This window comes from Bos mutus, chromosome 26 (genome assembly GCF_027580195.1).
Source record: "Bos mutus isolate GX-2022 chromosome 26, NWIPB_WYAK_1.1, whole genome shotgun sequence".
NCBI classification, from domain to species: domain Eukaryota; kingdom Metazoa; phylum Chordata; class Mammalia; order Artiodactyla; family Bovidae; genus Bos; species Bos mutus.
In genome coordinates, this window is record NC_091642.1 from 32,657,522 (window position 1) to 33,072,837 (window position 415,316).

The 415,316-nt window shown below is 48.2% G+C and overlaps 17 protein-coding genes and 2 non-coding genes across 45 annotated transcripts; 9 read left to right on the top strand and 10 right to left on the bottom strand.

Annotated features, from left to right (window-relative positions):
• The first annotated feature begins 51,727 nt into the window (after positions 1 to 51,727).
• SFRP5 (secreted frizzled related protein 5) lies at positions 51,728 to 56,617 on the top strand. Its single transcript, XM_005901180.2, has 3 exons — positions 51,728 to 52,349; positions 54,010 to 54,087; positions 55,549 to 56,617. Exons 1-3 carry the CDS (start codon positions 51,827 to 51,829, stop codon positions 55,893 to 55,895), a joined length of 948 nt encoding a protein of 315 aa, XP_005901242.2. The 5' UTR covers positions 51,728 to 51,826; the 3' UTR covers positions 55,896 to 56,617.
• Positions 56,618 to 63,012: 6,395 nt separating this feature from the next.
• On the bottom strand, positions 63,013 to 85,654 carry ZFYVE27 (zinc finger FYVE-type containing 27). Of its 7 annotated transcripts, none has more exons than XM_070363862.1 (13): positions 85,551 to 85,654; positions 83,786 to 83,983; positions 79,405 to 79,475; positions 77,473 to 77,659; positions 74,599 to 74,694; positions 73,468 to 73,580; positions 72,655 to 72,794; positions 72,002 to 72,073; positions 70,813 to 70,833; positions 70,516 to 70,660; positions 66,012 to 66,058; positions 65,639 to 65,720; positions 63,013 to 64,589 (listed from the first exon to the last, which is right to left on the bottom strand). In XM_070363862.1, the coding sequence occupies exons 2-13, from the start codon at positions 83,980 to 83,982 to the stop codon at positions 64,525 to 64,527; spliced, it is 1,236 nt and encodes a 411-aa protein (XP_070219963.1). In that variant the 5' UTR covers position 83,983; positions 85,551 to 85,654; the 3' UTR covers positions 63,013 to 64,524. The 7 variants fall into 7 exon arrangements, with proteins under 7 accessions (XP_070219963.1, XP_070219962.1, XP_070219961.1 ...); XM_070363861.1 differs by having other exon boundaries at positions 85,440 to 85,647; XM_070363860.1 differs by having other exon boundaries at positions 85,444 to 85,646.
• A 13,049-nt stretch (positions 85,655 to 98,703) lies between these two features.
• MARVELD1 (MARVEL domain containing 1) lies at positions 98,704 to 103,635 on the bottom strand. Its single transcript, XM_070363303.1, has 2 exons — positions 100,844 to 103,635; positions 98,704 to 99,271 (listed from the first exon to the last, which is right to left on the bottom strand). The coding sequence occupies exon 1, from the start codon at positions 103,410 to 103,412 to the stop codon at positions 102,462 to 102,464; it is 951 nt and encodes a 316-aa protein (XP_070219404.1). The 5' UTR covers positions 103,413 to 103,635; the 3' UTR covers positions 98,704 to 99,271; positions 100,844 to 102,461.
• A 12,242-nt stretch (positions 103,636 to 115,877) lies between these two features.
• Positions 115,878 to 124,148, top strand: AVPI1 (arginine vasopressin induced 1). Of its 7 annotated transcripts, none has more exons than XM_014479933.2 (3): positions 115,878 to 116,029; positions 122,342 to 122,636; positions 123,586 to 124,148. In XM_014479933.2, the coding sequence occupies exons 2-3, from the start codon at positions 122,350 to 122,352 to the stop codon at positions 123,731 to 123,733; spliced, it is 435 nt and encodes a 144-aa protein (XP_014335419.1). In that variant the 5' UTR covers positions 115,878 to 116,029; positions 122,342 to 122,349; the 3' UTR covers positions 123,734 to 124,148. The 7 variants fall into 7 exon arrangements, with proteins under 7 accessions (XP_014335419.1, XP_014335418.1, XP_014335417.1 ...); XM_014479932.2 differs by having other exon boundaries at positions 115,880 to 116,029; positions 122,239 to 122,636; XM_014479931.2 differs by having other exon boundaries at positions 115,885 to 116,029; positions 122,191 to 122,636.
• A 919-nt stretch (positions 124,149 to 125,067) lies between these two features.
• Positions 125,068 to 152,017, bottom strand: PI4K2A (phosphatidylinositol 4-kinase type 2 alpha). The gene is made up of 9 exons (XM_070363618.1): positions 151,515 to 152,017; positions 143,902 to 144,102; positions 139,297 to 139,428; positions 138,771 to 138,924; positions 135,276 to 135,337; positions 133,248 to 133,347; positions 132,357 to 132,490; positions 131,814 to 131,873; positions 125,068 to 127,489 (listed from the first exon to the last, which is right to left on the bottom strand). Exons 1-9 carry the CDS (start codon positions 151,947 to 151,949, stop codon positions 127,328 to 127,330), a joined length of 1,440 nt encoding a protein of 479 aa, XP_070219719.1. The 5' UTR covers positions 151,950 to 152,017; the 3' UTR covers positions 125,068 to 127,327.
• A 10,949-nt stretch (positions 152,018 to 162,966) lies between these two features.
• On the top strand, positions 162,967 to 176,131 carry MORN4 (MORN repeat containing 4). 2 transcript variants are annotated; one of them, XM_014479937.2, is made up of 6 exons: positions 162,967 to 163,093; positions 165,426 to 165,557; positions 170,753 to 170,846; positions 173,964 to 174,078; positions 174,499 to 174,608; positions 174,835 to 176,131. In XM_014479937.2, the coding sequence occupies exons 3-6, from the start codon at positions 170,780 to 170,782 to the stop codon at positions 174,981 to 174,983; spliced, it is 441 nt and encodes a 146-aa protein (XP_014335423.1). In that variant the 5' UTR covers positions 162,967 to 163,093; positions 165,426 to 165,557; positions 170,753 to 170,779; the 3' UTR covers positions 174,984 to 176,131. The 2 variants fall into 2 exon arrangements, with proteins under 2 accessions (XP_014335423.1, XP_005901232.1); XM_005901170.3 differs by having other exon boundaries at positions 162,990 to 163,125.
• A 147-nt stretch (positions 176,132 to 176,278) lies between these two features.
• Positions 176,279 to 199,545, bottom strand: HOGA1 (4-hydroxy-2-oxoglutarate aldolase 1). 3 transcript variants are annotated; one of them, XM_070363405.1, is made up of 8 exons: positions 198,958 to 199,154; positions 191,240 to 191,411; positions 188,357 to 188,485; positions 188,038 to 188,165; positions 187,431 to 187,565; positions 187,064 to 187,160; positions 185,275 to 185,408; positions 176,279 to 178,388 (listed from the first exon to the last, which is right to left on the bottom strand). In XM_070363405.1, exons 1-8 carry the CDS (start codon positions 199,006 to 199,008, stop codon positions 178,239 to 178,241), a joined length of 996 nt encoding a protein of 331 aa, XP_070219506.1. In that variant the 5' UTR covers positions 199,009 to 199,154; the 3' UTR covers positions 176,279 to 178,238. The 3 variants fall into 3 exon arrangements, with proteins under 3 accessions (XP_070219506.1, XP_070219507.1, XP_005901233.2); XM_070363406.1 differs by having other exon boundaries at positions 191,302 to 191,411; positions 198,958 to 199,096; XM_005901171.3 differs by lacking the exon at positions 191,240 to 191,411 and having other exon boundaries at positions 198,958 to 199,545.
• C26H10orf62 (chromosome 26 C10orf62 homolog) lies at positions 191,420 to 195,229 on the bottom strand. The gene has a single exon (XM_070363407.1). The coding sequence runs from the start codon at positions 195,132 to 195,134 to the stop codon at positions 194,424 to 194,426; it is 711 nt and encodes a 236-aa protein (XP_070219508.1). The 5' UTR covers positions 195,135 to 195,229; the 3' UTR covers positions 191,420 to 194,423.
• A 400-nt stretch (positions 199,546 to 199,945) lies between the features above and the next one.
• On the bottom strand, positions 199,946 to 208,879 carry ANKRD2 (ankyrin repeat domain 2). The gene is made up of 9 exons (XM_005901169.3): positions 208,722 to 208,879; positions 205,058 to 205,159; positions 203,658 to 203,816; positions 203,441 to 203,548; positions 202,855 to 202,953; positions 202,386 to 202,484; positions 201,488 to 201,586; positions 201,279 to 201,377; positions 199,946 to 200,244 (listed from the first exon to the last, which is right to left on the bottom strand). Exons 1-9 carry the CDS (start codon positions 208,794 to 208,796, stop codon positions 200,095 to 200,097), a joined length of 990 nt encoding a protein of 329 aa, XP_005901231.2. The 5' UTR covers positions 208,797 to 208,879; the 3' UTR covers positions 199,946 to 200,094.
• Positions 208,880 to 210,630: 1,751 nt separating this feature from the next.
• Positions 210,631 to 261,992, bottom strand: UBTD1 (ubiquitin domain containing 1). Of its 2 annotated transcripts, XM_070363393.1 has the most exons (4): positions 261,326 to 261,992; positions 256,314 to 256,352; positions 213,003 to 213,230; positions 210,631 to 211,694 (listed from the first exon to the last, which is right to left on the bottom strand). In XM_070363393.1, exons 3-4 carry the CDS (start codon positions 213,175 to 213,177, stop codon positions 211,309 to 211,311), a joined length of 561 nt encoding a protein of 186 aa, XP_070219494.1. In that variant the 5' UTR covers positions 213,178 to 213,230; positions 256,314 to 256,352; positions 261,326 to 261,992; the 3' UTR covers positions 210,631 to 211,308. The 2 variants fall into 2 exon arrangements, with proteins under 2 accessions (XP_070219494.1, XP_005901230.1); XM_005901168.3 differs by lacking the exon at positions 256,314 to 256,352 and having other exon boundaries at positions 261,326 to 261,989.
• A 219-nt stretch (positions 261,993 to 262,211) lies between these two features.
• MMS19 (MMS19 homolog, cytosolic iron-sulfur assembly component) lies at positions 262,212 to 297,810 on the top strand. 3 transcript variants are annotated; one of them, XM_005901163.2, is made up of 31 exons: positions 262,212 to 262,368; positions 275,941 to 275,989; positions 278,311 to 278,411; positions 279,189 to 279,274; positions 279,661 to 279,735; positions 280,149 to 280,218; positions 280,600 to 280,728; positions 280,815 to 280,876; positions 286,977 to 287,063; positions 287,468 to 287,542; positions 287,953 to 288,030; positions 288,689 to 288,827; positions 289,071 to 289,225; positions 289,489 to 289,567; positions 289,974 to 290,099; positions 290,315 to 290,396; positions 290,707 to 290,807; positions 290,924 to 291,073; positions 292,326 to 292,481; positions 293,510 to 293,609; positions 294,107 to 294,209; positions 294,358 to 294,426; positions 294,653 to 294,779; positions 295,493 to 295,593; positions 295,717 to 295,773; positions 295,920 to 296,106; positions 296,435 to 296,517; positions 296,646 to 296,810; positions 296,893 to 296,952; positions 297,242 to 297,342; positions 297,423 to 297,810. In XM_005901163.2, the coding sequence occupies exons 1-31, from the start codon at positions 262,257 to 262,259 to the stop codon at positions 297,448 to 297,450; spliced, it is 3,093 nt and encodes a 1,030-aa protein (XP_005901225.2). In that variant the 5' UTR covers positions 262,212 to 262,256; the 3' UTR covers positions 297,451 to 297,810. The 3 variants fall into 3 exon arrangements, with proteins under 3 accessions (XP_005901225.2, XP_014335415.2, XP_070219484.1); XM_014479929.2 differs by having other exon boundaries at positions 290,710 to 290,807; XM_070363383.1 differs by lacking the exons at positions 262,212 to 262,368; positions 275,941 to 275,989; positions 278,311 to 278,411; ... (5 more) ...; positions 286,977 to 287,063; positions 288,689 to 288,827 and having other exon boundaries at positions 287,489 to 287,542.
• LOC138985873 (small nucleolar RNA SNORA28) lies at positions 291,398 to 291,519 on the top strand. Its single transcript, XR_011462835.1, has one exon. It is a non-coding gene; the product is annotated as a small nucleolar RNA SNORA28 (small nucleolar RNA).
• Positions 297,811 to 297,993: 183 nt separating the features above from the next.
• On the bottom strand, positions 297,994 to 307,265 carry ZDHHC16 (zinc finger DHHC-type palmitoyltransferase 16). 6 transcript variants are annotated; one of them, XM_070363386.1, is made up of 12 exons: positions 307,106 to 307,265; positions 305,573 to 305,662; positions 303,224 to 303,471; positions 302,857 to 303,051; positions 302,617 to 302,705; positions 302,196 to 302,224; positions 301,453 to 301,586; positions 301,267 to 301,314; positions 300,348 to 300,433; positions 299,561 to 299,684; positions 299,304 to 299,374; positions 297,997 to 298,607 (listed from the first exon to the last, which is right to left on the bottom strand). In XM_070363386.1, the coding sequence occupies exons 3-12, from the start codon at positions 303,464 to 303,466 to the stop codon at positions 298,493 to 298,495; spliced, it is 1,134 nt and encodes a 377-aa protein (XP_070219487.1). In that variant the 5' UTR covers positions 303,467 to 303,471; positions 305,573 to 305,662; positions 307,106 to 307,265; the 3' UTR covers positions 297,997 to 298,492. The 6 variants fall into 6 exon arrangements, with proteins under 6 accessions (XP_070219489.1, XP_070219491.1, XP_070219487.1 ...); XM_070363385.1 differs by having other exon boundaries at positions 305,573 to 305,686; positions 307,106 to 307,262; XM_070363384.1 differs by lacking the exon at positions 305,573 to 305,662 and having other exon boundaries at positions 298,000 to 298,607; positions 307,106 to 307,263.
• A 106-nt stretch (positions 307,266 to 307,371) lies between these two features.
• Positions 307,372 to 314,147, top strand: EXOSC1 (exosome component 1). 4 transcript variants are annotated; one of them, XM_005901160.3, is made up of 8 exons: positions 307,372 to 307,518; positions 307,626 to 307,741; positions 310,195 to 310,269; positions 311,720 to 311,808; positions 312,610 to 312,643; positions 313,156 to 313,206; positions 313,336 to 313,420; positions 313,747 to 314,147. In XM_005901160.3, the coding sequence occupies exons 1-8, from the start codon at positions 307,488 to 307,490 to the stop codon at positions 313,851 to 313,853; spliced, it is 588 nt and encodes a 195-aa protein (XP_005901222.1). In that variant the 5' UTR covers positions 307,372 to 307,487; the 3' UTR covers positions 313,854 to 314,147. The 4 variants fall into 4 exon arrangements, with proteins under 4 accessions (XP_005901222.1, XP_014335421.1, XP_070219493.1 ...); XM_070363391.1 differs by having other exon boundaries at positions 307,379 to 307,518; positions 312,610 to 312,650; XM_014479935.2 differs by lacking the exon at positions 310,195 to 310,269.
• A 1,698-nt stretch (positions 314,148 to 315,845) lies between these two features.
• Positions 315,846 to 322,412, bottom strand: PGAM1 (phosphoglycerate mutase 1). Its single transcript, XM_005901159.3, has 4 exons — positions 322,183 to 322,412; positions 318,513 to 318,787; positions 317,831 to 318,011; positions 315,846 to 316,930 (listed from the first exon to the last, which is right to left on the bottom strand). The coding sequence occupies exons 1-4, from the start codon at positions 322,319 to 322,321 to the stop codon at positions 316,761 to 316,763; spliced, it is 765 nt and encodes a 254-aa protein (XP_005901221.1). The 5' UTR covers positions 322,322 to 322,412; the 3' UTR covers positions 315,846 to 316,760.
• Positions 322,413 to 338,772: 16,360 nt separating this feature from the next.
• RRP12 (ribosomal RNA processing 12 homolog) lies at positions 338,773 to 367,593 on the top strand. Its single transcript, XM_070363312.1, has 34 exons — positions 338,773 to 339,002; positions 339,509 to 339,744; positions 341,270 to 341,353; positions 342,670 to 342,746; positions 343,242 to 343,347; positions 343,552 to 343,668; positions 344,736 to 344,874; positions 344,963 to 345,090; positions 346,033 to 346,131; positions 346,746 to 346,837; positions 348,707 to 348,818; positions 349,048 to 349,145; positions 350,449 to 350,563; positions 351,605 to 351,747; positions 351,962 to 352,083; positions 352,997 to 353,061; positions 353,149 to 353,311; positions 353,719 to 353,873; positions 354,166 to 354,233; positions 354,784 to 354,877; positions 355,682 to 355,840; positions 355,977 to 356,057; positions 356,228 to 356,333; positions 356,600 to 356,707; positions 357,214 to 357,371; positions 358,330 to 358,421; positions 358,603 to 358,764; positions 358,884 to 359,056; positions 359,292 to 359,420; positions 364,111 to 364,160; positions 364,877 to 364,946; positions 366,364 to 366,431; positions 366,723 to 366,805; positions 367,075 to 367,593. Exons 1-34 carry the CDS (start codon positions 338,864 to 338,866, stop codon positions 367,175 to 367,177), a joined length of 3,894 nt encoding a protein of 1,297 aa, XP_070219413.1. The 5' UTR covers positions 338,773 to 338,863; the 3' UTR covers positions 367,178 to 367,593.
• Positions 367,594 to 392,305: 24,712 nt separating this feature from the next.
• On the top strand, positions 392,306 to 395,770 carry FRAT2 (FRAT regulator of WNT signaling pathway 2). Its single transcript, XM_070363970.1, has one exon. It carries the CDS (start codon positions 392,819 to 392,821, stop codon positions 393,506 to 393,508), a length of 690 nt encoding a protein of 229 aa, XP_070220071.1. The 5' UTR covers positions 392,306 to 392,818; the 3' UTR covers positions 393,509 to 395,770.
• A 7,846-nt stretch (positions 395,771 to 403,616) lies between these two features.
• Positions 403,617 to 406,186, bottom strand: FRAT1 (FRAT regulator of WNT signaling pathway 1). Its single transcript, XM_070363990.1, has one exon. It carries the CDS (start codon positions 406,007 to 406,009, stop codon positions 405,182 to 405,184), a length of 828 nt encoding a protein of 275 aa, XP_070220091.1. The 5' UTR covers positions 406,010 to 406,186; the 3' UTR covers positions 403,617 to 405,181.
• Positions 406,187 to 413,454: 7,268 nt separating this feature from the next.
• LOC138985878 (small Cajal body-specific RNA 11) lies at positions 413,455 to 413,587 on the top strand. The gene has a single exon (XR_011462839.1). It is a non-coding gene; the product is annotated as a small Cajal body-specific RNA 11 (non-coding RNA).
• Positions 413,588 to 415,316: the final 1,729 nt, after the last annotated feature.

The following is a 415,316-nucleotide window of genomic DNA, read 5'->3' on the forward strand; positions in this document are numbered from 1 at the left end:
AGTGTGGGGGGCATGGGGGTGGACACCCACCTCCCTCCTCCCCTCCAGGTTATTTATAAAGTGTTTTGGGATGAGTCAGGCACAGAGCTGCCCAGCACCAGCAGAGAACCGCTCCCCCGGAACTGCTATAAACATCCCGGGCTCTGGAATCCCACCCAGAACCTTAACAACTCCTCACAGGAAGGCTGGGGCTGGAAGCTGGGGCCAGCAGGGATCTGTCATGACGCCCCTGCTAGTGGTCTGAGCCCCCAGCAGGAACATGAACCCAGATAGGCTAGTCTTATGGGGACAGATGGGGAACCCTAGGTGGGGGGAGGAGGGCCTCAGCCAGGGACCCTCCTGGCACAGACCACATGCCCCTGTCCAGCCAGTGAGACACCCTCTGCCCCTTCCCAAACCAGACTAACAGACAGACAAGCCCACAAAGACAGCTCCCACCCGCGCGGCCCCAGGCGCTAGCTGTCCCACCTCCATTCCTGTGTGTAAGTCTCTCCACCTCCGCCAACAGACCGGCTATTTATAACTCTGGAAAGGGAGCCCGAGCCGCCAACCCTCTCCCTGGTTCCTGCGCCTGGCAGCACTCTAATTACTTCCTCAGTTGGGTGCTGCCTGCCATGGGTACCCTGGCCGGGGCTGCCATAAATAACTGCCCCTGCCTTACACCCAGCTTCCCGTGAGGCTGGCCCACGTACCCCCGCAGAGAGCGTGATCAGCCAGGGCCTGACCCCCGAGAATGCATGACCTTTATGACCCTGAGCTGAGGACACAGAGGGTCTTTGGAACCCACCCTCTTCTCTGCGGCCTCAGCCACAACCCTGGAGGGGCCACTTGTGTGCCTGGCACACTCTGAGGGAAAGGGGATGGCAACAGATGAATAAGCGCTGTCCGCCCTCAAGGGAGGCGAACACATAAACAACTCATTATGCAAGAGAGAGGAATGAAATAAGTGCTAAATTAAGATACAAGCTGTGCCCAGGGCCTTCAGGCCCTCCATCTTTCTTCCCTACTTTATTTTTCTTATTATAAAAGCAATTCATATTCCTTTAAAAAAAATTGTAAATGGAGTTAGCAAAAGGAAATGTATAATATATTCATCATCCAGCCACCCAAGGACAGCTTTGCACACCTGAGGCCCAGACTTTTTTAAAACAGGACAAGGTGTGTCTCAGGGACCCTCAGCCTGGCACCAAGACAGTCGCTGGAGCAATCAAAATTTACAAGAAACTAATAGAAAGATTTCAAAGCAGGAGCATACAGACAGTATGACATGTTTATATAAAAAAGAAAATTCAAAGTCTATATAAATGCCTTGAAAACATTTGGAAGGATACAAACCAAAGGGTTAACCGTGGTCAGCCAGAGGGAAAGGAGTAAGATGGGGGTGAACAGAAAAAACTTTTTTTTTCTTCTGGAAATTATTTGAATTATAATAAGGATATATTTTTCTTAAAATTTTTTTTATAATTTGAATTACTTAAAAACATCTTTAAATTGCTCAATAAATAACTTCCAAATTCTCTATAGTGTTGTATCACTTTTGCATTTAGAATAATATAATCTTAAAGCCAAAGAGACGTGCAGCTGCTATGAAAAGTTCGGCAGTTTCTCAAAAGTTAAACATAGAGTTACCATAAAACCCAGTGATTCCACTCCTTGGTATGTGCTCAAAATAATGTAAAACAGGTATTCAAGAAAATACTTGCTCACCAATGTTCGTGACAGTACTATCCACAACAGCCAAAAGGTGGGAAGAATGCAAACATGTCATCAATGGACAAACTTCCATCCGTACAATGGAACACCGTTGCTGTTCAGTTGCTAGGTTGTATCCAGCTCTTTGTGACCCCATGGACTGCAGCACATCAGGCTTCCCTGTCCTTCACTGTCTCAAAAAGTTTTCTCAAATTCATGTCCATTGAGTCAGTGATGCTATCTAGCCCTCTCATCCTCTGTCATCCCCTTCTCCTCCTGCCTTCTATCTTCACCAGCATCGGGGTCTTTTCCCAATGAGTCGGCTCTTCGTATCCGGTGGCCAGAGTACTGGAGCTTCCGCTTCAACATCAGTCCTTCCAATGATTATTCAGAGTTGATTTCCATTAGGATTGACTGGTATCATCTCCTTGCAGTCCAAAAGACTGTCAAGAGTCTTCTCCAGCACCACAATTCAAAAGCAACAATGGGATATTATTCAGCCATAAAAAGGGGTTAAGTACTGATTCACTCCACAACTTTATGTTGTAATGTTAAAACGTTATGTTGGACCTGCCTGGTGGAGCAGTAGATGGTAATCTGCCTGCCAATGCAAGAGACACAGGTTTGATCCCTGGTCTGGGAGGATTCCACATGCCCCGGAGCAACTAAGCCCGTGCACCACAGCTACTGAGCCCAAGCTCTAGGGCCCGAGAACTGCAACTTCTGAGCCCGAATGCTACACCTACTGAAGCCCGAACACCTAGAGCCAGTGCTCTGCAACAAGAGAAACCGCTGCACTGAGAAGTCCACGCACGGCAATGAAGAGTAGCCTTCACTCACCACAACTAGAGAAAGCCCATGCAGAGCAATGAAGACCCAGCAGAGCCAAAAAAAAAAAGACTGTTAAGTGAACGCAGCCACACACTAAGGAATGAAATAACTAGAGCGTGCAAATCCAGAGAAACAGAGCGCAGATTTGTGGTTGACACGGGATGCGGGAGGGAGGAGATGGGAGGTGTTTACGTAAGGCGCAAGAGCGCTTCCAGGGTGAGGAACAAGTTGTGAAACTAGAGAAAGATGGCGGCTGCACAACTCTGCGATGCACTAAACGCCCCTGAACTGTATGCTTTAAATTGGTTGTGTTATGAATTTCCCCTCACTTAAAAAAACAAAGACCAATGAAACACTAAAAATACTAGGTCTCACTCAGCCCTGATATCTTCCCCACCCCAGTCCCTGCCCCTCACCACCAGCAGCACCTTTGAAGATCTGAAGGAGAATGCTTCTTTCTGCCCCACGGCAGGGCAGAGCCACAGGCTCTAAGGCCAGGAAGAGACTGAGAGGGTCTAAGGGGAGAACAGGTATCGCTGAGTGAAAGAGGGGAGAGCAGGGTCCGGGTGATGTGGCAGGGGGAGAGAAGAGACAAGCAGCAACTCTGTGTCTCAGGGCAGCACCTTCCTCAGCGCTGCCTCACTCTCACAGAGCCTCCTGACAATCACAATGTCAATACTTTTATCCCATTCTTTAGATAAGGAGACCAAGATTCTGTGTGACTTGGGAGCAGGACTGAAACCCCTTGAGTTCAAAGACTGGGCACTGAGGAGGCAGTTAGTGAAGCCTAGAGTAGCTCCCCAGGGAGCCCCTCACCACTGCTGCCGAGAGCTGCTCCCTCCTGCTGGCTAGTTCCCACTCCTCACTGCTGACCCAGGGGAGGAGAATGGGAAGGTGGAAGAGAGAGGATGAGGGAGGTGCAGGATGCCCTGCCTGGAGTGGAAGGTGGAGGGGCTTGTCCTACCTCTACGCCCTCCTTCTATTCCTCAAAGTCTAGAAGAACCCTCTGGCCGACTTAGGCCTTCCCCAAGCCTCACCTCATGGCTTCAGTTCAGTTCAGTTCTATTGCTCAGTCGTGTCCAACTCTTTGTGACCCCATAAACCACAGCACACCAGGCCTCCCTGTCTATCACCAACTCCCAGAGTCCACCCAAACCCATGTATATCGAGTCGGTGATGCCATCCAACCATCTCATCCTCTGTCGTCCCCTTCTGCTCCTGCCCTCAATCTTTCCCAGCATCAGGGTCTTTTCAAATGAGTCAGTTCTTTGCATCAAAAAATTGAAGTTTCAGCTTCAACATCAGTCCTTCCAATGAACACCCAGGACTGATCTTTAGGATGGACTGGTTGGATCTCCTTGCAGTCCAAGGGACTTTCAAGAGTCTACTCCAACACCACAGTTCAAAAGCATCAATTCTTTGGCGCTCAACTTTCTTTGTAGTCCAAGTCTCACATGCATACATGACTACTGGAAAAACCATAGCCTTGATGAGATGGACCTTTGTTGGCAAAGTAATGTCTCTGCTTTTTAATATGCTGTCTAGGTTGGTCATAACTTTCCTTCCAAGGAGTGAGCATCTTTTAATTTCATGGCTGCAATCACCACATGGCTAGGGTCATGTTTGAGACTTGGGCTCTGGTCTAGCCTGCATGGGTCCAAACTTTGATCCGTGGTTTAACAGCCCTGCGATGTTGTGCTTCCACTTCCTTAAATGTTAAATGGAGATGATGATATCGGGGTCAACCAAAGAAGAGTCACAAATGAGAAAAGGCTTAAAAAGGATTTAGCACAGCAGCTGCTCGACATCTTGCTTTTCTTTTTAGCCAAGCGTCTGTTGGCGTTACCAAAGCTCTGGGGTTGGTGGGACTGAGGCTTAGTCTGGGTCTGCCTCTCCTGCAGCTGAAGAAAGCCCCTTGTTACCATGGGCTCCAGTAGCTGCCGCAGACTCAGGTCTAAGAAGTGCTGGTCCAGGCACCACTGCACTGATGTTTCTGCCCCCAGCTGCTCCTGCTCCCACTGCACTGCCCGCCTCGGAGCCGCTGTGTGGTATTTCCTTTTTCCCCTTGAGAATCAAATAGTTTCAGCACATCCGCTGTGCTCTTTATGAGGATTCAGATAGTCCAATTTCTAATAATTAAGGTCCAGTGATACCTGCATGTTTTACCGTGCACAACGCATTTTGCCAGATATCACCCCACTTGGTTCTTACCAGAAACAGTGAGGCAAGGATCACAGTTTCCTGTATTATCAATGTAGATTTTCGTTTGTTTAGTCATTATAAGATACCGATCACCCAGGTAATACTCTTCATTCTGAAATCTACTTTGATATTAACATAGCCAGCCATTCCTGCTTTCTTTCCACTAGTGTCAGCATGGTACATCTTTCTCCATCCTTTTCCATTGAGCATATTTATGTCTTTATATTTAAAGTGTGTTTATTGGAAATAATCAGCAAAATGAAAATGCAGCCCATGGGTTAGGAGAATATATTTGTAAATCATGTATCTGGTAAGAGATTAATATCCAAAATAAACAACAATCTCTAAACAATGTTTAGATCGTTTGCATTTAATGTGATTATTCATACGGTTAGACTTGAGTCTATCATCTTGCTATTTGTTCTTTATTGGTTTCATCTATTTTTCACTCCCTTTGTCCATCTTCTTTCAGATTGGATATTTTTGATGATTCTATTTTAACTCCTCTGCTAGCTTACTAACTCTAAGCCCTTGCTATTTGAGTGGCTGCTTTATCGTTTATAGGATACATCTTGACCTTACCACAGCCTACCTTCAAGTGATCTCATACCACTGCACAAGGAGTTAGAATAGTATATTTCCATCTCTCCCCTCCTGACATCCTTCCCCTACCCTGGGCTGTGACACAGAAACTCTCACAAGCCGGTAAACTGAGAATCACTGAGCTCACTGGGGTCACTGGACGTTGTGGCTTAATGTCCAGTATCTTGAAAACCATCATTTCATGTATTGGGTCTGTTTGTTCTTTGTTTCAGACAAAAGGGCAAATTCAATCCCTGTTACTCCATCTCAGATGGAAAAAAGTCCTCAGTGTGTCTATGAAGACACCAGGACTCAGGTGCTAAGCCTCTGTCCAAGGTGAAGCAGCCACTAAGGGGCCCAGTGGGGATCCAGTCAGATCTCTGGCCACCCAGCCTGGCATTCTCCACCCCGCTTTCCTGCTCCTGAGAAAGCAGGAAGAGCTGGCAGGAGAGGAGAGCAGAGGACAGCAGAGTTTGCCACCGCTGCAGAAAAGCTGCTCACAGCACTGCCACCAGCTTTAGAAGCCAACGTGATGATTATTTTGCATAGAGTTACCCATTAAATAGCAACTTTCAGCATCTTCCAAGCTTCACCTTAAATGCTCCCTCTGCATCTTCAGAGGCCTCCAGGCCCTGTTCCTGTGTGTTTACCATCTGTCTGCCAAGGATGCTGGGACTGGCTCCCCACAGTCACTCAGTGATCCACAATACAATGTGACTGGCTGAACAGTCCCCCATTATCCTTCCATATTTTCTGTTGAGCCCAAAGACCTAATTGGTGGAATTACAGCAACTCTTATATGTGTATGTGTTAGTGTGTGTGTGTGTGTGTGTGTGTATGTTGATCTGGAGACAAGAAGGGGGGGCTGATCCCCTCTTTTTATCACCCTGTTGACTTTAGCTCCAGGGATCTATTTGGCTTAAAGAAGAGGGACTGGGAGAGAGGAATCTTCCTTTAAAATCACATGGAATGCCTGGCTCTGACCAGACTCTGCTCAGACTCTGATGGGAGAGAAGAAACCAGAAGAGCCAGCACTCCTCCGCTGAGACAGAGAAGAGCTGGGGAATCAGTCCTTTCCCAAGCCCTCGCCTCACCCCACCTCAAGCCAACCCCAGAAATGCTTTGAGAAACGAGTCTGAAAGCAGCAACACTGCCTTCCCTTCCTGCCAGCTGCCTGTCACATATCCATTCCATTCATGGTACTGCCAGCCCACAGCAGTGGGACCCGGGCAAGTGGTTAACACAGCCGAGACTCGGGTTCCTCATTTGTAAACTGAGCCTGAGAATATCGACCTCCCAGGGTTGATTGTTAAATACAAACATGATGTATCTGGCATGGACTGGGAACTGGGTTTTCTTTCTAGTCTCCTCATATTCCATCCGCTTTGTTCTAAATGTTCTTGTATTACCCTTAGAGGTCTGTGTCAAGACTGGTGGTCTGTTACTCACAAAGAAAACCCATGAAAGGAAAACCAGTAAACAGCACCCACCCTGTACCATCTAGATTAGAGCTTCTCGCACTTCACTGCACATGAGATTCCCCTGGGGAGACTTTAAAAACCTTAAGAGCAGGCTGCACCCAAAATCAATTATATCAGAATCTCTGAGGACCAGACATCAGGATTCTATAAAGATAACAGGGGTTTGCAATGTACAGTCAACATTGAGAATGGGTACCCTTGTCCGAGAGACAAGAACGCTCTTGATGCTGTACTCTCCCTCCCTCTCCCGTGATTCAGGCACGTCTCAGGGGCTTCCTGGGGTGCAGTGAGCAAGACTGGAGGACAGGGGCCAGGGGAAGGTGCGTGAGACAACATTTAAGGAGCTCCCATTCTCAGGCTCCTGCAAGAGCAGGGTGGCCTCTTCTTACATGTTGTTCCCTAGACACCTCACTCTTAGGGAGGCACTCACTCTTGGGGGCACCACCCTCCACTTGTGAGACCCAAGAACAAGGTCTCCTTACTCCCTCCCCGCAGCCTAGCCCCACCCCAGCCACCCCAGCCTACACCTCCCACCCCTACAGCTGAAGGCTCCAAAGGGAAAGGTAGTCCAGGGACCCCTCCTACCCTCCCCCAACTCAAGGAAGCATCTCTCTTTGAACACATCGCCAAATCCTTCTCCTTTCCTGCACAGAGCTATGGTTCCAGCCCCCTGGCCAGAGCCCAGCACCTGTCAGGCCACCTGGCTGAGAAGATGAAGGGGAAACAAGGTGTCCTTTACCTGCCAACCAGCCACTGTCCCTCTCCCTAGAGCCGGCCCCCTGCCCAGCTGACAGTTCAAAGAGTCAGGGAAATGACAAGGCACAGCAAAAGCCAGCATGACCTTTCTTCCAGGTGTAGGGGCAGAGGCAGGAAAGCTGGAGATGTTCCTCATGCCTTTAGCCTGGTGGGGGCCTCAGCTGTGCCAAGAAGGAGTGAGGGTGTTCAGAATAAACTCCATCGGAGCTGGACGGTGAAGTGGGGTTCCCAGCTGTGCCCTAGAAAACACAATTTGTCTGACCCTGCTACTCTCTAAGCCACAGCCTCCTCTTCCTTGCAGTTCTCAAATTTGAGCAACCTCAACAATTACCTGGGGTGGGTGGGGCACGGTTCCCAGGTGGCACTAGTGGTAAAGAACTCTCCCTCCAACGCAGGGTATGTAAGATACGTGGGTTCAACCCCTGGGTCGAGAAGATCCCCTGGAGAAGGGCACAGCAATCCACTGTAGTATTCTTGCCTGGAGAATGCCATGGACAGAGGAACCTGGCGGGCTACAGTCCATACAGTTGCAAAGAGTTGGACATGACTGATGCGACTTAGCATGCACAACAATCACCTGGAGAATTTTCCTCCAGCTTCTGCTCAGTAGGTCCACGTTTTGAAGCAGCACCCCTTGGTAATTCTGATACAGATGGTCCATCCTTTAGAACCACGTACGTGGGTCTTAGTGCCAACACCTCAGCATCTCATCTCCCTCTCATGTCCCCACCCCCTAACACACGCTACACATCCTTTCCCAGAAAGTATCTGATGAACTCACTCACCCTGAGGAGTAGGAGAAAAAGAAGACTTAGAGGGGGATACACTCTAACAGGAGATCAAGACCCACTGCCTCCTCTAGGAGGCCTGCACTAATTCTCCCCATCGAAATCAGCCTAATGTCTATGGGACCAGGCAGGGAAGTCCTGAGCAGAGGACCAGGCGCAGTGCTGTAGGGAGAGGTGGTGCAGGGAACAGGCACGAGTGTGCCACCTGGAAGGGCGCGTGGGGAGCAGCCACTTAGCACACTCGCTGCAGGAAGGCGAGCCATGGTTATCAGGCCTTCTGGCTTGTCAAAAGAAGCCAGAAATCCAATTGTTATGGACAGTTTCCAATTTTCAAACCATGGGGGCCAAAGCAAGCACATCTGAGGGCCAAATCTGGATGCAAAGGGGCCATCCATTTGCAGCTGGTCTGGACAGTGAGCTCCTTGGGTTGAGAGACTTTCTGTTCATCCTTATGCCCTTGGTGCCAGCTCACTGCCTGGCACACCCAGGGTGTTCCAGCAGATGCTGTTACATGGGAAAATAAGTGAAGGCATGATGGGGCCAGCAGGTGCAAGGGGACTGCTTGCCCTACCACACCTAAGGCCAGGCTTGCCAAGCAACAGTAGCAGGGCCTTCTGAGAGCCCCACCCCCACTCCCTTGCAGAGGAGGCCAAAGCTGATGTCTAACTCACGCACGCCTGGTAGTGGCCACTTCCAGCATCCCCGATGTCCCATGCACATCCCCTGTAGTGTAGACCTGTCTTGGGTCCCCCCCTAAAGCCCCCAGCCTCTCCTGCCTCCTGCCAATACGTGGACCCAGCCCTCCAGGCCCTACTTCACAGAGCCCCCAGCTTGTCCCCACTTTGGGCCATTGCTCAGAAATCTTTGCCCAGGGCCCATGCCCAGCTCCTCTGAGAGCAAAGGCAAGAGTGGGCACAGCCTCACAGCTGCCCCTGGGGAAAAGGAAGAGGGAGGAAAGGTCCATCAGGAGGCCCCTGGAGGTATCCATGTGTCCTGGACAGCCCCTGACCAAGGAGGCACATCTGAGGGCTCTCAAGAGATGAAACCACATTGTCACGGGTGATGTGCCAAAAGGGAAGCGCTCTGCCCATCAGGAAGAGTGGCTGACAGCTGCCTAAAACTGATTAGAAAAAGGAAAACAGAAGTGAAGTTATCGTAGGAACTATGTGGGGTCCAGGGTACACAATGCCACTTCATAGGAAGTTCAAGAACAGTTACTCAGTGATGTGAGGATCAGCTGGGTTGCTGGAGCAGCAGGTGGGGAGCAGGTAGGGTGGATACTGACGGGGAGGGGGTGGGAAGTGTTCGGTATCTTGATCTGGATGGTGCTGACACCAAGGTGCGCATACAGAAAAGCACATGCACTACACAGTACATTGAAAGATTTGTGGACTTTGTATAAATTTCACTCCAACAACAAAGTTTAAAAATAGCAATGGAAGCAAAGAAGGGAAAGACCTCTCACAGACACCCATAAATCAAGAAGCTAGAGGCCTGACACTAGTTCTTTGGGATAGCTTAAAAAGAGACAAGAAGGCAAATGAGGTGTGAGAACCTTGCTCCCAAATGAGCCATGGAACTGATTTCTAACAAACTTAGTCAGCCAGCAGGTGGCCAAGTTCAAGTGCAAATACATAATTGAAAATGTGCTCATGGAAGAAGCCTTGAAGGCAAGAACTGCAGCTTTAGAGCATCACAGCCTTCTCCCTTTCACGTCCTTTGGCTTCAGTTGGCCCAGTTCATCCTCACCACAAACCTGGGGGTGGCTGTTAGGCCTCTCACTTCAAGTGGAATAAACACAGGCCCAGGGAAGTTCAAGGACTTGCCCAAGGCCCTTGGCAAGGCCAAGTCAAGGCCAGGCCAAGACTCAAATCTCAGCAGGAGTCGTCAGGTCTGTGACCTTGCTTCTGCACATGCCTCTCCTAGACCATCCAGCATTTGAAAGCAGTGCAGACGTGTGGATTTCTTGTCTGTGTGCATGCCTGTTCAGTCGCTCCAGTTGTGTCTACTCTTTGCAACCCTGTGCACCGTAGCAAGCCAGGCTCCTCTGTTCCTGGGGCTCTCCAGACAAGAATGCTGGAGTGGGTTGCCATTCCCTCCTCCAGGGGATCTTCCCGACCCATGGATCAAACCCAGGTCTCCTACGTTGCAGGCAGAATCTTTACTGCTGAACCACTAGGGAAGCCCATCCTTTGTCTGTCCAGTCCAGTTCAGTCACTTAGTCGTGTCTGACTCTTTGTGACCCCATGAATCACAGCACACCAGGCCTTCCTGTCCATCAACTCCCAGAGTCTACCCAAACCCATGTTCATTGAGCCAGTGATACCGTCCAACCATTTCATCCTCTGTTGTCCCCTTCTCCTCCTGCCCTCAATCTTTCCCAGCATCAGAGTCTTTTCACATGAGTCAGCTCTTCGCATCAGGTGGCCAAAGGATTGGAGTTTCAGCTTCAACATCAGTCCTTCCAATGAACACCCAGGACTGGTCTCCTTTAGGATGGACTGGTTGGATCTCCTTGCAGTCCAAGGGACTCTCAACAGTCTTCTCCAACACCACAGTTCAAAAGCATCAATTCTTCAGCGCTCAGCTTTCTTTATAGTCCAACTTTCACATCCATACATGACTACTGGAAAAACCATAGCCTTGACTAGATGGACTTTTGTTGACAAAGTAATGTCTCTGCTTTTTAATATGCCATCTAGGTTGGTCATAACTTCCCTTCCAAGGAGTAAGTGCCTTTTAATTTCATGGCTGCAATCACCATCTGCAGTGATTTTGGAGCCCCTCCCCAAAAAAAGTCTGACACTGTTTCCACTCTTTCCCCATCTATTTCCCATGAATTGACAGGACCAGATGCCATGATCTTAGTTTTCTGAATGTTGAGCTTTAAGCCAACTTTTTCACTCTCCTCTTTCACTTTCATCAAGAGGCTCTTTAGTTTTTCACTTTCTGCCATAAGGGTGGTGTCATCTGCATATCTGAGGTTATTGATATTTCTCCCGGCAATCTTGATTCCAGCTTGTGCTTCCTCCAGACCAGCGTTTCTCATGATGTACTCTGCATATAAGTTAAATAAGCAGGGTGACAATATACAGTCTTGACGTACTCCTTTTCCTATTTGGAACCAGTCTGTTGTTCCATGTCCAGTGCTAACTCTTGCTTCCTGACCTGCATACACGTTTCTCAAGAGGCAGGTCAAGTGGTCTGGTATTCCCATCTCTTGAAGAATTTTCCACAGTTTATTGTGATCCTCACAGTCAAAGACTTTGGCATAGTCAATAAAGCAGACATAGATGTTTTTTTGGAACTCTCTTGCTTTTTTGATAATCCAGCAGATGTTGGCAATTTGATCTCTGGTTCCTCTGCCTTTTCTAAAACCAGCTTGAACATCTGGAAGTTCATGATTCATGTATTGCTGAAGCCTGGCTTGGAGAATTTTGAGCATTACTTTACTAGCGTGTGAGATGAGTGCAATTGTGCGGTAGTTTGAGCATTCTTTGAGATTGCCTTTCTTTGGGATTGGAATGAAAACTGACCTTTTCCAGTCCTGTGGCCACTGCTGAGTTTTCCAAATTTGCTGGCATATTGAGTGCAGCACTTTCACAGCATCATCTTTCAGGATTTGAAATAGCTCCACTGGAACTCTATCACCTCCACTAGCTTTGTTCGTGTGATGCTTCCTAAGGCCCACTTGACTTTACATTCCAGGATGTCTGGCTCAAGGTAAGTGCTCACACCATTGTGATTATCTTGGTCGTGAAAATCTTTTTTGTACAGTTCTTTGTATTCTTGCCATCTCTTCTTAATATCTTCTGCTTCTGTTAAGTCCCTACCATTTCTGTCCTTTATTGAGCCCATCTTTGCATGAAATGTTCCCTTGGTATCTCTAATATTCTTGAAGAGATCTCTAGTCTTTCCCATTCTGTTGTTTTCCTCTATTTCTTTGCATTGATCACTGAGGAAGGCTTTCTTATCTATCCTTGCTATACTTTGGAACTCTGCATTCAGATGGGAATATATTTCCTTTTCTCTTTTGCTTTTCACTTCTCTTCTTTTCACAGCTATTTGTAAGGCCTCCTCAGACAGCCATTTTGCTTTTTTGCATTTCTTTTTCTTGGGGATGGTCTTGATCCCTGTCTCCTGTACAATGTCACGAACCTCTGTCCATAGTTCATCAGGCACTCTGTCTATCAGATCTAGTCCCTTAAATCTATCTCTCACTTCCACTGTATAATCATAAGGGATTTGATTTAGGTCATACCTGAATGGTCTAGTGGTTTTCCCCACTTTCTTCAATTTAAGTTTGAATTTGGCAATAAGGAGTTCATGATCTGAGCCACAGTCAGCTCCCAGTCTTGTTTTTGCTGATTTTATACAATAGCCAATTAGAGACCGTCATTTTACCCAAATTTGGTTTGGGGAATAATTGCATGGGGGCATTAATTAACCATCAGCCTTTTCTCTAGAAAAATCTCTGTTCTCAAGAGCCAACAGTCTCGAGATGCATCAAGGTGAGAGTTGGCCCTGCCTTGCTCAGGCCTGGCAAAGAGTACAACTCAATGAGATTTGTTGAAAGGGGATATCTTTTCCCTTTGACAGATTTTATAGTAAACCCCAAAGAGGGTATCAACAGCTACACAAGAAGGTGTGACAATACAGGGGGCGTTCCATCTTTATCCAGAAACTAAGGACTCCTCAGACAGGCAAGGTGGGTGGACCAGACAGCTTACGCCCGTAGACTGATGGTGACACAGGAAATTAGAAAGATTGCGGGGGGGATACTGTTAGTGCTACCCTAAAGCCATCTCCCCCTCCTCCTCACCACAGACTTTGGTTTTGTTCTAGCTCCAGAAGATGAATCATGATAAGGCTAAAACCAACACAGTAACTTCATTTGCTTTTCCTAAATTTTAAAATTAGTTTCCTTTGTAGTCAGGATACAGTTCTAACCAACATGACATAAAGACAAGTTTGCTGAAAGGACTTTTGCTTCCTGACAAAAGAGATAGAAATTCCCCTTAATAGAAGAAACTACCCCTTCCTCCTCCTTCCTGCCTTGAATGTGCTTGTGTGAGGATATGATGGCTGGAGTTGTGGCAGCCATCTTGCCTTCAAAAGGTAATAAGCTTAAGAAAAGCTGGCACAGCAAATACGGCTGAGCAGAGAGAGATCAATAGAGTTTGGGTCCTTGTTGACATTTTTGAGCTGCTCATCAATTCAGGATCAAACTTCATATGGAGATAATTCAGTGTCATAATGGTTTAAGCCACAGTCTATTTGGGTCTTTTGTTACATATATCCTATCTGACACAAAGGGCAGAGGCAGATAGACACCACCTGCAGAATTCAAATTATATGGATGAAACCAGATAAGAAGCAGGAGCAGACCAGTTAAAGACCTGGAGGGCAGCAAGAAGCAGAGCTCAATGGCATCACCCGGCCAAGGAATGATTTCTCGGTATTTCCTGGGCAATCAGGCCTATCATCAAAAGGAGTCTGAGCCTGCTACACGGGCCCACGGCTTTGATGGTATTCCAGGTGTCTCTCATCAGTGATTACCCAAAGCTAGTGCACAAAGAACTGTTGCCTTTCACAGCCACAGAGTTACAGGGATCTGGGGTTTTGACATATTGTAACCTTGGACAGAGGAAAGGGGCTGACCTTCTCTCTTTTTAATTCAGTCCAATAACTAAAAAAGAGCTAGACTCATTGCAACTGTAGTCTATGCATTAACTAATAGGGCTATGGACATTCTTTGTATTCTTTCCTAGTGGTAAGTTATTGTAAACTTTTTCTCCTATATTGACCTGTTAAAGTGAGCAAGTAAGTTGCAAAATCCACATGAATTAAAGATCAGACATGAAGCTTCAGATCCATTTCTCACTGTGGCAGCCTCAAACAGTGTTCACACGCCTCTGTTGTCAGGGGTGCTCTGGGGGAGAAGTTGGAGGCTCATGGCAACTGTGAGCCAGTTCATCAGCAGAGGGTCTTTATCCTCAGAGCAGTCGAGTGGAACGGGTCAGAAGGGGTACCCCATAATCTGCCAGAAAAAGGAGTCCAAATTCATGGCCAGAAAAAAGCCATGGACCTGGAGACCAGTTCAGGATCTGTGTGAAGGGGAAAAGTCCAGGCGCAGGGGTAGAGCTGAACCAGAATCTTGGAGAACAAAGCCATCGTACGAGCAAAAAGAAACAGAAGCAGCCCTGAAGAAAGAGCCACTTTGCTGGCAAGTTTCTTCTTTGTGCCCACCTGCAGCAGGGGAGTTAGACCTGTGCTTGAGGACAGGTGGAAGGAGCAAGGCTGCGACCAGGGTTCTGACCAGTGACTCATCACCGTGGCTTTCGTTTGGGAGTGTGCCACACACCCTGCTAAGTGTTTTTTCAAATCCTCACAAAGCCCCATGATTTAGGCCTAGAATCATCCCCTCGAACAGGTGAGGAACTAAGGCCGAGAGAGGCCAAGTCTTTCCTGGTCTCCAAAGTCCCCCTGCTGGTGAGTGGCAAAGGCAAGTTTCAAAGCCCAAGTTCAGAATCACTTCTGTAACCTCAAATCTACCCACTCACCACCTCCCGCCTCCTTCTGCCTGAATTCCTCCCGTACCTGACGACTCCCACTGATCCCACCCTGCCCTCCTACCTTGTAGGGCCTCTAACAGCCTGCTTGCTGCTGAGTTACTTATCGCTGCCATGTGGTGAGCGAATGACCCCTGAGCATGCTCCCTATTACCCCAGGAGCCCGGTAAGCTCTTTAGGGACCATAACAACTGGGAATGCTGCTAGCTACAAGTAACAGAATGTTCAACTAAATTAGCTCCCATAATAAGGTCACTTATGGTCTCATTGGAGAAGGCAATGGCACCCCACTCCAGTACTCTTGCCTGGAAAATCCCATGGACGGAGGAGCCTGGTAGGCTGCAGTCCATGGGGTTGCAAAGAGTTGGACACGACTGAGCGACTTCCCTTTCACTTTTCACTTTCATGCATTGGAGAAGGAAATGGCAACCCACTCCATTGTTCTTGCCTGGAGAATCCCAGGGACGGGAGAGCCTGGTGGGCTGCCGTCTCTGGGGTCACACAGAGTCGGACACGACTGAAGCGACTTAGCAGCAGTAGTATGATCTCATACAAAGTTAGCCTGGTAGTCCAGTGGTTAGCCAATGAAAGAGACACAGCTTTCAATCTCTTGTCCAGAAAGATTCCACCTGCGTGCCACAACTACCGCAGTCTGTACTCTAGAGTCCACAGGCCACAACTGCTGAAGCCCACATGTTCTAAGCACCCTTGCTCTGCAACAAGAGAAGCCACCATCGTGAGAAACCTGCACAGGCAGCTAAAGAATAGCCCCCGCTCGCCACAACTAAAGAACACCCTTGCACAGCTATGAAGATCCAGCACAGCCAAAGTAAATAATAATATTAATTATTTTTAATAATTACTAATAATTAATATCTAAATAATAATATTGATTATTTTTTAAGTGTTAACCTGGGGACTTCTCTGGTGGTCCAGTGGTTAAGACTCGGAACTTCCAATACAGGGCTCACAGGTTCAACCCCTGGTCTGGGAACTAAGATCCTACATGCTACGTGGCCAAAAAAAAAATTATTGAACTGAATAAAAATGAAAATACACTGTTAGGTAGTTAGAATAGGAAACAGAAGTCCAAAATGGCGGTGGCTAAAAGACAAGGAAGGGAAAAGCCCGCAAAAATAGAACAAAGGAAGGTCAAAGGAAGGTCCGAGGACTGGAATGAGGACCTCAGGTAGAACAAACAGCACTCCTGGCTAGCCCAATTTACATAGGGCAGGCCCAGGGGGAGGAAAAACATAAAAGAGGAGCCAAAGCTCTTGCTCTCTCTCTCTCTCTCTCTCTCTCTCTCTCTCCCCCCCCCTCCCCCCCACATGCTGGCATGCTCCCCCACTCTCTTCTCTTCGTGTTTTTGGGTTGGCATGCCCTCACGCCTCGAGGATGGATTTTCCTGCTATTTTCTAAATAAAATAGAGCTGTAACACGGAGCTGTAACACTGATTTGTCTAAGAGCTATAACACGGTCTGTCCAAGACCCGAGAGCAGTGACGTGCCGAGGGCTTTAATGTCCATCACTCCAAATCTTTATTGTGATGAGACAGAACCGAGGAGAATACACTCGCCGGACAACACCATATCAACTTTAAAAAATATTTTGAAACATGTACATTATCATATGTGAAACGAATCACCAGTCTAGGTTTAATGCATGATACAGGATGCTCGGGGTTGGTGCACTGGGATGACCCAGAGGGATGGGATGGGGAGGGAGATGGGAGGGGGGTTCAGGATGGGGAACACATGTATACCTGTGGTGGATTCATGTCAATGTATGGCAAAACCAATACACTGTAAAGTAATTGGCCTCCAATTAAAATAAATAAATTTATATATAAAAAAAAGAGTTAGCCTAGAGGCAAGTGTCTTCCAGATCACGTTAATTTAGTATCTCAACAAAATCAGGGCTTTGGGTCAGATTCCCTGGAATTCTCTTGACTTTACCCACATGATCATAAGAGGCCTGCAACAGTGACAGACAGCTTATGCTCACACCATACCAACCAAAGACAGGAAGGGATCCTTGTACCCTTGTCTGGAGAACCATCAACATGTTCCCTGGTGCTCCCCTGTGATACTGTGACTTACAGCAAGAAAGAGGTATTTGTTCTTCACCCCTGTCCCTAGCACAGAGCTCCTGATACCCTTGGAATTTCCTAAGTGATAAGAGCCATAAAGATGAAAGGAGATTCTTTTGTTATTCATAACAAGGCCCTTTCAACCACACCTGAATTTATGTTAAAATGTGGAAAATCCCTGGATAACCAGCCACAGGATGGGGCTAGTTGCCAAGGGGAAGCAATCATGTGATTAGAGCAGTGGAACGTTCAGCCTCTCAACTTAGCTTCCTAGGAGGGGAAGGGCTGAGGATTGAGTTCAAGCAGTGGCTGATGATGTAATCAATCATGTCTATGTGATGAAGCCTCCATAAAAAAAAAAAAGGAGGCCCTAATTCAAGAGGCTCAGAGAACTTCTAGGGGCTCAGTGAACATGTAGCGGTGCTGGGAGGGAGGCACACCAGGAGGGGGTCCCTTCCCCCACACCTTGCTCTATTTTCTCTTCCAGCTGACTGTTCCTGAGTTGTGTCCTTTTTATAATAAACTGGCTATATCGTAAGTAAACTTTTCCTGAGTTCTGTGAGCCATTCTAGGTGATTCATTGAAGGCAAGGAGAGATCATGGGGATCTTCAATTTATAGCCAGTAGCTTACAAGTGTAACAGGAGAGAAGGGCAGGACACAACTTTTGAAAGAATGACGTAGCCCAAGGACACAACATAAACTGATTAGCATCAAACGGGCCCAAGATGGCAGACAAGACTAAACTTTGATCCTGAATCAGCAAGTGAAATGACACAGCCAGAGGTGCCATGACAGTTCCAGTTCAGTTCAGCCGCTCAGTCGTGTCCGACTCTTTGTGACCCCACGAACTGCAGCACGCCAGGCCTCCCTGTCCATCACCAACTCCCAGGGTCTACCCAAACCCATGTTCATTGAGTCAGTGATGCCATCCAACCATCTCATCCTCTGTCGTCCCCTTCTCCTCCTGCCCTCAATCTTTCCCAGCATCAGGGTCTTTTCAAATGAGTCAGCTCTTCACATCAGGTGGCCAAAGGATTGGAATTTCAGCTTCAACATCAGTCCTTCCAATGAACACCCAGGGCCAATCTCCTTCAGAATGGACTGGTTGGATCTCCTTGCAGTCCAAGAGACTCTCAAGAGTCTTCTCCAACTGCTACTGCTACTGCTGCTAAGTCGCTTCAGTCGTGTCCGACTCTGTGCGACCCCATAGACGGCAGCCCACGAGGCGCCCCCGTCCCTGGGATTCTCCAGGCAAGAACAATGGAGTGGGTTGCCATTTCCTTCTCCAAAGCATGAAAGTGAAAAGTGAAAGGGAAGTTGCTGAGTCTCGTCCGACTCTTGGTGACCCCATGGACTGCAGCCCACCAGGCTCCTCTGTCCATGGGATTTTCCAGGCAAGAGTGCTGGAGTGGGGTGCCATTGCACCACAGTTCAAAAGCATCAATTCTTCGGCGCTCAGCTTTCTTTACAGTTCAACTCTCACATTCATACATGACCACTGGAAAAACCATAGCCTTGACTAGACGGACCTTTGTTGACAAAGTAATGTCTCTGCTCTTTAATATGCTGTCTAGTTTGGTCATAACTTTCCTTCCAAGGAGTAAGCGTCTTTTAATTTCATGGCTGCAATCACCATCTGCAGTGATTTTGGAGCCCCCCAAAATAAAGTCAGCCACTGTTTCCACCCTTTCCCCATCTATTTGCCATGAAGTGACGGGACCAGATGCCATGATCTTAGTTTTCTGAATGTTGAGCTTTAAGCCAACTTTTTCACTCTCCTCTTTCACTTTCATCAAGAGGCTTTTTAGTTCTTCACTTTCTGCCATAAGGGTGGCGTCATCTGCATATCTGAGGTTATTGATATTTCTCCCGGCAATCTTGATTCCAGCTTGTGCTTCCTCCAGAATGCAGAGTTCCAAAGAATAGCAAGGAGAGATAAGAAAGCCTTCCTCAGCCATCAGTGCAAAGAAATAGAGGAAAACAATAGACGGGAAAGACTAGAGATCTCTTCAAGAAAATCAGAGATACCAAGGGAACATTTCATGCAAAGATGGGCTCAATAAAGGACAGAAATGGTAGGGCCTTAACAGAAGCAGAAGATATTAAGAAGAGGTGGAAAGAATACACAGAAGAACTATACAAAAAAAGATCTTCACAACCCAGATAATCATGATGGTGTGATCACTCACACTCACCTAGAGCCAGACATCCTGGAATGTGAAGTCAAGTGGGCCTTAGGAAGCATCACTACAAACAAAGCTAGTGGAGGTGATGGAATCCCAGTTGAGCTATTTCAAATCCTAAAAGATGATGCTGTGAAAGTGCCACACTCAACATGCCAGCAAATTTGGAAAACTCAGCAGTGGCCACAGGACTGGAAAAGGTCAGTTTTCATTCCAATCCCAAAGAAAGGCAATGCCAAAGAATGCTCAAACTACTGCACAATTGCACTCATCTCACATGCTAGTAAAGTAATGCTCAAAATTCTCCAAGCCAGGCTTCAGCAATACATGAATCATGAACTTCCAGATGTTCAAGCTGGTTTTAAAAAAGGCAGAGGAACCAGAGATCAAATTGCCAACATCTGCTGGATTATCAAAAAAGCAAGAGAGTTCCAGAAAAACATCTATTTCTGCTTTATTGACTATGCCAAAGCCTTTGACTGTGTGGATCACAATAAACTGTGGAAAATTCTTCAAGAGATGGGAATACCAGACCACCTGACCTGCCTCTTGAGAAACCTATATGCAGGTCAGGAATTAACAGTTAGAACTGGACATGGAACAACAGACTGGTTCCAAATAGGAAGAGGAGTACGTCAAGGCTGTATATTGTCACCCTGTTTATTTAACTTATATGCAGAGTACATCATGAGAAACGCTGGTCTGGAGGAAGCACAAGCTGGAATCAAGATTGCCGGAAGAAATATCAATAACCTCAGATATGCAGATGACACCACCCTTATGACAGTTCCAAGGCACTGTTAAAAGACCAAGGAGTGGGCGGTGGCCCAAATCCTGGAAATCTCCACCCCTTCCCCAAACTAGTTGGAATAGTCCTCCCACTCATAAGCATATGAAATTACCCAGCCTATAAAATCTAACCATGCCAAATTTCAGAATGGCATTTGCCCTCTGCAATGGCCTGCACTCTGTGGAGTGTGCTTCTCTCTGTATCTGAATAAATCCAATTCTTACCTATCACTTCATCTCTCACTGAATTCTTTCTGCAATGAGACATCAAGAATCTGAGTTTCATTTGGTCCTGAAACCAGGTACTGTGGATTTTGGCTGGGTTTGAGTCTCAGCCATGTGGGTCAAGTCCCAAGCAGGATTTTGGCTGGTTTCGAGTCCCAACAGGTGGGTTCAAGTCCCACCCTGAGGTAAATGGTTTCAGAAGTACAGGTAATAACTGGACAAGAAGTTGATGTCTGAAGTTGGGGTATCAGGGGAGAGGGATGGTCTCATGGGACTGAGCCCTTAACCTGTGGAATCTGCCACTCACTCCAAGTAGATAGTATCAGAACTGGACTGAACTGGACGACACCCAGCTGGTGTCACAGCATCACTTGTTGTAGGAGAAGCCCTCGCTTGTTGAGTGACCAGAAGCATCGGAAGTGTTAAGAGAGTTTCTCCCTTTACATTCCCCTCCACACACTTTCAGCTTCCCACGTGGCACAGTGGTAAAGAATCCACCTGCCAACACAGGAGATATAAGAGATGTGGGTTCGATCCCTGAGTTGGGAAGATATCCTGGAGGAGGGCATGGCAACCCACTCCAGTATTCTTGCCTGGAGAATCCCATGGACAGAAGAGCCTGGCAGGCTACAGCCCATGGGGTTGCAAAGACACAACTGAAATGACTCAGCAAGGATACACACACACACCTCCTGATGTCTTAGTGGCCAGAATTGTATCCCACACCCACACCTAAGACAACCACTAGCATTAATAATTTATTGGGTTGGCCAAAAAGTTCATTCAGGTTTTTCATAAGATGGTACAGGAAAATCCGAACAAACTTTATGGCTACCTTAATATACTAACCAACATTTCTCTGGGCTGCTTCCTGGGTGCCTGGCATCCCGTGTGTTCAGCACCAGAGGTTCTGATACAGGCATGATGAATACCTGGCAAGACAGTCCTCAGCATAATGAAGAATGCAGGCTCTAGGGTCATAGCCTGGCTCTACCACTTGCTGTTGTATAAGTTAGGGAGATCCCTCGGTTTCCCCTTCTGTAAAACGGGGATCGTAATAGAGCTCCGGCTTTGGTGTTCTAGTTGCTCTTGGATTCAAATCCAGCTTCTGCCACAAACTAGTCATGCAACCTTAGAAAAGTTTCTTGGCCTCTCTGGACCTATACTTCCCCTTCTGTGAAATTGGATAAATAGACAGCCTTATCAGGATATTAGGAAGAAAAAATGCAGATAAAATTCAGAGCACACCATCATTCAAGAGAGCATGTAGGAAAACAGAGCATTTAGAGATCACAGTAAAGACTGGCCCGAAACTCCAAGGATCTAGATATGATGGCAGCCCTCATATGTCTGAAAAGATATGTCTGGGAGAGGCATCCAGCTTGATTGGTGTGATCCAGAGGGTAGAAATCCCAGGGAAGGAGACAAAGCTTCAAGGGAGAAAACTTCACCCTCTCTACCAGGAATATCAGCCTTGAGGGTATTGACTTGAGCCTGGCAGCACCAGGCAGAGGCCAGCTGAGCCAAGGTCCCAATATCTCTGGGTGCTAAATGCATGAGGTCCAATAAAGGAAATCTAGCCCCAGCTCCCCAAAATGTTACGGAGATCTCCTCCAACAGAGTAGTCCTCAAACTTCTACAAGCCTAAGAACCTGGCAGTCCAATGGTTAAGATTCTGAGCTGCCACTGCAGGGGATGCAGATTTAATCCCTGGTCCAGGAACTAAGCTCCTACATGGTCTTAGTCAAAAGCATAGCATGGTCCAAAAAAAACCCAAAGAATCCTTTGGGGAAGCATGTCAATAAAACTGACCCCAGGCTCCACCCAGAGATTCAAATTTAAATTTAGTAGTTTTGAGGAGATTCCACATTTTTGGCAAAATGATGAGAGCTCCAAGGACCAGACTTGAGGACTCCTGGTCTAAACTCCCACTGCTGCTGTCTCAGAGTCCCAAGGTTGGGGCTGAGCCCGCAGGTAAAAGTCACCATACATAAAGAGCCACTTTGTGCTGAGAAAGACGGGCACAGGGAATCTGGCACCTTGATGGTGCTCAGAGAGAAAACAAAACAAGTGTTAATGGATTCTGGTCCTAATTCCGGAGGTGTGGCACGCCGGCACCTCAGAGGAGAGAAGTTATTCAATGTGATCACTAGAAAGGTAGGGATGAGACGGTGTGTCAAATGCTCTCCAAAAGGCACCCAGCCATCAGCCCTTGGCTGGAGACTTGAGGGACACCATGACCAAGGAACAGCTTCCTAGGTGTCTCAGTGGTAAAGAATCCACCTGCCAACGCAGGACACACAGGTCTAATCCCTGGGTTGGGGAAGATCCCCTGGAGGAGGAAATGGCAACCTGCTCCAGTATTCTTGGCTGGAAACCCATGGACAGAGGAGGCTGGTGGGCTACAGTCCATGGGGTTGCCAAGAGTCAGACATGACTGAGCACGCACATGCACACCATGACCAATGAAGAGTGGCAGGGCCCAGCTTCGGGGGGCACCACTCATCTTCAAGTCTTTGTGAATGGCTCCCCTGGAGTTGCTCACTGGGGGCAGAGGGGGCCTGAAAACAAGGCTACAAATGCACAGTCCAAACCCTTTGGCACAGGGTTCAAAGTCCTTCAGTCGCCCCAACCCAACCTGCAGGTGCCTTTTCCTCTGAGTGACTTCTTCTGGAATTGCTTTATTTGTAAAAAACAAAACACTGGGGATTCTGTTCTCTAGTCCTGCCCCTGTGTGCTCTGGCAAATCCCACTCGCATTCAAGACCCCAGCCAGTATCTTTTCTCATGTGAAACCTTTCCCAGTGCCACAGACACAGCAGTCTCTCCTCCCACATCTGGGCCCCCCTGCACACTCTGTATTCTACAGCAGAGCTGAATACGTGCCCATGTAGCCTCACAAGGGCAGGGGCTCTGTCTGTTTTGCTCCCTGGTGCTTCCCAAATGCCTAGGACGGTGCTCGGCATGTACAAGATGCAGTGTAAATATTTGTTGAATGAATGAATGAACTTTGCAAGACAGAAGCTGCCAACCACTTGCACCACGTGAGCCAGCCAATGGCACCTGCACCAGTGTTCATGGAGGACACAGAGCCCCAGGAGCCCCTCTGTGTTATGCAAAGGTGAGGCACACAGACAGGCATTGCCCAGAACTTCCCACAGCCAGACAAAGACCACTGCTCCCAGTCTCCCTTGGAATGCAGAGTGAGTATTGAGGAGCAGGGGGCTACATTTTCAAAGGGCCCCAAAAGTCTCCTGCTCAAGCCCTGCACCCTCAAAGGTGGCTGTTTGAGAAATTCTCCAGTGAAGAGGTTTGATGGTAGCTGAGAGCAACTTAATGGAAATCACACCACAGTCTCCAAAGGGTAGGGGCCTGTCCAAGCCCTGTATCTGGTCCTAATCCTGGCTCCTGAAGTCAAAAAAAGAGGACATAGCCTGCGGCTGAAGCTGACCCCCTCTTAGCACCCAGCCTCTCAGGCACTGAGTGAACGTGAACTGAAAGAATCAGAACTTCAGGAGCTCAGGACCTCCCTGGCAGTCCAGTGGCTGAGACTCTGAGCTCGCAGTACACAGGGCTCAGGTTCAAGTCCTGGTCAGGGAACGAAACCCCACATACTGCAACTGAGGATTCAACGCCACAACTAAAGATCCCGCATGCTGCAATGAAGACAAATAAATAACTTTTTTTAAAAAGAAAAAGAACTTTTGGAGGTCAAGAATGAGCCGCAGTCTGCCTGAGAAGCAGGTCACAGCATCCCTGAGCAGTCAGGTGAGGACTCACAGGACCGTCTGGAACTGGAGCCAACAGTTAAAACCCTTAGAGCCGGGGCCTGCGAGTGGATGGCTCACCCTCTCCGTCCATCTTCCATGAAGCACTTCAAGGCACAATGGAGCCCACTGGACTGAGCAGCACCACGGAATCTTGGATACTTTGGAAGGCCTCACTAGGGACATGCCAGAAAATGGATTTTTTCCCATGATTAATTGAAAAAATAAGAGCTGTGATTGCATTTTGTGAAGCTGATAATTTAGGACCCATTCAAACCATTGTTTTGAATTATTTAGGTACACAACATGTATTTAGTTAAAATGAGAAGAAACTGACTCTCTCTTATAAAACTTGAATACCTTTCTTTAGGTTCAAAACAATGAATTTATTACATGCATTTATTAGAGGCAATTTTCTAAACCAGACAGCTTCCTGGGAAGCATAGACACCATTTAAAATTTAGATGCTAAAATAAATCACTTGTTCCTGATAAACAGCACTGTGCAGACATTAATCAGCTTCAGGGTCGCAACTGATGGGGGCTGGTTACTCCAGTGACCTGCAGAGGCCAGAACTCAGGGTAGGGGGGTGACTTGCTGGGGGTACCACTGGGACAAACTTCTGGGGGGAAAAAATGCAGAAGTAGGTCAGCAGGAGTAAGGGGGGATTTGATTTTGTTTTATTTCCACTGAGCACATCTCTTCAGTCTGAACCAAACCAGTTAATTTAGGCCAGGGGTCAGCAAACTTTTTCTGGAAAGGGCCAGACAGTAAATATTTTAGGCTGTGCGAGCCAGAAAGCAAAACTGAACAACTGCCAGCTAAAGGGCTACACGGTCTTTTTCACATTTACATTTAAAACTGTGAAGTCTATTCTTAGCTCTCGGATTGTGTAAGACCAGGTGGTGGGCTAGATTTGGTCTGTGGGCCACCGTCTGCCAAGTCCCAATTTAAATCAGGCAGTTACTGAAGTGTGGTAACTGGAATTCCCAGGCCCTAGATGTATGACTTACAAAAGTGATGTTTTGGTGCCTTTAGTGACAATTTCATAGCTAACTCCTTAGAACAATTCTAAATAAGATAATGATACTACCTGATGTTTGCAGAGCACTTTACAATGTCTTCCCCATCTATGTAAATGCCACCATCACCAGGAATCATTCCTAATTCTAACCCTGCCTTTCCTTCCTACAATCAGCAAGTTCTGATGATTCCTAAACATATCTCAAAACCAACCACTGAACTCCAACAGATGCTTACACACCATGTTCATAGAAGCATCCTTCACAATGGACAAAATGTGGAAATAACCTACATACTTATCAACAGATGAATGAATGAACAAAACACATAATATCCATAGAATGGAGCATTATTTAATTGTAAAAAGGAACGAGGTTCTAATACAAGCTACAATGTGGATGAACCTTGAAGGCATTCGAACTGAAATAAGCCAGAAGCAATATGACAAATACTGTATGATTCTACTTCTATGAATTATCCCAGAATAGTCACATGCATAGAGACAGAAGGTGGAACAGAGATTACCAGAGACTGGGTGGAGGAGGAATGAGGAGTTATTATTTAATGGGTACAGAGTTTCTGTTTGGGATGAGAAAGTTATGGAAATGGATGGTGATGATGGCTGCACAACATTGGGAATGAATATAATGCCACAGAATTGTACTTGAAAATGATTAAAATAATAAAAATTTGTTAAGAATATTTTACCACAATTTTCTAAATTAAAAAAAAAACAAAACCATAAACACCCACCAGTGTCATAGCCTCTGCCACCACCTTAACCCAAACGACCATGATTTCTGGCTTCTTGACTAGCCTCCCAATGTCCCCTCTTGTCCCCTACGCGGCCTTCTCCACAGAACCACAGAAATCAGGTCACCACTCTTACGTAAAACTCTTCAGTGATGTCTACCCATGCTCTTGGACGTGTGGGTAACAGACAAGCCACGTCAGCACCTCTGGAGTGCTCGTGTGAGATACAGAATCTCAGGCCTGGCCCAGACCATCCTATGCTGGTGGGTGATGGTGCCTGATGCAGAAGCACTGGGGCAGCCAACCATGCCCCACCCCAAGCCCCAGCTCTCCTTCCTGCCTCCTCTCTCCAGCCAGAGAAACTTCTTCCTCTACCTGACTCCCTTGTTTAGCCTCCCTTGCAGCTAGCACCATTCTGATTCATCAGAGGAAGCAGAATCTGCCTTGTATAGATAGATGTGTTTGCCTGGAGTGGCTGCAGACACCTACACCCCGTGGGGGCAGTTTGCAGAACATCAGCCCAACACCATCAGGCAATCACTGAACTAGGGTTAACAGCCAACTGGGTTCCCATTACCTTGAGAGTAAAACTCAGGCTCCCTGCCAGTGCCCACAGCGGCCCTCCCCTAGCGGCTCCTGCCTGACCCTCAGCTCCATCTCATACCTCTCTCCCCTCTGCTTATGATGGTCCAGCCACCAGCCAGACCTCCGTGGTGACTCCTCATGGGGAATGTTCTTTATATGGTTGGCTCTTTACATCAACAGGCTCCAGCTGCTCAGATGGTCCCTCTTTACCAACCCATCTGAGGTCAAGTGAGTCCCATCACCTGTCTTATTCATGGCACCACGCACTATGAGAAATCACCATATTTGTTCATTCATTGACAGGTTTATTGGGTATTTCCTTACCCTCCCCGCCTACCCTATTTAGATCCCATGAGTGGGACCGAGGAAGGACCTCAACTGTTCTTACTGGTTCCTAGAGGATCTCTGGTCCCTAGAAAAGTGACCAGCTCCAGATAGGGGCTTGATAAATCATTGCTGATTGAATAAGGGATGAACATACAAATACTGGTCACATGCCTTATCCAATTAGTTCTGACCACTCACTACTCTATGACATAATCAGGATAAAAGTATCTAAAAAAAAATCCATCTTGCTGGTGAGCAAAAGGAAATCCCAAGTGGCAAAGTGGTTCCCAGCTAATAAGCAGCAGCAGGTCCAGTGTGTAACCCACGGAGGGGACACAGCGGGATCCAGTCCCAGCCTCTGCCTCACCTGCTGTGTGACCTTGAACTGACCACTGAGGCCCTCACCCTGTGGTTTCCTCTTTGAAAACAAAACCGACAGCACTTCCATCCTAAGAGCAGAGGATTAAAGGAAACAGTTCAGATAGCGCCTGGCCTGATGCCTGGCACACAGGAAGCACTAACAACACTAAAGCACTAAAAATAGTTATACTCCTTGCTAGTTCATATTCATTATTCATGGCCATCTATAACGATAGTGCCGGAATTATTATGTTAGCTCACGGATACTGAACGCCACAATCAGGACCGCGCTGGCTCGAGTCCTGACCTCATACCCCGCTCGTTGGTCTCCAGCCCCCATGGCCCCCAGCACAGTCCTCACCCCCTCTCCACACCCCAGGAGCAGGAGCTTTGGAGGGGTGAGAGGTGTCCGAGCCACGGCTCTGTTGGCCTCCCCTGTCTGCCTTCAGAACCCAGCCCGGCCTGCCCGCTCCCTTCAACCCCACACCTTCCCCTGCAACAAGCAACTGGGGCCCTGAGTTGCTGGCAACTCATAGGAGCCCTTCATGAGCCCTTCCCTGCCAGTGGCCTGGGTGGCTCCGACTCCCAGCACAGATTCTGAGATGAGGCTGCAGGTGACACCCTAAGGCTGCATACAGGCCTGTGTCTCCATCTCTGTCTGCCCAGGGGCAGGTGGTTCTCTGAGCTCCAGACCGGCAATGGGCACAGCTGGGGGTTCTGCCTGCTGTGTGGCCTCAGCTGGTCCACTCCCCACTCCCTCCAGGGAGCGTCTCTCTTCACCATGGGGTGATGGAGCACATGAGGTTTGGCTGACTCTGGAACCTCAGACAAGCTGCTTAAAATCCAGAAGCTGTATTGTGTGCACCAGAATCTCCTGCGAGGAACAAAGACAGAGGCAGGGCTCCACCCAGAAGAACAAGGGCCACCACTTACTGAGTGCCCAAAGTATGCCAGGCACGCTTCTCCACGTTCTATCCACATTGTCTCATTTAAGCCTGATGGCAACCTTGTGAGGCATGAACTATTATTATTTCCATTGCGCAGATGAGGACCAAACAAGGCAAAGAGGTCTCAGGCATAGTCACACAGTTAAGTAAGTGTGAGACTCTGGTTTGAATCCAGGCAGTGTGACCCTGGAGCCCACAGTTCCTCCCCCTAGCTCCATCAGAACCCACTGGGCTGAGTACCCCATGACCCACCTGGCTGCCACCCCTGGAGGGACCCCAAGCAGTCAGGGACAGAGAGCCCGAGGGAGAAGAGGCAGCACCCCTGGGCTTGATCAGGCCTGCCAGACGCAGCATCTGCTGCCCCAAAGGCCAGACAGGCCCCCTTATGAGGTCCCGCCAATGGATACGGGGGCCATTAATGAGGCCATCATGACAGACGGAGGCCAGCATGCCAGCTTCTCCGGAGATGGCTCTCCCTCCAGAGGCGCAGTGAAGGGCCATGGGAGGGGCAGTGGGCCCCACTGGGACCAGGTGTTCTGGGCTCCTGCCATGCCTTGGAAGGTTCTGTCCTGGCTCCTTCCTTCCTCTGTCCTTTCTCCTCCTCTGCCCACCTGGAGGCCAGTGACCTTGGCTCTAGCTATGTAAGGATTCCTTCTTGTCCCAACACTGGGAGAATGAAAAGAGCAGCTATTTTCATCCCCATCCTCTCCTTTCCACTTGCTTGTGTGACACATGAAGTTACTGAGGCCCAAGCATCATAGAATCACTGGCTCACAGGTGTCACTCTCTTAGAATCGTCTCGTCCAAGGGTTTTCAACAGGGAGTAGCATTGATCCTAACAGGCAGTTAGAAAGAGTGGGGTTGTTTTGGTCATCACAATGCCTGGGGCTACTACTGGCACTTAACAGGCATGGCCCAGAGAGGTTCAATGTCCTGCATCGCATTAAAACAGTTCTGCACAGTGAAGAATCGCGCCACCCGAAAAGCCAATAGTGCCCAGACCATCGCCACCAATTTCTATAGAAGAGGACACTGAAGTTCAAGAAGGAAAAGTGATTCATTCACAGTCACTGTGGGAGAAACTGCCAGTTGCCTACCAGATCTGCTTTTCCTTATTTCCTTAGAAAAAGAAACTTACAAGTAGCCAAGAGAATCTCACCCAGCTCAGAGATTCCATGTCCTCACTTCCCCAGCAGCTCTGTGTGAGCCACATGCAAGGTTTTGTCCAAAGGATTAAGCAGGTGTGTTATACAGGACCCCCAAGAAGCCCCTTTGAATGTGTGCCCTTTCCTGCCCTTCCTTCTCCTGCCGCCTGAGATGCAGATGGAGCCTCAGCAGCATCCTTGCCCCACAAGGGGATGTAGTAAGAATCAAGGAGCAGTAGCATGAACCGTGTCTGAGGCCTGGACAAATGTGAAGTCTCCACCCTGGCCCTGAACCACCTGCCTTCAGATGTCTGATACATGAGAGAGAGAGATAAATTCTTTTTAAAGCTATTGTTATTTGGGTGATTTTTCTAGTAGTTGCCACTAAATCGATACAGTCACGTAACTGGTTCAGATTAACATTCATCAAACATTTTTCGAGCATCTACATGTGACAAGCAGCAAGTTGGGCATCTTCACAGACATTATCTTCCAAAATAATCTTAGGGGATCTGATTCTTAATCCCAGGTTGCAAATAAGCATTTAAAAAAAAAAAAGCAAAGACCTAAAAGAGGAAGTAACTTCCTTATCTGTGGCAAAGAATGAGCAAGTGGCAAAGCCAAGACTGAAACCAAATCTCCTGACTCCTCAACTACTGAGACTTCTGCTTGTGATGAGAGGAAAACTGTAACTTCATGGCAATGGCATCACCCATCCTTCATGACTAGGACAGCTGTGTGTCTGGCCGGCGTAGGGCTCTTTGTGACGAAAATAAGCCCAGGAAGGCCGTAAAGTCTCCTGCCATGAATAAGGCCGCCGTTGCTCTTTCTCACATAGCAAGGTCACAGTCACTCATTCTTCATGTGAACTCCTGGTCAGGGTGGACAAGGCAATTCAGGCCAGTTCTCTACTGAGGATAGTGAAAAGAAGGTGAGCCAAAAAAAACTGGAAAAACATCTTCTTGAAAACAACAAAGATGACAAAGTACTGAGGAATTGCTGGGCTACGATCTGGGAGAAGACAAGAATCCAGGGACAAGCCCAGCCCACGAAGCTGCTCAAATGTCCAGAGAACATTTGCTTACTCGGGAGAAACGGGTCCTGGAGTGGGAGCTGGGGTCTGAGTGTCCACACAGGGCTGGAGAAAAAGAAGAGAAAACCCCGAGCATGTCACAGGTGGGAACGCTGAGACCCACACCCTCACAGCAGTGGAACTACACACCCTGGGTAGGGTGCAGAGAAGACATAAACCAGCCCTCACACAGACTTGTACCCTGGTTTCTTACCAAAAATATCAAGCCTTGAAATTGAATTATGGTGATCCCAGTATAGTAGCATCCCCAAGCATTCACGCAAAGCAAACAAAAATACTTTCTACATTTTGAATCCAAGGTGTCTAGATAGTATTCAAACATCCATGAGAAAAACCGAGGAAACAATAGACAGAAACGAGCCCTTCAAGGACGTTTTCATGTATTGGTTGGTCTGTTTCAGAGAAGGCTGGACTCTTCTGTGTTCCAGGCGACACCTGTCAGTCACTTGTGGTAATTCGATTGCCAGGGGCTGCCTTAGAAAGGAGCATGTGACACAAAAGGATAAATAAATTGTGGTACATATTCATACAGCGGAATAGTATTAAGTGAGAAAAAGAAATGAGTTATCAAACCACAAAAAGACACAGTGGAAACAAATGCCTTATCACTAAGTGAAAGAAATCAATTTGAAAATGCTGTATAACTCCATGACTTTCTGGAAAAGCAAAACTATGAATAAAAAGATCGGTGGTAGCCAGGGATTACAAAGGAGGGAAGGATAAACAGGAAAAGGATTTTAGGTCAAACTCTTCACCTGAATGGTGGATACATGTTGTTATACATTTGTCCAAACCCAGAGAACCACAACTCCAAGGGTGAACTCTAAACTATGGACTTTTGAGCAACCGTGTCAATGCAGCTTCATCAACTATTAAAAAAAAAAGTACCACTGTGCTGTGGGTTGTCCATAGTTGAGGAGACTGTGCATGCGTGGGGCAGGGGTATACAGGAACTTTCTACTCTGCTCAAATTTGCTGTAAACCTAAAACTGCTCTAAAAAATAAACCCTATCGAAAATCAAATGTTTTAAAATGATACACCAGAAGAAAGAGCTCCTTTCTCTTCTCAACAAGACCTTGTGAGATGTGAAGCAGCATTCAGTGATATGCTGTGCAGAGAAGAACACTTGGCTTGCTGCAGCGGTGCACCAAGGGCGGGGCAGGCGTGGTCCACCGCAGTGCAGGCAAAACGTGAGTGCAATGGCAGAGGCTCAAAACCAGTGAAACAAACCAAAAGTCAGTCTCCACTTTGTTATCATTAAGCAGCAGTCTTAAACTGTATCAGCGATAAAATATCCTTCCCTCAAAAAAATCACTTGTTGATCTAATTTCTAAACTAGTGTCATGGTTACTGTTGGTCTTTAATACACGTTAACTTCCAATTAGCACATTTTCATTCCTTATCCTTTAATAAACATCGTATTCCATGTGGCAGTTAATTAAAATATCCAATTATCTGGACAGCCTTTGATACACACAGACTTATCTACACATGTGGTATTTTTTTTAATTAATAGACTTTATTTTTCAGAGTGGTTTTAGGCTTACAGAAAAATTGAGTGCACAGAGTTACCCCTAGTATTAACATCTTGCATAAGTGTGGTACATTTGTTATAACTGACAAACCAGTATTAATAGACTATTAGTAACTAAAATCCACCATTTACATTAGGGTTCACTCTTTGCATTGTACTTTCTATGGATTTTGACAAAAATACAATGTATCCACCATTTCACATTATATAAAATGGATTCACTGTCCTAAAAAATCCACTGTGCTCTGTCTATTCATCTGTCCCTAAAGCCCTGAAAACTCCTGATCTTTTTTCTGTCTCCATAGTTTTCCTTTTCCAGAATGTCATAATGTTGGAATCATACAGTAGGTAGCCTTCTTAAATCAGCTCCTTTCCCTTGTCAATCTGCATTTAAAGTTCCTCCATGTCTTTTCATGGCTTGATAGCTCATTTCTTTTTCTTATTGAATAACATTCCATTGAGACATCACTTTGCCAGCAAAGGTCTGTATAATCAAAACTATAGCTTTTCCAGTAGTCATGTATGGAATGTGAGAGTTGGACCATAAAGACAGCTGAGAGTCGAAGAATTGATGCTTTTGAGCCCTGGTGCTAAAGAAGACTCTTGAGAGTCCCTTGGACTGCAAGGAGATCAAACCAGTCGATTCTAAAGGAAATCAACCCTGAATATTCATTGGAAAGACTGATGCTGAAGCTGAAACTCTAATACTCTGGCCACCTGAAGAGCTGTCTCATTGGAAAAGACCCTGATGCTAGGAAAGATTGAAGGCAAAAGGAGAAGGGGGTGGCAGAGTATGAGATGGTTCAATAACTCAATGCACATGAATTTGAGCAAACTGCAGGGGATAGTGGAGGACAGAGATGCCTGGCGTGCTGCAGTTCACGGGATTATATAGAGTTGGACACAACTGAGCGAATGAACAGCAACAAATATTCCATTGCATGGATATACCACCATGTGTCCATTCACTTTATTTGCTTCCTGCTTGTTTGTTTCTGGGGTAAGTTCCTAACTGTTCCAATTCATTCAAGCACACTTCAGGTGCAATTTGTGTCCCCAAGCCCCAAGATACGGCACATTCCTACATTTAAACAGTAAATTCAGAATAAAAAATGATAGCCCACTGGGTGTGAAAACAAACAAACAAAAAAAAATGCAGGACTTGAGTTCCTTCAGTTCTGTCATTCTATGGGACCACTTGGAGGCTTGTTTTGTGTTTAAAATCAAAAACTGTGTTGCAGTGTGAAGTAACAAGTAGAAAGCTTTTGTTTGGTGAGCAATTTTTGTTTATATGTGAAATATTTTACTGAATTTGAATACCCTCAAAACTGAAATTTCTTCTCTGTTTGCTTGTTTCAAAACTAAAGAACAAATTAAGAAATAATCATCACTGATCATTGCATGATTACTAATCAAAATAATTTCAGCACATTAATAATTCTAAATAAAGATGGCCTTGGAAGTCTAAGATTTCCGCCACCTAGTTCACATGGCCTGAATAGTATCCTCACCTTGAATGTGGGTGGAACAAGTGAATATAATGGAATATTATAGTCAGTTGACTTTAAGTTAATCAAAAGTGATATTATCTTGGGTGGGTGTGACCTAATCAGGTGAGTCCCTTTAAAGAAGGTGATACAGCAGAAAGGTCTCTCCTACAGGCCTTGACGATGTGGCCTCGATGAATTCCACAGCTACAAGAAAACTAGTTCTGCCAAAAGCCACATGTGTTTGGAAGAGGATCCCAAGCCTCAGATGACCCCACTCCCAGCAGACACTGTGACTGCAGCTTTGTGAGACCCTGGGCAGAGGATCCCACTAATCCACGCCTGGACTCCTGACCCATAGAAACTGAGATGATGAATGGGTGTAAGTTGTTTTAAGCAGCTAAGTTTGTGGATATTTATCACCACAGCAACAGAAAACTAATACACGTGCCTAAGGCCCCCAGTTGGCCAGAGACAGAGTTGGATGAACACAGCCCAGTCCGCATGCTTTGTAGGAATCCCCTTCAGTCCTCGGAGACGCCAAAACAGAGACGTTATGTGTCTCAGTCAAGGTCACACAGTCGGCAAGTGACCAAGTCTGGCTGGATGCCAGGCCTGACCAACTCCAGGGCATCTAAGGACCGGCTCCGTGGATAAGTCTGCAGGTGGTCAGCTCCTATGGTGACATGTGGTGCTTTCTGGTGATGATGGGACCCCAAAGCTAGAAAGCGCCTGTAAAAGAAGCAGTTCCCACTCCCAGACTCTGCTGTACCTCAACCCCACCTGGTCACCTAGCTAAGTCATGGAGCCAGGCCCCAGGCATGGCCTCTCCCGTGCTCAGTCTCTCAGTCGTGTCCGACTCTTTGCGACACCATGGACTATAGCCCGCCAGGCTCCTCTGTCCATGGAATTCTCCAGGCAAGATTACTGGAGTGGGTAGCCATTCCCTTCTCCAGGGGATCTTCCTGATCCAGGGATCGAACCTGGTTCTCCTGCATTGTGGGCAGATTCTTTACCATCTAAGTCACCAGCCCTCTGTTTATGTCCTTTATATCACGTTTGTGATTACTCCACTTGCACATCTGCCTGTCTCAGCCTCCCTACTCGAACGTCAGCCCAGTGAGGATCCCCATGTGACAAGGGCTCCCAGTGCACAGAGTAGGCACTGAACGACGTTCACCAAACAGATTATGGAGTGAGAAATGATGACTTCTGTTTCTCCTCTGGATCCCTTTCTCTTCCTTTCACATGGCCCCATCCAGAGCCCTAGGTCTTCACAGACAGCTCCCTTCAGAAGGGATGAAGCCCCAACCCTTGCCAGTTCCACTCCAAGTCACCCACTCCACCCCACGTGGAGCTTCTGGGACGAACACCCCCTGCTAGGCAGCCTGGGGTCTCCCAGTTTCCCAGACACAGCACTTGCTCCCTCTGCTGGCTAAAGTGAGCAAGTGCATGGCGGTCCCTCCACACTGGAGATGCTGGAAGGCAGGAGTAAGAGGCTCAGGTGGGCTCCCAGCCAGGAGGGGTGGGGGAGTTGAGGGGAATCAGTAGCCTGGCCTAAGTCTTGCCACAGTGAGAGGGCACTGCCCTGAGGCTTGCAGCTCTGGAGCACACTCTGGCCTTAGCCTTACCCACAGGGCTGGCAAAGCCTCAAACGCCTCAGATGCTCTGTCTCCGCCAAGCAAGGCCAGGATAGGGACCCCAGACCAGCAAGCAGGACAGGCTTCCACCAGGAGAGCACATTATTCAGAGGGAAGGCAGCCCTCTAGCAGTCCAGCCCCGAGAGCTACCGAGTCCTACCCCATGACAATAACAGCTAGCAAGGCACACCTGCTGCGTCACACACCTCATCTATCCTTGCTGGCTGGGTACTCGCCACATAGACTGGAGGTGTAGTGGAGGTGGTGCAGTCAGAATCTGAACCCAGGTCAGTGTGACTCTAAAAGGCCCTGCTTGTTACATGCCCTGTCTAGGTGCCTCGTGTTGTTCAGTTGCTCAGTCGCGTCCGACTCTTTGTGACCCCATGGACTGCAGGACGCCAGGCTTCCCTGTCCATCACCAACTCCAGGAACTTGCTCAAACCCTTGTCCATTGAATCAATCCATTGATGGTTAGATGCCACCCAACCGTCTCGTCCTCTGCCATCCCCTTCTCCTCCTGCCTTCAATCTTTCCCAGCATCAGGGTCTTTTCCAATGAGCCAGCTATTCGCATCAGGTGGCCAAAGTATTAGAGCTTCAGCTTCAGTATCAAGTCCTTCCAATGAATATTCAGGGTTTTTTCCTTTAGGATTGATTGGTTTGATCTCCTTGCAGTCCAAGGAACTCTCAAGAGTTTTCTCCAACACCACAGTTCAAAAGCATCAATTCTACATCCAAGGAGGACTTCTTACCTAAGATGGGTCACATGTGGCTTCAAAGCTAAGGCTGGCTTGGGTGTGGCTGAAGCTGGGAGGTGCCTGGGATGGGAAATGTCCTCCTAGGACCAGATAGCACCATGGACACCTCCTGGCTGGGTAACCTTACACAAATCACTTAACCTCTCAGAACCACTGTATTCTCATCCATGAAAGATGCAGAATTCCTATGGTTGTGGGGATTAGAGACCATGTGTGTCAAGTTCCCAGCACAAAGCACCCAAGAATAAAAGAGCTGTTATTGCTTGTCTCTCTCTGATATTCCTCCCTTCCCTTGAGCATGGGCTGGCCTTCGTGACTTGCCTCTAACAAATGGAATAAAAGGGGAATGATGATGCAACTGCAGAGAGCAGGTGATGAAAAGCACTCCATTTCCTCCATGTTTGCTTCTGGATCTCTCAATCCAGAGAAGCCAGATGCCAGGTCCTAAGGACACTCAAGCCACCCACGTGGCCTCCAGCCAGCAGCCACATGAGTGAACATGGAAGCAAGTCCTCCAGCCCCAGTCAAGCCTTCAGATAACGGCAGGCAGGCCTGGTCAACGTCTTGACTGCAACCTCATGAGACATCCTGAGTCAGAGCTACTCAGCTGAGCGGCTAAATTTCCCACCCACAGAAACTGTGGAGATAATGCTTGCTGTTTTAAGTTTGATATTTATTAGAATAAAAACACAACTAAGACCCTTTGTAATCAGCATCCTTGGACCAGCATTTGCTTTGGGGTTGAGTTGCCCTGGTCTCCTCCCCATCACTGTAGTCACAATCTGCATTGAGGAGGGTCCAAACCCTGTGGAACTGGCCGTGGAAGAAAGAATAATAACTAATATTTATTGAGCATTTACCATCTGCCAGGCATTGGGCTAATAAGCACTTCACATTTATCTTCCTAACAAAAGTCCCAAGAGGGAAACACCGTCATCCTTGTCTTACAGATGGGAAAACAGACGTGCCAAAAGGTTGAGCACCCACCCAAGATTACACAGAGAGCAGCAGAGCCGGGGTGCGAATCCAGCGCCACGATTCCAGCCCCCGGAAGCAGTGCTTGGCCACCTGAAGGGCGCGGTGGCTCCAAGGCCCATTTCCCTCTCCCGTCTCACCCCCAGCCCCCACCACCGCCACCGCCCACGCGCTTTCCTGTGAGCGTGACTAACATGGCTTCCGGACAAATCCCACCCAAATCCCGCCAGGGTTCTGGGACAAACCCCACCGAGCCTGTTGTCCCTTCACCAAGGCAGTGCCTCTTCCCACTCCCACCCTTCAGCTGCCCCAGCGCAAGTCACCCAGCACATTCATGGTGAAAGGTCCCTCCCTCCAGGTCATCCAGTCCAGCCCCCTAGCATTCGTTCAGATGCAGAGACAGTCCCAGAGAGATGCGATGGCTTATCTAAAGACAGACGCAGCCGAGGGAGCACAGAGGCCGGAGCCCAATCTCCTGGCTCCTCTCAACCCAGGTGCACCCTCAGGCTGGCTTTCAGGGCCACCGCCCCCCACCGCCTACCCAGGTACCCAGTGTAGGCTCCACCCACCCACCCAGATACTGGGGATTGAAACTCGATGCCAAACTTCCCAGCATCCTCCACTAGCCCCAGCCCCAGAGGAAGACAGGAGGAGGGGGCTTATCTCCACCTGTGAGGTTGTGGTGTTCACCCCACCCCCACCCTCCCTGCCAGGCAGCCTTGATTAATGGGCTGGTGCTATCTTATCTCCCAGCTGCAGCAGTTAGGGATTAATGGGTGATGGCAGGGCCCTGAGAGGACACGTCCTGCCCCCAGATCAACCCAAGAGTTCTGCAGGAGGGCGGGGAGCGGAAGGAAAGGGGACCGCCATCTTGCTCGTCCACCCAAACTGGCTGGGTCCCTGGGCAATGTGCAGAGCACCCAGGACAGGGCCTGGCAATCAATAGGGACTTAATCAATGGTAGCCCCTGTTACATCCTGCTGTTGTAAACTCTTGGGGGCCATGCCTGCCCTGGGGTTGAGCTGCCAAAGTCTCCACCAACGTTGGCACAGCCTATGGATTAATGAGAAACTCACCTCCCCACTCCAGCCTCAGGTGTCTTATCTGTAAAATGGGAACAGGTTTGGGGTTAGAAACCAGGTTATAGGTCCGACATTATTTAGAATGACCGGGAGTGGGTTGAGGGATTTATTTATCCATCTGTAAGGCTTCAGAAAACCCCTTCAAACTCAGCCTCAATTTTCTCATTTGTAAAAGGGGTATGATAATATCTGCATTGCCCACCATGTGGTGTTGTTAACATGTAACAACTTATGGAAAACACTGCCAGGACTGTTGCATGTCACAATGAGTGCAGGTTTCCAGAGGCAGTCAGACACCAAACTCTGACCAAGAGGTTCATGCTGATACCGGTTGCTACTGACAGACTCAACCCCAAATCCAGGCTCAGCTTTGGGAGAGAAAGGTTGTTTGGAGTCACAGGCCCTCCAACTAGGACTAAGGGAGGTGGACCAGATGTTCTGCTAGCCCAGGTCGGTTTGGGGTTACTTAGTCTGTTGCCCAAGTGCAACTGTTAGCAGCACCCCCTTTCACTCTCCAAGCATCCCCCCTTGCAGAATCAGTCATGTGGTCCCTAGGCTGAAGGAAGGAGATTCTCCCCTCCCTCAAGGAAAGACAGACCCCATCTAACACTCAGCTGTGGCCAGCATAACTCCACTGGTTACGCTGAAGTCAGGCAGCTGACTCCACCAGGGCCACGCAGGGGCAAACTCAGAAGTCCTGGGGCTCAAAGGACTGCCCCCAACCTCCTCCCTAGATTTCTCAAGAAACACATGATCACTTCCTAGGGAGAAGGAAGTATATGAAGATGAGTGAGGGATGGGGGTGGGAAGAAGGGACTTTCAGATGAACAGACATAATAAGGGAAGAATGGATGAATGAAATGAGAGAAAGGAAAGAAAAACAGATGGATGGATAACGGGGAGAGTGGATGAATGAAGAAAGGAAGGATGGAAAGATATTGAAAGAGAGGGATAAAAAAAATGGATGGACGGACAAGGGGAGAGATGAAAAGAGATGAACATCAGAGCCCTTTGATGGCCCCCAGCCCTTTGACAGAGTACAGCAAACAGGGAGCCCAGCAGAAGGTTTTCTTTCCAGAAGGACATACAGATTGATCCTTTGGGGTCCCAAGAAAATAATCTTCCCTCCCCGACTCCAAAGACATTCCTAGGACAATTCCTTCCAATTCACTCCCTGCCTCTTCCCACTGCCCCTGCCACAAAGGGCAAAGGGCAGCACAGCCAGAAAGCTATCTGCTATCAGCCCCGTTCACCCCAACCCTGTTTACTCTGGGTCTGCAATTAACAGAGTCGCCTTCCGAGATCAATTAATAGTGGGGGGCTTGAAAAGGCACTGGGAGCCCCGACAGGTCTGGTTACCCATTGATAAGCGATGGGGAGCTGATGGCAGCTACTCCTCCTTAATCCTTTTCTGAGGTGTCCCATTGGCCACCCTGCCCTGACTCCCACACCCAGGTCCCAGGCAGCTCTTAGCTCAGGAAGGCTGATGTGGGATGATGGCACTGAAAGCCCTGCCTCAAGGTACGCAGGGGCAGCTGGGGTCCTGGATCTGCCTTCACCTGGGCAGCAGCCCCCAGGATCAGGGTCAAAACACTGGGTGGTCTAGGGGTGAAGATCACGGGTGCTGGGAAGGGACCAGACCCAAGTTTATAGACCAGCCTCTTCTCACTTACCAGCTGTGTGGCTTTTGGCAATGATTTAATCCCTCTGAGTCCCAGTCTTGCCCTCCTAAAAATAGGGACGATGGCAAGTCAGACCCACGTCAAATGATGCTGTGAGGATGGAACAAGTTAACTTACAAAACACACCAAGCATGTCAGGCATCAGCCACAGCTTTGGGCTCCTTTAGGGAACCTGGGGCACCTTCTCAGCCTCTTCATCCTCCAGGCTCCTTCCCCTCTCCCCTAGGGTCCGCTTAGATGCCAGCAGACAATAGGAGGTTCTGTTTCTTCACTGGCCCAGAGAGGGTGCAGAGGTTCCTGGATGTCCAGTACAGAAGCCACCAGCCACACAGGGCTATTTACATTTAAATTAACTAAAATTAATATTATTCAACCAATGGTGGCTCGGTGGTAAAGAATCCATTTGCCAGTGCAGGAGACGTGCGTTTGATCCTTGAGTCAGGAGGATCCCCTGGAGAAGGAAATGGCAACCCACTCCAATATTCTTGCCTGGAGAATCCCACGGACAGAGGAACCTGGCAGGCTACAATCCATGGGGTCTCACAACAGTCAGACACAACTGAGCAACTAAGCAACAGTAGAAAGGACTACAGTACTGAGTCATGCTGCTGCTGCTGCTAAGTCACTTCAGTCGCTACAACATGGATAAACCTCAAAAACATTTTGCTCAGTGAAAGAAGCCAGGCAAGAAAGTGCATATACTGCATGACCAGATTCCTGTGAGATGTCCAGAACACGCAAATCCATAGAGATATAAGCAGCTTGATAGTTTCCAGGAGCTGTGGGCAGGTGGGAGAATGGGGAGAAACTGCTTAATGTGGACCTAAGAGTTGCCTTTTGGGGTGACAAACATTTTTAGAACTAGATAGAAATGGTGGTGTCTAACATCATGAATGGACTCAATGCCACTGAAGTATTCACTTTGAAATGGTTAATTTCATGCTATGTGATTTCATCTCACTAAAAATAATAATGATGATTTAGAATTCAGTCCCTTAGTAGCAGGAGCCGCATTTTAAGTGCCCAGTAACCACATGTGGATTGTTGTCAGCCGCTAAGTCACGTCCAACTCCTTGGACTGCAGTACACCAGGCCTCCTGTTCTTCACCACCTCCCAGAGTTTGCTCAAACTCACGTCCATTGAGTCAGTGATGCCGCAGCTCCCAAATTAGAGGACCCAGATACAGAACGTGTCCATAACCGCAGAGAGTTTTTAAAACAAGCTTGACCTTCAGGTAATCAAATAAAATTAGTGGTAAAACCTCTTCCATACATTATCTCATCTGACTCTCACCAGGATGGCATTTTCGTTTACAACATGGGGAAGCTGAGACCCAGGAAAGAGGGAATTTGCCCAGGAGAGGCGGGCCAAGGACCTGTGCTGAGGTCTGTTAGCCTCTGAGGTCCTTTCCGCCCTCCAGAGTCAGCCCCGGGAAGTGACAATCAGACTCCCTGGCCGTCTGGCTGTCCTGCTAACCTTCCTGCTTTCTGCTGAAGGGCCTTGGCACCTGTTTAAAGCAGGCAAGGGTGTGAAAGTGTACAGTCTGGAAGCTGAAGGGTGTCTGGTTCCTGCTTGCAAAAGCTGTGGGGAAGAGGACATTGCCAAGTGATTTGGAATTCTAACAAAAATTCCAGGAAGCTAGAGGCTGAGTGAGTGGAGGGGAAAGAATGCACCTTCCCATGACCCCAGGTTGCCTGGCCACGTAACTAGGTCCAGAGGTCACTGGCCACTTTGTCTCTAGTGGACCTTCAGCTGTCTTCAGAGCCCTTCAGGGTGGGCTGAAAAGGCCTGAAAGTTTTCCTGCCTTAATCTGGCATAATCCAGATTGTGTGTGTTAGTCGCTCAGTTGTGTCCAACTCTTTGCGACCCCATGGATTGTAGCCCGCCAGGCTCCTTTGTCCATGGGATTCTCCAGGCAAGAATACTGGAGTGGGTTGCCATTTCCTTCATCCAGATTGGGGCAGTGGAAAAGCATGGAAGGCTGGAGAGTCAGAACTTTGTTCAATTCTAGCTCTATCGCTTACTGCCTGGATGACCTTGAGTAAAATGCTTAACCTCTCAGAGCCTCAGTTTCTTTATCTGCAAAATGACTAACTGTTCTGAAGATGTGATTTGTTATCTCAAGATGACAGATGTGACTCCCAAACACCCTCTAAAGATGAATTATCTTCACCAGGACCCAAGCGGTTCTCAACCACTATCGTTTTAAGGATCTCACCTGAAGTATGAAGCTCAGGGAAGTCTTAAGATTAAAATCCTCATCAGTAATATTACTAATAATAGCAATGGTGCTGGCATGAGCCAGACTCACTGAAGGGTGATTATGAAATCGCAGACAGAGGGATGGGCTGGCTGCCCTGCCTGTACTCAAAATATGTGTTAGAGTCAGATCATCTGGAATCCTCCCAGCTGTGCGACCCTGGGCAAGTTCCTCAGTCATCTCTGACTTCTCATCTGTAAACCTGAATGATAATAACATCTACCTCTCAGCCTTATTGAGAGGTTTAAATGAGATGAGAAAGCACTTAGCAACATTCCTGGACATACAAAAGTCTGCAAACACCATTTATTAATCAGACCTGGGTGCTGCAGAAGGTAAGAAGGTATGCATACTTGGCGTTCTCTGTCATGTCTGACTCTCTGTGACTCTATGGACTGTAGCCCACCAGGCTCCTTTGTCCATGGGATTGCCATGCCCTCCTGAAGAGGATCTTCCTGACCCAGGGATCAAACCCATGTCTCCTGGATCTCTTTCATTGCAGGCAAATTCTTTACCACTGAGCCACCAGGGAAGCCCAAGAAGGACATGAACCCAACTAATTACATCCCCAAGCAGAGAAGGCAGATTGTGTGGAGCTTCCAGAAGGGAAGAGTTCTCATTTTAGCCTCAAGGAGGCCCATGAGCCTTGGAAAGTGGCTAGTCCATGAACAGGAAGAGGAATGGAAGTGATGAGCCGGCATGACCTCCTCCACGGCCAGTATTTCCCATCTGGGTCCCCACATCACTGCATCAGAACCACGTGGGAGTGACACGTGATGAACTAGAGTCTGCAGGTGGCCCAGCAGTCTGAATAGGTATTTTAACCAGCTTCACACTGCAAATTTGGGAACCTCTCTGCCCTCCTGGCTGTGGGGTGTGCCCTGTGACAGCCCACGTCAGCCAGCCTAGTCAAGGTAGATCCAGGGGGCACCGACAATTCATAGGCATGGGAAGTTAACCCCAGACCTCATCTGCCCATCAAAATACTTCTAACAACTAAACAGAAACAAAAACCGTGGGACAAATGTAGGGGTGAGGAGTAATGTGTGGCACAGTGCAGACACTGACCGACGTCAGGAGATGACCAATGGATCAGGGTAGTGAAAGTGTTAGTCACTCAGTCGTATCTGACTCTTTGTGAGCCCATGGACAGTAGCCCACCAGGCTCCTCTGCCCATGAAATTCTCCAGGCAAGATTACTGGAATGCATTGCCATTTCCTTCTCCAGGGGATCTTCCTGACCCAGGGATCAAACCTGAGTCTCCTGTGTTGCAGGCAGATTCTTTACCATCTGAGCCACCAGAGATTCATTTTTGACCAATGATTCAGGGTAACCACCGACCAATCAGAACAGAAGTGTGAGCAATCAGAACACTCAGAACAGCCAAATAGGGCCCGACTGGCTGCACATGGCCCTGGAGAGAGTCCACACTGGTCAGGGGCCACTGTGGGAGACAGGAATGCTTGGGGCAGGGCTCTGGGCCCCACCACAGCCCTCACCACACAAGCCCCCCTTCTCACCTGTCTTATCTGCTGAGTTCCCACAAGCCACATCATTTGAAAATAGGATCGCCTTACTTTAAAAACACCACTGGCGAAAAGCACTGATCTATGAGTGCTTCTTCACAGGGGCCCTGTTGGCCTTTGGGGCAGAACAAGTCCTGGTCCCACAGGGCTGGACTGGATGAGGCATGCTTGGTCCCTGCCCAGTAAACGCTAGCAGCAGCCCCTAGTGGTCCTGATGACCAAATGAGGTGCAGGGAGTGGGGGGCAGGGGCTGGCCTATCCATCCAACTGAGAAGCACTTCTCCAACAACTGAGAGTCAAGACGTGGAGCAACCAGCCTAAAGCCATGGCACAGCAGGTGAGGCCAAGCCAAATCTCAGACAAACCTCATCAGGGCCTCAATTTCCCAGCAGTGGGCAGGAGGGAAGTAAGGGCCCTTTTCAGAGAGCCTTTTGTGGGGCACCCATGCCTTGAACCCCTGATAGCTGGAAGAACAAGCACCAGGTAGCCCCACTGTGGCCTGAACCCTCAGCGTCCGAGCACAGAAGACCCATTCTGGGGCCAGGCAAAGAAGCTGCGACCACCTCGGTGGCCCTCGGGGCAAGTGCCCAGCAGTTCCCAGGCCAGGGCCCCAGCTCCCTCCCAGCCAAGGACAATCACTCCATTGGCTAGGGTGGGGGAGAGGAGATTCACTGGCCCTGCCCAGCTTCTCCCCACCCGAACCCTCTCCTTAATGAGGCCATTGTCTGCCCAGGGTTCCCCCAACAGCTGGCTCCCACCCCTACCACTTCTGCCCTGGGTTTCCCCTCCACGGCCTGCCCTCCAGGACCTTCTAAGGGCTTCCTGACTTCCTTCCCTGCACCAACAGCACAAAGGTCCCTGGGGCCTCTCTGACCCATAGTTCCCCTTACAGGGCCGCACTTCCCTCTCCCAGCCTCTGTTTTTTAAATAATCAAAGATGCATGGACTGCCAATTCTTCTGTTTGGCGTGAGAGAGGGAGTTCCATCCTGTGAGTGTGCGATTCCAGCCAAAAGCAAAGAAATCTGCTCTTATATTCACGGGCAAATGAACCATCCTATGTTGATTTGTGGAAACATGGAGAATAACTTATGGAGCTTTAATAGCACCTTCCCAGACCCTGGGTGGTCAGGAGCCAGCGGAATAGAGAATAGCTATCAGCTGAAACATTTTGTAAATCTAGGGTTCCCAGGGCCCCCTGCAGCCACAGCCGGGGCTGAGAGAGTAGGGGCCCTGCACTGACTGCCTCCTGTGATTGCACAAAACTCTTTCAGCACTTACACTAGAGCACTTTTAAGAATCTTCAGGTACTTCTCGTTTAATCTTACCAGCCAATCTGCAAAAGGAAAGTCCCCATTTTGCAGATGGGGAAACTGAGGCATGAGGAGTTGTATCTTACCCAAGTTCCCAAATAAGCAGTTGAGACAAAAGCCTAATTGTAGGTGCCTTTGATTCTGTGTCCACTGCTCATTTTCTCCCCCACAGAGCAGCTTTGGGGCACCTCTCCACCCTGCACCAGGAACCCACTCTAGCTGTGATTAGAGGCTATCAGCTGGCTGTCCCTCTAGACCTCACACTTCCTGAGGGCAGTGGCCCAGCCAACGGGGCCAAACCACTGAAGCCCCGTTACTTGAGTCCCACCGAAGTATCTGCTCCAGCTCCAGGGCCCCCCTCCCCTGTAAAGCTGTTTGGGTCAGGGCTGGACAGGGTAGACCTGCTCCCAGCCCTTCTCAGATGCAAGCCACAAGTCACAGAGGAAATTCCTGGGTTCAAGTCCTGGCTTTGCTCTTTGGCTATGTGACTCTGGGCAAGTTGCTGAACTTCTCTAGGTCTCAAATTTCTCGTATTATATGGGGAAGATAATGTCTCCCTCCCAGTGCGGGTGGAATAATTAAATGAGGCAATGGATGGGAAAGCACAGAATATAATGCCAGGGACCTAGGATGCACTAAACAAGTGTTCAAGAGAGTAGGGGGAAGGGGGAGGTCTGCACAAGCTTAAAGGACTTGTCCATCACCCCCAGTCCCGTAGCAAGCATCTGATACCTCTCAGCTTACTCACTCAGTCCTCAATGGCTCTCCCCACAGTCACCCTACAGCCCTCCTGATCATTGCTGGGCCTCCCAAGAATTCCAAAAGAGCCCAAGAAAGGTTAAAGGAAGGTGGCTCCCACCTGAACCCACTTGGCTCCAAAGACTCCTTTCTTCTACTTCCTTCCACCAAGTATTCATTCATCCAATCAGTCATTCATTCATGCAGCATGTATCGAGCATCTCTTACATGATTAGCAGTGGGCTGGGAGCCAGAGAAATGGAGATGGACAAGACAAGTCTTGCCCTTGTGGAACCCTCAGCCTGCTGGGAAGCCAGAAACTGAAAAAAAAAAAAAAAAAAACCGACCTAGAGAGATGATGGCCAGGAGATGAGGATCGCATAAGGAGGTCTGGGGTTCTGTGAGTTCTCCCAGCCAAGAGGCCTGGACTACCTGGAGCCTTGACAGGGATCCTATAAGGCACTAGAGTTGTCATCTTCATTGTATAGATGAGGAAACTGAAGCACAGACAGGTTAAATAACTTGCCCAAGGTCAAGGAGCATTGCTGAAATTAGAATCCAGTCCCGCTCCAGAGTTCATGGTCTTTTTTTATTATTATTTAATATTTGGCTGTGCCTCCCAGCATGCAGGATCTTAGTTCCCTGATCAGGGACCTAACCTGTGCCCGTTGCAGTGGAAGCATGGAGTCTTAACCATTGGACCACCAGGGACGTCCCCAGAGTTCGTGGTCTTAACCCAAACATGTGGGTGCCTCTCTGAGATGCTTCTAGCTGAGTTGCCCACTAGCCACAGCCTCAGGGCTCCCAGGTGTGCTGGGGACCCAGGGTGAAGAGGGGACTGTTACTTGTCCTTCTCTCCATCCCAGCCCTGTCCAAAGAATATCAGCCATGCCCACCTTCCACCTTACTTCCTGCTGTACCTCAGACAGGCATTCTTAGAGCTAGACCAAGACCCAGGCCGGGGACAAGTCTGGCCTCTCCTATTTTTGCAGAACCACATGAGATCCAGGACAAATGGAAAACCTGTTGGTGTCCAAGCTCCTGGCAGGGAAGACTAGGTCACCTCCCTGGCCTCTCTACTCAGTGGCAGTAAACCCAGGCCCTCCAAGACAAGGCCCCCACTGCCCCGAGATCCTGAGCAGGCCTTCCTGAACTGCTGCCCAGAGACAGGTTGTGCAGCAGGAAGGGGGGCGCGGCTACGGGCCTGTGGGATATATGTTGACTTTGAAGTTGACAAAACTAAAATGCTGGAAAGAAAAACAGTGCTGTCAGTGTGATAGGAGAGCACTGGACTGGGAGTCAGGAAGGTCAAGTTCTAGTTTCCTCTTACAGAAAGTGGTGGGGGGTGGGAGGATGCTGGGGGACAGTAGTCATGGGTTCCCCCTGGCACTAACAGTTCTCTTCATTTCACAGACCACTCACCCTGGGCTTTTTGCTGAGCACTCAGCAGCAGTTGCTGTGAAGACAGGTATCCCAGCAGGGGAACGCTGAGACTGCAAAAGGCAGGTAATTCCAGGAGGCTCTGGAATAAAGACGAGATTCAGTCTCACATCCTCAGGCATCACATTCCCCCAGGGGGGAAGGCAAGCTTGTGCTGGCAAGACCTCCACACAGCCAGGGACAGGGACTTCCCTGGTGGTGTAGCAGCTAAGACGCTGCACTCCCAATACAGGGGGCCCGGGTTTTGTCCTAGGTCAGGGAACTAGATCCCATATGCCCCAACTAAGACCTAAGCAGCCAAATAAATAAATAAAAATAAATATTAAAAAAAAAAAGCTGGGGACAGAAGAGGTCCCACCTTGGGCCAAGAACAAAGTCAGCCTCATCTCCATCATCATCCCAAAGCCCTTCGTTTTCATTATTCTCAAGATGGCCCCGTGGAGAATGCAGGACAGAGACTGCATTCCTCACTTCACAGATGAGGAAACTGAGATTCAGGGTGTGGGAGGACTTGCTATTAAGCTGAAAACACACAACTGAGATCTCCCAGCTCCACGCATGGCGCACTCCCCCACTGGGACACGCTGCCACCCCCAGAGCCCTTGTAGGGGCATGAACGTGGCAGATCTCTCGCTGTGGCTCTGTTCTAGGGCTCATCACACAACTACTATACGCCGGGCGCTCTGCTACGTGCTTCTCTCATCTGGTATCCAGTACATCTTCACCACCACCCAGTAAATAAATGTTACTAACCACATTTTGCAAATAAACAAATTCAGGTCCAAAGTCCAACAGACATATGTCCAAAGACACACAGCTAGGATGTGGCTGGAATTCACCACCAGTCAGTCTGACTCAAAGCCCTGACTCCTCCCACTACGCTTCACTGCTTTCACGAGTCCACATTCTCCACATGGGCCAGGATAGACACTCTTTCCATGTACACCTGGCCCACAGCAGGTGCTAGCTAAATGTTAGTTCATGAAATCATTTTTCCCATGACTAAAGATTAAAAGGAACAAAGGAGGCTATTTCAAACAGATAAAAATTACAGTCCAACCAGAACACATAATAATCACAAAACTTTATGCTGCTAACAATGCAGCTTCAAAGTGTAAAAAGCAAAACTGAATCAAATGAGACAAAAAAGAAAAATTAACAAACCCACAAAGTAGATTTTATACACCTCTATCAGAAATGAACAGAGGAAATAAGCCAGTGGTTCTTAAATTTTTTGATCTCAGGACCTCTTTACACCCTTAAAAATTGAAATTTTAAATTAAAGAACTTTTGTTTATATAGATTTATACCTATTAGTATCTACCATGGTTAAAATGAAAACTGAAAAAAAATAATTCATTTCAAACAACCATAGTACATCCATTATGTTAACAGAAATAGCAAATTATGTGAAAAATAATTATATTTTACAAAACAAAAAAAATAGTGAAAAGACTGGCACTGTTTTGCACTTTCGCAGTCTCATTCATGTCTAGGTTAATAGAAGACAGTCATATATCACCTGTATTCAATCTGTTGTTACATGTTGTTTGGGTTGACATATGGAGAAAATCTAGCTTTACATAGAAATGTAAAAAAGAGAGTATTTTAATAGCCTTTGAGATATTATGGCTATCAAATTGATACTGCCAAAATATTGACATGTGGCAATTCTTTCAATGTTGGTTGTAATGTAGAATCTGAATCCACATCAATAAACTTTTCTTACTCAACAAAATAAAATCCTTAAAATTCATTGGTCTGTCTTGCACTTTGAGTAGATCTTCAAATTACGTACAATTTTGGCCTTGTAGACTCCCTAAAAGGCACTTGGGGACCCTCAAGGGAACCCTGACCACAAGGAGAACCACTGAAGTAGGCACTGAAAAGGCAGGAAAATAGGGACTTCCCTGGCGGTCCAGTGGTTAAGAATCTATGATCCCAATCCCAGGGATCCTGGGTCCGGGGAATAAGCTCTTGAACAAGCTCCCACATGCTGCAACTAAGACCCCATGCAGCCAAAAAGAAAAGAAGAAAAAATGTAGGTTTTGATAACATTAACTAGCCAGGTGTTTGTTGGCCCCACAGCTTGAGGGATCTTAGCAAGGAGTCCTAACCATTGGACCACCAGAGAATTCCCCATAATTAGCAAGTCCAATCGAAGAGTTATCTGTGTAGAACTTTGCTCACAACAAACCATGAGTACACATTGTTTTGAACAAGCAGGTTCCTCCATCAGCTGGGGGAAACGTGTGCCTGGACAGACAGCAGACGCTCCCGGATGGACAGATGTCCAGCATGCCAAGTGTTTCGCCCAGCTGCCCTGGCCCTGGAGCAGGCTTATCAAGAAGGGAGACCATGTCAGAGCACAGCCCCCTTCTTTCTCTGGCACCAGGGCCAGAGTAATCCGCCGGCCTGGCCAAAGAGGGAGAGCTTCCCTGAATGGCTGCCCCAGGGTCAGCCCCCACCCGGGTTTGGTTCTTATGAAGGGCTTCCCACCTCAGTTTCATCACGGGCCCCATATCCAGAAGCCTCAGGGGCCCTCAAGGCAGAATTGTCAGGTAAAGCCTACCCATCTTCCTCTTCCAGGAGGTTTCCAGCCTCGCCCCTCTGCCCTTCAGAGGCCCTGGAGCTGCCAGGTACAGACGCCCCCGGCTCTCAGACCATGTGTAGTTCTTATGTAAGCAACCCAGAAACAATGCTTCACTCTGTCCAGGCCAGGCACTGGGATGCCAACAAACAGCACAGGAGACCAGCTGCCCAGGGAGCCAGCACCTTGTTCAACCACCTGGGAGCCCCAACACTCTTGCCAGTGCCCAAAACCAGACTTTCCCCAGAGTAGAGAAGCTCTGCCAAGCCCAGAGCAGGGGGTGAGTGGTAAGCTGGAGTGCAGGGAGCAGAACTACTGCTCAGAATCCCAAGCCGGAGCCAGGGCCAAGGTGTCCGAGGGAGCTTTCAGAGCACACACCACAGTTATATCCTAAAATCACACATCCCTTGGCGAGCTAACATTCCTGGATGCCTGTTATGTGCTGGCATTGTGCAGGAGGCTTTCTTTCCATGCACCACTTTGTTTGCCCCTCACAACATCTGCTGAAGAGGTTCTATTTCAAAACAAGGAAATGAAGGGTCAGAATAGCTAAGTATGTGCCCAAGGTCGTCACTCATAGAGTGTGCACTCAGATGGGAACCTGGCTCTTTCTGTCTGCAGAGTCCAAGACCTTGCACCACTACTCCACTACACTGTCTGACCCTGCAGGGAACGGCCCTTCACCTTCTGAGTGGTCATCCCAGAACCTCTCATGCCGGAGTTGGGAGAGGGAGAAATGGGAGGAAAGTGTGTTCCTGGACATCAAAACAACAGAGGGCTGTTCCACCCGAGGGCTGTTCCACCCGAGGGATCTGCCTAATTTTCCTTTGCCTCCTCAGCCATGTCTTGTGTCTTTTTCTCAAAACTAGATCAGATGAGGCAGGCCCGATGTCTTTTGTATCTCTGTATCCCCGTCTGTGGGATACACATCTCAAGCTTTGCACACAGTAAGTGGTGTGTGAGTGTCATCTGACTATTAAGAGAAGTGGTCCTTACTGCTCTCCACTAGCACTGCAAGGATAGATCCGTGGGAAGATGGGAGCCTTGGAGACATTCAGGAGAATGGGGTGGGAGGATTTGAGGGCAAGAGTGTAGGGAGCAAGTGCCCCAGAACTTTTTCCCCTAGCTCAGAGCACCCCAAACCCTGCTACAAGACTCCTCCCCAGGGTACCCTCCCCAACAAAGGCTGGGGAGTCAGGTTTTCAGTTAGGTTCTCAGGAAGGAGCCTACCATCCCACCCCACCTCTGAGCCTCTTAACCAAAGCTCCTCCCACAGAAAGCCAATGGAAGGCAGGATCCAGATGGACCGTTAACATTGGGTCCCTGAAACCCTGCCCCTTCTCTGATGCCTCCCTGGATATCCTCCTCAATTCCTTCCTTCTCTAGGCTCCCAGAGGAGATACACTCTCCTCCCTCAGCATTTCCTACTCTAGGCTGAAATTTATCTTAGAGCTGAATAGTTCCCTGGTCTTTGGAACCAAACATCTGGATTCAAATCATGGCTCCTTCATCTGTTAGCAAGGTGACCAAGGGCCAGTTACTTCACTTCTCTGAGTCTCCCTCCCCACCCCACTCCCACCCCTCTACAGACACACAGATTCACTAAGCCTACAGACTCAGAATCCAGAACCCCTGGTCATGACCTGGCTCTGACTCTTGGAATCAGATCTGGATTCAGGTCCTGGCTCCAATCCCTACTTAATCTTTTTAGGTCAGTGCCTTTATCTGTAAAGCACAGATAGTAGTAGTACCTACCCATCTTATGCCATTATTGTGAGAATTAAATGAGGTAGTTTATGTAATGTGGTCAGAAAGACTTGACACATGGGAAGCACCCAATAAGTATTAGCCATCACTGGAAATAGTTGATAAGGTTATGAAGTGCTGTGCAGTGTCTGAGGCACTAAGTAAGTGCTCACTAAACAGCAGGTATGGTTATCTTGGCCCCCACTAAGCTGGGATGTCCGGGAGGTGGGCTCTGGATCACATCCACCTCTGATTCCCCAGCAGTCAGCACAGCTGCCCGGAGCCAGGCAGGAACTCCACAAATGCGTGAGCCCTGGGGGTGAAGCACTCGCCCGGCTGGACCAGGAGGGTGTGAGCAGCCAGAAGACTCCTGCCGGGAAAGGGGAGAACCCAGGTGTCAGGAAAGAGAAAACAGAGCAGAGGGGTACAGGCCGAGACGGAGAGATAACCAAGTGAAGTGAGTGAGAAAAGGAACAGGAGAGGCTGTGTCGGAGAGAGATAAGGAGACGGCTAGAGACGAGGAAAAAGCCTAGGGAGGTGAAGGAGTCCTGGCGAGAGGCGCAAGGCGAGGCTGGAGCACTGGCGGGGGAGCAGGCGAGCGGGAGAGGGGCGCACGAGCGGGCGGGACTCTGGGCGGGACGCGCGGGCCCCAGGGCAGGAGGGGCCGAGGGGGCGCCACTCTGCCTCCCCGCCTTGGGGCGGGGGCCGGGCGGCCGGAGATTGGCTGCGGCGCGCGGCGAGGCCGGGGCTGGAGCCCCAAGGTGGGAGGCGCCAGGATCACTCGGTGCGCCCGGGAGCGGAGCGAGGCTGCCGTCCACTTGGGCGACCTCAGCGGCAACGGAGTGTCGGGGGCCTGCGCAGCCATGCGGGCGGCGGCCGGGGGCGCGCGGGCGGCCGTGCTGGCTCTGCTGCTGGGGGCGCTGCACGGGGCGCCGGCGCGGGGCGAGGAGTACGACTACTACGGCTGGCAGACCGAGCCGTTGCACGGGCGCTCGTACTCCAAGCCGCCCCAGTGCCTCGACATCCCCGCCGACCTGCCGCTCTGCCACACGGTGGGCTACAAGCGCATGCGGCTGCCCAACCTGCTGGAGCACGAGAGCCTGGCCGAGGTGAAGCAGCAGGCGAGCAGCTGGCTGCCGCTGCTGGCCAAGCGCTGCCACTCGGACACGCAGGTCTTCCTCTGCTCGCTCTTCGCGCCCGTCTGCCTCGACCGGCCCATCTACCCTTGCCGCTCGCTGTGCGAGGCTGTGCGCGCCGGCTGCGCGCCGCTCATGGAGGCCTATGGCTTCCCCTGGCCCGAGATGCTGCACTGTCACAAGTTCCCCCTGGACAACGACCTCTGCATCGCTGTGCAGTTCGGGCACCTGCCCGCCACCGCGCCTCCAGGTAGCGCTCCCGCCCCCGCCCCCTGCGCTCCGACTGCCCCTGGGTACCCGTGAGCCGGACCCCAATGGATGCCACAGCCCTCTAGAGGTGCCACCTCCTCTAGACACACACACACTCAGAGTCTTTGCTCAGCCCTGCATGTCCCCCCGAAGCCTTCCAGCCTTCCCCTCCCGCCATGGCCTGCCAGAGTAGTGCCTCCTTGCGGCTCTGGACGTTCAAACTGGTTCTCTCCCATTCCAACTGCCCCTGAAACCTCTCCTGGCTTTCCCTCGCAGCTTCCACCTTCCTAAGCTTCTGGAATCCCAGGGGTGTGGGGGCAGTGCTGTCACTTCATCCTGAGGCCTCCAATAAATGCCTTATCACCCCTCTCAGCCCACAGATACCCAGGGTTGCTAAAGATGCCTTTGGCCTCAGCAGCCCTGGACCCCTACCTGTGTTGGGATTTGGGGAGGGGCGGAGGCTAGGGGAAATGATGTAGCCAAAGACTGGGGGCCAAACGCAACTCTGGGCTATGGTTTCCACCCTGCCCCTATTTTCTGCACCTGGGAACCCTATATTCTCCCACTCTTTCCCCAGTGCCCCAGGCAGTCAGACCCCTGGGTAAGGCTCAGAGCAGAATGGTGAGCAGGGTGCCAGGCTCTGCCCCTAACAAGGAGACCTTGGGCGAGTTGAGCCTCTGTCTCCTCATTGTTAAATAGGAAGCAATCTCAGGTTCCCCAAACTTCTAGACTCTTAAGTGCCACCTTCCTCCCCACCCCCATCCCATTACCCCTCATTCCTCTCTGGTCTCAGCCTCCCCTTCACTGTGCACCCCCCTCATTCTTCTCCCCACTGTCTGCTAACCTCCTTTCAGACAGAGTAAGCCCCTGTTGGACACCAGATAGGAGAATAAACAGTGGCACCAGGAAAGGAAGCTTCGCCTGGGTGGCTGATATGAGAATCCAGGAAGCCCCTGGCTCTGGGACTCTCCCAAGGGGCAGCACTGCCCCAGTTTTCACCTGACCCGGCCCCCCAAAAGCAACTGAACCCCACCACACCCCACCCACCGCTCAGAGCTAACCTCACCCATGCTATCCCAATCCTATGCACCCACATGGGACCTGAGAGTCGAGGTTGGGTGGGGGTCTTGTGACCAGAGAGTGGTGAGAGAAGGCAAACTCCCTATTCTTGGGTTAGAAATGGGACCAGGAAAGGAGAGACACCGCTCAAGAAGAAACAGCACAGTCCCCAGCAGGGATCCTGGCAGGGCTCTTTTATTCTGGTTTTCTTGGAGCTCAAACTTGGAAGGCAGGGAAATCCCATTCTTAGAGTCCCACCTGGCTCTGCCCTCCCACTCCCACCCTCTTTGAGCCCCTCGCCCTGCCATGATGGGGCGGCCTGCCAGGAGGCAGACACACAGAGACAGGCCAGGCGCACATGATGGCCGCAGCTGCCAGGGTCATGGGGCAGCCGTGCCTACCTGGTCAGTTTCGTCCCTTCACAACCTCGTCTCTGGAATCTCACAACCACTCAGTGAGCATGATCATTACCATCATCCTGATTCCTGATGGGGAAGTGGAGGCTTGGGAGGCGGAGGTGGCTGGTCAGTGGGGGAGCCTGAACCCTAAGTTTGGCTCTTTGGCCTCTGATCCCCTCACTCTATCCCTGCTTCTCTCTTCAGTGACCAAGATCTGTGCCCAGTGTGAGATGGAGCACAGTGCTGACGGACTCATGGAGCAGATGTGTTCCAGCGACTTCGGTGAGTGTAGAGCCCATGTGGCCACTGCCCTCTCCCCAGAGAAATACACTTTTTTTCTTTTTGGCATCCCAGGGACTTCAGAAGCCACTCCCCAAGGCCATGGTCCATCCCTAGCCAGGGCTCTTGCAGCCTTTCCTTGACACTGCCTACAGAAGGGCCTCCAGGGCTGGATTCTCTTTGTGGGAGGCAGGCTTGGTCCAGAGATGGATGGGGGCAGCAGAGGGGAGAGATGGGCTCCAGGGCGGAAGTGCAGCCCCCTGGCCCCCGGGCACCTCTGCCTAGTACCTGATGCATCTCTGGCTGGGGGTGCTGTGGTCCCCGGCCCCACAGCTTCATCCTGGAGCCTCCTCATTCCTGGGGCAGTCAGGACCTGGCTCCCATGCAGACCACACAGCCCGGCCTGTGGTCTTTGCCCGGTTGGTTCCCGTTTTGTGCCTTAACCTCATTGTCTCTAAAAAAGAGAAAGCAACAAAACCCTTCCTGTAGCAGGTCTTTTATGTTGTTAGTCTGTTTGGGAAGAGAACATTATTACTGCAAGGTGTGTGTATGTCCAAGAGAGAAAAAGAGCGGGTGGGAGAGAAAGAAGATTTTTATAACAATGTCTCTCCCTGGGTGGCCAAAGCTACTCTCTGGCTTCTCCCAGAGATGGGGATCCAGAGGCCCAAAGAAGGAGGATGCTACCCTACGTGACCACGCCCTGCTCTATTAGGCTCTTTAATCACCTCGCCCACTAGCCACACACTCCACAAACATCCTACAAACTCCTACACATACCGCAGACATCCTCTTATACACAAAAACGTGCAGCAGCACCACACTACACGGTCACACACACACATAGAGGTGACTGCAGCGCTTCCCGACCCTGCATGTCACACTGGGGAAAGCAGCACGTGCTGCAGAGCAGCCCCTCCCCGGAGCTGGCATTTACCAGCCCACCACTGCTCCAAACACCCTCCACACACATGCACACACACACAGCCAGAAATCCTATTTGGAAGCATCCATCCCCAGAGATCACGAAGTCCAGCCTTCCTGCATCACAAGGACCCCCTCCACCAAACGCTCCCTCCAAGTGGTTATCTCCACCCCCAATATTTTCCCTTCCCTGGGGAGCCCACGCCCAAGTTCACTCCCCAAGGAGAGCTCTCCACCCTGCACCTGGTATCATGGAAAGGCACAGCCCAGATCTCAGTTCAAGCCAGGCTCTAGAATTCAGGCCCATCACCACCTCTCCAAACCTCATTTCCCCACCACACCCATTCATGTCAGGATGAAAGCCGATAATGTCTGCACAAGTCCAGCACCTGGTGGGAGCTTCGTAAGTATACATGCGGAAGCTCCATGTCTCCAAGGCCCAGGCCTGGAGCTTCAGGCAGAGCACCAAGCATGGGGTCACCAGCATCCTAAGCAAGCCTGATGGCTCTCATGGCTGACCCCCTGTCCACCCCCCACACACAGTGGTCAAAATGCGCATCAAGGAGATCAAGATAGAGAATGGGGACCGGAAGTTGATTGGAGCCCAGAAAAAGAAGAAGCTGCTCAAGTCGGGCCCCCTGAAGCGCAAGGACACCAAGAGGCTCGTGCTGCACATGAAGAACAGTGCTGGCTGCCCCTGCCCACAGCTGGACAGCCTGGCTGGCAGCTTCCTGGTCATGGGCCGCAAAGTAGACGGACAGCTGCTGCTCATGGCCGTCTACCGCTGGGACAAGAAGAACAAGGAGATGAAGTTCGCAGTCAAGTTCATGTTCTCCTACCCCTGCTCCCTTTACTACCCCTTCTTCTATGGGGCAGCAGAGCCCCACTGAAGGGCTCTTCTCTGCCCCACCCAGCCATGCCCTGTCCTCGGTCCCCATCCCTGGGGCACTCTCTCCTCTGCCCACCTGGCCTCCCCCTCCCCAGGCTGACCTAGCCCTTGCCACAGGGTGGTTCACGCAGAGCTGTGCAGGTACAGGCACTAAGGGATGGACACGGAGCCAGGCTGTCCTTGACTGAGGGGTTCTGGGGTTCTTGGAGGTTTGCTCCCAGAGAACCAGGCCTTTCTCAGTTCAGGGGAAGCCCCAGGCTCTCAGAAAGTAAGCAGAGAGAAGAAAGCAAGGGAACGGCGCAGGGGCTCGGAGCAGCCTGAGGTGGCGGCTTCCAGGGGAGCCCGTAGTGTCAGCCCGTCTGTTGCAGTGGGGCCTCACCCGGGAGAGGGAAGTCTTGACATTGGGCTACTTGGGGGACAGTTCCCGGACCCCATGCCCCTTCATGTGTCCTCATCATAGCCCCCAGAGGAAAGAGTCATGGTGCCCTCCAGCCACACTTTCCCACCTCCCCCATCTCTGCCTGTCTCCTTCCCCACTGGACTGGGGAGAAGCCCAGCCCAGCCCCCTCCCAGAAGCTCGCTCCTCAGCCTCCGCGTGTCCCTATATCCTGATGACCATAAATTATTGCTTCTGCTGCGAGGCCATAGGTACTAGACTGATGCAGGTAGGATTTGATTTTCTATTTTTTTTTAAGTTTTTAATTAAATCAAAGAAAACAAACAGTTGATTTTGAGCAGGTGATTTCTTTGTCAGCCAGTTCCAGGAGGGAGGGCGAGGGGCCATTCAGAAGGGACTTTGAGAAAGAGGCCTTTTTGTAACCCACGGTCTGTCCACACAGACATACTTGGAATGCCTAAAAAGAGCAATTCCCATGTTTTTGCAGGATCCACTGAGAACACACAGCAAGGGTCACCCTTCTTATCCCCACAATGAGCCTAAGCGAGCGATGGGGATGACTATCCTTTTGTCTCAGAGGAAGGACAGAGATGCCAAGTTCCCCAGCCTTCTCCCACACTCAGAAGGTTCCCGTGGTCCTGCAGCACCTCCCTGACATGGGCAGTGCCCGCTCCAAGGAGCCCCCAAGAGGCTGGGCCACAGGGAACTACTATGAAGGGCCAGAGGCCTAAACTTGTCACTCCCACCCCTTAAGAGCTCAGACACCCCTGGACACTGGACGTGTAGCAGATGGTGGCGTGAACAGGTGCTACTCCAAGCTGGTCCTTGGAGCATCAGTGTTGCCTGAGCTGGTGAGAACTGCAGCAGCTCAGGCCTTTAACACTTTGAAGCATTTGGGGAGCTTTTACAAAATACTAGGCCCTAAGCTAAAGCAATTAAACCTGAACCTCTGGAGGGTGCTCCAAAATCAGCATTTCCAGGTGCCCCCTGGGTGGTGTGCAGCCAGGGCTGAGAACTTCCATCCAGATAAGCCAACAGCTGAGGCTGGAGGAGGGCAAAGGGCTGAGCTTCTTCAGGCTGGAGCAGTCCTGTTCCTGCTTGCAGGGAGAGGACCAGCTCTAACGCTTCCAGGGGCTTCTTCGGTGAGCTCAGGGCAAAGGGAGGCTGCTACCTTGAGCTGGATGAAGCAGCAAGGGGAGAAGCCTTGAAATGGAGGCGACAGGCTACTGTCACTCAAATGTCCAGAACATGGGAGGGATGATGCCAGGAAAGCATCCTGGGGTACCATCAGCAGATGCTGAGGGACAGGGCAGATGTACCGAGCAGGGGGGCCGCAGACACCCCTAGACTGCTTTCCCCACCAACTGGGGTTCAGCTGGGATGCCAAGTCCAATCAAGACCTGCTGCTCCTCCTAAACAATGGAGCCACGTTCTCTCTCGAGATGAGGAAAAACCCTGGCTTGCTCCCGCAGCTCTCAGAGAAGCGAGAAACGAAGAGGCCAGTGCCAGCTAACAGGTGGTCTGACAGCCGGCCATAAATCACCTCCCTGGCAGTCAGGTGGCCCCACCACAGGTCAGGAGCGGCAGAGGCCCGCTTGTTTCTCCTTCCTCTGAGGACACCGCTGCCACCCACCCTCGCCCAAAGCCTGCCCAGCCCACCTGGCTCCCTGAATCCACCCCTTGTCTCCCAGCCTCCTACCCCAACCAAATATTTATGGACACTTCTATGGTCAACCAGGACCAGGAATTATTTTTCCACTGAATACACAGGGCTTGGGCTGCCTCTGGCCGGAGCACAATACTGACCTCTGTCAGGTGCTGGCAGCCCGTGAGAGGGAGCGGGCGAGGAGGGGCTCCCTGAGCCCATCCTGGGAGGCCCCAGTAAGGCGCTCCTCACCCTACAAAGGCAGCAGGCTCCGCTCTACCTCACCTCTGTCCCCAACACCTGCTGTCAGAGCCCCCAGGACTCTCTTTCCTGGGACCAGACACCCAAGAGGCCCAGCAAGGCCTGAGCCCTTGCTCATTCTGTCCAGCCACAGAACACTCCCTCCTGGCCAGCCTGAGACAGGCGGCAGGGCCGCCCCGCGAGCATCTGCACTGCGTGTCAGTGACTGGGGGGAGCAGAAACCCCCAGAGACAGCGGGGCTTCCCCATGCAAGGGGGTCTGGAGCTGGGAGGTCCACATCCCAGGCTCGTTCTGTCTTCCTGCTCTGCCTGGGGTGGGGGGGATGGGAGGGGTACCTCCTCCTCCCAACTTCTCAGCCACATTCCAGGGAGCAAGGCAGGGAAGGGCTAAGAGCAAAAGCTGCCCGTGAGCTGCCTCTGGCCCTTTTGATCAGGAAAACAGTAATTTCCCAACAAGTCCCACCTGGTAGTTTTCCACTTCTTGCTCACCAGCCAACATTCAAGTCACATGGCGAGCCCCAGTTGCAAGGGAGCAAGGAAGTCAAGTGTTTCAGTTGAGGACAAAAGGAGCGTTCTGATAGTGAACAGAAGGGATTCAGGGAAGGCCTCCAACACTCAGGATCGGGTGAGAGAGGCGGCAGAGCCCAGTCTGGGTTCCAATGCTGTGACCTAACGACCGTGTGACACTGGGACCACCGCCCAGCCGGAAAATGGAGTCATCGTGTCTACTTCACAGGGTGGCTGAGCGTTAAGTGGAGAAATGCGTGAAAAAATACCTGGAAACAAGGCCCAGCATTTAGAAAATGTTCATTAAATAGTCATTAGTATTTTTATTAACCAAAGGCTTTGACCTAGCACAGTGCTTACGCAAAATAAGTGCTTATTAAAGTTCTAATTGATTTGTTAACCAACTAAGAAATGCTTCTGGCAGGAAGGCAGGAAAGGCAGGAACATCTAAAGGCCATAACTGTTACTTCTAGAAGGGGGAGAGTCTACATTTGGGGTTTTGTATCCCAGAAAACACATACCCAGGTATGTAGGGCAGTAGAGGGGAGAGACATATAATACCACAGTAGCACTCAATATATCAAGCCCATTAATATATAAATAACCAAGTACTTAGGCATTCTTACTTAAACGTCCCAGTGTAGGTACTATTATCATCCCTATTTGTTATTTTTTAATTAATTGTTTAATTTGGCTGCACTGAGCAGCATGCAAAATCTCTAGTTCCTTGACGAGGCACTGAACGTGTGCCCTCTGTGGTGGGCAAGTGCAGATCCTAACCACTGGACTGCCAGGGAATTCCCCGTCCCCACATTCATGATGAGGCTCGGTGGCAAAGGACCCACTTGCAACGCAGGAGACCTGGGTTCGATCACTGGGTCGGGAAGATCCCCTGGAGGAAGAAACGGCAACCCACTCCAGTATTCTTGTCTGGGAAATCCCATGGACAGAGGAGCCTGGTGGGCCACAGTCCACAGGGTCACAAAGGAGTCAGACGCGACTTAGCAACTAAACAACAACAATTTTAATGATGAGGAGGCTGAGGTTCAGTGAAGTTAATGAACTTACTGATGGACACACAGCTGTACTTAGCAGTGTGATGAGGATTTGACCCCCACGCTCTAACCCTGGGAACTACTGCCTACAAGGGGCAAAGCTGAAGACAGGTGGGCATGATCGGTGTGGAGGCAGCTGTGCTTCTGCCACCCTGCCTCACAGGAAGATTTCGGGGGGCCCCTGCTCAGATCCCACCCCAAGGGCCCTGCGAGCAGCAGAGAAGCCAGTCTTGAACACCCCCCTCACTCCTCCTCCCCTCTCAACCCCGTCAGCATCCAGCCTCTTGGGTCCCACAAAGGAAGCTCTCATCCCACAAGTGTTCAGTTGGCTGTAATCCTGGCTAAAGTTCACTCCTTGGGAAATCCAATGTGGGGGGTGGTTGTTGCTGGAATGTGTGTGGCTGGGACCCAGTGTCCCAGCCCAGACAGCAGGCTCTGCTGGGGCCAGGGGGATCCGGAGTCCCCAGCCCCCAGCTGTGCCCGAGAATGGAATGTGCTGCTCTGGGTGTTGAAAACGACTCAGCCAGGGAGGTGGGGCAGTGCTGGGAGCTGGGGGAGCTCCTGCCACAAGACTGCCTCTGTTCCCCTGGAGGCTGAGCCCACTTCGCTAGGGCTGGTGGTGGGCAGGCCCCTTCCATTAGCTCAGCGTCTCAGAAACTCCTGGAGTGTGTGGGGGCAAGGCAGAACAGAGGGTAGGTGACAGCCAGGACTGCTATGGTGACCCAGTTTTTCTCTGGTGCCTAGAAGCACCTGTGACACAGTTCACACCAGGGCTCCATGGTTCACTAGCTATGTGACCTTGGGCAGGTTATTTCACTCCACTTACTCACTGGTTAAGTTAATAACAGAACCTAGCTTTGGGGACTCTCATGAGGTTTAAATGAGATGACACACTCCACACACTGCCCACTACAAGTGCTCAATAAACACAGGTACTATGATCGTAGAGCCACCAGCTGCAGGAGAGATGCTGGAGCCAGGGCCCCTTGATGCCTCGAAGGGTCCATGGAGACAAAGCGATGATACTGGTGCTTCTCTTGGCTTCAGCTCTGAGGGCCAAGTGACCAATGACCACAAATCCGGAAGACCCCAGAAACCAGGGCCAGTTCAAGGTCTGCCAAGGATCACTGGAGACTGCTCCCCACCATGAGCAGCCCACAAAAAATGATGGACAGAATCCTCAACCCAAGTCAGGCTGTGGGAGCTGGCTGTCCATCCAGGTCTGCCCAGCAGGCCCCAGGGCCATCCTAGACCTGGCTCCCGTCCCCTCACTGGGTCCCCGAGAACAAACCAGAAGACATCTTTAAAGCCAGGCATCCAGGTCTACAACAGACAATCTGCCTTCTAGGCTATGCCGCCTTCGGTGCTGTCTACGCTGCAGACCCCAGAGAGCTGGAAGGCGCCACCCACTCCTCGTAAAGCCCTCCACGGCTCCATCCCCCATTTCCCAGTGGCACCCGCACTCTAAAGCTGTCCACTGCTGGCCTGCTCTGAGGCCCTCACATGCACCTCAAGGGGACAAGAAGGTACCCTCCCTTCTTCACTGACCCCAGATGAAAACCTTGTTTCTCACGCCCCTGAATCCTACGTCCTGAGAGCTCCTCAAGCTATAGTCTGTACTCCACCAACATTAGACTTGTTTTCATTTTCCCAACATAAAATATTGACTCTGCTTTTTCAAACTACAGTCTAGCCTCATTCTTTCCTGAATAATAATCTATAATTATTCTCTGGTTTTAAAAAAATCGCTGTTCTAAGCCATGCGGGGCAGAGTTGTTTTGCTATTCCTGAAGACTGCCAGGAAGAGAGAAATAAGTTAGCGTTTATTGAGCATTTACTATGTGCCAGGCACCTAACTTCCCACCTAAAGTGGACTGTCTTATTTAATCCTCACAGCAACCATATGAGATAAGACCACTCTCCACCCACTTTACAGATGAGGAAAGCAGCACAGACAGGCTTGGGGCAAGCCCCTCCCTGTAGCAACTCACTCCAGCGTGGGTGCAGTCAATGTAGAATAGGCCAAGTGTGGAGCTGGCCCATCACAGCACCTGCCTTTACTGCCGCTGGGATGCTCCCTGGCTAGTGCACACTGCTCCGGCTCTGAGCAAAGCCCTCTGGCTTCATCCTCCAATGTGGTGGGAACCGCATGCTCATGCGGATGCAGTGTGGCTCCCGCAGTGAGGGGCTGGACTGGATTAACTCCAAGTATCCCTCCAAGTGACCAACCGGGCCACATGCCCTCCACGAGAAGAACTTCCTTCCTGGGCCTGTGCTACCACTCTGTGCTCTTTTGCTCAAAGACCCTATTTTCCACTCCTCCAGCATTTCCTCTGGACTACCAAGCTGCTGAAGCCACTTTGGTACTAAGTACTGTGAACATGCTCTTCTGTAAAAACTGCCAGAGCAAGGTTCTGGCTGCTTCCCTGCCTCCTGGGGCTCCTTGGGAGCTGCTGGGGCTCTGCCATACCAGGGGGAGGGCCCAGACCGAGGCCTCAGTGCAAGGACTCCCCAGGCATCGCCATCCAAGGTGCACGTGCACGGGGTCATGAGGATGTGGCTGCAACCTGACCTCGACCCCAAGGCAGAGTCCCTCTGCCCCCTCCTTTACTGCCTCAGGCCTACGGTCTGAAGACACCACTCTGCAAGATTCCACGCCAAACCTTTTGCAGCCACCACTTAACTTCCCTGGGCCTCAATTTCTTCCTCTGTAAAATGGGAAGAAAAACAGAACCTACCTCATAGGGCCATCTTAAGGATTAAATGAAATAATGTGTATGAAGTGCCTCTCGTGGTGCCTGGTGCCCAGCAAACAAACACCCCCCTACCAACCCCCTACCCCTAGAGCACTGCTCCCACTTCCCATCTCACAGCCAATCCTCTTTCTGGCTGGTTCTCAGCCTCCCCCAGAGCTGATCCTTTCCTGCTTTCTCAGAGGGATTAGCTAAAATCTTTCCATTCTAAAGCCTGTGTGGCTTAGCATTTACTGAGTCCTGGTCCTAACCCCAAGCCCTGGCCCTCACAATGTGGTCACAAGACGGCACCTCAAGTCAATCCGACAGGCATCTCGCTGAGCACCTCCTGCGCAAGGCACAGCTTTCCTCCAACCCCAGCTCACACACGACCTCAGCCTCCGTGGCCCCTCCGCCCCGTCCTGAAGACACAGCCCAGGCCTGCAAACCTGGCCAGCACTGGGGGGCACCTGGCTCTCTAGCCTCAGGGAGAGGGGGCAGGCAAGGACCAGAACGAAAACATAGGAAGCTTGAGGCCTTTTTATTGACAATTCTCCATATACAAAGACATCCTTGTAGTTCCTCTCCAGTGTAAATAAAGCATGAGCACTTAACTCATATCTCAACAGGACCAAGGAGCTTGAGGAAGGGGGTCTACCAAGGCCTGCCTGGCTCCCCAGGGATTTGCCCCTCTGGGCATGGGGCAGGCCCCTGGCTCCTAGACTGGCTGGCCGGGAAAGAAAGCTGGCCTAGGATGAGCCCTGACTCCCAGCCTGCCTCCTCACATCCCAGCTGAGAGTATAGAAACGTCTCCACCTCCCAGGCTCTGAGTCCCAGGCAGCCCATGAGTCCAGGGGAGAACCCTAGGGCAGGAGAGGGCCCCCATCTTCCTGATCCCATTCCCTGTGCCCCATGTTCCCGGGAATCATGCAATAAATAAATAAATACTTCAAAAAGGCAAGGAAGCTCCTGGGGAAGGAAGGGGTGCCTGAGCCCGCTCATGGCTTAGGGAGAGACACTGAGCCCTTAAGAGTCCAGGGTGAAGACAAAACTGTTGCAGACGGGATGGGCACTCCAGGTGGCCTTATCCCGTAACTGAGGCTGCCCTACTACAGATCAGCCCTGGAATCTGAGACCAGCCTAGCGAGACCCCACACTTCCCAGGCCCCCAGAGGTCAAGGGCTTCAGGACCTCTGCTGAGCTTACCTGGCCTCACACTCACTCCAAGGGACGAGGGGCCAGTGAGGGAAGCGGTAGCTCTAGGCCAGAGGAGGGTGGCCAAGGCTCTGAAAATGGGGAGCAGGAATGACTGAGTGCCCAGCATCTTCCCGGCAGAGCTGAAAACACTAGGATAACATGTGGGCTGAGACTGTAAGCCAGGGTCTCTGCGAGGTGGGGCTGAGGCCTCTGAGCTGCTGCGGCTCCCCGTGTTTTGCTCTGCTTAACACTGAAGGGTTCTGCCAGGCCCTCCTCTGAGAGAATCTGGGAACTCTGACCTTGCTTCTAGAAGTACTTTTGGTCTTGACAGCCCTGGCCATGCCCTCTGGCGGGGAAACGAAGAGCTCCTGAGGCCTGCAGGAATACTCCAACAGCAGAACTGGGACACGGTGCACGCCCTTCTGCAGGCTCTGGGCAGGCAAGGGCCTGGCCTAGCACCCAGCGGGGCAAGAAGCGCTTTTCCCAACCTCTGACCTCCAGCCTCAGAGAACTCCAGGCATGCAGGGATGCCAGAAGACCAGTCCAGATCAGGCCTGGCTCACTGCTGCCCTCTAACTTCTATTTCCCACCCAGCCCTGAGTTCCCTAACACCCAGAACAGAGCAGGGCAAACATGCCAGTCCTGGTGGAGGAGCAACCACTACTGGCCATCCGCAGGAGTGAAGGACTGCTCCAGAACCCGGATGCAGACAGCGGGGGCAGGGAGGCAAGGCCTACCTAGCATTCAGACCACATATGCCCAAGGCTAAGGGTGGGGAGAGCGGGGTCTACTGCTGGCCCCGGGGACAGGCGGCCTCTTGGACCCTGGCCCCTCTTCTCACTTGCTCAAGGTCTGGTTACACGAGGCACACACAAACACAGTCTCTCTCTGGGCTTCAGGGGCTGAAAAGGAGGAAGAACTTGGTGAGATGCTTCCTCATGCCCTCTGGCTCATTGCCCCTCCAACTGGAACCACCTCCCCATCCCACTCCACCCCACCCCAAGCCCCACACAGACCACCCTCCCCCCGCCTACAAGCTCACTGTCCCAGCTCACGCACTCGCCCTCAGAAACTTCTCTTTCCACGGGACCTGGGGGTTCCGAGAGTGACCATGCCAACAGCAAGCCTCTCCCAGATATTCTATGCGTTAGACATTATTTTGGCACCAAAAGAATAACTTTTAAAATGCTTTTTAAAATAAAATACCAGGATAAAATTTTCCAAAATGTTTTAACAGTGGTTATTATCTCTGGGTGGTAAGATTACAAGATTATTTTTCTCTTCCTTCTTCTTCTGTATAGTAATTTCCAAATCTTCTAGAATAAGCATATGTTACTAGCATGACCAGAAGAATGAAAAAATAAACACATTCAATTTAACATTGTAACATATTACAAAGCAGTCTGTAATACATGCTCCCTTTTTTTTAAGCACATGCATATGAATTTATCCCATGTGTGATGGCATTAATGACCCAGACGGGTCCACACCTAACAATTCTTTCTGAAATAGATTAGGAATGTCTTCCTTTCTTTGGTTTTTTCTTTTGTTTACAATGAGTATGTATGGCTTTTATAGAAGGAAAAGAAATTAGTCTCTTTCTCATTGCCTTGATAATGTTTTTAATAAAATAAAAAGCATGAGACTGAGGACTGTGGTCTCCCTGGGGAAGGCAGGCGTGGAGCTGGGGAGCCGGGTGAGGCTGATCACGTTCTATCTTCTAATTGCAGTGAAGTGGTCACTGGTATTCACTACTGGACTTCATAATTCAGATACATTATATACATATGCTCTTGTCCATGCAGCAAATATTTCCATTTTTCCTTCCTTAATGGGAGATGGAGGAAACCCCGAGTTCCCTGGACCTCTCACTGACCCTGGCTCCTTCCCACATGCAGCACCCCTCTTAGAAGAGGGAGGCAGACCTCGACCCCCAGCCTGCACCACTCACCTGTGGCCCCCATGGAGGACCTGGGCACCTTGAAGGAGCAGCACCGAGAGCAGAAGATGTTTCCACAGTTACTGCAGTTCCGCTGCGGATGAGAGCCAAGGTCAGTCTCCGATCCCCACCCCCAGACACTGGGGACAACTCTACGAGTAGGGCAGTGCCTGAGCAGGGCAGGACTAAGACCAGAAGGGACATCCCACAGGAAGGCTGGTGAAGGCGTGGACACAAGGGAGGGGAAACCTGCTCCTTCGAGTAACCGTCCGACCAGACCCCAGGCCTAACGTGGCCCAACGAGTCAGACTTCATCTGTGACACGGCACTACTCCCCTACAACTCATCCCGAGTCCCCAGCAAAAGCACCCTCGAGGAGACTTACCCTCTTCTTCAGCACTGAGAAGGTGGCCGAGCAGCCTGTACAGCTCCCTGAGAAACAGAGGCAGCAGCTCAGCTCTGACCCAGTCCAAACGTCTCAACTCTCACCTGCTCCTGGGTCTTCTTCACGGGGACACTACGGGCACCAACCCAGCCCAGCTCCTTGGCTGGCAGCAAAGAGCAAAGTCCACAGCCAGAGGAGAGGTTCAAACCACGCAGGAAAAACCAATGTCCCAGACTACACACAGCTGCCGCCCCTGCTCCCACCCGGGGTTTAGAGACCTCCACCCCCACCTGCAGGTCCAGCCCAAATAGAAGAGCATCCAGCAGAACCTCCCCCTGAAATGACACCAAGGTGGGAGGGACCTGACAACAGGCATCGCTCCGATGATCTCAGATGAAACCCGCCTGACACGATCCCTTCCAAAGTATCTTCTTACAAACACTCTGCCCACAGCTAGAGGGAGAAACACCTCCTGAACACCAGACTCCTGCTTCCTGTCATCTGAAGATTCTAGGACAGAAGTTCAGAACCAAGTGCCAACCAAGACTTGCAGGGCAAGAGGTAAAGTTCAGAACCAGGTGCCAACCAAGAAGCCTTGCAGGACAAGAGGTGAAGTTCAGAACCAGGTGCCAACCAAGAAGACTCACAGGGCAAGAGGTGCAGGCACGTGTGTGGTGGGCAGGCCAGGGTGGATACCACCAGGGGAAGAGATCCTGCCTAAGCGACCAGATACAACAGGACCACAAGGTTTCAGATCAGGTTTTAAGCAGAAGAAGCAACAGCAACTTAGAAAACAGCTGGGAGGAGGCAACGGGGGTGCAAGAAGAGATGAAGATGGGGAAGAGAGGACTGCCCTTTCTTTTCCCCTTTCCTGGCCATATCGCACAGTATGCAGGATCCTAGCTCCCTGTTTAGGAACTGAACCCGTGCGCCGCAGTGGAAGTGTGGAGGCCTAACCACTGGACCGCCAGGGAACTCCCCCAATCATGCCTTCAGATACTACATCAGGGCAAAGGGACTTAACAGAAGCTGTGCTCGCTGCCCACCCATGCTTGCAGGAAAATTAAAGAAGGGAAAGGTGGGCTGCGACAATGACACAGTCTGATGAAGGGCATACACGCAGCCAAAAGAAAAAACCCAAAAGGATGGAGGGGAGGAAAGGCCACGCTGGGCCATTATGACTTCCAACAAGCTCCTGAAGCAGAAACTGATGAGAACAAGCTCCTGATGAGAACAAGGAAGTCCCAAGGGCGCCGCCAGAAATACTGACCACAATTCAGCACAGAAATCTCCATGCAGATGGGGGTCACTGAGCCAGGGGAGAAAAGGCTGGGGTCCAGATGAGGCAGGAGGGTGTTCACAACAGGGGACCAGAGAGCCCAGCCAAAGGCTGTGGGAGGGAAGGGAGCTGGGCTGGGTCCTGGAAAAACCCGGAAGGAGACAAGACTACTGAAGGACATTTCTACAACTTGGGGCCTGCAGGCCTCCGATGATCCGATCAAAGCAATTACTAGGTTCAGGGTACATGGCCAGGCCTCCAGGACCACCTGTCTGGCCAGGCACAGAGCACCAGGCCTCATCCTCACACAAAGGCCCAAAGAGATTCGGGCTGTCCAGCCAGAGTCCCCCATAGCTCTCACTAAATGGGGACACACTGCCTGCATTGGAGGACAGGGACCTAGCTCGAGCAGGGAGAAAGCTGACACCAGTGGGTGTAAGGCAGATGCTGTTGCTGTCAGTCAGCCCACGACCCAGGCAGAGCAAAGGACACAGAAGAGCTCGGCACACCGCCAGCGGGTGGCGCCACCCCAGCAAACAGGCTGCTCTGGGACTCTGCTCCCAACACTAAAAATCAGGGCAAGGCAGCCCACCTCTGCCTCCCCTCAGCAAGCAGCGTGGGCTGGGAGGAAAGAGTTGGGTCACAGACTGGCACTCTGGCCCCTCTCAACTGTAAGGAGTACCAGGGCCAAGCACCCCAAGGCAGTCACGTGGGCTAACAAAACAGCCACGCACCACACAGGGCTGGGGCCAGGGCCAGTTCTGCATGCTGACACCAGCTCAGGCAGGCATGTGGAGAGCACCCCTATTCCTTGCCAAGACCTACCAATTCTTCCTGCCTGTTTTTAGCAGAGGTCCTGATTCATCATGTGAGATGCCCCAGGGGCAGAGAGAGCAGAGGAGCCTGAGACCATTGCCAGGGCGACGGGCACAGAGCCTCCAGGACAGAGTGGGCTCTTCCCAGTAGGACTCCCCCACTTGGAGGCCACGGAGAGGCTCATGAGCAGCCTGCCCTCCTCACTCCTCCCGTGGACCCCCCTCCCTCCACTGGCAGCCAAAACAGAACGGCCCCCAGAGCAGCTCACTCACCCAGCCCTTCAGGACACAGACCCCAGAACAGAGCTGCTATACCTGCCCTCACAGCCAAGAGCCCGACGATGCCTCAAGGGAGGGACAGCAAGCAGTCCTAAGAGTGGAGGGCTAAGTGGGGCTTAGGAGAATAACTGTCTTCTGGCTTCGCCATCCTCGTGGGAACCTGACAACACTTCACCCATCTCGGTAGGGATTATCTGAACCAAAAGCCAAATACAGAAATGGGATAGGCATAAAACTGGGGCACTTCAGACACCAGGGCAAAGGGAAGATGGTGAGCTAGAAAGAAGTGAGTGAGATCAGATAAGGTGGATCTGAGTTACAGCTCAACCGCGTGCTGGCTGAAGACTGGCCAAGTCACTCTTTTCAACCTCAGGTTCCTCACCTGTAAAATGGGAGCATCTAAGGGGCTTTATTTAAAACTCACAGATATAAAAGTATGGTTTGCCAGAACAAGAGCATTAAGTCTGGTGTAATGTCATCTGGGACTTCTGAAGCCTGGCTGCTTCTAAGGACTAAGTGAGACGGCGTATGTGAAAGTGCACTGGACACAGAGCGATCGGCAGCAGTCAGCAACCATCACAAATGAAAGGAAGGGATCCTGAATGCCTGGAGGCATTCGCAGAGCAGAAAGAAACAGGGTGTCCCAGGATGTCTAACGCTCAGGAGTCAACTGCCCTGGTCGCTGCAGGAGCAGGAAGGCAGGCCCTGGAGCGCCCAGGTCAAATACCTCACGATAAACCCCACGGGCTTCCTCGGAACTCTCTCCCACCAGACCTCATGGCACAGCCAGCCCATCCTCCTCCCTGTCTGCTGACAACAGGCAGAAGCAAGGCTCTGCTTCAGGACCAGGGAGACCCGAGTCTCCAGTCGTCCAGGCTCCAGCTATAACTTCATCTGGCTTGGCTCACGCTCTTCTGATCAGAGCCAGGCTTCCAAGCTTGTTAGTCAGCTCAGTGTGTCTGACTCTTTGCAACTTCATGGACCAGAGCCCTCTGGGCTCCTCTGTCCATAGGATTTCCCAGGCAAGAATCTTGGAGTGGGTTGCCACTTCCTTCTCCAGGGGACTCTCCTGATCCAGGGATCAAATCTGGGTCTCCTGCATCGCAGGCAGATTCTTTACCATCTGAGCCATCAGAGAAGTCCCTCCAAGCTTCGAGGACAATCAAGTCCACCTTTCTCCAAGGTCACATTCTTGGATCCACCCCTCAGTCAGTATAATGAGGACTGGCCAATCTATGGACTTGGCTGGGGAGAAGGGAAGCCGGGGCTCTATCATCCCCAGAAGACAGTGTTTCCTTCCATTTGCTTCCAATCAGACTGGAAAGATCCAGACAAGTGCCTAGGCACCTGAGGGAAAGACCAGGGCCTCCCGTGATAAAAGCAGCCCTTATGAAGCACTCACTATGAACCAGCCAGCAATGTGCCAGCACTTCATAAGCATTATCTCTCTTGAGACCCACAGCAACCCTGTGAGATAAGAACTTGTACTATTTCCTTTTGTCATTGTTTAGTCGTTCAGTCGCGTCTTCAGTCACGTCCGACTCTTTGCGACCCTATGGACTACAGCACGCCAGACTTCCCCATCCTTCACCATCTCCCAGAGTTTGCTAACATTCGTGTCCACTGAGTTGGTGATGCCATCCAACCATCTCATTCTCTGCCGCCCCCTTCTTTTGCCTTCAACCTTTTCCAGCATCAGGGTCTTTTCTAATAAGTCAGCTCTTTTCATCAGGTGGTCAAAGTATTGGAGCTTCAGCAACAGTCCCCTTTTACAGAAGGAAAACTGAGGCACGGGGAAGTGAAATAATTTGCTTAAGGTCACCTGGCAGCAATGGGGTTACCTAGACACTCAGACCCCTCACTCAGCCGCACGCTCCACCGCCTGCCATGGCTCCACCTGCCTCAGGACCACACTGCCCCGTGGTCCCAGAGGAGCGCTTCCAGAACTGAACTCATCTTCCCACAAGAAGTAATGAGGAGAGACGCCAGAAGGAACCCGTGCTCCCTCCCTCGCAGCCCCGCTGTGCCTGTGCTACCTCCCTAGGGTGCCATGGACACAGCTCTCCTCCTCAGAACGCCGCACCTCTGCCCCATGGCCAGGACACCTCCAACCCGCCCTCCCCCGGCATACCATAGTTGTTGGTCGGGTACCGCTTGCGGAGCCGCTCAGTGAGCCGCGACACCTTGCTGCGCAGCACCTCGTTCTTGCTCAGGAAGCCGTTGTCCTGCAGGACCAGCTCGTCCTCTGCCGGGCACGGGGCCCCCTCGTCATCCTCCTGCGGGAACAGCTCCTTCCAGTCCTGTCCCCTCCTGACAGAGCTCTGGGACCTGCATGCGTGGCGAACCCCACGAGGCGTGGCGAGCTCGGCTCAGCCACCCTTCCTCAACCCCCTCAGCCCCTGCCCACCTCACCAAGGCTCCTACTTACCAGCACCACCAAGTGGGTCTCCTGCCTCCCAAGGTGCGGGGGAGAAGAAAAGAAAACAGAGAGAAGATAGCAAGAAGGAAGGTGCCGGGAGGGGTTCCCCAAGCGAAAGGAAGCACGGGAGTGCTACCACACTGACTCTGAGCACGTACTGAAGGGCGAAGTTAACAGAGACCCCGTTAAGGATCCCAACATCAATCAGCCGGGGAGAAGCTGTGTACTCAAGAGTCACAACTTAAGAGTCCACAGTCGTACATTCAGGTTTTGGAGAAATCTCAGCAGTGGAAAATGGAAACGCCCATGCGGATGAGGCTACAGTAACAGCCAGCTGGGTGAAAACCGTAGGCCTGGAGGAAACGTCCAAGACCTCCATTTCCTGCATCCCCCACTTCACAAGAGTCATAAAGAGTGAATTCCTCCTATTTAAAAAAAGCCATAGAGCAAACATGACAATAAATGGCGAATGCCACCAGGACTCCGTGACCAGGGATGACAGGAATCGGTGCGGATTATGTGACTTCTCTGAAGCAGACAGTCTCTCCTCAGCTACACTGACCACTGCAGACTCAGGGCTCCCAGAGCTGCTGAGTTTTTAGAAAAACTGAAAAATTCAGAGTTTTTACTATAGTCTCTCCAATTTTTAAATATCGGCTAAAAAATTAAAGCTTTGCGTGCCAAATAAAACACTTCTGCAAACTACCAGTGTGAACCATTGTCCTAAAACCAGGCAGACTGTTGAACTTTCTCCAACCCAGCACTTGGCCATGCAACTGCTTTCTTCAGCCTCCCATTCTCACCCCTCAAAGGGACATCTGACGGACCTCATCCTTCAGAAGAGACCGGGGCAATGCCCTCCTCCAACTCTGCCTGCCCCACATCAAAGGCGCCAGGCCCACAGTCTCCAGCCAAGGCAGTAAACGGCCCACCTCCCCTAGCAGGGCGCTTCCCAGAGGCCTGCAGAGCCACCCCCGCCCTGGGCACCCAGGACAGACGCCAAGGTCAGCAAGAGGACGGGCAGACGTTCGGTGGCAGCCTTTCAACCAGTGGGTCTGAGCGCAGGGCACATTTCACCTTCTCACTTGGACGTAAGAGAACTCTCAAAGCCCAGACTTGGAATGTGAGAAGCCACACGGCGCCAGGACCACCCAACTTCTGAGCTGGTCAGCTGGGGGTGCCGGGGAAGACCACCCACCTCAATTGCATCCTTAAACTCCTCGTCAGGCTCGGCCTCCTCCGCCTCCTCCACACTGCCCGGCGTGAGGTCCTGGGAAGAGACACCCTTCAACAGTCAGAGCAGTGACAGCCCTGCCCCCGGGGAGAGGCCACCTCCCCAGAGCCAGCATCTAGGTTTCTCAAAACAGCGGTTCACGCCTCAGAGGAAATGGCACAGCTGCCGGCAAGAAGGAAGTCAGGGGAAAGAGAGCAGTCTCCAACCGAGCAGGACAGAGAGAGGCACCAAGGCCACGAAAGGACCGACAGTGGCTGCAGAACATGGTGCTTGAGAGCAGAGCTCTGGAACCATAGGGCGGGGTCTGGCTCCCGACCCCGCCGACTGCGGACAACCACTCTGTGCCTCAGCCTTCTCTTCTACGAGGAGAATAATCTCATTCTCAGAAATATCCTGCACCTCATGGGTCTATAAAGTACTTGAACAGCAGAGTAAACACTCAATAAAGCATAGCATAGCCCTTATTACCACAGTTATTACTATTAAGCACTTCAGAGGAGGCGGGCCTGGGAAGGAAGAGGCCAGCCCAGGAGCTATACAGTATGAACAGGCTGGTAATAGGGAGGCCAGGCAGCCTGCCCACACCAGACTCTGCCCGGGCAGTTAGGGGTGCTCACCTCTGTGGGCGTGGGTGCAGGAGTGCAGTCCACCAGAGCGCCCTTCCCCCCAGCATCTGATGGTGGCGGGCTCTCAAAGGCACTCTCTTCCTGCTTGGGGTTCATCCGCCGCTGCAGAGATGCCCTATATTCAGACACCACTGCCCAGGGTGAGGAGAATGGGGCGGAAGACAGAAACAGGATGGAATGAGTGGTGTTCTGGGGATACCCACCACTGCACCTGGCTGCCTCCTCCAGCACCCACGCTCTGCTGCAGGAAACGGTCACCATCCTAAGCCTGAACAAGTTACCTAACCTAAGCCTCATAAACAAGACAGATATACCAACACCTACCCCAGGAGATTGTTAAAGAGAGATTAAATGCAGTTAAGTGCCCGATAAATCATGGCTTCTATAATTAATTTCCAACCACAGGGAAGAAAACAAGCATAGCAATCACCCAAACATATGTACAGGCCCAGGCATCTGCGACTCAAGGCCTCTCCAGACCACCTCACTGCTTCGGAAACCAGACGGCAGACGGGTACTCTGGGATTACACAGAGACAAGGCAGTGATTCCTGGGGGACTGCACCCTGGAGGTGGGTGGCAACACTGGGAAAATCTCCCTCCCTCGTCTCCCAGAAGCCACCGTATCACGTGGGCAGCGATTCATCTGCCTGGGGAAGGGAAAGGGACCCCTAGTAGCAGCCTCCCCTGGGTCCCACCTCCCTCTCCAAGGCAGGACTCTGGGGTGGTGCTGCCCCCTGGTGGCAGGCACAGCAAACACATGATCAGCCCGGACCCCATCTCTGCCCGGTTCTCCTGGGCTTACCTCGGAAGAACTCCACATTCCCCAGAAAGAGTGTGCTGTTTAAAAGGGCAAGGACCCAGCACAGAGGCAGAAGATACAGCATGCAAACCGTGCCCAGGAGAGCCCCATAGAACCTGGACCGACAGAGAGGAACCACAGGATCAGAAATTCATAAGATCAGAAGCAAACTGGTTTAGGGCATACCCACAGGAGAGTCTGGGCAAAAAGTAGCTCTGGGAACAGTTAATATGCTGACAAGATCTGCTAATCAAACAAGGGGAACATAAAGTGGGGAGAAAGGGTTTACAACCACCAACAGGTCACAAGTGACACCTAGAGGCCGCAGTGGTGGCTGAGGATAGGGCCACCTAAGTGGGTTTAACACACATCACTCCTCAGGATCTAGACTCTGAAGTCTGGAACAAGACAGATTTGGAGCCGGTACCATGGAGAGCACTGAGCACAGTGTCTGGCACCAGGAGAGGCTAAACAAGCACGAGTCGCTGTGAGTATCACACACGAATGTGAGTATCACACACGAAGAGCCTCAAAAACATTCATTTCACTTGATCCAATAGTTCCATCCTAGAATTTATTTTAAGGAAAAAAGTTTCAAAAGACTAAAGTTAAACCCATAAAATGTGCACTACAGGGTTAGTAATTAAAAGTAGAAACTGACTAAATACACAACAGGATGTATAATATATAATTTCATAAATTACAGTATAATCACTATCTATATTGGTGTGGTATTACAAGTAATTCCTAAAGCTATGTAGCAACATGGAAAACCAATTATATAGTACAATAAGTGTGAAAAAAAAAAAGGAGTCTCACCTACACTCTGAGCTATAGACACCACGTGCCTATGACAAACTCTAGCAGGCAATCCAAACATGAGATCGGCTGCTATACCAGGGTGGGAGATTACATGGTGAGTTATTTTTCTATTATTAAAATATTTTGAGCATAGTGCGCAAAGAAGGTGTTAAACCAAAGCAGGGCGTTAAAGCCCACAAGCCTACGTGCTGATCTGCACACAAGAGCCTAGAGGGCTCTTTTCCCCTGAGCTAGGGCGACAGGGGGCTCTTAGGCAGCTGTCTTTGCCTGGGGCCCTCAGGGCAGGGGCGGTGGGAACAGAGGGGCACTCACTGTGAGGACACAGCGGGGTTCTCCCAGTGCAGCACGCGGTAGGCGGCTTCGCAGGTGCCGCACAGGCGGCTCAGGAGGGCCTCCAGCTGGATCAAGCTGCAGACACAACACAGGGGCTTGTGCACGCTGTGTACCCTGCCTCACCCGCCTATGTGGCCTAACAGAGCTCCAGGGCAGCAGGGCCCAGGACTTCGCAGGCACAGCTACCTAGGTTCAGCCAGTCCCTTCAAACCCCTTGGAAGGGTCAGGGAATTCGGGGAAACTTCATACATCTCAGGCCCCTTCTTGGAAAACTTGCTGAGGTTCCGGCTTTGGTCTCTTCCTAGCTGTTGGTGTTGGGCCAGTTACTTAACTTTTTCAAGGATGCAGTTTTCCTCTATACCATGAGGAGCAGGGTGCCACCTCCCAGATGCACTGGAGCTGTGAAGACGGATGCCAGGATGCACAGCAATGTGTTTCCACCCAGGGTTTCAGGTAGACTGACCTGAAGAGTGTTTTGAAATGGATCCCCCACCCCATCAAAAGCAAAGAGAGCATGTTTGTGCAATGAGCACCCAGATCTTGGTTTCTGAAGGGCTCCTTGGAGAAATGGCTGATTCTAGAGCAAGGCAGGGAATGTGGAAGATGAATTTGAACATTCTACTGTATCACAGGGTTTCCCTCATACCTCAGTTGGTAAAAAATCTGCCTGCAACACAGGAAACCCAGGTTCGATCCCTGGGTCGGGAAGACCCTGTAGAAGGAAATGGCAACCCACTCCAGTATTCTTACCTGGAGAATCCTAGAGACAGAGGAGCCTGGCAGGCTACAGTTTATGGGGTCGCAAGAGTAGGACATTACTTAGCAACTAAACCACCACTGTATCATAAAATATAAAAAGTGAAAGTTGCTCAGTCATATCCGACTCTTATCAACCCCATAGACTATACAGTCCATGGAATTCTCCTGGATAGAATACTGGAATGGGTAGCCTTTCCCTTCTCCAGGGGATCTTCCCAACACAGGAATCGAACCCAGGTCTCCCTCATTGCAGGCAGATTCTTTACCAGCTGAGCCACAAGGGAAGCCCAAGAATACTGGAGTGGGTAGTCTATCCCTTCTCCAACAGATCTTCCCGACCCAGGAATCGAACCAGGGTCTCCTACATTACAGGTGGATTCTTTACCAATTGAGCTATCAGGAAAGCCCAAACTGAGGACAAAATGAGATCAAAATTAATAATCACAGTAAGGGATTATAACCCATTGAATAAAATTTTAAAATCCTGCATTCATATAGATAATCAGAAGGAAAAGCTCTTTCTTACAGAATGTCAGGTAATAATGACACTTAGGAGATCACCTGTGCAGCCATCACAGTGATAAACTGATAAAAGCAAGACCCAACATGGGTTTCAATGCAGTGGGTGAGTGTCTGACGAGGAACAAGTTACCCAAAGAAGTCTCAAAGTACCCCACTCAGATTACTAACTCTAGAGGCTAAAATAAATAGTCACTTTACAGTGGAGAAACTTTCACCAAACTAATCAAAGTTAGTATCCCCCATAACAGTGACATCATGTACCTCTTGATATGATACAATGACAACGTCACATTTCTGCCAAAGATGCAAAACCTGAATCCAATCGTGAAGAACCAAACTACCCAAAGAGAAGGCAAGTTCTACAAAATAATAAACTTGTTCTATTTTAAAATGTCAAGGTCATGAGAAACAAAGACTAAGGAACTATTCCAGGTCACAGGAGACTAAAATCTAAATGTCACGTAAGAGTCTGGACTGGAGCCCAGATCAGGAGAAATTTATATAAAAGACCTTATTAGTACAACTGGCAAAATTTGATCATGAACAGTTATTAGATAATGGCACTAATGCTAATGTTATCAATGTTAAATTCCCAAAATCTGATTACAGGACTGTGGAGATAGAAGAGAATGTCCTTGTTCTTAGAAAATATATACTGAAGTGTTTGGGGCAAACAGACAAGATGTCTGTGATTTACTTTCAAATGGTTCAGGAAGAAAAAAATTACGTCTTAGTGTAGGGAGACAGATGAAGCCAATGTGGCAGAACATTAATAAGTGATCTACTGGGTAAAGGTCGATGAGAGCTCTTTGCACCATTCCTAGGACTCTTCCGTAAGTTTAAAATCATTTCAAAGGAAAAAGGTTTTTTGAAAAACTGCAGATATGCAGCACCCCCGCCCCCACAGGTAACTGACTCAGAATTTCTTCAGAGGAGCCCAGCCCTCCACTTGTTTATAATTTTTTTTGAGCTCCACAGATGTCTCTGCTGCCCAGGAAGAGATGAGAACCCCTGCTGTGTGTCACGGGAGCCACTGAAGCTGCTACAGCTGTTGTCTGCCAACAGTCTGAAGGTGCTTCCTCAGGAGCTCCAGCTCTGTCACATTTAGGAAGTTCCTCCTAAATGTGTAAACCACAGTGCAGTGACGATGACTAATATTTAACTGAACACTTGCTGGGTACCAGACGCCCAGTTAGTCTTCACAACCACCTAGGACGTAGGCCTATACTTATCTCATTTAACAGACAACAAACCTGAGTGACCTGCCCAGAGTCACACTGGAGGAGCTGGGATTTGAACCCGGGCAGTGGCTCATGCGTGCATGTGCTCAGTCAAGACCCTAAACTGTGGAATCAGCTAGATCTGGCTTCCCATCCCAGCTTGGTCACTTGCCTTTTTCCTCCTTCATCAATGGAGGTCAACCATAGTAGCCATCTCCCAGAACTCTGACAAAGACCAAAGGAAATAACATCCACGTTTTGCCTTAAACAATGTCCGGTGCCCAGCAAACACTCAGTGTGGTGGGACTGGTACTGTCACCATCCCTTACCTCCCGGCCCCTTCCATACTCACAAGCTCTTCACCTCAGCTACGGCCTCGGGGCGAGACAGGCGAACTCTCTGCAGGTCCTCCTGCCTCACGCTGTGGTACTTCCTCCTCATCAGCTCAGACTCGGACAGCCGTGCCCGGCAGCCCTCCTGAAGGTAGCCCAGTAGGGCAGGCACTGAAATCATCAGGGCGCCCACTGAGTACCAGGCACCTGTGGGAGCAACAACACTGCAGATAAGCAAACAGCAGTGCCAGGAGCCGCCACCCACCCAGATGTCCACGTGCTCGCTCCCTCACCTCCTCCAGGCCTCTCCCCAAAAGAGCCCGCCCCAGATCACCTGGTATGAAACAGCATCTCCCCACTCACCCCCCAGCCTCTTAACCCAGCTTTAGTTTTCCTCACAGAACTAACCACCACAAGGCAGACTACAGGCATGGCTGTTGGCCTCTCTGTGAAGGTAGGCCCCAAGGGCTAGGACTTTCCCCATCTGGTCACTGCCGTAGCCCCAGACCCTTTCAAAAATATTAAAAACCCCTCTACTAGTACACAGCACACAGCAGGTAGCTCGTGCCCGGGATCTGGCCATGGGGAGCTCCCGATGTCTGACATTCTGACCTTTGGGTCACAGGGGCTGACTGGAAGCCTTCCACTGGCATTTAGGACACCACTGACCACTTTGGATCGAGAAATGTTGAGGCAAAAATAAAATCCAAGGAAGAAACTTCTTCCATGTTAACATGGAAGCAAGCTAACAGAGCAGTGGGTACAAAGTAATTAAGTATCTGTCACCTGAACTAATTTTTCTGTGGAAATATATTCAGAAAAATCTAACAGCTTAAGAAGGATATCTGAGTTTCAGTGAGGTGGAAAAGCGTCCTACTAAGACGCTTAAGACACAGAAGATGAGGTCTTATGTGAAATGGGTTTATTCTTCAGCTCACTGAAACCACAGGAAGCAAAGGAGACACTTGAGAAATGGGAATTCAATAGAACAAAGGCATGAAGATAGGACCCAGCTCCTCAGAACATTCCATCCCAGGCCCTTTACTCACTTCCCTTGATGGGCTTGGCTTTTTCTGCAGCCATCTGCCAGTTCTAACCAAAAGGGCTGGGTCACAGCATGCCTTTTCATAAAAGGTCCCCAGGAGACATCACTACCCAGGACCCCTCCAGCTACCTACCTGTCCACACACCGACCTCAAAGGCTGCAGGCTACAAACCCCTCACTGCTGTTGGCTGCCTGGCAGACCCCACCAGGCTCACTTGCTGAGCCAGAGAAAATCAACAGGCAAAAATGCCTCATCAGTTCACCTTCCTAGTACCTTCACCCCAGGTCATGTCCTCAGCTGACCCCGGAAACCAAACTGGGAAAAGGTCAATGCATTTAGTCCAGAGGAAACAATAATAATAGCTATAATGTACTGGCTGCTTATTTTAACTGTGTTAAGTGTTACACATAGATTATCTCGTACTTCACAACTACCCTCTGAGGAAAGCACTTCTATTATCCCCCTTCAGAGAAAATGAAATTTCATCCCTCAGTCATGTCCGACTCTTTGTGACCCCATGGACTATAGCCTGCCAGGCTCCTCCGTTCATGAAATTCACCAGGCAAGAATAATACTGGAATGGGTTGCCATTTCCTTCTCCAGGGACTGAATCCAGGTCTCCTGCATTGCAGGCAGATTCTTTACTATTTGAGCCACAGGGAAACCCCATTCAGAGATGAGGATGATTAGGCCTTAAGAGACAGATTAAAGAACTTCTGATGTCACACCAGTGGCCCAGTCAGGATTCTAGCCCCAGGTGGGTCTCTCAGGAGCCTGTGTCCTGACACTGAGCAGACACGGAGAGAGGCTGATCCCACAGTGGAACAAGGAGCTCCCTCATACAGGGCCAATTCTCAGAATTCCTCTCCACCTTCATTCACAAAAAGCCCTGGAAGCAGTTCTTACCCTCGTTCAAGGTGAGGAACAAGACGTTGAGGCCCAGGCAGGTCAGCAAGGAACACAATGGCGTCTGCCACCTGCAACACAAGGCTGTATATTGTCACCCTGTTTATTTAACTTATGTGCAGAGTACATCATGCAAAATGCCAGGCTGGATGAAGCACAAGCTGGAATCAAGATTGCTGGGAGAAATATCAATAACCTCAGATACGCAGATGACACCACCCTTATGGCAAAAAGCGGAGAAGAACTAAAGAGCCTCTTGATGAAAGTGAAAGAAGAGAGTGAAAAAGCTGGATTAAAACTCAACATTCAAAAAACTAAGATCAGGGCACCCGGTCCCCATTACTTCATGGCAAATAGATGGGGAAACAATGAAAACAGTGACAGACTTTATTTTCTTGGGCTCCAAAATCACTGCAGATGGTGACTGCAGCCATGAAATTAAAAGACGCTTGCTCCTTGGAAGAAAAGCTATGACCAACCTAGACAGCATATTAATAAGCAGAGACATTACTTTGCTGACAAAGGACGGTCTACTCAAACCTATGGTTTTTTCCAGTAGTCATGTATGGATGTGAGAGTTGGACCATAAAGAAGGCTGAGCGCTGAAGAATTGATGCTTCTGAACCATGGTGTTGGAGAAGACTCTTGAGAGTTCCTTGGACTGCAAGATCAAACCAGTCCATCCTAAAGGAAATCAGTCCTGGATATTCATTGGAAGGACTGATGCTGAAGCTCCAATCCTTTGGTCACCTAATGCAAAGAACTGACTCCTTAGAAAAGACCCTGATGCTGGGAAAGATTGAAGGCAGGAGGAGAAGGGGATGATAGAAAATGAGATGGTTGGATGGCATCACCGACTTTATGGACATGAGCAAGCTCTGGGAGTTGGCGATGGACAGGGAAGCCTGGCGTGCTGCAATCCATGGGGTTGCAAAGAGTCAGACACGACTGAACTGAACTGAACCTGCAATACAGAGAGTCCTGGTCACTGAAGGCAGCTGCCCCTCCAGCCAGGTCTTCCCAACCAGGAGCAAGAGGAGGCCCGGGAGCTCAGAGGTAACTCAGACAGTCAGGAAGAAATGAAAAGTGGGCCTCTCACTTGGACAGGCGACCGGGAGAGAGACCTGAGGTCACACCCCAGGCCCCAGGGTGAGAAAAGGTAGCCTCTGGAAACCGAAAGAGGAGGAAGAATTTATAAAATTATCTCTTAATGTTATAACTCTGTTTAACCTGTGTTGTGTAAGGTTTTATTCTCTTTAAGAGGTGTCAATGACATTCTTCTTTAAAGGTTTCCTTTATTCTTTGTATTTACTGAGATAGAGTTGGTATGCAATATATTCTTTTTTTAATTTTAAAGGAACATACACCTCCTGCATAAGATTCATCTAACATGAAAATTGAGTGAACAAATGTGAAGGATTTCTTTGACCTTATCTGCCATTTTCTCTTCTTTCTGTGAGTTTTAAACATACATTAATTCCAAAGGAATGAAAATTATAAAGATTTCAATATATAAAAAATGAAGACAAACTAGGATTAGCATTCTCTCAGCAAACATGCCCGAAGTGAACTGGAACTCTCAGAACCAAACACAGACCCGGCTTCCACCACCACCAAACGGCAACACAGAAGCCCCCAAAGACAGAGGAAAGAAAATCAGAGTGAGGGTACTGAGTTCAAGCAAATGCCGCTGGCTTAGTCCTTGATAAAGCACATTTAATAGGATAAAGGGAGCACAGATGTAATAACAAAGCCACTGACACCTACATTCTAAAGAGCAGTATCAGTGTATATAAGGTGAGCCCTCAGAGGAGAAAGGCAAATATAAGAATCAACAGCTAAGTTGCAATGTATTCAGAACTTCAATGCATGTTCTTTTGCTCTAATTGGGGTATTTCACAGTTACAAAATGAGGTTAACTAATTTATGAGCTGCTTTTATTTTTTAATGAGAGTTATGAGTAAGGGAGTGAAATAACCTTTCTCTTCGTCTTAAAATTGCAAACACTCCAACTTACACCACCCTAATTAGACCTCAGACCCATCTACTTGCTCTACCAGAGCAAAAGCAAATTAAAAGTCAGGTCTAAGGCCAATCCCATCTCAGAAATAAAAACATTACACAGCCACTGAGGTCACTTTCATTTAAAGCCTTTTTTTTTTTTTAATTAAAAAACAAAAAAGATTTCTTTTGGCCACGCCCGAGCAACACGTGATTTCTTAATTCCTCCACCCCCAGGGATTGAACCCATGCCTTCTGCAGAAGTGCAGAGTCTTAACCACTGGACCACGAGGGAATTCCCCGCTTCTTCCATTCTATCTGATGTCTTTATTGACACTCTGTTCATGGAGACCCACTTACTGGAGTAGCCGATCCCAGAAGAGAGAAGTCTTAAAAATCAACTGCGGCTCCAGGCTTCAGACCTCAAAGAAGCTCAAGATTAGGTCCTTCTTCAAAGTCAAATCCTCTTTACTGAGAAAGAACAACCAAACACACAAACGAACCTGACAGCCACTTTCACAGACCAGTGCTCCATCTCCCAGCGGCTCGGAGGCCACAGCTCCTGGGGGCTTTTTAGGCCCAGTGCTCCTCCCCCAGCCAACTTTTTCAATCCCACCACATCCTCAGATTTCTAACTTCATAAAATGGAAAAATCCTAACACATTAGTGCCAAGAAGTGCTGATAGACCTGTGCCAGAATAGGAAAAGGGCAGGAGATATATATATAGATATATAGATATTTTTTTAAGGATATATTTAACTTTTGCACTTTGCCACAAAAAGGCAAAACACACATACACATACATGCAGGTATATACATACCCATGCTTGTGTGCACAGGTGCACGCACATATACACAGTAGAAAACACAAGACAGCATAGCCCTGTGAAGCCCACACACTCCCCTGAGGAAGACCACAGTTCATCGCAGCTAGCTGGTCATGATGGAATTACAAAGCCGGCCCCTTCTGACACCACCTCCCTACCCCTTACGTTGACAGCACAGTCATCTAAAAGTAGAGAATGTTGCTCTGGAACCCTGACAGCTCATCTCTAGGGATAATGCCATAAATTAAAGGAGTTCTGGGGCAAACAAGAGAAACGGGGGGCCTTGGACAGAGTTAAAAATAAAGTTCCAATTATTTCCAGACTGAGGTTAAGAATGAATACTCTGTAGCACCTCGAGAAATTAACCCAACTCTACTCGCCCTGTCTCCAACCTGTCTCTCTCAGGCATCTGAGCTGGTTGAAGGTCTTTACTAGAATCTGATGACCTTCTCCCTAGAAATACACACATGTGCCTGCACAACTTTACAGGCAGGTTCAGGAGAGTCAATAACCCCTACAGCGCCACGCACAGGCTCTAGATGAAGAACGACTGCTCTTTAGGACAAGCTGGTTTTATGTGACTCCCATTACCATGCAATATTAAGAACACAAGACCTTTGCAAAAAAAAAAAAAAACTTTATTTTTTTTTCACTTGAATCTACTCCAACTTTTAAATTTAACCTCCAGTCTGCACCAGGAAGAAACATCAACCAGACAAATCTAGGTAGGAAATTCTCCAGCACACTCAGCTGAGCCTCCAGCACATCAGTGTCATGAAGACCATTTCAACAAGAAAGATCTAAGGGACATAATAACTGCACAGAATGCATGGCCCTGGTTTGGAGCCTGATTGGGCCAAAACAATGGTAGATGACATTCTTGGGGCAACTGAGGAAATGTGAATATGAACTGGGTATAGGGTGATATCAAGGAATCATATTGTTAATTTTGTTCGGTATGATGTTATTTTTTTTTAAGCATTATTATTTAGAGACAAGCAGAAGTGTTTTGGGAGCAGAATTGCATGTATTTGTAATTTTAAACACTTTAACAAAAGAAATAAAGTGAGCTGAAAGGAGAAAAAACTTACCGAGGATGAAAATCAAAGCAGAATAGGAACAAAAAATTTTGAGAGCCATAAGCCTAAAGGATTAGTGAAAATAGTACCTGTTTATTCATAGATACTTGTTTGCATCCTAATTTTAATATAAATTATGCTAATATTGGGAGAGAAGGAAAAAGAAAAAAGCATGCTTCAGCTAGAAGGCCCAATGGTCAAGGCTAGGTAGCAGTCCTGGGATACGAGCTTATCCAGCCACAAAGAAGAAACTCTGGTGAAAGACCAGATGGTTCCCAGTGCCTGCCTCTCCTGGGTTGGGTCTGAGATACGGGGTGGACCAAGAATAAGCCCAGAGGCCCAGTAGACCTCCCAGAACTGCTCCTCAGCAGGGCAGAAAGGACAGCCCAGCCACTGCCTAAGTGGCCAGTGCAACTAAAAGCAGGAAGGCAAAAGGCCCAGCAGGTTAGAGTAACTCTAAATAAAATCTGTACCTGAGCAAATACCGGACCCCATCGCCGGCGTCCTTCAGGGGTTCCAGGTAGACCTCAAGCCGCTTGTAGGACAGAACCAAGTTGAACAGATCAAATGCCGGCAACTTGGTAGGAACAGGTAGAGACTCCAGGGTAGCCTCGGGGACCGTGCTGGGGCTCACCTCCGGTCCACAGCCCTCTCGCTCTGAGGTCTGCATCCTGTAATCATAAGAATTCCTGACATTTGCACTGCACTTCCAATGCTCAACACATTTCTACCTGCATTATTTCATGTGGTGCCATAACAAACCTATAAGATAGGCAGGGCTACAGGGGGAAAGCCCATTTCACAGAGAAAGACATTCAGCAAGGCGAAGTGAGTTACCCAGAGACAGCTGACCCCTGAAAACATGGGTTTGAACTGCACGGATCCACTTATATACAGATTTTTTTTTAATAGTAAATACTACAGTTCTAAATGATCTGCAGTTGGTTGAATGGTGGATACGGAGGAATGGCAGGAGGGCCTACTGTAAGTCATACTCTGGTTTTTGACTTCGCAGTCAGCACCCAACCCCTGCATTGTTCACGGGTCAACTGTATAAAATCCTGCTCTTCTGACTCTCCATCTACTGTTCTTTTCCTCCACAGATCAATCAAGAGTATAAGCAATAAAGACCAAACACACATGGCTACCGGTGGGAGGCAGCCTGGGGTCTCAAGAGAAACGATGTCCTGAAATGTTCTTCCACTTTTTCCCTAGTTAATTCCTATTCATCCTTCAGGTATCAGCTGAAGCATCACTCTTTGGCTCTGAGAAGACTTTGCCAACATCCCCAGTCTGGACTGGGAGACCCTACCATGCTCACAAAAGACCATGTACTCACCCCTAACGGCACTTATCACACCAAAGCAAAACTCCGTGCTTTCTTGCCAGTCATCCCTCTTAACCTTGACTTCCACCAGGTTAGAGACTGTCTTCCACTGTTTATGCACACAGTGGGCATGCAATAAATGCTCGCGGAATGAAGGAATCAACTGCTCATCCTCCAGGAACCCAGAGCTTTCTTCTGCCCGGATCCAACCTCTAACCTTTCCCCCGCTCCCTTCAGTTACCAACAACTTCCTGAACCAACCCTGCCCGTTACCCTCCTCCCCTTTTCTCCTCCTGCACCCCACGCGGCCGTCATTACCTTCCACAACACTCCATTCCCTTCCTTCTCGGATGCGGAGAGCCACAGGCGCTCTCATTCTCTTTCCTAATCTCAAACTCTACCGAAACGCTAAGTTTAAGTAAACAAGGAGGCAGAGCCTTGGCGCACAGCAACAATAGGGAGTCCAAGGGTAGGGGCTTCGATCTGGGACGGCGGGGGGGAAGCGGGTGTTTGAAGGGGAGGGTGACAAAGGGGCCATCAGGAACCTGAAGTCCCCGCAGGCGGAGCTAGGACCCAGGGCGGGCGCGAGGAGCACGGGAGGAGGTGAAGCAAGTCTGCCCCGGCAGGGGCCGGGCCATCATCTCTGCAGGTCAGGGAGGCTGACGCGGCCCAGAGGACCAAACCAGAGAAGGCCACACCCAAGGTCCCTGGGCCAGCAGGTGGTGGCCCCCGTGGCGTTCTGGCGCCCAACTCCGCACAGTTGGCAGACGCACCAGGGTGGGGAGGGGGTGGCACCTCACCTACCCGGTCGCTGCGTTGATGGGGAGGGGGCGGGGACGGCCAGGAGGCACTTGATAGGGCCACTGGACCCCGGAGCGTTTCCTCAGGCCCGCCCCACCCCGACGACGAACCTCTTCCCAAGGCCGCTCTGAAGTCGTAAGACTGAGACCCTCCTCCGCCTTCCCCTCCGCCGCCACTTCCGGGACGCGATTGCTCTCCGGCGCCGAGCCCTGACGTCATCGCGCCCGCCCGGCCTCCGGCTCCGCTCCCGGTTTAGCTCCGCCCACTCTGGGACAGGTGAGCCCCGGCAGCCGCACTGCGCCTGCGTAATTTTTCTTCTCCGCCCGGGGTCCTGGCTTAACTCTAGTCTTACCCGCGGTTCGCTAAACCCTGGGAGCTTCTGCGAGGGGATTCTGCCCCTCGTGGCCCCCGCGTCGCTTCTGGCAGGGAACAGTTGAAGTGAAGATAATCTGAAGAATTTATGTCTGCATCCTCTCCCCACCAACTTTGGTACTTACCTGACTCCCTGTGGACCATGAGCTTACAAACGGCAGAAACCATACCCCTGCATGCCCGATGCCTAGCAGAGAATGCAATTCTGTTCAGTGTTTCCTGAGTAGCTACTGTGTACAAGGTCCTGGGCAAGTCCTTCCCAATTCAACCCACTTCTCACTGTGTTGCCCAGTTAATCGCCCTTAAAGCTGCCTTTGCATTAATAATAACATTAGCCTTTATTTACGGAGGACTAACCAGGCGCCGGGTACTGGACTAAGCTCTTTGTGTGCGTGCTTGCTAAGTCACTTCAGTCGTATCGGACTCTATGCGACCCTATGGTCTTTAGCACGCTAGGCTCCTCTGTTTATAGGATTCTCCAGGCAAGAATACTGGAGTGCCTTGCTGTTTCCTTCTGCGGGGGATCTTCCCAACCCAGGGACTGAACCCGCATCTCCTGCATTACTGCTGCTGCTGCTGCTAAATTGCTTCAGTCGTGTCTGACACTGTGAGACCCCATAGACAGCAGCCCACCAGGCTCCTCTGTCCCTGGAATTCTCCAGGCAAGAATATTGGAGCGGGTTGCCATTTCCTTCTCCAATGCATGCATGCATGCTAAGTCACTGTGAGACCCTATGCACAGCAGCCCACCAGGGGGTTGCCATTTCCTTCTCCACTCCTGCATTACAGGCGGATTCTTTACCACTGAAGCATCAGGGAAGGCCCAATCTTATCTAGTTCTCTTCCAACAACCCAATTATTAGGGTTATTGCCATTTCATAGATGAGGAATCTGAGATTTGTCAAGGAACTTCAGTGTCTCTCAGCTAGTATGCTACTGTGAGCTGGAATTTTAACCTCACGGGTCATCTGATCCTGCCCACCCCCCAACTATACCATCACCTCCTTAGTCTGTATTCACTGGCCTTATCCCCTGCTACTCCCCTTCCCAGGCCTCTTCACTTCATCAGACTGAACTCCTCCACTGTTACCTTCAAGCACCCCTTGCACTCTGATCTTACATTGCTTGTGCTGTGAGCTCAGGGAGGAATGCCTTTCTCCCACTTGTACTTGGGTCCAAATCCAACCCATTCATCTAAGTGAAAAGTGAAAGTGTTCATCACTAAGTCAGTGTCCGACTCTTCCTCATCCTGTGCATGGTAGCCCGCCAGGCTCCTCTGTCCATGGAATTCACCAGGCAAGAATACTGGAGTGGGTAGCCATTCACTTCTCCAGGGAGATCTTCCAGACCAAGGGACAGAACCTTCGTCTCCTGGATTGGCAGATGGATTCTTTACCATCTGAGACATCAGAGAAGCCCATTCATCTAAGCAGGAGTCAGATGCTGCACTCCTTCCCTGATTGCCCCAGTCGGAAGTAATCACTTCCCTCTCCAAACAGCCAGAAGGTAGACAGATCCAAATCCCCCACTGACCACTAAGCTGTATTTAGAAATCTCTCTGCTCCTGCTTCTTAGAGGAATGGGCCAGGCTTTGTGGCTGGGCCAGGCTTTTCTGCTGGACTCTGCTTGTCCTTCTTTAGAATGAGGCTAGGAAAAGCAGAGAAAAGAATATTTTTTATACAGTAACTGAAATTCCACCATCAGTAATTTACTCCAAAGGTAGATTTCAGTTTCTTTACAATCCCTCCTCCTTGGGTCTGTCTGGACCACTGGCCTGAAGCTGACTGTAGCTAGTAGTTTTATTGGTTTTCTCTCTTGGCAGCTATGAAATTGAGGGGTATCAACTCCCAGACATTATTTGAGGAAAACATTGGAGGATAAAAAAAGGCTCTAGAGATCAAAAAGGGAAAACAGCCACAGCCAACATCAGCGATCAAAGACTTCCCCTGGTCAACTGGATTCTGCTTTGGGAGCCTGATTCTCATTTTTCATAATCAAGTTCTCCAGGTTCCTTCTTTGCTTTCACCAGCATTCTGAGTCTTCACTTTTTGCCTCAAATCCTGGTGCCATTGGTGTTTTCCCCTGGATAGCTGATAGGTGGAAGAGACCAAAGGAGAAAATAAAATAGAAAAAGAGGTTAATCAATACCTTGTGTGCGTGCTAAGTTGCCTCAGTCATGTCCGACTCTTTGCAACCCCGTGGACCATAGCCCGCCAGGCTTCTCTGTCCGTGGGATTTCCCAGGCAAGCATACTGGAGTGGGTTGCCATGTCCTCCTCCAGGGAATCTTCCTGACCCAGGGATTGAACCCAGGGATTGTCTCTTACATCTCCTACATTGGCAACATTGGCAGGTGGGTTCTTTACCACTAACGCCACCTGGGAAGCCCAATTAATACTTAACATGACATTTTTTTAAAGGTTAGTCCTTTCCAGTTTGTTGTGATCCACACAAAAAAAATAAATAAATAAAAATAAAGATTAGTCTTTGCATCTATAAGCAAAGGTGTATGTGACCCACATAATCGCGGACTTCACTGTGGCTCTTGGGCTTCCCTGATAGCTCAGCTGGTAAAGAATTCACCTGCAATGCAGGAGGTCCCAGTTTGATTCCTAGGTAGAGAAGATCTCCTGGAGAAGGGATAGGCTACCCACTCCAGTATTCTTGGGCTTCCCTGGTGGCTCAGATGATAAAGAATCCACCTGCAATACAGGAGACCTGGGTTCAACCACTGGGTTGGGAAGATCCCCTGGAGGAGGGCATGGCAACCCATTCCAGTATTGCCTGGAGAATCTTCATGGACAGAGGAGCCTGGCGGGCTGCAGTCCATGGGATCACAAAGAGTGGGACACAGCTGAGCGACTAAGCACGCACGCCCATGGCCCTTGGAGAAATGTCAGGTAGAACTATTAATTGCTAGAAAAATAGATGCTGAAAGAAAGGAATGGCTAAGCACAGCTTTCTCCACCAGATGGCGCTCTCACCCACTCTTACACAGACGTTTCAGAAGCCTTTCTAAATGGGGTTTCTGGCGGTGGTCTCTCATGCCACCATTTCTACATATACCAGATCTTCTCATGCTCTTAGCTTCATTCGTTATCTCTTGTTGTGTCACAGATTATTTCAAAACTTAGTGGCTTAAAACAATAATAGGAAAGGAAAGAAAGGAAATTGAAGTCGCTCAGTCGTGTCCAACACTTTGCTACCCCATGGACTGTAGCCTACCAGGCTCCTCTGTCCATGGGATTTTCCAGGCAGTAGTACTGGAGTGGATTGCCATTTCCTTCTCCAGGGGATCTTCCCGAGCCAGGGATCGAAACCAGGTCTCCCGCATTGTAGGCAGACGCTTTACCGTCTGAGCCACCAGGGAAGTCCCAAAACAATAATAAATATATATTATTTGGCTTTGGGGTGGTTTTGGTCTGGAAATTACCAGCATGTTAGTGAGTGGTTTTGGCTGAGGGGCTTTGTGAGACTGTAGTCAGATGTTGGCCAGGGCTGCTGCTATCTGATGGCACTGCGGGATTTACTTTCCCACGTAGTGCTGACAGGCTTATGCTGACAGGCTGGCAGGGGGTTTCCGTTCCTCTTCACTTGGGACTCTACAGGAGGCATCTTGAGCATCCCCACCACATGACAGCTGACTTCCCCTAGAGCAGGAGATCGAAGAGGGAGCAAGGCAGGAAGCCACAAGGTCTCCTGTGCCATATCCTCAGAAGTCACACACTGTAATTTTCACAGCATCCCATTGGCTTTGCGGGTCAGAACTAGTCAACGTCCAGTGCCTAATGGGAGGAGTATATGAAAGCATAACCACCAGGAAGGGAGGCTACTTGGGGCCGTCCTCGCTGCCATCTTGGAGGCTGGCTAATATGTGCTGCTCCGCTGGCTTCAATTACACTCCCTTCCGCCTCAACTCCTCAGGCTCACCTTTTAACAATCCAGCTTGAGTATCAGGTTCTTTGTAGAGACTTGCCGGTATCATTTCTCACTTCCTCCTCTGTGTTTGCACAGACTCTTTCATCTCTATAGAGCCGTTATCATCTTACATTTCTTTTTTCTTTTCTTCTTCTTTTTTTTTTTCTGGCCACACAGCTTGTGGTAACTTCTTTCCCCGACCAGGGATCAAACCCAAGCCCCTGCAGTGGAAAGGCAGAGTCTTAACCACTGGACAGCCCGTAGGAAGTCCTTTCAGCTTGCATTTCAATATTTCTCTTGAACATGACTATCTATCTCCCTCCTTGTGCCCTGAGATCCTGAGAGCAAGGAAGACTATGACTTAACATCTTGCCAGTCCCACTTTCTGCCAAGTATAGAGCAGAGCCTTGGCGTAACAGGTACTCAACAAATACTTGTTTTAAAATAAATGAGTAACACAGAAAACAACAAGTGTTCATGAGGATGTGGAGAAAGCAGAAGCCTGTGTGCTGTTGGCGGGAATGTAAATGGTGCAGACTGTATGGAAAACAGTTTATGGCAGTTCATAAGAAATTAAGCATAGCATCACCGTATGATCCGACAATGCCACTTTCGTGTATACACACAGGAGAGGAGGAAGCAGGGTCTCAAAGAGATATGTGTACTCCCATGTTCATAACAGTTTCAATCGCAAAAGCTAAAATGTGGAAGCAACCCAAGTGTCCCTTAAGGGAGAGATAGATAAACAAAGTGCAGTGTATCTGTATACAATGGACTATTTCTCTTTAAAAAGTTAGGAAATTCTGACACAGGCTACAATGAATGGACCTTGAAGATATTAATGCTGAGTGAAATCAGCCAGTCACTATATGATTACACTTACACGAGGTACCTAGAGCAGTCAAATTTATAGAGACAGAAGGTATTGAATAGTGGTTTTCAGGGGCTGGAGGAAGGAGGAAAAAGGATTTATTATTTAATGAGCATGGACTTTCAGTTTTTTTTTAATTTTATTTTATTTTTAAACTTTACCTAATTGTATTAGTTTTGCCAAACATCAAAAGGACTTTCAGTTTTGAAAGATAAGAAGAGTTCTGGAGATGGTTGCCCAATAGTATGAACATACTCAAAACCAGTGAATTGTACATTTAAAAAGTGATTAAGATGGTATGTGTATTTCGCCACAATTTAAAAAAAAAATTAAATGAAAGAATGATAAAGTGTGACATACCCATTAGTGGACTATTATTTATATTTATCATAAAAAGTAACAAAATATTGATATGTGCTACAACATAGATGAACCTTGAAAACATTATGCTATGTACACACAAAAGATCACATATTCTTTAATTCCATTTATATGGAATATCTAGAATAGGAGAATCCATAGAGACAGGAAGTAGATTGATTAGAGGCTGCCAGTGACTGGGTGGAAGAAGGAATTGGGTGGAAGGAATTGGTGGAGGAAGGAACTGGTACAGTGTTTCTTTTTGGGGGGATTGGGATGGAAATGTTTTGAAACTGGATAGTGGTAACAGTTGCACATCTTAGTGAGTATACTAAAACCACTGAATTGTACGCTCTAATATGGACAATTTCTTTGTGACATTTTATCTTAAAGGAACTGTTTCAACTTTTTAAATAAACAAATGAAAGAAATATTTGACTGGTATGTATTTTTAGATTCTCTTTACTATTTGGATTTTCTCTAGTATTTAAACTTATTATTTGGGTATATTTTTGGATTAATAGCTCACTGCCATTACTCTGAAAACTGTTCAATAAATATATCTTTATGTTCTTGTACCTGGGAAAGAAGTCCTCATGAGTAATGAGTTTTCCAGCTGTGACACAGTGAGTTGTCGGACAAACACAGCAAGGAAATGAATGTCTGCTGTTACACTCTTACTCAACAGCTCTTGGCAGCCATGAAAACAACCATTCATCAAACACGGGCACAAAAAAAGTCTCACAGAGCAAGGCAGTGAAACCCTCAGCAATAAAACCTGTGGACTGTCCACCCGAAAGTTCCTTTCCCTCTTCCAGGGTATAGAGCTGGAGCTGAGCAGCTGATGCCCCACGAGGGACTACATTTCCAACCCCCTTACATATAGATTAGGTCATGTGACTCCCCAAAAGAAGAGTGTAGTGATAAATGCCACTTCTAGTAAATTCAGAAATCTCCCAAATGCCAGCTCAATGCAGAAGTGATGGCTGGGCCACAAGATGGAAGGAGCCTTAGTCCCTGAATCATTGCATGGTGGAAGCCTCCTACTGGCCTGGAATATCCACAATGGACAGCTAGGTGAGGAAGAAATAGAATTATATGTGAACAATAAATAGGCTTTTATTATAGTTTCAGTTCAGTTCAGTTCAGTTCAGTCACTCAGTCCTGTCCGACTCTTTGCGACCCCATGAATCGCAGCACGCCAGGCCTCCTTGTCCATCACCAACTCCCAGAGTTCACTCAGACTCACGTCCATCGAGTCAGTGATGCCATCCAGCCATCTCATCCTCTGTCGTCCCCTTCTCCTCCTGCCCCCAATCCCTCCCAGCATCAGAGTCTTTTCCACTGAGTCAACTCTTCGCATGAGACACTGAAATGTTGAGGTGTGTTTGTTACAGCAACTTAAAACCAATATTCATTCATTCTACCAAACGACCACTTATTATGTGCCTTTCATGGGAATATAGAGAAGAATAGCGTAGAGTTCTTCCCTCAAGTTCTCGTCTTACCAGTAAATTGGAAAATTAGGTGAGAGAATTAGCGGGAGAGGTGACCTAAAGTGCTGCCAGTGGAAGAGCGATAGATAACCCACGAAATACCTGCGAAGACCGGCTACCATTAAGGCACTGAGAAAGTAACCGAGAACTTCCTTAAAGGGATCTCTCTGGTTCCCTAGCGATTAGAATTCCAGGCTTTCAGTCCCCAGTTGGAGAACTGAGATCCTGCAAGCCATGCACCTCAGGCAAAATTAAACAACAAAAAAACCCCAAAGCTTTCTAAAAGGCATCAGGTTCAGGTTAATGTGTAGACAATTTTATTAAACCCATCAGTAAAATTATATAAACTATTCTGGAAAACAGAACAAGACAGAAAACTTTCCGATTTCTTCTGAGTCTAGAATGACCATCCCTGATACAAATGTCAGGCAAGAGCACATACACACAAATAGACAAATTACACCTGGAACAAGGCCAATAAAAGTAACAACAACAACAAAAATACGCCTACCGCACAGCTGAGCCATTCCACCACTAGGTATCTACCAAAGACAAATGTCCACACAAATATTTGTGCATGAATGTTCACAGTAGCTTTATCTGCAAAAACCGAAAACTTGAAACAATGTAAATATCCATCAGCAGGTGAATGGATAAGCAAATTATAGTATATCCATACAATGGAATAATACTCAGAGGTAGCTAAAAATAGATGAACTATTATTACAACAGTAACATGAATGAATCTCAAAATGAGGGAGTATAAGAGGTCAGACTGCCCCCTCCACCGGAAAAGAAAAGGCACATATTGTACATTCCATTTAGATAAACTAATCTACCATCACGGGACAGAGATGAGTAGGTGTGTGGGGTGGGGAGATGGGAAAGGGAAAAAGATATTACAAGGTACAAGGGGACACAAAAAAGCTTTGGGGAACTATGGATATGTTCATAGCCTTAATTGTGAAGGCTTCACAAGAATACACATGTCAAAACTCACCAGAATGTACATTTAAACCATGTACAGTTTAATGTATGAGTATACCCTAATAAATCTGTGTGCATATGTGTATATATATATACATATATGTGTGTGTGTGTGCACGCGTGCGTGCTCATGTGCACGCAAAGTCGCTTCAATCATGTCCCACTCTTTTGTGACTACATGGATTGCAGCCTGCCAGGCTCCTCTGTCCATGGAATTCTCCAGGTAAGAATACTGGAGTGGGTTGCCATGCCCTTCTCCAGGGGATCTTTCCCATCCAGGGATCAAACTCGCATCTCTTATATCTCCCACACTGGCAGGTGGGTTCTTTACCACTAGCACCACCTGGAAAGCCATATATATATACATATAGGCAAGCACTTTACCTCTCCGAGCATCTTTGCGAACTGTGAAGAAATTGGGACATGTGTCGTCTTTATTGCTATTAATGCCATTATCAGTAACAATATCATCATTTTTATTATCCCTATCACAGTCACTACAAAAAAAGACCCCATCACCTCAGTCTTCCGGCCCACTATCTTAAGATCATTGATGGAGTTCATCAGGTTTAACTTAAAAGGAAAAACAAACTCAGCAAGTTCACTAGTTCCTAGGGATGGCTGGGAGGAGATAGAAACAAGCTGAAAAATACAACAGAGTTTACCAGGATGTGAGGAAATGTTGTGAAATGCCCAGATATGCAATGGCTAGGGAAGTCAAGCAAGTAATTGTTGCTGGAAACGCCCCGTGTTCCTGGGCTAATTTTGACTTGAATGCAATCATTGAAGATCCTGCAGACATGTAATGAGGAGAGTTTGTGAATGTCCCACTGCTGACACCTGAAAACTCATGGTCAGTTTGTCTCTCCAGAGGGACTGGAACCCCAGAAAACAAGATGAAAATAGAGAGTCCTTTCAAGCTGAAGAGTCAGAACTGCTTGCAGCACAGGGGCTCAGCCAGGAGACTGACAAAAGGAATTAAAAGGAGAGCAAGAAGGATCTCAGATTCCATAGGAAAGAAGGCAGTCCTGAACTTCAGGAAAGTAGCAATAATTTTTTAACACTTCAATGCCATCTTTTCAAGAAAACTTAAATCTGGATACAAGAAAAAACAGGTAGAGGATTCAATCTATGGCTGGTGAGATTGGGAATTCCAACCCAAAATATAGGACAAGATTGTAAAAGACGGAGTTCAGTATACAAAAGTTCAGGGTCGGGTCAGACAATCAGACCTATGGCACGGGGTTTTGAGAGGGAGAAGGGCTGGGTGGAGGAGCAGTTTTATAAATGCTTCTGACATCTGTCCGGCAGACAGAGGGACTGTCTCCAGGGCCTTAGGAGAGTGACCTCAGCCCAGTGAGCTGATCAAACCTGAAGGCCATTATCCAACTTCATTTTAAAGCAGGAAGAGAGAAGTTGAGATAATTCAGGCCTGTAATAACATAGCTTTCCTTCCTGCCTTAGCTTAAGACAGAACTATTACAAAAGCTAGTGCCGCTCTGGGTGAAGTCTGGATGGCCAGGAGAAACGGTCTGCTGGGAAATCCTCACAGCAGAGCGTGGTAGCTTAGATCTGACTTTGCATCTTGTTTCTGTTACTTGGTCAAGTGCCCTGGGGAAATCAGTTTACCCTTCTGAGCTTGTCTCCATGTCTGTTAAATGGGAGCTTTTAATACCACATGGGCTGGTGAGAATGATAAGGATGTTACATGAGGCATCCAACATGTTCTTGAAAAGTGAAAGTGAAAGGCACTCAGTCCTGTCCGACTCTTTGTGACCCCATGGTCTATTCCATGGAATTCTCCAGGTCAGAATACTGGAGTGGGTAGCCTTTCCCTTCTCCAGGGGATCTTCCCAACCCAGGGATCGAACCCAGGACACCCACATTGCATGCAGATTCTTTACCAGCTGAGCCACAAGGGCTGTCCAAGAATACTGGAGTGGGAAGCCTATGCCTTCTCCAGCATGTTCTCGGCTCATTGCGAACACTTGGTAAAGTTAGTTCACTTTCTTCCCCCTTCTCATCTTTCTCAGAAGTGCTTTACCTGGGGCATCAGAGAGCCCCCTTCTGGACTCCTGGAGATGACAGCAAGAACAGGCTGCACACCCATCCCTCCGCTCTGTCCCACCATGCTGGCATCTAGGAGCAGAGGGACTGCCTCTGGGAGCTGGCCCTTACCACAGTGCTGGGGAAGGAACATCACAGCCTTGGTGCCTACAAGATCCCAAAACCCCCCCAGTTCAAAAAGAATTGGGGTCATGGAACAGGGAGGGCAAAAGGGCTTACTGGAATTTCCTCAGGCAGATGAAGTTGGTGTGGAGGCCCACACCATCCTGCGGGCTGTTCCCAGAGTGCTCCCGAGGTTCTGGCCACGTCCCCAGCATACCTCCCCTTTGCCATGTACGGTCCAGAGGGGGTCAGGCCCTGCTCGCCTCTCTTCAGCTGCCCCTACTCATCCCAATCCCTGGTGCTCTTCTCCCCAGGTCTGGCCGTGAAGTGGAATATGCCCACCCCTCTGCTCCCTCCCCTCCTTGCTACTCTTGGCACTCTGGGCACAAGGAACACAGAGCTGGGCAAGTCACGTCCCTCCCAAGTTTCTAACTTTTCATCAGTTTGAAAAAAAAACAAAAGGACCAGTTTATACTATGATATCCATGGAAAGCAGCCTAGGGAGTAACAGTTAGCCAATATTAGATACTACACTTGACCTTAGACAAAAGGCTGAGAAGCAATAGCCAATATTAGAATGTTACAAATGATCCTGAAAGCCCCCCAAATTCTTGCAGTTTCTGACTATTTATGTAGACATTTAAAAAGGGCTAGCAATGACACCCCACTCCAGTACTCTTGCCTGGAAAATCCCATGGATGCAGGAGCCTGGTAGGCTGCAGTCCATGAGGTTGCTAAGAGTCGGAGATGACTGAGTGACTTCACTTTCACTTTTCACTTTCATGCATTGGAGAGGGAAATGGCAACCCACTCCAGTGTTCTTGCCTGGAGAATCCCAGGGAAAGAGGAGCCTGGTAGGAGGCCGTCTATGGGGTCACACAGAGTCGGACACGACTGAAGTGACTTAGCAGCAGCAGGGCTTCTCAGGCCGCACTAGTGGTAAAGAACCCGCTTGCCGATGGAGTTCTAAGAGACGCAGGTTCAATCCCTGGGTCGGGAAGATCCCCTGAAGGAGGGCAGGGCAACCCACTCCTGTATTTGCCTGGAGAATCCCATGGACAGAGGAGCCTGGTGGGATACAGTCCATGGTGTCAGAAAGAGTCAGACATGACTGAAGCGACTTAGCACATGCACAGAGCTATATTATTATATTTATAGAACATGTAGAAAGGGTTAGAACTTTATTATTGTGTAATTTTTAAAGCAAGCTGTGGAAGAGTGTAAATGTGTGTGTGTGTATGTATGTATGTGAGTAAGCATCCATATGTTTAATTAGTTATAAAAATTAAGGAAGAAGGCTTAATAGTGAACAATAGCTTATCTCAGATATGAGATTAGGATGATCGAATGACTTCATTTACTTTATATACTTTAAAAAAATTAATAGGTATATATTGCTATTTTATTCTACAAATAGCAATTGTAACAAACAAAAACAATAAAAATACAAATACTGCTAACAAGACTTTTCTCTCATATCCCTGCTCTTTCCTTTTATGTCTGGAAAGAAATTCTTTTTTTTTTTTGGAAAGAAGTTCTTAATTCTTACTCACCACTGGCCATCCCACTCCCTATCCCTAGAAAAGCAGGAAAAATAATAGAAATGAACAAATCCCTCAGATTCCCCAGACCCAAATAGTCTCAATTAAGTCCCCTAGGAGCAGTGTCTTATTTAAAAGTGCCCCTGGCATTAAACAGGAAATATCAGATTAGGCCATTCCTGCACACCTGGTCTCCACAATCGAAAACCAAACTCCCCTTCCACCTCGGAGCCTGCCAGAGGCCCATGGGGCTTAGCAACTGGCTGCCTGCAGAGGGTAGTAAAACAACATCTACCTTCCAGGCTCAGTCTTGCCATTTGCCAGCTGTGTGGCCATAGATCGGAGAAGGCAATGGCAACCCACTCCAGTACTCTTGCCTGGAAAATCCCATGGTCAGAGGAGCCTGGTGGGCTGCCGTCTATGGGGTTGCACAGAGTCGGACACGACTGAAGCGACTTAGCAGCAGCAGCAGCAGTGGCCATAGATAAGGCCCTTCTCTCTGGGACTCTATTGCTTCTATTGAACAGGCAGTGCCAACCTCTAGACTGGTGACAAGATCAAATAAGATAATGCAAGTAAAAGCACATTTTCAATAGCAAATGCTCCACCAAGCTAAAGTAGAGCAGGGGCTTACCTGCCTTTGCATAAAGGCTACTTTTTATTTTCATGATATTCATGAATTGACACAGAGGGAAGAGGGGAGAAAAGGAAGATCCTGGGCAACTGGTAGCATTTTCCTCCATCTGGAAATCCAAACCATGGAGAGGAGGAGGAAAGAGAGAGAGAATCAGAAAGAGTCAGACTATGCTGTATATTGAGGTGGGTGCTTCGGAAGAGAGTGGGTGTGGAGCACACACAGTATCCAGTCTCTGCCTGGAGCTGTTCTAGGTGGTTCTGCCAATAGAACTCTATGTCCAGGCTACAGACTTCAAGCCCAGGTCACAGGAGGAAGGTGCCAACAAGGAAGTCTGTTAACTACCCTCCAGCCCTTTCCAGGGCACCTCAGTCGGCAGGCTGTGGCTGGAAGGCAGAGACTGGGGACCAGATTGGGTGTGTCCAGGAGGCAACACCAGACCAGGCACAGTGGCCTGCAGGAAACACCCAGAGCCTGGGCTCTAAGAGACCCCACTGTGGCCCCAGTCAGCTCTGTAATGCTAGGCAAGGTTCCACTCCACCTGGAGTTCATTTCCCCCTTCTGTAAAATGATGGGTTTGCACCAGAACAGGGTCCTCTGGCTCTGTCACCATAGTCATTCTGTGCCAGTCCATCAGGCAGTGGAGCTCCCCAAACAGAGGGCCCATTGACAGCCAGGGCAGGAGCTTCTGGAATTCCCTCCAGCCTCAATCAGGGACAGACATAGTTTTATTCCTCTGATTCTTGTGTCCTGCCTTAACTGGAAACCTATGACCTCATTTTTCTTTCCCTCCCAGAAAGAAGGGGAAGCCAGGAAAGCAGAAAGGAGGCAGACAAGTGTGGCAAAATGTGATGATGGAAGGAGGCTGGGGGACCTGGCACAGAGTGGGCAGGAGAAAAGACACATACACTCAGATCAGACAAACCAGTTTATTCAGAAAAGCGTATCCGTCATCATCACTAAACTACTGAATGAGGCACTTCGGTCCCCACTCCCTACCCTTCCTCACCCACCCTCTCTTTTGGCCTTCGCAGAACACCAGAGAAATCCTCTCCTGGGCCTGCAAGTGGTCCCAGACTTTTGGGCTGGGGACAGCCCACAGCAATCTCAGGTTGGATAGAGTCCTGGAGTCCAGAGAGGGAGGCCAAGGAGGCTGCCTCCAGAACTCAAAGTTCCAGACCAACTTCAGATGGCCTTGCCCACGGCCCGGGTCCTGGAAGGGAGCAGAAGATGGTGTGGGGCCGTCTTCAGGTCCTTCCCACATCTTGGAGAAGCAGTGGGAGGCCAAGCAGGAAGGCACAGCTAGCAGAGCCGGTGAGCTCTGGAATGTTTCAGGCACGTGTGGCTGGATAAGGTACCATGAAGGCCAGGGAGACGTCTGCTCCTGAGTAAGGTCATCTGATCACAGACAGAGCACCATGGGCTTGAGGCTAAGAAGAGGTCCTCAGCGGGCCGGATCTGAGCTGCAGATGAGCTGTGATGATCTAAAATAGAGAAAAGCAGCATGTGCTGGAGCTTAAAAGCCATTGTTTAGGGTTCAGGGGTGCATGGCTCAGTTCCAGGTGTCTGGAAGCTTGTGCCAAGTCACAGACACAAGCAGAAGGGGGATTTCTCTATGTCAAGGCAAAATGAACCTTCACCATCTTGGCTGTTCCACTGAATACGTCATACCCCAGGAAACGGAGCTGCTGAGCAAAGACTGTTCCCCCTTCCCTCATCCCTCCATGGCCAGTGAAGACACTGAAACCTTCTGCTGGCCCAGGGAAGTGGGCCCTAGGAGACACCGGCATGACCTGCTCTGGGAGTCTCCATGGCCTCAGCAACATGGAAACTTGAAACAGAAGAAACAAAGTCGCTGGGCTTCCAGACACCCCCAGCACTCCAGCAGAGCCCACCCCCCGGCCCTGGCTGGCACCAGCGGTGGGATCTGAGGAAACAGGCGGGGGTGGGGTGGGGGTGGGGGTGCGGACAGCACGGCAGGCCTGGCAGCAGGACTCCAGCCTGAGACGCTGAAGGGCTCAGGATTTCCCAGAATTTCCCAGAGGACAGAAAACAACGGCAACAATCACATGAACAATCACAATTGTAATGGGTATAGAGTTTTAGTTTTGCAAGATGAAAAAGTTCTGGAGATGGGTGGTGCTGATGGTCGTACAACAATGTGGATGTATTTAACGCCATTGAACTGTTCGCTTCAAAGATGGTTTCAACGATCAATTGCATGTTAGAAATATTTTACCACAATTACAAAAACTTTTTTTCTCAAGATAACCATGGGGAATTCCCTGGCAGTCCATGGCTAGGACTCAGCGCTTTCACTGCCAAGGGCACAGCACAGGTTCGACCCCTGTTCAGGGAACAAAGACCCTGCAAGCCACGTGGGTTGGTCAAAAATTTTAAAAATAAGTAAATCAAAAATCAAGATAACCATGTTAATGGTATCTAACATGCATTGACACCCTATTGAAATACAGTACAGCCTGGTTCTGGAAAGGTCAGGCTGCCAGGTTTCAAATCTGAGCTTCACCACTCACCAGCTGGGAGACTCTAGGTAAGTTACTTAACCTCTCTGAGACTCATATTCCTCATATAGAATATGGAAATAAGAATAGAACGCAGCTCAAGAGGCTTAGTGAGAGAATGAAATAAATACACTGAGTCCTTTGAGTAGTGCCAGGCACACAGTAGGGCTGGAAAGATGCAAAGTGGTGACTCTGTAAAACTTACAAAAGCACTCCACACCCTCACTTAGATCTCAGCACAGAGAAACCTAAGACATCTCCACTAAGCTTTACAAACATGCTCACAAAAACATATTCTGACCTCCTCTATTCTAGTTTCTAATCCAGAGAGGGTCAAAACTTTTCCAAAGAGCAGACTTCTGAGGACTTGGCAAAAAAGTTGAATTGTCACAACTCTGGACATTGTGGTTATTACTGACATCCCTTCAACTTGCTCTCTGAATGAAAACCCTTTAGCTGTTAGAAAAGGAGGGGTCTCTGAGCTTTTTTATTCAAAGGTCTATGATCTCTCCAGAAAGCCAAGAAGCATCTTACCTTACAGCTGGCCAGCTGTTCATCCCAGATCCAGAGTGTTCTCTGTTTGGTGTGACCCACTGCTGCCAGTTGCTTATGGTCAATGTCAGCATCTCTTAGGGGTGATATTTCTTTTGACTGGGAAACCGGGAAACCATCTGGATAAACTTGGCTTCATTCCCCCAAAAAAACGTAAAGTGGAAGTCACTCAGTAGTGTCCACCTCTTTGTGACCCCACAGACTATGGAATTCTCCAGGCCAGAATACTGGAGTGGGTAGCGTTTCCCTTAGTAAAGGAATGTTCAAATCCACTGTCCCCCAGGCTACCGTTGGCCTGGCAGGGGTGGCTATCTTATCTTTTACACAGGGAGTCTCGGGTTCTCTCTGCTATAGAAATTCCCTGGGAAGAGAGGGAGTGCCCCACCTCTTCAAACAGACCACAGCCAATGGGCTGGGCCCCTTGCTGATAAATGAGAGTCAGGACTACATGGAATATAAGGTGGGAGAAACTGATCCCAGTCCAGAGGCACTTAACACTGTAAATTCCATTACTCAGGGGCCTCTTTCAGTGCAGGACTTCTCAGAGCCTTTGATATGCTAATGAGCATTGTGAATCTTCAAAAAAAGGGAGAAAGCACCTTTGACAACCCCCCCTGGCCTTGAAACCATCCATTAACTAGCTCCAGAGCCAGGATTCCCGGAAGCATCCAAGACTTTAAAGTAAACACTGCTAGACAACTCTTGACTTGGGGTGGGAAGATGGGGTTCTAATCTTTTTCTGGCTGTTCCCAAGGGCATTATCTTAGTCTCCATCTGCAAAAAAGGGTGGGGCTCGCCTAACATTCCTTGACGGTGACGTGGGATCCCTAACGCAAAAAGATACAGGGAGGTGGGGATGGAACAGAAGCCGGTGAGAAGAAGGCTGGGAAGGTGAGGCCAGGAAATCAAGTGGGCGGTACGGCCAGACCTCCTTGAACCCCGACGACAAAGGCGGAACAGGCAGAGGAAAAGGTCACAATCCACGGGCACTTCCTATCCATCTTCACCGTTGCAGATGGGCCCCAACGCAAGACATCAAAGCACCGAGGGACGGCCCCAAAGGGCTGCGCAGAGTACCCGCGCAATCCCAGACTAAAACCACACCCGTCGCTCAAGTTGAGACCAGCGGAGGCCAGTCCCCCGCTCCGCCCGCGGCGGCGTGCCTGCTTTTTTCAGCACTCGGGGCTGTAAGGAGGGCCGGGGCGAGGGGGCGCTCTGCCCAAAGCGGGGCGGAAGGGAGGGGGCAGCGGCGCCGCCAGTATACAGATTCCACTTTGGGAGCCTCGCCCGGATCTACGCGGCGCCTGTCCACGTCTTGCTCGCGGCCGGGAAGGGGAAGAGGAACCGCGAGGCTTCGCCTCAGGGCGGCCCATCTGCGAGTGTGTGTCCGCCCCCTCGGATGTAGCCCATGGGGTCCCAGGAGACCGCGCAGCTGTCCCGGCTCTGGGCCACGGCGATGCCTTGGGGGCGGGAACTGCGATCGGGGCTCTGGGGTACGGGAGGCGACGGGAACGCGGGGCGAAGGGAGGGTGCCAGGGCGCCCGAGAGCGGGGCGGCGGCAGCTGGAAGGACGGGTGCCCAGCCCCGCGGCGCGGCGGCCTCACGCCACCTCCCGTTCGCCTTGGCAGTGGCGGCAGCCTCCGTAGAGCGCCGAGAGCAGGTAGAGGCCGAGGCAGAGACCGCCGCAAACCGCTGCCGCCAGGAAAGCGTGGTAGGCGCAGGACATCTGGTAATCCTTGAGGTTGCAGTAGCTGTGACTCTGCGTCTGCCCGATCATGATGCCCATCGCTGCGCCGTAGAGCGCGGCCGCCAGCAGGTCGTGCGCCACGTTGACCACCAGCCAGCGCGAGCCCAGCACCGGCACCAGCTCCTGCTTGCCCAGCAGCGTGAGGAAGTAGAGGGCCAGGGTCAGCAGCCAGAAGAGCACGGACACGAAGAGCGCGAAGTGCACGGGGCCTTGGTACCGGCTGGTGGCGATGGTGATCCAGAAGGCGGCGCCCGCCAGCAGCTGCAGAAGCCGCAGCACGCCCAGCGGGCCGCGCAGAAAGGCCCGCTGCAGGCTCACCGCGCCGCGGGCCGCGCGCGCCTGGGGCGGTGGCTGGCGCGGGGGCGGCGGGAGCATGGCCCCCGGGCGCGGCGGCGGCGGCGGCGGCGGCGGGGCCCCGAGCAGCGGAATGGCGGCGTCTGGCTCGCGGGGATGGCCCGGCGGACGTGCCCCTGAGCTCGCTGCGGCCTCCTCGCTCCTCTCCGAGTCCTCCTCTCTTCCTCTCCCCTTCTCCCCTCCCTTCCTCCCCGCTCTCCTCCCCGCAGCCCTCTCTTTCTCCCTTACTCTCTCTCCACCCCTCCTGCCCGCCCTCTCTCTTCCCCACTTCGTCTCCACCCCCACGCGCTCCTCCCGGCTTCCTGCCTTCTCTCTTTTTGGGCCTCGTCCACCAGTCGCCAAACTCCCAACTCGGATTCCTTTCTCCTCGGGGCAGGGCGGAGCGCACCCGCAGCCCCAGCAGGACGCAAGTCTTCCTTTCCGTCCGACTGGGAAAAGTTTATACCACATCTGCCCGCCCTGCCTCTCTGCCTCCCTGGCTCCGGTCCAGCCTCGGAGCAGAGAGCTGTCTTCTGGAGCTGGAGCGTCCACCCCCAACCCCCCAACCCCGCCCCCACTCCCAACCTTAGGCTGGGCCCTTTTCTTTCTCCTCTCTCCTGTCCTGCAGCCCGCTGGGGCCTCCCGGCCCTTCCTTGGCGAGGGAGCAGAGCAGTGCTGGGCTTAAGCTGCCACCTATTCTCACCTGGACATCGGAGTATCATACCCTGCTAGTGCTCACCTCAAACTTATTCTTTCTAAAGCTGGGCTCAGACTTGGACTCAGCCATCTGAGTCCTTCTGTCATTGAAAGGGACCATCACCCACTCCAGGCCTCCACTTTGCTTCCCATTGCACAAAGCAAAGTCCGAGTTAGTCCAGTCTCTTTTCCAGCCTTCTTTGCCATCAAGTGTCTAAAAGTAGACTTCCCAGCACGACCAAGACACAAACCCAGCTCTAAGAGATAGCAAAGCCCAACAATGCTTTACATTATTGCTATTACGGTGCTTTGCAGAAATTCTCATTTATGAAGTCTCATTTGACAGCCCCCAAAGATACATACAGGGGTTTCCCAGGTGGCGCTGGTGGTAAAGAACCCAATTCAGGAGACATAAGAGACATGGGTTCCATCCCTAGGTCAGGAAGATCCTTTGGAAGAGGGCATGGCATCCCACTCCAGTATGCTTCCCTGGAGAATCCCAAGGACAGAGGAGCCTGGTGGGTTACAGTCCATAGGGTCACAAAGAGTCAGACACGACTGAAGCAACTTAGCACTCATGCACATAAGATACATACCATTATTTTTCTCATCTTGCTGAGGAGAAAAAGGAAGCCTAGAGGGGTTAAGACTACGAAGCTGGTAATTACTGCTGGTCTTTCTTCCCTCCTCTTATGAACTAACCTTCATGCACTGTGGCATCTTTCTAAAATACAGACCTGGTTGTGTATATACACTGCTTCCTGCTGACCACAGGATATAGGGTTCTATCTCTTCTATGGACATGTTCCACATGTTTCATCTGGCCCCAACGGACTCCCAATTTCCTGGTTTCCCTCTTCCTTTTCTTACCCATGCTCACATTCAGTATGCCAACCGCATCAAACCTCTTAAGGTTCCAGAATAGGCTCTTCAATCCCAGGCTTCCTTGGTAGCTCAGCTGGTAAAGAGTCCATGTGCAATGCAGGAGGCCCCAGTTCAATTCCTGGGTCAGGAAAATCCCCTGGAGAAGGGACAGGCTACCCATGCCAGTATTCTTAGGCTTCCCTGGTGGCTCAGATGGTAAAGAATCCACCCGCAATGCAGGAGACCTGGGTTGGGAAGATCCCCTGGAGGAGGGCATGGCAACCCACTCTAGTATTCTTGCCTGGAGAATCCCCATGGACAGAGGAGCCTGATGGGCTGCAGTTCATGGAGTCGCGAAGAGTGGGACATGGATGAGCGACTAAGCAGCAGCGCTTCAATCCCAGACCCCGTTTGGCTGACAAACTCCTATTTAACCTTCAATGCCCAGTTTAAATGTTTTTCCTTTGGTTTGTTGGCTCTTCTAGGCACCTCATTGGAGGGTCCCTCAGCATAGTTCTAAGTCAGCTCCATCTTATCCATCTTTGCCTGTGCCTGGCACATAGGAGATTCAGTAAATATCCATGGAGTGGATGACTGGGTGGCTGCAGACACGGCAGTGGAAGTGAGAAGACACCTGTTGTCCTGGGAAGTGTGCCTGGATAAGACCTCCAGCTTATCTACCCTGCAGAGCTTGTCCCTCATCTCAGTCATGGGATGAGATTGCTGGTCCCTGGCTCCCCTTGAGGGAAAAGCTACATGGTTTTCAGGGAGCTAATGCCTCCCACTGCCAACTCAGCCCCACCTACAGGTACCTGAGAAAACTCCAAATGTAAATTTTAAATTAAAAAATGGTGTGTATACCACTCACATTTTTGTAAGATAGTGTGGCATAGACCCTCGGTGCAAGCCTGAGAGGCAGACTGCCGGGCTACTTCTCACTGCCTCACCACTCCCTAGTGCTGGGAGGTGGTGTGTGTGTGTATGTGTGTGATTTAACCTCTTTGTGCCTCAGTTTCCTCATCTGTGAAATCCTTTTATTCAGCAGATGGGTGTTAGCACTTAGTAATGCTTGGCACTATTTGAGGGGTTAGAGATACATAATATATATGTGATTGTTATGAATTGAATGCTTACTATACGCTAAGCATTACTGTGCTTAGTAATAAATTACATCATATTTATTGTGCTATCTAATCCTTATACCAACTCTTTATTTTTATTTTTTTAATTTTATTTATTTTATTTGACTGTACTGGGTCTTAGTGGTGTCATGTGGGATCTAGTTCCTTGACCAGGGATTGAACCCAGGCCCCCTGCACTGGCAGCGTGAAGTCTTAGCCGCTGGACCACCAGGGAAGTCCCGTATACCAACTCTTTAAATAACTGGTATTGGGACCTCCCTGGGGGTCCAGGGGCTAAAACTCCTAGCACCCAATGCAGGGGGCCCAGGTTCAATTCCCGGTCAGAGAATTAGATCCTTCACATCTCAACTAAGAGTTAGCATGCCTCAACCACAGCTCCTACCTGCTGCAACAAAGATCGAAGACCCCACGTGCCACATCTAAGACCCAATGCAGCCAAATAAACATACTTTATAAAATAAGTAAAATAACTGGTGTTAACTCTGATTCACTGATGGGGCAACCAAAGCTTAGAGGGATAAGGAAGAGGACCATGGTCACAGAACTAATGGGTGAAGGTTTAAACAGCAGCCCAGGTGTGGCTGACCCCAGGTCCACATTCAGTGTGCTTTTATAGTTTCTCATATTTAATTCTCAGCTACTCTCACAGGGACTGAGAAAGGTTACAGGACTTGCCCAAAGAAACACAGCTACTCAGTGTGGGGACTCAAACCTAGGTCTTCTAGCCCCGATTTTGGGTCTTTTCCATCAACATCCCTGAGCAACCCTTGGAGAGACATCCTTCAGTTTCTTCAGGGTGCCAGTCTTGAGTGGGGCTGGGACTAGAATGCGCAGCTGAACGCTGAATCTTTGTGCTGGACCAATGACAGGGAATTACGCTACAAAACTATCTCTGTAAGTGGGGGACCTAAGCCAACAAACATTTAGAGGCAGACAAGAGAATCCCTTCCCTCTAAAAAAGGCATCTGGAGATTTGGGGGTGGGGCGCCACCTGGTGGACATAAACTTTGGGCTTCACAAGGCAAATCCTACTCCTTACAAGGAAACATCTTTGACAGCTTTGAGGAGGTATTTTTAGCCTCTGGAATGTTGAAAATATTCCAAAAGGCAGTCCATCAGACTTCGCAGAAGCATAACCATGCCCAAAGATCTAGATACCTCCAACACAACAAATACAGTCTAAGCACCCAATGGATGCAAACGAGCTGGGTGTGGAATACAGGAATGAAGAGGACCAAGGCCTGCCCTCCAAGTGTTTGCACTCTGTTGGTAGGAGGGGGACAGTTGTGGACACAACAAAGAGACGTAGACGAGAATTATAAGGCAAATACAAAAGGGAAAGTGTTGGTGGTGGGAGGGCTGGAGAAAGATTCAAAAACAAAGTGTCATTTGAGGATGGATGGGATTTTGACAAGCAGAGGTGGAGGGTAGGTGTCTTGGACGAGGCAGTTCCCCATCAGGCAGGTCCTGAGCCTCTTTGAGTTGTTATCACCAGGCATGTATGCTGAGAATGCAAGGCCATGACTGCTCTTTCCCCCATCATTTCTCAGTGCTGTGTTTGCAGTCAGGAATTTCGAGGGATGAAGGAACATTTTCTCCCAGACACAGAGCAGACTTGCTTATTGCTTATGATAAAAGTGGTGAGGTAGGAGGGGACAGTGGTGGGTTTTCCCAGCTCAGTGCTCCTCAGCTATGATACAAACCTGTTGCATGTGTAACATCCACCTGGGCCCCTCCGTGGTGCCCCCGTGAAACTTGAAAACCAGAGAAAGATGTGTGACAACCGTGCGAATGTTGCTTGCTATGCCAACAGCAGTCAATCCTTTGTCTCTGACCCAGGAATCCTGTGTCTTCTGCCGGTATATATGAAACAACAGCAGATTAGCTTATTAGCTTATAAATTGGGTATATAAGTCCTGACAGGTGTTCCAGGCAAAAGGAGCACTGTGAGCCAAAGTAAGGCCAGATTGTTTAGGGAACAAGCAGTGACACTTGACAGTTGCTCTGAGCCCCGATGCAATGAGGCGACCTGTAACAAGAAGGACCACAGAGCCCACCCTGACATCCTAGGACTAGCTCTTGCTGCTCACAGTCAGATTCTGTTTTGTCTTCAGTCTCTGGGCGACTGTAAACATACCGTATATATAGACTCAACTCACACCTATTGTGTCCCAAGCCCTAAGCTGGCACTTGACCCAAATCAGCTAACAGCAGAGGCAAAAAGCATAGTAAGAAAGTACATGGGTGCAGGCACCTAGAGAATCCTGCCTTAAATCCAGTTAAATTACTAGATAAACATTTCCTGAACATGTACTGTGTACTGGCATTATGCTATAAGAGCATGCCTGAGCTGGAAGAGACCTTAAAGAATATTTGCTCCAGGCTTGTCATTTTTTTTGGAGGGGGTAATTGAGACTCAGAGAGAGTGAGTGACTTGCCTTAGGTCACACAATTGGTTGATGAAATGAGTACCAAATTTAGAACTTAGGTCTCCTGATTCATAATCCAGCCTGTTGCACCACTGGGATGGTACCAAAACAGGAAGTCCCCTACAGCTGCAGGACAGGGGGCTCTACTGGAGCTCTGTGAGCCAGGCCAGAACCCACATTCTCACCTGTGGGTCTCTAGGCTTGTTCTCCACATGGCTCCCACCAGCCTGCAGGAACAAGGGCCATGGGGTGATGGGTGGGGGGGTCTCCTTTGAATGGAGCTAGGTGGGATTCTGGAGGTTCTCAAACCTGTTAATCTAGCTTTCAAGGAGTGCCTAGGCCTTTGCAGGAGACGTGAGGTATCTTTGAGCAGAAGCAAGGGGCCATGGACTAGGCCTGGGCCAGCAGTGAAGGCGTTTGGCAAAGCTCAGCCTTCCTCCCCAGGGGAGGCTGGCCAGTACCAGACCTGGAACCAGATGTACCCCCTGAGGCTGGTCTTTGTGTGAAGCCACCCAGGACACTGGCTCAAAAGGCTGCTTCCCCAGGGCTAAGTGACTGTGGGCTGCCAAGGTGGGTGGCCCTGAGACCACACCCTTGAGGGGCTGCCCCCTCCTCTGGGATCTGTGATGCAATGTGCAGACCCCAGGGAACCCTGTTTCTGGGGGAAAGGAGAGGCCTCACCTGTGAGGATGGACCCCTGAGCCAGGATGGCCCAAGTCAACCCCAACACTGCCCTTTAGTCTTGGATAAAATTGGAAATGGCCCAACAGGAATCAACAGCTGCAGAGCATTATCTGGCAGCCACGCACCACTTGTCTCAATACTTCCCCTAACAACCCTGTGAGGCAGGGGCTGTTAAGCTACTTCTGCTTGAAAATGAGGAAATGGAGGTCCAGGGAGGTAATGTGACTTATCGAATATCATGCAGCTTTGAAAGAACCAGCATCAGGGGAACTCTCCATGATTCACCATAACCTTAAGAGGCCCCAGTGGTAATGGGAAGCTGGCAACCCAAACAGTAGTGGAGGAGAAACCAGATTTGCTTTTTTTTTTTTTTTTTTGGCTGTGTGGTTTGAGTGGGTCATGTCTTATAAAGAGTCTTCTGTAAGACTGGGGAAAGTTCACAGTTAAGGTAGATTCAGGGACTTTAAGATAGCTGTAGCATTTCTAGTGGCCAGGAAATCTAAATTTGGTTCCTAGCTTAGTCTGTCATTTTCCTCAGTTGTCAAATGGAGATAACCTTGACCTGTCTCTCAAGGTTGTGGGAGATGCAAGAGACGTGGGTTTGGGAAGATCCCCTGGAGGAGGGAATGGCCACCCACTCCAGTATTCTTGCCTGGAGAATCTCCATGGACAGAGGAGGCTGGCAGACTACAATCCATGGGGTCGCAGGGAGTCAAACACGACTGAGGCAACTTAGCACACACAAGGGAATGGCAGAAATGACATTGTGACTTCTTCAGTTCAGTCGCTCAGTCGTGTCCCACTCTGCGACCCCATGGACTGCAGCATGCCAGGCTTCCCTGTCCATCACCAACTCCTGGAGTTTACTCAAACTCATGTCCACTGAGTTGGTGATGCCATCCAATCATCTCATCCTCTGCCGTCCCCTTCTCCTCCTGCCTTCAGTCTTTCTCAACATCAGGGTCTTCTGCTGCTAAGTCTGCTGCTAAGTCGCTTCAGTCATGTCCAACTCTGTGCGACCCCATAGACGGCAGCCCACCAGGCTCCCCCGTCCCTGGGATTCTCCACTGTAAACTGGAGTGGGTTGCCATTTCCTTCTTCAATGCATGAAAGTGAAAAGTGAAAGTGAAGTCTCTCAGTCGTGTCCAACCCTCAGGGTCTTCTAATTTATGACAAATCTCTTGTAGCTTAGTCAGTAAAGAAACTGCCTGCAATGCAGGAGACCCAGTTTCAATTCCTGGGTCAGGAAGATCCCCTGGAGAAGGAAATGGCAACCCACTCCACTATTCTTGCCTGGGAAATCCCATGGACAGAGGAGCCTGGTGGGCTACAGTCCATGGGGTCACAAGAGTCAGACATGACTGAGAGACTAAACCACTAAACCACCAAAAATTTATGTCAACAAAAACAAGGCAGTTTCTTCCTTGCTCACCAAAACTCAGGTAGCCCTGAGCCATCAGGAAAGAAGGAAGACTTCCAACCCTCAGCTATCTGGTCAACCTTTGCATTCAATACTTCCAGATGAAGTCCTAACAGTGCCACTCTCACTGGACTCTGAATTCCTGTGTGTCTATCATGTTTTATTATTTGCTGTATTGTTTTGTTTCTGTGATGTTTTGACATTTGGGACCTTGCAAACCTAGGGAGGGATTGCCCACTTCACGCACACCACCCAGAGTTAGCTAATTTCTAGAGATAGCAGGCATCTTGTCTGTGAGTACCTCTTTAATATGCAAACCAACGCATCCTGGCAGAACCTGCTGGAAATCTGCCATCTGTGGTACTGGGGGAAGTTCTTCACAAGGAGCTGCTGCACTTCAAAACTCACTGCAGAGCCTCTCAACTGGGGGCCAAGGGAAGCTGCTGGCCACTGTGCACTGCTGGCTGCCATGTGCTGTGGGATACAAGTGATAAGAAGCCCCCCACGCGGCAGGAGCCCCTGAGCGGGACCTGGCCCTGAAGAGTCCACATGTGCTCCACCTGTGCGGCGCTGGAGAAGACTCAACCTGAAGGAGCCGGTTGTGAAAAGCGCTCCACAACCAAGGAGAGGCCTTCCTCCTGGAGGTCTTGCCGGCTCCCTCTACCAGCAAAGCTGAGCACTGCAGCAGCCGGAAAAGGAGAAATATCTAATGGACTCACTTATCGCAGAGGTAACTGGCGCAATACATAGGCAGTTACGTATGTATTTAGGGACTCAACTTCCATTTGCAACCTTCTGTCTACATCTGGAGTTCCATACAATGATAAAACAGTTCCATATGTCCACCTAATGAATTACAGCTATCTTTCTTACAAATGAGCAATTCTCATCTCTCTCCAAAACCAATCTAAATACTTCTCAGATTTTGTAATAATTTGGAAAATATAGTGTTACATAAGGACTAAATTGTAACCTTAACTCCCAACAACTTACTTGTGAAATGAAAACATAAAGAGGAAGAAAAAATGTCAGTATATACAAAGATACCATGTATATAAGAGGGAAAATACCCAAAACTACTGTAGTCCTTGTTTTTGTAATTGGCCACATGGCTGTTTTAGAAAGCATTAGTGATTTCCCAACTGCACTGCTCCCTCTACATTTATTAGCTGGCATCCTACTATAAGCTTTCTCTTCTCCTCTGTTTACTTATTTAATAGTTATATTACTATAAACATATAATCTTATTTTTGCTCATTGGGTTATAATCTTACTGTCCTATTTTATCCTGATGTTCCCGGTTTGGCTAATGGGAGCCCTTACAATCTGACTCCTAGTCCTTTTGACACATACCCATTATTCTGTGAATACTTCCTTATTTTCTTGCACAAGATGGTGTAGGGTCATCTTGAACTCTCTCAATCCCAGAAGTAGAATTAATCATTTATCCAAGGAACCCTTTGTGGAGAATGATATTGAGAAATCAATAACTGGTGCTAAGTGTGCTTATTCCTCTTCGAGTGTCATTGCTTCTAGGCCCTTTCAGCAGACAGATGGGAAATGTGTATGTTTGTGTATGTTCATGGTTATATATGTGTACACATATACACATGCATACACGTACACATATAAACACATTTATAGCTGTATTTATTCTGTATCTACTTATCTATATTTTTATTTATTTATTATTATTTCTTTATGTGGCTGTCTTAATTGTGGCACATAGGATCTTTGGTCTTTAGTTGTGGCACACGGGATCTAGTTCCCTGATCAGGGATTGAACCTGGGCCCCCTACATGGGAGTGTGAAGTCTCAGCCACTGAACTACCAGGGAAGTCCTGGATGACATGAGTTTGAGCAAGCTCTGGATGCTGGTAATGGACAGGGAGGCCTGATGTGCTGCAGTCCATGGGGTCACAAAGAGCTGGACACAACTGAGCGACTGAACTGAACTGATGGACTGACTTGTGTCCCAAATTCATATGCTGAAGCTCTAACCTGTGACTGTTTAGAGTAATGAATTCATTAAGGTTACCTGGGAACATCCATAAGAGCAGAGTCTGATCTGATAAGATTAGTGTCCTTATAAGAAGAAACATCCGGAGAAGGCAATGGCACCCCACTCCAGTACTCTTGCCTGGAAAATCCATGGACGGAGGAGCCTGGTGGGCTGTAGTCCACGGGGTCGCGAAAAGTTGGACACAATTGAGCGACTTCACTTTCACTTTTCTCTTTCATGCATTGGAGAAGGAAATGGCAACCCACTCCAGTGTTCTTGCCTGGAGAATCCCAGGGACGGGGAAGCCTGGTGGGCTGCCGTCTCTGGGGTCGCACAGAGTCAGACACGACCGAAGCGACTTAGCAGCAGCAAGAAGAAACATCAGAGAGGCATCTTTCTCTTTCTCACCACCACGTGAGGGCACAGTGAGCAGGCACTGTCTGCATGTCAGGAAGAGAGATCTCACCAGAAACTGAGTCAGTCAGAACCTTGATCCTGGACTTCTCAGCCTCCAGAATTGTGAGAAAATAAACTTTTGTTGTTAAGTCACCCAGACACTGTGGTATTTTGTTTTTGCCTCCCAAGCAGACTAATACAATATTGACCTTGAATGTTAGATTAACATGAGTGGTGTATTTTTAAAAAGATGTTTCTATAATGCACCATTTGCCTATAGGACTTTGTTATTTTCAGTCTCTTCAGACTGTTAGTTCAGAGAAGAAAGTTGTAATAAGTTGCTTCGTGTAATGCCCTAAGCAGAAGGGCATTTTTTAAAAAGTTTAAAACGACCAGATTATTTATCAATAAAAATGGAGTTGACTCAAGAGTCATTGTTGCTTGTCAGCTGAGTGTGGAAATTCTCTCTGCTCTCCCCAGAACAGAACATTCAGCAACAACAAACCCATGGGAATAAGCCTCAACCCCACTGGGGGACCATTTGTGACTGTACAGCTGCTGGAACAATTCCTGCAGGATAGAGAGGGTAGACACTGAATGCCGCTCTAGTATCTGTAGCAAGGTTTATATTAAGCACTGTGCCTATAGCACTCACCTCATCCTTACAGCATTGCTCAGAGGTGGTAATATAATGATTTCCATTTTATAGATGAGAAAATAGAGAAGCAGAGAGGTTAAGTCATTTGCCTAAGGTTGAGCAGCTAGAATCCCTTTCCTAGGCTCTGTTCCCCTAAAAATGAGCACCTTGCTGAGCCATACTGGAGCTCAGGGCTAAAGGAAAAACGTGCATCCCTAGATACAATTGTCAAAACATCTTTCCATATTTTGAACCAAATGAAAAAAGTGGATTAAAGCTCTATGATTAAAAAACACAAGCATATATAAATCTCCATGTTGCCAATCTATTCCTACACTATTGTCAACACTCATAAATCCAATTGGCAGGGGACACAGTGGTGACCTGCCTGGGAACCATGGGCTGATTGGAAATGACTGTTCTCGATGAAAAATGAGGCAGGGTCATAAAACAAGCAACAACCTGTCTTTAGGTTGTGCTGTGCTAAGTAGCTTCAGTCGTGTCCGACTCTTTGTTACCACATGGACTGTGGCCCACCAGGCTCCTCTGTCCATGGGATTCTCCAGGCAAAAGTACTGGTGTGGGTTGCCATCAAATGTCGATATTTTATTCATCATAGATATTTTGCATTAATTTTTAAAGATATTGCATTAAAATATTTATCTCAATTATGGCGTTTCTTGGTGCCCCTCAAATATTTCTCCCAAGGAGATTCTACCCAATTAAGATTGTCTCAGTTTAATTTGATCCCTGGTAAAACCAGATGTTGGTCTGAATTACCCAAGACTCCATTCCCCAGAGTAGTAGTCCTTCTTTCCCTCTTTAAACAGAGCCGTGTTGGGGAGTGGATTCCAGAGGCATTCTGTGGATCCCAGATGCCCCACTCTTGCATGCCCACACGATTATGGAAGCGCCTCATCTTCTCATCAGAAATACTGAATCATAAAGCTGCAATAATGGAAACTGTTGCATTGTATGGTAAGCACACAATGGTCACACGCCTGCAAAGATGTTTGGAGACACCAGATATTCTCCACCCAGCCTTAGTCACATCTGACCCAGAAACCACAAGCTCCTAATTCCTATCCGGGTACGCTCATCAGAGTTCATGGCATCAGAGTTCCTAAGCTCTTCAAGCACAAATATGCCAAGAGTTTGGCCTTCCTATTGCTGAGAATGAGGTAGAAGGAGCTCCTGGTTCAGAAGCCCAGCCTCTTGGTTTAAATGTCTGCATGGTACCCTCCTTAGCCAAGCAGTTGACTGAAAGGTTTTGCAATACTTTGTATTGAAGATGAACATTGCTGATTTCTTTATTCTTTGCAATACTTCCACAGGGCTTCAGGAACAACAGAGAAACCACTGTTAAAACCCTTTTAAACTACAACAAAGCAATTGCCAATGTTTTTGTGCAGGACACAAGAATTGGAGACCTCGGGATGAGGAAGAACAGCTCCCAAATATACCCTCCACCTAGCCAAAAGGGACCCACAGTCCCATGTGCTGGCTCTTATTCTTCCCCCCTTGCAACTCTTACAGAAGAGAACTCAAATGACTACAAAGGTCAGCTCTGAAGTGAAAAAGAAGTCAGGGAGACCCAGCTGCCTACTCCCAGGCTCCCTTTGTGACCATTTTTAAACCAGTGCACAAATAACTTGTCTTTCAATGAAGCAAACAAGTACTGATCAAGGGCCTACTGGACACCCTACATCCACTCCTGCCCTTCCAACCCAAGTTTCAAGCTGTAGTCAAAGTGAATTTCTATAAACACAAATTTGTCATGAGGATGAAATGAGTTAATATTTGTAAAGTCTGACTGGCATTACTGGTACAATGTAAGTGCTATAAAGTGTCTATTAAATAAACACATACAGTGCTATTCCCCACCTCTCTCTTTCGCTGACCTAACTCCAGGCCTCCATTCAAGACTTTCTCAATCAAGTTACCTCCTGACCTTAGCCTTATTTAGCATGTGCCCTCCTCTGTTCCCAGATCCAGGCCTCTTCATCTGTTCAATCTCAACACCTCCTTCACAGAAAAATATTACTCTGCCTCTAGGACCTCCCCAAGGGAGCTTAGGTTCCTTCCTAATGTTTATCACAACTGTAATAAACAATTAAATGTTTTTAGTTTTTCAATATTTTGCTAAACTGTAAATTCCCCGATTTCAAGATTAGAACCCAGGACATTCTGGCTTTGAAACCAAAGGTCTGACTACCGCACTAACTGTCCCTTCTCCTCCCTCAAAGCTGGAGCCAGAAGACAAGTGGAGTAGAGTTCAAAGAGCTGCAAGTCTGTTTGCAGAGGGCCACACGCAGCAGCAAGGAACACGGCGCCGCGCGCACAGGCCTCGGGTCCAGAGCAGGGGGGCATCCGTCACGTGTACCCGGCAGGGCCAGCCGTCGCCGCACCCCGGGGCAGGAATGCGGCCCCGCCCCCACTCCGGAGCCAGCAAAACCGCGCTCTCCTGGAGGACTGACGTCAATGAAAGGGGCACCTCCGGGCGCAGTGCGAGGGTGGCAGTGGGCGGAGGGAAAGTGCTGGGAGGGCACGCCCTTCGCTGCTGCTCCGCCGCTAATTGGACCTGGGGCCCTTTCGCACTCTGATTTCCAGGCCAGTGGAGAGAAGGGGGCGGAGCCGGGACACGCCCCTCGCCTCTTTACGGCCGCCGATTGGCTCACCGTGTCTCCGCGTTCGATTTTGGAAGGCTCGCCGGGAGCTCTCACCTAGGCTCGGCTGAGGATTGGCTGTTCCGGGGCTGGGGAGCGCCTTCTCCGGGGAGCCGCGGCTGCGACCGAGGTGGCCCTCCTCGGGAGGCCAGGTACGTAGGTCGGCAGCCAAGCTTTTGCTGCGGTGGAGGCGGGTGGGAGGGCTGTCAGAGCAGAGGCGTCGCTGAGACCCGAACTCCCAGGTCCAGTTAGGGCCCGTCATACGGAGCGGCCGCGTCTAAGACTTAGGGGCAGACCCGTTCTGGTGGTGTCGTCGTGTGACCTCGGCCAGGATACCCCCTCCCAAGGTCTTGTCCTGTTGATGAACGCCGTCTGGACCTTGTGAGCACCATCACGGCAGGAAGCTCAGAGCTGCGCTCGCCCTTTCGAAAACGTTGAAAGGGGTTGGAGTGGGCGCATCTTAGCTGGCCCTATCCCGATTTGAGGTCTATTGGCTCTGCGCTCCTGCGTGGTGAGTAATCGCTCTAACTCCCCACGGGACCATGGAGTGCTGAGGGCACAGACACACAGTATTGGGAGACCTGCCTTTGATCCCTGCACCTTCCAAACCCTGGAGAAGCAGATAGCAGATTTCAAAGCCTCCTGGGTCCTTCCTCCCCATGAAGACTTCCTCAGCCATCTGGCAGGAACAAAAATAGCAGTGGTTGAGAGTGGGCGCTGGGATCAGACTAGGGTTCCCATCCCAGTCTCATCACCTACCCATCTGTGTGACTTTGGGAAGTTACCAAACCTTTCTGAGCTCAGATTTCTCGTCTGTAAAATGGGTGTAACAAGGATAGTGCCTCCTCATAGGGAGGCACCTCATAGGGGTGTTGTGAGGATTAAAGATACTACTTCTCAGGAAGTGCTGTTCTGCATTTGACAGGGAGCAAGCTTGACAGGGAGCCTCTACTGCAGGTATGATTTAAAAGTCCACAGATGAACCTATCTCCCTTTACTCTCTTCTCCAAAGAGTGAAGGCCCTTTCTGAGGGAGTTTCATGACAGTAGTGAGAATGAAAATGGCAGAGATTCTGTAATCCCTGGAGGCTAAATAGCCTGTCTCCCTCCTGTCAGCTTCCCTGGTAGGTCAGTGGTAAAAGAATCTGCCTGCCAATGCAGGAGATACAGGTTCGGTCCCTGGGTTAGGGAGATCCCCTGGAGAAGGAAATGGCAACCCACTCCACTATTCTTTCCTGGGAAATCCCATGGACAGACAAGCCTGGAGGACTACAGTCCATGGGGTCACAAAAGAGTTGTACACGACTTAGCGACTAAACAACAGCAATAACAACTCCCTTCCATCATTCATTCATGATGTAATGTGCTGGGATAGATCCTTGGCATACTAAAGTATTAATCTTCCTATCCCCTAAGGGTTATCTATTCTCACCATTTTGATGAAGAGCAAATTGAGGCAGGGGAAAACCAAGACCTGCCAATGTATTCAGTTATCAATGGCAGAACCAGAATTCAGGGTTCTTGGACTCTACAAAAGAGTTATTCCTAGATCTAGCAGGAGTTTGTTTTCAGGTCATATCTGAGAATTGACCTGGGAAAAGGGTCCATTTCCTTTCTCTACCTTCTGGGACACAGAATTGTAGACCAACCTGTGTCTAGTTCTCTACTGCCTGAGCTAGGCCCTGTGGGAGGCAGGACCCACATAGCCATTTGGACTGAGCCTCCTGCTTGAAGGAGCCACAGATTTTGGCTGCTGTCCAGTGGACAGGGAAACAGGCCAAGGCCACAAATGTTGATATGGGCCTTGGGCCAGAGCCTCCAGGTTTTTTTTTTCTTTTCCTAAGAGGCCCTTGGCCTCTGGTTACAGATTATCATCATCACCAGTGCTATCTGAAGGGGGTGAGCTGAGTGAGTGAGGGCTCAGTTGCCGCCCAGGTCACACGAGTGTGTTGTGCCTGCCATAGCTCCCTTCACGTCCCCGAGACCACAGTGTGAAAAGCTCTCTGAACTGAGCTTCATACATTACAAAAAACGCTCGGTTGGACACCATATTTGTGTACTGCAAATTCAGTGCATGGTGAGTCACTTTTAAATATATTTCTTTGTCAGAGCTTAGCAGTTCCTTTATTGCCTGTTGCAAAACAAGTTGAACTTCAATTTCAACATTTGATATTTACTTTGGGAGTTCATTTTTAAGCTAGTTTAGATCAAATTGAAGGATTTTGCAATTAGTCTTTACTCATTAGCTCACAGATCCATGCCTATCTTTTATGCCAGCTCTGAAATGAAAGATCCATTTATAATCTTTTAATATAATAGCCCATGGTTTCATTTCCCAGTTTAAACAAGGGCCATTGTTCAAGTACACACTAACTTCCCTGGATTCAGGTCTTGTCCAGGAAATCAGTGGGAAAGTAACACATTGAATGAGACAGGAAATTTTCTCCTGATAGTAAATTTTCTCCTGAATCTTCTGATTCAGCTTTCTCAAAGTTTACCATCTAATCCTACTTGGAATCCACTGATTTTTATTCCCAGCCTCACTCTGCTGTCTAAATTCCAAGGTGGGAGGCCAAGCCAGGAGTGAGGGACCTCAAAATCTGGAGTTGCCAAGGCCTCCCCGAGGTTCACGAGGATATGGTTGAGGCTTGGGGGCTCAGACTGGCCCACACGGTTCCTTGTTGGTTTGTTTGTAACTCTGTAACTGACTGCTGGAGGCAGGGCCTTGCAGCCCTGGTAGAGGTGGGTGGCTGGACCATCTGGAAAGTCAGGCTCTGAGCCATTTCCTCCCTAAGACAGCTGCTGCTATTTGATCCTATGACCCATCTCTCTGAAGGGCGGGTAAGACTGCCTGAGTCCCAGAGCAGGACTATCAGCTCTTCTCCCACCACCCCGACCAGCCTAGGAGTCTACTCTGGGCTTGGCCACAGCCAGTCTGGGTCACTAGAATGCTTTCGAGCAGTGAGTTCTTTCTTCTACCAGACCCTAACCCCACAGCAGCCCAACAGTGTCTGGCCTCTAAGGAAGACTAAGGAGGGCAGAAAAGGGGAGTCCCCTGGCACCTAACTATACAGACGTGTCCACACATGTAGCTCCTGGGCCCTGGCAGAGAAGCTAACTCATCTCCACTTCTGTGTGGACCCAGCCTTGTCATGGAATTATTGACTCTCAACACCAGCACACGCCCCGGAGACTATAAGAATAAACCCTTCCTTTCAACTGTAAGAGGAAGGGCCCACAGAGGCCATGTGAAGTGCCTGAGGTGTCTTAGCCAGTGAGTGGCAGGCAGCACTAGGGCTCGAAGCTAGTCCTCTGACTCAAGCCAGAGCTCTGTGCACTGGGCCGCGTAGCAGCTCCTGGTTCCTTCTGTGGAGGCTGGGGCTCTTCCCCGTCAGAGTGCCATGGGTTCACGGCTTCAAGGCTGGGGGCGGCCTGTCACCCTGTAAACAGCTTTGGCGCTAGTGAAGATTAAAACAAATTCCATGCCCTGACTCTTACCTGGGGTGTGGGACATTCATCCTTCTTCCCTTTCTACTGGCGAGTTTTCCCCTACATGAATTGGAAAAGAATAGTGAAACAGTCTTCACAGATATAATGGGAAGAAATGTGCTTTGAGCTGCCAGGCTGTGAGGGCAACTTGGTGATTCAAAAGCTCCGGCTGCAGTCACTTAGACTAGGGCTCACCTGAGGATAGGGTGAGCTCAGGCTCAGGGCTATGTATTTCAGCTCCTCTTTAGTCCTCTATGAATGGCAATGAGGTTAACAGTGCCTGATTCCTAACAATGGTTTTGAGGATGAAATGGTATCATGCATGTTGCTGATTCAGAATAAATACCCCCAGCGTGCGTGTTTAGTCGCTTCAGTCGTGTCTGACTCTTTGCCACCCTTTGGACTTGTAGCCCACCAGGCTCCTCTGTCCATGGGATTCTCCAGGCAAGAATACTGGCGTGGGTTTCCATGCCCTCCTCCAGGGGATCTCCCTGACCCAAGGATCGAACCAGCGTCTCTTATGTCTCCTGCACTGGCAGGTGGTTTCTTTACCACTAGCGCCACCTGGCAAGACAAACACCCCATAGTAGTTAGCTTTTACTTCTCTTTATCAGCCTGGAAGTGTGACTTGGTGACTGTTGTTTTCTGGTCACAGGATATCATCCAGCTCTGGAGGTTTAATTACCACACATATTAGGTCTTAACTGGATTCCCATAATTGTGCCTACAGAGAGGCAGATTTTAAAATCCCCATTTTCCAGATAAAAAGCACAATTTTTTAAAAATTAATTTATCTGAAAGTCTTCTGCAGGTTTATTTTAGCTACTAAATCTTTTCAAAAGAGAGAGTGGGTTATGATAGAAACAGGGTGAGTGTAGAAATTATTAGAAGGAGGGTGGCTACTGAGGTGAGGAAGAGGGAAGGCCAGGGCAAGGGCAGGTGGGGAACAGTCATATCTGAGGAGTCTGAATGGGAGGGAGAGACGGCTCAAATTCTCAAGAGCATCAAAGGCAGGTGAGAGTCAGGGTTACGTCTGCAGGTGGGTAGGTTGAGGACAGGAAGCTGGTAATGCTCTTATTTCTATGATTCTGATCCTTTGTACTTTTTACAGTTGAGTATGTACATTTTTTATTTAAATTTATTTCAAATTTGATTTCTTTCTTTTTTAAGCTGGCTGCTGGCTGACAGATCTCTCTGTAATTAGCTGCATAGTGGGATCTGACTTAGCAACCAGGCCTTCCTCATTAGGCTCAGGACTGTGCAGGGAGAAGGGAGCACAGGCAAGGCCTTCAGCTGGCTCAGGCCAGACTGTTCAGAGGAAAAGGAGGGTCCACATTACACCCCTGCTGTAAGTGAAAAAGTCCTGAAGGCCAAGAAGAGGGGCATTTGTATTTCTTTAGCTCCCACTGGGGACCTGATACACACTAGACCCATTTAATCCTTACAATAATCCTGAGAAGTGTTATTAGCCCCATTTTCTAGTTGAGCAAGCAGGCCCAGAGAGATTGAATAACTTGCCTAAGGTCACAGCCAGGAAGAGCTTGGGTGTGTTAGCTGCTCAGTCGTGTCCTACTCTTTGCAACCCATGGACTGTAGCCTGCCAGGCTCCTCTGTCCATGGAATTCTCCAGGCAAGAATACTGGAGTGGGTTGCCGTTACCTTCACCAGGGGATCTTCCTGACCCAGGGATTGAACCCTGGTCTCCCACATTGAGGGCAGATTCTTTACCATCTGAGCTAACTGGAAAGCCCGGGAGTTCTGTATAATGCCAAGTCTTTGGTCTTCTGGTCTCCAGTCTGTTTTCCAATCCCATAGCCATTTCAGGCTGTAGTGAAGACAAGGATAAGGTGGGTACGCCTCTTATCCCTTTACCATTCACCAAAAACTACGTAGAACTGAGATAATTCTGTTTTCATTTCTTGCATATGGGGGTGGGGTGTGGCACTGGCCCGAGCCTAACTTTTATTGAACTTATCATAGATTTCAGCCTCTTGCACTGAGAGGATACTTCAATCCCGTAGCCCTTTCTTCTGCCCCTACCTTTCTCTCTGTGGTTCTTTGGACTGTGGTTAGATCTGATTGGTCTATTTCATCCTGTTTAAATTATATGGACTTGGCTCATCCCTTCTCCCCCCCAGGAGCTTGAAAATAGAAGACAGGATGCTCTTCTGTGTTACAGATGGAAAAGCAGACTGGTGGGACATCTTGCATGGTCTTAATGCTTTGTGTCTTCACTCAGTCCTCACAGCGACTCTAAGAAGTAGGTACTTGTATTGCTGATTAAGTTTACACAGGAAGCAGTGGAGGCGAGGAAGATCACCTAGCCAGTAAGTGGTAGAGGCGGCCGGAAGCCGGATTCCTGCCTGTGGAGCCCAAGGCCACAGCCCCTCACTTGCCTCTGTGCCACAGAGCTTGGGTCTCAGCATCAGAGTATTGTTCTTCAGTTTCCTCATCTGTGACATGAGGAGGTTAAAAAGTATCTACCTCCTAGGACAGTTGTGCTCGTTCATGATTCAACGATGTTATGTGAGTACAGCTGTTATGGGGGTACCTGCAACCTGAGTGCTTAAAACATTTCAGCTGCTATGGGTGTTATCACTCGGGCCTGGGCTCTGCGTGGACTCTGGAGCCAGAGAGACTTGGCCTCTGCTTCTGGCTATGCACTTACACATGGCTTTGTGTCCATGAGAAAGTCATTTAACATCTGAGGTGTGCATCTTCATCTCTAAAGTGGAGATGCACAATCCTTACCTTCTGTGACCCTTAATACCTAGGTCAGGCTTGTAAACACTGTAAAGTCTGACTATCGTTATTATCTCCCCAAGGTGCCCCAGGAAATCAGTGATTTCAAGTCAAGACTTACTCTATTTTAGCTACTGGAGAACAGAAACACCAGAAGCCCTTGTGTTGGTCAAGACCCCCAGGCTTGGGAAGGGCCCACTGAGCTGCTGACATCCCTCCCTGCTCCTTCCTCAGCACCCAGGATGGGCACCCCTGCATCTGTGGTCAGCGAGCCACCCCCCTGGCGGGCCCCCCCGGAGGTCCGGGGCCGCAAGCAGGCCGCAGCCAACATCTTCCAGGACACTGAGCTGCTGCAGATCCAGGGTCTGTTTCAGCGCAGCGGGGACCAGCTGGCTGAGGAACGGGCACAGATCGTCTGGGAGTGTGCAGGGGACCATCGTGTGGCTGAGGCCTTGAAGAGGCTGCGCAGGAAGAGGCCCCCTCGGCAGAAGCCCCTAGGCCCCTCGGTACACCACTGCAGCAGGCTCAGGTAGGCCATGGAGCACGACAGGCCCGCTCCTCCATTTCCCGGCTGGTGTGGCCTGAAGCCACTCACCTGGCCTCCCTGTCAAGTACCTGCCATTGGGGTTGTTGCCAGGTCTACACAGTGCCTACCGTGTGGTTGGCACTTAAGAGACTGTTACTGCTGGGGTCACCTATGACCCTGTGAACTCCCATGGGAAGGGGTGCCTGGGTCCACTCAGGGCCACCTCATTTCACAGAGGTTCTGAACCAGCAGCGAGGGAGGGACTATGGTTTGGACGGGGGAAAAAAAAATCCTATTTACCTGTTGTTGAACAGGTAACATTCAAAAATAAGCTGGGTGATCATCTGAGCTGTGGGACTACTGAGAAAATAGCATAGGGGAGTACCATAGAGGCATCAAGGGTTAAAAACTGTTGAGAAACTTCACCTGAAATTTCCCCCAGTCCTTCGCCTCTTTGCTTAGGTCGCTGCCCACTCAGGAACAGCAAGCCCCCAAGAGACCAAGCTGAACCATCTAGGTGGCCTAAGCAGTCACTCTGGGTTATGCTCTGTGCCCACAGTCAGAACACGAGATCTGAACAGGCCTTCAGAGGTCATCAGGGCCAGGGCAGCAGATCAGCTTTGTTGCTCCTATGAATTTCAGTTGATCAGTAATCCCTGCCGGAATCATCTTAAGAAGGCTACTTGCCCTCTGGTCTTGTACAGGACAGGATGAGGAGGGTGGAGAAACACAAGAGTGTCACACCCCCTGATCTAGTCCAACTCCCCTTACAGAAAAGCAGTCTGAAAGCTATGCCTTGTCATGCAGCTCTCTAGGGGCAGAGATGAGACCAGAGCCCTGGTCTCATTTGGCTCTGAACAGTGTGCTTTAATAGTTCATTAGGACCAGAATCTCTTCAGTCCCTGTTCTTTCCTTCCTACTGATGTTGGCTTAACATGACTGTTCCCTGCAGAACTGCAGAGCCCTGCGCTCCGCAGAGCAGAGCCACGGAGACGGCTTCCAGTGAGCAGCATGTGAACTCTAGGAGGGCCAGCGCCCGGATCCGCCGGAACTGGAGGAAGCCAGGACCCACAAGCTACCTCCATCAGATCAGACACTGAGCCGGGGAAGGGGCCGGGGCCGGCTGTATCCTCCCCAGGATTCACAGAGACTTTTGCCAAAGGGCTGGGGAAGGCAAAGAAGAGACAGCCTCACAACAGCCTCACTGCTGCCACTGGCCTGCGTGGGCCAGAACAGGCCCAGAGGCTTCCACTGAGCTGTCACAGCGGACCCGTTCCTCACCAGACTGAGGAAAAGCAGTGCCCGTTTCTGCCTCAGCCCTTCTCAGTTTAACACTATGCCTGGGCTGCAGGATAGTTTTCCTGGGAGTCGAGTGACAGGCACTCTGACGCAGCATCCCACTACTCCTGCTACAACTGTGGCCCACGGTCCAGTAGCTCGTCCCACACCCCTGCCCCTCAGGCCAGCACAGGAAAAACGTAGTTCACGTGGCAAAATAAACCATGTGCACCGAGAGCTATGTGAGTCTGTCACGCAAGGGGAAGATCTGGAAATGGACACTCTGGAGCCGGGGGTGAGGCTCGGGCCCACTGCAAGGAGAGGGCAATTCCCAGGAAGGAGAAAATAGAGCTGGCCTCCTGGTCCAAGGAGAGGAGAAGGGTCTTTGGCCCCTCCACCAGCTCCTATTACAGTCAGAGCTGCGTAGTGGGCAACGGGCCCAGGGTGGGATGAGTGCAGTCAATGCAGTGGGTACTTGCTCCTCAACTGCCCTCTTCACCCCTGTGGGCAAACCAGTCTGAGGCGGCTCCGCAGCTGCACAAACCATGCCTTTTGCATTACTGAAGTTTCCTGAAAACCCCTGAGGTGAGGATTTCTGACTGCTATTCTGGCTTTGGCTCAAAAGAAGCCATTAGCATTTAGCTTCCCTCTCGCCCCTCCTATCTGCTTGATTATCCTCACTTAGAGGAACCAGGGTTCAAATCGCTTCAGGTGGACAGGGATGCAGGGCTGCCCTCTTGTGGCCAAGAAGAAAAGCCAGTCCACATTCCTTATCCCAACCCCTTGGGGAAAGATGATTTTGGAATTTAGAATTATTTCAGCTTTTAGAAAGCAGACATTGCAAAAACTGTAAAATCCCTATCAGAGGAACATCTCAAAACAAAACACTAATATTTCTGCAAGAAATATTCACGGTAAGAAAGATACATGATGATTATAAACAGCTTTGCATCAATCAATGTAGGTTCAGGTCAGGTGTTGGTGTCAAATGGGTTAAAACAATATTTTGGGAAATGAGAACCTGTACCTTCCTCTACTAGAGGAAAACAGATTCAAGAGCCATATCTCGGCAACTCCATGGCAACACAGGGTTCTCTGTCCTTAAAAAGGCATCCTACCTTGTCTTCTTTCCACCAAAGAAAGCTAGACAAAAAAGGTCGGAATTGGACTTGTTATTCATACATTTGCATTGATTTAAATACATTACATATACAATTTCTACAGTGCATTAGAAGAACAATACAGAGGCAGCCGAACTCTCACAGCCCAGCCTCCACTCCCTGACACTGGGAGATGGGCCGATGGCTGGCAGAGGGCTGGGCCGGGCAGCTTCGTGAGGGCCACCCAAAAGCCTGCCCTGGCACTCAGGGCCCGGGCTCTCCCAAAGTCCACATTCAAGGCAACCTGAGTACAGGCTTCAAGGAGAACGGATGTGGGCCAGGAAAGGATGCCCCGTACTTTCACCTGCCAGGACTGGGACCAGCTCCCTCTTACATTGGACCCAATTTCCTTTGCATCCCAGAGCTGGTCTGGCTGAGGGCAACGTGAAGATCTGCTCGGTGGGGGAAGCAACCAGCCCTTTAGACGGCTCAGGCCCTCTCCACCCCAGGTGGAGCAATTCAACAACACATTTATAAACACATGTCTGTGGAGAGCTAAATATACCCTGGTCCCCTCCGGCCTCTGGGAGCCCTGCTGCTCCCAAGTTCTCACAAACATGGTCCCCAAGGCCAAAGTCCAGGTCAGCTCAATGGGATTGTCAGGGCTGGGGCTGGCGGAGAGCAGCGCCTCTGTCCACAGGGCATGCACACCCAGCTCCAGAGACTTCTGTTGGCGGGGTGGAAGCCCAGGGTAAGCTGGCTCCTGGGGGCTGTACTGGAAGGGGACCAGCCCAGCAGACAAGAGGGCTGCACACCTCCACTCCGCTTCCTGCAATAGCGGGAGCTAGGCAAGCAGAGGGCACACGGCAACAGTCCCCACTCTTTTTCTTTGGTTGGTTTTCAAACCTTCAAGATAGTTTCTTTCCAAGGCTGACTGACCAATCGCAGGGTGCCAGAAACTTGAACCATCCAGGGCTGCCCCATAGCCATGGGTGGCACCTCTGTACTCCCCACTGAGGCCATTCTTTGCTTTGGTGTAGAAAGGGCTCGGACAGCTGGTAAGGGGGACAGCTGAGCGGAAAGAGACATGGAAGCAAGAGGTGCACACTGGGCTGGGCGGGCACTGGGGACAGTGGGAACGCCTCTCTCCTTAGGGCCCCACCTTTCTCGAGAAGCCATAGGAAAACTGGCCTGGAACAGGAAGTCAGGGAGCAAAGGGACACTGCTAATTAGGAGGCAGAATACGAGTCTCACTGCCTCCACCCAGCAGCAGTGGTATCACACAAAGAAACCCAAGGACTTAATATCCTGTCCTCTCATGAACTAGACCCACCCTAGAACCCTCATCGAGAGCCACTCCAGAACCCAGAACTGAACCTATCGAGTCAAAAGAGTTGAGAAAAAACATCAAAAACAACAGGAATAAATCAGCAGACTGGAAAAGTCTGTTGTCTCTGGCCAAGGCCAAGGACTAGGGGAGCAAGGCAGGGGTAAGCCCACCCACAGAACATCACAGCTTCCAGCATATACTTAGTGGTATGGATCATGTTCCCATGCTGGGGAGGTAACTTCCTCCCTCCTGTCTTTGCCTGAGTGATAAGCAACCTGCAGTCCTGGCCTAGAGGGGCTGGGTCCCCAGCGGGGAAGGAGCAGAGGTGATGTAGACAATCGCTGTAAACTGCTGGGAGTTCCAGAGCAGATGTCCCCCCACTGTGAAAATCGTGTCTGGAGTCAACCTATTGCACTGGTGGGAGGAAGACAGAAAGAAGACTTGGCAAGACACAAAAGGGAAGTGTGGCTTCTGTCTGTCCTGGCACTGCGAGTCACCCAGCTGCCTTGGTCCGCACAGTAAGAACTGTGAGACACCTGGATGTTTGGGTCCATGCACATTTAGGTCTGGATCAGAGGTTTTGCCATGAGAGGGTCTGGGATTCTACCTGGGTTTTGCTACTAGTACTGAAATTTGTATTTGTATTTTTTCTGATGCAGAATATAACAAGGAATAGCAACAGAGCAGGGTGTCCAGGAGGGAAGGGACTTTCCCAGCCTGCCCCCAGGAGATGCTCCTTTCCCCGCATCCGGACGGCTTGCATGGAGCGCCAGCCCTCCCCCGCGCTCAGGAGGGTCCACAGCACCTCTGTCCCTCTGCTCATGCTTCTCCCGGGGCCTGGGAAAGCTCGGAGGGAGTGGTGAGCAGACAGGGAGGGCTCTTAAGAGCACTGATCTCCACCGGCTTCTCTGGCTTTCTTGCAACCGGCTCCCCAGGCTTCCTCCCAGCCCAAGTCTCAGACAATATGCCTTTGTCTGTCTCTGGGGCTACCACCAGGAGAAGAAGGGCTTCCGACTCTGAAAGCTCTGTGTGTAGGACTCGCTAGAAGATCGCTGGTGGGAACGGGCCGTCTCAACAATCACAGGTGGCATCTGGACGAGGTGCAGGGGACACTTGTTGTCTTTCAGGGCCTGGGTCAAATTTAGGATCTGCAGAGGGGGAAAGGAGATCAGTAAGAGCAGTGCCTAGGCATCCTGGTCTGCCTCCGAAGGGAGACCTGCAGGCAGACTGCTCCTGTAAATCAATACAAAAATAAACCAGACACTAATGGAAAACTACCAATAGGCTATCTACTAAAGTAAGAATGTAAGAGGGCAATCACAGAAAATGGAAACCTCTCTACCTTTTTAAAAAATACAAATGAAAAAAAAAATACAAATGAAAACAAATACCTCCTCTTTCGCCTGTCTAGTTAGTAAAGATACAGAAGATACCGACTCAGAGTTGGGGAGTGTTCAGATCATGGAACAGTTTTTCAGAAAGGCAAGTGGACCATAAAGGCTTAGAAGTGGACAAGCCCTCTGACTCAGCAACTTCATTTTTAAGGATTAAGGGAACGATCACTGACATGCACAAAACACTTAAGTTTCAATCTATACAGTGCAGTATGGTTTACAACTGAAAATTATATAAATGCCCGAGAGTACGGGATCAGTTAATAATTTAAGGGATTAGAAACAAGCAATTAAAAAACATATTCTTCGGGCATGGAAAACTGATCACAATGTCTTGGACAGAAAAGAAAGGAGATAAGGAACCAGTATTAGTGTGATCCCCACCTTTATTTTCTAAAATCCAATTTTCTTATCTACAGAGGAAAAAAAGTCTTAAAGGTTGGCAGTGATTATTTTTGGGTCAAGAAAGGTGACCTAGAGATAGAGTGATTTTAGTTTATCCTTATTTTCTGATTTTCCTACAAAGACTATGTATTTCAAAAATAAAAGCCATTTCAGTTGAACTCTACCTCTCATGCTGTCTTTTTTAAATAAATTTTTACTTTAGAATAATTTTATACCTACAGAAAAGTTACAAAGATATGTACCATTTACCCAAGTTCTCCTAATTTGATCATCTTCTATAACCATGGTGCCTTTACTAACACTAAGAAATCAACATTGGAACATGAGTGTTAACCACACTCCAGACTTGACTTGGATTTCACTAGCTTTTCCAGTACTGTTCTTTTTCTGTTCCAGGATACCACAGTATGTTTGGCTCCTCACAAATTTTTGTCTGTATTTTACAGATATTTCAGACATGTGAACAGAGGAACACATTTCTTTCCCCTGTCACAATCACAGTCACCACCATGTATCTTCTCTGATAGGAAAGAACAAAAGCTGAAGTGGTCCTCCCACAGCCTTTAAACCGTTGGATGCTGAAGATTTTCACAGCCAGGCCGGAGACACACGAGAGGGGTGGCTGGGCGGCTGCCCCCAGTCACATAGACACACAGGCCTTGAGCCATAACGATCCTTGGCCTATAAATGCTACCCTCAAAGAGGCAGAGTTCACCTGGATCAGAGGTCAGAAGTAGATCCTACCAGTAATGAGTTCCTTTTTAAATTCATTGTCTTGGTATTTGTGAGCACCCTACACTGCTTCAAAGAGCCTTGAGTACAAGATCAGGGCAGAGAACTAAGAGGAGGTTCAAATGGAATTAGAGTAGACCATGCAGGAGACCATCCAGCTTATGACAGGATTTTACTACCTCTCTGGCTGGGTCTTCAGGTTAGAAGCCACCTTTCAAGTACATTTACATCTTTGGGGTAAAACGTCAAACTGTTTACAACTTACTTCCAAAAGATTTGGCCAGATGCAAACAAACAAAATCTACCTATCTAGGGAGAGAGACAAATTATAAAAGAGATAAAATTATACAGATATATAGATAATATTCAGATAGATAACATTTCGAGATATGAGATAAAGCAAACGTGGCTACATCTACCTATCTAGGGAGAGAGACAAATTATAAAAGAGATAAAATTATACAGATGTATAGATAATATTCAGATAGATAACATTTCGAGATATGAGATAAAGCAAACGTGGCTACATCTACCTATCTAGGGAGAGAGACAAATTATAAAAGAGATAAAATTATACAGATGTATAGATAATATTCAGATAGATAACATTTCGAGATATGAGATAAAGCAAACGTGGCTACATCTATCTATCTAGGGAGAGAGACAAATTATAAAAGAGATAAAATTATACAGATGTATAGATAATATTCAGATAGATAACATTTCGAGATATGAGATAAAGCAAACGTGGCTAATTAAATGTAATGACTGGTGAGTCTAGATGACTCCCCTCTTTCAATTTTACTGAGGTTTGAAATGTTCCTAATTTAAAAGTTGAAAAAAATTTATAGCAGGTACATAATGCCAAAAAAGAAATACTGTCTTTGAAGATGTTATCTAAAGAAGCTTTCCCTCAGACCCTGCATTCTTTATCTCACGTCTGGTTAGAAGCCTTTATGGTGAGTAACAACTCTATCACCCGAATCCATCTCTCCAGGGTTCCCCATTCTTCCCCTTTGGCTCCAGGCCCCTGTACAGTCCACTCCATGACTGCGGCTCAGGCAGATAGAAGGTGGTGCGTTCCTTTTACCCATGTGCTAGGAGGAGGAGCTAGACACTCATCCATGACTCATCCTGACAGTTTCAGAGGTAGGCACTCTAGGTTGTAAAATGCCACCCGCTCTCAAAGGACATTAAGAGCACATGATGGAAAGAAAGCTAAAATGTCTCTCTCTCAACCCCCGCCCCTCTGCCTTTTGCCACTCTAGATAATGGCCTTAACTAAATATAATGAGAGGAAAGTTGCTATGTTTGCAAGAGACTGGGAAGGGGTTAGAGAAGACAGTACAATAGGGACAGAGGTACAATCTACATAAACTAGAATAGTTTGCTCCTTTATGCTGAGTTTCACAATACCGGAGTACGTCACGTGGCTTTTAAGATTTCCAACAATTCTGCCAGCCTAACTGGGCCTTTACATTATTGGGGAAATGTAGGAAGACCACATTATGGTCTTCAGGCAGCTCTAATAACTACAGCTATTACATCCTCTGTCTGTCCCATTTCTAGAGAAAACGGGTTTGGTAAGCTCAAGAGTTGCCCTCAACAGAAGCCTTTTGCTAAATGGAGGAAAGAGGTTAACTGGATAATTATGACTGAGAAAAGCTTCCTGTCCCTCAAAGATGTGAGACTGCTGCTGCTGCTAAGTCGCTTCAGTCGTGTCCAACTCTGTGTGACCCCAGAGACGGCAGCCCACCAGGCTCTCCCGTCCCTGGAATTCTCCAGGCAAGAACATTGGAGTGGGTTGCCATTTCCTTCTCCAATGCATGAAAGTGAAAAGTGAAAGTGAAGTCGCTCAGTCATGTCCGACTCCTAGCGACCCCATGGACTGCAGCCCACCAGGCTCCTCCATCCATGGAATTTTCCAGGCAAGAGTACTGGAGTGGGTGCCATTGCCTTCTCCAAAAGATGTGAGGAGCTGTAGACAAAACCCTAGTAAAATAGCTAACCCATATTGAGTACTTCAATATACCAGCACTACTCCAACTGTTTTCGATCACTGATCTCGTAATAACCTTATGAGATAGGTGCTGTTATTAATCCCATGTTACAGGTGGAGAAATTAAGAGGAGGAGAGATTAAGTAACTCAGTGAGACCTCACAGCTAATAAATGGCAGAGTCAGGCTTCAAATCACACACCCTGACCAGTTTGTGCCCTAACTGCTAGGCTATTCCAGCTGTCTTTAAGACTTCAAAGTGATATGCAGAATGTCAGTGTCCTCGCGCTTTTAGCGATTTTCAAGCTGTTCTTTGCTCTGCTATGGAAGATCAACAATGCCTTGGTGGTTTCCTTGGTTCCCTTTGAAGACGAAGGGGAGAAAGAAGAAATAATGTGCTTGTAACTGTAACAACAAAAATTATAACCATGCCAGCACCTGAGTGCTTACCATGTGCCAGGCATGGTTTTTACTAAACACTTGGTACACATAATCTTATGTGATTCTCTGACCAACTCTGCAAAGTAGGGTAACTGTCCTACTTTATAAAAAGGAAGCAGAAGCTCCTGCCTAAGGCCATGGTGCTGGGGAGTGGTGAAGCAGCAGTCTGACTCCAGAGCCTAGCTCTTAACCACCAGGGGTTACAGCTACCTTGAGCAACCTGAGGACCCAGACCACCAGCTAAATCCACCAATGAACTATCAAGCAAGTGGCACAGAACCAAGCACATAGTAGGTACTTCACCAAATGCCTGATACCATGGAAGAGGTGGGAGATCTGGGACGGCTATCTTTCCTCTTAGGTGTTAAGACAGAGTCACAAGCGTGGATGGCACGGACTAAAATGGGTGTGAGATATGGCCTTTACACACTCACTCAACATGAGCATATGACCCTCTCACAGAAACCCTGGGGATGACACCAGGAGGATGTCCCAGGCTTACCTGCCCCCGCATGACAGCAATCTGCTTATGGAACTGGCCCCTATCGAAACCAGGATCTTTCTGCAAAAGAAGGGCAGAAGGAGATATAACCTGCATGAATGCCTCAGAAGAACCCATTTTCCTCCCCCAACTAGAAAACCCTCAGGAGGCTTAGGCGGCTTAGTGATGTTCACCCCAACCCCGATGACTCCCTATTTCACAGACAGCAAAATAGAGAACAAGTAACCATCTTGTCCTCAGTTTCATGGTTGTCTCTGAAGAACTCCAGGCTCTGGGGCTCCACCTGAGGATGAGAGCTCTGTAGACACACTGCAGCCGCGTGACACACAGGACACGAACCAGTGTGACTCCACCCAGCTGCCGACTGTCCACACCAACCCAAACTAGGTCTCGCTGTCCTCAGGGAGGAAACCTTGCTCTCCACTGGCTAACACAAGCCAGAGGATGTTTCCATTCTATCTTGGCTTGTATCAGGACAAATTAGGAAAACTGCTGGAATTCTTTCTTCCATATGGTTTTAAGGCTAAGGTTCCCAGGGCTAACCTTGAAGAGTTCATACAGATCCTCCTCCAAGTCCTTGACGAAGTTAGGGTCTGATATCTTTGGAAGAATCAGATCTTTAATCTCCTGAGAGAACGGGACTTTTGCCTGGGGCAACCAGGCCCAGTAAAAAGGATCTGAAAAGAGGAAAAGTCAAAATCAAAGCTAGTGTTGAAAAAGTCCCTGTCCATCTATGTCCTCCACCTATCAGAGCACGGGTAAAGTTGGATATCCCTCTTATTTGAAATACAACAGAAAATTAAAGTTACAGGGGTTGCTAACCCTAAAGGTTAAACAGTTAAGTGGAGAAACTGGGATTCAAACCCAGGTTTGTCTAATCCCTGAGCCTGTGCTCTTACCCTGACATTATATGACTTTTCAAGATGCAAGCCTATCTAGAAGCAGTTATCAGTACTTGCCACTGAAACATTGAGACGCTCCTTCTCAAAAGACAGACAAGTACTGCAAAGGGACTAGTAACCCCCTACTTGTATCTCTCTCTTTTTAAAGGTTTCTCAGTTATAATGGGGCCAGGGGTTGGTTTCCAGGATGTCGACAAGGAAGACAGAACAGGAACAGCAGCTTATATTTAGAAACACAAATCGAATAAATTACGATAAGACAGTCTTCAGAAAGACTAAGAAAAATGCAACATAGAGATGTGAAAACTCAGCTCTGTGCTTCTGATGGGAATAATGTATGGGGAAAAGGATACTAAGTTTACACTGTGGAGTAGTTGCCGTGTGCCAGCCACTGTGCTCAGGGGCTGAGCGGCATTATTGCATTAGTCCTTAGAACAATCCTGTGATAGAGGTATTATTCTCTTCACTGCACAGATAAGAACACTGAGAAAGAGCAGGAAAAGAGCCAGACCACAGTGGTCTTGAGACTTACATGCCCTCCAGGAGTCAGGATGCTTCAAAGGGAAAGCCAGCCCATTATCTATGGCCGCCACCTTGATAACAGGCTCCTTCACCACCACCCAGTCTGTGTCCTGCAGAGCAAGGGAAGACTAAATATTTAGGGAGTCCCACCTTCCTCCAGAGCTTTAAAGTAGCAGCAAAGGCTCCCATCTCCACCTGCTCAGGCACCGGTCCTTACTCAATCTCTGAACTGGTTTCCAAATTGTTACCTGGACTTACTATATTTATGACACTTTGATTTGGCTAATTCAAGGTTCTCAGAGTCCCTTTCTCTTAGAAAAGGTTCCTCAAAAGTTGTCACAATCCTTGGTAACACAGGAAATGACAATAACAAAAGAGAACTATAAGCCATTCCTCACAGGGAAAGGCAGTGAGAACCCTAAGAGTCTAAAAAAATGACAAAAAGTTGTGTCTGACTCTTTGCGATCCTATGGACTATAGTCCACCAGGCTCCTCTGTCCATGGGATCTTGTAGGCAAGAATACTGGAGTGGGTTGCCATGCCCTCCTCCAGGGAATCTTCCCAACCCAGGGACTGAACCCAGGTCTTCCACATTGCAAGTGGATTCTTTACTGTCTGAGCCACCAGGGAAAACCAAAAATACTGGAGTGGGTAGCCCATCCCTTCTCCAGGGGAACTCCCCAACCCAGGAATTGAAGCAGGGTCTCTTCCTGCATTGCAGGTGGATTCTTTACCAGCTGAGCTACCTAGGAAGCCCATTAAAAAAAAGGAAGAAAAATCAGTTAAAAGTCAGTCAAGGTCCTTTCATGTGGACCTTTGACTCAGTGGCCACTTCACTGGTGGTGACATTTTCCAGCAAGATACTAGAACCGTGGATGATAACAGCCGGTTGCATTTGCACAATGGACTCTGTTCCTCTGCTTCACAGAAGCATTAAGAGGAAAAGGACGAGAGCTAAGTGCAGAGAGAGTGCAAGAGGCTGCCTGGGACAGCGCGTGTCAGACCCTCCCATGACTGTGTACTTGGCTCCACGCTCAGGCTAACTAGTGCCACCACAGAACAGGGCAGGTGGGCTCAGGATACCTGTATCAGAATCCTCTGGGATACCTTACTAAAAGTGTGAGATCCTCAATGTTACCCGAGATCTAATGGAGGAAAGGCTTGTAGAATCTATACTGTTTTTAATAAGTTCGTCAGATGATTCTGATGTACAGAATTTGAGAAGCACTGACCTTACTGTGGGAAACATTTTGCAGTATATATGGGCATCAAATCATCACAATGCACATGTTAGACTTGCACAGAGTTATATATCAGTTATATCTCAATAAAACTGGAAGGGGAAGACACTAAAAAGAATAAAAGTCCATCTTCCTCTCCTTCTCCAGGCAGCCTTCCTGCTAAGTTTTTAAAATGCACAGGGGAAGCGTGGTGGAATAGAAAAGCAATGAGAACGTAGAAAAAGTTGTAGGAAGCAGCTTTTTATAAACTGATATTTTGTGGAACTGTAGTCTTGTGAGAAAAGTATTCCATGGTCAAAGTTTAGAAATCACCAGGCCAAATGAAATCACCAGGTGCACTGAGGCATTATTTCTCAGACCTTTACTATGCTCCCATACAATGTGAATCTCCAAAGAAGGTCAGAGTATGCAACAGGTTCCAAATTTATTTGAACTTTTCTTCCTTCTGTCTCTCTTAAAATCAATCAGCAGGATATTCCTTTAAAAAACATATTGAGGTGACAGAGGATGAGATGGTTGGATGGCATCATGGACTCAATGGACACGAGTTTGAGCAAACTCCAGGAGACAGTGAAGGGCAGGGAAGCCTGGCTGGCTACAGTCCACAGGGTCGCAGAGTCAGACATGACTTAGCAACTGAACAACGACTACCAAATATTAACCTCAGTTTTAAAGACGTGTGCTATCCTGATTCCTCTGAACTTACGTGACCTAAATATCACACTATTCTGTGCTTCCATATTATGCATATATCCCACCTCATCCTCTCCCTAAAAGGATACAGAGTAACCACTTACCCGAGAGTTAGAACTATCCATTGGACAATCGTATTTGATCAGCCAGTTGTCATTGCCTCGATCTGTGAACAAAAATATGAAGTTAATAGACAAAACTGGGGTGATTTCCACATTCAGTAGTGGTGAATTAGACATTCTGACACATGGAAACCAATCATACTGTTATAGACAAAATGTTTTAAAATTTCTTGAAGGCACTGGAGATTTTCTAAGACCCTTTAGACTGTCATGATCTGGGAGAAAAAGACTCAAGAGAGGGGAGTCCACCGTTTGTGGCTTCTTTTTTCTTACAGCACCTGCTGCTGATTTGGGAAGAGGTGGTTATGAGGCTGAGAGGTAGAACAGTATGCTAACAGCCCCAGGGAGCTAGGGAGACAAAACTATGGCCTGGTGACTGGCAAGGAAGAGGAAACCCTGGTAGATCATCCATGCTCTGCGTTGAAACCTAAAGGGCTAACACCTTGGAAGTAAGCAGAATTTCTTCTCAATACCTAAAATTAATGTGATCCTAGGTTTCTGATGACCCCAGCAGCTTGCCAGAGGCAAACATCTTCTTCCAGACGGGACTGATATCAACATCCTTGACCTCCAAATAATTCTACAGTTTTTGATATACAATATCTGACACTGAAAAACAACAAGGTATACAAAGAGACAAGATGACACGAAAACAACAGAAAATTCAAATAAATCTACAGGAGCCCCAAATAAAGATAAAAGTTCTGAAATGTCCAAGATAAAATCCTTAATATGTTTAAGAAATAAGAGTATCAGCAGAAAATAATAATCTACAAAAAAGAATCAAAATAGAAATTCAGGAAATGAAAAATACAGCTACCATATAGACAACTTCCTTCTCCACAGAAGCCATGGGAGCAAGAAGATTAATGAAATGTTTTTTAAATACTGCTGAAAGAAAATAATTGCTAATCTCAAATTCTATGTACAGTAAAAATATCCTTCAAAAACGAAGCTGAAGTAAAGACAATTTCAGACAAACAAAACAGAAAATTTGTCACCACCAGACTAGTACCTCAAAATAATAAAAGTCATATATGAAAAATCCAGACCAAACATCATATTCAATACTGAAAGACTAAAAGTTCTTCCTCTAAGATCTAGTGCAAAGGGAAAATGCCCAATATTACCACTTCTACTCAACACAGTACTGAAAGAACAGAGCAATTATGCAAGAAAAGAAATAAAAAGCATCCACACTGGAAATGAAAAGGTAAAATTATCTCTATAGATGATACGTTCTTATGCAGAAAACCCTAAAGATTCTACAAAAAACTATAAACTCAGCAAAAGTCAGGATCAGGATACCAACTCAACCTCAGAAATCAGCTGCATTTCTATTCAATAACAATGAACAATTCAAAATGGAAATTAAGAAACAAACCCATTTATAATATCATCAAAAAGAATAAAACACTTAGGAACTAGTTTACTAAGGAGGTGAAAGACTTGTATAATGAATACTATACAATATTGCTAAAAGAAATTAAAGAGACATAAATACATGGTAAGATACCTCATGTTCACAGATTGGAAGATTTAATACTGTTAAGACAGCAATACTACTAAAGATGAACTAATCTAGAGATTAAATGCAGTTGTATAAAAATCCAATGATGTTTTTTGCAAAAACAGAAAAACCTATCCTAAAATTCATATGAAATCTCAAGGGACCGCCAAAGAACCAAAACAATCCAGAAAAAGAGTAAAGCTGGAGGAATCACATTTCCCCCAAAACTTACAAACTTATTACAAAACTTACTACAAAACTATAGTAATCAAACAGTGTAGTACTGACACAGAGATAGACCAATGGACTAGATTACAGAGTTCAGAAATAAACCTTTGCATATATAATCAAAGTTGGACAAGGATGGAACGACCATCAGCAGGCTACGGTCCATACAGTCTCAGAGAGTTGGACACAATTGAAGCGACTTAGCACGTATGGGAAAAGCACACGGAAAGATGTTCAACATCACTAGTCATTCAGTTCATTTCAGTTCAGTCGCTCAGTCATGTCCGACTCTTTATGACCCCATGAACCACAGCACGCCAGGCCTCCCTGTCTATCACCAACTCCTGGAGTCCACCCAAACCCATGTCCATCGAGTCGGTGATGCCATCCAACCATCTCATCCTCTGTCGTCCTCTTCTCCTCCTGCCCTCAATCCTTCCCAGCATCAGGGTCTTTTCAAATGAGTCAGCTCTTAGCATCAGGTGGTCAAAGTATTGGAGTTTCAGCTTCAACATCAGTCCTTCCAAAGAACACCCAGGACTGATCTCCTTTAGGATGGACTGGTTGGATCTCGCACTAGTCGTTAGTGAAATGCAAATCAAAACTACAATGAGATACTACCTCATACCTATTAGCATTAGGATGGCTACTATACATATATATTTATATATAGACCCAGAATATAACAAATGATGGTGAAAATGTGGAAAAACAGGAACTGTCATGCACTGCTCTTGGGAATGTAAAACGATGCAGCTGTAAAATGTTTTCCATACTATGGAAAACAGTATAGCGGTTCCTCAAAGTTCTAAACACAGAATTACCATATGATATAGCAATTCTACTTCTGGGTACACACCCAAAAGAACTGAAAGCAGGGTTTCAAAGATATTTGTACACTCATGTTCACAGCAGAATTATTCACAATAGATAAAACGTGGAAGCAACCCAAGTGTCTGTCTACAGATGAATGGATGAGTGAAATGAGGCATATACATACAATAGACTATTATTCAACCTTAAAAAGGAAAGAAATTCTGACACATCCTACAATATGAAAGAACTCTGAGGATATTATGCTAAGTGACTAAGCCAGTCACAGAATGAAAATACTGTATAAGTCCACTTGAATGCATGCATGCTAAGTTGCTTCTGTCGTGTTCGACTCTTTGAGACCCCGTATGGACTGTAGCCTGACAGGCTTCTCTGTCCATGGGATTCTCCAGGCAAGGGTATTGGAGTGGGTTGCCATGCCTTCCTCCAGGGGATCTTCCTGACCCAGGGATCTAACTAGGGCCTCTCACATCTCCTCCACTGGCAGGTAGGCTCTTTACCACTAGCGCCACCTGGGAAGATATGAGTCCACTTATATGTGGTATTTAAAGACAAAACTGTCCTGTACTAGGCTAGGCTACCACGAATGACTAGGGATCAAGGATGAGAGCACTCTTTGTGCTGCTTTAGAAGAGCCAAAGTGTCTTCTGTACGAGACTGGGAGAGAGGCGAAGATGAAACATAAGTACTCACCGCCTCTGATAATTACACATGATGTGCCTAGACAAAGCTGGTCTAGAAAAAAGTATTTTCAGCACCCTCTCCAATGTGTATAACCCTTCTGTCTTATTAAAAACTCATCCTGACAGGGTACTCTGATACCAAGCTCTGCAAGCAATCTCCATGTCTGCCCTGTGGCTCCTCACAGCCAGGCACAGGGCACAGGACCACCCACAGCTGCTCACCAGTGTTGCGGATGATGTAGTCCAGGACCACCAACCGCTCGAACTGCAGGAGCAGTTGCCTGTTAGTGTTCTCCGGAAGGGGTTCCGCTTCAAAACGCCGTAGCCAGTAGTCTGCATCTTTGTAGCTTTCAACAAAGAGCTGGAATGAACCAACCTGCAACCAAAGAGGAAGAACAGAAGAAGTATTTCCCTACAGCCCAAGTCCAAAGATCCCAGGAGTAAGCCAGGTACCCACTAAGGCCCTATAGAGTTTATATTAGAAAAGGGTGGTGACAGTAATTGCTCATCCAAATTCAAAAGGCACAGTTAAATGGTCCAGAGGAGTAAAGTAAGGAAGCTATAGTCTCTATTCTCTGGAGAATTACTCCTCAAACCTTAGGCCCTCAACGAAATGAATAAGACTGGTGCCTCAGGGCAGGCTATTCAAGTGTCCAAAGGCGAGCCTGCAGACACCTTACTTCACCTCTTGGATGGTTATGCCATTATAATCACCACCTTTGATGTGCCACCTAGGTGCAGTCTATACCTTTGGTGGTAGCCCAATGCGATTAAACCGCTGTCCAACTTTTGGCACTTTCTCCAACGCAAGCCGCTTGCCCCTGGACTTCACTCGGTCAATGGCACTATAGTTGAAGGTCTCACTGGCCAGGTATACTACCTACAATGGAAACAGAAGAGACACCAAGGTTAGAATGAAGTTTAAGGAACTATACCAGTATGGCAAAGAATAACAGCTAGATGCTCACCAGTACTGTTCCTCTTCAGCATATGGAAAGGATACATTTCTCAGCACTTCTAACTGGTAGGAGACAGTTTGTGACTAGTTCAGGCCAATGCAATGTTGACAAAGTGATGTATGCACATTACTTTCAGGCCTGGCCCCTAAAATTTCCCATGATCCTTAGTTCACATTTCCCAATCTGTGCAGCTGGAAGAAATGAAGGGCTCAGAGATGGTAAAACCACATCACAGAAGGATCCAAGATCTCTTGTGGCTATATAAAGTGACGTGGATCTAGGAGAGCTGCCTAACTAACATGGATCTTGATGTAAGCAAGAGATAAACTCCTATCGTGTTAACCACTGCAATTCAGGGGTTGTTATAGCATCTAAAATGAATTATGCTGACACTACAGCTAGCTTCTGGGTTAGGAGAAGATGGTCCAGGATCTATTTTCTCTCCAGATAAAAATAAATTGTACTTTATTCCATACCTTTTTACTTCCTGTTGAATTCTATACTGTGTGCAATAATTTACATTTAAAAATTAAAGAAATGTTAAAATTGGTTTTAATTTTTAATGCATTGCTATGTATTTACATAGACTATATCTGGAATACTAAGCAAGAAACTAGTAATAACATCTGCCTCTGAGGAAGGAAATCAAGTGGCTAGAAGACAGGGGTGGGAGAGAAGCTGGATTACTCTTCTTTGTTTAGGTATGTGGGTGTGCTCAGCCGTGTCCAGCTCTTTGTCCCACCAGGCTCTTCTGTCTATGGGATTTCCCAGGCAAGATTACTGGAGTGAGTTGCCATTTCCTTCTCCAGGGGAGCTTCCTGACCCAGGGATCAAACCCAAGTCTCCTGCGTCTCCGGCACTGCAGGCCAATGCCTAACTGCTGAGCCATGAGAGTGGGCGGTTTGTTTAATCTCTTGTGCCTTCTAATTTTTGCACTAGATGCATGCATTACCTTTTAAAATTTTTTAATGGAACACCAATATTACACTTGATTGTCAAACTGCAGAAATACCACGATAATCCATAATCCATTTGGACATCCGTTATCACACTTAACCACTGTCTCGTGATTATCCATTTTTTAAAACTAATGAAATGTGGGGTGGATGAGAACCATCTTATTTACATTAGCATCCCGAGTACAAAACAGTCCCCGGCATATGCCTATTCACTAAGTGAATGAATGAATGAGTTACAAGCTTCTTTTAGATAGCACTGAGTTTTAGTATATAAATACCAAAAATAAAATTTATAAGAAAATTCTTTCTTTTCCTAAGCCTTGTAAAATTCATTACAAGTAACTAATTTTGCCCTTGAACCTTAGAGATAGCATAAAGTAATTCCCTTGCTCCCATCCATCCATCCATCCACCCAGTTTTAATATGGTACCGAAAACAGATGTGCCAAGATGTATTATAGGTTAGCACTTTCTACCTTACAAATATGGAAACATCAGCACAAGAACAAACGGGGAAAAAGGCTTTCTTAAGACTATCTTGCCAGTTTCTATGATGAAAACCCTGTTCTCAAGACATATACCACACTTTCCCTCATCAGATTTATTTTGATCAATTTTTGTAACTAACCACTCTTTCCCTATGACTAATGAAACTCTCATAACCTGAAACCTTGTAGGAACAGAGAGCAGAGATAGTGATCAAGTGAGAATTAGAGCCTTATTATTTGAAGCTCTAGCACAACTGTAAGCCCCGTTTCCATAGTGACAGATACTGTGATCAACTGGATAGAATCCTGTCACAAGGGTGGGGAGGCAGGAAAGACTGAGATCTCCTCTTACTATTCTCCAGCAGCTGTTATGTTAAGCTTGCAAATGTATGTTAAGCTTGCAAAGTTCTGTCTCATCTCAGTCTCACGGAAGACAAGATTTTTTGTTGCTGACTTTTTGATCCAAAAGACCCTCAGGCCTCATTAAGGTTCTCTAACAGGGAAAGAGGAAGACTAGAGATGGGGGAGAACAGGATTGTGGGGCATGGCATTAATGATTAGAATGGTCATAAAAATACCACAGGTTAAAACGTATGGAGTGTTTACACTGTGCCAGGCGCTGGGCTACATATTCCACATGGATTATCTTGTGTAATATTAATGGCCACCCTATCAAGTAGGAACTCTTTTTTTTTTTTTAACTTATTATTTTGGTTGCACTGAGTCTTCGCCGCCGAGCTTGGGCTTTCTCCAGTTGTAGTGAGTAAGGACGACTCTTCCTCGCAGTGCTCGGGCTTCTTATCGCAGTGGCTTCTCTTGTTGCAAAGCACAGGCTCTAGGGTGCATGGGCTTCAGCAGTTGTGGCATACAGGTTCAGGAGTGCTGGCTTACAGGCTCTAGAATGCAGGCTCATGGACTTAATTGCTCCGCAGTATGTGGAGTATTCCCAGACCAAGGATTAAACCCATGTCCCCCGCACTGCCAGGTGGATTCCCATCCACTGCGCCACCAGGGAAGTCCAAGGAGAAACTCTTTATATCCCTATTTTTATAGTGAGGAAACTGAAAGGGAGAGAATGCGGGAGTGTCTTAACTCACTCGCCCAGGGATCACTCAATAAAGAGGTGCAGCACCAGAATTTGAACTTGATCCCTGATTCTTAGGCACTGCCCTGAGAAGCACAGGCAAAACAGACAGGCATGGGGCCTGGGTGGTCTGCTACTTACTCAGCAAAGCAGGGAGATTACAGCGTGATGAGCAAGGAGTACTTAGGATTTCTAGAGTCTAGGAGGGGCCTGGTGGGAGGATTTCAGGTTAGGCAGGAGATCTTAGGAGCATTCATCATCATATAAGATGTTCAGGGTGCTGCTTCACTCTATGCACACAGAGAGAATGAAAGCTCAAAGGGAAGGAGTGCACTACACAAGGGCAGGGTGACTTAGATGTCAGATGGGAGCTACGAGCCGGGAACTACAATCAAATATATCTAACATTCACTCCATTGGCCTGAGGTTGGGGGATCTCTGTTACTGTTCTTTTTTCATGGTTTGATATCTATTCACTGATTCAGCTGGTATTTAAGGAACACTTACTAGAAGTATAGTATTTTGCTAGGTGCTGAGAATGAGAGAAGGAAATTTCAAGAAGTTTTCCCTGATTTCTACTTCCTTACAAACTAGTTGGCTTATTTGAAGTTTTTTGGCAAAGGAGCAAACATAGTTAAACATCCACAACTATCACATTTTCTTGTAACATACCCTGGGAAAACAGGAAAAAACGATTTGAAGGGAAGCTCTTGTCTGCTGATTAGGCTCTTTGCCCACAGTCTGCCATCTAAACCTGCAAAGAAAACCTCAGCCAGGGGTTTTTAATCTAGTTCCTGTGGGTCAAAGGGTAGATTTCAACTGGCCCATGAACCATCCTCTTGAAATTATATACGGTAATTGCAAATATGTATATTTTTTATGGGAACAAAATTTATAGCTTTTATCCAATTTTCAAAGAAGATTAAGACCCAGAGAGAGATACAAAGATGGCCCTGCAGCCATAGGGCATCAGACCAGAGTTCCACCTTAAGTTGTTACTAAATCTCAGGGAGTCGTATATTAAATGAGTGATGACGTATCCTTAGATGTTCATATGCTGACCAGAAGATTTCTTCGCCTTGGAACCCTTGGAAGGTTTCATGAGACATCCTGTAGCAGAGTGGTTCTTAACCCAGTATCAGTAAACTTTCTGAAACTGTTACAATCAATTTTATTTAAGCCTGTTTTTGAAAGAGGGTGGGAGGTATGGTCCAGATCCTGCATTAGAACTTCAGCTAAGTCTGCAACACATATAAGGTATGTACAAATCCATTCTAAGTGTGGATCCGGGAACCCAATTTTGCCTAGATCCGGGAACCCAATTTTGTAATGTTCAGACAAGCACCAGAATTCCATAGCATAAAGATGGGTGATGAGAATTCCTTGTCAGTTTCCTGTAGGTGTTCAGGCCAGACCTTTACACTAACCCTCAGCCAACCCTAGAGTCCTGCTTGCCAGACCTTGCATTAGTGCTTAGCTGACAATCAGCTAGTCCATTGTAGACTGTGTCTAAATCCTGGAATGGCTCAGAAATCTCAGAGTGAGCTACAAAAGTAGGTAGGTTTCTAACCAGCTTGGGGTTACCTGGGATCCAAAGCCCCAGGGAGCCCATACATGTGTATCAGAAGGGAACCTCCTGAAATTGTATGCAAAAAATTTATGTGTATCCTTCTCAGGACAGCTTTCATCAGATGATCAAACCATAAGCATGCACATACTACTCCCCACCAAAAAAAAAAGGCCGAGAACCCTAGACTCAGGGTAAAAATAGCCCTTCACTGGATCTAGCAGTCCCACTAACCTGGGCTTAGGCCCAGGAAAACTCTGGCCAGGCAGAAAGGCATCCGGAAGACAGGTCACTGACCTTTGTGCGGGGTACGATGTTGAGTTCCAGTTTTTGGTCCACCAGGCTGGCCCCCGCCTCCGAGAGGTAGCCCTGGTTGAGGACAAGGCAGTCACGGCCAAAGCAGCAGGGGCAGCACAGCTTCTGCAGCCACTTGGTCCACTTAGGATTAAGTTGCCCGTATGGCTCTTCATTCTTGGGTTTGAACACAGCGATGATCTTCTACAGAGACCAAAGGAAAAGGGTGTTAAAGGCAAGTTCATGCCAGTGGCTCACAGACCAGGTCAGCAAGACTCTAGAAGGAAATGAGAGGGCATAGGCAGACAATCCCTATGTACAGTTAGACACATCCCCCTGAAGGGAAGACACCAGCGCACATGCGCAGCTGAGAATAACGCTACCAGAAAGAGCTGTGGCCAAAGAAGATGCCAATCTGGTATCGATGGTACAACAGAACACCATCAAACCCCAACTTCTAAGGTACATTAATACTCACTGTTGCTCCGCATCAGTTAAGGAAAGTATCAACTGAAAGGAAATCAGTAAGGTATTATGGAATGAGGTTAAGAAAATTCTTTTATCAATGGCTGACTTCCTCTATCAGCCTTACTACCCCCACCCATCTTAAAATAACAAGTTTAGGAATGACAAATTAAGTAAGCAATGGAAGAGAAAAATCACAGCAGGAAAAAGAGTCTGCTGGCGGGTTAGTATGGGTTCTTTTAAGTAATTCTGATAAGCAAGAGACCAGGACATGAGAGGCCATAAAGATTAAGATCCATCTTCTCTAGCAGACAATAACTTAATCCCCAAAGATCCTCATACATATGGGATGCTGCTGCAATCTAGAAACTAAGGCCTTCCCTCCTGAAGGCTTTCTTCCCCAAGCCAGTCAGTCCCCTTAGGTTGTTTTATATTTATCTCATTCCCTCCAGTCCCCAAACTGGTACTTTCAAAGGAAGAAAAGTAAAGTAAATATTCTATTCAAGTGATTCATCTTAATATCATATGACTCTCCCTCTCCCCTCAGCCCACAGCCAACTCAAGCTAATCTGGGTCATAAGACATTTTCCTGTGGGTGTCATTTCCTGAATGGCCAGTCACAGCAAAAACCATACATTCATCTGCCTGCAATATGTAAGTACTCATATTAGGAACTAGCTAGGCATATGTCTAAAACAATAACTGGTCAATCTTGAGGCCAGTCCCTTCAAGAAGCCTTGCAAGAAGGCAAGAGAAAAGAAGTACAAAAGAAATCAATTGATTCTTAAAGATAAACTTATTCACGGGAAAAAGTCAAATGCATATGTTCATTCAGAATTACATTATTATCCAAAGTGGCTAGGAAGAGGCCTGTTTTGGCAATCTTCCTCTCTGTCTCCACAACCCTGGGCTCTGAATCACATAGCAGCAGTAGTAGTAACTGGTTCAGCTCGCAGAGAATGGCTTTTGACTCTACCGGAACTCTCTGGAACCTGGGCAGTGAAACCATGGGACAACTTGAGGCCCATCCCAGAACCCACCAGCCGGTTCACTGAAGTACAACGTGGAGTTCAGCAAGCTGGTCCCCAGTGAAAGGGAAACCAAGACTACTAGCGGGGCTGAAAAATACCAGGACTGAGGCTTAAATACTTCCACTTAAAGAAAGCAGAACTTGGGAATTCCCTGATGGTCCAGTGGTTAGGACTCCAAACTTCCACTGCAGGAAGCACAGGTTTGATTCCTGTTCCTAAGATCCCTCAAGCCACATGATCCCTCAGCCAAAAAAAGAGCAGAACTTAAAGGCCAAGATTGCAGCCAAGCATCATTTATAGACCAACCTCTCTAACTTCTCAATTTCCTTCCAGCATAAGGAGAATCCAAAAGCATTTCATCGACTCTAAAAGCATTAGTCATCATGATTCTCTCAGTGTAACAAGGGTTTCATTAAATAATAATGTCTGGCATGCACAAATAGGGGGGTAGTGGGGGGCGGGAAGGATGGAGGAACAGAAGGACATTCAGACAGAAGGGGGACAAGTCCCTTTCAGGGCGAAGTTGCTTCAGTTCACCTAGTTGGCGCAATATAGTGTATCGGCACTCTGTGGGTTTCCTAGAGACACATAAAGCAGCGTCTGGCCTAATTTCTAAAGCTAATGTTAACATCACATAATCAACTGTGTTACCGAAGACTCAAGAATATTCTCCTAATTCATAGAAAACAAACTCTAAAACCACCCACCATTATTTGGTTGAGAAAGAAAAAAATACTGCCTAATTCATTTCACCATATTATCTCTCTTTTTTAATAAACTTTCAATTTCTTTTTACACGTAGGAGAAAGCTTCAGTTTGATGTCAGTATTTTAAAAAACACCCTCCCTTAACACTCACTTACTAAAATCCCTTTTAAGGAACGGGTTAACATGCAGGTAGCCGGAGGAGCAGAAATGCATGAAGTTCAGGATAAAAAGAACAGCGCACAGGGCAGTGACGACGGGGCTTGGCTGGGCCAGCCCCACGACTACTGAAACCTGAAACCCAAGGGTTTTCTGTGTCCATCCAGCAGCTCCAAGGAGCAGTGTACGAGGCTAGGCTATACTACAATCTAAGACAACTCAAGCACATCATGCATACTATACAGTGAAATATGCAGAAATAACATAAAATAAAAGTTTGGTGTTTTTTTTTTAAGTTTGGTAAATACAAAGTGGATGGTTCTCAAACTTTCTGGTTTCAGGATTCCTTTAAACTTTTAAAAACTATTAAAGACCCCCAAAGCTTTTGTTTACATGGGCAAAATCTATATTTGCTGTTATTAGAACTTAAAATTAAAATGTCAAAACTATTTATTTAATTCACCTAATCATAAAAACAGACCAATTACATGTTAATATATGTGACATGTTTTTTTGAAAAATAACTATATTTTAAAAAACAATTTTTAGTGAGAAGACTGGTATTATTTTACATTTTTGCAAATCTCGAATCTTTAGCTCAGTAGAAGAAAACTGTATTCTCACATCTTCTTTAATATTCAATCTGTTTCGATATCACACATCATGCAGCCTCTTGAAATCTCTGCTATACACTCATAAGGAAATGAGAGTGAAAAAGGTAAGTCTGTATTCTGTAGAGGCTAGATGGAAACAGCACTTTTTGACTGAACTATTGAGGTAGAGAAGCCTGATTTACATGTTAACTCTTACAAAAGACAGGGATGGACTACTCCAAATATGTGAGATCCTGAAAGAAGATGGGATCCAAATAGAATGTAATAAAAGAGATTCAGCCTGTATTTATTTTCCTGTTCACTGCTATCAACCCAACCTGCCTCATCGATTATAACCTGTGGCTTGGGACAGCTCCCTATCACAGATAGTGTGTTGATGATGCTTAAAAGTCTCCAAACTACACCTATGTATCGTATATAAACATGACTGTATCTTCACATTTAAGTAATAAAAAAAGTTACTCTGGGGGCTTCCCTGGTAGCTCAGTGGTAGAGAATCTGCCTGCCAATGCAGGAAACAATGGATTCGATCCCTGGTCTGGGAAGATCCCACCTGCTTTGGGGCAACTAAGCCCAGGCACCACAACCACTAAGCCTGTGCTCTAGAACCCACGTGCTCCAACCACGGAAGCCCTAGCCCTAGAACCCGTACTCTGCAACGAGAAGCCTCAGCCCCCACTCAGCACAACTAGAGAAAAGCCTGTGCAGCAGCAAAGACCTAGCACAGCCAAATAAACAAATAAAATGATTTAAAGAAAAGTTACTCTGAGATCCTTATTCTTTATTTGGCTATTAGTGGCATTCTCAACCAAATGTAAGGACATCAAAATTTCCTGGAAGACACAGGTGGCTACAAGAAACACATTCAATATTACAATATAAATTTATATTTGAAAAATGGAAAATAATACTGTACTATTTTCAAGACAAACTCTTGGTGAAGAAAGTATTTTTAAAAGGCTGAAAATTACTGATATAAGGCCAAGCTCCTAGGACATGTGAGAGGTATCTATAAAACTGTTTTGCAAATACCACTTACAATTGTCTAATGAATTACTATCCTAAATAGGAATGGATCCTTTTAGAATTACACTACTTTTTGCTTTATTCAATGCCATGTATCCAAGAAAGCTTAATCCAGGGGTCAGTCAGCATGTGACTTAAAAAATAAGCAAAACACTCTGAACTCCTGCTAAGCACCAGGAATTAGGCCAGGGGCTTTCACATGTGGTATCTCATTTATTTGTCCTAATAAACTAGTCAGTCATATGCTGTTCTACGATTTGGCAATATGAATGCTTAGTATTACCAGCCACTCAAAACAGAAAATGCTCAAAAACTACTTTCGTGAGCAGCCTGAGACCTGAAACACAAGGATGTAGGTGAGGAGGGTGACCTGAGCATTCTACCATGACTTCTGATCCAGCATTTTCCATCTTACTGTTTCAGGTCCGTACTTGCTCATTCTGAGGAAGAAACCACTCTCAACCGGGAAATGAAATCAGGGCTGTTATCTTCAAGAACCTTTCAGACTGTCCAGCTCCAAAAGTACCTGTGGCAGAAACTGCTGGTTCGCCCAATCTCTGTTCCCTCTTATTCCTTGGGCACAGGTACCTGATTTTTAGCTGGACAAAATAAAGACTCCAGTTCCCAGTCACTACTGAAGCTCAGTTCTGGACAATGGGATGTAAGGAGAACAGTCTAGTGCCAACTTCTAGGAAGTGTCTTCCAGGGAGAGGGCATTCTCTTCCTCCTCCTCCTCTCCTTCTTCCAACTGGCTGAAAAGCAGACAAGATATCTGTAGTCTGAGCATCCATCTTGGCTCATGAAGTGGAAGCCCCATGCTAGGGATGGCTGACCAGCTGGACCTATGGATGCATACTGTTCATACTGTCTCCCCGATAAAGAAAAATGCCATGCCAGCTCCAAGCAGTCTGGAGACTTCTTTCATGAGAGTCAAATGTACTTTTATTCAAGTTATTATTATTTAAAAATGTCTGTCACACACAGCCAAATTTAGTCCTAACCAATATGGGAGCTGAAAAGAGAAACCAGAGATTCAGATGACTAACTCTGAGGTAGCAGGACCTGGTAGTTAGAAGCATGAACTCTGGCGCCAGTCTGCCTGGGTCTGAAACCTGCCTTCCATTTAATAGCTTTAAGACTCTGGGCAAATTAGCTGTACTGTGTGTCTCAGTGTTATCATCTGTGGGGACAACGATAGTACCTACCTCAGAAGGTGTTACGAGTATTAAGTGAATTATTATTTGTAAAGCACTTTATTTTTTTTAATGCATTATTTTTATCTGTGTATGTGTGCTCAGTCACTCAGTAGTGTCTGACTCTTTGCGGCCACATGGACGGTAGCCTGTCAAGCTTCTCTATCCATGGGACATTGCAGGCAAGGATACTGGAGTGGGTTGCCATTTCCTTCTCCAGGGAATCTTCCCGGCCCAGGGATCAAACCCGAGTCTCCTGCATTGCAGGCGGATTCTTTACCGCTGAGCCATCGGGGAAGCCCTGTAAAGCACATTAAGAGTACCTGGCATACAGTAAATACTATCTAAGTATTTCTAAACAAAATAAATAAACACATTTGGAGCAGGGCTAAAGATGACAAAACTAACTACAGTTAGTTTGTGGTCTAGTGTAACCCACCACAGCATTTAGGAAGTGATCCTCTGCTCTGAACCACATTTTCATCAGTGGGAACAGAATGGTTACACTAATAAGTTTTGTTTGGTCATATGTATTTTGACTTCCCATCTAAGAAAGGACAGTGGCCAGGAAATCTGGGAGACTGAGATCCTGCAAGTCACCAAGAAACATATCCATAGTCTACTACTCTCCATGGGCTAGGTACTAAGGTGACAGTACTTTACCTGCCAGGTGGAGCTGAGAGACCGCATTACTCCCACCTGTCAGAGCATCAGATCACTTCTCTGCTGACCTAACACACTTCCAGTGTTGCAGTGCAGCTGTAACAGTGTCATGAAAGAAAAACAAAAATCTTCCACCTGCTCTTAGCCCCTTCAGCCAACAAGCTAGCAACAAAATAAAAACCATTCATATCTTAGATTTCAGTCTGGTTCCTAAATAAAAAATGATGAACATCTTCCTGACATTTAAACCCAAGGACCCCCTATCTTTCTTTTCTTCTAGAAGCGATGGTTCCTGTTTGAGCTTTCGATTTAACTCACTACTCCCTTATCTGAGAGATTTGGAAAAACTTTACTCTCAAACCTTTTTCCCATCTCGTTTGTGGTAACTGAGTTGATTGTGGAAATGCTCTCTGGTTCTTGGTGATAATTCCAGGATAACATCTGGGAGAATAACTGGATCCAATATGATCCTAACCAAGAACTACAAGTCACAGTGCATCCTGGCCATTCAGCACTCCTGTCAAAAGAGCACACCACCAATCTCAAGAGTTCACATAAGAGAGATGTAGGGAAAATGTGAGGGAACTCTGATCTCCATCAGTTTAATAACAATAGTATATTTTTCCAGTAAGTCATTCTGGCCCACCTGAGAACATGAACATAGAAGACTTGAAATTTTTTTGACTCATTGATATTTCAAAGACACCTCTAGTTTGATCTGTTGGTGGGCTGTTCAGTCGCTAAGTTGTGTCTGATTCTTTTGCAACTCTGTGGACTGTAGCCCATCAGGCTCCTCTGTCCACCGGACTCTCCAGGCAAGAATACTGAAGTGGCTTGCCATTTCCTTCTCCAGGGGATCTTCCTGGAACTCAGGGATGGAACTGCGTCCCCTACATTGGCAGGCAGATTCTCTACCACTGAGACACCACGGAAACCCTAATCAAAAGAATAAATGTCACTTTTCAGTTGCCTTCCTCACTCCATGTCCCATCCCATCCTCATCCCCCTTTAAACACATACAAGGGACAAAATAAAAGTGAGAAAAACACTAGTCCTGGATGAGAAATGAAAGTAAAAGGTAACTGACAGTCCCATGTTTCTCAAACTTTACACTCTAAACTGAGCAACAATAAAAAAGGATTTGAACAATATCTCAGAAGTGAGCAATAACCAGACAGATGAAACTGATGAGTCCACTCAATCAGCAACGTCTGTCAATAGGAGACCTGGATCGGTGGCAGAAGACATCCCCACAACAGAGAAGGCTGGAAGGGACCCATCAGAGCCCCTGATGGGTCACCGGTGCGCCTGGATGAACAGTGACAACACTGATTCGGTCCAAAAAGAAAGGACGGGCTCAAAGCTCAAATCAGTAAGTAAGTAGCTGAACAAATGTCTGTAGTTTAAAGCTAAGGAACCTACTAGAAAGCAGCATCTCCCTGCACGTCTCTGTCCAGAGGCCAACTGCCCCACCACACCGCAGGGCTCCTCGCCTCTATCTGGTCAATTTCCTCTTTTCATTTTCCGCTTACTCCTCCCCTACCAAACAAGTTCTGATTTATTTCTTCATTCCGCAGAGCTTCTCCATCTCCAGTTCCCAGGGGCATTCCAAAATCCTGCCCACGAAGCTCCGCACGGTAGTTTTCTCCTTTCGCAGCCTTTCAAAACCCCTTCTCCCTCTGACTGTGCAAAGCCTCAAACTCCCCGGGACAGGTCCACCCTCCCCGAAGCTGGCGGCCGCAGTCCCCAGCCCGATCTCACCCCCTGAGGGTCCTTGACGAAGTAGCTTCCGCTGGAGCCCTGATAGATGCGCTCGGGGAAGATGCCACGCTCGATGGCCAACTCGGCCTGCCGCACCACCGCCTCGAACTCCGGGTCCTCCGGAAACTCGTTCCGCTCGCGGTGGGCCTGCGCAGCGTGCGCCGCCGCCGCGGCCTGGGCCGCCAGGGCTTGGGCCTGCGCCGCCACGGTTTGGGTTTGACCCTGGGCCGCCGCGCCCCGGGCCCGATCCAGCAGTGGCTGCCGCTCCCGGTCGTGGCCTGGCGAGCCCGGCGGAGAGGAGACCGGGCCGGCCGCCGCCGCCACGCGGACCGCGCCCCCCGGCACCTGCGGAAAGTGAGCGCTCGGGCCGGACGGGAAGGTATAGTCCGGAGGTTGCGCCCGCTCGGGGGACACGAGTGGGCTCGTCTCGTCCATCCCTGAGGCCGCGGGCTCCGGGACCCGGTGCGCTCCACACAGCTGAGTTCCTGCCCCGGACCAATCCGTGAAACCCTCAACCCTCTCTCGGCCAACCAGGTCCCAGTGCTTCCTTGGCCCCGCCCCTACCTTCCCTGTTTACTTGGCGACGAGTAGGCACGACCCCTAGCGCGCAGACTGTATCCAATCAAAAACAACGCCTACACAATCCCGTCCTCCGCATTTTATGCCCGTCACCTTCTCTGAAGATTGCGCATGCTCCAGGAGCAAGCTCCGGTCAGACACGCCCCCTTTCTCTTCCAGCCCGGCACCGCCCTTAGCTTCGCACTGCTGGCTCTTATTTGTCAGCGAACAAATCAAGGAGCCTACCTCAACAGTCTTTGGGGATTTGATTTAGGTCATACCTGAATGGTCTAGTGGTTTTCCCCCACTTTCTTCAATTTAAGTCTGAATTTGGCAATAAGGAGTTCATGATCTGAGCCACAGTCAGCTCCCGGTCTTGTTTTTGCTGACTGTATAGACTGTCTCCATCTTTGGCTGCAAAGAATATAATCAATCTGATTTCTGTGTTGACCATCTGGTGATGTCCACGTGTAGAGTCTTCTCTTGTGTAGTTGGAAGAGGGTGTTTGCTGTGACTTGGCAAAACTCCATTAGCCTTTGCCCTGCTTCATTCTGTACTCCAAGGCCAAATTTGCCTGTTACTCCAGGTGTTTCTTGACTTCCTACTTTTGCATTCCAGTACTCTATAATGAAAAGGACATCTTTTTTGGATGTTAGTTCTAGGTCTTGTAGGTCTTCATAGAACCGTTCAACTTCAGTTTCTTCAGCTTTACTGGTCGAGGCATGGACTTGGATTACTGTGATATTGAATGATTTGCCTTGGAAAGGAACAGAGATCATTCTGTCGTTTTTGAGACTGCATCCAAGTACTGCATTTCAGACTCTCTTGTTGACCATGATGGCTACTCCATTTCTTCTAAGGGATTCCTGCCTACAGTAGTAGATATAATGGTCATCTGAGTTAAATTCACCCATTCCAGTCCATTTTAGTTCGCTAATTCCTAAAATGTTGATGTTCACTCTTGCCATCTCCTGTTTGACCACTTCCAATTTGCCTTGATTCATGGACCTAACATTCCAGGTTCCTATGCAATATTGCTCTTTACAGCATCGGACCTTGCTTCCATCAACAGTCACATCCACAACTGGGTGTTGTTTTTGCAACACCCTAAATCAAATCCCTAATGATTATACAGTGGAAGTGGGAAATAGATTTAAGGGACTAGATCTGATAGACAGAGTGCCTGATGAACTATGGACAGAGGTTCGTGACACTGTACAGGAGACAGGGAGCAAGACCATCCCCAAGAAAAAGAAATGCAAAAAAGCAAAATGGCTGTCTGAGGAGGACTTACAAATAGCTGTGAAAAGAAGAGAAGCAAAAAGCAAAGGAGAAAAGGAAAGATATACCCATTTGAATGCAGAGTTCCAAAGAATACCAAGGAGAGATAAGAAAGCCTTCCTCAGTGATCACTGCAAAGAAATAGATGAAAAGAATAGAATGGGAAAGACTAGACATCTCTTCAAGAAAATTAAAGATACTAAGGGAACAGTTCATGCAAAGATGGGCTCAATCAAGGACAGAAATGGTAGGGACCTAACAGAAGCAGAAGATATTAAGAAGAGATGGCAAAAATACACAGAAGAATTGTACAAAAAAGATCTTCATGACCCAGATAATCATGATGGTGTGATTACTCACCTAGAGCCAGACATCCTGGAATGTGAAGTCAAGAGGGCCCTAGGAAGCATCACTACAAACAAAGCTAGTGGAGGTGATGGAATTCCAGTTGAGCTAATTCAAATCCTGAAAGATGACGCTGTGAAAGTGCTGCACTCAACATGCCAGCAAATTTGGAAAACTCAGCAGTGGCCACAGGACTGGAAAAGGTCAGTTTTCATTCCAATCCCAAAGAAAGCCAATGCTAAAGAATGCTCAGACTACCACACAATAGCACTCATCTCACATGCTAGTAAAGTAGTGCTCAAAATTCTCCAAGCCAGGCTTCAGCAATACATGAATCATGAACTTCCAGATGTTCAAGCTGGTTTTAGAAAAGGCAGAGGAACCAGAGATCAAATTGCCAACATCTGCTGGATCATTGAAAAAGCAAGAGAATTCCAGAAAAACATCTATTTCTGCTTTATCGACTATGCCAAAACCTTTGACTGTGTGGATCACAATAAACTGTAGAAAATTCTGAAAGAGATGGGAATACAAGACCACTGACCTGCCTCTTGAGAAACCTGTATGCAGGTCAGGAAGCAACAGTTAGAACTGGAGATGGAACACAGTCTGGTTCCAAATGGGGAAAGGAATACATCAAGGATGTATATTTTCACCGTGCTTATTTAACTTATATGCAGAGTACATCATGAGAAACGTTGGGCTGGGAGGAAGCACAAGCTGGAATCAAGATTGCCGGGAGAAATGTCAATAATCTCAGATATGCAGATGACACCACCCTTATGGCAGAAAGTGAAGAAGAACTAAAGAGCTTCTTGATGAAAGTGAAAGAGGAGAGTGAAAAACTTGGCTTAAAGCTCGACACTCAGAAAACAAAGATCATGTCATCCGGTCCCATCACTTCATGGCAAATAGATGGAGAAACAGTGGAAACAGTGGCAGACTTTATTTTTCTGGGCTCCAAAATCACTGCAGATGGTGACTGCAGTCATGAAATTAAAAGACGCTTGCTCCTTGGAAGAAAAGTTATGGCCAACCTAGACAGCATATTAAAAAGCAGAGACATTACTTTACCAACAAAGGTCCATCTAGTCAAAGCTATGGCTTTTCCAGTAGTCATGTATGGATGTGAGAGTTGGACTATAAAGAAAGCTGAGCACCGAAGAATTGATGCTTTTGAACTGTGGTGTTGGAGAAGACTCTTGAGAGTCCCTTGGACTGCAAGAAGATCCAACCAGTCCATCCTAAAGGAAATCAGTCTTGAATATTCATTGGAAGGACTGATGCTGCAGCAGAAACTCCAATCCTTTGGCCACCTGATGCGAAGAGCTGACTCATTTGAAAAGACCCTGATGCTGGGAAAGATTGAAGCGGGGAGGAGAAGGGGACAACAGAGGATGAGATGGTTGGATGGCATCACCGACTCAATGGACATGAGTTTGAGTAAACTCCAGGAGTTGGTAATGGACAGGGAGGCCTGGCGTGCCTCAGTCCATGGGATCACAAAAAGTCAGACACGACTGAATGACTGAACTGAACTGAAGTGACTTCATCAGTCAGTCACTCATTTCTTGAATACCTACTATGAGCCAGCTGTGAGATCAGGGAACTGTGGTCTTTATGTCTGAGTCATTCCATCCTGCGCTTATTCATTAAATATTTATTGAGCACCTACTGTTTTCGAGAGAGCCAGGAGTGAAGCAAAGAAACAAAATCCCTGCTCTAAGTAAAAAAGTTTTTAAAAATTCCAGTCCTCATGCAGTTTACACAATGCGTGACTCAAATCTCAGTGCTTGTTAATTGAAGAAAAATACAGTACCATTAGCCTAAAAAATTATGAGATCCGAGAAGTCAGAGTCCATGACTTCTTTTGTTCATCACTGTGAGACCTCAGTGTCTAGACTTGGTAGGTGCTCAGTATATTTTTATTAGTGGAAAAGAGAAGGACGATATAGCCCCTGCCCACAAGCTGAAGACCACAGCTCTCTGAGGCAGTAGAAGAAAAAGAGCCAATAATGAGAGCTGGAAACTCCATAATAGGAGTTCAGCAATTTCAGGGTTGACTGGAGAGTCAGCAAAGGCTTTAAGTTCAGCATGTGCTATGAGCTAAGTCTTAAAGGAAGACTGGAATTAGATCACTGGGAGGAGTGGGGGCGGGCACTGTGGGAGTAATCAGTAGTCAATTTACAAAAGAAATGGAAAATTTTATTTCATCCAGCCTGAAGATTATAATCTTGGAGAGCATCTCTCAGACAACTATGAACACAGTTCTGAAGAGGGGAGGGGAAGCATGATTTTGAGGTATAGGTACTGCAGTTAAGCACACATCTTGGTAGAGGTTTACTGCTATTCACAAGGAACAGATATCTTACTTAATGTTTGATGAGGGTGAAAGAGGAGAGTGAAAAAGCTGGCTTAAAAATCAACATTCAAAAAACTAAAATCATGTCATCCGGTCCCATCACATCATGGCAAATATTGTAGGTCAGTGACTGCCGAGCCTAATGACTTGATTCTTGTAGAACTGAATGGTGGGTAACGTTCTTTATTTTACAGTCCCTTCTCTTTCGGTCTTAATTTCAGCCAGGGCTTGGGAAGCATTTTGTGACCAATTTGTCCCATGGTGTGTGGATTCCAAGCTCAGGTCAGAACTTCATTCATAGGCCATTCCATGTGCTATTACTGGACTAGGCTCTGTTAACAGTATCCCAGAGCCTCTTGACCACCTGTCCTACTTGTCTGTTGTGGTCCAGAAAATAGTTCCTTTTTGTTGTTTCTTCCCATATCTAGAGTTACAATATTACATCATTGATCTATAGGACTATGTATCTGGTCAGTCATTTCAAGTCAACTAATCATCATTAATTTTACTGGAGACTCAGTTTCACATTTGGTAATGCGAGAAACAATAATTCCATAAAATAGGCAGAATACAAGTAACATACCTAGTAACATTAATAAAGTCATAAGTAAGTATTTCAGCTAAGAACTTCTATTAAACGGAGTCTAGTATCTCCCCAGGTGGTTGAATCAGTCTGTTCTTCACTAATTGCTATCGTTAAGGGAAATGATATACTGGAATTGTACATATGTTAATAGTTCACCAAATATGTCTGTACACACAAGGATTGAGAAATGAACATTATTTTCTAAGGAGTTATATGGCTGGAGCCAGAAGAAGAAAATTTTATCTTTATAGCTGAGCAGGTATTTCGCCATTGAGGAGGTCTGATTAATGCATAAGGCAGATGCACAGTCCACACTAGAGAGGAAGAAGGAAGTCCAAACCGGCAGACAAAATGTTTAAGTTCAAGTTCTTCTCTTGTCTTAAAATGTGAATATTTATTTCATCATTGGGAAAAGAATGAATCAGAGACATCTGAGTTTCAACTCCAGCTCCACACATTATTTTGTACGTTACTAAACTCTCTAAGCCTCAGCGTCCTCCTCTATAAAATGAGAGTAATCATCCCTTCCTCAATTGGTTAAGTAGGAATCAAGATAAGTACATAAAACACTAAGCATAGTGCTTAGCACATGAAAAAGCATTCAACGAATGGTAACTTTTAATTTTGTTAATATTGTTGATGTTGTTTTTGTTTTTATGTTTAAAGTAACCAACAGACTAAAAGCATAGGTTTTCACAAAAGATGACCAGCCACATTGTAACCAATATTTAAAAATCATTCTTTCTTGAATCAAATTATTGCCCCAACTAACTAGAAGTAGGGAACTAAAAGAACTATTGTTTAATTGTATGTATGAAGACCTACAAGACCTTTTAGAACTAACGCCCCAAAAAGATGTCCTTTTCATTATAGGGGACTGGAATGCAAAAGTAGGAAGTCAAGAAACACCTGGAGTAACGGGCAACTTTGGCCTTGGAATATAGGATGAAGCAGGGCAAAGACTAATAGAGTTTTGCCAAGAGAACGCACTGGTCATAGCAAACACCCTCTTCCAACACAAGAGAAGACTCTACACATGGACATCACAGATTGATTATATTCTTTACAGCCAAAGATGGAGAAGCTCTATACAGTCAGCAAAAACAAGACCTGGAGCTGACTGTGGCTCAGATCATGAACTCCTTATTGCCAAATTCAGACTTAAATTGAAGACAGTAGGGGAGATCAGTCCTGGGTGTTCATTGGAAGGACTGATGCTGAAGCTGAAAATCCAATACTTTGATACGAAGAGTTGACTCCTTGGAAAAGACCCTGATGCTGGGAGGGATTGGGGGCAGAAGGAGAAGGGGATGACAGAGGATGAGATGGCTGGATGGCATCACCGACTTGATGGACATGAGTTTGCATAAACTCTGGGAGTTGGTGATGGACAGGGAGGCCTGGTGTGCTGCAGTTTATGGGTCGCAAAGAGTCGGACACAACTGAGCAACTGAACTGAACTGAACTGAACTGATGGTGTTACAGAACAAAATTCAACTGAATAAATTTTAAAGAACTTACTGGCTTTCTTAAATGATTCATGAATTGTGCAGCACCCCATCTAGCAGATAGAAAAGAGCTCTGAGGAGCTACACAAAATGAAAGACCTATATAGGCAGAGGGCAAAGAGCCAAGGAAGTTACAGCGAAAGCAGATTGGTTGTGGCAAGATTCCCCTCCTTTAAGAGCCAGGATGACAGGATCTATTAGAAAGATTACCTCACTAGTGCTGACCAGGTAATTCCAGATTGCCTAGTTTAAGATTCCATGTCTGGGAGAGGCTGAAACAGTAATTAAGAAAGGTATTAGGTTTAGGTTTGGTGACATAGAGCTTAGCCTAAGTGATTCTATTTGCGGCCTGTGTCTTATTTTTAACAAAAGGAATGTCTTAAACACTTTTTTTTGCCAAGTAAACCTAGGCAAAGGTCCATACAGACGGTTCAGTTTTCCTTTTCAGTTATAAGACATGTATTTCCTTTTCCTAACTAGACATCAAATAATTATGTAATACTAGCCTCTTATGTCCCAGGGGCCATAGCCACAGAGGTGACCTCTTAGTACTATTCATCTCATTTAGCCTTTAAGCTTCAAATTATGGTCAAGGAGAGCTCCAAGATTCAGAGTTCTCCTTTGAATTCTGAGTTTTATCTATAGAAACCCCCCAGAAATTATTTCTGTATTTACCTCTAAGAGCTTGATTTTCCTTTTACTGAAAAGTGTCAGTACATTCCCTAGACATTTTAAGAGCTTGTGCTGAATCCATGCTTAGTTGCCCAGTCATGTCCAACTCTTTGCGACCCCATGGACTGTAGCCCACCAGGCTGCTCTGTCCATGGGATTCTTTAGGCGAGATCACGGGAGTAAGTTGCCACTTACTCCCCCAGGGGATTTTCCCGCTCAAAGATCAAACCCCTGTCTTCTGTGGCTCCAGCATTGTTAGGCAGATTCTTTACCCACTGAGCCATCTACCACTTACCAAAATGCTAAGCATGTGGTTTTACATGCATTACTGGGATTAAGCCATGTAACTAGCATTACAGCCTTATGATGTTGGAAACCAAGGAAACTAACCTGCCAACGGTCACGCAGCTGATAAATGGCAGAGCTGGACCCAAATCCAGTCAGACTACCTCCATGCCTTCAACACTACATTGCTTCTTATTAGTTATTTCTATGAAATGTGTTTCATATTTACCCCTTTCTGTCCATCCTCACTGATCCCTCCATAGTTTTGGTACTCTCAGGATGTCTTAGCTACATTGTTGCAATAGTTTCTTTCTTTCTTTCTTTCTTTCTTTTTTAATAAAGTGTCAGTTCAGTTCAGTTCAGTCCTCAGTCCTGTACAACTCTTTGAGACCCCATGGACTGCAGCATGCCAGGCTTCCTTGTCCATCACCAACTCCCAGAGCTTGTTCAAACTCATGTCCATCAAGTTGGTGATGCCATCCAAACATCTCATCCTCTGTTGCCCCTTTCTCCTCCTGCCTTCAATCTTTCCAGCATCAGGGTCTTTCCCAATGAGTTAGTTCTTCACATCAGGTGGCCAAAGTACTGGAGCTTCACTTCAGCATCAGTCCTTCCAATGAATATTCAGAGCGGATTTCCTTTAGGATTCACTGGTTTGATCTCCTTGCTGTCCAAGGTACTCTCAAGAGTCTCCAACACCACAGTTCAAAAGCATCAGCATCAATTATTAGGCACTCAGTTTTCTTTATGGCCCAACTCTCACATTCATACATGACTACTGGAAAAACCATAGCTTTGACTAGATGGACCTTTATTGGTAAAGTAATGTCTCTGCTTTTTAATATGCTGTCTAGGTTGGTCACAGCTTTTCTTCCAAGGAGGAAACATCTTTTAATTTCATGGCTGCAGTCACCATCTGCAGTGATTTTGGAGCCCAGAAAAATAAAGTCTGTCACTGTTTTCATTGTTTCCCCATTTATTTGCCATGAAGTGATAGGACCAGATGCCATGATCTTAATTTTTTTTAATGTTGAGTTTTAAGGTAACTTTATCACTCTCCTCTATAACTTTCATCAAGAGGCTCTTTAGCTCCTCTTCACTTTCTGCCATAAGGTTGGTGTCATCTACATATCTGAGGTTACTGATATTTCTCCCAGCAATCTTGATTCCAGCTTGTGCTTCATCCAGTCTGGCATTTCACATGATGTACTCTGCATATAAGTTAAATAAGCAAAGTGACAATATAAAGTATAATTAAAAAAAAAAGGATGAGGAGAATGGGGAGAGAATATGCACAAAACAACTGTTTTTGGCAATACCATGATGGTAATATTAGCATTGTCAATTGCGTATAATTTACCAATTGTGTGGAATGTACCAAATAAGTAATTGTGAGATATTTTAACATCATTTGTACCCTTGAGAATCAGGGTAGAAGAAAAGTAGAGACATAGAGTGGAAGAAATTAAGTAAAAGATTTGCAGTCCCATATTTGAATTGGACTTACCAGTATGAACTTATTAGATATTTTAATCTTTATATATATATTTTAACTTAGTTTTAATGGAAGGATAATTGCTTTACAGAATTTTGTTGTTTTCTGTCAAACCTCAACATGAATCAGCCATAGGTATACATATATCCCCTCCCTCTTGAACCTCCCTCCCATCTCCCTCCCCATTTCACCCCTCTAGGTTGATACAGAGCCCCTGTTGGAGTTTCCTGAGACATGTAGCAAATTCCCATTGGCTATCTATTTTACATATAGTGGACACAGGAGATGGGGGAGGAAAGGACAGGACAAATCAAGAGAGCAGCACTGACACATACACACCATCATGTGCAAAACAGACCAGTTCAGTCCAGCCTCTCAGTCGTGTCCGACGCTTTGCGACCCCACGGACTGCAGCAAAACAGATAGCCAGCAGTTAACTGCTGTATTGCACTGGACATTCAGCCCGGCACCCCGCAACTGTCAGAGCTTCTGAGTGTGCTTCTCTGCTTTCACTCTCTCTCTGATCATCTTTGGTGTCAGTGCCAGATTAATTTTCTTAAAACACTGGTTTGATTGTGTCACCACTCTGATCAAGAAACCATATTTTTTTTACTGTGGCAAAATATATGTAATATTTATCATTTTAACTGTCCACATGTGTCTAATTCAGTGACAGTAAATACATTCACAATGTTGTGTAACTATCACCACTATCTATACCCAAAGCTTTTTTTCATCCCAACAAAAACTCTGTACCTGTTAAACAATACTTTCCTCTTCCCCTGGCTCTTGGTAACCTCTATTTTACTTTCTGTGTCTACAAATTTGCAGATTTGAGAAACCACATTTTGCAAAACATATCTTCTAATTTTTCAAGTCTTTCCATAATTTGACCAGTCTATTTAACTTTATTTCTTCATATTTTCTAATTACACATTCTCCAATCTAATATCTGTTTTATTAACACTATGTTCTCTCAACTACTGTACTTATATCCATAGCTAACACCACGTAGTTCAGCTTCTTGAACCAGTGAGTTGGAGCTGGACCAAATCTTATAGGTTTGCTAGTGTAAACTCATTTCACAGGCTAGAGAGCTTACCAACTTGCTTGAAGGCACACACAATTGGTAGCAAAGATGGGATCTGAAGACTGAATCCCAATCATTTAAACCTACAGTTTACTGAAGACTTACAGTGTCAGACTCCTACAAGGTCAGACACAGTACTGAGAATTTTATATTGTATTTTCGTACAAGTTCTGGGGAGACTTTATCATTATTGCTGCTGCTGCTGCTGCTAAGTCGCTTCAGTCGTGTCTGACTCTGCGCGATCTCATAGACAGCAGCCCACCAGGCTCCACCGTCCCTGGGATTCTCCAGGCAAGAACACTGGAGTGGGTAGCCATTTCCTTCTCCAATGCATGAAAGTGAAAAGTGAAAATGAAGTCGCTCAGTCGTATCTGACCCTTAGCGACCCCATGGACTGCAGCCTACCAGGCTCCTCCGTCCACGGGAGTCTCCAGGCAAGAGTACCGGAGTGGGGTGCCATTGCCTTCTCCTTGCTATTACCACCCTAGTCTACAGATTAGGAAATCCAAATTCAGAGGAAAAATCTACTTACTCTGTTCACGTGCTTGCCTTCTCTTAATAATTAAATAGTCTTGGATTTTTGCACTTGCACGAATCTTTTCTTCTCCACGTGGAGTCAGTAAATCCTATGAGAGCGGTGATCATGTCTATTCTAACCTGGCAAAACCTAGCATCATGCAGCTTTCACATTGTTCAGTAAATAAATATGGGTAAGTTGGTTGGTGTGCATATTTGAAAGGATTTGTTCCAATCTTGACACTATATTTTAAATATAAATGGTATGAGTGATTACAACGACAACACAAATCCGTATAGTGAATGTAAAAGTGCCCTGATATCACAATGCTGGCACAGGGCAGATACTTATGAAACTGCAGTTGTCCTGTCTTGCTCTTTACAATTTACAAAGTCGCAATCTCAAAAGTCAGTTTTGGGTTCTGTCCTTTAGCTCCTCATTGGTGCCTTTGACAACTGCGGAGATCTAAGCAGGATAGGAGACGCTGGTGTAGGTGATCATTGCTGTTTCTGTCTCAGATTTGGTTTGGTTTGGTTTGGCTAATTAGGTAGGCTACCCCTGGTAGATGAGTTCTGAGTTCTCCCGGTGGCTAAGACGTGACTGTGGTTCAGCCCCACCCCTCTTTCGGGTATTTAGCGCAGGGAGCCTGAGACACTGCCCCGCACAAAGATGGCGCAGAGCCCGGGGCTGGCCCAATGGGGAGTGGCGTTGCTACCGGTTGCCTAGGTAACAGCCAATGGGCTGCGGGAATTGGTCCCAGTGTGGCTACCCGGGATGGCGGCGTCAAGTAGGGCAGGCACTGGAGGTAGCCGCGGAGAGGCAGGTGGCAAGGGCGAGCCGGGCGGAACGGAGGTCCGGGCCGCTGCAGCCCGGCGTCGGGGTGAGACGATCATCCTTGAAGCCCCGGCCCAGGTTGACTGGCAGCACGGGTGGGAGGGGGCCGGGAGAGTGTGATCGGGCAAAAGGGACTGGGGACCCCAGCCCGAAATGACAGGGGCTGGGGAGCGCGGGTCCATCCGGGGCGGTGGCACCCGCGGGGGTCCCAAAACCCGGGCTTCCGTCTCTGCTGCGGGGTCTGAGGCCGGAGGGAGCCCATGGCGCCCGGGATAGCGAGAGGGGTGGGTGGGGGCTTTGTGAAGAGCGGACGGCAGACCTGTGTGAGCGAAAGACCCCGCCCCCGTGGAAGAGCTGACCCCGGGTGGAGGGAAGGAGCTGTGCTGAAAGGCCAGGACCGGTGGGAGAAGAAATGGGGAGGTCGACGAGAAGAGTTGCCTTCTTGCGGTCTAGGGCTTTGTTTGCTCAGGGTTAGCCTGTCACACTTTGGTGGAGAGGCGTCCCGCACACACTCAGTGAGTCTTGGGAAAGGGGATGCTTAAATTAGCTGATGGTGGCATCCCTACGTCTAGCATCTCCAAACTGCTTAGGTACCAGCGGAAGTCACTCGACTATGTTAGAACCCAGCCCAGGCATTTTACTTTCTCATTGACTAGAATAGTATCCTGGCAGTCCCATCGCCCCAAGGCCTCTGGTTTTTTGTTTTGACCTTCTTTCTGGCGTCAGGATTTTCTTTCCACTTTCAGCAATCTTAACTGTCTCACAGTCTTCCTAAATAAGACCTTTATCTAATAGTGATACATTTGTTTAATTTTCCTGTGGAAGGAAGAATTGTTATAGTGAAAGAGATTTACCGACTTAAAAGAGACAATTATTTTAAGCTCACTTAAAATACTTTAAAAAGAACATTTGACTTCTTGTTCTAGGTCTCTTACAAGCCTGATCTTTGTTCATCAAAGCCTTCATTTTCTTCTTTTTGGAATTCTAAAAGCCTAAAAACTGCTTTCCTTAGAGCTTAAAGAACTTTGACAAGACTGTCATACCCTGGGGAGGGTGGCTTTAGGGGAACCATGTGACGCTTATTAATATGTGTGGGTAGTTAAAGTGGATGCCTCAAAAAATATTCTTAAACTGAAAATCTGCTTTCTTTTAGTTTTTTTTTTTTAATCCTCTGGATTTGGATATATGTTAATTACAGTGGATCCATAAATGTTTTTGACCAGTTTGATTTCTGAAATTTTATAAAAAGACAAATGAAATGGAAACAACAGTTTTCATCCCTGCCTTCTAGTTCTATTTGGAAATGTCTGGGGCAGGAGAAAATAAAGATCGTGAGGATATAGTGGATTGTGTAGACTAACAGTATGTTGGTTTATGGGGACAAAATAGTCATTTTCTTTTAGATAAATGCTTGGTTTGATCCTTTGCAACCTATCTATCAAGAGAGAAAGGGTGGGCATCTGTTAAGAAGGATGACTTATCTTGACTTTCTAGCTAGATTCCACATATGTATCTGAACCCTAAACTCCTAGGTCATCTATTCTCTTTAAAAAGATTTTTTGAATAGCTGATACAAATACTGATTTGCATCCTTTATTAAAGTATTGGTGGTTTTTGTAGTCTATATTAGCACTGGCTATACTTCATTAAACTAGATTTATCTCAATAACTATGATTACTGATAAAGTTCCTTTTTGGGTCAGTGGCTATACAGCTATTAATTAGCATGGCTAATTACAGAAGTCATAAATGAAAACCCTGACACTGTCTCAGGCAGTGACAATATCAATTATTTGGACACTTGTAGAAGTTTCTATTCGAGTGTGTTCAACCATGGCCTGAGAGGAATGGAGTGTACATCTGGTTCCTTTAATTAGCACTTCTCATTGTGTTCTTGGGAACTGACATCATTTTGACAAGCAACTATTGAAGTTTGCTCTATATCCCTAGAACAAAAAGGAATGAGAATTTGTAGTACCTGTAGACATACTACATTAAAAACAAATGGAAAAGGACAGTGGCAGGGTTAGGTTGAGAGATGATGTTTCAGTTACAATTGCTGTATAACCAATTACCCCAAAATTAGCTGCTTAAAACCTGCCATATGATGCTCACAGATCCTGTGAGTCAGGAATTTGGAGAGGGCATCATGGCAATGACCTCACTCTGTTCCATGATACTTCAGCTGAGATGCAGGTTCAGTGGCTGGGAGCTGGAATCATTCTGAAAGCTCCTTTACTCACTCCTGGTGCCTAGGCTAGGGTGGTTCAGTGATGAGGACTGCTAACTGAAAGCACCAACGCATGTGACTTTATATGTGGCCCAGCCTCTGAGCATGGTAGCCTCAGGATAATCAAACTACTTATGTGGTGTCTCAGGTCTCAGAGCTCAAGTTTACCAGTGAGCAAGATGGAAACTGCATCACCTTTTATGATCTAACCTCAGAACACATCATCACTTCCATCACCTTCTATTGGTTGGAGCAATCACAAGCCTGGCCAGATTCATAGGTGAGTTAGACACAAGTTTTTGATGGGACAGTGGCGAGGTCAAATTGTAGAAGAACGTGTAAGACAGGAAATATGGTCGCAAATATCTTCAGAAAATACAGTCCACTCTATTTGGTAATGAGAAGCTAATCTTTCATTTCTTTCACTTCTTTGAAATGTTTAGGATATATTGCCCAAAAGCTAACAGCATACCGAAACGTTTACAATTGGAGGGGCTGGCTAGTACTTGGTCCCTAGATAATCCTCAAATTTTAGAGAAGCATTATTCCCTTTCAGATTCCTTCTACTGGTGGGATGCCACTGTTTGGAAATTTCATACAAGAAAAAGTAAACATACAAGAGACTGAGCCCCTTTATCATCAGTCTGATTCCTCAATGTGCACTGCAATAACTCCTTCCAAAACTTTGAAGACAAATTAGCTGCTTCTGAACATTTAAAGGGAATGTCCTTAACATCATCTTCCTGTGGAAATAATGATTTTGTGTTTATGTATCAGAACAGTTGTTTAGTTTCAATATTTAGTAGAAGATGCAACCATTCATATTCTGATTTGTTTTGAAGGAATGAAATAGTACCATACCATTTATACCACAGCTGACAGTTTTGTTCTCGGATGTAATTATTTCTGGGAAGAGCCAATGGTAGGCTCTAGCTGTCAACATGTCTGTCTGTACTGGAAAGAGTTTTCCTCTTTAGTTTTGACGGCAAACTGCGTCTCTTCCTCTCATTAATGTTGTATTTTCCATGGAGTCATGTTGACCTCTACCCCAGGCATACTCTGCTGCTGGGTTGATTATAAGAAGCTTGTGAGCCTGAAATTAGATGCTGACCTTGTGGAACATTGATGCGACAGAGATGGCATACCAGAGGCCAGCATCACCTCACTGAGAAATAGACCCTAGAGGTATTGAGGGGCATTAAGACAAGAAACCGATCCTTGTCTTGGGATGTCTTCTACTATTTAAGGGACCCTGGATATGGAGCTCCTGAGTAACTGGAAAATTGAGAAAAATCCCTGGTGAATCTATGGGAATGACTCTGCAGTGAAGTGAAAGTCACTCAGTCGTGTCCAGCTCTTTGCTACCCCATGGGCTGTAGCCCACCAGGCTCCTCTGTCCATGGGATTCTCCAGGCAAGAATCCTGGAGTGGGTTGCCATGCCCTCCTGCAGGGGATCTTCCCAACCCAGGGATCGAAGCCGGGTCTTCTGCATCGCAGGCAGATTCTTTATGGTCTGAGCCACCCAACTTCCACAAAGCTGGCCTTCATTATAGAGGTAGAAATTAATATCCCTGTGTATTTGGTGAGAGCACAGGGCTTCTGCTCTGTTCAGGTCAGGCTGTCTTCACATCAGATCACTTATGAGCTTTTAACATCTGTATCAAAATCATTATGACATAGGCCAAACTTAGAATACCCCATAAGGCACTGATAAAGAATAGATGAGTGGCTTTAATTTACTTTTCCTCTACTCAGCACTTACCTCATTAGTCAAAATTGTTGATATTTTTCCAAAATGTTATTTGAATTTGTAAGGAAACACAAAAGATTCTGAATAGCCAAAGTAACCTTAAGAAAGACAACAAAGCTGAAAGTATCATGCTTCCTGATTTCAAACTGTACTACAAAGCTGCTGCTGCTGCTGCTGCTGCTGCTAAATCGCTTCAGTTGTGTCCGACTCTGTGCAGCCCCATAGACGGCAGCCCACCAGGCTCCCCGGTTCCTGGGATTCTCCAAGCAAGAACATTGGGTTCTTCAAGAACAAATGGGGTGCCATTTCGTTTTCCAATGCGTGAAAGTGAAGTCGCTCAGTCGTGTCTGACTCTTAGCGACTCCATGGACTGCAGCCTACCAGGCTCGTCTTGTCAGCTAGAGTGATCAAAATAATATGTACAGGCACAAAAACAGGCACACAGATATAGAATAGAGAGCAGAGAAATGAACCCACACTTATATGGGCAACTAGTCTACCACAAAAGAGGCAAGAATATACAATGGTGAAAAGATAGCCCCTTCAGTAAATTGTGTTGTGAATACTGGGCAGCTACATGCAAAGGAATCAAATTGGACTACTCTGTCATACCATGTACAAATGAACAAACCCTCAAAATGGAATAAAGACTTAAATATAAGTTGTGACACCACAAAACTCCTAGAAGAAAAGATAGGCAGCGTGCTCTTTGACATCAGTCTTAGCAATATTTTTTGGATATGTTTGCTCAGGCAAGAGAAACAAAAGCAAAAATTAACAAATGGGACTTAAACTAAAAAGCTTTTGCACAGTGAAGGAACCTATCAACAAAGTGAAAAGGCCACCTACTAAATAGGAGAAGATATTTGCAAATAATGTATTTGATAAGGGGTTAATATCCAAAATATACAAAGAACTCATAAAACTCAATTTCAGAAAAGCAGACAACCTGATTAAAAAATGAGCAGAGAACCTGAATAGATTTTTTTCCAAAGACGTACGGATGGCCAACATCACTAACCATCAGGCAAATGCAAGTCAAAACCACAGTGAGAAGACTTGCCTGGTGGTCCAGTGGTTAAGAATCTGCCTGCCAGTGCTGGGGACATGGGTTTAATCCCTGGTCCAGGAAGATTCCACATGTTGAGGGACATCTAAGCCCATGGGCCACAACTGCTGAAGCCCACACACTCTAGAGCCTGTGCTCTGCAACAAGAGAAGCCACTGCAATGAGAAGTCTGTGCAGCGCAACCAGGGGATAGCCCCAACTAGCTGCAACCAGAGAAAGCCCGTGCACAGCAATTAAGACCCAGCACTGCCATAAATAAAATTTTTAAAAATATTTTTAAAAACCCACAGTGAGCTATTACTTCACATCTGTTAGAATGACTGTTATCAAAAAGACAACAAATTATAGGTATTGGCAAGGATGTGAGAAAAGGGAAACCTTGTGTACTATTGATGGGAGTGTAAATAGGTACAGCCACTATGGAAAACAGTATGGTAGTGCCTCAAAAAATTAAAAACAGAGCTACCGTATGATCCAGTACTACCATTCCTGGGTATTTATCTGAAGAAAATGAAAACACTAATTGGAAAAGATATGCATCCCTATGTTCATTGCAGCATTGTTTACAATAGCCAAAATATGGACACAATCTAAGTGCCCATCAATAGATGAATGGGTAAAGAAGATGTGGTACATATTAATGTGTATGTATATATATGGTAGAGTACTACTCAGCCATAATAAAGAATGAAACCTTGCCATTTGTGACAATATGGATGGACCTAGAGGGTTTTATGCTAAAATGAAATAAGTCAGATAAAGACAAATGCCATGTGATTTCACTTATACATGGTATTTATAAAACAAAAATAGATGAATGAACATAACAAAACAGAAACAGCTACAGAGAATAAGCAAGATAGTTGCCAGAGGAGAGGGCATAAGAAGAAGAGAAAGAAAGAAAGAGAAATAGGGATTGTATGCTAAAAAATATATCAAATCATTCTATTTATCTCTGTTTATATTTAATTATGTTTTGAGTATCTTAACCCCTTCTTATAGAATATCCTTGAAGGTAAACATTCTTTTACCACTTGTATGAAGCTATACCTAGCCAGTCTCCAAATGTTATCGGTTGTTTTCATTTATCCTGTGACATATCTAATAATAATTCCTGCTCCCATTACCCTGGGCTTTACTTGTGGCTCAACTGCTAAAGAATCCTCCTGCAATGCGGGAGACCTGGGTTTGATACCTAGGTTGGAAAGAACCCCTGGAGAAGGGAACAGCTACCCACTCCAGTATTCTGGCCTGGAGAATTCCATGAACTGTATATAAGTTCGCAAAGAGTCAGACATGACTGAGTGACTTTCACTTTCACTTTACCCTATTATCTCCCTAGTTCAGGCCTTAGGAGCTCAAACCTGGGCATATCGGTTAGCTTTTGCTAGGTGTGTTATTACACACCATCCTCAAATTATAGTGGCTAAAACAACCACCATTTATTTAGTCTGTGATTCTGTGGGTGTGTAATTCAGGGCTGAGCTCAGGAGGGCAGCTCTTCCAGTCCTGCCTGAGCTCACCCAGGCATCTGCAGTCTGCAAGTCAGATAACCCACCCAGATCTAATGGGCAGAGAAATAAATAACCTGCCTCTTAGTGGAGGATCTGCCATGTCACGTTGCAAAGACGTGGATGGAGGAAGAGTATGTCATGTGCATTTTTACAGTTGACTAAACGATCACATCTTTTGTAGCTTTTCTGGCTGTAGGCTTTTGCTGTTCCAACCCATCCTGCTTCCTTCTGCCACGTTCATTTTCCTTAGACTCTGCTTTCATAGTTTGTGTTGTAACCCCCAGAGGTTTCTTCTTTCCCCCTACCTTATCAGCCATCAACCCTTCTGCCTAGCTTCCAAAGGTCTCATTAAGCTGGCCTGACCCTAAAAGCAGAGACATGGTACAGGGGAAAAGAGCTAGTGGCAGTCAGGGAGGCATGGGCACCATCATCGTCACTGCTCACTAAACTGGTTCTTAACCTCTTTGGGCTTGTTTTCTCCAAATGGTTCTCCCTCCAAAATGAGGGGGTTTGGATTCTTGTCAGATTTAAGATTTAGGCTGGGTGTACATAAATGAATTTACTTCCCATTACTCTGTAAATAAACCTTCAGGACCTGGCTTCTTATTTCCCACTGCACATGTCATGTTTATGTTGCTCTTGGTGCTTTCATCCCTGTGTTTTTTCAGTCTGGAATTGCCCTTTGCATTCTTCACTGCTTGTTTTTAAATTCTGCCCATCCCTTGTCTTTGTAATCTCTGCCATCCAGTTTGACATTTAATTATATCATCTCTCGTATTACTCAGTGTTTCAGTTGTTACTTTTATCAACTAGACTACAAACTCATCAAGGGACAAGACTATATTTTATGCATTGACTAAGCACATAGTAGGTATCAAGCAAATGCTTAAAGATTAATCCTAAATTTCCATCCCAGGGCTTAGAAAATTACAACTGGCTGAAACTTGTTGAGACAAGTAAGAGGATAAGACTGGGCAGAGGTGGTGATGATGGTGGTGGTGGTGGTGGTTTGGGGTGGGGATTTTTGTTAAATGTACTCATGCTTACCAGGCTGGTAGCCTTTAGAAGGTATCTATAAAATTGCTCTCCAGGCCTTTCCTCCAGCCAAGAGACACTGGTTCTCTTCTGTTGTTTCTTGCAGATTTCATCCTTTTTGTGAGCTGTCACCATGACCCTGACAAAAGGTTCCTTCACTTACTCCAGTGGAGAGGAGTATCGTGGCGAGTGGAAGGAGGGTGAGAGGACCCATGGGGGACATCCAGTGATGTACCCTTCATTTGGCTGAAGGCGAAATACATCAGGACATATAAGCAAGCTTTATGAGACTTCATTTCTGTATCCAGGATTTAATCCAAATAGTGCCTTTCCTTTTATTCAATTTTAGGATTATAAATAAAGGAATTGGAAAATGCTACTACTATGCCAACCTCCAAAAATAAGTTAAATGTTCCCACTTCTAAATTTAAAGTGTTTTAGCACTCGTTTATTGTTTATTTTTTGCCATGCCTCATGGCTTGCAGAATCTTAGTTCCCTGACCAGGGGTGGAACTTGGGCCCTCAGCAGTGAAAGCGCTGGATCCTAAGCACTGGACGACCAGGGGACCCCCACCCCCAGAACTCTTTTTCTCCTTTCGTGGCATTATTTGGGAACTGTTTTTATAACTGCTCATGTACTCAGCAGAGCAAAATGAGTGATTTTTAGTGCCTGTAAGTTAGAAAGTGTAAATTCATTGCAATGACTTGTCATTGCACTTGCAGTGATTCTAGGGAATCTTAAGAAGTTGAGGAGGGGTACTCTTTCTGCCCCCTTCTGATGCCTATGTCAGAAGCTTTCTCTATCTCCTTTATACTTTAATAAAACTTTATTACACACACACACACAAAAAAAGAAGTTGAGGAAATTAGGGCAGACACTCAAGAGAAGATGACATCCATGGCCTTGAGTTTCCTGTGACAGCTCATTATACTTGGAAGTATCTATTCATAGGCATGGCAGAATTCCTCAGAGCCTGAGACTGTACAGGAAGCAGGTTAATAATGTTCAGCTTGGAAACAGTCTGGCCACTTAAAAGTCTCATGGGTCCAATCCTAGCAAGCCAGGAACTGCCCTGAGGAGACTAGACTTTATAGTTGTGCCAGCGAAGAGCAGTTCACACCGTTTCCAGACACCTCACTTTTTTCATGGTAGATCCCTGCGGCTGATGAATTCTTGAGATTTGAGAGGAGAAATTGTGCATGTGGGATGTGACCTTACCTCCATACATCCCAGCCTTTTCTCCTGCCTCCCAAACTGCTCTCACCTTCAACGTGACATTTTCGAAGAGAGTCTTCCTGAGGCTCTGCTGGGCAGTCTCTATCCACCAAAAGAACTCCCTGGTACCCTGAAAGGCATTGCTGTTTCTCTAGTATCTTACTCTGTTCTCTGGTCAGTCCAGTGGGTAAACACAGCCCTACTGATGGGGCAAAGCTCAAACCAGTCTTGCCAGTCCGGCTGTTAGGTTTGCCCCACAGCTTCATAGTCTCAGAGGGTACTTTAATTTTTTCTTAGACTGGCAAGGTAGTTAAGTGTTGAGGGCTCCCGAGTCAGGGTGCCGACTGCATTTGCTGTCTAGCTCTGCCTCTTGGTTGCTCTATGACCTTGAGTACCTTTTTTTTTAGCTTCCCCTTGCCTTGGTTTCTGCATCTGTTAATGGGAAAAAGAGGGGTTTTCCCTGGCAATCCAGTAGTAGAGACTCTGCACTTCCATTGCAGGGGATTTGGGTTTGATCCCTGGTCAGGGAGCTAAGATCCCATATGCTGCATGGTGTGGCAAAAAAAAAAAAAAGTGGAAATAATATTGTTATTTATTTTTAATTCAGTTCAGTTCAGTTCAGTCGCTCAGTCGTGTCCGACTCTTTGCGACCCCATGAATCGCAGCACGCCAGGCCTCCCTGTCCATCACCAACTCCCGGAGTTCACTCAGACTCACGTCCATCGAGTCAGTGATGCCATCCAGCCATCTCATCCTTTGTCGTCCCCTTCTCCTCCTGCCCCCAATCCCTCCCAGCATCAGAGTCTTTTCCAATGAGTCAACTCTTATAAATAAAAATAAATAGTATTTAAGTATTAAGTATTAAATACTATTATATTAAATAATATTTAAGAAATAGTATTGTGCCTACCTCCTAAAGTTGTTGTAGTGATCAAATTAGATGATAAATACAAAGTGTTTGAAAGAGTCCCTGGCATATAGTGAAGGCCCTGTAAACATTAGCTATTGTGATTTTTGTTTAAAAAAAATTGTTTTTTAGCTATTGTGATTTTTAAGTGCTGTCTTACCTTCATACTTAGATCTGCTCCAAATCTGATGGCTGTTGCTGGCCAAAATCTTGGCTTTCTCTGCCCACCCAATCCAAATAAAAAAATGTGGAGACAGAGTTTGGAGAAAATAGAAAGGTGGCTTTAATTCTCGGCAGGCAGAGAGGGAAATACAGTAGGCTCATGCCTCAAGAACTGTGCGCCCTCTGCTTCATAAGGAGTCTATGGGCTTATATAAGATGAGTGCTTGCAGTCAGGGGTCTGTGATGAGGAGCGAAGGTGTAAGAATCTTGTATTCTTCCTCTTGCATGGTTTCAAAACCAGTCACAGGCTGGTGTCAGTATCCCAGTAATTCAGTCTGGCAGTCCTGTGGCCCTGCCCCTTCTTTCTGATATGTAAAAAGAGAAAAACTACACGAGGTGGTTTGCAGAGAGAGTGCTATAAAGGTAAGCACCAGACACAGGATGTAAGTAGCAGAGTCAAGGGCTTCCCAGGTGCTGCTAATGATAAAGAACCTGCCTGCCAATGCAGGAGACGTGAGAGACGTGGGTTCAGTCCTCTGGAGGAGGGCATGGCCACCCACTCCAGTATTCTTGCCTGGAGAATCCCATGGACAGAGGAGCCTGGCGGGCTGTGGTCCATAGGGTCACAAAGAGTTGGACACGACTGAGGTGACTTAGCCCACACGCATGCAAAGGGTAATAGGTGCAAAATGTAGCTCACGCAGAGTTAGGGGGCAGAAAAGCAATTTCAGTTACAGACTACAGATTAGGAAAAGTTAAAGTAAAAACTGGGAATGTCCAGACCTGTTCACTGTTCTCTTTATCTTCTTTGATCTCAGGAAAGGGAAAGAAAAACTCACTGCTCTTTTTCCCTTTTCACCGCAACAATCCTTGGAGCCAAGTTATTACTCTGGGCAATGGTTCTCTGCCCTGCTAATGTCACTGTCTTCTTTCCTTTGTTGGGGGGTGATGCAAGGCAAAGGATGTTAGACAGTGACAGAGGGCCCTGAAGCTGCCCCATCCCAACCTGACACCCGTCTTCTCTTTGCTCAGGCCGCAGACATGGTTTTGGTCAACTGATGTTTGCAGATGGTGGCACCTACCTGGGCCATTTTGAGAATGGGCTCTTTAATGGCTTCGGGGTGCTGACCTTCTCAGATGGCTCAAGGTGGGTACCTGGTCATTCTTTTCCCAGCCTTAGACTAAGGAAGGGAAGCTCTGATCTAAAAATGATAGCGAGAAACACCTGGTCAAATCTGAGCTTGTCCCTGACTCTCTGAAAACAGGCAAAGAGTAGCATTCATTCTTTTATTGGTTACTTTATAAATACATCTAAAATTTGAGACGGCAAGGAGGTCAGTGACCTCTCAGCCCACCACTGTGCTCTTTGGTTGTTTCCTTGAGATTAGAGCCTCATATCATTTGGGCTCTCTGACTCCTCTCTGCTGGGTGAGATGGGTGAGTGGGGTTGGGGGAGCTCTGGAAGAGTGGAATCAGCTTTGCTCCTTAGCGTTAATAAACCACATGTTTGGTGTTGGTAGCTGCCTGACTCAGTTATCCTAAAGGCTCACATCTCACGTTTCCCCAGGTATGAGGGGGAGTTTGCCCAGGGCAAGTTCAACGGCGTCGGAGTCTTCATTCGACATGACAACATGACCTTTGAGGGAGAATTTAAAAACGGCAGAGTGGATGGTTTAGGTAAGTTGCCAACCAGCAGGACAGGTGACTGAGGCGAGTAAATGGGTGGCAGCACACCTTTGCAGCTTTAATCCTTCTGTGGACACCCAGCAATACAGAGTGCTGGGTCCATGGACTGAGCACCCAAGAGCTGCAAATTTTCTCTCCCTCAGCTTCAACGTAGCAAGCTGGCCTCCGAGCCACAAATGCCATTGTCACACCCTTATTTTCTCTGTCCCCGTCAAAGGCCTGCTGACTTTCCCTGATGGTTCTCATGGAATACCCCGCAATGAAGGTCTGTTCGAGAACAACAAGCTTTTGCGGCGTGAGAAGTGCTCGGCGGTGGTCCAGCGGGCCCAGAGCGCCTCCAAGTCAGCCCGGAGCCTCACTGCCTGACGGGGGCTGTGCCTGGCTGACAGCAATGCCCACCACCCGTTCAGGGTGGACAAATGAACCCAACGTGAGAGGAGACGAAAATGACCATGGAGCAGAAGCCCCGGGAGGGGCCGGTCACCTGCAAGGCAGGGCTTTGGTCACAGGTCTGAGGCTAGGGCCACTGCAGCAGTGGTCACCCAGCATGTCCTTCCCTTCTCTTACTCGTTGGTACTTCTGTCCCTAACACCATAGATCACCCGGTGCAGACCGGCTGCTGCCTTTCTACTTCATTTTCTGCCAAGTGATGCAGAATATTTTCCTTCTGCCTCTATTTGGTTCAGATGATCCCAGCCCCAGATGAGGGCCAAGTGCTCAGTGCTCTGTGAGAAATGAAGGAAACAGTAGGGGTGGCCTTGACAGTATAGCAGTCCCGTGAAAGTCAAGACCAGAGCTTCTCTGTGTGTTGTCCTGCATTCCCGGTTGGCACCATGGCCCCAGGCCTTCCGCTTTGTCCGACCAGCCTGGTCCTGTGTCTGCTTGTTGCCCCTGTGAAGGGTTCAGTGAAGTGCTGTTTTCCTCTCCCTTGACTTTACAAGCTGTCTTCCTACCCTGAGTTCCAGCAGGTAATCTGTGCCCCTCTCTCCTTCCTTAGACATGGGAAAGGATCCTTTTAGTCAGAAAGAAACTGATGTAAATAATCATCTTATAGCTTGTAATTATTACTTACTCCAGGTCAAGGGCAGACATCTCTGGGTCACATCAGGCCTTGTCATGGAGTGAACTGAATCCTCAAGGACGGCTTGGGCTGACACAGCTCATTCTCAGTGGACCAGTAGGTCAGACCCACCTCAACCCTTTGGGGTTCAGGTAGAATTTGACCCATCTTGGGAAGGCAATGAACTCAAAGAGCATTTGGTTCACTGTGACTCTTCCACCAAGAGCTTTGGCCATCAGGCCTAGGGATCAGATCTGGATTGATTGCACTCCTGCACAATTCATCACAGAGGCCTCCACTTACCCTGGGATCCCAAGACGCCCCACCTGATCCCCAGCCCCTTATCCTCACACTGAATGTCTCCTCAACAGCAGACTGTGGTGGAAGTGATAGTTGTGTGCCTCTATTTATTCTCTGTGTTATACTGTGGAAACAAGTGCTTATGAGGAATAAAGAAATCGCCAGAACTACCTATACTTGGTTTTCCTGACTCTCTTGCTCTACATCTGTATAGATATTGGCTCATTTGCTGTTTCTAAAAGTTAGTCATAGATGAGGGTTGGAAACTGAGGGTTGCACACTTTACTATGAAATATCATCTAATTCTGCAAGGTAGGCACATGCAGAATTTAAAAAAAAAGAACACAACAACAGCAGACAGGCTGAGGTTGCCCTAACTAGTGAGTAGCAGAGCTGGGTAGGATTTGTATCTGGGACTTTTTGGCTCCAAAGCACTTTCCCCACTGTACTCATCTTGAACGTCAGGGTGCCCAAGTCCTGAAACAGGTTATCGTTATACCCAGCAGGTATCTCGGGCAACTCTTTGCACAGTCACCTGCCGCACTAACCCTTTCATATGCACAATCTTATAAGTCCTGAGAGGAAGGTACCATTATTATCCTGCTATCACCGATGAGGTTCAGGGCATGTACATAGTGTTCCAGGATCTTGCTGACACTAAGGCCTCTACAGATCCAAGAATTTAAGCTCAAAGGCTGAGCTCTTCCCCAGTACACCAGCCTGCCTCCCTAGCCCTGACTTTTTGCCCCATTCCTGAACCTGATTCTCCTCAGCCCAGATCCTCTAGAAGTCAACTGTGAGAAGAGCCCAGATACTAAGCCCCAAGCTTCTAAGTGTCAGTCAGATGCCCAGTTTCTGTTGAAGATTGATACCTTTTATATTCTGTCCTCTAGTCCTTGCCCTAAACAAGGATTTGTTTACCTTTCTTTTTAACCAGAGTAGTTTTTGAAAAAAATCATCTCAGGTTTCCTGCCACTAGTCAGATTATCACTGAATAAGGTTAAACATTTTAGAGAAAAGTGAAAGTGAAGTCGCTCAGTTGTGTCTGACTCTTTGCGACCCCATGAACTGTAGCCCACCAGGTTTCTCCATCCATGGGATTTTCCAGGCAAGAGTACTGGAGTGGGTTGCCATGTCCTTCTCCATAAAAGCAGCCTTTTAAATTAATATGCTAGGTGTTTCTAAATATCTCACTTGAAATGTTTTGCCTCTTACCTCTCCCATGGAAAACTTCAACAAGCTTTTTCCCTAGGACACCAATAATCGAATGCTTATGTTTGTTCAGTATTCTTAAAGCCTCTCTCAGAGCAGGGAAAAAGCAGACCTTGGGAGCTAAATTGCCTCTAGAAAGGTCTTGATATCTGAGCAGGAAACCTAAGATGTGTGTAACAGTGGAGTGTTAGTCTGTACATAAGCATGCCAACTTAACTTATTAAACTTTATTGCAATAACAAAGTAACTGTTCTTAACAATAAAAGCAGAGTGTGTATAGGCAAGAAGATGGTCTTTTCTCAGGTCAAGCCCCCTTTCTTAATGTTTCAGACCTGGGTTGGCTAGCGTAGCCTTCTAGAATGTAACATTTATCCACCAGGTGTCATTATTTACTAGTTCTGGTTAAGTCACTGGGCTGTCTCACTGGTACACTTGATGGCTGGGATCAAGGCTAGAGACAATACGAGATGAATCAAAATAGATTTAGGAAAGGACTACAGTGTAGCTCAGGGGACTTTCAAAGACCAGTGACAGCTTTCTGATTAGATTTTCCAACCTACCGCTTCTCCTGGAAGGAGTCAGAACTAGGGCTCTCAGAATTACCCCAGCTTCCTGCTGCACTGTGCTGGACACAGGTTTGTACCCTCACGCCTGAGCAGTCTTCCTTCCATTAAAACATGGCCATTCTGTGCCCAACTCCCCCCGCAAACCGCTCCCCCCCGCCACCACCACCACATACACACACCCTTCCAGTCTGACTCCTGGTTCAAGGACAGAAAAGCACAGTAGAGAGAGAAGTAAGTCATGTTCCTTCCTATATTGAAGGTCCCCAAAGACCCAGACTTCGGGATACAAATAACCAGAGATCATGGGGCTGGGAGAACAGGAAATAAGCATGCCTGGTAGTGCCTGGAGAAAGTCTACCGGGAGGACTGAAGTAAGAAGAGGAGCCTCGAACCCTGAGCCCTTGTCTCCCCCACGCTTTCTTCGGCCGCCACCACCCGGCAGGAGGCTGAGGTGGGCGTGGTCCGGCAGGCCCCGGCCGGCGCTCAGAGCCACCCGTTGCTGGCGAAGTCCAGGCGCAGCGCCTCCTCCTGGGCAGGGCTCAGCTCCTGCAAGGGGGAGCGGCAGGGGCCTCCGTAGTAGCCAAACCAGTCCATGGTTTTCTTCAGCCCTGGGATCCCGAAGCGCTGGGTCACCTAAGGAGCAGCACCTGTTAGAAGAGACTGGGGAGTCCCCTTCACACACACACACACACACACACACACACACACACACACACTTATAGAACCCAGGCATTTCACTTTCAGAAGGTTAGGGTTCCCACCCTCCTTCCCTAGTAAAGTAACCCTGCCGAATCTATGACACCCAGGGTAGACTGGGAATCCAGAAGGCAGGTGGGTGGGAGAGAACACAGGCCAAAATCTAGAATGAAGGAAGGCGCTTCCTTTGGTTTTAGAGAAATCCACCCCACTGGGGAGGAGACCAGCATTCAGTCCTCAAGCTGAGAAGGGAGAAGGCAGCTGTGCTGTGAGTCTGGGGGCTAGAGCATCTCCGGTCTACAGCCCAATTCCCGGGTACCTGACCTGGGCACACGGGTTGCGGGAAATCAGCATGGTCCAGACCTCTCCTGTTCCCACAGCAGGGTCCTCCCATCCACCCATAACTCTTCCCTGATCCCCAATTCCAAATGCTTTCACAGGGAAAACAATACATCTGTTGTCCAAAGAATAACCTTGTATCATTAACTTATCTCTGAGCAAGTTCACTTGCCTAAAAAAGGAGGGGTCTGCACAACATGATCTCTAAACTTTTCCATTGTAGTGGAAGACCTAATTTAAAATCAGGCATCTTGTTTCTTTGCTTCTAGCATAGCAACTGGCTGTTTCAGGCTGATCAGAAGTGTTAGATTGGTCTTTGATTACTTAAAAAGAAGTAATTATTACTTAATGAGATTTCACTTTGAGGGAAGTAAAACCTGAGAAATACAGGCATCCTGAAGGGTAAAAATAGAAAAAAGGTTGTTTGGGGTAAAAATAATTGGGAACCACTGATGAATGACTGACATTTAGTAACTCTTCACCACTAGAGGCCAGTAGACTTTAGCAAGCTTCCTCCCAGGCCTGCTTCCAGCCATGATATTCTAATAACCGGCATGTGTGTGAGTGTGTGTGCTCAGTCGCTCAGTCCTGTCTGACTCTTTTGGATCCTATGGACTGTAGCCCACCAGGCTCCTCTGTCCATGGGGTTCTCCAGGCAAGAATACTGAGTGGATTGCCATTTCCTCCTCCAGGGGATCTTCCTGACCCAAGGATCAAACCTGCACCTCTTGCATCTCTGGCATTGGCTAGAGGATTTTTTACCACTGAGCCACTTCGGAAGGCCCAATAACTTGGGCATTTCACCCAAAACCTGAGCAGGGTGGGAAAGACGATGGAAACAAGAAGTACCTAGAAAAAGCCTTCTTCCACAGTTGGTGTCTGAAGATCTCTGATTTGTCCCTCTTTAGACCCTGAGAAAGGGTGGAATGGTTTGGAGGTAAAAACTACGGAAAGTCCTAAATATAGCCAGGGCAAGAGGTTGGCTGGGTGGGAGGGCAGAGGAAGCACATTGTGTTCAAGCAGGGCAGGGCAATAAGGTGACATCAAGCTGCTCTTGGGGTGGCTGAGCCTACAGCCCAGGCAGCAGAAAGGTGTTCCAGGCATTCCTGAGTGTGTGCCCAGAGCTGGCACAGGATGGGGCACAAACTGAAGGGTAAGACAAGATGGCACGCCAAGGCAGTAAGCATCCTCTCTTCCCAAGGGGCAGCCCGAGCTGCTTCATCTGTAATATTAGGAGATAAAGAAAGCTACCCCATGTCACAAGAACTGGATGAGAAAAATACCACTATTATAAGCAACAAGGTTCTACTCTGTAGCACAGGGAATTATATTTAATATCTTGTGATTAAACCATAATAGAAAAGAATATGAAAAAGAATATATATGTGTGTATAACTGAGTCACTTTGCTGTATAGCAATAATTAACAATGTAATTCAACCATGCTTGGATAAAAAATAAATTTAAAAGATTCTACTATTAGCCCAGACCCCAAGGGGCCTGGAAGCTCCTCCTCTTCCTGTCTGGTGGTGTGCAGGCTCTGGGACTTTCTCTCTCACAGGGAGGGGAGTAGGAGAGCAGAGGTCCTGCCCCAGTGGAATGTTGGTATGTATAGTACAGCCTGGGGCCGGATGGGGCTCAGCCTAAAGGACTTTATTCCTGCAGTTATTACGACCTATCTATAGGGCGTCCTATGCCAGGGGAGTTTCACAGCCAGGAAAACTCAAGCTTACCTGCTCAGCTGTCCTTTCTCTACATCTGAATTAATCTGTCCCTTTGAGGTAAAGATGTAAACCGTGAGAGACATCTCGAGCCCGCCCACCACTCTACCTGCCTCACAGGCAAAACTTGACGGAGCACCAAAATACTCAGTCATGAGACGAATATTTAATGCAATATTTTTTAAAACGTAAAAATCAATGCAAAAAAAAGCCCACGATGAGCAAAGAGTCAAAGTTTTAAATAAAGGCAAGATTAACAGAACCGTGCCCAGAATCTTGTAGCCTGAGGCCATTAATTACATGTGCCCCCTATACATGTTTTGCATATTTTTAATGGTAACTTTTTTTTCTAGAAGTAGATTTAGGCCTTCTATGGGGTCGCACAGAGTCGGACACGACTGAAGCGACGTAGCAGCAGCAGCAGTAGCAGCAGATTTAGGGAAAAAAGTTGGTTTGATGTGTTTGCTTCCATTCAAGCCAGGGAAGTAAAATTCTAATAAGTTATGTTTTTGGAATTAAATGGAAAAAGTGTTGCAAATGTTAATGTACCTACTTTAAAATTTTTCAGTGTTTTTTCCCAACTACTCTAATATCCTGGGAGGGAAAAATCACCGTTTAGAAAACTACCTGAAGAACTTCCCTGCTGGTCCAGTGACTAGGACGCTGGTCTCCCAATACAGGGAGCCTGGATTCAAGCCCTGGTCAGGGACTGGATCCCACACGCCACAACTAAGAGTTGGCATGCTGCAGCTAAGATTTGGTACAGCCAAATAAATAAAGAAAACTGCTTAGAGCTTTCACTTCCAGGAAGATGGAATAGGTGTACTTTTCTTTATTCCCCTCAAAAAGCAGAACTAAAAAAAAAAATGCAAAGCCCAGGACATGATATAAAAACCAACATAAAAGTCTGAAAGGCAGAGAGAAGGAAGACTGACTAGCAACCTCGGGACCCAAGAAACAGCACAGTGCCAAGCTCCTCGGTCTAGACTTGGAGCCAGAGGAGCAGTGACCCTGAAATGCCAGTAAGCAGAGACAAGAAAAGCCCCACAAAAGGCTGTTCCCTCTGGTCGAAGACAAGGAAGGGGCAGCTGAGCAAGATGGAGAACTTGTGAACAATAGTCACTCTACTCCAGCCAGATCCCGCAGGAGAGTCAGAACTTTGACCACTGCCCACCCTTAAGGAGGCCACCCTGTCAAACACACTCGAGATGTCAGAGGAGGCCACATGGGAGCAGTAAAGAAGCACTTCTACCCCTTCCAGCCAGTGAGGTATCAGCAGAGCCTAGTATGGAATTATTATTATTTTTAAACTCCCAAAATAGAAATCTCCAGGCCCAGATGGTTTCATTGAAGAATTCTAAAAAATGTTCAAAGATATAATATCAATTTTCATAATCTTTTCCAGAAAACAGAAGAGAAGGGAACATTTCCCAATCAATGAATGAAGCTATTTTTATCCCAATACCAAAATCAAAGACAGTACAGAAGAAAAGAAGCAAAGAAAGAAAGACGGTATACCAATATCTGTCATGAATATAGACAGGGAAATCCCTTGATAAAATATTAGCAAATGGAATTCAGCAATATATAAAAAGATTTATACATCGTGCGCCAGTGGAGTTTATTCCACTCGGATACAAGTCTGGTTCAGTATTTAAAAATTATTAATGTAACTCACCATATTAACAGGCTAAAGAGGAAATAAAACACATGATCATATGAATCAATAAAGAAAAACATTTGACAAAAGTTCAACATCCATTTATGATTTTTAAAAACTTTCTGAAAGCTAGAATAGAGGGAGAACTTCCTCAACTTGAAAAAGAGCATCTACAGAAACCTACCTCCCATTGTGCTTAACAGTGAAAGACTGAACACTTTTCCTTAAGATCAGAAACAAGTCAAGATGTCTACTCTCACTACTCTTGTTCATCTTAGTGCAGGAAATTCTAGCCAGTGCACTAAGGCAAGAAAGGAAATAAAAGGCATGCAGATCAGAAAGGAAGAGATTAAAACATGCCCTATTTATAGGTGATATGATTGTCTATGTAGAAAATCCCAAGGAATATAGAAAAAAATCTCTTAGAACGCATAAGTGAGTTTAGCAAAGTCATATATAATATGAGATAAACAAGCAAAAATCAGTTGGTTCCTATACATACTAGATATAAACATTTTATAGTGAAATTAAAAATACAATATCATTTATAGTCACTCAAAAATATGAGCCACTTAGGTGTAAATCTTTCAAAACTTGTAGAGGACTTGTGTGCCAAAAGCTACAAAATGCTGACGAAGTAAATCACAGAAGGTTTACGTAAATGGAGACATAGCCTATTCAAGGATTTGAAGACAACAAAGCAAAAATGTCAGTTGTTCCCAAATTGGTGTACAAATTTAAGACAATTCCTACTGAAATCCTAGCAAAAGTATTCATAGATATAGATAGTATTTTTCTAAAATGTATATGGCAAGACAAAAGATTTAGATTAGTTAAAACAGTTTTGGGGAAGAAAAGAACAAAGTAGGAAGAGTCAGTCTAGCTGATTTCAGGATTTATTATACACCTACAACAATCAAGTCTGTGTGGTACTGCAGAGGGATAGATCAATGAGAGAATAGAGAATCCAGAAATAGACACACACAAATACACCCAGCTGATTTTTGACAAAGGTGCAAAAGTAATTCAATAAAGGAAAGATCATCTTTTCAACAGATGGTGCTGGAGCAAGTGGATATCTACAGGCCAAAAAAGAGAAAAAAAATGAACCTTGATCTAAGTCTCATACGTTTTACAAAAATTAACTCAAAATGGGTCACAGGCTTGTAAAACATAAAACTTTTAGGAAAAAGAAAAGAAAAACTTCACAATCTTGTGCTAAGCAGAGAGCTCTTAGACTTGCACCAGAAGCATAAATATAAAAGTAAATATTGATAATTAGACTTCGTCAAAATTAAAAAACTTTTGCTCTGCAAAACATCTGTTAAGAGGATGAGAAGATAAACTACAGACTGGGAGAAGTATTTGCAGATGACATTTTTGACAAAGGATTAGTATCTAGAAGGTATAAAGAACTTCTAAAACTCAACAGTGGAAAAAAAAAATCCAATTGGAAACTGGGTAAGAGACAAAAATAGACATTTCATATAAATGTCAAATAAATACATTATAAAAGGTTCAATAGCATTAGCCATCAGGAAAATGTAAATTAAAGCCACAATGAGATGTCACAACATGCCTATCAGAATGAAAAAAAAGTCACAACACCAAATGCTGTTGAGGATACAGAGAAACTGGGTCACTCATACATTTACACTGATGTAAATACAAAATTGGAGAAGGAAATGACAACCCACTCCAATATTCTTTCCTGTGAAATCCCACAGACATAGGAGCCTAGCATGTTGCAGTCCATAGGGTCACAAAAGAGTTGGACACAACTTAGCAACTAACAACAGCAAAAATACAAAATGGTACACTTACTCTGGAAAAAAGTTGGTCAGTTTCTTAAAATGATAAGCATGCAAAAATTATACAACCCACTAGTTGTGTATTTATCCCAGAAAAAATGAAAACTTATAGTCATACTAAAATCTGTTCATGAATGTTCACAGCAGCTTTTAATAGCCCCAAACTGGGAACAACCAGCTATCCTTCAACAGATAAATGGTTAAACAAAGCTGCTTCTGGCCACATTCAATAATAAAAAAGAACTGCTACTTGTGTTTGAATGAATCTCCAGGAAATTATGCTGAGTGAAAAAAAAGCAAATTTCGAAAGGTTCTAGATGATCTTATTCCATTTACATAACTGTCTTGAACTGATAAAATTATAGAAATGAAACGTATTTGTGGCTGCCAGGGGTTAAGGAGGGGGTGGGGGCAGGAGGTGAGTAGGTATGACTACAAAAGACTAGCATAAGAGATCCTTATGGTAATGGAAATATTCTATATCTCGACTATATGTTAGTTAAAATCCTGGTTTTGATATTGTGCTATAGTTTTGTAAGATGTTACCATTGGGATACACAGGGTGATGGGTAGATGGAATCTCCCTGTATTGTTTCTTATCATTTCATGTGAATCCACAGTGATACTAGAGTAAGAAGTTTAATTTAAAGTATAAATGAAAACATGTCTCCAGGGACACATGTGTTTCTTTTTGCCTGAGACTCCAGTGTGGCTCAGCACAGCACTGCCTGCACTTGACCGGCATTCCACCTTGCCTCTTCTCCTTGATTTGCCCAACACAGACTCGGGGTACACGGTGTGACTGCAGAATGGATTATTTGAGGACAAGACTCTCCTGGGAAAGCTGGGCTCTGAATACCTCCAGGCTTCCCACGCCTTTATTAACCTGTCGTTCCATTTTTCAGGATCTGGCCCCTTATAAAGCTGACATAAAGGCCCATGTTTCCCTCTCTCTAGGCAGTGTATCTCTAAGTACGGTTCCAGGATTCCCTATGTCACAATCACCCAGGACGTTTGTCTCAGTGATTATTCCTGGGCCTAAAGGAGCAGAATTTTAACCAGCTCCCTGAATGAATTCTAATGCACACTTAAGTTTGAGAACCAACAGGGCTCGACTTTGTCTGAAGTCAAGATTTTCTGGGGAGGCACAAAGAGTTTCCCACACCGGGATGTTCTCTAAAAGGCCTTTCTGAAAGAGGAGAGACCAAGGAGGGACCCCTGTGCCAGCACTGGCTCCTGTTCCAACAAGGACACAGACCACCCCCACGCTGGGCCCACGGGCTGGGAGCTCACCGCAGTGTTTGGCTCGATGAGGCGGTGCTGCAGTTTCTGGGCATCTTCCCATTGCCCTGTGAGGCAGAGTCTCTCCAGCTGGCACACCTGAGACCCCAGGACATTGGCCAGGGCACACACGCCTCCCACAGCTCCTGCCACAGGGTAAAAGGCAGAATATCAGCTAGAGGCTCCTCTCGAAGAGAATTCCAAATCCTGGTCCCCAGCACCTCTTTGTTCTGGGAGTTAGGCTGTGGATTTTTAGGCCACCAGTGAGCCACATCTGAGACACAGTCTGTGAGTTTACGGAGTACAGATTTCCAGAGAGACCCTTGCCAGCATATTCAAAATAGAATCCCACAGGCTGAGGGACAAGGAACAGAACCTGAAGGCTGACTCAAGGATGGTTCCTTTCCCTCATACCCCTCTCCCCCACGGTAAAGTCCCACCTGCCAGTTGGCACCTCCACACTCCTGCAATTGCCCCCTGACTCATCAGCCCTGGAAGGAGATAGCATGAATGGCAAGCCTCTGCTCTATGGAAACTGTATTCCCCCCAGTGAATTCAGCCTGGGACAGTCGTGGGGGAGGAGAATGAGCACTAGACTTAGTCAGGAGACCCAGCGTTTCCTCCCATTGGCTGTGTGAACTTGGACAAGTCATCTAACACTTGCCGGTCCTCTTTGCTCTCATCTGGGCAATGGAAACGGGCTGGCTGTGATCTCGGAAGTTCTGCCAGCCTGTTTAGTGTGATTGCAAAGCTAGTTAGGAGTGACTCAAAGCAGAGTGGCCTCAAGACTGGAGACAGAGTGGGCATTTCTCATGAGTGAATGTAACTGCTGTTTATCAAAAACCTACTGTGTCAAGGGCTATGACAGACCCAGGGCCAATGCTCTCTAATCTTCACATTTCCCTGCTTTGCCGAGTAAGAACTCAGGCCCAGAGAGGTCGTTTACCTTGCCCGGTGGTACTCAGTGAATAAATGGCAAAGCTCAGATTCCAGCTTAGATCTCCAGCCTGCAGAGCCAGTGCTATTTCCACCTACCACTCAGGAAGGAAGCATAAATGTGTCTCCTGTAACTCTCCCCTTTAGAGATTGTGACAGGGCAGAGGGGAGTTATGCAGAACCTATATCACAAGCCAAAATCTGCAGAGACCAGAGAGAACGTGAAGCAGCATTGTCCCCTGCATCGCTGGAAAAGTAACTCAAATCTCAAATCACTGGGGCTTCAGCTGATGGGAGCAGGTGCTCCCCTCCCCTCCGGGGCCCAAATCCAGTCTGAACTCAGGGACCTTGACCCCAAGCAGACAAGAGCACTTGGTCTAAATGGTAACATTCCTAGGATCCTAGACTGCAACAGAGTCTGATCAGTCAGCTGAAGATCCCCAGGCCAACCCTGCAGGCCTAACAATTAATTCTGGCCTGGGCCCTGGGAGAGAGGAAAATGCACTCCCAGACTGGTGGGAAGCGCCCCAAGGCCTCTGCCCTTAGAGGATAATTTACAAGGTGAGATTAAAGGAGCTAAATTTGTCACCTAAGCAGGGAGCTTGGGACTTAGAACAAACTGCAGGCATCCCCACTACAGGCCAGGGGATTGTTCACGGCCACCCTCCTCCGCCTAACAAGGTCACTTAGAAGCATCCACTATTCAAATAAGTAAGTGGTGAGACATATCTCTGAGGTTTCCCAGCAGGCAGGCTGGCAAAAGCCCCCTGTCCACACAGTCCTGGCCTTCAGCATCTTTCCCAGCAGAACCCAGCTGCCTGTATCATGACCACTCGTCACAGTCTGAGAGGAGTGGGAGGCCTACCTATGGCATAGCTGGCCAGTAGGAAGCCAGCTGATCCAGCCAACACCTGGAAATCCTGACTCCTGGTCTTGTGAACAATCAGCCCAATCCTGGTCACCTGTAATAACGGCCAAGCTAGTGTGAGAGCTGGGCCCACAGGCTCTGCTGCCGGCCTGGCTGGGGGCTGGGGGCTGGGCAAGTGTGGGAGAATGAGAGTCGAGGGCTCAGAGAGATGCTCCCCTTGATTCAGATGAACCCCAGAGAGCCCAGAGGACAGAGGGAACCCACACCAGAGCCCAGGACTGAAGCAGGTCCTAGAGCTGCCCTGAAGTCGGTATCAAAGGAGAAGAGAAGGAGGAGTCCCCAGCCGAGGGCCACCGCCACTCACATCACCCCCGCTGTCTTTGATGCCCACAATATTGGGGTGCTGGGAAAGCGTGACCACTGCATCCACTGGCAGGTCCAGCCCCGTGTTGGCTGGGACGCTGTACAGCACCACAGGAACTGGAGACAGGTCAGCCACCTGAGGGGTGCAGAGAAGAGAGGGGAGGCCAGCTGCCCCAGGCCTGAGGCGGTCGGAGCCTGGGTCTGTGCAGGACTGCCTGGACCGGCCCACTTCCTGGATGAGAAGTCACAGAGCTGGGCACCCTGATTGCAAGCGCTGATCCTGGATGATACTTATGAGTGCTTTCTGTGTGCCAGGCACAGCTCCAAGTCCTTTTCGTTTTGATTGATCCAATCCTCCCTGGAGGAAGATTCATTATTCCTCCCATTTGAGGGGGCGGGAAGAGGGACACAGCAGGGTTAGGTCAGTTGCCCACAGTCACACAGCTGGTACCTGGTGGTGTCCCTCCCCTCCCCCAAGCTGCCATTCATGGGAAGTCAGCTCACCACTCTGCTCCTAGCTTCTCTCCTCCCCTCCCTGGGCAGAATCTCTGCTCTACCCAGCTTCCTCTGGGCCCAGGCCTCAAACCCACACCCCTACCTTAACCCACCTTGGTGTAGTGGTGAATGAGGGCGGCGCTGCTCATGCGGCCACGATAGTAGCAAGGGGTCACCACCATGGCGGCGTCAGCCCCGACCTGGGCCATGCTCACCGTCATCTCCACCGTGGCCTGCGTAGCTACAGGAGGAAGAAAGAAGTCTTCCCTACAGGCCATGGTGGGCGAGGGCAGGAGGGAGTGGACCAGACTAGGACCGAGGCAAGCAAGGGATGCAGAAGAGACAGAGCAAGATCTAGACTGAACCCAGCTCCAGGCCAGGGAGCCAGCCCCCACACCCAGCCACCGCCAGGCCCGGGCATTCAGGCCTCACACTCGCAGCCGGAGCCGGCCAGCAGGAGCTTGTCCTTGGGCAGGGCCTGGCGTGCGCGGCTCACCACCTCCAGGCGCTCACTGCTGGTCAGGAAGGGGAACTCGCCATTGGAGCCCTGGACCACGAAGCCTGCAAGAGAAGCAACACCTTACCATCTGCTTGTGAAAAACTGGCCGTTGGTCTTAACTCACCCAGGTTCCTATCTCCCCATCACCACTGTTTTTCGTAATTTCCTTCCCATCTTTGTCCTGAGACAGGCAGAGTGTTGTACCCTGTTGCAGTGACAGTGTTCACACCATTTTTTTTTTGTTTTAATGAGATATTTCAGCATACCAAAAAGAATAGATAATAATATAATCCACATCAGTGTACCCAGTACCCTGACAACCTCCCCCCATCTCTTCCTCATCTCTGGCCTGTCTCAAGTGTTCATGGTTCCCATTTGTGTCTCTTTACCCTTGAAACACAAATCTGGAGCCATAAACAATATATAATAAGTTTCTTGCCTATTAAGACTATAGAAATGGAATCACATAATCTTCTGCTCTTTGCCATTTTTGCTCACCATTAAGTTTTGAGCTTTGTCCACAGCAGTACAGAGAGCCCTGATTCATTCGTTTTCATTGCTATATAATACTCTCTTGTGAAGTTAGACCACAACTTACTTTTCATTCTCCTTTTGACATTTAGACTATTTCCTATTTTTCTATTATAAACAATGCTGAAACCAACAGTTTAAGAGTTTCTCTCAGTTTAGAGACTCAGGTGTGTAATGGCTGAGTCACAAGTAAATGCACTCTCACGTGCCAGACTTCTAGTCAGCCAGTCCATATGCAGCAGCACACGGAAAAAACTGTGAGTGCTCGTTCACATCCATCCTGAGTACTGTCAGAGCAAATTCTTGCCAATTTTCTGGATGAAAAGTGGCATCTCATTATTTTATTTTGCATTTCCTGTTTTATCCAATTTGTGAGGTTTCTAACATTAGAGGTGTCAATCATTTCATATCCACAAGAGACCAGTAGAACTGATGCTCTTTAACTCAATCTAAAGGGAATGCAAAGCCATTTTCCTCTCAGCTTTTTTCATTCAACTTTCTCTTTCCTCTTCTTTCTCCTCTCCATCCCATCCCAAATTTTTTCCCTTAAATGTAGCATACAATACACGAAGATTGTTAATAAATAGAAGACTATTGGGGAGAAAGGAAAGAAGGTGGGGGCTATATTAATATACAAAATCACTGCCATATAGTTCTGACAGATATCTGATTTGGAGGTTCCTGACAGTCAAAGCTAAAAGGGAAATGTAGTCAGCTGACAGATATGTAGAAATCAAGATAAAGCAAAGCAGCTGCCCTGGAGAAACACAGATTTTCCTGGCACTGGGACCGAGAAAGATTGTTCCTGTGAGTCATCCTTAAGGGGACACAGTGCTGGTGGGGAGTCAGCTTTACACCACAAGGCTTTCTCTGTGCTGTTCACTATCCCATCAAGTCCACTGAGCGGGCTGCCAGGAGAACTTCCTGGATACTTAGCATTTCTCCCCCAGTTTCGTGTCTTGGTAACATTGCAGAGAACATCTGGAGGCAAATAGCTTTCTGCTTCTGTCAGATGATCGCCTCAGCATCAGTTCCTCCATGTCAGGCTAGGAGCCCATGGTAGAAGTCTCAGTGATTTCTGTGGATCATCCCACTCACAAGAGTTACCAACCCCAGAGAGGGCTCCAGTCCAGCCGTGACAGGACCAGTAACCTCTGGCTAAGGATTTAGAGGTCAAGCTTCTGCTCCTGCCTCCCCAAGCCCTCTTGAAGGGGGCTTCTTGATTCAGACATGTCTCCAGCCATGGTCACTCACTCCCAAGTCCCCTTTCATTCTGGTGGCCAAGTCCAGAAACCTCCATGTCCCACAGGTGGACTTGGCCTAAACAGACAGCTGTTTAGGACAGCTGGGTCTTGAGCTTGGCCAGGGGTGGGCGAAGCAGGCCCTGTGCTCCAGACTCCTAGTGGCCTCTCCTCGTTTTACTTAAGGGAGCATCCAACCCAGACCTGACTCTCAAGAAGGCAGGGAGTCCAGGCTGGGGAAGAGGAAGTGTGGTAGACCCAGGCAAGCGCTGGCCTCAGGCCCCTCTGGCTGTTGGGCAAGTTCCATCCCTCTCTGAGACTCCAGACAATAAGGGCACTAATCCTACCTTATAGAGCTGTCTTAAAGGCTCAAATGAGAAAATGTATGAGAAAAAACCACTCTGAAGTCTGTGAAGTGATACTGCAAAGAACCCCCTCCTTTTCCTTGACCAGATGTCCAGGTTCAGGCCCAATGTGCTGCTGGGTGTGGAGGCGGGGCTAAAGCAGAGGAAAGGCCAGAACTCTGGATGGGTGGCGAATGAGGAAAGTGAGCGCTTGGGGAAGCAGGGAGCAGCAGAGTTGGCAGCCAGAGCCCAAGTTTAACTCCCAGTGTGGCCCCTCGCCAGCTCGGAACTCTTGAGCAAATAGCTTAATCAAACTTCAGCTTCCTCAACTGAAAAATGGGGGTAATTTTAGTGCCCTTTTAAAGTTATGTGAAGTTTAAGTGAGATCCTATTTACAAATGCCTACAATAGACAGAACCCAGCACTCAAGTAGCTATAGTCATTATGGAGTCAGAGGAAGTGCTCAAGCCTTAAAACTGGAAAAAGGCAACTTTCAGTCTGAGGAGGGGGACGGTGGTTGGTATGGGGGGGAGGCTGCATTCAGGGATCTCTCAGCCCCTCCAGCTCTAGAGGAAAGAGGCTCATGTCAGAAGCCTCTCTCCCTTGCCGCATGGTTACTCTGGGTGCTCTAGGAGCCAGTGTGGCCTGATGAGGGGAGTTGGGTGGAGGCTGAAGACACACAAGCAACAGGGTGACTTACTGTGGCCAAGAGGAAGCACAATCTCTTGTATGTAAGGAGCTTCCCCAGTCAGTATTACACACCTTGGCCCATCATCATTGCCACCTCCTCCGAGAAGTCTTCCTGGAATCCAGTCTTCCCTGAGCGTGTTTCCTCTGAACTTCTCTTGCCTGTTGTAGTCCTTCTCTGCTGTCTATTCAAAAATGCACGGAGATCCTCAGAATCCTTCAACCTCCCTTACCCCCACCTGTTGGGACTAGGAAAAATTTCTCCAACTGGCCTCTGCTGTGAAATGAGGAAATTGAACAGATATTTTCCTAAGTCCTCCTTGGCTTGAGGCTTTGGAGTCACTTTTCAGGCTTTTCCTCCTCCCCTTTGCTGATCTCCAAACACTCCCTTCCAGCCAAACTGACTGTCAGAGCCCCCAGACACACAACCATCTTCCTGCGGTACGCCTTTGCCCCTGCTCTTCCCTCTGCCCAGAACACCTCCTTAGTTGCAGCCCCCCACATGCTGCAAGGACCTTGAAGCCTTCCTCAAGCCCCCTCCCCACTGGACTCCACGGTGTTTTGTCCTTGCTCAGCACTAGTCTAGAAGAATCTAGGTCAAGGATGGCAGCTGCCTCACTTTGGCCTCCTCTGTGACACCTAGCACACTGCCTGTTGACCTATGCGTTAACAATTGGTAGTATAAAAGAAAAATCATCCCAAACCTGGTCTGGGGCAGAACTTTTTTGCATGATGTAATTCATAACCTCCCACTAGGAAGAAAGGAAAGTTCCTGATGAAATGGTGAAGCAATTTCCTAATGAGTTTTAATGGAATTAAGCCTTAATCTGGGAAACCAGCCACCCCCCACCCCCCAGCAGACTCTCAGGCAAGAGGCTAGTGACTGTTAACTTTTCTTTGTATCTAGTCTAACAATGATTTAACCATTCTCCTTTCTTATAAAAAATATCCTCACCAAGAGTTTATACTTGAATTGGCTCCTTAGAAGCTATTTTCCTTGAAGTACAACTGTAGTAAAACTTTGACATGAGTTCATAACTGACTTGTCCAATAATTTTTTGACTTTTAACTTGAACTACCTTCAGATTTACAGGAAAGCTGCAAAAATGGTACAGAGGATTTCTGTACATCCCTCCGTCACCGTACCTAACTAGAGAAGAGTGATCAAAACCAGAGAGTGAACAGGAGTACAGTACTAACTGTGGACCTTATTTGAAATTTTTGCCAGTTTGAAACATTTTAAAAGCTAAGATTCCAAAGTCATAATTAGCTAATCTGAAATTTTAGGTATTAAGTTTTTAATAAGGGATTTAAGGTCTTTCAGATAAATGCACATATTTTAACGATCATTTTCAGAAGCCAAAACTCACTGCTTTTGGTTTCTGTCTAATTAGCATCTTCCAACATTTTCCAGAAGGATTGGCTCCATTTTTTTCCTAATTAATACTTTTATTATGAAGTACCTTTCCTTCTCCAATGAAGTACCTTACACACACACATATCAACATTTATATAGTCACTGATTAGTAGTGTCAGAAATATTCAAATACTCCTAACTGTGCTCCATAAAGTCACAATTGACAACATTTAGAGTGTTTATGGATTTATCCATTCTTTGCAATGATTCTAGGCACCTCCTTCCTGGAGTTTGAGGCCCACAGTTTGGAAACCACTGGTAAATCCATAATAGATACAAATGGTAAGAAATGTCTATGTAAAGGAGACACTGGGGGTTAGACAGTGCCCTGTAGCTGACTTTTCTCAAGTTTCCTGGGGAAGACAGCTGTCTCCCTTTAACAGCTTAACAGGGAGGTCACCATTTGCCCCAAAAATGGCTTCTTGGGATCCAGAAAGAAGTAGGGAGAGTCCCAGGCTTGCAGGTCTCTTGCACAGAGCATGTCAGGACATGTGGGAAGAGGACAGGGACAATTATGAGAGACAACAGTTCAGGGGACAGTGGGCATCAGACCAGGGAGCAGCACAGAGCAGGGATTAGGGATACAGGCTTTGGAGTCAGGGCACGCTGGGCTCTGACCCCAGCAACATCCACCTACTGTCTATGTCACCTCTGGGAAGATTACACCTCTGAGCCTCACCTGCAAAGTGGAGATAACGTAATACCTTCCTCTTGGGTCTGTGCCGTACATGACACAGAGCGTGGCATGTACTAAAAACTTAAAAAAAAAGGTGGTGGTTGGAGGGAGGGATTTCCCTGGTGGCCCAATGGCTAAGACTCCACACTCCTAATACAGGGGGCCCAGGTTTGATTCCTGATCAGAAACTAGAGCCCAGATGCCGCAGCTAAAGATCCCACATACTGCAACTAAGACCTGGCACAGCCTAAATAAATAAATATTAAATTTTTTTTTAAAGGCAGGGGAGCGATTGTAGTATGAGGAGCAAAGCAGCTACTTAGTAGTACTGCAGCAGTGGCAGCCCCAGCCCCAGCCACAGCAGCATAAACCAGGAGAGAGAGTACATAGCCCAATACCGTGGCTCTGACGGTAGCTGGTGGGGAGGCACCAGCACGATCCCAGTGGGGGAGGGGAGAGAGCAGCACCAAGAGGACTGTAGACCTACATCCCACCCCTACTTACTTCCAACTGCACCGTACTTCCCCGCACCTCCCAGCTCCTGGCTGCTTGCTCCTCCTCTGGCGGCCGCAGGTTAGCGGGATTTGAGCCCTGTGGAGACTTCCCATACCCAGAACCTAAGACCCCAGAAGCTGATTTAGGGATCCTTGAATCAGCCTACCAGAAGAGGACTTGGGAGGAGGAACACTCTCCCCAGAGGCTCGCCCAGACCCGGGGCTGGCCACAGAGCCTCCAGACTCAAGAGCAAGGGTATGCAAGGCTTTATTGGCTCAGCTCAGGCATTTGGCATCAGTGTGTTGCTCTCGGCTGCTCCTGGGATCTGCCTCTCCCATTTTCTCTCGGGCGTTCTTCAGGGGCCTGTGAGTCTGCCTCAGTTACCTCAATTCTCCCCAGCTCTCCCTTATCAGGGGCCATCAGGGGCAGACCCCACTCATGGAGCTAAAGGGGCCTGGGACCCCTTGTAGGGGGCCTGAGGAAAAAGGCACTTGGGCAGCAGCATCTTACTCTGGGCCACATAGGTTGCCCCATCAGAGAAATGGGCCACACAGGATGCCTGTGTTTGTGTGCCAGCCCTGCAGGGGGAAGGGGCATCTCCATCTGTGGTTAGGTGGCTTTAAAGGGGTGGTAGCCCTGGGGGCTGCGGTTGGGCAGGCTGTGGGACTGGTGGTTTGGATAACCCTGGTGGCCATGGTGGCAGTGGCTGTGGTAGGTGTGAGTGTGGTTGGCGCCAGCTACAGTGGATTCCCGCTGGGTGAGGAAATTCCCCTTCAGCTTCATCTCCACCTCCTCGAGGGCCTTCAGCTCCTCCTGGTTGATGTCCTTGGTCTCCAGGTGGCCCGAGTTCTGGCAGGCTGTGGCCCGTTGCAACATGGAGTTAGCCAGCTGCTGCCCCTTGGTGTCAATCTCCTTGGTACAGGCTGCCACAGCGGCCCACGTGGCCTCCTCCACGGACGAGGACTTCCCAGACTCCTTGTGGGTCTCTTTGGTCACGGAAGTCCCAGACATTCTCTGCTTGCTGGTGAAGGACTCCCGGTGAAGGGCCATGCCCTCGTCTCCTTGCCTCGTGGTGAAGGTCTCCACGCGAATCGTGGTGCTGGCCTCCCCGCTGCCACTGTCCGGCTGCGGAGCAGCGGCGGAGCTGCTGGGCCCGGCGGTGTTGAGGCAGGCAGTGTTGCTGGTGGCCAGCTTCTCCTCGGAAAGACGGCTAAAGTGCGATTTGATCCAACTCTCATCATTCAATTTTTCACTGTCTGTTGGCTCCTGCACCTCTTGTGAGGTCTCAGAATCTGTCTTCCTTTTCCTCTTCCTCTGCATCCACAACACGAGGCCTCCACCTCCCAGTAACAGGGCGGTCCCCAGCACCACCCTGCATGATGGTTGCTGGATGAGCTCCAAGAAGGGCTCCAGGACCCCACGCCAGGCGGGCAGAGCTAAGAGCACACTGGGAGTGGGGGAGCCCAGATGGTCTGGTTCATGCTTGAAAGGACAGGCTCTCTGAGGGTGTCTGGCAGGCAGGCCCCCCACTGCACCCTCCCTAGGATGCCCCTCCCGCCTCAGCAATGAACCTCATTGTGAGGAAGGTGGTTGAGGGGCGGGGTGGGGAGAGACCACACAATCCTTTATGTCCAACCTGACAGGAACGGCCTGAGGCCTGGGACCTTTCTCCCACTCTGCCAGTTGTTCCTCAAGTCAGTAAAAGAGTAACTTCCCCAATTCTGAGTCCCTTCTGCCTCCTGCTTGGGATCTATTCTGCAAACCAGGCCATCTTATCCTTTAGTCTTTGGTTTCTTTTCGTCCTCATCTGGTGGTCCCCAAGGGACAGAGGCTGCTGGGTCAAGCTGGCTAGGGTTGAAGGGCCTTCTTGACTGGGCTGGCATCCATTCCTTGTTGCCTAAGCCTCGTGTCTCCCCCCGTGCGGGGCCTACCGCGCTATTGGCTCAGAGCATTCCATCTCCACTTGCAGCCACTAGCCCCATTACAGAGAGGGCCCAGAAGAAAAAGGGAGGGGCTCATTCTGAAGTAACATGAGGTCACAATTGGGCTGAGAAGGCAGAAAACATAGAATAGGCGGCTTCACCCAGCCCCAGATCCCTGGGGCTCTTTCAGGATGGGGGCTGCTACCTCTTGCCTTAGTGATGCCCCTGCAAACCCAGACTTTGCCCCTACTCCTGAGTCCCCTGTAAATACGCACAGCTCAGGTGATGAATGGGTGGGCTGGCTGGCCAGGTTCTTGTAGTTACAGACAACCGAGAGTCTGGCCCTCAATCCCAAATTATACCCAGGGCCTCTCAGGGTAGACAGGCCTGGGTCACTCCCAGAGACATAGACACATTTTTTTTAATGCCAAAATACAGTTATAAAAATTCTGATATTTTAAACAAAATATTTTATCTAACAAATGAATGGCTTCAATATACACAAAAATATTAATATGACACATCACAAGAATCCATGGACTTGCCTACATAATAAGGGAATAAGACAGAAGCTTCAAGTTTTATGGGAAACATCATCTCTCTGCTCCTGCTGGAGTAGTTCTGGGGTAATCCACTAACCTCATTTGGAAATAACAATTCAAAGTTCATTTTTGAGGTTGTTTGTGGGTGTGAGTTCAGGGACAAACGGCCCTTCTGCAAAAACCCCTCCCTTTTTTCTTTGGTTATAAGTTTTATTTAAATGAATATTCTTTATTCAAATAATTAATGCAAATTAACAATGCTAAATAAATAATAAAAAGTTTCAGGGAATGTCTTCCAGAAGAATCTCTTAACTGTTCACTGATTCCTCAAAGACAGGTTCCCATCTCTTTATTTTTTTTTATTCTATCTATATTTGCTCAGTCATGACCAACTCTTTGTGACCCCATGGACTGTATCCTACCAGATTCCTCTGTCCATGGGATTCTCCAGGCAAAAATACTGGAGTGGGTTGCCATTTCCTTCTCCAGGGGATCTTCCTGACCCTGGGATCAAAGCCAGATCTCCAGCATTGCAGGCATTTCTTTACCATCTAAGCCACCCAGGCAGCCTATTGATCATCGCCTTTTTGGAGAACCTTTAATTCATTGCAGGACGCCGTGGCAATGGGATGTGTGATGGTTCCCTCCTCTGCCCCTGAAACCTGGCTGCAAAAAGAGGCAAAGATCCAGCAAGAGAGACACAGATTTTCGAGCTAAAGTGGCTCATTGCCCCTTTCCCAGGCATTCTGACTGCATCCTGGGAGCTGTGACAGGGCCATTATAGCCCAATATTCTCTGTGCCAGGGCCTCAGGTTTGGGCTCCTTAGAAGAACTGCATTGAACGCTGTGGCCCAGTTCTCATTCTAAAATGAGGAAACCGGATTAGAGAGTTTCAGTGGTTTTTCCAAGGTCGTAACAGGCAGAAACATACTCCTACAAGTCTTCTAACCCTGGATGTTGGGTTCTTCCACACAGCGCCCTGCTCCCACGTGTGTGGGGGTAAGAGAGAGCTGAGGTGAGAGCTGACGCCTGCGTAGGTTGTATGGGAAATGGACCAGTGGCTAGTCTGCCAGTCATGGCAGCCATGCTCCCAGGCACCCCAGTATCCCTTGCAGGAGTGAGTGGGGTAGGGGAGGGGAAGGAAGGGTGCAGAGAAGAGTCTGGGTTGCACACAGACCCGAGATCAAAGTCCACCCTCCCCACCCCTGCACTAGAGTGTCCTTGAACCTGGGAGGTGAGGCTCAGTCTTCTCTCAGAGATTCAAGGAGCTTCTTACTTTGTTTCAAGAGAATCAGGCCTCAGCTCAAACCTTCAGGCTCCAGTGAGCTGGGCCCCAGCAGAAATATCCTTTGTGTCACTGCTCAATGTGGGCATCCATAGGGCACTCACTGTGTCCTAGGGAAGGGTCACATCGCCTGAGCACAGAGATCTGAAAGGGGTCTCCGCTAGGCCACGGGTGCTGTCACAGTGCGTCTCTGCCCACAGTGGCGATCATACTGTTATTCTAATCAGCGCCATCGTTGGAGTCCATGCCTGCTAATGTATATCACCCTCCACAGTTTACAGCATGCTCTCACTTGCATCCTCTCAGATTCTTCTCCCAACCCTCCTATGATGTGGCCATTATTACTCCCACATGTCAGATGGGGCAACTGAGGTCTGGAGAGATTTATCTCACAGCTAAGTCAGTGGTCGAGCTGTGGTTTGAATCGAGAGTCCGTGTTCTGAACTGCTCCACTGTATCACCCCGGTCAGAACCACTCCATTCCCAAGTTGGTGCTGTGTGTGCTAAGTCACTTTAGTTGTGTCCAGCTCTTTGTGACTCCATGGACTGTAGCCGGCCAGGCTCCTCTGTCCATGGGATTCTCCGGGCAAGAATACTGGAGTGGATTGCCAGGCCCTCCTCCAGGGGATCAAACCTGTGTCTCTTGTGTCTCCTGCATTGGCAGGCAGGTTCTTTACCACTAGCGCCACCTGGAAGCCCTGGGAAGTTGGGGCTGACCAGGGTCTATCTGTTGGAATCTGGTCTAGGGGGTGAAATTCATGGGTCGGCAGTGGAGTAAGCCGAATGTGACCATGCAGCCTGACCTGAGTTCAAATCCCACCTCAGCCATTTATTAGCTGGAGTGACCTTGGGCAAGGGATTTCATCAGTGTGAGCTCCAGCTTCCTGGCTGTGAAATGGAGTGACTGACAGCACTGCCTTGGGGAACTGCCATGGGTGCCGGATAGGGGTGGGCGGGGCAGGATGATGGGCGGGACTTGCCCCTTCTATCTTCATTTATATGCCTGGGCTGCATTGCATGTTGAGTGTCACAAATGTGATCTGTCCCTGATCTCAGAGAGGGGAGGCCCCTGTGTAAAGGGGGAAACGAGTCAGAGGGTGCAGAACAGGAATTAATCTGGCCAAAGGAGGCTTTGCCCAGAAGAGGGTGCTGACAAGGCTTTGGGGGAGATGATCTTTATTCCAAGATCACAGGCCAGCAGTTAGCTTCCTGTCTGCCTCCTGACCCCAGACCAGTGCCCCCCCTGCTCCTCTCCTGTAATGGAATGACCCCCAGGGTACCCGACTGTCCGTGAACAGCTCCACAGAGCCTGTGTACCCTCCCCTGGTCGCTGGCTGAGGAGACCAGGGTCATTCACACCCCTCCAACTCCCCCAGTGGACAGATCCCACTTACCTCGGAAGGGAAGGGTGCCCAGTTTATGCAGATTCTCCTCCAGTTTCCCATAGTCCACCTCGGCCGTGGCAGTGAAAGGGGTGGTCACAGGCGGGTAGATGCCTGAGAGGTCCATCCCCCTGCCCTCCCCTGAGGGCCAGCCCCCCAGGGTCCTGGACAAGACCCTGCTCAGCCCTAGCCTCACAGAGGACCAGACTCGGGGGACCGGCATCTCTGCAGGAGGCTCGAGATCAAGCTGGTCTCTGCCCTCGGGAGATGCTGGGTTTGGACTCTTTCCTACCCCTGTTAATGATCAACGTTCTGAGTTAAAAATTTGCTGCCCCCTGCCCTGACTTGTTGGCCCTCAGCAGGCCCAGGCTGGGTGTTTCCAGGGTCAGAGCCTAGGCCTGTGGTTCCAGGGAGGTCCTCCCTCCCCCTAGAGAGCCGCTGGAGAAATGCCACAAGCCTGTGTCCCTCTGGCCAGACAGAGGACTGATTCCTGGGGTCTTGACACTAAAGGTTGCCTCCAGTGGGGCCTGGGCCCTCCTCCCACAGTTCCCAGCCCCAAAGCCAGGAGCCAGGCTGGCTTCCTGTCTTCTGCTTGGCAGTTGCAAGGTTGGCTGAGCTGACTGGCTGAGCCGGCCCGCCCCTGTGGGAGGTGCCGCCAGCGGGGTGAGAAGCTGCCTGGGATCTGCCGCCCCTTGACTGCCCCACACCCCTGCCAAGCTCCTCCTGCCGAGCCTGCCACATGACAGGCCTGCACTGGGCATACACAGCCCCACTGGAAAGCTGTCACCATGAGGGGGCCCCAGGAAGAGTGCATTTGCGCAGCTGATCCACGCTGGGTCTTAGGAAGTGGGGTGAGAGGGAAGAGGCAAGGAGAGGCCTCGGGTAGGAGGGTGGAAAGGCTCCAAGTTCCCCTCTCGCCTGTGCCCATCCTTGCTCCCAGTCTTCCTTCATTCCTAAATATTTCAGGCACAAGTAGAACAAATATCACACATAGCAAAAATGACTTTTTTTTTTTTTTATTGCAGTAGCTTGTGGGTGCTCCTGGGGTGTATGCAGAGGAATGGTGTCCTCAGCTCTGAGGGCCATTCTTATGACCCTCAGGCTGTACGCAGGGGACAGGCCAGGTGCCTGGTAGGCCGGGACAGGCATTTACTCGGCTGCCACAGGCTGGGGGGTCTCCCGCCCACTCTCGGTGGACCCCTCCAGTCCATTCTGCTCTGACCCCGGCTCAGGGTTCTCCAGAGCGTGCCGGGTGTCGGCTTGCCACAGCTGCACCAGGTCTGTGGGGGTCTTTCCTGCCTGGGGGAACCAAGAGGAGATCTGGTCATTGTTGAGAAGTCTGTCCCAGAAAGATGCCTCACCAGCTGGGAGCAACTGGCAATGTCTGGAGGCATCTTCAGTTATCACAACTTGGGGGTCAGGGGTACTTCTGGCATCTTGAGTAGAGGCCAGGGATGCTGCTCAAACATCCTATAACGTGCAGGACTCCCTCCACAACAGAAAATTTTCATTTCAAGATGTGAGCAATGCCCAGGTTAAGTCCTCATTTACACCTTCCCCTCATCTTTCTGATTTTCCCGCTATCCCCTCAACCTCCCTCTTTTTTTTCATACAGCTAGCTTCTTTTTTTAAAAAATTGAAGTATAGTTGACGTAAAATATTATATAAGTTACAGGTGTACAATATCATGATTCACAATTTTAAAGGTTATACCCCACTTATATTATTACAAAATATTGGTTATATTCCCTGTGTTGTAAATATATCCTTGTACCTTATTTTATACATAATAGTTTGTACCTCTTAATCTCCCACCCCTATGTTGCACTGTGCCCCCTCCTGCCAGCCTTTCTTGAGTCACGATGCCCCCTTACTCAATTCTCCTCCCTTTTGTGATTGCTCTAGGCCCCAGAGAAGAGCTTGGACGAGGGGATATAGGATCCTAAAGAAACTAGGGGACCACAGGAGCAAATGCAGGGTGCTAGGAATGAGTGTACCAAGTGCTTAGCTTCCTTTCAGCTCTGTTTCTCCACAACTCTGGCCTCCCTGAGCCTGGACTTTAGGACCCCCTGTGTTCTATTCGGGGGCCTTTGGGAAGTCCTCTTACCCTCCTGGCTGTTTTCTGCACTTAGATTTTCTGGATGTAGAAAAGCATAGAGAGTTGGGAAGCTGGTGGGCCCCAAATCCCCAGGGGCCCGGAGAAGCCTCCACTGTGACAGTGCCCCGCAGGCCGGCCAAGTCTTGCTCAGTTCTGTCTTTCCTCCGAGTGCCCGGGACAGGGCCTGGGAAACCAGTGCACCCTGTTTACTGAATCAGGGAAGGAGGGAACTTACCAGGTTCTTGCTCATCATGTCAGCCCCATGCAGGAGCAGCAGTTTGATGATTTTGTAGCGATTGAGCCTCACAGCATCATGCAGGGCGCTGTCCCCTTCCTAGAACCAGTGTGACACTCAGCATGGTCCATGGGAGCATGTGGGAGCCCTCAGGGGGCACAGGGAGCCCCCTGCGGCAGGGCTGGGCAGGAGGGAACCCAGACACTCACTCTGTCTTTGGCATTGATGTCCAGGCCCAGGGATAGAAAATGTTCCACGATCTCCACCTGCCCCGTCCGGACTGCCACATGCAGTGGGGTGCTCAGCAGCTGGGTGGGAGGAAGCAGAAAATGCTGGCTGAAGGGACCTGGGCTCTGGTGCCTCTGAGGGTGGGGGGGCTGTCAACTCCAGCCTTCTCCCAAGGAGGGGGAGGGAACTCTGTAATTTCCCATCATCCTCTCTGATGATCTAACTCTAAGGCATTACCTGCCACCTCCTCTGGGATGCCTTCTATGATTCCCCTCTCACTAGATGTGAACAACTGCTCACTCCTCTGCCCTTTTAAAATAATTATAATAGATGCCACGTATCAAGAGATGACTATGTGACATACACAGCAAAAGCTTACAAAACATCAGTCTTATGTTAAATAAATAATTACTTGACATACATTTCCCCATCCAATACATATAAGAACTCTACAAAGACGTTTCATAGATGAGCAACAGAGGCTCAGAGGTCATCATCTGTTCAAGGTTACATAGAAAGGATTGAGTGAATTCAAAATGGTGGATGGATAAAAAAGTGAACAGATGAATGAATCACTGGATGGATGGATGGATGGATAGATAAATAGAAGGATGATGAATGATTTCATGGGTGAACAAATCCTGCATCTTTTGGATGGTCCTAAAGTCACCAAGATAGTGGATTTCCTCTGCTCTTCCTGCTTCCATTCCCAGATGGTGGTCTCCAAGCATTTGCTGCTGATGGTAAGACTTATCCCCAGGCTCTGAGGCACCCCAGAAACCAAACTAGCTCGCTAGCCACCTGCTTTCTGCTTTTCCGCCCTCTGCTTCCCTCCCCTCCACTCTGCCATCCCAACATCTGTGAGCATTATTGCCTCACCTTATCCCTCACATTGGTGTCTGCTCCTCGGCTCTGCAGGAGTCTCACCACTTCCAAGTGGCCCCCACGACAGGCCCAGTGCATGGCTGTGCAGTCCAGCTAGGAAGGAAGGATGGAGCCTCATTGCAGAGCTTCAGGGAAGAGTGTGCCCTCGGGGAAAGGACCCCAGCCAAGAGGGCAGGGAGATATCCAGGGGAAGGGTCCAGGGAAGGACAGTGACACTCCAGTGGCTGGGTAGTGGGTGGAGTAGAGCCGGAGAACCCTTGGGGGGTCCATTAGTCCAGGCCAGATTTACAGACAAGGCTTGGGGAGGAGGTGGTGCCCACACGAGTTCACACAGCACACTAGCAGTGGGGCCTGGCCCCGAGGCAGTCTGTTCATGTCCCAGGTGGGAGGTCTGCAGGGACAGGGAGTCCATTAGTGCGGGACCTACCTCCTGCCCCTCACCCAACACCTGCCTCTTGCTCACCCGGTCCTGGAAATCCACAGTGGCCCCACTCTCCAGAAGCTTCTCAAGGATCTCCATGTGGCCCTCCAGGGAAGCTCGGTGCAGGGCAGTCCGGCGAAACTGTCCCCAGAGAAACAGTCAGGGCCCCAGCCTGTCCTCATCATCCACCCAGGTTGAGACCAGGGCTTATCCCAGCCTGATTCTGACCCCTGTGCTGGGTCCCCATATGGTCCACATTCTGCCAGCTCCTTCATGCTCTGTGGGACCCCTCGGAGGCCTCCTATGCACTGGGGACCTTCTCACTGCCCCCCAAGCACACAAGCTGAACCAAGACATGGTGCCGGTGGGATTCCAGCCCAGTTCTCCTGGTCTTCAACTCTGTATTTGATTCCTTCCTCTTTTCCCCCTAAATATCCAGGTATGTATTACTCTGGAGGTGGTTCAAGCTGGAGAGCGTCTCCTTAGAGACCTGTGTGGGGAAAGGAAGGGGGCATCCCAAATCTTCTGAGGGGCCCCCTGTCAAAGGACACCGATGCCTGTTCTCATTTCACAAGGTGCAGCTCTAAGAGGAGGCTGGCACAGGTGCCGGGCCCGGAAAGAACATCACCTGATCGCAGGTGTCAGGGGAACCCCCATCCGCCAGGAACTTCTCGATGACCTTCATCTTCCCCTCCACCGCAGCTTTCAGGAATGTCTCCTCGTCCACAGGGCCCGTCTGGAGGGCGTGAATGCAGTCATGGGGGGGCCGCCCCGAGGTGATCCGCGCCATCCTCCCCTCCCCCGGCTCCCCCTGCCCACACAAGTGTCCTCCCTAGAACACTTACAATCTCCTCTGGCTCTGGAGGTGGCTCCTGGGAGGCGGCCAGGGCTTCCCGTTTCTTCTGCTTGCGTTTTTTCCGCAGCTGGATGAGGTTCTGGATGCCGCCCACGTCGATGATCTCCCTCCGCAGGTCTAGAGATGTCTTCCGCACGCGCTCTTGGCCCTGCGTGGGGATAGCCCATCAACCCCACACTGGGACACGGAGTGTGGGGCTTGGGGACCTCTGAGCTGAGCCGGAGGTGGAGGACAGGGAGCTCCTCTCAAGGAAGAAAGAATCCAGGTCTAACTCTGCCGCCCAGGACTAGGTGAAGCCAGTGAAACTGACACAGATGCCTCAGATCGAGGGACCAGGCAGGCCTGAGGGGGCTGGCTGGGAGTTGCCCAGTTTCAAGGCTCCACATAGGTTGGGGGGAGTGATGAGGAAATCTCAAGGGCAGTTCTTAGCACAGGCCTCCAGAACCAGCTCCTGATTCTCATCTTCCCGTGCAATTCTCCGCCTCTCTCCCTCCCTCCATCCCTCTCTGTGTTCATAAAAATAATACAGAAACATGAAAGCCCTTCTCTCGCAGAGGTAACTTCTATCACAGCTCAGTTGATGCCCTTTCCATCCTCCATGTTGTGGTCTGGACACTGCTTTTCACTGACCAGCATGGAGATCTCTCCTGTCAGCACACACAGCCTCCCGGCATCCCATTACCACACGCCCTGTTGTATGGCTGCCTCATCACTGCCACTTCCAAAATGGGTCCCCTGGGATCTTAGACACCTGCAGATTCTGACTCAGCAGGTGTGCAGAGGAAAACTTTATCACCACCACCCCTCCCCCTTTTCACTTCTAAATTCTTTGGCTGGTTGAACAATTAAATTGATGTAAGACTGATTAATAGGAGAAACAAATTTAATTTCATGTGTATGGTAGTCCATAAAAATATGAGACTCGAAGAAGTGACTGAAGCAGGCAGCTTTTATACCTTTTAGGCAAGGAAACAATAAATTTGTGAAGTATTGAAAAGACAAAGGAGTTTGGATTTGGAGGAGCTAATTAGTGAAGAAAACAACAAGTTTTGTTTATACAGCCTTCTCAGCCCTGAATTCCTGATATTTGGTGATAAGGAAGCTCTCTGCTTTCCTGATGGAGGGTAACTTCACATGGGAGATTTATCTCCTGCTTTCTGGGGAGCAAAGGAGGGTCAGTGTATTCTTCTTACACTGGCTTTTTCTCAAATGACTTTTTAAAATAATCAGTATACCAAAGTGATATATTTGGGGGTGGCATATTCCCCTTCACAAGTGTGGGGTGGGGCCAGGAGGCTGCATCACTCACATGCCCCAGCGGTGCTGAGCTGCAGGTTCATGGACTATACTAGGAGGAGCAAGACTGTAACTGCTTCTCCTAGCACTTACCTTAACCTTTTGTAAGGACGGACTCTCAGGCCTATGGTGCTTCTCATCCTCCAACACCAGCATCTCCATGGGCAACTTCTGATGGGTGGTTCCTCGGAGTTTCTGGGGAACCAGGGAGAGGACAGGTTCCAGGATCTGCCTGCTGTGCCTAGGGGACCTGACAGCCTCCCCCACAACTAATTCAAGGACACCCCCAAAAGTCTTCCTCCTGTGTGACCTCACAGCACTTCACCTGCTCCACTCCTGTCTGGTCCAGGAGAGGCCCAGGTTAGAGCTGCGCTCCCCACCTCAGAGCTGGGTTCCCCAACTCAGCCTCAACCCCAACTCCAGTTCAAATACCTGCCTATTGACAGCCCTGGGTCTCCAGCAAAATAGGATTAAGGGCCAGCAGAATGAGTTTTAATGAAATTAAATATATTCAATATTTATAAGCACTGAGGTCTTTTGGGGGGTTAGGTTTAGGGACATTTAAAATTCACTTTGATAAAATAATTGTGATAAATGATGAGAATTTCTTAATGGGCTTATTTGACAATGTAAAACTTTGAGAACTCTGTCAGTTACCCACTTCTTTCCCTCAGGTTTTACTGATCTGTGAAATCCTAGGGCATGGAAACTGTTGCTCTCAGGATATCTGAGGGGTAGGACCTGCAGCTCTCCAGCTCTTAGCTTAAAGTGAACTCTAAGTATTAACCTTGGGTGTGTGTTAGTTGCTCAGTCATGTCTGACTCTTTGGGACCCCATGGACTGTAGCCTGCCAGGCTCCTTTGTCCATGGGATTCTCCAGGCAAGAATACTGAAGTGGATTGCCATTCACTTCTCCAGGGAATCTTCCTGACCCAGGCATCGAACCCCAGTCACCTGCATAGCAGGTGGATTCTTTACCATCTGAGCCACCAGGGAAGCCCCCAATATTAACCTTCTCATTGTAATAATACAGGGTGGAAACTCTGTCAAGGTCTTCTCCCCATTTGTAGCTCCTACTTGCCTGGACTGCTTCCTTGTCACCTCCTCCTCTCTTCTAAAGGAAAACACTCTTTATGAAGTGCAGCCCCCGCCCCCGCTATCTCTGAAGTCCCCACCTTGCCAGGATATTCACTCAGGCTGGAGGGTGCTGAGTCCAGATGGCAGCTGGGGAGGAATGACTCCCTCTTCTAGAGTTCTCAGCTGCCTTTTGCACTCCAAGGGTTATACTCTTCAACGGTCATTTGAGGGCTGATTTTCCAGGGCTTTTTTTCAGATGTTCCGTGGTCCACTGGCGCCTCCCTTCCATATGAAGTGTACATGGTTTGAGGTCGCCCAAGGGCTGGCCTGGCTTGAAACACTGCATCTTTACCAGGGGACGCCTAGGGCTTCAGCTACTACAGCATGTGGGATCTTGGCCAGCCCCTGAAGCATCTAGAGGATGGGTTGGTCTTAATCACCTTGGCAACCCCAGCACCTGTGACAGAGGCTAGCACATAGTAGGTGCTCAGCAAGTTTTTGGAGAGTAAATGAATGAATGAGTTCATGGATGATGGCAGGCAAGCTTATCAGCTCTGCACACCTCCAAGTCCTCAGTGATGACCTAGCCCAGTAAAGTCCCCATCGAAGAGCCCCAGTCCCTGGGCTGGTCTCCGAGGTCCTCCTTCCCCACCCACCCGAAGAAAGGGGTGCAGGCTGGATATGAGGCTCTCCTCTAAGAATGCTGCTGGGCTGGGGCCTGCTGGGAACAACCGGGTCTCTACTGCTCACCCGTGCCTTACTCAGACTCCATAGCCCCTCACTTCGGATTTGTCTCTGTGGACTGCCATGCAGCAGGTGCTTAAGAAATGTTTCCTGAATTGGGTTTTCGTTGATGAAACGCAACACAACAAAATCCACCTTACTTCATAGATGGTCGCATAGATGAAATGAGAGAATGCCTGTCCACTTGTAGCACAGTGCCTGGCACGAAGGAGGCACTGGCGGCAAGACTGGCTCTGTGGGCACGCAGAGTCCTGACAGCCTTGCCTCTATATTTACTGGATGAATGAATGGATGAGGACTGCTCCCTGTCCTCTTGCTGAAGATCTCTGTGTCCAGTGGCAGCATTCCAGAAATGGTCCAGCAGCGTGACTCACCCGCCTGGCCCTGGTGCTCATGCCCTTGGGGGAGTGAGAAATGGCATTCCTGGAGAGCTAGGGATGCCCTGACTGGGACTCAGTGGGCTCAGTCCAAGCTCTTCCGAGACAAACCTGCCCTCCCTTCCCTGGGCCTCGTGTCTTCTTCCACCGGAGTCCTGACCCTCCCGTCTTCCTCAATCCCATTCACCTTTTTCTTTTATGAATGAAGTCTATAGGAGACGGTGGAGACACAGGTTCAATTCCTGGCTTGGGAAGATCCCCTGGAGGAGGAAATGGCAACCCACTCTAGTATTCCTGCCTGGGAAATTCCATGGACAGAGAAGCCTGGTGGGCAACAGTCCATGGGGTCTCAAAGAGTCAGACATGACTGAGCAGCTGAGTGCGCACACACACACACACACAACCTCTAAACGAATTTATCTCCTCCCTCCCATTCCTGGTAGGGCTAGTCTCTCCCCCTCCAAGTTCTTCTCAAGGCTGTCAGAGATGCCTTCCTAAAACAGGTTAGATGGCACCACTGTGCCTCACTCAACAACATGCAGTGGCTTCCCACTGCCACAGAGTATCTTTCATGTGGCCCTTGCCTGTTGGTTTGTGCCCTGCCTGCCTTCCCAGCCTCAGCCCCTACTGCCAGACTCCCTCCTGACAGTCACATTTCCACACCTGGAAATTAGCACCTGCCATTTCCTTAGCCTGGAATACCCTCCCCATCCTGATCACCACTCGCCATCCCTGAAGGCCTGACACTGCCCTCCTGTGCACAGAGAAGTCCTCAAGAGGGTCCATGGTCAATGTGATCACCCCCATTCTGTGCTCCTTCATTCTGAGTTACACTTCTATTTCACCCTCTCTCCACTCTGCCTTGTTTCTGAGTCGACTGTGCGCCTGACAAATGTCAGCTAAAATGAACACAGGGTTGGTAAGGGAGAGGCAGGGGCTGACCTTACTGAGCCCCTCATTCCTCCCAGCATCAGGCACTTGGCAGAGAAACTCCAGGTCAAGTATTCGTTTCCATCAAATGAACAGTGGGACCAGCCCACACCTTCCTCCCTTGCTTCTTTATTCCACAGAAAATGCAACTGTTCAGAGGCCCGTGCTCAGAGGCCTCCCCTGGTGTGGCTGATGGTCCTAGAAAACCCATGTCTCCCTTGCCAGCATCCCTTCCTCACTCTGCTCCCAGTCTTTATCCTTCTTCAGGGACCAGACACTGGAGTTCCTTTTGTCCCAGCCTCCCACCCAGCAGCTGGGGGATCTCGGGGCCCCGCACTCCCAGGCCGCATCCTGGCTGTCCTGTTCTGTGTAGCTTAGCCCGTCTTCTCAAGGCCCAAGTGAGCAGACAGGGTCTCGGGGAACCCAGCTTGGCTCGCCACTTGTCTCTCAAGATCTGGGGGCTAAAGCCTTCATTTCCCACTACCAACAACCCCCTCTCAGGAGCACCCTGGAATAGCACCAACTGGGCTGTCTTCCTTCCTGCCAGGTACCCCAGCCGGGTTCTGCCTTCCTTTGACAGCAGAGCCGGGTGTCCCCGGAACCCCCTTGGGCCCCCACCCCAGCCCTACCTCATTCTCCTCCTCCTGTGCCAGCCGCTCCTCAATAAGTGCCGTGGCCCGCTGCACCTCCTCAGAGTCTGCCATTGTGCCGTCGCAACCCGCCTCAGCAGGCCCCGGGGGCTTTATATGCCAGGGCCCCCACCCCCGCCCCGCTAGGTGCTTTTGCCATGAGCTCACTGGCCCAATTCTCCACCTGCCTCCCCCACCTGTCACCTTCACCCCGGGCAGCCCCAGGGCGCAGGGGGAAGGATGGGACAGTGGCAACCCCTAGCCCCTGGCCTATTAAGCCGGAGGGCCCAGTGCCCTGAGAGCGGGGATTGCAAGAAGGAGCCTGCCAGGCGCCTGTCCTGAGTGCTCAGGCCCAGCTGGGCCTCAGCCAAGGCACCCAGGCTGCTCCAAGGACCCGCTGGCTGCTCTTAGCTCTGATGGCAGTGCCACCTGCTGGATGCCTCGAAATCCTGCCCAGCCAGTGCCAGTGTGGGGTCCCAAAAGCCAAATGTGGAAACCCAAGATAGGCCTACATTCCCAGGCTGTCCTGAGAACAGGCTCGCTGGCTCTGGGGAGGTGCAGACACTGTCTCCCCTGGGCTGCAGGGCTGGATGCGGGGTGGGGAGAAGGGCAGGTGCCTCCCTCTGCCTGTAGCTCTCGCAGATCTTTGCGTCTCTGGCGTCCCACAGTGCCCCCTAGTGAAGCATCGCTGCATTTGGCCGCAAGTCCATGTTAATGCTTGTGCTCAGTCGTGTCCAACTCTTTCTGACCCCATGGACTGTAGCCCGCCAGGTTCCTTTATCCATGAACTTTTCGCAGCAAGAATACTGCAGTGGGTTGCCATATCCTCCAAGGTATCTTCCCGACACAGGGATCGAACCCTCAACTTCTGTGTCTCCTGCATTGGTAGGCAGATTCTTCACCACTGCGCCGCCTGGGAAACCCATGAGTCCCCGACAAACCTCACCCGTCTGTCTGTCTCAGGGGACCTCTGGGGGACTTATACAGAGTCTTGCTTCAAAAGAGGCCACCAAAAGGGCCAGAATGCAGGGCTAAGCCTGGGTGACAAGGACACCAGGATGGAAGGATGATCTCCGGCTGATCATCCTTCCCTCTCTGGTTTCCCTGTCAGGCTGCCCTGACCGGTGGTCATGCTCACTGAGAAAAAAACTACTCCCAACTGGAGAAAGGGCAGACCTGCTTCGCTGAGTTCCACACCTGGATCTGTGGGAGCAAGTCCTGGGTCACCACAACCCAGGTTTAACCTGCCAGTGAACCAGACACCACAGCCCTGTGCTTCCGTGACACTCACGTGGCTTGCCCTAAGCCAAACAACCTTATCTAAGACGCCCCTCTCCGCTTACCTGCATGCTCCCCCTTAAGGAAACAGAAGACCCGGCTCCTTCTGCCCTCTGCTTCTCTTGGTGGCAAGCCAACACAGGCTCATCATCGGAATGCGTCAGAGATTTCACTGTAATGTCACCGAGGGTACTATCTCCAGGACACTGCACATCCCCCAGTCCCAAGGGCCTGGCTCAGGGACTGCAGAGGGAAGCCAGCACCCTTGAGCTGCAGGAGCAGAGCAGCAGGTTAACTAATACTGCCTGTGATGCCACCTTGGCTTTCAAAGTGAGTTCACGTCCATTATCCCATTGAATCCTGCCAGCAACGGAGGAAGGGGGCAGGGCAGGTGGCATCACCTCCATTTGAAAGATAATCAAAGCGGGCTCAGAGGTTAAGTGGGTTTTCCTGAGGACCCATGAGAATGCAGGCCTGAACACCAGCACTTTGCAGCTTGCTTCACCATACTCTCTGCCGTGCCTGGAGCTGCTGGGCAGGCTGCACACCCACCTGCTCCACCCCCCTGAACTGGCTCCAGGCTCCACAGAGCCGCAGGAGAACCCAGAGTCAAAGCCAGGCAAGCAAGAAGGAAGGAGCAAAAGGCTTTATTGATAAATATGCAGATATGTCTATACACAGGGACCTGCTGTGGGGCCACGACCAGGCTGCAGACCCCCCATCGCCAGGGTCACAGCCAGGAGATGGCCCTGTGCAGACCCCCAGCCACCACTGCCCAGCCACTGCCCCCTCTCTGCCAACTGTGCCGGGGGCTGGGAGAGGCAGAGGCCAGCCTCAGGCTCCTGGCCCCTGGGGGCTCACGTGTGATCCCCTCCCCTCCAGGGCACTGGCCCTGTGCCCAGAGCAGAGTCAGGGGAGGGAGACAGCAGCTGCTTCAGACCCTGAGCAGAAAACCGGAGTGAGCACAGCCATCAGCACCAGAGGACAGATCCGGGCTCCAGGAGCCTCTGGGCTGGCCCTCGTGGCTTGAACCTGCCTCGGGAGACAGAGACCAGGTGGAGGGCCCTGGTTGCCTTTTCTCTGACCAAGTTGGCAAGGCCGGTGTGCCGCGCACTGGTGGCCCGCGGTGTCCCCGGGAAACAGGGTCCTCTCAGGGCTTGCCCAGCAGCCATACACAAGAGGTGCCCCTGAAGGAAAGGACAGCTCTCAAAGGCAGCGGCAGGGTGGGGGGGCCTAGTGCTCCAGGCGGGAGGCCTCTCGGCCCTGCAGAGTGCCCCCTGGCCTCTCTGCCCAGGGGTCCATGGGCTCCTCAGTCCTGGGGCGGCGGGGGCTGGTTGATGATGACCTGGATGACAAAATCTTTCTGGATCTTGGTTTCCTGGAGCCGCGTGCGGTCTGTGAGCAGCTTTCCGGAGAAGAACCATCGTTGCCAGGATGGCTCGATGCCCTCCTGGGTGTGCAGCTGCCTCTTGAGCTGCCCCACCGTGTCGGGCAGGCTGGCACTGAGCCTCACGTCCTTGCCCGTGGAGAGGCGCACCTTCAGCGGGAACTCTCGGCGCACACTGGGGGTGGGCTCAGGGGGCTCCAGGCTCTCCTCTTCCGTGTGCTCCAGAAGCAGGTTCACGGGCGGCGACAGGCAGTAGATGGGGAGTTGGTAGCGATTGCCCAGCTCATCGTAGCATTCACAGAGGGTGCCTGTGGGAAAGGCAGGGCGGTCAGAGTTGGCTTGGGGACCCACTGATATGGATTAACTTGTGTCCCCTCCATCATATTCATACACTGAAGCCCTAACCCTCAGCACCACTGTACTTGGATGTTGGAGCCTATATGAGAGCAATTATGGTTAAGTGAGGTCATTTAGGTGGAGCCTTGATCCAGGGGGATTAGTGCCCTTATGAGAAGAGATACCAGAAAGCTCTCTCTCTGTTCTCCCACAATGAGGACTTAGTGAGCAGGTGGCATTTGCAAGCCAGGAAGACAGTTCTCACCAAAACCCAAATCAGCTGCCACTTTGATCTTGGGCTTCTCAGACTACATTTCTGTGGTGAGCCACCCAGTCTGCACTGTTTTGCTACAGCAGACTGAGCAGACAAATATATCTGTCATGGTCACCCCACAGTCCTCAAACCCACCCTACGGTCACGTCTTCCTTGTACAGCTGGCGGGGGCCCGAGGTAGAGTCAGGAAGACCTGGGCTGACATTCTGGCTCCACCAGGTCTGGCTCATTCAACCTTAGCAAATTACTTTTCATTTGTTCATTCAGCAACCCCTTCCTGAGCATATGTGATTGAAGTAGCATAAGCCCTGCTCTTCATGACTCATACCTAGGGGGGCTTCAATCTTTTTACTGGTACAATGTATTGCACGTAGTAATATATTTCCTGTATCTTAAGCACCTACTACATGCTGAGACTGGACTAAATGATGTTATCTGTATCTTGTTGAATCCTAACACCCATACTATGAGGGAAGTATCCCCACTTTATAACTGTTAAGTCACTTGGGTTTTAAATGTGAGAAGCTCAAGGTCACATAGTTAGGAAAGAGACACGGTTAAAACCCAGTTTCTGACTCTCTAGAGTTCCCACTGTTATTCTCTGCTTTGCACAGCCTCAGGGGCTGTTATGAACTTAAATGAAATGATGCAACAGAAGCTTCTAGCTTGGTGCCCATCATATAATAATACTCAACAGAAGGTTGGTACCTGAGGTGTGCTAGGATCCCAAAGGGCCCCAAGTAATCTTTAACTTGCTCTCATCACACTGCCCTGAGATGTGTTGTGTCTTTCCACACCCTCCTCAGGCAAGCAGGGGCTGTGTTCTCATTTTCTTGGTGTCCCACTCCTGGTCTATGCTCGTAACGGTTGCCTGAATGAACAAATGAGTAGCCACACTTGCCACCCACAGCCTGCATGGAAGCGCCTGACATGGGGCTGGCCACTGGCTCTCTTCCCCAACAGCCCCCTTGCTCTGGTGGAGATAGCCCCTGCCCTGCCCACTGACCATGGGGCAAGGTGATGCTGGCTCCATCCAGGATGGCCTGAGCCAGCTCGTGGTCGTTGGCCTCGGCCGCGTAGGCGGCAGCCTTGAGGGCATCCCAGATCTCCTTGCGGCCCTCGAAGGCGGGCGCCGTGTCCCAGAACTCATCCCTCTTGCTGCGCAGCTGCCCATCAGTCATTGGGTAGTCGCTCTTCCACTTCAGCCGCTCCTTCTTCAGGGGCTCGTTGCGTCCTGGGCAGGACAGAAGGGAGAAGCTCTGCATGTGGAAAGCGGACTGTGGTCCGCCCTCTCCCAGCCCAGCCTCCCTAGTCCTCACTGCTGTGGTCCCTGAGCATCTGGGTCTCTGGGTCCCTTCCTCGACTCAGGGAAGAGTCTGGAAACTGCGCAAACCCCACCTGGGGGTGAAAACCCCTTTTGTCAGCAAAGCATATACTGCCTTTATTGCTGCTGTTTAAGTCTTAATTTTATTCTCTTTCTTTGATTATAAAATTGCACGTGTTCAGTATTTTAAAAATCTGGAAAAAATGTAGTCGTGTCAAAAAACAAAAAAACAACTGCGACCATTTTCGGACCCAGCTTGTGCCAGATCACAGGCTAGGCATTTTAGACTCAAAACGACCCAGTAGATGGGGGAACTAAGACCCAGAGAGCTTGTCATTGGTCTAAAGCCCCACAGGTACCAATTTAACGCCAGGTTTTCTGAACCAGAAGGTCACTCTCTGACCACTGTCTGTACCGTGCTGCCACTGGAGAAAACTTACTCAAGAATTCCACCATTTAGAAGTGACCATTGCTGGGGCTTCCCTGGCAGCTCACTGGTAAAGAACCTGCCTGCCAACGCAGGGGACATGGGCTCAATTCCTGATCCAAGAAGATCCCACATGCTGTGGAGCAACTAAACCAACAGACTACAAGTAATGAGCCTATGCTCTAGAGGGTAGGAGCTGCAACGACTGAAGCCCAAGTGCCGTAGAGCCCGTGCTCTGCAGCGGGGACGCCACCGCAAAGAGAAGCCTGACCGCCACAAGCTAGAGCACTTCCCCTGCTCGCCGCAGCTACAGAAAGCCCACGCGGCAACGAAGACCCAGCACAGCCAAAAATAAATAAATATGATTTTTTAAAAAAAGAAGTAACCACTGCTGACACTCAGGCGCATTTCCCTTCAGCTCCCTTTCCTCACTTTTCTCAATAGAGCTGGAGTTCTAAATAGAGTTTTAAAAACAAAAAACAATTTATGTTAAAAATAATCCTTGCTATAGAAAAGGATTTAACTGTTTTTGTGCCAATACACAACCTGCTGTTTATTTCACACTTATATTATTGTCCAAGTATAGTCCCATGACTAAAAATAATTAACATTTATACGTCTTGTTACTAATATTCCACCATAAAGTTACAAAGAAGTTTTCTGAATGGTAACCAACCAACCAAAAAACCCCTGCAGCACTGGAAGAAGAAAGCAATTCTGTGAAATGTCACGATTCTTGTTACCCAGCCCCAAGTGACCCCCAAGACAACTCCGGACCCAGGTCAAGACTTGAGGGCAGAAGCATCCCTCAAAGGCTTTAGGAAGCTCAGTCATCTCAAAGCTGAAGGCAGAATGAGCCACACGGGCGAGGTCAAAAGCACTCAACTCCTGTTACGAGTCAGATCCTAGGAAGGATGGGGAACTAAAGCTGGGGCAGGAGCCCTGGGCTGGAGCAGAAGAGGGGCTCCTAAAGGGAAGAGGAAGACTTTCACTGTCTAACTGTGTGAAAGAAAACACACAAAGTGCTTCCAAACACTTCCAAAGTGCTTTTTGGAAGCACTTTACCTACATCATCCGGCTTCACCCTTCCAATGGCTTTAGGTGCTAGGTATTATTATTGCTATTTCACAGATAGTGGGCCAGGCAGAGAGACTGAATGACTTGGCCTGCAGTCACACGGTAAGTGACGACAGCGTGTGGGTCCCACCGCGGGTCACACTGAATCCACACACGGCCCTCCCGTGGGTGTGCCCTACCTGTGCAGACAGAAAACTCCAAAGCCAGATGTTTAATCTGAAGTGTTCCTGGGTTAGCACAAGGAAATGCAAATCCTCTTTGTAGGAAAACAACTTCAAACCAGGCCTCAAAGAATTCCCGAGATGAAGTTCCAAGAAAAATAAATAATAAGGTCATCGTTTTTTTTTTAATCACAACATACAAAGAAACAAGGCACTGTGAGCCCGAGCCAGCAAAAACAACAGGCAAGAGAATCAGACGCACAAAGACTTCAGATACGGGACTTACCAGACACAAGAGATGAAAACACCAAGTTTAAGAAACGAGAGCCTTAAAAATATGAACAGGGCACGGGAAAAACACCCACAAAACTATCGTCAGAAGTATTCTGTGAGAGCAGTAGAGGAGAAACACTGGACACTTTTCTTTACAACGGGCTATTGACAGACAGTGTTGGGACTACAGGTTCTCCATATACAAAAACATGAAACAGGATCCCTACCTCACACCCGCCGCAATAATCAAAGCCCAGGTGGATCAAAGGCTTAAGTGCGAACGCCAGAAAGGAGGCAGAAAGAAAGAGAGGATGACAGAACTGTTTACGTGTTTTGTTGTGGAGTTTTGGCCTGGAGGTGTTTCTGCCTGGATCAATCAAATCCCCTGCTTCACGATTTCTGATCCTTTTCTCTTTGGTCCTCTAGCATGGTGTCTCCCTAACAAGAGCTTTGGTCCCTCCAGATTCACAGGCTTTATGCAGTGACACCCTTGGGACCTCCAGCATGGTGTCTCCCTAACAAGAGCTTTGGTCCCTCCAGATTCACAGGCTTTATGCAGTGACACCCTTGGGACCTCCAGCATGGTGTCTCCCTAACAAGAGCTTTGGTCCCTCCAGATTCACAAGCTTTATGCAGTGACACCCTTGGGACCTCCAGCATATGGCACTTCTGCCCCTCCACCCAAGGACCCAGATGCCAGGACCTTTTAACTTCTTGAGCGCATTTCTATAGCTTTCCCGTCTCCTTCCTCTTTGCCAGATGTCACTGCCTCCTGGTCTCTATCTAACTGCTGCTCCTTCTGGGTAGAGGTCAGGCCCAGCTAATGGGCCACTCCTAATCTGCTGAGGGTTGAGAAAGCTTTGTCAGCACCGTCAAAATTGAGAGCATCTGGTTCTAAGACAGAGGTTTCCTAAAGAAGACAGAGACTAGGCTTTGTCTGGGACATCTGTTGTTTCTGCTCAGATCCTCTACCCCACCGCCACCCTTACTTACACGGTCAGGTTTTGATTTTGTCCCTGACAATTGAGGTTGTGACCTCAGGATATCTGAAGTGTAACTGTGTATGCATTCAGCTCACTCTAATATAAACACGCCCCCATGGTGTCACCTTTCAAAGTTGTCACCTGAGGAGGCCCCACGTGTCTGGAGGAGGCTTTGCTTGCATACCTGGCCCTCAGAGTCTCCTCCCCTCCACACAGAGAATAGCATGCTTTCCTGTCTGTGCTGTCAGAGACACACTTCTCATCCCAGGATGGACACGACGCCCGTGAGCCTCCCCAGGTATTAACTGCATCTGCATCACCCAAGACACAAAGGCTTAAAAATTCCTCACCCTGCACGCTGGTCCTTTTAGACTGAAAATACTAGAAAATATTAGAATAGGGCGCAGTGGTAGGAAGGGGGAGGGTTGAAAGGGCAGCAGGAGCCCAGCCTTCTCAGTCGGCACTGCACCTCTTCACCAGCAGGGGGCAGTCACAGCGCCTCTGGGCCAGGGGCTGGCTCCCTTTGCAGTCAATCAAACACAGCAACAAAGTACCCAGGAAAAGTTCGCCAGGTCCAAGGGAAGCACATGTAAGAGACATGACAAAATTGTCTGGATCCCTAAACACCAATGCTTACAATTTTAGACAAGATACAGACAAAACATAAAAGAAAGCTTTTACTCTAAACATACAAGCAAACTGATGATTAATATTTTAAATTTCATTTCCCTAATGTCTCATCATTAAAAATACTGGGCAGTGGAAAGGGTATGAACACTTTTATATGTGGTACAAATTGATACAAACTTTCTGGAGGGCATTCGCTATGTTACCAAAAGAACTTAAAAGTGTGCATTCCTTTGGCTCAGTAATCTGGTTTCTAAAATCAAAGTGGCTGTCCTGTCCGACTCTTTGCGACCCTGTGGACTATACAGTCCATGGAATTCTTTAGGCCAGAATACTAGAGTGGGTAGCCTTTCCCTTCTCCAGGGGATATTCCCAAACCAGGGATTGAACCCAGGTCTCCTGCACTGCAGGAGGATTCTTTACCAGCTGAGCCACAAGGGAAGCCCAAGAATACTGGAGTGAGGAATCTATCACTTCTCCAGTGGATCTTCTGGACCCAGGAATCGAATTGGGGTCTCCTGCATTGTAGGTGTATTCTTTACCAACTGAGCTATCAAGGAAGTCCTTAGTGTCTAAGAAAATATTCAAAGAAAATAATTACACGTGTGTGGTGGAAATTCATCTACAAAGCTATTTAGCTCAGACTGGTTTTCTAGAAATAAACTCAGTGCACAAGAGAGAGGCTACATCACATTTTTGCATCCCTGGCAGCCACTCTGATGGGGCAGGAGAAGGCTAAGTAGCATGGGGACAGGTCCTTGATATGGTGAGACACAGGTTAGAGAACAGCAAGTGCTCTGTGCTCCAGCTTTTATTTCTAAAAATATATGTAAAATTACATATATATATTAAAAAGACTGGAAGGATTTATACCAAAATGTTTGGTTATATCTGATTGGCGGTTACCAATGATTTTTCTTTTTTTTTGCTTCTATTTTCCAAGTTTCCAAAAATAAGCATTAATACTTTAGTAATAAGATAATGAAAATTATTAACAGTGAAAGCTGTTAACAAGGAAAAGGGGTACATAAAGTTCCGAGAAGAAGCCACAGAAAAGTAGGAAGAGTCTGGGACGCCAAGGGGTGGGGTTTGAGAGTGGTGGAGAACTGGAGAACCCAAGGCCCACGGCCTCTAGGATTTCAGTTCCTGGCAGCTCTGGGTGACTCTGTTCAGGGCCAGGCAGGCTCTGCTGGTTTCAGCAGCAGCAGCAGCATCTAGGGGCCTCTACTTGTGTCTCCACCTGTGCTAGTTAAGCTCCAGGTCAAAGACAGAGTAACAGAAATGGTCCTTATCCCCCGTGAAGTTGGCAAAAGAGATTAAGAAACATCACAAAATAAAAGATCAAGGTACCTGCTTGTCTGTGGAGGGACAAAATGCCCATGATAATCCTGGGTTTCTGTGATTGTGGTGGGCAGGGAACTGAGAAGAGAATGTAAGTTTCTCAGTAGAGGCAAAAGCTGGGGTCTTGCAGGGTAGCCTGAAACGCCACCGGTGTCAGGACCAGAGCTGGAGGGTGAGGCTGGGGTACACACTCAATTCTGATTGATGAATCCCACACCGAACACAGCAAAACAGAAGCGGAGCTGGCATGCTCATCCACACCCTAACATCAGCAAGTTCAACGGATTGCCTCCAGAGTCGCTGCTGAGAGCAGATTCAGAGGGTAAAGAAAGAAGAAAACAGAGGGCACGATGTCTGGGTCGGGGGAGGATAATGATGGTGGACGCTGTGGTTTGGCCAGATAATGAACGGTGTCTGGTGATATATCACCCCCAGGGGAGGGTACTGAAAGGAGAGTGGGAGAGAGAACATTAAAGGTCCTTTCCAATTTGCATAGAGCTGGAGTGCCTCTTGGAGAAGGCAATGGCAATGCACTCCAGTACTCTTGCCTGGAAAATCCCATGGACGGAGGAGCCTGGAAGGCTGCAGTCCATGGGATCACTAGGAGTCGGACACGACTGTAACTTTCAAGTAGACAACCTGAGCGACTTCACTTTCACTTTTCACTTTCATGCACTGGAGAAGGAAATGGCAACCCACTCCAGTGTTCTTGCCTGGAGAATCCCAGGGATGGCGGAGCCTGGTGTGCTGCCGTCTCCGGGGTCGCACAGAGTCGGACACAACTGAAGTGACTTAGCAGCAGCAGCAGCAGGAGTGCCTCTATGAGCGTGTGTGCACGCACGTGTGTGTGTGTGAGATTCACAGTGCTTAATTCAGAATAACTACACAAGAGGGGGTTCTCAAGAACCCATGGAAGGACAATGGGGCTGCTTCCTGGCTGCTTCCCTCTGAACCATCGTGGCCCAGCTTCTCAGCAAGGGTCTGACAAACGCGCAGTGAGCGGGGTGGGAGGCAGTGGAGGATCACAGCTGAGATCAGCAGAGGGCAGCGGGGGGACTGGGAGAAAGGCCTGCTGCGAGGCAAAATCAGGCAGTCCCTTCACTCGTTCATCTCAGACTCCAGGAGATCCTTATCGTGGCTTTGGGGATTGGCACCCCTGAGCCACTTGGGAGTGACACCAAGTCTGAGACCAGCCAAGGGAACCAGAGATTTCCCAGGACAGTCAGTCCACCCAAGCCGGGAAACAGCCCTATTTATACCTATGGCAATCCCCAAGCTCTATTTCCACACTCGTTTACCAAGCTCCAGCTCCAGGTCCCTGCTCCAAGGCTGGGGCCAGCAGTGTTTTCTCCAGAGGCACTGATTATGTGACAAGCCTGGGCGTGCTTGAGCTGGTGGGAGAGATGATGCTCCAGGCAGAAGGAGAAGGGACAAGGGCCTCCCCATCCCAACGGCCTGGGCTGCGATGGCCCTCTGACCAGGATGCAGACTCAAGTCTCTCCTCCCCTCCTCTTCCGCCCTGGCAGGCAGAGCAGGGCTGCAGGGGGCTGGAGAGACGTGGTTGAAGTGCTGCACCTGGCAGAGGGGATAAGAGGCCCAAAAGAACAGTGGGCCCAGAAAAGGATCAGCCTGGCCAGGAAGGGTGCAGGCAGGGGAAGCGCAGCCCAGGTAATCCCTTCAGGAAGCACGGTATTTATAGTCAGCCTTAACCTAGGATGACCCTCAGAGCCTGGGTAACCTTCGAAAGGAAAGTGCTGGCCCAGCTCTGCTCAGCTGGGGCCTCCCCACGTGGCCTCTTTACAGCCTGGGCCCATCTTCCCCATTCATTCCCTCAGGCCCAGCTCCAGGCTTCAGGGAGGGAATGGGATGGGGCCAGTTGCTAAGTGACACCCCAGGTTTCCTAAACTGCAACCCTTCCTAGGACACGTCTGGTCTCAGGGGTCCTGGGCAGGGTTGAAGGATTCAAGGCTCCTCTGGGAGCCCTGAACTCAGCTCTGTGATGGCACCCTGCCTGGGGCAACTGCAGTTCCCTGAGATGGTCCAGTCTTCTCCTATGAGGCTGGGACCACCTCAAATTCATCACTGGGATCCTGGGGGCAGGCACACTAGCAGGTCTCAGCCACTGTTTGCCCAATGCGTGAGTGAATGAAGTGAAAGAGCTGTTGAGGAAAAACGGGAGGAACTGGGGAGGCAGAGGCCAGATCAGAGATGGGGGAGCAGAAGGAATTTGCTAGAAGAAATCCCAGGAAGGGAGAGAGGTGAAAGACAGAGGGTGGCAGGCCAGGAGGGACAAAAACAGTTCCTGAGGTGTACAGCGAGAAAACCCGCTGGAGGATGGGGGCCTGGATGTCAGAAACTATGCCCAGTGAGGGCCTGGAGCCTGCGTGGCAATGGGAGAGACGCAAGTGCAGCCAAGGAAAATAAACTTACCCAGAGGCCCCCTGCTTGGGTGTGGACAAGGGGGCACACAGAATCGTGGAGACAGGGCATGCTTTCACTGCGCTTGCCCACAGCGCACACATTTACTGGGCTGTGCTCAGGGGAGCAGGCCCTGCGTCTGCTCTCCGCTCTGTGCCCCCAGCCCCAGGGCCCCTGGCAGCAGGGCCAGGCAAGGCAAAAAGAACCATCCCATGCTGAGCTGGGATCAACTCTCACCCTGACCTGAGCTGACTTCCCCCAGCTGCCCCCCATCCCATTTCCCGAGGGAAAAATTGGCCTTTCTGAGCTCTACAAACAGAACCCCCAAGTCCCTAGGGCCTACTCTGGGATCCAGGCTGCCATACAACCAACAGCTCCTTTTCTGGGGCTGGCTAGGGAAGAATGATGTATTTCATAAGCAGAGTTAGCACATCAGGTGTTTCAGAAATGAGAGTAGTTCTGCTTGTTTTAAGTTCATATGAATTAAAAAAGAAAAAACCAAAACCTCAAAACCCAGCCTGTTCCTTTCTTAGAGTTAATATATTCCCATCCTCATCACGTGCTGATTTCTACTCCCAGGTGTAACAAAGTCCTGGCCTGAATGTGAACAGCCCCAGGATTACTGGCTCTAGGAGGAACCTAATTACAGATGATTGTGAGTTATCAGACACTTTAGCAAAGACTCCCTCCCCAATCTGACTACTCACGTATGAATGGGGGCTTCAGAGATGGACAGTGTGGGTTATTGACCACCTGTGTGAGTGCAGGGACCCACCTCATCACTCTAAGCCTCAGTGTTCCCATCTGTGAAGAGGACGTAACTGCCACCTCATGGGATTGCTCTAAGGATTACAGAGACCACTCTGCCTAGTACTTAGTAAAAGACAGTAACTATTGTAATTAGTAATCAAGCCAAGTCAGTAATGCTCATCTCCTTTATGCAATGAACAGAATGAAACGTTATCATCTTTTTTTCCATAAAGTTGCTGTGATTTTGAAAAGTTTGAAAACTCCTGCTATAGGGAACTCCTGGTCTCTCTCGTCCTGTGCAGGAGGATGCAGGGGGTTAAATGAGGTTAAGCTTGACAGGGACAAAGAGAGGGTCTGATGGATGCTCGCTTCCCTGTGCAGGTGCACAGCATAGGGTCAGCACTTCTCCTGGGGCAGGAGAGTGAGGATGGCGGCTAATAAATAAAACAGGAACTCCCCAGAGGTTGCTGGAAAGGTCTCCGGTACCTGGCCAGCTCCCCTTGCTACTTCAGGACTCTAGAGAGGAGAGACAGGTCACCTCTGCCACCGCTTTCCACAGCCCCGTAGTCAGGGAGGGAGGGTCCCTGCAGCGAGGATCCACATCAGCGTCAGCTTGGCAGCCGGGTGCCTAGAGGCCTGACTTCTGACACCCAAGACTCGGTCGCCCTGGATGTCAGCTGCCACCGGTGCTTCACTCACACCTGTGCCACTCCATCAGGCTGGGCCCCCTGAGCCTGGCAGAATCCTGAAGCCAGGAGTGACCTTAAAGTCATTTACCCAAGATTCTTCATTCTACAGGTGAGGATGAGGCTCTGGGGGATCATGTGACCTGTTCCAGACCCCCCACAGCCTTTGCCTGTGTGCATGTCAAGGTGGGGGGTTCGAGGGGTAGGTAAACTGTTTCTAGCACACCACTCCACTGCCAGTGAAAGCTGAATTATAACTACAACATGAAAACATCGAGAGTGTGATCCAAAGATAATGAATACTCTGATAGGAAAAGCAGCGAGCAGAACACACTTCAGGAACAAGACTGGAGGAGCTAGGAGGCGGTCTGACCTTTCCTGTCCTCACCAGGAAAGAAAGGACTCTAAGAGCTGGGCCCTCCCAGGACACCAGGGCCTGACACGGCATCCACAGCTCCTGCGGGCTTGACAGAAACACAGACTTGGGCACTAGCCCAAGATTCTAAGTCCGCATGGTTGGTTGGGGCTCAGTGGTGCAGACTAGGGGCAATTCAGATTCTGCGGGCACTTCCGGACATGCTCACTGCCAGGAGGAAACCTATTCCAGTGTCGAATGGATCAAGCGGTTAGAAAGAAAGTGTTACAGTCACCCCTCACTGAGCACCAACTAAGGAGCGGGCAGGAGGACAGAGAAACACAGACTGAAGGTCAAGGTGCTAGAGGCAGAGAGACTGGGCTTTAAACATCAGCCCTGACATAAATCAGTGGCGTGACCTTGGGTAAATGCCTTAAACTTTCTAGCTTCCCCTTCTGAGAAGCAGGGAGTTAATTACAGCCCACTTCTTAGGGAGGTTGGGAAGACTGAAAATATATACATATGTATTCATTAGCTAATAGGCTCAAGAAGATTATATATAATAAATCAACTGACCTAAGCCTCCACACCCGAGGTGCAGTCTTCCTAGGACCATAGCTCTAGCTCCCTCCACCTGAAGACTAAGACACACACCAGCTCCACACTGGCTAGAGGAGGCTTTACTCCTGTCACTGTACTTGGTTTTGCCATTATTGTTATTAAGCCACCAGCTCTACTCTAGAATGGCACGGAATAAGTCACCACCCCATCACAGGGTGACACTTTGCTCTTCTCCAGACTCAAGAGTCCTCTTCCCTCTGCTGTTACTCCAGCTTCTTTTTCTTTCCGTCCACCCTCCACTCAGCTAGCCAGTCCACCTAACAGCCCATGGAGGTGTGCCCAGCGCCAGGTGCCCCCGGGGTCCTGGCTTCCTCCGCCAAGCACCAGTCCCTCCGCCTCCACGGCAAGCACAACGGCAAATCTGCCCAGCACTGCTGCGGCTACAGCTAGAAGAGACCCCACGACCCTTCCGCAGGCTGCGGCTCTATTCTCCCGTTCATTTACAGTCCACACCTGTCTTTCCTTCAGGCCTGTCTTAAGTGGGTGAACTTGGAGTCAGAAGGCCTAGGTCTGTTTCCACACTGGCCTGTGCCAGCCCTTCACTCTCTGCGCACACCTGCCCAATTCTGTGCACCTCAGAGATGCTGAGAGGCCCTGGGGAGCTTCGGTGAGAAGTGCCTGGGTCAAGTGTGAGGTGCACACAGATGCTGGACACCCCTGAGATCTGGAAATCCACCTTTTTCCAGCTCACCCACTTTCTCACACGGCGAAGTTCAGGGCCCACAACATTCTGCTTGTGGAGCAACAGAGGACTCCTCATCTGAGCACGTCCCTTCTCCTCCAGAGCCTGGCTCAGGCCTTGTAGGCAGATAGCCGGGCCTGACTCATTGTTTCCCCTTCCTCCTCTACTGCCTGTGAATCATGGACCGGGTCAGGCCAGCATCCTCCCTGGTTTCCTTCCCATGCTCTGCCTGCTCCTGACCTCCATCCAACAGGACAGAGCTTCCCTCCGGGCCCACACGCACCTCACCCCTGGCCCTGTGGGGTGTGAGCCTCCCACACCGGGCCCTGAGTCACAGGTTGCTTTCCTTGTGTGCATGTCACCTGCACACGGTTCTGTCCCCTTGCAACTTGGCCGTCAGCTCCTGGAGGGCAGCCTCTCGAGAGGCAACAACACAGCACGTCAAGTCCAAAACCTGGCTGCCTGGGCCTCAGGATTCTGGTTGAGTTGCCTGGGGTAGGGCCCAGCATCAGAGGGGTTTAAAGGCTCTCCAGGCGCTTCTCATATGTGACCAGGGCTGAGAAGCACTGATCTGGAACTAGGCCGACAGCCTGACTGGCTGCTTTGACTGTTTAATGAGGCCTCTGAGAGGGCCTGGCAGGGGGGTGCTCGGGGGAACCCCAGGCCTGCCTGAGCTGACCATCTGGACTGTCCTTTGAAGGCTCATAGCCAGAACTGGCCATAAGGCAAGGAGCAGAGGGCTCAGGGGACCCTGTGCCTTGGGAAATCCAGCTTCACAAGCCCCTCTTTGCAGAAAGGAGTGGGTAAGCCAAAATGAGAGGCCCAGGGTGGGGCTCTGGAGTCACATAGCCCTGGACTAGCTGCCTCACTCTCCTTACCAACAAGGAGGGCCCTTCCTCTCCACTCTGCTCAGCCCGAGGCCTGCTCTCTCATGCCTGTGTGACCAGCACCCAGATACCCGCTTCTGTAGGGACTCAGGCTGAGCCACAGACTTTTGGATAGAAAACGTGCAGCTCCAAGGCACTGGGGGACAGTGGGAGAGCAGAGGGAGGGAGGTCCTGTTTCCTAACAAAACCCCCCACCCTCTCCCCAGCTGCTCTGGGCAAGGAGGGAAAAACCTGACTCATCAATGCTGTGTGACTCACAGGCCGACAAAACTCACTCGCCAGATGGGCAGGGACAAGAGCTTGCTGCTCCCACCACCACTGGGGGCCGTGGGCAGGTAAAGCCCGTCCCTCTATCCCTGCCCACCGCCAGCTGCCAGGCCTGAGTGGCTGGCCTGGTAAGAGTACCTTGCTCGGCTTGGCCCCCTGACAGCCACACCCTCTCGTGGCTGGTTCGGTACTAGCAAGGGGCAAGGCCGGGAAGGGGAGAGAGCTCAGAAGGTCTGGAATATAGAGAGGTGGCTTGTGTGAGCCCAGGTAGTTGAGCCTCTGGACCAGTTTCCACAGCCATGAGATGGGAGCCATGACGTCCACCATAAAGAGCCAGTGTAAGGATTAGGCAGGCACTGTGTGTAATCTAGTGTTGTGTGAGGACCTAAAAAATGGCAGTGATTATTATTAGTCATGTTAAGTACTCGATTTAGGGTTATAAAGAGATTTTTTTTATAAAGAGTTTTTTTAAAACATCATTTTAATTAATCCTTACAATAACCTTGCCTGGCAAGTGTTATTACTCCCATCTTACAAATGAGAACACTGAGGTTCAGGGACTCTGGAAGAGTGGTAGGAATCCACCGAGTGGCTTCAGATCCCTTCACTTTCAGCCCAGTGCCTGTCCCAGACCCTGTCCTGTTCTACATGCGTGCCACGTCCCCAGGGCTGTGAGAAGGCCCTGGCTGGGGCTGGGAGGGGGAAGGGGAGATGACCCCCTCTTTCCTCTGACACGCACAGCTGACAGGCACAGAAGCCGCTCTGCCTCCAGCCAGGAGGGAAGGCCCAGCTGGTGGCACCACTGACCAGCCCTGTGTGCTGTGCGGCATCGCTGCCAGCCCTGCCCTGCCTCCCACTCCGCCTGGCTTGACTCTAATGCATGTGGTGCCTCCGGAAATTCAGTCGTTGATGACCATGTGTGTGTTGGCCTCCATGCCAGGCTGAGAACTCTTCAAGGCAGCACCTGGTCTCGTTAGTGCTGGCATCTGAATGCCCAGCCCGGAGCCGGCTAAGCAGCTCAGTCAGGTTGCCAAAAGCCTCAGACTCCAGGTCTGAGATGGGACCCCAGCTCTGCCACTTACTTGCTTGACTTGGGTATGTTATTCACCCTTTAAGAACCTCAGTTTCCTCATCTGGAAAATGGGGATAATAACAGCTACCCTTACAGCATTACAATGAGAGCTATGGTAAATACCAGGAGATTAATAACCATGGCTTACATGTACTAACTTTTTATCATATGTCAGACACTGTTCTAAGCCTTTACATGTGCTAAGTCACCTAATCCAAAGGTCACACAACTAGGTGGTGGGCCAACTCTGAAACCCCCGGAAGCTTCGACCTTCTCCTGAGTGTTGAGGGCTTGGGAGGTTGTGAAAGTTCATCATGGGAGCTACTCCAGCAGATGCTCAGAAAGTATTTCTGAGCCGAATCGATGAACAAACCTCCTTGGGTCTAATTTCGCTTCCACAAACATTTATCACTGAGTCCTATTCTGTGTACAGCCAAGCTGAGTTATTTGAAGTTCCTGTGAAACATAAAGTAAAAAAAGAAAAACAATTTTTTTTTTTTTTAAAGCAAGGAGCTGGTAATGGGATCCAGATTGCCAGAGTCAGAGGCAGGGGCCCAACCCGGGAAGTTCCCCCAGCCCCTCCCCTTCCTCAGAGAAGGTTCCAGTTGGAAGGCCCTGGCCCTTCAGGAGGAGAGAAGACGGAAATGGCTGAAGGTGCCGACTGCAGCGGCCTCCAGGGAGCCCCTGCGGGTGGCTGTGTGGAAGGGCCTCTGGGCACCCAGGCACCTCCGGCTGTTTGTTTGTTTTGGCAACGCCTGAGGAGGCAGTGGGTCGGGGGCAGGGAGCTCCCAGGGGCTGAGGGCCTCCAGGGGTGGGCCTGGCGCTTGTGCGGAGTGCAGGAGAGGCAGGGCCCATCCTCCCACACAGCACAGCCCGCCCTTGGCCAGGCCGCAAGGGCAGGCCCCCAAGTTAAACAAGGAGAGGGCGCCTCGACCAGCTCCAGGGAAGCTCTTCTCTAACCAGCAAAACCCTCATTTCAGAGAAAAGACTGAATGATTTTCAGAGAAGCTCACTTACCATGGGAGGCAGGTAAAGTGGAGCTGATGGGGGCGCGTCGGAGAGAACACGGATACAACAAATCGCACGCCCACCCTCCCCCGACAGCCCCCAGGAATCCCAGGCTGTAGTTCCTACCCTCACCGCCCATGGGCCCTCTTGGGGACAGACCCCCTTCACCTGCAGAGCAGCTCCTGACTCGGCTCTGAAGGCTGCACACCTTGGCCCCAAGACCACCTGGTTGGTTCAGCCGCTGTGGCCTGGGGCAGGTCATCTCCCTGCAGGCTCCCATCTGGAAAATGAGGCAGCTGGACCTCTGGATCTAAGATTCAACCCAATCCACTTGTGGACAGACCTGTGCGGGGCTCACAAGGGGCACAAAGACAGCTTACAGCAAGAGCCTGGCCCTCCAAAAACTCATGGCTCCCACCCAACACTGCAAAGCAGACCACACGTGCAATCGTGCACCCATGCACACAAGAGCTACAACAGTCGGTGCACAAAATGCTGCAAGACTGGCAGGGGAGACAGACTCTCAAACACCCACAGGACCCCCACTAAAGTGGAAATGGCTCAGTCTCACACATGGCTGACCGCCAGCGCCAGGCAGCGTGCAACCCCGGGGAGCGGGACTCGAGCTTCCATCGTCTCCTGGTCAGGGCTGAATCACACTAATGATGCACACTGAGCCTTCCTCGTTTGGGGACACATTATGTTCACATTCCTTATTTTGAAAACACTTGAATGCATAATTTAGGAAACTCTTGTAGTGTGTTACTCTGCAGCACATTTAAAAAATATAAACAAATACATGATAAATAACTGATCCACGCAACTTTTGTTCAAAGAAATCCTGACTCCCACATAAGGCAAACTGGTCCGTACTAGGGCAGAGAGAGGTGTATGGACAGTGTATACCAGAGCCCACACCCTGACAACCAGACCTTGTTTATGCATCTGTCAAAGGGGTGGGCAGGAGCCGGGTTAGAACATTTTCACATGCCAGCCGCTTCCATCTCTGACCCTGTGACAAGGACTCTGGAAATAAGCAGGCCCCAGTGGGCTGGGAGGTCAGCACAGGGGCACGTCTCACCCTCATCCTTGCATCTCAGACTTTCCATCTCTTCTCCCTGAATATACAGACCCCCTTTGAGCTCCACTGCTGCCAGGGAAAGAGGCAGCTTCCAAGCTCTGGGCCTCAGTTTCCCTCTGGGGTTACAGCAGTGGCGGTGCTTGCGAACCGTCCCTGAAGGAAGATCCAGATACAAGAGAACCGGCCACACGGACAGCCTCCAGGCTGTCTGGAGCTTGTCAGCCCCTGTTCGTGCTTGCTTTCTCCCCGGCCCCTGATGCGACAAGCCTGGCCTGGGAGCAGCCCAGCTGGCCCACACCCAAGTTCACAGGACCCTGCCACCCCACCCCCAAAAGTAACCCAATTCTTCCCGGTCAAGTGACAGCTGGAGGTGGGGCTAGGGAGCCCTAAAGCGGGAGAGGGCAACGGTTACTGGCTCCCAGGCCGCTGAGGCCCAGACTAAAGGGTCGTGGCCTAGATTCATTTCAACACGACTCTGCACACCCACCGTGTTCCAGATCCTACCCGACACTGAGGGGCCTGAGATTGTGAGGATGATATTTTCATGACCCTGAGGTTTAAACAGCACCTCCTAGGAGAGGCTTTCCCTGCTGCCCTAACTAGGGTGGGCTTCTCCCAACCCCCTGCCCCGTCCCAGTCTCTCCTCTCCTAAGTGGTGCGATCCCCGTTCTCTGGTGGTGAGTGTACTTCTCTGTCTGTCTGTCTCCCATCAGAACACCAGCCACTCACAGGCAGGGACCTGGCCTCTCCTTCACAGTGGCACCTGGCACCTCACACATATAGGTCCTCGGTACTAGCTGAATGAATGAATGAGTGAACAAATGAAGGAATGACTACACAGCCAGACAAGCCAGAAGCAACATAGACTCAGAAGGCGGTGGGGAAGCAAAGGAGACGATGAGCACATCCGAGAGGCTCCATGGAGGAGATACAATGCTGAGAACTTGGCCTTGAAGTGGGTGACAGAGGGGTCCAAGGGGAAGGTACAGAAGCAACAAAGGCCTGGAGTCATGCTGGAATAGCGAGTGCTGGGCAGCAAGACAGGCTGAAGTCCGATGAGTCCACCCACGCCCCGATGGGTACCCTCTCCCGGGCCCACTGTCCTCCCACCCAATACTGCTCTTCACTCTTTGTTGACAAGGTCAGCACTACAGAAATATCCGAACACCAGCTGCAGTGTGGTAAGCAGGGGTCATTTCTAAAACAAACTCTAGTTGTCTCCTGCTTTCTTTTCCAGTGCCCACCCCTGGCTAACTGGTTCCGGTTCTACACAGCCATGCCACCACTGGGGGACTGTGGAGCAACCCCCAACCTTGTCATGACAGAGACCTCTTATTACCCTCCCCCACAAGCCTCCAAAGAATTTCTCTCCAACTACATTTAGACTATATTTTTTCTAATGGAAATGCTAAGACATCTGTCAATTACAGCTTCTGATCTGTATATGTAAATGAGTGGCTCATGGAGCTGATAGAATTCCAGCCCAGAAAAGATGCTTTGCTCAATTCTAGAAGGTTGTGATGCTTTTGTGACTCAGTTATTTGAGGTCAAGAGATGGGCCAGGAACAGAAGAGGTGAGAGGCATGGTAAGAAAGAGGAAGCATGGGCAGAAAAACCACTGGCCCCACCTCTAGATCTAGATGGGACTTCTCCACTGCTCACACAGTTCTAGTCAAGGCAAGAGGAGCCTGGGGCACAAGCTGGGAGGGGAGGCTAGTAGGAAATTCTAGCCAATCCAAGGCTTTCAACACAGAGTTTTAGATCTTGGGCTGTGCTGTGCTTACTCGCTCAGTTGTGTCTGAGTCTTTGCAACCGTAGCCTGTCAGGCTTCTCTGTCCATGGGATTCTTCAGGCAAGAATACTAGAGTGGGTTGCCATGTCCTCCTCCAGAGGATCTTCCCAACCCAGGGATTGAACCCAGGTCTCCCGCATTGCAGGTGGATTCTTTATTGACTGAGCCACCAGGGAAGCCCTGACTTCTATGCAAATTGGTACAAATTGGTGTGTTATGGGGGGCGGGAATCAAGGAAGACTGTGAGCTTGACACCATTTTTCCGGGTAAAGGTCTAGAGTTGGAATAACTAACTGCTAGGGGTAGGTGGTGGTCCTCAGAGGCTGTGTGCTTCCCAAGATAACAGGCACCTTTAAATAAGCCCAAGTTTATAAAGATAGTACTAGCACGGGCAGGCAAAAAATATCTGGGGGATACACACCAATTTTTCTACCAGTGGGATGTGGTGATGGGCCTTTAACTTTCTAGAATATATATTTGTATATGCATTGACTTTAAAAAAAAAACAAGGTTCTTGTTGTGTGTCTATGTGTTTTAAGCTTTTAAGTGTGGTTTGGTAGAAAACTTTATAAGCCTTATGGGGAAAGGCAGTAAAAGATCCTTGTCACGACAAGGCAGAAACAGCTCAGTCAAGAGTTAGGGCGTCTTCTGCCCCAAGGCACCTCTAAGGAAAGAGTCTTTCTCTTTCTGTCCTGTATCGATAAAGCTCTTGTTTACACCACTTCATAGGAGTTGCACTACAAACAAACTCTAAGGGCAGGGCTGGGCCTTACCCATCTCAAGAGCTCCAGGGCCCAGGCCAGTGCCTGGCACACAACAGGAGCTCAATAAAGGCTGAGAGAAGGATGACATGGTGGGACACAGCTCAGGTCTTCTGGGAGGAGATGAGGGTGAGAGTGGAGAGGGGACAACAGAGAGGATCTGCCCAAAGGCAGAAAACACCCGACTTCCCAGTGGAGCCACCCTCAGGCCTTGGTCTTAGGTAAAGGCCGACAGCTGGGTGACCAGGAGGGCTGTAGCCGGCCCTGCCTGCAGGGTTTCCCAGAGGAGAAGGCTGCAGGGCCTGACCTATCTCTGGCAGCTGGGCCATGGCCCACAGCACCTGCCCTGCCTGAGACCAGTCTGACGAGGACTGCAGATCTGTGTCAAGCAAGAGCTGACTCAGACTTGAGGGGACAGGTTAGACCTCATTCCCTCAGGTGTGCTCCACTATCCCGAGGCTGGCCAGGAATAGCCTTCTCATCCCCTTCCCCACCTCCATCCACCCCCACCCACCACCCTCCAGGGCAGAGGAGAAAGGCAGGCTCCCAGGGGAGCTAAAACCCAGAAGAAAGCAGGCCCGTGGGAAGGCTCCCTGGCATACAGGATGCAGCTGGCAGCTGGGTGCTAGGAGACCACCTGTTTTGCCCCAAGCCTCCCCCCTGCCATGGATCATGCCGACAGGCTGTGGCAGTGGGGAGAGGAGGCAGCAAACCCGGGGCAGCGGGAGGTATCTGTTTTCAGCACAGTCACTAAAGGGACAGGGAGAGAGCCCTGTGGGCTGGACTCTCGGGTGCTGGAACAGGCATCCTCTCAGTTTCAACTCAGCTGGGGTCAAGAACTGCTGAGGCCGGCAGCCTTGTGCGGGGGATGCTATTTGCTTGCGGGTGAGCATCCTGTCGCCGTGGTGACCCAGGGAAGCACCAGGCAGGAGGCCAGCCACAAGGCCAGGAGCAGAGCCCTCCCTGCTGTAGCCTGGCCTTGACCTTTCCAGCTAGGAAAGCAGGTTCGAGGCACTTTTCCACCTTCCCTGGACCTGATCATGGCCTGTGTGGACTGTAAAGATGCATGAGACTTCATCCTTCCCTCAGGAGAGCACAAGACATGCCCAGAACAAGAGCACAAAGTCAGAGAGGGATCAAAACCATAAGAGGTACGGACAGGACCATCAGGGCTTTAAAGGAAAGAAAGAGCTCACCTTGATGGAGGACATACAGGGAAAAAGACTCAAAAAGGCTCTGGGAAGAAGATGGCATTAGATAACAAACAAGCAAAGACCACCCCTCACCCCCACCCCCACCCCCACCCCCGTGGACAACCCCAGCAGCTAGGTTAGCTCCAGAGTCAAGAGATTACAAACCAAGAGCTTCTTGGTTCAGGGTACTCCCTCCAGTTGGCTGCTTTCCTCGACCCAGTCTGCTTTCCTCGACCCAGTCGGTCCCCTGCTACCTGCTCCCCAACTGTCTCACCTTCCTAGCCCTCAGAGTCCCACCTGGCTGCCCCTCCCTGCCTCACACTTAGCAGGTGGCTCTCAACCCAGCCCCCAGTATCACCATGTCCCTACTGGCCTTGATCCCCAGGTCTGTGGCCTCACCTCTGGCCCAGCCCAGCTCAGCTTTTCTGTCCTGGACCTATTTGGAGACTACCTTGTGGTGGCCAATTCTTACCCCAAATCCCACTACGTTCCTCAACCTGGAGACCTGGGATGACAAGGCAGCCTGCTCCAGACCTAGGGAGTGTCTACAGCAGTTTCCAAGGTCCCCGGAGCGGGTGCTCAGAAAGGGTTAAAGCGTTGGGTTCTAGACCCAGAGTCAGAATTGGTCCCAGGAGCCCAGGGAATGCTGCAGCCCAGGACGGACCCCAGGACCTGCCATGGTGAGCACAACCAGGACTCCTTTGTCTAACCGCCCTTCTCACTCCTTATGTTGTTTAAAAGATGACATATGCAGAACTTCCCTGCAGGGAGGCGGGGAGGCGGTCCAGTGGTTAAAATCCTGCTTCCAATGCAGGGGACCCAGGTTCAACCCCTGGTTGGGGAACTGGGATCTCACAGGCCGCAGGGCAACTAAGCCTGGGCACTGTCACTCCCAAGCCCACAGCCACGGCCAGAGAGGAGCCCACGCGCTGCCGCACAAGACCCCTCACCTGAAGCAACAAATCAGTGAATGAAATGTAAAACATTTAAAAAGTAAATGACTTTAAATAAAAGTGACATATGCTACATAGAGAAAAAGTACACAATAAAACAAAAAGAAAAAAAATTAAAGTCACCCAGATCCTGACACCCAGCAATAACTGGCAATAACACATTGAGGAATTCTCTCCGCTCCTCTCAGTGCACACACGTATCGCAGGGACACGGAGCATGTACAACCCAAACTCACACCATTAGTACGTCCTTGGTCCTGTTTTTATTTTAAGCTAGAAAGCCAGTGATTTGCAGCCCCTGCTGCTCACCAGATTCACCTGTGGAAGCTCTATAAAAAGGCAGATGCCCTGGGGTCCACCCTATGAGATCAACTCAGGAAATAAAGGAAATCCAGAATTAATGAGACACTTCCCCAAAATCCCACTGTTTTTGTTTCACACAGAATCATTCAGTAAATATTTATGGGGTATTTGCTACACGTTTAGCACTGTACAGAATGTATTTCTTCATAACAAAAAACTTACATCATTCTCCATTCATTCATTCATTCACTCATTCAAGAAAATGTATCGAGCTTCTCCTATGTAGCAGACGCCACGCTGGGGAGCAGAGACATCAAGTCGATGAGACAGGCTCTCAAGGTCAGAGCTGGTGAGGGAGACAGAAATGCAAGGAGATAGGAGAAACCAACGTAGACACAAATGCAAGAACTGTGATCGCACAGGGTCACGGGAGCACGGGAGATGGGGTCTCTCAGTCAATGAGAGGTCCCGAAGTCCGGTCCAAGTCCAGGGATGGGTCAGCAGGGCTTGTGGGAGTGAGCCAGGCAGAGGAAGCAAGGGGAGCAAGGGGAGCAAGGGCCTGGAGGTGAGCAGGGTTTGGGGAAGCACAAGCAGTGCTGCCAGAGGGCGACATGCAAGGCGGGGGCGACATACAAGGCACAGCGGAGGTGAGGACAGGCCATGGAAGGTCTAAGGCCAGGGCAGGCATTATCTTCAAGAGCTACAAGAACCCAGAAGAGATGCTGGAGAAGAAGGACCTGCATTTTGGAATCCATGCATAGGGTGGGTCTGAGGGGAAGAAGGCCGCTGCATTAGCTCATGAGAGAAAACAAAGGCCTGGGCTCCAGCTTATGGAGGGTCTGTTTTGTGACAGGCAGAGTCTTGGTGAGATGGAGATGAGGGGTGGATTTCAGAGGTACTTAAGTCACACATACAGATAATTTCTTATTTTTCATATTGGCACGAGTCTTCATACATAAAGCTTTGCACATACTTTGGCTTCCTTTCCTATGATAAAACGTCCTTGTGGAATTTCTAGGTTAAACGTAGGGATATCTCTAAGGTACGTGGCTACCTTTTGCCAAATTGCTTTCCAGAAAGACTGCATCAATTTTCACTTCCACCAGTGAAGTGCACAAGAGTGCTTATTAGACCCTCTTTGGCCTTCAAAAAAGGAAAGCAGAGGTCAGCTCACATCCATTCCGCTACTAGGAATGAAGACTTGCCAGAGATTGAGTTTCTGCTCGGCTCTGAACAAAAATGACTGCACCCAGGCAAGGTTTCTGGGCTGCACCAATGGGGCACAGGCTGAAGGGTATACTGCCCTGGACCTGGGGCAGGACCAGGTAAGGGGCACTCTCTCCTTGCTCCAACCCTTCTTCCTGCTGCCAGAATCTCCAGTGGCTGTGTCACTCCCCTGCTCAGAACCTTTCCTTTGCTTTTCACCACCTCCAAAATAAAAGCCAAACTCTTCAGCATGGAAATCAAGGTTTCTCAGGAATCTGATCTTCAACACACATTTCTGTTCATTCATTTATTCATTCAACAAACATCTGAATACCTGCTATTTGCCAGGGACTAGACAAAACAAAATCCTTGCACTCATGGGGCTTACACTTTACTGGGAGAGACAGACAATGCACAGGTCAGTATAGATGTGCCCGGCATTTATACGTGTTATGCTCAAAATAAAGCAGAAGAATAAAATCAGGAGAAGAGGCACAACTGTAGAAAGGGTGGCCAGGGAAGGCAGGTGCAAGGAGCGGGTGCAGAGGCCAAAATGGAGCAAGGAGTGAGCCATGTGGACATCTGGACTCCCCGTCTCCCCAGTATGCTCATACCACCCCCAGGCTGGTGACCCTGCCCAGGTTTCCAAGTCTGCATGCCTTCTCTCTTGGACTTCACTCTTGAAGATCCCCTCCTCCTCCCCTCCCTTTCCTTCAGTTGAAACTGAAACCTCCTGTGCCTGGCTCCAACGTCACCCCTTCCGAGAAGTCCTCCTCATTCCCCAAGCCAGCCCTGATCCCAGCACTTCACTTCCATCTAGTCCACAAGACTGTGAGCATACGGAGGCCACGCCTAGTCCTTTAACTTTGCATCTGCAGCACCTTGCACACAAGAACAAGAGAACCTCTGTGTTGGCACTTACAGACTGGCTCCACACTTGCCCTCTCCAGGTGACACCAAGTTGCTAAAAGGCAGGAATCGCCTTACTCAGCTTCTGGTTCACCCAGTTTGTGCAGCACTGAGTCTGGTGCACAGATGTTTGCCAAGCAGGGAGGCATGTGTGCAAGTTATCAAAGAGATCTGGCACATTACAGGCAGGGAAAGTTCTTATTAGCACATGCAAATGAAAATACTCTCCATTGTCTGTGGTGAGGCTGGCAGCTGTCTACCCAAATCCATTCTCCCTTCCTTCTTGGCAAGGGGCAGTCCAGCTGGACTACATTTCCCAGCCTCCCTTGCAGTCAGGGCAGCCACAGAATGTGAGCTGTAGGGATGTGAGCTCTAGAGGACCTGGGTCTAAGGGCAGCAGGTCTGTCTCCTCCACCTCCTCTTTTCCCTTGCCCTGGTTGGCAACCAAGCTTCAACCACGTGGACAATGATGTCCTGTGATAAAGCAACACCTCTAAAGGAACTGGATCCCAGAATGACACAAGCAGCAGAGGCGCCCTCTCATGTGGTCTGTTCACATCAGGGAGAATCGGGGCCACTATGCTGCTGCTGCTGCTGCTGCTAAGTCGCTTCAGTCTTGTCCCACTCTGTGCGACCCCATAGACGGCAGCCCACCAGGCTCCTCTGACCCTGGGATTCTCCAGGCAAGAATACTGGAGTGGGTTGCCATTTCCTTCTCCAATGCATGAAAGTGAAAAGTGAAAGTGAAGTCGCTCAGTCGTGCCCGACTCTTAGCGACCCCATGGACTGGAGCCTACCAGGCTCCTCCATCCATGGGATTTTCCAGGCAAGAGTACTGGAGTGGGGTGCCATTGCCTTCTCCGGGAGCCACTATAAGAGACAAAAAAATAAACTTCACTCTTCAAGCCTTTGTATTTCAAGCCTTTGTATCATTAGGCCACTTTCATACAGCAGGGGAGCGCTACATAAATAAATACACTTCCCTTCACAGGGTGAGCCGAGCACCAGTGGGACCTAAGTCTTCATCATTGTCTACACCTTTCTCAGTTCCTGCTGGGAAAAGGGTGAGTCCTGACGCCCAGCCCAGCCCCTAAGATCAAAGCGCGTCAGGGGAGGAGGTGAGGTGAAAAGGGTGTACAAGTCAAAGCAAATGCTCCATGAGGAATCCATAAGGAGGCACGAACAGGGGTGACGAACACGGTGGTGAAAGCAGAGAAATGCAGCCTCAAAGGCAGTGGAGGTGACAAGAAAAACAAATCTGATGGTCTGAAGCCCCAACTCCCCCTGGAGAAAGCGCTAAGAGATGCAAAACCATACACACACCAACATTTATTCCAGCCCCTGGATGGTCTCCTCACACTCGGCCTGCAGGCTGTCATGGGGCAGAAGGTGGGGAGAACGAGAGAAATGGGGAAGACGGTGGCATAACCTCCCCAATACCACCTCCCACAGTGGTACCAGGAAGCTGGTCTGTCAGCCTGGGGAGCCTGCCAAGATCAAAGGTCCTGCCAGAACACAGGGTCTCTGTTACACCCAGCACCACCATGCCTCAGCCCACTTCTGGATGCTCTCAACTGCGAACCTGGTGCCAAGTCACACCCACACAGAAGGCCCAAGGACAGAGGACAGCCGCTGCCTTCCTCCAGCCCACAGGAGCCTCAGACGTCTGCCCAACCGTCCCAGGTCTACCCAGCTTGGCAGGTCCCTGTCTGACAGCCTGAGCCCAGCTTCTCCAACCGCCATGGTGATTGCTCATGCCAGGTGCTGGGCTCAGCGCTGGTGGGGAACAGTGAAGACGGAGGCACTGAGGAGAGGGAGCGCAGATGAGGCGAAGGAAGGAGCTTGGGCTCCGGAGTCAGCAGAAGGGGATTCACTCTGACCCCACTCATGAATTGGTTGTGTGACCCTCAGCAAGCTTGAGTTCTCAAATTGTAAAACAGAGATAAAGGTGCCACTTCCCAGGCCCACTGGAAAGAGAAGCTCGCTCTGTTCCTGACATGTGAAGATACTCCACAAATGACTAGTTTCCTTCTATTGCTCTTTGAGTCCTCTTGCTGACCTGCCACAACACATCAGATTCCGACCACTTGCCCTGTCCGTCATAATTATGGCAGTGTCGTGAAATGTCCCTGTGGAATAAGATGTCACCTGCAGGGCAATTAAATGCTCCAGGTAGGCTGGCAGCCAGGCATCCAGACTCTCCGGCAGAGGCTCAACATTAAAGCTCCCAGGTCTAGGAGTTGCTCTGAAGTGGCAGGTATGGCTGCCGAGCCCTCAAGGGGAAGAAGTTATAAAGAAATATGATGTGTCAAGGACACTATATCTTAAGCTCAGGAATCTCCAGGTGGACAGAAAAGAAGACACTAAAGAGCTAGAAAGCAGAACAGCTCAAGGCTGCCTTACAAGAAGAGAAAAAGGAGAAAAGCAGGAAGAAAAAGGAGGCAGGGAGGTGAAAGACCTCTGAAGGAGAAACAGGAGGGAGCTACCAGGATGGCCCCAGCCTCTCACACAGCAGCTCTTCTCTGAGACACTCAGTCCCCCTCCAGATCCCTCCTCCCACTGCTATGTCCTGTTCCTGGTACCACGTGGCTCTGACGTGTCCATCCCCACACTCACTCCACCAGCCAGGTGCACTCGAAAGAAAGAAGCTAAAAGCTTTTTCCTTGCTGTTTGGAAAGGGCTTTCTGAATCTTGCCCATAAAACACGCCAGAGATCAGGGAGGAGGCGGACTGTGGCTGAGCGGCAAAGGACAAGACTGAGCACCTCAGAGATTGTGTCTCTTGCCTGGTCACGTGTGGAATGATCTGGGCAAGGCCCATGCCTTATCTTTGATACTCGCCATGTGTAAGACAGGTCACCAATGCTTACCCTGGACTCCCATCCCAGGAGCGGTAACAGGAAAACTTCACCAAAGGGAAGCAGACTTGCTCGTGCAGAACCAGTGGGTGGGGGACACCAAGGAGGCCCACCCAGGGTCACCCAAGCTCACCGAGCACAGACGTTTCCCACCCGCAACAAGGCCACGGTGAGGGGCAGCAAGGCGGCGCCCAGGGACACACTCTGCAGAGGGCCGCACCCGTGTGAAGGACTTCCCTGCTTTAGAGGCACCCAAAGTTAGCCCTGTTGAAGGGAAGCCTGGCCGACTACCTGGCAGGGGTGCCGAGTGAAGCAACTCCCCACTGGATGGGCAGCTAGATAATATCGCCTTTAGTGCTTCCCCAACTGTAATTTCTGGCCATAATCTAAACTCTGGCTCTGGAGTTGAAAAGGCAATCTCACCCAGGCCTTGAAATTCCAATTGGTTGGCCCCTGCTCCTGCAGCCTCCTGGAGTTTACAAAAGGGCTCCCAGAGATATCAACTCACTCGATGACATGTGGCAGGGGCTTGAGAGCCACGCCACACCCTTCTCCATCCAAGGATTAGCCACATGGCCACCACAAGTCAATGAGGCAAAGCTAGAGTCAAAGGACAATCCGTGCATCCATGTAAACATCTGCAGCCCCAAGGAACCCAGAACACGTGTGCCTGACCAATCTGCCCTGCCCTGCAGCCTAAACAAGTGCCAGGGTCCGGAGACCTGCCCAGGTGGTTGTGGAGCCCATTCCAAAGGGGTCAGATATACACTACTGCCCAGCTCTTGCTGGAAGAAACCAGAATTCAGCCCTGGGGGGCTTCAGAGAGAAGAGACACCACAACACAGAGTCCAGGCTGGGACTCAGGAAGTCTGGGTACTGCTGCTCATGTTGGCTGTAGGTGGCCCTCACCGCGCAGCTCAGAAAAAGCCCCTACCAGGCTAGGGCAGGAGAGCTTCAGCTTTTGTGGAATCAGAGCCCAGTGGAGCTGGAGATCCTGGAGGTCTTTTGCAGTAGAAGCTCGGCTCTCAGAAGGCAGCCCAGTCTAATTTCAGGCTGTTTTCCTTTAGGAAGAGAAATCACCTTATGGGGAACAGAAAACTACCTTCCTGGAACTCCTACCCACAAGTGCCAGCTCCAGTTTCTGAAACCACATGACAGAATCTCTAGGCAGCACTGTGTGGTGGTTAAAATCTCTCAGCAACTATGCAGGGTCAGAGACCCATCCCAAATCCCAGAGAGATGATCTTGGGTGGGTCATTTAATCTAAGCCCCAGGTCCCTCCCTTATCAAATACAGATACTAATTCTCTTCTCTTTGGATTACTGTGAAAATTAAATAAGATTATATATATATGTATGAAGCCCCTAGCACAGGAGCCAGCACAGGAAGGGCTCAGCAAAAGGTAATAATATCACTTGACAACAGTTCTTAGAGGATTTAAAGACCACCTTCCTGATCTCCTTATGCCTTAGTGTTTTCTTGATAAGCACTCCCAGTTCCCCAAGGCATGATTTCAAGTTCCTCAAATATTCCTTAGTTGTTCTGTCACTAGGCAGCTGGCACAATGGCAGGCCTTGGGCAAAGAGACAGAAAACCTGGGTTTGAATTTGGAGAGTCTCCCTGAAGAGACACTGAATCTCCAAATGAATCTCTAAGCCAGACTGAGAACCTACATGAGCCAGGTGTCAACATTCAGCATTTCATATTCTCTCTCCTTCCAAGAGCTTAGAGTTTAGCCCCTCCATAAATTAATGGTCCATGGCATCAATGCTGAGGGCTTCCCAGGTGGAGCAGTGGTAAAGGATCCACCTGCCAATGCAGGAGACAAAGGAGACCTGGGTTCAATCCCTGGGTGGGGGAAGATATCCTGGAGAAGAAAATGAAGTTCCTCAGAAGAGGAACTGAGGGCTACAGTCCATGGGGTTGCAAAGAGTCGAACACAACTGAGCATGCACACGCATGCACACACGTGCATTAATGCACCTAGGACTGACTCAAATGCCACTTCCTCCAGCACTCCCTGCCACCTTCCCTAGGGCAAGCAGAGCCCTTCATGCAGCAGAGCCTCCCTGCACCAGCCATCATTCACATTTGAGTCCGTTATCCCTACTTGTGGAATGAAAGGTGGTGTGTCCCAGGTAAAATAAGAAAATGGTCAAAGGTTCATGACATTCCAAACTGGCACGATTAGCAAAGAATTTGGCACAAAGCACGCACTTGGCCTGGGGTGGCTGAATGGAAGCTGGCAGGGACAGGCCCCAGGCTTTGGTCTCTGTCCTGGCTTCCCTATAACACCCTCCTATGGGTCTTTCTCTCTTCCTAGAACCCTGTGGAAGGGACATCTGTTGTGGGAAGAAGGTCAGAGCAGACACTAACTATGGCCCCATGGAAACCAGACTCCACAGGCTTGTTGGACAGCATCACAGCTGTGGACAAGGCCCCCGACACAGCCTCTCTCCTTCCTCCTTGAAAGGGAAAATACCTCCTTATGGGGGGAGAAAAGCTGAGGTGGTGACTTGCTTCTTCTGATGCTTCTTCCCCTTCTTAGAAGGCCTCAAGCCCTTTGCTGTCCAAGGGCCTTCACCTGTGCAGTTCCTTCCATCTGGCTTGGGTAACCCTCCCCGCCCTCACCCACATTAGGTTGTATCAGCACATAAGGGCCAGGACCTGGGGCCAGCAGAGGCTGAAACCTAGTTCATGTTCAGGCATCAGCAGTGGGCTCTAGCAGGAAGGCTAGGGACAGAACAGGCATCTTTTTCTCATTCATCCAAAAGGTGTCTCACAGGCCAGCAAGTAGCCCTGGCCGGGAGTGGGGCCACATGAGACAAACACGGCTCCCTCAGACTCAGCCTTCAGGTGCTAGCTTAGGTATCTCTGTCAAGGAAGTGATTTTGACCCTCCACCCCCAAATAATCCACTCCCCTACCCCATGATTCTCTCCCAGTACCCTCTTCTTTCCTTTGCTGCTAAGTCGCTTCAGTCGTGTCCGACTCTGTGCGACCCATAGACGGCAGCCCACTAGGCTCCGCCATCCCTGGGATTCTCCAGGCAAGAACACTGGAGTGGGTTGCCATTGCCTTCTCCAATGCATGAAAGTGAAAAGTGAAAGTGAAGTCGCTTAGTCGTATCCAAACCTCAGCGACCCCATGGACTGCAGCCTTCCAGGCTCCTCCCTCCATGGGATTTTCCAGGCAAGAGTACTGGAGTGGGGTGCCATTGCCTTCTCTCCTTTGTAGTATGCATTTGGATGATTTGGGTATAAACTATCTCTCCGCTTCTCTGTGGGTTCTATGAGGACCATACCTGTTTTGTTCAGTTGCATATCCAGGACCAAGCCGGGGCCAGGCACACAAACAGTGCACATTTCAGGTATACATTTCAGATGAGCTTTGAACTCCAGGATGGGGCCTCTACCCTAGATATCACCTTCATATGGCACACGACAAAGCCGTGAGGTAGGCCACCCAGAGCCCCAAGAGAATTTGGTCCAGCTGAGACAAAGCAGGCAAGATGCCCCCACACAGTGTAAGGCATCCACAGGCCCCTCCAGGAAATACCTGTAGGGCCATAGGATAATACAGTCTCTTACTGGGAAACTGTGTTTCCCAGCCTTTTTAAGCACACACCTCTTTTGATAAATACAGACTTCACACACACACACACCCCCACAACTGTATCATGCCCCACTTGGGAATTACTGTAACATCAGGCAAGACTTTTTGGCCAAACTCTACCTTTGATAGTTTACATTTTAGAAACGACATATTTTTCCAAACCTAAGATGTGATTATGATACTGAAGACACTCTTTCAAACTTCCTATATGTCCCAGTCCCCAGAGATTTCGTTCCATCTCTCTCCCATTGACATTCAACACTCACAGATAAGAAACGAAGACAGAGGGCTGACCGCAAAGAGCAGACGTATTCCAAGTCAATACAGAATGTGTGGAAGAGGCAACCTCTGGGGCATACCTCTAGCACGTTCAGAGCAGAATGGCATCGTGACTCAGTGGGAAGGGTACCAGATGCCTGTGAAGAGATTAGACTATGATTTCAAGTTCTGGAGCTCCTTTGTCAGGATAACGTCAAACAAAGTTCTTAAGACTAGGAGGCACTTTCCCATCTGTAAAATGGAACGCTGGTACAGGGGGAGTCCACAGCAAAGAGAAAACTATGACCCCTGCCATCTGAAGGTCTCTGATTGTTTCGGGTACAGAGAAAAGAGAAGAAAGAAAGCACAGCTCTGAGAAGGACACCACGAGGGTTCCTTATCTGGGCAGTTATTAGTTCCAATGGGCAACTGGTAGAAAGGTGAACTTGAAGTTTTTGTGGGCTGAGGGGATGCTGGCCCTGTGGCAACTTCTCTTCCTCTGGGGCAGGCAGATACATCACCACAGTTACGAGACTGCTGTGGGAGTCAGACCCACGTGAGTTCCAATCTCATTCTGCCACTGACTCATAGGTAATGTCAGACAATTTACATAACCTCTCAAGCCTCAGTCACCCTCAACAGTGAGAGGATGACAATAAAACCTGTATCTCTGGGTTGTTACAAAGATTAACTGTAAATAATGCATGTAAAATATTTAGCACAGCATCTGGAAAACAATAAGTGAAAATGCAAAGGATTAATATAAGCATTAACCTTATTATTTTTGTTACTATTACTGTTTTCCCGGTAGGATTGCAGGAAGGGAGCTGGAAGGGCAGCCCAGAGGCACCAGGCCACCCTCTCATTCTCATTTTCTATTTACTGTAACAGATGACATGACCTCTGTGGTCAAGGACAAGAACAGCTGGGTAAGCCAGCAAAATGCACAGCTGCTGCGACTGAGGAAAGTAATACTCCTCGGGGCCCAGCAGGGAGCAGAGGCTCCGTGGGAGGGAAACAGACAGAAACGGCCGAAGGGGCTGGAGGGGGAAGAAGAGAAAGCACCGGGGGAAGACCCAAACCAAAGCCAGGTGGGCACAGGAAGCCGGCCTTCCCAGAGACAGGAAGCTGCAGGTGAACCGGCAGGAAGCCAGGACGTGGGCAGCCAGGGAAAGCCAGGCCACATCCTGAGGAAGGGGCGGCGGAGAGGACGGAGTAGGCTCCCAGGCTGCTGGATGCTACGACATGGAGTCAGCCGGGGACAGGATGGGAAGGAGGGCCACATACTCGTCTCTCCCTGACCCTGGGTCCCCTCCTCAAGTCTCTGTTCCCCCAGCTCTGCAGGCCCCAGGGTTTCGCCAGAACTTCTGTCCCTGCCACCATCTACTGTCCCCACCTGGGTCCTCTTCCCGAGGCCGGTGGCAAAACAGGATGTGGGTTTCATCATTTCCCCTTTTCCTGGGAACTTTGACACAAGTGCTCCATAGTTTTCTCTGTGGGGAACAGGCCAAGGAGGCCCATATGGGGGAAAAAAGCACCTTCCAGCTCCACTCTGAAATGCAGATGGGTAAGCCAGCGCACATCTGGTCCTTCCCCAACTGCCTCTTCACCTTCTCCTGGAGGGCCAGCTCAGCCTCAGTCCTGCCCACTGGGCTCCACATACCCAGCACCCATCAGGGGAACGCCTGTCGTCAATGAAGGGGACTGATCTTACACCTACTTGGCCCTCTGGGTACCCCCAGGCTCCGGTTCCAGAAGGGTGCTGATCTCAACATGACCCCAGGTGACAGGGCATCAGCAGCGAGGTCAGCCGAGAGTCGGGTGGCCTCGGGAAGGAAGGCTCCCTGACCCAGCAGAGGGGTCAGCATGCAGGCAGGCACACCAGCAGCCACAGTAACAAGGCTGCCTGCAGCTGCACAAGCTTTTCCGGTTACAAAGCACTGTCCTGTATGTGACCTTTGACCCTCCCTACACGGCTAGCAGGGGACTGGGCAGATACTGTTCCCATTTTGAAGATGAGGAAGCCAAGTGACTTGAGCAGGATCACAGTTTCTGAGAAGCAGAGCTGGTGGGCCCAGGACCCATTCTCCAGAAGTCTCCTTTAGCCTGGGACTTACTTCCCTTTCCACATTGACTCAGTTCTCCCAACTTAAAACAACAAGTGCTATAGCAGCCCTCTGCTCTGCAAGGCTGACGGTCTCTCTCCTTTGACGAACTTCCCCAAGTCCCCGGTGTCGCCAGGCCCTCCCTGATGCTCCCACCCGTCTCCCACACCTCTGGCCCTCGTTCTCCTTTGGTTAACCTGTCACACGACCTTGTGGATTCCTTCTTCAAAGGCGCTTCCACTCCCAAGACATCAGTGCAGACCTTTCCCCTCCCAGCCCTATCCAGCCTCACTGGCTTCGGCCTTGCCCCAGCTCTCTTCTCAGCCTTTGAGTCCAGAGTACCCTTTCAAGTCCCTGGCATCCACCTAGCCACATGCTCCCAGTGGCTCCTCATCACCTCCACACCCCTGGCCCGCAGCTTGGCTCGCAAGGTGCCTTTCAGGCCTTGCCTCTTATTGCCCCCTCCTTGAAGCACACACCTGCCTCCAGCCCCTCCGAGCACCCTTGCTTCAGCTCAGGCTGGTCCCCCTTCCCGAGCCCTTCTCTCTTCCATCTTCAGGCTCCCCTCACCTGTGTCCACAAGCACTCCCCTGACTGCAGGAGAGATGAAGAGACCCTTTCTCAGCACCTGCCCTGCCCAGAGTCCTGTAAGACGCAGCCACCCAGCCTGCAGAACCAGGTCCCCCAGCTGCTGCTGCCTGTACCTGGGCGGTCCCTGCACCCAGAAAAGTGGCTGCGAGAATTTGGCACTGGTGTGCTCGGTCGTGGAACAGCCAACAAGAAGAGAAAGCTGAGTCTATAGGGAGGGAGCCAGGAGCAGATGCTCAGACACAAGTCAAGAGGTCACTAGCTGCTCAAAGACAGAGCCGCCTCCATCCCTGACTACTCTCCGGTCCTGGCTCCCATGAGGCCAGCTGCTTCGCTGTAATCCTGCCAACAAACCCTTTGCCCCTAAGCTGACGCGGAGGGGCCCCAGCTCTGTGGGGGCCACTGCTGACACCAGCCTGGGAGCCCCATCACCTCCATCAGACAGCCCCAGCTGGAGGAGCCGTGTACAACATCCTCTGCCAAGGGTTGCTTCTTTTCTTGTCTCCCTGTGTGGCAAGTAGGTGTTCCATGTACACCTGTTCCCGCCCTGGGCCTGGAGCTCCTGGCTGAGGGCTTGGGAGTTGTCTGTGTGGCTCACCAATGCCCTTCTGCCGGAGCTGCCTCCAATCGGCACAGGGTCTGAAGTGGCCCCACTAGACGGGTTTTGTTGTATGTGAGCCCACCTCCTGGCTGGAGCTGAGTGGACCAAGTTGGGCCAATTAGACCCGCTTCCCTGTGAGTCTGGAATGAGGCTGGGAGAGCTGAGGCCCTCTGAGTGTGGCTGGAGCTGTAGTAGGAACGTTTGTGGCCGTGTGGGCTGAGGAAGGAGAACGCCTGGCTGCCGAGGTGAGGAGGAAGCCCAAGGGGCAGCAGAGTTGAGAGGAGGAGGGAGAATCTAACAAGGTTTTTCCAATCTCTGCTGAAGGCCAGGCTGCAACTGTGCTGTGTGGGCTCCTGCACACCCCTGAGACCCTGTAATTAATCACCTCTTGTGCTGAAGTTAGATTCAGCTGGTTTCTGTTACTCAAAATCGAGGGGTCCTAATAAAGCCGGGATCTCCCCTAATCTTCTCCAGGAATACAAAGCAGGTGCTTGACAAACAAACTTGCTCAATGAAGAAAATTGGCCCCAGATCCTGGCTTTCTGATTTCTGCCAGAGGCGCCACCATGCTCTACAAATACTCCACGTATCAAATATGTAACTTGGCCCCAGGCAACTTGAGTTAAATGCATTTTCCTTGCCTGAAGTGCATAATATCCTCACTTTTATCTCATCTTTGGGACAAACCAGCATTCAAAGGAAAGGCAAGCAGGAGCAGGCCGGAGAAAAACAGCCTGTGAGAGTGTGGGCCAGCACGTCCAATTGATCTGCAAACTGTGTTCCCCCGGGGAGTGGTGGCCCCCACTACAGAAACCTCTGTCCCGAGATTTCTGTCCCTGTGCCGTTCCTGCCCCTGTGAAGATGACCATCAAGGACTCCAAGAGGTCACAAAGTTTCTACCCCTACTGATGGGTCATTTATGCCACAGGCCATCATAAGGACAGACCCTTGAATCCTAAGGCTGGAAGAAACCTCACAGGGTCACTTCACCTAGTGGTTTTCAAACTGCACCTGCAGGACCCTGAGACTCCGATGGAGCCTCTTGGGGCTCCAGTCTCCCCAGCCTCTACCAGTGCACTGCCCATCTGGTTGTACGCATCAGGCTACCTTGTGAGTGTGCATCTGAAAGGGTTCCAGGGGCTTAACACAACAGCACAGAACTCCTGTTTCAGATCAATGCGTCTATCATTTGGATGAAGAGCCAGAGACTCAAAGGCATAAGACCACACAGGTGCCAAGTGGTTGAGCTGGCAGAGAACCCCGGGCCCGGACTCTCCCTGCTGCCCCTTCCCCTAGGCAACTCCTTTAAAGGTTCTCTTGGGCCTGGGCGGAGCCAAAACCCCAGTCCTGTGCAAGTGAGCCCCCGCTGGGGAACACAGAGAGAGAACTGAAGATTCAGGGCAGAGTCCAGGCGATGGGCGCCGAGTCCCAGGTGACCCTGTCTGTCGGCAGAAGGGCAATGCTAAACGGCCCGAACAATATGGAGTTGTCCTGATGCTTCTCCTCCGCTATATTTAGTTTCTCCCCTGAAATGACCTCAGGCAGCAGCAAAGCTTTGTGGTGTGGCAAAATCGGCCGTGTGTCCCCAACTCCAGGGGAGGAGAACTCTGCTGGAGACACCGGATAGTAAATAGGAAAGAGAGTCTGTGGGATGTGGGAGTGGGGGTGGGGGTGGGAGCAAGCTGTTGACACACCTAGAGACAAATTCTTTCCTTTGACCCCCTGGGCGGTAGCAGTGAGGAGTAAACTTGCGACTCAAGCACTGGGTGATGAAATTTGAGACACAGGTCCGGGGTGGAGGAGCCCCTGCTTCGCCCCAGGCTCTGGTCCCATCTGCTCGCGGTGTTGGGTGCCTCTTCCTGAACCACTTCATTCACTGCACCCCTGTGGAAGGAACCAGCAAAGGTTCTCTCTGCTTTAAACTCCCCATCTACTATTCGAGACCTTCCCCTGACCTTAGTGTACCCAGCCGATTTGATTCTACTGTCTGCAAAACAAAAAAGAAAGGCTAGAAAAATAAACACCAAACAGGAATGGGGACTCTCTGGGTGGTAGGAATAAGAAGGAGATTTTTTTCTTCTTTGGATTTTCTGATATTGTCCACATTTATTACCTAATCACATCCTACTTTTACAATAAAGAAAACTGTATTGCTTGCTTCTCTCTAACCTGAACCCCTTACTCAGATCACTAACCCTTCAGTAATCTCTCCTCAGTCACCCTTAATATCTGCCCTATCCAACCTCAACTCTTTCTAAAATGTCTACATGTTGCCTTTGTCTCTGTCTGTCTACACTGCATGATTTAGCACCTGTCTACGTATTACCCTGCCTGAAATTGTATCACACCTCTATTTGTCTTTGCTCTATTCCCCAGACTGTAAGCCATCATGGGTGACGAGACATACACATGTAACACGTGTACACAGGAATGAGGCAGGACGTACAGAATGGGTTTAGAGACAGTCAGACACGACTGAGCACACATGTACAGAAAAGACAAGAGGAAATAAGAGTCAGGTTGCCTGGGTCAGGTACTAGCTCCACCACTTCTGACTGGCAGGACAGGCCACAGCTCAGTGGCTTGACCTTCCTGAACCAGTTCCTCCAGCTGAATTCCCTATTAATGCCAATTCTCTTCTAAAAGGTAAGGGTGGATTCTGAGCAAGCCTGGCCACCCCACAGCTTTTGGATCATTTCACTTCTAAAACAGAGGCCCCAGACCCAGACTACAAAAGGGGTCCCCATCAATTCACATCCAAACCAGCATCAGGTGGTGAGCCAGACACCAGGGGAGCAGGGTTCGCAGGCCGAAGTCTCTCCTTGAATATTTCCCTGGGCCTCGGCCCCTGAATGTCCAAGGAGTGGTGCTGTCAAAGCAGCAGACTGAGCATCTGTGTCTGCGGCTTCAGGAAAATGTGCTTGAGGGCCAACAATGGATCAGATATCCAGGCCCTGGATCTTCCGTGGGGCATATGTCAAAACTAGGTTTCAGAGAGGAGGGGTCGGCCGCAGATTAAAGGGTGCAATGCAGCTTTCCTTCTGCCTGTGGACTCTGAAGACTAGCCCATTCTGTTCCTCAGGGAGCAGGACCAAATAACAGTGCATTCAGCATGTGGATGTTTCCCAAAAATCATTTGGGGCCTTATAAAAAGCCATAATAGCAGCAGGTTTCCAGTGAAATAAGGCCTCCCTTCTCCATGTCCGCCAGCCTAGCACTGGGCCACAAACAGGAATATCACAAGGGCCACAACCAGATGACCTCTGGGCTCTAAGAACTTGCTATGAGAGGCCAGAAGGAAGAAAGGCAAAGAGCAAACAGAGAAGTCAACCTGGGGTGTGAACATGGCTGTGAAGGGCATCGTCAGCTCCCGGGGGCTGTCCCCTCAGCTCGCCCTGCCTCCTTGGTGTGAGTGGCACGAATCTACCCACCCAGGTATGCCTGTGGAAATGGGCTTGGAATAAGTAAAAAAAAGATCACAGGAGCTCGACATTATTCAGCCCATCACACTGTGAACTCCTAGAAGAAAGGAACTCTTCGCACTACTTTCTATGCAAACACCATGGACAAGGCAGATGGGGTGACTCTTTAGAGGCAGTTTCCCACAGCAGTGATGATACGGTACCCAGGGTATAACTGCTAGGATTCAAAGAGAAGCTGCAGCACTTTTGTGGAAAGGGTCTTAACCTCCCTGAGGCTCAGCTTCCTCACCTGTAAAATGGAGGTAATTATGTCCACCTCCAGGGGCTGACAGGGAAACTGAAGACAGTGAGCTCAAACCCACAGTAGGGTGCCTCACACATGGAGATTACCACGCACAGTGCACTGACTCTGGGGAGGATGATGCCTGGAGCGGCCGAGCGCTCATGAAAGGAAGTGCTCTGGCCATGCAACAGTCTATTTGGGGGGCACAGAGCACACTGGCTAAGTGAAAAAACCAATGCCTTGTGCCATATCCCGTGGTACGGAGGCAGACACTGGGAGTATGGGGGGCAGGGAGAGATGGAAGGAGGGAAAAACCCATGAAGGCTGTTGCAAAGTGCTCTTCCTGACATACTCAGGATACGCAGTGCAAGCACTGGCAGAAGCAGACTATTTGAGAGTCATGGCTGGCAGTGACGTCAGTAAACCAGCTATACCTGTTTAGGGCCTCGTGAGCCCTCAGTTGAAACTGATGGTGAGGCAGGTGTCGCATGGAAGGAAGGCAGGGTTGAGCACTGAAAACAGAAGTCTGGCATCTGAATCCTTTCACGGTTCACCATGTGACCCTGGGCATGACAGTTAATATCATGGAGCCACTCCCCTAATACGAGGACAGTGTCACTCCCAGTGAATTACCGGGAGGATTGGAGATGTGTGCGAAGCACCTAGTGCAGTGCCTGCCGTGTGGTTGGTGCTCGATAAATAGCAGGATACAATAACTATAAAACAGCTCCTTTTGAAGCCAGTTGCAGGGGGTTGTGTATCAAATGTGGAAAAGTGGGCCTGCTGTGGATGCTTATCACCACTTTCTTGGAGATTCATGGAGGAGGTGCCAGGGTCCAGGAAGTAAGCCCCAGTGGACCCAGACAGGTTCTGCCAAGCTGAAGCTGGGTCACAGCACCTGAGGGCACTCCTGAGCCTTGACCCACCAGGCAACAAGTTTGTATCTGTTCCAGAGAGGCCAGAAAAGTAGCCACTGGTTGTTGCTGGAATTAGCAAGAGTATGTTGGACGCTGCAAGAGATCTGTAACAAGAGTTGAAGTCCTCCGGTTTTTGTGAATGCTTCCCATTTTAAAAAAATGAAGCTAGATTCAAGGCTGCCTCTATAATAATCACTCTTGTGCAACTTACTTCCAATTTTGCTTTCCTGAATGAGTGAGTGGAGTTATAAGAATGGTAAATAGGCAGGGTACACAGCAGAAGGTAGGTTTTGTATATGAACTTCACTGGCCATATATCTCAACTGGTGGAGGGAAAAGAAGGCTGGGAACAGCTGGCTTAAATACATCACCAAGCATGGTGATAGTAATAAAAAAATAACAACTACCATTAACAACTAACCATGAATATTTTAACATGTCCCAGCTACCACTCTGAGGGTTTTATGTGTTTTAACTCATTTGATCCTCATGACAGTCCTGTGGAATAGGTACTGTTATCTCCATTTGACAGATGAAAAAGGTGAGGCTCCCAAATCCAAAACAACTTGCCCAGGTTACACAGCTAATGAGCTGGAGGAGCTAGGATAATAGAATGCAAATGGATACAAAATGAATAAAATATTTGTCACAACTGTCATAATTACCTGTTATGGAAAGAAAATCTTCTTCTCATCAACGCCTTCTTTGAAAGAGCTCATTATTTTGCAAATCAAAAGAAATTCATGGGGTCTTCCCTGGTGGTCCAGTGGCTAAGACTCCACATTCCCAATGCAGGTGACTGGGGTTCAATTCTTGGTCAGGGAACTGGATCCCACATGCTGCAACTAAGACCCAGTACAGCCAAATAAATAGATATTTTAAAAAAAGAAAAGAAATTCATGGTCAGCACTTGCTGTACACTCAGTGCAGAGGAAGGGCCAGAGAGTGCACCAGAGTCAGACTTCCCATGTTGGGGTAGGAAGACTACACTCTGCTCTTCCCAACACTCTAAGCTGAACAAGAGTCAGCAGAATACAAGCCCCCAAAGGAACAATGAACTTGGCCTTGGTTACTGTCATTAATGACCCACTGCCATCATTGGCTAAGCATCTGCTATATGTAAGCACAGTGGTGATCACTTCATACATATCATCACCTTTAATCCCTGACTACGTAAGCAGTCTACTCTTGTCCCCATTTCACAGATGCAAAAAACGAGCCTCTGATCTCAGGCTTCCTCACCACAGTGAGAAAGCAGAGGAACCACTACCTCCCATGGCTTCTGCCTCTCTGCCACTTATTTGTCAACAACCTTGAATAGCTCTTAACATCCCAAGTCTCCGTATCCTCATCCATAAAGCTGGAAAAATGATTCCTGCTCTGACTACCTAACAGAATGGTTGTGAGGATCAAATGAGACATAATATTTGAGAAAGCACTTGGCAAACGGCAAACTGCTGAACATAGCAAGGGATCATTAGTCTTATTAATTACAAAGAGTAACACCTGATCCAGCTAAAGACACTCTCTGCTGCCTCTTTTCTCTTGGGAATTTGGGGATAAGTCAGAGCCTGCAGAGCCAGGGCACTCTTTTCTTCAAGTCCCTGGCATCTGGGTGCTGGGAAGTAGAGGTTCCTTCTGGGAGAAGAGGGAGGAAACAATGTTGTTTGAATTCTGCTAATGTTTTTCTCCAGGAACACTACAATGGTTGAGGTTCTACTGCTTCCACTGTCAAAAACATTCAACGCGTTTACTAGGCACCTACTGTGTGCCAAGTACCAGATCCAATGGATGCATGGGACCCCTAGATGTAGTCTAGGGGCCAGGAAATGAAAGACAGGAGGCAAAAGCCACGGGGAAGGAGCAGAGTGACCACAGTCCTTGGAGCTCTGCAGACTTCACAGTCCCCTCCTGGATTCACATCCTGGGGAGGGGGGGCAGGGTGGGGTGGGGGGTGGCAGTGCATGGAGTGAGCTCAGGGCACTGAAATTTTCAAGTCAAAGTACTTAAACTGAGTTCCAGTTCTGTGTCTGCTCAGCCTTGTGACCACCAGATATCAACCTACATTCCTGACTGTGGTGGCCTTCCTTTATGTTGGGTAGGAATGTTCCCATAGGCAAAATGAGAAGAATCAAATGCATGACTGACTGACCCGGGTAAGCAGGGTGCCTGAAGGGGCTCAATTAGAAGTTCTTATTTACAAAACGAAACAAAATCTTGCTCCCTCCCTCCCAATCTTGAACTATATAGGGGCTGAAGCTCAGGCTCTGAAATCAGGCCCTGCTGTTTACAAGTTGAATGGCCTTAGGGAGGGGACAGTACCTTTCTAAGGCTCAATTTCTTCCTCTGTAAAAAGGTGATAATAGTATCCACCCGTAGGAGGGTTGTAAGGATTAACCAACATACTGCTGAAGGATGCTCCTAGCACATGGTACACACCCAGCAAAGGTGAGCTGTTGCTAATCCCCCCTCTCTTTAAAACAACAGAATTTCAAGCCCACAGGCTCACCTCTAAGATCCAGGCTGCCTGGTAACAGGCTGGCTGCCTAGGCTTCAGCTCTAGTGCCAGCCTCCCAGAGGAAACAGGTACCAATGAGGCGCCATCCCCGCCACCTACTGCCTCCACACCACGCCCCACCCCTTTTCCTGACAGGTTCCCCTTTCCGAGGGCAACCAGGGCCACAAGTTGAGGGGCTGTGGCTGGTCAAAGGTGTGGGGACACAGTGAGTTCGGTTCCCCATTCCTGTGGGCTCAGAAAGCAGGGAGATCTTGCCCCCAACAGCTTACAGAAAAGCACATGGCCTGGAGCAGCTGACAAATGCACCAGAATGCCACGTCTCTGTAAGACCCTCTGCCTTTCACCCATCCCAAGCGCCCCCATCTGAACCACAGTCCTGCATCTCTGTGCAAAAGGGAACACGCCATGAGGAAGACAGCATCAACGTTCTTTGGGAGCCATGTGAATTGTAACAACCCAGAACTGCTTTGCTTAACTGGAAGACACTATTCACCTATCCCAGCCACTGACCACATTATTAGAAACCCAGAAGCAAGCGACATTCTGAGTGACCAAAAAAGATGTCACAAAAATCTACCCACCCAAGCTTCTGGACTTCCCTCTCTGGAGGGCCCTCAGGCTTCTCTTTAAGTCCGTCTACTATGGGGCTTCCCAGATGGCTCAGATGGTAAAGAATCTGCCAGGTTTGATCCCTGCGTTGGGAAGATTCCCCCAGAGAAAGGAAAGGCAACCCACTCCAGTATTCTTCCCTGGAGAATTCCATAGACAAAGAAGCCTGGTGGGCTACAGTCTGTGGGGTTGCAAAGAGTTGGACACAACTGAGTGACTGACACTAACTAACTCTCTACGTACAGTTCTAACCATCTCTGCCCTCTGTTTCCCCATGAAGTCAGAGGGGCTGCTATTTGAGCCTGGGAGACACTATCTCAAGAAGTGACCACTACGCGGAGATGCCACTGCACACCCACTGGGATGGTTACTATTAAAAAGATGGAAAATAACAAGTACTGGTGAGCATGAGGAGAACTTGCAATCTTTGTGCACTATTGGTGGGAATATAAAATGACGCAATGGCTCAGCAAAACAGGACAGCACTTCCTCAAAAAGCTAAACGTGGAATTAACATACAATCCAGCAATTCCACTTCTAGACACATACACGAGAAAACTGACAGGATCGAGCAGATACTTGTACACCCATGTTCACAGGAGCATTATTCCCAACAGTCAAAAGGCAGAAACAGCCCAAGCGTCCATCAGCAGACAATGGATAAGCAAAACGCGGCACAGACATACAGTGGGGTTCAGCCCTAAGAAGCAGTGGGAGTACAACGCGGGTAAACCCCTAAGGTCTAACGCGGAGTGAAATAAACCTGACACAAAAGGCCTGATAGTGAATGATTCCCCTTCTGAGTGGTACCCAGAGCTGTGACATTTCAGAGAGACACAAAGTACAATGGTGATTGCCAGGGGCTGGGGAAAGGGTGAATGGTGACTCTGTGTTTAATGGGTACAGATTTTCAGCTGGGGAAGATGAAGAAGTTGTGAAGATGGACGGTGGTGAAGGCTGTACCGTAACGCCAAGTGCTTAATGCTACAGAACTGTACACTTAAAAGTTGTTACGATGGGATATTTCATGTTGCGTATATTTAACCACAATCTATTTTACTGTGGGCGGGGTGGAGGAGGAGAAGTGACACTGATTACCAGGGAGAAGACAGAACAACAGTTTTGGGTGGAAACGTGAAGCACAGCAGCTGGGAACCATCATATCGTTTGGGGCCTACTGCCCTATCGTCTCAGAAACCTGGGGGCCTTGCACTGTCATGAACACAGTAACTGATCTGGCAGGACTCACTCTTCTCATTCAGAGCCCAGAACAGGATTCGAGAGCCTCCCCACACCGACAGTGCCTGGGCCCTTGAGGCAGACCACTGTGTAAGGGCTCTTCCTTGTCAATCCACCTTCCACCCGCCACCAGTTCACCCCTATCTTCTTTCAGAGATAAAGGATTTGCAGAGAAAGAGGCTTTTGTGGTCCCTCCCCTCCACCAAGCAGGTGCTTTGTACATACAGGTATGAACTCAACACCCCTGAGTTGCAAAGAGGAGGTTATTCATGCTCAGCATACTTTGCTTGGAAGGGTATCATCCGTTTCAGAAAGATTCCCATCCAAAAATAGTTTTTAAACATTTCTTTTATAGTTTTGCTCTTTAAAAAAGAGTAAGCTTCAATGATCTGGGGAAAATCACTGGCTATGGTTTTTGTGTGTAAAAATCCTACAGCTTTGAATAATATGAACTTCATAAGTTCACAAAGTCTCTTTTCATACAGGATCTCACCTGATTCTTACAATGTCTCTGGGAGCTGAGCAGGGCAGTAGTCATCCCACTGTACAAATGAGGAAACTGAGGCTCAAAGAGATCAAGAGGCCTGTCCAAAGCAGCACACACAGCTAGGAAGGAGCAGAGAACTAAGACCTCATTTCCCTTGGATGCCAGACGACACTCTGGATTAGAACCTCACATTTGAGCAGACCATTTAGCCATGAAAGTAATTTTAAAAACAATGTTTGATTGTTTTATCCCCACAACATCTTTGAAATAAACTGGAAATACCATCTTTTTTTTTTTTAAAGAGATGATCAACTGAGCAAAAAACAAATGACTTGCCCAAGAGCACCATTCAAGAAAGTGGCAAAGACACCATAGCCTCGCCCTTTGAATGCATTTGACCTTGACCACTCCCCTTACAAACTTAACCTTGCCCACAATTTCTTTTTATTTCTTTTTTGGCCATGCCACGCTTAGCATGTGGCATCTTAGTTTCCTGACCAGGGATCAAACCCACACCACCTGCAGTGGAAGCTCAGAGTCACCAGATGGCCAGGGAAGTCCCCTGTCCACAATTTCTTGACCTTAGCATACTCAAAACTTAAAGGAGCCCATGCAGTTTTTATATAGGTTGCACCATATTTCTGTGAACTTGGCAGGGAGTAGACATACCTTTATTCTCTTTTTAATGGCTGGGGAAAAGAAAAGAGGTTAAAGAAATTTTTAAGTTCCTTTTCAGCTCTAAAATTCTATGATTCTAAAAATTCCCCAGCAAGTCAATTCAATGTGTAAAGAGGCCTGGAATCTACTTCACCCGCCCTCCGGCCTCACACTCTATCAGACCTCCCCATGTCCACCCTTGAGTTAATGGCCACAAAAAACATGTGTGCCTGGGAGAAGAGCCCACTCCTACATAGATGCCCACACAAAATGACAGCAAAGTGCTGCTGCTTGGCTGGGACTCTGGTAAGAGGCTTCATCCTGTCCTCCTCCTTCAGCCCCAGTATCTCCTTGCAAGAGGCCCCCAAACAGTGGGGAATTATATCCTAGGTATCTGAGAGCTTCTCCAGGCCTGGGCCGAGACAGAAGCCAGTCCCAGGAACAGAATACCACTTTGAGGTTGCAGTTAAATCTGTTCATTAGGATGCACCCACCCACCTAACACCCACCTAAGATGAAAGAGCATTCAGGACTGCTCCCTCCTGCTCTTCCACAGACCTTACAACTCTGTTTAACACACTAACTTCATCCAATAAATATTTATTAGGTACCTACTCCATGACAGGCATGGATCTAGGTGCCATAGAACAAACAAATAAGAATCTCAGATTGCACAGAGTAGGGGAGATAGGCAATGTCAGATGGTGGGAAGTGACAGGGAGAAAAATAAAAGAGGGAAAAGGTGGAGATAATGCTGAGAGCAGGCAGTGGAGGGAAGGGGATCAATTTTAAAAAGGATGGCCTGGGAGGGCGTGACTGATGAGAGGTGGCGAGTCTTGGAGGGGGAGGGGGGAAACCCATTTAGCTATCAGAGGGTGGCGCAGGAATGAAGAGCCAGAGAAGGCTGAGGAAAAGCAAGGGGGTGAACATCCTGTCATGCCTTGCAGGCCAACACAAGGACCCAGGATGAGATGGGGAACAAAGGAGTAACAGAATCTGACTTACAGTTTGCAGCATCTCTCTGGCTGCTGTGATGAAAATAGTCTGTCGGGAGACAAGGGAGGAAGCAGGAAGGTCAGTTAAAAGGCCGATGGGTAGCTTAGATCAGGATGAAAGTAGTAATGATTGTGAGAGTCGAGTGCTGGATATATTTAAGGCGAAGTCAACAGGATTTATTGATTAAATGGATGTGGGATTGAGAGAAAGGGAGGAGCCAGGGATGATGATAGAATTTTGGGGGACCTGAGCAACTGGAAGAAGGAAATCATCATCAGCTGAGATGGTAAAGACTGGGAGAATGGTCGGGGGGCGGTGAGGGTGGGAGGGTTCATTCTGTTTTGGACACATTAAACTGAGAAGACTTTTAGACATAAGATGTGTTAAGTAGGCAGCAGAACATACATGGCTGGAGTTAGACCAAATGGGTTGAAATGATATATGTGGGAGTCACCAGCATATATAATGATACATAATTGTATGTATTATCATACAGGATCTCCATGTATGGTCAGATTGTTTACTGTCTGCCCTCGACCCCCACCCCAAACTATAAGCTCCATGAGGCCAAGGACCATGTCAGTTCACAGCCAGCAAGGTACCTAGCACTCGGTAAATATTTACTGAACAAATGGAGAAGTTGCCCAATTACTCCCTTAAGAATAGTCACAGCAGCCCACACAACGAGAAGTACACTCTCTTGCAACCACAGCGCCAAGCCCAGCCAGCCCAAAACAGGGCCTTGGGTCTGTCCACCCCAAGCTTGAGATTCCAGAATGTAAGTGGATATGCTTGGCACATCACAGATATCTGGGTTTCAGCCTTGCCACATTCTCAAAGGGTGGAGCTGGGCAAGAGACCTGCCTGTTCTACCACATCTACTTCTCCCTGGGATGGGCAGGGGAGGGGCTGCCTCACCCACTCACAGGCAGAGAGATTGCATCTATCCAGGACACAAGCACAGGTTGATGAGAGCCCCCAGAGGAGTCATTCCCCTCCTTCATGTATTCTCCGAAGTTTGAAAAGACCACTCAGCACCTGAAGGCAAGAACACAGACCTACTGGGAACCTATTGCAAGTAATAGATTGGAAAAAAAAAAAAAAAGTGACAACCACAAATCTTGATGAGATGAGACTACTGACTAATCCTTCTAGCTAAAGCAAGACTCCCTAACCAGTGGGCATCATGTCTCCACTTCACCCACCAAGTGACCAGGAAGACAGAACTACAGCCAATGAGTGACATAACCAGGCGTGAGATTTCAGCTCATTAACATCTCAGTTTAGAATCGCTACCTCTGTGGAGATGATAAAAACAGCTCTATAGTCCCCTCCCTTTCTGATATAACGCAAGCGCAACCCTAAGATGGTTGATGACTTGCTCAGGGTTACCCAGCTACAGGCCCAGGACTAGAAGTAGGGTTTCAGCATTCTGTTGAGGGCTTCTTCAGTGACAAAGGATGGGTAAGAGTTACAGTGGGAGTTTTAGGCATTAGTCTTGTAACATAAAATTATGTCCTAGTCAACAGGGACGGAGAAGGCAATGGCACCCCACGCCAGTACTCTTGCCTGGAAAATCCCATGGACGGAGGGGCCTGGTGGGCTGCAGTCCATGGGGTGGCTAGGAGTCGGACATGACTGAGCGACTTCACTTTCACTTTTCACTTTCATGCATTGGAGAAGGAAATGGCAACCCACTCCAGTGTTCTTGCCTGGAGACTCCCAGGGATGGGGGAGCCTGGTAGGCTGCGTCTATGGGGTCGTGCAGAGTTGGACATGCCTAAAGCGACTTAGCAGCAGCAGCAGTCAACAGGGAAACTACAGGTGTCATAGGAAACACCAGGTACACACTGTGAAGTTAAGAATGGTTCCTTCGCTTGTACCAAATTTGTCATCCTCCAGGGTTCTGCTTGGCTTTGGACTTCATGAATAAAGCTGTTTATAGCAGGACCCACAAAAGTAAAATATTTCACAAAAGTGAAATAAAGATACACTAGCAGATTTTCTTTTTTAATGCAGATATATACCTCAGTAAAATGTTAAGGTGAAAATTTTATTTATTTATATTTATTTATATCTAATTTTGGGGGACTGTGCTGTGAGGCTCATGGGATCTTAGTTCCCAGGGATTGAACCTGGGTCACAGCAGTGAACATGCTGAGTCCTTACCACCGGATCACCAGGGAATTCCTGTGTAAGCTTTTTAAAATCAACAAAAATTGAGTGCTTCCTCTGTACAAGTCACTGTGCTAAGTGCCTAGTATGTGTGTGTATGACAATATGAGTGAGTGAGAGAGGCAAACACACAAACACACAAGGTCCTGAAGGCTTATAGTGCCGTTGCTGATAGAAGACTACAACATCAAAGAACTGTCTAATAATATGGATTGGATCACTGTTACATAAGTGGCATAAGGCGACTCAGAAACAGCAATTCTATCTGCTGGGGGAGCTGGGGGATTTGTCAGGCAAGGTGCTTCTAGAAAGATAAGGGATTGGAGGTGGACCTTGAGGAGAAGAAACGCTCTTGATAAGAAAGGGGAAAGGGCATGAGCAAACACAGGTGACCTTAATGTCAAGGAAGAGAAAGAAATTGTGTCATAAAGGGAAGGACTGGACCAGACCTGAACAGCCTTGGAAGTTAAAGTTCTTGCAGGAGTGGGAGGTGCAGAAAGATTTCTGAACAGGGTTTGGAACAGGTGAATTAACAGATGTCTTCTGGGATACCAGCGTGTGTAGGCATTGGATGAATGACTGAAGATGTACTTGTCTCTGTTGGGAAACTAACTTCAGCCTGGGAGATGAGCTGGCTTCGAGGTAACAAGGAGCAGGTCTGTAAGACCTGCTGAATGAAGAACTAGCAGGCCCCAGAGAATGACTCCTCCAGGTCATAGAGGCAAAGAAAGTTAGCAGAGAGGGTTCCTCAAAGTATAAAGTTAGACAGCTGGAAGAATGGAAGCGTATAGGGAAGCTAGTTGAAGGCAGGGAGACACAGAGCTGGTTTAGAAGCATTTAGACTCTGAAGTTAGTTACATCAGTGTCCAGTACATGAGTCTGGGGTTGGAGAGGTAACAGCTGAAGATAGAGTGTAGGTGTCTTTCCAATGGACAAAGAGTTGTGGGTCTAAGATTTCTCTGGGAGGGAGATGAGAGAAAAAAAAAAAAGAATGTAAAACTGAACCATGGGGATTTCCCAGGTGGTGCAGTGGATAAGAATCTGCCTGCCAATGCAGGGGACATGGGTTCTATCCCTGGTCTGGGAAGATTCCACATACCTCAGAGCAACTAAGCTGGTGCACCACAATTACAGAGCCTGCGCTCTAGAGCCCGTGAGCTGCAACAACTGGAGCTCCTGAGCCCTAGAGCCTGTGCTCCGCAACAAGAGAATCCCCTGCAACGGGAAGCCCTCACATCACAAAAGAGTAGCCCCCTGCTCCCTGCAACCAGGAAAACCCAGCACAGCCAAAACTAAATAAATACATAAATAAATTTTGAAAAACAAACAGAACCACGGTGTCCCACACTAGGAGGTGTTGGTGGGCCTGAGTGATCAGAGAAAAACCAAAATGCTAAGGAAGGAAAAGTTTTTGCCAGGAGGGTAGTTTCAAAGGGGAGAGAGTTGTCAACAGTAAAAAAAAAAACAAACCAAAAAACCTACTAAACAATTACATACACTAAGCGCATAAATAATAAGTATTTGTTGAATAAATGAATGAAAGAAAGCCCTTGGATTTGAGAACCCCCTTTCCACGTCAGAAGAATGGCTTGTGTTGCCCTCAGACAAGTGGATTTCAATGCTAAATTTTATGTCGTCCTCCCTATAAAAAAAACATGTTGCTTCTTGCACAAGTCATCCTGTCCAACACACAGACATCCTCCCCTGCTTTCCCCTTGTTTCCCCTCATTTTCATTCCCAGTTTCCGAAACTCAAGCAACACAAACCTGTGGTGTCAAAGGAGACAGGAAACACCAACTAGAGTTTCTACTTCATTAATAACTCTGCCTGTGGCTCCTCTTACATAAAGGGATATGTGGCAACTGAGTAGGAGAATGAAAAGGAGACTGCGTTCTAATCCCAGCTGTACTACTAACTAGCTGTGTGGCTGAGGACAAGTTGCTCAAATTCTCTGGATCTAGACAAGAGGAGGTAGGTCTATCTGGAGTCTAGACAAGTTTCCAAGGTCTCCTTGAGCTCTAAAGTGTGTGATTTTATCATTCTCAGAAGGTCCTTGCAACACTCTCTAAGAAGGAAGTGAAGTGAGTACAAGACCCGGGGAAACGACCGCCAGACCTCTTACCCAGGCGGAGCGCCAGGATAGGAGGAGTGTACCCAGAAAGTGAGAAGGCGCTGCCGGCCCTCGCGGATCACCAGCGAGCAGATCCCATCCCCAAGGCTGGGAAGGATCCCAACAACATGAGCGCGATTCCCACCCCGCACCCCACCTTTCCTAGACTCCCAGACGGCCCGGAGGCTCTAAAAAGCCCTGCGGGAAAAAGATTTCTTTCCCAGAGTCCTGCGCTGCTTTTGCAAGTCGGATTCCAGCAGACATGATCTGCAGCCTGATAATGACACAGTCTTTGGAAGGAGCGACTGTGCTCGTCTCGCTTGCTCAGAGTTCTGAGGACGCCTGGCCGCCCGCGCCGCGCCCCGACGTGCGGGCTTCCTACCCCGGCCCCGCGGCCAGGCCAGCAGCGCCCCAGCCCGGGGCCCTCCTTCCCTCCGTCGGCCCCTCAGCGGTCTGCAAACATTTCCTGCCCCTGCCCCCACCCCCACCCGGAGCTTCCCAGTTGGAGAGAGTTAGGCTCGCAGCCGGGTCAGGGCTCGCGGTTGCCCCAACTCTGCTTCCCCGGCCACCGGGGCTGGGAAGGTGACGGGGGGGGGGGTGTCCCGCCTGGCTCGGGAGCAGCCATCGGGGAAACCCAGGCGCCAGGAGCTGCGGGAGGTCGCTCGGGAGAACCAGTTCTCCCGCAAGGAGGAAAACTAGCCGGGCGCCGACGACCCTGCTCCCTTCCACGTCTTACCTGCTCGCTTGCGGGGGTGTCCTGGGGCGGTCGGCCTCTCCCGGCGCTGTCTCCCCACGCAGTTGCCCATGCTGGCTCTTCAGCCGGGCCCCATGCACCGGAGGCGGCGGGCTGATCTGCTGCTCCGCGCTCCTGCCCCGGACGGCGGCGTCCCGGGTCAACGGCTCCTGCTGCCCAGCATCGGGCGCTCACCAATCTCCCCCGGGGCGCGCTCTACCCCGGCACCGGCTTCGCCACAAACTTTGCGGACGAGGGGAGAGAGGGAGGTGGCCGACTCCCCAGCACAGTCCCAGGTGGCCGGGCCAGGGGGGCCCGCGACGGTGCCCTGCCGAAGACCAGCTCCGCTGGAGGGGCGGAGAGAGGGGGCGGGCACCGCGGCAGCTACTCCCGGCTAGCTCGGGGCTCCCAACTGGGGCCGGCCCCCCGCAGCCTGTCACTCACCTGCCTAACCCCGCCCCAGCCCAGCCCCGCTGCCTGCCGCCGGCTCGCGGTGCCCGCGCCGCCGCCGCCGCCCGCCCCAGGTGCGCATGTGACCGACGGCACCGCCCCCTCGGGCCGGGCCTGGTTTTCTCATTGGTTTCCCCCAGGGTGCGGACCGCCCCCTCGGCCCCACCCAGCCAGGTGCCCGCCCCGCCGCCCGTCTCCCGGGGAGCTGGGCCGGGAATTATTCGCCCTCAATGGCCCCCGGCTGCGTGCCCGGCAGCAGCCTTCCCTTCCCTGAGCCACCGCCCCGACTCCAGGCCCCGCCCCTTGGGAGGGACCGTCCCCATCCCTCCCGGGAACTGCTTGGCCTGGAGCCGGCAGACACGTGATCCAGGGAGCGCCCCGCCCCTCAGCCTTCGCCAGGCGATTGGCTCGGGGAGGCGCGTGCGCTGAGAGACCCGGTCCGTGCCACCGCCCACTTCCCCTCCCACGGTCTCCAGTTCGCGTCATGGCCGCCGCCGCGGCTCTGGAGGCGGTGGCGCCTCTGGGTACCCTGTGGGGCCTCGTGCAAGACTTCGTCATGGGTCAGCAGGAGGGCCCCGCTGACCAAGTGGCTGCAGGTACGGCAGACGGCGCCGCACGGCTTCCGCTTTGGGACATCCAGGAGGGAGCGGCCTCAGCAGAGGCGCCTGGAGGGAAGGGAGTAAGGGACAGCGGTGACTTTGAGACATTGGTCCGGGGCTGGTTGTGAGCAACGCATGCTTGAGAGCCAAACAAATTGCGAGTCGCTTGCAGTCTTCCTTAAAACGCCCTTACGCCCCTCGTCTCGGTTTATTGCCACTCTGTGCGCCGGCCGGGGTTAGGAGAATCATTAAGGTTTCAGAGATGAGTAAATTGCTGCCCAGCGAGGGCATGAGACTTTCAGATGAGGCCGGTGGAGGAGCTGGGATTCGGACCCAGGTCCTCCAGTTTAGAACCAGGGGCTCGTGCTGCGAAAGCACGTTGTTTCTATGAAGTTGACGTAAGAAGAAGCATCTTCAGCGGCATCAGCTCGAGTCGCGTGGCATGTTGGGAGTGGTCGGGCGGCCGGATCTCTGACTGGCTGTAGTTGCAGAGAGGAGGAGAGAAACCTGTCTAGGGGGAGTTTGAGATGTTCTGCGTATCCTTCTTAAAGCTTACCCTCCGTTTCTTGTTAAAGTTCTTGATTAATTTGCTTTGTGACTTTTTAATGTGGTGCACGTGGTGCTTGTTTTTATCTTTTCTCCAGAACTCCTGTTTCCTACTTTTGATCAATTTAGGAATCTCTAAGTTCTGGCAGCTTATCTAAGAGTTGAATAAAACAAATTACAGATTTCCTTGGAATTCTGAGACTTTACTCTCTTAGGGAAAAAAAAAAAACCTAAGTAGTTATTGAATGTTAGAAGGCCTTCAGACCTGACATTTAAGTAATAGAATACAAAGTAATCTTGTCAGTACAGATGACTTTTATTTTTGGAAATTTTGCATGTTTTAGGGAGAAGTAAAGGATACATTTCTCTTGAAAACTGAACATAATCACTTTCAGGATGTGTGAACAATGAATGAAGTGAATTTGTCAGAAGCATAAACCATTGATCCTTAGTGATATCCCACTTTCACTCAATGCTTCCACAGTTACCTAACACATTTTTCAAACATGATGCAAAGTTATATATAAATACAAATTACACTAGATCTGTGACTCCCAGGGACCTACAATGTAGTGGGAGAGGCGATCATGCAAACAGTACAATGGACCATGGAAAGGACTGCAAGAGGTATTTGCAGGGTGACATGGAAACATCGAGGAGCAAATGAATGTCTGATGCAGTCATTCCACTGAGCTGAACTTCGTACAGCTTTGTGCACTGTAGTGTGTTCTCAGTGCTTGTGATTAACAACTGCACTGTGTTATCAGTGTCATTTTCCCCAATGTTTTATTATTAAAAATTTCAAACATCCAGCAGAGTCTCAATAATTTCTTCAAAGACACACACCCACTGCCTAGATTCTACCATTAACATTTTAATATAATTTGCTTTATCACGTATCTGTCCATCATTTAAATTGCAGCTATGAGTACACCTCCCTCTGACTGCTTTGGTATGCATGTCATTAACTAGGGTTTGTTTTAGTTTATTTTGGTATGAAGTTTGTGTTCAGTGAAGTGTACAACTCTCAAACATACATTCATTGATTTTGAAAAATCAAAATCATACATTTTGTAAGTGTATACAAAAAATCATGCTTTTGTAGGTGTATACAAAAGCATACACCTACCAGCTACCGAGATAAAGAACATTACTATAAAAAGTGTTATTTGTAACTCCCATTTATACATTATGAACAAAGTAATTTAGGGTTTTCAAATTCAGAACACATTTGAGAAGCCAGCACAAATAAGGACTGCCAAGTTCTTAAAATATTCTTGTAAAATTTGTATTTTTTATGCCTGAAAAAAAAGTGGCCTAAACTATTGTCTAGTTTAAATGTAACTCAGCTCAGCTAAGTCTGTAATACTAGCCCTGTTGTAATTTAACCCTCCTGATTAGGAAAGGAGGTTAGTAATAACAGATAACTAACCGAGGGGTTATAATAGATAAGGTTGAAAAGGTTTGGTGGGGTTGAGATGCCTAACCTTGGATTCTAAGCAGAGGGATTTGAATGACCTATTGTAGGTAATTGGAGTCAGTGTACATCCTAGAGTAAGAGAGTCATATAGTGAATTTGAGAAGGATTAAGTTGGTATTCTTAATCTTATATCACAGCTTTAGTTAGAGTTGTTGAAGGGTGACAGAGTTTTGAAGCATCCCCAGAGTAAGATCCCACTCCAGTACTCTTGCCTGGAAAATCCCATGGACGGAGGAGCCTGGTAGGCTGCAATCCATGGGGTCGCTAAGAGTTGGACACGACTGAGCAACTTCACTTTCAGTTTTCAGTTTCATGCATTGGAGAAGGAAATGGCAACCCACTCCAGTGTTCTTGCCTGGAGAATCCCAGGGAGGGGGGAGCCTGGTGGGCTGTCTGTGGGGTTGCACAGAGTCGGAGATGACTGAAGCGACTTAGCAGCAGCAGAATAAGATATGCTTTGTAATCCTCCAGCCTAAGTCAAGCTTTGTGATTGCTGAAAGGGACCAACTTTCTATTCAGCCACTCACAGCAGCAGCATCTCCTACAAATTGTAACTGCAGAAGGAACACCCTGTGATCACAAAGGTAGTTACCACCAACTTTGTTTCCATTTGAGTTCCTGATGAAAGTAGGTGTCAGAGGCAGAGGGTGCAAATGATGGAAGAGAAGTGACTTGGCAGCCTAAGGGTTAAAGACTTCTCAGCCAGGCATTCGGTGGCTGCCACTCCCCTCCTGGATCTTTAGTTTCAGGCAGCCACCTTGATTTGCTGTTCCCCTAAGTTCTTTCCTTCCCAAATCCCTCCACTGCTGCTGCTGCTGCTGCTGCTAAGTCGCTTCAGTCGTGTCCGACTCTTTGCGACCCCGTAGACCGCAGCCCACCAGGCTCCCCTGTCCCTGGGATTCTCCAGGCAGGAACAGTGGAGTAGGTTGCCATTTCCTTAGACCTGGGATTAAAGGCCCAGTCTGAGTGCTCAGTGTCTGCCCCCAGGTGTCTCCTGATCCTCTAGGCAGACATCATCTCACGCTTCAGAATCTTTGTGGAACTTATTTCTCAACCACTCATACTTTTTACTTGACTTTAGTAGCTACTTCTGTACACGTCTCCATAACATACCCTACTGTAGAGTCCCCTGGAGACTAGCATAAGTAGGTAGTATAAAAGATGAATAAGAGATGTTGAAGGAAGAATTTATGGAATTTGAGGCCTAACTAGTTACAGGGTGAGAGAGGACTCTTAAGATGACCTCAAGAATTTGAGCCTGAGGATGAGCAAAAGAAAAGTACTATGTCCAAAAACTGGGAAAGGAGATTTTGATCACGTTGGCCTTACAGGTGATGGATATAAAATTTCTTCCTCTTATTTGGATTTGCCTTCATTTCAGTCTTCATTGTATTTTCCCACATTTGTGATTCCATGAGGAGACCACTATTCTTGAAATCAGAAGGCTGTTAAAAGTAAATACATTTCTGAGAAAAGTGTGGCATCCTCAGCAGAAAGGGAATTTTGAGAACTTGATTGGAACTGAGTACCGACTGGGATTTCTCTCTCCTGTTCCTTCCATCCTCCCTCATGCCCCCTCGGCTGCTACTCAAGAGGCTGCGACTCCATCAGACAGAAGTGTGATTGTGCATTCTATGTCAGTGCTCATGTAAATACTCCTTTGACGACTCCTCAGCGCCCCACATGAACTGGTGTCCCGTTAAGGGAAGAGTAGGTAGTTAGCAGGTGCTAGTAGGTTCATTTTTAGAGAACAAATCTTGAATACATTGGAAAATCTTAGATCTACCTAAATAGGGAGAGAAACTTACATTTATTTTTCCTTATGCCTGTGAGACTGCTGTTAGGAAAATTAACTTATTGGCTTCTTTCATTCCTGGAGTTCAAGTGCATAATTAACTTCCAGGTATTCAGGTGTTTTTCATTTGGAAGAACTAATCACTTAAAGTTAGTGATGGGGGGTTCCATCCCTGGTCTTGGAAGACCCCACATGCCATGGAGCAACTAAGCCCACGCACCACAGCTATTGAGCCTGTCCTCCAGAGCCCAGGGGCCACAACTACTGAATCCTGCGTGCTCTAGACCCTGTGTTCCACAACAAGGGCGTTAGTCGCTGTTGTATCCAGCTCTTTGCAACCCCATGGACTGTAGCCTGCCAGGCTCTTCTGTCCATGGGATTCTCTAGGTGAGAATACTGCAGTGGGTTGCCATTTGCTTCTTCAGGGGATCTTCCCGACCCAAGTATGAACCTGGGTCTCCTGCTTACCGTCTGAGCCACCAGGGAAACCCACAACAGGAGAGGCCCCCGAAATGAGAAGCTCGTGCAGTGCAACAGGAGAGTAGCCGCCCGCCGTCTGCAACTAGAGAAAAGCCCATGCAGCAGTGAAGACACAGCACAGCCAAGTAAATAGAAGTACATTTAAAAAAATGTTTAAAAATAAATAAAGTTAGTGGTAGGTGGTCCCACATGGGCTTTCCTGGTGGCTCAGATGGCAGAGAATCTGCCAGCAATGCAAAAGATCTGGGTTTGATCTCTGGGTTGGGAAGATCCCCTGGAGAAGGGAATGGCTCCTACTCCAGTATACACTTAAGAAGTTTACTCCTTTCCTATGTTACCCCAGTCTGTGTGTATCACTATAGTAATGCTGAACTAGTTGTTTTTTAATTGTTTTAAATGTCTTTCTGCCCCCTAAAACTGGGTTCCTTAAAAGCTCCCTATCTATATTTCTTTCTCCAATCCTAACATGTTAATTAATTTACAATAATGAGTTCAATAAATATTGAATGAATAAATGAAAACAAACAAATGATAATCTGTTAAAGAATAGTTAAAGGAACATGAAAAAGGGAGTAATTTTGTTTTGGAAATCAAGGAAGCCTTCACAGGAAGAGTTGCAATTTGAGCTGAATCTTGAAGAGTTGAAGTTCCTCAGACTGACAAGGGCAAGAAAGAGGCATTCCAAACCAAGGGAGCATGTCTCCAGGCTTGAGGATATGGAAGAGCTGAGAACTCTTGTGACTGAATGATAGGAGCTATGATGAAAGATGAGGCTGGAGGAGAGTGAGGGCTAAATCATGAATGACATCAAGCCAAGGAGTCAGGTCTCAGGCAGTGAGGAGCAAATGGAGATTGCTGAGCAGATAATTAATTGTGCATTTTAGATTATTAGGAATGAATCAGAAGGCTTTTTAAAAAGTGAGATAGTGAGATAAAATTCACTGTAAAAAGTGAGATAAAAATGAGATAAGAGATAAAATTCACAGTAACCATTTTAAGAAAGAAGTGGCTTAGTATATCCACAATGTTCCACAACTATCACCACTCCATAAAAATTCCAGAACATTTTCATTCCACTAAAAGTGGAAGGCTATTTTGACAGCTGTCCCTGATAGTCTGGTCATAGGGATGAAAAGGAAAAAAAGATGAAACTTTGAGAGACATTTCTAACATAGGCTCAACAAAACTAGACTAAAATGTTAGTTTTAGTCAGCTTTTTGAAAACATCCTCAAAATACTGATTCTAGTTTTTTGCCACCTTACTTGCATTTTTCTTACTGTTATTTACTGTTGCAACAGCTTTACTGTCTCTTCATTTTTTTTCCTTATTTTTTTTTTCCTTTGGGCTGTACCACATGGCATGTGGGATCTTAGGTTCTCAGACCGGGGATCTAACCCGTACTCCCTGTCATGGAGACTCGGAGTCTTAACCACTGGACCGCCAGGGAAGTCCCCATTTTTTTTCCTAATTTTGTATGACTTTTGTACTTCTCTTTTATGTTGGTGCTGCATTGATTCAACATGAAATCTTTGTGAAAGGATGAAGACTGAAGGCTGTGCTAGGAGAATTTGCCCATATACTGAGATTCAAGAGATCACATGCAAATGGATGTTTCTTTGTAATTATTGATATAAAGCAGCCAGTTTTGTAATAATGTATACTGAATGCTGAAGAAGTCTTTTTCATTTATAAAATTCGAGGCAGGCTATAGGAGTGAGATTGACTATAGGGAGCATGAGGGGAACTTTGGTGATGGTAACATTCTGTGTCTTAGTTTGGGTGTTGGTTACTCTAGGTATACTTTTGTTAAAACTAATCAAATTATACATTTCACTGTATATAAAGTTTACCTCAATATTTTTTTAATGAAAAAATTAGAGGTGACTGAATGGGGCCTAGTAGTCAAGTCTTTGTCCTATAGCATTTGAGGTATTTCCAAAGAGAGACTCTGGCCGAGCATCCACAGGTATTAGATCAGACCCACAGCATCTGATGGTATTGCTGAAAAAGAGTGCTTCAGTTCCATGATAGTCTTTGCTAGGAACAGCTATCAGTCCCCTGTGGCTTCCGGTATGCTAACACCATTGTGGCTGCTACTGAAATTTGTTTTTAGATGGGTTTTTCAGCAGAGTTTCCTGGGTTCTGTCCAGGAGATTGCAGAGAAGTACCCTTTTCCACCCTCCCAAGTGATACAGTAATTTGTAACCCGGGGATGGGTCTGTCTCTTAAGTATTGCCATTACAGGATGGGTGTAGAACCTAATTCTCAGTGCCTTAGTTTGCCCTGTTAGTCTGGCTGCTGCCCCTTCCCCCACCCCACTGCTTGCAGATTTGTTCCCTTGGCTCTTTCTCAGGAGCAGGGGCAGCAGCTGGGCCTTCCACATCCTGGCACGAGTAAGGCTAAGAGTGCCTGATGTCTAAATTGGTGCCAGTCACGAGCTGTGAATCCCAGCTAGAGCACTCCCTTCCTCAGTCAGATTGGGCTTCTTACTCTAGTACCAGATTACGCCTCTGCCCAGCTCAGCTCACAGCTATTGTTCAGAGACCACAGACTTAAGGGGAACTGGAGTTTCGTTTTCTCAAGCCTCTTCTTCACTTAGCCAAAGTCTGGTCTTGGCGAGAGCTGACTAATTAGGTCTTGTATTTAAAGGTAGGTGGGTTGAGGACCCAGAATAGACTGTGGAAGTAATTCCCTGATTGCCACACCTTATTGAGCTAAAACTCCTTGACGTTAATCAAACACTTAGAAGATTGCTAACCTTTCACTCTTAGTTGCTCCTTTGAAAATTTCTATGATAATTCTGTTAGATCTAAGTGAATTACCATTGTGCTGTTAAAATTGCATTTTCAAAAATATACTCACATGGTACAACATTCAAAAGGTGCAAAAAGACCCACAGTGAGAAGTCTTCCTTTCATCCCAGGATGCCATGCAGATTGTGGCAGATGAATTAACTATATTACTCAGTTCAGTTCAGTTGCTCAGTCATGTCTGACTCTGTGACCCCATGGACTGCAGCACGCCAGGCTTCCCTGCCCATCGCCAACTCCCAGAGTTTACTCAAACTCATGTCCATTGAGTCTGTGATGCCAACCAACCGTCTCATCTTCTGTCGTCCCCTTCTCCTCCCACCTTCAATCTTTCCTAGCATCAGGATCTTTTCAAATAAGTCAGTTCTTTGCATCACGTGGCCAAAGTATTAGAGTTTCAGCTTCAACATGAGTCCTTCCAATGAACACCCAGGACTGATCTCCTTTAGGATGGACTGGTTGGATCTCCTTGCAGCCCAAGGGACTCTCAAGAGTCTTCTCCAGCACCACAGTTCAAAAGCATCAATTTTTCGGTGCTCAGCTTTCTTTACAGTCCAGCTCTCACATCCATACATGACTACTGGAAAAACCCCAGCTTCGATTAGACGGACCTTTGTTGGCAAAGTAATGTCTCTGCTTTTTAATATGCTGTCTAGGTTGGTCATAGTTTTTCTTCCAAGGAGCAAGTGTCTCTTAATTTCATGGCTGCAGTCACCATCTGCAGTGATTTTGGAGCCCAAAAAAATAAAGTCAGCCACTGTTTCCACTGTTTCCCCATCTATTTGCCATGAAGTGATAGGACCAGATGCCATGATCTTAATTTTCTGAATGTTGAGCTTTAAGCCAAGTTTTTCACTCTCCTCTTTCACTTTTGTGAAGAGGCTCTTTAGTTATTCATCTCTTTCTGCCGTAAGAGTGGTGTCATATGCATATCTGAGGTTATTGGTATTTCTCCCCACAATCTTGATTCCAGCTTGTGCTTCATCCAGTCCAGCATTTCTCATGATGTACTCCACATGTAAGTTAAATAAGCAGGGTGACTATACAGCCTTGACGTACTCCTTTCCCAATTTGGAACTAGTCTGTATTATTATATTACTCGTGTATGATATATCCTCACTAAAGGGAGCCTTTTGATGAAAGTGAAAGAGGAGAGTGAAAAAGTTGGCTTAAAGCTCAACATTCAGAAAACTAAGATCATGGTATCCAGTCCCATCTCTTCATGGCAAATAGATGGGGAAACAGTGGCTGACTTTATATTTTTGGGCTCTAAAATCACTGCAGATGGTGATTGCAGCCATGAAATTAAAAGACGCTTACTCCTTGGAAGGAAAGTTATGACCAACCTAGACAGCATATTAAAAAGCACAGATATTACTTTGTCAACAAAGGTCCATCTAGTCAAGACTATGTAGTAGTCAACTGTGGTGTTGGAGAAGACTCTTGAGAGTCCCTTGGACTGCAAGGAGATCCAACCAGTCCATCCTAAAGGAGATCAGTCCCGGGTGTTCATTGGAAGGACTGATGTTGAAGCTGAAACTCCAGTACTTTGGCCACCTGATGCGAAGAGCTGACTCATCTGAAAAGACCCTGATGCTGGGAAAGATTGAAGGTGGGAGGAGAAGGGGACGACAGAGGATGAGATGGTTGGACGGCATCACCGACTCAATGGACATGGGTTTGGGTAGACTCCGGGAGTTGGTGATGGACAGGGAGGCCTGACGTGCTGCAGTTCATGGGGTGGCAACGAGTCGGACACAACTGAGCGACTGGACTGAACTGAACTGAAAGGGGGCATGGACGGCACCGGATTAAGTGTTTGAAAAACAATATTTTGTCTGGAAACTGTTTAAGGCTGAAGGCAAAACTGCCCATAAATGCTGTGCTCTACTTATGAATTTGTTTCTCACAGAGGTTGACAATTCCAAAAGTAATTTATAGCTACACTAGGGTTGAAAAGAATAAAAAATGGTAGATAATGGGAACCAAGTTCCTCACTGTCCAAGAAACAAATTATAAATAAGCAAGGGGGAAGGCTAGAATGGACCCTGTGGTACTATATTAGAGTGGAGACTCTAGTATCATCTTATATTTAGTTTGATATATATGGATAGGTACAGAAATAATGATAATACGTGTATACACGTAAGTTAGAATACGTACATGTATTTCCCAGCTCTCTCTGCCGAGGAGGGCCTAGAAGCAGTGATAGCCCAATAGCAATGAGTGGAGCTACTTCCAAATGTTGGTTTTTAATACCATTCTCCAATAAAAGGAACCAGGACTTCTTGGGGCAAAGGCTGATTCAAGGGTTGGGGCAGGGAAATTGCAACATGAACCTTTAGTATTTTGTAGTGCCAAAAGGTAAGAAAGCACTTTAAAAAAATAAAAGGATAGGGTATGTCAAAGGGACGCTGGTGCCAACAAGTGTAAAGAAACTCCTGATGGCTAAAGATAGAAAATTGAGCAACAAAATAGCCTAGTATTGGGTTATAACCCAAGGCATAAAATATGCATGAGCCTATGCTGATATAAATAACTAAATAAATGAAGGGAAGAGATGAATCTTCCTTAGAATAACTCCAAACAACATAGATAAATAGTCCTCCTTCTAAGAAACGGAGCTGAATCTCCCCTTTGTCCTAACTCACTAAGTGTGGACTCTGGACTTAGTGACTCCCTTCCAAAGGAAAGAATCCGGAAAAGGAAAAATAATAACTGTATGCGTGGTGCAGAGACCTGCTGGCACTACCTTAACCAAGTGGTCAGAGTTACAAGCACCAGTGGTAAGTTGTGTTGATATATTGTACCTGTGATAGGATGCGACGAGAAAGGTACTTTGCCTCTATGCTATTATTCTTACCCCAAATCCATAACCACAGGACAGACATGAGAAAAACATTAAAAAAAAAATCATCAAAAGACATTTTATGAAAATATTGATACTTTTTTAAAATACCAAAGTCATGAAAAACAAGGAAGATTGAGGGATTCATTATGGCTAGTTGCAGTGTGATATCCTTAATTGGGTCCTGAAACAGAAAAATTACATTAGTGGAAAAATGGGTAAAATCTGATAAAGTCTAGAGTTTAGTTAAAAGTAATATACAAATGCTCATCTGTCTTAGTTTTGACAAATGTACTATGTAAGATGTTAGCATTCAGGGAAACTGGGCAAGGAGATATATAGGAACTCTGTACTACCTTTACAACCTTTTTTCTTTAAACCTAAAAGATTATTCCAAAGTAAAACCTTTTTTTAAGTCTACCTCTCAACCCCATTGGATTGCAAGCAAATCAAATCAGTCAGTCCTAAAGGAAATCAACCTTGAATATTCACTGTAAGGACTGATGCTGAAGCTGAAACCCCAGTACTTTGGCCACCTGATGCAAAGAGCTTATTCACTGGCAAAGACCCTAATGCTGGGAAAGATTGAAGGCAAAAGGAAAAGGGGGTGGCAGAGGATGAGATGGTTAGATAGTATCACCGACTCAATGGACATGAATTTGAGCAACTCTGGGAGATTGTGAAGGACAGGGAATCCTGGTGTGCTGTAGACTATGGGCTCATAAAGAGTTGTACAGGACTTAGTGACTGAACACACACACACTCATTCCCCTAGCTATCAGTCTCCTTCCCTGGAGACAATCAGTATTACTAACTCCTTTTATCTTCTAGAGATATAAATAAATACAAATAGAAATAATTCCCCCTCCCTTTAAAAACAATGCTATGCACATACTATATATTAATACTATTTATGTACACTCTCTGCATCTGGTCCCATCACTTCATGGGAAATAGATGGGGAAACAGTGGAAACAGTGTCAGACTTTATTTTGGGGGGCTCCAGAATCACTGCAGATGGTGATTGCAGCCATGAAATTAAAAGACGCTTACTCCTTGGAAGAAAAGTTATGACCAACCTAGATAGCATATTGAAAAGTAGAGACATTACGTTGCCAACAAAGGTCCGTCTAGTCAAGGCTATGGTTTTTCCAGTGGTCATGTATGGATGTGAGAGTTGGACTGTGAAGAAAGCTGAGCACCGAAGAATTGATGCTTTTGAACTGTGGTGTTGGAGAAGACTCTTGAGAGTCCCTTGGACTGCAAGGAGATCCAACCAGTCCATTCTAAAGGACATCAGCCCTGGGTGTTCTTTGGAAGGAATGATGCTAAAGCTGAAACTCCAGTACTTTGGCCACCTCATGCGAAGAGTTGACTAATTGGAAAAGACTCTGATGCTGGGAGGGATTGGGGGCAGGAGGAAAAGAGGACGACAGAGGATGAGATGGCTGGATGGCATCACCGACTTGATGGACAGGAGTTTTAGTGAACTCCGGGAGATGGTGATGGACAGGGAGGCCTGGCGTGCTTCGATTCATGGGGTCGCAAAGAGTCAGACACGACTGAGCGACTGAACTGACTGAACTGACACTCTATGTTCTGCTTTTAAATCTTGTTCCATTATTAGTGTAAATATATAGGTTCCTCAGCCTTTTTTCAGTTTCTTTTCCTAAGTTAGCTACAGAGAATTCCATTGTATGGGTGTACTATAACTAATTTAACTGATTTCTTATCATTGATGGCCATTTGTTATTTACAGTCATTTGCTATTATAAACTACTCTGAAGTGAGAAAATTTGTACATGCATTATTTTGCACTTTTTAAAGTACATAGGGTAAATTTTGAGAAGATTCCCTGGGTTAAAGCATATGTATTGACACACTTGTACCTTAAAAGATACTCTCAAATTGCTCTTCCTGGGGACTTCTCTGGTGGTCCAGTGGTTAAGACTCTGTGCTTCCAAAGCAGGGGGCATGGGTTCAAACCTTGGTCAGGGCATTAAGATCCCTCATGCCAAGTGGATGGGCCAAGGAAGAAAAAAATGCCCTCTATAAAAAGGCTGAACCAACTTATATGGCACCTGCAGTGTTTGAGTGCCGTATTTCTGCCTGCCATCACTGAACATAGGAGTTAGACAAAATGTTTGATCTTTGCCAGTTTGTTTGCATTCCTGTTGTTAATGTAGTTCAGCATCTTCTGGTCTTGCCCATTTTTTAAGTTGGTTGTTGGTCTTTTTCTCATTGATTTGTAGAAGCTCTTTTTATATTGGTAAAATAGCCTTTTGTTACAAGAATTGCGTATATATTTTCCTAGTTTGTCTTACGATTTTTTTTCTTGCCTTGCAGAAAATCCAGGTTTTTTTTTTTAATGTAGCTAATTTTAACTAATCTTTTCTTTTATGGTTAAAGTATAACTTTATATTATACTTAGAAATGGTCTCCTGTTTTTTTTCTTTAATCCATTTGAAATTTACTTTGGTGAAAAATTCAGAGCCATTGATTTTTTTGTTTTTGTTTTTTCCCCAAATAACCAGTCATTGCAACAGCATTTATTGAATAGTCTGTTTTTCTTTCATTGAAATAATGCTTTTTAAAATCATATTCTCATGTATTTGTGTCTCTTTCTGGATTTCCTGCTCCATTTTTGTACCATTGATTTCTTTGACTGTGAACTCATACTATACTGTTCTTTTTTGTTTATACTTTTATTATGGAGAATATAAAGTGTATTCAGAAGTATACAATATTTTAATTATTGTAAAATTTATTTATAAAAATCTTTTACTATCTGGAAGAACTGCCTTTCCACCCTCATTCCTCTTTTTTAGAATTTGCCTGATGATGTATTATTTTTGCACATCAACTTTCTCACTTGTGCTTTAAAGTTTTCACCATTCAGATATTCACATTTTTCTGTTACGTTTATATTGAGGTATTTTTCTCTCTCTTTAAAATTTTATTTGTTGCTATTATTACTTTTTTCCTTTATATAATTTTACAAGCTAGTGTTAATTTCATATTAATTTTGTACCTAGCCATCCTAACCGGAGAAGGCAGTGGCACCCCACTCCAGTACTCTTGCCTGGAAAATCCCATGGATGAAGGAGCCTGGTAGGCTGCAGTCCATGGGGTCGCTAAGAGTCGGACACGACTGAGTGACTTCACTTTCATGCACTGGAGAAGGAAATGGCAACCCACTCCAGTGTTCTTGCCTGGAGAATCCCAGGGACGGCGGAGCCTGGTAGGCTGCCGTCTATGGGGTCCCACAGAATCGGACACAACTGAAGCGACTTAGCAGCAGCAGCCATCCTAATGAGTTATTTTGTTTCCAATATTTTTTCATGTATTTCTCTTGAATTTTCCTAGGTAAACAATCAGGTTACCTTCAAATGATATATTTGCTTTCTTTTCAGTTTTTATACTTGGAGCTGCATATCTGAAGTATTACGAAATGCCTCTAGTGTGGAGGGACTCTTGGCAAGCACAGTGGACCCCAAGGTGTAAACCCAGGATAGGCAGAAACATTGGCAATATAGACATTAAACCCTAGGATGGACTTTTTTGTTGTTATTGTTGTTGTTTCATATTTCTTTTTTTGCTTTCCTCTAGATGTGAAATCTGGAAGCTATACAGTGTTACAAGTGGTGGAAGCCCTTGGGTAAGCGATCTGATCTGCTCTAGAACAACTCTCATCAGCCCTGGCAGTACACTCTGAAAACAGTTATTCTATCCTCAATTTCTTCCACTGCAGCCCAGTTCTCCCTCCCCCTTCCATATTAGTACCTCAGGCTAAGCCTATGTTTCTCTTGAAAAAAGTTTCATGCCAACTGATTGAGACCCTTGACGAGATGTTGAGAACACAGCCTGTGGGCCACAGTAGCTCTTGAGTCAACCTTTAGAGCCTCTAAAGTCAGTCTTTAGGTGAGGGTGGGTGGTGCTTCTCTAGCCCCACCCTCGCCTGTGGCATCCTAGTCAGCCTGCATCTGACTCAGACCCTGTGGGCCCTGCCTGGGAGGCCGACCTGGCACAGGATTCCCCACTGTAGGGAAAGGCTTGGGACAACAGCTGGAAGACCACTGTTCAAACCAGATACTCCAAGCTCCAGAGGAGGCATGTGCTTATAGTATAAAGCCTGCTCTTCTCATATTTTGTTCTTGGAAGACCATTTAAATTGGAAAGTCTTAGTAGCAAAGGTTGTTAAGTGTCATAGCTAGCGAGTCTTCTGAAACAGAGAGAAATAGAAAACTGGGGAGAAGATGGGAGGGTAGGTCACTATTATGCATTTCTCCCATATGTTGTTGTGGCCTTGGTTCATTTTTTTAAAGTAACAGCTTTATTGAGATATAATTTACCTATCATAAATTCACCATTTTAAAGTGTGTATTAAAAAAATAAATAATAAAGTGTGTATTCACAGATTTGTGCAACCGTTAGTAACCACAGTCAATTTTAGGACATTTTCATCACCCCAAAAAGAAACCCCACGCCTATTAACAGTCACTCCCCACTCCTTTCTCTTCCTTGCACCTGGTAACCACTAATCTACTTTGTTTCTGTGGATTTACCTATGCTGAAAATTTCAGATAAATGGAATCATACAATAATATATAATCTTTATGATTGTCTTCTTTCATTTGGAATAATGTTTTCAAGATGCATTCCTGTTGTAGCCTGTATCAGTGCTTCATTGCTTGCTGAATAATATTCTGTTACATGGATATACCACAGTTTGTTTACCCATTCCTCAGTTGAGGGATATCTGAGTTGTTGTCACATTTTGACTATTCCGAATAATGCTTCTGTGAGCATCTGTGTGCCTTGGTCCATTTTTAAAGGCACAGTTTTCTGCTTCTGAGTGGGGCCCTTTCTGTAAGTTCCTATCCCAGGTATCCTGTCAAGACTGATCTTTTTTGCCCCAGTTCCTCTAGCTATAGGTACTCTTGAGACTTCCCGGTGGCTCAGTGGTAGAGAATCCACCTGCAGTGCAGGAGATGAGGGTTCGATCCGTGGGTTGGGAAGATCCCCTGGAGGAGGGAATGAGGAAATGGCAACAGTAGTCTTGCCTGTGAAATTCCATGGACGGAGGAGCCTAGGGGCTACAGTCCGTGGGGTAGCAAAGAGTCAGACACTACCGGACGACTGAGCTCAGCGTAGGTACTCTTATCCTTGTTTCCTTAAGGTACCCTGGCCAGCTCTCCTTCAGAAGTCTTCTGCTTCCTTCTTTGCTTAGATTCCTTGTGGTATGTTTAAATGTAATCTCTGTGATTTGTTTTGAAGATAAATCACCTTGTTGCTTCAGCCTGGGTCCTCCCATATCAATAATCCTAAATAGTTAAAGTTTTTATTCTGACCATCTTACTTAGTACATTTCCAGTTGTAAAGACTATAATGGTTGCTTTAATAGTGATATATTTATTCTTCTCCTGTTTAGGTGAAAGTGAAAGTGAAGTTGCTCAGTCGTGTACGACTCTTTGCGACCCCATGGACTCCTCTCTTCCAGGCTCCTCTGTCCATGGGATTTTCCAGGCAGTAGTACTGGAGTGGATTGCCATTTCCTTCTCCAGGGGATCTTCCCAAACCAGGGATTGAACCCTGGTCTCCCGCATTGTAGATAGACACTTTACCGTCTGAGTCACCAGGGAAGTTTTGGTAGAAGCTGCCAATTATCTCTTGAGCCCTGTGGGTAACTGCTAAGCTCTCTTTCAGAGAAATGTCACAATTATATCACTGAGGAGAGAGTAAGCCCCACACCCAGTCAGTGCCTGGAGGCAGACACTTCTGTTGGTGTCACATATGCCCCTGATGACACCTCCAGGCCAATCTGGGGATTGGCCTTACTGTTGTTTGTAATGCCAAGCGCCTCCAGAGTACTTTCCTGGGCCAGCTTCCATGCCCGGGGTGAGTGTGACTAATTGCAAAATATTTACTTCCGAAGTTTGAACTGGGTAATATCAGGCTTTCTATCTTACTTTCCCCCAGGTCTTCTCTAGAGAATCCAGAACCCCGAACTCGGGCCCGTGGGATCCAGCTTTTGTCACAGGTGCTCCTCCAGTGTCACTCCTTGCTGCTGGAGAAGGAAGGTACTGGTAGGCGTGCTGAGCCAAAGCCTTCCGTGTCTATCAGGCCAGCTTACCGGGCGGGAGGGAGGGAGGGAGGGATGTAAGGTATCTTCGAACTCCTAACACAGGGTCGTCACACATCACTAGTGTATGTGGCAAAGAAGATAAGAATTGAGACACAAGACACATGGATTTCAAATGTAGCCTTGGACAGTTTTTTTTCCCCAGTATGTCTTCTGTCTGTAAAATGGACAAAGTAGTGTTTTGGAGTAGAAAAGTAGTGAAATATCAAAATGCTTTGAAGTCCTGAGGAAAAAAACCCACAACTTATTTATCTTCCATCGCAGGGGTAGGCAAACTGCAGCCTCTTCTTATAAATAAAACTGTATTAGCATATAGCCATGTCCATTTATGTACCTGCCGTTTATGCGGCTTTTATGTTACAGTGGCCCAGCTGAGTAGCTGTGACATACTGTGTTCTAGACACCTGAGATATTTACCATATGGCCCTGTGAGAAAACGTGCCAACCCAAGTTCTGTAGAAAGGCAGGTCTCGGGTTGAGAATGGGTTTGATTGTGACCTCTGTGCGAAGGGATAACCCAAGATGCTCACCTGTTTTCTTGACAGATAAGGAAGGAACCCCCCAGATGGGAGGGCTTGGGACATACCTAGGTGAAGGAGACAATTTATAGTGAAGCCCAAGCAGGAACAGCCCTTAGAAACTTTGGGAAGAAGCAATGCCAGCGGGCCCTTCTCCAGCCTGTGGAAACTAATGACTGAATTTCTGGTCTGTTCAGTGGTCCACCTGATCCTGTTCTATGAGAACCGGCTGAAGGACCATCATCTTGTGATCCCGTCTGTTCTGCAGGGTTTGAGGGCACTTGTGAGTTCTCCTTTTCTGTATTACATACCATGTTTACAGGAATCTATTTCCAGTGAATTCTCTCCTTCTGCTTAGTGGGTGAGACTTCAGATACTTCAAAGCAGATGCCTAGATATGGGGCTAAACTAGTCTCAGCCAGCTCCACTTCTGTTTTTAGTCTGGAGAGTAAAAGTGTCCTTTGGGGACTGGAATTCAGAGTCAACCTGGAAGGAGCTGCAGAGACCTAATCAGCTTGAGAAAAGGGACCATGTTTCTCCCCATCAGCATTTCTTCCCCAGCCTGGATGTTGTAATTCCCACTGTAGTTAGATAGGCCAGTTTTAGGCTTGAAGGCTACACTAAAATTTCCAGAATTCCCTCTGTGTTCACACTTCTCTTCTCCCCCAGAGCCTGTGTGTGACCCTGCCCCCAGGGCTGGCAGTCTCTGTGCTTAAAGCCATCTTTCAGGAGGTCCACGTACAGGTGAGTGATAATGGTCACTTCGGTATTTTCTATCTTCCAGCCCTTGACATAACTAGAATTACATGGCAAAAAATAAATTGCCTTCTAAGAGTTCTGAACTCTTACAGGCCTTTGGCCATATGTGCCTGCTGTCCCTTGCTACTGTATAAGGAGAGGGAGGCATGCAAGTACATCTGACCTGTGTCCTCTCACACCTAAAGAAAGTGAGGCACATAGCAGGCAGGTTTGGGTTATTGGTTCCACTGCTAGACTGCTGGACCATAGCCATACCTTTTCTCTGCATTTCCCTGAGGTTCATCTTATTCTGGTATAAAGAGAATTACCCAGTTAGAGACGATGAAGCAGGAAGTACTTTTGTCAGCTGAGGTATTCTCTGGGCACTTCCTTCACTTTCTTCTGTCTCTCCTACTAAGTCCCTGCCCCAGGTGGACCGGCACACAGTCTACAGTATCATCACCAACTTCATGCGAGCCCGGGAGGAAGGTGAGAGGCAGGGCTTTCGGAAACCTGAAAAGTGAACACAACTTTTCTTCCCCCTTTACCAGGACTGATTTTAGCCCAGGGTAATATGAAAGAGTCAGTACTCTGAGAGGAAGATGAAGGGAAACTGGGAGTCACTCACTCCCCAGTAAAGTAAAGGAAGGGTGGAGCTTGAGCTGAGGTGTTAAATTCCTACCTCCATAACCATTATATATTGTTGTACATCTTCTCTTCACTGAGGACTCTCTTGGAATAGGAAAACAGAAATGGTCGGCTCTGGGAGGCGTGAAGAGGGAGGCAGTGAGAGAGGGAAAACACAGGCCAGAAGAAAGCCCCGCTTTCTTATCTTGTGGGACAGTAGTGACCTTGTTCTCTCCTCCCCAGAGCTGAAGGGCCTAGGAGCTGATTTCACCTTTGGCTTCATCCAGGTGATGGATGGGGAAAAGGATCCCCGTAATCTTCTGGTGGCCTTCCACATTGTCTATGACCTCATCTCTAGAGACTACAGCCTGGGTACGTCCTTGTAGCTTTGGATTAGCTGGTTGGGGCTTGTCAGATGAAAGGCTTGTAAGTCCTCCTTCTTTCTCTGTTGCCTTTAGGACCTTTTGTGGAGGAGTTGTTTGAAGTGACATCTTGTTACTTCCCTATTGATTTTACTCCTGTAAGTAGTACCTTTCATTCATTCATTCAAATACTGAGTGTCTGTTGTGTGCCAGGCCCAGTTCTAGGCACTGAGGGTACAGCAGTGAACAAAAAGAAACGACCCCTGCCCTCAAGAATTTAGCACGTCAGTAAACCGGGAAGTGGAAAAACATACTTCCTAAAAATGTACTTAGTGCTTAGAACTACAGGATTGTAGAACATGATTCATGTCCTTGAAAGTTGAAACATTTAAGTAACAGTAAGAGATTATGGACCGAAACAAGTGGTGGTACAGTTGTTCAAAGACAGAGTTGAGTGTGAGCTAGAGTAGGCAGGAACTGACTCACAGATAAAATAGGATTTCATTTGGTTTCTGAAGGATATGTAGCATATGATCCTGGATTCTCAGGGCACATCTCAGGCAATAGAAACGAAGACACAGTTGAGCATAGCATGTACAGGAGGTGTTTTCTCGATGCCCTCAGACCTTCTCCCACTCTGCATCTTGATTCACCTTCTCTTTTTGAATACTCAGGGTCTCAGCACTTTATGGGTATGCATGGTATGTAGATGAAAGCATTAGTAATTTGGAAGAAATGAAAGGAATTATACCACACACATCAAATTTACATCAGAGCTCAGTTGGTAAAGAATCTACCTGCAATGCAGGAGACCCCAGTTCGATTCCTGGGTTGGGAAGATTCCACTGTGGCTCAGCTGGTAAAGAATCCACCTGCAATGCGGGAGACCTGGGTTCGATCCCTGGGTTGGGAAGATCCCCTGGAGAAGGGAAAGGCTACCCATTCCTGTATTCTGGCCTAGAGAATTCCATGGACTACATAGTACATGGGGTCTCCAAGAGTTGGATATGACTGAGTGACTTTCACTATTGACTTTCCCTGCCTTTAAGATAAAAAGCCATTTTTGCCATAGGGAATTTCTTAGCAGCTTATTTTAGCTGACATCATGTTGCTGGGACCACCTCTCTCCTAATATTCTTTTCATTGCTTTTGTAATCAGTATCACTATTTCTGCTCAGAAGTATTTAAGCCTTTGAACTCTTGAAAGCTCTTGGTTAGGCTGCCAGATTTTTCTGTTTTTACTTTCTTTATTTTGTGTTTGTTTTGAAAAGATAATATATTCACAGGATTCAAAATACAAAAGGTACAAATAGGTGAAAAATCTATATACCATCAAGTTTATTTCTCCGCTGTCAACCAGTTTTATCAGTTACGTCTGTATCTTACAGAGCTTTTTCATCCATGTATTAAAAAATGCTCTTCCCTTTTCCCATAAAAATGGTAGTGGATTTACACATTTTTCCTATCGTTTGGCGTTTTCACTTAGCAGTATATCTTGGAGAGGGTTCCATAGCAGTATATAAATTAGCTCTTTATTCTTTATGACTGTGATTTTCCTTTGCATGGAAATACCTAATTAATTTTCCTTGTCCTCCATGGGACAAAGGTTTTTGCTAATCTTCTCTGTTATAAGCAATGCTGCCACCTAACATACCCTGCCTGTACATGTATCATTTCACACATACGTGGGTTTATGTATGTAACAGTTGGATAAATTCCTAAAATTTAGGAATATGTGCACTTAAAATTTTAGGGTGGGCAAGAATTTTTTTTTTTTTTGAAAGATAGTACGGTGAACACCATGCAACATTTAGAGAATTAAGCCTCTTTACTGCCACCAACCATTTTCCTTTCAGAGATAATCATTGCTCCCAACTGCTTATATATTTTCTTGGAGATGTTCTAGGCAAAACAAGTTTATAGATAATAATTGGAAAATTTATTTGAGCAGAGTTGTGTGTTTTTTTCCCACAGTGTGGTCTATGGGAAGCAGAAAGCTCTTGTCAGTTAAAATAGGGACACCTGGCTTTCAGTGTTAAATTTGTGTTAAAAATATTCTTTACGGTCTTATTGATCTGTATAGGCCACTTGCCGTCATCATCATGGATCACAGCAGTAGAAGTTAGGGCGAGATAGCTGCTATTTTAGACTTTGTGGGCCTTATGTTCCCCATTGAAACTCTTCACCTGTGCTGTTCCAGCACAGAAATGGCCCTCGCCACTGGAATGTGATACAGGGTCTGTATTGCAATAAATACATTTATGGACTTGGGAATTCACATTTCATATAATTTTCATGTGCCACAAGATATTATTTGACTTGTTTTTCAACCATTTAAAAATGTAAAAACCAGTCTTAACTTAGCCATACAGTCTTAGCTGGTTGCTTCCTACTCTTAATGCAGAGTCAATACTGAATCTTTCTTTCCCATCATCTAAGGATCCCTTTATCTTTTCTCTTGGATCAAATCTCCATTTTTTGTATTTATGTATTCCTCATTTTATGGTTTATTCCTTCATTTTGGTGATGCTCGTCCCTTATGAGCTTCCCGTGGGTGTAAAAAGAGTATAAAATGTTTTCCTTTTCGTAAATCTAGAATCTCTTCATTCTTTGCTCACACTTATTGATAATATGGGTATAAAATTGAAGACATTGCTATATTTACTTCTAATTTTCAGTTGCTGTGAAGAAGTCTGAATTATTTCTGCTTTGCAAGACTTTTATGTTCACTTTTTTTCCCTCTTTTCAGGAAGCTTTTAAGCGTTGATTATTTCCCCCCAATATATTGAAAATTCACAGTGATGTACCTTAGTACAGGTCTGTTTTCATGCATTGTATTGGGTACTCGGTAGGTCCTGTCAGTCTGGAAGGTCATGTCCTTCCGGCCTGGGAAATTTTCTTGGCATTCTTTCATTGATGATTTTTTCCCTCTGTTAGTTCTCTGCTCCTTCCTTTGGGAACTCCTGTCAGTCTTTTACCTTTTCTTTCATATTTCCTTCCTTTACCTTTTTGTTATTTTATAAGAAAATTTTATTTTTATCTTTTCTATCAGTCAGAGTCCAGGCATGAAAAACAGAAACCACTTTGGTATTTAAAACAAATAATTTAATGCTGGAAATTGTTTGTACAAGTTATGGGAGAGCTGAGAAGCCAAACAAGGGATAGTGAGGCAACCTGTCAATAGCAGGAAACCATTACCACCCTGAGGCTGGAGGGACAAAGGGAAAAGTTGATGTTACTGGACCTCAGGGGCTGAAAGTATGACAAAACAGAGGCCTTCAGTGGGACCTGGAGCCAAGGAGGAGATGCTGCCAGTGGTGAACGTGCCCACTAAATAGAGATGGGAAGAAATGTCCTGGGTTTTCCTTTCCTTCTGACCTGCATTCATCTACAACTGCTTCCCATTGACTGAACCTCGGCCACTGTGGGAACCTGGAGAATGCAGCCTAGAGCCTGAGGAAGGGATCCGAGGGCAGAAAGGCCCAGGACCAGCGCGTCTCCCAGCGGTTGATTTTTCCATTTCTGCACTCATGCTTTGAATTTCCCAGGGCCTTTTATTGTCATTTTTGATGATTTTTTTTTTTTTTTAAATAGCATTCTATTCTTATTTAACCCATGAATGAATTACTTTCTTACCATTCTTGAAAACTCTCCCCACACCTGTGGTCTTTGTTTCGTCCAAGTTTTTTTTCAATTTATGTTGTTCTCTATTTCCAGGTTAGAGGCTTTCTTCAGATATCTAGTAATCCTTGGGAGTTTGCACATGTTTCAAAGTGAGGATTATAAAGCTGAGTGGGAGCTCTGAGCACATAGAATGGGCTGATTGAGGATGAACTTCCCTGTAGAGTGGCTTACATGGATAATTTGGGAACCCCCAGGTTGCAGGATCTTTATTCCCGGTCTAGGACTTTGGCAGTGAAAGCACTGAGTCCTAACCACTGGACATCCAGGGAATTCCCACTTAGACCTCTTTTGATTCAGCACCCTGGCCCTCAACTGCATTTTTGTCTCAGCTCTGTCTCACCCTCTCCAGGAATTAAACCCCCAGATTCTGCTGCAGCTAAGAAGGACTTGAGAAGCAATCTGGGAGGTCAGACTGCTTCTCTAACCCCACTCCCAGTTCCAAAGGCACCTGGTACTGCTGGTTGCAAAGCTTTGTGAGGAGACTGTGTGGTGTATATGGAGAGTTACTAAGCTTTCCCCAAGCCTACTGAGGATTCTGTTGTTTTGGCTCTAAGTCATTTTCTTCTTACCCATCTGCTTTTACAATTTTGTTCCTAATATCTCTTGTCCTCTTCACCCTTTAGCTTTATATCTTAAAAAAAAGAAAAGAAAATCCCCTTACTGCATTTTTGGTGGGGTTTCAAAGAAAAAAAGGAAAATCTGATCTATGTTTTCAGTCTGCCTTCTTGACATACACATGGCTAATAGGCACATGAAAAGATCCTTAACTTTGCTAATTATTCAAGAAATGCAAATTACAACTACAAAGAGGTATCACCTCACACCAGTCAGAATGAAGTGAAGTGAAGTGGAAGTCTCTCAGTCGTGTCCGACTCTTTGCAACCCCATGGACTATACAGTCCATGGAATTCTCCAGACCAGAATACTGGAGTGGGTAGCCTTTCCCTTCTTCAGGGGATCTTCCCAACCCAGGGATCAAACCCAGGTCTCCCACATTGCAGGCAGATTCTTTACCATCTGAACCACCAGGGAAGCCCCTAGTCAGAATGGCCATCATCAAGAAGTCTACAAATAATAAATGCTGGAGAGGGTGTGGAGAAAATGGAACACTCCTTCACTGTTGGTAGGGATGTAAATTGGGCAGCTGCTATGGAAAACAGAATGGAATTACCTTATGATCCAGCAGTCCCACTCCTCTGGTATATATCTGGAAATGATGAAAACTCTAATTTGAAAAGATACATGCAACAAAGTAGAGGACCTAGAGATTTTCATACTAAGTAAGACACAGACAATTATATGTTACCATTTATATGTGGACTCTAAAAAGTAATACAGATTAATTCATTTACAAAGCAGAAAGGGACTCACAGACATAGGAAACAAACTTTACGATTACCAAAGGGTTTTAAAAGAGATTGGGGAGGAATAAATCAGGAATACAGGATTAACAGGATATATAGGAGTACAGTCCATCCTAAAGGAAATCAGTCCTAAATATTCATTGGAAGGACTGATGCTGAAGCTGAAACTACTTTGGCCACCTGATGCGAAGAACAGTCACTGAAAAAGATCCTGATGCTGGGAAAGATTGAAGGCAGGAGGAGAAGGGGATGACAGAAGATGAGATGGTTGGATGGCATCACCGACTCTATGGACATGAGTTTGAGTAAACTCTGGGAGTTGGCGATGGACAGGGAAGCCTGGCATGCTGCAGTCCACGGGGTCGCAAAGAGCTGGACACGACTTAGCGACTGAAATGAACTGAACAGGATTAACAAATACATATCACTATATGTAAAACAGATAAACAACAAAGGTTTACTGTATAAAACAGGGAACTATAATACCTTATAATAACCTATAATGGAAAAGAATCTAAAAGATATATATAAATGTATATAACTGAACCACTTTGCTGTACACCTGAAACTAACACAGTATTATAAGTCAACTGTATACTTCAATTAAAAAGAATCTGCCTCTTTATACAGAAATCATCAATGCTTTTATATTGCCAGAATTACAGCTTTTTATAAGGGTGGAAAAATAGAATTGTCCATCAAAGGGAGATTATCCAAATAAATTGTCGCTCAACCACACAATGAAATAGTATCAGCCACTAAAACAAATGCTATGAAAGAATAATAACATGAAAAAAATGTACCTAATGTATGAAGTGAAAAAATAGACGGCAAACCATATGTTCAAAAGATGCATGGTTTCTAAAGCTATATATATTTTAAAGGGAAACAGTGTCTACCAATCACATAGTCATAATACCCTATATACAGAGAAGAAAGTTGCACCAAAAAGTTAAGGGTGTTTATCTCTGAGTGGTGAGATGATAGATCAGATGGAAACTGCGTGATCAGATAGAAAATAAAGGCCCGACAGAAATTTCCCAAGGAACAACACGAAAGAGCAAGCTGTCTTCCTTCTGGGGCCTTGTACCACTTTTCTGGCAATTTGGCTGTAAATCTCACCCTGTTCTGCAGGGTTGGTAGGTTCAGTCCTGTGTCCAGGCATGGTCTAAAAAGAGATACAAGGCCATGCCTCTTCTCCCTTTTGCAGCCACCTAATGATCCCCATGGCATCCAGAGAGAAGATCTCATCCTGAGTCTTCGAGCTGTGCTGGCTTCCACACCACGCTTTGCTGAGGTGGGTCTGGCCAGAGTTAGGGCATGTAGCCTCAGCCCTCAGAAGGGTCAGAAGAAAGAACAGTTAAAGGCACGGAGGAAAAGAAAGATCCAGTTTGCATTCTAGGGTATGGCATCCTGCAAGTGTCTTCAGACCTTCGAAGTAGAAAACTTTACCATCTCTTCATTTAAGATAGTATTCCAGTCCCTATGTGGTGCTATCTTTTGAGATCCTTTAGCTTTGCCAGCTAGCCCACTTTTCAGGTCACTTTTCAGGAGTCCGGCCATGGCTTGGGAGGGAGATTGGTTTACAGTCACAACTCCTGACTCAGTGCAACTCGGTGACGTAGTGCCTACCCCGGGGGCTGGTGGCAGCAAGGACATGGTGGGCTGGCCTCGTGCTCAGTTCTTCCTTCTCTCCCACAGTTCCTGCTGCCCCTGCTGATTGAGAAAGTGGACTCCGAGATTCTGAGTGCTAAGCTGGATTCTCTGCAGACTCTGGTGAGCGATTTCTCTCTTTTGAGGACCCAGCTGTCTTTAGACAATTTAGCAGTGCTACAGGATTATGGACTGATTCTTAGAGAGTCGGGGAGCTGTTCCCTGGGCCTCAGGAGAGGGATACCCAAGGTCTTGGCCTGTAGGTTGACGTACGGCCCGCAGCTGCGTTTTGTCCTGTTCTGTAGTAACAGAGTGGCAGCTGAGGAAAGGCTGACCGGGGCTCCCTCTTCAGGCTTGTTTCCATCAGTTGGGACGAAGTCCTGTTTTTCAGTGGTCTGGGTAGGATGGCTGTGAACCCCTGCTGGTCTTACTGCTGAGAGCCGCCTCTTTCAGGTGCAATTATGCTGAGGGGGCTGCACGTCCCAGGAAGTCTGAGAGTGTAGACGGCCGTTAACCTCTGCTCTCCCTGGCAGAATGCTTGCTGTGCCGTATACGGGCAGAAAGAACTAAAGGACTTCCTCCCCAGCCTCTGGGCTTCTATCCGCAGAGAGGTGAGTGTCACTTAGATAAACTGACTACTCTTAACTCCTAGTTGTCAGGTCAGGCATGAGGGGAGCTAACCTACCCTATCCTTTTCCCTCTGTTGCTGTGCCTGGTTATTCAGCAGGAGAGCCAAGGGGCATACTTTGGTTGAATGATATGGGTAGGGCCAGCTGCTTACTGATGACGTGATCAGTCTCCCATTGCCCGCTTCCTGTCCTTCCATGGTAAAGGGCATAGGTCACTCCGAGTAGAGGGGGAGAGGAAGAGACTTTGGGAAAGGGATCCCAACAACCACCGCTCAAGGTTGGTATTCAGTTTCTCAAAAAAGTATGTGGGGACGTCCCTGGCGATCCAGTGATTAGGACTCCATGCTTTCAGTGCAGGGGACGTGGGTTCATTCCCTCAGCGGGGAACTAAGATCCCACATGCTGTGCAGCACAATCAGAATTGAAAAGGAAAGAAAAGATGTGTATCAATATCCTAGTGGGACTAAGGACTTAGTGAGAATACATCAATTGAGATGAAACTCACGTGAGGGGTTAATTTCCACTGTTGTGCCCTAAAGGTTCTCACCGCCCTCTCCCAAGAAAGGAAATAGGCAGCAGGTGGGAAGGGTCTCACCTGGTGCAGGCTCACCTCAGTAGCCATGGGATCCCTCCCTGACAGGTGTTCCAGACGGCAAGTGAGCGGGTAGAGGCCGAGGGCCTGGCGGCCCTCAACTCCCTGACTGCGTGTTTGTCTCGCTCTGTGCTGAGGGCCGATGCTGAGGACCTCCTTGACTCCTTCCTTAGCAACATTCTACAGGGTAATGGGGCATGGCAGCTAGAAAGGGGAATGCACACAACAGAGGGAAATTCCTTAAGCCCAGTGACCTTTCAAGATCAGCCCCCAAGATCAGTGATTTGCGTATTGGAGCCCTGCTTTGAATTGAAAGATATTTATGTAATAACTGCTAGTCCTGGGGCTCAGCCTCCAGCTTCTGTGACCTGCAGGGGAACCGGGCAACGTTCAGCCTACTCCCCGGGTCTGTGATGTGCTGCCTCTCTAGACTGCAGGCACCATCTGTGTGAACCGGACATGAAATTGGTGTGGCCTAGCGCCAAACTGCTGCAGGCGGCTGCAGGCGCGTCTGCCCGGGCCTGCGACCACGTCACCAGCAACGTGCTGCCTCTGCTGCTGGAACAGTTCCACAAGCACAGTCAGGTAAGGAAGCAGAATCTTTTCAGGAAATGATGGGACCCTGGGCTAGGATGGCTCTCACAGAGAAAGCTGTGTTGCGCTGGGGCCTAGATGTAGTAGATCTTGGGTTTTGCTCCCATTAGCTCCCATTAGCTGCTTCTGGTTCCCTTGTTCACTCTTTTCCTCACACTCTTATGCACAACGATAATTCTCCCCACTTCCATAGTAGCAAGACTGAAATCCATTAAAAGGTAGTCTTTGACCCCATACCCCTTAAAACATTACAGAGCAACCAGCGGAGGACAATCCTTGAAATGATCCTGGGTTTTTTGAAGCTGCAGCAGAAATGGAGCTATGAAGACAAGGGTGAGGCCGTCTTCTAGGTGTGCTGGCCAGGGGGTGCTGAGCTCTGTAGCCCTGTAAAGGAGGGCAGGCCGGGAGTGCTACAGAGAAGTGGCCTGGAACAGCCAACCTGTTGTTCGCAAGTTGTAGCACAAGAGAACACTTAAGAAATGAGACCTGTTCATTTTTTTTCCTAGTGTACTTCCTGGGTATCCAATGGATTAAATTCTTTAAATCTGTCCCAGGAGTTCCCTGATCCAGTAGTTAGGACTCCATGCTTCCTCTGCAGGGGGCATTGGTTTGATGCCTGGTTGGGGAACTAAGATCCCACGTTCGATGCTACACAGCCAAAAAAAAAATCTGCCCCAAGTTATCTTTGCATCAGTGCTGAATGAGGTTTCCCTCTAACCTGGACTCTGTCTCTCCCTAGATGAAAGACCTCTGAGTGGCTTCAAGGACCAGCTGTGCTCACTGATGTTCATGGCCCTGACAGACCCCAACACCCAGCTTCAGCTTGTTGGCATTCGTACACTCACAGTGTTGGGTGCTCAACCAGGTACACTTAAGGGAAAGAAAAAAGATTGGAGTTTTTGGTCCCTTTGCTGTGGTTTTCTGTCTTAAAGAAAGAGCAGTCTTTATTCCCTGGTTCTCACAATTCTGTATGATTTGGGATTTCTATGATCCCAAATTGGGATTTGGGATTATGATTTGGGAAGGATGGTGGTGGCTGCTGGGGAAGAAAGATGAGGTTCATGTCTCCTTCTAATACAGATCTCCTGTCTTCTGGGGACTTGGAGCTAGCAGTGGGTCACCTGTACAGACTGAGCTTCCTGGAGGAGGATTCCCAGAGTTGGTGAGAACATAAGACAGCAAGATAGAGCCAGCTGTTCCAGGGCACTGTGCTCCTGACCCTTGGCTTTCCCAGAGGACACGGACTCTGTGCTTGGCTCTGGCTGCTAACTGGTTGGAGCAATTGTTGTAGGAATGTTCTCTTTTGGGGGGCATTAAGAAGCCCTTTCCAACTTAGTGGTATAGGTACTTGAATCCTGCATTTTTAGAAAGGTGGTCTCAGAAGCCCACGCTCCTGAATCTGCCTAATGGCAGGCCTAGGCAAGAGAGCCTTGGACCCAGCTGAGCTAATGCTCACCTGCCCTGTGCCCCAGCAGGGTGGCAGCACTGGAAGCATCAGGAACCCTGGCCACTCTCTACCCCATGGCCTTCAGCAGCCACTTAGTGCCCAGGCTTGCTGAGGATCTGTGTACAGGTACGTGTCTCTGATCTTCTGTGGCTTGGTCCTTCCCAGGGAAGTTGGTGGGGCGGGGGGGTTCCTTCATGCTTGCCATCACACAGTGAAACCTGATCTCCTGGGTTGCTTTTCAGAGGAGTCAGATTTGGCTAGAGGGGATGGGCCCACCAGGTGCTCCCGGCATCCACGCTGTCTGCAAGCCTTATCAGCTATATCCACACATCCCAGCATCGTCAAGGAGACGCTGCCTCTTCTGCTGCAGCATCTGTGCCAGATGAACAGAGGTGACTACAGGGAACAGTCACTGAGGAGCTGGGCTGGAGGGGGAGCTGCAGTCAGGTTTGGAGTTGATGTGTCTAAAACAGTGGTTCCAGTGATGGCTCTAGTAAGAGTCACATAGGAACTTGAAAAAATGCTGACTGCCTGGGCCTCATGCAGTCCAACTGATTCAGTCTCTAAGGAGCAACAATTATTAAGAATGCTTCGATGATTTCCGTGTGGAATCCATTGAAAAGCACCACTGTAAGGCTATGCTACTCAAAATAGAGTGCATCAGCCAGGAGCGTGGGCATGATCTGGGAGCTTATTAGAAATGCAGAATCTCATGCAAGTAGCACTCTGTAGCAGATAAAACTGTCTGACACAATTTGAGCTTGCTATAGAAAGAAAGTCTAACCTATTCCGGTATTCTCTTCTCTTCGAGACAAGGCGTTATATAGACTTAAACAGTGTTCCAGCTGAAAAAAAAAGAAATGCACAATCTCAGGCCCCACTGGTCAGAATCTGCATTTTAGCAGGATCTCCCGGTAAATTGTACACACCCTGGAGTTTGAGGAGCACTGCTCCTCACAAGTGACAACAGCTGTGGCTGTTACGAACCTGTGCATGCCCACCATGGGCCCTCACTAATTCCCTAAGCTCCGCACTCTGTACTGCCCTGTCCTTTGTGGTTGATCCAGTCAACAGAGGATGATCCAGCACCTGATACAGAATAGAAAGAACACTGGATTCAGAGCACGGCCTGGGTTTGATCCCTGACTTTTGCACTTACTGTGACCCTGGAAAAACCACTGCTAATTTATTGAGCTTTCACATCCTCCTCTACAAAATGGGGGAAATGATACTGCTGAGGGGGTTGTTTTGAAAACTAAAGGAGAATGTATGTTTGACCCTTAAACAAAGTTTGTACAGCACACACACTTTTTTTTCCACTGGGTAAAAACTATAGTACATGATCGCAGTTGGTTGAGTCCACAGATGCAGAACTGCAGATCCGGAAGAACCGCTTCGAAGAGAATGGTTATAACTGACACATAGATCTCCGACTGTGCAGGAGGGTAGCTCCCCACACCCCCACGCTGTGTATCAGTGCTTCTGTTGCAGAGCTGGCAGGGCAGATCTCTGCTCCTAGATAAAATGACTTGGCTCTTTATATTAATAAGATACTTACCTTTGATTAGTCTTCCTATGTCCCGTATCTGACAGACCGGGGAGTGCTTTTAAGAAAACCTTACGGAAAACTTTGTCGCCACACAGGGAGTGTGAGTCCAGGAACCAGTGAAGTTATTGCTGTCTGTCAGAGCCTCCAGCAAGTGGCCGAAAACTGCCAGCGCGACCCCGAGAGCTGCTGGTACTTCCATCAGACAGCTGTACCCTGCCTGCTTGCCTTGGTTGTGCAGGCTTCCACGCCAGGTAACTTGCCCCTTCTCACCCGTCCCTCTCACCCCAGCCTTTCCACTGTGGTGAACAGCCCTGCAACCTGCAGGGTTTCGCTGGTATTTTGCACCAGCAGAGGTGTCTTTTGAATTCTGTGTCCACATAATGAGATTTCACTTTAATCACAAGGTGCCAAGCTGACCGCTGGAGAGAACCAAAATCTACTAGTGTTAGCAACACTTCAAAGGACGCACACTTTCCCCCCTCCCCTTCAATTGCTGTGTAATTAGATTAGTTAGAATTAGGCTCTGGAGTTTAGACCTGGTTGGGTCTCATGGTCAACTCTACCACTTGCTCACTTAGGTGCTTAGTCACTCAATTGTGTCCGACTCTCTGCGACCCCATGGACTGCAGCCTGTCAGGCTCCTCTGTCCATGGGAATTCTCTAGGCAAGAATACTGGAGTGGCAAGAATTCTCAAGGCAAGAATTCATGCCCTTCCCCAGGGATCGAAACCCAGGTCTCCCACATTGCAGGCGGAGTCTTTCCCATCTGAGCCACTAGGGAAGCCACCACCTGCTAGCTTAGGTGAAATACCTAGGCTTTCTAAGCTCCGTTCCCTCACTTGTGCAAAGGAGATGGAGAGTAATACCTGTGTATCACAGGGTAGTTGGTAAGGATTAAGTAAGTTAATTCGTAATGCTTAACAACAGTGATGTATGTGTGTATGGTAGCTGCTGTGTAAAAGGAGCCACGAAGATAAATCCACGTTACCTTTAAGTTTTTGAAAAAACTAACAGTTCTGATGTTAAGAATATTCCTATTAGCTAGTCTTATTTCCCACTGTTGTCTAGTCAGAGGCAATTCTCAGGAGCTCTCTGTGGCCCACGTTAGACATTCCTGCTTCTGGTGCCCTGCTGGTTCCCAGGGCTACAGCATTACTAGAGGACAGGTTACAAACTGCTCCTGCTGTAACGAGAGTCACGGCCCAGTCACGAGGGGGACAGGACCTAATCGTGTGAGCCACAGTCATGGCCTGTGCCTGTGTGTGTTTTGATTTGGCAGAGAAGGAGCACTCAGTTCTGAAAAAAGTCCTGTTGGAGGATGAGGTCTTGGCCACTATGGCATCGGTCATTGCCACTGCCACCACCCACTTGAGCCCTGAGTGAGTATAATCATGCATTCGACTTGATCCCAGGGAGGCTAGCATTCTTGGGAAGTAGCAGATGATTTCCTTCTGAGCTGTCCTCTCACCCAGATGTAAATGTGAAGGTGGTTATTTGTTTTGTAAGTCTTATTGGCAAAGAAAGAAGGGGTCTTTTAGCCCCATGGACTGTGGATGAGGGTTTGGGGAGCCATGGACTAGTGGTTCTTAACTACAGATAGGTGTGCATGAGAGTCACCTGTGAAGCATTTTTGACATATACAGAGTCCTCTTGCTAGATGATAAGCTCCAAGGGAACAGGGATTTGATCTGGCTGGGTCACTACTGTAGCACCAAGGCCCAGGACAGGAATGGTTCCTGGCATGTAGTATGTGCTGAGTTAGTATTTGTTGAAGGTGTGAATGAGCATGCTCTGGTCCCTGGACTCAGTGAGTCCCGGGAACCCCAGGGCTGCTGTCGAACCCTGGCTCCTTGATGACACTGGGTGTACCCCCTAGCTTAGCCTCCCAGAGTGTCGCCCACATCGTGCCCCTCTTCTTGGACGGCAACATCTCCTTCCTGCCTGAAAACAGCTTCTCTGGCAGATTCCAGCCATTCCAGGTGAGGGTCCGATGGATCAGACCCAGATGGGGAACAGTCTTGGGACATCTGCCCTTCAGATCTTTCTGGGAAATCTGGGATGGGTGTCTTCAGGGGCACAAGTCTCTTGCTGGTGGGACAGGCTTGATAGGGCCCTTCTTCCTTACAGGATGGCTCCTCAGGGCAGAGGCGACTGGTCGCACTGCTTATGGCCTTTGTCTGCTCCCTGCCTCGAAACGTAAGTGACCACAACCTTTGGGGAAAACCCCAGTTTAATCCTGACCAAGGGAGCTGGAGCCCAGGTGACTTCTGGGCTGAAATTTGTCACAGCTAAGCTGATTTTCTGCTTTGCCCACTGGAGAATTCACTTCCCCTTCACCCTGGCCCCTGCTGCCACTCTCTTCTGGTTGTCTCTTGGAGTTCAAATGTTCTCTGGGTCCATGACATGACCAGGTTTTCTACAGGTGGAAATCCCACAGCTGAACCGACTCATGGGGGAGCTTTTAGAGCTGAGCTGCTGCCAAAGCTGCCCCTTCTCCTCTACTGCTGCCGCCAAGTGCTTTGCAGGACTCCTGAACAAGCACCCTGCAGGTACTGGAGGGAGAACCAACTTCTGATGCAATCTTGAAGTTTAGTAGTAACTCATTCTCTTTAAAGTGAAGTGAAAGTGAAGTCGCTCAGTCGTGTCCGACTTTTTGCGACCCCATGGACTATAGCCTGCACCAGGCTTCTCCGTCTGTGGGATTTTCCAGGCAAGAGTACTGGAGTGGCCATTTCCTTCTCCAGGGGATCTTTCTGACCCAGGGATAGAACCCAGGCCTCAGGGATCGAACCCAGTTCTTCCATCTTGCAGGCAGATGCTTTACCCTCTGAGCCACCAGGGAAGTGTCATTCTCTTTAAAAGGAGTTTGCTAATATAATCAGGCTTCCCATGGGACAGCCCTTGGGACAAGAGTCAAGACCAGAGCTGGGCAAAGCTTTTATAGGATGTAAGAAGATAAGGGCTTCAACCAGAGTGCTCTGTCTAGTTCTGTCCTCCTGTTCCCTACAGGGAGCTATCAGGGGTAATTATTAGAAGTGGACAGCTCTTTTCGAAAAAAAGACTTTTTATTAGTAGACTTTTCTAATGCCAACACCCCAACATTATGAGAATACCAGGCTCATGCTGGTGTCCTAGAGCTAAGTGGGCCGAGTCCACAGCCAAAATGACATTGTTCTTTTCTAATGGCTTCTGCATTTAAAGGATTTACAGCCTTTGTTGTCAAAACAGACACATGTGTCAGCATTTCCTACCTCCTTTTTAGGGCAACAGCTGGATGAATTTCTGCAGCTGGCTGTGGACAAAGTGGAGGCTGGGCTGAGCTCTGGGCCCTGTCGTAGTCAGGCCTTCACACTGCTTCTCTGGGTAAGGAGTCGGAAAGGAGTTTGTTAGAGCAGTTAATCTGGTTAAATGAAACCTCTCCCTTGAACCCTGCATGCTTCTCAGGGTTTGGGCATCTTGCCCTGACTTTTCTCTCTCTGGTGACAGGTCACAAAGGCCTTAGTGCTTAGATACCATCCTCTCAGTTCCTGTCTTACAGAGCGGGTAAGTCTTTGCTGAGCAAGCAGAACCTAGGATCTGAACAGGAACTTCGCTCTTGATCCGCTTCCTCCCCAAAATGACTGCCGTCCTCCTCTTGGTATTTAAGGTCTTTCCCCATTGATGTACCTCAAAAGCTCTCTTTCCTCCAGCTCATGGGCCTCCTGAGTGATCCAGAACTAGGCCCGGCAGCAGCTGATGGCTTCTCTCTGCTCATGTCCGACTGCACTGACGTGCTAACTCGTGCTGGCCATGCTGAAGTGCGGATCATGTTCCGCCAGCGGTTCTTCACAGATAACGTGCCCGCTTTGGTCCGGGGCTTCCATGCTGCTCCGCAAGGTGAGGAGAGGTTAGAGGGAGGCCCTTAAATATATAGACCTTTCCTTTGTTCAGGCCACAGTCTCTAAAAGAATTTAGGACCCGAGTGCTTCTTTAGAGCATAGTATGGCCTCTACCGGAAGGCTGAACATCTAGATTCTTGACCCACTCTTTTCCTTTGATGGATGTACCTTGCCTATTCTGAGCCCGAGGGGCTTTTTTTTTTTGTTTGTAAAAAAGAAAAAATAAAAATCTATAGGCTGATGTCCCAGCTTCACCAGAGATTGGAATTGAATTCCCACGCTCTGTCAGAGCCCAGTTTCCCCCTTAGCTTTTCCATTTTTTGCAGATGTGAAGCCAAACTACCTGAAGGGTCTGTCTCATGTACTTAACAGGCTGCCAAAGCCTGTGCTCCTGCCAGAGCTGCCCACAGTAAGCCTTGCCATCACAGCCTCTAAGCAGGGATGAAGCCATTGTCCCCCCCATGCTGGGGCTGGAAAGGGGAGGAGAAGCAGGCTTATCAAACATGTGGTCACCCCCTGCTTCCTGTGACCCCTTAGCTGCTCTCCCTGCTGCTGGAGGCCCTGTCCTGCCCCGACTCTGTGGTGCAGCTCTCAACCCTCAGCTGCCTTCAGCCTCTTCTACTGGAAGCACCCCAGGTCATGAGTCTTCACGTTGACACCCTCATCACCAAGTTCCTGAACCTCAGTGCCAGCCCTTCCATGGTGCGTTGAGCCCTGACAACTCTTTGGCCTGTACGCCTCCCCTTCGTGGGTTTCCCCTCACCTCCTTATGGTTGTGTTCTAGGCGGTCCGGATCGCTGCACTGCAGTGTATGCACGCTCTCACTCGCCTGCCCACCCCCGTGGTGAGTACCGCAGGTGTCCCTCTCTGGCCTGGAAACTTCCTAGAAGAGCCAGGGCCACCTTTCTGCCTTAAGCATGCAGGACTGGCCATCTGGCTGTGCTACTGAGGTATGCACTATGTAGTACAGATAGGCAAGGGTTTCCTGAGTCCTTGAAAACAGAACGGCCAGCCTGCCACACAGCACTGTCTGGAGTCAGTGAAGAATAGGAAGAGTATTAGATGTAGAGTCAGAGCAGCTTTTTTGGTTACCTTGGTTGAACAAGCTAAGATGAGATCCTCTAACTCCACAGCTGCTGCCATACAAACCACAGGTGATCCGGGCCTTAGCCAAACCCCTGGATGACAAGAAGAGGCTGGTGCGTAAGGAAGCAGTGTCAGCCAGGGGAGAATGGTGAGTTTCTAGGTCACAGGGAGAGACGAGACTGAAGTGAGCCTCACCACCAATGCTGTCAACATGCTTTTTGCCTACAGGTTTCTGCTGGGGAGCCCTGGCAGCTGAGCCCCCCATCCCTGGCCTACACTGACTGACATTCTAACCTGAAGTTACTAACCATCGAGCCGCCTTGCTCAGGCAGGGAGACCGCTGGCCCCTGCCTGCCTTTCCCACAGACACAACACAATGCGGGCCTCTGCCGCATGGCTGTACAAGAAATACAGGAACCCCGATTTCTAATGGATTTGGGAAGTAACTGCGTGTGAGACTACTTGTGTTTGAAGAACGATCCCTCGTCTTGGGGCTCTTCCATTTATATGTCAGAAAAAAGGAGCTGTGCTGCTGAGGGTGGGTGCAGCTGTGTGTGGCCCTGAGGACCAGGGAGGGTGGTGTGTACCTGCTGGAGAGTAAAGAATCTTTTGGTAACGGGGCTGTCAGTTATTTCCCTCTTGCACTTATGCCTCAGAAGCATCACTGCTTGACCTAGAACAGAAACGATAGGAATTGTTCAGGACATCCAGCCCCTCCAAGTGGGGCACGGGTGGTGGGACCAGAATATCTGCGCACTAGGCCCTGACCCTGATTTCCCCTTCCCTGTCCCACCGGAAAGGCAAAGAGTGAAAAGCTACAGTCTTTACAAAATCAAATACCTTTATTTTTGCTCCCTTCAGCAGCACATGAGAAGTGGCAGTGACCTCAGCAGTAGGCCTGATATCTTTGCCCTGTTGAGAAGCCAGAATCTCATCTCTACCATTCAGCTGTTTCCTCAGACGGCAAGTGGAAGAGGTGGCGGCCAACCCCAGTGCTGTAACCTGGAGGAGGTCGGGGTCAACCTGGCAAGGTTGCTAGCTGCCTGATCTCCAGTCTGGGGCTGGACTTACGTTTGCCTGAGTAAAGGGACATGAGTCCTAGGATTTCTCCACATTGTGCCTTGCTTCTGCAGCAGCCAGGAGATCAGTCCTTGAGTTGTCCCTGCATGGTACCCTGGGGCAGGCCCACTGGCTCTTTTGGCTCAAGGATCCCAAGAAGCTATCCTTGGAGGCCCTTGAGGCAACGCAGGAAGCAGGGTGGTGCCCAAGTTGTGGCTGACACACTCCAGCTTACACGCTCACACTGCCATCACAGAGGCTGAGTGAGCAGTCACCCAGGGCGGGGGATCCCAGCTCATTCCGTTCCCATGGGGCAAGTGACTGGAAGGTAACAACACCCGAGTAAGCCAGTGCCTGTAAGAGAAGACAAATACTCCTGAGGTCCAGGCCTTCCTAGTCTTCCTCCCTGATCCTCAAGCCTCAGCAAAGATAGCTCAAGGCAGTCTGAAGCTACCTTGGCATTCATCACAAAAGTAACAGAAGTTCCAATTTAGTCCAAGAAATACACTTTTCACTCTGGTGCCTTGAAGGCCTTTAGAGGTTTTGAGCTAACTTCTAATGGGCACTGCGAGCACAGTGACAGGCAGCAATAATGAGGACAGGAAAAGGGAGGGCAGGTACTCAGTGGTCACCTACTTACTATTGCCTCAGTAGCTGCAATCTAAAAAACGATTTACCTTTGTCTCTTGGGCTGAGGGAGCTAGCTTCATTTATTGTCTTAGACCTCTGTCACAAGTAACTTCAGTCCCACAAGTTATCTGCTTGAAATCCAACACTGCCATACAAATGAGAGCTCCCTTCCTGAGAACAGCTTTCAGGACTCTACTGTAGTCATCTGCTACTGTACCAATATAGTAGCCACTGGCCACATGTGCCTAATTAAACTGGTGAAAATGAAATTAAAATTCAATCCACTAACATATGAGGCACGTTTCGAGCACTCAGAAGCCATATGTGACTAGTGGCTAATGTCAGGCAACACGGGTGTAGGATGTTCTTCTCAACACAGCAAGTGCAACAGACAGCGCTGATCTAGATGTTTTACTTTACCTTCCTGTGTCCACACCCAGGAATACCTTCCAGTTGTCCAAGCAGCCGTAGTTGTAATGATTCCTAAAAACCTAGAGCAAAGAAAAACGTTTCTAAGAACTCTCTTCATTAAACCAATTTTGAGCCTAAATTGGCTAGGCAACTTCCGGGCTTCAGGCCTGCCCTAGTTGGCCCTGACCATGGGAGAAAAACCAACTCTACAGAACAGCAGGTTTGGTTACCACTCGCCCCAGCACCCCAAAACCAGCCCCACTCACTCTGCCCTTGGCCTGCAGCCGCTGGCGCTCCTTCTTGTTGATGTGCCTTTCGATGCTAGTCTCACCTCGACTGATAAGCACAGCGTGCCATATGGTTAGGGCACCCAGGGCAAGTGCCACAGAACTGAGAAAAGAAGGGCAAAGATTGGGGGGTAGCACGGAGAGGGTTAGAGGCCATGAGTAGGTCTGAAACTGCGCTGAGCAACAGTGACTGGTGAGGGACCTCTGCCTTCTCTCCCAGCTGATGGCTCCTAAGTGAACTTTTACTTCACTGCATCTACTGATAAAAACAGCATCCATGAAAAACCATCTATATGGGCCAAGAATAAATTATGTGGCAAGGAGAATGGGGAAATAAGTCTATTACTAATGAAAATGTTATACATTTCCTAAAATACCCATGCTTGGGAGACAAGAAAAGGGGACTAACAGCACCAAGGATCAAAATAAAACGGCACATCAGATTCCAGCTCTACCATCTCTACTTGGGTATCACGGAACAAATCACCTCACCCCCTCATATCTGCAGTTTTCCTCCTCTACAAAATGCATCTGCTCTTAAAAGGAGTTGAACTTCCCTTCGCACATACCAAACCCTCAGTGCCAAGTCCTTCGTGTTCCCTCCCCCAAAATGCTGAAGAAAATTAAGCTCTACTCTTGGCCAACCTAAGTGAGGCTAAGAACAGCAACAGTTCATACAGGGAGGGGTTCCTGCCTGTGTGGGCACTGTAAAAGGCTTTCTGAAGCTGCCCCTCCCTTCAACTGTCAAAAATGAGAGTTAAGATACCTGCACAGGAACCAGAGGTAGACAAGACTCTTGTGAGTCACTCTTTCTCGGAAGGAGAAGGTGGGTGGTGGGGTCTGATGGTAAGTCTAGAAAAAAAACAGCACAGTCTGGCTCCTTGACTCTGCTGGTCTCCACCAGAACCCAGCACCTGCAGGCAGGGAAGTGATCCAGGCCCAGGGGGAGAAGATAGGGGGTTCAGCCACAGAGGAGTCAGGGCAGCAGCCAGATGGGTGGACCAAGCCAGTGGCATCGTCATGTGGACATACACTGGGCAGAGCGGGTCTAGACAGGATAGTAAAGCACAGGAGGGACCAACCCTGGGCCTTTAGCTGTGACAACACAAACGGGGCTCCAGGGGAAGCCACTCCACTTCCCAGTCAGAACTGTGTGGCTGTAATCCCCTAGAGAGGGGACCAGATCACACCCAGAATAGAATGACTGGAGGGGGAGAACAGGGAGCCCCACTAAGGACCAAAATGGCAGCAGAGGCAAATCTCAAGCCGACAATCTGCTCAAAACAAGGAGTCCTAAAAGGCCTAGGGATCCTGATGGAGATGCAGACAGACCAGGAGCAAAGGATCATCAGACTGGCCCAGCCCGACCTCTGTCCCCTGGAACCCCATTACACAGACTAACATGGACTCTGTACTGCTCAGGCCATCACCAAGGCAGAGCCCTTGCTCAGCCCAAAGAAGGTGAAATGGGATAGAGAGCCAAAAACTCACATACCAGGGACTCCCAGCTGGTCCCCAGGCCACTTGGTCTGCTTGTGGCAGGCAGCCCCCAGAACACCCCGATCCAGTCTCGACTGGCCTGAGCCCAGTCTCTACAACTCGACTAACAGGTGGGCCCCAGTTGCCTCAGCAACTCTATACCCCTGGCCTGAGCAGCAGGAGGCAGTGGGGTGGGGAGAGCCCACCTGGTTGGCAACCGCCTGTAGTTTGTTCTTGTCGAGCTGTTTCATTTTCTAAGGGGATGGAAAACAGTGCTGGTTACACTCTCAAGCCTCTAGGAGAGGGGGGTGCTACCAGCCCCTTCTTAGGGACAAATTCCACACCCCAAAGTGCTCTCTACTGAGCTGCTCTTTTCCTAACTATGGGCTCACCTCGATGGCAGCATAAGCCTCCCGGAAAAGGTCCCAGCTTCCATAGCTGCAGTAGACACAGCCCAGGGTCATGAAAAAGCAGAAAGAGAAGAAGTACCGATGGTTATAGTGGCCCACACAGTTGTTTAGCCAGGCTGGTGGGGAAAGGATTAAGGACAAGACCAAACACACAACTTCAGGGGGTGTCCTGGCTTCTCTGGTTTCTCTGTGGTTCCTAACAATATCATCCAAGCCCAAGGATTCCATCACCAAAGGCAGGAAAATATGGGACTTCCCTGAAGTTGAGGGGAAAGTGTTAAAGCTTTTCAAAGCCCTCACGAGTCCCACCAGGAGATCATGAAAGCCGAAATCCTTTAGTAAAATGTGTCTGCCAATATTCAGACAAACAGGTTTACCAGACATCTGTGTGGGACAGCAGAAAGGGACCGATGGTTCTACCTGGACCCCCACTGGACAACCCACTGAACAAGACCTCTCTTTCCATCCGATGGATGTTAGCATGAAAGTCTACGAGAGAAAGAGCTGTTAGGGAGAGAGGCCTTGCTCCCAGAAGATCCGTCCCAGACAGCACATTATTCCCAGGAGATGATTGGTCCCCACAACTGCTCTTCTACTAACTTCTCCTGAGCCCAGTGTTCTCTGCAGGGTGAAGCTAGAAGCCTTGGGTCTGTGGCCCTTAAACCTGTGCAGTGCTCTGGAGCTAAAGGAGGAGGTTTCAGGCAGAGGAGATAGCAAAAGGATACGGCAGTGATGATCCATCTTCAGCACACACCTGTGAGGGAGGGACACAGGCTCTGTTACGGTGGCCAAGGTTCTCGAGATGTCAGTGCCAATCCTTTCCTACAAGGACCAGCATCCTGCTGAGGCGGAAAGGGCACAGACTTTGAGGACAGCCAGGCCTTGCTTCAAACCCTGCTTCACTGGCTACAAGACACTGGACAAGGTAACTCGGGTCTCTTGCCTACCTTGACCCCTCTCTCTGAACCTCACTTTCCCCAAGCGGTGATAACGCATAACTCACAGGCCATCCTGGGGCCCATGTCCTCAGGACATGTGGCCTGGCACATGACAGGGTACCCCATGAATGTCCAGGCAAATGCCAGGTCTAGGTTTTGCCCTGGGGCTACAGCAAAAGGGCCATGGCTGGGGTTCCCAGAGACCCACCTATTGCAGATGCTGCAGTGGTGTGTTCGGGCTGGCTTGGGGTTAATGCACTTCTTACAGATGGAGACTGTTGTCATATCATTCCTGCCCTGTGCAGAGGGAGAAAAGCAACGTGACGACTGCGGCAGCACCGGTCTCGTACCTCAGAAACACCAAGGGACTCTCCCCCCCATTCCTGGGACTGGCTCCCATGGCCTGAAGTTCTCTTCCACCCCCATGCCCCTGGAGGGGGGTACCCACCTGGGGTGGGTATCCAGGTGGGGTGGTGATAGCCTGGTAGTAATGGAAGACGATGAGAATCAGATTCCAGTGACTATAGAGGAAATGCCAGCAGAGCCGGGGCACGGAGTAGGTTTGGAGGATGAGGGGCAGGACACACAGGTAGGCGATGGCCACGATGGAGCTGGTCAGCACGATCACCAGCACCACGAACACCTGCCAACACCGGGGAGGTCAGGAGGATGCCATGAGAGAGCGCAGCAATGCCCAGAGAAGACTCAGGAGCTTCCCAAGGGTAGGAGGCCAGTGTGGGTCCTGACCCAGGGTAAGTTTGCCAGACACATGCGCTCCCCAAACAACCCTTTTCCTGCCCCCGGGCATCACTCACCACCCCACACCAGCGGATCACGTTGTCCACCAGCCAGTAGATAGGCTCAAAGGCAGCGTCCACGGCGGTGTCACTGCCCCCGAAGGAGTTGTAGAGCAGGGAGCGCAGGCAGACCTTGCCGTAGCGCCAGCGCTGCACCAGGCCTCGGAGCAGAGGTGGGCAGCGGCGCCTGTAGCCCAGGAGCAGAAGCAGGCGCAGGCAAAGGCGGGCAGGGCCCAGCAGTAGGCTCCACTGGCCCCGCATGGCTCCTAGGAGAGCACAGCACCGTGAGGGGCCAGCCTGGGTCCTGTCCCTCCCTGCCCCACCACTGGGCAGCTTAGAGGCGGAGACCTAAGGCTGAGGCCCGCCGGGCCAGTCACCAGCTGGGAAATAGGGAGGCAGCTCCAAGCTCAAGCAGGGTCTCTGGAATTGTCTATGTGGACAGACCACTGGGTAGAGCCCAACCAATGTGCACAAAGCTATCCGCGTGGCCCTGTGGGCCTGGCCACTGTAGCAGAGGTGTCCGGGGTCTCCTGCCTGCCCTGTGCTGTGCTTAGCTGCTCAGCTGTGTCTGACTCTTTGCGACCCCATGGACTGTAACCCGCCAAGCTCCTCTGTCCATGGGGATTCTCCAGGCAAGAATACTGGGGTGGGTTGCCATGCTCTCCTCCAAGGGATCTTCCCAATCCAGGGATTGAACCCAGGTCTCCTGCATTGCAAGCGGATTCTTTACCGTCTGAGCCACGAGGGAAGCCCCTACCTCCTAACAACCGTCTTCACCAGGAACAGCAGTGAGGGAGTGAGTTCACACCATGCGAATCCTGCACCTAGATCTTCCCTGGTGCTATCCAGGCAAAAGACACTTATCCGTCCTACTGCCATTACCGGCCTGGGGGCATGAGAGTCCCTGTCTCCTGTGGGGACAGCTCACCTCCCCCTTGCATGACATAAGATGCTCTGTCTCCAATTCTAGTCCCAGTCCCACTCCAAGCATGAACAAAACAACGGGTCCTGAGCAGATCACCACCAAGCAGGAGACATGGCGGTATGGAGGACGGCGGAAGAAGACCACAGGGCCCGCCCTCTGCGTAATGAGTTTCCCTTGCTCTGTTCTAGCTGGACACTTGAGAGCTTTCTCTGCAGCTGCTGCCCTGGCCCCAGGTGTCCCAACCAGCCTGTCCAGCTCTTTAGCGCTGTGCACGGCTCCTCTGAAAGTGCCTTAACCTCCTCCATGTGATTTTTACCTCAACTAACAGCCACGGGAGGTCAGCTACCCAGGCAATGCCCAGAACAGAACATACAGATCACTTTGATGATATTCTCATCAATTCTGCAGATAAAAGGTCTTATCAGAGAGGAAATTATCTGATTTTCCCCTATGGCTACTTTGTCCTCTGCAACTCCACTGACTTATTTAACAGGCAGCTCAAAGCCCAGCAGAAAGTGGAGGAGGCTGCTCCACTGTAGGGATGGTGTCATTTCAGTAACTGGAGCAAGGTACTCTCCTTACACCCTGACATCCCCACAAGAGGCCTTTCAAAGAAAACTTAATTACCTCCTTCCATAAGCCCTCTGAAGACTTAAGGCAAAAACAAAGCCAGCAGATAAGACCAGCAAGGAGAAGACAGACAATTCAGTAGGGACCTACTTCTGTAGCAGGATAAAGTAAGTTGGCCATTTCCATCATCTCCGAGAGGCTTAGAGAACAAAGGGACAGTGCAGAAAAGAGAAAAAGGAAAAGCTCAAACTTCCTACCTCCTTTGACTTGGACTCCTATTGTGTGGAATCCTGATTTGGCTCGAAGCATGAATTTTCAAATAGTGTACAGCTACAATCTAATGTAACAGTGGAATGAAACATTTTACCCCAAAACAAATCCAAGTGACTTAGGTTATCCACACCATCATTCATTCCCTTACTAAAGCTAATGGAGAGTTTTCTATTTACCAAAATAGTTTTAACAGCAACAGCAGGCAAATAAGATGTGTGCCTCATCTGTAATAAACAAAAATTATATACCATCTCTCCTGTTTAGAAGGAAAAAAACCTTCATTTTCTGATTCTCCACTTTTTAGATTGTCTCAGCTACTTCTGGAATTACTGAACTCTACAGGAAATGCCTCAAAGACCAGACTTATCAACTCTCAGCTGCCCCACAACTTGACTGCTTAGGATTCAATTCTGCCCTGAAGTAGATCTGTGACCTTGGGCAAAGCACCAAATTCTGCTGGGACTCAGTTTTCTTGTGTTCCCATTAACGAGAGAGTAGGATTAAATACTAAGGCACCCTTCTGCGCTACCCACTTTATGACTATCTGTACAGTTGGTAAGATACAAATGAAGTGTTCATAAAGTGCTTAGCGCCGATACCTGGATCATGGACGTACTCAATAAATACTTGTTGAATGAACGAACTGGAGGGATGCCGAAGTGGAAAGGCTGGTCAGATGTCCCTCTGTCCTACAAATAATAGCAAGGACACTCCTGCCAACGTGATAACACGAAATAAGTGTCAGCTGCTACATTCTTCATGATCAATACAGAGAGAAATGAAAACCACTGGTGGAATCATTGCACTTCAGAGGTAGAAGTCATTCTAGAAAACTATCCAACCAGTAATCAACACAAACATGTAAGCTGAAAACTTGTAGGTACAGAGCTTAAGACCAGATTATGTAAAAGAAGTCTGAGACCAAGGCCCCCTTCCCTTATTTTACTTAGTGAGGTTTGGTGGGGTATGGGAACGCCAGGGAATAAATACGTAGTCCATGGGACCACAACTGAACATAAGAATTTTTCATCTCAGGAAACTGAGATAAAGCAGAGCTCAAAAAACTGTGTGTTGGGGGTGAGGGGTGGTGATGGAAGTGAACAGGGCAGGAAATAGAGTTTCCCTATCACCCCAAACAGAGAAGGCAATGGCAACCCACTCCAGTACTCTTGCCTGGAAACTCCCATGGACGGAGGAGCCTGGTAGGCTGCAGTCCATGGGGTCGCTAAGAGTCGGACATAACTGAGCGACTTCACTTTCACTTTTCACTTTTCTGCATGGGAGAAGGAAGTGGCAACCCACTCCAGTGTTCTTGCCTGGAGAATCCCAGGGATGGGGGAGCCTGCTAGGCTGCTGTCTCTGGGGTGGCACAAAGTCGGACACAACTGAATCGACTTAGCAGCAGCAGCATCACCCCCAACACAAGCCTTGAACACTCTGATCCCTCAGTGCTAGCAACACAGTGACACGTGCCACCAGATCAGAGGGGAGTGCAGGTCACAGCACTCTCCTCTCCCCAAGGCTCTCAGTCACCAACTCTTTCCCAAGGGGAAACTGGACATGGGGGCTATTAGGGGTGGGAGTAAACACATAGATTCCAAAGACACCAAAGGGCAGAGGAAACAGAGTCGACATAACTCATTTGAACAAAGATGCTGTTTTGAGGGTATTTACAGTCTGAAGCAGCAAGTGTCAATCATCAGTAAGAGCAACACTAATTCATGCACAGACTTTCCTTCCAGACTAGCACGCTTCCGCAAGATTGGAGGCTGCAGTTACAGAAACTGACGAAACGTTTTATTTCTCAATAAGGCTGGCATGGTCAAAGAATGAAAGACTGAAAGTAAAAATTAACTTGAGTACCTGTTCGGTCTCTATCTTGAACTATCTTAGAGATACGGTACAATTAGAATCCTATCCTTGGGGATGAATTTCCAAATCTGTGAAATGGGCGAGTTGGCTGGGCTGACCTTCCAGCTCCACGCCTCAGGGCTGCCCGGAGGGTGCGCTCCGTCCGGTTCGATGGCACGGCCGTGCAAAGCAGGAACTCGGGCTCACAAGGCCCGGGAACAGGGCCCGACCCTATAAAAAGCGACAGGACTGGGCAGAAAAGGCCGCAGCTTCGCTCTTACCTGCCGCCGGCCGATTCTTCAATCAGCCAAGTCGAACTCCGCAGCCTCCGCCGCCGCTCACTGCCACCCCCTCCAGCTCGGCGTCTACCGGCCCGGCTCAATCCAATCAACCATGGCCCGCCGCCCACAGGTCCAGCCTGCAGACCCGGACCCACCGCCCGCCCATCCTTGACCACAGGCGCAAGCGCAGGAGTTCCGAAGCCCCGCCCCCGAACTCGTCCCGATGCAACCTGGGAAATGGAGTTTACGTCTTCTGGAAGCGCTTACGGAGATTACATATAGAGCACACCAATTAGCGCGTTTCTTACTGCGGAACTGCACCAGGATATTGGCCAATGAGAGGTCGGCCTCATTTTCCTCGGGATTTGGGACAGTGGCAGTCATGGCGCCACCCGTGAGGTACTGCATCCCCGGTAAGTCAGCGGTATCCAGAGCAAATCCTGGGCAGGGACAAGGGCAAGAAGGCCAGACGATCAACAACTTCAGCGGACCCATGGCTGATGCAGCGTTTTTTCCGCAGGCGAACGTCTGTGTAACTTGGAGGAGGGCAGCCCGGGCAGCGGCACCTACACACGGCACGGCTACATCTTTTCGTCGCTTGCTGGCTGCTTGACAAAGACCAGCGAGAACGGCGCGGTAAATGGGGCAGCTTCCCTTCTCTCTCCTCTGTCTGTCTTTGTCTTACGCTGCCTTTGATTTCGCTGTCTTTAGCCAGGGTCCTACGAGCGCGTCTTTAGTGCCTGGTTCAGGAGAAGGAGTTAGTCTCTTAAGTTTCTGACAGCTGGGATCCCCGCTGCTGGACACTTAGCCATCACAAATTAGTTGTGTTGTCTGGCTTGGCTGTGTTGCTGACACTCGGGGAAGCAAGCTGGGGAAAGAACGGAGGCGAGCTCAGCCGTGCTGTGAGCTGAATCCTGGCCAAATGTCGCCTACTTGTCCGGCTTCATCTCGCTCCGTTACCCGCGCCTCACTCTTTGCAGAAGTCCTACTGTCTTCTTTCAGTATCGCCAGTGGACCACAGAGTGTTTGTACACACGCCGTCTGTCTGGAACACGCTCCTCTCTTCCTTAGCCCGATTAAATCCTACCTACTCAGCGGAAGAGAATCCACCACCATTGCAGGAGACGCGGACTCGATCCCTGTGTCGGGAAGATTCCCCTGGCGAAGGAAATGGCAGCACATTCCAGTACTCTTGCCTGGAAAATCCCATGGACCTGGCGGGTTACAGTTCATGGGGTCGCAAGAGTCGGACACGACTGAGCGACTAAACCACCACCATCCTTTAGATAACCTCACTAGTATCACTTTCTCAGAGAAGCCCTAGTCAAAAAAGGGAGTTTTGTTTTTTGTTTGTTTTAATACTCAGAAAGAGCTGTTGGGGTCAGTTTGCTTGTTTGTTGTGCCACACAGCATGCAGGATCTTGGGTGAAACCCATGCCCCCTGCAGTGGAAGTTCAGAGTCTTAACCACTGGACCACCAGGGAGGTCCCAAGAGCTATTACTCCCTTTCTAAGCACTTAGTTCAGCATGCAATTAAACACTCAGTTATAAGTTCCCCATTAGACCCTTCCACTACTATGCACGTAGTGCAAAGTAAATGCTCAGGAGATGTTTATTGAACGTATGAATAATATTATTCTCCCTGGTTCCAGAAGCTGATCCATGATTAGCTTGGGATCAGATAAGCAGTTCTTGAAGGAGCGGCTTAAAGACTGGAGGTGGTGGTGGGGGGTGTTTAATCACTAACTTGTGTCCGACTCTTGTGACCTCATGGACTGTAGCCCGCCAGGCTCTTCTATACATGGGATTTTCCAGGCAAGAATACTGGAGTGGATTGCCATTTCCTTCTCCAGGGGATCTTCCCAACCCAGGAATTGAACCCAGGTTCATTGCAGGCAGATTCTTTACTGACTGAGCTATGAGGGAAGCCCATATCTCTATACAGTCTGTGGAATTCTCCAGGCCAGAATACTGGAGTGGGTAGCCATTCCCTTCTCTACGGGATCTTTCCAACCCAGGGATCGAACCCAGGTCTCTCACATTGCAGGCAGATTATTCTTTATCAGCTGAGCCACCAGGAAAGCCCTAAAGACTGGGATCATAGTAGAAAGAGAATTCAGTATTGACTAAACCTTAATTCTGCCTTAGGTAAAAAACTTAAACTCCCTTTATAGGTTCTTACCTATAAAATGAGAGACTTTGTATTTGATCACTTTTGGGAATTTCCCTAGGATTTGAAAGTTTGTTCATTTTATAGCTGTGGGATGTGATAATGAGCCAAATATACGTGGTCTCCGCTATCAAGGGGTACAGATAAAAACTGTAAGCAAATAAATGCTCAAATGAATGTGTGCTTACACGTATGATGGCTGCTCTGAAAAAATATTACAGAGTACCATGAGAACATGTAATAGGCAAATCCAACCTAGTCAGAAGTGATATTTAGTCTGAATCTAAAGGATAAATAAGAGTTGAGTGAGTGAGCAGAAAGAGCAGGTTGAAAAGAGATCCTGAGATGGGAAAAAATTTAGTGAATTGGTGAAACTGAAAAAAGACCAGGAGAGCTGAAGCATATTGAACAAGGGAAAGGTTAAGAAAAGATCAGGCTCAAAAGTATCTTTCCTACACCAATAGCCAGTACCATGCTCAAAGAGGAAACTCTACAAGTGTTAAATAGAAGTAAACAAATATGGCCACTGTTATATAACATTTATTTGAAAATTCTAGCCTGTTCAATAAAATGACAAATCAAAAGAAAGATACAACTTTGGAAGAAAGAGTCAGATTATCCGTGATTACAGGCAATGTAGTTGTATGCCGAAAAACTCTTAAGAAAATCACAAAAAAACTCTGGAACTCGTCTAAAGTGGTAAGATTGTATCTTCTTGCAGCTTTCTTTCTGTGGCCCCTTGGCCCTCCTGTATCCTAAAATTTCTAAGGCTTTCTGCTCTGGGCTACAAATGAATCTGTAGTCCACCTGCCCATGTGACGTCAACTGTGGCCCAAGGTATCCCATTTTACTGTCAAGCCACAAATACCTTTATCCAAGGCTTAGCCAGGATATTCAGGTTTTATTTTTCTCTCTGTAGCTTCCTGTCATATCTGTGATGAGAGAAACAGAGTCCCAATTACTGCCAGATGTAGGAGCTATTGTAACCTGTAAGGTAAGTTGGTCTTAACCTCCCTGCTTAGGATACCATCCAGTGTTGAAATCATGATCATTATAGAACTGCACTGTCCAGTATGGTAACCAGTAGTCACATGCTGCTGCTAAGTCACTTCAGTCGTGTCCGACTCTGTGAACCCCATAGACAGCAGCCCACCAGGCTTCCCCGTCCTTGGGATTCTCCAGGCAAGAACACTGGAGTGGGTTGCCATTTCCTTCTCCAATGCATGAAAATGAAAAGTGAAAGGGAAGTCGCTCAGTTGTGTCCGACTCTGTGTGACCCCATGGACTGTCGCCTACCAGGCTCCTCTGTCCATGGGATTGTCCAGGCAAGAGTACTGGAGTGGGGTGCCATTGCCTTCTCCCAATAGTCACATAAGATCATTTAAATTTAAATAAATTAATATTAAACAAAATTTAACATTTATTTCCTCAGTTCCACTAGCTCCATTTCAAGTAGTCAATAGCCACAGGTGAATGGTGGTTGCCATGTTGGTCAACACAATTTTTCTATCATCACAGAAAGTTTTACTGGACTCTGCTGGGTCTAGAGATTTCTAGGGTAATGATCAGTGTGGTCAAGTTCAAGCTTATGTAGTTCTTTCACAGAGCTGGTTTCCTCATTATATAATTTTTTACTTTTGTCTGGGAAACAGGAGTACCAGAAGGTCATAAGGAGGTGTATTTTTGAACATCTAAAGCGAAACTTTTTCTGCAGAGAAATGAAAGATTTTTATAAAGTCTTTGAGGGCAAGTGCAAATTAGTGCTCTACCAATTAGTAACTACAAGACATCAGTATTCCATGCCCATCCCCACCCTCTGCCAGTTAACTTGTAGCTCTTAGTTTTTCTCTATAAATAATTTCTCCAACAGAAAATCTATGTGGGGAATTCCTTGGCAGTCCAGTGGTTAGGACTCTGCACTTTCAGTGCCAAAGGTGCATGTCCAGTCCCTGATCAGGGAACTAAGATCCTGCAAGCCGCGCAGCGTGGCCACATTTAAAAAAGGGGAAAGGAAAAAAAGAGAAAATCTATGCATTATTTTGAAAATAACTGGATAGGCACAGTGATCCAAATATTACCCAGCAGCTGGAATGGAGACTTAAGTTCCATTCACACTACAGGCCTCTTGGTGAGATCTGCTAAAGGTCTAGTTAGATTTGCTATGCTTCCCTTGTGTATTTATGTTAGACCTGCACATTTTTGAAAATCTCTGCCATATTATTTCATTTGATTTCCCTCGGTAACTCTGTTTTAGGTGGCCAGAGTGGCTCTTACTCCACTTTATGAACATCACTTATGCAAGGATAAATACGAGTTAACTTATCTGAAATTCTATGCTTAGTAGGGATGCTTGGACTAAAATCCTAGTCTTTCCTAGTTGATTCCTGCCTCCTTCAGCTGACAATTGCTAATACTCTAATGCTGCCCTTTCCTCTGTTCTACAGGTCTCCAGCATCAATTCACGCTTTGCCAAAGTACACATCCTGTATGTGGGGTCCACACCACTTAAGAACTCTTTTCGAGGAACCATCCGGTAAGGAGTATTTTTGTCTTCATATTCGCCTCAGCGCCTGGAGTGAGATTAGGATAGGATGGGAAACTGGAATTTTTAAGAACAATTACAGTCTATTCCTGCCCTGTCTCACCTCTTTGTGCTTTGATTCTCCCCACGTAGTATCTAAAGAAAATATATCTAAATATCTAAATATATCTAAAAATATATCTAAAGAAAATAAAGACAGAAGGAAGATATTAATGAGATAGGACTTTAAATAAAACAAAAAAGAATTGAATAAGCTGGAGGTGCATTGTGGGTATCATTCATACCAAAGTAAAGAAGGCATTTTAGGAAGTACCTTTTTTTCTTGTGTTTAATATCGATTAACCCAAGCATTATAAGACAATAAAAAGGGTAGTGGGTGAAGTGGTATTTTTCCCCACTATGGGTTCTTTGAGAAGGGACAGACAGTTCTTATAAGCTAGATAATTTAACATATGAGGCTCTTTCCACCCTCAGGATTCTGTGTGGTTCTGTGATGCTGCCATTCAAGCTCTCCTAAGGCAGCAGAGTTCCTTATCCTTCTCTGCCAAATTGGATCCACTTTCCTCTAGTGGGAGATATTGATAATCCTGTTCTGTTTGATCCAAGAATGGGAACTGATTGTTCCCTCCGGGTTAGGACAGGAAACATTTCTCCACTTGCTCCTCTAGGTGGCAGCAGGGTCCTGATCAGGACTTGTCGTCTTTGCTCGTACAGCTCTTTGTCTGCTAGGAGTCTGCAGGATAATTCTTTCTCACAGATAATTAATCTTTCCGTTATTTCTTTTCTTTATAGCAAAGAAGACGTCCGAGCTACTGAAAAAGACAAGGTTGTTGGTTGGTTCTTATTTTTCTTCGTGGCTTTAGGAATCTCAGTCTTTTTAGATTATTCCAGTGAATTTCAAAAGTCAGTGGGAATGTGGAGTCCAAGGAATTTTAAGGTGTTCTCTACTGGAAGGTGTGGAACTCACCTCACTATTCCTTTCCTCTTCGTAGAATTTTTCTTCTTTTTGTTGACCAGAGAGGAGCTAGTTTACGCTTTGTCTTTGAAGCCAGGTGTTTATTCATGGCTGTTCTCTCAGACTTATTCTGGACCCTTTCAGAGCAGCCATAGTACCTTTTGTCTAAGTCAGATTCCTGATCAGGTTACTGAGTTCAGATCTTTCATTTATGTGATGATGCCACAGAAGCAATAAAAGTTGTTGATCTACTTGAGTAATGGTAGATCTACCACTGGGGTTCTACCCTCTGGAGTTAGAAGTAAACTAGCTCTACCCAGTGGGGTTAATAGTTTCATTATAGACCTGATCGGAGCTTTTACTTAACACTCCTTTCTTTACAGGTTGAAATTTATAAGAGTTTCCGCCCAGGGGACATCGTCTTGGCCAAAGTGGTATCCTTATTCCCTGCAGACTTGTGGTCCTTTGTCAAAGGAAGAAATGGAAGTAGAGAAACCACTAAGTAGCTATGAGAGGGAAGACGTGTAAGTCTTTGTTTTCCTTTACCAACGTGATGTGACTAGATCTCCCTAGGTGATGCACAGTCCAACTACCTGCTAACCACCGCGGAAAATGAGCTGGGAGTGGTGGTGGCCCACAGCGAATCCGGTGAGTTTGTCCATGCTTCCACACGCTTACCTTTTCCTGGGAGCTAGGGTTTGGGATTAGTCCACTGTTTTCCCTCGTTTTTTAATTATCTTAGAAGCAATGTGAGTGTAGATACTGACTACCGGGATTAGAATGATTCTCCTTATATAATCTAAGGAAAAGAGCCACTTACTCCATAAGTCAGTGGAATAAGCAAGGCTTTTTTCCGTATGAGGTGAGAGGTTCACTAGGCAGCTTGGTGACATCAGTTCACACCCACCTAAAAAGAGAAATGTTTCGAGCAAGTATCTGGGGTCCCAGCTCCTGCACCACCTTTTCCCTTGCAGGTGTCCAGATGGTCCCCATCAGCTGGTGTGAGATGCAGTGCCCGAAGACCCACACCAAGGAATTCCGGAAGGTGGCCCGAGTACAGCCCGAGTTCCTACAGACCTAAGAAGCCACTTTCCCATGCAGAGGGGAAGCTGTTTTCTAAGAGTACATGTGTGCGTGACATCAGGAGGCTGTTTTTATTCAGACACCAGGGGTTGGTCAGCAGCCACCTTTAGAAAAATCTTTTCTGTAGGTGGAACATTTTTCTTGTGAACCTTTCAGCGGATTTTATTCTCTGGAGTAATTTCTTTTGGAGGCACCAGCAAACAAACTGTATGATAGTAGATTATAGCCTGTTCTTTGAGTGTTACAAATGTGTATTTTTGCTATGACAAAGAAAACGTTTTTATGAAAAGAATTTTAGTTTCTGTTGTCTCAAGTAGGGTAAAGAATCTAAACTGACATGACATCTAGAGCAGAGTCTTTGTAGACAATGCCTAATCACCTTTTTCTGTATTTTTTATGTTCTCCATACTTTTGAGTACTTGCTATGTGTCAGGCATGGGTTGAGCACAAAATTACCGACTTTTGTTCTAAGATTCAGTACAAGCTAAGGAAACTAACATCCCATCAGGCTACTTTAGACTTAAAGTATTAAAAGTCTTCCTAGGATTACTGTGCACATCAGATAAAAAGCTAACTTGGAAAGCAAGCTGCTTAAATTTTAGAATAAGGGCAACATTCATACTGGGTCCCAGTACTCAGTAGTGTACCTTCTGGCAAGTTTCTGTTTTCAGCATGTTTCCTCTTCTGTAAACGAGATACTAGCCCTTTCAGAGGTTATCAGGATTGAAGATTATGTATATAACATGCCTCACCCAATGGCTAGCATAGAGCTTAAGAATTTTCTAGATGGTGTTACTTGTTCCTACTAGGACGGCATTATGGGCTTTCTCATATTCCAGTGATCTTCTCAAAGGCCTCAGAGAAAAGGTAAATGTGAGCAATGCCCCTTCCCAATTATGTAGATAATTACAGTCAGTCCTCCCTATTCATGGATGGGAAACCCATGAAGAGAGAGCCATCTGTACTATGCCATCTTATATTAGGCACTTTAGCATCTGTTAATTTTGAGATGTTTATTTTGGCTGTGCTGGGTCTTAGTTGCTCTTCACTGCAGCATGCAGACTCAGCTGCGTGCATGTGGGATCTAGTTCCCTGACCAGGGATCCAACCCTAGCCTCCTGCATTGGGAGCTGAGTCTTAGTCACTGGACCACCAAGGAAGTCCCTGCTGCTGCTGCTGCTGCTAAGTCGCTTCAGTTCGTGTCTGACTCTGTGCCACCCCCCGAGACGGCAGCCCACCAGGCTCCCCTGTCCCTGGGATAATCCAGGCAAGAACACTGGAGTGGATTGCCATTTCCTTCTCCGATGCATGAAAGTGAAAAGTAAAAGTGAAGTCGCTCAGTCCTGTCCGACTGCTAGCAACCCCATGGACTGCAGCCTAGCTTCTGTTAATTTTAGTATCCAGAAGAGTCCTGGAATCAAGTCTCCCCTCTGCAGATAAGGGATGACTGTATATTCATTTTCTCCTGCAAGTGTAATTTCTGAGGAAGTTAGGTAACTGACAGGGATAAAACTTTAGGAGCCAAAAGGAAAGGTGTGAATCAAGTTTACAGTTTAATAGAAAGGGACTGGCTTTTTTAAGTCTAGTAAACAAACTTTTACCTTTCTAAAGAAGGTATAATAGTTTCAGAATTTGATTTTAGTAACCAGTACCATTGGGCAAGAGCTGTAGAGAGGCAACAGGAAAAAGAGTTCAGCTCTTCAACCTGCAGTGGAGAACCCAGTGAGATACATGGTATTTGGAACCCCCCAGTGATGACCTCTCAACACTTCTGGATAAGTCTTCCCTTGGCTTGGACGAGGACCATGCCCCAGATGTGCCATTCTGACTAGACTGTATGAAGGGAGTGGGTCCAAGAGAGAAAATGGCTGTGTAAAGTTGTGACTGGCTGTCCTAAAGCCCTTAGTCATACACGAACTTGGGCAGTGAGAGACACTTCAAGTTGAATGTTCGAGTTGATTTCCTCAGGTAAGACATATCACACAGAAAATATTGCACGTCACTCCTTTATTTTATACTGATCTGGAAAAAAGACATTTTTAGTACAGTTATGCTCAAATGAGTACTGGGCCCAAGTGCTGGGCCAAGCAACTGGAACATGATTCAGAAGTCAGGCACAGTGAGAGACACACTTGGACATGATCGAGAGGCATTCCGCTGCCACAAAACAGTAAGGCAGGGGAGGGATTCTAAAACACACAGCAGGATGAACTCCTACACCTTAGACGCCAGGAGCTTATCCCATGATGGTGTAAGGAATGACTTATTTGCTGATGACCACATGTGGGAATATTTCAACCGCCACTAAAAACCCCAGAAGGGTTTTTGGTTTTTTTTTTTATATTTATATATATATATTTTTAAAGTAAATGCAACACAAAAACATTCAGGATTGATCCAGCCTTTTAGAGTCAGGGAGGAATATTTGATTGAGTCACCATGCAGGTTACATTCATCTTCCACTGGAATGACTAGAGCCCGGAGTCACCTAACAACTGTGCCCGGCTGGCCTCTGGGGACACGAACGGGCTCTTACTTCTCCTCATTGGTCACACCTCAGCATGGTTTTCTCCCTGTCCCCTACTCAAGCAGCTCCTTGGTAATAAACCACCATCAAACCCCCCAGTAACGACCTCTCAACACTTCTGGATAAGTCTTCCCTCGGCTTGGACTGAGGACCATGCCCCAGACGTGCCATTCTGACTAGACTGTATGAAGGGAGTGGGTGCAAGAGATAAAATGGCTAATGTGGAATTGGGAGCCGCTGGTCCCCACCTGCAGCTACAACTTACGATGCCTACAGATGTAATCAGTGGGACATGTGCCAGGGAGAGGTGCAGAGGAATAGGGTGGGCCAGGGCAGGGGAGGAGGGTAATCCTTGGGAAAGTAATCTGCTGCTTGCCCTCACTTCTTGGCCTTGCCCTGGGCAGCCACAGCCTCCATGGCTTTACGCACGGTCTCCTCATCCCCCAGGAACTGCATGGGCTTGATGGGCTTCAAGTTCTTGTCCAACTCATAGACCATAGGAATGCCAGTCGGCAGGTTCAGCTCCATGATAGCCTCTTCAGAGAGACCTGAAAATATACCTCCTCATGATCAGTCAAGCAAGATAAGAATCCACAGACCTCTCCAGCTTTACTATTCATCCTCCATGTGGGGAAATGGGTCCTCCAAGGACTCTGGCAGGAATTAAAACAAGACACCCTTTCTGATACTTGTCATGAAAGTAAGGATCTATATTAGGGCAGAGTGATCACCCAAGGAATGCCCCCAATATTCTTTCTCAGCCACTGAACAGCAAGAAAAAAGGGATGAAAGGTATCCCTCCCCAAGGGGGATCTGGAAGCCCACAGTGAAGCAGGACTATACATCTTAGTATCTCAAACGTCCTATGTTGTCCATACAGCTGCCAAAACGTGGCACATCTGGGCCTCTGCTAGGCCCCTAAGTGAAACAACTTAGGATGCAAATTGACACTCATGTGGGGAGTTGTAATCAGGCTGTGGTTAAGAAGGATTTTTATCAGCAATTTCAACTAGCAATCCTAGTCTAGAGGTAGGCATCTCCAACTTTCATGTGTATCTCCTTTGGGGAGAGATACTTTTCATCCTTTTTTCTTACTGTTCAGTGGCTAAGAAAGAATACTGGGGGCATTCCTTGGGTGATCACTCTACTGTAATAGAGCAATGATAGATGCACCTGGATGACAGACGCAGCTTCCAAATCAGGTCTGAAGTGGGACCTGAGGTTCTAACGTGTAACAAGCACCCGGTGGGGTGTGGCAGCCTCTGGTTCTGCAGATGATGCTTGGAGAAGCAAGGATCATGTTTCTACTAGGAGATACTCTGGACTGTCTCTAAGGCTCTCAGTACATCCAGCCCTTTCCTGAAGGTCTCCTTCATACTAAATCAGTCCAGAGTAGTGGCAGTTCTGCTTTACCCTTCCCTGAGGGCCCCTCTGAAAAGCATACATACCCTCCAGATGCTTGACGATGCCCCGGAGGCTGTTGCCATGGGCTGCAATTAGTACCCGTTTCCCCTCCTTGATCTGGGGGACAATTTCTTCATTCCAAAAGGGCAGAGCTCTGGCAATTGTGTCCTTCAGACTCTCACAGGAGGGCAGCTGGTCTTCAGTGAGGTCTGCGTACCTGCGATCCTAAACAAAAAATCCCAGCTTGCCAGTTATTACCAGCTGCATTTGTTCTGCCTATTCCTCATCCCCTAAGGGATCACAGTGATAAGTAAAAGTCTCTCACCAGGGCACTGAGGGCTTGGGAAGGGGGATTATTACTATCCTGCCCGCCCTCCCCTACTACCCACGACTGGGAAGACTGAATAGTCCAAAAGAAACACAACTTTGGAAAGGTGGGCCTCAAGGCTCTTCCCAAGTCACTTTACCTGTAGTGCAGTTTTTTAAAATATGGCAATACATGTAAAAAAAGATGGAAATTCTTTGTAGATAAACCACATAAACTCTTAACTAAATCTTTTAATGAGTAATGGTCATTCCTTGGAGAAGGCGGATTACAAAGGGGGATTTATCATAAATTAGAAACTCAGTGATCTAGGCAGATATTAATAAAAGCTAAAAGAGAGAAGTCCAGATTCTGATCCCCTGGTCCTGCGTGCAGCGAGCCAAGCTTCACTTTGTCCATACCTTACTGATGTTGCTGTAGAAGGGATGGTCGGGCTCCATGGGAGGTGGCGGGACATCATAGGAGCGCCTCCAGATCTTTACCTGGGCCTCACCATGCTTGGCAGCAGTTTCTGCCTTATTGAGGCCAGTCAGACCCCCATAGTGTCGCTCATTAAGGCGCCAAGTCCTCACCACTGGCAGCCACATTTGGTCAATGGCATCCAGCACTGTCCAGAGGGTCCGGATTGCTCTCTTCTGCACTGAGGTGAAGCAGATGTCAAACTCATAGCCAGCATCTGGAAATTTTAAGTTAAAAGTGATAAGCTAATGAGGTCCACTCTAGAGCCAGAATTTCTTCTTTTTTCTTTAGCCACACCACACGGCTTGTGGGATCTTAGTTCCCCAACCAGGGATTAAACCTGGGCCCTCAGCAGTGACAGCAAGGAGTTCTAACTACTAGACCGCCAGGAAATTCCCTAGAGCCAGAATTTTCTTACATATAAATCTCAGGTATAGACAACCTAAATGAAAATTATCTGGCTAAATATTTTGTATACCCTAAATATTTTATTTTGCATACAGGAAAAACAATATTCTGCCTTTGGGGAAGGTAACATTTGTTGATTTATGTTGCAGTTGACAATATACTTCCCAGCAGCTTCCCAATAATTCATCTAACCAAAGGCCCAAATGTATTATCAACGAGCTAACCTGAGATCTGCGCTACTAATCCCCAGAGTGCTGTGCTTAAGCACATTTTAATTTTTTATTTGCTTTAATTCTTTTAACCTAAGGACACTAAAAACTTGGAGTCACTTAATAAACTTTTTAGTTAATATTTATAGAAGGTTTACCATCTGTCAGGCACTGGACTAATAAGTACTTTGTATGTATTTTATTTAGTTTTCATAACAATCCAATGAGGTTACATCATTACAATCCATCTTACCGGGTAGGGGAAATATAAACTGCAGGAGTTAAGCAAATTATCTGAGATCACAGATATTACATGAAAGGTTAAAAACCCAGGTTGTATGACTCTAATCCAACTCATAACCACCATCTCTGGCTATCTCCATAGTTTCCTGACTTCTAAGGATTCTGATGTTTGTATTTTAGTTAGAACTGTCACTTCTGATTGACAATTACTAATATATTTCAGTCCTCTCTACTTTCTGGTCCAGGAGAAATGGGATTTTGAATTCAACAATTAGGATACAGCAAGAACTCAGAGGATGCTGATAAAACCAGTTTGTTGCATGAAACTGTATCCTCCCTAGAATATGGAAATCACAGTCTCTTCATCCACAGTTCCTTTCTGCTAGTCAAATTACTTGACTACCCTATATATCTACCTATCTACATTGTTAAACCAAGTTTAAGAGAAGCCACTCACTGGAGAAAGAGCAGACCTCTCCTCTACACACAGCAGTTATGAGGGGTGGTATCAAGAGTTATGTTGGCCCAACCAGTAAGTTACAACCATATGTATCTTCGTTTATGTTTCACAAACCATTATTCTCCCTCCCACTTTAATGGGGAGATGTCCCTTTCCAGGAATCTGTTTTCTTCCAGGAGGCTACAAGGCCCTCATTGAAATTCAGCACAAACTTTCCTGTGTGTTGCTTCGTACTGAGACCACCAACAGTAATTAAGGAAACGTGAATTTTCTGCCAGTCATTCAATTGAGAATAAGGCCAGTAGGAACTACACTGATGGGGGAAGGGAGGATTAGTCACCAGAGACTCACCAGCACCCACAAGGGAAAAGTCACATCTCATCGCTGAGCCTCAGGACAAGTCCTAGTAGACTCACTTAGCATCTGCTCCCTAACTTTATGGGGAAGAATGATTCCCCAGTAAAAGGCTGAGTCACTGGGAAGCAACATCCTCAGTGCAAGGCTCAGCTGCCATGCTGAAAAGCTGTGGTTGTTTCACTGAATTTTCTAATTGCTGTGGAGTGCTGCACATTAGATACACAAATAGATCCCAGAGGAAAAGAGCAGTTCCCCTTATAACTCTCAACAAACTCTAAAGCCTCTTCCTTTAACTTGGCCATCAAACAAAGCAGAGTTAGGACGCTCCCACGGATGGGCTTAGCTGGTGCCATGTGGCCTCCATCCTCCCTTAGTAAGACGGCGTGATGAAACTCAGTTCTTGCTAACTTGCTCCTGAAATCATGCAAGATTTTATAAGCCCTATAGTACTTAAAGCCCTGGTGAAATTAATACTTTATTTTGGGCCTTTTATATTATTAGATTATTCATATGGTCTTCATCATTCAGAATTTTTGCTTTTAGTCATTGACTTTTTATTTAATCATCTGTGATGCCCCTAAACAGTTATTTTAAAAATTTAATGGGCTTTCTTTTTAAACTAATGCTACTAACATTTACTTAAAAACTCAACTAGGGTCTGTTATTTTAAGAGATTACAAGTTAAGGCATTTGACCAGTCTTAGAGGACAGTTGCAATTTGCTTTGTCCTGGGTCAGTCATCAGCAAACCACCACAGACCCATTCAGTTCTTCCTGCAGACAGGAGAGAAAATGGCCTCCTCTACCAGCACTTTCCCCATCCTGGCCTCTCCTAACTGGTATGAGGTCACACTGGGCCATCCCAAATTACTCACACACATCCTCAGCAGGATTATATTTCCCAGATTTGTTTCCAAGCCTTTGCTTCATTTCTAAAAGATCTACAGTGGAGGCAAGAACCTAGGAAGAGCAAATTTGGGCCAAATACCTGATTCACATCAACCAGGCATCAATGACCCATTTCAATGGCTGCTACTTAGTCGAGGTTAAAAGGGAGCAGAGCAGGATCAATGGAAGTACCTCCTCAGTCCGGAGATTCTTTGAATTGCTGGCAGCAGGGAATGCTTCCTTATTAGCATTTCAAAATCACAGAGAACCGTCTGCCAGCGGGGGCCAGCCTGAGTAGGCAAGCTTATCTCACTGCCACTTCCACCTTTACCTACCAGTTCCCTCGCACCTACCTGTTACTCATCCCCAGAACAGAGGCCAGCGTGGTGGACTAGGAATAAGATGTAACTTTGGTCAAGTCCTCTTTCCAACTCTCACTTTCCCAACTATGAAAGAGGGCCAAGGAGAGTTGGGAAGGAAGGGAATGAAATCTGTATACTTTATGGGGTTGTGAAGAGGATTAACTCAAAGCCTTCATTCATGCAACCACTCATTTACATTTGTGGATGCACTCTGGACACGGTTTGTGGAATGCTGCTAAACAGCATCCTACAGGAGCACGTGGAGGTCTTTGGTCAACGCGGTGCCGCGTCACTCCCCCACGGCGGGGAGAAGCATGTGGCCTGCCACTTCATCAGCCTCCCTAGCCTAGAGTAGGTTTGGTTGTAGCTGGGCATCCAATTTAGTAACCCGTCCCCGAGTTACTAAATGCTCAGACTAAGACGAGAGCGATTTCGCAAGGCGGTGTGGTGAGCGCAATAAAACTGCGCGGTGAGCGCCCGGGTCCTCTTCTTGGCTGGGTGACCTTGAGCAAGTCGATCCCCCACCCCCGGCTCATTTTCTGAACTGCAAAATACACTGTTAGAAAGAAGAAGCCTAAGGTCTAGACGTTCTCCGGGAGGGCGCGGGTGAGGCCAGGCGGCCGTGACCCAGAGGCGCCAGCCCCGGCCTTCGCAGCCCACATCCACCGCCCCGGCCTGCTACGCACCTCTCAGCGCCTGCCCGCCTCGCTTCGCCTCCTCGTGCCCGGCTGGGCTCAGGTCCGCGTCGTACCAGCCGCTGAAACGGTTCTCCAGGTTCCATGTGCTCTCACCGTGCCGGATCAGCACCAGCTTGTAGGCGGCCATGGCTGCGGTTCGGGATGAGGCGCAGACTGGGGATCACCGAGATTCCGGAGTCGCTGCCCGGCCCCCGGCTGCGCCTGCGCGCTTGCGCCCCACCCGTCAGCTCCCTTTCACTTGCACGGCCAAATCTTTCCACTAGCTCGGGGCCACCCTCCTCCCGCCGGGTGTACGCATGCGCTCCGTGCGGGCGCTGCAGCCGCCGGGCGGAGGGGGCGCTCTCCCAGGAAGACAGGGCGCATGCGGTCTCCGCCGCCTACCCCGCGTCAGCCGTGGCGGTCACGGAGCGCACGTAAGCGCCCAAAGGCGGTGGAACATCTGGGCCGTGCCCAGAAGTGCATACCGCCCGGAGTGTCATCGAATTGAACTGCAGTTATTCACAAGCCCTTCGTTGTAATAAAATGTTATTATTCCAATCGCGCTTGGCTTGCCCAGATCACTTTCCCATCCGAACACATTGTGATTCACACGCCTGCGTTCCAGTCTTCACTCTTCCATTTTATTCTCTATGTGGACACCGCTTAATCTCGCTCACCCTCGTCTGTAAACGAACGTAGTAAATATTCAGCTGGTGGCTATCTACCAGGAAGGTTTCCCAGGTGGCCCAATGGGTAAAGAATCCGCCTGCAATACAGGAGACACAGGAAACGCGGGTTCTATCCCTGGGTTAGGAAGATCCCCTGGAGAAGGGCGTGGCAACCCACTCCAGTATTCCTGCCTGGAGAAGTCCATGGACAGAGGAGCCTGGCTGGCTACATACCCCAGTGCATGGGGTCGCAAAGAGTTGGACAGACTGAAGTGGCCGAGCGTGAGTATATCTACCTGGAAAGTGCTCAGTAAATGGTGGTTGTTTCTATCTCATTTCCACGGACAATGATCTGCATAAGGACACCGGTTCTGACTGCTGCTGCTGCTGCTAAGTCACTTCAGTCGTGTCCGACTCTGTGCGACCCCATAGATGGCAGCCCACCAGGCTCCCCCGTCCCTGGGATTCTCCAGGCAAGAACACTGGAGTGGGTTGCCATTTCCTTCTCCAATGCAGGAAAGTGAAAAGTGAAAGTGAAGTCTCTCAGTCGTGTCCGACCCTCAGCGACCCCATGGACTGCAGCCTTCCAGGCTCCTCCATCCATGGGATTTTCCAGGCAAGAGTACTGGAGTGGGGTGCCATTGCCTTCTCCGCTTATGACTGCTAGTTTGAAAGACTTGCTCTTCATTTAACACAGAGCTGTTTGTCCCAACTTTCCTAGTCTCTCACAGCCTCTGGTCAATGCCTCCTGGACCAGCAACAGTGAAGCAAACTCCAGAAAGAGAAGGATTACTGCTTGTCCCTCCCCTACACCCAATCAGCAGTTTAAGTAGACAGCTTATCTGCTGTTTTATCTAGACAGCTTTCCAGTGCCCATGCCACTGTGTCCTGGTTTATTTCAACCTTGCCACTTTATTGAGCACCATACATGAGTCAGGCAGTGGGCTAGGGTCAAAGATGGGTAGAATGTGTTTTCTGCGCTTCATAGCAGGTGAAGTGCAAATAAGGCCCATGTGTAAAACACCTAACAAAAAAGTTCTGTGTGTTATACTTTGACAAATTATACAAAAATTTTTAACACACACTCATAAAGCACCTACTATGTATCAGGCAGTGTTTTAAGTACTTTACAAACATTAACTCATTCACTCCTCATATCCTCATGATGGCCTTAAGAGCCTAGTACTATTGATTCCCTATTTTTTGAAGAGGAAACTGAGGGATGAAGCAATTTGCCCAAGGTTGCAGGAACCAGGATTCAAGCCTAGGCTCGCTGCCTCCCAAGTCCGTGTGTGTATGTCTCACCTAATAGTCTCTGTGGGCTCCACATAAATGTTGCATTTAGGGCACTTATTGACTTTAAAGAGTGGGAAGGGTTTGATAGGCAGAGAAAAGGCACTTTGTTAAAAACGTGAATCAAAGCACGTAAGACTGATTTTTAGATATGTCATCTACCGTCCGTGAAAGTGTTGCAGGGAAAAGTCAATTCTGACTCCATGTTGGAACTGTTTCTTTGACTTGCTTTCCATTGCTTTTTTATTATGATCATACATAATGGCCTGCCTCAGAGAATCCTGCCCCCCTGCCAGACTGTTAAACTCAAGTGCCTTGGTTCAGAACCCTGTCCATCTGCAGATGGCAGGAAAAAAGAAATGAACACATCCCCCTGTCCAAAGCTTGCTATTTTAGGAGATATTTGAAAATTAACGCCCTTTTTATTTTGCTTCCTCCCCTACCCCTCAATCTCTGATCCATAAGAGAAGCTGGCATCCAGACCCAGGGAAGATGATTATTTTGAGACATTAGTCTACCATCTTCTCGATCAGTCGGTTCTCCAAAGAAAGTCGTATTGCTTGCCTCAACACCTCGTCTCTTGGATTCACTGGCCTGTCATGAGACAAACAGACCTTACTTGGACTCGGTAACAAAAGTTACCATGTCCAGTGTTTTAATGTATTATCTCAACCTTCTCACAATTCATATAATGTAGGTTGTCCATTCTACAGATGAAAAAACTGAGGCCTGGGGATATAATTAGTCCAAAGTTACAACTGCAGGCAGAAGTGAAAAAGAACCCAGGACTCAAACCCAGACAGTCAGTGGCCAAGTGTGCACTCTAACCACAATGTTCCACTGCTTCCTTCCTCTGCAGCTGGGAGAAGATGGAACTCAGTGACCAGAGAGGTCACTGGAATGGGGTCCAGCACTGAAAGCTGCCCTTGGAGTTTATGGACTTCCAGGGCTGCAAAGCAAGACCTGCCCTGGAAGCTTTCCTTGTTCAAGCTCCTGGCATGGCCCATGTGGGGACCTTGGAAGACTCCCTCTTTAGAAATTCTCCCTCTGGCCATTCCTTCTGCTTCAGTACTGATGCGCATACACTCCCAGCCTTAACCTTGGCTTTTCAGACTAGCAAATAGTCATAAATAACAATAATGTATTATTAACATATTGATAACAAATGCTATTAGCCATGTGATCAAGACTGGGATTGGAACTGAGCATGTAACTAGGATACTTTGGGCAGGAGGCCAAGGGTGTCTGTACCACCAGCCTTGGGAAAGAGCCCGGGAATCCTAATTTTTTGCTTTCATCAATTTGCTCTGCTTCCAGAAGGAATCTTTCACCTCCTTGGAATTCTGAGGAACTCTAACTCACTCACAGGATATCTACCTTAGATTATCAAAGATTTTTTTATGTATCTATTTATATCAGATCTACTCAACTAGAAACTCCTTGAGGATGGGCACTGCATCTCTATTTCATATACCCATGGAGACTTTGCCCTTGGCCAACTCCCTGAGTGTCCCTGAGCTGGGAAAGATCTTGATAATCGTCCACCGCAAGTCCCCACCTCCAGTCCACATGCAACAGATGAGCAAAGTGAGGTGACCCTTTCAAAAGAGCAAGAGATGAGCAGGGGACCAGGTATATAAGTGAGAAGTCAGAGATGATCCAAGGAAAAAGGTCATAGAGTTGAGGCTTGCTGTGCCAGAAGAAGGCAGGAACCCAGAGAAATTGGGAAAAAAAAAAAAAAGGAGATAGAGCGGAGGGTAGGGAGGTGGACCGTGAGGACAGTGAAGGCTTTGCAGCAAAAAGCCAGAATTCCTGGGCAGAAATGGGGATTCATCCAGTGTCTGTCACAGCTTCACAAATCTGGGAAGAAGCTTCAGATCAGATCAGTCACTCAGTCATGTCCGACTCTTTGCGACCCCATGAATCGCAGCACGCCAGGCCTCCCTGTCCATCACCAACTCCCGGAGTTCACTCAGACTCATGTCCATCGAGTCAGTGATGCCATCCAGCCATCTCATCCTCTGTCGTCCCCTTCTCCTCTTGCCCCCAATCCCTCCCAGCATCAGAGTCTTTTCCAATGAGTCAACTCTTCGCATGAGGTAGCCAAAGTACTGGAGTTTCAGCTTTAGCATCATTCCTTCCAAAGAAATCCCAGGGCTGATCTCCTTCAGAATGGACTGGTTGGATCTCCTTGCAGTCCAAGGGACGCTCAAGAGTCTTCTCCAACACCACAGTTCAAAAGCATCAATTCTTCGGCTCTCAGCCTTCTTCACAGTGCAACTCTCACATCCATACATGACCACAGGAAAAACCATAGCCTTGACTAGACGAACTTTTGCCAGCAAAGTAATGTCTCTGCTTTTGAATATGCTATCTAGGTTGGTCATAACTTTCCTCCCAAGGAGTTAGTGTCTTTTAATTTCATGGCTGCAGTCACCATCTGCAGTGATTTTGGAGCCCAGAAAGATAAAGTCTGATACTGTTTCCACTGTTTCCCCATCTATTTTCCATGAAGTGGGAAGAAGCTTAGAGCCGTTCAAACCAAGATTTCTCAAATGACAGTAAAGGGTAGGGATAAACCAGTGTATGTTGCCCTCTAGTACTTTTTTTTTTTACATCTTGTTATCTCTATTGAACACAAGACACACAGACCTTTGTCAGGGGTGATTCCTCGGCCCTTCTAAAGAAGTGGGCAGATAAGGGAGAGCTTTCACATATCCTGAGAACAAAGCAGTATGAGGGTTCTGATCACAGCCAGGGGCCAGCTTGGCGAGCAGCCTGAGGGACCCACTGCAGAGCTCCCAACCTGATCACCACCTTCCCTCTCTGCCCTGCAGGGAGCAACTATGGCCAAATAAGTCCTCCTTCCTACATGGAGTGTGGGAATGGGCCCTGTGTTCCAGAGCCTTCTGAGCCTACTCTTATCTCCCAGTTCAGGCATTCATCAGTGACAGTTCTCATCTCTTCCTGGGCCCCTCACCCACCCAGTCCCTGAACTCTTAGGGCAGACAGCCTCCCTCCTAGCTCAGTGCTCTAATCCTTCAGTTCATCAGTTCAGTCGCTCAGTTCAGTCGCTCAGTCATGTCCGACTCTTTGAAACCCCATGGGCCACAGCACGCCAGGCTTCCCTGTCCATCACCAACTCCTGGAGTTTATCAAACTCATGTCCATTGAGTCGGTGATGCCATCCAACCATCTCATCCTCTGTTGTCCCCTTCTCCTCCCGCCTTCAATCTTTCCCAGGCCTCAGGGAAATCCTTCAGGCCTCAGGTAAATTCACAGGACTCTAACAGCTTCTAACCACCAACTTGTTGGTTGAAAGTGAAGTCGCTCAGTCGTGTCTGACTCTTTGCAACCCCATGGACTGTAGCCTACCAGGCTTCTCCGTCTATCGGATTTTCCAGGCAAGGGTACTGGAGTGGGTTGCCATTTCCTTCTCCAGGAGATCTTCCCAACCCAGGGATTGAACCCGGGTCTCCCGCACTGTAGGCAGACTTCTGAGCCACCAGGGAACTTGTTGGTTAAGCTGCTACAAAAACTCAGATAAGGATATCAGTGATTACATTCCTATTGCCCTTGTCCCTTAAAATAATAAAGGCCTCTCTCAGCCTTCCCTTCCCAAGTGTTTTTTTTTTTCTGCAGAAAGATAATTCCCTTATCAGGTACCAAACATTCAGCAAAGCCCGATTTAGAATCGCAACAAGGAGAAACATGTTTCCTGCTGGGTGGAAGGCAGGGAGGGGCGGCTGCCGTCTAGTCCACAGGACTCCCCTTCACAACCTTTTAAGCCTTTATGTGTGGAACATCAAGCAAACTCATCACAGGATGCTCAGATCTCCCCAGCTCAGCTGATGCCTGCGCAGGAAGGGATTCCTGCCTCCAGCATGAGCCCAAATGATTGTGGCTAAAGTCTTAAGACTCTGAGCATCCAGGAGAGGAAGCAGTGCTTCAGTGACCAGTAAAAGTCACACTCTACAGCATTCCACAGTCACCATCTGAAGATACAGAGCCGGAACTGGCTTCCAAGTGCTCCCCTGACAAAAGCCTTTCTTCTCCAACCTCAAAACCCAGCTTTGGACTTGAGTGGCCAGTGTGGCCATAGTATAAACTCTTTTTCTTGGGTTATGGAACTCTTTCAGTCTCTGAAAAGAAACCACAAGGGGTGCACCTGGTCCTTTGTTTCTAGGCCCTGCATGTAAGAACTATGATGATAAAAATGCTCAAACAGGGCCCTCTGTTCTCCTTCACATCAGATTGTTCTCCTAGTCTATATTTTTTGGATTCAATTCTAAGTATTATATATATATATATATAACCCATTAATTTGAGATGTCTGGGGTTTTTTTTTTGTGATTAGCAGTAATTTTTTGATGTTTGACTGTATGGGGGTTTTTTGTTTGTTTTTTTTCTGCTTCTTTTTGTGTTTTTTTTGTCTTTGCAGCAAACATGACTATGTATCCTGGATCCTCCCTTACCTTTCCAGGGCAGCTCCTCAGAGCTATCTGAGAGTCTGTCCTCCTGGCTGTAGTTTTCAGAAGGTCCCCCGATCAAACTTTCATTCACTCCTAGGTCCTGGTTTTGACTTGATACATGACTCCCAGCCCTGGCCCAGGACCTTTCCCTACTGTGCAGCTAATTTCCGTGATCCCTGTTTTAGGACCACCCCAGGTCCAGGATTTGGAAGGAAAGGACAGAAACTGGATCTTATTGCCACTGCCTGGACCAGGCAGGTGTCTGAGCCCCCAACAGGTCCTAAATCCCTCTGGAGATTTAACCCTTTGAGAAACATAGTCCACTGTTAAAGTAAAATGCTCCTGAGGGGAGGGAGGTGAACGGTTTAAGCTAGCTGTCTCGTGAAGAAAAAAAGTTCTCATACCCCAAAGACTGTCCTGTTGCCAAGGCAACAAGTAACAACCCCAAAGGGTTTTAAACCATATCAGCAATGACAACTCATCTCCCTTTAATGGAACAATGAGAGTTTGCCTTGGTGACTGCACTTCTGTAGGTCAGTCAGTCAGCAACAGTCAGTCAGCAACAGCCACACAGAAACAGTCACCAGCCAGTCCCTAAACTCTCCCTCCTGTAAGTGTGCCCATCCCAGACCTTCACACCTCCCAGCACCTCATGTATGATCACGTCCCTGCTCCACTCAATGAGACTGCCCCACAGGCAGTGCTGTGTACTCCCAAAGTAAATCAGAGATTCAACTTTTTGTTTCAGCTATTTAGAGGTGGTGTCTTCCATAGACACCCTCCACATCTAGTCTGGAACTGCTTGCCTCTCTGGGAGTAATTTTTCCTCCCTCTAGAGCTATTGCTAGTCTCTACAGTATCTTGGTTACTTAGAAAAAGACCAGTTCCAATGAGAGTGGGAGTTCAGATCCCTCCGGTGGGAAATTGGGCAGCCCACGGTCTACATAACTGCACATTGCAGTCTAGCTCATTCCTCATAACTGGTCAGTCAGTGAGTGCTACCCATTCCCCTCCTAAATACATTTTCCCATCTATCTTCTCCTTTTCGCTCCCACTGCCACAGCCTTGGTGTCAGACCATTGTTTCTTGCCTGTACTGGTGCGGCAGTCTTTAGCATCCTGCCTCTAGAGCAAACACGTTATGTTAGCTCTACCTCTGTGTCTTTGCAGCTGCTCTTCCCTAGGCCTGGCCACACCTCCACCTCTCCTTTCTGGTCAATTTCAATTCACCATGCAGCTCCAGTGTCGCTGCAATGGACCGAACGTTTATGTCCCCAAACGCATATGTTGAAATCTTAACCTTCAAAATGAAAAATACAAAAGAAATCATAACCAGATGAACCTAGAGCCTATTATACAGAGTGAAGTAAGTCAGAAAGAGAATAATAAATATCATCTATTAATGCACATTTATGGAATCTAGAAAGATGGTACTGATGAACGTATTTGCAGGGCAGCAATGGAGGCGCAGAGATAAAGAACAGACATCTGGGCACAGGTGGGTGGTGGGTGCACTACCATATGTAAAATAGATAGCCAGTGGGAATTTGCTGTATGGCTCAGGGAACTCAAACCAGGCTTCTGTAACAACCTAGAGGGGTGGGATGTGGGAGGTGAGAAGGAAGTTCAAGAGGGAGGGGACATATGTATACCTATGGCTGATTCATGTTGATGTATGACAGAAAGCAACACAATATTGTAAAGCAATTATCCCTCAATTAAAAATAAATAAATGTTTTTAAAATGCAAAAAAAAATCATAACCTTGACGTGATGGTATTAGGAGGTGCAGACTATAGGAGGTGCTTAGGCCATGAGGGCTCATGGGATTAGTATCTTATAAAAGAAAGCCCAAGGACTTCCCTGATGATCCAGTGGCTAAGACTCCATGCTTCCAATGCAGGTGGCTGGGGCTCAATTCCTGGTCGGGGAGCTGGATCACACATGCCACAATCAAAGATCCCGCATACTTCAACCAGGATCGAAGATACTGTGTGTCTAACTAAGACCAAGTGCAGCCAAACTGAAGAAAAAAGAAGAGAAATGAACACATTTATTTAAAAAAAGAGAGAGAGAGCTCACAGAGTTCTCTTGCCCTTTTTGCCATGTGGGGACGCAGCAAGTATACAGCAGTCTGTGGATCAGAAAGCATCCCTCACCTGACACTGAATCTGCCTCCTAGACCTGACCACACCCTGCCAAGCTCGAGGCTCTCTGACTCCTAGGCATACCTGGATGATGGCATGGATCATATCATCACCACCAGATTTCTTCGCCCCCACCCCAACCAGCCTGTGAGCACTGTACATGAGAACTAGGCCACTTTCATCTCTTTGTAATCAGCTGATCATAAGAAAAGGACTTGAGAGAAAAGTAAATTTAAAATGCCAACTCTATCATTTAATGCTGTTGGGAACTTAAGCAAGTACTCGACTTTCTCCAGCTTTGGTTTCTCCATGTGTATAATATGGATAATGATGTGAAAGGAAAATAAAAACTGGAGTCAATATTGCTAACAGAATGCTCTAAAATGAAGGTGGGAAAGATTTCCCTGGTGGTTCAGTGGCTGAAAACTCAGCAGTGGCCACAGGACTGGAAAAGGTCACTTTTCACTCCATCCCAAAGAAAGGCAATGCCAAAGAATGCTCAAACTACTGCACAATTGCACTCATATCACACGCTAGTAAAGTAATGCTCAAAATTCTCCAAGCCAGGCTTCACCAGTACGTGAACTTCCAGATGTTCAAGCTGGTTTTAGAAAAGGCAGAGGAACCAGAGGTCAAATCGCCAACATCTGCTGGATCATCAAAAAAGCAAGAGAGTTCCAGAAAAACATCTATTTCTGCTTTATTGACTATGCCAGAGCCTTTGACTGTGTGGGTCACAATAAACTGTGGAAAATTCTGAAAGAGATGGGAATACCAGACCACCTGACCTGCCTCTTGAGAAACCTGTATGCAGGTCAGGAAGCAACAATTAGAACTGGACATGGACCAACAGGCTGGTTCCAAATAGGAAAAGGAGTACATCAAGGCTGTATATTGTCACCCTGCTTATTTAACTTGTATGCAGAGTACATCATGAGAAACGCTGGGCTGGAAAAAGCACAAGCTGGAATCAAGATTGCTGGGATAAATATCAATAACCTCAGATATGCAGATGACACCACTCTTGTGGCAGAAAGTGAAGAGGAACTAAAAAGCCTGTTGATGAAAGCGAAAGAGGAGAGTGAAAAAGTTGGCTTAAAGCTCAACATTCAGAAAACGAAGATCATGGCATCTGGTCCCATCACTTCACGGGAAATAGATGAGGAAACAGTGGAAACAGTGTCAGACTTTATTTTTTTGGGCTCCAAAATCACTGCAGATGGTGACTGCAGCCATGAAATTAAAAGATGCAAAAAAAAATAAATAAAAGATGCTTACTCCTTGGCAGGAAAGTTATGACCAACCTAGATAGCATATTGAAAAGCAGAGACATTACTTTGCCAACAAAGGTCCATCTAGTCAAGGCTATGGTTTTTCCTGTGGTCATGTATGGATGTGAGAGTTGCACTGTGAAGAAGGCTGAGAGCCGAAGAATTGATTCTTTTGAACTGTGGTGGAGAAGACTCTTGAGCGCCCCTTGGACTGCAAGGAGATCCAACCAGTCCATCCTAAAGGGCATCAGTCCTGGGTGTTCTTTGGAAGGACTGATGCTGAAGCTGAAACTCCAATACTTTGGCCACCTCATGCGAAGAGTTGACTCATTGGAAAAGACCCTGATTTTGGGAGGGATTGGGGGCAGGAGGAGAAGGGGACGACATAGGATGAGATGGCTGGATGGCATCACCGACTCGATGGACATGAGTTTGAGTAAACTCTTGGAGTTGGTGATGGACAGGGTGATGGACAGGCCTGGCGTGCTGTGATTCATGGGGTCGCAAAGAGTTGGACACGACTGAGCAACTGAACTGAACTGAACTCAGTGGCTAAGACTCCATGCTCCCAGTGCAGGGAGCCCAGGTTCGATCCCTGGTCAAAAACTAGATCCCACCTGCTGCATCTAAGACCCAGGGCAGCCAAATAGATAAATAAAAATAAAAGTTTTAAAAATACAAATAAAAAATTAAATGGAGCTGGGAGGTCTTTAAGGAAGTGTAACTTATGTGGGTCTCCGCCTGGATGGAAATGTGACCTTTTGAGTACTTATTGCCTTAATGAAGGCATCCAGAGTATCTGCCCAGTCTTCCAGAAACTCAAGATATTTATCAGACTCTCACCCTAAAACACTTGTCACAGCCTGTCCCTTAAGGGCATAGATTTCCTTTCTCGCTCTAGAATGTATTCTGGTGGCTTTTGTCTTTATAACCCTCTGACTCTTCCCTGGAACACTCTTTAGTTTTCACCCAAATTTGTTTCTCCAGAATTACAATTCTTAAGAACAAAATAAACTCGTTTCTTATTTGCAGCCTTCTGTGTGTGTGAGTGCTTGTTGTTGTTTGGCTGATGATAATGACACCCACTGCACAGCACAGCTGTGAGGACTCAGTAGGAGCGTGAGTGCAATGTGCTTCCGAAAGTTCCTATTAGAATCCAGACCCCTTAGCCTGGCCCTCAAAGCCCATTAGAATATACTCCCAATCTACTTTGCCAGTTTCATTTTCAAAAAGCCACCTCGTGGAACTTCTTTGGCCATTCAGAGGTTAAGATACTGTGCTTCCACTGAAGGGGGCATGGGTTCGATCCTGGTCAGGGAGCTAAGATCTTGTATCCTTCATGGCAAAAAAAAAGGGGAGTGGGGTGGGTGGGGTGGGATTCAAAGTAGTAAGTGGCAAAGATTTCGTTTTGGAGTAAGACTGATTTGGGGGGAATCAGGATGCCAGATTATAGTGGCAATCACGCTCTCTCCTTACCCAGACTCCCTTCTGCTAGCCATGGACACCTACTGCCAGGTGGGAAGAAAGGGTGGACCCCACCTTGGAAGACAGTTCTCCTTTTGAGCAAGCTCACACCTGCCGTGCCCAGATACTGGTCCTCTCTGTCAGTTTTAGTACACCAGGCCATTCACTCAGCCCCCAGACTTACTCTAGGAAGTAAGCTCTTCTTCCTAAAAGCTCTTCTTTGCCAAATGAATGTCACAGCCCCAGAAGCCAGGTGCACCCAGCCTTCTGCAACAGTCGCGTGCCAGGTGCGGTGCTAAGCATTTGGCATGTGTTATCTCATTTCTGTCTCCAAAGAGCAGCTCCATTTTCAGATGATCAAACTGTGGCTTATAAAGTCCAGTCACCTGTCCCTGGTCATACCTAGGATGTGGCTCCAAATGCAAGCCTGCCTAAGCCCAAAGTCTGGTTGTTAACACAACTCCAGCAGCTAGGAAAACACTCTGGAGTTGCAACTCCACTGCTTGATCACAATGGGCTGCCCAGGGTGACAAAGCCCTTCTCCTACCCTCAGGGCTTGAGCCGCATTTCAAACATCCAAACCATCACTTCCTCTTTGTTTAGGGCAAGAGGCTAAACCTCAACTTCCCTTTCCTCCTGCTTAGCGTCATAAGAGATTACAACCCCACAAATCTAAAAACGGCTTTCCTGTGGCCCTGGGCTCAGTGCTTTGGATGCAGCAGCCCTGTTACTTCCACATAAGCCTTAAACAGAGTTTTAAGAGCAGTGACTACAGAGGGGGCTCCTCAGCTAAGAGTTGGATCTCCTGGCTTTTGCCCATTGACTGACTGTATGACCTTAGTGGTGTCACTCAACTCCTTGGAACCATATTTACCCGTCTGTGAAATGAGGACATGTGCTCTCTCTCTCCTCCTCACTTCGATAGTAGGTGAGAAGGTGCTTTGTAACTCAAGATTTTTTTTTTTTTGGATAATAGTAATGTTAAGTTGCTAAGTCATGGCCAGCTCTTTGTGACCCCATAGACTGCAGCATGCCAGGATTCTCTGTCCTTCACTATATACTGGAGTTAGTGATGGAGATAGCCATCAAAACTCGTATCCATGGAGTCAGGGATGCCATCCAACCATCTCACCTTCTGTCACCCCTTCTCCTGCCCTCAATTTTCCCCAGCATCAGGGTCTTTTCCAACGAATCAGCTCACAGTTGTTGCCTTCTCATTATCTGCCAGATAGTGTTAAGCACGTTTGTATGTGTTGTCTTATTTAGTTCTCAAAAATGCTATGGGTGGGCATTCTTATCTCCATTTTACAAATGAAGGAAAGAGGCTCAGAGAGTAAGGCGACTTGCTCAAGGTCAGACAGCAAGTGGTGGTACTTGAGTTCTAACCCTGAGGGTTCGACTAGAGAATCCATCCTACAAACGTGAGTGGTCCTTTGTTGCTGTTCAGTCACTCAGTCAGGTCCAAATCTTCACGACCCCATGGACTGCAGCACGCCAAGCTAACCTGTCCTTCGCTATCTCCTGGAGTTTGCTCAAACTCACATCCATTGAGTTGGTGATGCCATCCAACCATCTCATCCTCTGTCGCCCCTTTTTCTCCTGCCCTCAATCTTTCCTAGCATCAGGGTCTTTTCCAATGAGTCGGCTCATGCTGATGCTGAAGCTGAAGCTCCAGTACTTTGGCCACCTGATGTAAAGAGTCATCTTTATGAGCCATATATACGTGGCTAGTCTTGGAGACAGTTAATGCCTCTGGGTGGAAGGCGTTGGTGGAATTCAGGGTGGAGGAGGTTAGTCCTTGAGCAAAAAGGTGAGCCCTGGGGTGCAGGGTGGGGAAGAGTGTGCTAGAATGTGCTCAGGCCATCTGGATGTCTCTTTCCCCTCTCCTGGCACCACATGCCTTCCGGAGGAGACTCTGAGCAGATGCCTCAGGATGGAGGGCCAGCAGGGAGCCTGTGGCCCCTCCAATGCTTGCTCCAGACTGAGCATCCAGGGGCCGTATCCAGTCATGGTGCAGGCTCAGTTTGCCGGTCCACGGTGCCTGCTCTCTGGGAAAAGGATCTGAAGGCGGCCACTACCCTGGGCCTCTTCATCTCCCCATCTGATTTGCAAAACCCCAGGTGGCTTAGTCTTCGTTGCTGTCTCTGTAGGGCTTTGGCTTTAACAGTTTGTTTGCAGTGCTCCCTCTGGTGGCAAAAGGGCACCATAGCACCCTTCACATGGTACCACTAACAACACTTAAACCGTGTTGTAATCATTTTAACACAATCTTCAGAGTAGACCAGTGGGTTCAGTATTATTTTTACCACCTTATGAAATGCAGACTCAAAGAGGTTAAATTCTTGCTCTGTGTGATGCAGAAAGTAAGTCCAGACTTGAGCCCAACACTTTCTCTGTCTTTTCTCAAGTGACTGTCCCTACATCATGACTTCTGGTCATGAGCTGCTGCTGCTGCTAAGTTGCTTCAGTCTTGTCTGACTCTGTGCAACCCCATAGATGGCGGACCATCAGGCTCCCCCATCCCTGGGGTGCTCCAGGCAAGAACACTGGAATGGGTTGCCATTTCCTTCTCCAGTGCAAGAAAGTGAAAAGTGAAAGTGAAGTCGCTCAGTCGTGTCCGACTCTTCGCGACCCCCGGGACTGCAGCCTACCAGGCTCCTCCGTCCATGGGATTTTCCAGGCAAGAGAACTGGAGTGGGGTGCCATTTCCTTCTCCGCTGGTCATGAGCACTGGCTTGCTTATAGTAATTTCCAAGTTTGGTTCCCTTTTACTCCTCAGGCCACTAGTTCCTTTTTCTCAGACCTAAAACTCAGCCTCTGTGCCAGAAGTGGGCCTGACCAGAGGAGTTGGTGGTGATTCCTGCGGCTGGAGGCTCAGGGCCTGGAGTCAGCGCTCAGCTACCTTCACCGCCTTAACTGCAATGGTGCTTTGTCATGTCAACAGTCTTCATGCTCTCTCTGCCCTGTGTGCAAAGATGACTTCTGATTTTTAGTCAAACAATGAAGTGTAATATATACACAGAAAAGTGCACAAATTGTAAGTATATAGTTCAGTGAGTTAGCACACAGTGATAATATCCATGTAAACTCTTTACTCAGAAATAATTAGAATGTTACTATTCTCTTTGTGCCCACTCTCAGCTACTGCCACGGTGAACACTGCTATCCTGACTTCTAATACTGTAGATTAGTTACGTCTGGTTTAAACTTTGGAGGGTGGGGGAGGGGCAGTGTGGTTGGTGAGGGCCCTTCTCGCTTTGTGGAAACATGGTGGGAAAAGGTTGGGAAGCTCTGCCAGTTCCTTTCATGAGGGTCCATCCTTAGGAGTAAAACACCACCCAAAAGCCCCATCTCCTAATACCATGAGCTATGGGAATTAGGATTTTTAACATTTGAATGGGGGCAGAGGACACAGTTAGTTTGTAACACATGGCGGAAATTCACATTGTATCAAGTGAAGGAAGCAGGATGCAAAGTGGTTGTCAAGTTCTAGTACATTAAGATTGACTCATTGAAGGGTCTAACTTTAGTGGAAGCCAAAAAACAAAAGTTTAAAAAATGAATGTTTAAAGCCTAATCAGCCTAAAACCCTAGATCAAGCTTTAGTCTGACAAAATCAGATTTATTGATTTGAACTGAGGAAGGGAATTCTGGAGGAATCTTGGAATGCTGCTTTGCAAGAGAGGGGAGGGAAGCTCTTTTGCAAACTTTGGGTTCTGGCTAAAGGATTTTGGGGAGGGGCTCAGGGGAGTGGATTGCAATGGAATCCAATCAGTTCTGGATTGCAGGAGCTGGTGTAGTGGTATCACGCAAGATTCCCATTCTTGCGACCCGGGTTTTTTTCCCAGGCGGCGCATGCCATTTTGGGCTTCTCTGGTGGCTCAGAGGGTAAAGCATCTGCCTGCAATATGGGAGACCTGGGTTCAATTCCTGGGTTGGGAAGATCCCCTGGAGAAGGCAATGGTAACCCACTCCAGTACCCTGCTGGTAAAATCCCATGGACGGAGAAGCCTGGTAGGCTGCAATCCATGGGGTCACAAAGAGTCGGACATGACTGAGCAACTTCACTTTCATTTTCTGAAATGAAATTAGGAGAAGACGAGATTAAGTAAGTTGGAATTGAGTGCTATGATGAGATAAGAGGATGAGATGGTTGGATGGCATCACTGATTCAATGGCCATGAGTCTGAGCAAACTCCGAAAGATAGTGAAGGACAGGGAAGCCTGGGGTGTTGCAGTTCACGGGGTCAAAAAGAGTCAGACAAGACTTAGCAACTGAATAGTAACAATAACAATGAGGCAAGAGTGGTTTAGCAAGTGCATATCCCCAGTAATAAATGAAAATAGCTGAGCGGTTTGGAGCATCACTGGCTGCTTTTCTCTTTTTCCAGCTTGAACTGGTTTTCATTCAGGTCTGGCCAGGTTTTAACTCTTTCTTTTTTTCCCTCAATCGAAGTACAGTTGATTTACAATGCTGTGCAAATCTCCGCTGCACAGCAGTGACTCAGTTATACACACATATGCATTCTGTTTTATATATATATATTCTTTTCCATGTTTCTACTGTGGCTTATCTCAGGAGATGGATATAGTTCCTTGTGCTATATAGGACCCTGTGTGTGTGTGTGTGTGTGTGTGTGTGTGTGCGCGCTCAGTCGTGACAGACTCTTTGCATGCAACCCCCTGGACTGCAGTCCGCCAGGCTCCTCTGTCCATTGGATTCCCCGAGGAAGAATGCTGGAGTGGGTTGCCATTTCCTTCTCCAGGGGATTTTCCTAACCCAGGGATTGAACCCTTGTCTGCTGTGTCTTCTGCATTGGCAGGCAGATTCTTTACCACTGGCGCCACCTGGTTTCTATGCTTACCTTTTGAAATTAGATTTTTTTAAAAAATTATTTTTACTTATTTGGCTGCATAGGGTCTTAGTTGCGGCACGTGGGATCTAGTTCCCTGACCAGGGATCGAACTCAGGCCCCCTGTATAGGGAGTGCAGTCTTAGTCACTGGACCACCAGGGAATTCCCTGAAATTAGATTTTAAAAAATAATATAAATGTACGTTTGTGTTTTAACCTGTAAAGGAATTCCAGTCTAATAAGGTTCACTCTTGTGGCCAAGAAGCAGTAGCCGTGGGGTAACATCCCTAGCCAGAGCTTCCTTCCTAGGAATGGGGTCTCCCTCCAGCCTCTCCTTCAACCGAGTGTGGAGCCTGGAGACTACGTGAAACCGGATGTTGATTCTTTTGCCATGGAAACGGACGCGAATAAGGAAGTTACGTCAGAGGAAGAGGAAGTGGAGCGGCTGCGAACCCACGTGGGTCCTGCGTGTATTTTAGTTCCCCGAACCCAATCCTTTAACCTCTCTCCCTGCTTACTAGGCATGGGTCGCTCGGGGAAGTTGCCCTCCGGGGTCTCGGCCAAGTTGAAACGCTGGAAGAAAGGCCACAGCAGCGACAGCAACCCGGTCATCTGCCGCCACCGCCAGGCCGCCCGCAGCCGCTTCTTCAGCCGGCCTTCAGGTAGCTGGGTCGCGATCACGGCACAGCCGGGCGGCGGGGTTCTGGGTCGGCCTGAGTCTCGATGGATCTAAGCCGCTCTGGGGCCCAGCCACCAGACGCTTCATCTGTTAAAATGTCCAATCTCGAACCTGCTGTAAGGGCCCACCCTCCCCATTTAACAGATACGGAAATTGAGTTCACAGGAGGGAGATAACTTGGCTCGGGTACCACGAGTGTCTGCGTCTGTAATCTTGGCTCTTCACAGAGCGCTGTCGCCCTCTTCTCTTTCCCAGGCCCCTCACTGCAGCCCCCAGCCGACTCACACAAGCGAAACCATTAGCTGGAGGGTTCCCTTTCTGGGTCTGATAAGTACCGTGGGCTGCTGAGGCGGACTGCGTTCAGAATTTAGCTTCTCAGATTAGGAGCCCAGACTCTGTCGGTTTTGTTTCCTAGGGGTGATTCTTGTTTTCTTGGCCAAGGAGTTTCGAGTAGAAGTGGGGGCCTTACTGTTTATCGCTGGTTCTCAGGAAAGAGCGACTTGACAGTTGATGCGGTGAAGTTGCATAATGAGCTGCAGTCAGGGTCCCTGCGCCTGGGCAAAAGCGAAGCCCCTGAGACGGCCATGGAAGAAGAAGAAGAGGTGACGCCGGCTTTCACCGAGAAGTCTTCTGGCACCTTCCTGAGCGGCCTGTCTGACTGCACAAACGTCACCTTCAGCAAAGTGCAGCGCTTCTGGGAGTCCAACTCGGCTGCCCACAAGGAGGTAGGGGGGAGCTCAGGACAGCCTGAGGCTAGCTGGGGAGGGGGACACAACTGACTGCTATCTGCTGACAACAGGTGGAATCTCTGGGTGATGTGTCACCCTTCCTACTCTCTGTGTCCCTGACCTATTGAATCTCCTAGGGCAGGTTCCACTCTGCTTTTTCTAAGAGTATCTTCTCATCTTAAGTGTAAAGTCCCTCAGTGTATTTTCCAGACAATTTCCAAATGTCCAAAAAATATTTTGCAAACGGTTTTTCTCTTCAACTATACCTAACACAGGCCTTTTTATATAGAATGTTTTCAGAAAACATTTGTTAAATAAATTAACGCTGAATAACAGTGGTTAGAAAATGTTTTATCTAATAGGACCTAAATGTTACCTTTTTTGTTTATAATTTTAAATTATATATATTTATATTTTTCATTGTTTAAATGAGAAGTGTCAAAACTATAAATGATAACAAAGTGAGATGAGTAGAATAAAATATGGAAGTTGGCCTCCCAGCTTGCCTTCTTTATGGTGGTTACTGTTGACAAGTCACTGTACTTTTCTAGAACAGTGCTGTCCAACAGAAATGTAATGTGAGCCACACACAGGATTTTAAGTTTTCTAGCAGCTGTGTTAAATAAAAGTAAAAAAAAAAAGATGCAGGTGAAAGTAACCTTAATTATGTATCTCTCATGTAACCTGGTATACTTCAAATATTGTCATTTCAACTTATAATCAATATTTTTAAAAGTGCTGTATTTTTACATTATACTTACTGTACTGAGTTTTCAGAATCTAGTCTGACATCTCCATTTGGATGCTAACTTTTCATTGGCAGTACTTGATTAGTATTTAAAGTTCATGAAACTTACAATTGCAAAAGTAGATTCTTATACCCAAGTAGTTCTAAATCTGTTTCCCCATAAGTATTTGCTAAAGTATTTGTTTTTAAATATAAATAATTAAGATGTTTAAAGATGCAGTTTCTCAGTCATACTAGCCAGATCTCAAGTTCTCAACAGCCTCTTATCAAATTATTAATACTATTCTAGACTTTTTTACCCAGACTTTGTCTAGGTTACTGAAAGCACCATTATATTGTATATACACTATTTTGCAACTTTTCCCCCACTGATCAGCATTTCTAAATTCATCTGTATAATTGGTCATCATTCTTTTCAGTAGTTACATAGTATTCGAATCTGCCATTATTATATGATACTACATTATTAATCCCCTGTTGATGGCTGCTTTATTGTTCCAGTTGGTTGCTGCAGTGAACACACTTGTGCACAAATGTTTGCACATTTGTGCAGGTATTTCTGTAATGGGTAGAGCACTAGAGGTGGGTTTTGGGGCAAATGTCTTCCAGTTTGCTGGGCCCTGTGATGTGTTCCCCTGGCTCAGTGCGAGGGGAACTTGTCTGCTCTGGGCTTTGTCAGGAGATTAATTCGTGATGGAGGAAGAAGAAAAGGCTACCCTGGGGTGGGATTTGATTGGAAATAGATGTCACAGATGGCTTCTCCCTTATGTGCAGATCTGTGCTGTCTTGGCTGCTGTCACAGAGGTGATTCGCTCCCAGGGTGGGAAGGAGACTGAGACGGAGTATTTTGCTGCGCTGGTGAGTGAGTGCAACTTGCTGGTGGGCACTTGGGGGAGCAGGTTCTTGAGGCTGTAGAGAGAAGACAGGGACCCCTGCATGCAGGGATAGAGAAAGACAACCTGGAACAGGTGAAAGGGCTTCAGTTACTCTCAAATGGCTTGGTAAGGCTGGTGGGATTTCCTATATGATTCTCATAAAACAAAATCCAGTCGTCTCTTTTATTTCTTTCCTAGTTGATAAAACTGGGTTACACCCGGGGGATTCTCTAATAAAATTGTTTTTAGAGTGTAGTCTGGGGGTTACCAACACCCTTTCAGGGGATTTGCTGTCGTTTAGTCTCTAGTCATGTCCGATTCTTTTGCGACCCCATGGACTGTAGCCCGCCAGGCTCCTCTGTCCATGGGATTCTCCAGGCAAGAACACTGGAGTGGGTTGCCATTTCCTTCTCCAGGGCATCTTCCCAACCCAGGGATTGAACCCACATCTCCTGCATTGCAGGCAGATTCTTTACCTCAGAGCCACTGGGGACGCCCTTTGGGGGCTTGGCTAGGTCAAAATTATTCCATAGTACTACTAGACCATCATTTACCTTTTTCTGTGTCGTGATTGTACTTGAGAGTTTTCCAGAAGTTATGTAACGTCTGAAGACATTTTAACAGCTCATGGAATTGTGCTTGCATATTCTTATGTTTAAAAAAAAATTCTCCATTTTAATTTTTCATATGATAAATATCAATAGATATAATTTTCATAAACAGAATCTCTTTGGGGAAATCCTCAATAATTTTTAAGGGTTTAAAAGTCTGAAAACCACCACTGTGGAGAAGGGGCAAACTATAGCCCATGGGCATCATCTGACCCATGGCTTGTTTTTGTATAGCCTGAGGGCTAAGGATGGATTTTACATTTTTATAAGATAGTTAAAACACACAAAGAATATGCAGCAGAGATGACATGTGGCCTGCAAAGCCTGAAATATTTATTATCTGGCTGCTCTTTGCAGAAAATGCTTTTTAACCTCTGCTCTAGAATAATGAAGTAAATTAAATAGCGATATAATGGTTTTCATCACACATCAGGCAGTGTTCTAAGTGTGATGTGTATTAATTCAGTTAAACCTCACGACAACTTAATTATCCCTGTTTTCCAAATGAGGAAACCTGAGTCACAGAAAAGTTAAGTTGCTAGTCCAGAGTCACAGTGACAGAGCTGGGATTTCAGCTTCTGACACCAGGGTTCTTAGTCCTAACCATCCCCATGGGTGCACGGGGCCCCAGTACCCCATTTGCCCAGCATGACATGCTTCCCACATTCCCACCCCGTGGCCTGGTCAGATGACAACCATGGAAGCGGTGGAGTCCACGGAGTCTCTGGCTGCTGTTGCTTACCTGCTGAACCTTGTCCTCAAGCGGTGAGTCCTGGCTCCTTGTGAGGGAAGAAGGGAGAGGGGCTGGAGGGGACGGAGTAACACAGGAATTATTAAAAAGAACAAAAAAATGCTAAGTATCCAGTGGCAGTCTCCCGGCTCAGGCTCCGGGTAGCCTGGGATGGTAACAGGACAAGAGTGTGACTGGGGTGGCTGGGCGGGGACAGCCATGACGGCCAGCGGGGCAGGAGGGATGAGGTGGAATGTTGGGCCTGCTTGTCTGGGGACCTGCAACCAGGGGACACATTGGGAAAGGACTGAGGGGAGCTTATAAGGTCCCATTGGGTCGGTAGTGGTGGAGAATATGAGGGAGGCGGGGAGCTCAGGGGCCATTGAAACGCACTGAACTGGGTGTCACGACAGGGGAGCCAGCTGAGTGACGGAGCCCGCGCTGCCCCACTCTGTCCAGCTTCTCCTCCAGACCAGCAGCCCTCGGAGACCCCTCTGGGCTTCTCACTGTCTCTGTTCTCTCCCCCACAGCGTGCCCAGCCCTGTGCTCATTAAGAAGTTCTCCGATACCTCCAAGGCCTTCGTGGATATCATGTCAGTCCAGGCCATCAGTGGCTCCACCTCTGCCCTCCGATGGGTCAGTGTCTGGGTCTGGGTGTCCCTCTGCTATCTTCCAGAGCCCACCTGATTTGGCTAAAGCTTTCACGCTTCCTGGGAGGGGTGTAGGCACTCTGTGGACCCTCAGAAAGCCCTTTGGCATTTTCCGGAGTCCCGGAGAACCCGGGCTGTCTCCCACGTGGCTGAAGCGGGTGGAGCTGAGGGTCTCTGCCTCTCCTCTCAGGTCCTCTCCTGTCTGGCCACCCTTCTGCGGAAGCAGGACCTGGAGGCCTGGAGCTTCCCTGTGACCCTGCAGGTGTACCACGGGCTGCTGAGCTTCACCGTGCACACCAAGCCCAAGGTGAGCCTGTGGGACCCCGGGCGTGGGGGGGGCGGCCACTCCCATTCCAGGAAGCCCGCTGGTGCTGGGCTGCTGAGTTGGCCCAGGGAGGTCACCTGAGTGCTGGACTCCTATCCGGAGTTTCTGCTCCTGCCTGAAGCCCTGTCTGCTCACTCCTGCAGGAGGGATGGTCACAGTCAGGCCTGTTTGAGTTTCTGCTGCCTTACTGGTCAGTGATGTATTTAGTTACAGTGGAAGGAGAGGGGGCTGGAGGGGGCTTTGGAGTCACACAGAACTGAATTGAATACTTGACTCACTGTGCTGGGACTGTGGACAAGTTACCTAATCTCTCTGAGTCTTGGTTTTTTAAGCTGTAAATAGGGATAATAAAATCAACTTTGCTGCAAGGTCATGGCGACACTCGGGAGTTTTCCTCAGACCTGGTCCAGGTCCTGGCTTGTAGCCAGTGCCCAGTAAGTGGTGCTCGGTCACGTTGCTTCCTCCTGAAATTTATAATTGGGGGGAATGTATCAGTCATAACAGTCCTGAGTCACTCCTGATGCTGAGCACTCTGCTCCCAGGCAGGCCTGTGCCTCCTTCCCTGCGAATCCCTATGGCGGTTCTCTCACTTGCTTTAGGTCTTTGCTGGAACGTCACATCACTGGAGTGACACTTACCTGATCATTGCATAAAAAAGTAACAGCCCCTGTATTATTGTCTGCAAAGTACTTTTATCTTCCAGCATACATTTCTTTACTTCCTATCTCCTGATGAGTTGCTGGTTCACTGCTGAACTGGTGACCACTCTGTATTGTTGGATGATGGCATAAACAGAGAAATCTGTGTTGTAAAGATGAGACACTGAAGCTCAAAGACTAAGTAGTTTGGTTCGCTCAAGGTTGGTTGGTGAGTTAGTAGAAGAGCAGAACCTGAAACCCAGGTTTGTCTTACTTATCAGCCCGGGAGTCCATGCAAAGGATGCCCCCAGCATGGGTATGTGATCATTGCTCATTGCTGGTGGTCGTGACAACCACCCACATTGCTGGTTGAGTGCTGACCCGGCCCTGTCCCCTTTTCTTGCCCCTCAGATCCGGAAGGCTGCCCAACATGGGGTGTGCTCCATCCTCAAGGGCAGTGAGTTCATGTTTGGTGAAAAGGCCCCTGCCCATCACCCTGCTGCCATTTCTACTGCCAAATTCTGCATCCAGGAGATCGAGAAGTCCGGAGGTGGGGCAGCGCGGTGGAGTGGGTGGGGCAGGGCCGGGGGTAGCTGCAGAGAGTGGGCTGGAGTCTCAGCTGCCCCTCTGTCTGCCAGGCTCCAAGGAGGCCACCACCATGCTGCACATGCTGACCCTGCTGAAGGACCTACTGCCCTGCTTCCCAGAAGGCCTGGTGAAGAGCTGCAGCGAGACTCTCCTGCGGGTCATGACCTTGAACCATGTGGTGAGCTCATGTCCCAGTGCATGGGGGTGCACTGAGGAGGAGGGGGGCAGAGCTTCAGACCCCAGGCCTGTGTGCTGGCACTCGGGAAGCTCACTGTTCAGGCCAAAAGCGGGAGTTGGGGTCTCCTGGCCCCGACCCTGCTCTTGGCTACACCTGAGGACGCATCTCATCCCTGGAGTGGGGCAGACAGCGCCCCCAGAGCTGGGAGATGAGCTCAGGGAGGAGGTGGGATCGGGTGGGACTGGTGAGGTAGCACTTCTCCCCTGCTTGAGCTCCGCCCCACCCATGCGTATGGTTATATTTTTCTCTCTCACCTTCTTTTTTTGCTCACTTAGTAATTTAGTAAGATCAGTATGACACTCTAAAGACACATAAAAGCGATGCCATGCATTTCTGCTATCCTAGCACAATTCTGTTAATCTTTATATGTTCTCATACAGTGTTTGTTCACAAACGTATTTTAAAATATTTAATATATGAATAACTTGATCGTTGCTTAGAAAGAAAAAAAAACTCTGAAGTGTATAAAGTAAAAAATAGAGGTCTCTTTCCCGCCAAGTCTCATTTTCTAAGATAAATAGTACAGGCAGCTTGCTGTGTATCCTTTTAGACATTTTCTTTTTAGATAAGAAAACACATAAAGATACAGTTTTAATTATAGTACGCCAACCATTTGTAGCCTGTTTTTTTAGTCCATAATTTTAAAAACATGTTGTTCACATTTCTCTGATGTCGTTTAAATCATTAAAAAATTTCCCAGTGGCTGCCAAGACTTCCTAAAGCAACAGTTGTGTCTGAGTATCTAGGCGTCGGGTGCATGTTTGAGATTCAGGGGGCCCAGGTCTCCCCCCGCAACCCACCAGCTGGAGTGGGATGTGGAGGAGCCCAGGGCTGCCTTGGCCTCCGAAGTGAGTTTCCCACTAACCTCCACGTCCTTTGTAGCTGGTGACAGCCTGTGCCATGCAGGCCTTTCACAGCCTCTTCCATGCCAAGCCCCGTGCAAGTACCCTGCCGGCAGAGCTCAACGCCCAGATCATCACAGTGAGACCTAACAGAGGGATGGGGAAATGGGGGACATGGCTGTGCTGGGGGGAGCCCTGTTACTTGTCTGCAGAGCGAGGTTGAATAGGCCAGACTGGACTGTCCCAGCATAGGAGGCGGGTAGACAGCCAGGAGACCATCCACCAAAGCCACATTAGTGTCCACAGGTGGGGCCCTGACCCTTGACTTTGTGGTAGTTATAACATAGTAAACCATTCAGCATGGTCTCATGGTAGCAGGTACCTCAAACAGGGATCTCTAGGTGGATTTGGGGAAGGGAGCACAACCCTCCCCCCGGCCCCCCAGAAAAATTGTTTGTAAAAATGTGTGTGTGTGTGTATGTTCACATGCATTTTTCCAGAGAAGTGTTCTGGTCTTTGTCAGGTTCACAAAGGGTTGTGTTAACCAAGTTATTCTCGACTGCTCCTAAAGACTTTTCTCCCCTAGAAGCGGAAGCAGAAGGGCTTCATGGATCAGGGAAAGGAAAGCCAAGGGGGCTGTGAGTTCTAGGGCCCCGTGTGCAGGCTGTCGTGTAGTGATAGGAAGGGGTGTTGTCACTGGACTGCTGCTGAAACACTTTGCTGTCACCTGCTTGTTCCTGGTCCCTCTCCTAGGCCTTGTACGACTACGTTCCCAGCGAGAATGATTTACAGCCCCTGCTGGCCTGGCTGAAGGTCATGGAGAAAGCCCATATCAACCTGGTCAGGTAAGGTCACGGTAGAGGGCGGTCCTGGCTCCCCACCGTGCATTGCAGACAGGAGGGCCATGAGCTAGAAGTTGGAGGGGGTTCAGCTTTTTCTGGGGGTGGCGGTGGTTCTATGTTGAGTGTGTGCAGACCAGCTCTTGAGTTCATGAAGGCAGGGCTGGGGAGCACAGCCTGGGTTAGCCAGGGCTGCTGCCTCTCCTGCCAGAGCGATTACCAATCAGCTGTGAGGAGCAACAAGGCCTTCTGAGAGCATCTTCCCCACTGAAGGGTGGAGGCCAAGGGCCGTTCTTGTCACCCCCGGCTGTCGCCCTGTGCAGTCGTTTACTTCTCAGAGGGTATCATCTGCTTTCTGCAGCTCCACCCTACGTCCTACCTGGGTTAATGGTCTGCTTCTCTGGGATTCTCAGTCCTTCGAACCCAGTTTCTGTTTTGTGTCTCTGTCATAACACTTATGGGGCTTCCCAGGTGGTGCTAGTGGTAAAGAACTGGCCTGCCAATGCAGGAGACGTGAGTTTGATCCCTGGATTGGAAAGATCCCCTGGAGGACGGCATGGCAGCCCACTCCCGTATTCTTGCCTTGAGAATTCCATGAACCTGGCCCATAAGTTTGCAAAGAGTTGAACATGACTAAAGCGACTTAGCATGCACGCAAAACACTCACTCTTATAGTAGCCACTGGATAGCTTCACTTATCCCAAATAAGATTGAGAATAAAACAGAGTGTCAGTTGGTGATTGCATTTTGCCTGGAGCCAGGGTCGAGTCCCTGACAGCTCGACCCCTATGTCATCCTCTGTCCTCTGAAGGCTTCTGGTTGGCCCTCAGAAGACTGTTCTGGGTACTCTGCATCCGTGTTTCATTTCGCTGATCTTGCCACCCCACGAGGAAGGTCTCAGCCCATTTCATGAACCAGAAACTGAAGCGCTGTGTGTGAGCGTGTCACGCAGCTGTGGGGAAGCGGTGCCGCGTCTGCCAGGCTCATGTTCTTTTCCTGCACCAAACTGCTTTTTACCTGGAGGTGCCAGAAAGTGGCCGGATCATTTTGTTCTCCACTTTTCAGGGTTTATCCTACAGGAGGATTCCCCTAATTGTAGGATGTGCTAAGTCGCTTCAGTCATGTCCAACTCTTTGTGACCCTATGGCAGAAACACCTAGGAGCAACCTGGATGTGTCCCAGGGTGGGTACTGGTTAGGTGTGAACAGTGGAATACTACCCAGCTGTTGGAAATAACTGAGGTAGATGGGTGCATGCTGATATGGGGAGATCTCCAAGATACATTGAGAAAAAGCAAGGTGTGTCATGGTTTGCATTCTTGAGCCAAACTACCAGGGTGTGAATCTAGACCACCCCCACCCCCACCCCACTAGCTGGGTGGCCTCGGACAAGTTATTTGACTTCTCTGTGCCTCAGTTTCCTCATCTCTGAAATGGGAATTGTGATAGGGTTTAATCTCAGTTGTTGTTTTTATTTTTACGAAGTTTAAGTGAATTAATGTTTGTTGTTACACCAGAACTTGGCATGTGATAATTGTTCCATAAGCGTTGGCAGTTATTATTTTGTGTGTTTGTATATGTGTAAAATCTTCTGAAAGAGTATTGAGAAACTTAGCCTTGATTTTCCCCAGGGAAGTGCATCTGAGTCAGTCTGGGAGACGGTGTGGGGAGGTAGGCATGCTCTTGGTTTTGCACCCTGGAGACCTGTTTGAACCTTGTACCACGGGTAGCTGTTACCTGCCTGACAGCACTCTGTACAGTTGCCCACCGGAAGGGCCTTTTGGTGCCCCTTGGATCTGTGGCTGCTGTCAGACCTGGGCCATCTGAGTCCCCTAGGCCTCGGGCCGGGCACCACAGAAGCCTTTTGTCTTGACAGGCTGCATCGGGATCTGGGGCTGGGCCACCTCCCTCGGTTTTTTGGAACTGCCACGACCTGCCTCCTCTCCCCCCACTTGCCAGTGGTAACAGCTGCCACCCAGTGCCTCCAGGTACCGCTACCCCCAGCCCCAGCTTTAGTGAGCGGAACAGAGTCTGAGGGGGTCTCCTGCTGCCCTGTCTCCCCTAGAGCTCGCCCACGGTCTCTGGCTACATCCTGGGGAAGAGGTTCTCGGAGTGGAGGCAGACTTCCTGGAAGCTTCAGGGAGCAGTCACCTGGGAAGGCAGAGTGGCACTGGGGGGCTAGCTTAGGCCCAAATGGCTGTGGCCTCTTTTTTGCAGGAGATCCTGAAAGAATGTGTCGCTCCCCACATGGCCGACATTGGCTCTGTGACCTCCTCAGCCTCAGGCCCTTCCCAGTGCATTGCCAAGATGTTCAGGTGAGAAGGCAGCCTCTGCGTTAGGAGGGAGTAAGGTGTGCCTGTCGAAAGCTCCTCCTGATGACAAGCGTTCCTCTCGTCAGCGTGGCGGGCCTTGCGCACACGGCCAGAGCAGTGGCTGTCGTGTGCATGCTGGTCACAGCCCAGGTGCTGTAGTGTCACTGTGCTTGTGAGTGTGGGCTTGGGGGCCCGTCCTCCACCTCAGGGTCCTCATCAGGCTAACGGAGGTGAGCATAGATGAGGTTTTAAATGTAAAGTCCGCAGGATAGTGCCTGCTGTGTAGTTGAGCACCAATAAATAGAAACTAGTGGTAGTTCTGTGGTTCTAGGAGATAGGTGCTGACCCCGCTGACAGTTTGGGGAGGCTGAGCTGCTAAGTGGCAGCCTGACTGCAGAGTCCACTCTTACGTGCTGGGCTGCCCTCTACACCACTGTGAGAGGGGCTGTTCACAGATGGGGCCACCTCGCCCTCCCTGCCACCAGCGAGGAGCCTCGGAGCACCAAGGGGCCTGGATGCTTGGTGTCGCCTCTGGGTCTGTCTGCTCAGCTCTGGGGTGTGCTTTGGGCTCCGTTCCTTACGAAGACCTGGAATGAAGTTTCTGGAAGACTGAGTAGAGCTGTTATGCACTGCCACCTCACCCCCCAACTCACCTCTTTCCCCACACTGATCCCTGTTAGCCATTCTTGCCTAAAGCCTCTGAAGCTCAGCCTTGAGAGATGAACTGACCGCAGTGCGCACAGGCCAGAAAGGGCTAGCGCCCTGCCCACCCCCCACTGCTGTGGCTTTCCTCCCTCTTGTCCAGACCACCTGTTCCTACCCCAGCTTCCTACCTCTGGTCAGACCGAGAAAGCATGGGACAGTGACAGCATGCGCTTTGGAGGCTCAATGAAGGGTATTTAGTCTCTCTGAGCCTCAGTTTCCCCATCTGTTGTTGTTGTTCATTCGCTAAGTTGTGTCTGACTCTTTGTGACCCCATGGACTGCAGCATGCCAGGCTTCCCTGTCCTTCACTATCTCCCGGAGTTTGCTCAAAGTCAGGTCAATGAGGCCATCCAACCATCTCATCCTCTGTCAACCCCTTCCCCTGCCCTCAATCTTTCCCAGCATCTGAGGATGGAACAAATAACCTCACAGCCTTTTCTGGAAGTGTGAAGATTATATAAATGAGATTCTTAGCCCAGAGGGCACTTGATAAATACTGGTTCCCCTCCTTGGCCTTCCCTGGAGCCCTGCCCTGCTGTGGTCAGTAGTTCCTGGTGCCAGCCATGGACTTTCGTGACCCTGACTGCCCACTCCCTTGGCAGGGCGGTGGAGGAGGGCCTGACGTACAGATTCCACGCAGCATGGAGCTCTGTGCTGCAGCTGCTGTGTGTCTTCTTCGAAGCCTGTGGGAGGCAGGCCCATCCTGTGATGAAGAAGGTGAGTGGGCCAGGGCAGGAGGTGGCGCTGGGCTGTTAGACCTTGGCCTCTTGGAGGGGCATGTGTCTCTCTTACGTCTGCACTTCATCCACACTCCCACCCCGCCTTCACCCACGCCAAGGGCCCGCAGCAGGTGCTCAGTACTGTGTCCCCAGGAAGGTGACTGACTGGGCCAACATGGAAGGAATGAGAAGAGGGTCAGAACCACCCCCACCCGCACCCCCTAATGCCTGCTTGCTAGTCTTGGCTGGAGGTGATGGTTTTAAAACTCACAGGGAACTAGTGTGATTCTTCCTCACCTCTATCTGTTATGTTTTAATTCTTCAAATTTCCTAAAACAAGTGAGCATAGCATTTTAAGCAGCCCTAAGTCCCAGGGAGGTTACTAGGGCCCAGAGGAAACCATGTAAGGCTCAGGGATCACCCAGAGGTCCTCCTCAGCTCCAGGAGCAGGTAGGGGCCCGAGGACAGGCTGCAGACCCCTCTCCAGCAGTGGAGGCTCCAGGCCTCGTGGGGCCCTCACTGTCTCCCCCTGATGCTGGTGGGACAAAAGGAGCTACCTTGGGAGGGCGGGGGCTGCCTTGAGAGGCCTGGTCTGGGCGCTGCTAGGTTGGCAAATCAGACCCCTAGGAGAGGTCGCCAAGGAATGAGGCTCGCAGCGGGGCTCTGGGGGGCTATGGAGAGCCAGAGGGCGCAGCTCAGGGGCAGCCACTCCACAGCACCTATTAATTTACTAATAGTCCGTGTGGGTCTGCGCTTCCCAGATGTTCCCATTTTTCTAGATAAACTGGAACTCTACATTTGTATGTAAAATCACTTGATTTTTACACGTTACTAACAAATACAGAATTTTTTACAAAATCCTGAGGCATTGAGGAGGGGTCAAGGACAGGTTACTTTGGTCGTTGGCCCTTGACCTCCGAGGGAGCATAACCTGGGCCTGCGCTCCTGACCTCATCCTCTTGGAGCCTCTGGCCCAGACTCAGCTATGGTGCCTGTCCTGCATGCCCATCTCACGCCTGGTCCCTTGACTGTGCCCTAGTGTCTCCAGTCGCTGTGTGACCTGCGCCTCTCCCCCCACTTCCCCCACACGGCAGCTCTGGACCGCGCAGTGGGGGCTGCGGTGGCTAGCATGGGCCCCGAGGTGGTTTTAGAGGCCGTGCCTTTGGAAATCGATGGCTCTGAGTAAGTGCGGCCCTGCCTGGCTTCCATACCAGCCCCAGGAGAGCCTCACGGCTTGTTGTCCCCTGGGAGGGTGTCCACGCCCTGGGGTGACAGCTCTGTGTGCAGCGCTGGTCCATAGAAGAGGGCGGAAGAGGGCCTGTGCTGCCCCTCGGCTCCGTGGAAGACGGCTTCAGGCCGTCACCTCTCTCACCGGGCGTTCCCTCCCTCCTCCCAGAGAGACTCTGGATTTCCCCCGGAGCTGGCTGCTGCCCGTCATCCGAGACCACGTCCGGGAAACTCGACTTGGTTTCTTTACCGCTTACTTCCTGCCCCTGGCCACCACCCTGAAGAGGAAAGGTACCGTGGGCCCACTGCAGTCCTGGAGGGATCGGGAAGGGCTGCTCCAGCACCTCAGCCTTAGGATGTGCGGCAGCCTCCCCGGGCCAAGTGGGTGCTTGGCCAGTGCTAGGGCGCCATCATCAGTGGGGTCCAAGGCATGGCCAGGCTCCCCCATTACAGGACCCTGCCCTGAGACAGGCAGACAGGGGCCTCTTCTCCCACCAAGGGAGACAAGTACACACCGATATACACATGCAGAGCTATTCCCGGTACAAGTCCTGACAGCCCCCACATCCCTCAATGGGGCTCCAGTGAAGTCAGGCATGGTAAAGCCCCCCATGGGACACAGATTGCTCTCTGTAAAGAAAGACCTGATGTGGGAATGGACCTGTGTAGTTCATGGTGAGCTGAACCAGTTATATTCAGATCTCAGTTCAGCCACTCCACAGTTTGGTGATGTCAGGCAGGTTTATCCTCCCACCTTGGGTCTGCGCCTCATCTGTGAAATGAGGCCAGTAATCGAAATGGTGTGAGGATTAAATGAATAATCATGAAAGTGCACGGTATTCAGCCTGACTTGTAGAAGTTATTCAACAAATGTTGCCAACTTTATTGTCTAGTAAAACGAGGTTTCAGAACAGTATATGTATAGTACAATTCTTTTGTTTTTAAAAGTGTGCATGTGTTTGGAGAAATGTGACAAAAACGGAAGAGAGGAGGAAGATTGGCGGGGAAAGAGTGTGGGCAGATGTCGCTTTCTATTTTACATGGGTCTTTTTAGTTTTTTCAAACAAACAGGTGTTTGTTTAATAAGTGGAGCGGAGGAATCACCCAAATTCCTTCCTCATCAGTGGGCTTTTGGTTTGGGTAAAGATGAGGCCTGTTGGCCAGGAGTGTGCCCAGGGTCAGACCGTGTCCTGTGTCACTCTAGCAATGGACCTGGCCCAGGCAGGCAGCACAGTGGAGTCCAAGATCTATGACACGCTACAGTGGCAGGTAAGGGGGTTGTTGGGGGACTGGGGAGGACAGGTGGGCACGGGGTTGCTGGGCATCACCTTCCTCAGTCATCCCCTCCCTCTCCAGATCTGGACCCTCTTGCCTGGGTTCTGCACGAGGCCCACAGACGTGGCCACCGCCTTCAAAGGGCTGGCACGGACTCTGGGCACGGCCATCAGCGAGCGCCCAGACCTGAGGGTCACCGTGTGCCAGGCCCTGCGCAGCCTCGTCACCAAGGGCTGTGAGGCAGGTACGTGCAGGGTCAGGCCTGGTGGAAGGTGGCTGCGGGGGCCTGGGTTCCCTGACCCCCTCTGGCCTGCTCGTTGCCTGAGCTATCACCCATCCTTTGCGAGGGCCTGAGTGTCTGCTGGGGACTCGAGGAGTTGATGGGACGCTGAAAACTGCGCCCTTTCTCTCTTTACTCTCAACGTGCTGGCAGTTGTCCAGCCTTTATGTGGGGCTGGTCCTTCGCTGGCCCTATAGACTGGGGTGGCCCCATTCTCTGTGCTCTGCCTCAGCCTCTCCTGTCCCAGAGGACCCCAGACCTCTGGTCCCATCACAGGTGCCTCAAAAGAATGCCTCTGGGCTGCAGCTCCAGTGGCCGTTGAGGTGGGGGCATGTTCTGCCCCTTTGTGCAAACTGTGGTCTTCCTGCCAGAGGCTGATCGTGCCGAAGTGAGCCGCTTTGCCAAGAACTTTCTGCCCATCCTATTCAACCTGTACGGGCAGCCTGCTGCAGCTGGAGATACCCCAGCTCCTCGGCGGGCTGTGCTGGAAACCATCAAAACTTACCTCACCATTACTGAGCCTCAGGTGAGCTGGTGGACGAGGGGGAGGAGCAGTCTCCAGTAGGTGAGGGTTGGTTGGGGGTGTTGGCGAGGTCGAGACTCCACCCACCGTGGCTCACTGGGACCTCTGCCCCAAGAAGAACAGGGACTGATGTCAGCAGCGCACTGGGCTTGGGGCCCTAAATAGGGAGGAGAGGAGGAGAAAGAGACAAGGGAGTAGTCCTGTGACCTGCTGTCGTTTTGTATTTTCTCTTTTGTGTATGTGTGTTTTGTATTTTTTCTTGAACAACCATCTCCTTATCCCTTTGGGCTGTCAGCTGGTGAATGGTTTCCTGGAAAAAGCCAGTGAGAAGGTGCTGGACGCCTCTAGCTCTGACTTCACCAGGTGAGTACCCCACTTGGGCTGGGGCAACCCAGGGAACTAGAGGGTGTGCTGGCAGAAGCCCTGTGTTTCTCTCTGGAATTATTTATGAATGTCTTGAGGTGCTGAATGACCCAGCTCCTCCACGAGGCCTGACCGGCTGCTCCTTCCCGGAGTGGCATTGTAGTCTGCTAGGGAGGGGCCAGGACCGTGGAGACGTGCTGCATAGGTTCAAATCCCAGCTTTGCCACTTATGAGCTGTGACCTTGTACAAGTTATTTACTTACTCTGAGCCCTCATCTGTAAAATGGGCATAATGATAGTACTTGCAAGAGAGTTGCTATGAGCATTGAAGGTGTTGACACATGTCAAGGGTCAGGAACAGTAGCTGGCATCTTATGAGTGCTGAATTAGGTACAGGCAGTGATTATTCATGGGCTCCTTTGAGGCCTCTTGTCCTCCTGCCCCTGACCTTTTCCACTTCCTCTGTCCCCAGTAGACACGAGAACACAGATAGTCCACGCCCTTCCCCAGCCTCTGCTAAGCCCCTCCTTGGTCTCTTGTCCCCGAGCAGGTTGTCTGTCCTGGACCTGGTTGTGGCCTTGGCTCCGCATGCTGATGAAGCTGCCATCAGCAAGCTCTACTCCACCATCCGGCCCTATCTAGAGGTGAGCCACAGAGGCCGGGAGCCCGGCACGACCACTCCTGGGGCAAGTGGGGGCTCCTTGCGGTGTGTGTGTGTTAGGGGGATGTCTGTCTGTACGCCTTGCTGCCGCCCAAGACCGAGTCTTCATCTGCTTTTTTGTGGCGTGGCTGCCCTCTGTACCTATCTAGTCCTGGACTCTTGTCACGTGGATGCCATGTTGAGGCCTCAGCTGCTCAAAGATGCCTCTTGCAGACCTGAGACCTAACTCACTCACTGGGCCCATCCGCACCTGCCCTGACCTTCACCCCACCCACCCTCATCCCCCTGCTGCCACTCGGGCCTCATTAGGCAGCTTTAAGAGTTCCAGACACAGCAGCCCTTGTGGGCTTTAGCCCATCCCCTGCCTGCTGCAGCTAACCACCGGGCAAGAGTCAGGCCAACGTGACCTCCTGAAAACTGTCACCACCACAACGTGTAATAAGCAGTTACCCAGCAGCGTGAGCAGTGCCCTGGGTGGGACATGCGGGGTCACCCAACCTCCAGAGAGGTGGCCCTGGAAGAGCAGAAGGGAGGGAGGGGGGCTTCATTCCTCAGCGTCCCCTGCCTGGCCCAGAGTCAACCTCTCACCATCCGTGGTCTCCCTACCCTCTAGTCAGGTTTCGCAAGCTCCAGAGGGCAGGCTTCGCTGGGTCCCCTCCAGGGCTGGTCACAGCTCATGTGGCTGCTCTGTGGATGTTACTGGCCTGAGTGACGGTTGAGGCGGGTGGATGGATGGGTAGGCCTGCCCAGTCTCCTTTCTCACCCTGTCCATCATACCCCTTCCCAGAGCAAGACCCACGGGATACAGAAGAAGGCCTACCGTGTGCTGGAGGAGGTGTGTGCCAGCCCCCAGGGCCCTGGGGCCCGCTTCGTGCAGAGCCACCTAGATGACCTGAAGAAGACCCTGCTGGACTCGCTGCGGAGCACCTCCTCGCCTGCCAAGAGGGTGCGGACTCCAGGGGCCCCACTCCACCCGAGGGTGGACGGGCAGCACCGGGAGAGGACCTGCCTGGAGATGCTTTAGGGGCCTCCGGGGCGAAGGCGGCACTGAGGGTCCTGACTGTTGTCGCCCTGTCCCGCAGCCCCGTCTGAAGTGCCTCATACATGTTGTGAAGAAGCTCTCGGCCGAGCACGAGGAGTTCATCAGTGCCCTTGTCCCGGAGGTACGGGGGGTGGGGAGATGGGGCGCATGTGTGAATGTGGCTCCTGAAGGCAGATTTGGGAGTGGGGGTGGCCGGGGAGTGTGAGCGCCCTTACCTGGCCCCGCTGCCCCAGGCTGCCAGCCCTGGGGTGGCCAGCTTGGGGAACCCATGCTAACGGGCTGTCCCGGCAGGTGATCCTCTGTACCAAGGAGGTCTCGGTGGGAGCTCGGAAGAATGCTTTCGCGCTGCTGGTGGAGATGGGCCACGCTTTCCTTCGGTTTGGCCCAAACCAGGAAGGTGAGGCCTGGGTGACCTGGGGCTGGGATGGATGTTCTACTCCCAGCCTGGGAGGCCTGGGGCTGGGATGGATGCTTTGCTCCCAGCTGGGGGAGGAGGCACCCCTCAGCCACTAGTCAGAGAGATGAGGTAGTGTGAGCTGTCTGGCCCTGGCCCCGGGCAGGCTACTCCTCTGTGGCTGGAGTTCCCCCTTCCTGGTGGGCCCACGATGCAGCGCATGCAGGGGGCTCTGCCCCAGGCAACTCCTCCTGCTCTCTGCCCCACAGAGGCCCTGCAGCGTTACCTCATCCTCATTTACCCCGGCCTCGTGGGCGCAGTGACCATGGTCAGCTGCAGCATCCTGGCCCTGACCCACCTCCTCTTCGAGTTTAAAGGTAAGCGCTATTTCCTTGAAGGCTTGGCAAGCCCTCGGGGTAGGACAATGCCCAGGAGGTCAGGACAGGGTGGCTACCAGAATGAAGAGTGGTCCTGGGAGGGAGAATGAAGAGCTGGACCTGAGCCCAACTGCCTCCCACCTTCTCTGCTGCCTAGCTCGGCCTTCCTCCTTCCGCAGCTGCCAGAGTCCCGGAGGGTAGGGGTGGGGGGAGGTTAGATCCCTTGCCCAGATCTTAGTTAAGGTTCTGCTTCATATCAACCATTGTTTCTTAACAACCCTGAACAAACTCAGGATCCTCCTGGAACCTTACTCTCTTTCTCTAAAACGGGAGAAGCATAGCACCTGCTCATAGGGTGGCTGAGGGACTAGAGGAGAGATTCATGGAAAGGATCTAGTCCTTGGCCAGGTGCACAGAAGCCTCTCCGGGGTCACCTCCCACCTGGCCCAGCTGGGGTCTGGGTGGGGCTCCCGGTGTCCCTGACAGTGGCCCTCTGGCCGCCACAGGTCTGATGGGGACCAGCACGGTGGAGCAGCTGCTGGGGAACGTGTGTCTGCTCCTGGCCTCGCGCACCCGCGACGTGGTGAAGTCGGCGCTGGGCTTCATCAAGGTGGCAGTGGTCGTCATGGACGTGGCGCACATGGCCAAGCACGTGCAGCTGGTGGTGAGTGTCCCCTTCCCCTCGGCCGGTGGCAACACGGCCCGAGAGCTGCCGGCAGAGACCCAGTGGGGCCTTGAGGTCAGGCGGCTTCCAACACTTTCTTAGCCATGTGCTGTCTTCTGCGGCAGGAGGCCGTGCAGGAGCCCTGGAGGGGCCGGTGGTGGAGGTAAGGGGCACAGCGCCCGGGCCTCCTCTTGTCATCCCCCACGCCCTTCCATAGGAGCAGGGGCTCTGCAGGGCAGGGTCACCCCTTGTCTTATAGATGGCCAACCAAGGCCGGATTTCCCCTGTCCACAGCGCAGGTGAGAGTAGTCCTGGAACAGAGCTGAAGCCTGGGCTTGCCCTGGGCAGCTTGCAAAGCTCCCTTTGCATTTTCCCTCTTCATTGTGATCTTCTGGGTTTGAGAAGATTCCTTTGGATGCCCCTGCTGGTTTCAGGTCCCTGAAGAACCCGTCTGGTATTGGGTCCCTGGCCCCCTCCTGCTGGGCACAAGGCATGTGGCAAGCTGGGACTGTCTTCTGAGCCAAACATCCACAGCGCCCCCGCCTCACTTCCACATGCAGCTGGGTTGAGTCGCATCAGGGCTCTTGATTTCCTTTGCATCTGGCCTTGGGTTGGGTCAAGGCAAGACGGGCAGATGAGAGGCAGGACAGCCTACCCCCTCCCGCTAAAGCCTGCCATCTAACTGGGGCCATGGATGGGCAGAATGGCCTAGGCGGTGACTTGTCCCCGAGTGATGGGAGTCAGTACAAGCCTTCAGAGGAGCTCCACGGAGGGACAGCGCAGATGACACCTGCCGGCCACACGGTTCTCAGTCCAGGCCTCACGAAGGCTGGAGAGAGGTCCAGCCGTAGATTAATACAGGGAAACAGACAGGACGCGTGGAACCAGGGGAACGCCGTGGGGTGGGGGGCAGACAGGGCAGGGTGCCTCACCCTCAAGCCTGCACTCTTCCCTGCAGATGGGAGCCATCGGAAAGCTCTCGGATGACATGCGGCGGCACTTCCGCATGAAGCTTCGGAACCTGTTCACCAAGTTCATCCGCAAGTTTGGGTCTGTGCCCTGCCTGGGAGGGAGCAGGGGAGGAGTGGAGGGGCTTCCAGTCCCACCAGGACCGCTGCCAAGAAGGCCCTGGGCCGGGGCACTGGAAGGGCTCCAGCTGGACCCCTCACTCTGGACACACTGTCCGTCCCCGGCACCTCACTGCTCACCTGTGTGCCCCCTCACCCCCCAGGTTTGAGCTGGTGAAGAAACTGCTGCCGGAGGAGTACCACAAAGTCCTGGTAAACATCCGGAAAGCTGAGTCCCGGGCCAAGAAACACCGGGCCCTCAACCAAGCCGCCGTGGAAGAGGAAGAAGAGGAGGAGGAGGAACCTGTCCAGGGCAAAGGCGACAGGTGAGCCCCGTGGCCAGGTCCTGGGGACCTGGTCTCCCCCCACCTGAAACCTGCCCAGGCCATGCCCAGCCACCCTGCCTCTGCCAGAGCTCCCTGACTCGGGGCTTCTTTGTCTTTAGCATCGAGGAGATTTTGGCCGACTCAGAGGATGAGGAGGACGAAGAGGAGGAGCGGAGTCGGGGCAAGGAGCAGCGGAGACTGGCCCGCCAGAGGAGCCGGGCATGGCTGAAGGAGGGGGGCGGGGACGAGCCCCTCAACTTCCTGGACCCCAAGGTGGCCCAGCGAGTCCTGGGTGAGCAAGAAACGTCTGGCCCATGGGCACAGAGGACAGGCTTGCCTCGGGGCGAGTTCGGAAGTAGGATGGCCTCCAGGGAGGCCGGCAGGCACCCTCACCTCTCACATACACACATGGTTGTACTGCGGGTTCCCATCCAAGGCGCAGATCTGGGCCCCGAGGGTTATGATGAGGGTGTGAGCAGGTAAGGACTGGCCTGCCACCTCCTCACTGCCTGACTCTACCCCACTAGCCACACAGCCTGGGCCAGGCCGGGGCAAGAAGAAGGACCATGGCTTCAAGGTGAGCGCCGACGGCCGGCTGATCATCCGAGAGGAGGAGGATGCCAACACCAAAATGGAGGAAGAGGAAGGCGCCAAAGGTGGGGCCGCCTGCCGCCGCAGGAGGGCCAAGGCTGCATGCATTTGCTTACGCATCCATTCACCATCTGGTCATTCAGTCAGTGACCATCTTTGGGGAAGCATAGGTGAAAACAGATATAAGGAGCTTGTATCTCAGGCAACTTTTTTTTGAGTTTCTCAAACTTTGCTGACCACATTAAGAAATCTTTTTATGTTGTAACTCAGCTACTTATTCAATACTTCCATAAATTCAAACAAAACTTTCAAAAGGCAGTACTTCCTCTTACCCTGTGTCATACACTCTCTTGATCTCTCTTCTGTTCTGTTCTATTTGCTTCCCCTCCTTTAAAAAAAAAAACTTTTTTTTCTAATTCCAAATGTAAACTAGTCTGAGGTCTGGAAGCTCATTTAGAGCTTGGAAAGAGCCAGCCCCTCCCGACTACCCATACAGTCACTGCCTCCTGTTGTCCAGGGGCTGCTCAGGTGTAACACCTCCGAGTCCTGTTTCATCTTTCCTGTTCCCTCTCTGCACATATATCTCTCCGTGTCACGTAAGATCACAAAAGCCTCGGTCTTCTAAAATGTGCGTCTTCCTCTTTATTTTGGTTCTCACTGCCGGCACACTGCAGCCTCTCAGCCAGCTGGGCTGGTGCAGCTGGGCCAGCCAGCTCTGGGATGGTGGACAGTCTCTTAACCTCTCTGTGCCTCGGTTCCCTCGCCCCACAGTGGGTGTAACACCAGCACTGACCTCAGAGGGTGGTTGTAAAGATGAGATGGTAGACTTACTGGGGGTGGGTGTGACGACACTAATTCTCTCCTGCTCTGGCCTCTCACTGCCCCCTTCTCATCTCAGTGTATCCCATCTCCTTGCTCCCTTCTTGCATGGCATCCTGACACTGAGTGTGCCCCACCCTGGCCCCTCCTCCATCTTCCCAGACCCTCTCCACTCTAAGATGCAGTGCAGGCTTTAGTGTGGCCTTTCCACAGCCCCTCGGCCTTAGCTGTGTTCCCCCAGAACTCCCCACAAGCCCAGGGACCGCCCAGGTTCTGTACTTGGTCACACGCTTCCTGTGACATTGGGTTTACTTCGCTTTGTCTTTCCTCCAGTTGATCAGTTTCAAAGTTCTGTCTCTTGTGTTTTTCTTTTTTTCTCTTCCTGGCGGCACCACGTGGCATGCAGGATCTGAGTTACCCAATCAGAGATGGAACCCGTGTCCCTTGTGGTTGAAGCATGGAGTTCTAACCACTGGACCACCAGGGAATTCCCTGTCTAACCATTTTTTAAGTGTACCATTCACTCACATTGTTGTACAGCCCATCTCTAGAACTCTTCATCTCGCAAAACTGAAACTCTTGTTTGCATGAAATAGCAACTCCCCGCTTCCCCCTCCCCCAGCCCCTGACAGCCACCATTCTGGTTTTTGTCTGTATTAATATTTGTGCTTTTGTGCCTGGCTTATTTCACTTAGCATAATGTCCTCAAGGTTTGTCCATGTCACAGCGTGTGTCAGAATTTCATTCCTTTTTAAGTCTGACCTTGTTCTGTTGTTCTTCCCTGGTGGCTCAGACGGTAAAGCATCTGTCTACAATGCGGGAGACCCGGGTTTGATCCCTGGGTCGGGAAGATCCCCTGGAGAAGGAAATGGCACCCCACTCCAGTACTATGGAAAATCCCATGGACAGAGGAGCCTGGTAGCTACAGTCCATGGGGTCGCAAAGAGTCGGACACGACTGAGCGACTTCACTTCCCTTTCCTTTCCTTGTTCTGTTTTGCGTCTAGACCGCGTTTTGTTTGTTCATCATCCAATAGTGGACATAAGCAGTGCTTCCACTTTATATTGTAAATAGTGCTGCTATGGTCATAAATGTACAGATGGCCCTTCAGGAGCCTGCTTTCAGTTCTCTTGGATACATGCCCAGAAGTGGATCATGTGGTAGTTCTGTCTTTAATTTTTTGAGGAACTGCTGTACTGTTTTCTTCAACAACTGTACCGTTTTACATTCCTGCTAACAGTGCACAAGGGTTTCAATTTCTTCACATCCTCACCAACACTTGCTGTTTTGTATTTTGTTGATAGTATACATCCTGGAGTGTTTGAAGTGGTATCTCATGGTGGTTTTGATTCGTATTTCCTTAATGATTAATGATGTTTAGCGTCTTTTCATGTTTATTGTCCATTTATCTTTTCAGAGAAATGTCTACTCGAGTCCTTTGCCCATTTTTGAATTGGGTTGTTTGTTTCTTATTGAGTTATAAGAAGTTCTTTCTCTATCGTGGAGTTCAGTCCAGTTAGTTCAGTCGCTTAGTCATGTCCAACTCTTTGTGACCCCATGAACCACAGCCAGGCCTCCCTGTCCATCACCAACTCCCAGAGTTTACGCAAACTCATGTCCATTGAGTCAGTGATGCCATCTAACCATCTCATCCTCTGTCATCCCCTTCTCCTCCTGCCTTCAATCTTTCCCAACAGCAGGGTCTTTTCAAATGAGTCAGCTCTTTGGATCAGGTGGCCAAAATATTGGAGTTTCAGCTTCAACATCAGTCCTTCCAATGAACACCTAGGACTGATCTCCTTTAGGATGGACTGGTTGGATCTCCTTGCAGTTCAAGGGACTTTCAAGAGTCTTCTCCAACACCACAGTTCAAAAGTATCAATTCTTTGGCACTCAGCTTTCTTTATAGTCCAGCTCTCACATCCATACATGACTCCTGGAAAAACCATAGCCTTGACTAGACGGACCTTTGTTGACAAAGTAATGTCTCTGCTTTTGAATATGCTGTCTAGGTTGGTCATAACTTTCCTGCCAAGGAGTAAGTGTTAATTTCATGGCTGCAGTCACCATCTGCAGTGATTTTAGAACCCAAAAAAATAAAGTCAGCCACTGTTTCCACTGTTTCCCCATCTATTTCCCATGAAGTGATGGGACCAGATGCCATGATCTTAGTTTTCTGAATGTTGAGCTTTAAGCCAACTTTTTCACTCTCCTCTTTCGCTTTCATCAAGAGGCTCTTTAGTTCTTCTTCACTTTCTGCCATAAGGGTGGTGTCATCTGCATATCTGAGGTTATTGATATTTCTCCCGACAATCTTGATTCCAGCTTGTGTTTCTTCCAGCCCAGTGTTTCTCATGATGTACTCTGCATAGAAGTTAAATAAGCAGGGTGACAATATACAGCCTTGAGGTACTCCTTTTCCTATTTGGAACCAGCCTGTTGTTCCATGTCCAGTTCTAACTGTTGCTTCCTGACCTGCATACAGGTTTCTCAAGAGGCAGGTCAGGTGATCTGGTATTCCCATCTCTTTCAGATTTTTCCACAGTTTATTGTGATCCACACAGTCAAAGGCTTTGGCATAGTCAGTAAAGCAGAAATAGATGTTTTTCTGGAACTCTCTTGCTTTTTCCATGATCCAGCGGATATTGGCAATTTTATCTCTGGTTCCTCTGCCTTTTCTAAAACCAGCTTGAACATCAGGAAGTTCACGGTTCATGTATTGCTGAAGCCTGGCTTGGAGAATTTTGAGCATTACTTTACTAGCGTGTGAAATGAGTACAATTATGCAGTAGTTTGAGCATTCTTTGGCATTGCCTTTCTTTGGGATTGGAATGAAAACTGACCTTTTCCAGTTCTGTGGCCACTGCTGTGTTTTCCAAATTTGCTTACATATTGAGTGCAGCACTTTCACAGCATCATCTTTTAGGATTTGAAATAGCTCAACTGGAATTCCATCCCCTCCACTACCTTTGTTCATAGTGATACTTCCTAAGGCCTGCTTGATTTCACATTCCAGGATGTCTGGCTCTAGGTGAGTGATCACACCATTGTGATTATTTGGGTCATGAAGATCTTTTTTGTATAGTTCTTCTGTGTATTCTTGCCACCTCTTCTTAATATCTTCTGCTTCTGTTAGGTCCATACCATTTCTGTCCTTTATTGAGCCCATCTTTGCATGAAATGTTCCCTTGGTATCTCTGATTTTCTTGAAGAGATCTCTAGTCTTTCCCATTCTTTTGTCTTCCTCTATTTCTTTGCATTGATTGCTGAGGAAGGCTTTCTTATCTTTCCTTGCTGTTCTTTGGAACGCTGCATTCAAATGGGTATATCTTTCCTTTTGTCCTTTGCTTTTCGCTTCTCTTCTTTTCACAATCTTTTACTATCGTGGAGAGTAACCGTTTATCAGATGTATGATTTGTAAATACTTTCGTATCCTCCAGGCTGCCTTTTCATCCTGGGACATTCATCTTTGACACACACAAGTTTAACATTTTTAATGGAGTTTAATTTATTTTATTTTTGTTGCCTGCGCTTTTTGTTGGTTCATGCTTCTTTATGTCCCCACACGTGGGGAGGGGAAAGATTCTCAAGTAGGGGAACTGGCAGTCTTCCTCACAAAGTGGAGTGTATGCAGGAGTGCCCGGCTCCCCAGGAAACCTGGCACTTTCTTAGAGTATCCAAAACAAAAGCTGTATTTACTTTAGAAGTCGGGTCACCACTTCCTAGAGGGGCTCTTGTCCAGAGGGCCCAGGATAGGGAGGAGGAAGGGGCAGGAGTCAGGATCTTGTCCTCCACAGGACCAGTCTCCTGGGGCTGCAGTTGACAGACCCTGCAGCCTGACGAGCCGGGAGGAGGCAGGTTGAAATTTGTGGGCTTTGGGAAGATGGAGTAGGGAGGTCCCTGCATGTTCACAGACCTCTCTTTTTTTGGCTCCAGGCGAGGATGAGGAGATGGGTGACCTCATGGAAGACGTAGGCGTCAAGAGCGTGAGTAGTAATTCCTGCTGCTAGAGGGCCGGGGCCCTAAGACCTAAGCCTTGGGCCTCATAGCTTCTCGCCATCTCCCTGCTCCAGAGAGTCACCCGCCCTGCTTCCTGACTTCTCAGTGGAGCCTTGGGGGTGCACACAGCAGGCAGTCTGGAGCGTGCTATGGCACGGCCAACCCCTTTGCAGGGCATGGTGGGGGCTTGGGTCCCCCGAAGCACCCAGTGCTTCCTTCGGTGTTGGCTGCGCTGTCCAGCTGAAGGAAGAGAGATGGTCCTTTGTCTCTCCCCCGAGGGCATATGCTGTGCAGGCAGCAGGGGCAGTAGCCGGCCTCCATGCCGCCACGGGACAGCTCCACATGGGGTTGGGTACCTACCACTGGGGAATACTGAGAGCCCCACGTGTCGCCTCACTGATCCTCCCAGGAGGTGGGGCCTCTATCATTGCTATTTCCAGAGGGGGCTACAGTAGGTAAGCAGCCTGCCCAAGGTCACAGGGGTTGTTAAAAGTGTAACCCCACGTCAGCGCTGCCTAGCTGTGTGACCTTGCCTGGCTACTTGCCCTGTCTGAGCTTCAGTGTCCTCATCTGTAAGTGGGGGATCGAGTGCTTGGCAGGGAACCTTTTCTGCTAATGCAGGTTATGACTGCTTTTACTGCTGCCGTTAGCAAGTATGATCACGTCCCCTTGTTCATGAACTTTGCTTGTTGCTTCTTTATAGAAAAAGCACCAGAAGCTTAAGCAGAAAGAGGCTGACGACGAGGAGCTAGAGATGCCCCCTCAGTACCAAGGTGAGGCTTCCTCTCTTCTCTGTTGGAGCAGGTACCCTGTCACCTGCATGAGGCTGAGTGTGTTGCAGGCAGAGCCAAGAGATTGCAAGGCCTGGTTGCACTCAGGTGACACCAGCGAAGTTTGCCTGATACGTCGCCTAAGACTGGGCTGAGGACCAGGGGCCCTGGGGTTAGGAAGTCTGTGTACAGAACCCCCAGCCCTTCTGGGAAGCCCCTAAGCCCCATCTCTTCCCCACCCACCCAAGATTTTCTGAGACTTGCAGCCCACCCTACTCCTGGGGTGTCTCTTATATGGCCTTGGGTCGGCCAGGTTAGTCCTGTGCTGAAGGTGGCAGTTGAGAGGCCTGCCCAGGGGGTCGCTCTGTACAGTTGTTCCTGAGCTCCTGGAGTAGGTACTAGAGGTACCAGGGTGGCTGCCCAAAGCCAGGGAGGTCTCACCTCTGCCTCCTTCCCCCCAGGCAGCCCCTGCAGGGTCCCTGCTCCCAGCCCCTTGCTCTGCATCTGGAGGTCCAGGGGCTCGTGTAGGAAGTCCCCGATCCCAGTAGCAAGTGTTTGCTCACAGCCCCATGGCATCAACCAGTAGAAGAATGCCATGGCTGCTTCCACTTTTTGGCCCGACAGGCCACGTCCCAGCTCACCTGCTCTGCTCTAAGAAGGTGTGGTACAGAAGTCGCGGTACCATACAACGCAGCAGGAGCCTGGGTTCAGGACTGCTTGCCCAGCTGCTCTCAGCTGTGTGACCTTGGCCTGGCCACACTACCTCTCTGAGCTTCTGGCTTCTTAGCTGTAGAGGAGGATCATCTGGGTCATCTCAGAGAGCTGTCCTCAGCCAGCACTATGGGATTCCATCCATGACTGTGTGGGAGCCCAGACTGGAAATGACAGCGACCTTGGAGGCACTTCAGTCTTGAAGCCTCAGTTTTCACGTCTGTACCATGGGATGAGAGCTGCCTCTCTGTCTCACGGTGTTGATGTGAAGCTGATCTGAAATCCAGCCTTAGTGCCTCATTTTACAGATAAGCTTAAGAGGCTCCAGGAAGTTAAGAGTCTTGCCTGGAGTTGAAGCCCAGTCTGCCTGATTTCAAAGCCTGTGATCTTTCTTCTAGAACAAATGGAGAAGGTCCAGTTTGGAGAGAGTGTGCTATTTTATGTTAGTCGAGAATATATATATTTCCCAGAGGTCACTGGTAGGTTTATATGGATTCAAATCAGTCTGGGGAGCCCAGTGGTCTGATTGTCAAGTCACTGGACAGTCCTTTCTCGAGGAGGGTCTTCGTCCTTTGTTGCTAGGGGACAGCCATCCGGTCCTGGCTGTGATTCATCTCACCAGCAGTGTTCTGAGAAGTGCCCGTCGCCTTCTCCCAGGAGGAGGTGCCCTGGCCTTGCCTGACTCATGGCCTCTGTGTTCCCCCTTTAGCGGGAGGCTCTGGCATCCATCGCCCTGTGGCCAAGAAGACTATCCCTGGGGCTGAGTACAAGGCAAAGGTAAGAGCTGGGGGCAGGGGAAGGGCTCCCCTGGTGGGGGCTCGGGGGACGAATGCCCATCACCACCCCAAGAGGTACTTTTTGTGGAGCCAGCGTGAGGCCACACCGAGGGGCACACAGATGTCTTGTGGCCCAGGCCTTTGCTGGGTGGCCATCTCGGGGTGCAGGAGCTCTTGGGCACCACCTGAGGCAGAGAATGACAGGAAGGGAGGACACGGCCTGTCACATCAGGGGCAAGGGTGGAAAGGGAAACCCACACTCCCGATTGACTCTGTTTCTCTGGGTGAGCAGAAAGCAAAGGGTGACGTGAAGAAGAAGGGTCGGCTCGACCCCTACGCCTACATCCCCCTCAACAGAACCAAGCTCAACCACAGGTACGCTGTGTGCAGGCTGGGGTGGCACGTGCTCGTTGCACTGTCCACTCAATTGCTCAAGTCTCTTCCAGTTTTCTATTTTTACTTGTTCACGTGCACCTTCAAATATTATTGACACAAAGGGCATGGTCTGCCAATCACATGCTGCCCACCTCCTGGCAGCGCCCCTTCTCCCTGTTCAAGCTGGTGTCGGGGTCGGGCGCTATCTTTTGACATTAAGGGAAGGGAGACTGCCTGGTCTCAGGGAGACGTGACCCTTGTTCTTGCAGGAAGAAGATGAAGCTACAGGGGCAGTTCAAGGGCCTGGTGAGAGCTGCTCAGCGAGGCTCCCACGTGGGACACAAGCTCCGTAGGAAGGATCGTCGGCCCTGAGCCCCGGGGCCCCCCTCCTCCCCAGGCTGCTCTGTGGTCCAGCCTGAGGCCCTTTTCAGCCCCCAGGCTGCCTTGACACCAGCTCCAGATGCTCCCGTCAGCAGTGGAGCCTGGACTCAGAGTGACTTGTTGGAACCAGGCTTGGGTCCCAGAAGTGCCCTGGATTTTGGAAGCTCCAAATGAGAATGTCTTCCTTCAGAGATGCCCCTGGGGTCTGGAGATGGGAATGTGGCTTTGTCACCTCCGAGTGGCTAGTGGGGCATCTATGCTTTCCATCCAGAGTGTTTGCAAACAGAGTAGATAGATGGTCTTCCTTTGCCCCACCTGCTTGTAGCCCCGTGGCACTCAGCCTGGCTGCAGTTCTGAGCATGTGAGGTTTGCTGTGACCAGACATAGAATAAAGATGCAACACCATGTGTTGTCCCTAGAAACGCTGTGTTTTATCTCCTGCCTCCCTCAGGTATAAGAACAGTGCCTAGTCATTGGCACCAGTGGCTTGACTGCTTCCCTACCAGTTTCGGTATCCAGTCTGGGGCATAGCATGATGGCCCTGGGTCAGGCTTTAGATCTTGACCCACCTGTTAGAGAGGTCTTCCCAACGTCCAACTAACGTCCCATTTAGGTGACATTTGGAGCGTCCAGAGTGGCAGTGAACGCTCTGAACTTGGTCTGCAGAGCCGTGGCCGAGCACCAAGGACTCAGACTAACGGGGAGCTGCAGCACTGGCTGCCCCAGCCTGCCCCAGGGTACAGGTTGCTCCCAGCAGCTTTGTTCATTGATTCAGTAGGGTGTTTGCTGAGCCCTTCTGTGTGCCAAGCATAGTCTGATCACCAACCTTCCTCATCCTCACATTCTTTTTCCCAGACAAATGGATCAAGCTGTGGTATGAAGAGCAATGTGTTTCCCACTGTCCAGTTTTTGTTGGTCTGGAGCAGAGAAGGGAGTGGTGCAGGGCTCCCATTGCTCCTAAGATCGTTTATCCTGTCAGCCCAGGATACTCCTTGTGCTTTCCCAGTAGGAATCAAGATGCAAAGAACCACACGCTCTTTCCCACCCCCAAGTATAAAGAACTGTGCCTCTCAAAATCTCCACATTGGAAATGGCTCCCAGGAGACCCTGTGCACCATTCCTCTCATCCTCTCAGGGAACTCATGTCAGCTTGATCCATTGCCCCCAAATTAGGGCATTTCTTCCACTGATCTGGGGCTAGGAAGCTGAGAGGAGTCACATGCTGCCCAGAGGTGGCGCTGTTGACATATCTTGTTCACAGAAAGCCTGGAATTGGAGAGCAAGGAAGAAAGGTCAAAAGAGGTGGCTATTAGGTTTGCAAAGGTGGTCTAACCGTGATACCCTTTGTTACACTTTTGGACACAAGGTGGGTCAAATTAAGCCGGCCAGCCCTTTTCTGTTTCCATTCTCAGGAACGCAAGCACATGCAGCAGAAAGCCTAATGTGAAATAGGTATGGGTGGGATTGCCCAACTGCCCGGGATTGATGTCTTAAAATTTGAAGCAACTTGCTTATCATGGTGTATTTTCCTAGGAGCTTTGTTTCTTTCAAAAGTGGAAAGAATGGGTGACCTAGAAAGGTAGATGTTAATGATATGTTAAACTCCATATCCTTTGGGAAGTAGGCTTCAAATGCAAATTATCTTGATGCAGAGGCAAGAATTAATCTTGCTTCAGAAATTTCAGGTGCTTGAAACATCTGTTAGGAAAGTCAGTGCTGCTTTTTTCTGTCTACAGTGGGGAGAAGGAGAATTGGGCATATTCATTAGTGCAAGGTTCATTTGATTTCAGGGCAACTGGAACAGTGGAGGCCCTCCCCCCAAAATTCAGATTTACTACGTTAATTTTGTTCTGCTTTTGGCAGTGTCAGAATCTGAGACTTTGGGCTTTATTTTCTGGGGTCCATCCTCAGAAATGGAAGACAACTCTGACTTTAGACTATACTACAAAGCTACAGTAATTAAGACAGTATGGTACTGGCACAAAAACAGAAATATAGACCAATGGAACAGGATAGAAACCCCAGAGATATACCCAACACCTACGGTCACCGTGTCTTTGGCAAGGGAGACAAGAATGCACAGTGGAGAAAAGACAGCTTCTTCAATAAGTGGTGCTGGAAAAACTGGACAGCTATGTGTAAGAGAATAAAATTAGAACATTCCCTAACACCATACACTAAAATGAATTAAAGAACTAAATATAAGGCTAGTCGCTCTAAAACTCTTAGAAGAAAACAGGCAGAATACTCTGACATAAATCACAGCAAGACCCTTTTTGACCCACCTCCTAGAGTAATAAAAATAAATGAGACCTAGTAACTTAAAAGCTTTGGCACAGCAAAGGAAACCATAAAATGAAAAGACAACCCTCGGAATGGGAGAGAATATTTGCAAGTGAAGTAACTGACAAAAGATTAATCTCTATATAAGCAGCTCATGCAGTTCAGTATAAAACAAAACAGTCCAATCAAAAAAAATGGGTGGAAGATCTGAGTAGACATTTATCCAAAGAAAACATAACAGATGAAAAGATGCTCAACAAACACATGAAAAGATGTTCAATAATCATTAGAGAAATGCAAATCAAAACTACAATGAAGCATCACCGCACGCCAGTTAGAATGGCCATCATCAAAAAAATCTACAAACATGAGCTATCTCCCAACACAAAAAGTTAAAAAAAAAAAAATCTACAAACAAGTGCTGGAGAGACTGAAGAAGAGGGAACCCTCTTGCTCTGTTGGTGGGAATGTAACTTGATACAGCCACGATGGAGAACAGTATGGAGGTTCCTGAAAAAATAAAAATAGAACTCCCATATGGCCCAGCAATCCCACCACTGGGCATATACTCTGAGAAAACCATAATTCAAAGAGATACATGCACCCCAGTGTTCACTGCAGCACTAGCCAGGACATGGAAGCAAACTACCTACATGTCTATTGACAGATGAATGGATAAAGCTGTGATACGTGTAAATACAATGGAATCTTACTCAGCCTTAAACAAAATTAGCTCATTTGCAGTGATGTGGATGGACCTAGAGTCTGTCATACAGACTGAAATAAATCAGAAAAATAAATATGGTATGCGTGTTAGGTTGATTCAGTCATGTCCATCTGTTTGTGATCCTGTGGACTGTAGCCTACCAGGCTCCTCTGTCCATGGGACTCTCCAGACAAGAATACTGGAGTGGGTTACCATGCCCTTATCCAGGGGATCTTCCTGACCCAGGGATAGAACCCGCATCTCTTTTGTCTCCTGTGATGGCAGGCAAGTTCTTTACCACTAGTGCCACCTGGGAAGTGCAAGTACTGCATATTTATTTATGCATATATATGGAATCTAGAAAGATGGTACAGATGAACCTATTTGCAGGGCAGGATAGAAAAGCAGATTCAGAGAACAGACATCTGGACTAGTGGGGAAGGGGAGGGTGGGACAAATTGGGAGTGAAACATTGTTGTATATACACTACCATGAGTGAAATAGATAGCTAGCAGGAAGCTTCTGTTTAGCACAGGGAGCTCATCTCTGCTTTGTGATGACCTGGAGGGTAAAATGGGGATGGGGGGTTGGGAGGGAGGCTCAAGGCTGAAAAGATCTATGTATACAAGTAGCTCATTGGCTTTGTTGTACAGAAGAAACTATCACAACGTAGTAAAGCAATTATACTCCAATTTAAATTAAGGTATGAGACATACAAAAATAAGGAATGGAAGACAAAACATACCCAGCCTGACTGCACCAAAACAGTGATGCTTGTGCTGGCTGTGAATTTGGCATCATTCTGGCGATTCGCAAAAGCAGTCTGCTCGTACGCCCTATTAACACAACGCTCTGGACACAGGTGGGTCCGGTTAAAGCAACCATCCCCCTTCTTGGGAGATGATGTATCTCAAGACGGCCTCAGCAGCTGTGGTAGTGGCTGTGCCCACAGTTCATCCCTGGCATAGGCTATCTTATTAGGTCTTTGGCGCTTTTGCAAGCCCACATCTGTCCACATGCTTGAGCCTGTGTTTTCTCTGTTGCTTACAAGTGAGAAAATTACTTAAGAAATTAAAGTAGTCCCTGTTTTTATTTATCTTCGTTGCATATGTTTCTTCAAAAGGTAACTTAGAAAGTTGGAATGTGTTCTGTATTTCACTTAGAAGTATTAATAAAGATTTGGGAATTCCCCAGCAGTCCAGTGGTTAGGACTCCTCATTTTCAATGTTGAGGGCTCATAGTTGAGGAACAAAGATCCTCCAAGTTTTACAGCACAGCCAAAAAAAAAAGTAAAGAGTCACAGAAGTTATGAAAACAGTATGGAAAAAACAGAAAGGTGAAAAATGGGCTAGAATCCTTCCACCAAGTTCTCACTGTTAATCCTAGTATATTTCATTTGTTTCTATACACAGAGCTTTTTTGACAAAAATAGAGTTTTAAATTACAAGTTTATATTCTAAGCTTGCACTTGGCTATCACAAATTTTTTACCCTACGGATGTATAAACATTTCATAAGCATGTTTTCAGTGTCCTTAAATATCTGCCTGGTAGATGTAGCTCAGTTTACATAGAAATGGTCTTTGAGTCCATAAGTATGTTGTCCCTTGATGCCCTCACTGGACTTCCTGGGTAGCCCAGCTGGTAAAGAGTCTGCTTGCAATGTTAGGAGACCCTGGTTCAATCCCTGGGTTGGGAAGTTCCCCTGGAGAAGGGATAGGCTACCCACTCCAGTATTCTTGGGCTTCTCTGGTGGCTCAGATGGTAAAGAATCCAACTGCAATGTCAGAGACCTGGGTTCGATCCCTAGTTTGGGAAGATCCCCTGGGGAAGGGCATGGCAAACCACTCAGTATTCTTGCCTAGAGAAACCCCGTGGACAGAGGAGCCTGATCGCCTACAGCCCATAGGGTTGCAAAGAGCTGGACAGACTGAGCAGCTAAGCACACAGCACAAGGCCATCACCAGATGCTGGATCACGTGCAAAGCAATATTTAGAAAATGACACGATGACTGCTCCTTGTTCTATTTTTTGCTAGACATTATTATGAATGGATAGATGACTGTACTCCAGAAAATTACCCTGATTTGAGCTGGCTTGCCATTTCCTGAAATCAGGCTTAATGTCGCTGCTGCCATTAGAAATATTCACCAGGGTGTTAGAGCCTGGCCAAGTCATCCATGTCCAGCAGTGCTGGAAGGTTTTATCCCATTTATAGCTGTTGTCAGTGATGAGTAAATACTGATTAAGAAAGTGGGTGAGGGTGTAGTGGCTTGCCACTGCATACACAGGCTGCATGTTCATCCCCGTTGAGTTCTGGATATCAGCTTTGCAATCTAAAATCAGCCTTGGGACTTCCCTCGTGGTCCAGTGGTTGGGAATCTGCCTGCGTATTCAGGGCACACCAGTTAGATCCTTGCTCTGGGAAGATCCCACATGCCGCAGAGCAACGAAGTCCATGTGCCATGACTATTGAGCCTGTGTTCTACAGCCCTCGAGTCACAACTGCTGAAGCCCGAGAGCCCCAGAGCCTGTGCTCTACAACGAGAGAAGCCACGGCAGTGAGACGCCCGAGCACCACAAGGAAGAGGAGCTCCCTGCTCGCCACGACTAGGGAGAGCCCGCACACAGCAACAAAGACCCAGCGCAGCCAAAAGTGAAAACGTGGTTTCGTCACTAAGTTGTGTCTGACTCTCTGTGACTCCATGGACTGTAGCCCGCCAAGCTCCTCTGTCCATGGGATCTCCCAGGCAAGAGTACTGGAAATGGGTTGCCATTTCCTTCTGCAGGGGATCTTCCTGACCCAGGGATTGAAACCGCAACTCCTGCATTGCAGGCAGTCTCTTGTATTGCAGGTAGATTCTCTACCAACTGAATCACAAGGGAAGATCCGAATGTTTATTTATAAAAATAAATAAATTTAAAATCAGCGTTGATCAAAAGAAAAAATAAAGGAAGTAAAATCAGAGTTGATAAGTTCAGTGAAGTAAAAACAGACTCACAAGAGTCCTAGTCAGAATTACCATTTATTAACTCATAATGAGAACGATAACTGCTACCGGAGACTTGGTGTCATGGTGACTGCTCTGGACATACTGTCCCCTGAAAAAGGAGTCAAAATCGGAGGCTTCAGTGAGCATGAAGCAGGCAAAAGGAATCATGTGAGTGATATGTCACTAAGGTCATTGCTGTCAGACCACTGTCCTTGGTGTATGGGATATAAATACTGCCCATTGGGTGCCTCTTGGTTCTGTGTACCGCTGCACAACAGGCCCAATCCTTCCTCTCTGGTATCTTCTAGGCTCTTTGGACCCACTTACCTTCTGTCCAGAAGCTTTTCTGAAATTTAATTTGACTCCTGCCTTTTTCACTTCAGTGCAGACTGAAGGGTTTGAATTCTAGAGGGCAGCCTGATTTCCAGGTTCCAGGGATGTCACCCTGCAGACCCGCAGGTTCCAATTACAGAGCTGACACAATTTTTATCCAGACGTTCAGAGAGGGTCTGAGGCACTGTTTATAGGCAGATGGATTTGTGGACCATGCTAGAAACAGCTCACTCGGTCCAGTGGCTCCTCTGTAGGTCTTGCAAAACCTTGAAAAGTCTTGCTTTGCCCTAGAATGGTTGCTCTGTCATAGATCTCGGACCTGAGGCAATTGAACCTGAAGTCATCCATGGCCAATAACCCTCTGTTATAAAACACTCATAAAAATGACGAGGCGCAGTGTTACCCCAGCAGAGTTTTACACGGCTGCCTGTATGCATGTATTGATTGGGTCGCTGTGTGATAATACTTATCTAAAAATGGCCTTCCTTAATCATTCTGGCGGGTAGTTCAACTCCTTCCGAGTAGGTAGAGTATACCTCCAAGACAAATAATAATCAGCTAGCAAAGCTGACATCTAGTATTTATTCTGCAGAAATAATCACAGGGGTTATGTGAATCCCTTCCTTAGGACGCCACACGGGGCACAGTCACACCTGATCCAGTTACCTGCACAGGTGTACAGAGGCAACTACAACTCGAGCTGTACAGAGCCTCATTGTGGTAAGAGGCTCACCTTCATGATCATCCCTGGTGGCTCAGCTGGTAAAGAATCCGCCTGAAGTGCAGGAGACCTGGGTTCGATCCCCGGTTTGGGAAGATCCCCTGGAGAAGGGAACGGCTACCCACTCCAATATTCTGGCCTGGAGAATTCCGTGGACTGTATAGTCCAGGGGGTCGCAAAGAGTCAGACACGACTCAGCAACTTTCACTTTCGTGATCATCCCACTTTATAGCTGAGACCCCACAGGCAACTTAAGCAGGTGGCATTAGGGACGACCCAGGCCTCCGGAGTTCTAGTCCATGCTGCCTGCCACAGAAGTAACTTAGCTCCTGGGGGGACACGGGGTTGCAAAGAGGCTTGGCTGTGAATTTCAAAACGCCATGTGTGGCTGGGACACCAGAGTCTCATCAGAGTCTGTTCCCGTTCATCATCTTGAAGGCTCTTCACCCCCAAAGCCCAGCGACTCAGACTAAAACTAATTACTGAACAGGTTTCTGTACTTGGTGAGAGAAGGGTGGAGCTGGACCAGGACCGACTTTCTTGAGGACTGAGAGGGCCAGGAGGGGTGGGGTGGGGGCGCGTATTCTTTCTTCTTCCTCCTCCCCTTTCAAGGAGGGGGATGAAGTTGGCCTGCAAGTCTTTTCTTTTTTCAACATTTTCTTCACACACTGGCATTGTGCATTTATTCTGAAAAAAGGACTTCCTTCCACAAAAAGATTTTAGGAGGCATGGGAGATTCAGCAGTGTGCAAGGCAGACAGGAACTTTGCCTTCATGAAATTTTTAAGGCGGAGACAGACAAAATAAATTAAAAATAAGTCAACAAAGACATGATTGGACTAGCCATGAAGTCTAAGTGTGGCCATGAAGGGATGTGATTTGGACAAGGTGGGGAGTTGGACTTGATTTGGTGGGGGATGCCCCTTGAAGTGAACAACGTTTATCTAAGACCTGGGGTGGAGCAGGCTTTAGGTTAGATTGTTTTCGTATGAAGCGCTGTAGCAGACAAGGCCTTTTTTTTGCTTAGGTTATATGTTTGCGTGTGTGTGTGTGGTTGGGGTTTCGGGGCAGAGCTGCAGCAGCCCTTGTCACCCACTTTTGGGCCATGCTCCAAACTAAGCATGGCATGTGCAGAGGCCCTGGAATCAGGAGTATGGCCTCTTCAGGCTTCCTGGGTGGCGCTAGTGGTAAAGAACCTGCTTGCCAATACAGAAGACCTAAGAGACATAGGTTCGATCGCTGGGTTGGGAAGCTCCTCTGCAGAAGGCCATGACAACCCACTCCAGTATTCTTGCCTGGAGAATCCCCATGGACAGAGGAACCTGGCGGGCTACAGTCCATGGGGTGTCAAAGAGTCAGACATGACTGAAGCGACTTAGCAAACACTCACACACGCACGAATGGCCCCTTCTAAGAATGGACAAGAGGCCAAGGTTGCTGGGCCAGGGGGGCAACGTGGAGAGTGGGGCAGCTGAAGACTAGAGAAGCTGCTGGATGGGGGTGTTTTACAGGGCCTTGGATTAGCCCAACAAAAATAGGGTGCGGGTGGAGGATACACAGGGGCGACCTGATTTGACTTGCATTAAAAAAAAGAAAAAAAGGATTACTGGCTGTTGTGTGAGTCATAGATTAGAACAGGCTGGAGGAAATGAGCAGACCTGCTGGGAACCTGCTCTTAACAATCCAGACAAGAGGGTGATGGCACATTAGGCTGGGATGGGAAGCGGTACCTTCAGTGGTGGAGATGTTGAGAAGTGGCTGGAAGTGGTTCGGAAACTGCAACTTGAAGTCCAGTGCTGTTCATGGAGGGATCTTTAGCTTCAGTAGAGAGAAGGTGGGCCCCTTGGTTTTTCGACTATGAAGGCTAGATAGGATTTTTTTTTATCCTTGCTCCCCGCATGTCTGGCACTGCCCTAGGCACTAGGGATACATCAAGAACAAAGCAAACAAAACACCCAGCCTCCATGGGGTAATAAAACAAAATAAATATGGAATTCAATACATTAGCAAAAGATAAGTGTTACAGAGGATTGTAAAGCAGAAAAAGGGACAGGGAGTACTGGATGGGAGGGAGGGGTGGTTTCAACTTTAAATTGGCTAAAGATTTGAGGAACTGAGCCCTTAATAATTCCTGTAGCTGGACGAAGCAGCAAGTGCAAAGGCCCTGGGAGGGGCACGTGCTCAAGTTAGTCAAAGGAAAGTAGCTGGAGCTGAGAAAGTAAGAGGGAGATGAGTTGGCGTAGGGTTATAGGCCACTAGAAGGACTTCGACTTTTTCCTCCCAGTGGAAAGGGGGGCCGTTGGAAGACTGTGAATCTAGGGGTCACCTGATGCACAGTGACCATCAGTCAGGATGGGAAAACACTGCAGATGATGCATTTGGGAGCTGGAGAGTCTGGAGTTCGGTTTTAGACATATTGCGTTTGAGATGACCGTTAGACATCCAAATGAAGATTGAGCACCTAGAGCAACTGGATCTATGAATCTGGAACTCAGAGGAGAGCTTCCAGGGTAGGTGTATTTATTTGGGAGCCTATGTGTGTGTGCGTTTCAAGTAAATAGACTCAGATATCAACAAGTATGTGAGTGTAGATAGAGAAAACACATCTAAGACTAAGCCTGGGGCACTCCAACATTAAAGGCAGATAAGAACAGCCAGTGAGGAAGAAAAAAAATTGATAAAACACAGAACAGGAGAACATGGTATCCTGGAAACTAAGTAAAGGTAATATTTCAAGAAAATAGAGGTTATCTGCTGCATCAAATCTGCTTAAAGTTCAAGTAAGCTGAGGATTATCGAATTTAGTAATATGAAGGTCATTGGTGAGGAGTTCTGTGGCGATTCAGCTAAAAAAAAAGTTAGAATGCCTTGTAAAATGAATGAGCTAGGGTATCCCTGGTGGTCCAGTGGTTAAGAATCTGCCTGCCAACAGAGGGGACACAAGTTCGAGCCCTGGGCTGGGAAGATTGCACATGCCCTGGGGCAGCTAAGCCTGTGTACCACAACTATTAAAGGCCATTCGCTCTAGAGCCCTGGTCCACAACAAAGAAGCCGCTGCGATAAGAGGCCTGTGCACCACAGCGGAAAGTAGCCCCAACTTGCCACAACTAGAGAAAGCCCGAGTGTAGCAACAAAGACCCAGCAGAGCCAAAAATTAAAAAAAAAAGAAAAACTTTAAACAATAAAATACTTAAATATTCAGAAACATCCAACATTAAAAAAAAAAAAGAGCTACAAGGACATCTTGTGCAGCACAGGGAACATAGTCCATATTTCATAAAAACTTAAAATGGAGTATCATCTATAAAATTTTTGAATTGTAAAAAAAAAAATTCTGAGTAACCCTATAACTATTTAAAAAGTTGAACTTCAGAAAGAAAACTCCTGGCCCAAATAGTTTCACCAGCACATGTTTAAGAATAAAACCGCATCAATCTTGCACAAATTCCTTCATATTGTAGATAAAAGGGAACATTCCTACCCATTTTAGGAGGCTAGCACGACTCTGATTTCAAAATCTGTCAAAGACATTATAGGCATACCTTGGAGATATTGCAAGTTTGGTTTCAGACCACCACAATAAAGCAAATACTATTACAATAAAAGGAATTCCCTGGCAGTCCAGAGGTTAGGACTCCACACTCTCAATGCTGAGGGTCCAAGTTCAATCCCTGGTCAGGGAACTAAGATCCCACAAACTGTGGGTGCGGCCAAAAAACAAACGGGGTGGCAGGGGAGTAACATGAATGTTTTGGTTTCCACACACCTAAGAGTTATGTTTAAGTTATGCTATGTTTATGCTAAGTGTGCATTACTGTCATATCTAAAAAAAACACCAATGTCGAGGCATTTCCTTGGTGGTCCAGTGGTTAAAAACTCCATGTTCCCAATGCAGGGGGCCCAGGTTCAATCCCTGATCAGGGAATTAGATCCCACATGCTGCCAAACTTGGAAGAAAAGTTATGACCAACCTAGACAGCATATTAAAAAGCAGAGACATTACTTTGCCAACAAAGGTCTGTCTAGTCAAAGCTATGGTTTTTCCAGTGGTCATGTATGGATGTGAGAGTTGGACTATAAAGAAAGCTGAGCACCGAAGAATTGATGCTTTTGAATGTGGTGTTGGAGAAGACTCTTGAGAGTCCCTCGGACTGCAAGGAGATCCAACCAGTTCATCCTAAAGGAGATCAGTCCTGAATATTCATTGGAAGGACTGATGCTGAAGCTGAAACTTCAGTACTTTGGCCACCTGATGCGAAGAGCTGACTCATTTGAAAAGACCCTGATGCTGGGAAAGATTGAATGCGGGAGGGGAAGGGGACAACAGAGGATGAGATGGTTAGATGGCATCACCGACTGAATGGATGTGAATTTGAGTAAATTCTGGGAATTGGTGACGGACAGGGAGGCCTGGCATGCTGTGGTCCATGGGGTTGCAAAGAGTCAGACACAACTGAGTGACTGAACTGAACTGATGCCACAACTAAGAGTTCTCACACCACAGCTAGATTCTGCATGCCACAGTGAAGATCCTGCGTGATACAACTAAGATCTGGCACAGCCAAATAAATAAATGAATTTTTTAAGTTAAAAAAAAGTCTATACCTTAATTTAAAGTACTTTATTGCTAAAAATAAAAAAGGAAGTAGGATGAACCCTTTAAAAAGACAAACATAACTTTTTAAAAGCAACAAAGAGCTAACAGCATAGCAAGGAATTACCTGACCAAGCCTCAGGAGCAAATAGGACTCAGAGAGTCCAGCAAAAGGCAACCTTTTGTGTGAGTGGATGAGTGGGGTACAAACTGTGTGGCTGACATGCACTTTTAGGGGTCTTGTGAAGTTAAGGGGACAAAAGTTTGCGTTCAGGAATCTCTAAGAATGGAGACCCAAATAAATTACACACACATCTTCAGCTGGGACCTTAATGGATTACAATCTTGGTGTAAGGGTAAATCTATGGTGTATCACATACACTTGAAAATTACCATCAAGTAGTCTGGGTGGCCCAGGGAATCTTGAGGCTAGGACTTGGATTAAGGCGGTTTCAGACTGCTAGTGTCCTCATGAATTTGATAGAAAGAAGCAAAAATCTTATGTGGAGGATGACAACATCATCTTAGCTCCCAAATTATTTCTATTGTACAAAAAATTTTTCAAATGCAATGTCCAAGATTCTATCAACAATAACCCGGCATACAAGGAGAAAAATATGAGTAAGAGAAAGCAGAAACAACAGCAAGAACAGACCACAGGCAATCTTCACCCATCACACTGTGCTGTTATTATTTATCTTTCTTTCTCAATGGGGATATTTCCTGGTTTCTTCCCCAGCAATTATTCCATTCTTTTCCCTTCCCTACACTCTTGATTTCAGTTCTGATTATAATGTGATACTGGAGAGGTTGACCCTTTCACCAGCTGTAGGAGTAGGGCATATGAACTAACCATGGAATCTCTCTTGCTGTCCACAGGATTGACTCAGGGGTGAGCATATGAACTAAGACAGTCCAGTGGGTGAATCCCAGCCTGTCTGGGAGAGAATGCTGATATACAGACTCTCTACTCTTGAATAGAGAAGCATGTCCCTCTAAGAGCTGCTGGCTGCAACACTGAGAGTAGCTAGCTCCAGGTTGAAATCAATGCTGTGGAAGATCAAACTAGAAAGAAATCAGATCTTGAGTAACATTGTGAAGCTACTAGATCAAGGTTCACCTGTAGCTAGACCTGCTTCTAGAGCAGCATTGACCAACAGAAATATAATGCAAGTCAGCTGTGAAAATTTTCTAGTGGCCACATTTAAAAAGTAAGAAGACTTCCCTGGTGCTCTAGTGGTTAAGACTCTATGCTCTCAATGCAGGGGGTCCCAGTTTGATGCCTGGTTGGGGAACTAAAATCCTACAAGCCACATGGCACTGCCAAAAAAAAAGGTGAAATTCATTTTAGTAATATATTTTATTTAACTTAATATATCCAAATACTATCATTTAACATATGTAATAATTATGTTACATATTAACATATGTAATAATGTAAATAATTACTAATGACTAGCTTACATTTTGTTATTCATGCTAAATCCATGAAATCTAGTGTGTATTACACTAAACAGCACATCTCAGTTCAGACTAGGTATATTTCAAGTGCTGAATAGTCTTGTAGCTGGGGACCATCAAAGAGCTCTAAAATTTTCCTTTATTGAGTCAATATATATCCTTAGAGCAAGGTTTAACTGCTTTGTGCATGCATGCTTGCTAAAGTCTCTTCAGTAATCCAACTCTGTGACCCTTGGACTGTAGCCTGCCACGCTCCTCTGTCCATGGGACTCTCCAAGCAAGAATACTGGAGTGGGTAGTCATGCCCTCCTCCAGGGGATCTTCCCTCTTCCATGGGTTCAACTCACAGATTAAACCCATGTCTTTTATGTCTCCTGCATTGGCAGGCGGGTTCTTTACCGCTAGAACCACTTGGGAAGCCCTTAACTGCTTTACTGATGTATAATTTATATACCATTAAATTCACCCACTGTAAATGTACGGTTCTAGGCTTTTTAATAGAACAAAAGTTGTGCAACCACCACCAACCTCCAGTTTTAGAACATTGCCATCCACCACAAAATTTCCCTTGTGCCCCTTTGTTGTCACTCTCTACTCCCATCCACAGCCCCAGGCTGCTCTACTCTCTTTCTGTACATTTGCCTTTTCTGGAATTTCATATAAAGGGAATCAAGTAATATGTAGGATTTTGCCTCTGGCTTCTTTAACTTAATGTAGTTCGTGTTTTTGAGGTTCCTCCATGTATTAGCATAATTCAGTACATTTCTTTCTATTGCTCAATAATATTTTAATGTATGGACACCCATTGTGTTTATCCATTCACCAGTTGATGGACATTTGGAATGTTTCCACCTGTGGGTGATTATGACTAAAGCAGCTAGGAACATTCTCATCCAAATCTTTTTATGGATGTATTTCCGTTTCTCTTGATAGAGTCTTAGGAGTGGAATTCCTGGGTCATATGCTATGTTTATATTTAACCTCTTAAGAAACTGCCAGACTTCTTTCTTTCTGGCCTTGCCTGGTAGCTTACCCCAGGGTCTTATTTCCCCGACCAGGGATGGAACCAGGGCCCTCAGCATTAAGAGTATGGAGTCCTAACTACTGCACCACCACGGAATTCCCAAAACTCACCCTTTCAACGCACAGAATTCAATGTCTTACAACTATCACCACTAATTCCAGAGCATTTCCACCACTCTAAAAAGAAAATCTACACCCGTTAAGTGGTCATTCCTCATGCCTTACTTCCTTTCCCCAACTCCTTGGAAGTCCACTTTCTGTCTTTATGGATTTGCCTATTCTGGACATTTTATATAAATGGAATTATGTAACGTGGCATTTTGCATCTGGCTTCTTCCATTGAATGTAACATTTTCAAGTTTTATCCATGTTTAGCATGTATTAGTACTTCATTCCTTTTGTTTCTTGTTGTTTAGTGGCTCAGTTGTGTCTGACTCTTTGCAATCCCATGGACTGTAGGCCACCACGCTCTTCTGTCCATGGGATTTCCCAGGCAAGAATACCAGAGTAGGTAGCCATTTCCTCCTCAAGGGGATCTTCCTGAAACAAAAATCAAACTCACGTCTCCTGCAAGTCTCCTGCATCGCAGGTGGATTCTTTACCAGGAGCTCCTGGAGAAGCCAAGCCACTTCATTCCTTATCCACTGTTATTTAGAAGACTAAATAACACCCCCTGTGTAGAGGTTGTTGTTCAGTCACTAAGTTGTGTCTGAGTCTTTGTGGCCCCATGGACTGCAGCACTCCAGGCATCCCTGTCCTTCACTGTCTCCAGGAGTTTGCTCAGATTCATGTGCATTGAGTTGGTATACCACATTTCATTGATTCATCCATTAGTTGATGGACATTTGGGTCCTTTCTACTTTTTAGCCACTATGAATAATGTTGCTATGAATATTTTTGTACAAGTGTTTGCATGGACATATGCTTTTAGTTCTCTCAGGTATATGCCCAGGAGTGAAACTGCTGGGTTATAGGCTTCCCTGGTGGGTCAGATGGTAAAGAATCTGCCTTCAATGTAGGAGACCAGAATGGGTAGGGAAGATACTCTGGAGAAGCGAATGGCTACCCACTCCAGTATTTTTGCTTGGAGAATTCATGGACAGAGAAGCCTGGCGGGCTACAGTTCATAGGGTCACAAAGAGTGGGACACAACTGAGCAACTAACACTTTCACTTTTTTCATGCTAAGCCCATGTTTAACTTTTTGAGGAACTGCCAAAATGTTGCACTGTTTCACATTCCCATCAACAATGTATTGGGGCTCCAATTTCTCCATATCTTTGCCCAGACTTGTTAACATCTGTCTTTTTCCTTTTTACAGGCAACTGGTACTTCTTTTTTCATTGTGATAAAATAATAACATGACAAAATTTACCATTTTAGCAATTTCAAGTGTATAGTTCAGTAGCATAAAGTACATTCACATTCACATTGTTATGCAACATTTATCAGCACCATTCATCTCCAGAAATTTTTCATCATCTCAGTCTGGAACTCCATATCTGTTAACTCCCATTTCCCTTCTCCCCCCAGTCTCTGGAAGCCACCGTTATACTTTTTGTCCCTATGAATTTGGCTTCTTTAGATAGTTCATATGACTGGAATCATGAAATATTTATTCTTTTGTGACTTGTTTCACTTAGCATAATGTCCTCAAGTTTCATCCACATTGTCGTATGTGTCAGAATTCCCTTCCTTTTTAAGGAGGAATGATACATTGTATAGCTGTATCACTTTTGTTTATCTATTCATAAATCTGGATGGACATTTGGGTTGCTTCCATTTTTTGGCTGTTGAAAATACTGCTGTTATGAATGTGGTGCTTTCAATTCTTTCAGTTTAGGGTATATACCCAGAAATGGAATTGCTGGATCATATGGTATTTCTGTTTAACTTTTTGAGGCTTAGAGCCACTTCTATAGGACAGGGGCCACTACTTAAGGACCCCTGGCCCTTGAAGTTCCTGCCTTACGTTTGATTGGTCCGTTTACCTTTTAGAGGGTTTTCCCTTTGTGTGGAAACCATGACTCAACCATGTTTTGAAGCGATTTTATTTACAATGTACTTTCATTGTTCAGAAAAGAAAATAAGAAAGTCTCCTTTAAGGATTCACAAGGATTAATGGAGGGATGCACCAAATAGCAGCAACAGCTCAGAGGGAGGGGGAGGGGAAGGGGAGGGGGGGGAGGGGGACGGGGGAGGGGGTTACTCACCAATGCATTCGGCTGACTTTGCTCTTCTCTTCAGCCAAGCTTTTTCTCCTGATCGAAGGCTGCATAGGATGGGGCAGACTCAGAGCTCTCATCCAAGTTCTGGCTGAGCCAGAAAAGTGGGCTCTGGTTAAAAGCTGTAAAAAGAGTAAAAAAAAAAACAAAAATTAAAAGTACGTGCCTTTTACCTTGGGTACTCCCAATCAATGCCTTCCTCTTTCTGCAAGTATGGGAAGGGGTTTGGTGGAGTGGATAATACTGTACTTTTGTCAGGATATTGTGGTGGTAAGGAGAGGAAGGGTGAGAAGTTAAAAAATTATATGTGGTAGTAATAGTGATACAAATAATACTAATTACTATTAACATAACAGCCACTGCAGAATGTCTGTGAGGAGCAGTGTTGCCCCCCATGAGGACCACTGAGTTACCGCGACCAGCTGTCCTGGTTGGCATGAGATGAAGGTGGTTTCCTAGGACAGCAGATTTTCAGTGCTAAAACAGAGAGTCTCAGGCAAACTGGGGTGGTGGTTCACCCAAAGGCTAGGCCCCCACTTCCTAGTTGTGCAGCCCTGGGCTGTTTCCTTTACTTCTCTGGCCTGTTTCCCTAGAGATAATACCCTCAGAGATAATCATATCTAACTCACACATTAGTTCTGAGGATAAAATAAAGTCTATGCATAAAGCATTAAGCCCAGTATATGGCACAGTAATAGCTACAAATACATGTTAGGAATTATTACCTAAATTCTTTTCTTTTTTTTTTTTTGCTGCTGAAAGATCCAATAGCTTTACTTTTAATTGGAGCATAACTGCTTTACAACATTGTATTTGTTTCTGCTATACAACAATGTGAATCAGCAATTTGTGCACATATATCCCCTCCCTCTGAAGCCTCCCTTCCACTCCTAAATTCTTATCTAATTTAATCTTGTAAGGTTTGTTTGTTGTTTTGGGGAGCAATTTTTATTTGTTTAAATGTAGAGTCCATTTGCATTCACAAATTTATATAATAAAAGCCAAAGATACAGTGAGACTGCTAGAAAAGAAAATATTAAAACCACATAGTAGAAGAGAGAAAAAAATGAGCCCCTTCAAATCAAGGCCAATAGATTTCTAAAAGTGTGCATTCCTGGGGCCTGGGTTAAGAGGGTGGGGCCGGGGTTTACTTGGAGCTGGCAAGCTGAGCACTGGGTGCAGATGGCTCCTCCTTCCCTGTTTAGAGTAGCTCCTAAATTAGATGATTTTATTAAGTTCATTTTACACAACTGGAAACAGAGTAAAAAGCACGAAGTCTCCCAGCGCCCTTGTCAGCTTTTCCGGCACTAGCTGCTAGCCATCCTAATTTTGCTAGAGGACCATGAGGAGGGGTTAGAAATTACAAGCTTGGATATCATAGCCCAGCTGCTTGCCCAGCATCCCAGAACCAAGGGAGCTTTTAGGAATTGAGTCCAACCCCTGGCTTTACAAATGGAACCATGAGGCCCGGAGCTGGAACTGCTGTCCCCAGCATCCAGCTACTGAAGAAGAACCCAAGACACCCCACTCCCCACTAGGTGTCCCCTCTAACGTTGGTCAGGACCAGACAGACCGTGGTCCCTGGACAGCTCACTAGACCTAGGGACACAGGCCTGCAATGGGCAAGAATGAATTTAGACAACATCCTCAAGTCTGCATTTCCAAATGGGCTTGATTTCCCACACGAAGTTGTGCGGTTTTTCTGCGGAGACCAGCACTGACTCCGAGGCGGTCTGCTGTCTGCCTGCAGGAGTCTGAAACAGGAAAGAGAAGGCTTCAGCGCACCTGTGTGTCGAGGTCTACAGGTGAGTCCAGATGCTGAACTCACCAGTCTCTTCCCTCACCTCAAGATGCTAGATGTAAAGCTGCTCCGGCAGGAAAATCCAGAATGGCCTACTAGAAGTGAATTTCCCTCTATAGGACAAATTCTGTAAGATGGTGAAATGCTTGGCCTGGCCTGCAGGACAGGGATGGGAACCCAGCCTGGTTGTGGCTTGTCGGAAGCTCATCTGGGCTGTGCACGATCAGATCACAGAGTGCTTCCTTGAGCAGGGAGGCCTCCATTTCACCATCATCCCAAACTGGCATCTGGCTTTTATATTTACTTCTTTGGGGTTTACTTCCTCTGGGCCCTGGCACCTATAGGCAGATTGCTCCTTTTATTTCTTATTTTTACTTTTTGTATACGTGTATGCATTTATTTATTTAAGTTGTGCTGCATGGCATGGTTCCACCACCAGGGCCGCAGCAGTGCCGAGTGCTAACCTCTGAACTATGAGGGAATTTACCAGATTGCTCTTTTTAAAATGCAAATCAGGTCTCGTGGCCCACCTGTGCTCACAACCCACCCAGTACTTACCTCTGCAGCTCAAACTGCACCCCATCCTTCACATACCCCATTTTGTGCCTCCTCTAGACACTGGCCCAGCCATATTTGAGCTTTTTCAAGTTGCTTGGAGGTGCTACTCTCTTCTCTTCTCTCTTCCCTGTTAACCCTTCCCCATCCCTGTTACTTAGTGTTGTGCTGGATGCTGTCACAAATCTCAAACTTTTCAGCACTTAACACAAAAAGTGGTTTTCAAATTCTCATGAAAAGCTAAACATCTGGTGTTCCTATATGTTGGGTGATCAGGTTGGGGGCGGGGTTGCCATTTTCCACGTGTGGCTTCCAAGATTGCCCTGGGCATTGACACCACTGTGAGTACAGTGGGAAAGAGCATTGGATGAGCACCTGAAGAGGTTTTTATGGATCAGCACGCATTGTTTCTGCTCAGGTTTCACTGACTAGAACTCAGCCACGTGGCCACAGTTAGCTGCAAGCGAGTCTGGAAAACATATTCTAGCTGTATTCACAGGGAAGAAGGAATGGGTTTTTGTGAACATGTTGCAACAGCATCCTTGAGGCATCAGTCTGGGTCACTTTTGTAGAAAGTAATTCCTAACTCATTGAGTGGGTTGAGTGGCTCCTTGATTGAACCATCACACTTGGTACTCAATCCTTTTATGACCCATGTTTAAGGTAGGATACAATAATTGTTTATTTATACATTTTTCTGCATTAGACTGTGCATTGGTTTCCTATTGTTTCTTAACAAATTACCATAAATTTAGAAGCTTAAAACAACACACACTTATTATCTTACTGTCGAAAATCCCATGGATGGAGGAGCCTGGTAGCCTGCAGTCCATGGAGTCTCGAAGAGTCGGACATGACTGAGTGACTTCACTTTCACTTTTCACTTTCATGCATTGGAGAAGGAAATGGCAACCCACTCCAGTGTTCTTGTCTGGAGAATCCCAGGGACGGGGGAGCCTGGTGGGCTGCCGTCTATGGGGTCACACAGAGTCGGACATGACTGAAGCAACTTAGCAGCAGCAGCAGAGGTCAGGAGCCTGAAGTGGGTCTTACTGGGTTAAAGTCAAGGTGTCAGCAGGGCTGTGTTCTTTTCCGGAGGTTGTAGGGGAGGAACTGTCTCCTCTCCTTTTCCAGCTTCTAGGGGCTGCCTACATTCCTTGGCCCATGGCCCCTTCCATCTTCAAAGCAATCACAACATTCTACCTTTAATTCTACCATCACATCTTCTCTGACCCACCTGCTTCCCTCTTCTTTTAAAAAAATTCTTTTTCATTGATGGTAGCTGGGCATGGACATTCTCTAGTTGCAGTGAGCAGGGGCTACTCTCTAGTTGAAGTGCTCAGGCGTCACACGACAGCGGCTTCTCCTGTTATGGAGCACAAGCTCTAGGGCACTTGGGTTCAGTAGTTTTGGCTCACGGGCTTAGTTGCCCCATGACATGTAGAATCTTCCTGGACCAAAGATCAAACCCATGTGCCCTGCATTGGCAGGCAGATTCTTGGTCTAACCACTGGACCACCAGGGAAGTCCCGCCATCCTCTTGTGATTACATTGGGCCCGTCTGGACAATCCAGGATAAACTGCCCAATTCAAGAGTCCCTTAATCCCATCTGCAGAGTCCCTTTTGCCATGTAAGATAACATATTCACAAGCTCCAGAGCTCAGATCGTGGACATTTTTGAAGAGCCATTATTTTTCCCACCACAGAGTGTTAGGCTCTGTAAGGACACTATGCAGGTACCCTTCGATGTGCTGGGTGATGGAATGAAGGGAAGTCACAGCCTGCTGAGCTCCAGGCTGTGGTGACCCTGCCAGGATCTCCCTCACCCCACTCCCTGCTGGTCTGTCACGCAACCAGCAGCCCAACCATCATCTTTCCTACTTCCCCATATGTGATTTACAGAGAATGTACAGGGCATGTCTTTCATGTCCCAAGGCAAATTTTTGAAAATCAATTTTATTGTGGTATAATTGTGTGTGCGTACATGCTGTCGCTCAGTTGTGTCCAACTCTTTGTAATCCTAAGGACTGTATCCAGCCGGGCTCCTCTGTCTATGGGATTTTCCAGGCAAGAATACTGGAATGGGTTACCATTTCCTTCTCCAGGGGATTTTCCCAACCCAGGGATCAAACCTTGGCCTCCTGTGTCCCCTGCATTGTAGGTGGATTCTTTACTGCTGAGCCATCAGTGAAGCCCTATAATATAATTAATTCACTCATTTAAAAAGTCCACTGGGTTTCTTTTTTTTCCCCACACCACGGCATGTGGGAATCTTAGTTCCCCTACCAGGATTGAACCTGTGGCCCTTGCAGTGGAAACTCAGAGTCTTAATAACTGGATCACCAGGGAAGTCCCTGTCCATTGAATTTTGACAAGTATATATATACCCATGCAACCACCACCATAATTAATATATGGTATGTGTGTTTACAGTTTGTTTTGCTATTTTGGTGTACAGTTCTAAGATCTGTGCAGATTTGTGTAACCATTACTGCAATTAGGACATTGAGCAGTTCCATCGGCCCCCAAAATTCCCCCGTGCTCGCTTTTGTAGTCACAGCCTTCCCTCTACCAACTTAACCTTTGGCAATCACTGATCTGCTATCTGAGCCTATGGTTTTGCCCAAGGCAATTTCTAATCATGATTACCTAGGTAGACATTTTATTAAAAATAATTGCAACCTACACCAACCTATGCCCTTAGCACAGAGAAGACAGGATGGAAAAGATGACTGAAGATATTCATCAGGACTAGCGGGGTCCCCTGGCTGCCGCTGGACTAGTTTCTGCTTGCTTGCCAAAGGAAGTCAATGACCCTGTTTACCTCCGTCAGAAAATCACACAGCAGGAGTGAGGGAATCAGCTGATTTGGCATTTTCAATGGACTTCAAAGTTGAAAAAGATCTGTGGCCTGCACTGGAAGGATGGTGAAGACGCGATAACTTCACATCCGCTAGTAGGCTGCGGTTACAATTACAGAGAAAGAACTAGATCAAGTACCAGATACAACACAGACTTTGTCTTATTGAGGTGATGTGCACATAACATAAAATTAGCTATTTCGAAGTATACAATTCGGTGACGTTGAATATACCCACAGAGTTGTGCAACCTCTACTATCAAGTTCCAAAATCTTTTCAGCACTCCAAAAGGTAACCTCGCACCCTTTAGCAGTCTTGCCCCAGGCCTAAGCAGCCACCAACCTGCTTTCTGCCTCTGTGGGTTTACCTCTTCTGGATATTTCCTGTAAGTGGAATCCCAATATACCACCTTGTGTTTCTGGCTTCTCTCACTTCGCGTAATGTTTTTGAGCATAATATAGCACATCATCACTTCCTTTCTTCTTATGGCTGAGTAATATTCCATTGTGTGGCTACACTGTTTAACTAGTCATCCATTAATGGACCACAGCATAGAACTTGCTTTTTTTAGGCTTAAACATCTCTAAAACTATTTCTGCTTCTCAGAGCTTCATTCCAATATCACCCCCAGGGTCATGCGATGAATTTTCCCATACACATTCTTATGTAATATAACAATTTTGTAAAGAAGGGATCACCCTCCGTTTTACAGATTCACAATCTGAGGCACAGAAGGATGAAGTGGCTGGATGCAGGTGGGATTCCAAGCCTATAGTCCCTCTCTCTTCATCCCTGCTGGCGTCTCTGAGTGCAGACGACTGAAAACAAAGTCCATGTGGAAAGCAAACTCCTTGTGAAGAATTTCAATGCAGTCTAAACAAATGCAGAAAATCCTTGAATTCTGTGTCCTTCCACGGGTGATGCTGAATACCCTCCATGTCTCTTTCCAGGCAGACGGCCAGCGTGCCAGGCACACAGCTCTCATCGTTTCCCTTTCTGATACCCTCTCATTACTTTTAATTGCATCTGAGTCTCTCTAGCATCTTGTATTTTGATTCCTAATCCAGGGCATTTCTCTGCCTCCCACTGATCCAGCGCCGCACTTTCCTCTCTCAGAGCTCTCCAGAGAAGTGCCCCCAGGAAAATGGAGTTGGTCTCCAGTAATGAATTCCTCTCTATAATGAATAGTATAATATCCGAGTCCCGGCATATTTACATAGCAATCTCCACACAAAAGCAACATTACAAAGGGAAGATTTTTAAAAGAATGCCATCTCAGCTCTATTTCCTATAGTACTAAGAGCACTGTGGGAATTACCCTGACAAGAAGACAAAAACCGACTTCCAGGGATGCTGGGTTAGAGACAATAGCTACACCAGCCCCATTAATGTTTAAAGTCAATGGAGCATAAAGCTGCTTTTCTCTACTTACAGGCAGGCATCATCTTACAGAGAGGAAGGAAAAAAATTTACCATTTAACTCTGCTGAAATCCATAAGACCTCCCCTAATTTTCATTCCCCTTGAAATTCTCTCTAGTAAGTGTCATCAGAATGAAAATGAGACTCCTCTCTCTCTGGGGGCAACGGCTTTCAGTTTGCATCCATAAAGTATATGAAGAGCCCTCCACAGAGATGCAGGAGGAAGTCTGCACGTTGGGAAAGGATCTGTCACCAAAACCTGCAGAACTAGTTGTGGGGTCACAGCTTGGGATCTGGGAGGCTTTGGACTGACTTCAAGCAATCCTAGGTCCCATAAGCAGGAGGCAGAATTCAGGGACCAGTCAAGTTCAAGGAAGTAATGCCTTGGGGGTACATTTTACTTAGTGGGCTGCAAGGGGGGAAATTTTACGTGAATGTATTAGCTGTTACCCTGAGGGAATGGCTGGAGTTAAGCCAGACCTCTGTTAGTAAACCACTGGACCTAATCCCACATTACTTTGGTAATGCCTGACAAAGCCTGTTCCCATTATCTCATTTGATCCTGAAAGCAATCCTCAGGGGGAGGCAGGGCCAGGATTATTTTTTTCCATTTTACAAGTGTTTTCACTTGTAAACTGATTTGCCAGAAGCCACACATCCAGAGGTGGCAGGAATTTCAGGTCTTTTTTTCAACTGATCATAATATTCCCAGTCACACCCAGACCTTGCAGCCTTCAGCTTACCCAGCAGCTGGGAGCTTATCAGGGAAGAGCTTGTATCTATAGTACCCAAACACCTCTGGCCCAGTGAAGAAATATAGCCCTGCCTGTATTCAGCTGTGCCTGCAGCCTCAGGGTGGGAGGGTGTGGCATCATATTATCTCCCCACACTAGTAACCAAAATTAATCCAGATGGATTTGAAAAAAATCAAGACACTAGGAAAATCTCAGGAAAATAGAACTGAATATTTAATAACTTTCTGGAGGCCAGACTCTAAATTTAGCATTGTAGTAAAAGTTTCAAAGGAAGGGACTTTATATAGATATGACTATTTTAAAAGTTTAAGTTTTAGTGAAAAGTAAAAAACTGCACAGGGCCAACAAAAACGGAAGAAAGAGTCACAGCAAAATATGAAAGAGAAGAGTTAGTTTCTGGTACGTAGAGGAGTTATGCAAATACAAAAAAAAAAAAAAAACTCAATAGGAAAAACTTATGAGACAACTATTCCCCCCAAAAAGAAGTACGTTGGTTAACATTTAGAAAACTCCTCTACCTGAGTAAGATCAAATACAGAAATGAGTTATCCATATCACTTACAAAACCAGAAAAAAAGTAACTATAATACTCGTGAAGGCACGGTGAATACCATATGCTTACAACATGAATGACGGGAGAATAAATTTACCCAACTGTTGGAAGGAAAGCAATTTGGTACATTTATCAGAAACCTTAAAATATCCATATCCTTTGACCTGAATTTCCATTCCTGGCAATATGTTCTTAGGAGAGAACCAACACACAAAAAATTTCTGCGCACAAAAATGTTAATCACATACTTATTTACAACAGTGAAAGAAGGTAAACAGCAAACGTTAAAAGAGTTGTTTAATAATTCATGGCACAGTCATTTAATAGAAACTTACGTAATCATTAAATGTTCTCAAAGCGCAAGCAATAACACGAACACCATTTATGGTGTAATGCTAGTGGGAAAGTGAATAACGTATACGAATGGCTGTTTGCATAACACTTTTAATAGAAAAAGGCTGGAAAAGAAAAATTCTAATATGTAAACCATGTTTGAGTTCTATGATTAGAGTTTTTTTTTTTCTATTGCCCTATATTTCTATTTAAATCTTTTTTTTTTTTTTTTAATGAACAAAGTCAGTTCTTCTTTAGCCATACGGTGGTGCGTCTTTCTCTAGCGCTGTGCCTGAGGGCCGGAAGCCTGGGCGGAGGGGGTAAGCTCATAGACCCCACCTCAGTTCGATTAGGCCCGCCAATGCGACGTCGCCCTCCCTAGCCCCAATTTCCCCAGCCCCACCCTTTCCGAGCCGGCTGATCGCAGGGCCCGCCCCTCCCCCACCACTCCGGGTTCGGGTGACTGCGGGAGCGCGGGGGTGGAGCAGGGCCGGCCCTAGCCGTGCTGACACGTGGGGAGGGAGGAAGCGTCCGAGGAGGAGGGCTTGGGTGTGTGTGTAGGTGTGTCCGTGAGTGGGAGAATCCAATACAGGCCGCCTCAAGAGTCTTCATTTTCTTGTGCTGCTGATCGGGCCGGGGAAGTACGAAGTTCTCCCCACTCCCGGAATCCCCTCCTAGGCAGACACCGAGCGCAGACACAAGAAGGCTCCGGCTGCGTCCCTGCCCTTCCCGCGACTGCTCGCGCCGGGCCGCCTCCTCGCGTTTCCCCCCCTTCCCGGCGCGGTGGTAGGGCCCGGCGGCGACGTCACCCATTGTTTACAAATCAACCTGAGCCAGTAGGATTCCGGCTCGCGCGGCTGCAGGCGCGCGGCGCGAGTGCCTGGCGGGCTCCGGTTACCTCCTCGGCCTCGGCTTTGGCCTCAGCACCGCGCCCGGCTCCGCCACGGCACACCGAGCCCCCGGGACAGCCGAGCCGCCAGCGACTCCCGCACAGCTCCGGGTGCCGGCGCGGGGGGCCATGCCGTGCCGGAGGGAGGAGGAAGAGGAAGCCGGAGAGGAAGAGGAGGAGGAGGAGGACAGCATCCTACTGCTGGAACAGTCGGTGACTGTGGGCGGCTCGGTTGAGGTAGACCGGCTGGTGGCCCAGATCGGCGAGACGCTGCAGCTGGACGCGGCGCAGGACCGCCCTGCCTCCGCGTGTGCGCCCCCGGGGCCGCCACTGCAGCCCCCGCGGCCCCCGGCGGCGGTGAGAGCGGACAAGGCCCGCGCCCCAGCGCAGCCGCTGCTTCTACCGGCCGTGTCGGTCGAGGCTGGGGGCCCGGCGCCCTCGGGGGCCTTGCGCTGCGCCCTCGGGGACCGCGGCCGCGTGCGGGGCCGGGCTGCGCCCTACTTTGTGGCGGAGCTCGCCACTGGAGCCAGTACATTACCCGGGCCGTGCCGGCGAGGATGGCTGCGGGGCGCTGTCACCTCCCGCCGCTTGCCACAGCGACGGTGGCCCCCAGCTGGGGCGCGCGCCAACGACGACGACCCGCACCGGCTTCTGCAGCAGTTGGTGCTCTCGGGGAACCTCATCAAGGAGGCCGTGCGGAGGCTCCAGCGAGCAGTCGCCGCGGTGGCAGCCACAGGCCCCGCGGGTCCCGCCGGACCGGGGGCCAGCCGCAGCCGACCAGATCCTGTCTCCCTTCAACCCTCCGGCGCTTTGCACTGACCCAGGGCCCCTGGAGGAAGGAAAAGAAGCTGCTGCGCGGACCCTACGGCGTCCTACTTACCCCAACCTTGAGCTGAAGCCGCCGTTGCCGTTCTTGGAGCGATCGCCTAGACTGCAAGGAGGCGCGTGGGGAGAGACCTCAAGCCGAGAAGTTAGTGGCCCCGGCGAGGCTGTCGGAGAAAACTTGAGCGTGGAGAAATACGCGGGCCTGGGCGCGTTCGTGTCGCGTGAGAATTAACCTCGGCCCCAGGGACCTGGGACAAAACTGGGAGACTATGGCAGCTATTTGCATCAACTTGTACCTGACTTAACCCTTGGGGATGTCGTGTGCTAGGATTGTTTAAAGATTCGGCTTCAAGGGGCGAGAATCATGAGGGCTTTATAACAATACTTGAAAACTGATGACTCGAATACATTTTCTTTATTTTCCGGTGGAGGAGCTTAGTGAAAATGGTGCTACAATCGCTGTGCAAAGAAATTCCAGAGAAAAGAATGTAAAAGCTTGGTGGTGGGTGGGTGGGTTGGGATGCCAGCCCCCTTACTCTCCCATCCTCATCCGGTGACTGACTGACGTGGGAGATGGGAACTCCAGTTGTCTGGGGCAGGGAGGTGGAGAATTTTGAAGGTGGGTCGACTTGGATGTGGACTTTTAAATGCCTTGACCTTGCCACCTGTGATTCAAGGTCATGGTGTGCTGTAGGTGGAAGACTGTGGGGTTCCTGGGAAAGCTAACTCACCCCTGTGTCTGTCTTTTCTTTTGTTCCAAGAAGAGTCCTGTTTATGCTTTGCTACCTCTTGGAGCGGACATACAGATGTAAGGAGAATTACTTGTTTTTTTCCGTGCTTTCTTTCTATCCAGAACTCCTCCTGCGAGGCCACTCTTAGCCATGCCCTGAGTTTTCTCAGAGACAGTCATAAACAATCCTTGAGTCTCTCCTGTCCTCCTGCTTGGCCTTTCTTCTTCCACCCTTTCTGATGTGCACTGCATGGATGAGACCCTGGCTGTTTGTCTGCTCTATTTTGGCCCTCCGTGGAGCCATGAGCCTGAGTCTCTGAGGGTCCTCGCCTCTCTGTTTCCTCTAGGCACCAGCTTTTTGTGAGTGACAGAAACCGTGTTTTAAATGTGACTCTCCAAGAGGAGAAACTGCTGGCTTTACCCATATGAAACTTAGGAAACTTGAGGGCGCTTTAAATAAGGTGCCACCTCCAAACTTTAAGGGAGCTAAACTAACTTTTTTAAAAAAGATTCAATGGCTTGCTCATCCTTCAGATGTAGCTGTTGACGTACACTTCGCACCGGAGTGTCTGAAATTGTGGTGGTCCTGATTTCTAGGATTTCTTGATTAAAATGTCTGCTGAATAAATTGGGTTTTTGTTTTGGAGCATGGTTTGGCTTTTTGGTGGAAGGCGGGGGGAAAGAAAAGCACATAGGTGACACCTTTCCTAATGAAGTTATAATGGAGAGGGCCCTTGGGGGGGTCGAGGTGGGAGGTGGAGACTGGTGGAGCTGCAGTCCAAGAGTGCTTCTGGGTCGATAATTCACAAGACACAAAAATTCAGTCCAGGTTTTAGAAAACATGCTAGGTGGGCTTTCAACTCCTTTTGTGGAATCAAAACATAGTCCAGAAACTTTCTAGGCTGGAGGGAGGACAGAGGCCAAGTGATTTGCTGTACCTGAAAGAGGGTGGAGGAAGGTGAGTTTTCTGAATTTTTTGTGTTTGAAGAATGGGGAGGGTATAGACAGAGCCTCACTATTTTCATCTTTGAGACTTGACTCAGTCTTGAGCTGTGACCTAGAGAATTCTGACAATAGGGTTTTATAGCAATGTCCTTGGTAGTTGGTGTGGTTTGAGCAGGCAGAGTTCAATTCATGAAAGTGGCCCTCCTGGATCCCCTGCTCTCCATCCCATCTTCCCCTGGCATGGGCCCCCTACCCCCAAGAAAGCCTTACTTGGTACAGCCCAGCTCTGCTAACTCGCCCCAGGGGCACCTGTCCTGCCCAGCATTTCCCACATGGGCTGCAGGGGAAGGCTAGTGCTCAGTGACTCAGTTTGACTCAGCCCTGCTGCTCGCCATGTGTGTCATACCAGGTAAGTGACAGCTCTGCATTTTTCTTCTCTCATTTATAAAACAGTACTGCTAAGTGTAATGAGGACCTGAGATGTCTGGAACACTTAAGGGCTGAAAAAATGATAACTGTTGATTCTTATCACCACTGCACCTTCTTCTTTCAGCAGGCCCCTGTTTGTCTCTTCAATGTCCTCCACATGTCCTAACACTTAAGACACCCCTTAAAAAAAAAAAAAAAAAAAAAAGACACCCCTTGATCTCCACTGTGATCATTGCCACCTCTTTTGCTTCCGTATTTTTTAAGTCCCTTTTCCTGAACGCCTTCTAGAAGGCCACCTCCACACACCTTCCAAATGATCTGTCTCTGCTATTATCATTACGGGGGTTGGGACTTGACACATGTGCCAGGTACTGTTCGTTACGTCACGGCTTTATTATTCGTTATGATGTAGGCACTATTTTCTCCATTTTATAAATGAAGACACTGAGGTCCAGGAGATTAAGTGATTTGCTGAAGTCACCACCTTTTAATAAGGAGCTGGGGTTTGAACCTAGGCACTCTGGCTCTAGGTTCTCCTGCTGTCCTTAATCAGGGCGTCCAGTCATGCGGTGTACTACCTCCACAAGATGTTTTTGACGGCATTTTCTCCCATGTTGGATTTATTAAATTCTTAAGAGCCTTGAGAATTTAAGCCTTAAGAACCTTGACCCAATAAATACCTCAACCCTGCAGCATCACCATTCTCACAGAGTTTTCTTGCAGGCCAGCCACATACATGCAAGGCGCTAGGGATCTGGGATGATGCAAGGTTTCAGACATCCTGGAAAAGCCTGCAAACAGGTTTGGGGCTGAGACCTTCACATAAGTTAATAGGAATTGCGTTAAGAGAGGCACAGATAACCAATGGTAAATGGCTGCTCTTTTTAGAACCTTCTGTCTTCTGTAAGATGAGGGCATAAGGCCAAGATGGTGAGGTCTCACCCAATGCAACTGTCTTCTGCATCTGCAGCATGGCCTGGAATGAAGTTAGACTGGTGACTGGACCAAAGGACCTGAACATCTGCAGGCCCTGACAAAGCAAGGTAGAGAAGGAAACCGCCCCATTCATGCAGAACTCTGCCAGGGACCTTTAACAAGATGGCCCTTCACTGTTGACACTGGGGAGAGGTAGGAATCGGGGGTGGTAGAACAGAATCTGAACTCATGGCTCTTAAGTCAAATCTCTTAACCTCCTTTCTGAGCCTACCCACACTTTTCCTCCTGAACCTCAGCCCCAGCTACTGATCAACCATTTGCAAAGGCTGTAGAGAGCTGAGTCCTGGCTCTGGGCCTGGGAAAGGGTCTCTGTGCAAAGGAGGCAATGGCCGTTTCACGTGTTGCAGCTTGGGCTAGCCCATTCCTAGTACTTGGCCCAGGGGTGATTGTGGCTGGCATATTCCCAGTCCCTAGGAATAGGTAGAACTAAGGACATGGACATGGGGCAGAGCTGAGACAATTCTATCTGCTCAAGGAGCCGAGGCCTAGGTTTCCCTGGTAACATTCTGCAAATCTTGAGTCCAGAAGGACAAGGGCAATAGGGAAGTTGTAAGAAGCTGGTTGTGTGAGTGTGTGGTGGGGGGTTGGGGTTGATTAGGTGTTTCATGTGGGAAGTTACAGCAACAGCAGCCCGCTGCCTCATCTATGATTAGGAGTTGGAAGAGCGATCAGGGCTGAAGATAAAAACTAGGTGCTTAGTGCTAGGATGGGTGGATGGAGCCTGGGAGACACTGTCGGTTGGGAAGGAAGAACACCAACCAGTATACATAGCACTTACCAAGTGCCAGACTCTGTTCTAAGCACTTTACAAAGATGAAGAGTAGAACCTAGAGGCCAAGGGAGGCTAAAGGGTGAACTGTAAGGGATAGTTGGGTGTGTGTTATCTGCATACATGCACAGGTGCACACACAGAAACACATGCAGAGCTATAGGTACGTGATCTCTATATACCTTCCATGGTCAGGTCCAGAGTATGTGGAATCAGATCTTGCTCAGTGGCCTTCACTATCTTTCTTTAATCCTGAAGTTATTCCACTTCTCCTTATCAGCACCATTAAGCAGTGTGTTTTGAACATCTACACTGTGAATCCTTGCCCTGCTTAACCCTGCTGAAGAGAAGTCCTATTTATGGTGAATTTGGAGAAAGGTGGTGATGTCTCTGGTGTCAGGGGAAGATTTTCAGGAAAACCTTGGAAACCGAATCTAATTCAGACAGTAAAACAGAAATGGGCAAAAGGTAGGGCAAAGGTAACAAGGTGATAACCAGCTTGTCATTCTTTTTTAACCCACCCAAATCAATAAGTCAAACAAACTCCCTGAACAGCCTATCAATGGGGGGTGGTGAATTTTACCTCCTGTGAGTCAGTTGAGGAGGGGGAGTAGTTAATAAGCTCCTTGATATCAGATTTAGATTTCATTCTGCTGTAGAGTATGGTACAGAGAAGAAAGACTCGTTCACACAAAAACATATCCAGTTTCAACAGCCAACTGGTCCCCAGCCTCTCTGTGGTAGGATAGTGTGTGACTTAGAGTGCTATCACAGGGGACATCCTCCTCTAAGGTCCCCTAAGCCCTGCTCTTCAAACCTATGCAGACTGAGCACCCCATCCCTTCCTATCTCCTTTAGAAGCCTCATCCTTTATAGCGTCTTCCCTTTAGTTCCTTCCTTTCCATGTCCTCTATCTGCATTTGGACGAGTGCAGGTCTTCCCTGCTTTAGCAAACCTTCCCTTGATTCTCATTTCCCTTTTTAGTTGCTGTCTGTCTTACTTCATCCTCTCCAAACTCCAGACACCACAATTCGTCGTCTGTGCTCCAAGCACTCTCTTAGCCTCCACAAGTCTGTTGAAATTGCCCATTTGTTTGCTTTGCAAATATTTACTGAATGCCAATACCCAGGTGTTGTTACTAAATGCAGCTATGTTTCAGGCAGTGGCCTAAACATTTTTACTATCATTAACTCAATGAATCCTCCCACCCCAATGAGGCAGGGACTTTATTATTATCAGACTTGGAGGTGAGAGAGGTGAAGTAATCTGCCCATGATCACAAGAAGGAGCTTTAAAAAAAACAAAACAAAACTAGGATTGTGACCCAGGCAGAGACTTCATTTTAACAGCTACCTGCTACTGTGCTGAAGGCTATGCGTTTTCTTTCTGAAATGTGTCCCTTCTTGTCTTTTCCTTTCTCTCTGAGCCCAGACCCTTATCTCTTGTTGCCTGGATGCTATATAGGCATCCAACCGACAGTAAAGGCTCCCTCTCCACCCCAGTCCTTCCCCCACATTGTGTCGCCTGATAATCTGCCTGAAACTTGTCAGTCCTGCTGTCAAAGAATAAAATAATCTCTTTGGAAAAAGAAGACATTCACATATGAGCCCCTGAGATAACCCTATAATGACAGTAAATAAAATGAAGAGTGAGAACAAGATGAACTTGAAGATCACCCCCTGTTGAAGACATTGCCTTTTTCTCAGTACAAATTGTAGGTGGGAGTGGACAGGGCAGGCACGAAGACCTTCAGCTGAGCGCTGAATTTGAATTAGAAGGGTTTCTGATAGGAATGGTTGGGAAGATCCTCTGAAGAAGGGAAGGGTTATCCACTCCAGTAGTCTTGCCATGGAGAGTCCCATGGACAGAGGAGCCTGGCAGGCTACAGTCCATGGGATCACAAAGATTTGGGCACAGCGGAGCGACTCACACTTTCACTGATGGGAATGGAGGATTTAAGCATCTGTGTCCTCCAGATGCTCTGCCCACAAACCCTTTCCTTTGTTAACATTCCCTACTGCCCCTACTGTACAGGTCTCAGTCCTGAGCTGTTTTCAAGTTTCCATTTGAAGAAGACCTCCACCCTCTTCCGATTAAATCTCTTCTAGGCAATGGCAACCCACTCCAGTACTCTCGCCTGGAAAATCCCATGGACGGAAGAGCCTGGTAGGCTGCAGTCCATGGGGTCGCTAAGAGTCAGACACGACTGAGTGACTTCACTTTCACTTTTCCTTCCATGCATTGAGTAGGAAATGGCAATCCACTCCAGTGTTCTTGCCTGGAGAATCCCAGGGACGGGGGAGGCTGGTGGGCTGCCATCTATGGGGTTGCACAGAGTCGGACATGACTGAAGTGACTTAGCAGCAGCAGCAGCAGCAGCAGCAGCAGACAAGTATTCCCTTCCTTACCCTGCCCCAGTTTCAATCCCTGGATTGGGAAGATCCCCTGGAGAAAGAAATGGCAACCCACTCCAGTCTTCTTGGCTGGGAAATCCCATGGACAGAGGAGCTTGGCAAGCTACTGTCCGCAGGGATGCAGAGTCAGACACAACTGAATGACTAAACCTACCCACCTACCTACCTACACTTCCTTTAGCACTTTATGCAACAGGAGTGCATGTTTAAGAAACGTCTTATCCTCGGATTAGATCAATGCCTTTGAAGAAACAGATTGAAGAAGTCACTGAGAGGCAAGATTTTTCCACAAAAGACTTAAAGTAGTAATCTTAATGGAGTAGCTTCCAGGAATGATGTTTTGCTATTAGAGTGAAATTAGAGATCTAATTTCAGTTCTTCAAGGCAGGGGCTATTTTTTTTTTTTTTTTTTTTTACTTTTATTTATTTGGCTGCACTGGGTCTTAGTTGCAGCACACCAGATCTTTTAGTTGCAGCACATGGGATCTAGTTCCCTGACCAGGGATCGAACTCAGGCTCCCTGCATTGGGAGTGTGGAGTCTTAGCCACTGGACCATCAGGGACATCCCAGTGTAGGTGCTCTTCTTACCCCATTATGCATATGAGTTAATGGAGATGACTGAGGTTAAGGATCCTGTCTGAAATCACACCCTAGCAATGCAGAGCTGCCTGCACAGCCCACACTCTTATCTATTACACCTCCTGGGAAACACTGTTATGGGCAGGTCATTTGTTCTGTCTTCAGTTATGGTCGGAAAACCAGGAGGAAGCGCTGCATGGGAGAGTTTTGCTGCTTTGCCTGCACCAGTGTCCTCAGTGTTCAAATGGAGTGTACCTCAGAGGGGAAACCTCTCTGTGCTTCCATCTCTAAATGAGGCTGTAGCACTAGACCACTGAACGCTGAGCTCTGCCGGGGCTGACATTCTGTGATTACTGAGCATTGTGGAAGGGTGTGTGTGGTGGGGAGCTAATTGAGTGAGTTAGTAATTTGGTTGCCAGGGTAACTCTTTCCTGATTGGAAGGAAGGGATCACAGGGTTTGACACAGACTTTGCTGGATAGGAAAGTGGTGTCTGATGTACTCTCCATGTTTCTGCTTCTGAGCTGGAAAAGGAAAGAGCAAAAAAATGGTAAAATTGAATTCAAATATTGTAGCATTTATACCTAATTTAGAATGAAATCTTGGGGTGGCAGACTTTGGAGTTATTTGTGAAGTATGGCTTTCTTTTCTCCAAGTCACTTATTTGTCAATTTCTGTGTTTTAGTTTATTTAGTATTTTTTTTTTCATTGAGTTTATAGCTTTGGTCTTTTATCTTACCCAGGCTGTTTTCTGTGGACAGCCGTCTTCATAGGATGCTGAACGTGAGAAAATGGTTACCGCATACCTAGCTTTCCCTAGCTCAGCCTAGGTATCTGGGGCATGGTTTTCCATGATTCCAATGGCAGGATCATCACGTTGGACAGCTGCAGGGGTGTCATCACATTATTGTATATGTAAGTAGTTGCGCAGTGAACAGTATCGGACTGTGTGTGATAGCATCAGGCTATTGGAAAGAGGACTGAACTGGGAACCCAAAGACCTGGTTTCTAGATTCTGTCAGATATTGGACTTTGTAAATGACTTTCTAGGTCATTCTGCCTTGCCCCCTTCCAACTATTTTTCCACCTATGCCACTCAGTCGTGTCTGACTCTTTGTGACCCCATGGACTGTAACCTGTCAGGCTCCTCTGTCCATGGGATTTCCTAGGCAAGAAGAATACTGGAGTGAGTTGCCAATTTCCTTCTCCAGCGGATCTTCCTGACCCAGAGATTGAACCCGAGTCTCTTGCATCTCCTGTATTGGCAGGCGGATTCTTTACCGCTGTGCCACCTGGGAAGCCCCTTTCTACGTATAAAATGGTCTAATTTTTTAAAATTATGTAAACCCTGACTTATCCCCAGAAAGGTCTTGGGGGTGACTAGTAAGACCTTGCAGCATTTTAAAAAATGGACAGTGACAGTTATAGGGTTGTAGTGCAGTTAAGGCTTCCCCAGTAGCTCAGCTGGTAAAGAATTCGCCTACAAAGTAAGAGACCCCAGTTCAATTCCTGGGTTGGGAAGATCCCCTGGAGAAGGGATAGGGCTACCCACTCCAGTATCCTTGGGCTTCTCTGGTGGTTCAGACAGTAAAGAATCTGCCTGCAATGCAGGAGACCTGGGTTCAATCCCTGGGTTGGGAAGATCCCCTGGAGGAGGGCATGGCAACCCACTCCAGTATTCTTGCCTAGAGAATCCCCATGGACCGAGGAGGCAGGCAGGCTACAGCCCATGGGGTCACAGAGACAGATAGACTGAGCCACTAAGCACAGTGCAGTTAAAGTACCTCATGGTAGGCATTAGTTTTCTCCAGTACTCCTTTTTGAAGAAGGGGATTGTATTACATGAACCCTATAGTTGAATCTAGCCTTAACCATCTTTACAAGAAGCCAGCATGGTTTGGGCAGTGGTATTGAATCATGGCCAACTTGACCCTGGATTGCTCCTAACTCTGACCTCCAAGAATACCACCCATGTTAAGAAGCAAGGACCTTAGGGCTTCTCCAATGCCAGGGGAAGTTGACCGATGATCAGTTTCCTCTTGCTCAGTGCCTGGAGGTGATAGCCCACTGCATTATTGGAGCCCGCCCCCCATCCCTCTTCAGTTTGTATTAGAGCCTCCAGAGTCACCATTCTCTTGCTGGGTAGCACAGGACTGACTCCCCCACAGCCCTTCCTGGGGAGGTTGAGGGAGATGGCTGCCTTGGTGTACTCTGCAGTTACCATTAGGGTCTGTGTGTGCATTTGGAGGGAGAGAATGAGGAGGTATAAACAATAGGCATTGAGTCCAAAAGGGAGTTAGGAAATCAGGGTTCTAAATCATGTAGCATTCTATCCAGAAAGCACTCTTCGGATCACAGCGTGCCCTTGTTTCATGACAAACCAAGGACGCAGTCGATTGGCTACCAAGGGACAGTCCTGGGAAGGAAGGGGTAGGGACTAGACTATTTTATCTCCAGGATGTGCCAGTCACAAGGAACTCGTTTTCTTATCATCTCATTTTTCATCTGTTATACAAATGGGGCAACTGAAGTCCATAGAGGTTAAGCAACTTGTCCAAGGTCCCCATTTAATAAGGGGACTTGAACTCTGGATGCCCTGTTGTCCAGCATGGCTTCTTCCCGGAGGAAACAGACTGAAGTAACTGAGAACGGGAGGGATAGAGATGGGCTGCTGGGGAGAAACTGTGAGTAAATGTGCCAAGGGCAAAGAGAGGAGTCCCTTCATACCCCTCCCCCCCCCCCCCCCCCCCCCCCCCCGCTCCCCCAGGCAGCTTTCCCACTACACCTTTGCACCCTGAGTACCCCCTAACCAAGAGCTGACCCCAGCTCTTAAAGGGCCACCTTGTGGAACAAGTCCACTTAATGACCACAGTAGAAAGAAAAAAGCGATAAGCTTTCCAATCTGCAGTGACTGACTGATCTGATGTCCTTTGCTAATACAGTCAGGGGCAGCTTCTCCAGCACTGACTAGTAATCCAGAAGCTCTAAGGTTTTAGTGAATGGGACTGGTCCAAATCCTGACCTCACTTTCATTTAATTTCATGCCAGCACCAATACACACCCAGCCGGCGCAGACCCTAACTAGGGAGCTGCTCAGACACAAAGGCACTCTAATTACCATCCACAAGCCAGGCCTGACAAGGATTTCAAGTGTTTTCATGTTTATGGAGATCAGAGAAATGTGTTCTGTGCATCTTTCCCACCGCCGCCAAGTATAAAATAAAACCAAACAAAAAACCCAACACATTTATTAAAAACAGATATTTCAGTTAAGTTAACATCCTATAATCAGGATAGCCACAATTCCAGACACTCCGGTGCGAAGTGTAGGTATGTCAATAGCCACATCTGGATGACGAACATGCCATTGAATCTTATAAAACTAAAACATCAATAATACCGTCTTAGAGCCTTTAGACTGCGTTAACATTATGTTACGAGCACTTCACCAGGTTCACAATGGCAAATTCTGCAGCTTCTCCATTCGGAGGGTCACATTTTTTTACTCGGTTTCCTTCACTTACAAAGGCAAGCTGGCATGGCTTGGGGGAGGGGCAGAGGGAGGAAATCAACTCCATCTATCCAGGGAATTGCAGCTGTTATTGCAAATGGCCCCGGAGAGCCCATTATAAGCTGCTGCGCTAGGCTGTGTGTCCCTGGAGTGCCCCATCACGTGGTGTCTCCCAGCCCCCAGCCTGGGCCCCCAGGAGCGGCAGCGCCACCAGCTAGAGTTGGACAGCAGAGCGGAGGGGAAGAGGAGGGACTCGAGGCCACTTCTCCGGGCAGTTTCCGTCAAAGCCCGGGGCGCGGCCGCCCGCAGGAGGCACCGGCGCCTAGCACGTCGCCACCTCCCTCAACCCGCGGTGGCAGCGGTGCCCGTGTCCTCAGGAGACTCCAGCACTTGCAAAACACCGCGTACTACTCCCAGTACAGGCAGAACCGGGTGACTCTGCCCTGCTAGAGCCCCGCAATCTCGTTTGCGCCCAGGAAATGGTGACCTTGAACCCGAGGAGGGGCGGACAGACTGTGAAAATACACATTTAAGAGGACCGCGGGTTCACTCCGCGCGCTCATCTTTCCCCAGGACCTCTCACCCCCACGTCCAATTAGCATCCCGGGCGCTCCGCCTTCCCCCGCTGCTCTGAGAAACGCAGACAGTTGCAAAGCTGGTGGGGGTGGGGGTGTGCAGAGAAAAGGTTACTTCTGTTCAGTTCTCCAAAATGTCCTTTCACGGTGCCGCGTGTTTTATACTAAGAACAAGCACCTCAAAACACACGAGATACGTTTGTTTTTTTTTTAAAGTGTCGTAAAATTTCAAGTCTGGCAGTTTGAGGTACTCCCTTAAATGATCTACAAATGTTCCCCTCTCTTAAAGTGAATCAGGAACCAGCCTTGGAAAGGTAAAGCAAGTAACTGGGATCATCCTTGTCCTTTGGGCGCTCCGCGATCCTGAGAAGCTTGGACTCCGGCCACATGGTTGCCAGGTTGGAGGACCCCAGAGGCTGCGTGGAACTGCACGCTGCGCCACCAGGGCTGGTCACACCAATGAGGAGTCCTACTGACTGCGAGCTTGGGGTACACTTTGTAATCTTCCTTCAGTGGGACCAACGAAGTCAACCACGTCGGGGCCCTAGACCTCAGTTCCCGCGAACACATTCTCAATTTTTCGATTCCTAATCTTCATATAAGGTATTTTCCCGTTTCCAGAAGTGCGACTTCACCAGTTTGAGTAGAGATATAGCCCTCAGGGGAACCCCTTGCCCTTCAGGCAGAGAGAGGCTCGCGCAGTGGCCACTCTCCAGGTGTTAGCTGCCGGGGACTAGAACGCTGTCGCCTGTTCTGAGCTGCGCCCTCCTCCCGGACGCGCCGGGGTCGCTGCAGGCCGCGCGAGGGCTGCGGGGCGAAGGGGGTTCATGCACTGGGGCCGACAGAGGGCCCAGGAGCTGGCGCTGGGGGAGCTTTGCGTGCAATTGCAGCCGTCGCGAATGGAGCCTCCGCACGGCCTCCTTGATGAGGTTCCCCGAGAGCACGAGCTGCTGCAGGAGCCGGTGCGGGTCGTCGTCGCCGTTGCGGGCTGGAGGCTGTAGCCCGCGTCGGTGCTGGAGGCGGCGGGAGGCAGCGGCGTCCCGCAGCCAACCTCGCCGGCAAGGGCCCGACAGGGGCTGCGGGGAACCCCGTTTGTCTGCTCCCAAAGGCCCATCAAGGCTGGGCTGAGGGGGCAATGGGGACAGCGCGGTGGGGCCTGCGGCGAGCTCCGCCACAAAGTAGGGCGCAGCCCGGCCCCGCACGCGGCCGCGGTCTCCAAGGGCGCAGCGCAAGGCCCCCAGGGGCGCCGGGCCCCCAGCCTCGATCGACGCGGCCGGTAGAAGCAGCGGCTGCGCTGGGGCGCGGGCCTTGTCCGCTCTCACCGCCGCCGGGGACCGCGGGGGCTGCAGTGGCGGCCCCGGGGGCGCACACGCGGAGGCAGGGCGGTCCTGCGCCGCGTCCAGCTGCAGCGTCTCGCCGATCTGGGCCACCAGCCGGTCCACCTCAACCGAGCCGCCCACAGTCACCGACTGTTCCAGCAGTAGGAAGCTGTCCTCCTCCTCCTCTTCCTCGCCGGCTTCCTCTTCCTCCTCTCTCCGGCACGGCATGGCCCCCCGCGCCGGCACCCGGAGCTGTGCGGGAGTCGCTGGCGGCTCGGCTGTCCCGGGGGCTCGGTGGGCCGCGGCGGAACCGGGCGCGGTGCCGAGGCCGAAGCCGGAGCCCGGGCGGACGCGGAAGCCGGAGCCCGCCAGGCACTCGCGCCGCGCGCCTGCAGCCGCGGGAGCCGGAATCCTACCGGCTCGGGTTGATTTGTAAACAATGGGTGACGTCGCCGCCGGGCCCTACCACTGCGCCGGGGAGGGGTGCTCCGTACATTTGGGGGCCGGGGCAACCTCTGGGCAAGAGTCCTGGGTGAAGCCTTGCTGCCTCTGAGCTTTACATCTCTGAATGCTGTCTGCGGTGGGAACTGGGGAGCCGATCTTCGCTCTCTGAGCCTGGCATGATTGACATTTCCAGAAGATGGACACCGGCGTGGCCTCTGTTGGTTTCTTCCACACACAAGCACAGACACTTACACCCACACACCCACACACTTCTCTAGGCGCGTCAACTTGTCTGGTTTTGGCATTTATGCTTTTGAGGTTAGGGATGCCGGCATTTGGGAAGTGATGGCAGCGTGAGTGAGGCAAGTAATGGAGAGAAGGCGTCAGGCTAGGGATCTGTCTGGAGATTAGGGAAACGAGGCTGACAGATGAAAAGGAAGAAGGGGACCCTGTGGTGCGATGGGGGTGGCGGATTGGAAATTGGCAAAGAAAAGCCACTGATTAATGTTGTTTTGATCGGGAGCGTGGGTATGTGGGGACCTGGACAGAGACTGTAGAGGAGGTTGCTCGTCTTGGGAGGAGCGGCGAGCTAGAAAGTTCTTTTAAGAGTGACTCAACCCAGTAGGGGAGTATCCTTTCTGAGGTGGGTAGCAGGAGAGGAAAATAGTCAGCTATTTGGATGGAAATGGAGACAGGGCCATGGTAACCCTCCAAGATATCCTGGTTGGTTTAATGATTAACCAAGACTTCATTTTTTAAAAGAGAGATAGAAAACGATTCTTTATCATCGTATTGTTTGGAGTTTTAAAACCTGTAAAAATCCCAAAACCCCTCAGGCCTAACTTCTGAACATTGGGGAGGGATAGTAACAGGGTGATTGAAATATTCCAAAAAGGGATTATGGTAATGGTTACACAATTCGGTAAATTTTCTAAAAATCATTTATTTTTAAAAATTTTATTTTTAATTTAATCATTGACTCAATGGACATGAGTTTGAGCAAATTCCAGGAGATAGTGAAGGACAGGGAACCCTGTCCTGGAGTTCATGGAGTGTTCTGGAGTTCATGGGGTTGCAACGAGTTGGACGTAACTTAGCGACTGAACAATATCTTATTGAAGAATAATTGCTCTACAATATTGTGTTGGTTTCTACTACACATCAACATGAGTCATCCATAGATATACATATGTCCCTTCCCTCTTGAACCTCCCTCCCACTTCCCACCCTATCTCACTGCTCTAGATTATCACAGAGTGATTTGAGTTCCTTGAGTCCTACAGCGAATTCCCAATGGCTGTTTTATATATGGTAATGTATATGTTTTCATGCTACTCTCTCCATTCGTCCCACTCTCTCCTTCCTCCATGTGTCCAAAGTCTGTTCTCTATGTATGCGTTTCCATTGCTGCCCTACAAATAGATTCATCAGTACTATTTTTCTAGATTCCATATGTATGTGTTAATATACAATATTTATTTTTCTCTTTCTGACTTACTTTACTTTTTATAATAGGCTTTAGGTTCGTGCACCTCATTAGAATGGACTCAAATGCATTCCTTTTTATAGGTGAGTAATATTCCATTGTGTGTATGTGCCACAACTTCATTCGTCTGTCAGTGGACATCTAGATTGCTTCTATGTTGCTTCTATGTCCTAGCTATTGTTAATAGTGCTGCAATGAATGTTGGGGTACATGTATGTTTTTCAGTTATGGTTTCCTCAGGATATATACCCAGTAGTGGGATTGCTGGGTCATCTGGTAGTTTTATTCCTAGTCTTTTAAGGAATCTCCGTACTGTTCTATTAGTGGCTGTATCAATTTTCACTCCCACCAAAAGTGCAAGAGGTTTCTGTTTTCTCCACACCCTCTTCAGCTTTTATGGTTTGTAGACTTTTAAATGATGGCCATTCTGACCGGCGTGAGGTGATACCTCATTGTGGTTTTGATTTGCATTTCTCTAATAATGAGTGATGCTGAGCATCTTTTCATGTGTTTATTAGCCATCTGTGTGTCTTTGGAGAAATGTCTGTTTAGGTCTTCTGCCCACTTTTTGAATAGGTTGTTTGTTTTTCTGGCATTGAGTTGCATGAGCTGCTTGTATATTTTGGAGATTAATCCTTTGTCAATTGTTTCCTTTGCTATTATTTTCTCCCATTCTGAGGGTAAAAACTCATTTAAATGAGAGAGTTTTTTGCATGTAAATTACATGTCAATAAAGCTGTTTTAACAATTAGCCACAAAGTACACACATACAAACACAGAAGCCAGGCAGTAGAGAACTACTTTAAAATATGGAGCAGGAGACTAGCATTATTTGGAAAAAAACTGGAGCCTGGGAATCCAGGTAAGTAGAAACAAGGGTCTTTGTGGGCAGTTCCAAGATGATAATAAAAGGAGCAAACCTTTAAGGAGGAGTGGGATGGAGGGAAGAGGTGGGAAGTTGTTAAAAAAGAGTTGGGCTTATTTTTGTCAAGTTTGGAGGGAAGAATGTGAGAATAAAGGAAGAGGCAGTATGAAGAAAGCAAATGAATTTTTAAATCTTGGAATTCTGGACTTCTACAGGACGTCTTAAAAATCATCACCTTATTTTAGTGGATTCCTTAGGATTTTCTGTATACAAGATCATATCATCTGCAGACAGATGAAGGTTTATTTCTTTCTAATCTGGATGGCTTTTGTTTTTCCTGCCTAATTCTCTGGCTGAAACCTCTAGAACAAGGTTGAAGAGAAGTGGTGAGGGCAGACATCCTTGTCTTGTCCCTGATCTTAAAGGAAAGTATTCAGTCTTTTACTATTAAATATGATGTTGGCTTTGCTGCTACTGCTAAGTCACTTCAGTCGTGTCCGACTCTGTGCGACCCCATAGACGGCAGCCCATCAGGCTCCCCCGTCCCTGGGATTCTCCAGGCAAGAACACTGGAGTGGGTTGCCATTTCCTTCTCCAATGCATGAAAGTGAAAAGTGAAAGTGAAGTCGCTTAGTCGTCTCTGACTCTTCGAGACCCCATGGACTGCAGCCTACCAGGCTCCTCCGTCCATGGGATTTTCCAGGCAAGAGTTCTAGAGTGGGGTGCCATCGCCTTCTCTGGATGTTGGCTCTAGGTTTTCATAAATGGCCTTTTGTCAGGTTGGGGATGTTCCCTTCTTTTTCTCATTTGTTGAGCGTTTTTTATTATGAATGGGTCATTTCTCTTTACTTGAGTTATAATTGACGTATACCTTATGTAAATTGAAGACATTACCTCATTTATAATCATTAGTCATTTGAGAGTGGTCAGCGCAGCCAGTTATTAGCTATAATATTCTGAACTTAATTAAAATTTTAAAATGAAAATAATTAGCAGCAGTTTAGAATTTTTGTTTTGATTTTTTTGGTTCAAAATATTGTGAGTCTCATGCATCGTTCTGTATGTGAAAATGGTACAACCACTTTGAGAAAAGGTCTGGCAGTTTCTTACAAAACTAAACATACCCCTGCCCTATGATATAACTCTAAAGCTAGATATTTACCTAAGAGAAATGAAATCATAGGTCCATGTCAAGGCCTATAGCCAGATGAATATAGCAGCTTTATTCATAAAAGCCATAAATTGGAAAGTGCATAAGTGATTTATCAACAGGCAAATGGATAAACCATAGCACATTCACATGATGATGGTGACAAAATAGTCTTCAGTAACAAAGAGGGCTGGAGTATCGCTACAGGCAGTAACATGAATGAACCTCAAAAACAGTATGGTAGTTGGACTTCCCTGGTGGTCCAGTGGCTAAGATGCCATGCTCCCAATGCAGGGGGTCCTGGGTTTGATCTTTGGTTAGGGAACTAGATTCCACATACCACAACTAAAGATTCTGCAAGCCACAGTGAAGACTGAAGATCCTGAGTGCTGCAACCAAGATCTGGTGCAGCCAAATAAATAAATGTTTAAAAAACAAAAACAGTATGTTAACTGAAAGAAGCCAGACAAAAAAGACCATATATGGCTTAATCCTCCTTATATGAAGTTCCAGAACAAGTAAAATTAATTTATGAAAACTGATTGCCTTTGGAGAGGTTGGGGCAGTAGCAGGGGCTGACTTGGAAGAGTCCTGAAGGAGATTCAGGGCATGGTGGGAATGTTCTGTATCTTGATATCTTGATTCCAGGTTTCCCAGGAAATTCATTGAATCCTACAGTTAGAATTTATTGTATGTAAATTTTACGTGAAAAGAAAAAACTGTTCACAAATATTGATTTCTAGTTAATAGACACACTTGAGTGAGGTATACTGATGTTTGCAGTTTATTCTCAAGTGCCCAAAACCGCGAGATGGATTGATACATAGATAGAAGGATGGTTAGGACAGGCAGGTATACGATAAAGCGTGTATAGTGACATGCTAATGTCACTGTGTAATCGAGCAATTCCACTCCTAGGTATATACGTGGGAAATTTGAAAACATAGTCATTCCAAAAGTTGTACCCAAGTGTTTACAGCAGCATTGTTCATAATAGCCTCAAAGTAGAACCACCTAAATGCTAAGTAGCTAATGAGTGGATGAATAAAATGTTATCTATTCATACAATGGAATGTAATTGATCATACAAGGTATGAAATACTGAATGTGCTACCGTATGGTGACCTATATACAGCATGGGTGAAAGAGTTGGACATGACTGAGCGACTGAACTGACTGATGGGTCAGCCTTGAAGACAAAAGCTAAAGAAACTAGACACAAAAGGCCACCTATTGTATGATTCCATTTATATGAAATTTCCAGAATAAACAAATCTGTACAGACAGAAAGTGGATTAGTAGCTGTCAGAGGTTGGGAAGAGAGGGGAATTAAGACTAATAATGGGCATGAGATTTCTTTTGAGGTGACAAAAATGTTCTGGAATTAGTGGTGATGTTTGTACTACATAGTGAATACACTTAAAACCACTAAAGCACACACTTCAAAAGTTTACACTTTACTTTATTTATTTACTTATTTTGCTGTGCAACTGTGGGATCTTAGTTTCCCGACCAGGGATCGAACCTCAGACCTTGCAGTGGAAGCATGGAGTCCTAACCACTGGACTACCAGAGAATGCCCCACAGTGTACACTTCAAAAGCCACTTTAAAGTGAGTTTTCTGTTATGTGAAGTATAGCTCAATTTTTTAAATGCTAAGAAATGTTAATGGTAGTATCTAGGTGCTGAGTAATAGGGTTGTTCACTATTAAATTCCTTCCAATTTATTGACAGTTTGGAACATTTTAGAGTAAAATGTTAGAGGAAAAAAAAATAAGCCACAGAAAGGGAGCAACTACTTTTGTGACTTCTTTTAGAATTGGCCAGGGCACAGGGGGCTCTGGGCTGACTGTTGCGAAGGAAGGCAGGAGGAAGTATTGTCTAATGTTGTCTAATGTTGTCTAATGCCTGACAGGGCAGTGGTGTAGATTCACAATCCAGTGTTAAAAAGATGTAGACAGCCTGCTGCGGGTTGACTACATTCTTGCCCACTGTGGAGGATTTCAAACTATATGGGAGGAGTAAGACTTGCGACTGTTTTTGAGGTCAACAGCATCCTTGAGCAATGGGCCTCGGAAACAGGAAAGCAGACACAGGCTTGCTCCTATACCCCTCCTTTCATTGCCCCCCAGACCAGAGGCTCTAGAAGCTGGGTTGGTCAGGGAGGAGGAATTTGTACAGAGAAAATTTAAGAGATTTAGGGGATTCACATTGAGATGCAAAAAGGTGCTAATGAGTTATTAAACACCTCTCTGTAGAGTAGCAGCTGAGAAAGCTGGAAACAAAGGGAAGGCAAAATTTGAAAATGTCTTAGAGGCTGCTTATAGGCTGGGAAAGATAACTGCCCACAGGCTAAACAGGGTGCTAGGAACAGTTAGGTCTGTAACTCAGTAGTTAAAATGGATTAAAGGATTGGGCTAACAGTGATGCAGTAATGTGGACTATTTTGCCATTTATAAAAGTAGAAAGGACTCAAGATTGGAAAAGTTTTGAGGGATGCGGCCCCGGGCGTGGAGACTTGAGTAGTGTACTGAGTTGAATAGGATCCCCTCCAAATTCATGGGGCTTCCCAGGTGGTGCTGTGTTAAAGAATTTGCCTGCCAATGCACGAGACACAAAAGATATGGGTCTGACCTGGGTCAGGAAGATCCCCTAGAGTAACAAATGGCAACCCACTCCAGTATTCTTGCCTGGAAAATTCCATGAACAGAAGTCTAATGGGTACAGTTGATGGAGGTCGAAAAAGAGTAGGATGTGACTTAGTGACTAAACAACAGCCACCACCAAATTTGTGTCCAATGACAATCTGTAAATGTGACTTTACTTGGAAACAGGGTCCTTGAAGATGTAATCAATTTAAGATGAGGTCAAATTGGATTAGGGTGGGCCCTCAACTAGTGACTAGTGTCCTTTTAAAAAAGGGAAGTTTGGGGACTTCCTTGATGGTACAGTGGCTAGGAATCCGCCTGCCAATGCAGGGGACATGGGTTCGATCCCAGGTCTGGGAAGATGCCACATGCTGCGGAGCACCTAAGCCCACACACCATATCTACGGAGCCCTTGCTCTAGAGCCAGTGAGCTGCAGCTACTGAAGCCCGAGCACCTAGAGCCTGTGCTCCGTCCACAGCAAGAGAAGCCATAGCAATGAGAAACTTGAACACCGCAACTAGAGACTAGCCCCCACTCACTGCAACTAGAGAAAGCCTTCCCGCAGCAATGAAGATCCAGCACAACCAAAAACAAATAAATAAATATTTTAAAAAGAGGGAAATCTGGACACAGAGACACACAGGAGGATGCCATGTATGGACAGAGGCAGAGGTTAGAGTGATGCTACCACAGGCGAAGGAACACCAAGGACTGCCAGCAACTACAGAAGCCAAGAGAAAGCTTCTCCCCGAGTCCCCAAGAAGGAACTGACCCTGCCAACGGACACCTTATTTATATCAGACTTTTGGCCTCCAAACCTGTGAGAAAACAAGTTTCTGTTGTCTTAAGTCACCAAGTTTGTGATAATTTATCACAACAGCCCTAGGAAACGAACGCATATAGTTTCGAGGAATTGTTTAGAATGTATAAGCTATGGAGAAGTTTACCGAAGATTGCTGGGGGTAGTTCTGAGACTCAGTGGAAAAAACTGAAGGACTGTGAGTGTCTCTGATGGATTTTGGGTTATGCTTGGCCCAGTCGGATCTGCCATCAGAACAGGAATAAAGAATGGAGAGATGTGGTCCTGGCTTATGCTTTCTCTGCTTCCCTGTGCTCAGTTTTAACAGGGGAGGCTGTCAGGATACACAGCAGTCTCCCTCTCAGTAGTTTAGGAGGGCTGTCCTAAGAATAGGGCTGCTGTGAGGGGACAGTTAAAAAAAAAGTCAGGGGTGGGGGACTTCTCTGGCAGTCCAGTGGTTGACTCTGTACTTCCAATGCAGGGCGCATGGGTTTGACCCCTCATCGGAGAGCTAAGATCCTACATGACGTGAGTTGTGCAATCTAAATACATTTTAAAAAATAGAAAGAATGAAGAGATGAAAAGACAAGGAGCCATTACACTCTCATTGTATTTTGATCATAGGTAAAAAGTGGCCATGTAGGAACACATCTCTACAGGGACTATTAGGGTGATCCTACATAGGCTGATGCAGTTAGTGCTCCTGTTTCTGGGACTGCAGAAAGGGCAGTACTGCCCTTGGCAAACCATGGCAGTGAGAATAGAAAAGTAGATGCTCGAACTTGCAGAATGACTGGCTGCAGGTATCAGAGGAAGGCAGTCTCAAGACCTGCAGAGGCTTTGTGTGTGTGTGTGTGTGTGTGTCTGGATGCCTGGGTGTCAACAACATTGAAAATCAGGAGACACAGGGTAGCATAGTTCGGTATTTCAAAAAAAGACGTTAGGACTTCTCTGCTGGTCCAGTGGTTAAGAAACTGCCTGCCAATGAAGGGTTCAATTCCTGGTCTGGGAGGCTTCCACGTGTGGTGGAACAACTAAGTCCGTGCACCACAACTGCTAAGTCTGTGCTCTAGAGCCTGCTTACAGCAACTACCGGAGCCCACGTGCCCTGCAGCCCGTGCTTCCCAGCAGGAGAAGCCACCGCCATGAGAAGCCTGTGCACTGCAACAAAGAGCAGGCCCGACTCACCACAACTAGAGGAAAGCCTGCACAGCAACGAAGACCCAGCACAGCCGAATATAAGTAAATAAATAAAATTTAAATAAAATCTGCAAGGGTGCTTTGGCGGGCAATTCCAGTCAGGCAAGGCCTATGAGATGTACTCAGATCAGGGTTCCTGCAAGTTGCTTCTGGGCCCTACCCTCTTTCCCTTTAATCCACTTTTCTGGCAGATCAACTTCCTAATGCCCAGTCTTGCTCAGGTTACCCACCACCCCAACTCTGAATAGGTCCACAGTACCTCCTGAATAAAACCCTTAGCTTCTTAACATAGTATCCAGCACTCAAAGGCTTGGTCCTGGTCCACTCTTCCAACCTTCTTTTGAAGCCCTTTGCTCCTCTCACTCTGGGCCCTTGCCAGCTTCCACATGTATCTAACATGATCCTGTCTCCCCGTATTTGGTCCTATTCTTTCTGCAGATAGTACCATTCCCCCAAATTTCTATCCGTCTAAATCTTACTTGGTCCAGCTACAAACCTCCTCCAACAGGGAATGGTTCCTCCTGCCCTCTGCCTTCCCGCCCCATTCAGCTCACCCAGTGGGGCTCTTACTACATACTTTCTGTATTAACTTGGGTTGGTCCGGACTGTAAAATCCAGAGAGTCCTTTGATTGCCCGACCAGAATAATTTGTCCACTCTCTTTAGAGACAGCATCAGTGCCACCCAAAACAGGGGAGCAGAGAACCCCTAAAGAGATCCTTGGTGCTTTGAAACAAAGACCTATGTCCAAGTATAGGTGGGATGTAGCTTTTCCATGTGGAGAAGGCAATGGCACCCCACTCCAGTATTCCTGCCTAGAAAATCCCATGGATGGAGGAGCCTGGTGGGCTGCCGTCTATGGGGTCGCACAGAGTCGGACACGACTGAAGTGACTTAGCAGCAGCAGCAGCTTTTCCATAAGACCTGTATAACCTCACTATTT

Coding starts and splice junctions, on each gene's coding strand:
- SFRP5 (XM_005901180.2), top strand. CDS start 51,827: ATGCGGGCGGCGGCCGGGGGCGCGCGGGCGGCCGTGCTGGCTCTGCTG. Junction 52,350..54,009: donor GCCCGCCACCGCGCCTCCAG/GTAGCGCTCCCG, acceptor TTCTCTCTTCAG/TGACCAAGATCTGTGCCCAG. Junction 54,088..55,548: donor GATGTGTTCCAGCGACTTCG/GTGAGTGTAGAG, acceptor CCCCACACACAG/TGGTCAAAATGCGCATCAAG.
- ZFYVE27 (XM_070363857.1), bottom strand. Junction 72,074..72,654: donor CTGCACCCACGCCCACAGAG/GTGAGCACCCCT, acceptor GTCTCTTCCCAG/GACCTCACGCCGGGCAGTGT. Junction 66,059..70,515: donor GTACCCGACCAACAACTATG/GTATGCCGGGGG, acceptor TCTGTTTCTCAG/GGAGCTGTACAGGCTGCTCG.
- MARVELD1 (XM_070363303.1), bottom strand. CDS start 103,412: ATGTGGTATAAACTTTTCCCAGTCGGACGGAAAGGAAGACTTGCGTCC.
- AVPI1 (XM_014479933.2), top strand. CDS start 122,350: ATGGGCACCCCTGCATCTGTGGTCAGCGAGCCACCCCCCTGGCGGGCC. Junction 122,637..123,585: donor CACCACTGCAGCAGGCTCAG/GTAGGCCATGGA, acceptor TGTTCCCTGCAG/AACTGCAGAGCCCTGCGCTC.
- PI4K2A (XM_070363618.1), bottom strand. CDS start 151,949: ATGGACGAGACGAGCCCACTCGTGTCCCCCGAGCGGGCGCAACCTCCG. Junction 133,348..135,275: donor TGGATAGTTCTAACTCTCGG/GTAAGTGGTTAC, acceptor CTTGCTCTGCAG/GACACAGACTGGGTGGTGGT. Junction 127,490..131,813: donor TTGCTGTCATGCGGGGGCAG/GTAAGCCTGGGA, acceptor CCCCCTCTGCAG/ATCCTAAATTTGACCCAGGC.
- MORN4 (XM_014479937.2), top strand. CDS start 170,780: ATGACCCTGACAAAAGGTTCCTTCACTTACTCCAGTGGAGAGGAGTAT. Junction 174,079..174,498: donor ACCTTCTCAGATGGCTCAAG/GTGGGTACCTGG, acceptor ACGTTTCCCCAG/GTATGAGGGGGAGTTTGCCC. Junction 174,609..174,834: donor CGGCAGAGTGGATGGTTTAG/GTAAGTTGCCAA, acceptor TCCCCGTCAAAG/GCCTGCTGACTTTCCCTGAT.
- C26H10orf62 (XM_070363407.1), bottom strand. CDS start 195,134: ATGCAGAGGAAGAGGAAAAGGAAGACAGATTCTGAGACCTCACAAGAG.
- HOGA1 (XM_070363405.1), bottom strand. CDS start 199,008: ATGGGAAACTGGAGGAGAATCTGCATAAACTGGGCACCCTTCCCTTCC. Junction 187,566..188,037: donor TCATTCACCACTACACCAAG/GTGGGTTAAGGT, acceptor TGCACCCCTCAG/GTGGCTGACCTGTCTCCAGT. Junction 185,409..187,063: donor ACTGGCCAGCTATGCCATAG/GTAGGCCTCCCA, acceptor ACCCTGTGGCAG/GAGCTGTGGGAGGCGTGTGT.
- ANKRD2 (XM_005901169.3), bottom strand. CDS start 208,796: ATGGCAGACTCTGAGGAGGTGCAGCGGGCCACGGCACTTATTGAGGAG. Junction 205,160..208,721: donor CACAGGAGGAGGAGAATGAG/GTAGGGCTGGGG, acceptor CTGGTTCCCCAG/AAACTCCGAGGAACCACCCA. Junction 201,378..201,487: donor ACATCAATGCCAAAGACAGA/GTGAGTGTCTGG, acceptor CACTGGTTCTAG/GAAGGGGACAGCGCCCTGCA.
- UBTD1 (XM_005901168.3), bottom strand. CDS start 261,395: ATGGGCAACTGCGTGGGGAGACAGCGCCGGGAGAGGCCGACCGCCCCA. Junction 213,231..261,325: donor ACACCCCCGCAAGCGAGCAG/GTAAGACGTGGA, acceptor TGTCCTGCCCAG/GACGCAACGAGCCCCTGAAG. Junction 211,695..213,002: donor CAGCATCACCTTGCCCCATG/GTCAGTGGGCAG, acceptor CCTTTCCCACAG/GCACCCTCTGTGAATGCTAC.
- MMS19 (XM_005901163.2), top strand. CDS start 262,257: ATGGCCGCCGCCGCGGCTCTGGAGGCGGTGGCGCCTCTGGGTACCCTG. Junction 287,543..287,952: donor TGGATTCTCTGCAGACTCTG/GTGAGCGATTTC, acceptor TCTCCCTGGCAG/AATGCTTGCTGTGCCGTATA. Junction 292,482..293,509: donor TGTGCAGGCTTCCACGCCAG/GTAACTTGCCCC, acceptor TTGATTTGGCAG/AGAAGGAGCACTCAGTTCTG.
- ZDHHC16 (XM_070363386.1), bottom strand. CDS start 303,466: ATGCGGGGCCAGTGGAGCCTACTGCTGGGCCCTGCCCGCCTTTGCCTG. Junction 302,706..302,856: donor CACCTGGATACCCACCCCAG/GTGGGTACCCCC, acceptor CCCTCTGCACAG/GGCAGGAATGATATGACAAC. Junction 301,587..302,195: donor GAAGATGGATCATCACTGCC/GTATCCTTTTGC, acceptor TTTCCCCACCAG/CCTGGCTAAACAACTGTGTG.
- EXOSC1 (XM_005901160.3), top strand. CDS start 307,488: ATGGCGCCACCCGTGAGGTACTGCATCCCCG. Junction 310,270..311,719: donor GAGCTATTGTAACCTGTAAG/GTAAGTTGGTCT, acceptor TCTGTTCTACAG/GTCTCCAGCATCAATTCACG. Junction 311,809..312,609: donor TCTTTTCGAGGAACCATCCG/GTAAGGAGTATT, acceptor TTTTCTTTATAG/CAAAGAAGACGTCCGAGCTA.
- PGAM1 (XM_005901159.3), bottom strand. CDS start 322,321: ATGGCCGCCTACAAGCTGGTGCTGATCCGGCACGGTGAGAGCACATGG. Junction 318,788..322,182: donor AGGCGGGCAGGCGCTGAGAG/GTGCGTAGCAGG, acceptor TAAAATTTCCAG/ATGCTGGCTATGAGTTTGAC. Junction 318,012..318,512: donor TCTACAGCAACATCAGTAAG/GTATGGACAAAG, acceptor TTTTTTGTTTAG/GATCGCAGGTACGCAGACCT.
- RRP12 (XM_070363312.1), top strand. CDS start 338,864: ATGGGTCGCTCGGGGAAGTTGCCCTCCGGGGTCTCGGCCAAGTTGAAA. Junction 348,819..349,047: donor CTGCCACCCAGTGCCTCCAG/GTACCGCTACCC, acceptor TCTTTTTTGCAG/GAGATCCTGAAAGAATGTGT. Junction 356,058..356,227: donor TCAGTGCCCTTGTCCCGGAG/GTACGGGGGGTG, acceptor CTGTCCCGGCAG/GTGATCCTCTGTACCAAGGA.
- FRAT2 (XM_070363970.1), top strand. CDS start 392,819: ATGCCGTGCCGGAGGGAGGAGGAAGAGGAAGCCGGAGAGGAAGAGGAG.
- FRAT1 (XM_070363990.1), bottom strand. CDS start 406,009: ATGCCGTGCCGGAGAGAGGAGGAAGAGGAAGCCGGCGAGGAAGAGGAG.